This window comes from Eschrichtius robustus, chromosome 15, assembly GCF_028021215.1.
Source record: "Eschrichtius robustus isolate mEscRob2 chromosome 15, mEscRob2.pri, whole genome shotgun sequence".
NCBI classification, from domain to species: Eukaryota; Metazoa; Chordata; class Mammalia; order Artiodactyla; family Eschrichtiidae; genus Eschrichtius; species Eschrichtius robustus.
The window spans coordinates 46,382,435-46,945,862 of NC_090838.1; the positions used below are offsets into that span (position 1 = coordinate 46,382,435).

The 563,428-nt window shown below is 39.8% G+C and overlaps 2 protein-coding genes and 1 pseudogene across 5 annotated transcripts; 2 read left to right on the forward strand and 1 right to left on the reverse strand.

Moving 5' to 3' along the window:
• The first annotated feature begins 30,700 nt into the window (after positions 1–30,700).
• Positions 30,701–348,313, forward strand: EML6 (EMAP like 6). The gene is made up of 42 exons (XM_068564158.1): positions 30,701–30,897; positions 169,606–169,765; positions 173,604–173,702; positions 181,988–182,056; positions 189,184–189,369; positions 193,550–193,685; positions 225,851–226,052; positions 228,659–228,796; positions 230,511–230,767; positions 232,903–233,115; positions 239,909–240,076; positions 241,012–241,118; positions 244,428–244,546; positions 246,526–246,712; positions 248,699–248,804; positions 255,935–256,028; positions 266,963–267,063; positions 268,343–268,545; positions 271,083–271,194; positions 271,466–271,593; positions 275,790–275,931; positions 278,840–278,992; positions 279,162–279,293; positions 286,304–286,392; positions 290,331–290,507; positions 300,472–300,673; positions 300,772–300,913; positions 320,260–320,268; positions 321,119–321,197; positions 324,351–324,480; positions 326,027–326,217; positions 327,064–327,307; positions 337,661–337,869; positions 338,688–338,845; positions 339,504–339,618; positions 341,112–341,300; positions 342,646–342,818; positions 343,262–343,424; positions 344,995–345,098; positions 345,827–345,980; positions 346,381–346,481; positions 348,157–348,313. The coding sequence occupies exons 1-42, from the start codon at positions 30,701–30,703 to the stop codon at positions 348,311–348,313; spliced, it is 6,195 nt and encodes a 2,064-aa protein (XP_068420259.1).
• A 2,011-nt stretch (positions 348,314–350,324) lies between these two features.
• Positions 350,325–418,215, reverse strand: RTN4 (reticulon 4). Of its 4 annotated transcripts, XM_068565012.1 has the most exons (9): positions 417,390–418,215; positions 400,605–400,661; positions 397,514–399,910; positions 365,411–365,618; positions 361,614–361,752; positions 352,671–352,740; positions 351,969–352,015; positions 351,723–351,781; positions 350,325–351,334 (listed from the first exon to the last, which is right to left on the reverse strand). In XM_068565012.1, exons 1-9 carry the CDS (start codon positions 417,949–417,951, stop codon positions 351,292–351,294), a joined length of 3,582 nt encoding a protein of 1,193 aa, XP_068421113.1. In that variant the 5' UTR covers positions 417,952–418,215; the 3' UTR covers positions 350,325–351,291. The 4 variants fall into 4 exon arrangements, with proteins under 4 accessions (XP_068421113.1, XP_068421110.1, XP_068421111.1 ...); XM_068565009.1 differs by lacking the exon at positions 397,514–399,910 and having other exon boundaries at positions 417,390–418,190; XM_068565010.1 differs by lacking the exons at positions 397,514–399,910; positions 400,605–400,661 and having other exon boundaries at positions 417,390–418,187.
• Positions 418,216–441,921: 23,706 nt separating this feature from the next.
• On the forward strand, positions 441,922–442,338 carry LOC137778085 (protein FAM136A pseudogene; annotated as a pseudogene).
• Positions 442,339–563,428: the final 121,090 nt, after the last annotated feature.

Consider the following 563,428-nt stretch of genomic DNA (forward strand, 5'->3'; position numbering starts at 1 on the left):
CAACTTGGGAGGAGGTGAGAATGAGAAATGAGACACAGACATGGATCCTGCAGAGCACTAGCATTTAGTGAAGAAGATAAGGTGGGCTTTGAGGTGTTTCTCTTCATCTGAAGACATTTCAGTATGTTGAAGGCTGAGAGAGAGTTGTCAGTGAGGAGAGACTGTTTAACTGCCTTGAAGTAGAAATGGAAGGGGTGGACCTTGGAAGGTTGAGGGCTCTGATAAATTTTGCCTCTTCCCAGCCATGGTCCAAGCCAACTGAGAAATAAGATGAGGTATTCTTTGGAGAAAGGCCAAAATATCAACTTTATTACTGCGTCAAGTCTAGGTTGGAGGAAGTGACTTTCTTAGGGCAAATGAGCTTTTTTGAATTGAATCTGAGCATTAGACAGACATACCTGCCCAGTTACAGAGGTGCTGGACCATCTCAGGCCTCCTCCAGTGAGGGCAGGACATTTGCTGTTAAGCCTACAGCTTGGTCAAGAGCAGGAAATCTGAGCTCCAAGCAGGCAAGGAAGATTTCCAAGAGCAAAAGATGGAGGGGCTGAGCTGAGCTGAGCTTGAATTCAGACAAAGAGCAAAAAACCATACTAATTTAGCTCCAAGAGGAGGTGGGTGCATTTCCTCTTAGCATTACCCAACTTTTCATTCTGTTGACTTCTCAGGTTTAATCACTGTTATGTACTCTATAATTTACTTTAAATTCTTCAGCATAGGCACTGTGGTCTAAGTATGCATGTTTGTTTTAATCTGTACTCTGTATTCAGTTTTCCTAATTCAGGAATATATACTGCAAGGGTCATTAAGCTGCTAAAAATGCTTCAGCTATCTTTATCGTGGACTAGCAATAGAGGCTCTGTTACTTAGACAAATGGATGTCATCAGTAAAATGAGAGGTATACAAGATGTGGGTTGGAAATTACAGACATTCCCACTCTTACCTAAACAGGGTTTAAAATTTTATTGATAATGGATAACCACCCATTGAATAACATTCTGTGAGTTCATACTGTAATAAATAAATAAATAAATAAATAAATAAATAAATATATATTCTTTCTCATAATAGAAATTCAACAATAAAAATAAAAGAAACGATGGAATTAGAAACTCACCAATGTTGCCCAAAATAGTGGGTGAGTTTCATGATGAACCATATATTTATGTAGGCTCACAATGTCTTCCTGGATATTGTTTATTAAATATGAAGGGGGGAAGCAGTAACTTTATAGTGAGGAATCTTGGCGTGCCCATCTCAACTAAGTCATCAAAATTAACATCACCCAGTAATGGAGCAAGCCATTATCATGTGCCTCCTGATATGGTGCGCTGAGGACACAGCATCACTTCTGTAGCATTCCTACCGAAAATGCATAACCTTAATCTAATCATGAAACATCAGGCAAAGCCAAAATGAGGAACATTCTATAAACGAATTGGTCTTTACTCTTCAAAATGTCAAGGTCAAGAAAGGCAAAAAATGACTGAGGAACTGTTCCAGGTTAAAAAAGCAGGCAATGTGTTGATGACTAAATGCAGTGTGTGATCCTGGAGTGGATCCTGGACCGAGGCAAAAAAGCTACGAAGGACATGACTGAGACAATGACAAAATTTGAATATGGACTGAGAATTAGATAATAGGTTTGTATCAAAGTTAAATTTCCTGATTTTAATATTGGTACTGTTCTTATGTAGGAGAATACCCTTATTCTTAGCAAACAAAAAACCAACACTCTGAAATATTTAGTGGGTGATTCATGTGCCTGAATCTGACTATATCCTGTAACCAGAATATTGTGACATTTGCATCTAGTTAACCTTCCATGCACAGAACAGAGCTGGGACTTCACAGAGGTCCCAGAATAGGTTGTAGGACTGTTTCTTGCCTGCCTGCTAATTAGCATTTGCATGGGTGGCAGAACTCAAATCTAAGAATTACTTTCATTGTATCTTGGTAGGGAGGTTACAGAGGAGACCATAGATGTTCATCAAAGGAGCCTGTTGTGAATAAGCAAATTGTTTTAGGTGAGTTTGCAACAACTGTTAAGCCTGTGGTCAGCCAGGGGTGTGGCTCTCTTGGGGGAGACCAGCAACTCATCAGGAGGGTCCTGCTCCCATCTTGGTGGACTAGCCACTGTTTTGGGGGGTACCCTCCACACCGCTGGTGGGCAGCAGAGGTGGATTTATCACAAAGCTGAGGACGCTGACGCTTCATGACCCCTCACTTCCTCAGGCCCCTACCAGGGCCCTATACCTGATTTTGTATTCATCAACTTATGTTCTTTTATCCTTAAACTGCTCCCTTCCTGAAAATTGTATAAGCTTCAGGCTTCAAAAAATCTGCTGGCATTTTAGGTTTTGCCTGCAGAAGGCTCTGAGATGGGTCAGAACCGCACAGTGAGCTCACAAAGCTGGACACTCACTCCCCATTCTGTTTCTGACCCCCATTTAAATCAGTCACATTGTCTATCGTCAGAGGTTCTTTGATGAGAGCAAATGATCACATTAAGATATTCCACAAATAAAATGCAAACATTATAAGGGGGTCCCAGGTGTGAATATAAATCCGTTTTCCATTACAAATTCTCAGGGAGAAATGAAGTTGAAAGGTTAGACCTACTTGCATATTAAAGTCCAAAGACAATGAAGTTTTGAAGGAATTAAGTTTCGAAATCAAATTATCTTGCCCTTGTGAGTTGAAGTTCAAATAAGTGAAAGTCTAAAATTGATAAAATCCATCTCCCCATCCCAAACCCAGTTGCTAACGGCTCCATCTCAGCTAGAGGTGTTTCAAGGCCTGGGTGGCGTTGAGGCCCTTCTGGCAGCTGTAGCCTGGGCCAACTCTTCCAGGAAAAGAGGTGGTTCCTTAAGACACAGCCTTGCTCCCCTCCAAAGTAAGAAAACGAGTGACTCTCCAGTCCTGGATCAATTTTCTCAGGAAAAAGCCTGTTTTAGGTGTTGACAGAGATCACAGCAGAGACTCAATGGTATCTGAGGAAAGCAGGATAGAAGAAAAGTCCCTTTTCCCTCTGTATCAAACCCCAGTTCTGAAACAGTGTTCTGAAGGATGGGAAGTCCTGTGGAGCCTCAGGAATGAGCAGACACAAAGTGGAAAATACGGTTTGATGTGAGCCTTCATTCAATAATGATTGTGTCCCCAATGGTGTCATACACTGTGTCATGCTCTGGGGGGCAGTGGTGAGCAAGGCAAGCAAGGCCCTTCCCGGAAAGGATGAGGACTGTGCATCCGCCAAGTGCAGCAGGTCAGTTCGTTCAGAGCTTGGAGGAAGAACATTTACCAGCACAGGAGATTGCTTTGAACTCATTTCTCCCCAGGTAACCGAGAATGACAGTTCATCCTGATTTTATACCAGAGCGAGCCACAAAGAGAGCAGCCGTCTAAGAGAAGGAAGGGAGGGAGACTCTGGGTCAGAACACACAAATAAAGAAGAAAAGAAGCTGAATGCTTGTCTCCTCTGGCCTTCCAGGCACTGAGCTACATCAGCCTAAGGGGGCTTCTCCTCTGAGTGGCATGCCACTGTGCTTCCTGACTCTGAGTTTCTGGGCAGGGGTCCCTTGTCACAGATCTTGTCAGAGAGATTGCCAGCTTTACTTTTACTTCCCGATTGTAAAAAAATGACCTTTTTCTATCATCTTCCAACTGCTTCTCAGAGCACAAGTCATTTCTCTTACCTCTTTACTAGCCGTGTTACTTTGAAACTCCTAACATTTGATTGGCATTGCTCAGTGGAAATATTCCTGCTAATGCATGTGCACCCCTCGAACTTTCATCCTCTGCCAGATTGCTGCTCCAGCTGGACTTTTCACTCACCTTTTCGACAGAAACAGGAGCTTTAAATGAATGCGGCAACTCACATGTTATGGCCCTTTCTCTTCACCTTTCTCCAGAGAATGGAGAGTCACATCTTAGGTAACCCCTCAACCAGGCCTTTAGCAGTTGGAAGGCAGGAAGTTACAGCCATTATCAGAAGGAAAATCTGACTTTTAGATGCTAGAGGATACACAGAGTGCAGAGGGTGGATTATAACAGGTCTTTTTTTTTTTTACCCTTAAGACATCTATCAGTCCATACCAAGCTTTTCTCAGCTTCCCTCCCCACTCCTAATTGTCCTCTCAGTGTTTTTATCCCCTGCCCTCCTGCGGGTGTTCCTTGGAGTAGAATGTCCTGCTCCCATCTCTCTTCATCCTTGTTGTCAGGGGCTTGAGCAGGGCGGCTTCTCCCCAGAGAGGCAGCACGGTTGCCATGTTGGCTCCTGGGATAAAACGAAAGGAGCCAGAACCCACTTCCGTGTGTTTCTAGAGGAGACTTGTGATGAAGAGGACAAAGAGGGACCTTGTTTCCGGGCTAAGATGAAGGCAATAATGGGTATCTCCATAGCAGCACTAAGGGATACATATCCATAAAGCCAATGCCTTTCCGATTCTTTTAGGAATCTGTCTGTACAAAGGTGGCACCAAACCTATCTATACAAAGTTAGAGCCAGTTAAATGTGGAATGGACTCAGACATCTGGGCAGACTGAACCCACCACTGATCAGTCATTCTGCTGATTTCTTCGATTTCCTTTGCATTTTAGGATTCTCACTTCTCCTCACCTGCGATTGTCAACACAGTGAGAGTTAGCTGGGTGCCCTGCTCATATCTAACTCAAGAACTGTTATTGTACTTGTAATTCATCAGCATACATTAACATTTCTAGTTTTACAAGATTCCATGCTAACATCCCTAAAACAGGCTGTGTCCACAAAACAGTGTAGTTGATGGAAAGTAAACATTCAAATCAACCAGTTGATTGGCCATTGTGATACCATTAATGATTTTTGTTTACTCCATGAATTAACAAAGTTCCAGGCCCACTTAAGTGTCAAAGCAACTTGTATTTCCAGAAAACCTAAACTGGAAATCGTTTCCCAGTGTGATAGTAGAGCCACCAAAGGGGCCAGATTCGAGGTAAATACACGATCAATAACATTCCTCTATATAAGGAATAATCAGTTAGAAAAATATAATAAAAAGAGACCCCATTCACAATAGAAACAAGACCCATAAAGTACCAAGGAATACTTTTAATGTGAAATATATGTGACCTGTGAGCAGAAAACCAACCAACCAACCAACCAACTAACCAACTGAATAAACAAACAAAAATGTGGTGAGCTACAAGAAGGCCTGACTGAATGAATATAAGAAATGTGCTCCTGTTGGAGGCAAGAACATCTTAAAGGAACAATTTCTACTTAAACTAATTTATAGATTTATACAAATTTCCAGTGAACACCATGGAACATTTTTGAAAGATAAAATTATTACCTGAAATAGATAATGAATAAACATCAAAGAAAGAGATGGCATCAAAGAAAATGATTGTGATCGTCCTAATGGGTACTAGGGCTGCCATTTATGAAAAGATATTCTCAAACTATGTAAAGAGTATGATACTGATGCAAATCAATGGAACATAGTACTTACTACAGAAATGGACACTAGTATGTGTAAGAAACAAAAATATTATAAAGAAGGTTACATGATCAATGGGAAAAGGAAAGATTATTCAATAAATGCTATTAAGGAATTTGGATGTCTTTAAAATACCTATTCAAATCCTCTTCTAACATTGCACAGAAATTAATTCTAAGTAAGTTAAAGAAGTTTTTAAGAATCTAAATATATCAAATAGAAGAAAATAAAATGGAATCTTGATTAGGCCTCTGATGGAAGGGATCAATGCAAAGCATATAAGCTAGATATGAATACATAAAAACCAACACTCTGAAATGCAATAAAATAAAGCAAAACAAGATGCAGAAGACAGATGAAAAATATTTCCAATGAAAAAGACAGACAAGGTCTAACACTTGCTAATAACTAAAATATGTTTAAAAAAGACATAAACAAAGCAAAACCTCTGAGATGTCAATGTGGGCAAAGGACTTGAAAAAAAAAAAGATTTTTAGGGAGAAATTAAACAGGTCAACACAAATATAAAAATGTTCATCTTCATTAATTGCAAAAGAAATGTAAAGACATTATAAAGAGGTTCATATTTGGCCTATTAGCAAAGATTTTAAAAATGTTAATGCTAGTGATAATTTAATGGACCTGGCATTCTCATACATTTCTACTGACAACAATCTGTTTGGAAAACATTTAGACAGTATATATCAAGCTTCTGAAAATATTTATACCCTTTGAAACAGAATTTCACTTTTGACGATTTATCCTACAGATAAATACTTTTTGTACAAACAGATTTATTGCATCATTATTTATGAAAGGATACAACAAACAATATCAAAGTGTTCAGCTGTAGGAAAATGGTTAAGTAAACCTTGGTATATTCAGATAAGAGATTCCAGACTGTATATGTCTGTGATTACAAAGCTTATGCATAAAAAATAATAATGGATTGAACAATGGGACTATCAATGGATTTTTTTCTTTATTCAATAGGTTTTAAATACTGCTTTTTAAATTACATGAAAAAATAGGAAATACAAATAAACAAAAGAAAAAATATATGTGAAAACCTACCACCCAGAGTCAATCACTGTTTGTAGTTATTGTCTCCCCAAACTTCAACACCTTACTTCATATTTTGAAATGATAGTACATTCACATGGTTTAAAAACCAGAAAGTACAAAAAGGTGCATGGGGAAAAGTCCCCTTCTTGTGCTTAATCCCCCAGTGTCAGTTTCCCACTCGTCAGATTTTTAAATATATTACACATACATGCAAATACAAATCTAGATTTCTCACCCTTTTTGCCCAAAGGGAAACATAACATATACACTTTTCTGAAACTTGCTTTTTTTCATTTAACAATATTATCTAGAAGTTCTTTCCATATCGGCTCAAGAGGACTTGCTCATTTTTTTATAGTTACATAGCACTGCATTGTGTAGACATACTAGAGTTTATTTAACTAGTCCACAGTTAATGTTCATACTTTTTCTATAGGTAAACTTCCCCTTTATAGGTTTCTCTAGTTTCATAATTACCTTTCATAAATGTACATTTTAATGAAAAAGGAAACTTTATTAAAACTATTGATTGAGCTATTAAAGTTTCATCAAAATTTGCAGATATTAATTATAATTCAGAGATACTGACTTTCCAATTTCAAGGATTCAACATAAACAGTTATAAATATCTAAAAAGACAGGACCAATCCCTGCAGAAATCTGCTATCATGAAGACAGCTCAAGATTCAGTGACACAGATGACGATATTCTGTGAAACAATCTGTCAGCATTTTCAGAAATAAGATACGCAATGCCTGGAGCACCAGCCAGCCAGGCTCCCTGGAAGAGATGTCAGTGAGGACAGAGCTGCCCTGGGTGACATGTTTTTAAATAGCTCAGAGGCCAAAAGCACACTGCAGGGTGTCAGGCATCCTTCTGACATTTCCGTTGGTTATAAATTGAGTTGAATCTTTATCAAAATGAAATGTGTATACAGTAATGCTTTCCTAAGAGGAAACCTAGCGTAAGCACCACGTGTAATGAAGAAGATAACTTTTTAGCACGTTTTGCTGTCTATTGCTGTATAACAAGCCATCCCAAAATGTAGCTAAACAACAATCTATTATTTCTCGTGATTCTGTGGGTTGACTCAGCTCCATTGAGAGGAACTTCTGCTCTGTGTTGTGTGGCTGAGGACACTCATGCTGTTGCATTCTGTTGGCAGCTTGGTTGGAACTGGAATGTCCAAATGGCCTCCAGGGCCCCTCTCCACTTGGCCTTTCACCCTTCAGGGGTCTAGCTCCAAGATGAAGCATTACAAGAGGACAAGCTCCCATGTGCAAGTGCTTGTTAAACCTCTGCTATCACCACATTCGCTCATGTCCCATTGGCCAAAGCAAGTTACACGGTCAAGGCCAGAGCCAAGGACTTGAGAACACAAGGGCATGAATGCCACAGAGTGTTTTTCACTGGGGCCACCAGAGTAACATACTGACACACCATGTTTTTCTCTAATGTTTTGTTTGACAGGATGGGCTTACTTCCCTCTGAAAAAGTCACTAGTAGGAAACAAGTGAAACACTGAACCTGTACCAGAGATCACACAGGTGAAATTTCTCTGACTTTAAAAAACATCCCTCAAAAATCTTAGAGTACGGCCAAGTAGTGTTGATTATAAAGGTAAAATGTGTAAACTGCAGCATAGTTTTAGAAAGCATCAGTTTATCCAGCTATTGGGAGACAAGCTTTACTACACAGATGGGTCCTTTTGACTCTCTTTGCCCAGGATTCATAGGAGGATCTCTGTCTGTGGCCGCAGATGTCTCTGCAGTTCTTGCCATCAGGCTGAAGCAGGGGGACATGAGTGTGGACGGATGGTATAGTGCCAATCATCACTGCCACCAAAGGGCTTGAGTCTCACTGATAGTGAGTAGACCAATATGAGAAATGATTCCATCCAGTGTAAAACATTCAAATTCAAAAAGACAACTCTGTGTAGGGGATAAATTATTAGCCAAGGGATGCTAACAGGAAAATTGGAATTTTATGGTTAAATTGAATCTGTTTAGAAGAAAAACAAAACAGACTAAATCAACAGACTAACTGAATCTCGACCAGCAGGGAGCAGGCATATTGCCTATTAATATGAAAAATTATTTTCACAATTCTAAAAAAATCAATGATGGTGGAGAGAGTGAATGTTGAAAGAACTGCTTAAATCCTAATATAGTTAACAGTATCAAGAAGGAAAGGCAAAAAGAGGATAGTAGTAAAATAAAACCAAGCATCTCCTGCAAATATGAGATGATTGGACTTGCTCTTTAAGGTCATGTAATTTGGAAAATGGTGCTTATTTTTATCCTCTTCTTTTTCCCCTAATAATTACAGAGTAAATGCTGATAGAAACATGGATTGGGGTATGTAAAAATCTATTTAAAAGAAGAAATAGGTTGGTAAAAATGTGGCCTTCTGCATAAATTTGCTTTATGTAATATTTAGTTAAAGCAAAAATTATAAAGATTTGAAATGACAAACAATAGAGTGATTCATCCATCCATTTATTTGATTGCATTAAAATGAAAAACTGAACAATTTATTTTAAGTAATGAGTCAAAGATATTCAAATTATATAATACTCTTTAGCCCCTCAAGTATTTTTCTCCTTGTCTGGGATTGGCCAATACCAAGAACCATGCTTCTTCCTGAAATATGGTGAAAGAAATGCTTTGATGAGTCTTCCTAGGTAGCACAGACATGACCATGATAGTGGTTTGGTGATGACTGCTAATTTATTGCATGTGTAGTGTGTGCCAGGCACTGTGTTAAGTGCTTTACATGCTTATTCTCAGTAATCATCATCCCCACATTACAAATGAGGAAACTGAGGCACAAAGGTACATGTTTAAATCACATGTTGACAGTTTAGTAAAAGGCGAAGATGGGATTTGAAGCAGGCACTCTGCCTGCAGCTCCAACATCCCACTGACTTCCAAGCTGTATCAAAACAAGGGCTGGGGGACTTCCCTGGTGGCACAGTGGTTAAGAATCCACCTGCCAATGCAGGGGACACGGGTTTGAGGCCTGGTCCGGGAAGATCCCACATGCTGTGGAGCAGCTAAGCCCGTGTGCCACAACTACTGAGCCTGTGCTCTAGAGCCACGAACCACAACTACTGAAGCCTGCGTGCCACAACTGCTGAAGCCTGTGCGTCTAGAGCCCGTGCTCCACAGGAAGAGAAGCCACCACAATGAGAAGCTCGTGCACCACAATGAAGAGTAGCCCCCGCTCGCCGCAACTAGAGAAAGCCCGCCTGCAGCAACGAAGACCCAACACAGCCAAAAATAAGATAAATAAAATGAATTTATAAGAAAACAAGGGCTGGGATGAATAAAACTGTGAGTTACCATAGCAACCAAAGAAAGGAAGCTGAAGAGTTTTTGACATACCCAGCTCAATAAATAATCTGCTACCCCAATTTTCTTCTTTCTACTCACATCCTTTTATTTTTCTACTGTTACTTTTACAAAGCAAAAAAGCTATCCAAACAGTCCACCCTTTAAACTAACAGGAGACTAGAAAAATCTAGTCCTGTAGATATCATTTATTTGCACTTTTCTTCCTTTGTAGATTCAGTAAGAATACAAATTCTGTATTTTCCATTTAATTTAATGGAATTAAATTACGGTTGATCTCTTGGGACGCAGGAGAGCTCCCTGTTTTAAAGACATAGTCCTATGTCGCCATCTAGAGGAAGAAATATAAAAATCTCTTTTATCTTTACTTGGGCTGTCAATTTTTAGCAGTTTCATGATTCAAACAAAGATTATTTATTACATACAAAGAGATAAAAGCAGAATTTAAAAAACAAAATTTTTGGTGCACTTTGAATCAAACATTTCAAGAGTATTACAAACTGGACTACGGTTTAGAGAAATAAGAGTATTATGAAAAGTTGATTCTTGTATTTTTAAGGAAGATTTGGCGTTTTCATCAAGTTCTAATGTACTGAAATGTTTTTTTTTCATAAAATATACTTGTGAGCATGGTCCTTTATTTTTTTTAAAATTTTATTTATTTATTTATTTATTTATTTTTGGCAGCGTTGGGTCTTTGTTGCTGCTCGCGGGCTTTCTCCAGTTGCGGCGAGCGAGGGCTACTCTGCATTGCGGTGCGTGGGCTTCTCATTGCGGTGGCTTCTCTTGCTGTGGAGCACAGGCTCTAGACGCACAGGCTTCAGTAGTTGTGGTGCGCAGGCTTCAGTAGTTGTGGCTCGCGGGCTCTAGAGTGCAGACTCAGTAGTTGTGGCACACGGGATTAGTTGCTCCGCGGCATGTGGAATCTTCCCGGACCAGGGCTCGAACCCGTGTCCCCTGCATTGGTAGGTGGATTCTTAACCACTGCGCCTCCAGGGAAGTCCCGGTTTTTCTTTCTAAAGGTTTAGGTTCAAGGAGCAGAAGACAAACTGCATCTCTTTCTAAGGTTACTTCTGTTGGCGTGGCACCAACAGAAGTTTAGAACATACCTGAACTCTTTGCTGGCAGGACCCTATGGCTCTCACTCACTTTCCATCCCCAGCAACCAGAGACGTTCTGGCCCATTGTTGGTACTCAGTAAACACTTGTCAAGTAAATGTTTTCCTTCTTGTGTTCTATAAGTAATCAACCTTTGTTGTATAACTGTGCAGATAACCTAGAATAAACCAAAAATCCTGGTCAGGGCCCAGCCAGTGAGTAAAATGAGATTTCTTTAAGGCAAGTCAGCCTCCAGAATTAAAAAAAGAAATACCCCTTGATTTTCACAGAGCCTAAAATTCCATTATGAACAACTCACCTCTTTGAGTGATACCTTTTAACAATATCCTATTAAAAGTTCACACTTCATAGGAAAATTAGCATTTTAAGTGCTATTAACTCTAAATTTGGCTGGGTCAAGGGCAGACCTAACCCCTAGGTACAACAGGGATTGTGAAAGGTGATGGGTTGAGATATGGGAGGAAAATATTAGAAGTTCTATTGATGGCATCTTTAAAATGTCTTTGTTTTGCATGATTTATAAGATACATAATTTAATAATACAGTAGTATATGTACATAAACATTGGAATATTCATTCAAAAATTTTTCCTAATAAATTTTTTTAAAAATTAATTAATTTATTTAGTTTTGGCTGTGTTGGGTCTTCTTTGCTGCGTGCGGGCTTTCTCTAGTTGCGGTGAGCGGGGGCTGCTCTTCATTGCGGTGCGCGGGCTTCTCATTGCAATGGCTTCTCTTGTTGCGGAGCACGGGCTCTAGGTGCACAGGCTCCAGTAGTTGTGGCGTGCGGGCTCAGTAGTTGTGGCACATGGGTTTAGTTGCTCCGCAGCATGTGGGATCTTCCTAGATCAGGGATTGAACCCTTGTCCCCTGCATTGGCAGGCGGATTCTTAACCACTGTGCCACCAGGGAAGTCCCTTTCCTAATAAATTTGAAGACCACTGGTGAAAACATGACTTTGGAGTCTGGCCTAAGCACGAAGTCCTGCTCTGTCCTTATCAGGTTGTAGGAAACTGGAAAAATTCTTTAACCTCTTTAAGCCTTTATTTTCTCTTTCATAAGAGGGGATAATAATATTACTTTTGCAACATTGTGGTGGAAATTGAATGAGTTGTCTGTAAAGTGTTCAGCCCTGGGCCTAGAAAATCTTAAAAGTTTGATAAATACAGCCGACTTCACAGGTGTGTGACCTGTGCAGTTGCACAGGGCCCCACTCAGAAGGGGCTCGAGTTTGGTTTAATGCTCTGCTATCTCTGTCTTGAGATTTTAACAGTTTTTTGATCAAGTACCTTGCATTTTCATTTTGTCCTGGGCCATGCAAATTATGTAGCCGGTCTTGGTAAAGGGTAATTCTCGATGTTGGTCTAGCTAAATTTGCCATCCATGTTTTCTTGGTTTAGTTGTAAAGCTTCATACTTTGGTCCACATCCCCATTTAAGCTTCTTTAGGTCACCAAGAATACTCCCTGGGGGATGAGCAGTCTTTAAAAAAATTTTTTTTTCTTGAGGTGTAATTCACATACCATAAAACTTAACATTTAAAAGTGTACAATTCTGTTGTTTTAACCCCCTCCCCCGGTTTCACTGAGATATAATTGACAACATTATTTTAAGTCTAGTCACAAGGTGCCTGGTCTTTCTAAAAAGCCCTAGATTCTCTCTTGTTTTCACCATTTTTGAAGTAGAATCTCAACAAATGATGTGTGGTTGGACTGTACTACTTCCCTGAAATATGTTTTACCAGTAACAGACTAATGTTCTTAATTACCCATAACATTTTAGAGGTGGAAGAGATCCTACAGATTATTCATCTTACAGCTGAGTAAACCAAGACCTGAAGAGATTGAGTGCCTGTTCAGTGCCCTGCAGGAAGTGATTAGGGGTGGAACTCAGGTCTTGTTTTCATTCCATGTGCCCCTGGCTCGATAATTCTGTCCTCTATTCAGATTGCTCACCTTTCCTCAGTGGAATCAAAACCTTTTCTAATATGGAAGATTAGGTATTTGTGGGTACCAGCACCAGGGTTCACAAAAGAACATTTTTTAGTCTCCTTTCCATTAGTAAAATGTTTTCAGAAATTCAGGATTTCAGGGGTCAGGATATTTGGATTATAAATATTTCTCTAACTTTCCTCACTCTAGGGCACGACTAATTGATTCTGAGGGCTTCACGTTACCATTCATTTGATGACATTACTGTGCCTTCTGTGTACAATTTTGAACTTATTACAGTCTATAATGGTAGTGATTTAATGAACTTGTGGCATATTATTTAGCTCATTAAAGTCTTTGCATTTAAGCTATGTTGATGCTTTTAAGACTGTGGAGAAGAATTATTAGTTCGATGCAGCATTAGTTCCGATATATTCTACAATTTGGCAGAAAACTTTGGTTTAGAGAACAGGCACCAATTTCATGGCCGGGCAGCATATAAACACAACACTAGTAACTCAGGCAATCACATAGACACATGTATAATTAAGTCCGACTCTTATTTTAAATTATTTGGGAGCCTTCTGTGGGAGGATATTTTAAATAGTGATTATATATAATATTATTAACGATAAAAATATTTTGAATATTTACCATGTGCTAGGCATTCTAAACATACATTATTTCATCCACAACATATTTATGAAGTGGGTTATTATTTTTATCTCCATTTTACAGATGAAGAAACCAAGATGTTAGGAGGTAAATAACTTGCCCAGGGTCTCATATCCAGATGGCAGAGGTGGATGTGATTGTAAGCATCTGACTCCAGAGCCTGAATCCCTAACTAATCACCATGCGCTTCCTATTTCTCATTAGATGAAGTAATAGAACAAGATTTTACTTGTCCTATTTTAATGAAAATGTAATAAAGAAAACACTTGCAGGGATAATGAATAAACACCTTCAGATGAAAATAAGTCCAAGAGAAGATTCTGTAGGGGATGCTACTTTTTTGACTGTGCCACTTGGAACCCTGGCTGGAGCAGTCAGAGAGGATGGGCCCTGTTCAGAATCCTGGCTCTAACAATATTTGAAGCAGTTTTTTTAAAAATTGGAAATATGAAATATTTAAACAATTTTAAATATACACAAAAGTAGAGAGAATAATATAGGGAACCTGTCCATAGCCGTTACCCAGCTTCAGTAATTATCAGCTCAGAGCCGATCTAATTTCATCTCCTACCCTCTACAGATTACTTTTAAGCAAATTCAGACCTCAAAATTTTTCATACATAAATATTTCAGCATGTATCTCTAAAAGATAAGGATTCACTTTAAAAAGCATAATCACAATGCTATTATAACACCTGAAAATTCTAATACCTTAAAATAATCAAATATTGAGTATTCACATTTCCATGTTTATCTCATAGTGGTTCTTTTATTTTTAATGGTTTGTTCAAATCAGAATCCAAGTAAACTCCATGAGATTGGTATGTATTTTAAGTATCTTCTTACAGTTTCCCCCTCCATCTGACATTTTTATTTCTTGTAATTTATTTGATTAAAATAAAAATAACCAAAACAGGTTTCCTTTGGAATTGCCCAAAACTGGATTTTGCTGATTGCATTTCTGAGGTATAATTTATTATGCTCCAATATGATGACTGAAAACGTTTTAATTTTTATAACTTTAGAATCTATCCTCAGGGACGTAACCATTTTATTTTATTTTTTTGCCTTCAGGTACATCCTTGGGAATGTACAGTCAATCTTCCTTGTTTTAAAATAGTGGAGTTTTAATTTGCATTTCTCTTATTTTGAGCATTTCTTTTTTTCCGTATTATTAAGGACCATTTTTATTTCTTCTTACGTAGACTGCCTATTCATATTTTTCCATAGAGTTAGTAGGCTTATTTTTTTTATCAAAAGAAGTTCATATATTAGAGATATTTATCCCTTCTCTGTGATTTTGATTACAAATATTTTCCCCAGTTAATCATTTTTCTTTTCATTTTCTTATGCTATTCTCTGCCATGCAAGAGTTTCTTAATTTTTTTTTTTTTTTTTTTTTAGTTATTGAGTGTATCAATTTTTGCCCATATTACTTCTGGATTTTGCATCATAGTTAGAAATATTTTTCCACGTTGTAGGTGAATTAACTCACGTTTTCTTTCAGTGCTTTATGATTTTATGTTCACATTTACAGTTGACTCTTGAACGACAGGGGTTTGAACTGTGAGAGCCCACTTAACACGCAGATTTTTTTTCAATAGTAAATACTACAGAACTAGACAATTCCTGGTTGGTTGAATCCGGGGATACGGAACCATGAAGACAGGGGAGTTGCATATACAGAGGACCAACTATAAATTATACTTGAATTTTTTGACTCCCCAGAGGTTTGGATGCCCCTAACCCCTGTGTTGTTCAAAGGTCAACTGTATATTTCTGTATACATGTATTTAATGTATATAACGGTGTCAGGTGGAATGAATCAAATTCTATCTTCTTGAGAGCAGGTTTTAAAATTCAGGACTTAATAAAAATAACAAAGTGATCTGTTGGGAAGGCGTGGGCCCACATTTTCTGGTATAATCCAAGCAGAGAAGTAAAAGCCCACAGCGGGTTCTGCTCTGCACCTGTGGCTCATTCTTCCTGAAGAGCTGGCGTTGACACTTAGGCCCTCAGGCTACTAGAATAATTCACGCTCTGGTCCACTCATGGCTGGCTGCTTCTCCTCCCTGGCCCTCTGGTCACCCTCTTGTCCTAAGGGCACTTACCCTGTCACTCGTGCTGCAAGTGCTGACACTGAGTCCATGCTTAGTAGGGAATCTCTGTCAGTTGATCTTGGCAGAGGGCTTTGCCTCCCTCCGTGTCACTCTCACTAACCTGAAAAGTGGTTGGGCCTCTGCTTGGACCTTTAGAAATCTGTAATCTGAGTGCTTGCACACCAGTGTTCTCTTGGCAGACTGTGTTCTCTCAGATTAGTGGGGAAAGGAAAGCTTCTATTTTGTTACGTTTGTGAGAAGAGTCACTTTCTTACAGTAATAACGACAATAATACTGGTTAAAATGCATGGACTTGGTGGGAATGTAAATTGATACAACCACTATGGAAAACAGTATGGAGGTTCCTTAAAAAACTAAAAATAGAACTACCATATGACCCAGCACTCCCACTACTGGGCATATACCCTGAGAAAACCATAATTCAAAAAGAGTCATGTACCACTATGTTCATTGCAGCACTATTTACAATAGCCAGGACATGGAATCAACCTAAATGTCCATCGACAGATGAATGGATAAAGAAGATGTGGCACATAAGTACAATGGAATATTCGCCATTAAAGGAAATGAAATTGAGTTATTTGTAGTGAGGTGGATGGACCTAGAGTTTGTCATACAGAGTGAAGTAAGTCAGAAAGAGAAAAATACTGTATGCTAACACATATATATGGAATCAAAAAAAAAAAAAAGGTACTGATGAACCTAGTTGCAGGGCAGGAATAAAGAGGTAGACATAGAGAACGGACTTGAGGACGTGGTGGGGGAGGGGGAAGCTGGGGCGAAGTGAGAGTAGCATCAACATATATACACTACCGAATGTAAAATAGATAGCTAGTGGGAAGCAGCAGCATAGCACAGGGAGATCAGCTCAGTGCTTTGCGATGACCTAGAGGGGTGGGATAGGGAGGATGGGAGGGAAGCTCAAGAGGGAGGAGATATGGGGACATATGTATGCGTATGGCTGATTCACTTTTGTGTACAACAGAAACTAACAGTATTGTGAAGCAATTATACTCCAATAAAGTTCTATTTTTAAAAAAAGATAAAAATAAAATAAAATGTATGGAATGCTTACTGTGTACAAGGCACCAGGCATACCCCAACACTCGTGGGGGCAGGGCAAGAACACTCCAGGAGTTCATTCCATATGTCTACATGCTTGAAAGTTAGATATCGAGCAAGCTGTCTCTTACCATGTCAAATATGCTTTCATAGCAACCTGGAAGGACAGAGTCAAATGTAGAATTCTTAGACTCCCTTGAGCTCCATGCCAGAATGTGGCAGTGTGAGAAGTGGCCCCCTGCCTTCAGGCTGCCTTCCTTCTCATCCCACCTCCTACTCCGTCCGCACCACCAGGGGCCTTGAGCACAAATTTGCGTGCACTCGGCCCACACAGCCAAGCTTCAGATTCATGCCTTCCCACCCCACAGATAGCGTGCCTTCACATCATCCTTTAACTTAGGAGAGTACACCCCAGCAGAGCAGTCCAGAAGAGAGCCCTGTATGTGGACTCAGGCATTTTTGCACAGGTAATTCTAGGGTCTCAGATGCCTGTAGTAAAGGGAGGGAGGAGTATGGGTTCTGGGTGGAAATGTCTCCTTGGCCCTGAAAAATCTTTACCCATAAGGAAGAGGAGAGTTCATACGGGGCCTCAGGTTGCTTATGTATTTAACTCATTCAGTCCTTACCGACAATCCTGTGAGATAGATGCTATTATGTCCATTTTACAGATGAGGAAACTGAGGCTTGGGTTAGGTAACCTGTCCAAGGCCAAAAGACTACTAAGTGACAGAGTAAGGATTGCAATTTGGTCAGTCTGCCTCCAGAACCTTGTCTTCTGAACTGAAAGGATTTCCCCATATCACACTATTCCCATGATACTTTCTGTGCAGCATTATTAATCCCTCCCCACAGCAGTACTCAGGAATTATCTGTTTGATAACTATACAAGCAGTCAATAAAGTTGTTATTGTGGATTTTCTTCATTCTTGGCCATGACCTGAGCCTCCTTTAGTAGTAAAATTTAGGTATTTCTAAGTTACTTTCCAGCTCTAGAATCCTGTGATTCTTTTTTTTTTAAATTAATTTATTATTTATTTGGTTGCACCGGGTCTTAGCTGTGACATGTGGGCTCCTTAGTTGCAGCTCACAGACTCCTTAGCTGCTGCTTGCTGACTTCTTAGTTGCAGCATGTGAACTCTTAGTTGTGGCATGCATGTGGGATCTAGTTCCCTGACCAGGGATTGAAACCGGGCCCCTGCATTGGGAGTGCGGAGTCTTATCCACTGCACCACCAGGGAAGTCCCTAGAATCCTGTGATTCTTAAGTGGAGATGATTATGATTTCCCCTTCAGTGTAAGCTTAAGCAGTGTTCTAGAAAGTATACCTGAAGGTAACACAAAACTACTAATAATTAAGAATTATAATTAGAAATAATAATTAAATTATTATCATAGAAACCTACCTATCAGTGAGTTTGCCATACATCTTTAAAGTTTTGGAACACAACATCTTCTATGGGAACCTCTCATTGTTCTCACTAGGAAATACTGCAAAAATTTTAGAGAAGGCACATTAATTAGCCTATAGGGTTCACTTAGGAAGAATATGTAGTGATGTCAGCTTCAATGATCCAGATCTAACAACTAGATGTTACCCCTAATATAATCAACCTAAAACATTTAAAATGTACTGAATGTATAGCATATGTTATTAGCTATGTGACTAATTTTTCATATTCTCTCTTTGAGATTAGAAATCTCATGCAAGAGTTTCAGTAGGGGCTTTATTAGAGAGGAACACTATGACTAAATTATTACCAGGAGCAGAAAAAAAGAATTATTGCCAGGGCTAATGTTTGGATTAAGAAATATCAAATGATGTGCTGAAGTTGTAGATGTCTGTATGTTGCAAGTTGGTCTTCAGGTAAACTAGACTTTACATAGAGTCATAGCTAGTTACATTTTAAAGGCAGACTTTCTGTGTATCTAGGAATGCTTTTTAGAATGGGTCCTTTTCAAGCATGGATTTAAAAGGCCTTTTCTTACTTGTCTGATCGGATTCTTTCATGTTATCTCGATTGAATAGGGAATATACAGGAATTCTATCTTCAATAAAAAATCATGGAAGCTTTTCATTGATTAGATCTCCTCTTGGACTGTAGTGTCTACTACTAGCTCAATAGACAGAGCCTCTTTATCCTTTGTTAAAAATGTTTGAAAAGAGACGGGGGAAAAACTTTAAAAGTTCTTTCTCTACGAGTTAATGATAATCGCCCATTCCTTTTAGACCTAGCATTTACATCTTCCAATGTGACCTGTATAGTTTACCTAAAATGTTTAATATTCCTATAAAACATTAAACATAGGATAAGTTCTGAATGATAGATTAAAACCATGAACTTTAATTTAAAAATCTTTTCCTCATGAAATAATTTCTGCTGTAAGAATGACTGGCATTTAAGGAATCAAAAAGCAAGAAATTATTAATATGTATAATAGGAAATCTGCATGTAACAACCAAGTAAAATGAGTCAAACTTTGTTTTTATTTTTATTCTTAATAGCTTTGATATATAATTTACATACTATAAATTCATCCATTTAAAGTGTACAATTCAGTGGTTTTCAGTATATAAAGAATTGAGCAATCATCAACACAATCTAATTTTAGAACATTTTTATCACCCTCCCATACCACAATCCCATACTCATTAGTAGTTATTCACATTTCCCCCACCTACCCATCTTCTTCTCTAGTGAACCACTAATCTACTTTATGTCTATACAAATTTGCCTCTTCTGAATATTCCATCTGGAAATAGAATCATACAATGTGTGGTCTTTTGCAACTGGCTTCTTTCATCTAGAATAACATTTTCAAGGTTCTATGTTGTAACTTGTAACAATTCTTCATTTCTTTTCATTGAGGAATAATATTCCATTATACGGATGTATATATTTTACTTATCCATTCATTGATTGATGGGCATTTAGATTAATTACACTTTTTGACTATTGTGGATAATGCTGCTATGAACATTCATGTATTGGGTTGGCCAAGAAGTGCCTTCGGTTTTTTAAATAAAAATAAAAGACACATTTCTCATTTTCACCAAGACCTTTATTGAACAATGTATTCACCCTTTGGTCCCACTACCTTCTGCCATTTTTCAGGCAACTTCATAATTCCATCTTCCCCAAACTTTTTATCTTTTTGAGCAAAGAACTGTTCCAGGTGCCTTTTACAGTCTTTCAGGGAATTGAAATTTTTTCCGTTAAGAGAATTTTGTAAAGACCAAAGTAAATGGAAATCCGAAGGTGCAATGTCTGATGAAAATGGCGGATGAGTCAGAACTTCCCAGCCAAGCTGTAACAGTTTTTACCTCGTCATCAAAGAAACATGTGGTCTTGCGTTAATCCTGATGGAAGATTACGCGTTTTCTGTTGACTAATTCTGGACGCTTTTCGTCAAGTGCTGCTTTCAGTTGGTCTTATTGGGAGCAGTGCTTGTTGGAATTAATCGTTTGCTTTTCTGGAAGGAGCTCATAATAGAGGACTCATAATAGAGGAGCTCATAATAGAGGACTCCTTTCCAATCCCACCATATACACAACATCACCTTCTTTGGATGAAGACGGGCCTTTGGTGTGGTTGGTGGTGGTTCATTTTGCTTGCCCCACGATCTCTTCTGTTCCACATTATTGTACAGTATTCACTTTTCTTTGCCCGTCACAATTTGTTTTAAAAACGGAACATTTTCATTACGTTTAAGTAGAGAATCTCATGAGGAAATACAGTCAAGAAGGTTTTTTTGCTTAACTTATGTGGAACCCAAACATCAAAGTGATTAACATAACCAAGCTGGTGCAAATGATTTTCAATGCTTGATTTGGATATTTTGAGTATGTCGGCTATCTCCTGCGTGGTATAACGTTGATTGTTCTCAATTAATGTCTGAATTTGATCGCTATCGACTTCAACTGGTCTACCCGACCGTGGAGCATCGTCCAGTGAGAAATCTCCAGCACGAAACTTCGCAAACCACTTTTGACACATTAGATCAGTCACAGCACCTTCTCCATACACTGCACAAATCTTTTTTTTTTTTTTTTGCATTTCGGTTGCGTTTTTATCTTTCTTGAAATAATAAAGCATAATATGCCAGAAATGCTTTTTTCTTCCATCTTCAATATTAAAATGGCTACACCAATTCACCAATTTTGATAAGTCTTTTTTTAAATGCTCGCTGATTTGACAGCTGTCACATACAATCTAACAAAATTGTTTCTAATGAAGTTAAAGACAACTAAGTGCTAGTAGAGCCATCTTATGGAAAAAAATGAATGAACCTTTTGGCTAACGCAGTAAAAGTTTTTGTGTGGATGTATTTCTCTTGGGTATATATCTAGAAATGGGATTGCTGGATGACATGGTGACTCCATGTTTAACTTTTGGAGGAACTGCCAGATTGTTTTCCAAAGCAGCTGCATCATTTTACATTCTCACCAGCAGTGTATGAGGGTTCCAGTTTCTCCACATCCTCTCTGATGCTTGTAATTGTCTTATTACAGCAGGTGTGAAGTGGTATTTCGTTGTGGTTTTGATTGCATTTCCGTGGTAGCTAATGATGTAGAGAATCTTTTCATGTGCTATTTTTATTTTTAAGTATTTTACTTGGTTAAAAATGTGGACTCTAACCCCATTAGTTGATTGCTGGTGAAATATCATCGTCAATTTTTTGTAGTTCAATGGTATCTAAAGTGTAATGCTAATGAGGTCAAGGCTACACGGTCTAGCTCCAAATAAATTGGTTATCTTTTACAGAGAAAACTCTGGTTAAACAACTACACTCATATGCCCTAACTCTGTTCAATGATCTGACAGGCTCTTGATATTGCCAATTAACAGAGTCTAGAAAGATCAACCGAAGGGTTTGTCCTAATGACTACAAATATCATTTCAAGAAAAATACAGTCTATCATCAACAGATATTTTTAAGAGCAATGACTTATTTTTTTTTGAAGTATCGTTGACTTACAATATTATATTAGTTTCAGGTGGACAGCATAGTGATTCAATACGTTTATAGATTATACTCTGTTTAAAGTTATTACAAAATAGTGGTTATATTTCTCTGTTCTGTACAATATATCCTTGTACTTATTTTATACATAGTAGTTTGTATCTCTTAATCCCATACCCCTATCTGGCCCTTTCCCCTTCCTTGTTCCCACTGGTATCCACTAGTTTGTTTTCTATATCTGTCAGTCTGTTTTTGTTTTGTTATATACATTTGCTTGTTTTATTTTTTAGATTCCACATATAAGTGATAACATAGAGTATTTGTTTTCCTCCGTCTGACTTATTTCACTAAGCATAATACTCTCTAAGTCCATCCGCGTTGTTTCAAATGGCATAATTTCATTCTTTTATATGGCTAATATTCCATTGTGTGTGTGTGTGTGTGTGTGTGTGTATAAATATATATCACATCTTCTTTATCCACTTATCTGTTAATGGACACTTGAGTTGCTTCCATGTCTTGGCTATTGTAAATAATGCTGCTATGAACATTGGGGTGCATGTATATTTTCAAAGCAGTGGCTTTTTTTTCAGATATATACCCAGGAGTATATATTCCAGGAGTGGAATTGGTGGATCATATGGTAGTTACATTTTTAGTTTTTTGAGGAACCTCTGTATTGTTTTCCATAGTGGCTGCACCAATTTACATTCCCTTCAACAGTGTACAAGGGTTTCCTTTTCTCCACATTCTCGCCAACATTTGATATTTGTAGACTTTTTGATGATAGCCATTCTGACAGGTGTGAGGTGATATCTCATTGTAGTTTTGATTTGCATTTCTCTAATAGAGATGTTGAGCATCTTTTCATGCTTGTTAGCCATCTATATGTCTTCTTTGGAAAAATGTTTATCCAGATCTTCCACTCATTTTAAAATCGTGTTGCTTTTTGATATTGAGCTATGTGAGCTGTTAATGTATTTTGGCTATCAACTTCTTGTCAGTCATATCATTTGCAAATATTTTCTCCCATTCAGTAGGTTGTCTTTTCACTTTGTTGATGGTTTCCTTTGCTGTGCAAAAGATTTTAAGTTTAATTAGATCCCATTTATTTATTTTTGTTTTTATTTCTTTTGCCTTTGGAGATGGATCCAAAAATTATTGCTATGGTTTATATCAAAGAGTGTTCTGCCTATGTTCTCTTCTAGGAGTTTTATGGTTTCAGGTCTTTTATTTAGGTCTTTAATCCATTCTGAGCTTATTTTTGTATATGGTGTGAGGAAATGTTCTAATCTCATTCTTTTACATGTAGCTGTCCAGTTTTCCCAGAACCCCTTATTGAAGAGACTGTCTTTTCTCCATAGTATATTGTTGCCTCCTTTGCTGTAGATTAATTGACCATAGATGCATGGATAATGACTTATTGTTTTAATAAAAATGGTACATGCTCATTTCAAATATTTTTGAAAAATCAGAAAGGTCCAAAAGGAGGCAAAAAGTTATTCTAAATCTCACTGCTCCAGAAATAACTAGGTTAGGTTTTGGTGAACTATATTACAATATCTCTATACAGACATAGTTAGATGCATGGCAGATAACTAAATGGATAGAAATAATTTCATGAGAATGGAATTATACCATTCTCATGAATTTTTTTTAAATAAAGGGTTTCAACTAATTTTACTTAATAACAAAAAAAAAAGTGAAACTGAAGAATGAATGAGGAGAACTGTTTCCTTAATAAACTGATTCATTGCTCCCCTCCCATCTTTTTACCATGCTTTACCATTTCTGATTCTTTTGTTCACTTCTTGCACGGCTGAATATCATTGTCAGGTAGTTTTTTTATGAATGTGTTAGCAGAAACTTCTGGTGAACACCAACATTGCTTTTCCATTTCCTACTTAGTAAAATTTTCCTGATTTTAAATGTACACACTGCCCCCATTATATATTGTATAATCCTAGCCTCCCTTGCAGCTAGATGCACTCTAAGTTCTGGCCAATGTGATGTAAGCAGAAGTGTATGAAACTTACAGAAAATATTCTTAAAGGGAGGGGATCTTCTTTTCTCCTTCCTGCTAGCTGTATTGCAAATGTAAATGCTGAAGTTTGATCTGTCATCTTAAACCATGAGGTGAAAGATCTGTCTTAATGTATAACAAGACGGGAAGATTCTGGGTATCTGAAAATTTCCTTAATCTGCTATACTTCCAAACATTTTATGTGGTAGAGAAACTTCTACCTTCTTTAATGGTTTATTTGGGTTCTTTAGTCACTTGCCATTAAACTTCATTATAACTGTCACAAGGGCTAAAAAATGCCCTGAAGTTCTTTAATGTCAGAGAATGTCTGCCTGTTGCTTTTACACTTAACAGTTTAGCTGGGTATAATTCTAACATTATACTTTCCTTCTCTATCAGAACTTATAAATACTGCTCCATTTTTTCTGGCATTGGAGGTTGCAGTGCAGAATGTGAGGCCAGCCTGATTTCTACACGCATCCTTCATTTTTGTTTCTGCCTAGATCCTTGAGAAACATTTTCCCAGTCTTTTATAATAAAAAATTTCAGACATACAGAAAAAAGATACATAAAGCAACTGCTAATATTTGCCATATTTGCTTTATCTCTCCTGTGCATGTGTGTTTGTATGTACATAGAGAACACATTTCTTCCTGAATCACTTGAAGGTAAGTTGTAGATGTAACATTTTATTCCTAAATGCTTCAGGATGTGTTTCCTTAGAATACAATTTTCCAAAGAATAAGAACAGTAATTCCCTAATATCCGCTAGAACAGGGGTCCCCAACCCCAGGGCCTTGGACTAGTACGGGTCCTCGGCCTGTTAGGAACCCGGCCGCACAGTAGGAGGTGAGCAGCGGGCGAGCCAGAGAAGCTTCGTCTGCTGCTCGCTCCCCATCGCTCCCCATCGCTCGCATTACTACCTGAATCATCCCCCCCGCATCCGTGGAAAAATTGTCTTCCACGAAACCGGTCCCTGGTGCCAAAAAGGTTGGGGACCACTGCTCTAGAATAATCCTTTTTGTATTAAAATTCCCCAATTGTTCGTTCTCCTACATTGTCTTTTGTGGCCTTAAAAAAAAAAATCAGGATCCAAGATCCAATCAGGAGTCACCCATTGTATTTGGTTGTTATATCTCTTTAGTCTCTTTTAACCAAGAATAATCCCCCACCTTTTTGTTATGTATTTTTTGTTTCATTACATTTGCTTTTTTGATCAAGCCAGACCACTGGATGCTGCCCTATTTTCTGGCTTTACCTGATTGCTTACCTATGGTTTCAGTTAACTTGTTCATCTATCCCATATTTTCTGTAAACTTAGAGTTAAGTCATAAGGCTTGATTAGACTTGAGTTAGTTATTTGGCCAAAAATGTTTTATGCAGTATTTCATACTGCATCACATCAGGAGGCAGAAGGAGCAGATTGTGCCAGTACTGGTGATACTAAGTTTGATAATTTAATTGAGATGGTGACCTCCAGAGCACTCCATTTAAAGTTACATAATTTGTAGGGTGATTCTTTAGCATTATGGGAAGGAATATCCTCTCATCTAATCATTTTGGTATACATTTACAACCTTTTCCTGCATCAGTTACATCATTGGATGATTTTCTAAATCTATTATTTTCCCTACATTTATTAGCTAGCATTCTTATGTAAATAGCTTTCCTTTATCAACTGAGGATAAACTTCAGTTCCTCCAAGAAGACAAAGTAAATGCTTAAATGTTTCTCTTTAACTACTAATTGGCAGAGGTGGTATAACAGTCCTCTCTAAAGTTGGCAAATGATTTTGAAATATTATTTATTCTTGAAGTTAAATAATTTTGCTAGGATATGCCTCCAAGGAGACTATTCTATATCATCTTTTTTTTTTTTCTTATATACAGTGTACCACTTTAATCTGCAGATTCAGTTAATATATTTCTCTATTTTATTTTCTGTTCCATTTGTTGGCTTCTCTAATTTAGGAATGCCAATGATCTGTAGGTTGGGTTAGCTTTGCTGTCGCAAGCATTATCTATTTTAATATCCTTGGCTTTTTCCTCTGCATTTCTTGTGATAATTTCTGGTGTTTCCTCCATACTGGTAATATGATTTCCATTTTTTTTTTCTGTTGTTTCAAATGTATTCATTAGATCTGAAACTGTGTTCATATTTGATTACTTCTTTAGCTTGGCTTTTATTTTTAGTATCCATCTTTAAGCTCTTGATATTTTGAATTCATATTGTAACTAAGTTCTTCTTTGGTAGAGAATCTGCTTCTTTGACATAAATTTTCTTCATCAGTCTTTCGCATATAATGTACCTTTCTTTCAAGATTTTGGTTTGCTTTTGCTGTGCCCTTACTTTTTTTTTTTAAAGGTATTTTTTAAAAAAATATTATTTTTAACATTTATTTATTATTAATTAATTTATTTATTTTTGGCTGCGTTGGGTCTTCGTTGCTACGTGCGGGCTTTCTCTAGTTGCCGCGAGCGGGGGCTACTCCTCGCTGCGGTGCGTGGGCCTCTCATTGTGGTGGCTTCTCTTGTTGCAGAGCACGGGCTCTAGGTGCATGGGTTTCAGTAGTTCTGGCGCATGGGCTCAGTAGTCGTGCGTGGGCTCAGTAGTTGTGCCTCACGGGCTCCAGAGCGCAGGCTCAGTAGTTGTGGTGCACGGGCTTAGTCGCTCTGTGGCATGTGGGATCTTCCCAGACCAAGGATCGAACCCATGTCTTCTGCGTTGGCAGGCAGATTCCTAACCACTGCGACACCAGGGAAGTCCCTGCCCTTACTTTTTTTGTTGCTTATGTTTGATGGGGCAGCTCTTTCCAAATCATTTATTCAGATACATTATGTATGAATTCTTCTAGACATTCTTCTCACCTTATCTGAGAATAAGTTGATCTTCTCAGAGCTATAGTGGCTGGATATTGCTTTTTATCCACTTTCCTGTAGCCTAAAATTGGAAAAGGGTTGAGTAGGAAAAACAGTGAGATCTATTGGGATTGAGCATAGCTTCTGCTAGGGAATAGGACTTTGCTATTTCTTGAGATCCTGTGAAATGTCCAGTTCCAGAGCCCCTTCCATGCAGCCAAAGGTGTATCTCACTCCTGTGGATTCTGGCTTATTCTCTTGACTCTGCAGAGTGCCCTGATGATGGCAGATACTGGTAAAACATTTGATTTCTGTTGAAGACCCAAGGTAATACACAGGGTCTTCTTCTCTAAAAGTATCCTCTCTACAACCTGGAAACTATACACTTACTCTCTCGTTTTACTTTTATAAATGGAAGTATTTTAGTGAGAATTTTCATGAGTTCCTGAACTTGCCTTATGTCCTTAATACTGTTTCTTGAGAATATTTTTCCCTCTCATTGTCTAAGAAACTTGAGGTGGAAAATTCTCTAACTGTGCCTTACTCTGCTGTATTTTCTCATCAGTTGTTTAATAATAAATAGATCTATGTCTTGAATTGGGAGGTATAGGTATACTCATTTAACTAAAAGTACAATATGGTATAGCATGGTGGTCACTAGTTATATTAAAGGTAACTGAGGAAATGAATATGTCATGTTATATCCATTTCTATTTGTTGAGGAGACTCTTTTCAACATCCTTTTGTAATTTTTCTGGAAGATGTCCCTTCCTTTCTGGACCATTGCTACTACCTCTAATGTAGAACCCCAACCAAGGTCTACCTTAAGCCTCTAATACCCAAAGCTTTGACTACTGGTGTTTTCATTGTTATTCCCTTCTTCCCCGCCCCCCGAAAAAATCCAATGGCCTTCCATTATTTTAAGAATATGGTGCAAACCTCTAGGTTCAGCTCCATTCACAATCTAACCTTTCAGGTTTATGTCCTCTTCTCATCTTACACGAATTCTCTCTTGCACCAGTTCTATTCTCTAAATCTTTGTTTTTCTGTATCTACCCTTTTACTCTATAGACCCATGCAGAGTGCTTTCAATTTATGTTTACTTATCTCAGTTCTACCTTTATTTCCTATTTCCTCCATGAAGTCCTTCCTGACTTATAGCTGGAAAAGCTCTTCATCTTGTGAATTTTAATATAGAATTTACTGTCTCTATTTAATTCATTGGCACTGTTTTATGGCATGGCATTATTGGTCATTATATTTTAGCTTATGTCTCAGATCTTTCAGACCATGTTTTTTTGTTTGTTTTTGTTTTTACATTTGGCAGTGCCCTTATTGTCTAGCACAGCGCGACTTCATGGATTTGTAGATCTTTGTTTACTTAAAAAGAATGATGAGACCAATTCACATCCTCTTCACTGCTGCAGGCAGCAACCGCTCATCCAAACTCTGGCACTTCTAATCTCCTAGAGGCTTTCCTACCATTCAGAGGGCTGTGCTAAAGCTTGAGGTAGTTGAAGAACTGAGTAAGGGATTACTCTGAGAGCACAGAAAGGAAAGGGCATGCTAAAAATGTCCCTTTAATCGTCCTTCTGCAGCTTTTTAGTCAGTGAGATTTTGAAGCCTCTTCTCGCAGGTCAGCTGTTGCCCGGATTTGAAAAGAGGCTACTTCAGAACACACTGGAATTCACAGTTCACTTGGATAGATGCCACCGGCTTCTGCGTTTGAGGGTCAAGGTTAGTTGTTCGTGGCGTGAGCACCTTCCCATTTGCAACATCTGGTTATCCTTAACTACCCAAGTCTTATGAAGCAGCTCATAGGAAGGCGCTGGTTCTTAGGACAAAGTGAGACCACATCCCCAGCATTTTTCTTAAACGCGGCATTACTGCACTTTAACAGATTAGAATCCATCTGAATAAAAACTAAAACTGAAGTGGGAAACAAACTTGGGCTTGAGTCGGCTACAGTAGCCCTCAGGGACAGGTGCAGAAGAAATTCTCGACGTGGGCAGTAGAGATGTTATGGTCTCTGTTCCTGCTCCACTGCTCTTCTTTTTAGATACACACGCACGCGGGCCGGCAGCCTTAGTCACTAGGTAACGCAGGTCGCTGGCCAGCGGTCGCCCTTGGTGCGCCTTCCTCTGCTCAGCAAAGAACAGCAAGCACCGCGGACGCAGTTAATGGCCTCTCTACGGACCACTCTGGGCGCGCGGAATCCTGGGACTTGTGGTCCGGCTCCGTGCGCTCCCTGTCCGGGCCCGCGTGGAGCGGACTACATTTCCCAGGATGCATCGGAGGAAGGAGGCAACAGGGGAGGTGGAAGGAGGGGGCGGTCCCAGCGCTCAGGGGCACCGCCGTTTCCAAGCGCCGAGATCTCGCCTAGTAACCCGCAGCCGCGGTTCCCGAAAGCGGCGCTGTGGCCCCGCCCCCGGAGCCTCGGCTGGAGGAAGAACCTGTCTCCCGCGGCGCCCCAGTGACGAAGCCTATCCTCGGGTGCGGGAGGCGGGGAAGGGTTGGGAAGTGGGGGGCAACCAGAGGATTTCGCTCGCCCGTGCGAGATCCAGGACGTGCTCGCGGCTGCCGCTCAGAGCAGAGGTTAGGGGCGGCAGAGCCGGGATGCTCCGCAGGCTAGCCTGGATCGGGTGTGGGAGGAGTGCAGGACGCCGCCAAGGCGGCACTGTGCGCGGGCCGGGGTGTCCCCTGGGGCCGGCATCCCTCAGGTCGGCAGCGACCAAAGCCTGGGATGTGTGTGCGCGTATGTGGGGGCTCGCCGTCCCCAGTGGTTCCTCGGGCGCTCCCGCCCCACGCCGGGCTAGAGGCGTGACCCTTGCGCCTGCGGGACCCCATAGCTAGCGCAGACCTTCCTGGGGAGAGGTACAAGATTTTGGTCACTTGTTAATTAATTAATTTCTTGTGGACTGGGGGGAGCGTTTGTAGGTTGAGCTTTCCTGCCTCTAGCTGCACTAGTGTCTCAGTTTCCTCCGATTCAGAAAAATCTTTTATGGCGCTTTCAATTGGAGTTGCTAATTAGTAAGAGCTGCTAAGTTCTTGTGGTTTTCTCGGCCAAGAGACGGTTCACGGAGGATATGAATTATGAACACATACACGACAACTAATTGGAACATCTAAAAAATGACCGTTGCATATTTGCCCTGGCTCAGTGGGGAAACAGCAAATGTTCTTTTTTGGGTTTTTTTTTTTAACATCTTTATTGGAGTATAATTGCTTTACAATGGTGTGTTAGCTTCTGCTTTATAACAAAGTGAATCAGCTATACATATACATATATCCCCATATCTCCTCCCTCTTGCAGCAAATATTCTTTCAAATCGTATCGGCAGCCACCAGCCAGCAGCATTTAGGGCATATTTCATATCATTAAAAAGATGGATCTGGAGGGAGAGAGGAGGAATAGTTGACAATCTTTTAAAAACTTGGTTTAGTTAGGGGATCATTTTCTTGGACTGGGTGACTTACGCAAAATATGTTTCTTTCTTCCTCGCTCTCGCATCCTGGATGTAGACTGTCAGTTTCGGATCCAAGGATGGCGATGGCAAAGCTTACTCGAGTTCCTTGTCAAATTAAAGCTGTCACAGAATAAATCCCGCTGCCTGCTGCGAGGCCCCCGGGCACAGCAAACTTCAGTGAGGGAACTGGTAATCAGTGTTTGGATATGCAGAGCCATGATTTAAAAGGCGGGGTGACCCTCCCAAAAACCTTTCACGGGGGCCGTAGCCCGCAGGTGCAGTGAGGCGTGCGCGCGCGAGTGCTGGCGCCCCAGAAGACGCCTCTCCCGTGGAGAGGGAGCCGGAGAGCCCGGCGAGGTCTGGCGGCCGCGCACCTGGCGGCTCGTCTCCGGCGGCGGCGGCGGCGGATGATGGTTGCGGCCGGCGCGCTGGTCTGTGTCTGTGCGTCGCCGCGGAAATCAGAGCCCGGCGCTGCACGCTGAGCCCTTGCAGGTCCTCCGCATCCCGAGCCTTGGCGAGGACAGACCCGGAGCCAAGGGGCCGCGGACCCGCGTGCGGAGGGACCGGGGGGCGAGTGGGGTCAGCTTATCATGGCGGATCGGACAGCTCCCAGCTGCCAGCTCCGGCTGGAGTGGGTGTACGGGTACCGGGGTCACCAGTGCCGCAACAACCTGTACTACACCGCCGGCAAGGAAGTGGTCTACTTTGTGGCTGGCGTCGGGGTGGTTTACAGCACCCGCGAGCACAGCCAAAAATTCTTCTTGGGACACAACGACGACATTATCAGGTAAGGAGGTGGCCTGGGGCGGTGGGGAGGGGTTGGGTGTGAAGGTTGGAAGGGTGAGGAGAAGGATGACCAACTGGGCTTTCCTGGGGTCAGATCCGGAAGCCCCATGGAATAAAGGAGTCTCTCTGGAACCTCATGGAATTACAGACGGGCTACTGATTCTAAGGCTGGGGCAGAAGCAGGGTAGGGGGTGCAGGTGTGGAGGGAGAGATTTCTTTTTACTCCTCCGGAAGTCTTTTAAATCTCTAAGGAGTTAAGGGTCCTGATGCTTTTTTGGTGTTCATTCCGGCTACAAGTGGAAGGATCCTGGGTAAACTATCAAACACTTCTCCTTCCCTCCCTAACTAGGAAAATGTAGGACCAATAACCTGAACTGTGGGTATCATCTTTGGGGGGCTCTTTAGAAGGTTCCTCAGCAAGCAAGAGGATTGAAAAAAAAAAAAAACCCTAAAAGAAATTTTGCTGAAGGTAATTGGGATCTTCATTCCAGATGCTTTGAAACTAAGAAATTTCTGCTGTGGGTGGGGAGTTTGTTCTCTAATATTTCCCTTGGTAGTGACTTAGTGCCAAAAAGCATATTTATGGATGCTTCCACACCATCACTGAGGTTATAAAAGGCTGGCAGTTGCTGGACCACAAAACCCTACCAGCCAGCCCACAGAATGACCAACATCTAGTAGCGGATGGCGGGACTGATTAGAAGAACAAAACTGGATGAATAGACATTTTAGGGGTCCTCCTTATTAAATTGTAGAGGGGTATATTTTGATTTTGGGCCCTGTCCTCTCATCTTTGGACCAGACGCATTTTCCTCCAGCCCTTGTCAGCTTCTTGTGTGACCAAACAAGGTGTGGTCCAGATGCTGTTCACAGGGAATCCTTTTCAGCCTTCAGCAGTTAGGGAAGATTTCCACGATATGGGAGCCTCAGCCCACAGGGAAAATGACTTGCTGAGGATGGACCACAACTGACAGAGACCATATTTGTACCTTCCAGACTTGTGTGTTCATTGATGCAGAACACACTAACATCACGTTTCAGAATATTGCCACTTGTGCTCTAAGTTTCCTTTCATAATGAAGTAAATGGTTAAGTGGTGTAATGATAATGGTCTTAATGTCTCTGTGGGAAGAATGATTTTTAAAAACTAGCTTTTTCCCCTCTTATAGTGTTGTGATTTTTCTGTATTCTGGAGCCTTCTTTCCCCCCAAGCCCTAAAGTTGAAAAAATTGTTACAGAAAGTAAAAACTTAATATTTGAAAATGCAGTGAGATATATTTTTTAAAAAGTCTTGAATTTTAGAAGATGAAGATTTTAAGTACTAGGAGCTCTACCGTTCTCAAGATTGGGTGGAACTGACATGTAAAACTTTCTTCATGTCACGTATGACAGAATAGCTTTCTTCTCTCCCTGCTATGGTAATGGTTGTGATTGGGGCATCCTTACCTAGTCCCATCCTGGAGATTTTGCTTCTGTAATTGCTGAACTGATTATTAAAGTCACAGGTGCAAATGATTAACAGTGACTCGTGAAAAGGTTAGATATTTAAAAATTAAAACCCATTATGTTTTTGCTCTTTCTTAATGCAGTGCTTTCCATTACACCATCAAAATGAGTTGTAATCCTTTGGGGGAAGGGAGAGAGTGGCAATTAAACAGAAAATTCCCTGCAGTTAAATAATAGTAATGTGACAGTTCACTGAACTACTTTGACGATTTGAACTCCTAATCTTAATTTTTTTTCTCTAATAGGAAAAAAAAATTAAATGCACTGTTGAAACTGAAGGTGGGAAAAGGGTGGAGTTGCAGTGAACCACTGTTATGACAGGCTATCGGACTAGTGGGGATGTGATGATATCTGGCTTAGTTGAAGAAACACTCAGATTTGAAGATAAGGTGAATGAAGTTATTTGTGTAACTGGGTTTGCAAGGAGCTTCAATTTTGAAAAGAAAAAAAAAGATGATTTAGCTTCTGGTCTTTTTATTAAGATAGTTATATCCTTATGCTTTACAGTGACATAGTAGCAAGGCTGCCTGCAGAGAAAGGACTTTATTGCTAAATTTTCGATGATATTTGGTTGGGTCTGAGTATAGGTGAGCAGAGTTCTTTAATACCCATGTATGTGTTTGCACAGAGGAATAAAATTAAGTCCAACAGATTAAAAACCACAGACCACAGATCATTATATAATTAAGAGCTGTAAAATTAGAGAATGTAGAATGTTTATGTTGTTATTTTGCTTTATCGTCTATATGTAAATATCTTTTTCCGGTGAAGGTAGTACACAAGCAATATTTGTTTTTATCCTTAGTATATGGGACTCTTAAGTGCCATTTCCTTCATAATTTTATTCCCAGAAACATACTAGATGTTTGAAATTAGTATTGTAAAATGTTAGGAATATTAATGTATTAACTGTATATATGGAAAGGAAATTTGTACTCTTTTATCTTTATGAATTTCAACTCATTTCTGTATAGCCAGTTATACTACTGATTTTCTATTTAAAATATTGACGTTTCTCATTGAATGAGGAGGACTAAACCTAAGGTACTAGTGCAGAAATGTTTGGGGTTTTTTGGAATCATGACATAAATATTAAAACTTCCAACTCTTGATTCCATCAAACGAGATAATGTAAGTAATTGTCCACATAGCTTTTGCATTAGTTTGAAAGATATATTCATAATGCATACATTTCCCACTGTTTTATTTATTGTGCTACTTTCCCGAGAGTATTAACTAGAAAGCAGCCCAACAAATATTGATACCACACTCCATTTTAGAAAACCGTGTCATCTCTGAGATCACGATGAACTTTAATAATAATACTGTAGGATTTGGCAGAGCTCATTAGAATTCAGCGTATGTTTCCTCCTGATTTGACAGACTATGTGTTTAAGTCAGATTTTTTAAGATGTTAATATGTGAAGCATAATGTGATTTATTGGATATGGAGGCTTAGTTTTATTCTCTTGAATGACTACACTTCAATACAGTTAACAGATTAGCGGATGATGCCATATTTTAGCTCTGATAACATTGTGATGGGACAAATAAATATTAAAGCAACACTCAAATCAGGGCTTGAAGGCAAGGACAGTAATACAGGCAGGAATAATTACTAACTTGGTTTCTGCTGCAGGTAGCAGACCATGACACAGAACTGGAGCAAATGAAAGAAAAGGTCATGAACACATTTGCTCTCTGTCACTTCCCGTCCATTTTCACAGTGACTCCAGTTGAGACATTTCTCTCCTTACTCTGGATCCCTATTTTGTGTCTGACTAGTCCCCTGTCTCCCTTTTCGTTTCTCTTATTTTTCAGCTCTCTGTTGCAAGGGAGGTTTTTCGGGCAGTACCATTTTAGGGGAAAGGGCGCTGACTTTGATTTCACACCCACTTGGGTTTGAGCCCACTCTGCTGTTTGTTTACTAGAGGCATCCGAGTGAGTGGCTTGACCTCTCAGGGCCTTGTTTGTTTGTGAAAGGGTGGGTAACAACACCTAAGTTGCAGAATTGTAACTATTAGAAGTAATGTTTGCAAATAGTTTAGCATGGGGCCTGGCCCTTTATCGTTGCTCAATAAATGCTCTTAGTAATGATAGTAGTAGTACAGTATTTAATCAAAAACACACACGTACACCAAAGACATAAAAATGTTTCCTCGGGGCTTCCCTGGTGGCGCAGTGGTTGAGAATCTGCCTGCCAATGCAGGGGACACGGGTTCGAGCCCTGGTCTGGGAAGATCCCACATGCCACGGGGCAACTGGGCCCGTGAGCCACAATTACTGAGCCTGCGCGTCTGGAGCCTGTGCTCCGCAACAAGAGAGGCTGCGACAGTGAAAGGACCGCGCACCGCGATGAGGAGTGGCCCCCGCTTGCCACAACTAGAGAAAGCCCTCGCACAGAAACGAAAGACCCAACACAGCCATAAATAGATAAATAAAAAAATTTAAAAAAAAAAAAAAAGAAATGCCACAATGAAAATACTTGTATATATACATTAAAAAAAAAAAAAAATGTTTCCTCACTGTCCATAGTCTGAAGTCCAAAATTCTGAGTTTTCCATTCTGCCTGGTCTTAACCCACCTTTCTACCTTCATTTTCCTTTTCTTTAAAAAAAATCATAAATTGTTTGCTTCCCACTTGCCATGTAATAAGATTACTATGTTCTTTCCTGTCTCACGCTGCGATGATTTATCTCCCCCTTCGTCCTTCTTCTCCTGATCCCTTTCCCCCAGTGGCATAGTGGTGGGAGCATGGGCCTTGGTCAGACAGACCTGATTTTGAACCTAGATGTGCCACCAGTTGGGTGGCTTGGGGAAGCTACTAAACCTGTGTGAGTCTCAACTATCATCAGTAAAATAGCTTCTCATACATGCAATGGAGGTTTAGAGGTACCTAACTTGTAGCTTGTGGAGATAACATACAAGGTTCCCCGCAGTGTTTGGCAAATAGGAAGTGCCCGCCGCAGGGAGCGTGTTTGTATCTATGTCTTGCATGGCCCCATCCATTTCAATCTCACCTCTCCCATGAGACCTTTTACCATCCTTAGATGAAGGGGTGCCTTAGATGAAGGAATGCCTTGCACTCCTAAAGTTTTGCATCTTTCGTGACCGATGCTACTCACTTGATATATATCATTTAGTGCCGTTGTTTCACTCTGAATATTTTCATTTGTAAATGTATGTAAGACCCTTGAGGCTGAGAATGAATTTAATAATCAGAGCCAACATTTCCTGAGTGCAGACTTGGTGCTAAATGTGTGTACAGATTTATCTCTTCCATCTTCTCGACAAGCCTATGACATTGGTACTGTGGTTAGCCTCAGTTCCCTGGTGAGGAAACTGAGGCACAGAGAGGTTAAAGATGTTGCCCATGGTCACTATTTAGCAGATTGTAGAATGGGAATTGGAACCCAAGTCAGTCTGATTCCAAAACCCAGAGCTATCACTTCACTGCTTTACACACTTTTTTATTTTTCTCGGTTACTGTGGTCCCTACCATCGTGCCTTGTTTCTAACCAGAACTCAGTAAGTTTGTGATTCCTTGTAACTGTTTTCCAACCTCGTGCTTTATTTAAGGGCATTTGAAGCAGATCACAAGAACTCTGTTTAGAAATGGAACCATGTTCAAGTTCACCTTAGGAACATCACCAGCTTTGAAGCAATGACCTGAAACAATGAACTGCTGGAGATTTTTTTTTTTTTTTTTAATATTTACATTTATCATCTTTTATTTTATTCCCTCAGCAGGGGGTGACCTAAGATATTCTTCCTTCACTTAAAATCTCTCAAAGGCTTGCCACTACTTTTTTTTTTTTTTTAAATTAATAGCTACTCTATTTATTTATTTATTTATTTTTAGCTGTGTCGGATCTTCGTTTCGTGCGAGGGCTTTCTCTAGTTGCGGCAAACGGGGGCCACTCTTCATCGCGGTGCGCGGGCCTCTCACTATCGCGGTCCCTCCCGTTGCGGGGCACAGGCTCCAGACACGCAGGCTCAGCAGTTGTGGCTCACGGGCCCAGTTGCTCCGCGGCATGTGGGATTTTCCCAGACCAGGGCTTGAACCCGTGTCCCCTGCATTAGCAGGCAGATTCTCAACCACTGCGCCAACCAGGGAAGCCCTGCTGGAGATGTTTTTAAAAAATTTGTTAAGTCTCAATTGTGACATGGCTAAAATTATCTGGTGCTGCAGGTGCACTCAATTGCACTTGTTGAATTTGAAGAGATGGGTGTAATAGCCATGGTTGGGCCTGGAGTGTTGGGTAAACAGGTTCACATGAAGGCCTGGAGATGTGATTTCATATTCTTCAGTCCCTTGACCAGTTTGAACAAGGGAAGCACGGGGGTAACTATAAAGAATCAAACCTGTATTGAGTTGAGTGCTTGCTCTGTACCAGGCACTACACACACACACACACACACACACACACACACACACACAGAAATCCCTTTGCCCACAACTCTGAGAGATAGCCTTTATTTTACAGGTACAGCTCAGAGAGGGAAAGAGATTTAAGCGAAGTCACTCAGTGGTACCATCCACACTGTTCGTTGGATCTTACTTGCTCTGTTCATTGGCATGAGCATGTAGTGAAAGGTTTTGATGGAAGCTTACGGTCTATTCATAAATGATTTTACTATTGTTATTTTTGTTAATAAGCTATAGTCTGGTGATTTTTTATTAAGATTTATTTATTCTCTAAATTGGGTAGATTTTACTCTTTTTCATTTGTTTATTCATCAAAAACTCATTTCACATCTAGAATGTACCAGATACAGGGGTGCAGCTTTGAACATGACCAAGTTCTTGCCCCCATTCTGGTGGAGGAAGCCAACAATGAATGAACAAGAAAGCAAGGTGAATATATCAATAGATTGTGACAAGTACTAACGAGGGAATGGCCTTGGAGGGGAACTGGGTTGAGTGGGAGTATGGGAGCTACCTTAGATAAGGTTTCCAGAGCAGCTGTCTAGGGAGATGGCATTTCAGCTGAGACCTGAAGGATGAGAAGGGGTAGGTAAGCGAAGATGTGATGGAGAAGAGCGGTTATGTGTAATGGCACCAGGGTGAGAAATAACTTGGTGTGCCCAAAATTCTGGTATAGATATCCAGAGAAAGACCAAGGTCATAGTACTTCTCATCCAGGTCATTAATGCCTCATGGGTTTTGGCACCATATGTCCTAGATTTCGCAGGACAGTCACAAATATTCCATTCAGTTATTGTTATGGGTATACTTGCTATTGTCATGTCATTATTCTCTTTTTAATTCAGAATATATGACCATGTTTTTATTTTTAAAATATGGTTACTATATAATGGATCACTGCTTGAAAAACATTACACTGGAGTATGCTCTCTTATAAAGAATTATATTGGCTCTACCACCAACAGTCAGTCAGAATGTAGATTATACTGTGGTAAGGGAAAAACTGTTTCATGGCAGCATCTCTAAGCAGGGCTGTTCTAGGGCCTCTCCTACTCACAAGGATGTGGATCTCAATAACTTTGCAATGTAGGTGATGTATTTACCAACAATAAAGAAACTGCAAGCTGTTGGGAAGGTTACCTTGCTGACTCTGCTTCTGGAACTGACTTTCCCCAATAAGCTGGAGCCGCATAGAAAGCTATCCTTTAGCCAGCAGACCTACACATCTTCAGCAGTCAGCCTCCTCTTGTAGGTTTAACTCGATTTGTCATATGTGGATTGGACTGAAATGTAATTAAAATGTTTAACAGCAAACAGTTCTTCTCAAATATCATTGTGCATAGGAGTCACCCAAGCACTCACTAATAAAATCCAGATTCTGATTCAGTAAGTCTGGTGGTGAGGGCTGACATCCTGCATTTCTAACCAGCTCCCAGGTGATGCTGATGCTGCTGGTCTACTCTGCAGCAAGATGTTCAGATCCTCATTTGTATGTTTCAGATCTCAGTAGACCAGTGTTTTTTTTTTTTTTTCAACCCAAAAGATGTTGCCATCTTGTGAAATAGACTTTTAGTAATATATGTATATATGACTCATTAAATTCTTAAATTAACAGAATCAATTTTTTCATTAAGTTGGCACCTAGCCCAGTGTTCTTTTTTTTTTTTTAACATCTTTATTGGAATATAATTGCTTTACAATGGAGTGCTAATTTCTGCTGTATAAAAAAGTGAATTAGCTATACATATGCATATATCCCCATATCCCCTCCTCTTGTGTCTCCCTCCTGCACTCCCTATCCCACCCCTCTAGGTGCACACAAAGCACCGTGCTGATCTCCCTCTGCTATGCGGCTGCTTCTCACTAACTATCTATTTTACATTTGGTAGTGTATATATGTCCATGCCACTCTCTCACTTCGTCCCACCTTACCCTTCCCCCCACCCCACCATGTCCTCAAGTCCATTCTCTATGTCTGCGTCTTTATTCCTGTCCTGGCCCTAGGTTCTTCAGAACCTTTTTTTTTAGATTCCATATATATGCGTTAGCATACGGTATTTGTTTTTCTCTTTCTGACTTACTTCACTCTGTGTGACAGTCTCTAGGTCCATCCACCTCACTACAAATAACTCAATTTCGTTTCTTTTTATGTCTGAGTAATAATCCATTGTCTATATGTGCCACATCCTCATGATCCATTCATCTGTCAGTGGACACTTAGGTTGCTTCCATGTCCTGGCTATTGTAAATAGAGCTGCACTGAACATTGTGGTACATGACTCCTTTTGAATTATGGTTTTTTCAGGGTACATGCCCCATAGTGGGATTGCTGGGTTGTATGGTAGTTCTATTTTTAGTTTTTTAAGGAACCTGCATACTGTTCTCCATAGTGGCTGTATCAATTTACATTCCCACCAACTGTGCAAGAGGGTTCTCTTTTCTCCACACCCTCTCCAGCATTTGTACATTTTTTGATGATGGCCATTCTGATTGGTATTGGGTGATACCTCATTGTAGTTTTGATTTGCATTTCTCTAACGATTAGTGATGTTGAGCATCCTTTCATGTGTTTGTTGGCGATCTGTATATTTTCTTTGGAGAAATGTCTATTTAGGTCTTCTGCCCATTTTTGGATTGGGTTGTTTGTTTTTTTGATATTGAGCTGCATGAGCTGCTTGTATATTTTGGAGATTAATCCTTCGTCAGTTGCTTCATTTGCAGATATTTTCTCCCATTCTGAGGGTTGTCTTTTCATCTTTATGGTTTCCTTTGCTGTGCAAAAGCTTTTAAGTTTCATTAGGTCCCATTAGTTATTTTTGTTTTTATTTCCCTTCCTCTATGAGGTGGTTCAAAAAGGATCTTGCTGTGATTTATGTCAAAGAGTGTTCTGACTATGTTTTCCTCTAAGGGTTTTATACTGTCTGGCCTTACATTTAGGTCTTTAATCCATTTTCAGTATATTTTTGTGTATGGTGTTGGGGAGTGTTCTAATTTCATTCTTTTACATGTAGCTGTCCAATTTTCCCAGCACCACTTATTGAAGAGGCTGTCATTTCTCCATTGTATATTCTTGCATCCTTTATCAAAGATAAGGTGACCATATGTACGTGGGTTTGTCTCTGGGCTTTCTATCCTGTTCCATTGATCCATATTTCTGTTTATGTGCCAGTACCATACTGTCTTGATTACTGTATCTTTGTAGTATAGTCTTAAGTCAGGGAGCCTGATTCCTCCAGCTCCGTTTTTCTTTCTCAAGATTCTTTTGACTATTTGGGGTCTTTTGTGTTTCCATACAAATTGTGAAACTTTTTGTTCGAGTTCTGTGCAAAATGCCATTGGTAGTTTGATAGGGATTGCATTGAATCTGTAGATTGCTTTGGGTAGTATAGTCATTTTCACAATGTTGATTCTTCCAATCCAAGAACAAGGTATATCTCTCCATCTGTTTGCATCATCTTTAATTTCTTTCATCAGTGTCTTGTAGTTTTCTGCATACATGTCTTTTGTCAGGTAGGTGTTTTCCTAGGTATTTTATTCTTTTTGTTGCAATGGTAAATGGGAATGTTTTCTTAAGTTCTCTGTCAGATTTTTCATCATTAGTGTATAGGAATGCAAGAGATTTCTGTGCATTAATTTTGTATCCTGCTACTTTACCAAATTCATTGATTAACTCTAGTAGTTTTCTGGTAGCTTCTTTAGGGTTCTCTATGTATAGTATCATGTCATCTGCAAACAGTGACAGTTTTACTTCTTCCTTTCCTATCTGGATTCCTTTTATTTCTTTTTATTCTCTGATTGCTGTGGCTAAAACTTCCAAAACTATGTTGAATAATAGTGGTGAGAGTGGGCAACCTTGTCTTGTTCCTAATCTTAGTGGGAATTGTTTCAGTTTTTCACCATTGGGAATGATGTTGGCTGTGGGTTTGTCATATATGGCAAACCATGTATGGCTTACCTTATTATGTTGAGGAAAGTTCCCTCTATGCTTACTTTCTGGAGAGTTTTTATCATAAATGGATGTTGAATATTGTCGAAAGCTTTTTCTGCATCTATTGAGATTATCATATGGTTTTTATCCTTCAATTTGATAATATGGTGTATCACATTGATTGATTTGTGTATATTGAAGAATCCTTGCATTCCTGGGGTAAACCCCACTTGATCATGGTGTATGATCCTTGTAATGTGCTGTTGGATTCTATTTGCTAGTATTTTGTTGAGGATTTTTGCATCTATGTTCATCAGTGATATTGGCCTGTAGTTTTCTTTCTTTGTGACATCTTTGTCTGGTTTTGGTATCAGGGTGGTGGTGGCCTCATAGAATGAGTTTGGGAGTATTCCTCCCTCTGCTATATTTTAGAAGAGTTTGAGAAGGATAGGTGTTAGCTCTTCTCTAAATGATAGAATTCGCCTGTGAAGCCATCTGGTCTGGGGCTTTTGTTTGTTGGAAGATTTTTAATCACAGTCTCAATTTCAGTGCTTGTGATTGGTCTGTTCATATTTTCTATTTCTTCCTGGTTCAGTCTCAGAAGGTTGTGCTTTTCTAAGAATTTGTCCATTTCTTCCAGGTTGTCCATTTCATTGGCATATAGTTGCTTGTAGTGATCTCTCATGATCCTTTGTATTTCTGCAGTGTCAGTTGTTACTATTTTTTCATTTCTAATTCTATTGATTTGAGTCTTCTCCCTTTTATTCTTGATGAGTCTGGCTAATGGTTTATCAATTTTGTTTATCTTCTCAAAGAGCCAGCTTTTAGTTTTATTGATCTTTGCTATTGTTTCCTTCATTTCTTTTTCACTTATTTCTGATCTGATCTTTATGATTTCTTTCCTTCTGCTAAGTTTGGGGTTTTTTTGTTCTTCTTTCTCTAATTGCTTTAGGTGTAAGGTTAGGTTGTTTATTTGACATGTTTCTTGTTTCCTGAGGTAGGATTGTATTACTATAAACTTCCCTCTTAGAACTGCTTTTGCTGCATCCCATAGGTTTTGGGTCGTCGTGTTTTCATTGTCATTTGTTTCTAGGTATTTTTTTTAAAATTAATTAATTAATTTATTTATTTATGGCTGTGTTGGGTCTTCTTTTCCGCGCGAGGGCTTTCTCTTGTTGCGGCGAGCGGGGGCCACTCTTCATCACGGTGCGCGGGCCTCTCACTATCATGGCCTCTCTTGTTGCGGAGCACAGGCTCCAGACGCGCAGGCTCAGTAATTGTGGCTCACGGGCCCAGTTGCTCCATGGCATGTGGGATCTTCCCAGACCAGGGCTCGAACCTGTGTCCCCTGCATTGGCAGGCAGATTCTCAACCACTGCGCCACCAGGGAAGCCCCTCTAGGTATTTTTTGATTTCCTCTTTGATTTCTTCCGTGATCTCTTGGTTATTTAGTAGTGTATTGTTTAACCTCCATGTGCTTGTATTTTTTACAGATTTTTTTCCTGTAATTGATATCTAGTCTCATAGCGTTGTGGTCGGAAAAGATATTTGATATGATTTCAATTTCTTAAATTTACTGAGGCTTGATTTGTGACCCAGGATATGATCTGTCCTGGAGCATGTTCCATGAGCACTTGAGAAGAAAGTGTATTCTGTTGTTTTTGGATGGAATGTCCTATAAATATCAATTAAATCGATTTTGTTTAATGTGTCATTTAAAGCTTGTGTTTCCTTATTTATTTTCATTTTGAATGATATGTCCATTGATGAAAATGGGGTGTTAAAGTCCCCTACTATGATTGTGTTACTGTCGATTTCCCTTTTTATGGCTGTTAGCATTAGCCTTATGTATTGAGGTTCTCCTATGTTGGGTGCATAAATATTTACAATTGTTATATGTTCTTCTTGGATTGATCCCTTGATCATTATGTAGTGTTCTTCTTTGTCTCTTGTAATAGTCTTTATTTTAAAGTCTATTTTGTCTGATATGAGAACTGCTACTCCAGCTTTCTTTTGATTTCCAGTTGCATGGAATATCTTTTTCCATCTCCTCAGTTTCAGTGTGTAGGTGTCCCTAGGTCTGAAGTGGGTCTCTTGTAGACAGCATATATGTGGGTCTTGTTTTTGTATCCATTCAGCAAGCCTGTGTCTTTTGGTTGGAGCATTTAATCCATTTACATTTAAGGTAGTTATCGATGTATATGTTCCTATTACCATTTTCTTAATTGTTTTGGGTTTGTTATTGTAGGTCTTATTCTTCCTTGTTTTTCCTGCCTAGAGAAGTTCCTTTACCATTTGTTGTAAAGCTGGTTTCTTGGTGCTGAATTCTCTTAGCTTTTGCTTATCTGTAAAGGTTTTTAATTTCTCCATCGAATCTGAATGAGATCCTTGATGTGTAGAGTAATCTTGTTTGTAGGTTTTTCCCTTTCATCACTTTAAATATGTCCTGCCACTCGCTTCTGGCTTGCAGAGCTTCTGCTGAAAGATCAGCTGTTAACCTTATGGGGATTCCCTTGTATGTTATCTGTTGCTTTTCCCTTGCTGCTTTTAATATTTTTTGTTTGTATTTAATTTTTGATAGTTTGATTAATATGTGTCTTGGTGTGTTTCTCCTTGGATTTATCCTGTATGGGACTGTCTGTGCTTCCTGGGCTTGACTGACTATTTCCTTTCCCATATTAAGGAAATTTTCAACTATAATCTCTTCAAATATTTTTTCAGACCGTTTTTTTTCTCTTCTTCTTCTGGGACCCCTATAATTTGAATGTTGGTGCAGTTAATGTTCTCCCAAAGGTCTCTGAGACTGTCCCAATTCTTTTCATTCTTTTTTCTTTATTCTGCTCTGTGGTAGTTATTTCCACTATTTTATCTTCCAGGTCACTTATCCTTTCTTCTGCCTTAGTTATTCTGCTATTGATTATTTCTAGAGAGTTTTAAATTTCATTTATTATGTTGTTCATCATTGTTTGTTTGCTCTTTAGTTCTTCTAGGTCCTTGTTAAACGTTTCTTGTATTTTTTCCATTCTATTTCCAAGATTTTGGATCATCTTTGCTATCATTACTCTGAATTCTTTTTCAGGTAGACTGCCTATTTCCTCTTCATTTGTTTGGTCTGGTGGGTTTTTACCTTGTTCCTTCATCTGCTGTGTATTTCTCTGTCTTCTCATTTTGGTTAACTTACTGTGTTTGGGGTCTCCTTTTCACAGTCTCCAAGTTCGTACTTCCCATTGTTTTTGGTGTCTGCCCCCAGTGGGTAAGGTTGATTCAGTGGGTTGTGTAGGCTTCCTGGTGGAGGGGACTGGTGCCTGTGCTCTGGTAGATGAGGCTGGATCTTATCTTTCTCTTGGGCAGGACCGAGTCCGGTGGTGTGTTTTGGGGTGTCTGTGACCTTATTATGATTTTAGGTAGCCTCTCTGCTCATGGATGGGGTTGTGTTCCTGTCTTGTTAGTTGTTTGGCATAGGGTGTCCAGCACTGTAGCTTGCTGGTCGTTGAGTGGAGCTGGGTCTTAGCATTGAGATGGAGATCTCTGGGAGAGCTTTCACTGTTTGATATTACATGGGGCCGGGAGGTGTCTGGAGGACCAATGTCCTGAACTTGGCTCTCCTACCTCAGAGGCTGAGGCCTGACACCCAGCTGGAGCACTAAGACCCTGTCAGCCACACTGCTCAGAAGAAAAGGAGAAAAGAAAGAAAGAAAAATAAGTAAATAAAGATATTAAAATAAAAAAAAATTTTTTTAATAAAAAAATTTAAAAAGTAATAAAGAAAGAAAAGAAGAGAGCAACCAAACCAAAAAACAAATCCACCAATGATAACAAGTGCTAAAAACTATACAAAAACGACAACAAAAAAACGGACAGACAGAACCCTAGGACAAATGGTAAAAGCAAAGCCATACAGACAAAGTCACACAAAGAAGTATACACATACACACTCAAAAAAGAGAAAATGAAAAAAATATATACATAAAAAAAAGGAAGAGAGCAACCAAATCAGTAAACAAATCTACCAATGATAATAAGCTCTAAATTCTAAACTAAGATAAACATAAAACCAGAAACAAATTAGATGCAGGAAGGAAACCCCATGTCTACAGTTGCTCCCAAAGTCCACTGCCTCAATTTTGGGATGATTCGTTGTCTATTCAGGTATTCCACAGATGCAGGGTACATCAAGTTGATTGTGGAGATTTAATCCTCTGCTCCTGAGGCTGCTGGGAGAGATTTCCCTTTCTCTTCTTTGTTTGCACAGCTCCTGGGGTTCAGCTTTGGATTTGGCCCTACCTCTGCATGTAGGTCGCCTGAGGGCGTCTGTTCCCACCCAGACAGGACAGGGTTAAAGGAGCAGCTGATTAGGGGGCTCTGGCTCACTCAGACCGGGGGGAGGGAGGGGTATGGAATGCGGGGTGAGCCTGCGGCAGCAGAGGCCAGCATGACATTGCAACAGCCTGAGGTGCACCGTGTGATCTCCCAGGGAAGTTGTCCCTGGATCACGGGACCCTGGCAGTGGTGGGCTGCACAGGCTCCCGGGAGGGGAGGTGTGGATAGTGACCTGTGCTTGCACACAGGTTTCTTGGTGGCTGCAGCAGCAGCCTTAGTGTTTCATGCCCGTCTCTGGTGTCTGCGCTGATAGCCACAGCTCGCGCCTGTCTCTGGAGCTTGTTCAGACGGTGCTCTGAATCCCCTTTCCTCGTGCACCCCAAAACAATGGTGTCTTCCCTCTTAGGCAGGTCCAGACTTTTTCTTGGACTCCCTCCCAGCTAGCTGTGGCGCACTAGTCCCCTTCAGGATGTCTTCACGCAGCCAACCCTAGTCCTCTCCCTGGGATCTGACCTCTGAAGCCGGAGCCTCAGCTCCTATCCCCCGCCCGCCCTGGCGGGTGAGCAGACAAGCCTCTCAGGCTGGTGAGTGCTGGTCAGCACTCATCCTCTGTGCGGGAATCTCTCTGCTTTGCCCTCTGCACCCCTGTTGCTGTGCTCTCCTCCATGGCTCCGAAGCTTCCTCCCCGCCACCCCCCATCTCTGCCAGTGGAGGGGCTTCCTAGTGTGTGGAAACTTTTCCTCCTTCACAGCTCCCTCCCTGAGGTGCAGGTACTGTCCCTATTCTTTCGTCTCTGTTTTTCTTTTTTTCTTTTGCCCTACCCAGGTACGTGGGGAGTTCCTTGCCTTTTGGGAAGTCTGAGGTCTTCTGCCAGCGTTCAGTAGGTGTTCTGTAGGAGTTGTTCCACATGTACATGTTTGTTTGATGTATTTGTGGGGAGGAAGGTGATTTCCATGTCTTACTCCTCTGCCATCTTGAAGTTCCCCCTAGCCCAGTGTTCTTTCTTCTCCAGAAAGAACCAAGCAGGAACTGGTTGGAACAAGTTAAGGAGACGGCTAGGGTGCCCCTGTGAGCAGCAGATGAGTATGCCACAGCCTTTGTGTAGACATATGGTTTCTAGTCTCTTGAGTATATACCTAGGAGTGGAATTGCTGTGTCTCATAGTAACTCTATGTGTAACTTTTTGAAGTACTGCCAAATTGTTTTCCAAACAATTTCATCAGCAGTGTATGAGAGTTCCAATTCCACTACATCCTTACTGACACTTGTTATTGTCTTTTTGACTATAGCCATCCTGTGGGTGAGAAGTGGTATCTCATTGTGGTTTTAATTTTCATTCCCTAACAACTAATAATACTGATCACTGTTTCATAATTTTTTTGGCCATTTGTATATTCTTTGGAGAAAAGATCTATTCGTATCCTTTTCCCATTTTTAATTGGCTTGTCTTCTTATTGTTGTAAGAGTTCTTTATATATTCTGAATATAAGTCCCTCATCTGATATATTATTTGCAAGCATTTTCTCCCATTCAGTAAGTTATCTTTTCACTTTCTTGATGGTGTCCTTTGAAGCACAAAAGTTTAAAATTTTGATGATGTCAAATTTATTTATCTTTTTCTTTTGTCACTTACACTTTTAGTGTTATATCTAAGAAACCATCACCTAATCCAAGGTCATGAAGATTTATTTCTGTGTTTTCTTCTGAAAGTTTTATAGTTTTAGCTTTGACATTTAGGCAGATAATACATTTTGAGTGTGAGATAGGGGGTCCAACTTCATGTTTTTGCATGTGGATATCCAGTGGTCACAACACCGTTTGTTGAAAAGACTTTTCTTTTCCCGTTAAATTGTCTTAGATGTCTATAGCCTTTGAATTGCCCTACCAGGCAGCCCATTCCTTGCACACAGAAGATACTGAACGTTTGGGGACCCAGAAACAATTATTAAAAAGATTAACCTAGAAGTAATAGAAATTTGAGGCTTTGGTTACCATTCTGTGTTTGTAAAGATGCCATTATATCCTATGAAAGATATATAGATTTTTGTTTTAACATGTTTATTGGAGTATAATTGTTTTACAATGGTGTGTTAGTTTCTGCTTTATAACAAAGTGAATCAGCTATACATATACATATATCCCCATAGCTCTTCCCTCTTGCATCTCCCTCCCTCCCAGCATCCCTACCCCGCCACTCTAGGTTGTCACAAAGCACCGAGCTGATCTCCCTGTGCTATGTGGCTGCTTCCCACTAGCTATCTATTTTACATTTGGTAGTGTATATATGTCCATGCCACTCTCTCACTTTGTCCCAGCTTACCCTTCCCCCTCCCCGTGTCCTCAAGTCCATTCTCTAGTAGGTCTGCGTCTTTATTCCTGTCCTGCCCCTAGGTTCTTCATGACCTTTTTTTTAGCAACTGCTGGTTTAAGGACCAGCAACAGTCTATACATTGGCTTTGTTTACTTCCAGAGATTCTTGGTTTTTGAAAATGAACTTGTAGTCTTCAGTCTTGCTGCTGGAGACAGACCTACTGAGACAGCTGAGGGGTTGGAGGTGGTCTGGAAAGCAAAGAGAGTGGTCAGAGAGGGTACCCCTTGACCTCTTTATCAGTTTACTCCTTTCTTCCCTCAGTGGGAGGCAGACACCTGGATGGCCTCAACCTAGAAGTTGAAGGATTCTAAGATTGCCCACTAATTCTCCACCATTCCTTTTCCTATCAGCATGAAGGAGGGGAGTGGCAGGCCAGCTCTACCTCCCTGAGAGGAAAGAAGCTTTCTTTGGACTGGTAGTACATCAATAGGCTGGCCAGAGAATTATTCTAAGGTTATTCAAAATTATTTTAAGACATGAGGATTTTTGTTTAGTTTAACTCCTGTTTAATAATGTCATTAAATTTTTTTTCTGTGTTCGTTATGAATTGATTTCATGGGTAAGAATAAAGCAAGTTCTACCAATGACAGGATGCCTTCTAAGTAAGAGATTATTAGTTGCAAGAAACTGAAATTTTCTCAGAGAAACACAAGGAGGGGATCATAAGATGACAAGAGAACCTTTGGGAACTCAGTTACAGAGAGTGTGGCTGGCCTCTCAGACACTGCACAGTTATCAAGCGGCTACTCTTTTCCTATTTCTTTCTCTTGCAAGTGTTCCCATCATCACAGGGATTCACATCTCTGCTTCTCTCTGGATAAAATATGCTTTGATTTCCTCCTACTGCAGACTGGCTTCTTAACTTGATGATCCATTTTGCACATAGCCACCAAAAAAATAAAAAAGCCATCTTGACCCCCTCACTGTACGTGACTACCCAGCTTGATCCTACAAAACCAATTGATTGGACACAGTGGGGGAAGGGGAGGGTGGGATGAATTGGGAGATTAGGTTTGACATAAATACACTACCATGTGTAAAATAGATAGTTAGTGGGACTCTGCGATATAGCACAGGGAGCTCAGCTCGGTGCTCTGTGATGACCTAGATGGGCGGGATGGGGGGGATGGGAGGGAGGTCCAAGAGGGAGGGGATATATGTATGCATATAGTGATTCACTTCATTGTACAGCAGAAACTAACACGACATTGTAAAGCAATTATACTCCAAAAAAACCCCCCAAAAAACCCAATTGATTAGGTCTTATGAGTCTTAATTCCAGATTTCCAGGAAATAGAATCTAATTGGCCTAGCAGGGTCAGGCAGGGTCAGGATGTCCACCAGTTCCATCATCTGTAGCCTGGAGGGTGGGACTAGGTTTCAAAGGGCTGCCCCTTTAAGGAAGATTGTCTAATAAGGGAGATAAGGACTGAGGAAGAATGAATGGCAGCTCTACTATAGGAGGTGGATTAGAAGAGGAGGTGGCAAATGGTTTTTTGATGGACAGAACAGAGCAGGACAATGATGAGAAATACTGAGTTGAGGGCAAGAAGAGGTCAGGAAAAGAGATATTAAGAGGTTTTAAAAACAAAATACTGGGGACTTCCCTGGTGGTGCAGTGGTTAAGAATCTGCCTGCCAATGCAGGGAACATGGGTCGATCCCTGGTCCAGGAAGATCCCACATGCTGCGGAGCAGCTAAGTCCGTGCACCACAACTACTGAGCCTGCGCTCTAGAGCCTGCAAGCAACAACTACTGAGCCCGTGTGCCACAACTACTGAAGCCCATGCACCTAGAGCCCGTGCTCCGCAACAAGAGAAGCCACTGCAATGAGAAGCCCACGCACCACAACAAGAGTAGCCCCCGCTCGCTGCAACTAGAGAAAGCCCGCACGCAGCAATGAAGACCCAACACAGCCAAAAATAAAATAAATAAATAAATTTATTAAAAAACAAAAACAAAAAAACCCCACAAAATACTGGTGATACAATTCATTATGGAATTTTCAGTTCTCCTAAGAGGCCATGCGAGGGAGTCCCTGGGAAATGCTGGCCAATGGCTGGTAACCACAGCCTTGGAGGGCTAGGTGGACATCAAGCGTTTGCCTACTGGGGTGCCAGTGCTCCTACTAAGAGTGTTCCCTTTCCTGCTGGGGTCTGGTGGTAGGGGTGGTGGCGGAGGGGAGCATATGGGAATAGGGGCTGATGGTAGCAGGCACCAGACAAATGGCCTGATGGCATGCACAGGAGGCTTCCTGGAGCTGGTGCAGGCTGCCCAGGTGAGGGAGGTGAGACTTGGGGCAGCAGCTGTTTACCAGCTGGTGAAGAACTATTTCCATACTTTAGCTGGCACAGATACTGGTGCATACCTGCTGAACACCAGCCTTGGCAATGAGTGAAAAAGTTGCATGAGTGAACCCTGGATGATTTAGTGAGCTTGGCCATCTTACAGACATTGAAAAAGAATCTTCCTCAAGCCAGACTTAAAATCTACCTACGGTTCCCCATTACCAGCAGGATAAGGTTCAAGCTTATCCATGCTCCTTCAGCGTGGTCTCCTAGGGCTATTATGATCTGGTCCCTCTCTCTTCCTCCAGCTTGATGTCCCTCCCCATCCTAACATCCTCCAGCCACATCAAACTCCTTGCAGTTCCCTGGACCCAGCATCCTATTTTGTGTATCCTCATCCTCGCACATGCCAATTTAAAAAATAATTTTTATTGGAGTATAGTTGATTCACAATGTTGTATTAGTTTCTGCAGTACAGCAAAGTGAATCAGTTAGACATATCCATATATCCACTCTTTTTTAGACCCTTTTCCCATGTAGGCCATTACAGAGTATTGAGTAGAGTTCCCTGTGTTATACAGTAGATCCTTATTAGTTATCTATTTTATATATAGTAGTGTATATATGCCAATCCCAATCTTCCAATTTATCCCTCCTCCCCCTTTCTCCCCCTGATGACCATAAGTTTGTTTTCTACATCTTGCACATGCCATTTTGACTGCCTGAAATGACCCCTCACTTGTCCACTTATACAGTCTTTTTCTTCCTTCAATCTCAGTGCAGTGTCATCTCCCCTGAAGGCTTACCTTGACAGCTCAAGACTATTTAGGCCCTTCTTTCTCTGTGCGTCCAGGCCACCATGCAAGGACCTCCCTGCTGGAGTCATTGCATTCATTGTTTTGCATTTATTGACTTACCTATCTTCTCTCCACCTGATCCGTGATCCATGTGTCCCCTGCCTAACACCTGTCGTGGACATAGTAAGTGCTCAATGTATTGTTATTTGTTGTTAGTTCTTTATATCTCAAATTATTTGGAAGGAGCAAGGTATGAAATGGGGATGAGAGTTCTATAGAACTCATTCTGTACATACTTTGTAAGGAGAAAATCCTGAAAATATATTCTCAGTTGGCACTTAGAGGCAGGATTAAGAATCATCTTTTCAAAAAAATATTTGAATGGCAGCAGTTACCAATTACTTCATTGCTCTTAAGTCAGATACCAAATTCTGTGTGGCTTCCTCCTTCTATGACTCTCCTGGTCTAGATGGAAATATAACCATTGAAAACATATATCCATGGATCCATTGAAATATATCCATGGATCACAGTGAAACATTCCTTTTGAATGACTTAAGATTTTTTGACTGTATTATAAGGAAAATCTTAATTTGTATCCCTTTAGATTTAGGAAACACCAGGGTCTTTTAAGCACCTTTTGACAATATGATGGAACATTTGTAGGGGGGATGTCTGCAGAGATTGTAAGGTAACACCTGTCAACTCTAAATAAATTTAAGTCCTTTCTGGCCCAGAAGAGTTTCACCCAAAGGGACAGAAGTAGGTGTTCAAAGGCAGGCCTCCTGGAGAAAGTGGTTTTTGAAGGATGAAGAGCAATTTGGCAGGCAAGTGGAAAGGGAATAGGGAAAGGAGGGAACACCAGGGAGGGAACAGTTTGTGCAAAGGGTCTCCTGAAGGGAGAGGAGTTGAGTGTTGCTGGAGTGAGGAATATATTGTGGGAGAAGAAGCTGGAGAAGTGGGCTGGATTTACAGCTCACCCCACAACTTACAGGGACCAGGGAGAGGATTTAAACAGAATGAGACAAGGCCAATTTACATTTTAGGAAGATCACTGAAGGCATAGGATTTCTACTTCACTTATATTAACCTTTTCTTTGTGATTCTTCTCCACACTCTTTTCCTTTAATGCCAGACTTCTTAGAAAGGGAGCAAGGCATTGTACGAGGGGATTGGGTCCCATGGAATTTAACACTGCTCTGGCTCTGTCTCTAACCAGACGTGTGACTTTGGGCCTGGGACTTAACATGGACCTCAGTTTCCTCCTCTACAAATGAGCAGGCTGACTCACTACATGATCTTGAAGATCCTTCTGAAATCCTTTCTAAATCAAAGTGTTGAGATTCTGAGTTGTTGCCATTTACTGCCTCCTTTTTTTAATCTTTTGATCACTCTTCAACATAATGAACTGGTTTCTACTTCCACCAGCCACCGGAGTCATTCTCTGGAGCAACTCCCGTGACCTCCAGTGCTAAATGGGGCCGCCCCCTGCGTAACCTCTTCACTGCACTGGGTAGAGTTGATCACCTTTTACTCAATATCCTCCCTTTTCTCTCCTTGAGATTGTAGCCTCTGTAGCCTCCTGCCTCCCTGAGTGACCTCTGTCTCCTCCCCCTAGGCCCACCTTTTACACAAAGGGGCTCCTCAACATCGCTTATCATATTTTCCTGCCAAAAATGCATGACCTGAAGCTAATCATGAGGAAACAGATGAATACAAATTGAGGGACAGTCTACACCACAACTGGCCTGTACTTTGCAAAAAAATGTCATTCTCACAAAAGACACTGTTCCAGATTAAAGGAGACTAAAAACACAGAAGTAAATGCAATATGTGATCCTTGATTTGGGTGGGTAGGGATTGCTATAAATGACAGTATTGGGACAGTGAGTGAAATTTGAACATGGGACTATATGTCAGGTAATAGCATTGTGTCCACATTAAAATTCTGAATTTGATTGTGCGGTTATTTAAGAGAAAGTACTTGTCTTAGGAGATATGTGCTGAGATATTTAGGAGTGAAGAGTTATGAAGCTGCAGATTGCTCTCAACAAGGTTCAGTAGCAACAGCAACAACAGTGATAAGGTGTCTGTGTGTGTTTGTATTTATGTCTGTGTTTGTGTTTCTTGTGGCATCTCTTCTCTCTTCTCGTTTCATGCTCTTTTTCCAAGACCTCTTACCCACTGCTTCCTCCCTGCTTCCATCCTTGCCCTCCCTTTTTATTCTCAACACAGCAGCCAGTTGATCTGGCTGCAATGTAAGTCAAGTCATGTTAATTCCTGCTCAGAACTCTCAGAGTAAAGACAGAGTCCTTATAATGGCCTCTAAGACTCTTTGGGGATTTGGTCTCCTGTTACCGCTATGATCTAATCTATTTTCTCCCCATCCCTTGCTCCACTCCAGACACACTGGCCTCCCAGCTGCTGCTTGAATACCTAAGCACTCTTCTGCCCCAGGGCCTTTGCACTGGCTCTTCCCACCTTTTGGCTCCTCCTTCTTCCAGACGTCACATGACTCCCCTCCATTAGGTCCCTGCTCAGTGTCATCTTCTCAGTGAGGCCTTTCCTGACTACGCTTTTTAAAATTCAGACCCTTCCCCAACACACTCCTTATTACCCATCCCTGTTTTATGTTTCCCCTTAGCTCTTTTTTATTTTGAGCCTTGTTGACTCTCTTCACTAGATTATAAGCTCTACTTGGGCAGAGTTTTTTGTTCACTGCCCTGCCTACAGTGCCCCAAATGATGCCTGGTATGTATCAACAGAAGACACTTAGTAAGTATTTATTGAATGAATAAATGACTAGTATATGTTGACTTTCGCTTGTTTTGAGATAACCCCTTTGGAATTTCTGCTTAGAATAGGATTTTTTTTGGGCGGGGGTGGCGGGATTGCCTTTGACAGACTGTGAAGCTTGTGGATCCCATCTCAGAATAATAGGTTTGTTTGTTCTGCTTTATCCTTTTACCAAAGTACAATCTAGATAAAGAAAATTGCACATATCATAGTGTACAGCTGGATCAATTCTCACAACCCAAATGCACCTGTAACCCTCACCCACATCAAGAAATAGAACCTTACCAGCATGACAGAGACCCCTGAGCACCCCCTTTCAGTCACAATCCCCACTGTGAAGGTGACCTCTATCCTGACTTTTAACACTGTAGATTAGTTTTGCCTGATGTTGTACTTTTAAAAGGAATGGTACAGTATGCATTTTTTTGTGTCTGGCTACTTTCGATCAACATTATGTTATGAGATTTATCTGTGCTTCTGCATGTTTATTCTCAGCTCCATATTTTCCATTGTGTAGAAATATCATAATTTATCCATTCTACTGTAGATGGGCATTTGGATGGCTTCTAGTTTCTTTCAGCTACTATTAACATTCTAGTACAAGTGAACATATATATGCAATTCTACCTAGGAGTGGTATTTCTGGGGCATGGGGTGCATATATGATCAGTTTTTCTTGGCACTGCCATACACTTTTCCAAAGTGGATATATCAAATTATACTGCCACTATCATGGAATAATGTTTCCTAGTACATAAAATAAAATACATAAATAGGATTACAAAGAAAATTAACTATTCTGAAATATAATTGTAAAACTATTTTTAATATGTTGTGATGTATTACATGTGTTTCTTTATTAACTCACACAATTGAAAGGTCTAGCAGTTCTAATAATTATCATGATTTCAAAGTAGTGATGAGTATACATGATGTTTGAAAGATCTGTAACAACTGTGATATGATATGAAAATATCTGTGATTTTATTGATCTCTAGGTCACAGGTACTACTATAGTTTGTTGCCTACATTCTGAATGATAGGAAATACTAAAGTCTGTTACAAGTTAGTGAAAAATAAAGATTTTTAGTAATTTTTAGACTATCTAAATACATAAACCCTCCTGAATTCTATTAAGGGGTACATGGACTCTAGGTTAACAATCCCTGGACTAGAGGAACAAAAATGGTTTACATCAAATATTTCCTAGGTGTCTACTGCGTGTCATATACTGTGCTAGGCACTGGGGACCCAACAGTGAATAATATGTATCTCTTCTCAAGGAACTTATAATCATGAGGGCAATATTCATAAATAACTTGGCAGCTGGGTATGTGTGTTCAGGTCTGCGATAGTTAGCCCAGGACATATCCCTAACCCATGCATGGGAGTGCATGGTGGTCAGAGAAGGTTTTCTGGAGGAGGGAGCGTCATTAGCTTTGGGCTCTGGGCTGGTCACTCTGGCTGCAGTGTGAATAGTGGATTGTTGGAAGGGAAGTCTGGAGGCACTTGAAGTGATACAGCTGTGAGATCATTATGATAGTATGCAAGGAGAGCAATGAATATATTCTGGAGGTTCTAGATTCCTGGTGATTGACTGGATATAGGTGAGTGGGGAGAAGGAAGGTGTAAGGTGGTAATCAGCTGGTTGGATGGTGGTTATCTTTCACTGAAGTAGAATGAGCAGGCTCAAGGCCAAGGAGTGATGAATTCAGCTTTGAACATGTTTAGGTTGAAGTGTCTGTGGAACATCCGAGAGGTAATCACCATATATGTGGGTCTCTTGCTCAGGAGAGAGCAAGAGAAGCAGACCTAGGTTTGAATCTGATTCTACCACTTCTTAGTTGTTCCCAGCCAAGCTCAGCTTCTTCCTCTAGATCTACTGATAGGTTATTAGGAGAATTCAGTTAAATAAAGCATGTAAGGGGCTTTGCAAAGTGAGTTAAAAAGAAATAAAGGGAAGAAAAACCCACCATATATGTGGGTCTCTTGCTCAGGAGAGAGTGTTGTGAGTTGCAGGGGGCATGTGGGAGTGGATGAGATAACCCGGAAAGCACACGGAGGAAAGAGAAGAGGCCAGGCTTAGGATTTTGAGGAAGATCAACTTTCAGGGGATCAGCAAAGAAAGAAGTGCTTGTGAACAATGAGAATAGTCACAGGGGTAGGAGGAAAACCAGGAAAGTGGAGCGCCCTGGAAGCCAAGAGCAGAGACAGTGTCAAGGAGATGCTCAACAGTTTCACTAGAGTGCAACAAGGTTAAGTCTAGAAAAGGGCCCTGTGGATTTAGCAATGAGAAGATCGTTGATGCATTGCTTTTACTACAAAAACACTGGGAATGATTTTTTTCCTCGGGGTTGTACTTTTATCTGGGTTTTAAACTTTCCATTATAGCAGTTAGAATTCTAAGGGCCATTTCCTTTTAGCTTTACTTTTCTTCCTACATCTCTTTTATACATTTCGCTCATGCTCCAGTGACTTTTATGCTGCACTGATGGTAAGCAGTCATCTTGGCTTAATGACTTTTATCTCTAACAAACTCTAGCCCTTTTTTTTTTTTTTTTGGACAATGAGAGATATGGCTACAGACATTGCTTCTTAAAAAGCCTTCCAGGTCTGTTATTCTGCATAGTGGACATGAGCGCAGTCACTTGAACGCAATCCCTTTGGCCAGGCCGTGTTTACCTATGTGGGAGCCTTGCCTGCTGACAATGAATTCATGTCATCCTTCTTGTTTTGAGTAACACTCAGTTTTTAGTCCATATGATAAAATATAATGGAGGAGATATAAATTCTAGAATGTTTCATAATTATTTTCTTCCCAGAATGTCACTTGGATTTTTATACAAACTATAGGAGCAAAGTGGGAAGATGTTCAATGAAATAAGCCTGTGTTCAGTGCTGACTGTGTAAATGACAGTGTTAACAGGCCACAGCGATAACAGTCCTCCAAGAAGGAGGCCTTGAGTGCCTGTTACCCCCTTCTCTTTCACCTCCATTATCCATCAGCCCCAAGTCCAGTTGGCCACGTCCTCTCTGTCTTGCTGCTTCTGCCCTAGTTCACACCCCTGTTAACCTATGTCAGAACAGTTATAGAGCTTCTTAACTAGTCTTCCTGCCTCTACTATCACTCCCCTGGTCAATCCTCTGTTTGAAAACCTGGCTAAACTTAAAAAAATACAGATTTATGAGCCTGCTCCTAAAGATTCTGATTCAGTAGGTCCAGCAAGAGTCCCCAAAGTCTATATTTTAAAGAAATTTCCCACAGAAATATAGATATAGGTGTATATAAGTGCATATACACACTGTATATGCACTTATATACACCTATATCTATATTTCTGTGGGAAATCAGAGACTTGCCTTGCTCTGTCCATTGAGAGGACTGACAAGCAATGACACATCACTAGGAGGCACACACCTAGCACCCAGAACTTGTTTCTAAATATCATTCTCCACAACAAAAAATTAGAATTCCTTATAAATAGAGCTGATGCCAGGCCTGGGGCAGGGAAAATGCAAGATGAGTCTCAAACAGAAAGCATAGCAGTGCTTAAAGAATAAAGGGAGATATTAAAATGACATAAGAGCCAGCTTGAAAGGACTTCCTTGGGTCACATCTGGAATAATTTGAGCATTAATTATAATCCATTGAATAAAATAAAAAACCCATGTATCTATAGTGATATAAAAAACTAATGGGGAGAAGAGAAAGCTCTCCCTTGAGTAGAACATCAACTATTAAATATAAATGGAACGATGGAGTTAGAAAATCAGTTGATGTAGTAACTAGGATGAAAGTTTGTTGAGGAACGTGGTACTTACATAGTACTTCACCACAAGATACTTGCTAATTACAACGGGCAAACAATAACTACAGTGGACAACCTTGGCAGACACCACCTTAACAAAATGATCAAACATTCACAATAAAGGAACAAACCAAGCCATTAAAAAAAGAGGTTCCCCAAGTGGTTCTGGGTTCCAGAATCCCTGCACTATGCTAGCATTGGGATTAGCTTTCGAAACTACAGATTTGATCTCTCCCTGTCCTGCTTCAAAACTCCTGCCAGCTCTGTTGCTTCTGGAAGGGGCTTCAAACGCTCGGGCCTGGCCCCGCCCTACCTTTTTGCCATCTTCTCCTACCACAGCTCTGTTCTCCACCTTTCCTTGCTTTTGCTCCCGTCACACCATACTCCTTGCGGTGACTCACACGGTTTCATCTCTCTGTTACTGCACATGACCCTGCTGCTTAGAATTTCCTACCCGGTCGGTCTGTCTGTGGGGCAGATTCATGTTGTCCAAGAGACAACTCCATCACACCGTCTCTGAAGCCCTCCGTGATTTCCTGAGGCAGAAGCAGTGTCTGTTTCCTCAGGAGCCCCATAGCGTTTTCTCCATACCTCTCTCACAGCACTTCTCATGTTACGCTGTGATTTTCCGTTTGTATGTCTCCTCACCCCACCCACCTAGCATCCTGGAGGCACTTTATGCGATGGAAAGAACTAGGACGTTAAAGCCAGCAGACCTAGGTTTGGATCTGATTCTACCACTTCTTAGTTGTTCCCAGCCAAGCTCAGCTTCTTCCTCTAGATCTACTGATAGGTTATTAGGAGAATTCAATTAAATAAAGCATGTAAGGGGCTTTGCAAAGTGAGTTAAAAAGAAATAAAGGGAAGAAAAACCAACCAAACAAACCTCACTAGGCCCTGAGTAAGTTTTTAAAAATATAAACATACAGATATTTTACATGTATACATTTTCCCCTGTAATCCTGCAGAATTTCAAAGGTATATAGTTACATAGCTAGTAATTGACAGACCCCAGATTTGAATCCATCTGACTCCAAAACCATGCTCTTTCTGTTACGTGGAGACTATAAACCAGAAGGGAGAGACAGAGAGGGCCACAATTACCTGAAATAATCCCATTGTGGAAAATGTCAAACTAGAGCCATAGACTCCAACCCATTCATGGGAGTTGTAGTCTCTCAGCCATTCATCAGGGGGACATGGTGGTCAGAGAAGGTAGTTGGATGGAGATCCAGATTAGATAGTCTCTTATATGGGTGGCCGCCAGAATGGATGAGGGTGAGATTCTTCTTACAGATATTGATTGAGTGCCTGCCAGAGACCCTCATGGTGATCATCATATGTGTGAGATTGAAGGAGAGCATGAGAAGTGAAAAGGACGAGGGCTTAAGATAGAACCCCAGGATACACCCTTACCTTTAAATTCTAAAGCACAAAGGGGCCCAAGAAGGGGCAGAGTGACAGGAAGAATTGAGGGAGTGCAGGGACATGGAAGGCCAGGGGGAAGCAAACACCTGTCTCTCTGTGTTTCGGTGGGCCTGGTGGTGAGGGCCGCTGGAAGGCTCCTCCGTGGAGCCCAGCAAAGAGATGGGCCAGGATTGGGACTCAAAAGAGGGCAAGGGAAGAGCATTTTCATGCCGGTCGTGTGGGGGCAGAATTCAGATTGCTGGAACAATGAGTAAGAATCAAAATCTGGGGCAAGAGGAAAGTGTAGACTAATTAGGGCTATATTCCCACGGACTTGGGCAAAACGCTTCCTGAGATCTGGAAGATTTAAGAGTCATCTTGCTCATAGGCACCTATTCTGGGAGATTAAGCACCCCCAAGATGCCATCTGTTTCAGTAGGGAATACTGAACGAAAATGCGAGTTGACCACCAGCTATGTCTCTTCCTCCCCAAAGTTTCCTTAACCAAGAGGCATGTCTGCTTTAATGGAGCTGCAAACCATAGGTTTAAAAATCTATTTATTGTTTTCCTAAGGACAGGCTTGTGATTTCATCTGGTTTCGTAGTGATTTATTATTTCTTTTCAAGACTTAGCATACTGTTTAAATGGTTTAGCAAAATAAATAAAGGAAAACAGGTTTGTTTGGGGGTTTTTGGTATGTTTATTAATCCTTATACTCTGTCACACTGCAAAGATTAAATTATGGACTCAAATTTCACATAATTCAGAGTTCTGGGTTTTTTTTTCTGAGCTAGAGCAGATTTTCTCTTTAAGTGATAATATTTTTGTTATTTTGTAGATGAAAAATGATTATCTGTTTATAGGTATATTTAATTCCGTATGTGACCTACTTTCATCTAAATCTCTCACGAATCTCAGAAGCTAATTCAGCAGCTAGGTTTTTCCTTCTGGGTGCCACAAAAAAGTGGAAATCATATTTCCAGAAATAAATCAATGAAAGTATTGAACAGTAGCATGCCACGAGTAATCACACAGAGGTGCCGTAACAAGGAGGCGATCACACTGGGATGGAAAACATCCCAGAAGTGGTTACAGGTTGTCAGTTACTGGATGTCTAAGTTATTTGTCTCCTGCCCTGTACGTACTTCAAAGAGACTGCAATATAGGCACTGTGTATTTTCCACAGCCTATGCTCATTCAGAGTGAACACACATCCTTGACCTTTTCCCTTATGTATTCTTAGGAATTCTAACTGTAGGGTTTTAAAAAGTGTTTTTTAAAAAAATATCAAAGAGATATGGAACATTTTGGTAAATATGTGTAAAGTGTAAATAATAATAATTTTAGAACTTCACCATACGTCCACCATGTTGGTGGATAAAATGTTTTCATAATTAGACCATCCTATACAGTGACTTGAGAGTCTAAGGTCCTCACATATTCAGAGCAGGCCACTTCACCTTCCTTAACCACAAAAGAATCACGTCCAGGAAAGGACATCCTTCTTTTCATGCCAAGTGTGCTTTCTGGATAATAAAGTGAAAGGTCTGCTAGATTGGTATTTCAGTGGTAGCAGATGAAAATAGGTAGAGAAAATATGTTATAACAAGGCAATCTCCCAGAAATTCAGAACAGTGGAAGTTAATAATGAGATGTTAAAACTCAATTTTTTAAAAAATTTAGATTAGCCTTGTTTGGGGGTTCCAAAAATCCTGATACAGGAACTAAACAAATATTTGTGAAGTGACAGAAAACAAAATTGTTCGCTCTCTTTAGATTTCTGCTATAACTTTGCTTGTCACTACGCTATGCGGAAACTACCATGTATGTCTGAAGCCCACATAATGAATGACCTTAATTCTTACTTAAGACTAATACGGCAATATTGAATGGAAATGGTAAGGGAAATGGGAACTTGGTAAATTATTTCAGGCTCTTTGTTTTATTTTATTTGGGCCCTAAGCAAAGCTGTACTAATTGTCATGATTGCTTTTATGATGTGATATTTATCCTTGAAATATGTGAAATTATGGGGAATAAAATCCTTGACGTATACATGGAAGAATGTGAAACAGTTCTTGTTTCTATTAGTATCTTGTTTTAATGTTGTTTATTCATAACTAAATTATAGAAATTTATCTAGGAGTACTACTTTATATTAGTACTTGATTACAGAACTGAGCTATCATTACTTACCCCAATTTTGCACCTGATTGTATTTTTTTATAATTTATCGGTTAAGAAAGTTTCACTTTAATACGTGCAAGGTGTTCCAGTAATTCTAGAGGAAACCGATTCCTTTTAGTGCAATTTATTACAAAAATTATAAGGGATAAAATTGTTTATTGATTTTTGGCAAGACACCAGAAAGAAATTACAGCTATTTGACAGAAAACTCAGGAGAGATAAACAGTGAGATGACATAAGAAATGATCAAAACTATGATTATGTGATGCCAGACAAAGGCTCAATGAAGATTTATTTCCGTTTCATACAAAAGTTTGCCCCAGTGCTTTCAGTGGGCATAATTGATCCTTAGTTGAAGTTATAAACTAAAAAACACGTGTGTTACTAAAAACAATCTTATAAGAACCTCCTTGGATTGGGAGAATATGGAATCTGGTTTTGGGTTTTCTTCTTCTGGCTAAAGGGCCAGAGTCTGTCTTGGTCACCATTGTCCTTACACGCCTAGCACAAGGCCTGGCATGGGGAGGACAATCAATGAATTTTTGTTGAATGATTCAGAGGCCAGTGTTCACCTACATGTGGCTTTTGGAAGAATCCCTGGACTTCTAGTTTGTCAACTCAGTCTCTGTTCTGTGTCTCAGCATTCCTATTGATGGGTACTTTGTCCACTATTACAAGCAATACTGTAGCAGCCATACTTATATGTGCTTTTCTGGAGCGTATGCATGGGTATTTCTGTAGCTGATATTTCTAGAAGTAGAATGGCTGGGGTTGAAGAATGTGTACATTTTATATTGTGATAGATACTGACAAACTGCCTCCCCAAAAGAGATGTACCAATGTATGTGTAGGACAGTGACATACATTGGCTTCTGCTGATCTTGTATGAGATTAATTTTAACTCTCCTGAAGTCAGAAAGTGTGGACATTTTATAATTCAAGAAAGTGAGGCATTTCTGGATGACAGTAAACATAAAGTTTCTTCTTTTCTGTTTGGTCCTTTTAATGGTGATGCCTACATCCTATACATGTGAAGATGCACAGAGATAGATTCAATTAAAATATTCAATAATAAATATTATGTTCAAATATCTTCGGCTTGATGATTTCATATGTGATAGTTTCATTGCTATCATAATGTTATAAATAAGGATTTATTTTATGATAGTGCCTATAGAATAGTTCTGCTAATGTATATTGTTGATGTAGAGAGAAGATAAAAATCAACTTTTTGGGGCTTCCCTGGTGGCGCAGTGGTTGAGAATCTGCCTGCCAATGCAGGGGACACGGGTTCAAGCCCTGGTCTGGGAAGATCCCACATGCCGCGGAGCAACTGGGCCCGTGAGCCACAACTACTGAGCCTGCGCGTCTGGAGCCTGTGCTCCGCAACAAGAGAGGCCGCGATAGTAAGAGGCCTGCGCACCGCGATGAAGAGTGGCCCCCGCTTGCCGCAACTAGAGAAAGCCCTCACACAGAAATGAAGACCCAACACAGCCATAAATAAATAAATAAATAAATAAAATTTAAAAAAATAAATAAATAAATAAATAAATAAATAGCTGTTGTTTAAAAAAAAAAAATCAACATTTTGTATATGTACTTCGTTGATTAATAATGTCTTATTATTATGTGCTTATTATGTGCTGGGCACTTTGCTGAGCATTTTGTGTACATTATCCTATTTATTCCTCACAAGTCCTTAAGGTAGACACTATTATTCCCTTTTTACTAAAGGAGAAACTGAGGCCTAGAGAATTTAAGTAATTTGCCCAAGGAGAATAGCTAGTAACTGTCAAGATGGGATTCAAACCCAGGTGTCTCTTGCCCCAGGGCCTAGTTGCCTAATTCACCATTTGCCTAATTGCCCGGCCTGTTTTTGTCACTCAGTTATTGTCATCTGACGGTGAGAATCAAGGATATTTTCTAATAATAATAATAATAAGTCTAACATGAATACCCATTAAGGTATATCCATTCATGTCTCTCAGAGTGGTCCCTGTTGAAAAATCTAGATCTCTCCTCCTAAGAACTTCTGCTTGGTTCTAGGTCCAGATTAACTTTTTTCCCTTGATGGATCTGCTGAAAGCAAAGGTAACAATCCCTATCACCTGTTTCTTGAACACGGAGGGATCAGTTACTTTGCACGGAATAGACATTGGTGATGACAGAAACACGTGCTTCAGCACAGGGCAGGGCCCATGGCTGTCCATGCTCAGCACACAGCATCCCCTGAGCCTGGCCGCCCAGCATGAAAGCCTGGAGTCTGGCTTCTGGGTGGGGCCCACAGAGAACTCAGGGGACATGCAGATTGGTAATCCTGGGCTCCTGGGACTGGATTCGCTTTTTAGACTTGGAATGGTCGACCTGAAAATCTCCCATTCAGAATGGCTCCACAGCCACCTACTCACTGGCCAGTCCACGCCCTGAGATACTCGCTCCTCCGGTTAGCTGTAGGGAGCTGGGGAGAGCAGCTAGTGATTGGCATCACCACCACTGCAGGGTTTTGGTGTTTTAAGACTTTGGTTCAGGGTAACAGAACCCAATTTAAATTGGCCTGAGGAAACAAAGGAATTTAGTGGTTTATGTCACTGGAAAATTCCAGATTGGTGCTGACATTGGCCTACGGGGACTCACGTGACACTGTCAGTATTCTCTTAGACTCTCTCTTCCTCCATCTCTTGGCTGTGTTTCTCTCTGGTCATTGGCCTCTTTCACTCCTTTTGCTGATAGATTTCTTTCAAGCTATGGGAGCAGGCAGCCTAGTGATGCCGTGACCAAGGATGGCTGCAGGTTTCCAGCCTCTCAGCTAGAGACATCAGAGGACACAGGGAACTTTTCCGGCACTAGCGTATACCATTCCAGGGAAGCACACTCTGATTGTGCACATGGGTCCTGTGTCCATCCTTTGGACCTGTCACTGTAGCCAAGAATTGAGTATCATGCTTGTCTAGCCCGTGTAAGGGATTGTGATTGGCAGTCCTCCCAGAGCCTCGTGGGATGGGGAAAGGTTAATTCCTACAAAAAGGGAGAAGTGTTATTACCAGAAGGAGAGAGAAATGTTGGGCTTATTAAAACAGTAGATATTTCAAAGTGGTAGCCACAAGAAAGCCTGGAAAATGATAGGGGACTGAGCTTGAAGTATCGTTCAGAGAATAGATGAGTCCAGGGAGCAATAGATCTGTTTGTTATCCTTTTGAATGGGGTGGTCAGCTCCCCATTGTCTTTTTAGATTGAAAGTTAGAGCCATTTTTATGGTGACAGAGACGGTTTGCTTGGGAATTTCCCTGGTGGTCCAGTGGTTAAAACTCCGCGCTTTCACTGCCAAGGGTGTGGGTTCAATCCCTGGTCAGGAAACTAAGATCCTGCAAGCCACATGGTGCGCAGCCAACAACAACAACAATAAAAAAATCAGTTTGCTTAAGCAGAGCGCAGGATGATATGGGGCATGCTAAATAGCAAATAAGAAACCAACTACTGGTGTGGAGAACAGGGACCACTTCCTTGGATTAATTCCTGAGAAACATACAAAGGCATAAGGGAGTTTGGGCATGAGCTTGCTCTCAGCTTGGAGGGCTCTAATGGAGTACAGATAAATGGAAACTTCTGAACAGAAGAGTCCCTTTAGAATACTGAGTAGAAAGTTCACAATAAACTTTAGTTATTTCATGCAAAACACAAGGGAACAGAGAAGAATAAATTGGAGTTTCTACTTCTAGAAAAAAATATGATTACATTTAAAGAAAGAGAAATTTGCAAAAGGAAGGACAAATGCTCTGCAACATACAGTACACACATCCCTCCTCATTGCCCTGTCCCCATATCCTTATTAAATTTTAGGTTCATTTTTAAAAATCCCTGAGGTTATCTCATTGGGTTATATTTAAATTTTATTTTTGAGTTCAGACAAAATATGTTACTCCATGTTGGCATATGGTAGCTTAAAAGTTTTCATGACTCATCATGCAAGGTTTGTTATTCAGAAGATATTGTGCCATTTATTGTAGACTTTTGGGCTAATAACTGCCTTCAGGTTGCTTTCTGAAAGCTAAGGCAGTAAGAGTATCAAAAATAGAATGTGAATTTTGTAATCAAGTTTCAAGAAAAAAGGGCAATAGAATTTGGGATTTCATGATACCGCAAATACTTTAAAAGTCTGGATATCACATGATTAACTGTTTTGAAGGTAAACTTTAACATCCTCTATTTGTAACTCAGCCTTCCAAACCTTTATTTCTTCTTCCGCACCTTAAGGATGAATTCATTCTAGGTCATCATTTTCAGCATGTCTAGCAGCCCAGTGTTTTTCAGTTACACTGTGTTTAAATTACACCCGGTACTTAGATTTGGTGGGAAACTCACAGAATCTCAGTTCTGCTATTTTTTAAAAGTTGCTTCCCCCCCATTATTTCCATATATGCTCATTAAACAAATTTTTGAAAGTAAGGCCAGAAAGAAAGAAAAAATTGTCCATAGTTAACACCAAATCTCTCTCTACATTTTATTTTATTTTATTTTTTAAATTTATTTTTATTTTTTGGCTGCGTTGGGTCTTCGTTGCTGCGCGCGGGCTTTCTTTAGTTGCAGTGAGCAGGGGCTACTCTTCGTTGCGGTGCGCAGGCTTCTCATTGCGGTGGCTTCTCTTGTTGCGGAGCACGGGCTCTAGACACGTGGGCTCAGTAGTTGTGGCACACGGGCTCAGTAGTTGTGGCTCATGGGCTCTAGAGTGCAGGCTCGGTAGTTATGGCTCATGGGCTTAGCTGCTCCGCGGCATGTGGGATCTTCCTGGACCAGGGCTTGAACCCGTGTCCCCTGCATTGGCAGGCGGATTCTTAACCACTGCACCACCAGGGAAGCCCTCTCTCTACATTTTTATAAACTTTAAAATTCAAGTACACACATATTAAAAAGCACACAAATTGTCAGTATTCAGCTTGATGAAATTTAGCAAAGCAAATACACCCATGTAACTACCATACAGATCAAGAAATATAACATTACTGCATTCTAGAACCTGTCACCTACTACTTCCTAGGCATTATCCCCTCTGGAAGGTAACCACTATTCTGACCACTTTCATTTAGATAAGTTTTCCCTGTTGGTGAACTTTATATAAATTTTTTTTTTGATTTTTGAAATTTATTTTATTTTTTTATACAGCAGGTTCTTATTAGTTATCCATTTCATACATATTAGTGTATATATGTCAATCCCAATCTCCCAATTCATCACACCACCACCTCCCCCCGCCACTTCCCCCCTTGGCGTTCACGTTTGTTCTCTACATCTGTGTCTCAACTTCTGCCCTGCAAACCGGTTCATCTGTACCATTGTTCTAGGTTCCACATATATGTGTTAATATACGATATTTGTTTTTCTCTTTCTGACTTACTTCACTCTGCACGACAGTCTCTAGATCCATCCACGTCTTTACAAATGACCCAATTTCGTTCCTTTTTATGGCTGAGTAATATTCCATTGTATATATGTACCACATCTTCTTTATCCATTTGTCTGTCGATGGGCATTTAGGTTGCTTCCATGTCCTGGCTATTGTAAATAGTGCTGCAATGAACATTGGGGTGCATGTGTCTTTTTGAATTATGGTTTTCTCTGGGTATATGCCCAGTAGTGGGATTGCTGGGTCATATGGTAATTCTATTTTTAGTTCTTTAAGGAACCTCCATACTGTTCTCCGTGGTGGCTGTATCAATTTACATTCCCACCAACAGTGCAAGAGGGTTCCCTTTTCTCCACACCCTCTCCAACATTTGTTGTTTGTAGATTTTCTGATGATGCCCATTCTAACTGGTGAGAGGTGATAACCTCATTGTCGTTTTGATTTGCATTTCTCTAATAATTAGTGATGTTGAGCAGCTTTTCATGTGCTTCTTGGCCATCTGTATGTCTTCTTTGGAGAAATGTCTATTTAGATCTTCTGCCCATTTTCGTTTTTTTTTAAATTAATTAATTAATTAATTAATTTTTGGCTGTGTTGGGTCTTCGTTTCTGTGCGAGGGCTTTCTCCAGTTGCGGAGAGCGGGGGCCACTCTTCATCGCAGTGCACAGGCCTCTCACTATCGCGGCCTCTCTTGCTGCGGAGCACAGGCTCCAGACGCGCAGGCTCAGCAGCTGTGGCTCACGGGCCCGACCGCTCCGCGGCATGTGGGATCTTCCCAGACCAGGGCTCGAACCCATGTCCCCTGCATTGGCAGGCAGATTCCCAACCACTGCGCCACCAGGGAAGCCCTTCTGCCCATTTTTGGATTGGGTTGTTTGTTTTTTTAATATTGAGCTGCATGAGCTGTTTATATATTTTGGAGGTTAATCCTTTGTCCGTTGATTCGTTTGCAAATATTTTCTCCCATTCTGAGGGTTGTCTTTTTGTCTTGTTTATGGTTCCCTTTGCTGTGCAAAAGCTTTGAAGTTTCATTAGGTCCCATTTGTTAATTTTTGTTTTTATTTCCATTACTCTAGGAGGTGGATCAAAAAAGATCTTGCTGTGATTTATGTCAAAGAGTGTTCTGCCTATGTTTTCCTCTAAGAGTTTTATAGTGTCCAGTCTTACATTTAGGTCTCGAATCCAGTTTGAGTTTATTTTTGTGTATGGTGTTAGGGAGTGTTCTAATTTCATTCTTTTACATGTAGCTGTCCAGTTTTCCCAACACCACTTATTGAAGAGACTGTCTTTTTTCCATTGTATATCCTTGCCTCCTTTGTCATAGATTAGTTGACCATAGGTGTGTGGGTTTATCTTTGGGCTTTCTATCCTGTTCCATTGATCTATATTTCTGTTTTTCTGCCAGTACCATATTGTCTTGATTGCTGTAGCTTTGTACTACAGTCTGAAGTCAGGGAGTCTGATTCCTCCAGCTCCATTTTTTTCCCTCAAGACTGCTTTGGCTATTTGGGGTCTTTTGTGTCTCCAAACATACTTTAAGATCTTTTGTTCTAGTTCTGTAAAAACTGCCATTGGTAATTTGATAGGGATTGCATTGAATCAGTAGATTGCTTTGGGTAGTATAGTCATTTTCACAATATTGATTCTTCCAATCCAAGAACATGGTATATCTCTCCGTCTGTTTGTACCATCTTTAATTTCTTTCATCAGTGTCTTATAGTTTTCTGCATACAGGTCTTTTGTCTCCCTAGGTAGGTTTATTCCTAGGTATTTTATTCTTTTTGTTGCAATGGTAAATTGGAGTGTTTCCTTAATTTCTCTTTCAGATTTTTCATCATTAGTATATAGGAATGCAAGAGATTTCTGTGCATTAATTTTGTATCCTGCAACTTTACCAGATTCATTGATTAGCTCTAATAGTTTTCTGGTGGCATCTTTAGGATTCTGTATGTATAGTATCATGTCATCTGCAAACAGTGACAGTTTTACTTCTTCTTTTCCAATTTGTATTCCTTTTATTTCTTTTTCTTCTCTGATTGCTGTGGCTAGGACTTCCAAACCTGTGTTGAATAATAATGGTGAGCATGGACATCCTTGTTCCTGATCTTAGAGGAAATGCTTTCGGTTTTTCACCATTGAGAATGATGTTTGCTGTGTGGTTGTCGTATATGGCCTTTATTATGTTGAGGTAGGTTCCCTCTATGCCCACTTTCTGGAGAGTTTTTATCATAAATGGGTGTTGAATTTTGTCAAAAGCTTTTTCTGCATCTATTGAGAGGATCATATGGTTTTTCTTCATCATTTTGTTAATATGGTGTATCACATTGATTGATTTGCGTATATTGAAGAATCCTTGCATCCCTGGGATAAAGCCCACTTGATCATGGTGTATGATCCTTTTAATGTGTTGTTGGATTCTGTTTGCTAGTATTTTGTTGAGGATTTTTGCATTTATATTCATCAGTGATATTGGCCTGTAGTTTTCTTTTTTTGTGACATCTTTGTCTGGTTTTGGTATCAGGGTGATGGTAGCCTCATAGAATGAGTTTGGGAGTGTTCCATCCTCTGAAATGTTTTGGAAGGGTTTTAAAGGATGGGTGTTAGCTCTTCTCTAAATGTTTGATAGAATTCCCCTGTGAAGCCATCTGGTCCTGGACTTTTGTTTGTTGGAAGATTTTTAATCACAGTTTCAATTTCATTACTTGTGATTGGTCTGTTCATATTTTCTATTTCTTCCTGGCTCACTCTTGGAAAGTTATACCTTCCTAAGAATTTGTCCATTTCTTCCACGTTGTCCATTTTATTGGCATAGAGTTGCTTGTAGTAATCTCTTAGGATGCTTTGTATTTCTGCAGTGTCTGTTGTAACTTCTCCTTTTTCATTTCTAATTTTATTGATTTGAGTCCTCTCCCTCTTTTTCTTGATGAGTCTGGCTAATGGTTTATCAATTTTGTTTATCTTCTCAAAGAACCAGCTTTTAGTTTTATTGATCTTTGCTATTGTTTTCTTTGTTTCTATTTCATTTATTTCTGCTCTGATCTTTATGATTTCTTTCCTTCTGCTAACTTTGGGTTTTGTTTGTTCTTCTTTCTCTAGTTCCTTTAGATGTAAGGTTAGACTGTTTATTTGAGTTGTTTGTTGTTTCTTGAAGTAGGATTGTATTGCTATAAACTTCCCTCTTAGAACTGCTTTTGCTGCATCCCATAGGCTTTGGGTCGTCGTGTTTTCATTGTCATTTGTCTCTAGGTATTTTTTGATTTCCTCTTTGATTTCTTCAGTGATGTCTTGGTTATTTAGTAACGTATTGTTTAGCCTCCATGTGTTTGTGTTTTTACGTTTTTTTCCCTCTAATTGATTTCTAATCTCATAGCGTTGTGGTCAGAAAAGGTGCTTGATATGATTTTAATTTTCTTAAATTTACTGAGGCTTGATTTGTGACCCAAGATGTGATCTATCCTGGAGAATTTTCCGTGCACACTTGAGAAGAAAGTGTAATCTGCTGTTTTTGGATGGAATGTCCTATAAATATCAATTAAATCTATCTAGTCTATTGTGTCATTTAAAGCTTGTGTTTTCTTATTAATTTTCTGTTTGGATGATCTGTCCCTTGGTGTAAGTGAGGTGTTAAAGTCCCCCACTATTATCGTGTTACTGTCGATTTCCTATTTTATAGCTGTTAGCATTTGCCTTATGTATTGAGGTGCTCCTATGTTGGGTGCATATATATTTATAATTGTTGTATCTTCTTCTTGGATTGATCCCTTGATCATTATGTAGTGTCCTTCCTCGTCTCTTGTAACATTCTTTATTTTAAAGTCTATTTTATCTGATATGAGTTTTGCTACTCCAGCTTTCTTTTGATTTCCATTTACATGGAATATCTTTTTCCATCCCCTCACTCTCAGTCTGTATGTGTCCCTAGGTCTGAATGGGTCTCTTGTAGACAGCATATAGATGGGTCTTGTTTTTGTATCCATTCAGCAAGCCTGCGTCTTTTGGTTGGAGCATTTAATCCATTCATGTTTAAGGTAATTATCGATATGTATGTTCCTAAGACCATTTTCTTAAATTGTTTTGGGTTTGTTTTTGTAGGTCCTTTTCTTCTCTTGTGTTTCCCACTTAGAGAAGTTCCTTTAGCATTTGTTGTAGAGCTGGTTTGGTGGTGCTGAATTCTCTTCGCTTTTGCTTGTCTGTAAAGCTTTTGATTTCTCCATTGAATCTGAATGAGATCCTTGCCGGGTAGAGTAATCTTGGTTGTAGGTTCTTCCCTTTCATCACTTTAAGTATATCATGCCACTCCCTTCTGGCTTGTCGAGTTTCTGCTGAGAAATCAGCTGTTAACCTTATGGGAGTTCCTTTGTATGTTATTTGTCGTTTTTCCCTTGCTGCTTTCAATAATTTTTCTTTGTCTTTAATTTTTGCCAGTTTGATTACTATGTGTCTTGGCGTGTTTCTCATTGGGTTTATCCTATATGGGACTTGCTGCACTTCCTGGACTTGGGTGGCTATTTCCGTTCCCATGTTAGGGAAGTTTTCGACTATAATCTCTTCAAATATTTTCTCAGGTCCTTTCTCTCTCTCTTGTTCTTCTGGGACCCCTATAATGAGAATGTTGTTGAGTTTAATGTTGTCCCAGAGGTCTCTTAGGCTGTCTTCATTTCTTTTCATTCTTTTTTGTTTATTCTGTTCCCCAGCAATGAATTCCACCATTCTGTCTTCCAGGTCCCTTATCCATTCTTCTGCCTCAGTTATTCTGCTATTGATTCCTTCTAGTGTATTTTTCATTTCAGTTATTGTATTGTTCATCTGTTTGTTTGTTCTTTAATTCTTCTAGGTCTTTGTTAAACATTTCTTGCATCTTCTTGACCTTTGCCTGTATTCTTTTTCCGAGGTCCTGGATCATCTTCACTATCATTATTCTGAATTCTTTTTCTGGAAGGTTGCCTATCTCCACTTCATTTAGTTGTTTTTCTGGGGTTTTATCTTGTTCCTTCATATGGTACATAGCCCTCTGCCTTTTCATCTTGTCTATCTTTCTATGAATGTGGGTTTTTTTCCACAGGCTGCAGGATTTTAGTTCTCCTTGCTTCTGCTGTCTGCCCTCTGGTGGATGAGGCTATCTAAGAGGCTTGTGCAAGTTTCCTGATGGGAGGGACTGATGGTGGGTAGAGCTGGTGTTGCTCTGGTGGGCAGAGCTCAGTAAAACTTTAATCCGCTTGTCTTCTAATGTGTGGGGCTGGGTTCCCTCCCTGTTGGTTGTTTGGCCTGAGGTGACCCAACACTGGAGCTTACCCTGGCTCTTTGGTGGGGCTAATAGTGGACTCTGGGAGGGCTCACGCCAAGGAATACTTCCCAGAACTTCTGCTGCCAGTGTCCTTGTCCTCACGGTGAGACACAGCTACCCCCCGCCTCTGCAGGAGACCCTCTGACACTAGCAGGTAGGTCTGGTTCAGTCACTGCTCCTTCCCCTGGGTCCCGATGTGCACACTACTTTGTGTGTGCCCTCCAAGAGTGGAGTCTCTGTTTCTCCCAGTCCTGTCGAAGTCCTGCAGTCAAATCCCACTAGCCTTCAAAGTCTGTTTCTCTAGGATTTCCTCCTCCCATTGCCGGACCCCCAGGTTGGGAAGCCTGATGTGGGGCTCAGAACCTTCACTCCAGTGGGTGGACTTCTGTGGTATAAGTGTTCTCTGGTTTGTGAGTCACCCACCCAGCAGTTATGGGTTTTGATTTTATTGTGATTGTGCCCCTCCTACCGTCTCATTGTGGCCTCTCCTTTGTCTTTGAATGTGGGGTATCTTTTTTGGTGAGTTCCAGTGTCTTCCTGTCGATGATTGTTCAGCAGTTAGTTGTGATTCCAGTGCTCTCGCAAGAGGGAGTGAGAGCACGTCCTTCTATTCCGCCATCAACTTTATATAAATTGGATCATACAGTATGTGCTCTTTTATGTGGGGCTTGACTTGCTCACCATTCTGTCTATGAGATTCATACATGTTGTTGCATGTAGTTCATTCTTTTTCATTGTAGCTGTCTAGTATTCTACTGTGTGAATATAATTTACTCTGTTCACTACTGGACATTTGGGTGGTTTCCAGTTTGGGGCTACTGGAAGTAATGCTTCTTTGAACATAGTTAAACATGTCTTTTGGAGGATGAATGTACTTTTCTTTTGGTGTGTACCATAGGGCATGTATCAATACATGTTTAGTTTTAATAGATACACTACTAAACAGTTTCCCCAAGTGGTTGTATTAATTTATGCGCCAGCAATATATGAGAGTTCTAGTTCCTATACATTCTTGCTAACAGCTAGTATTGTGTGTCTTTTTCTGTTTTAGCCATCCTTGTGGTTAGTATAGAACATTGTGTTTTTAATTTGAGTTTCTCTGATGATCAGTAAAGTTGAGCACATTGTAGTCAGAATAGTGTCCCCTCTGAAGATGTCCATGTCCTAATCCCTGGAACCTGTGAATATGTGACTTTCCATGGCAGAAGGGACATTATTGATGCCATTAAGTTAAGGATTTTAGAATGAGGAGATTGTCCTGGATTATCCCAGCAGGCCCAATGTAATCATAAGGGTCCTTATAAGTGAAAGAGAGTGGAAGGAGAGTTAGGGAAGGTGTCATGATGGAAGCAGTGATGCGGCATGAGAAGGACTCAACTAGCTTTGAAATGCAAGGGGCCCACTAGCCAAGGAATGTGGGCAACCTCTAGAAGGAGAAAACAAAGGGACAGATCCTCCCCTAGAGTCTCCAGAAAGAACACAGCCCTGAGGATATCTCAGTTTTTGCCCATTGAGGCCTATTTTGAACTCCTGGCTTCCAGAACTGTAAGATAATAAATTTGTGATGCTTTAAGTCACCAGGTTTATGGTAATTTCCTATTACAGCAGCAAGAGGAAACTGATACTGGCACCTTTTCATAGGCTTCTTGATCATTTGGGAACCCTCTTTTGTGAAGTGCCTGTTCAGGTCTTTTGACCGTTTAAAATAACTGAGTTGTCTTTTTCTTACTGATATATAGGAATTATTTGTATATTCTGGGTATGAATCCTTTGTCAAATTTATATAGCAAATATCTTCTTCCACCTTGTAGCTTGCATTTTTTACTCCGAACAGTGCCTTTTGATAATTAGAAGTTCATCATTTAATGAAGTTCAATTAACAATCTTTCTCAATCTTATACTTTATGGTTAATGCTTTCTGTGTCCTGTTTATACAAGTTTGAGTCCTGATTTTATATTGTTGTATATAACAAAGTTTCCTTAACTATTTCCCTTATAGTTGGACATATAGGTTGTTTCCTTTACTTTCCTTTTCATAAATGATGCTCTGATGAGCACTTTATAAAAATCCTAGTCCAGATTTGGAATTTCTTTTAAGTAGAATTACTCATTTATTTCTGTTGTTGTTTGTTATTTTCTCTGAAGCTTTTAGGATCTTCTCTTTATTCTTGGCATGCTGAAATTTAACAATAATATGCCTTTGTTTGAATCTCTATCCATTTTTCTAGCTTCTCGTGGAACCTTTCAGTCTCCAAATTTGTGAGCCTCAGTTCTGGAGTATTTTCTTGCATTGTTGCTGCGATAATGTCTTCCTCTCCATTGTCTCTGCTCTTTCTTTCTTTTTTTTTAAAAAAATATTTATTTATTTACTTATTTTATTTTTGGTTGTGTTGGGTCTTCGTTTCTGTGCGAGGGCTTTCTCTAGTTTCGGCAAGCGGGGGCCACTCTTCATTGCGGTGCGCGGGCCTCTCACTATTGCGGCCTCTCTTGTTGCGGAGCACAGGCTCCAGACGCGCAGGCTCAGTAGTTGTGGCTCACGGGCCCATTTGCTCCGTGGCATGTGGGATCTTCCCAGACCAGGGCTCGAACCCGTGTCCCCTGCATTGGCAGGCAGATTCTCAACCACTGCGCCACCAGGGAAGCCCCTCTGCTCTTTCTTTTACAAAGTCCCCTTAGTAGTTTTGGGACCTCCTGGGTTCATCTGTAATTGTAATCATATTTTCCATATCATTGTTATGTTTCCTATTTTCTGTTAATTTTTTTCAATTTTATCTTCTAGACTTTCCATCAAATTTTAATTTCTATTACCATATTTTATATTTTGAAATGTTGTTTTACATTTACTGAATGTTTCTTTTCTAATAACTTCTGATTCTTGTTTCAGCATATTGCAATACTTTCTCTTATTTCTCTGAGGATATTAATTATGTTGTTTTTAAATTTTCTTCTATCCCCTTCATTGTCTCTATTACCTCAGCATTCCTTTTTCCACCCTATTCATTTGTATTGGTGTTTATCTTTCAGGTTCAAGGCTTTCATCACACAACTTTTGGCTTTCCTTTTGTACTTAAGAGCAAGACTCTGTAAAACTGGTTGGAAGCATGGTGTGCGGGGTAGGGCTTGTTGAGTGGCTTTACCATAGAGTGCTAAGTTGGTGGGCCAGCTTTTCTCTGAAGGATGAGAACATGTCAGAACTGAGAGGTATTTTCTCTTGTGTTGGCCAGTCTCCCTAGAAAGATATCCCTGAATCTCTTGCCTGGGGTAGGATGGGCAGCTCTAAGCCTAAATGCCAGGGTTGTAGGAGCCGAATGGGGAGGGTTCTAGGATTAAGCAGACTCTTGCTTCACTGCCTGAACGCGCCTTAGCCCTCTCCTTAGCTGGGCAGCCTCCCAGAAAGTAAACCTCCAGACGTCTGCTAGGTGGGAGGATATCTGGTGGACAAACTCCTCTACGAACCACAAACTCTAAGCTGGCCCTCCTACCTTCCCACACCCTCCACTCCTGCCTGCAGAGCTATCTCATGTCTCCAAGCCCTGAGCCTTTGCAGGTTTCTGGCTGTGAACCGGCTTCTTCGTTCTGGCTTCCCCCTCCCTCCTCCCACTCCAACCCCAGTTAGGCTTAGATTTCAGCTTTCCTAGGGCTCTAAAATCAGTCACCACTTAATCATTTGCTTTCCAGCTCCTTTTTAAAAATTTTCTCTTGTATATTTTCTCCTTTCCTGTTCTCTTTGTGAGTTTATGTCTTTTAAAATAACTCCCTATCCTTTTAGTTTGGTTTTAGAAAGAAGCATAGATAAATGTTTTAAAACTAGAAGTCTTGCATTGGTTTTGAATGTCAGTGATGATACTTTCTACAAATTCTATTTGATTTTCAGTGTTCTTTGTTCTGTTTTCTTCTGTATTATTCTTGCCTTGTGGTGTCTGTACCTTCTTTTATCTTTTTATTGACTTTAAATATACATAGAATCTTTCAAATTGTTCTATAATTTCCAAGTCTTTGGGTGTATGTGTGTGTGCTCATTCTCTTGTTTGCTATGTCTCCTGACTCTTCCTCAAGGTGGGTTCTTTCCCTCTGTAGTATGTAACATTGTTTTTGGTGGGAATCCTGCTGGCCCTGATTATAGAGACTTCCTACAGAGTAAGCTTAGCCTTTGCTTCTGCTTGACCAGAATGCACCCTTATAGTTTCTCTAATTTCTGGACCTCTACACATGTGGTTTCTGGAATGTTCTGTTCTCACCTTTGCTTGGCTGTTACTCATCTCTCAGGGCTCAGTTTAGGAGTGATTTTCCTGGGACACTTTTCCTGATATCCTATTCCCAATATTCTCCTCTAGTAGCCTTGTACTTCTTCCATCATAGTATTTATTATTCTGTAGTACAGTCATGCATTTATTTCTCTTTCTCTTCTGTATGCCTAGACTAACTTCTGGGAGGCCAGGATCATGTTATCTTGTTCACCATTAAATATCCAGTTTCTATCAAAGTATCTGGCTGAAACCAGGTGTCAGTAAATATTTCTTAAATGAGTATGATGCTGTATCTTATTTTAAGATGCTTGCGGCGATGGGTTACAGATTGGTCTGGGGACATTGTTCTTGTCCAGGTTTTGCTGCGCTCCAGCTGAAATGTAGGGTGTAGGCTATCTGGTGGACTAACTACTCTTTATACAAAGTGTGGGGCAGTGTAGGTGATGCAGGGATGCTGCTCTCCAAGCATAAAATGTGAATGGTTCATAAGTTGATATTTAGCGTATAGAGGTTCTTCCTGTTATCACGTCCACATATAATAAGTCAATGGATCACAAGCTTGACAACAAAACATTGTGATGGAATGCTTGGCACTCAGCATATGACACAGCTTCTGTGTGGCTCACTCTTACACACAATGAAGCAGCTTCCATTAAGTGAATGTTTTCGATTTCTTTTTCATTTGTGAAATGCGTGACTACAGAACAGTTGTGTACTAATCTGTTGTTGTATCTATAGTGCCCTCTTTTCAGGTAGTAAGAAATAGCAAGTTCATATTGGATAAATAATATATGCATATCTGATAATTAGGCCCACAGTTTACAGTGACTTTGACTTGTATTTCTTGCAGCTACCCTCAAAATTTGAGTTTAGGAATACTGTCTAAGGTTTTTGTGTATTTTTTCAATAGCTAAATAAATAAATGACTTTAGTTTTCTGGAGGATTTCTTATGGTAATAGTGGAATGAAGTATAATGGTGGTGACTTGTAAGCTTGTAAGGATTCGCTTTTTTTGGAAATAGAATAATAGTATTTGCTAATGCTTATTGAGTGCTTACTATGTGCCAGCCAGCCTTCTAAAAACTTTACACGTGCCAACTCATTTAAATCCAAAGAAAAGTTGGATTTACATTAGTAAATCTTCATCATTAAGCTACTATGTGAATGTTCAGGAGAGAGAACATCAGAACCTGTTTGGAATTGGATACATTGTAATTACATCCAAATGTTAGACTGTGCTAAGGTGATTAGTGCTGCTGTAATTCTTTAACTGTTTTTGAGTATACTTACTCTTAAGTTTCCAGTAATGCCTAGTAATTCCAGGCAGTGTAATTTGGGCTAGTTTTCCCAATGAAGACAACCAAAAAGGTTAGATGAAATATAAAAATAAAATCTTCTAAAAAGCTTCAAAAAGATAGTAAGATAGTAGTTACTGGGGCTGAGATTTCAGAGAAGCTGAGAGTCCAGAGGAGAGAAGCTGTTTTTCCCCTGGGGGTGCCTCTATAGGAGGCTGAAGAGCTGGGCTTTTGGAGGCTGTAACGGGTTAGGGTGACAAAAATTGGACTCTGGTATGAATTCATGATTCCTGGTATATTAATCCTCTGCTTTGAGCTGCACCCTTGGAATAAAGGTGAACTGGAAGGAAAGTAGCCCTCATACAGCTTGAATCCTGGATTCCTGTCGTTTAAGTAATTCAGGGAACCCGAAGTAAGGAGCTTGGCTTGATAGGCCTTCTAGGGCCTCAGGAGTCAAGACGAAGGAAGCAAAAGTCCTCTGTGGAGAATAATGGCATCCACACTTCAAGTTACTTCTACAAATAATCTTTCAAATTTAGTGTCCAGTCACAATCAGAGTTGACCAGGCATATGAGTAGACAAAACAAAAGGAACAAAAGTCAGACAAAATGTCTAGCATATATTCATTTGGTGACTTAAAAGAATAGGAAGAGAGAGAGAGAATGAGGGTAGAAGCAGTATTTTAGGATATAATTGCTGAAAATTCCATAACTGATAGGAGACATCAACCCTGGTACTTAAGATGCCAAAAGAATTCTAATCAGGATAAATAAATTCACACCTAGACATATGGTAGTGAAACTGCAGATAATCAAAGATGAAGAGAAAATCAGGACAGTCTCCAGAGAAAGAACATCAGCTACCTTTATAGGAAAGCAGTTAGACTGATAGCTAACTTCTCAATAGGACAGTGGAAGAGAAAGGGGAAATAAGACATTTTCAGACTTAAAAATCAAAAAACAAAAAACAGAGGATTTGCCACCAGCAGACCCACACTAAGAAGAATACCCTGTAGAATTTGTTTTAGTGTGGGTCTGCTGTTAGCAGCAATTCCTCGCAGTTTTAATTTTAGTGTTCTTCACACAGAAGGAAAATGATCCCGGTAGGAAAGAGAGGTAACAGAAAGACTAGTGGTAAATATGTGCATAAACAAACACTGTATGAAACAATAGTAAGTTTTCAAAATGTGTGTAATATTTTAAAAATGCATAACAACAATACCATTTCAGTTGAAAGGGACTAAATGGGCTTAAAGTGTTCCAAGTTCTTTCTGGAAAGAGGGGAAAGGTATGGATTAACATTAAGATTTAGGAGTCAAGGTTATATGCTGTAATTTATGGAGGTAACCACCAGAAGAACTTACAAACTAACACATGAAATAAATGTAATAATAAACTTCTCAGCTTTTATAGAAGATAGCAAATTTGCCAACACAGCTACTCTGTGTCGTCTCTTCCTAGTGCTACTTTCTTTTGCATTTAAGGAAATAAATTGACATATGTGAGCAAACGGTTTCTTAAGTTTTACTTATTAAGTTCAGAGCAAGATGTAAATTAATGTATCCATCTTCTCTCAGTGGAAATTATTAAAAATAAATGGATTCCTTCATCTTCCTAACTGCCTACTTGTCCTAAATGTATTTCCCTAGGCTTTGGGAGTTATTTCCATATTGTCTATTGAAAAAGAGTTGATATTTTCAACTCTCTAGAGTCTAGCATTCTCAAGGTCTCTGTAGGAGAATGTCCCCCTGCCTCCTTGTTTTGCTTTATTTTAAATCAAAGATCTTTTTGGAGAGAATTTTCTGCTGGTATTCCTCTCCCCACCACTCAAATATTATACATGATTCAATATTGAAGTTTGAAGTCAGACAAATAAACAAAATTAGACTTAACACTTGGGGAAACTTCTCTCCCTCCCTTTCTTCCTTCTTTTCCTTCCTTCTCTATCCTTTCTTCTTAAGAATGGGTTTCTTAAAAATTTTAAGTACAGATGAGAAGTAAGATAGTTAACTCTCTTTAGGAATTGGTAGGATTCATTATATGCAGCAAGATCAAGATTCAGACTCTGACTCTGGGCCATTGCACTGATGTATTAAAAATGTTAGGGCTTCCCTGGTGGTGCAGTGGTTGAGAATCTGCCTGCTAATGCAGGGGACACGGGTTCGGGCCCTGGTCTGGGAGGATCCCACGTGCCGCAGGGCAGCTGGGCCCGTGAGCCACAGCTGCTGAGCCTGCGCGTCTGGAGCCTGTGCTCCTCAACAAGAGAGGCCACTAGAGTGAGAGGCCCGCGCACCGTGATGGGGAGGGGCCCCCGCTTGCCGCAACTAGAGAAAGCCCTCGCACAGAAACGAAGACCCAACACAGCCAAAAAATAAATAAAAATAAATAAATATTAAAAAAAAAATGTTAGTAGTTCAAACTTAGTCTAATTAGTATTTCTCAGTTTCCATCATTTTCTAGTCGAAGTGATCTCTGTCTTAGATTTACTTGGTGTTTAACTTGATTCTTTTTTTAATCTTTCAAAATTAATTTTTAATTACTTAAGTAATACATAAATGCATTTTCCTTTAAACTTTAGAACATCTCAGACTTAAACTTTAGTTTCCATTCCTGAACTCCCTCCACAATCCCCAGAGGTAACCACTGCTATGAGTTTGATGTGTATCTTTTTAGATCTTCACATATCTATCCCCGAATTTACATAGAATTCTTTGTGCATGTGTTTCTTCTCTTTCTAAATAAGTTCTCTTGCTGAAAGAGATTTAGGTTCTTTTGCTTTTCAAACAGTGTTTTGGTAAATACCCGTATACATGGGGAGTGTCCTTCTAGGGAGATATATGGAGGTAGATTTAGTTAGTCATAGCAATGCCCATTTTCAGGTTAATATATTCTGCAGAATTGCACTACCAAGAGGCAGCAGGCTTGAAGAGGGCCTGTTTCCCCATTACCTTGCCAGTATATGATCTTACCAAATTTAATTCTTTTTGCCAAATGTGAGTCTATCTGGGTTTCCTTTCTTGTATGAAAAAGTGAGTTTGTGAATGTCCTGTCTTTTCCTCTCAAAGTGAATCTTGAAGCCAACTGCTACTCTTGACCGAGAATTTAGATTTCAAAGATGATGGAGGTGCACATGAGACTTGTCCCCCACCTCAAGCCCCTCCCTCCCAACCTCTTCCTATTGGTTTGAAATGAAGGGGATGCATTTACTAGAAGAAGAATCGGGGACAGATGGAAAGAATGGAGGTTACCCTCTGGGTCTCGGGGAGCCTAGAAATACAAACTTCCTGAATATAGACGAGATGAGGCTTAGCATGATGAATGGTGATCAATGATGTTTTTATTAATCTGGGCAATTCTGAGTTCAGTAATCAGTATTTTTGAGGTTTATGCTAGTGAAGTTAATACCAAGCTATTTTAAAAACTAGATTTTTGGCTTCTTAGCTTTATGATTTTAATTCCCATTTTATTCTCATTAGTAGTGCAGCTGAATGACAATGAATCTCATCATTTTTGAGAAATTGGGGAATTGTTTTCCATGCAGGTATTTCAAATAGAGAATATAATTTTAAATGGATTACAAATGTCATTAATACTCCCAGTTTGTGGAGTGGTCTTGTTCAATGTTATAAACCTGAATTTTGCATAATTTTATAAACCGGAAAGTAGACTAGTAAACAATATGTTTTGTTTTTTAATAAATGCTTAATTGAAAACAAAGCATAAATTTAGGTGCCTATTTCCACTAATTTTGGGGGAAGTATCAGGAATTTTAAACATTTTGGTACTTCCATGTTTATAATTACTAATAAGAAAGTCAGGTAAGGTATTTTGCATTTTCAGAGCAGTTTACCAGTTTAAAGTATGCTTTAACATATGACTGCAACAAATTAAAATATAAAATATTTGGTTAATCATTTTGAAAAATCACAAAGGCATAAAGTAGACATTGATGAATCAGATGTAATTTGATTGAAAGTGCTTCTTTCACTAATGTAAATTATAAACTCTGTGGATATAGCTTGACTTTAATTTGTCTGAATTATAATATGGAAACATTTTTAAGGGTTTAGAAAAACTAGTTGTAGGTACCTATACTTTAAATTCAAACTATAAACTCTCAATTTTTAGTGTTGGAATAATTTCAAACTTACAGAAAAATAGCAAGAATAGCTCACAGATTTCACCCATTTTTAGTATTTCTGACACAATTGCCTTATCAGTCTTCCTCTTTATAGATATATATTAATATTGCTTTTTTCTGAATCACTTGAAAGCAAGTTTCAAGCATTATTCCCTTTATTCCTAATATTAAAACATGCAACTTTAAGAATAAAGACATTATCTTATGAAGCCATAGTACAGTTATTAAATTCAGGAAATTTAATATTGGCATAATACTATTATCTATACATTCTATAAATCAGTGTATATTCTAATTTAGTCAATTGTCCCAGTAGTTTCCTTTAGGGCATTTTTTTCTAGTACAGGTCCCAGTTCAGATCATGTGTTGGACTTAGTTGTCTTGTCTCTTTAGTCTCCTTTCATCTGGAAAGGCATCTCAGCCTTTTTTTGTTTTTTAGGAAATTGATACTTTTGAAGAATCCAGGCAGTTATTTTACAGAATAAAGTTCAAGTTGGGTTTATCTGATGTTTCCTCATGAATAGCTTCAGGGTATGCATTTTTGCCAGGAGTGCCTCAGGAGTGACATGAGTCCTCCTCAGGGCCTCCTATCCAGAGCTTCAGGGTGTCTATTCGCCTATTATTGGCAATGTTAAATTTTATCATTAAAGTGTTATCCATTTGCTCCACTGTGTATTTACTATTTTTTCTTTTGTAATTAATAAGTAATTTGTGCGGAAACACTTTAAGACTGTATAAATATCTTATTCCTCATCAAGCTTTTCCCATCCCCAGATTTAGTATCCACTGCTACTAATTTATGTCTGAATTTATGATTTTTTAAAACTTTATCATTCCTTCCATATTAGTCAGCATTCTTCTAAAAAGCAGTGCCTCCTGCTCTTAATTATTTGGATGCTCAAATTATCCCCAGGGCCAGTAGGAAGCCCCTTTATTTCCTGCATCCTTTTGATAGGCTCTTGTAATTTTTTTAAAGCACTATTGCTGTTTGGCATAATTAGCTGTTCCAGGTCCATCTAGTACTTTCCATGCCCTAGCACTGGAATCACCTGTTTCTCCAAGGAGCCCTGGTTCTTTTAGTGAGGATTGTAATTATTGCTGTGGTAGAATGTCATCGCTTCTTGACCTTTTCAACAGACAGAGCTTGGAAATACATATACTACACACTCTCATAGATGCAGCTAAAAAGATGGAGATATATTTTTAAATCCCAAGTTTATACTGATACTTACAACTTAGAGCCCCACCCCAAGTTCTTCCTTGCCTCCCCCCCATTCTTATCTGTATCTCCCTTCTTCCACTGTGATTACTCATTTGATCAGTCCTGTAATACACATAAAATAGTTTCAGGATTGCTATACCCAAGGACTATAAAAAACAAACCTACTAAGAAGAGTTCAAGATTCTTTGCAGTTCTTTTATTTTTCTTTACATTGAGAGTAGTCAAAGTTCTGTGTTCAGATGTTACTTGGATTAGTTCTATTTTTAAAAATTCAGTGTGGTAATGTTATTCATTTTAAATATAGTTGGGTTCATTTATTTTAGTTTGCATTCAGTTTTAGGATCCTTCCCCCATCTTTGATGGTTTAATTTTATATTTGACTATGTGGAAAATTAACATGATTCTAAAATTCAAGACTACAAAGCAAGATATACTCAGAGAAGTGTTACAAGTTTCTTTTATTTTTTATTTTTACGTTCCTATTCTGCTACTAAGGCATATTGATAATTTAAAGTCAAACATAGTGTATGGTTGGATGTGTCTGTGTTGCTTTTTCACGGGTATGTGGGTAGAGGATATTGATTATTCTCCAAGACATAGGTAAAACGTACAAGTGAAATATCAGGAGCCTAAAAGAGTGAATGTAGCTCAAAATGGTTAAGGTACAAATTGGGAATTACATTAATTTCATTGGAGAAAAGCCTCAGCAGTCTTGGAGCAGGGTGCTCCAAAAGGCAGTGGTGCTTTCTTTGTGGGACACTAGGGGGCGCATTGGCTCAGACGCGCCTTCAGGCCTCCTCCTCTGCCAAGCTGAGGCTGGGAGGTTAGGTTCAAGACCCCCGGACCTGGAGGCCTCCCAAAACTATCTTGGTGGTTCTGTGCCACCTCTTAAGGTTTTGACCCAAGATTTGGGTGAAAGATAAGAGAGAAGGTCATTATCAGGCCTCTGGTCTTCTCCTCTTTGATCATATCTTCTTGCCTTTTAGTTAACGTTTTATTTTTTAGGTTGGCAAAAATGACTAAGAGTTAAGTAACCTGTCCAAGGTCATAATTCAAACTCCATGTCTAATTCTTTTCATTCTGCCATTTGAGAATGTCTCTTTCTGCATGTAAAATAAGATCAAGCCCATATAATTTCCTAATATAAAACAAACTGGCACAAAGTAGACTTGGAGAAATATTATTAGTCACATGTTATGAAATCAGAAAATTCAAATGAGATCCAATTAAAGTAAATACGGAATTAATGAGATTAGGCCAAGAGGAAAAAAAGTCCAACTGATAATTAACTCAACATCTGATTCCCCAAAAGTAATCATAAATAAATTCATTATCTCTATTGCTTGTGAAACCTTGGGGCACTCCACTTGTGTAAGGAATCTGAAGTACATTAACCTTAAATTGCTCTTGTTTGCCTCTTGTTGCTGATCTAGGCTTATTTGCATTGCTTCCATCAATGCTTAGTTACTCAATGGCTAAAGCGATGTCCTCCAGCTTTCACTTTGGGGGAGACAAAATTAAACTGTGCCCTCGTCAGTAAATACAAGGATGAGCTGAAAGATGAACTTGATTTTTAAGAACATCACCTATCTTATCAGTGCAGTGACTAGTTAAATAATATTCTGCTCAGGGTAGAATCAAACCCAAGTTGGAGAAATGGGGCAGCAAAGGGCCAAGGTGGCTTTTTCAGCTTTATTTCCATTCCGTGTATGAGTGTAGGAGATGCCAGCTTCTCCTGTTTAACCTCTTCTATTTACCAGATCACTTATGCTAAAACTTATCCATTGAGTGCTTCCATTAAAGCTTTTAGTGGATTTTCTTCATCTGGGGTTGTTGACGTTTGATTAGTGGGAAATGGTTAAGTCACACATGTGAATAGTTAGCTACTGTTTGTGCTGGCAGTGTATATTTATTTCGTTTTTTTAAAATTAATTTATTTATTTATTTTTGGCTGCATTGGGTCGTCATTGCTGCGTGCGGGCTTTCTCTAGTTGCGGCAAGTGGGGGCTACTCTTCGTTGCGGTGCGCGGGCTTCTCATTGCGGTGGCTTCTCTTGTTGCGGAGCATGGGCTCTAGGGCTTATGGGCTTCAGTATTTGTGGCACGTGGGCTCAGTAGTTGTGGCTCGTGGGCTCTAGAGTGCAGACTCAGTAGTTGTGGCCCATGAGCTTAGTTGCTCCTTGGCCTGTGGGATCTTCCCGGACCAGGGCTCGAACCTGTGTCCCCTGCATTGGCAGGCCTATTCTTAACCACTGCGCCACCAGGGAAGTCCCTATATTTATTACTATTAAAAATTTTTTTCTTTCTTTCACCATCATTAGCATATTTCTTCTATTTCCATTTTGTTATAATAACATTTTCTGGATATCTTACTTTGAGTGGAAAAAGTACCTGCATTTCAAATCCAAGTGATTGTAGAAGTTTTGGAAACAGTAAATATTTTATTATATCTGGCCTCTAAATTCTTGTGTGTAATTATATGCATACATGAGATACCTTTTGAAGTTATTTACAAGTGTGTTTGTAAGAACAGAAATGCTGATAGGTCTTATATTTTTGGTATGGTTTATCATTGTTTTAAATCCTAAACAGTGGCTCAAAATTGCTATGAATTAGTTATGCACACCTAAAATCTTTAGCACTTAATTATATATCTACTCTTTTGAACTGTTCTCTGATTATTTTATTATATTAATCCTCTTTCCTCTATAAGTTTAAGGGCAAGAACATTTCATGCACTCTTCTTAGTATAGTCCCTACAGCACCTGGCACTGTCTCTATCACATAATAGGTATTTACTCTCAATTATTATTTTTAATCCTTAGTAAAAACTTGAACCATTCTTTATGTATATATGTTCTACTTTCTTTTTTAGTTTACTTTTTATTTTGAAATAATTTCAGACTTACAGGGAAGTTCCAAGACTAATACGAAGAATACCCATGTACCCTTCACCCAGATTCCCCAAATGTTAATATTTTGCCATTTTTCTTTAATATTCTCTCTCTTGCTCTCTCCCTTCTGCTTCCTCCTTTCATCCCTTTCATCCTCCCTCCCTCTCTTCTTTCATCTATCTATCTACCTACCTATCTGACTGCCCACAATGTATCCATCCATTCATCTGTCCATCTATAATACATACATACACACATGCATACATATATGCATATATAATATAATATATATATATATATATGCATATATTTTTTCTTGAACCATTTAGAATAAGTTGCAGACCTGATGGCTCTTTTCCCTTGAATACTTCACTGTGTAGTTCCTAAAAGCAAGGACATTCTTTTGTATAACTACACTACAATACTCAAAATCAGTGAATTAACATTTAAACAATATTATTATTTGCTCTACAAATCCGATTAATATTTTGGCAATTATCCCAATAATGTCATTTAGAGCAAAAGAAAATCCCAGGTCATGTGTTACATTTATATATCAAGTCTCTTTAGTGTTGTTTAATCTAGAACATTTGCTCCATCCTTCATGGGCTTGATATTTCTGATGAGTACAGGCCAGTTATTTTGTAGAATGCCTCTCAGTTTGTGTTTGTCCAATTTTCCTCATGATTTGCGTTATACATTTTGGGCAGAAATATCATAGAAGTGATGTTGTATTCTTCTCTGTACATATTATCAAGAGGCACATAATGTTGATTTGTACTATTACTGATGATGTTAGCTTTGGTCACCTGGTTTAGGTGGTGTCTGCCAAATTTCTCTACTGTAAAGTTACTATTTCTTCCTTTGTAATCAATAAGTATCTTGTGGGAAGATATTTCGAGACTATGTAAATGTATGTTTCTTATCAAACTTTCATCCAAGAGTTTTAGGATCAGTTGATGATTCATGCTTTAATCATCATCGGTCACCAAAGGGTGATTTTCTAATTAGATTCTATGTTTTTTATTTTGAGTATAACTATCCTTGTTATGCCAGAATTCTCTTGTAGTTCTCTTAGCACTATGCCTTATTCTGTTTGTGCAATACCCATGTTTACCACAAATAAAAAACTTCATAACCAATACTTTTTATAATAGTAGGATCATCTGTTCCACTTTGTTTGAAATTACAGCTAAAAGTAGCATCTAATATATTAAATATTTTTAGCAGAGTAGCCTGCGTTTACATAATTTTGTCAAAATTACTCTCCGTGAGTGAGGTAAAGTCAGTTTTTGTAGAGCATCTATTTGCTGTCGCTGTTTCTCTGAAGCATCTTGAATCTTCTTCTGACACTGTTGTTGTGACAAAGTATTAACTGTTGCAGCATAAACACAATTTAACTTAGTATTAACATGACAGTTTGACAGTTTCTAATCTGTTCAAGATGTATATCAATGAAGAAGAACCTGCAGCTGGAAAAAACCTAGATTCTCACAGATCAACATAGAGATAGTTTTTTAGTTTTATTATATGATGATAAAGTAGAATCTACTAGATAAAAATAAATAACATGTACGTCGGTATTTTTATCAAGACTGGAAAACATATTTTATCTAAAAAGCCACTCGAGCTTATACTTTTAGTCTGAAGTCTAAAAAGCTGTTTCACATGCAGATTATTTTATTTATACTGTTTCTATTTCAAATCAGTTCTGTGTAATGCATATTTATTGGGCCTATGCAGTAATTAGGTAATGTGAAAAATACATACATATGTGTATATATGATACACACACACAAACTATTGTGATAACTTTAACTTGCATTAAAATACTGGAAGAAGTACTTCTGATTTAATTTTAAATTCTGCTTACAAACATCTGCATGAGATTGCATTCTGGATAAAGATTCTTAGGCTTTGCAGAAATTATGGAATTGCCTTCTAAGTAAATTTTTTACATTGGTTCAGTCGACCTCCTGAAAGGTAGCATGGATGAGATATTCGAAGGCCTCTTCTTGATTGGTGATACCTTGGTTCAGTTCTCATCATAGGTCCTAAATAGATCAGAAAAACATTTTTGATGATTCACTGGTCTTTAAGAAAAATGGTCTTTAAGAAAAATTTAGCTTTAGCTGATCTCAGAGATACCACTCATTTAGGTACTCATTTTTTAACTAAAAAGATTCAGCAACTGTCAAAGAATCAAACTGATTTAGCAATGTTCTGGCTTCTTATTGCTAGAACCTACTGAGAGATAAGCATCTCAAGGAGTCCTACGTGCAAGGCCTTTTCTCAGTCTGCCCCACTGCTGTTCTTCCCAGTGTGAGTGGAGGCATTCTGAATTGACTCTTGTAAAGTGTTCAGGGTGCCAGGCAACGCAACGATGAGAACACTTGTAAACAGTTTATTTATATCAAGTAGATTGTATTTTATAATTGTATAGTCAACATGCATAAATGTCTCTTTATGGGGTGTCCATGAGAGTTCACTTTGTTCGTGGTAAGCAACATGGCAGAGATGCTGAGTCAGGAGACCAGATTCTAGTCCAAGGTCTGCTATTGACATTGTGTGTGATCTTGGACAAGCCATTATCTCCTCTGAATCTGTTTTTTCATCTACAAAAAAGATAGATTAGATCATCTCTAAGGATTCTTGCATCTCTAAAACTTTTCTAGTTCAATATATATTTGTACATATTTGATTCTACTTAAAATTATCTCTTTTTTCAGAAAATTAATGGGATTTTGGCTTCTATACAGATGAAAATCACACAAAAATTTTAAATCCAAATATATGATTTATTGATTCTGATTTAGATAATATACGTAATTATATCTACATAATGCCAACACATATGGATAATGATGACTTAGACTTTTAGCATGACTTGGAAAAATATGGGATAGTTTCTGTTGTAAGTAGGGCTCACATAGCTGCCCTGAAATTTCTTGCTTCTGCATCACAGAGGTGAGTTGGGACAGGCTCATGTGGCAGTGAGAGCTGCAGAGATTATTTGCATAAGATTTTGGCTGCGTGGGTCTTAGCCTATAGCTGAAAGCTGGGCAGCTAAGAACCACACTAGCCAAGATGGTAAGTGACTTATTTTAATTAATCAAAATACAATGTACAGATAAGCTGGTTGAGACACCAGAATCTGACAGGACTTTGTAAATAAACTGGCAAAGATTTATACGAGCCAATCCGGCTGCAGTGTGTACCTGGAGGGTTGTCAGGAGGCTTTGATGAATTAGTAGTCATGTCAGGAGACTTCACCATAATTCAAGGCTTGAGTATTGCCATAGAGGATGCTGCAGAGGACATCTGGATTCACTTCAGTTTATGTGTCAGAGGCAACAGCATCGGGTACTATGGGACCAGATCTGGAAATACAGATTTTGTTACTGTGCATCTGATCTATCATGGATTCTTATTTTTGAGAAATGGTTAAGTATCGGTTTAAATAAATTTTAAAAATTTGAATTACAAAAGTAGTGTATGTTCACTGTAAAAATAAAACATTGAAAACTACTGAAGTAGTATAAAATAAAAGGTAAGAGCTCTTACCCCCATCCACCCAAGCTCTCACTCCCTATGAGCAGCCGCTATAAACAGTTTATGTGGGTCCTCCTAGGTCTTTTTCTAAGCACACCACCATTTTTTTTGTATACTATGATTTAATATTAACTGTTACATTATGTTATTGTAATTTAGGATTCAGTACTTGACAATATAATTTTGTATTCTATGAAATAGTATAATGAAACCTTTAATATTTCCCAAGTAAATTGATATTCTACCAACATAATCAGATATTTGCCCTTAGCTTCTTGCCTGGAACCAGTCTTGGGCAGTTTTCTAACTTAAATAGTGATCTTTTTTTTTTTTTTTAAATAGTGGTCTTAACTTCACTTAAGTGATAGGGCTTGTCCAATGTTGGGTAAGAAGACAGTGAACTATAAATAGAGAAAAGATAGAATTTATTATCTAAACCAGGACACTTTGAGAGTCCTTAATAATTACTCTGGGACAACAGATATAAACTGGGACTGTCCAGATATATGTCACTCTGAAGGTTGCCGTCAGTGCACCGGGAACCACTTGTTCCATGGTTCCTGGTTCCTGTTGAGTGACAGGGCTGTGAACTCTACTGTACCTGGGCACTGACTAAATGAATTGATGACTGATTCCTTTCATGCTCTTTGGTTTTTCTTATAGGGAATTTTCGGTAATTCTTAGGGGAACCTGTTAGCACTCAGACCTCAGATTGTTAAATTTCTTGATTCTTAATGTAAGGATAGTCTAGCATCCCTCTTTTCCACTTCTCACTTCCTGTTCTCTTCTCAGTCGGCTCCAGCTGGGCTTCTCCTGCCACCACTCCACCAGACCTGCCCTTATTAACATCATTAGTAACCTCCATGTTCACGAATCCAGGGTAGTCACATCTCTGTTCTTATTTGATACAGTTGATCATTCCTTCCGTCTTAGAAGGTGTTCTTCTCCTTATTTATGTGACCCCCACACTCTTCTGGCTTCTCTCACCTTTCCAGTGTCGCCTTCTTGGTATCTTTGGCTGGAGGCTTCTTGCTCAACCTCTCAGCATCGAGATGCCCCTGGACTCTCCCCATCCACAGTCTCAGTTTCGTACCTGTAATTATCATCTTCACATTGTCACCCATGTTGGTATCTTCAATCCTGATCCTTCCACTGAACTCAAGACTCATGTATCTAAGTGCCCACTTGACATCTTCATCTGAGGATATAAACCTGACACGGTCAAAACAGAAAATTTGATCTCCTCCCACCCCCATCCTAGCTAATCCTCTTCCAGTCTTTCCGTTTCAGTACATGGCACCACCATTCATCCACTTGCTCAAGCCCAAGACCCAGCCATCATCTTTGATTCCTTCCAATGCCACCCTTCCCTTCTTCCCAGCAAGTCCTGTCAACTTCATCTTTAATATTCTGTTCACTCTGCTGCTACCCCTCTGGTGCACACCACCATCATTGATGGCTAAAGTTTGTCAGTAACCTTCTAACAAGTCTCCCTGTGTCCTCTTTTGCCTTCCTGCAGCCCGTTTTCTACATCATGGCTAGAGAGTTTTTAAGTTACTTTCCTCCTCAGAATCCGCTTGCAGCATCATATTGCAGATAGAAAAAGAATCCAAACTCCTTGCACGACCTGTGGCTTTCTGTTTAGCCTCTTCTCTTGCTCACCTCTGATTTGCTGGGCACGGGCTCGTTGGTCCTCAGCACCACCCAGCTCACCCTGTGTCACAGCCTTTGCACCTGCTGCTCCTTCTGCCCTGGGCTTTGCACGACTGATTCCTTCTTGTTCAGGTTTCAGCCTCCCTTCCTCTCCTCAAAGAGGCCTTTGCTGACCAGATAGTAATAGTCTCCCTCCAAATCACTGTTTATGCCATTACTTTATGTACTTTCTTTATAAAGTAGGTATTTGTTGTCATCGCCCTCCTCCTTTACCTACTAGAATGTAAACTTCTTAACAGCAGGGATCGTGACTATTTTGTTTACTTTCTTGTCTTGGCACATAGAACAGTGCCTGGCACATGTGAGGCACTTGATTCTTGCTGAATGAATAAGCAATGGTCACTGCGAACCAGGATGACTTGTGTCCCGGCAGCTCTTCAACATCATCAGTGACCCATTTTCATTTCAAAATCAACATTGTTTGTTGCTCTGTGTCTATCTCCTCTATTTCCTGTTCCACTCTGCGTGGTCTTCCTGCTCCAGGCCTTCGTAAGCTTTGTACTTGCTTTTTCTTGTTACCAAATCATCGCTTTCCCCATGGTGTTTATGTGGAGGCTGATCCACTGTTAGGAGACCATTTTATTCTGTTTACCAGGTTAAACTGATCTAAGCACCCAAGTAGTCACTTTGAAAATTGGTTCCTTAACTCCCCTTACCTATTCCTAAGGAGGTTCTATTAACTCAGTGCTTCGTGGAGATGACAAAAGAATTAGTCAAGAAAAACTGAGCCTTGTCATCCAACCTATGTAATTTACTGTGCCACTAATCTTAATGGTATGCTACAAACTTTTGCAGTTATAATTACAGTTAGGGGTTCACCACCTTCTCACCAGATTACCCCTAAAGCCCTTAACCTGGACTGGCCAGATTAAGTGTCCTTTGGTACTGTGGTATCCAATTCTTTCTTTCTTATCATACTCATTCCCTGTCATCCTCTGATTCACCATGTCACCTGTAGTGCCACAAGCAACCATTTCTACTTATACTGGAGCAGATACGTTAACTGTAGATATATCACATCCTGTCTGCTGTTATTCAAAAGCCAGTCTTTATATAACTTTTCTGGCTCAACTAATCTTCACCAACTGTTTATCAGCTGCATTTCTATTGCTAATTGCATAAATAAATGCAAATGGAGGTAATTCGAGATGCAAGATGCCTTGTGTGAAAATGAATTCTGTTAATGCCATTTTCAAAATGTCTGCTCCAAAATACCTTCTATAAAATGGTAGCTATCACATATGTGTGTGTGTGTGTGTGTGTGTGTGTGTATGTATGTATGTTAACATACACATAGGCATATCCATAATTGGGGTTGAGGCTGTTCTTCAGTTGTCCAATAATCTGTTGACTGATGTTGTATCCACATAGTTTCCTTGATGTATAAAACAACTGTACACTGGGCAGCAACACTGAAGCCTATTTTTCTACTCTGATAGTTTCATTTGTGTTACCTCTTCAACATGAGGATTAGAATTAAATTGACTAGGCAAGCAAAGCTGCAAATTGAATTAATTTCAGATTTGTAATGAAAAATGGGATCTCTCTTACTCAGTGTTAACTAGGACCCTGTGGGCTATGCAAACTAAATTGACAGTCTCTCATTCAAATGATATTTTCTCCAGTGAAATGTACTGGCACTAAATAGTCTCTGAAATGCTTTGTGCTCCAAGATCCCAGCTGCCATCAGGATTATGGAACTCAGGGCAATTTTTATGAAACCCATAGAATCCACAGCATTTATTAAATTCAATGCTATTTTGCCAGGTATTTGTGGAATTCCTACTCTGTGCTAGACGCTGTGCTGGGCAATTAGGATTAAGGATGACTAGCTCATGATTCTTGTCATCCAAGGCCTTCCAGTCTAATAGGAGAAACAGCTATACATTAAACCAAGCTTCAAGTGACTTGTTCAGTGATGTGAGAGATGTCCTGTGGAAATATTGATGGAGAGGGACTAATTCCATCTGGTTAGTTTGGACAAAAAAAGAAATAGGTGATAATAGATTTGGACTTTGATGGATTTCACCAGGCAGAGAATGGTCATCCAGGACTGTGGAACTTACAAAACGTTTCATGAAAAGTAAAATACGATGGATACCAATTCAATTTTTATTTTAACTGTATTGTTTACCTTTAAGGAGATTTGATAATTTCGTTCCAAAATAAAATTTTTCCTGAACTGAGGCTACATTTTGGTTCATGAGAATGAAAAACATTTGTTGAATACCTACAATGCGATGGATGTCTTATGCACATTCACTGATACTACTCAACAGCAGCTCAGCAATGTAGGTAAGATTATCAATATAATCTAGATGGGAGAGGTCAAGAGACTTGCTGATGGTTACACAGCTGGTAAATGGCAAAGCTGGGCTTCACGCCCAGGTCTGTTCTACTTTAGAGACCACTCCCCACACCCCTCCCCACCCCTCACACACAAAATACTGTCTCTTTCACACACAACTGTTACAGTCGTGACTGCTGTTTGATGAAGGTGATGACATTGGCAGAGTCCTCATGTACTATTCTGGATTAATTTAACCAAATGCTACATTTGGACGAGGCTTGGAACGGGCACTTTTCAGTATTTTGGTGGCTTGGGTACTAACAGTTTAGGCCCAAGACATGACAACACTGGCCTGTTTCACTGTTCCCATGTCAGAGGGTAACTGACCCATGCAGGATGAGGCCCAGATGCTTAAGAGAGCAGAGAGCCCCTCATGATCCCAGATGCGCCTCCTTAGTAGGGGTCAGTATGTGGGTGGTCTTCATGAGCTAACTGTCCAGCTAGAGGCTGTGGCTCTTCCCTGAGGCGCTGATGCCGCAGACCCCTGGCTCCTCTAAGAGAAATCTTTTCTCTCCAGAGGAACCAGAGCTATAGCGAATGACCTTAGGATCAGAAGGCACCACTCAGCAGTGAGGCCCAGTGTGTAGCCCAAAGCTGAGAGGACAAGGTGTTTCAGACAAGCTTCCGAACTGCTTTCCCTGGTGCTTCTTGTGTGCCTACACCTCTCTCTGTCAGCGTTCTCAGCCACGCTGTCACATTGCTTATCTCAGGTCCCTAACTGAGCCTGTTCTTCCTCTCCTGGGCCAGTAGCCTGGCCAGTATGGCTGGGATGACCACTACTCTCTTCCTCCCCCGTGCCACTCCTGAAGGTCTGAGCTTTCTTCCACCCCGCTTTACGAAAGATAGGAAAAGGCATTGCTCATGTTTAGAAAGAAATTGCAGGCCTAGAAGGAGATTTCCGAGCTGACATCTGTATCTCTACGCAAAGCATTGCTAGATAATTACTTCCCATTTACATTGCCTAATATCTCGGCTCTTCATGGAAGGAGCCATCTCTCTGTCCTCTCTTCTCTAATCTCCTACAATATTTACAACTGGGAACCTCTTTCTTGCAGCTAACTTAAAGTCTGTGTAATGGATTTGAATATCCATATCTCTTAATTATGTGCTCAGAAGAAATGGATAATCATAATTTACGCTTTTCCTAAGCAAAATTATCACTAAATTTCTTCCCAGAGGCTCAGTCTGGCATAGGAGCATAAACTTTGGAATTAGATCTGGATTCAAATCTAGTTTTGCTGCTTATTTTCAGTTTGCCTTTGGACCCAATGTTTAACTCTTGGTCAGTTTCTTCACTTGTAAAGTGGGGCAGTATTACCTACCTCACAGGATTAAGTATAAAATGCCCCCACCGATGACTGGCACAGAGCCTCCTTTTTGTCTTGTTGCTTTGCTGTCCTCAAGAAGATGGCTGCTCCCACTCCAGCCCTCATGTCTGCATTCCAGCTGACAGGAAGGAGAAAAGGGGGCACAGGGGAGGGCCCTTCTCCTCCTATTTCCTGGAAATTGCACACATAACTTCCATGTTCATCCCATTGGTGGGAGCTCTGTTGCATGGCCACACTTGAGTGGTTCCAAGGGAAGCTGGGAAATGTAGTCTTTATTCCTGGCATTTATTCCCATGCCCAGCTGACATTTAAATGTTCTATTTCTGAGAAAGAAGAGGAGTATTATAGGTTGATTTCCCCAGGAGGCAGACTGAGACCAAGTTTAGCTTGCATGATGTTTATTAAGGGGTGCTCTATGGGTCAAAGGCAATGGATGGGAGGATAGAAGGAAAAGTCAAGCCACAATGCTGGTCCCATGACAGCCTCAGGGGGGCCCCAGAGGTTGCTCTGGAGCTGGGATGGCCTTTATATACTTGTATTGATCAGCTGTTAGGTATGGACTGGCCTGGGAATAGGTGTGATCTTGGGCAAGGCAACTCTTGGGAGTTGAAGTGACCCCTGAAGAGACTGACAACTGAAGGATGGACCAGTTGGGCCAACAAGTCCTTCATGAAAGGGGATTCTGGGTGACTCAGCGCCCAGTGCAGAGAGAAAGGGAGAACTAGCATATCTGCTACCCTACATCTTAGAGTGGTTGTGAGGGTCAGACAGCATAAAACATAGAGGGCTTTTGCAGAGGACCTGACTTATGGTAAGCACCCAGTCAGTCTTAGCTGTGGTTTTAGCATTTCCCAAAGTTATTTTAACAGAATATTTTTCTCCTAGAGCATCCTGTGGGACTAAAAGAGTTGGTCATCCCTGGTCTAATGATCAAACTTAGGAAATGTTATGTTGCCAAATCTTTAATTTCTACTTCATGTTGGCCAGTGTTCAGTCAAGGCCTCTTCTAATAAGTTGCATTAGAAAAGATAGTGTTGACATTGCTTGTGCCTTTGGTTTTCTCCAAAGTGGAGATACAGAAATGCTTCCTGTGTTTCAGATTCTGTGTTACTGATATCCATCACTTCTGTTGACGAATCTGTTACATAAAAATTTCCTGAAAATAAGATCAAGAAATGAAAAAAAATCATTCCTTAAACGAATGCTTACTGAGAACACATCTGTGGGTGGGCCCATCCCATCCAGTCCAAGCCAGTGTTTCTCACTTGGGCCTCACTAGCAGTCTCCTAACTGGTCTTCCTGTTTCCATTTTTGCTCCCTTTATGGTCTGTTCATTACAGCAGCCAGAGTGATCCTTTAAAAATTTTTAATCAGTCTTATCACTCCCTTTACTCTCAACCCTCTAATAGCTGCCCAGTGTACTTGTAGTGAAATTCCAAGTCCTGGCCCTGCACGCTCTGGCCCTTAGCCACCTCTCTGACCTCATTTCTGTCCTGGCCATTTTGCTTCAGCCACACTGGCTGCTGCTGTCTCTCAGACATCCAGGCAAGTCCCTGACTGAGGACTTGTGCGCTTGTTGTTCTCTGTGCCTGGAATGCTCTTCCCCTAGGTTCATGTTTGGCCCCCTACCTTCACGCAGATCTCTGTGCCCCTGTCGCCTCATCAGACAGGCCTTTCTGGCTTGTCTCTCTAAAGTGGCCACAGTGGTCCCTCTCACTTTTACCCTCACTCTCTCACCCTACTTAATTTTTCTTCTTATTACTACCTGCAATTGTATATTCACTTGTTTACTGTTCATTGTCTATCTCCCTGACCAGACTGTAGGATCTGAGAGAGCAGGACTTGGTTTTTGTTTACTGGTGTGTCCCAGAAGAGTATCAGTAAATTTTTGTGAGGGAAGGAGTATGCTAGTTTCTCAGAACATAATGATAAATAAGACAGTCATGGACTGTGCCCTCATAGAATATATAGGCTACAACTAAGGCTCTTTCCAATGGAAGAGGCAATAAAAATGATAGAATTTTCTCTCTTAATATATTATAGTAGTAAATAATTATACAAATGTACCTCAGAGATATTGAGGGTTCAGTTCCAGACCACTGCAGTCAAGTGAATATCACAATAAGTGAGTCATGTGAATTTTTTTGTTTCCCAATGCATTTAAAGCTATGTTCACCCTACAGTACAGTCTATTTTTTTTGTAGTAGATCTTTATTGGAGTGTAATTGCTTCACAATACCATGTTAGTTTCTGTTGCACAACAAAGTGAATCAGCCATATGCATACACATGTCCCCATATCCCCTCCATCTTGAGCCTCCCTCCCATCTTCCCTATCCCACCCCTCTAGGTCATCACAAAGCACTGAGCCAATCTCCCTGTGCTATGCTGCTACTTCCCACCAGCCAACTATTTTACGTTCAGTAGTGTATATATGTCGATGCTACTCTCACTTCGCTCCAGCTTCGTCCTTCCACCCCATGTCATCAACTCCATTCTCTGTCTACCTCTTTATTCCTGCCCTGCAACTAGGTTCATCAGTACCATTTTTTTTTTTTTTAGATTCCATATACATGTGTTAGCCCATGGTATTTATTTTTCTCTTTCTCACTTACTTCACTCTGTATGACAGACTCTATGTCCATACACCTCACTACAAATAACTCAGTTTCGTCCCTTTTTATGGCTGAGTAATATTCCATTGTATATATGTGCCACATCTTCCTTATCCATTCATCTGTCGATGGACATTTACGTTGGTTCCATGTCCTGGCTATTGTAAATAGTGCTGCAGTGAACATTGTGGTGCATGTCTCTTTTTGAATTATTGTTTTCTCAGGGTATATGCCCAGTAGTGGGATTGCTGGGTCATATGGTAGTTCTATTTTTAGTTTTTTAAGGAACCTCCATATTGTTTTCCATAGTGGTTGTATCAATTGTATTCCCAACAACAGTGTAGGAGGGTTCCCTTTTCACCACACCCTTTCCAGCATTTATTGTTTCTACCTTTTTTGATAATGGCCATTCTGACCGGTGTGAGGTGATACCTCATTGTAGTTTTGATTTGCATTTCTCTAATAATTAGTGATGTTGAGCATCTTTTCATGTGCCTCTTGGCCATCTGTATGTCTTCCTTGGTTAAATGTCTATTTAGGTCTTCTGCCCATTTTTTAACTGGATTGTTTGTTTTTTTGATATTGAGTTGCATGAGATATTTATATATTTTGGAGATTAACCCTTTGTCTGTTGTTTCATTTGCAAATATTTTCTTCCATTCTGAGGGTTGTCTTTTTGTCTTGTTTATGGTTTCCTTTGCTGTGAAAAAGCTTGTAAGTTTCATTAGGTCCCATTTGTTTATATTTGTTTTATTTCTGTTACTCTAGGAGGTGGGTCAAAAAAGATCTTGCTGTGGTTTATGTCAAAGAGTGTTTTTCCTGTTTTCCTCTAAAAGTTTTATAGTGTCTGGTCTTACATTTAAGTGTTTAATCCATTCGGAGTTTATTTTTGTGTATGGTGTTAGGGAGTGTTCTAATTTCATTCTTTTACAGGTAGCTGTCCAGTTTTCCCAGCACCACTTATTGAAGAGTCTGTCTTTTCTCCATTGTATGTTCTTGCCTCCTTTGTTGTAAATTAGGTTCCCATATGTGCGTGAGTTTATTGCTGGGCATTCTAACCTGTACCATTGATCTATATTTCTGTTTTTGTGCCAGTACCATACTGTCTTGATTACTGTAGCTTTGTGGTATAGTTTGAAGTCAGGGAGCCTGATTCCTCCAACTCCGTTTTTCTTTCTCAAGATTGCTTTGGCTGTTCTCGGTCTTTTGTGTTTCCATACGAATTGTAAGATTTTTTGTTCTAATTCTGTGAAGAATGCCATTGGTAGTTTGATAGGGATTGCATTGAATCTGTAGATTGCTTTGGGTAGTATAGTCACTTTCACAATATTGATTCTTCCAGTCCAAGAACATGGTTTATTTCTCCATCTGTTTATGTCATCTTTGATTTCTTTTGTCAGTGTTTTATAGTTTTCTGTGTACAAGTCTTTCACCTCTGTAGGCAGGTCTATTCCTAGGTATTTTATTCTATTTGTTGCAATGGTAAATGGGAATGTTTCCTTAATTTCTCTTTCTGATTATTCGTTGTTGGTGTATAGGAATGCCAGAGATTTCTGTGCATTAATTTTGTATCCTGCAACCTTAGCAAATTCATTGATTAGTTCTAGTAGTTTTCTGGTGGCATTTTTAGGATTTTCTATGTATAGTATCATGTCATCGGCAAATAGTGACAGTTTTACTTCTTCTTTTCCAATTTATATTCCTTTTATTTCTTTTTCTTCTCTGATTGCTGTGGCTAGTACTTCCAAAGCTATGTTGAATAAGAGTGGCGAGAGTGGACATCCTTGTCTTGTTCCTAATCCTAATGGAAATGCTTTCAGTTTTTCACCATTGAGTATGATGCTTGCTGTGGGTTCGTCATATATGGCCTTTATTATGTTGAGGTAGGTTCCCTCAATGCCCATTTTCTGGAGAGTTTTTATCATAAGTGGGTGTTGAATTTTGTCAAAACCTTTTTCTGCATTTATTGAGATGATCATATGGTTTTTATTCCTTAATTTGTTAATGTGGTGTATCACTTGATTGATTTGCATATATTGAAGAATCCTTGCATCCCTGGGATAAATCCCACTTCATCACAGTGTATGATCCTTTAATGTGCTGTTGGATTCTGTTTGCTAGTAATTTGTTGAGGATTTTTGCATCTATGTTCATCAGTGATATTGGTCTATAATTTTCGTTTTTTGTGATATCTTTTTCTGGTTTCGGTATCAGGGTGATGGTGGCTTCGTAGAATGAATTTGGGAGTGTTTCTCCCTCTGTAATTTTTTAGAAGAGTTTGAAAAGGATCGGTGTTAGCTCTTCTCTAAATGTTTGATAGAATTCGCCTGTGAAGCTATCTGGTCCTGGACTTTTGTTTGTTGGAAGATTTTGAATTACGGTTTCAATTTCATTACTTGTGATAGGTCTGCTTATATTTTCTAATTCTTCCTGGATCAGTCTTGGAAAATTGTACCTTTCCAAGAATTTGTCCATTTCTTTGTGGTTGTCCATTTTATTTGCATATAGTTGTTTGTAGTAGTCTCTTATAATCCTTTGTACTTCTGTAGTGTCAGTTGTGATTTCTCATTTTTCATTTCTAATTTTATTGATTTCTATCATCTCCCTTTTTTTCTTGATGTGTCTGGCTAAGGGTTTATCAATTTTATCTCTCAAAGAACCAGCTTTTAGTTTTAGTGATCTTTGCTATTGTTTTCTTCATTTCTATTTCATTTATTTCTGCTCCGGTCTTTATGATTTCTTTCCTTCTACTGACTTTGGGTTTTCTTTGTTCTTCTTTCTCTAGTTGTTTTCAGTGTAGGGTTAGATTGTTTGTTTGAGATTTTTCTTGTTTCTTGAGGTGAGATTGAATTGCTATAAACTTCCCTCCTAGAACTGCTTTTGCTGAGTCCCATAGGTTTTGGGTCATCGTGTTTTCCATTTGTTTCTATGTATTTTTTAATTTCTTCTTTGATTTCTTCAGTGATCTCTTGGTTATTTAGTAGTGCACTGTTTAGCCTCCATGTATTTGTGTTTTTTACAGTTTTTTTCCTGTAATTGATTTCCAATCTCATAGTGTTGTGGTCAGAAAAGATGCTTGATATGATTTCAATTTTCTTAAATTTTCCAAGGCTTGATTTGTGACCCAAGATGTGATCTATCCTCGAGAATGTTCTGTGTGCACTTGAGAAGAAAGTGTATTCTGCCACTTTTGGGTGGAATGTTCTATAAATATCAGTTAGATCTGTCTGGCCTATTGTGTCATTTAAAACTTGTGTTTCCTTATTTATTTTTTGTTTGGATGGTCTGTTCATTGGTGTAAGTGGTGTGTTAAAGTTCCCTACTATTATTGTGTTACTGTCGATTTCTCCTTTCATGGGTGTTAGCATTTTGCCTTATGTATTGAGGTGCTCCTATGTTGGGTGCATAAACATTTATAATTGTTATATCTTCTTCTTGGATTGATCCTTTGATCATTATGTAGTGTCCCTCCTTATCTCTTGTAACAGTCTTTATTTTAAAGTCTTTTTTTTCTGATATGAGTATTGCTACTCCAGCTTTCTTTTGATTTCCATTTGCATGGAATATCTTTTTCCATCCCCTCACTTTCAGTCTGTATGTGTCCCTAGGTCTGAAGTGGGTCTCTTGTAGACAGCATATATATGGGTCTTGTTTTTGTATCCATTCAGCCAGTCTGTGTCTTTTGGTTGGGGGCATTTAATCCATTTACCTTCAAGTTATTATCGATTATTATTATCGACATGTATGTTCCTATTACCATTTTCTTAATTGTTTTGGGTTTGTTTTGGTGGGTCTTTTTCTTCTCTTGTGTTTCCTGCTTAGAGAAGTTTCTTAAGCATTTGTTGTAAAGCTGGTTTGGTGGTGCTGAATTCTCTTGGCTTTTGCTTGTCTGAAAAGCTTTTGATTTCTCTGTCGAATCTGAATGAGATCCTTGCTGAGTAGAGTAATCTTGGTTGTTGGCTTTTCTCTTTCATCACTGTAAGTATATCCTGCCACTCCCTTCTGGCCTGCAGAGTTTCCACTGCAAAATCAGCTGTTAACCTTATGGGGATTCCTTTGTATGTTATTTTTTGTTTTTCCCTTGATGCTTTTAATATTTTTTCTTTGAATTTAATTTATATTAGTTTGATTAATATGTGTTTTGGTGTGTTTTTCCTAGGGTTTATCCTGTATGGGACTCTCTGTGCTTCCTGGACTTGGCTGACTATTTCCTTTCCCATGTTAGGGAAGTTTTCCACTATAATCTCTTCAAATATTTTCTCAGACCCTTTCTTTTTCTCTTCTTCTTCTGGGACCCCTATAATTCGAATGTTGGTGCATTTGGTGTTGTCCCAGAAGTCTCTGAGATTGTCTTCAATTCTTTTCATTCTTTTTTCTTTATTCTGCTCCTTGGCAGTTATTTCCACCATTTTGTCTTCCAGCTCACTTATTCATTCTTCTGCCTCTGTTATTCTGTTATTGATTCCTTCTAGTGTATTTTTCATTTCAGTTATTGTGTTGTTCATCTCTGTTTGTTTGCTCTTTAGTTCTAGATCTTTGTTAAACATTTCTTGTATTTTCTCAATTTGTGCTTCCATTCTATTTCTGAGATTCTGGATCATCTTTACTATAATTACTCTGAATTCTTTTTCAGGTAGATTCCCTGTTTCTTCTTCATTTATTTGGTCTTGTAGGTTTTTACCTTGCTGTTTCACCTGTGACATATTTTTTTGCCATCTCATTTTTTTTTTTTTAATGAGTGGGATTGTATTCCTATTTTACTGGTTGTTTGGCCTGAGGCTTCCAACACTGGAGTTTGTAAGCTATTGGGTAGAGCTGGGTCTTGATGCTGAGATGAGGAACTCTGTGAGACCTCACTCCGATGAATATTCCCTGGGGTCTGAGGTTCTCTGTTAGTCCAGTGGTTCAGACTTGGAGCTCCCACTGCAGGAGCTTCCACCTGACCCCAGGCTCGCGAACCAAGATCCTACAGGCTGCGTGGGGTGGCAAGAAAAAAAAGAAAGAAAGAACAATAACAAATTGAAAAATAAAATTAGACTAGGAAACTAACAGATATGTTAGAAAGAATGTAAAAATAAAAATATAGATGAATCAACAACTGGAAGGTACATCAGTACCACAATAGTAAAAAAGAGGAGGAGGGAAAAGAGAAAAAAAAGGGAGGGGAGGGGAGACCTTGGCTGTGGAGAGCAGGGCCTAAGCAAGGGTGAGGTTTGGGCAGTGGGTGGGGCCAATGCTCAGGACTCAGAGGGCTGGAAAAGGCTGTGGGCGGATGGGGCTTAGGCTCAAGGAAGAGAAGGGGCCCAGGCGTGGCCCCCACCCCTGGTTTCAGAGGGCAGGGGACCTCACCTGGGAGCCCAGCAGGCTTCCTGGGCTCGAGTTGGTGGGGGAAATGCCCTCCTCTCCTCTCCTGCTCCTCCGGTCTGGGGTCTGAGAGGGCCTCTCTTGCCTGCCTCTCCTGATTTCTCCAGCCTCCCTCCTGTGCCCCCAGTACCAGTGTGGCTGGGGGTGAATTGGGGGCCTTGGAGGGCAGGGGATTGGCCTGGGAGCTCAGCGGGCTCCCCGGGCCCAAGTGGGAGGGACAAACACCTCCACTCCTCTCCTGCTCCTCCCAGAGGGCCCCTCCCGCCTGCCTCTCCTGATCTCCCTGGCCTCCCTCCTATGCCCCCAGGACCCATGCAGCCTGGAGGAGGCTTGGAGGGCAGGGGATCAGCCTGATAGCTCAGCAGGCTCCCCGGGCCTGCGTGGGCAGGGCAAACGCCCTCCACTCCTCTTCCGCTCCTCCTGGATGGCTCCTCCCGCCTGCCTCTCCTGATCTCCCTGGCCTCAGGGGCGCTTATCTTGTCTGGCCTCCACTTCTCCTGCCCCCTCAGTCGCCCTGTGTCCTACCGGTTCATTTTGGGGTTCTCCTGTCTCCTTGGGCGTCAGAGTTCCCCACCAGCAGCCGGCAGGTGCCCTAGTTGTGGGGAGACGCTGACTCCATGTCTTCCCACACCGCCATCTTGACTCCTCCTATAGTACAGTCTATTAAGTTTGCAATAGCATTATGTCTAAGAGAAAACAATGTACATACCTTAATTTAAAAATACGTTGTTACTGGGAATTTCCTGGTAGTCCAGTGGTTAGTACTCCATGCTTCCACTGCAGGGGGCAAGGGTTTGATCCATGGTTGGGGAACTAAGGTCCTGCAAGACATGCAGCATGGCCAAAAAATATATATATACGTTATTGCTAAAAAATGCTAACCATCATCTGAGCCATCAGTGAGTTGTCATCTTTTTGCGATAGTAACACCAAAGATCACTGATCACAGATCACCATAACAAATGTAATAATATTGAAAAAGTTTGAAATATTATGAGAATTACCAAAGTGTGATACAGAGACATGAAGTGAGCAAGTGCTGTTGGAAAAATGGCTGCAATTGACGTGTGCAAGGTAGGGTTGTCACGAACCTTCAATTTGTGTAAAAAAAAAAAAAAAAAGAAAGAAAAATGCAGTATCTACCAAGTGCAATAAAATGAAGCAACATAAAATGAGGTATGCCTGTAATAGAATCTCTAATGTTGAACTATCCTTGCATTCTTTTGACAACCTTACTTGGTCATGATATATAATTCTTTTAATATACTATTCTTAAGATTCAGTTTGCTATTTTTTTTTTAAAACATTGCTTATTTTATTTTATTTATTTAGTTAGTTAGTTAGTTATGGCTGTGTTGGATCTTCGTTTCTGTGCGAGGGCTTCCTCTAGTTGTGGCAAGCGGGGGCCCCTCTTCATCGCGGTGCGCGGGCCTCTCACTATTGCGGCCTCTCTTGTTGTGGAGCACAGGCTCCAGACGCGCAGGCTCAGTAATTGTGGCTCACAGGCCCATTTGCTCCGCGGCATGTGGGATCTTCCCGGACCAGGGCTCGAACCCGTGTCCCCTGCATTGGCAGGCAGACTCTCAACCACTGCGCCACCAGGGAAGCCCCAGTTTGCTATTATGTATTTTATTTCATAGTGGCATGTAAGGATGATTTTCTGTAATTTTCCACTGTCTTCATCCAGTTTTGGTAACCATTAGTGTTAATGGTTATGCCAGCCTTATAGGAGTACTTGGGATGCCATCTATCTCTTTCTGTTTTCTGGAGCAGTTTAAATAACATTGGAATCCCTGTTTAATCTAGGTATGGTAGAACTTGCCTATTAAACTGCCTGGGTTTGGTAACTTCATGCTGGGTAGAAGTTTGATCATCTTTATAATTTTTATAATTTTTGGTCTATTCAATTATTTTCCTTCTCTTGAGTCAATTTCTATAATTTTATATTCTAGAAAAGTTTTCATTTTATCTAGATTTTCATATATTTTTTAAATAGTAGGCTCTTAAGATCTCCTTGTATCTATAATTGTGTCCCCTTTATCATTCCTAATATTGCTTGTTTGTGTTTTCTTTCATTGGTCTTAAGCTTAGCGAAGTTTTAACTACTTTATTGTTATTTCAGAAAACCACCATTGATTTTATTAATCAAGTCTACTTTGTTGTTGTTGTTGTAGTTGTTTTATTCTCTATTTCACTGGGGTCTCTGTTTATTCTACCACAATTGTCAAAGTAAGGACAGCTGTACTCCTAGACACAGCTTTTCGGTCCACCTCCATCTCTACCCAGTGGAGGTCTGGAGTTACAACAGCCTCTACCCTGCTTCTCTTTGACCTCAACACTCAGAGAAGGGAAGTCTCCCAGCCTTGAAGATGCTTCATTTGGTGCAAATCTTAAGGTTTTAGCATGGAGCCAAATGCCTTTTCACTGTCAGCTAATTGTTTAGGGCCGGTGGGGGTAGGGCAGTTATGATGGCACAGTGATGGGGAGGAACTTATAATTGGTCCAGCTGTTCTGCAGTAGGTCATTTAATTGAGGATCCCAATGACTTTAAGACCACTTCTGCTTCTTATGTTTGTTTGACTCTGAGCTTGGACTTTTATGCCCATTTTTAGGTTGCAGGTTTTTTGCTTTAGGTTCCATGTAAACTTGAACCCTTTGCTTTCTGTGTTCTAGATACACTAAAGTTTTTGTCTGCTATTAGCACCCTTTCTCAGTATTCAATTTTTTAACAAAACAAGATTCTAGTGTGATCTTTGACAGTGCAGAAAAAGCTCTGGAAACCAGAAACATACTTATTATTTTGTTGTGTCTTTAAGGGGCCTCTTTTAACTTCCATATGTTGTAATTGGCCATTTGAGAGAGAGAGGGTCATGAGTTCCATCCAGCACTGGAATTCTGTCCTCACACTGAGAGTGATGACCCACTGTTAGTTCAGCAATTCCAGTGACAGAAAGAGCCCTTTCTGTGCTTGCACATTTCAAACTGGCATGAAATGTTATATTAGTAAAAGATATCACCTCATACCTATCAGAATGGCTGTCATCAAAAAGGCAAGAAGTAACAAGTATTGGAGAGGATGTGGAGAAAAGGGAACCCTTGTGCACTGTTGGTGGGATTGTAAATTGGCACACCCACCTTGGAAAACAGTATGGAGGAGCCTCAGAAAATTAAAATAGAACTAACATATGATCCAGCAATTACGCTTCTGAGTATTTTTCACCAAAACACTAATTTGAAAAGATATATGCACCCCTACGTTTATTGCAGCATTATTCACAGTAGCTAAGATATGGAAACAACCTCAGTTCCCATCGATAGGTGAATGGGTAAAGAGGATGTGGTGTACATACACACACACACACACACACACACACACACACACACACACACACATATAACGGAGTATTACTCAGCCATAAAAAAGAACAAAATCTTGCCATTTGTGACAACATGCTTGGACCTTGAGGATATTATGCTAAGTGAAATAAGTCAGACAGAAAGGCAAATACTATATGATCTCACTTATATGTGGACTATAAAAAACAAAACAAATGAACAAATGTAACAAAAGAGAAACAGAGTCACAGATACAGCAAACAGGTAGTTGACAGAGGGGTGGGAATAGGTGAGAAAGGGGGATGAGAGAAATAGGTGAGGGAGATTAAGCGGTACAAACTTACAGTTACAAAATAAGCGAGTCCCGAGGATAAAATGTATAGTATGGGGAATATAGTCAATAATAATACAGTATCACTATATGGTGACAAATGGTAACTAGCCTTACAGTGGTGATCATTTTGTGATGTATAGAGATATTGAATTACTATGTTGTGCACCAGGAACTAACATAGTGCTACGGGTCAATTATACTTCAACAAACAAACAAACTCATGGAAAAAGAGATCAGATTTATGGTTACTGGAGGCAGGGGGATGGGGGAAGGGGAACTAGATGAAGGTGATCAAAAGGCACAAACTTCCAGTTATAAGTAAGTACTAGGGATGTAATGTACATGATTAATATAATTAACACTTCTTATGTTATATATGAAAGTTGTTAAGAGAGTAAATCCTGAGAGTTCTCATCACAAGGAAAAATATTTATTTCCTTTTCATTTATTTTATATCTATATGAGATGATGGCTATTCACTAAATTTATTGTGGTAATCATTTCATTATGTATGTAAGTCAAATCATTATGATGTATACCTTATATACTTATATAGTGCTGTATATCAGTTATATCTCAATAAAACTGGAAGATAAAAAAATGAATTAAAAAAAAGTTATTTGAAAGTACCCATATTTTCTTTGGTAAATAAACTGTCTTAAAATTCAATTAGTGAATTATTTTGTAATGTGATTTATTTGCAACAGATTTCTACTGCCTTCAAAATAGACTTTCTAAAATTATTGATAACATTATTGGGAAATATTTACATGTGAACAAATATTAATGGTTCTATTTTCAAATGTAAGCTTATAGAGAGAAAGAAAAGTTGAAGAAAAATGTTTAAAACAAAAGATAATCAGATGTTTATCACCTAAGTGTTCAGAGATTGGAAATATCAACTTGACTAGACTTTCTCTTTTCTCTCCAACTGTTTGGAGTTGTTTAGGCATGTAGGGATAAGAGTTCACTTCTGTTTGCATGTGCCTGTGGATCTCTAAATGTTCGGTTTCTTTGGGATTACGTCAGAGTGTGCAAATCCAGAATTAATTCTCAAAAGAAAATGCAATGAAATCAGTTTAAGATGACAGGTGAAGGATTTGAATTAGATTCCAGTAAAGCTTATTAAGTGCTAAAATTTATTACTAAGAGAGGGAGAGACAGGAAGAGTGATGAGAGGAGAGAGAGAAAAGTGTTTTCCGTCTGGGATGATGAGAAAGTTCTATACTCCCTCTTAAATTGGGGCTGACCTGTAATTCTAACCCCTAAGAGGTGCTACATTTCCAAATGGTGATTATGATTAGTCTGTTGTTTTTTTAAAGTATAGTTGACTTGGAATATTATATCAGTTTCAGGTGGGCAGCATAGTGATTCAGTATTTTTATAGATTATACTCCATTTAAAGTTATTACAAAATAACAGCTATAATTCCCTGTGCTGTGCAATATATCCTTGTTGCTTATCTATTTTATACATAATAGTTTGTACCTCTTAACTCCATACTCCTATCTTGCCCCTTCCCCTTTTCTCTCCCTATTGGTAACCACTAGTTTGTTTTCTATATCTGTAAGTCTGTAGCTGTTTTGTTATATACATTTGTTTTATTTTTTAGAGTCCACAAATAAGTGATAACATACAGTATTTGTCTTTCTCTGTCCAACTTGTTTCACTAAGCATAATATTCTCTAGGTCCATCCACATTGCTGCAAATGGCAGAATTTCATTCTTTTTTATGGCTGAGTAATATTCCATTGTGTGTATGTATGTATGTGTGTGTGTGTATATATATATATATATATATATATATATATATATATATATAGGCATCTTAAGCCAGTTGTCTGTTGATGGACGCGAGTTGCTTCTGTATCTTGGCTGTTGTAAATAGTGCTGCTGTGAACAATGGGGTGAATGTATCTTTCTGAATTAGTGTTCCTGTTTTTTCTGGGTGTATACCCAGGAATTGCTGGGTCATATGGTAGATCTATTTTTAGTTTTTTGAGAAACCTCCATACTGTTTTCCATAGTGGCTGCACCAATTCACATTCCCACCAACAATGTACAATGGTTCCCTTTTCTCCACACCCTCGCCAACATTTGTTATTTGTAAACTTTTTGATGATAGCCATTCTGACGTGTGTAAGGTGATATCTCATTGTGGTTTTGACTTGCATTTCTCTAGTAATTAGTGATGTTGAGCACCTTTTCATGTGCTTGTTAGCCATCTGTATGTTTTCTTCGGAAAAATATTCTGGTGTTCTGTCCATTTTTTGATTGGATTGTTTGTTTAGGGATTTTTTTGATATTAAGTTGTATGAGCTGTTTATATATTTTTAATAGTAACCCCTTGTCAATCATATCATTTGCAAATATTTTCTCCCCTTCAGTAGGTTGTCGTTGCATTTTGTTGAAGGTTTCCTTTGCTGTGCGAAAGCTTTTAAGTTTGATTAGGTCTCATTTGTTTATTTTTGCTTTTATTTCTTTTGCTTTAGGAGACAGATCCAAAAAAGTATGCTATGTTTTATGTCAAAGAATGTTCTATCTATGTTCTCTTCTAGGAGTTTTATGGTTTCAGGTCTTATATTTAGGCCTTTAATCCATTTTGAGTTTATTTTTGTGTATGGTGTGGGGAAGTGTTCTCATCTCCTTCTTTTACATGTAGCTGTTCAGTTTCCCCAGCACCACTTATTGAACAGACCGTCTTTTCTCCATTGTATATTCTTGCCTCCTTTGTTGTAGATTAATTGACTATAGGTGCATGGTTTTATTTCTGGGCTCTCAATTCTGTTCCACTGATCTATGTGTCTGTTTTTGTGCCAGTACCATGGTATTTTGATTACTGTAGTTTTGTAGTATCTGAAGTCAGGGAGCATGATACCTTCAGCTTTGTTTTTTTCTCAGGATTGCTTTGGCAATTCCATATACATTTTAGGATTATTTGTTGTAGTTCTATGGAAAATGTCATGGGTATTTTAATAGGTATTGCATTGAATCTGTTAATTGCTTTGGGTAGTATGGCCATTTTAACAATGTTAATTCTTCTAGTCCAAGAGCACAGGATATCTTTCCATATCTTTGTATCATCTTCAGTTTCCTTCATCAGTGTTTTATTTTTTTCAGAGTATAAATCTTTCACCTCCTTGGTTAAGTTTATTCCTAGATATTATTCTTTTTGATGTGATTTTAAACAGGATTCTTTTTTTTTTTGCTTTCTCTTTCTGATAGTTCATTATTGGTGTATAGAAAGGCAACAGATTTCTATATATCAGTCTTGTAACCTGCAACTTTTCTGAATTCATTTATTCTAATAATTTTCTGGTGGAAATTTTAGAAAAAAATATTTTTTCTGTATATAAAGTATCATGTCATCTGCAAATAGTAATAGTTTTACTTCTTCCTTTTTAATTTGGATGGCTTTTGTTTCTTTTTCTTGTCTGATTGCTGATCACAGTCTGTTTTATCACTTTGCTTGAGATACTGAAGCCATGTGCTAAGTCAGGTCCCACTTATTTCTTTTTATTGTGGTAAGAAAGAAGAGAAAAGACTGAAATAGAACTAGAAGTTCAATGTAAAGAGTAAAATTAATATATATTAAATGTATAAAGGATCCTACTTTACATTCTTTATAATTGTGATAGTAAGAATGAATAAATTCTCGGTATTCCCACCTGAGAAATGACAGATGTTCAGAATTTTATTTCTTTAAGACAGTATTAGTGAAATCTGAGTAGATATTTCAAATGACAGACACAACAGGAGGGGAAAACCATTTTGGTCACAGTCTCATGAACTTGTCAGTGGTAGAACTGCAGAAGAGAATCCAAGATTTTTGACATGTTTTTCTCAACCCTATCTGACATGGCACTAACTTGTTCTTTTAGAATATCTTTTTAAAAAATCTTTACAGAAGTTGAAAAAGTGAAACATGATGGTTGTAAAACCTTCAAATAATACAGAAATGTACAGTGTGGGATGAGACTCCCCCATACCCCCCACCAGCTTATCCTGCTTTCTAAAAGTCCCTACTATTTACAGTTGGGTGTATATCTTTAGAGGCATTTATCTATGCAGATGCCAACACATATGCATTTAATCAACTGAGAGACATATAGTTATTTACAGTTTTTGTAATATTATAGATATTACGCAGCAAAGTGCTTTTTAACCCAAATAGTATAATATCTGTTAAAATGTAATTGGAAATGAATAATTAATTAGATATGATAAAAATGATTCCAGTCTGTACTTTTACATAAGTCTAAACAATTTACTAGACTGGATTGTTTAAAATGGTAGTTCAAAAACTAGAGCGATTTAAAAAGTTCAAAAACTAGAGCGATTTAAAAAGTTCAAAAACCAGAGTGATTTACTCTCCCTTAGCATTTAGAATCCATTCACAAAAATGATGTTTATAGCTTTAGACTTACACAAATAGATGATCGACTGTCCAAGAGAGTAATTGACTTTCAAAGGAGAGATTGTCTTTACATATGCTTGCTTTCCAAAGGGGGCTGTACTGGGCTGTCAATGGTTAAAAAAGGCTCTTATTTCTCCCTATATTCTTTGGTTTTCCCAGTAATTAAAGAGACTATCATACTGGAAACCTGGAGGAGAATTCAAGGTTAAAAAACAAATAAAGAGTGATTATGTCATTCTCTAAGGTGAGGTATAATAATTACAATTCTTTAGGGAAATATCTCAAATGTACTACACGCTTTTCTAGTGGAATAATTGCACCCTTGCAGTAAATGTGGAATGACGACCTGAACAAGATATTTTCAAAGAAACATGGCTAAAGGATAGTGCTTAAGAATAAACTGCCTTTTTGCTTGTGTATCACATAAATAATAATTTGAATTTTGTGAATGCTGGAATTGTTGCAGAAGTTTGATAGATGGTGCATTCTTGCCACTAAGCATTTGACATGCTAATTAATTATAAAGGTTCAAAGCCTATGCTTATTTCTAATTTTTCTTTGGGTAGTAGGAAAGGAATTATTATCTCTGGTATTATGCGTTTGTATGTAAAATTTTAAAAGATAATCATAGTGTACAGTTCTGTGTACATGCGGATATACTACTGAATAATAAAAACAACAATTTACCTTGATTGAGTGATTACTATGTGCCTGCACTGCTCTGAGCAGTTAAACATTGAGTGATTCCAATAACCGTACTAGATATACCTATTATTATCCCACTTTACACATGAGGCATGGAAAGAGTAAGTATCCTGGCCAAGGACCCACAGCCAGTGAGTGGCCAAGCTGGCCTAGGTGTTGAGAGACTTTTCTGGTAGTGATAACAGATTTGCAATGAGCCAGCTCTTCACTCACATTCTTTTTTTGCTTTTTTAAAATTTATTTATCTTTATTTTTGGCTGTGTTGGGTCTTCGTTGCTGTGTGCAGGCTTTCTCTAGTTACGGCGAGCGGGGGCTACTCTTCGTTGCAGTGTGTGGGCTTCTCATTGTGGTGGCTTCTCTTGTTGCAGAGCACGGGCATGCGGGCTTCAGTAGTTGTGGCGCATGGGCTCAGTAGTTGTGGCTCGTGGGCTCTAGAGCGCAGGCTCAGTAGTTGTGGTGCACGGGCTTAGTTGCTCTGCGACATGTGGGATCTTCCTGGACCAGGGCTTGAACCCATGTCCCCTGCATTGGCAGGTGGATTCTTAACCACTGCACCGCCAGGGAAGCCCCTTCACCCACATTCTTGACCAGACCCTTCTGTGGCCAGTGAATGGCGTGATTTTGAAAAAAGTGGTCAGGATAAGAAGACGCAGGTTGTGGCTGTGGAATGGGAAACATTTTCATCCTTATATAACTGGCTCACACAGAAACTAAAATATTACCACCACACTTAAATGTCAGACGCTTGCCCAAATTATGGCAGTTTTTCTCTACTGGTGAAAAATTTGAAATATAATTGTATGTAGACAGTGCTGATAAATTATTGAAGTTAGAGAATCCTAAATATGTTTTAAAACTTATGTCTAATACTAAAAACATACAAGTGTTATAGTGAAGTGCATGTATAAATTTACAAATAAATTTTAAAAATTTAAAAATTTGTTAATATGGAGTTATCTCTGCCACTTTTAATTATAGTACATGTAACAAAAAGGTTTATGTCTTTTGTGCCAACCAAACTTCATTCTCTATTATATAGAAATTAGGCATAAAATAATAAAATATATTTTTAAAAATCTATGCTTTCACTAAGTTATATTCTAAATTTCTGTACCACCTAGTAAGTATCTTTCTGCACGTGTGTTAAATTTTACCTCAAATATTAAATTTTCCTTCATTGCTTCATTGGTGGTTAGTTCCTTTCCCTTGGTGTTTTCCTAATACTAAACAAAAACTTTAAAAATATTTACAAAATGTCATTTTATTTCTTATGAAATATTTTGTATTTTTAAAGTCAAACATATATTGGGAAGCATGATAAATAAAAGTTAGATTTTAGAGTAATTGACATAGTATTTTGAAATATTAGGAAGATTTCTTAGGGAAATTGAAAAAGACATGATTTTTCTAAATTGGAATTATTTTATTTTTCTTGTCAAATTCAAGGCTTGCTTTTAAATTCATAGGATCTGTTCTTCTTGCTTCTAGAGGCCAAGTAAGATATATGCAATGATTATCTGTTAATTACTTTGGTCTACTGGATACTTTTTCAGCTTCTCAACTCTTTTTGCAACAAGAATAAGGATGTGTCTAATCAAATCATAAGGGTTATAAATAACTCTACTGGATCAACTTAAATTTTTTTTTTTTTTTACTAAGTTCTATCTTCCTGTCTTCTGTTCCAAGATGTTTCAGCATTCTTACCTTCATTCACTGTGCATCCCCACCACTATCTCCATTTTGTAAACCCCTTACTTTTTGATTAAAAGCCATAACCTCCACTGTGGAGAAGGTTTGCAGGGGATGTTAGGGTGTTTTGATTAATTGAACTTCTCAGTTAGTTGAGGGCTAATTAAAAAAAAACTTTTATTGCAACCCAGGTTTGAAGTTGTTTTAAATGCATTTTCATTTCCCCCTGGAAACTATATACTGAATATAAGCATAAAGGTTAATAATTGTGGGGTCAGACAATATTGTATTTTAGACCTTCACCACCTCCTGTCTCTTGTGTAACCCATGGCAAGCCCCAGGTGTCTCATTAGTAAAGAGATGATGAAGCTAGCACCTGACTCAGGGCTGCTGGGATGATTAAATGAAGTAATCCATGTAAAGGGCTTAGCATCCTGACCAATGCATAGTAAAAGTCCAGTAAATTATAGATGTTTTTATTGCTGTCAGTGACCATTAGCTTTGTTCCTGTGGATTATTCTACCTGATGGAGAAGTTAATGTATGTATGTATGCATGCATACACTATGTCAATCAGTAAATAATAGCTGATAAAATTTATAACATACCCTATCACATCCTACATGGAAAATACTTTATTATAATGCCTGCAAAATGTCACTCACTGACCTCGTATCTTGTTTTATGAAACAAGAAATTATTCATATTCCATGGCAATTGATGTATATGCATATTTCTTTTTTATTGTTATGGATATTATATAAGGATGTAATGAAACATTAGCAAGCAAAAACTAAACTTAAGTCTATATTTTTAATTTATACTTTAAAATCTTCTCTTTAGTCAATATATTAAATAATCCTCAGAACATTGCAAATAGTTTTCTGTATTGCCATATGGTCAATTTGTACCCAGTCTGTAAAATCTTTTTCCACGTCTGGAACAAAATTATATTTGATTTTAGGAGCTTGTCTAACTAGATAAGGAGATGAAATAGAGATTTATATACCTCTTCTCAATCTGATTTTTTTAATGTAATTAAGCATGAATATCTGGTGTTGCACAGAAAAATGTCCCTAAAGTTAACTGTGGTGTATAATGAATTGATGTGATCTTGACCACACAAGGACAGAATTATATACATTGAAAAATTTTGAGGCTTGATTTTTTAAAAAAAATAGATTTTAGAAAGACAAGGCTTTTAAATGTGAGATTAAAATCACTCACTTTTGGGCTTCCCTGGTGGCGCAGTGGTTAAGAATCCGCCTGCCAATGCAGGGGACACGGGTTCGAGCCCTGGTCTGGGAAGATCCCACATGCCGCGGAGCAACTAAACCCGTGCGCCACAACTACTGAGCCTGCGCTCTAGAGCCCGCGAGCCACAACTACTGAGCCCGTGTGCCGCAACTACTGAAGCCTGCACGCCTAGAGCCCGTGCTCCGCAGCAAGAGAAGCCACCGCAATGAGAAGCCTGCGCCCCACAACAAAGAGTAGCCCCCACTCACTGCAAGTAGAGAAAGCCCACGTGCAGCAGCGAAGACCCAATGCAACCAAAAATTAAATAAATGAATAAATAAATAAATTAAAAAAAAATCACTCACTTTTTTCACTACCCTAAAAAATTGACCATTTTTCTTTTTGCATGATACTATCTGTATTGGTATATGTCAAAATATAGTTCTAATGAGACTGTACATGCTATTTTGTATTCTGTTTTCATTTAATATTAATATCACTGTAATGTAATTATTATTTTAAATATCTGCATTCTGGCATAACATGTTTATGTTCCATAATTTATTAAACCATTTCCTTAATGTTCGATCTTTATGTAGTTATAAACTTTGAAATCAATTAGCAAGCAATTAACTTTATAGTGCCTGTCTCTTTTATATTGAATTAGAATAAATACTTATGAGTAGTTATCATGTAAATGAGTATAACTACTAATAAAGGTTTTACTACATTTTACCATATTTCTAAAAGTGTTGTAATGTTTTCCTGAACCACCAATAGTGAATTGCTTTGCGTACATTGGGTGTTATATTTTTTTGCAGCTTAGGAGTGTAAAATGGCATTTAAAGGTACTCTAATTTTGTTGATAGGGAATAAAAACTTCAGTTTTCTTTCGACTTCTCCTTGGGTGAGTTGTTTATCCAGCAGCACTGCCACCTTCAGAGCTCTCATTTCCTCAGTCCTTTGTCATGTGCCAGGCTTCGTGCTAATGCTCCCAACAGCCCTGTGAACTAAGAATTCTTATGTCCTCATTTTACAGATGAGGAAACTGAGGCTTAAAGAGGAGTTAGTTGCTCCAAGTTACCCAGCTAATAAATAGTAATTAGAGGTTGGCCATCAAGCCCTAGGATTCCAGAGTTAAAACCCTAAACTCCTCCTCCATATCGTACAGATTTTGACATTGGTTACATTTAATGCAAGTATTTCTATCAGTCTTTGTGTTTTTGGTTTTGTTCTTATTCTACTGTGTAAATGTTTAATTGTGGTTTCTTTTTGGAAATCATGATCTTTTTCTTGGTGTCTGTTGCTTCAAAGCTGAAAAAGTTATCATCCTTGTACATATCTGATATGCCACATTTTTGCCAGTCTACAATTTAAATTATTGTATTTACTTAAGCTTTTTAGTTTCCTCTGCAGTTTATTTTGGTGCATTTTAACTCCCCCACCTAAGATAATATTTTAAATACTCCTTCCTTGTTCTTTGTCTTAGAAATAAAAATTTATAAGCTATTAGTTTATATGTATATCTCTCTGTCTCTATATTTTGGCTATTTCTTAACTCTCCATTTTTTTCCCTTGCTCTGTATTTGTCACATTTCTTTTTCTGGTGATTGGTTGTGATTTCGGCATACGTAGACGAATGTGTCAGTTTACTACACAGTTCATCATTGCTTTTGGAACTCTCTTGCTTGGTCATGGTGAATTAGAATCCTGGACCTTTTTGTTATTTTAGCTCTACCACAGTAATTGTAGAGCCAGAAGACCACAGGATGGATTAACACGTCATAGACGAAATTCTACCATCTACCTTCCATCTAAGATGGCAGCTTTTCTCAATAGGAATGAGGCATGAATCACAGGGCATCTGTGGCCTGGACACCCCTTACCTGGTCTTTGCTTGTTTTAAATAAGGACCATGGTGGGAGGGATAAGAACAGACCTTTGAGAGTGCACTGCACCAAGGGTAACACAAGACCTTGGGCTGGGTGGGTTTGGTTTGTTTGCAAAGATAAGTTCAGTTCTTCAGTGCCTCACTTTTCATAAAGTGAGCATAAAGGCCACATAATGTGTTATTTTAATTCTATTTAAAAAAACTAAGATCATAAGGGATACAGTATTGTAAGTTTCTTAGGGAATCTCCTATGATTTTATATGATTTAACCTCAATTTGTGTATTTTGCATTATCACGATTAAGATCATTGAATTGTTGTGCAGGATTATTGCATGACTGTTTCGTTTGTAAAATTAAGCTATTGGAGGTGTAAACTGAGAATACTTGTTGAATTTGAAACCTGTCTCTACTCCCTAGCCTGTCTAGACCTGCTCTCTACCGCCACCCTTCCAACCAAACCCAATTCTGGAAACCTTGCTGAATAACATCAATCCTGGTTCTAGGTTTTCTTAAAGAAGTTTCAGGGGTTTTACAGCATGTCATTGAGCAAAATATCCTAAAATTCTAGTTCATTCATCCATCTTCCCAAAGGGTTTGCCCAGTCTTGCCCCTCTTTGTTCACCATTCATGTTTATTTCTATCATATCCTCCTTCTGTGTCTCAATTTCTCCCCACCCCAGTCCCACCTTCCTTTCTTTTTTTTTTTTTCTTTTCATTTTTTTAAACATCTTTATTGGAGTATAATTGCTTTACAATGCTGTGTTAGTTTCTGCTGTATAACAAACTGAATCAGCTATACATATACATACATCCCTATATCTCCTCCCTCTTGTGTCTCCCTCCCACCCTCACTAACCCACCTCTCTAGGTGGACACAAAGCACTGAGCTGATCTCCGTGTGCTATGCGGCTGCTTCCCACTAGCTATCTATCTTACATTTGGTAGTGTATATATGTCCATGCCACTCTCTCACTTCATCCCAGCTTATCCTTCCCCCTCCCCGTGTCCTCAAGTCCATTCTCTACGTCTGGATCTTTATGCCTGTACTGCCCCTAGGTTCTTCAGAACCTTTTTTTTTTTTTAGATTCCATGTATATGTGTTAGCATACAGTATTTGTTTTTCTCTTTCTGACTTACTTCACTCTGTATGACAGTCTCTAGGTCCATCCACCTCACTACAAATAACTCAATTTCGTTTCTTTTTATGGCTGAGTAATATTCCATTGTATATATGTGCCACATCTTCTTTATCCATTCATCTGTCGATGGACATTTAGGTTGCTTCCATGTCCTGGCTATTGTAAATAGAGCTGCAAAAACACTGTGGTACATGACTCTTTTTGAATTCTGTTTTTTCTCAGGGTATATGCCCAGTAGTGGGATTGCTGGGTCATATGGTAGTTCTATTTTTAGCTTTTTAAGGAACCTCCCTACTGTTCTCCATAGTGGCTGTATCAATTTACATTCCCACCAACAGTGCAAGAGACTTCCCTTTTCTCCACACCCTCTCCAGCATTTATTGTCTGTAGATATTATGATAATGGCCATTCTGACCAGTGTGAGGTGATACCTTGATACCTCATTGTAGTTTTGATTTGCATTTCTCTAATGATTAGTGATGTTGAGCATCCTTTCATGTATTTGTTGGCAATCTGTGTATCTTCTTTGGAGAAATGTCTATTTAGGTCTTCTGCCCATTTTTGTATTGGATTGTTTGTATTTTTGATATTGAGCTGCATAACCTGCTTGTATATTTTGGAGATTAATCCTTTGTCAGTTGCTTCATTTGAAAATATTTTCTTCCATTCTGAGGGTTGTCTTTTCATATTCTTTATGGTTTCCTTTGCTGTGCAAAAGCTTTTAAGTTTCATTAGGTCCCATTTGTTTTTTTTTTTGTTTTTATTTCCATTTCTCTAGGAGGTGGGTCAAAAAGGATCTTGTTGTGATTTATGTTGTAAAGTGTTCTGCCTATGTTTTTCTCTAAGAGTTTTATAGTGTCTGGCCTTATGTTTAGGTCTTTAATCCATTTTGAGTATATTTTTGTGTATGGTGTTAGGGAGTGTTCTAATTTCATTCTTTTACATGTAGCTGTCCAGTTTTCCCAGCACCACTTATTGAAGAGGCTGTCATTTCTCCATTGTATATTCTTGCCTCCTTTATCAAAGATAAGGTGACCATATGTGTGTAGGTTTATCTCTGGGCTTTCTATCCTGTCCCATTGATCTATATTTCTGTTTTTGTGCCAGTACCATATTGTCTTGATTACTGTAGCTTTGTAGTATTGTCTGAAGTCCGGAAGCCTGATTCCTCCAGCTCCATTTTTCTTTCTCAAGGTTGTTTTGGCTATTTGGGGTCTTTTGTGTTTCCATACAAATTGTGCAATTTTTTGTTCTAGTTCTGTGAAAAATGCCATTGGTAATTTGAAAGGGATTGCATTGAATCTGTAGATTGCTTTGGGTAGTGTAGTCATTTTCACAATGTTGACTCTTCCAATCCAAGAACACGGTATATCTCTCCATCTGTTTGTATCATCTTTAATTTCTTTCATCAGTGTCTTCTAGTTTTCTGCATACAGGTCTTTTGTCTCCTTTGGTAGGTTTATTCCTAGGTATTTTATTCTTTTTGTTGCAGTGGTAAATAGGAGTGCTCCCTTAATTTCTCTTTCAGATTTTTCATCATTAGTGTATAGGAACGTGAGAAATTTCTGTGCATTACTTTTGTATCCTGCAACTTTACCAAATTCATTGATTAGCTCTAGTAGTTTTCTGGTAGCATCTTTAGGATTCTCTATGTATAGTATCATGTCATCTGCAAATATTGACAGTTTTACTTCTTCTTTTCTGATTTGGATTACTTTTATTTCTTTTTCTTCTCTGATTGCCGTGGCTAAATCTTCCAAAACTATGTTGAATAATAGTGGTGAGAGTGGGCAGCCTTGTCTTCTTCCTAATCTTAGTGGAAATGGTTTCAGTTTTTCGACACTGAGAACGATGTTGGCTGTGGGTTTGTCATATATGGTGTTTATTATGTTGAGGCAAGTTCCCTCTATGCCTACTTTCTGGAGGATTTTTACCATAAATGGGTGTTGAATTTTGTTGAAAGCTTTTTCTGCACCTATTGAGATGATCATATGGTTTTTATCCTTCAGTTTGTTAATATGATTTACCACATTGATTGATTTGCATATATTGAAGAATCCTTGCATCCCTGGGATAAATCCCACTTGATCATGGTGTATGATCCTTTTAATGTGCTGTTGGATTCTGTTTGCTAGTATTTTATTGAGGATATTTGCATCTATGTTCATCAGTGATATTGGCCTGTAGTTTTTCTTTTTTGTGACATCTTTGTCTGGTTTTGGTATCAGGGTGATGGTGGCCTCGTAGAATGAGTTTGGAGTGTTCCTCCCTCTGCTATATTCTGGAAGAGTTTGTGAAGGATAGATGTTAGCTCTTCTCTAAATGTTTGATAGAATTTGGTCCTGGGCTTTTGTTTGTTGGAAGATTTTTAATGACCATCTCAATTTCAGTGCTTGTGATTGGTCTATTTATATTTTCTGTTTCTTCCTGGTTCAGTCTCAGAAGGTAGTGCTTTTCCAAGAATTTGTCCATTTCTTCCAGGTTGTCCATTTTATTGGCATATAGTTGCTTGTAGTAATCTCTCATGATCCTTTGTATTTCTACAGTGTCAGTTGTTACTTCTTCTTTTTCATTTCTAATTCTCTTGATTTGAGTCTTCTCCCTTTTTTTCTGGATGAGTCTAGCTAATGGTTTATCAATTTTGTTTATCTTCTCAAAGAACCAGCTTTTAGTTTTATTGATCTTTGCTCTTGTTTCCTTCATTTCTTTTTCATTTATTTCTGATCTGATCTTTATGATTTCTTTCCTTCTGCTAACTTTGGGGTTTTTTGTTCTTCTTTCTCTAGTTGCTTTAGGTGTAAGGTTAGGTTGTTTATTTGAGATGTTTCTTGATTCCTGAGGTAGGATTGTATTGCTATAAACTTCCCTCTTAGAACTGCTTTTGCTGCGTCCCATAGGTTTTGGGTTGTCGTGTTTTCATTGTCATTTGTTTCTAGGTATTTTCTGATTTCCTCTTTGATTTCTTCAGTGAGCTCTTGGTTATTTAATAATGTATTGTTTAGCCTCCATGTGTTTGTTTTTTTTGCAGTTTTTTTCCTGTAATTGATATCTAGTTTCATAGCGTTGTGATCAGAAAACATATTGGATACAATTTCAATTTTCTTAAATTTACCAAGACTTGATATGTTATGCAAGATACGATCTATCCTGGAGAATGTTCCATGAGCACTTGAGAAGAAAGTGTAATCTGCTGTTTTTGGATGGAATGTCCTATAAATATCAATTAAGTCCATCTTGTTTAATGTATCATTTAAAGCTTGTGTTTCCTTATTTATTTGCATTTTGGTTGGTCTGTCCAGTGGTGAAAGTGGGGTGTTAAAGTCCCGTGCTATGACTGTGTTACTGTCGATTTCCTCTTTTATTGCTGTTAGCATTTGCCTTATGTATTGACTTGCTCCTATGTTGGGTGCATAAATACTTACAATTGTCATATCTTCTTCTTGGATTGATCCCTTGATCGTTATGTAGTGTCCTTCTTTGTCTCTTGTAATAGTCTTTATTTTAAAGTCTGTTTTGTCTGATATGAGAATTGCTACTCCATTTTTCTTTTGATTTCCATTTATATGGAATATCGTTTTCCATCCCCTCACTTTCAGTCTGTATGTGTCCCTGGGTCTGAAGTGGGTCTCTTGTAGACAGTATATATATGGGTCTTGTTTTTGTATTCATTCAGCCAGTCTATGTCTTTTGGTTGGAGCATTTAATCCATTTACATTTAAGGTAGTTATCAATATGTATGTTCCTATTACCATTTTCTTAATTGTTTTGGGTTTGTTATTGTAGATCTTTTCCTTCTCTTGTGTTTCCTGCCCAGAGAAGTTTCTTTAGCATTTGCTGTAGAGCTGGTTTTGTGGTGCTGAATTCTCTTAGCTTTTGCTTGTCTGTAAAGGTTTTAATTTCTCTGTCAAATCTGAATGACATCCTTGCTGGGTAGAGTAATCTTGGTTGTAGGTTTTTCCCTTTCATCACTTTAAATATGTCCTGCCACTCCCTTCTGGCTTGCAGAGTTTCTGCTGAAAGATCAGCTGCTAACCTCATGGGGATTCCCTTGTATGTTATCTGTGGCTTTTCCCTTGCTGCTGTTAATATTTTTTCTTTGTATTTAATTTTTGATAGTTTGATTAATATGTGTCTTGGCATGTTTCTCCTTGGATTTATCCTGTATGGGACTCTCTGCACTTCCTGGGCTTGATTGACTATTTCCTTACCCATAATAGGGAAATTTTCAACTATAATCTCTTCAACTATTTTCTCAGTCCCTTTTTTTTCTCTTCTTCTTCTGGGACCCCTATAATTCGAATGTTGGTGTGTTTAATGTTGTCCCAGAGGTCTCTGAGATTGTCCTCAATTCTTTTCATTCTTTTTTTTTATTCTGCTCTGTGGTAGTTATTTCCACTATTTTATCTTCCAGGTCACTTACCCATTCTTCTGCCTCAGTTATTCTGCTATTGATTCCTTCTAGAGTATTTTAAATTTCATTTATTGTATTTTTCATCATTGTTTGTTTGCTCTTTAGTTCTTCTGGGTCCTTGTTAAACATTTTTTATATTTTCTCCATTCTATTTCCAAGAATTTGGATCATCTTTACTATCATTACTCTGAATTCTTTTTCAGGTAGACTGCCTATTTCCTCTTCATTATTTTGACCTGGTGGGTTTTTAACCTTGCTCCTTCATCTGCTGTGTATTTCTCTGTGTTCTCATTTTGCTTAACTTACTGTGTTTGGGGTCTCCTTTTCACAGGCTGCAGGTTCTTAGTTCCTGTTGTTTTTGGTGTCTGCCCCCAGTGGGTAAGGTTGGTTCAGTGGGTTGTGTAGGCTTCCTGGTGGAGGGGACTGGTGCCTGAGTTCTGGTGGATGAGGCTGGATCTTGTCTTTCTGGTGGGCAGGAAAGGTGGTGTGCTTTGGGGTGTCTGTGAACTTACTGTGATTTTTGGCAGCCTCTCTGCTAATGGGTGGGTTTGTGTTCCTGTCTTGCTAGTTGTTTGGCATAGGGTGTCTAGCACTGTAGCTTGCTGGTCGTTGAGTGGAGCTGGGTCTTAGCATTGAGATGGAGATCTCTGGGAGAGCTTTAGCCATTTTATATTACGTGGGGCTGCGAGGTCTCTGGTGGACCAGTGTCCTGAACTCGGGTGTCCCACCTCAGAGGCTCAGGCCTGACACCCGGCCAGAGCACCAAGACCATGTCAGCCACAAGTCTCTTTGGCATAAATTACAGTTCCCCAGAGGTCAACTCACAAAGCCTGTTTTGCAACTTCCCTGGCGCTCCAGTGGTTAAAACTCCACACTTCCACTGCAGGGGGTGCGGGTTCAATCCCTGGTCGAGGAACTAGGATCTCACATGTTGGTCTTGGAGCTCATCAGCTCGTCCAGATGCATATTTCTGTTCCACCAAGGAAAAAGCATAGGTTGGCAGCCAGTGCTGAGTAGGGGAGAAACAGGGGGGATCCCCAAACCAAATGGTTTTGGCAGGTGCTCGGAACATCCCCCCAAACCCCCCTCCTGGGGACAGTGAGCCGGGAGCAGCGGCTCCTCATAGCCACCCCTGTGAGTTTTCATCCCACCTTCCTTTCTTTCCCTTTATTTTTACTTCTTCCCTGCAACTCTTTCCTGACTCATGACCCTCCCTGCTGGGTGCAGCCCCTTGGGAAGTACAGTCTGGTTTCCAGCTTTACCTGCTTTTCTCTCAGGAGATACAGAGCAAAAATCCTAGTTAATAAAATCCTCTGCCTTGTTACAGGAGGTGACGAAGAACAATAATGAATATTCAAGGGGCCTTGGTCTTATAAGCAATTGACCCATACAAGTCAGTTTCTTCAGGAAGAGGCCAGGGCGGTTGTGACCAGGAGCATCAGTAGGAGAGACAAAATGGCCAGGCCTGGGCAGCAGCACAGGGAATGCTGGGTATGGTTAGGGGTGACAGGGGGTGGAGGGGCTGTCCAGAGAGCTATGGTGAAAGAGTTAACTGAGAGCATCCATTGTAGAGAAACTTATGTTTTCTCTGGTATAGTCAACTTGGGGTACCCCAGGGCTGGCAGTAGAGAGGATGAGATGACTGTACCTTGTGGCTCCTCTGCTTTCCCTAGAAGATTTCTCTCTGCTCTATCTTCAAGAAGGGCTCCTCCAGCTTTAAGTCTTTGGTTCCAGCCCTCCTTAGCTGCTCTTGTCTTAATCTCCCTAGCTTCAGCAGAGAATGCCCTGGACTGAGGTCTCAGAGTTCTTGGCCTCAAAGAGAATCAACTCTAGGTGCTATAAACAGAGAAGTAAAGGGTATTGGGAGTTCACTGAATCTCTAGGAGAGCCAGAGACCACACAGCCCAGAACAGTGCCCAGCCATAGGGGGCTCCCTAATTCAGGTGCTGTACTGCACCCCTATCCAGCCCTGCAGTATGTTCTGGTGAAAGAAGAGTCAGCTGTGCCCTCTCAGAGGGTCAGTGAACAGTTCACACAAGATAAAATCCACAACACACATCTCAGAGTCTTTGGGTTCCTTCCTCTCCATTATACTAGGGAGTTTCTGGCAAATAGTGTAGTTCACCATTGAGTCCACATTTCAGTGAAGAAATGGAGCAGACAATTAGAATGACTCCTAGTTGCTTGAGCTTCCATATTGAGTCCAGAAGACCTGTTAAGACAGTTGATCTATAAAGCCTAAGTTAAAATCATGTTCTTCCTTTTCCTCAGATTCCCACATAGATTCCCCAAGTTTATACGGGCTGAGTGAAATTTGACAAACTTATAAAGTTTGTAAGTTTGCAAAATATTGCCATTCTTTTGTTGTGTTAGCCTTTTCTCTCTGGTTTGACCTTTTTTTTTGGCCCCCAGTGCAGCTGGTATCTGATTCTGATTATGGGTCTGGAAACAAGGGGGCAGGTGGAAATGGAACATGAGAAGACAGGTTCCCCTTGTAAGGTAGGTGCCTCAGGTGTGCTCTTACCTTGTCCCCAAGCAAGGCAGGTACTGCCAGTGGAGACTCAGCAGGGCTCCAAGGAGTCATGGATTGTGGATAGCGGGGAGAGGGCATTGGAGGAGGCCATTCAGAGGCTGGTAGTGTTCAAATTGACAAATGCTCTCATTTTCTCATCAGTATCCTAACATATTAAAAATGTGGCTCTCCCATGGTCTGGGCCTTGTCAGTGAGAGAGATGAAAGAGAGAAATAAAATTTTATTTGTACCTAGATATCAGGTTTTATAAGAATTTCAAGCATATTTGTATTTTAAGAAGGAACCAGAGGAAGACTAAATTGTGAAAGGACTGTGAAGCCATACAGACCCTAATCTGAATCCTGGCTCTGCCACATGTAGGCTTTGTGACCTTGGGCAAGTTCCTTAACCTTTCTGAGTCTCAGTATACTTGGGTGTAGGGGGGGATAAGTATTCTTATTCCACTGGATTGTTCTTGAGGATTAAATGAGATCATGTGTAAAGTAACACATATTGATCTATAAATAGTAGATAATACTCATTCAATGATTAATAAATGCTTACAGAATTTAATGCAATCTTTAACAATAAAGTGGAGCAACTTTCTGATGAGGAGCTTAGAGTCACATGTGTGGAGCTGTCTTTTGACCTGCAGGCTTTCTTGAGGTCTCCAATTCAGATTTTATAGGAGAAAGTTTGCTTCACCTGTCTAAGGTAGCCTGAGTGTTTAAATGGAATTTGTTTAAATGTCTTTGAAAGTTAGAAAAACGATCAAACAAAAATTTTCACTAAAGTAACTGGTTATTTGGCTGGTTTTCCTAGTTTGTAGAGTCTAACAGACTGGTAGACCAGTCATGATATTGGAAATTCCTAAAGGTGTTATTTCTGTACTTGCTTGGTTGGAAAGTGGTGATGAACATTAATTGGCTTTTAAAAAAAATAGGACCAAACTTTTTAAAACATCTATTTCAGAAGCTGAAAATTTAATTCTCCTGAAGTTTTAATAACCCTTCCATTTTTAATATCCGTTAGTCAATAAGTACAAAGAGAACTTTAGAATAAAGAATATCTACAAGTATAGACTGATTTCTCTGGCTCTTGGACACATAAGTTAGAGCAAGCTTCAGTGTGTGTGTGGGGGGAGGGGAGGTGTTTCACCTCCTTTTGCAAAGCTATATACACATTTGTCTTATATTATTTTTAAATGATGAAAAATGTAAAGATAACCTGTGCACTATTTGCTTGAAGAAGGTTTTCCCAAAATATTGAATAGATAATAATAGTAATTTATATATCTTAAAACTCATTAATTACTAGTGGTCTTATGTAGTAAAGATTGAATAGTGGGTAGTTATTTCTAATGAGCCAGTTAAAAAATTGGATAATTTGCTGTGTGTACAATGGCAAGTCACCCATTTTATAATAATATTTTATCTCTCACAGTTTTTCCACATGTATATATATTGTTTTTGTTGATATATTACTGAGTTAATTAGGTTAAAATTTTTATATTGTGCCCAAGAGAATGTTTGGATAATTAATTTCAGATTTACCGTTGGGGGTAAAAAGCATCTTAACTGTGAGTTGTGCTCTGAATAATAGAAGAAATTTCTGATGAGTGGAAATCATAAATGACATTTACATGCTATCCACTCTTAATCTGTGTATGCCCTACCATTTCTGTTCTTTATTGTCACCACCCATTTCAAAGCTAGAGGGCCTATTCTTATCTTGTATCATGATATTTAAATATGAACATTTGGGAACCAAGGACATAAATTCTAATGCACTTGAATGCAAAATCGAAATTGGTTATATTTTAAAAATACTTAGCACCAGGATCCTGTGGTTGATCAGTCACATCCATGTCAGTATCAGGACTCCATAATATGTGATACATATTTGTAATTTACTTTTTAAACTTGAAAACATAAACGTTAGCCACAGGCCTAAGTTATTGCATTGCCACCAGCATTTCTTCTGAATAAACATTACAAAATAAAATAGGTATAGACATACATTCAGAGTGGGGTATAAAGTTTTCAACTTTATTTTCTGCTTCTCCTGAGTTGTGTATGAGAACACAGATGATATGATGAGTGAACGCCTGAGCAGAAGGTGCTATAGACTGTATGTTTGTGTCCCCCACAAATTCAAGTGCTGGAACCAAATCCCCAGTGGGTTGGTATTAGGAGATGGGACCTCTGGAAGGTGATTAGGTCGTGAGGGTGGGGCCATCATGAATGGGATTAGCTCTCTTATAGTCACACCTGTAGTCCCACTGCGTGTTCATTCAGGAGGGTCTTTTTCTCATCTCCTTTCAAGATAGTTTATCAGGGAGATGTCCACATTCTTTCCAGTTAGGGATTTCATTGGTGGTTTGCCAAGATGAGAATGAGTCCAAGTTTTTGGGGTTTTTTTTAACTGAACTCTATGCACCTTCAAAATTAAAAGAAATCCAGCAGTATTCCCCCACTTTGTACCTGTGATACAAGATTATTCCTCCCTGGTTGAGTTCTCTAACAATAGAGAACTCGGTTGATTGATTTCCCCCCACTTCTAGTTCTAGTCAGTGCATTCTATAATTAGAAGGAAGAATTGCTGAGGTGCTGTAATAAAATATTTACCTTAAACAAACAAAAAGCCACACAGCTACCCCTTTTGTTCCTCTCTATGTCCCTAGATAAACATTATACCTGCCATGTTGGCCTGTGTGCTAGAGCCATTGAGAATTTAATATTTATATATGTAGGAAAAAAAAGCTTCTCTCTGCTTCCCTTCCCGGTTCTTTAGTTGGTCTAATGATTTAATTGAAATAAAACAGATTACCAGGAGAAAAACAAATTTAAATTTGTATGTACAAGAGCTCATAGAAATATGAGACTCAAAGAATTGACCAAAGCAGGCAGCTTTTATACCTTTTAGACAAAGAAATAATAGATTTGTGAAGAATTAGCAAAACGAAGGGGTTTGGGCTTAGGGCAGCTAATTAATGAAGAAGTAACAAGGTTTGTTTAAACAGCATTCTCGACCCTCAGTTCCCCATCTCTGGTGATAAGGATGCCTCCCTGCCAGATGCAGGGAGGGTACCCCTCACATGGGAAATATATTTGCTGCTTTCAGTGGAACAAAGGAGGGTCACAGTACTGTTCTTGTTCTGGCTGTTTCTTAAGTAACTTTAACTTAAAATAATCCCTATGCCATATTATGGGATGGTGTATTCTGTTTGCATTCGTGTAACAGGATTATATGAGAAGTTCCATACTTTCCACCCCTCTATTCACCTTCCCCTTGTGGGGTCCAGCCCTGGGCTCTACCATGAAGTAGCTGTGCTCTTGGGCAAGTGATTTCTCCTCTCTGGCTTTTGTTTTCTTCTAATCTGTGAACTGAGAGAGTGGGATGAGATTATATTTGAGTTTCCTTTTAGTTCTGATTCTAGGAAGAAGTGATATGTCTTCTTTGACTCAGAAAATCCCAACATTTCTTTAAGATTTATTGTATCATTTATTACAGTGAGCTCCTCTTTAGAAGCTTCCACATAAGCAAATATCAGAATGCACCATGACCTCCTAAAGTCATCCCTGTTCTCTTCAACAACCTTTTTAAAGTTCAGAAATGTGATTTGAAGGAAGAGTAATAGAAGGAAGTATAAATTACAGCACCATTGGGAATAAATTTATCTTAAAACCGTGTATTTCCTTATTGCTTTTCAACATCTAATATTTCCTCTTATTTCCGTTGTGTTGGGCACAATGAAAAATAGATCTTGATACATTTTGTCCCTTCACTTCTAGCCTACTTTGTTAATGTCCCGTGGGCTATCTCTTAAAGTATTGGTGCCAGTTTCTCTTTTTAGTAACTTATTATGCAGATCTTTGGGGATGACTGTCAAAGTGCTTAACAAAAACTTGATATCTAAGCTAACTCTTGATTTGGGGCTTTGAATAAATATCTGGTGACCCAGCAATACTACTCCTAGATATTTACTCAAGTGAAATTAAAACTTATGTTCACACAAAAACCTGTATAGAAATATTTATAGCAGCTGTATTGGTAATTGCCAAATACAAGGGGAGCGGTTGACTAAAAAGAGGCACAGACAGAACTGGTGGGGGGATGATAGAACTGTTATATATCTTGATTGCAGTGGTGGTGGTTACCTGACCACAGATGTTTGTCAAAACTCATGGAACTGTACACTAAAAAAGGGTAAATTTTCCTTTACGTAAATTATAGCTCAATTTTTAAAAAATGAAAAACATTACTGTTCAAAAAAAGTATCTGGAAAGAAATAAATATTTCAAATATTTATTGAAGTATTTTTTAATACTTAATATTCCATTGGGCACTTTGGGATAAAATAGAAATATAGATGTTATATAAATATAAGACATTGTTCACAAGGACCTTATACTTTATTTAAGAGATAGAAATTTAGGATTTTTAAAAGACATGTTATTAGAACACAAAGGTGTTTGGAAGCAGTCTTTTTTTTTTTAACAGACAACTGAAGAGATCACTCAAGATATAAACAGTTTTAAAGTATGGCATCTGGATTATTTTATATCTTGATTTAAATTTTTTAATCTTTCAGTTCTTGGGGGACAGGAGAGGGGAGGAGAATCAAATCATAAAATAAGTAATAAAACACAGATTAACCTTGTTTTTCTGAAAGGATACAAGGTAAATACTTATGAATTGATTTTTGGTCCCAGCATATAATAAAAACGACTTTAAATTTGTTTGTTTATAATTAAAGTATAATTGACATACAATATCATATTAATTTCAGGTGTACAGCATAGTGATTTGATATTTATATACATTTCAAAATGGTCATCATGATAAGACTAGGTACCATCTGTCACCATATAAAATTATTACAATATTATTGTTTATATTCCCTATGCTGTACATTATGTCCCCATGACTTATTTATTTTACAGCTGAAAGTTTGTACCTCTTAATATCCTTCACCTATACACCCCTCCCAACCATTTCTTCTCTAGCAATTACCAGTTTTTTTCTCTGTATCTATGAGTCTGTTTCTGTTTTGTTTGTTCCTTTGTTTTGTTTTTTAGATTCCACATATAAGTGAAATCATACTTTCTTTACTTTTCTCTGTCTGATTTATTTCACTTAGCATAGTACCGTCAAGGTCCATCCATGCTGTTACAAATGGCAAGAGGTCACTTTTTTATGGCTGAGTAACATTCTACTGTGTGTATATATATATATATATATATACTTTATCTTCTTTATTCATTCATTTACTGACAGGCACTTAGGTCTCTTCCATATCTTGGCTATTGTGAATAATGTTGCAATGAACATAGGCGTACATATATTTTTTTGAATTAGTGTTTTTGTTTTCTTTGGAATAATACCCAGAATTGGAATTGCTGTGTTGTATGGTAGTTCTATTTTTAGTTTTTTAAGGAACCTCCATACTGTTCTCCATAGTGGCTGCATCAATGTACATTCCCACCAACAGTGCATGAGGGTTCCCCTTTCTCCACATCCTCACCAACACTTGTTATTTAATAAAAGCTACTTTTGATCATCTTCATTTCAAAGAACATTTGTATTATGAAAGCAAACCTATGTATATTTAATTTTTCTGTGCAATTCAAAGAACACATGATTACTGTGAGCATTAAATCCTGTTGAACTTCTTTACATACACCCAACACAGCAATTATCATTTCAAGGACTGTGGAAGAGACTGCCAGTTGTGTACAAATATCTAGTCTCCCCTTCCTTAGCAACAGCCTCAGATTTTTCCAGAGAAGCAATGTGTCCCCCCCAGTGACATTCCCCAGACTTCTTTGGAGTCACTTGTGGCTGGGTGACTACATAAGTGTTGTGTGGACTTCCAGGAAGGCACTTATAGTGGGAGCTGGCTCCTCTAGGCTGGTGGGAGTTGTGGGACCTCTGTGTCTTCCCCATTCCTGCTGCCTGGAATACAGACGTGATGGCCGGAGCTCCAACCTAGGTTGATTCTCTCGCCTCCCCTGCCCCTTGTCAATAAACCCCTAGGACACAGTTCCCTCTTCACTGAGAGAAGAAACCTTTACTTAACAGTTGATGGAACAGTCTTCATCATGGGTTTCCCTTTTTTTTTTTTTGGGTTTCCCTTTAATGGCTCTTTGGTCAGCCCCCTTGACTTGCCTGGCCCAGTAAACATGACCAAAGCTGACCCTGGCTGAGCATTTTTCACTTTCCCTCAGTGCACTAAGCACATTCCATACGTCATCTCATACAAAGCTCACATCCCTAGGAAGAAAATCCGGTTAGTACCCACATTTCACAGAAAAAGCAATTCAATGGCTAGACCAGATAACCTAGCTGGCCTTACAGCTTTGTCACACAGTGGGGGAGCTGGCATATCAGCTGAGGCGTCTTTGCTTCCAGACTGTGCCATTACACTATGCTGCCTATTCATCTTCACTCACACACTTGTCACTACATTTAGATCATTTAAATACTTAAAGACACCAATTCAGCATTATGGAGTTCTATTCACCTCTTTCTCTGTCCCTGAATATCCTTATCCTGTATTATAAAAATTTTTCATAGCAAAAGTCTTACTTTGACCACTTGCTGACCATGTGATTTCATTATTAAAACACCAGTCCTCAGTCCTCTTCTGTGGCAGAAACATCTGGGAGTGTGTGTTTGGGGGATGGGGGTGATGGTAGGGCAGCATCTATTCAGTTCTCCTTAATTCAAACCCCTCCCACTACACCCCTATGGGCTCCTTAAACTGACTGGTCCAGAGGCCCCACTAGGGATCCTGTCTGCCTAACATTTTCCCCATAAAAGCTTCTCAGTATCCAACAGCCTCTTTTTCCTTTAAGTGGAATAAAGTCTTGGTCATCTATAAATGTTTAGTGAGCTCAGGGATTAACTTTAGTAATAAAAAGATCCTAAGCATTCTTACATGACTAGTATCATATTTATCATGTTTAGTAAATGCCTGAAGGAGGGTCATTGGAGATGAATTTGCAGTCTTCAGTAGGTTCTGATGCCAAGACTGGCCCCATCTTTATGACAGCAACTAAACATTTCAGGATGCTGGCTCATTTGTTAATCTTCTTTGACCACACCAGCTGCCACTGACCTATGCTTCTTTAAACTCCTTTCTCATTTATAGCCTTTACCCCAGGATTTTACCATGCCATTCTACTATTGGGCAACTATTTCTCTGGGTTGCTTTTCCTTCTTCAACTAGGTTGTAAGCTTCTTGTGGGTATAAAAGTAGTATAGTGAGTCTCATCAAACACAAATTTCCCACATCTTTCCTGGAGAGGGAGAGGAGGGGGATGGGGAGAGAGAACGACTTAAACAGCATGGCTGGGCCTCTTGTCACCTCTTGCAAGGAGTCTGTGCCCTGAAGGACTGTCTAGTTTCCTCAGTGGGTCTCAGTACTATACAGAGTCATAGACACAGACCACGTGCATGCACTGTACTGTCCCTGATGGTGGGCTAAGGGACCGACCACAAGCAAATTGCAGAATCCAACCTCTCATAGAAGATGAGACTCCCTCACATTCAAAACTTGATAACTGAGTGAGCCCAATTCCCTGGAGAAAACAGTGATGACACGCAGAGGAGCAGTTAAGGAGGTACAGCTTCAGCATTTAAGACAAATGTTACTCATTTGGCTTCAAAAGAAGCTACTTCTGTGGAATTTGCATAATTTCTATTTCATAGACATGCTTATCAGCAAGTTATAATTGTTAGCATTAAAAAGTCAGCTCCAAAGTCTAGATGACATGTTCTCATTATCTAAATTTATTAAAAAACATTGGGACTTGATAAAATTATATAAATAAATGAAACTATAATCTTCCTGTGTGAGAAAGTTTAAGGAGATAAAGGTTTCAAAAGATTCTAAAAAAGTAAATGCAAGTAGATACAAAACCCATCTAGTATATAAGTAAAATCTCTATGGTATCTATCTATATATGGCATCTCTGTGTCTATATATCTATATCTAATTTTAACCAGAAGAAATCCCTCTGGGAATCAGTCTGATTAATGGATTCTAAAAATGACTGATGAGAGATAAAATAGCTCCTTCTGAATTTCCCTATTTTATTCAGTCTTATTACACTCAGAATAACACAATAGCATAAAGAAGCTAAATGACCTATTTCTTTAGAGAACCTTTTTTTTTTTTTAATTTTATTTATTTATTTATTTATTTTTGGCTGTGTTGGGTCTTCGTTTCTGTGCGAGGGCTTTCTCTAGTTGCGGCAAGCAGGGGCCACTCTTCATCGCGGTGCGCGGGCTTCTCACTATGGCGGCCTCTCTTGTTGCGGAGCACAGGCTCCAGACGCGCAGGCTCAGTAATTGTGGCTCACGGGCCCAGCCGCTCCGCGGCATGTGGGATCTTCCCAGACCAGGGCTCGAACCCGTGTCCCCTGCATTGGCAGGCGGACTCTCAACCGCTGCGCCACCAGGGAAGCCCTAAAGAACCTATTTCTTAAAGGAGAAATGAAATATTCCCACTCAAGGTAGACTTCTCATTTATATAATTTGTGCCTTTTTGAAGAGCATTAAGTAAATTGAGGGTTTTGTTATGGTTTTGGTGGATTTTTTTGTAAATTGAATCCTATTTTAAATATACTTGGAGAGTTTGCTATTTTAAAGGAAGCCTTGGGACTTCCCTGGTGGCGCAGTGGTTAAGAATCTGCCTGCCAATGCAGGGGACACAGGTTTGATCCTTGGTCCAGGAAGATCCCACATGCCGCGGAACAACTAAGCCCGTGCACGTGCCACAACTACTGAGCCTGTGCTCCAGAGCCCTCGAGCCACAACTACTGAACCCACGTGCCACAGCTACTGAAGCCTGCACACCTAGAGCCTGTGCTCCGCAACAAGAGAAGCCACCGCAATGAGAAGCCCATGCGTTGCAAGGAAGAGTAGCCCCTGCTCACCGCAACTAGAGAAAGCCCACGTGCAGCAATGAAGACCCAGTGCAGCCAAAAATAAATAAATAAGTAAATGAATAAATTTATAAATAAATAAAGGAAGACTTGATCCTTTTATAATGAAAATTGAATATATTAAACATTCACACACACATATACACACACAGACACACACACATTTAAGTAGCTGTCAGTGACTCAGCACCAGAAGGCTTTAAGCCTAGTACGCTTAACATATCAGTAAAGTTTGGGGGGATTAATGCAGGCCCTACTTAGAAGAAAATTTCAGTTCTGTTGTGGTGACATGAAGTGAATGTGTAGAATGTGTAGAAACCGTTTTAGAGCATCACCAGGCCATATATGATTAAGTGCAGGAGTAAGTGATTCAGACCAGCAATTCTCACCCTGAAATGCTTCTCACTTTAAAGCTCAAGTCACTGGGACAATCTTTTTAAAAGATAAACTCTGATCTTATAGTCTGAGGTGGGGCCTGAGCCTCCGCATTTGTGTTTAATAAGCCTCAGCTGTTGTGAATGCTACTGGTCTGAGGACCACACTTTGAGTAGCAAGGAGCTAGTGTAGAACAGTCACAATCATAGGAGTTTAAAACAGGGAGAATTAATAAGATCTGGCATGGAAACCTCTCCCTAACCCTGTTTAGCTTTAGTAATATGAATAGTCACATCTTAATTTCTCTGCTTAGTATAAACACACACACACACACACACACACATTTAAGCAGACACATTAGAGCATCATGACCATATATATCTCTATCTATCTAGTCTTAGTCTGTTCAGGCTGCTATAACAAAAATACCATAGACTGGGTGGCTTATAAACAACAGAAACTTATTTCTCACAGTTCTGGAGGCTGGAAAGTCCAAGATCAAGGGGCCAGCAGATTCAATGTCCTGTAAGTGTCCACTTTGGGGTTGCAGACTGCTGACTTCTCTCTGTGTCCTCACATGGCAGAAGGGACGAGGGAGCTCTCTTGGGCCTCTTTTATAAGGGTGCCAGTCCCATTCATGAGGGTGCTGCCCTCTGAATGTTTGTGTGTGTCCCCCCAAAATCCATATGTAGAAATCTTAAACTCCAAGGTGATGGTATTAGGAGGTGGGGCCTTTGGGAGGTAAGTAGGTCATGAGGGCAGCGGGAAATCATTTAGTGACTTAGAATTTTCTTGGGAGTTGTTTTACAGGCTGGTGGTCAGTGTTCTGAAGTTTCTTAGTGCCTGTCTCGAGGATTTTTGGTGCTGTTCACATTTGATTATCTAATTGAACATGATTGTCTTGGGCAGTGCATGGAGGTTTAGGCCCAACTGTACAGTTGGAGGATACAGCCTCCACACAAGACCACCCTTCCCTCTGGCAACAACTGAAGTGTGGGGTTCCCAAAACCACTCTCAGTTTGAGAGTGGAAAGAATCACAGGACTCACTGAAAACGGTTACACTCAGAGTTATGGTTTATTAGCAGGAAAGGATACAGATTAAGATCAGCCAAAGGAAGAGACACATAGACAGAGTCCAGGAAAGTTCCAAATGCAGAGCTTTCATTGACTTCTCTGTGGAGTCAGGACGTGTTACTCTCCTGGTATCGATGCGTGAGAATACACACAATGTCGCCAACCAGGGAGGCTCACTCAGGCTTCAGTGTTCAGAGTCTTTACTGGGGCTCCATGATTGATTGGTTGCCCATGTGTTTGATCTCAGTCTCCAGATGGACTGATACCGTGGGACCTAAAGCCATATTGTTGGTCTCTCTGGTGTGGCCACCCCCCACCCTAAGTCATATCGTTAGACTCTGCATCACCCAGCGTTCCCTGGCAAACAAAGCCATTCTTACCAGGCATGACATTCTAAGGATCCAGAGGTTGTCCCCAGAAGTAGAGGGCAAAGTTCTGACGTTCTGTTTGGACAAGACCAAATTCTTTACTATACTTGGACGAGTTTTTCAAAGTTCTGGTTGAGACCCATCAGTGGCCAGTGAAATCAATTTAAATAGTCTCCAATGGCATTTCACTGAAGGTCACATTTTAAAAGTTTGAACAACATTGACTTAGAGTAATTAATGTAAATGAAATTGGAACTGCGTTACTTAACTTAGGAGTAGTTCAGGTGAGATGCTGTTGCCTCACTCGGGAGTGACCAGACCCTTGTATAAACACCTTAGGGGTTTTAATATTCTTGTTTTGATAAGTGCTTATGCATGCTTACAGGGGGCTAATGCTTTAAGATCTATCTGTCACTTTAAAACAAAATGTACATTGATTTTTACAGTAATGCATCAAAAGTATCAAAAATAAGAATATAAAAAAAGGCAACTATAAACACATTCTTGCCGTGAATAATTCATTTACATATGTATGTGTGAAAAGAACTTGTAAGCTGTAAATACTTTCTACATTTTAGTGGTTATTTGGTTTCCTACGGTTTGGTTCAGCTACCAAACAGCTTATTACACTTGGTTCTGGAATCAAGCAGGTATGGATTCAAATCCCAACCCTTTTACTGATACACTGTGTGACTTGGACAAGTCACTTATCTTCTCTCAGCCTCAGTTTTCTCATCTGTAAAATTAGGATAATAATAGCTGCTCTTTTTTGACTGTTGTGAGGGTTAAATATAAGTGAATCGTTTAACACAATGACTGATATGTAGTAGGTGCTTAACAAATGTTGGCTATTATTATTATTATTAACATCAAAAATTTTTAGGCTGCTGTTGATAGGAAGGGGTCGATGGGAAGCAGTTGGTTTGTAGTGAGACTGTGTTGTGGAGAAGGAGTCTGTATAGTGGTTACAAGCACAAGCTCTAGAACCTGACGACTGGAGTACAAATCCCATCTCTACCACTTACCAGCTCTGCGATCTTGGGCAAGTTACTCAACTTCTCTGGACTTCCGTTTTATAGATACATTTGTCTATCCTTATGCCAATACCACCTTTTCTTAATTACTGTAGCTTTATAGTAAATCTTGAAATCAATAGTGTGAGTCCTCTAAATTTGTTGTTTTTTCAAGATCATTATGGCTGTTCTAGAACCTTTGCACTTCCACTTAAAGGTTTGAAGACAAAAAGACAACCCTCAGAATGGGAGAATATATTTGCAGATGAAACAACAGACAAAGAATTAATCTCAAAAATATACGAACAGCTCATGGAGCTCAATATCAAAAAAACAAACAACCCAATTTAAAAATGGGCCTGTTGGATCACTAATTATTAGAGAAATGCAAATCAAAACTACAATGAGGTATCACCTCACTCCTGTTAGAATGGGCATCATCAGAAAATCTACAAACAACAAATGCTGGAGAGGGCGTGGAGAAAAGGGAAACCTCTTGCACTGTTGGTGGGAATGTAAATTGATACAGCCACTATGGAGAACAATATGGAGGTTCCTTAAAAAACTAAAAATAGAATTACCATATGACCCAGCAATCCCACTACTGGGCATATACCCAGAGAAAACCGTAATTCAAAAAGACACATGCACCCGAATGTTCATTGCAGCACTATTTACAATAGCCAGGTCATGGAAGCAACCTAAATGCCCATCAACAGACGAATGGATAAAGAAGTTGTGGTACATATATACAATGGAATATTACTCAGCCATAAAAAGGAACGAAATTGAGTCATTTGTTGAGACGTGGATGGACCTAGAGACTGTCATACAGAGTGAAGTAAGTCAGAAAGAGAAAAACAAATATCGTATATTAATGCATGTATGCGGAACCTAGAAAAATGGTACAGATGAGCCAGTTTGCAGGGCAGAAGTTGAGACACAGATGTAGAGAATGGACATATGGACACCAAGGGGGAAAACTGCGGTGAGGTGGGGATGGTGGTGTGCTGAATTGGGCGATTGGGATTGACATGTATACACTGATGTGTATAAAACTGATGCCTAATAAGAACCTGCAGTATAAAAAAACAAACAAAACAACTAATACTAAACTTTCATTGGGTTATTTGTATGGAAATATGTTAATATAAATGTTTCAGACATTACATGAAATTTCTAAAAATCTTATATTTGTATTTGTATGGAAATATGTATGGAAATATGTTAATATAAAAAAAAATGGGCCTGTTGGAATTTTGATTGAGATCGCGTTGAATTGGTTAATGTCGGTTACAGTTCATCAGTGAAACCATCCAGGCTTAGAGTTTTCTTTGTGGGAAAGTTTTTGATTATGAATTTGCAGTGATATCCCTTCTTTCATTCCTCATAATTCTTAATAATTTCTGTTCTCTCTTTCTCTCTCTCTTAAATCAGTATTTTTGGTGGCTTTTCTTTTTTTTTTCTTTTTTTTTCTTTCTTTTGGCTGTGTTGGGTCTTCTTTGCTGTGCGTGGTCTTTCTCTAGTTGTAGCAAGAGGGGGCTACTCTTCGTTGCGGTGCGCGGGCTTCTCATTGTGGTGGCTTCTCTTGTTGCGGAGCAGGGGCTCTAGGCGCTCAGGCCCAGTAGATGTGGCGCAAGGGCTTGGTTGCTCTGCGGCATGTGGGATCTTCCCGGACCAGGGATTGAACCTGTGTCCCCTGCATTGGCAGGCAGATTCTTAACCACTGCACCACCAGGGAAGTCCCATCTGGTGGCTTATCATTTTTATTAATCTTTTCAGAGAACCAAATTTTGGCTCTGTTAATTTTCCGTATCGTTTTTCAGTTCTCTATTTCATTGATTTCTGTTCTTTGTTTCTTCCTTCCTCTTATTTTTGTAATAATTTGCAGAAGCCATTTTAAGGGTAATATATTCCAATATTTTCAATTCTTTTTACTTGCCATGATTTGACATTTGGGTAGTTCTGAAAATCTATAATTTTTGAGAGGTTTTGATTTTCTGATAGGTTTGCCCATTCATGCTTTATAAGGGATATTATCTACTCCCTGGACACTGCTTAGATAAGAAAAAAATTTGACTTTTTTTCCTATTTAAATTAGCAGTTTAGATAAAACCCGAGTGAGTGAAAAAAATTTCTGTTTGTTAATTATGTAGGACTCCTACATCTTCTCTTTTTCTGCAGATGTAATCATTAAAGAGAGTGCAGCTTTTGGAGATATGCAGTGAATAAGAAACTTGGCCCATTATTAGACTTTATATGTCATGAAAATTCTATATGAATCAGTGCAATAAATGATTAATCTTTGCCATTAACATTAATATTTAGATTTAAGTTTAAAAGAATATCTTGCACTCAATTCAAAACTGAGTTAACTTTAGCTTCAATCAATAATCTAGAAACCATCCATCTGTGAGTTCCTGTCAGCCCTTCTTCTCTCCCTGGCTCTGCAGTACCCATGTCACCCACATCTAAGTCCATTGCATCCTCAACCTGCAGACTGTTCTGGCTTAGCTCCTGAGACAACTCTGATGGAGGTAGTTCTAGCCTCTTCCCTGGCTACTTGAACCTTCTACCTACGGGCTTGTGCACTGTTCCCCACTTCCATACCTGTGAATTGAAGTTGCTACTGTGCACTCCATTTTTAGGTTCCCCTAAGGCCTCCCAGGGACTCTGGAGAACTGGGGCTTTATCATGTCCTTATTAGTTCCTTCCCTAATACCAGGGCCTTGCTCCTGAGCCTCACCTAGTGCCTGGGGCCTTGCTGAACACGGGTTATTCTTCCTCAGCCCTCCCTGCCTGCCGTGGTTCTGGAGCATCATGCCTGGCTGATCTTCATCCATCTCCCCACCTGCCAAACCACAGCTCCCAGGGAGCCTGGGTCTCCTCTCGTATGTCTGCTTGTCTGTCCCTCACTGTGAGCCCCTGTAGCCATGTCTGCACAGCTCCTGGCTCTCCCAGTGAAATCCCAGGCTGCTTCACACCTTTCTGCCCAAAGCCTTCTTCACTTCAAGTAAATGGCTTGGCTTTGCCACAGCCCAAGAAATAAATATTCCAAACTATTTGTACAACTTTAGAAATTTGAACTCTAATAATATTCTTTGATGGTGAAATTTCAGTAATATGTCAGATATTTAAAATTATTTATGCTGAATCTGTTTAATCTTTTCATGCACATTAGAACTTAATCTCTGTGAATTTATTCATATGTATAAGCATCTGATGCCTGTACCCAAAAGAGGAACTCAATAAATATTGTTTAATTTTAGTTCCCTTTATTATATGAGGTAGAAATTTCTCTTGGGGATTTGTAATGGATGACAAATTCCTTTTCATAAAAATTTATTTTATATAGATTTTGTTAACATTTAATAAAGTACTCTTTCCAAGCGTTGTTTAACACAACATACTAATCTTATCAAATCCACTACTTCTGGAAACACAAGCTTGTCACATTTGAGGTAATAATAATAATCCTGAGTTAATTGATAAGAATTGATTAATCCATGTATGTTTATTATTGGAGGAAAAAACATACCATTGCCATTTCACAACATATCATAATCTTCCTGGCTTAATGAGAAAGAATGCTTCGGAGCTGGAATGCCTCAGTGTGTGGTGGCCGTGTGTAGGCTGAAAGAACAGTGCCCTAGAGTCTCCTACAATCAGAAGGAGAGTATTTGATAACTTAATAGGACATTTTAAGGATGACCATGAAGGAGAGAAGCAAACCAAGGCGTGTCGAAACCATTGAGAAAGCTAAAACCAGGAAGGCCAGGCTCATGAGACTGAAGACATATCCTTTGGTGTTGACATGATCTTCATTATGTAACTTCAGTTCCTTGTCTTCAGCCTTCACCTCTCTCCAGAGCACCAGAATGAAATTTCAAAACCCTTGCTAGACCTTCTGAAGCTGCCTAAAACTCAGCATATCCAAAATGGAAGTATATTTGTTACTTGAGCAGGTGTCGTCAGACCCCCACTGTGTGTCAGGCATGGAACACAAGAGGCATGGTCCCTGCCTGCAGTTCATCTTCTCTCCCTATGGGCTTCCCTTCCTGGGCTCCTTCCCAGTCCTCCCCTGGGAGCAATTCCCCTGCCCCATCCACCCCTCCTGCTGATCCCATCTCCTTGGTTTACCTCCCTACCCATCCTCTCTTTTTCATCCCTTCTAACACTGCGCTGGTTCAGGGGCTTCCTAATAGCTTTCTTTATTTTTTCTTTTCTTTTTAAAAATCGTGGTATTTAACATGAGATTTACTCTCTTAAAGTTTTAAGTGTACATTACACTATTGTTAACTATAGGCACGATGTTGTACAGCACATCTCTAGAACTTATTCATCTGATTTATGAGCATATTCATATAAATGAAACTCTGTACCTTTTGAATAGCAACTCCCCATTTCTCAGTAGATTTCTGAAAGGTCCCAGTATCCACTCTCTTGCTTCTCCATTCTCCTGTGCTTACTCTTTGCTACATGGACCCCAAAACTCATTTTATTTGCTTGCTTGTCTGTCTCCTTAAGGATACTCTGAACTATGTGGAATTACAGGCTATTTTATTCATGAGTATATCCCCAGCACCTACCACAGAGTCAGTCAGTAAATATTTGTTGAATGAATGAATGAAAAACCAGTTTGAGTCGTGTCTTGGTAATGTGGTTAATGTGATTTGGCATGAGATTTGAATTCAAGCCCCCTCCTTCTCTATGCTGTGACATAGGCCTCAATTGCCTGATATTTATAGTAGGGGTATCAACACTGTATCTTGTCAGGGTTTGTGCGAGGGTTAAATGTAGATAACATGACTCAGAAAATTACCAAGCTGCTTAAATGTTGTTACTAATGCACAAAACATTTTTTTTTTTTGGTGGGCTCCTGCTTTCTAAATTGAGATTTGTTGTTAGAGTATTTCTGCTCAGCACGGTCTGGACCATTCAGCTTCCTCTCTGTCTACATCTATCTGAACTTTCTACATACTTACTGCTTCCCATTTCCTGGACACTCTGGACACCCCCTGCAGGTGCATGCCCAGCACCTTTGCTTACCTTGTTCCTCAGCCTAGATTGTCTTCCCACCCCACAGCCTTCACCTAATACAATCCTTCAAGTTCCCCTTAAGTGCCACTGGCCTTCCTGAAGACCTCTGTGTCCCAGTCAGATTTAATAATCCTTCTTTTCTCCAGCACCATTCAGTACCTTGATTATTTTTCCTCTTATTATACAGTAATTGGTCCTTGTGTTGTCATTGATGCTGTTCACAGATATTCCAGTACTCTCTCCTTCTTGGGACAGGGTGGGATTGCACCTCCTTGCCCACTTAGAGTTAGGTGTGGCCATGTGGCTTGCATTAGCCAATGAAATATGCGTATAAGTAACATGTGTTGCTTAAGCTTTAAATGCCAGTGTTCACCATGTGTTTTTCCCCTTGGCGTATTCAGGATAGTGACCATTGTACCAGCCTGGGTCCCTGAGAGAGTCCCTCTGCTGACCCATGTGGCCATGTAGCACAAGGAGGGAACAAGCCACTGAGACTATGAGGTTCTCGGTGACTGCAGCATAACCTAGCCTATCTTATGCAGTTGTTTATATGTGTGTCTTCCTCACTGGATTATAAATCCCTTAAAGGCAGGCTCTGCATCTAACTCACTTTATACCCACACTCACTTCTAACCTCCCTGCACCTAGTGGGTGCTCAAAGTAGTTTTACTTGAATCTTCCTGGAACACTGGAGAAGGATATGAATTTGGGAAGAGCTGGGAATGAATACTATTTTAGAAAGACTGCATAGTACATGTTGGAGTAAATATCCCATTTCAGACCCTTAGATTTTTAATTTAAAATTTTAAATTTATTAAATATTATTTAAACTCACAAACATTTAAAAAATATTTACTACCTGACCCTTAGAAGGAAACAAATTTCAGGAAGAAAAGAAGAGCTACATGGTACAGGCATTGAGATGGATTAACTTCGCCACCTCACTGGCAGTGTCACTAGGGAACACTGACTTTGTGCTTTTAACATTGGCAAACAAGTTCTAGAAAGACACTTGAAGCTTAGCTTTATCCCAACATATTTTTCATGAAGTTATAAGATGCACATGCCACATTTTTTTTCTTTTTCTTTCTAAACACTTTTTCTTCATTTCTAAGTCAACCAGTGATTTGCAGTGAATTTTAAAGTCATTAGTATGAATTAGTGCAGCATTGTACTGATACTATTTTCTAGATTTATTAGTGAGATATCTGTTTTAACATTAATTTAGAGAAGTAAAATTTTTTTATGGAGAAAGGCAAAGGACCTGAGTCATTCTAATGAGATAAGTGTACAATTTTTTTTTTAATTAATTAATTTATTTATTTTTGGCTGTGTTGGGTCTTCGCTTCTGTGCGAGGGCTTTCTCTAGTTGCGGCAAGCGGGGGGGCCACTCTTCATCGCGGTGCGCGGGGCCTCTCATTATCGCGGCCTCTCGTTGCGGAGCACAGGCTCCAGACGCGCAGGCTCAGTAGTTGTGGCTCACGGGCCCAGTCGCTCCGCGGCATGTGGGATCTTCCCAGACCAGGGCTCGAACCCGTGCCCCCTGCATTGGCAGGCGGATTCTCAACCACTGCGCCACCAGGGAAGCCCAGTGTACAATTTTAATAGCACTAATAGAGCTATTCATTTTACTGGCTTGAAAAGAAGACTAATGGTTTATATCACTTGACTTTCTCAATTTGTCATGTCTATGATTCACTAATGTACCTTCTGAGCAGCTGGATTTGGGCCTCCATGGCCCCGCTCTGTAAGTCCCTTTTCCCAGAAGAGGAGATACTTTCAGGGAATGAAAATCTGTGCCCTCCCCCCAACTCCTGCCCCCAGCATTACACTCTCCAAAGGAATTCACCTGCAGCTTCTCTCTCTTTCTATCAGTGAACCCTATGTATACAGATCATATTTGTGATTGTTACTCCCCAGGAGACATGTTTTTATTAAAAAGATTTTGGCATTTATTTTAAAATATATTCTTTATTAGAAATAGACTGATAGACTCTTTATTAGAAATCTAATTTATATTTTTAGTTAGAAATCTATCTTTATATCATTTAAATTTACTCCTGAATAGTATTTCATATACCATGCTGTCATTATCCATTCTCTTGTGAATAGACATATTGCTTGCTTGCTTGCTTTTTCCCTCCCTCCCTTCCTTCCTTCCCTTCTTCTCTCCCTCCCTCCCTCCCTCCCTCCCTCCCTCCCTCCCTCCCTTCCTTCCTTCCTTCCTTCCTTTCGTACAGCTACACCAAATGTGGATACAATCTCCAACATGATGTTGAGTGAAAGAAAGCAAGTTCCAGAATACATACACTCCAAACACAAATCTGCATACATGCAGAGTAAAACTATATATTAAAAACACTAGGAAACGATGAAGGCAAAATTCAGGATAGTGGCATTTTCGTGGGGAGAGAGGAGGATGTGCCTGGGGAGGGGAATGTAGGAGCATCATTGTTTGGTAATGTGTTTCTTAAAGTGGGTGGTGGGCCCACCAGTGTTCATTTTATTTTCCTTCACGTGTATGTATGAGCGTGTATTTGTACTTATATGTTTGAAATATAAGAGAAAAGAAAGTTATTTTCTCTTGTAAGCCATGTGCTCAATGTCAAAATCGTGGATTTTCCTGCTGAGAAGTAAAACTACCCTTTGGCAAACTAGATTTTTTAATTGGCTTCTTAATTGGCTGTTGGCATCCGGTAGACACTAAAAGTAGGATGGTATAACTCCGAAGTTGGGAAACAACAGCCCACAGGACAAATCTGGTGGACTCTGTTTTTGTATGGCCCATGAGCTGAGAATGGCTTTACATTTTAAAGTCCATTTTAAAACGTAATTTTCATTTTAAATGAAGAAATTTCAAAGAAGAATAGTATTTCACGACACATGAAAATTAGATGATATTCAAATTGCAGTGTCCATAAATAAAGTTTTACTGGAACACAGATGTGTTCATTCATTCATGGATCATCCGTGGCTGCCTTCACACTACCATGACAGAGTCAAGCAGTTGCAACAGAGACACTGTGGCCTTCAAAGACTAAAATATTTATTATCGGATCCTTTGCAGGAAAAGTATAATGTAAAAGAAGCTGATGTTAAAAGAGGTAAAATTAATTAGCTCTTACATTTTCAGAATCAGGCAAACCTCAGTTTGAATCTTCACTCAATTCCTTACTAAATGGAGCTCTCTGATCCTCAACAGAAATTATTTAATAAGACAGTGAATGAGAAAATGCCTAGCAAACCAACTGGCACACATTAGGGACTTAATTGTTTCTTTTCTTTTGAGATTAAAGTTCTGGCTGATATTAGCCCAAAGGGTCTGAGCCAGACTTCTCTTTATTCTTTGCACATTCATGTTAGTTATGTTTGGGTAACTTGCATCTATGGACTGAGCTTAGACAGGTCCCCTCATATTCTGAGCCTCAGTTTCCCCATCTATAAAGTGAGAGTAATAATAACAATCTCCCAAGGTTATGCTGAGGATTAGCAATAACAATGGTTGTTACGGTTACTGGCTCAGATCCCTTGCTCACAATCTGGTTATTTATGTAGTACATTTCTCCAGAGAACATGTTGCTCATTGAAAATCCAGACTTTTTTTTTTTTTAATTTATTTTTGGCTGCATTGGGTCTTCATTGCTGCGTGTGGGCTTTCTCTAGTTGCGGCGAGGGGGGGCTACTCTTCGTTGCGGTGTGCGGGGCTTCTCATTGTAGTGGCTTCTCTTGCTGCGGAGCACAGGCTCTAGGCACACGGGCTTCGGTAGCTGTGGCACGCAGGCTCAGTAGTTGTGTCTTGCGGGCTCTAGAGCGCAGGCTCAGTAGTTGTGGCTCGTGGGCTTAGGTGCTCTGCGGCATGTGGGATCCTCCCGGACCAGGGATCGAACCTGTGTCCCCTACATTGGCAGGCAGATTCTTAACCACTGCACCACCAGGGAAGGCCCCAAAATCCAGCCTTTTTAAAGGCTATCAACAGAGCTGAACTACAGGCTAGGGGGGTAAAGCTGATCTAGAGCTCTGCCACTAACTGGGAGATTCTGGGCACACCACTTAACTACTCTCCACTTTATTCTTTGCATATTTGAAGAAGGATCAGATAGCTTCCTAGATAGCTCAGGATTTATGTGTTAAAGCTATCATCCACTATTCTATCAAAATGAAGCTTGAGTTAAGGAGTACAGTTTGACCAGATTTTTTTGGAGTACCAGTTTAAAGAATATGGACATTTTTCATCATCAAAAATGTTCTAACATAATCACAGTCTTTAGAAACCCCCACCACATGGGTGCTTTCATTATTTTTCTTAAAACTAACATGAATTGACTTAGAGGATAACTCAAGGATGTAATTCTACCCTCCAAGATGGTAAAGTCTCTCATGGGTCTGCTGGCCCTCATCACAGCCTGTGTTCCTTGCACTCTCACTCTAACCCCTGGCATATCAAATATTTGGATGGGTGGATGGATGAACCAGTGTCTGGGAATATGAAGTAATGCAAGCAGGCTAGGCCAGCCTGGGCATTGAAGTGTTGCTTACATGAATTCCCATCACTGGAAGGACACTTGTTTTTCATGCTGGACTCCCCACTGTGATGTGGGGATTGAAGAGGACCTAACTCCGTGCCCCTGTGCTGAGGAGGGCATGATTTTCCTTTTTTGTGGAATAATAGAATATAGATAAAGCTCCTTTTCCCCATGAAACCATTCGTGCTGAACTAAAGTACAAAGGAAAATCAGTGACCTTGAATGAAGCTTGTTTGCAGTGTTCTTGGCTTTCAAAGACCCTTTCTTCAATGCTATTTAACATTTTTGCTATGCAAATGTAAGGAATCTAATATGCTCTTTTTCAAAACCAGTATCACAAACACGGTTGTTTTTTATTTCGTAACCTAATTTAGTTAGAAAAGTGTAATAAGTCCCTATGAATTACAATGTTATGCCATCATTCTCAGAATGGCACTTTTAAAAATTGGATTTTGAGCTTCTGGATAATTTTAAATAAATATTTTTGAGGAACTATTAATATTGAGTACAAATGACATTTTTCATGATCTTTCTTGTTAGGAATTATATGCATGAAAGGTGCCTATATCATTTAATGTGTTTTTTCATCCATCTTACTTTTATTCAGGTATCTGGAACTATGTATGTTTACTTATTTACTCATACAACAAATATTCATAAAGCATCCATTAGATGCTAGGCACTCCGCTATTCCGATGTCATTAATGAAAAAAGACAGACTAAAATCCCTGCCCTCTTGTAGCTAACATTCTTTTAAAATACTGTTAATCACTGAACTGGAACTAATGATCCCAGTAAGAGAAAAAGTGAGAAAAAGATATTCATTTCAGTTTTTATTTTTCATGTCTGAAAATCAAAATAAGTAACTTATCTAGTATGTTTAAGTTTTAATTTGGTTCACTTGATAATAAATAATTTTAGCTGTCATGCTAAAGGGACTTGTCCCTTATAGCTACTATGTATTGAGTACTCATTGAGTCCCAGATCCTGTACTAAGTGTTTACGTTTACCCCATTTGGCAGATGAGAAAATTGAGACCCAGAGACATAATTTAACTTTTGACCTTCCCACAGTCAGTAAATGGTAGACATTCAAACCAAATGCAGGTCTGTCTTATCCATTGCACACACTCTCTCCAAGCAGGGTCACAGATAAGAACCAGAAATCAATGAAATTATAGTATGTACTCAGAACAAAATCCCAGATGATGGCCAAATCCAGAAATCACAGAGTTCACAAAACCAGTGATCTAGACTTAAGTTAGGTATTAGAAGTTAAAGATGTGAAAATGAAATTTGATTCAACTAGGCTATGTTGAGCATTTCCTATGCAAGGTGCAGTTTTATGCAGTGTGTGTGGATAAGAACATGTAAGTCTGTGCGTATGAGGGTGAGTGAATTAGTATGTGTGAGTGGGTGAGTGTGCATGTGTAAGTGTGAGTATGTGAGTGTGTGTGCTTGTGTGGATGGTGGCATTGTGAAATAATAATCAATAAATTGCACTGTTTGTCCCTGTAGAGCTCACAACATGCGAGACACATGTTTTAAAACAGGCTTAATTATAATTCTAGGTAGATTGTGATAAGTGGAGTAAAAGATTACGAAGTGATTTCTAAACCGTAGGAAGGAGCGAGCCTAAACCACAGCAGTGGTAGTGGGATTGCAAAGGAAGGGACAGACAGACTTCATATTTTTAGTAGTATGCACCATCAGATAACCTGAACAATCCTCCCGTTGAGATCAATTTAAAATGTTAGATAAAATATTAAAATGCATTTCAAAATTTATTTCTGAGATGATAAATCAAGGAATACATAGAGGCTGAAAATGAATTGAAGATTGAAACCCGGAAAGATAAGTCAATACTCAAGATGGTCTTACCTCTGGGGCATGTGCTGAACTCTTCCATTTGGAAGAGTTCATGTGCCTTCCACTTGGAGGGCCTTGTGGGATGTAGGGGACAGGAGACAAAACAGGGCATCCAATGGTAAATGCTGGTATAGTTAGAACCATGAAGACTTGGACCCAAATTATAATAGTGTATTAGCCAACAAAACAAAACAAAAAAATGGTGTCCCCAGGTGCCCAGAGAAACAAATGCAGATCTGCTGGAGGAATAATGCACTTTTACCCTGAGTCTCAAAGAATTCCCACGGATAAAATTCCAAGAAGCATTAGCTTTCAGTTAAAAAAATCACGCTACCTATAAGAAAATAAGACATCATAAGAGCAGACAGGAGAAAAGCAGGCAACAGAATCAGGTCCACAAAGAACTTTCGATATTAGAAATGAGTATGATTTATATGTTTAAAAAAAATAAAAGAAGGAATTAAAATACAAATTAAGAACAAGACACTCTTTAAAACAACTAAGATTTGAATAAGAACCAATAGAACTTCAGAATAAATAGCAGGTCAAACACAGTTGAAGAAGGACTTAGTGAATTGGAAGATATATCTAAATTGTCTAGGACAGAGAGGTTTAAAAATATGGAGGATAGAATGAGAGGGCATATTAGAATTATGTATCTGGTGAGATTGTATTTCAAGAACAGGGACAAAATAGTGCTCTCAGTTAAACATGAACTTTTTCAGACCTCCACTAAATGAATGTTAAAAATATACTTCAGGTAGAAGGAAAATGATCCTAGATGAACTGTCTGAGAGGCAAGAGAACTGTGAGCAAAGTAACTGATAAATGTGTAGATAACTAAATAAACATCAATTGCATGAAACAATAACAATAATGTGTAACTTGTATGTTAAAAAAGAAACAACAATTCAATAATGGTAGAATTAGAATGTGAGCCAGGCAAGATGGGAGTTAAAGTGTTCTCAGGTTCTTATATGGTTAAGGAGGAAGGTACAGATAATTCTCAACTTTAGATTTTTGTAAGAATGCGTATTAACCCTTCTAGAATAATCACAAAAGGAATGGAAAAAGAACCAACAACTTTTAAACTAGTACAGTGGAAAAATAGAATAAGAGAAAAATAAATTCAAAAAAAGGTAAAAAGGGAAGAAAAACTAGAAAGGAAAAAACAGGATGAATAATGCATAAAATAAGTGGTAGAAACAAACCCAAATATTTCAGTGATTACACTAAATACAAATAGACTGAACTCTTAAAATCCAGCTATATGCTTTTGCAAGAGACACCCTTAAAGGTTAAGAACATGGAAAAATGGAAAGTAAAAAGATAGGAAAAGTATGCCAGACAAATTCTAGCCGAAAGGAAGCTGATACAGCTCAGTTAATATCTGATAAAATAGAATTTAAAGCAAGATCAAATATTAGAGTAACTACACGATGATAAATTTATTTACTACAAAAATAAAAAGTTCTAAGCTTGTATTATGTACCTAATAACATAGCCTAAAGATGTAAAGCAAAACTCAGCAGAACTACTTGGAGAAGTTGACCCATCTGCAATCAGTGAGAGGTATTGGCACTCCTTTCTGTAGTTGATAGACCAGTCAGAAGAATAGCAAAGGAAGGAACAGCTCAAGAGACATTTCAGAGATTGGATATGTCTGTTTGTTTATTTATTTGTTTATTTATTATTAGGGTAACATTGGTTTATAATATTATGTAAGTTTCATGTGTACAACATATTGCTACTTCTGTATACCCTACAGTGTGTTCACCACCAAAAATTTAGTTTCTATCCATTACCATACAGTTGATCCCATTTACGCATTTCACCCTCCCCCCACCGACACTTCCCTTCCAGTAACCACTAATCTATTCTCTGTAACTACCTGTTTGTTTCTGTTTGGTTTGTTCATGTATTTGGGGTTTTTTTGTGTGTTTTTTTTGTTTGTTGGTTGGTTTTTTTATATTCCACATGTGAGTGAAAGTATACAGTGTCTTTCTCTGTCTGAATTATTTCACTTAGCACAATACCCTCAAGGTCCATCCATGTTGTTGCAAATGCAAGATTCCATCTTTTTTATGACTGAGTAGTATTCCATTCTGCATATATGTGTGTGTGTGTGTGTGTGTGTGTGTGTGTGTATGACATCTTCCTTATCCATTCATTTCTTGGTGGGCACTTAGGTTGTTTCCATATCTTGGCTATTGTAAATAATGCTATAATGAACATAGGGGGGTATGTATCTTTTCAAATTAGTGTTTTCATTTTCTTTGCATAAATACCCAGGAGTGGGATAGCTGGATCATATGGTAGCTCTGTTCTTAATTTTTTGAGGAATCTCCATACTGTTTTCCATAGCAGCTGCACCAATTTATATTCCCACTGACGGTGTATAAGGTTCTCTTTTCTCCACACCCTTGCCAACACTTCTTACTTCTTGCCTTTTTGATAACAGTCATTCTAACAGGCATGAGACGAGATCTGACTGTGGTTTTTGACTTGCATTTTCCGTAATAATTAGTGATGTTGAACATCTTTTCATGTGCCCGTTGGCCATCTGTATGCCTTCTTTGGAAAAACATCCAGTCAGCTCCTCTGCCCACTTTTAAATCGGTTGTCTGTTTTGTTGTTGTTGTTGAGTTGCATGAGTTCTTTATATATTTTGGATATTAACTCCTTATTGGTGGATAGCGGTCTTTTGAAAGCGCAGGCATCAGAGGGTTCTGCTCTGGGAGCGTGCTCCTTCTCCCTTCTCTTCTGGCACAGCAGAGTCCTTGCTGCCACTGGTCCTTGCCCTGAGAGCCAGGAGGTTTGATGGCACCCTTCTGCATCTCATCTCCTAAGGGCAGAGGTGCTAGGCACTTGCTCAGCGCTTTCTTATAGAAATCACCCCTTCCTCACGCTAATTTGGACCCACACGAAAAAGCCAGTTTGCTCATCCTGGCCCCTTCTGCCTGGGCCTCTCACAGACTCTCACTTTACTATAGGGCACAGGTGGTTTGAAGATGGATGATCCTGAACCCCATTTTGATCTTTCTGGCCTGTTGCCCATATTTCACTGAAGGTGTCTGCAGTGATGAGAGAGTAGCAGGGGCAGGGGCATCAGTCTGTGACCATCTCTGTACTCAGTGGAAATACAGATGCTTACGCATGTGGAATCTTAAAAAGGTTTGACTTAGTCATTTATGCCATGTTCACAGTGGTAGTTCCACAATGATAGAATTCAGCTGTTGAAAATTGAGGGTGGTGGTGAAGTGTCAAGCATGGACTTCCAGTTCTGGCAACATGTGGTACTGAGGTGACAGAGACACATACCTTCCCACCCTCCCCACTCCTATCCAAACACATAGAAATGCTGGATAAAATATAATACCCAATGTAAAGACAGAGTAAAACTTTAAAGGGAGGGAAAGAGGGGAAGGAAGAGGAATAAAATAAAAACAAAGGGAAGAGGCCGTACTGGTAACCAAGAGCCTTCAATGCTAGAGTTGCTGTAGTGTGGTACCCCTAGTTCCCAGATGCTCAGGGGATAGCCTTGGAAGCAACAGTTCCCCGAATATAAATTCCGTCTGATCACAGTCAACTCCGTCAATTAGATATGCAACTCTGGCCTTTATTAGGAAAGAGTGGGGCTTCAGCTCAACCTAATGCTTAGCCTTAGAATATACTTAAGGGGTTGGAGGTTGAGTGGCAATAAAATGTTGGGCTCTTTTCTAGGCTTTATCTTTGCTTCATATCTTCATCAAGCCACCTTCAGACCCTCCTCCAGCAGCTCCAAGCCCCTAGTTATCACCTGGGTTTAAGTGTTTACCTTAGACACCAACCGGTGAAGTGACTGTATTAAAGTTGCCATTGTCAGTGCTTTGGAGAATACCTTGCATTTTGACCCAGCTGGTTAGGGAATTGGTAAGTCAAAGGTTACCTCTGCATGGTCGAAGAACCAAAACAACTTAAGATTGTCATTTTAAGGTACTCTCACAAAGCTGTACAGCTCTGTAATTTTAAAGAATCAAAACTGGTCACTTTTCCATTCAGAGGACTATCCCCATGGAGGAAGTACTTCCAGGGCTCTCCTCATCTGGCACAGCCACTAGACCAGATGGATTCACTAATGACTTCTCTGAAGTATTTAATCAGACCTTACTGAAACACATGACTGGCATATTTAATTATCCTAAATTAACAGGACTTCTGCCAAATACAACCCTCAATGCTTGAGTCATGCTCCTTACTTGAAGAAGAAAAAAGAGATGAATAGCTCCAGAAAGCTGGGTTTCACATAGACCCCATTCATTAGTGAAACTTCTCATTACCAAATTGTTGTGTTCGAGTCTTAAGGTATTATTTCTTATTTCTCAAAGAATGAATTGTAAGACTAGCCATGCTGGTCAAATTCATTTTGTCAGTAACAATTATACTTGATGAGAACATCTGGGGGCTGATAAATCTGATATAGTCATCAGACATCCCTTCCTACTTCCTGCCTGTGGAAAACTTCTCAACCACCAGATATGGTCTTTTTTGCATAAGTTAATCAATTTTTATTTCTCTGTAGCTATTTTTTTGTTTTTATCTGGCTTAATTTTCATGTTTGCATCGAAGCAGTATTGACCCACATGTCAAAAATTACAGAAGGCTTTATAATGAAAAGCTGCCCCTGCCCCACACTTTGCCATCCCCAATCCACTTTCCAAAGGAACACTTAATTCTTATGACTGTTTTTTCTGGTGATTATGTACCTACATCTCAAAAAACTTTGATTAATTGCTATTTTTTTATTTCTCTGTTTTAGACATGGTCAACTTCCTTTTAAGACATGAGGATGTAGCTTACATATGCCATTCTTACATCCCTTCTCTTATCCTCTTCAAAGGGTTATTTCATATTTTTAATTCCCTTAACATTTACCTTTGTAGCTTTTATATTTTTATATCTTTATTTTGGGGGTCATCAACTATAGGCAGTGTCTCTGGGCTCCTAACTTTGTATGATGAAGATCTTAGTGACATGAGTATTCCACTGAATGCTCCAGGATTCTTTCACTCGGTACAATGTTTTTGAGATTCATCTGCATTGTTGTGTGTATCAGTACTTAGTTTATTCCTTTTTTTTGCTGAAAACGATTCCATTGTATAAATATACAATAATTTGTTTATCCATTCACCTGTTGATGAATATTTGAGTTATTCCCAGTTTTTGACTACTATAAATAAAGCAGCTAGGAACATTTGTGTATGTCTTTGTTTAGAGACATAATTTTATTTCTCTTGGGTAAATACCTAGGAATGAAATTGCTAGGTCATATGGTAACTGTGTGCTTAACTTTATAAGAAACTGCCAAACTACTTTCCAAAGTGATTGATCATTTTACATCCCCATCAACAATGTGTGTACATTCCAGTTGCTCTACATCCTCAGCAACTCTTGGTATTGTCAGCCTTTTCAATTTAGTTGTCTTTGACAATGTCAAATCTTTGGGCCATATTTTAAGTTGGGTTGTCTTCTTACTATTGAATTGTAAGCATTCTTTGTATGTTCTGGGTACAAGTCCTTTGAGAATTTTCTTTACCAGTCGATGACTTCCCTTTTCATTTTCCTAATGGTGTCTTTCAAAGAGCAGAAGTTTTAATTTTGAAGTCCCAATTTATCAATTGTTTTTTTTTTTTTTTATGGCTAATGCTTTCTGTTTCTTCTTTAAAAAAACATTGTCTTTCAAAGGTCACAAAGGTTTTCTCATGTGTTTTTCTATCAGTTGTATGGTTTTAGTTCTTACATTTAGATCTCTGGTCATTTGAGGTAATTTTTGTGAATGATGAGAAGTAAGTGTTGAGGTTTATTTTTTTCCGTATGGATGTCCAGTTGTTCCATTATTCATTGAAAAAACTATCCTTCCCCTTTGAGTTACCTTAACACTTTCACTGGAAATCAATTGACCATATAAGTGTGAGTCTACTGATGGACTCAATAGTGTTCCATCGATCTATATGTCTATCCTTATGCCAACACTCTACTTTCTTAATTGTCACTCCTTTTTATAAAGGCTTTACACAGAACTTCCCCTTCTATTAACATTCTACTCATATTTATTAATTTCAGTGTTCGAGTCCAGATGCTCTCACTGTTGATCATGACTGGATACAATTTTCAAACTTCTTGCCTAGGATATTTTCTCCTTAGATGACTTCTTTAGATAACCAATCTTGTCCATTTCATGTGGTTTTTACCAGTTTAATTCTCAGAGGGTAGTCTTATTTTTAAGCTTTGGAGATTAGTTCACAGTAGCTCTCTATGTACATGAGTTTCCCTGTCTTAGAATGCCAATCCTCAGGGGTTTCACATGTGATTGTTTTGAGCAGATTCTATCACATGGCAGTTAGTTAATACTAACGACACCTATATACCGCTCACTATGTTTTAAGCACTCTTGTTTTAATCACTGTTTTAGGATTTATTAAATCCTCACAATAGTACCTACCTTCTTTCAGGTAGGTACTGTTATTATTCGTATTTTATGGATGAGAAACTGAGGCACAGAGAGATTGAGTAATTTGCTGAAGGTGATTTGTGAGAAACTTACATGCCAGTAAGTAGAGGAGATATGCTTCAGTGATGTACTGATAACTGTTTAAGAACAAGCTCTCCAAGAGAAAATGTATGTATGCAAATACATTCATAAGTTTTTTTGTAAATTTTGCTGATATAAATGACGTGTTGCACACAATTTACAAATAATAATGAAATATATAATACTCTTTATTGTAAATCCCATATAGCCAATTAATTGTCATAAAATTCTTTCCTTGCTTTTTGCTGAACTCTTGTATCTGTGGCCAACCTATGGCTGCAGTTCAACCATGATTCGACAAAATCAGATGAGGAATAAATGCTTGATTACTATCTAGTTCAGAAATGAAGTCCCTCACATCATTGACAAATGAGTATAGTTCTGACATGAATGTTAGTTGATATTTTTGTTTATATTGATAAGAGAAAAGTGACACAACAAAGACTTATGTCAGAACTTTAATCATTAGCCAATGATGTGAGTGACTTACTTGCTAACTGGATAATACTTTTTGAACATTGGAAGAATATTTTCTCAATTTTTTGTGTTATTCGTAATGTAACAGCTATAAACATGACACACTTTTAAGTTTATTCTGAATTGTTCACATTTTATCCTTCTATATTTTAAGTCTAGACAACTGAAAAAACAACAAATCAAGCGCTGATTTGCAGCATTTGTTGATTTCCATGATGTAAAAACTCCCACAGCAGTTGATTTCAAACCACTAATGTGACATCATTGAAAACAGTTGGAAAGAGATGTGCAGAGGTACATCATTCTATATAGTATTTCTACCACACAGATAGGCTGGCAATCAATATCCTTAAGACTGTATATAATAGTAAAATTAGTAAAATAATTAGGAAGTGATGAGTTTTAGTGTGTATTACCTTTGTTTTTATTTTTTGTTTTTCTTATCATAGTAATTGTAATAGTTAATATTTATTGCCATTTAATATATGTCAGGCACTGATTTAGGGTCTTTATTTAATGAATGTTGATCTTTAGCATTGAATGATTTCAACCCCAAAGAATTAAAATTGTAAGTTTAGTGTTTTGCCGTTATAAGACCTGTCAACTAGTGTGTCATTGGAGTTCTTCTTTCCTAGAAATTTCTCTTATATAGAAACTATTATATGATGCAGTTGACAAACATAAGGAAGGGAGTGTGGATACGAAAACTCTATGATCAGCTCCTAGACCATTAAAGACTGAGTCATTATTTTATAACATAAGCCAAAACTGTGTTTGTTTTTGCTGTCTTTCATTAGTGTTTTGTTTAGGCACAGAGGGTAGGGCAACAACTCCTCCTCCTACTACAAAAGCTCCAGGCTTTACCTTCTATCGCCTTATCTTTTTTTCCTTATTATCTATTTTATACATATTAGTGTATACATGTCAATCCCAATCTCCCAGTTCATCACACCGCAACCCCCACCCCCCGCCGCTTTCCCCCCTGGTGTCCATACGTTTGTACTCTACATCTGTGTCTCAATTTCTGCCCTGCAGACTGGTTCATCTGTACCATTTTTCTAGGTTCCACATATATGCGTTAATATACGATATTTGTTTTTCTCTTTCTGGCTTACTTCACTCTGTATGATAGTCTCTAGATCCATCCACGTCCCTACAAATGTCCCAGTTTCGTTCCATTTTATGGCTGAGTAATATTCCATTGTATATATGTACCACATCTTCTTTATCCATTTGTCTGTTGATGGGCATTTAGGTTGCTTCCATGACCTGGCTATTGTAAATAGTGCTGCAGTGAACATTGGGGTGCATGTGTCTTTTTGAACTACGGTTTTCTCAGGATATATGCCCAGTAGTGGGATTGCTGTGTCATATGGCAATTCTATTTTTAGTTTTTTAAGGAACCTCCATACTGTTCTCCATAGTGGCTGTATCAATTTACATTCCCACCAACAGGGCAAGAGGGTTCCCTTTTGTCCACACCCTCTCCAGCATTTGTTGTTTGTAGATTTTCTGATGACGCCCATTCTAACTGGTGTGAGGTGATACCTCATTGTAGTTTTGATTTGCATTTCTCTAATAATTAGTGATGTTGAGCAGCTTTTCATGTGCTTCTTGGCCATCTGTATGTCTTCTTTGGAGAAATGTCAATTTAGGTTTTCTGCCCATTTTTGGATTGGGTTGTTTGTTTTTTTAATATTGAGCTGCATGAGCTGTTTATATATTTTGGAGATTAATCCTTTGTCCATTGATTTGTTTGCAAATATTTTCTCCCATTCTGAGGGTTGTCTTTTCATCTTGTTTGTAGTTCCCTTTGCTGTGAAAAGCTTTTATGTTTCATTAGGTCTCATTTGTTTATTTTTGTTTTTATTTCCATTACTCTAAGAGGTGGGTCAAAAAAGATGTTGCTGTGATTTATGTTGGAAAGTGTTCTTCCTATGTTTTCCTCTAAGAGTTTTACAGTGTCCGGTCTTACATTTAGGTCTCTAATCCATTTTGAGTTTATTTTTGTGTATGGTGTTAGGGAGTGTTCTAATTTCATTCTTTTACATGTAGCTGTCCAGTTGTCCCAGCACCACTTACTGAAGAGACTGTCTTTTCTCCATTGTATATCCTTGCCTCCTTTGTCATAGATTAGTTGACCGTATATGCATGGGTTTTTCTCTGGGCTTTCTATCCTGTTACGTTGATCTATATTTCTGCTTTTGTGCCAGTACCATATTGTCTTGATTACTGTAGCTTTGTAGTATAGTCTGAAGTCAGGGAGTGTGATTCCTCCAGCTCCATTTTTCTTTCTCAAGATTGCTTTGGCTATTCGGGGTCTTTTGTGTTTCCATACAGATTTTAAGATTTTTTTTGTTCTAGTTCTGTAAAAAATGCCACTGGTAATTTAATAGGGATTGCATTGAATATGTAGATTGCTTTGGGTAGTATAGTCATTTTCACAATGTTGATTCTTCCAATCCAAGAACATGGTATATCTCTCCATCTGTTGGTATCATCTTTAATTTCTTTCATCAGTGTCTTATAGTTTTCTGAGTACAGGTCTTTTACCTCCTTACATAGGTTACCTTTGTTTTTAATATAATTTATTTAGTTGCAAGTTTATATAATTTAATTGTAAACAGTGGCTGTGTTTAACAACTGATGTTCAAAATGTTTGAAATTTAACAATCAGTTCTTGCTGGCTCCAGCATGCTACTGCATGCTTTGATCTCAGGCAGCCAAACTACTATGCCCTTAGCCATTCCTTTATGTGGCATTAAGGTATTACTAGAATATGGTTCCATACCAATACCCATGTGGCAACACTCAGCATGCAAGATATATTGTGTGTCTTTATTTTTCTAAATCACATTAATTCTCATTAGATGTACCACTCATCAAGGTTGTTGAGAAGTCCAATTTGAGGGACCACTGCTCAACCACGGATTATACAGGTACCCATGGACTTACACAGTTCAAGGACAATGGCAGTGGACCCTGGTGGTCTGTTGACATTGCTGTCACTTCCATATGTCCTGCCCAGGCCCACCTAGAGGGCGGGGCTGTCTCCGTGGTGTGAGGTGAGATCACAGTCCCAGTGGTGGTACTCCAGTGCCAAGTGCAGCTCTGGGGACAAGGACTGAAGCACAGCCACCCCCATCTGAGGTCCCACTACCACCAGCCCACTATTTTCAAAAAAGTCTTCCTTTGCCTTTTCTTTCTCACAGATGAGCATCCACTGAGGTTGGGCCACTCCCTCTTCAGCCCAGAAAGCAGCAGCCTCCCCCTCTGCCCTCAGACAGTCCAGCCTAATCATCACTTTGATGCACTTATACCTCCAACACTGGAAAATTCTCTCAGGGTTATTTTCAGAGAAAGGAGAGAGAAGGCTTTCATGCTTTCCTGGTGAGACTACTGGAAAAAAAAAAAAAAAGCTACTACCGTATAAAGTTATTACTGAGAGAATCCCTAAAGCAGCCTGGGCAAAAATGAAATAAGGCTTTAAAAAGCAAAGTCCAAATCATGAACATTTTTTTAAATGCTGCACTTGGAACAAATACTCAAATATAATTTTTTTGCCTTCAGGAATTGAGAATGATTAGTATTGATGAGAGTTTTTTGTTTAACCTCATAAGGCTACCTCTTTTCATGACCCTATTAATTCTCATTTTCTCCCCACACAACATTTTGGGAGATCTTCCTGATCTTATCTGACATCAGAAAGACATGCTTTTGCCCTTGGAGAAACAAATCAATTCCTTCTCCCCGATAGGGTGATGAAAGTTCTTCTCTGCAGTGCTTTCTATTGCTATGGCAACAGAAGATGGGATTTCCCAATGGAACTAGATTTATATATATACACAGAGAAAAGCAGTTCTTTAAAAGCTTGATCCCTTTTTTGTTGCCATGTGTACAATACAATCAATGCAATAAACTAACTACCAAGGAAAGGACACCAAACCTTTTTATGTAGGTGTGGAATGAGACCTCCGTGGTATCGAGACCCTCAGTGAAAGGGAGTCAATTTTGAAAGTTTTAACACTGTGACATTGCTGTTGTAGCCATAATAATCTGTAAAATTTGTAATGTGCAAGTTTTCTTAGAAAAGCAGAGATTTGGCTTTATGGACTCTCAAATGGAAGACATAAAATATAAGTAAGCAGTATCGATACTTCCAGTCACAGAAAGAGCCCAACACTATGTTATGGTAAAGAACATGATGGGAAGCCCAGAGTGGACCAGATATTTTGTGTAGTGGTGGTACTTTCCACTTCTGTAATTTCTTCATGGGAGAACACAACAGTTGGCCATTTCTGATAAAATCTTATCAGAAGGAATTCAGGGGGCATGATAATTTTCATCATGGCCCCTTAATAGGATAAGGAGACCCACCCTCCTATAATCTGTTGGTTGATCTAAAGGCAATACTTAAGGTAGCTTCTTAGGCTTAGGGTGTCTCTGTAGGAGAAGGAAAGAGCAGTTTTGAAGTATGCAGTAGGGGGCCAATTTGGAATCTCTATCTATCTATCTATCTATCTATCTATCTATCTATCTATCTATCTATCTATCTCATTTAAACGCTTCTGAACTAAAATTCCAAATATGTTTTGGGATTAGATGAAAGCAGATCCTGCTCAAAATGACTTTTCATGAAATTCTTGAATTCCTAAATGCAGACAAGTGAGAAGGGAATAGATAACTTGATGGTAGCTTCAAATATGCTTATTAAATAAATGCTTCTGTAACTTCACCCTTACCGATACCTTATGTGCAAATCCAGTGATTAAGGTTGCTGGGGTTTTCCCCTGCTTTCTTACGAGGATTAAAAACTGCTGTTGAATGATATGACATATTTAAAACAAAAGTAAATGCCACTTGGCTCTGCTCTAAAAGATACACGGATGCTGTCATTCTATTACCCAGGTGGAAGGAGTGAAGTTTCTGGGAAGCTGATGGGAAAATGGCAAAGTGAGTAGAGGTGGTTGTCTGTTTGCCCTATTCTTGCCATGGACGTGGATAAATAGGAACATTATGAGTCATTGCATTGTTGCATGCAAGCCAGAGAAGCGAGGTCAGAGACTTGGCTTATAAAAGGAGAAAAGGATAATTTTGTTAATATATTCAAATGGTAAAGGAGGAACTTAGATAAATGGGATATCATGGGCTGGGAAAAGATGGTTTAAAGAACAGTGGTAAAGAAACTTCTGGGGAAAAAATCCAGTATGGACATTTTAATAAATGTGATAAATTTATATGCTTTAAGATGAATGAAAAGGATGATAAAAACCAGAGTAAAAATATTTCAAATCCATAATGGGATGTTTTGGGGTCACGCTGATAATTGAGTAACATAACACTGATAAAATATTTTGAAGGCCTCTCTAAAGATTTGTTGAAAGTGTTTTTTTCATTTCCCCCCTCATTCAAGGAATGAGAAAAGTCAGGAATCTTGAAATTATAGTTAGAACAATTGTCTGGAATAGCGATGTTTTTATTCTTCATTGTTTAGAACCCCAGAAATTTACCAAGTCTCTCAAGCATTTTAATTAGAAGCTGTAATCACAGCAAAAGAGTTTCATTTGTGTCTCTTGAAAATGTCTCTCAGCCTCTAGGGGAAATATGCTCAATCCTCTTTATTCTCCAGTCCCGGGTAGAACCTGTGCCTGTAGCAGGAGGGAGAGGCAATACAGCAGCCATGACCGTTGGCCTCCTTCACTCCCTCTTCCGAAAGCACCTTGTTTTTTTTTTTTTTTTAACATCTTTTATTGGAGTATAATTGCTTTACAATGGTGTGTTAGTTTCTGCTTTATAACAAAGTGAATCAGCTATACATATACATACATCCCCATATCTCCTCCCTCTTGTGTCTCCCTCCCACCCTCCCTATCCCACCCCTCTAGGTGGACACAGAGCACCAAGCTGATCTCACTGTGCTATGTGGCTGCTTCCCACTAGCTATCTATTTTACATTTGGTAGTGTAATATGTCCATGCCACTCTCTCACTTTGTCTCACTCCCAGCTTACCCTTCCCCCTCCCCGTGTCCTTAAGTCCACTCTCTACGTCTGTGTCTTTATTCCTGTCTTGCCCCTAGGTTCTTCAGAACCACTTTTTTTTTTTTTTAGATTCCTTATATACGTGTTAGCATATGGTATTTGTTTTTCTCTTTCTGCCTTACTTCACTCTGTATGACAGACTCTAGGTCCATCAATCTCACTACAAATAACTCAATTTCATTTCTTTTTATGGCTGAGTAACATTCCATTGTATATATGTGCCACATCTTCTTCATCCATTCATCCGTTGATGGACACTTAGGTTGCTTCCATATCCTAGCTATTGTAAATAGAGCTGCAATGAACATTGTGGTACATGACTCTTTTTGAATTATGGTTTTTTCAGGGTATATGCCCAGAAGTGGGATTGCTGGGTCGTATGGTAGTTCTGTTTTTAGTTTTTTAAGGAACCTCCATACTGTTCTCCATAGTGGCTGTATCAATTTACATTCCCACCAACAGTGCAGGAGGGTTCCCTTTTCTCCACACCCTCTCCAGCATTTATTGTTTGTACATTTTTTGATGATGGCCATTCTGACTGGTGTGAGGTGATACCTCATTGTAGTTTTGATTTGCATTTCTCTAATGATTAGTGATGTTGAGAATCCTTTTGTGTGTTTGTTGGCAATCTGTATATCTTCTTTGGAGAAATGTCTATTTAGGTCTTCTGCTCATTTTTGGATTGGGTTGTTTGTTTTTTTTGATACTGAGCTGCATGAGCTGCTTGTAAATTTTGAAGATTGATCCTTTGTGCGTTGCTTCATTTGCAAATCTTTTCTCCCATTCTGAGGGTTATCTTTTCGTCTTGTTTATGGTTTCCTTTGCTGTGCAAAGGCTTTTAAGTTTCATTAGGTCCCATTTGTTTATTTTTGTTTTTATTTCCATTTCTCTAGGAGGTGGATCAAAAAGGATCTTGCTGTGATTTATGTCATAGGGTGTTCTGCCTATGTTTTCCTCTTAGAGTTGTATAGTGTCTGGCCTTACATTTAGGTCTTTAATCCATTTTGAGTTTATTTTTGTGTATGGTGTTAGGGAGTGTTCTAATTTCATTCTTTTACATGTAGCTGTCCAGTTGTCCCAGCACCACTTATTGAAGAGGCTGTCTTTTCTCCATTGTATATTCTTGCCTCCTTTATCAAAAATAAGGTGACCATATGTGCATGCGTTTATCTCTGGGTTTTCTGTCCTGTTCCATTGATCTATAATCTGTTTTTGTGCCAGTACCATACTGTCTTGATTACTGTAGCTTTGTAGTATAGTCTGAAGTCCCAGAGCCTGATTCCTCCAGCTCCATTTTTCTTTCTCAAGATTGCTTTGGCTATTCGGGGTCCTTTTTGTTTCCATACAAATTGTGAAATTTTTTGTTCTAGTTCTGTGAAAAATGCCATTGGTAGTTTGATAGGGATTGCATTGAATCTGTAGATTGCTTTGGGTACTAGAGTCATTTTCACAGTGTTGATTCTTCCAATCCAAGAACATGGTATATCTCTCCATCTGTTTGTATTATCTTTAATTTCTTTCATCAGTGCCTTATAGTTTTCAGCATACAGGTCTTTTGTCTCCTTAGGTAGGTTTATTCCTAGGTATTTTATTCTTTTTGTTGCAGTGGTAAATGGGAGGGTTTCCTTAATTTCTCTTTCAGATTTTTCATCATTAGTGTATAGGAATGCAAGAGATTTCTGTGCATTAATTTTGTATCCTGCTACTTTACCAAATTCATTGATTAGCTCTAGTAGTTTTCTGGTAGCATCTTTAGGATTCCCTATGTATAGTATCATGTCATCTGCAAACAGTGACAGCTTTACTTTTTCTTTGCTGATTTGGATTCCTTTTATTTCTTTTTCTTCTCTGATTGCTGTGGCTAAAACTTCCAAAACTATATTGAATAATAGTGGTGCGAGTGGACAACCTTTTCTTGTTCCTGATCTTAGAGGAAATGGTTTCAGTTTTTCACCATTGAGAACGATGTTGGCTGTGGGTTTGTCATATATGGCCTTTATTATGTCGAGGAAAGTTCCCGCTATGCCTACTTTCTGGAGGGTTACATCATAAATGGGTGTTGAATTTTGTTGAAAGCCTTTTCTGCATCTATTGAGATGATCATATGGTTTTCCTCCTTCAATTTGTTAATACGGTGTATCACATTGATTGATTTGCGTATATTGAAGAATCCTTGCATTCCTGGGATAAACCCCACTTGATCATGGTGTATGATCCTTTTAATGTGCTTTTGGATTCTGTTTGCTAGTATTTTGTTGAGGATTTTTGCATCTATGTTCATCAGTGATACTGGCCTGTAGTTTTCTTCCTTTGTGACATCTTTGTCTGGTTTTGGTATCAGGGGGATGGTGGCCTTGTAGAATGACTTTGGGAGTGTTCCTCTCTCTGCAGTTTTTTCGAAGAGTTTGAGAAGGATAGGTGTTAGCGCTTGTCTAAATGTTTGATAAAATTCACTTGTGAAGCCATCTGGTCCTGGGCTTTTGTTTGTTGGAAGATTTTTAATCACAGTCTCAATTTCAGTGCTTGTGATAGGTCTGTTTATATTTTCTATTTCTTCCTGGTTCAGTCTCAGAAGGTTGTGCTTTTCTAAGAATTTGTCCATTTCTTCCAGGTTGTCCATTTTATTGGCACATAGTTGCTTGTAATCTCTCATGATCCTTTGTGTTTCTGCAGTGTCAGTTGTTACGTCTCCTTTTTCATTTCTAATTCTATTGATTTGAGTCTTCTCCCTTTTTTTCTGGATGAGTCTGGCTAATGGTTTATCAATTTTGTTTATCTTCTCAAAGAACCAGCTTTTAGTTTTATTGATCTTTGCTATTGTTTCCTTCATTTCTTTTTCATTTATTTCTGCTCTGATCTTTATGATTTCTTTCCTTATGCTAACTTTGGGGTTTTCTTGTTCTTCTTTCTCTAATTGCTTTAGGTGTAAGGTTAGGTTGTTTATTTGAGATGTTTCTTGTTTCTTGAGGTAGGAGTGTATTGCTATAAACTTCCCTCTTAGAACTGCTTTTGCTGCATCCCATAGGTTTTGGGTTGTCGAGTTTTCATTGTCATTTGTTTCTAGGTATTTTTTGATTTCCTCTTTGATTTCTTCAGTGAGCTCTTGGTTATTTAGTAGTGTATTGTTTAGCCTCCATGTGCTTGTATTTTTTACGGATTTTTTCCTGTAATTGATATCTAGTCTCATAGCGTTGTGGTCAGAAAAGATACTTGTTATGATTTCAATTTTCTTAAATTTACCAGGGCTTGATTTGTGACCCAAGATATGATCTCTCCTGAAGAATGTTGCATGAGCACTTGAGAAGAAAGTGTATTCTGTTGTTTTGGATGGAATGTCCTATAAATGTCAATTAAATCTATCTGGTCTATTGTGTCATATAAAGCTTGTGTTTCCTTATTAATTTTCTCTCTGGATGATCTCCATTGGTGTAAGTGAGGTGTTAAAGTCCCCTGCTATTATTGTGTTACTGTCAATTCCTCTTTTATAGCTGTTAGCAGTTGCCTTATGTATTGAGGTTCTCCTATGTTGGGTACATATATATTTATAATTGTTGTATCTTCTTCTGGGATTGATCCCTTGATCATTATGTAGTGTCCTTCCTTGTCTCTTGTAACATTCTTTATTTTAAAATCTATTTTGTCTGATATGAGAACTGCTACTCCAGCTTTCTTTTGATTCCCATTTGCATGGAATATCTTTTTCCATCCCCTCACTTTCAGTCTCTATGTGTCCCTAGGTCTGAAGTGGGTCTCTTGTAGACAGCATATATATGAGTCTCATTTTTTTTTTTTTAATTTTATTTATTTATTTATTTATTTATGGCTGTGTTGGTTCTCTGTTTCTGTGCAAGGGCTTTCTCTAGTTGCGGCAAATGGGGGCCACTCTTCATCGCGGTGCGCGGGACTCTATCGCGGCCTCTCTTGTTGCGGAGCACAGGCTCCAGACGCGCAGGCTCAGTAATTGTGGCTCACGGGCCTAGTTGCTCCGCAGCATGTGGGATCTTCCCAGACCAGGGCTTGAACCCGTGTCCCCTGCCTTGGCAGGCAGATTCTCAACCACTGCGCCACCAGGGAAGCCCCGGGTCTCATTTTTGTATCCATTCAGCCAGTCTGTGTCTTCTGGTTGGAGCATTTAATCCCTTTACATTTAAGGTAATTATTGATATATATGTATGTTCCTATTACCATTTTCTTAATTGTTTTGGGTTTGTTATTGTAGGTCTTTTCCTTCTCTTGTGTTTCCTGCCTAGAGAAGTTCCTTTAGCATTTGTTGTAAAGCTGGTTTGGTTGTGCTGAATTCTCTTAGCTTTTGCTGTCTGTAAAGCTTTGAATTTCTCCGTCAAATCTGAATTAGTTCCTTGCTGGGTAGAGTAATCTTGGTTGTAGGTTTTTCCCTTTCATCCCTTTAAATATGTCCTGCCACTCTCTTCTGGCTTGCAGAGTTTCTGCTGAAAGATCAGCTGTTAACATACAGGGGAATCCCCATAAGGTTATTTGTTGTTTTTCCCTTGCTGCTTTTAATATTTTTTCTTTGTATTTAATTTTTGATAGTTTGATTAATATGTGTCTTGGCATGTTTCTCCTTGGATTTATCCTGTATGGGACTCTCTGTGCTTCCTTGACTTGATTGACTATTTCCTTTCCCATATTAAGGAAATTTTCAACTATAATCTCTTCAAATATTTTCTCAGTCCCTTTTTTTCCTCTTCTTCTTCTGGGACCGCTATAATTCGAATGTTGGTGTGTTAAATGTTGTCCCAGAGGTCTCTGAGACTGTCCTCAATTCTTTTCATTCTTATTTCTTTATTCTGCTCTGCAGTGGTTATTTGCACTATTTTATTTTCCAGGTCAGTTATCCGTTCTTCTGCATCAGTTATTCTGCTGTTGATTCCTTCTAGAGAGTTTTAAATTTCATTTATTGTGTTGTTCATCATTGTTTGTTTGCTCTTTAGTTCTTGTAAGTCCTTGTTAAACGTGTCTTGTATTTTCTCCATTCTATTTCCAAGATTTTGGATAATCCTTACTATCATTACTCTGAATTCTTTTTCAGGTAGACTGCCTATTTCCTCTTCATTTGTTTGGTCTGGTGGGCTTTTACCTTGCTCCTTCATCAGCTGTGTGTTTCTCCGTCTTCTCATTTTGCTTAACTTACTGTGTTTGGGGTCTCCTTTTTGCAGGCTGCAGGTTCGTAGTTCCAGTTGTTTTTGGTGTCTGCCCCCAGTGGCCAAGGTTGGTTCAGTGGGCTGTGTAGGCTTCCGGATGGAGGGGACTGGTTCCTGTGTTCTGGTGGATGAGGCTGGATCTTGTCTTTCTGGTGGGCAGGACAGAGTCCAGTGGTGTGTTTTGGGGTATCTGTGACCTTATCATGATTTCAGGCAGCCTCTCTGCTAATGGGTAGGTTTGTGGTCCTGTCTTGCTAGTTGTTTGGCATAGGGTGTCCAGCAGTGTAGCTTGCTGGTCGTTGAGTGGAGGTGGGTCTTAGCGTTGAGATGGAGATCTCTGGGAGAGCTTTCGCCGTTTGTTATTACATGGAGCCGGGAGGTCTGTGGTGGACCAATGTGCAGAACTCGGCTCTCCCACCTCAGAGGCACAGGCCTGATACCCGGCTAGAGCACCAAGACCCTGTCAGCCACATGGCTTCCTTCAACCAGGAAATGTTGTTTTTGTCATTTTCAAAATGCTCAGCTGTTCTGACTTTATCTTTTCCAGCTCAGTTTCTGACATCTGTTTGTTCCCAAGGGAGGAGGCCCAAGGCATGGGATGTGGGAGCAGCATGGTGACGCTCTGGGCATCCTCCCTTCTCATCTCTTGATGTCCAGCATTCCTCTTGCAAGCACCTTGTTAATGCTTACTCTGCCACGATGTTCCAGGACCATGTAGAGTGATAGAAACAGCCCTTGCCCTCATGGAACAGACAGTCTAATCAAATCCTCTTCTTCATAGCTCTTGGGACTTCAGGTGTGATGTAACCTGGGGAGTCTCTTTGGTGGAGACTAAGGTCGAGTTAAGGCCATCTTTTTCCCAGGATCAGGCTTCAAACTCTAATGCTGCCAAGCTCTGTGATTTATCAACCCAGTTGCCTAAGCAAAAAACTGTCAGGTTTGACATGTTCAAGCTTTTCCTTAGCCTCAAACACCCTCACCCTGTCTCTCTCTTGCTCTCTTTCCCTTACATATCTCTTGACTCTTCCTCTCCATCCTCTCTGCCCCTGTCTTACCTCACTCTCTCACCTAGTCTCTGGCCTCTCTGCTTCCTCTCCTAACAGCCCTCACCCATCTGTTCTTCCCACTGTTCCTCACTGCTACTAGGTTTACCTTCCTGACATGTGAAACTATTTATGTTGTATCCTGCTCATGACTGTCAGTGGTGCCCTAACTTTCTGGCCCGATTAAAAGGGCTTTCAAGGCTGCCCTGGCCTGCCCGTTATTAGTTTACGTGTCTGTCCTTCCTTTTAAGGTGGGCTTCTTGAAAGAGGGGCAGTGTATTTTCTGTTTTTGTTATCTATGGCACCACCTGACATTTCATAGGTCCTTAAATAAGGGTTTGTTGAATGAATGAATGAATGAATGAATGAACTAAAATATACCAAATTGTCATAGGGTTTTCATAGACTGCTTCCATCCACTATTTTAATGAAACAAGTATGACACTCCATAATCTACTTGCAATTTTCTAGGACATCTAGAAACTATCAAGGACCAGATGTATCCCAGCAAAATTGATATTGGGAGGGTACTTTTATACTTTATTGGTCTTCTCTCACCAACTCTGAATGCTAAAGTGTTCTACAAGCTTAAAATGTTTTAAAGCCTCTAACAGTCACCTATTGTGAAAAAACTACCCTTTTATGTGTGTTTTCTTTTTATATTACTCCTCATAATGATCCCAGAGGGTATATTTTCCAGCAAGTACTAAGATGGCCGACTCAGACTCGGGGCACCCAGGTGTTTTTCATCCCAGCCCATACTCTCCTCCCTTCCCCTCCATCAGGACCCTCGTTCACTCCCATCACAGCTGAAGCCAGGAAATCACCTGCACCTTGTTTGCCTTCCCGGGAAACCCCACACTCCCCCGTCCAGACCAGGCCCGGCCCAGACCCATAGACTCCCTGACAGAGTTCGAAAGAGGAGCACATTTCCTTATGGAGGGGCTTGCCTGGAGAGGCCGGCTCCCCCATCGCAGGGTGCACCAGTTGGACTGGGTCAGAAAGGGAGAGCAGTGCCTGAGGTGGTGCTGCAAGGGAAAGGCTTGAGGAAAAGGCAGCCATGGTCTCCTGGAGTGAATTCTAGACACCTCGCCGCTGCCAGTAGGAACAACTGGCCCCCGAGGATGTGCAGTGACATGGTGCATAAGGGTTGCTGCAGCCTTGGACCATGGCAGATAGTGGATTTGTCCTTCCTCTTCCTGAAAGGTGATAGACTTTCGGCCCGCCTGCGTGCATTTCACTCCCAAGTTCTGAACTCGGGCAGTCTCCCCCCTGCACAGCCTTTGGGCCAGAGCCTGGTCCCCAGCACCTGGCCAGGCCCCTGGGGAGAGTGCCCTGTGACTATGGCTGGCGGTGGGGGGTAGGGGATGGGGGGTGGGGGGAGGGCAGGTGAGGCAGATTGAAATTTGCTTGATTGGTGGTGTGAGCCAAACTCCTTTCTGATTGGAGCGTCCTCACTGGCACCTGGAGCACGCAGGTGTTTCTCATCCCAGGAAACCTCTGCCTCCGCAGAACTCCCGAGATCCCGTGCGATGGGGCTGCTTCTTGGAAGGGCGGTGGCGGCAGAAGCGCCTGGGCTTGATTCCTCTGAGACGCCCCAAAGGTTAGCGCTCCCAACCCATCCTCTTCCTCCTCCTCCATTTGGACCCACACTCCACACTCCCCCCCACAACCCTGCAGCCAAAACCACAAAGCTCACCCTCCAGGCAGCTCCAACTCCACCCTCTTTGCTTACAAAGGAAAAGGAAAAACCAAAACTCGATGAAGTATCCAGCCTCGTAGGGAGAGTGCAAGTGGAGCCGACCTCCAGCTTAGGAGGCATCACGGGGACTGAAGACCTGTGGATGGGGGCACTGGGAGCTCCTGGGAAGGCCAGCCGCACCCCGGCGCCAGGGTACAAGGGCCTGGGAGGGCCAACGGTAAGGAAAGGGAGCCAACACTCGGGGTCCTGTGCAAAAGATGGTACTAGGTTTGGTGGGAGACCCAGGAAGTGAGCACTGTGGGATGAGAGACACCAGAACAGACTGTGGGGCTTGGTGGTTGCAGAATTGGGGGCCGGGGCACACATGGAGCCAAGGGAGAAGCAGAAAGTAGTTTGTTTCTGAAAGGAACACCCGTATCCACAGAGACATGCCTATGTTGGTTGTATCTTTCTGTTGCCAGTTACACAAATAATGATGATAATGAAACTTGAGTGCTTACTCTGTGCTAAATGCGCTATATTCATTATATCATCTATTTTCATATATTATCTTCATTTTATAGATGAGGAACCTGAGGGCAAAAGAGATCAAGTAATATGTCCAAGGAACTAGAGGTAGCGAGGGGCAGCCAATGTGCAAATCCAGGTGTCTGATTCCAGAGCATATATTCTTATCAAAATCAAGCTGAAAATTGAAAAGGAAAAAAAAAATTCTACTTCTGTTAACTGTAAACAGATGCTGAAATTGAAAAGGAAAAAAATTCTACTTTTGTTTATTGTGTAAACAGTCATCTGCTAGTTTTTTATATAGGTCTTTTAATTCCCAACACCTATTTTTAGAAAGGCACAACTTGTTTACACAACGAATTTAAAACGTTCAAGTGATTTCTCATCTAGGAGTAATAATGATTACATTTCTCCCTCTTAACTGCTACAGATTCCTTGAAATTCTAGTTGGTATTTGACAGTTTTATTTTGATTGGACTACAGATGTAGGAAAAATTCGACACAAACCACAGGCATAGTAATTTGCGGTTCTCTTAGTGTCACAGTGATTTGTGTAAAATAGAAATTTTCATTTAAAATACATAATCTATGGCAGCAGATACAGAAACAGCACTTGACTCTGAGACCCCCTCCATGCTTTGAAATCCTAATGAGGATGGTATCCAGAGCTTCTGCAAGCAGGTTTAATTAATTCTGAGAAGTGCACTTTCTCCTGGCAACAGCATTTTTTTTTTTCCAATTTAAAGTCAAAAGTTAATTTGAAAGCTGAGTACAGTACGTAAATACCATAACATAAGGCAATTATAGAACATAGAATTATAGCAGTTGTCTGATTTTCAAGGTTACCAAGCAGGTAAGATGAGATGAAATTATTGTTAAACTGTGCTAAGCCTCTCTTTGCCAAAGTTGAACACTTCTATTAGACCAATCAGCTAATTCATTACTTTGGGGACAGTTTGGACTCTTTCTCTTGGGATTATCTTGTTAGATGATTAAAATGAGAATTGTGGATAAAAGATGATCAGTGTTTTTCTTAACTTTGTTCAATAGGAAGATGTGAAAGAGGCCTTTTTCTTTTTCAGCCTTGCCTTACACCCAGATAAAACCCTTGTTGCAACTGGCCAAGTTGGGAAGGAGCCATATATATGTATATGGGACTCCTATAATGTCCAGACTGTGTCTATTCTTAAAGATGTCCATACACATGGAGTCGCCTGCCTGGCTTTCGACTCGGATGGACAGGTATGTATCTCTTTGCATTTTCTTTTTGTTTAATGACTTCTCACAAGTCACCTAGAATTATAATGCACATGGCCTATAGGCTCAGAAGGTCTATCAACCCTCCCTATCCCCCCTTGTCAGCCTCTTAGAATCCTCATATGTTTGGTCCTTTTCCACACTCATGGTACTGACATCCAGCTCTGGATAGGACCCAGTTTTGGTTCCCCCAGTCTCACTATTAGGTTAAAAAGCCTCCAGAAAGGAAGTTGTGAACTTCATGTTGATTGGATTCATAGTGACTCAGTGATTCTACTTTGTCTTCCATTGTTAACTTCCTATTTGGAATGAGGGTTGAACCGAACCTTTTTCACTGACCTCAAGCCCTGAGTATCTCCTTGATTCCCCTTGCTTTCAGAAGATAGCATCACCTCCTAATAATTCATTGAGAAGATTCTATTTGATTCTTTAACCTTGAGGTGACTTCTAACTCCTTTCCCCTACCCACTCACCTCAATTCAAGCAGTCACTGATCCATGTGTATTTATTAGTTTCTTTACAGTGACTCTGACATTCATTCTCTCCTTCCCGTTCTCCCTGCCATCATCCTTTAAGTTCCAAATCTGTGTCATGCCTGACAGTTTAAGTAACCTCTTAACTGGTCTTCACACAGTCAATTTCTTGCTAATGCATTTCACCAACTGAAAAAAGTGTCAGAACGTTGTTTAAAAACAACAGAAGCTTGGAGTACCCCCTGAATGAAGTCCACACTTTGTGGCTGGGCATTCTAGGCTGACCAACTTTTCTAGCCTTCTCTTCACTATTCCCTTGCAGTCGAGTTGGACAAGTCAGCAAGATTCCTCTATCAGACCAGGTACTTTGGCACCTCCAGACACTTTCTCATGCTGCCCTCTTCACCTCCAGTGCCCTGCTCACCCTGTTTGCCCCTTGAAGTGACTCATTCTTCCAAGACACTTCATAGGTCTTCATGAAGCCCTCCCAGTCTCCCCCTCCAACAAAGTGTCTCTCTTTCTGTGGACTTCCAGCAACACTTGATAGAAAAGATTTGTTAATGTGTTACAGATACCAATTCTATCTCAATTTTTAAAAGATGTGAAAGAAAAGGGAGTGGAAGCGTAGAGGCCTCATTCCTGGCTCCCCCTGCATTCACCTCCTCACGAAGGCCGTGCCTTTTCTTCCTAGCCTTCTCCTCATTCCTAGGATGCCCTTCCTCTGTCTCTTTCACTCTTGTATTAATGCCAGTTAGTTCCTTCAGTCTATTTTTTTGTAAATTTTAGAGTTACTTCTCTAAGTCCATATTGTGGAAAGACGTGTGAAATTATTCATAGAAGATTGACCAAACTGAGAGTTTGCTGGTAGTTTAGATAGGACTTGACCTGGTTTGGGTCACTTTTTAAACAGTTAAGATTTACTTTGTGTTTTCTGCTATTTTGAGAGAGTAGTGATCATTCTATTCATTTTTCTTTCCAGAATTAGATTCAATACATATGTGGACCCCTGGTATATATGTTTTTGATTTAACTACTCTATAATCTTGTCCAGTTTAGTCAGGATAATGCATAAGTTCTATAGTATATCCAGGTCTAAAGAGAAATAGCTAGATAGTAACATTTATTCAGATTTGCAGTTACTGACTTCCTGACTAAACTGAATGAATGTGTCAGGTTGCATATGTATGTACAAGTGTAAATAAATGCTTTGATGTGAACTTACATGCACATTCTCTAATCTGATTTTGCTTTTCTAGCAAACGTTTATCAAAATTCTAGCAAACATTCTTTATCAATGTTCTAGCAAACATTCTTTATCAAAATCACAAGAAAAATATAACGTAGCAGGGGGAAATCCAGCTGTAACTTTTAGTTCTTTGTTCATGTTATTTTGTGTTAGAATCCTAGCTATTTTTTTAGGTTCCATTTTGAAGGTAGAGACAGGAATGGACTGCATGGTACTTTCACAACTGTCAGTTGAGAAAACTAACCTCCTATTTGTTTGCTGTGATGGATTTCGTGGCTTGTTGATGCCTATTGCTTCAGATCTGCCTTTTTCCCTGGACAGAGTTCACTGGAATCGAGTGATATTTAGAAAATGACAAATGGACCATCACCTCACAAGCATCAAAAGGCAATTGAAATGCTTTTCAGGTAGCGATAGGGCCTGTCACTGCAAATGAACAGAATAGATTTCTTTTGGCTTTTTCTCAATCTTCTTTACATTTCTTATGTGGGTTTTACTTTAGTGCCCATGTTTATGTTAACTGCTTTTTCTGTTTAAGTAAAGAGAAAAGAAAAAAATAAGCTGAATGGAATTCACCCACTTCAAATTTTCATATATAGATAAAAATACAACCATGTCTTATAATCATTTCCATTACTGGAACTCTCAATTGAAAATTACAGCAAAGACCTCCTTTCATTAAGCACCAATTTTAAAACCTCCAACTATATGTTGTTTTTTTTTTTTAATTTATTTATTTATTTATGGCTGTATTAGGTCTTCATTTCTGTGCGAGGGCTTTCTCTAGTTGTGGCAAGCGGGGGCCACTCTTCATCGCGGTGCGCGGGCCTCTCACCATCGCGGCCTCTTCCGTTGCGGAGCACAGGCTCCAGACGCGCAGGCTCAGCAACTGCGGCTCACGGGCCCAGCCGCTCCGCGGCATGTGGGATCCTCCCAGACCAGGGCTCGAACCCGTGTCCCCTGCATTGGCAGGCAGACTCTCAACCACTGCGCCACCAGGGAAGCCCAACTATATGTTTTTTATACTAAATATTCCTAATGGAAGCTGCCTTTAGTGAAGAAACCTGAATAATCTCTGCATAGCAGTACATGTATACATTTAGCCATGTATGGCTGTCTATCATTGCGTATATATGCACATACACACACACACACAGTGAAATACATAAGCTCACATCCTGTTATACTTGGGTAGTGATGTTTTTAAAACCTTTTGACTTACATTATTTCACTGATCCATACAACAGTACTACTTTGTAGACAGAAAAAATATTTTACACTCATTTTACAGTTGAAAAAATTGAAATTTAAGGAGTTTAATTTTCTAAGGCCTTATGTCTGGCTAATCATGAAGTCAAAAGGGAAGCCAAATCTACTTACTCCCTGCCCAGACCTCTCTCTATTACATAGTGCTGTTTCTGTGCTGCTAGAAGCTCTGATTTTGGTGTCCCTAATATGTGTTTTGACCCTATTAATTTTGTATATACTCAGGTGTGGGATTTTTTTTCCCTTTGAGGACAAGGTCTGATCTGAATCCAGTGAATTTAGACTGGGAGATGAAGTACTAGAGTACTTTTACTAAAATTATGTATCCTTCTGTGGTCACTCCAAATGTTTGTGAAATTATGAAAATTAAGAAGAATGAAGATAATGTTCATTTATGGGATTTCTTCTCCATGTGTTTGTCAAACCCTTTCATTTTAACAGTTTGGTGAGGCTTTTAGACTACAGAATCCTAGATGCTCTTAAAACCGTAGTAAGATCTTAAATTTGAAACTTAAAATCCTGCCTTCTAGTTCTGTTCCTATGATTTCCACTGATTAATCAGAGACTTCATGAGATTTTGCATGTTTCCTATGTTTAAGAAGGACAAATTGGTTGTAGGTTCTAGGTTGTCGAAATTTTAGTATATGCTAATGGAATAATATCTGCTGTGATATGTTTAGTTTTGGATTTAAGATGGATTTTGAGAAATCATTTTTTTCACAAGAAATTCAATACTTGGCCCATAGTAGGTAATAAGAACTATTTATCGAAAGACAGAATGGATAATAGGAAGTTTTCCCATCATTTTCTGGTATTAAATTATTGTTCTTATTCTTAGCGTTTAGCCTCTGTGGGATTGGATGCCAAAAACACAGTCTGCATTTGGGACTGGAGGAAGGGAAAACTTCTGGCCTCAGCCACTGGCCACTCTGACCGGGTAAGAAGACCTTGTTGGATCAAGCCATGCAGGTTTCATTACTGTGGGGGAACTGTGATGTAGCTTCTCAGAGTTGTAGTATTTTTTAAAATAAAATTTTCAAGTGTAGATTTTCCCTCCATATGCAACTTAAAATCTTACTGTTTATAAAAATTAATTTATGATTAGTAGCTATGTCGGCATGATCTCTTCTGGTGATCAGATGCTTTATTTAAATTGTTACTGTTATTCATAGGCAAAACAAATTTTTGATACTGGCATTTAGCTTCATAAAATAAAAATAGAATTGAATTTGAAATTATATGCACTGTTTAGGTGTATTCATTTAGAAATGGAAATAGTTGTTAGAAAATAATATTCATAAGATATGTTTACAAGTGTATACATTTGAATTTCAAATGAATGTAATGACAACTGTGTGATTCTTTGTTATATTCAAGAAACTGGAATATAAACTGTGGCCTGCTTACCATTCATATTGAAGTCATTGTGATTGTAGATGATAATTCCATGTAGCCATAGCTGGCAAGATGGGGTAGGAAGCAGGCATGTGCATTAGCTGGTCAGAAATCTATTTCTCCAGTGTCTGGAATAATTAAAATAATTTGGCTATTTTATTGTCTTGATTTTCTAATTGTAAAAAAAATGAATTTGCATGACTGTCTTACATTGATTCCTAGTTGTTCTGTATTTCTGCAAAGTATAACTCCATGCAGAATGAGGCCCTAATTAAATGTAAATTCACTGCCTCTTGAATGGTGTGAACTCTAAAAGATTTCTTTATATGAATGGCATATTCATCTAGGGAGAATTCTCATTTTAAGGGGCCCCCATAGTTTTTACTGAACATTTGGGCAAATTGTATTTGAGTATTAAGTCCTCAGAAAGTCCAGGAGTGATCAGCAATGGAACGTCAGTGTTGGAAGAGGCCTGGCACCCCTCTGGTGCAATGGTTCCCACCACTGGCTACACATAAGAATCCCCTGGGCAGATTTCAGAGTATAGTGATGCTTGGGCTTTACCCGCAGGTATTGATATTAACTTACTGCTATTTTATTGGTATTAACTTAGTACTTAATGAACAGGTTGAAAATATTTGTGATTCTTGCATTTGGTTTTTTTTTTCCTACATTAAATTATATCAGTATTTATTCTCAATTTATTTTATTTACTTATTTTTAATATAATTTTTATTTTATATTAAAGTATAGTTGATTTACAATGTTATATTAGTTTCAGGTGTACAGCAAAGTGATTCAGTTATACATATACATATATCCATTCTTTTTCAGATTCTTTTCCAATATAGGTTATTATACAATATTGAGTATAGTTCCCTGTGCTATACAGTAGGTCCTTGTTGATGGTCTATTTTATATATAGTAGTGTGTATATGTTAATACCAAACTCATAACTTATTCCCCCCCCCCCCACCTTTCCCCTATGGTAACCATAAGTTTGTTTTCGAAGGCTGTGAGCCTGTTTCTGTTTTGTAAATAAGTTCACTTGTATCATTTATTTAGGTTCCACATATAAGTGATATCATGTGATATTTGTCTTTCTCTGACTTACATCACTTAGTATGGTAATCTCTAGGTCCATCCATGTTGCTGCAAATAGCATTATTTCATTCTTTTTTATGGCTGAGTAGTATTCCATTGTACTTATACCACATCTTCTTTATCCATTCCTCTGTTAATGGACATTTAGGTTACTTCCATGTCTTGGCTATTGTAAATAGTGCTGCAGTGAACATTGGAGTGCATGTATCATTTCGAATTATGGTTTTGTCTGGATATATGCCCAGGAGTGGGATTGCTGGATCATATGGTAGTTGTATTTTTAGTTGTGTAAGGAACCTCCATGCTGTTCTCCATAGTGGTTATACCAATTTACATTCTTTTGTACCAATTTACATTCCCACCAACAGTGTGGGAGGGTTCCCTTTTCTCCACACCCTCTCTAGCATTTATTGTTTGTAGAATTTTTCATGATGGCCATTCTGACTGGTGTGAGGTGATACCTCATTGTAGTTTTGATTTGCATTTCTCTAATAATTAGTGATGTTGAGCATCTTTTCCTGTGCTTTTTGGCCATCTGTATGTCTTCTTTAGAGAAATATCTATTTAGATCTTCTGCCCATTTTTTTTTTATTTGGTTGTTTGTTTTTTGATATGGAGCTGCATGAGGTGTTTGTATATTTTGGGATTAATCCCTTGTTGGTTGCTTCCTTTGCAAATATTTTCTCCCATTCTGTGGGTTGTCTTTTCCTTTTGTTTATGGTTTCCTTTGCTGTGCAAAAGCTTTTTAAGTTTCATTAGCCCCCATTTGCTTATTTTTGTTTTTATTTTCATTACTCTGGGAGGTGGATCCAAAAGATCTTGCTGAGGTTTATGTCAAAGAGTGTTCTGCCTATGTTTTCCTCTAAGAGTTTTATAGTATCCAGTCTTACATTTAGAGCTGTAACCCATTTTGAGTTTATTTTTGCGTATGGTGTTAGGGAGTGTATTAATTTCATTCTTTTACATGTAGCTGTCCAGTTTTCCCAGCACCACTTATTGAAGAGACTGTCTTTTCTCCATTGTATATTCTTGCTTCCTTTGTTGTAGATTAATTGACCATAAGTGCAGGGGTTTATTTCTGGACTTTCTATCCTGTTCCATTGATCTATATTTCTGTTTTTGTGCCAGTACCATACTGTTTTGATTACTGCAGATTTGTAGTATAGTCTGAGGTCAGGGAGCCCGATTCCTCCAGCTCTGTTTTTCTTTCTCAGGATTGCTTTGGCTATTCAGGGTCTTTTGTGTTTCCATACAAAGTTAAAAAATTTTTGTTTACCAAATTTATTGATGAGCTCTAGTAGTTTTCTGGTAGCATCTTTAGGATTTTCTATGTATAGTATCATGTCATCTGAAAACAGTGACAGTTTTCCTTCTTCTTTTCCAATTTGGATTCCTTTTATTTTTCTTCTCTGATTGCCATGGCTAGGGCTTCCAAAACTATGTTGAATAAAAATGGCGAGAGTGGATATCCTTGTCTTGTTCCTGATCTTAGAGGAAATGCTTTCAGCTTTTAACCATTGAGAATGATGTTAGCTGTGGGTTTGTCATATATGGCCTTTATTATGTTTAAATAGTTTCCCTCTGTGCCCACTTTCTGGAGAGTTTTTATCATAAACGGGTGTTGAATTTTGTCAAAAGCTTTTTCTACATCTACTGAGGTGATCATAGGTTTGTTTTTTTTTTTTATTTGGAGTATAGTTGCTTTACAATGTTGTGTTAGTTTCTGCTGTACAGCAAAGTGAATCAGCCATATATATACATATATCCCCTTCCTCCCAGATTTCCTTCCCATCTAAGTCACCACAGAGCACAGAGTAGAGTTCCCTATGCTATACAGTAGGTTCTCACTAGATATCTATTTTATACATAGTAGTGTATATATGTCAATCCCAGTCTCCCAATTCATCTTTGCTAGTATTTTGTTGAGGATTTTTGTGTCTATGTTCATCAGTGATATTGGCCTGTAATTTTCTTTTTTTGTGGTATCTTTGTCTGTTTTTTTGTATCAGGGTGATGGTGGCCTCATAGAATGAGTTTGGGAGTGTTCCTTCCTCTGCAATTTTTTGGAAGAGTTTCAGAAGGATAGGTGTTAACTCTTCTCTAAATGTTTGATAGAATTCACCTGTGAAGCCATCTGGTCCTGGACTTTTGTTTGTTGGAAGATTTTTTTTTTTAATAAATTTATTTATTTATTTATTTTTGGATGTGTTGGGTCTTAGTTTCTGTGCAAGGGCTTTCTCCAGTTGCGGCGAGCAGGGGCCACTCTTCATCGCGGTGCGCGGGCCCCCCACCGCCACGGCCTCTCCCATTGCAGAGCACAGGCTCCAGACATGCAGGCTCAGTAGCTGTGGCTCACTGGCCCAGCTGCTCCACGGCATGTGGGATCCTCCCGGACCGGGGCACGAACCTGTGTCCCCTGCATTGGCAGGCGGACTCCCAACCACTGCGCCACCAGGGAAGCCTTGTTGGAAGATTTTTAATCACAGTTTCAATTTCAGTACTTGTGATTGGTCTGTTCATATTTTCTATTTCTTCCTGGTTCAGTCTTGGAAGGCTATACCTTTCTAAGAATTTGTCCATTTCTTCCAGGTTGTCCATTTTATTGGCATATAGTTGCTTGTAGTGGTCTCTTATGATCCTTTGTATTTCTGTAGTGTCAGTTGTAACTTCTCCTTTTTCATTTCTAATTTTATTGATTTGAGCCCTCTCCCTTTTTTTCTTGATGAGACTAGCTTAAGGCTTGTCAGTTTTGTTTATCTTTTCAAAGAACCAGCTTTTAGTTTCATTGATCTTTACTGTCGTTTCCTTCATTTCTTTTTCATTTATTTCTGCTCTGATCTTTATGATTTCTTTCCTTCTACTAACTTTGGGTTTTGTTTGTTCTTCTTTCTCTAGTTGCTTTAGGTGTAAGATTAAGTTGTTTATTTGAGATTTTTCTTGTTTCCTGAAGTAAGATTGTATTGCTATAAACTTCCCTCTTAGAACTGCTTTTGCTGCGTCCCATAGTTTTTGGATTGTCATCTTTTCATTGTCATTTGTCTCCAGGTATTCTTTTATTTCCTCTGTGATCCTTTGGTTGTTTAGTAACATATTGTTTAGCCTCCATGTGTTTGTGTTTTTTACAGTTTTTTTTTTTTTGTGTGTGTGTGTGATTGATTTCTAATCTCATAGCATTGTGGTCAGAAAAGATACTTGATATGATTTCAGTTTTTTAAAAATTTACTGAGGCTTGATTTTTGGCCCAGCATGTGATCTATCCTGGAGAATGTTCCATGTGCACTTGAGAAGAATGTTTATTCTGCTGCTTTCTATAAATATCAATTAAGTCCATCTGGTCAAATGTGTCATTTAAGGCCTGTGGTTCCTTATTGATTTTCTGTCTGGATGATCTGTACATTCATGTAAACTGGGGTGTTAAAGTCCCCCACTATTACTGTGTTACTGTCGATTTCTGCTTTTACGGCTGTTAGCATTTACCTTATATATTGAGGTGCTCCTATGTTGGGTGCATATATATTTACAATTGTTATATCTTCTTCTTGGATTTATCCCTTGATCATTATGTAGTGTCCTTCTTTGTCTCTTATAATAGGCTTTATTTTAAAGTCTATTTTGTCTGATGTGAGTATTGCTACTCAAGCTTTCTTTTGATTTCCGTTTACATGGGATATTTCCATCCCCTCACTTTCAGTCTGTATGTGTTTTTTGGTTGGAGTATTTAATCCATTTACACTTAAGGTAATTATCCATATGTATGTTCTTATTGCCATCGTGTTAATTGTTTTGGATTTGTTTTTGTAGGTATTTTTTCTTCTCTTTTGATCTCCTCTTGTGATTTGATGACCATCTTTAGTGTTGTGTTTGGGTTGCTTTTTATTTTTTGTGTGTGTATCTATTGTAGATTTTTGGTTTGTGGTTCCCATGAGGTTTTGATATAGCAGTCTATATATATATACAAGATTGTTTTAAGTTGCTGGTCTCTTAATTTCAAATGCATTTCCAATATCCTGCATTTGTACTCTCCTCATGATTGCTGGTTTTGGTATCATATTTGTGTGTGGATGATTTCCTACATTTACTGTACATTTACCTTTACTGGTGAGGTTTCCCATTCGTAATTCTTTTGTTTCTAGTTGTGACCTTTTCTTTTCCAGCTAGAGAATTTCCTTTAGCATTTGTTGTAAAGCTGGTTTGGTGTTGCTGAATTCTCTTAGCCTTTGCTTGTTTGTAAAGCTTTTGATTTCTCCACTGAATCTGAATGAGAGCCTTGCTGGGTAGAGTATTCTCGTAGGCTGTAGGTTTTTGCCTTTCATCACTTTAAATATATCATGCCATGCCCTCCTTTTTCAGGTAAATTGACTTCTTTTTCAGGTAGATTGACTTCATTTTCAGGTAGACTGACCATCTCTACTTCACTTAGTTGTTCTTCTGAGGTTTTATCTTGTTCCTTCATCTGGAATATATTTCTCTGCCATCTCATTTTGTCAAACTCTCTGTGTTTGTGGTCGCTGTTCCTCAGGCTGCAGGACTGTAATTCTTGCTTCTGGTGTCTGCCCATTGGTGGGTGAGGTTGGTCCAGGGGCTTGTGGAAGCTTTCTTGTAGGAGGGATTAGTGCCTGCCCACTGGTGGGTGGAGCTGCGTCTTGTCCCTCTGATGCGCAGGGCCCTGTCAAGGGGTGAATTTATAGGTGATTGTTGGCTCAGGACAACTTCAGGCAGCCTGTCTGCTGATGGGTGGGGCTGTGTTCCCCCCCACCCCCACCACTGGTTGTTTGGCCTGAGGCATCCCAGCACTGGAGCCTGCAAGCTGTTTCGTAGGGCCAGATCTCGGTGTCAAAGTAGCAACATCTGGGAGAGCTCATGCCAATAAATATTCCCTGGGGCCTCTGCCACCAGTGTCCTTGCCCCCACAGTGAGCCACAGCCAACCCCTGCCTCCCCAGGAGAGCCTCCAAGACCTGCAGGTAGGTCTGGCCCAGGATCCTATGGAGTCACTGCTTTGCCCTGGGTCCCAGTGCATATGAAACCTTGTGTGCACCCTCCAAGAGTGGAGTCTCTGTTTCCCCCAGTCGTGTGGAGCTCCTGCACTCAAGTCCCACTGGCCTTCAAACCCAAATGCTCTGAGGGCTCCTCCTCCCAATGCCAGACCCCCAGGCTGGAGAGCCTGACATGGGGCTCAGATCTCTCACTCCTGTGGGAGAACCTCTGTGATATAATTATTTTCCAGCTTTTGGTCTCCCACCCAGTGGGTATGGCACTTGATTATATCATGAATGTGCCCCTGCTGCTGTCTTGTTGTGGCTTCTTTTTTGTCTTTGGGTGTGGAATATCTTTTTTGGTGGGTTCAAGTATTTTTTGTAGGTGGTTGTTCAGCAGTTAGTTGTGATTTTGGTGTTTTCATGAGAGGAGGTGAGCTCAAGTCCTTCTACTCTACCATCTTGTCTCCTGCTCATACCTTGCATTTTGGATATTACTGTTTCTGCTGTTCTGTGATCCCATTATATCTTATCTTACAAAGTGGTTGAATTGGACTGGATCAATACATGAATTTCCTGTTGTTTTGCTGATGAACTGTACATTTTCCAGTTAGGAGTAGATTGTAAAAAGTACAATGCTATCTAGTGAGAACTCTGTAATTTTAGGAGCCTAGAATGTTTTAATGAAATACTGCTTTTAGAACACTGTTCTCCCAGACTCCATAATTTGTATCACACAGTTTTACTCTTTATTGTTGAGGTCAGTATAAATTATTATTGGTTGCTTATGGGCAAATGATTATTTTCAAGATTATTTTAGTGGCTAAAATACTTAGCCCCTAGCACTAATTTGTATAATCAGTGCTTTGTAGTCTGCAAAATGATCGTACATACATTATCTTAATTGACCTCACAACAGAACTGAGATGGTGTCATTCATTCATTTTTGAGATGCTGAGGTTAAGGTTAGAGATGCTAAGACTTGCCTGAGCTCGCATAGATAAAATGGGTACTTGGACCTTATTCATACTTGGTCCTTAGACCAAGTGTTCTTTCTTCAGCACTGTTTCTGTGGTCAATAATTGTTCCTTTCTACCTAACCAAAGGTCCTCCTTCTTTGTCTGATGATTGGAGCAATAGCTTCCTACTTGATGAGAAGTTAGCAGCCTCTTTCTCTAGTCTAGTCTCTGCCCCTGCAATTGGTCCTTCTTTCTATTAGAGCTTCACAGAATGTGGTCCGTGGACCACCTGCATCAGAATCTCCTGGGCTGTGTTTTAAAATGCATGTGCCTGGACCTAATTTCCGATCCACTAAATCAGAATCTCTGACATGGGCTGGGGGAATATGCACTTTAAACAATTGCCATTCTCTTTGTTTTCATTGTAAAGCTGTCTCAAAAGAGTGTTATTAACATTGTGGAGAGCCACCAAAAATTTGATCAAAAAACTATCCTAAATCATCACAGTTTATTTACCTTGGATGGACAAAGTTAAAAATGTGATACCAGTTTGTTCTCAATGATTGTGGTTATTTATTACTTATTCATTCAGGACTAAGGTCAGTAGATACAAGGTGCTAAAATGTGTATTAGCAATTCCTGACTCATCTCCATAGCCAAATACTCCATTTGGGTAGGTAACATTGTGCTCTGAATGTTAGGGTAGAGTCTTGGCAATTGGACAGTATCTGAAAGAAGGCAAAAACACATGAATGATCAACAGAGCAACTTTTTGTCTTTTTTAAACAGATTTTTGATATTTCCTGGGATCCATATCAGCCAAACAGAGTGGTTAGCTGTGGAGTGAAACATATAAAGGTAAAGTAGTTACTATAAAGAAATTTTGGTACCTTGTATGAAAATAATTCCAGATGTTTATATATATAATTTGGTGTTGAGAAACTGCTTGACTTTACATTTTTTCCCCTTAAATCTGGAGGCTTCTTACCTGCATCTCTGATCCCAGAGCACACTAACATCAGGTGATGGGCCTCCCTTTTAGAAATGCAGTATAAAAACAATCAAGCCAAGTGCTCAGCAGGCAGCTGAAAAGGAAACTTTATGTTAATTAAATATTATACAGAAGACAGAAAACTCATAATACTTTTAGGATTGCATGTTTTAAAACAGTTCTGATTTTAATTTTGTGAATTAAGTTTTTTCATTATGAATGTTTATACATATTGCATGTCAAAACTTTTTGACATGTTGATGTGTTCTTTTAGAAGAAAGATGCCATGTTGTGTTGGACCTAGAAGGAGAGGGATACATAGTACAAACCTACCTGGGCCATTGGCTTTTAAATGCCTCTCCTCCTGTAGACTACACAGCCTGGAATACTACTAGTGGAGCACGACCTGCCTCTGTCTATTTGCTCCTCTCTATTTTGTTACACAGGTAGCAAAATTAACACCATAGACATCCTTTCCTCTGACATAGCAAAAATTTCTCCTGGACCCTGGGATACGGCCCAGGATCTTCTGTCTGTAGGTTTGTAGATAATATAAGTTAAAGTCCATAAAGGAAAGAGTGTAAGGGCCACTAGCTTGAACAGAGCATGTGTGGATCTCTGCTGCTACAAAAATGGTGCATTTCTATGTGAACAGAGTAAATGTCTGTGTTACTCCTCCAACCAACTCCTCCTGTTTCCCAGTTCTTTTGTTCTTCTTTTAGTCTAGTTTTTCATGATCCTTCACATTATTCCTACTTAATGGTTAAAAGGGACACATGATAAAATGCTCAGAAATAAACATAACAAGAAATATGCAAGACCTAATTTAAAAACTATTATAAAACTTTATAGAGGAATGTAAAAGAAGACTTGGGCAAATGGAGAGAGACAACTTTGATTCCGGACATGAAGTGTAAAAATTATAAATACATTATTTATCTCCAAGTTAATTTATATTTAATACAAGTTCAATTGAAATCTTTATAAGCTTTATTGTTATCTGACATTTCCCTTTAAGTTATTCTAAGTTAATCTATGAGAATGAAAGAGTGAGAATAACCAAGAACTTTGGCACAAAAAAGAATAATGAAAAAGAAAATGCACTACAATTTACTAAAGCGTATTATGAAGTTTCAAAAATTAAAATGGTACAAGACTGGGGTAAGGATAAATAAACACCAACAAAAGAGAAACTAAGCTGAGAAATAGACCTTAATATGTATGACAATTTAGAATATAATAATAGTACATCTGACAAGTGGGCACTAGAAACATTTATTATTCTAGTTGTATGTCATTACTTCATAGCATATACTAAAATTATTTATGAATTAAAGAGTTAAATGTTAAAAAAAACTATAAAATAGAGGAATATATATGTAAATATTTAATTTCTCTCAGGTTGGAGAAAGGTGTTTCTAAATGTAAAAGCAAGTAAAGAAACCATAAAGGTGTTTGACACAAATAACCAATAAACAATCTACAGTAAGGAATAGAAGGGAGTTTTATTTCAGCCAAGCTGAGGACTAGCCCGGGAGTGCAGTCTCCACCAAGGAAGAAAGCACTCTGGAGAAACATGGTTTTCAACACAGTTTTATATTTTGTATGAACAAAGAACATACATACATCAAACGTGACAGGGTACATTCCTTCAAGCTTTCAACAGAGATGTGTAGTTTCAGATTAGCACATACACAGAGAGTCAGCATGACCTTGACCTCTGGGAAGGGAACTTTGTCTTCGAAGGAGTACTAACATGGGCATCATGGAAGGGGAGGCATTTACTCCTATGTTCAAAGAGGACATTCTTTACTTCTGGATAATGCATTCTTTTCTTTAATGGTTAAAGCAAATGTACAATGTATGTTTGACAGGCCATAAGTCAGGCTGTTCTAGTTCACATAAAATTCAGGCCAAATCACGTATAAGCCAGAATGGCTTCCCCACACCCTAATAGGTGAAAATTTCTTCCATCAAAGGATAATACTATAGATTCAACTATATAAATATTAAAATATTCTGTTTACCTTCCCACTACCCCCAAGAAACAAAAGAGGCAGACCACAAACTAGCAAAGTATAGGCAACAAGCATAGAACGTTGGCTTGTTCTTGAAATATAAAGAATTCTAGCAAATCTATAGAATGGACAAAGAATGTCCACAATATTTTTATTTTTGTCAATTGTCTGCTAATAGACACATGAAAATGCTAACTCTCATTAATTATTAAGGAATAGACGTTTTAAAATAACAATGTTTTTAATATATCAAAATGATGATTAAAATGTATCCAGTATTGGGAAAGATTTGGGGAATGAACACTCTCAAACCTTGCTGGTGGAAGGGTAAATGAGTATAGTCTTTCAGTCCAGAAATTTGGCAATACCTGTCAATTACCTTAGAGATGTTGCTACCCTTTGAAACAATAATTTCATCCCAATTTTAGTATATGTGCTGCCAAAGTTAGCACGGCCAGTAATCTCATATCTTGTAATTTATCCCAAGGAAATTCTTAGGAGTATGAACCAAGCACTGGTTCATTGCTGAATAACTTATCAATAGCAAATAAAACCAAACAAAAGACGACCTGAAACCCCCTAACTGCCCTCAGGTGGTTAAATAAAATATGGTATATCCATATGAAGAAACACTGTGCAATCATAAGTGATGTTTTAGAGGATTATTTAATGTTATTGGACATATTTAAGATCTATTAACAGTCTATTTCTGGGTGGGATAAATTTGTGGCTTTGATTTTTTTACTTTAAAAGTATATTTTTGTGTAGGAAATAAATTGGAAGGCTATCTCAAAACATTAAACAGTTATCTTGGGTAGTGAGTTGATGGTTTTTAAATTTTCCCTTTATTTTAGAATTATTTTACAATAACATGCATTTCTTCCAAAATAAGAAAAAAGTAATGGAAAAGCAGGGGACAAAAAGATAAGTCTATAGGTTCTACTCTTCAGAGGTGTCACATGTCCTTAGGGCTTCATAAACATTTTATAATCCTTGTGCAGAGAGCTGATTTTAACCTGAGACTATGTTTGCTGAAATGAAGGCACTTTTTGCTTCAACAGTAGTTGGAGGATCCTTTCTCATAATTTATACAGTCCAACTGAAAGACTAGAAAACTCATTAAATTTGATAAACATTAGTTGAGTTTGTACCATGTGATAGAATAAAAACTGACCCGATTTTCAATTTGCTTAAAATTGAGCAATTAAAACATTGAAATAGAACATTCTGTAAGAGAGGCAAAACCAAAATTCTCTAGGGATAACGGAGAGATCCCAACTGGTTAGAGGAATGTTAAGTGTTTCAGGAAGGAATGCTATTTAAGCTGGGCCTTAATGGATAGGTGAGTTTGGTAGGGTGGGCTTGGAAGGCAGCAGAACCCAGGGGAGGGGTTGCCCTTCAGTCAGGAGTTAATAGGCAGGGACTGGTCACCCATCGAATCATAGGTCTGGGGAGCAGAAGGGTCCTTGCCCCATTAACGTGTTCACAGATTATCAACTTTTTCATCACCAAAGAACATCTTAATTTTCTTTCCAAGGGAACAAATATTTTGAAAAATTTTGGCCATGAAATACATGGTAGCCATTACATCTTAATTCCCTTAACAGTTTTTAATTAATCAAGGATATATATCTGCTAACATGAGTTTCTGATCGTAACATATGGAAGAGGCACTGAGTTGTTCTTTCAGCCACAAGCAAAGAAATACATGAGCTCAAGATGAGCCGGATTCCATTAGTCCATGGTGGCTCTCTGGAAGTCTGGGACCCTGACCAGGGAGCCTTCAGCCAACTTGCATATTCCACAGTGAGGAAGCCAAGACCTAGGAGGTTGTTTGACTTTGAATCCTGGTTCTGTCTCCCTCTACTTGATTCTGGGAAAGCTATTTTATCTCCGAGACTGAATTTCTTTCTTTCCCAAAAAAACAAAAACAAAAAAGACAGGATAAAAAGGGGGTTAGGGATAACTACCTCCTGAATTTAAGAGTTACATTGAACAGTGTATGGAACCAGTAGGGGCACAATAATATTAATTTCTTTTCCCATTTCCTAGGACTACAAAAATAGTGGCACAGATAAGATTTAAACTCCGTTTCCAGCTCCCTTTGACAAGCTCTTTTCTCTTAGCAGTTATTTCTTTAATGATCTATCTTGGCTTAACTCCCCACCCCCCAACTAGATTATCAAAGATAATAGATTAACTGCTTTAATTGGTAAATTCGTCCAGTTTCCCTGTTTGTTTCCATCTTTGGTTAACTCTTTTAATCAGTTGATTCTAAAAGCAGAGACAGATAAAACCCTGGAACTTCATTTGAAAACACTAAGAGCTGTTTGTCCTGTTAAATTTGTTAATTGCGTTTCGGCAGACTTAGGCATTTTTCTAAGCAAAAACAAGCATTTTTACCTCAAATGGAAGAATCTGCAAATGCAGATTCCTTATTAATTCTGTCATTATTCTTTATTAATTTTGTGTAGAAGGAAATCCACAACAAATTTCAGCAGGCTTTAACAAATTATTTTCACTATCTGTATTTTCTACATCCAATTCCAGGACCCCCACCTTTTCTTCCCAAAGCTGCCTAACATCAAACGAATCATGCCAGTCACAAGGTGAATGCAGAATCTCTGATGCACTCCAAGAAAATATTTTTATGTGAAGTTTTTGTAGCTAGGGTAAAATCCTTCCTCATTTTGCAATCCCCAGTGTTTGGCAAACAGGCAAATTATGATTATCTGAAATGAATGCTTGAAAAACAGTTAGCAGTTGAGCATTTTCTGCTTGGTTGGTTTTACAGGAAATGAGTCTACCAGGTTTGTTGTCTGTTATTATTGCTTTTTCTCCATTCTCTAGTCACAGACAGAAGGGACCTCAGGGATTACTTAGGGCCAGATGAGCTCCCAAGTACCTGCCAGTTCTAACAGAATTTGCATTACAATCTGTGAATGGAGATTGGAGAAGATAAACAATGTCTTCTCATTTGATGTGGAGTTAATGGTGTGTTGCTACCCTAATCTGTCACTGTTTTCCAAATATGAAGTGCTTCTCAAGAAGAGATAATGTCTCAGATTTGCCATTTTCTGCAGAAAATCTCATGCCTATCCTGTCATTACAGCTATATATGCCTTTTTAGAGAATCATCTGATTCTCTAAATTATCTGGAATGTTTCATGTTGACATTATGCCATCTGACTGGGTGATTTCATCAGAAAAATCTTTGTGTAGGGATAAGTCTCTCTTTTTTGTGGTTGTCCATCTAGAAATATTTCAATAACTCAGGCCAAAGTACACATCCCAAGTTAAAGGGATAATAATTACCAAATAGTTATGCTTCCTTTAATTTTCATGCATGGGGAGATATAGAAGGATAAATGTCTGCCTTAAGCATCACCATGGAACAGCAAGTTCTTTGGCATGTAGGTACAACCAGTAGGTACTACCAGTAGTTGTTTACGTCTCATAGTTTGTTCAGGTTCAAAGTTAATACTTAAATGTTTTCCCAAAGCATATACCTAACTATCTTTCCCCAGATTGTTCTTATTCTTTTGATGTATACTTTAGTGCCTTTTTGTAAAAACAGTAATAGCCAAAGAAACAAATCACCAGAGTTGATACTTAATGAGAGAAGAATCTTGTATAGTCTCAAATGATGGCACATCTTTCTCTCATTCTCCCCAAGGGCCACCACCTCCACAGCTGCCTGAGTCCTGGTCCTCCTGGGGGGGGTGCATCCATCTAGAACTGCTTCCTCGAATACCCAGCTACTCTGAGAGGACCGTCATTTTTCCTCTCCTGCAGGCACAGAGTATTAGGGTTGTCACTAATTTTTCCTCACACATTTCCTGTCACTTGGATTCACCTAATCCTGCTCTCCTAAACCACAATGCAGTTTCTTCCTCACCACTAATCCAAATCCTATTCTTGCTCCAGTTAATTCAACATGGTTCTCTATCTTCGAATTTCCTTACCACTTGTATGCAGTCTGAATATGCTGCCTTAAAATGATCTTTTTTGTTTTATATGTATCTTCATTGGATTTAAAGTTCTCAAGGCAAATATTTCAATACTTTCTCATGTATAACCCCTGTGAACCTTTGGCAAGTCACTTATGCCTTCTTTCTCTCCCTTCCAAATGGGTGTAATAATAATATCTGCCTTAGCCTATTCGTAAGGGTATTATGAAGATCAAATAACTAAACATATGTAAAGAGCCTTTATAAATTGTGAGAGGCTACGTACATGGCAGTGAAATTATACCAGTTCACATACTGAAAAAAAATATGTCAGAGTGAAATACTTAATTTCTACATAACCATGGGAGTCTCCCTGCTGCTGTCTATAAAGCAGCTCAACCTTTATGCTTATGGTCTCCCACATGATAAATTATGCAACTAAAACTGAAAAGCCTAGTCAATTATTTGGCTATATGAAATATAACTTATATTTAGAAACATTTCTGAGTAATGTTTTTACAGTGAAGATTTATATAATTTTTAGTTAGAAATTATTTCTAAATGCATATATATATATATATATATATATATATATATATGCAACAAAAATACCTAGAAGATATATCAACACGTTAACAGGAGGTTGTGAATAATTCCAATTTTCCTCTTTTCACTTTTCTCTGTTTCTAAACTTCTCTACAGTGAACCTATACTAGTGCTATAACTTGACAAGAAATTAAACAAAAAAATGAACATTAAACATTTCGCAAAGTTTTGGAATTTTGGAACTTTGAAACTTTAAAAAATATTGTTATAAGTTTTTTTTTTTTTTACTGCTAGTAGTTGGCTAAAATGTTTTGCAGTTCTCTGCTGTTATAACAAAACAAGTTAAATTATGTGTATCTAGTGCACCTATAGCAAATTATGTAAAATGTATTGAAACATTAGCAAATAAATACCAATAATGAGGTGCATCAGAATACTCTTTTTTCCTTGGATCCATTTATTTTATCACTTATTTTCTAGTTTTGGACACTATGTGGAAATGCCCTGACTGCAAAAAGAGGGATATTTGGCAAAACAGGGGATCTTCAGACCATCCTTTGCCTTGCATGTGCCAAAGAAGACATCACCTACTCTGGTGCTTTAAATGGCGACATCTATGTCTGGAAAGGGCTCAATTTAGTCCGCACCATTCAAGGAGCACATAGTGTAAGTATTCCCGTATAGAAATTTGGGAATGACTTATTAAATAAGTTAAAGTCACAAATCTCTGTATTTTTTCCCAGTTGCTTTAGGATCAGCCAGTTCTGCTGAACACTCACTAAACATTCATGAAGGATTTCCCTAATTATTTTTGTTCACCTGGAAGAAACTAATATTTCAAAAGCTTAATAACTTAATTAGCCTTCGTCTCAATTATTGATTGACTGATTAGTGTTGTAATTCATCAGCAGTAGCTTGACAGAAACTAGAAGTATTTCATCATCAGTTTCATCTTCTAGACAAGGATTTCTCAAATGTAATGTGCCTATGAATCTCCTGGAGATCTTGTTAAAATGCAGGCTGTCAATATCACTGATGAACATAGATGCAAAAATCCTCAACAAAATACTAGCAAACAGAATCCAATAGCACATTAAAAGGATCATACATCGTGATCAAGTGGGGTTTATCCCAGGAATGCAAGAGTTCTTCAATATACACAAATCCATCAATGTGATAAATCATATTAACAAATTGAAGGAGAAAAACCGTATGATCATCTCAATAGATGCAGAAAAAGCTTTCAACAAAATTCAACACCCATTTATGATAAAAACTCTCCACTCTCCAGACAGTGGACATAGAGGGAGCTTACCTCAACATAATAAAGACCATATATGACAAACGCACAGCCAACCTCGTTCTCAGTGGTGAAAAACTGAAACCATTTCCACTAAGATCAGGAAAAAGACAAGGTTGCCCACTCTCACCACTATTATAAAACATAGTTTTGGAAGATTTAGCCAATGCAGTCAGAGAAGAAAAAGAAAGAAAAGGAACCCAAATCAGAAAAGAAGAAGTAAAGCTGTCACTATTTGCAGATGACATGATACTATACATAGGGAATCCTAAAGATGCTACCAGAAAACTACTAGAGCTAATCAATGAACTTGGTAAAATAGCAGGATACAAAATTAGTGCACAGAAATCCTTTGCATTCCTATACACTAATGATGAAAAATCTGAAAGACAAATTGAAACACTCCCATTTACCACTGCAACAAAAAGAATAAAATACCTAGGAATAAACCTACCTAAGGAGACAAAAGACCTGTATGCAGAAAACTATAAGACACTGATGAAAGAAATTAAAGATGATACAAACAGATGGAGAGATATACCATGTTCTTGGATTGGAAGAATCAGTATTGTGAAAATGACTATACTACCCAAAGCAATCTGCAGATTCAATGCAATCCCTATCATACTACCAATGGCATTTTTCATAGAACTAGAACAAAAAACTTCACAATTTGTATGGAAACACAAAAGACCCCGAAGAGCCAAAGCAATCTTGAGAAAGAAAAATGGAGCTGGAGGAATCAGGATCCTGACATCAGACTGTACTACAAAGCTACAGTAATCAAGACAGTATGATACTGGCACAAAAACAGAAATATAGATCAATGGAACAGAATAGAAAGGCCAGAGGTAAACCCACACACATATGGTCACCTTATCTTTGATAAAGGAGGCAAGAATATACAATGGAGAAAAGACAGCCTCTTCAATAAGTGGTGCTGGGAAAACTGGACAGCTACATGTAAAAGAATGAAATTAGAACACTCCCCAACACCATACACAAAATAAACTCAAAATGGATTAAAGACCTAAATGTAAGGCCAGACACTATCAAACTCTTAAGAGGAAAACATAGGCAGAACACTCTATGACATAAATCACAGCAAGATCCTTTTTGACCCACCTCCTAGAGAAATGGAAATAAAAACCAAAATAAACAAATGGGACCTAATGAAACTTCAAAGCTTTTTCACAGCAAAGGAAACCATAAACAAGACAAAAAGACAACCCTTAGAATGGGCGACAATATTTACAAATGAAGCAGCTGACAAAGGATTAATCTCCAGAATATACAAGCAGCTTATGCAGCTCAATATCAAAAAAAACAACCCAATCCAAAAATGGGCAGAAGACCTAAATCGACATTTCTCCAGAGAAGATGTACAGATTGCCAACAAACACATGAAATGATGCTCAACATCACTAATCATTAGAGAAATGCAAATTAAAAATACAATGAGGTATCACCTCACACTGGCCAGAATGGCCATCATCAAAAAATCTACAAACAATAAATCCTGGAGAGAGTGTATAGAAAAGGAAACCCTCTTGCACTGTTGGTGGGAATGTAAATTGATACAGCCACTATGGAGAACAGTATGGAGGTTCCTTAAAAAACTGAAAATAGAACTACCATATGACCCAGCAATCCCACTACTGAGCATATACCCTGAGAAAACCATAATTCAAAATGAGTCATGTACCACAATGTTCATTGCAGCACTATTTACAATAGCCAGGATATGGAAGCAACCTAAGTGTCCATCGACAGATGAATGGATGAAGAAGATGTGGCACGTATATACAATGGAATACTACTCAGCCATACAAAGAAATGAAATTGAGTCATTTGTAGTGAGGTGGATGGACCTAGAGTCTGTCATACAGACCAAAGTAAGTCAGAAAGAGAAAAACAAATACCGTATGCTAACACATATATATGGAATTTTAAAAAAAGTGGTTCTGAAGAACCTAGGGGCAGGACAGGCATAAAGGCGCAGACGTAGAGAGCGGACTTAAGGACATGGGGAGGGGGAAGGGTAAGCTGGGATGAAGTGAGAGAGTGGCATGGACATATATACACTACCAAACGTAAAATAGATAGCTAGTGGGAAGCAGCCACATAGCACAGGGAGATCAGCTCCGTGCTTTGTGACCACCTAGAGGGGTGGGATAGGGAGGGTGGGAGGGAGACGCAAGAGGGAGGGGATATGGGGATATAAGTATACGTATAGCTGATTCACTTTGTTGTACAGCAGAAACTAATAGAACAGTATAAAGCAATTATACTCCAATAAATATGTTAAAAAAAAAAAATGTGGGCTGTGACTCAGTGGGTCTGGGATGACGTTACTGCTCCTGGCCTGTGGCCCATATGTTGAATAGCAAGGGTGGAGACAACTATTATTTTTATAGTGGTTAATAATGTAGATTTTCCTCATCCTGAGTGAGAGAGCGTCACCTCCATGTCCACATCACAAGTTCTTAAAATGCAAAGAAAAACCACTGATAAATTCTTTTGATGGTCTGCTCTGTAAGAACAAGGACAGACTTGACTCTGACCACTCTGCTCAATTCTGACATATATTAAAATAGTTATATTGCTGTGTCTATAGATGATAAAGTAGAAATGCCCAGAAGAATGGGGAGATGATGTGAAAGGTAAAGCCTGTGTAATAAATGGAAATTTGGTAAAATGTTATCAGAAACTCAACAGACCTTTGCTTCTTGCCCCTATTACTGTGAACATGAAGAAAAGTTTCAGCAACTCTTAGCAAAAGAGCTATGAGATTTTAGATCTTTCACTATCTTGTATGTTGAAGATCAATTTTCTTGGCTTCGCTAATTATGAAACAGCTCTTGAAACAAAAGGTCAGTATTGGTCCTCATTCATAAAAACAGCTGCGTTAGTAACCTAATTTCTCTGTACACTGGATATTATGTCAACATTATACTCTTGTAACACATTTTCCCGTGGAAAAGCATCTTTAAGTTGTGAAACCACATGAGATGTGAAAAGCATCTTCAAATAATGCTTAACAAGCTAACACAAGTGTAATTTATGCTTCCATTTAGGCTCAGATGGTGCTTGCTTGAGCTCATTGGGATGCATTTCTGTCACCATTGTACCTATAGAAGTGTTTGTGTTCCTAGCCCGCATATCTTTACTTGTTTTGGGAAGGAATTTATATGAAACACCTCCACCATTGTCTTTATAATGATTAGCTGTCACAGAAAGAAATTTATGATTTTTATATTTGCTTTAGCCAAGGAATTCCTGAATTTTTTTTACAACCTGTCATTAGTTTAATCATGGCAAAGGAGCACTTGAACTAGTTTGCTTTAGTGGTATTATGAATTTTTAATCTAGCTAAAATGGCTGTTACAAATGGCTACTTGTTCTATTGCCAGGATTTCAATACAGAACAAGAGATTTGTTTTTTGTTTTGTTTTTGCTTTGTTTTGTATTTTTATCATAAAGATCCAACTATAATGACTGTTTAGAACGATTGCATCATTGAGTATTATCTGCCTTAATCAACAGGCTGGAATCTTCAGCATGTATGCTTGCGAAGAAGGCTTTGCCACTGGTGGACGAGATGGGTGTATACGATTATGGGATACTGATTTCAAACCAATAACCAAAATTGATCTCAGGGAGACAGAACAAGGATATAAAGGTAACACATGTATTAATACTTACCCATAGATCTTAATGTGTTAAATACAGCGTGAAAGTTTGTTTCTATATTTGTTTCTCTTACCCCATCTTATACCATGAAGGATTTAAGGTAGTTTACATAAATGTAATGAATACAAGATTAAAAGTATGTTGAATGTAAGTGGATACCCCTTTTTCCTAATTTGCACGAAGGTATCTATATGTACAAGTAGTGGTCCTGCTGCAAAGATAAACAACATAATAATGAAACTACTGAGTGGTAACCTGAGAGATGGGACTTTCAGTTATAAAACTGGGAAGTTCTGGGTAAGTTAGTGACCCTAAATGTAACTGCATGCAGCCTCTGAAAATAAATAAATAAATAAATAATAGGAAAAACAAGAGAAATTATTTTTTAAAAAATAGCTTTAGTGGAGTAGCTACCACAGTAGTAGGAGTTAAGAGCCCGGGCTCAGAGTCAGGGAGCCTGGGTTCAAATCCAAGTTTTACCTGTGATAGATTGGAGACCTTGGTCAAATTTCTTAACATCTCCGGGCCTCAGTTTCCTCATCTGTAAAATGGGGATAATACCAGCACCAACCTCACAGAGTTCTATGAGGATTAAATACACTTGCAAAGTGCTTAGAGTAAGTCATGGTGCATGGTCAGCACTCAGTAAATGTTGGCTACTGTTACAATATGTTAAGTATGTGTACCAGAGAATACAAAGCAGTTTATATACATCTTTTTAAATTCTCATGATAGGCGTATTATCTCATTTTTCATATAAAGAATTTGGCACTGAGAGAGATTAAAATGGAAAATGTAAATAGGAAAGATAAGACGAAGTAAGTCACAAGTGATGTTAGTCCACTGAGCACATGTGGGGAGTTCTGTTCACGTGAGAATTTAGTGTCCACTTCATTGCATGGACAGTCAAGGCCCTCGAGTTCTCTGCCAGAGAACATGGGCCAATGTAACTTTATCCAGAAAAATACTTAAGGCGGATATAAGCAAGTAAGCGCCCATAAAAGCAATGTTAAAAATGCTAGTAAAGCAGCCAAAAATGTTTGACCTTGAACCGTGAAACTTCTTGGTGTATCCCTCAAGGCAAACTGGAAGCAAAACATATACTTAGATAACTCATGAGTTAACTTACTAGGTGGGATTATTGACCATAAACTGGCTAGATGTTGGGGAGCATCAACCAGAAATAATGAATTCCTTTTTGGCAGTCACTTTATCCAGCTCATCCCAAAATTGTATCACATAATTAAGGTATAAATTTTAAAGTGTGAGGATCAGGGCAGAAGCCATATTTACCCTGCTATACTTTTCTACCTGATACCCAGTCCCTGACTTCAGGCTCTCAAAGGAGAGTTCAGGAGCCGGTTCAGAACAAGCATCTATATAGCCAGGGATTTGTATTGCTTGTACAAAGCCAACCCCATGGTCAACTCCTATCCCCAGAGTCAAGGGAAGATGGTCAGGGACATGTTCTGTTTTCTATCAGTCTCAACTGATTCCCACACACACTTGCTTGCCGAGATCAAAGAGGATATAGGTGGTGCACAGTGGACAGAAGGACCTTAAGCAAGCCTGCACCTCACAGGTGTGGCCTGTAGCACCTGGGCTTACAGATATCAGGGGAGGGATTAGCATGTATTTTTAGATGGATGGCCAGTGGAACAATAGCCTATATTTCAGGAGGAGTAGCGGACTATGCTTTTAAAGGACTGGACAGACCATGCTGCTGTTCAGGACCCATGAGAATGGGTGCCGTTTTCTTGCCACCTTCTTCATTTTTGCAGTCTCAGCTCACTACCAATACTCTTCTTTACTTCGTGTTTTACTTTAAATGGATGTTAATGCATCTCTTTCTCTCTTCTTTTTTAAACTTCTCCTCATAAGCAATAATATCTGTGAAATTATGGCTTTAATATACTGTTTATTTGTATATATATTTTTTACTTGTTACGGTAAGTTCTAGCTATTGGATTAAAAAATTTTGTCCCTGTAGCATCTTCACCATCAGTGGCGCCTTTGCCTGTCACACTTTTGGCAACACTGTAACAGAAGCCTACTGTGTACTATCAAACTTCCAAAGAATTGCCGGCATTTTTTCCAGCCCTTAGTGGAAAACAGGATAAATGTCTAAAGTCAAACAAATGAAAGGCTCGTGGTTGAAGTGTTGGTAACAACCCCAAATCTGGCTCACTCTTCACCCTCAACTCAGCTAGTTCTCGAGCCTGTGTGGACAGGGCCTTGCAGGGGGAACCTGCCACGATCCTGAACCACCCTCAGGGACTTTCTCTTGCCCTCAGCCGGGCCTTGGCGCCATCATCACACTGAAGCAGGGCCGGGGGGCCGTTGAGTTGAGAAGCCGAGTCCGAGAACAGGCCCTCCGTGATGTTCTCTGAGACCAGCTGCCAGGGCCACCCTGTCACAGGGGTGTACTCTAGGGCACCTGAAGGTGAGAGTGAGGCCAGAGTGAGCTAGGAGACCCAGCACAAGTATAAGGATTGAAATATGTAGGATTGCAGGTGAGGATTAAAAGTAGTTGAAATGTATACAGTTTTCTGTTCCAGCTTCCTCTTCAACCAGCCAATACCATACATGCCCTTGCTCTTCTGAACATTTGCAGACAGTGTGGGTAAAAGGGGAGTGAAGGAGAGACTGTGGGGAGAGGCTGAAACAGGAGGAAGAAGGCAGAGTGGACAGGACTTTGGGTGTACTTTGTCCCACCCCGTCCTGCCCTGCACACTCCCCGCCCCCCTGCCGTCATTCCCCCCAAAAGAAGTCTTGACTTTTCCTCCACCTTCAGGCTCTGCCTCAAAATGGAAACAAAGTGCCATTTGAAAGGAGCAGATTCAAGCAAAGCACTGTTAGAACTAGTTACCAACCAGGGTTCTTGGCCTCCTTAATCAATAGAAATTGATAAGAGGCCAGTCAAGAAATTCAGGCAAGCCTTTACTGGGGCTCCTGCTGCAGCACGAGGGAGCAAAAACAAGTAACACGTTCCCTTGCTCCCTCCCTGAGAGGGGGTAAACTGCTTCCTTATATGCGGTGAGGGTAGGGGTGGGTCCAGGGGTTGGGCCGGAGGGGTGGCTTAGGCGGTCTGCCCACCCCCTTGGTGGTGCTGTGTGCAGGGGGGCATGCGCAGTACCCTGCTTTTCCTCTGGGCTCGTCGGAAGTGGCAGTTGGCTTTTTGGTCTTTTTGTATCTTGTTGTTCATAATTTAGCCCAACTGTGCACGCACACAGTTATTTTTAGTTCCTTATAGTTTGTTTGTATTTTGTTGCTGGAGGAGACGTTTGTCCAGGTGCAAGCACTGCAGCAAAGGGTCCCAGGTTTCAGGTCCAAGCCTGTCTTACTACTTTGCTCTCAATTTGGATATGAAGCTACATGTATGGACGGTTTTATTCTAGTAAAAATTTCTTGATATGAATGAGCCTTCTTCGATATTTTTGCTGTTTGTATAGCAATGACTCTCGAATTCATTTCTGTGGAAATATAGTGACTTCTCATATTACTCAGACAACTATTTAAATAAATTTAGCAAGAGAATTAATTATGGCCATGTCCCAATTCCCATGACATAGTACCGATATTCTGTAGTCCTTAAATTGATAAATTTACTAGTAAAAATTCAGAAACTGCTACTTACGTTTGGTAATCTGAGTCTGTTTGTAACGATCACACTTACTATGTCACCTGTAAAAATTTCTACTGCCCTTCCTATAGACTTCCAGAAGATCTACAAAATGAGTCTGGCAATTTCCAAGTTGTTTTATGTAAATATTCATAAGATTTACCTATATTTGCATCTTCTGATAACTATTAATTGCTAAAAAACAAGAAAGAGAACAGTTTTTAGATGAACTAAGATTAACACTAAGCTCAGAAAAAAAAAACCCAAAATGATATTACATCTTTATTATAAAGTGATGGTATTAATCATTTCTCCTAGATCTTTATAGTCAAACTTGAGCTAATTAAGACTTTGACTTCTACTGAAAACAATTAACCCTTCTTTAAATTGAGGGTGAACCAGCTTGGAGATAGGTCATTGTCATGTCAACAAGAATCTGTACAGCCAGAGCTGATTCTCAGGGCTCCTTGTCCTCTCCCCAAGTCTTAGTCAAAGAAAATGGACTTCATAAGCCCAGAGGACCATTCCTCAATCAAAGGAATAGTAGTGTTTTATTTATACCAGTGACATACAACTTCTGCGAGTGGTGAGTCTGCAAACAAGTTTTTACTAACTCTACATGCTGATATAAACCAGCAATCTAATTCATCCAGGATCCCTTATCTACAATTCTGAAGTCAAAAAACTCAGAATGCCAAAATGTATATATATTTTTTATGAGAGCAACCAACTTTTTTATTGTGGTAAGATATACACAATACACAATAAAATTCACCATTTTAACCATTTTTTAAGTAAACATATGAGTGCATTAATTAAGTACAGTCACATTATGCAGCCATCATGACCATCCATCTCCAGAACATTTTTCATCTTTCCAAACTGAAACATCATACCCATTAAACAACAACTCCCCGTTCCCTTCTCGTCCTGGCCCTGGCAGCCCCCACTCTACTTTCTGTCTCTGTGAATTTGCCTGTTCTAATTTGCCTATTCTTATTCTCATATAAGTGGAATTATGCAGTATTTGCTCTTTTGTGACTGGCTTATTTCTCTTAGCATAATGTCTTCAAGGTTCATCCATGTTGTAGCATGTGTCAGAATTTCCTTTGTTCTTAAGGCTGAATGATATTTCATTGTATACCACATTTTGTTTATCCATTCATCTGTTAATGGATACTTGGGTTGCTTCCACCTTTTGGCTATTGTGAATAATGCTGCAATGAACATGGGTACGCAAATGTCTCTTTGAGACTCTGCTTTCAATTCTTTGGGATATATATCCAGAAGTGGAATTATTGGATCATATGGTATTTCTATTTTTAATATTTTTGAGGAACTTCCATACTGTTTTCCATAACAGCTGCACCATTTTTATATTCCTACCAGCAGTGCACAAGGATTTCAATTTCTCCACATCCTCACCGACACTTTCTTTCTGTTTTTTTGAAAATAGCTATTCTGATATATGTGAAGTGGTATTTCCTTGTGGTTTTCATTTGCATTTCCCTAATAATTTTTGATGTTAAGCATCTTTCATAAGCTTGTTGGCCATTTGTATATCATCTTTGGAGAAATTTCTATTCAAGTCCTTTCCCCAATTTTTTTTTTTCACACACACACACACACACACTGTATTTTATTTTTACAAGAGCTAAATAAACTGACACCAAGCATTGTAAATGGATGACCACAACAAAAGCAACAATGATTGCAATTACCAAACACACTCATACTATATCATAATATTGACATTCAGTCCAGTAATCCTCCACTTTAACAGCTCCTTTACTTTGCAGTGAAAAAACATTTTTTTTAAAATTTCTGAGATATACATTTTAAAGTAATAACTAGAATTATGACTTATAACATTATACCAGAACATATAAGATTTTTAGAAATTTCATGTAATGTCTGAAACATTTATATTAACATATTTCCATACAAATAACCCAAAGAAAGTTTAGTATTAGTTGTTTTTTTGTTTGTTTGTTTGTTTATACTGCAGGTTCTTATTAGTCATCAATTTTATACACATCAGCGTATACATGTCAATCCCAATCGCCCAATTCAGCACACCACCATCCCCACCCCACTGTGGTTTTCCCCCCTTGGTGTCCATATGTTTGTTCTCTACATCTGTGTCTCAACTTCTGCCCTGCAAACCGGTTCATCTGTACCATTTTTCTAGGTTCCACATACATGCGTTAATATACAATATTGGTTTTTCTCTTTCTGACTTACTTCACTCTGTATGACAGTCTCTAGATCCATCCACGTCTCAACAAATGACTCAATTTTGTTCTTTTTTATGGCTGAGTAATATTCCATTGTATATAAGTACCACAACTTCTTTATCCATTTGTCTATCGATGGACATTTAGGATGCTTCCATGTCCTGGCTATTGTAAATAGTGCTGCAATGAACATTGGGGTGCATGTGTCTTTTTGAATTATGGTTTTCTCTGGGTATATGCCCAGTAGTGGGATTGCTGGGTCATATGGTAATTCTATTTTTAGTTTTTTAAGGAACCTCCATACTGTTCTCCATAGTGGCTGTATCAATTTACATTCCCACCAACAGTGCAAGAGGGTTCCCTTTTCTCCCCACCCTCTCCAGCATTTGTTGTTTGTAGATTTTCTGATGATGCCCATTCTAACTGGTGTGAGGTGATACCTCATTGTAGTTTTGATTTGCATTTCTCTAATAATTAGTGATGTTGAGCAGCTTTTCATGTGCTTCTTGGCCATTTGTATGTCTTCTTTGGAGAAATGTCTGTTTAGGTCTTCTGCCCATTTTTGGATTGGGTTGTGTGTTTCTTTAATATTGAGCTGCATGAGCTGTTTATATATTTTGTAGATTAATCCTTTGTCCATTGATTCGTTTGCAAATATTTTCTCCCATTCTGAGGGTTGTCTTTTTGTCTTGTCTTTGGTCTCCTTTGCTGTGCAAAAGCTTTGAAGTTTTATTAGGTCCCATTTGTTTATTTTTGTTTTTATTTCCATTACTCTAGGAGGTGGATCAAAAAAGATCTTGCTGTGATTTATGTCAAAGAGTGTTCTTCCTATGTTTTCCTCTAAGAGTTTTTACAGTGTCCAGTCTTACATTTAGGTCTCGAATCCATTTTGAGTTTATTTGTGTATATGGTGTTAGGGAGTGTTCTAATTTCATTCTTTTACATGTAGCTCTCCAGTTTTCCCAGCACCACTTATTGAAGAGGCTGTCTTTTCTCCGTTGTATATCTTTGCCTCCTTTGTCATAGATTAGTTGACCATAGGTGCGTGGGTTTATCTCTGGGCTTTCTATCTTGTTCCATTGATCTATGTTTCTGTTTTTTCTGCGAGTACCATATTGTCTTGATTACTGTAGCTTTGTAGTATAGTCTGAAGTCAGGGAGTCTGATTCCTCCAGCTCCGTTTTTTTCCCTCAAGACTGCTTTGGCTATTCGGGGTCTTTTCTGTCTCCATACAAATTTTAAGATGATTTGTTCTAGTTCCACAAAAAGGCCATTGGTAATTTGATAGGGATTGCATTGAATCTGTAGATTGCTTTGGGTAGTATAGTCATTTTCACAATATTGATTCTTCCAATCCAAGAACATGGTATATCTCTCCATCTGTTGTTATCATCTTTAATTTCTTTCATCAGTGTCTTATAGTTTTCTGCATACAGGTCTTTTGTCTCCCTAGGTAGGTTTATTCCTAGGTATTTTATTCTTTTCCTTGCAATGGTAAATGGGAGTGTTTCCATAATTTCTCCTTCAGATTTTTCATCATTAGTGTATAGGAATGCAAGAGATTTCTGTGCATTAATTTTGTGTCCTGCAACTTTACCAAATTCATTGATTAGCTCTAGAAGTTTTCTGGTGGCATTTTTAGGATTCTCTATGTATAGTATCATGTCATCTGCAAACAGTGACAGTTTTACTTCTTCGTTTCCAATTTGTATTCCTTTTATTTCTTTTTCTTCTCTGATTGCCGTGGCTAGGACTTCCAGAACTATGTTGAATAATAGTGGTGAGAGTGGACATCCTTGTCTCGTTCCTGATCTTATAGGAAATGCTTTCAGTTTTTCACCATTGAGAATGATGTTTGCTGTGGGTTTGTCATAGATGGCCTTTATTATGTTGAGGTAGGTTCCCTCTATGCCCACTTTCTGGACAGTTTTTATCATAAATGGGTGTTGAATTTTGTCAAAAGCTTTTTCTGCAGCTATTGAGAGGATCATATGGTTTTTCTTCTTCAATTTGTTAATATGGTGTATCACATTGATTGATTTGCATATATTGAAGAATCCTTGCATCCCTGGGATAAATCCCACTTGATCGTGGTGTATGATCCTTTTAATGTGTTGTTGGTTTCTGTTTGCTAGTATTTTGTTGAGGATTTTTGCATCTATATTCATCAGTGATATTGGTCTGTAATTTTCTTTTTTTGTAGTACCTTTGTGTGGTTCGGTATCAGGGTGATGGTGGCCTCATAGAATGAGTTTGGGAGTGTTCCTTCCTCTGCAATTTTTTGGAAGAGTTTGAGAAGGATGGGTGTTAGCTTTTCTCTAAATGATTGATAGAATTTACCTGTGAAGCCATCTGGTCCTAGACTTTTGTTTGTTGGAAGACTTTTTTTTTTAACATCTTTATTGGAGTATAATTGCTTTACAATGGTGTGTTAGATTCTGCTTTATAGCAAAGTGAATCAGTTATACATATACATATGTTTCCATATCTCTTCCCTCTTACATCTCCCTCCCTCCAACCCTCCCTATCCCACCCCTCTAGATGGTCACAAAGCACGGAGCTGATCTCCTGTGCTATGCGGTTGCTTCCCACTAGCTATCTATTTTACGTTTGGTAGTGTATATATGTCCATGCCACTCTCTCACCCTGTCACATCTTACCCTTCCCCCTCCCCATATCCTCAAGTCCATTCTCTAGTAGGTCTGTGTCTTTATTCCCGTCTTGCCACTAGGTTCTTCATGACCTTTTTTTTTTTCCCTTAGATTCCATATATATGTGTTAGCATACTGTATTTGTTTTTCTCTTTCTGACTTACTTCACTCTGTATGACAGACTCTAACTCCATCCACTTCACTACAAATAACTCCATTTTGTTTCTTATTATGACTGAGTAATATTCCATTGTATATATGTGCCACATCTTCTTTATCCATTCGTCCTATGATGGGCATTTCGGTTGCTTCCATGTCCTGGCTATTGTAAATAGAGCTGCAATGAACATTTTGGTACATGACTTATTTGAATTATGGTTTTCTCAGTATATATGCCCAGTAGTGGGATTGCTGGGTCATATGGTAGTTCTATTTTTAGTTTTTTAAGGAACCTCCATGCTGTTCTCCATAGTAGCTGTATCAATTTACATTCCCACCAACAGTGCAAGAGTGTTCCCTTTTCTCCACACCCTCTCCAGCATTTATTGTTTCTAGATTTTTTGATGATGGCCATTCTGACTGGTGTGAGATGATATCTCATTGTAGTTTTGATTTGCATTTCTCTAATGATCAATGATGTTGAGCATTCTTTCATGTGTTTGTTGGCAATCTGTATATCTTTTTTGGAGAAATATCTATTTAGGTGTTCTGCCCATTTTTGGATTGGGTTGTTTTTTTTTTGTTATGAGCTGCATGAGCTGTTTATAAATCTTGGAGATTAATCCTTTGTCAGTTGCTTCATTTGCAAATACTTTCTCCCATTCTGAGCGTTGTCTTTTGGTCTTGTTTATGGTTTCCTTTGTTGTGCAAAAGCTTTGAAGTTTCATTAGGTCCCATTTGTTTATTTGTGTTTTTATTTCCATTTCTCTAGGAGGTGGGTCAAAAAGGATCTTGCTGTGATTTATGTCGTAGAGTGTTCTGCCTATGTTTTCCTCTAAGAGTTTTTATAGTGTCCAGTCTTACATTTAGGTCTCGAATCCATTTTGAGTTTATTTTTGTGTATGGTGTTAGGGAGTGTTCTAATTTCATACTTTTACTTTTACCTGTTTAGTTTTCCCAGCACCACTTATTGAAGAGGCTGTCTTTTCTCCACTGTATATGCTTGCCTCCTTTATCAAAGATAAGGTGACCATATGTGCATGGGTTTATCTCTGGGCTTTCTATCCTGTTCCATTGATCTATGTTTCTGTTTTTGTGCCAATACCATACTGTCTTGATTACTGTAGCTTTGTAGTATAGTCTGAAGTCAGGGAACCTGATTCCTCCAGCTCCGTTTTTCGTTCTCAAGATTGCTTTGGCTATTCGGGGTCTTTTGTGTTTCCATACAAATTGTGAAATTTTTTGTTCTAGTTCTGTGAAAAATGCCAGTTATAGTTTGATTGGGATTGCATTGAATCTGTAGATTGCTTTGGGTAGTAGAGTCATTTTCACAATGTTGATTCTTCCAAAACAAGAACATGGTATATCTCTCCATCTATTTGTATTATCTTTAATTTCTTTCATCAGTGTCTTATAATTTTCTGCATACAGTTCTTTTGTCTCCTTAGGTAGGTTTATTCCTAGATATTTTATTCTTTTTGTTGCAATGGTAAATGGGAGTGTTTTCTTAATTTCACTTTCAGATTCTTCATCATTAGTGTGTAGGAATGCAAGAGATTTCTGTGCATTAATTTTGTATCCTGCTACTTTACCAGATTCATTGATCAGCTCTAGTAGTTTTCTGGTAGCATCTTTAGGATTCTCTATGTATTGTATCATGTTATCTGCAAACAGAGACAGCTTTACTTCTTCGTTTCCAATTTGGATTCCTTTTATTTCTTTTTCTTCTCTGATTGCTGTGGCTAAAACTTCCAAAACTATGTTGAATAATAGTGGTGAGAGTGGGCAACCTTGTCTTGTTCCTGATCTTAGTGGAAATGGTTTCAGTTTTTCACCATTGAGGACGATGTTGGCTGTGGGTTTGTCATATATGGCCTTTATTACGGTGACAAAAGTTCCCTCTATGCCTACTTTCTTCAGGGCTTTTATCATAAATGGGTGTTGAATTTTGTCAAAAGCTTTCTCTGCATCTATTGAGATGATCATATGGTTTTTCTTCTTCAATTTGTTAATATGGTGTATCACGTTGATTGATTTGCGTATATTGAAGAATCCTTGCATTCCTGGAATAAACCCCACTTGATCATGGTGTATGATCCTTTTAGTGTGCTGTTGGATTCTGTTTGCTAGTATTTTGTTGAGGATTTTTGCATCTATATTCATCAGTGATATTGGCCTATAGTTTTCATTCTTTGTGACATCTTTATCTGGTTTTGGTATCAGGGTGATGGTGGCCTCGTAGAATGAGTTGGGGAGTGTTCCTCCCTCTGCAATATTTTCGAAGAGTTTGAGAAGGATAGGTGTTAGCTCTTCTCTAAATGTTTGATAGAATTCGCCTGTGAAGCCATCTGGTCCTGGGCTTTTGTTTGTTGGAAGATTTTTAATCACAGTTTCAATTTCAGTGCTTGTGATTGGTCTGTTCATATTTTCTATTTCTTCCTGGTTCAGTCTCGGTAGCTTGTACGTTTCTAAGAATCTGTCCATTTCTTCCAGGTTGTCCATTTTATTGGCATAGAGTTGCTTGTAGTAATCTCTCATGATCCTTTGTATTTCTGCAGTGTCAGTTGTTACTTCTCCTTTTTCATTTCTAATTGTATTGATTTGAGTCTTCTCCCTTTTTCTCTTGATGATTCTGGCTAATGGTTTATCAGTTTTGTTTATCTTCTCAAAGAACCAGCTTTTAGTTTTATTGATCTTTGCTATTGTTTCCTTCATTTCTTTTTCATTTATTTCTGATCTGATCTTTATGATTTCTTTCCTTGTGCTAAGTTTGGGGTTTTTTTGTTCTTCTTTCTCTAACTGCTTTAGGTGCAAGGTTAGGTTGTTTATTCGAGATGTTTCCTGTTTCTTGAGGTAGGCTTGTATTGCTATAAACTTCCCTCTTAGAACTGCTTTTGCTGCATCCCATAGGTTTTGGGTCGTAGTGTCTCCATTGTCATTTGTTTCTAGGTATTTTTTGATTTCCCCTTTGATTTCTTCAGTGATCACTTCATTATTAAGTAGTGTATTGTGTAGCCTCCATGTGTTTGTATTTTTTACAGATCTTTTCCTGTAATTGATATCTAGTCTCATAGCGTTGTGGTCGGAAAAGATGCTTGATATGATTTCAATTTTCTTAAATTTACCAAGGCTTGATTTGTGACCCAAGATATGATGTATACTGGAGAATGTTCCATGAGCACTTTTGAAAAATGTGTATTCTGTTGTTTTTGGGTGGAATGTCCTATAAATATCAATTAAGTCCATCTTGTTTAATGTATCATTTAAAGCTTGTGTTTCCTTATTTATTTTCATTTTGGATGATCTGTCCATTGGTGAAAGTGGGGTGTTAAAGTCCCCTACTATGATTGTGCTACTGTCGAGTTCCTCTTTTATGGCTGTTAGTATTTGCCTTATGTATTGGGGTGCGCCTGTGTTGGGTGCATAAATATTTACAATTGTTATATCTTCTTCTTGAATCGATCCCTTGATCATTATATAGTGTCCTTCGTTGTCTCTTGTAATAGTCTTTATTTTAAAGTCTATTTTGTCTGATATGAGAATTGCTACTCCAGCTTTCTTTTGATTTCCATTTGCATGGAATATCTTTTTCCATCCCCTCACTCTCAGTCTGTATGTGTCTCTAGGTCTGAAGTGCGTCTCTTGTTGTCAACATATATACTGGTCTTCTTTTTGTATCCATTCAGTCAGTCTGTGTCTTTTGGTGGGAGCATTTAATCCATTTACATTTAAGGTAATTATCGATATGTATGTTTCTATTCCCATTTTCTTAATTGTTTTGGTTTTGTTATTGTAGGTGTTTTTCTTCTCTTGTGTTTCTTGCCTAGAGAAGTTCCTTTAGCATTTGTTGTAATGCTGGTTTGGTGGTGCTGAACTCTCTCAGCTTTTGCTTGTCTGTAAAGGTTTTAATTTCTCCATCAAATCTGAATGAGATCCTTGCTGGGTAGAGTAATCTTGGTTGTGGGTTTTTCTCCTTCATCACTTTAAATATGTTCTGCCACTCCCTTCTGGCTTGCAGAGTTTCTGCTGAAAGATCAGCTGTTCCTTATGGGGATTCCCTTGTGTGTTATTTGTTGTTTTTCCCTTTTTGCTTTTAATATGTTTTCTTTATAGTTAATTTTTGATAGTTTGATTAATATGTGTCTTGGCGTGTTTCTCCTTGGATTTATCCTGTATGGGACTCTCTGTGCTTCCAGGACTTGATTAACTATTTCCTTTCCCATATTAGGGAAGTTTTCAACTGTAATCTCTTCAGATATTTTCTCAGTCCCTTTCTTTTCCTCTTCTTCTTCTGGGACCCCTATAATTCGAATGTTGGTGCGTTTAATGTTGTCCCAGATGTCTCTGAGACTGTCCTCAGTTCTTTTCATTCTTTTTTCTTTATTCTGCTCTGCAGTAGTTATTTCCACTATTTTATCTTCCAGGTCACTTATCCGTTCTTCTGCCTCAGTTATTCTGCTATTGATCCCTTCTAGAGTATTTTAAATTTCATTTATTGTGTTTTTCATCATTGCTTGTTTCCTCTTTAGTTCTTCTAGGTCCTTGTTAAATGTTTCTTGCATTTTGTCTCTTGTATTTCCAAGATTTTGGATCATCCTTACTATCATTATTCTGAAGTCTTTTTCAGGTAGACTGCCTATTTCCTCTTCATTTGTTAGGTCTGGTGTGTTTTTACCTTGCTCCTTCATCTGCTGTGTGTTTTTCTGTCTTCTCATTTTGCTTATCTTACTGTGTTTGGGGTCTCCTTTTTGCAGGCTACAGGTTCGTAGTTCCTGTTGTTTTTGGTATCTGTCCCCAGTGGCTAAGGTTGGTTCAGTGGGTTGTGTAGGCTTCCTGGTGGAGGGGACTAGTGCCTGTGTTCTGGTGGATGAGTCTGGATCTTGTCTTTCTGGTGGGCAGGTCCACGTCTGGTGGTGTGTTTTGGGGTGTCTGTGGCCTTATTTTGATTTTAGGCAGCCTCTCTGCTAATGGATGCGGTTATGTTCCTGTCTTGCCAGTTGTTTGGCATAGGGTGTCCAGCACTATAGTTTGCTGGTCGTTGAGTGAAGCTGGGTCTTGGTGTTGAGATGGAGATCTCTGGGAGATTTTCGTCGTTTGGTATTACATGGAGTTGGGAGGTCTCTTGTGGACCAGTGTCCTGAAGTTGGCTCTCCCACCTCAGAGGCACAGCCCTGATGCCTGGCTGGAGCACCAAGAGGCTTTCATGCACACGGCTCAGAATAAAAGGGAGAAAAAATAGAAAGTAAAAAAGAGGATAAAATAAAATAAAGTAATTAAAACAAAAAAATAAAAAATAATTATCAAGAAAAAAAGAAAAAAAAAATTTTTAAGTTTAAAAACAAAAAACAAAAAAACGGATGGACAGAACCCTAGGACAAATGGTGAAAGCAAAGCTATACAGACAAAATCTCACACAGAAGCATAAACATACACACTCACAAAAAGAGGAAAAGGGGAAAAAATAATATATCTTGCTCCCAAAGTCCACCTCCTCAATTTGGGATGATTTGTTGTCTATTCAGGTATTCCACAGATGCAAGTACATCAAGTTGTTTGTGGAGCTTTAATCCGCTGCTTCTGAGGCTGCTGGGAGAAAATTCCCTTTCTCTTCTTTGTTCGCACAGCTCCCGCGTTTCAGCTTTGGATTTGGACCCGCCTCTGCGTGTAGGTCGCCTGAGGGCGTCTGTTCTTCACTCAGACAGGATGGGGTTAAAGGAGCAGCTGCTTCGGGGGCTCTGGCTCACTCAGGCTGGGGGGAGGGAGGGGTACGGATACGGGGTGAGCCTGCGGTGGCAGAGGCCGGCGTGACGTTGCAGCAGCCTGAGGCGCGCCGTGCGTTCTCCCAGGGAAGTTGTCCCTGGATCACGGGACCCTGGCAGTGGCGGGCTGCACAGGCTTCTGGGAGGGGCAGTGTGGATAGTGACCTGTGCTTGCACACAGGCTTCTTGGTGGCGGCAGCTGCAGCCTTAGCGTCTCATGCCCGTCTCTGGGGTCCGCGCTGATAGCTGCAGCTCGTGCCCGTCTCTGGAGCTCGTTTAGGCGGCACTCTGAATCCCCTCTCCTCGCGCACCAGGAAACAAAGAGGCAAGAAAAAGCCTCTTGCTTGTTCGGCAGCTCCAGACCTTTTCCCGGCCTCCCTCCCGGCTAGCTGTGGTGCGCTAACCCCTTCAGGCTGTGTTCACGCCGCCAACCCCAGTCCTCTCCCTGGGATCTGACCGAAGCCCGAGCCTCAGCTCCCAGCCCCCACCCGCCCCGGCGGGTGAGCAGACAAGCCTCTCGGGCTGGTGAGTGCTGGTCAGCACTGATCCTTTGTGCGAGAATCTCTCCACTTTGCCCTCCGCACCCCTGTGGCTGTGCTCTCCTCCGTGCCTGCGAAGCTTCCCCCCTCTGCCACTGACAGTCTCCGCCCGCGAAGGGGCTTCCTAGTGTGTGGAAACCTTTCCTCCTTCACAGCTCCCTCCCACTGGTGCAGGTCCCGTCCCTATTCTTTTGTCTCTGTTGTTTGTTTGTTTGGTTTTTTTTGCCCTACCCAGCTATGTGGGGAGTTTCTTGCCTTTTGGGAGGTCTGAGGTCTTCTGCCAGCGTTCAGTGGGTGTTCTGTAGGAGCAGTTCCACGTGTAGATGTATTTCTGATGTATCTGTGGGGAGGAAGGTGATCTCCGCCTCTTACTCTTCCGCCATCTTCTCCCCTACCTCCTGTTGGAAGATTTTTAATCATAGTTTCAATTTCATTACTTGTGATTGGTCTGTTCATATTTTCTGTTTCTTCCTGGTTCAGTCTTGGAAAGTTATACCTTTCTAAGAATTTGTCCATTTCTTCCAGGTTGTCCATTTTATTGGCATAGAATTGCTTGTAGTAGTCTCTTAGGATGCTTTGTATTTCTGCGGTGTCTTTTGTGATTTCTCCTTTTTCATTTCTAACTTTATTGATTTGAGTCCTCTCCCTCTTTTTCTTGATGAGTCTGGCTAATGGTTTATCAATTTTGTTTATCTTCTCAAAGAACCAGCTTTTAGTTTTATTGATCTTTGCTATTATTTTCTTTGTTTCTATTTCATTTATTTCTGCTCGGATTTTTATGATTTCTTTCCTTCTGCTAACTTTGGGTTTTGTTTGTTCTTCTTTCTCTAGTTCCTTTAGGTGCAAGGTTAGATTCTTTACTTGAGATTTTTCTTGTTTCTAGAGGTAGGCTTGTATAGCTATATACTTCCCTCTTAGAACTGCTTTCGCTGCATCCCATAGGTTTTGGATCATCGTGTTTTTATTGTCATTTGTCTCTAGATATTTTTTGATTTCCTCTTTGATTTCTTCAGTGATCTCTTGGTTATTTAGTAACGTATTGTTTAGCCTCCATGTGTTTGTGTTTTTTTTTTTTAAATTAATAGCTACTTTATTTTATTTATTTATTTATTTATTTATTTATGGCTGTGTTGGGTCTTCGTTTCTGTGCGAGGGCTCTCTCCAGTTGTGGCAAGCAGGGGCCACTCCTCATCGCGGTGCGTGGGCCTTTCACCATCGCGGCCCCTCCCGTTGCAGGGCACAGGCTCCAGACGCGCAGGCTCAGTAGTTGTGGCTCACGGGCCCTGCCGCTCCGCGGCATGTGGGGTCCTCCCAGACCAGGACTCGAACCCGTGTCCCCTGCATTGGCAGGCAGATTCTTAACCACCGCACCACCAGGGAAGCCCGTGTTTGTGTTTTTTACGTTTTTTTCACTGTAATTCATTTCTAATCTCATAGCGTTGTGGTCAGAAAAGATGCTTGATATGATTTCAATTTTCTTAAATTTACTGAGGCTTGATTTGTACCCAAGATGTGATCTATCCTGGAGAATGTTCCGTGCGCACTTGAGAAGAGAGTGTAATCTGCTGTTTTTGGATGGAATGTCCTATAAATATCAATTAAATCTATCTGGTCTCTTGTGTCATTTAAAGCTTGTGTTTCCTTATTTATTTTCATTTTGGATGATCTGTCCATTGGTGTAAGTGAGGTGTTAAAGTCCCCCACTATTATTGTGTTACTGTCGATTTCCTCTTTTATAGCTGTTAGCAGTTGCCTTATGTATTAAGGTGCTCCTATGTTGGGTGCATATATATTTATAATTGTTATATCTTCTTCTTGGATTGATCCCTTGATCATTATGTGGTGTCCTTCCTTGTCTCTTGTAACATTCTTTATTTTAAAGTCTATTTTATCTGATAATGAGTATTGCTACTTCAGCTTTCTTTTGATTTCCATTTGCATGGAATACCTTTTTCCATCCCCTCACTCTCAGTCTGTATGTGTCCCTAGGTCTGAAGTGGGTCTCTTGTAGACAGCATATAGATGGGTCTTGTTTTTGTATCCATTCAGCAAGCCTGTGTCTTTTGGTTGGAGCATTTAATCCATTCACGTTTAAGGTAATTATCGATATGTATGTTCCTGTGACCATTTTCTTAATTGTTTTGGGTTTGTTTTTGTAGGTCCTTTTCTCCTCTTGTGTTTCCCACTTAGAGAAGTTCCTTTAGCATTTGTTGTAGAGCTGGTTTGGTGGTGCTGAATTGTCTTAGCTTTTGCTTGTCTGTAAAGCTTTTGATTTCTCCATTGAATTTGAATGAGATCCTTGCCGGGTAGAGTAATCTTGGTTGTAGGTTCTTCCCTTTCATCACTTTAAGTATATCATGCCACTCCCTTCTGGCTTGTCGAGTTTCTGCTGAGAAATCACCTGTTAACCTTATGGAAGTTCCCTTGTATGTTATTTGTCATTTTTCCCTTGCTGCTTTCAATAATTTTTCTTTGTCTTTAATTTTTGCCAATTTGATTCCTTTGTGTCTTGGCATGTTTCTCCTTGGGTTTATCCTGTATGGGACTCTCTGCGCTTCCTGGACTTGGGTGGCTATTTCCTTTCCCATGTTAGGGAAGTTTTCGACTATAATGTCTTCAAATATTTTCTCTGGTCCTTTCTCTCTCTCTTCTCCCTCTGGAACCCCTATAATGCAAATGTTGTTGCGTTTAATGTTGTCCCAGAGGTCTCTTAGGCTGTCTTCATTTCTTTTCATTCTTTTTTCTTTATTCTGTTCCGCAGCAGTGAATTCCACCATTCTGTCTTCCAGGTCACTTATCCGTTCTTCTGCCTCAGTTATTCTGCTATTGATTCCTTCTAGTGTAGTTTTCATTTCAGTTATTGTATTGTTCATCTCTGTTTGTTTTTTCTTTAATTCTTCTAGGTCTTTGTTAAACATTTCTTGCATCTTCTCGATCTTTGCCTCCATTCTTTTCCCAAGGTCCTGGATCATCTTCACTATCATTATTCTGAATTCTTTTTCTGGAAGGTTGCCTATCTCCACTTCATTTAGTTGTTTTTCTGGGGTTTTATCTTGTTCCTTCATCTGGTATATAGCCTTCTCCCTTTTCATCTTGTCTATCTTTCTGTGAATGTGGTTTTTGTTCCACAGCCTGAAGGATTGTAATTCTTTTTACTTCTGCTCTCTGCCCTCTGTTGGATGAGGCTATCTAAGAGGCCTGATGGGAGGGACTGGTGGTGGGTAGAGCTGACTGTTGCTCTGGTGGACAGAGCTCAGTAAAACTTTAATCCACTTGACTGTTGATGGGTGGAGCTGGGTTCCCTCCCTGTTGGTTGTTTGGCCTGAGGCACCCCAACACTGGAGCCTACTTGGGCTCTTTGGTGGGGCTAATGACAGACTCTGGAAGGGCTCACGCCAAGGAGTACTTCCCAGAACTTCTGCTGCCAGTGTCCTTGTCCCCACTGTGAGCCACAGCCGCCCCCCGACTCTGCAGGAGACCCTCCAACACTAGCAGGTAGGTCTGGTTCAGTCTCCTGTGGGTCACTTCTCCTTCCCCTGGGTCCCGATGCACACACTACTTTGTTTGTGCCCTCCAAGAGTGGAGTCTCTGTTTCCCCCAGTCCTGTCGCAGTTCTGCAATCAATTCCCACTAGGCTTCAGAGTCTGATTCTCTAGGAATTCCTCCTCCCATTGCCATACCCCCAGGTTGGGAAGCCTGACGTGGGGCTCAGAACCTCCACTCCAGTGGGTGGACTTCTGTGGTATAAGTGTTCGCCAGTCTGTGAGTCACCCACCCACCAGTTATGGGATTTGATTTTACTGTGATTGCACCCCTCCTACCGTCTCATTGTGGCTTCTCCTTTGTCTTTGGATGTGGGGTATCTTTTTTGGTGAGTTCCAGTGTCTTCCTCTCGATGATTATCCAGCAGCTTGTTGTGATTCTGGTGTTCTCACAAGAGGGAGTGAGAGCACGTCCTTCTACTCCACCATTTTATTTTTGACTCCCTTTGTCCATTTTTAAATCAGGTTATTTGTTATTTTGTTGCCAAGCTTTATGTGTTCTTTATATATCTTACATATTAACCCCATTATCAGATACATGATTTGTAAATATTTTCTCCCATTGCATAGGTTGCCTTCTCACTCTGTTGATTATGTCCTATGATGCATAAAAGTTTTTAATTTTGATGTAATCCAATATATCTATTTTTCTCTGTTGTTACCTGTGCTTTTGGTGTCCTAGCAAGAAATTATTGCCAAATACAATACAATTTCATGAAGATCTCTCAAGATTTCTTATAAGTGTTTTATGGTTTGGGCTCTTATATTTAGGTCTTTGATCCATTTTTTAGGTAATTTTTGCATATGGTGTTAGGTAAGGGTGCAACTTCTTTTTTTTCCAAAATATTTTTTGTAACTAATTTGGCAGCAAAACATGACTTACACTTATTATAAAGCTGTTTATTGTCTTCATATGTGTGAATATTCATACCCTTCACTGCAGAAATATTTGATTTCAAGGTGCTGCCCCAGACTCCACTGGATCTATTACATGAGTTCAAAATCCAAAATTTTCAAATTTCCAAAATGCGCCTACCACCAAAAATTTCAGATATATGGGATGGTGGACCTCCAATACATTTTTCAGTGAATATCAAGTTCTGGAATTTTCAAGCTGGGAGAGACATAGAGTTCCACATGATGTCATCACGTGGAACTCTATTACCTTATGGATGAATAGAATGAAGCTCAGGGCCATTGTAGGATTAGAGCTGTAACTCAAGTCTCACACCAAACTCAACAGAAGTGCATTTCGAATCTGATCATTTTTAAAACAAATTTATGATGTAGGTAAAATAATGAAGCTTAAATGACTTACAGTGGCAGCAAGAAAGGCCAAAAAAAATTCTTAAAGCAAGGCAATCAAAATGAATTACATCTATGGTAATAAAATACTTTGAGCTAATGGTTGTAAATGATTATGTCTAAAGGAGTACAGTAATTAGTCACACAGTATAAGATGCATTATTCATTTACTTATCCATTCAATAAGCATTTATTAAGCATCTACTAAGTGTCAGATATGTGCCTAGGAACTAGATAGGCTCTTCTAAAAAGTGTGCTTCACGCATTTTATTGGAGTTTTTTGTGTGTTTATTTTAACTCCCAACACATATTTATTGAATCGTTGCTATGTCTAATGAACTGTAGACTCTGAATCTGGAGATATCTTGCATTAGGTCAAGCAGCATTCCCTCAGTGTTGAGCAAGAGAAGGAGGCTGAAGTCTCAAGGATACGAGATGCCTCTTCTTAGCCTTCTCACCGTCTCTGCTGCCCCCTCACTGGTCTGAACCACCATCTTGCGCGTGGTCTACTGCAGTTGCTTTATAACTTGTGTCCCTGCTTCAACCATTATTCTCAGAATAGCAGATGGAGGGAGTTGTTGGAAATTTACATGAGCCAGGTCACATTTCCTCAAAACCCTGCCATGATTCCCATTTTCCAAAGAAAAAGTGTACACATCCTTAGGATGGCCTACCAGCCCCTTCCCCCTCAGGCCTCCCGCCCTCTGCTCTGCCCTCTGCCCAGGCTGCTCCCTCTGTCTGCATCACTCTCCCCAGGAATCTGCATGATTACTACCCCTCTCCTTTGCTCAAGTGAAGCTGCCCTGATGACCTTATTTAAAATTGCAACCCACTCTGCCTCCACCATCCCGGCACTCCTGATCCTCTCCTCACAGATCTTCTTTTCACCTTGTAACAAACAGTATAACTTACCTGTTTGTGATGCTTATGGCTGTTGTCTATTTCTGCAAGGGCAGTAGCCTCTTTGTTCACTGATGCCTCCCAAGCAAGCACTTAGAACAGTGTCTGGCACATGCAGGCACCCTGGAAACGGACGAATGATGAAGAGTGCATCGTGTGACTGGAGTGCACAGTGACAGGTGACAGGCTTCAGAGGGAGGAACAGATAATTTCTGTGTTCAAGCTTGGCCCCCACGGACCAGCAGTAGGAGGTCATAGAAAGGCTTAAGGGGGTGAGTGTCATGGTCAGGGCTCTACCTGCTCTAGAGCAGAGAGTGGACCAGAGTGGGGCAGGATTAGAGGTGGGAGCCCAGGTGACTCTTCCCCACTACCCGTTCTTCTTATTACCATTTTTCTTCCTCAGAGTACATTGAGGATCATTCTGTCCAGTGGTTCTCAAACAGGGGCGTTTTTATCTTCTGCAAGACATTTGGCATTGCATGGAGACATTTTTGATTATCAGCTGGGAGGGTGCTACCGGCATTCCTGAGGCCAGGGGCGCTGCTAAACATCCTAAAATGACATATTGCAATGTTAGACACCTCGACTAAGAATTATCCAGCCCCTTATGTTAACAGTGCCGCAATTGAGAAACCCTGGTATAGAAGGTTCAAAGGACCAACTCTCAAATCTGAAAGCAGCCTTGTTGACGATAGAAACAAAGCAAGTATCTTCTGCGGTTCTCCTGGTCCTTTGAGTGCTTCATTGCTCACCTCCACTCCCATCGCATCCATCACCTCTCTCCCTGTCTGCTCACCTTTGTCCTTTACGGCCTCCTGCGTCACTGGTGTTCTGAGCAAGTGGAAGCCCTGCAGAGGAACGTGCGGGAGCTGCGGATGGTGAGGTGTGCCACCAGAGGAGCGTCGGCTGTTGCTTGTTCAGCCTTGGTGTGGAACGTGGTGTCAGAGAAGCAGAGGCTGACTGTCTGGTTTGTTCTGGTAGTAATTCCCCTGTAAACACTCTGACCGAGCCGGCCTCCTATAAAGCCCAGCCTGGGTGTTCCTTCCCTGGGGTGAAGGCAGCGGGCTTGGCAGTGTGTTTCTGTCCTCTGGGGTCCCATTAGGCTGTGTGGATCCTTCAGTGTTCCTGAGGCTATGGGATTTGGGATCCTGTGGAGTGGATTTTGTAAAGAGTATCTGCTGGAAGTTCTCAGGCAGAGAGCCCTTGTAAACAGGAGCAGCAGGCCGTGGGCACTTCATGCTGCAGGCTCGTGGTGCTTTGTGCTAGGCGCTCTGCATGCAGGATTCCGTATTTCCTGCAGCAGCTCTGGGGGTCCCCAGGCACGGCTGGCTCCTGGGGCATGAGCTCTGCCTACTTGCAGGCGGGCCCTACACTTGGTTTAGTGCTTGCTGTCATCATCTTGAAATTCTTAATCATTTTTGAACAAGGGGACCCCACATTTCCATTTTGTACTGGGCTCTGTGAATCATAAAGCCAGTCCTGTTCCCCAGTCATTGGTGCTCACGAATCCCTGGAGAGATGCACGCCCTCCCTCCCTCTTGTTTCCCTTAGGTTCCGAACTCTGCCTTCCACATTACCCTAGGCCGCCAGAGCCCCTGGCCCACCTCCAGACTCCCTAGGCACCTCAGCCACCCCGTGCTGGGGGGGGGGACCCTGCAGTTTTCCCACACCTCCTCCCAACACTCCCTCTTCCCTCTTTTTTGTTTTTTTGATTTGATTCATTTTTTTTAACATCTTTATTGGAGTATAATTGCTTTATAATGGTGTGTTAGTTTCTGCTTTATAACAAAGTGAATCAGTTATACATATACATATATCCCCATATCTCTTCCCTCTTGCGTCTCCCTCCCTCCCATCCTCCCTATCCCACCCCTCTAGGTGGTCACAAACCACCGAGCTGATCTCCCTATGCTACGCGGCTGCTTCCCACTAGCTATCTATTTTACATTTGGTAGTGTATATATGTCCATGCCACTCTCTCACTTTGTCACATCTTACCCTTCCCCCTCCCCATATCCTCAAGTCCATTCTCTAGTAGGTCTGTGTCTTTATTTCCGTCTTGCCACTAGGTTCTTCATGACCTGTTTTTTTTTTCCCCCTTAGATTCCATATATACGTGTTAGCCTACTGTATTTGTTTTTCTCTTTCTGACTTACTTCACTCTGTATGACAGACTCTAACTCCATCCACCTCACTACAAATAACTCCATTTTGTTTCTTATTATGACTGAGTAATATTCCATTGTATATATGTGCCACATCTTCTTTATCCATTCATCCAATGATGGACATTTAGGTTGCTTCCATGTCCTGGCTATTGTAAATAGAGCTGCAGTGAACATTTTGGTACATGACTCTTTTTGAATTATGGTTTTCTCAGGATATATGCCCAGTAGTGGGATTGCTGGGTCGTATGGTAGTTCTATTTTTAGTTTTTTAAGGAACCTCCATACTGTTCTCCATAGTGGCTGTATCAATTTACATTCCCACCAACAGTGCAAGAGGGTTCCCTTTCTCCACACCCTCTCCAGCATGTATTGTTCATAGATATTTTGATGATGGCCATTCTGACCGGTGTGAAGTGATACCTCATTGTAGTTTTGATTTGCATTTCTCTAATGATTAGTGATGTTGAGTGTCCTTTCATGTGTTTGTTGGCAATCTGTATATCTTCTTTGGAGAAATGTCTATTTAGATCTTCTGCCCATTTTTGGATTGGGTTGTTTGTTTTTTTGATATTGAGCTGCATGGCAAGAATATACAGTGGAGAAAAGACAGCCTCTTCAATAAGTGGTGCTGTGAAAACTGGACAGGTACATGTAAAAGTATGAAATTAGAACACTCCCTAACACCATACACAAAAATAAACTCAAAATGGATTAAAGACCTAAATGTAAGGCCAGACACTATCAAACTCTTAGAGGAAAACATGGCAGAACACTCTGACATAAATCACAGCAAGATCCTTTTTGACCCAGCTCCTCGAGAAATGGAAATAAAAACAAAAATAAACAAATGGGACCTAATGAAACTTCAAAGCTTTTGCACAGCAAAGGAAACCATAAACAAGACCAAAAGACAACCCTCAGAATGGGAGAAAAGATTTGCAAATGAAGCAACTGACAAAGGATTAATCTCCAAAATTTAGAAGCAGCTCCCTCTTCCCTCTGAGTGAAATCTCTCTCCCTCTTGTCCTTTTATTACCTTTTACCTGGCGTGCTCCTTAGTACTGCACCTTTAATAAGATTGGTTGATAGGAGAAGGCCATCATGCTCTCTTGTTTGATCTTTGGTACCATGTCCTGGGTGCACATCCGCAGAGAAGGGAAATACCTTTGTGGGGAAGAGAGTTTGCTCCAGACTTGCACTGCCTGAATCCTCATTTTATCTCCATCACCTGCTCGCTCTGGGACTTGGGGTAAATAAGGTAAACTGTCTGTGCTGTAATTTCCTCATTTATATATTTCCTGTCCCCACCTACAGCCTGGTGGTGTCCGAGGGCCTCCTCCTGAGTCACTGTGAGCCTTCCTGGGCACGTGTGCAAAGCTCTGGGTGCAGGGCTGGGAATGTCTGGGAGAACCGTTCCTGCCCATTTACAGAACTTGCTTGTTTGACTCCGAAAAGATTTCTCAAAGTTGCACTTATTTTTGGCTATCTGCTCATCAGGCCTTCAGCTTTCTAATCTACTAGAGTGGAGTTTTCCAGTGTTTGGTTGAAGAACCACTGCATTAGAATCAGCCTGGAAATCTGAATTTTCAGCAGTCTGACTAAAGTCTGAGAACACACACTAGTTTGGGAACAGCTTGATAGTGGTTGGTTCTCAACAAGTGGTTCTCAGCCCTGGTGAGCTAAAAATAACTATGCCCAGCTCCACTCCAGAGCAATTGAGAGGAATTTCTGAGTAGGGTCCAGGCATCCATGTTTTATTTTGTTTTGTTTTGTTTTGCCCATGCCGCGAGGCTTGTGGGGATCTTAGTTCCCTGATCAGGGATCGAACCCACCCCCTCAGCAGTGAAAGCACGGAGTCCTAATCACTGGACTGCCAGGGAATTCCCCGGACATCCCTGTTTTATTTTATTTTATTTTTTTTTATTATTATTTTTTTTAGAATGTTAGTCCTTTACTATATAACTTGCCTTTTTCCTTAACAACAGGCCACAAACATCTCTCCAGTATATACAGTTCTCACATGTACTTTTTAAAAAATTAATTAATTAATTAATTAATTAATTTTTAACATCTTTATTGGAGTATAATTGCTTTACAATGGTGTGTTATATAACTGATTCATCCCTGTTTTAAAAACACTTTCTATGTAGTTTCTGATGGACAGTAAGTGTTGGAGCAACTGCTCTTGGCCCTTTACCATATATCAGGCCTCGGTGCACCAGATTTAAGAACACTAATAAGTATCAATACCAACCCCCCCTCCCAGCTGTCAGTCTTCCCTTCTTGGGCCAAACAATTGAGGGAAAAAAACCATTTTATTCCCCAAAGAGTTCTCTTTGTCAGATATAGCCTTTCCTTCTGAGAGTCGGCAGTGCTAGCAAGTCAAAATGACCTAGAGGGGTGGGATAGGGAGGATGGGAGGGAGGCTCAAGAGGGAGGGGATATGGGGACATATGTATACATATGGCTGATTCACTTTGGTGTACAACAGAAACTAGCACAGTATTGTGAAGCAATTATACTCCAGTAAAGATCTATTTTAAAAAATGGTAACAAACAACAAATAGGTCGTAACACAAGGATGTAACTAAGAGACTCAAGGAAAGGCACAAGCAGCAACTTCATAGCTCCTGGTGCTGACCCTGCCTGGGGAGGGAATCTGACCACACGCACAGCAAGGTGTTCTCCATTGAGATGTGAACTTAATAAAAACCTGCTGGTTAAAAATAATAACAACTGATATTTATTGATTAGTTTCCTAAGTACCAGACACTGGGTCAAGTGTTTAAATATATGATTGCATTGCATCCTCGTAACAGTGCTGTGATGTGTGAGTGCTAATATTCTCTGCAATTTACAGGTAGGGCAACTGAAGCTCTGAAAGGTTAAATACTTGGCATGTCACAGAGCTGGGATATAAATCCAGTCCATGTACTTAACCATTCAATGAACTAGTGGAAAATAAGCAATGTCCTTTAGGTCTGTGTTGATACTCATGACACTCATGGACTAGACCTCCCACGCCCAGGTTTCAGGACTGTCACAGAGATTGAAAGGATACTGTTTCCCACTCCCTGGTCTGAATATAAAATCCGGGCAAAGGGCTGGTGAGAATTTGACCTTAGCCTCTAGGATTTTTATGTTGAGGTGGGTGATTGCTCTCTACTGCCATCTGCTGGCTCTCTGGACCAAGCACAGGCCAGAACCCCACATTTCTCATAGTAGAAGGAGTGGCAGAGAAGGCCCCCGTGTCCAAAATGTGCACCCCTCACCAATTCAGCAAAATGCCTTCAGTTCATTCTGTCAAAAGTCTCTGAAACATGCACTTTTTAAGAAGAAAGGAGAATTTCTGTAGTTTAAAATAATTAGGATGGTTTTCCCTGGCTCTCTTTTCACTCTTGGTGGATTTCTAACCGTAGTCCAAATAATACCTTATATTTGTGTGACTCCCAGAGCAGAAGATAAAGAAACAAAGCCAACTTAATACTTCCCAATGCAATGGTCACCTCGGGCTGGCCGAGGTGACCAATAACATTCCTAAACGGGACGTTATTAGGAAACTTGAATACAGCTCTCTACCCACTGAGGTGTCCTTAGGAAGTCATTCCTATTTTAAATGGTTCTCTGGGAAGTGAGAGTGGCCTAGCATCCTGTCTGTCTCTGTAGGTAGACCCCTGGGGTCGACTTGTCTGATGTGACAAAATCCAATTTATCTCTTCGAAGAACTGAGTGTTTGTGGAGAGCCTGAGTTGTTCTCCAGAAAAAATGTTCACAGCTCATTAGGTTTATGTTGCAAACAATGAAAATGAAATGACTCCTCCCCTGGTTCTCTCTCTCTCCTTCTTCCCCTGCCCCTACTTAGTCAGAAATAATCCGTATCAGTTTAACTTCATTGCCTTTGCCACGTGTAAAGCTTCTCCCTTTTGTTGGTTAGTTCAGTGGAACGCTTTTTTCAAATGAAATCTGCTAGAAAACACAGACTGTGAGTTGTTAAGGGAGAAGCAGGGGTTGGATCCTCAGACTCTGCCTCTCGCCCCTCATTTCCCTGTGCTCTCCTTGCCAGGCCCCTGCGGCTCTTCTAGGAATCCAAGAACTCCCTGGGCACAGTCTGAAAACACAGCTGGGTGCTGTGCAGCTGGACTGCCTCATCAGTCTAGGCTGAGGTGGAAGCTTCTTTTTTGTTCTAAACCTCTTAAAGACAAAGCAAATATTTTTAAAATGTTAACACATTGATTCCATGTGATGGGTTGTTTGTTATAGTATTCTTGACCTTTCTGAATTTGTTCCCCAAACAAGAAGTTAAAAAATAGTGGGGGTGGTGGGGAGAAAAATGTTTGTACACTGGATCAAATACAGTGCTGGTCCTTTGGGAGAAATTCTGTTTTCAAGCCATTTAGTCTTAGGGGATGGGACACACTGTTGGAGGAAAACGGGAAGAACTGGCCTGTTCACGCTTGTAGTAGCGCCTTGGGTGCCAGGCCTGCTTGGAAAGGGTGAGTCTTTAGGACAGTCAATGGAATTATGAAAGGATTGTGCTTTGAGTATTTTGATAACAGTTAAAATATGTAACATTGCTAAGATATATAAGATGTATATATATATATATAGCTGTATATATGTATGTATATATGATTTTTACTGATATAATTGACATATAACAGTTTCAGGTATACAACATTATGATTATATACAGTGTGTATATATATAATATATATATTATATTACATATAATATTATATATGTATTATATATGTATTGTCTATACATAATGTACACATTTGTCTCAAAGTGATGACCACAATAAGCCTAGTTAATGTACATCACCACACATAGTTACAAATTTTTTTTCTTGTGATGAAAACTTTTAAAATCCACCTTCAAGATACATTAGCTACTTTCAAATATACATTACAGTATTACTAAATGTACATTGTACATGTTCATCATGCTGTACATTACACCCCCAGGACCTATTTATTTTATAACTGGAAGTTTGTGCCTTTGACTACCTTCACCCATTTTGCCTACTGCCCACCCCTGCCTCTGGCAATCACCAATCTTGTTCTCTGTATCTGTGAGTTTGGGAGGTTTGTTTTTACTTTTATATTTTAGATTCCACATAAAAGTGAGATCGTACAATATTTGTCTTTCTCTGTCTGACTTATTTTGCTTAGCAGTATGCCCTCAAAAGTCACCCATGTTGTCCCAAATAGCAATAATTCCTTTTTTTGTAGCTGAATGATATTCTATTGTGTATGTATACATCACATTTTCTTTATCCATTGATGGACGCTTAGGTTGTTTGCATGTCATGGCTATTGTGAGTAATGTTGCAGTGAACATGGGGGTGCAGATACCTTTTAGAGTTAGTGTTTTTGTTTGCTTCGGAAGCAGAAGTGTTGGATCATACAGTAGTTCTATTTTTAATTTTTGAGGAGCCTCCATGGTGTTACCCATAGTGGCTGTACCAATTTACATTCCCACAGTGCCCAAGGGTTCCCTTTGCCCCACATTCTTGCCAACACTTGCTATTTCTTGTCTTTTTGAAAAAATAATAGCCATTGTAATAAGTATGAGATAATATCTCATTATGGTTTTTGTTTTTTGTTTTTGTTGTTTTGGCTGCACCATGCAGCTTGCAGGGTCTTAGTCCCCCCACCAGGGATCAAACCCCTGCCCCCTGCAGTGGAAGCACGGCGTCCTAACCACTGGACCTCCAAGGAATTCCCTCACTGTGGTTTTGATTTGCAGTTCTCTGATGATTAGGGATGTGGAGCATCTTTTCATGTATCTGTTGACTATCTGTATGTCTTCTTTGGAAAAATGTCTATTCAGATCCTCTGCCCATTTTTTTAATCACATTGTTTGGGGTTTTTTTGCTATTGAGTTGTATGAGTTCTCTATATATTTTGGATATTAACCCCTTATCAGTTGTATGATTTGCAAATATCTTCTCCCATTTGGTAGGTTGCGTTACCATTTTGTAGATGGTTTCCTTTGCTATGCAGAAGCTTTCTAGTTTGATGTAGTCTCACTTGTTTACTTTTGCTTTTGTTGTTTTTGCTTTTGGTGTCAGAGCCAAAAAATTATAGCCAAGACTGATGTCAAAGAGCTTACCACCTATGTTTTCATCTAGGAGTTTTATGGTTTCAGCTCTTATGTTCAAGTCTTTAATCCATTTTTAGTTTATCTTTATATGTTTCTTTCGCATGTGGCTGTCTAGTTTTCCCAACACCATTTATGGAAGAGACGGTCCTTTCCCTATTGTATATTCATACAATGAATATATATATCTCTGCTTACAAATGTCTGGCTCCTCCTTAGAATGCAAAATCCATGAGGGCATGAGCCTGGCTTGTTTACTGTTCAAGCTCCAGTCTTGGGCATGTAATAGGCGCTCAATAAAAATTTGTTGTATAAATGAATGAATATATCCCTCCTTCTTTGAACGGTCTCGTTGAGGATGGAGATGTTGTCTTTTATTTCTTGGTATCTCCAAGACTCGAGAAGTGTTTGTGATTTGAATGTTTTATTTTATTCATTCATCAATTCTTATTGAGCATCTACCACATGCCAGACACTGTGCTAGATACTGAGGATACAGCAGTGTATAAAACTGAGAAAACTCTTGTTTTCACAGACATTAGTGAGAGGAAATGGACAATGAATATAATAAACTAGTAAATTCTTTGATTTTTTTTTGCCAATTTTGGAATATAATTAATATCCCTATTTACTTCCTATTTCTGAAGAGTAAAGTATTATACCTTTCCTGTAATAAAATTGTAGATGATGCAAAGCCTGCTGGGGAGACAACAAATTCACTCCCTTCCTAGAGAAAATAAGAACATGTTAATAATAAGGCATGGGAAAAAGATAAGGACGAGAAAGGGACAGTAGCAAAAGGATTGTTTCCTCCTTAGCTGAGCTTCCTGCCTTGTCAGCCTGCCATCTTATCCCGACTGCTTTCCCCACACATCTGTCCTTTTCAACCTTGAAAGCCCGTCGTGATGTTTGCAGTGGAGGATTCTGAGTGACCCTGAACTAGCCGTTGCCAAGGTATCCCTACTTACTACTCACAGCAGGAATAATAAATCTGCCTGTGTGCTGTCTCCTTCCATTTCAAGACACATAACAATGAATTCAGAGCAGGAAGTAAAGAGAGTTCTCTCATGTAATAATAGCTTTGTACCTTAAAAAAAAATACTTTTTGTAAATAAATTCATTATCTCATTGGATGCTTTCAAGACCACAGTGAGTTAAGATGAGGATTTCAGGAACTTCCCTGGTGGTGCAGTGGTTAAGAATCCGCCTGCCAATGCAGGAGACACGGGTTCGAGCCCTGGTCCAGGAAGATCCCACATGCCACAGAGCAGCTAAGCCCGTGCACCACAACTACTGAGCCTGCGCTCTGGAGCCCGTGAGCCACAACTACTGAGCCTGTGTGCCACAACTACTGAAGCCCACATGCCTAGAGCCCACGCTCCACAACAAGAGAAGCCACTGCAATGAGAAGCCCGTGCACTGCAATGAAGAGTAGCGCCCGCTCACCACAACTAGAGAAAGCCCGTGCACAGCAGTGAAGACCCAACACAGCCAAAAATAAATATTAAAAAAAAATAATAATAAGGATTTCAGTTATGGTGTCCAGATACCCCCAGTTAAACCTTATATTGTCCCAGCATTTGTCCTGGATTTTTTTTAATAGACTTTATTTTTTTTAGAGCAGTTTTAGGTTCACAGCAAAATTGAATGGAAGGTACAGAGATTTCTCATATACCTCTGTCCTCATATACACACAGCCTCCCTATCAACATTGCCCACCAGAATGGTACATTGGTTACAATGGATGAACCTGCATTGACATATCATCACTGAAAGCCTATAGCTCACATTAGGGTTCACTGTTGGTGTTGTATATTCTGTGAGTTTTGACACATGTATAATAACATGTATCTACCATTATAGGTCCTACGGAGTTTCATGGCACTAAAAATCTTCTGTGTGTCTGCCTATTCGTCCCTCTGTCCTAGACCTTTCATTCTTCAATAAAGTGTCATTATAATTTTAGATTTGAAAATATTTTTGATAGAATTATTTAATAGGTTTTTCAATATAGTAAAGCTGCTTTCTTGGTTAATAAATAATTTTAAAACTTATGTAAATTTAATTATTTTTAGAGCCTACTTTTTCTTGCAGAGGGGTCCTGATTTGGATGATAAATTACATGGTCTCCATAATTACAATCTGCATTTATGGGGAGAAAAACTGGTCCCCAGAGAAAAGGGGACTCTCCCTGGTGTGTCTGGCCAATCGGGTGTAGAGCAGGACTGAAGTCCAGGTGCTCTGACTTCTGGTACTTTCTACACAAAAGACACAAAGCCAGATGGGGAGACAACTCAGATCTCAAAGCTTATCACATCCTTAAGTAGTTTAAAGTAATTATGAAAGTGGGATTGCTTCCGTATTTCTAATTCAGACGTGAGAAAATTCACTATATAAGTAAATAATGTAGCCGGTGAGGAATAGAACAGACTGAGAGAAGCCCAGATCAACACTCAGGCAGGCAAGTGGGGATCTGCCTAAAGAGGATGGAATAATACGAAGGAAGGTTGGATTTAAAAGGGAGTACTGTGCTTTTAGAGAAGATTCCATAAATCGTTAAGTCAGTGAGGAAAAACATCTTCAGATGTTTGATGGTATTCTGAGACTGAAATTAGAGTTTCATTTGCATATTTCTGGGACATGGTGCATCTATTTATCCAGCAGAATGAGTCTAGGTTCTGATCAAATACATACTAAACTTGCCTAATAGGATAATTAACCGTTCTGTAGTATCACCCACGTATAATTTTATTACAATGTCAGCATCTTAAAAATTGAAGTGATTTAACTTTTCCATAGCAAATCAGAAGGAAATTGTTTCAAAGAGGGTTAGGTTTTCATAAAGACCAACTCCTGTTCTTATATTCACTTTAAGATGTTGTATTTAATATAGACCCTGCTGTAGAAACACACAGTTAGCCTAAGTCAGACAGGAAAGAGCAATCACTCTTTTACAAAATAAATCACAAGGGGTCGGGGGAACAACTAACACACAGAAGGCAGCGGTCAATAACACAGGGTGGTGTGTGGAGTTGATTCTCCACCCCCAGGCATTGTTCAGATGTGTTGCCTTAGATGCTATCCCGGTGACAGGGTATTAACTTTAGGTGTTTTATTTGTGAATGGTGTGGAGATATGCGTTTATTTTATTCGTTTATTTTCGTCAGGCCTCTCTATCCGGAGTGTGTGCTGGAAAGCAGACCGCCTTCTAGCAGGGACCCAGGACAGTGAGATATTTGAAGTGATCGTGCGAGAACGGGACAAGCCAATGCTGATCCTGCAGGGCCACTGTGAGGGGGAGCTCTGGGCTCTGGCCCTGCACCCCAAGAAGCCGCTGGCTGTGACAGGCAGCGATGACCGCTCTGTCAGGTGAGGCCCCGGCAGTGGTGGCTGTAACCTCCCTCACCTCCCTGGGGTAACAGATTGATTTTGCCCAAATTTGTTTATTACTTGAAGAGAAGGATAACCCACAGTGCAGAACCTCACCATTTCCAAACAGAATGTTAAGCCGTTTTGCTTAACAACAGTTGGCTTCTTGGCCTTTTGTTGTTGCTATCTTTCTTTGGCTCCATCTTAAGTCAAGAAAATGTTCTTAGAAGTGAAAATTCACTACTGCTGGTTAGATTGGCCTCCAGGTCTCTTCCAGCTGAAGATGTAAGCTGAGTGCACTCATCTGTAATAAGATCATGTTTCTTCCTCGTACCTTCAGTCCTGCTGGAGGCAGCTTGGCAATTTCACAGCTGAGTCACTCATCATCAGTTTAGTCACAGACTAAACATCACCAAGAGAACTGAAATTCTGATTTTCAAAGTCGTCTTTAGCAAGTGAGTCATTAATTCTTTCTTTGCTCAAAATTCCCTGTGAGAATTTACAGTGTCTTCAAATCAAAGGAAAGTGCGGGTTCCTAAGAAAATATGCCCATGTTTTTAGGGCCTCAAGTGTTCTCGCTATGGATCACTTGTTATTTGAGAACACGACAGTAGTAAAATGAGCAAAATGATTATGCTTCCAATGTTCTTGAGACTGTTGAAAGACTGATTTGAAAGTGTGCGATGAAGACTATTACACTGATTCCAGTATTTCCATACTACTGAGCTTTAAGTGTGCTCAACAACAAGCAGGCCAGAGAGAGAGTCCGTGACAGTGAGAGGAAGAGACTGATTGATAATCAGTTGATGGATTACTGCTTCTGGGTTTGACTAGCTAAAGTGGAGCACTGTATACTAGACTAAAGGTCACTGCTCCCCCTCCCCCCGCCCTTATTCTGTATGTTTGTGAATCGAATCAAGATGCAATGAGTATACTCATTAGAAAAGCATAAATCCGAAGATAAAACCATTTTTGAGTTTCTACTGAGCATTAAAGCCTCATCAATCTAAAAATCAGTGAAAACAATTCCAATGATCTCTTCACGTGACATAAATGTTTATTTGGCTTATACTTCTCTTTACTCACTTCCTCCTCCTCTGTTCCTTTTCCTTCCATTACTCTGAGCCAAACCAATGCCAAGTTATTCAAACACCCAAGAAACTCGATTCATACCCATCCAGATAGAAAGGATTTCAAGAAAGTTTTTGGCTTTTATATTTTAACAACTGTGTTGAGTCTTAGAATTGCAAAGAGCCCTTACTGCCAGAATTTGTATTACTCTCCTTAACCATTAATTTGGCTAAAATTTTAAATGGAATTTTTACACTGAGTATTGAAATTTAGGAAGGGTATAAGTCATAATTTCTTGATAAAGATTAGCTTAGTGGCTTTATAAGATTAGTGCAGTTTGCTGAGGAGTGATGGTTTCTTCATGCTAGTCAAGCAAAGCTTACATTGCTTAAAATAGTACAAGGCTAAAAACAGCATGAGATTATGAATAATGGACAAGGTATTGAAAGCATACCATAAGCTTTAGGCTGAACAGTGCAGGCTGCCTAAGGGATCAGTAAACTATTCACTGCGCAGCCCTGCAATGCAAGGCGCATGCCACCATCCCTCCTGAAGGTGGAATGCATTTAGAGAAATTGCACCGCATTTGACTTACTCGTGTTTCTTTATCACAGAACTTAGATTCTCAGACCCCCTCACAGATAATGTTGTTTGCACGTTAAGAGAAGACTGTCTTCAGAGTAGTAACAGAGAGAGGTCAGATGCCGCAATTGCATCTCACATGGAAACCCTTATTTGTGTCTTCAAATATTTAGTTTGTGTTCTCTCAGTTTGAGGTGCCTGGATTAGGTGTTCCAAGGAGCTGCGGAAAATTCTGTGTTAGTGGCACTTGCACTTGACCTCTGTCTCTCCAGCAGTAGCTGTGCTCATCAGCCAGGGGCATGGCGAAGTATCTCCCCCGCCCCAGCCCCAACCAAGAGGGGACCCATCAGCAGTGGGGTGCCCAGGGAGCTCATGAGGAGTGACAGCATATGACTGTGTACAGCCAACTTTGGAACCATCCTGGGCAGGGGTATCATTCGTTCTTCTCCATCTAAAATACTTCTTCTTGCTCAGGAGGCCAACAAATGTAATGTGTATTTCAATCTGTATGTGCTTACATAACACAGTTACTAGAAGGGAACTCGTATTTTTTTTTTTTAAAAAAAAAAAGCAATAACAGCATCTAGTAGTACTTCTTATCCTATAAGTGTTATTAACAGCCATTGGTATAAATCGAGAACAATTTTTAATCTCCGAAGAGAAAAGTATAATTTTGTGTGAAGTAGTGTTTAAAATTTCCTTATTTTATGAATCTCGAAATCTTTGGAAATGTTATCTCTTTTTATATTTCTTGCTGGATATTTCAAATGGTGAAAATCACATAAAGATAGGCTAAACACTTTCGCAGATTCCCAGACATGCCAAGAGGAAGGACACTGGTGTGAGGTTACTGCAGTCTTTCTTGTTATTATCGCAGTGGTGAACAGGCCTTGGGCTGGCTGATGACTATGAGAAGTTGCTTTGTTTTGTCTTTGACTTTGAACTGTGCTTAGGATGTGGAGCCTAGCAGACCATGCCTTGATCGCCCGCTGTAACATGGAGGAAGCGGTTCGAAGCGTTGCTTTCAGCCCTGATGGATCTCAGTTGGCCCTGGGCATGAAGGACGGATCTTTCATTGTTCTCCGAGTCAGGCACGTACTGATACTGAAAATGACATTAGAGATATTCTTTTGTTAAAATTAATTCTCCTGGTCAGAATGTATGCCAGGGCCTTAGGAAAAATGCATTTACTGTTTTGAATAGGAACACTGTAGATTCACAACCGCCTGTCTATAATTCCAAAATCCAAACGCTCTGAGCGTCCGAAGTTCTTTGGTAACTTATTTGTCAGCACTGCCTGACCCAGTGAACTGGATGTGAGATAGTTTACAGTCTATTAATCTCTTAGTAGGCATAGTCATGTATCATGTGATTTGCTGCAAAAATATTAATGTGTTCAAAAGGGGTTGCTGCCTTAGCTCCTACTGGGGATGTTATGTAATAGATTGTATGCAAACCTTTCTAAAATCCAATGAATAATGAACTCCCAAGCTTGTCTTGTCCCAGCGGTTTTAGATAAGAGATTATGGGTTTGTAATAAACCAAGAAGAGAGGAAGAAAGAAGAAAGCAGCCTCCAACAGCACTAAATTTTTAGAGATAAACTTAAGTAAAGATTTTTCTACCTATAATCACCAATAAAATGGAACATTTCATATTTATTAACCTCCTATATTATTTCTACTGGACAAAAATTATGACCCACCCTTGTAATTCTTTGAACACATTGGTTATTCTTTTGGATTACACATTTTCTGATTACAGAAAGGAAATACAGCTGTAGATTAGATACTGCATTTCTCACACACAGCAAATTCTATATAGCTCTTGGCATGGTTTACTACACTAAATTCTCATAACCAGCCACACAACTTATTACCAAATGGGTGGGCAACATTTTCTTTCTTTGCTTAGTGATGTGTGAAAAGATAGCTAATTACCAAATTTTCTTTTTGATGGATTTCCCAAGCCAAAAAAAAATCCTCCCACACCTATTTTATGGCATTATAGTAAACTATAATGCTATTAGTAAATGATAGCAAGTATGAGAAATTATTATGTGGAAGCAAATATTTGGCATTATTTATGCATTCAGTTCATTTTAGAGTTGATGAAGGCATCAATACTAGCTCAGGGGACCTGCTAGTCATAATCTTGTCTTATAGCTATGGGGGAAAAGCCTCAGTGAGCTTTCAAATAACAGTAGAAATTCTTACCAGAAACTTATCAGAAAGGACACAGAATATTCCAGTGATTCAATGTAAGCATTATTGACCTTTCATAGTGAAAGTTAAATAGTTACATAAAAATTCAACATTAAAAAAATAGTTTTCCTCTTCTGCTTTTTGGACTTGCTCTTTTTACAATAAGCATCAAGCTTAACAGTCACTGGTTTCTTGTTCTTAAAGTATTAGGAAGATAGTTTATTTTATGTTAACCTTGATATGTTTTACCGTTCTCTGTGACATATTTTTTAAATAATTTTACAAACCCCAAATTTTAATGAAAAGTTTTAGAGAAAAATAATACATATAACTGAACATGAAAGTGAAAATGCATTTCATTAAAATTGTTTTGTTTTTTACTTTGGGAGCCCAAAATATTATTTTAAATGTTTAATTTCTCCTACGTTGGCCATGAACTAAATAATATTTTATATGTTTCCATAAAAGTTAATTCTCTAATTCCTGTAGTTTTTCTCTCCCTTTCAAAGTAATGTTTTTCTGTGGCACACAGATTTTAAAACATGACTTGGGGTTCCTATCTCTAGATTTGCTGCTTATCGCTTTGCTTTTCTATTCTTATAGAGATATGACAGAAGTGGTTCATATCAAAGATCGAAAAGAAGTCATTCACGAAATGAAATTTTCTCCAGATGGTTCTTATCTGGCAGTGGGATCCAATGACGGCCCAGTAGATATCTATGCTGTCGCCCAGCGGTATAAGAAAATTGGAGAATGCAACAAGTCTCTCAGTTTCATCACACACATCGACTGGTCTTTGGATAGTAAATACTTGCAAACTAATGACGGTGCCGGAGAACGGCTGTTCTACAAAATGCCATGTAAGTCACAAGGGCAATGAATGTTTGTACAAAGCGCAACTCTGAACCATGGCAGAAAATATATGAGGATATTCTTAGGACCTCAGAGCAAGGAATGTTTTCTGAAACAAGACCCTCAAACCACAGACTCTCAAAGAAAAGATTCATAAATTGGAACACATTAAAATAAAAAATTATTGCACAACAAAAGAGACCATGATGGGCATAGATACTTGGAATTGTTATAATGGACAAAGGATATACATGAACAATACAAGTTTGAACTGCACCAGTCTACTTCTGTGCAGATTTTTTTAGTAGTAAACACTACAGTACTACATGGTAGGAGGTTGGTTGAATCTGTGGTTGTGGAACCATGGATGCAGAGGGTCAACTCTAAGTTATACATGGATTTTTCAATAGCGTGGAGAGTTGGTGGCCCTAGCCCTCAAGTTGTTCGAGGGTCAACTGTACACCTATAATATATAAAGAATGCCTAAAGATAAGCAAAAGGAAAAAATACTAGGAAAATACTAAAAAAATACTGAAGATTTGAGGATCACAGTCAACTACTGTGATTCCTTTCATCTCTTTTGTGTCCTTCATAATTGGAAGCCCTTATTATACGATTATTTGGTGAAATGTGCTCATTGGGATTTTTAAAAACCCACAAATTTTATTGGTAACCCCCACTATAACTTCTATAAGAGATTCATCTTATTTATATAATACTCATTTAGTAACATTTAATTTGTAATGTTAAAATGTCATAAATAAAAGACAGATTTCTGTATTACAGTCTTTGATTAATGATTTTTTATAATGTAAAAGGAAAAATTTAATACTTAACATGACTCTTGACCTCAAATAATTATATTTTAATTTTTTATTGAAAAATCAATTTTACTATAAAACAAGGTTATGACATAACTTCAACATTTTTAAGAGTCTCTGCCCTATCAATTCATCAATATACCTTTACTAGGTGCATATTTCTTTGTGTCTACTTTCTCTGCTTGACAGTATTTCATACATATTTTCATACGTGAAAAAATATGGAACACATTTTTGTCGTTTGCAGTAACAAAGTAACACCCTACTCAGTGATATCAAAGATACCAGTGTATCTTTGCTGGTACACACAGTGCAGATCCAAATATCTTTGTAGAGGTGGGATTTTCTCTTGTGAATTACTTTCTTGGACTATATTCTTTAAAGCAGGAGCACTGGATCCAAGACTATGTTCAGACTGTAAACTCTCCGATTCTGTGGTCTTCATAATGGATTTTTATATAATGCTGTGTTAGAGTCTAGAATTGCCAATTTGACAGTGCACCAGTAATGTATAAGAGCATCTATTCTCATAGGTTATTTATTTGAAAATATTTGTTATTTTTGAGGGGGAAAGTATGAGGTAATACACTTAATTGTCTTGATTTTGAATTTTTAAATTGTGCATGACTAAGCATTTTTCCAAACATTTCTTTATCCATGGGCTTCCTCCTTTTTGTGCTCCCTGGGAACATCCCTTACCAGCTGCTGGTGAAAACTGGGTATTGTGCCCCACACATAAGACCATACCTAGAACAATTGTCAGGACTATTTTCCCCAACTAATTACATTTATTTCATCAAAATTTGGTGGATTTTCATTGTCTAGCACTTTAAAATTTAAATAGAAAATCCATTCATTTTTTTCACTAATTAATTGAGGCTGACTTTTAAAAAATCACTTCTATGGTTCCTTGAATTATGAAAAGTAGGAGTTCAGAATAAACTCTTTAAAAACCTGGCAAAATGTTAGTAACTAAATATGATAAAATATAATTTAATAATAGTCATTTCATCAATAACACAAAGCATAATATCATCTCTATCTAGATAATTAAGGTCAAGTAAGTATCAGTAGTTTAAGACATTAGATGTACCATGATCATTTTCTTTCTCCTATCTGAGTTTTGAGCATGTGCTTCCTTTAAACCCTGCTAGAAAAAAAAATCACCATTTGGGGAAAGAGATTAGAATTTATAGTTTCCTTGGTTTGTAAACATTTTAAAACAAAGGTTTTAGACCTTTATGAGAAAAATGAATAAAGTAAATTAGAATATGATTTTATTTAAATGTAACATTATATTAAAATTTATTGATTATTTTCAGCTGGGAAGCCTTTAACAAGTAAAGAAGAAATCAAAGGGATTCCCTGGGCCTCCTGGACATGTGTGAATGGCCCAGAAGTGAGTGGGATTTGGCCAAAATACACTGATGTCACTGACATCAACTCAGTGGATGCAAATTACAACAACTCAGTACTGGTGTCTGGAGATGATTTTGGACTGGTTAAATTGTTTAAGTTTCCTTGTCTCAAGAAAGGTAAGGCCAAAAGAAATGTTTCATTGAATGAAGATTTGATCTAGAATATATATACAGTATAATTAAGGCTTATTTTCTTGATGTCTGTTACTGCAGACTATTCATTTTATCTTTATATTTACTCTAATACTTTTCAATAGAAAGTTTGCTATCTTCTGCTTTTGACATTCTGAAACGTGGTTTTGCAAATTTAAGTCAGCATTTGTTAACAGAGATGTTACTCAACATTTCGTGATTCATAAATTTCATGTTTCATGTTTTAAACAAGTTGTATTCTATTTTATTTATATCTACGTAAATATAATTTAAATTACATGTTACATTAAAATATTGTAATTAAAATTCTTTTATGCATTACAGCTAATTGTGCTTCTACATAGGAAGCAAAGCAAATCCTTATAGACATATTTAAAATGAAATCTGAAAGTGATTGTTGTGGTGATAATACAGTTTGTGGACCCCTTCTGATAGCACTAATTTTGCGCACCAGACTTACATAACTGGTGAATTTTTTTTATTGAAGTGTAATTGATATACAATGTTGTGTTAATTTCTGCTGTGCAGAAAGTGAATTAGTTATACAAATATACACACTCTTTTTAAAATTCTTTTCCATTATGGTTTATCACAGGATATCAAATATAGTTCCCTGTGCTATATATTAGGACCTTGTTGTTTATCCGTTCTGTATATTAATAGTTTGCATCTGCTAATCCCAAACTCCCAATCCATTCCTCCCCCAACCCCCTCCCCCTTGGTAACCACAGCTCTGTTCTCTGTGTGTGTGAGTCTGTTCCTGTTTGGTAGATAAGTTCATTTGTGTCATATTTTAGATTCCACGTGTAAGTGATATCATATGGTATTTGTCTCTTTCTGACTTACTTCACTTACTATGATAATCTCTAGTTGCATCCATGTTGCTGCAAATGGCATTATTTCATTCTTTTTTATGGCTGAGTAATATTCCATTGTATATATGTACCACATCTTCTTTATCCATTCATCTGTCAGTGGACATTTAGGTTGCTTCCCTGTCTTGGCTATTGTGAATAATGCTGCTATGAACATTGGGGTGCGTGTATCTTTTTGAATTGTAGTTTTGTCTGCATATATGCCCAGGAATGGGATTGCAGGATCATACGGTAACTCTATTTTTAGTTTTTTGAGGAACCTCCGTACTGTTTTCCATAGTAGCTGCACCAACAATGCAACAGTGTTTCCTTTTTTCCACACCATCTCCAGCATTTGTTATTTGTAGATTTTTTAATGATGGCCATTCTGATCGGTGCGAGGTGGTACCTCATTGTAATTTTGATTTGCATTGCTGTAATAATTAGCCATGTTGAGCATCTTTTCATGTGCCTGGTGGCCATCTGTATGTCTTCTTTGGAAAAATGTCTATTTAGATCTTCCGCCCGTGTTTTGATCGGGTTGTTTGTTTTGTTATTGTTGAGTTGTATAAGCTGTTTGTATATTTTGGAAGTTAAGCCCTGTTGGTTGCATTATTTGTAAATATTTTCTCCTCCTCTTTAGGTTCTTTTCATTTTGTTTATGGTTTCCTTTGCTGTGCAAAAGCTTGTAAGTTTGATTAGGTCCCATTTGTTTATTTTTGCTTTTGGGAGACTGATAACTGGTGAAATATTTGAGAGAGTTTGATTCAAAACAACCCTTTCTGCCCTTGCATTTTGTTCTTTTGTTTTATTGTTGTTAAAATCTTGTCACTTCAATTTTTCTGGCACTGTCAGGCTTTGTAGAATGTGACTGAATTAATCATGTAATGACCCTGTCCTCTTCCTTCAAAAGTTCAGGCAAAGCCCATACACAGGCTTTTCTGAGACTCCCTGCCTGCACCCTGAAAATCTGATCAGCAGTAGGGATGTGCTGTTGCCTGAAAACCCTTTCACTTGAACGATTTTTAGAATAATCAAGGAAAGGGATTGAAAATGTCATCAGAAAGTCATTTTCAGCTAACTGGCTGTTTTGAAGCAGTGACAATTATGGTAAAAAATTGAACATAAAATGCATAACAAAACCACCATCATTTCCACTTGGCAAAATGACCATCAGATTAAAATGCTTGAGGTACAACATTACCTCAACATGCCTAATTCAAACTGTTCTCTTTCTCCATAATGGGTCTTTTGAGTAATAGGGCGTGTCTTGTTAAATTGAGTAATGTACTTGCAGAAGTTAAGTTAGGCAACCAGAAGGTATCTGGAAATTCAGGATTCAGAAGAAACATCATGAGGGTCAGAAGCAATACTATTGGTCTCAAGTATCAGGACTTGGGAATTCAGTGAGAGTTGGTATTTCCTATGAGTCATTGAGACTTGTAGGATAGACTTGGGTCTAGAAAATAGCAATGGAAATGTAAATCTTGGGTTAGCATATTAGGATGGGGGAGGCAGGTAGGGAGGTACAGTGAGTAGTGCTGTTTGTCAAAATGAGATACCCTTATATGTAAAACAACCCTGAGGATGAAGGCAGCCAGGAGACATCTGAATGAACAAGGAGACATTGACAGCCAGAGTGACAGTATGGTGAGAGTAATAAAACCCACCTCAACAATCTGCAGAAGTATCCATGTCCTCATAGCAAACTGACTTGTTCTACTTTTCATGACACATTGTTTATACATCTTGCAATTTGCCTCAGAGTCATTTAGGCTCTTGGAGCCTTTTTGTGCTAAAGCTACTGGTGGAGAAGTTTATAACAGAGTGTTGCTGATGAGAATGGTAACAGTTGGTGGAACTTGTCTCCCTATAACCAAGGTACCAGTGACAAGTATTCCCCCAACTTTTGAACATGTAAACACCCAAATATTAGCAGGGGCTGATGACTATGAGAAAGTGTGGAGACTGAGTAAAGATTATAGTTTTCCACTGTGATTAAATAAAACTCACAAGTTAATTGACACATTTATGATTATGTGTACATAGTATTCTTTTGCATAATAATTAGACATAAGTGTTCTGCAGTTAATGAAAATGACTACAATTCATATTATTTTTACATAGCTGAACCAATTTGTTTTCCTCATTTCCTTTTGACAGTTTTCAAATCTTAAAATAATTAGGATCCATACTGATAATTTTCCCTGATGTCATTTAGAGTACATCCTGTTTGACCATCACCCCCGAGACACTGACATGAGGTAAAATCCAAAGCCTTGCTCATTGGCATTTACCATATCTTAACACCCTTGGCATCTACCCATGCTCCTAGGGGAGGCTCAAGGCCAAGGATCTCCATGTTTCACTTGTGTGCTGCCATTCCATTAATCCTTCACACACACACACACACACACACACACACACATACACACAGTCCTTGAACAACTACCTCCTATGACAAGTGTCCTGGATACTGTAAGACTTGAGTTGCAGAAACCCTAGACCTTGGAGGGGAAAGTGCTGGCCTTCAGTAGAGCTTGGATGAGCTTGATGCAGGAACAGAAAGGTCAGTGTGTCTAGAGCATGATGAACGAGGGGAGAGCTGTGCACTCCAAGGCTGGAAGGGCAGTGGGGGCCAGGCATGAAGGGCCTTGAAGCAACTGTTAGAAATGTGGGTCTTATTCTAAGTGCAGTGGAAAACTATTGAGGGTTTTAAATGGAAGAGTGACATGAGCAATTTAAGTTTTTAAAATACTACTTTGATATTGTGTGGGATGGAATAGGGAAGGGGAGGCTTCAAGTAGAGAGATTATTGCAAGAGCCCGGGTAAAAGGTGATGTGACTTGGACAAAGGTGTCAGGAACAGACCTGAAGAGAGGTGGTTGAGATTAGGAAACAGTGTCAAGGTAGAGCTGAAGGTCTTGCTGATGGATTGGGTGTGGGAATAGAGGGAAAGAGAAGAATTGAGGAAGACTCCTAAGTTTTAGGTTTGAGCAATCGGGTGGATGGTAGCACCATCTATAGAGATGGGAAAATGAGAAAGGAATAGGTTTTGTGCGTGTGTGTGTGTGTTTTATGGTGGTAACAGAGTAGGAGGGGAAGGGGAAACTCCTGGTTTTTCTGTGATAAGTTTGAGGCGCCTATTAGACATCCAAGTGGGCATAGCACACAAGCTGTCAACACTCTTGGGAGAGTTCAGGGTTGGAGATGAATGTTTGGCAGCTGAGGGAATATCAACAGTATTTAAAGCCAAGGAGAAAGAATCAATAGAGAGGAGATGAGGGCTGAGGGCTGAGCCTTCCTTAGGGTCCAGAGAATAAAGGGGGGCCTTGTAGAGTCACTCATTGTCCTAAGGAAAACCTTGGAAGAGATGGATGTGGCCTTCATTTATTCAATAAATATTTAAGTGCTATTCTAGAGGCTGGAGATATGTCAATGAATAAAACAAGCACAAGTCCCTGGAGCTCTTGTTCTACTGAGGGGACCCAGTCAATAAACAAGACAATGTAAACACATCTGATGGTGAGAAGTGCTGTGATGAAAAATAAAGCAAACAATGGGAGTAAAGAGTGCTCAGGTCGGGCAGTGTAGTATTGCTGTTTTAAGTAGGATGGTCAAAGCAGGGCTCACTGATAGTTTCATTTGACTAGAAACCTGAAGGAGGTAAGAGAACCAGCCATTCAGAGATGCAGGGAAAGAGCATTCCAGACTGAGGGAACACAAGTGCAAAAGCCTAGAGACAGAAGAGGACCTGGCATGCAAAGAGGCCAGTGAGCCTAGAGTAGAGCAAGTGAGGGAGAGAGAGGAAGAATGATCAGAGAGATAAGGCCTAAATATTGATGACAGTAATGCTATTGCAGGTTCTAGTTCCAGCCTCCCAATGGTGTATGAGCTAGCTATTGCTGTAAAACAAATTCCCCTCCCTCCCAAATTTAGCAGCTTAAATCAATAATCATTTATTATCTCACAGTTTTGGGGAGTCAGGAATTCAGGAGCAGCTTAGCCGGCTCTCCAGGTCTCTCATGAAGCTGCAGTCATCTGAAGGCTAGACTGAGGCCAAAGATCCACTTCCAAGATGCTCACTCACCTGGCTCTTGCCTGGAGGCCTCAGTTCCTTGTGAGCCTCTCCGTAGGCTGCTTGAGTGTCCTTATCACATGGTATCTAGAGATCCAAGAAAGAGCAAGGAGGCATCTGCAGTGCCTTTTTTAACCTCCTCTTGGATGTCACATACCTTCACTTTTGACATACTCTGTTTTGATTTGTATCAAATAATTTGTGGACATATTTTTTCCAGCTTTACTGAGATAAAATTGACAAATAATATTGTGTAAGTTTAAAGTATACAACATGGTGATTTCATATATGTGTATATGTTGTGAAATGATTACTACTTTAAAGTTAGTTAACATATCCATCAACTCAGTTAGTTATCCTGTGTGTGTGTGTGTGTGTGTGTGTGTGTGTGTGTGTGCGCGCGCGTGTGTGTGTGTTTAGTGAGAACATTTAAGATCTACTCTCTTGGCAACTTTCAAATATACAATACGGTATTATTAACTACAGTCACCATGGTGTACGTTAGATCCCCAGAACTTATTCATCTTATAACTGAAAGTGTATCTTTGACCAGCATCTCACCATTTCCCCCTAGGTCCCTGATAACTGCAAATCTACCATGTGCTTTTATGAGTTTAACATTTTTTTAGAATTGTGGACATTTTTTAAACAACTCCAAAGAGATGGGTTAAATCATTTCTGAGGAGGGTCTAAAGGTCAGGGCAGCAAAGAATAGCCCAACAAGATCTATAGAGATATGGGAAGAATATATATTTACTTCATAATTATTGATTTATCATCAGCCAGCATTTCCAGCTGACCGGAGTTGGAATCTGTTTGACTTCATTAAATTACCAAAACTGATTTAGGAAACTCTTTGAAATGGGCATGGTTGCTTTTGAGACTCAAGTCCTTGCTTTCCCCTTCTGTGGCAGCATTCCCCTTGTCTTTTTTGGAAGCCTTGATATAATAAGACCTCACCTGGTCAGAACACGCTGTCAGGGAAGGGACATGTGTCAGTCATTTCCGCCTACATGTAAATTTAAATCATTATCTCTCCAGTGGGTATTTAAATTTTAAACATGTGATAGTTGAAGAGATGGCCTTTTCCCCCATTAAAGAGATTTCGTTTAGAGGGGCTGTAATAGGTAGAAGTATTTCTGAAGGAGGGATAGTGTGCTTGTTGGCCCCAGAAATCTCTCATAGTCTTTGGGGTCCTAGGCCTCCACATGATAAGATGGATCTTGCTTATTTCCATGAGTGCCTTTATGCTCCTATGTGCTCACCATACACTGGAGACTTTGCTGCAGTTATTCAACCACAAATATATGTTCACATAGCTTTTCTGTTGCATTCACTACCTGGGGATGGTGTTTACTGAGTAAAGCAATCAATTTAAGTGAAAAAAAATTCATTCTCCCAACTCTACATCTACGTGACTCCAAACCACAATTTTACTACCCCCACCCCGCCGCAGAAGTATTTTCCATTTCCCAGTTAAAGGATTGCCTGTTGCATCTTGTATTTAAATAAGAATGTGTAAGATGTTCATTCTTTAGCATTTATTTTCAGAATCAGTGAAGCAGTAGGTGTTATTTGGAACAGGTTCAGAAGTGTCTTTAGACACAGGGCTTAAATTTTAAGACCCAGTTTTAGCTTAATCCATACTGGAATGATTGAGATATCTTTTGGAGCCTTTGATTATTTGTTATTATATATAAGATTGAAATTATATTTTCTAATATATTTAAAGCTTTTACTTCTCAACATGAATAGAATGTAATTTTTTAACCAACAAATTCTATTTTTTGCACAACTAATCTTCTCCTCAAAAATATCTTTTCAGGAGCCAAATTTAGAAAGTATGTGGGTCATTCTGCACATGTCACAAACGTCCGCTGGTCTCATGACTTTCAGTGGGTATTAAGCACAGGAGGGGCTGACCACTCGGTTTTCCAGTGGAGATTTATTCCAGAAGGTGTCAGCAATGGCCTGCTGGAAACAGCACCCCAGGGTAAAACCAGTAATAATTTTTCAACATCTATTTATTTTTCAATAAAAATTTCAAAGAATGGTCTAACATCTCTTCTTAAGGTAAAGAGTTAAAGCTGTTTTGAAAAATTCATTCCTACAATAAATTTAAAAGAACAGAAAAAACTTTTGAGATATGGGCCAATTGAATATGGGTCAGTTGGATAATTTCCTTCAAAGGATTTTGCTTATACCAAATGCAAGTTGAAGGTCTAAGGTTTACATGAAGAATTAACTTTTGAGAATAACACGAACAGATACATCTCGGCCTCCTTAGGACGATTCTAACAGGTGGTGGGTCTGCTGGGTCAGGTGACAAGGTAACATTTGGAATAGAAGTTGCCTCCTGAATGGGATTCAGAGAACGGTCCACAATCACGGCCACTGTGTTCCAGTTCAATGGATGTGTATAGTCCTTTAATTTACTGTGATGTTGTCAGGAATGATCATGTAATATGTGAGGAGATGTTCTTATTGGGAGGGGTTCTGCAGCAATTTTGACCATGGCAATTACCAACATGGGTGGGCATGTTAACAGGCTAATGAGGATCTTTACTGAACTGAGTGGTTGGATTTCCTTCTGTCCCAGCCTTCTCCTTGGGAAAACCTAGCCCCCCGCTCCCTTTTTTTCACTTTCAAAACAAGATTTAAAACCCAAAGATCTGTTATCTAATGGAAGTGTGGAAATAGTGGAGGGAGTTATCCTAGTCTGGTAATACTCCTGAAAAGGGGGTTAGAGGTATGGTGAACTTAATGAAAAGATGAAAAATAAAGGTGTTTTAAGAATCTACAACAAATGAAAACTATGGTGTAGTTATTTTTATTGACCTCAATAGGAGAGGAAAAAATTTTAAATAAAATTTTTAGCCATTTAGAGTCTCAGAATTTCTGCTTGTTTCTCACGGGGTGTTTCTGCAGAAGGTGGCTCCGATTCCTATAGTGAAGAATCTGATTCGGATTTATCTGACGTGCCGGAGTTGGACTCTGATATTGAGCAAGAAACTCAAATCAATTATGATCGCCAGGTCAGTAAACAGGGAGCCTCATTACAAATGCCTTATAACCCCAAATCTCGATCTCATTGAATTTGGACATTGCACTAAAATTGGTTAGTGCTTAGGCAGAAGAAAATCAAGAAAAGAATTAGGAAAATTGCCTACTTCTTATCTTTAAATACAGATTTGAAATAAGGCATTTACTGGATCATATCAGTAAAAAAATTTTAAGTAGAGGTAGTAGCAAATTTTCAAAACGGAACCTATGACAGTTTGGGTTTTCTGCCTTCCTAGCAGCTAAAACTTTAAAATATTTTTTACAGAAATATGTGCAAGTAAGTTACAAGATTTTTCATTTTCTTAGCAGATCATTAAAGCATGTGTTTTCTTTATAGAATAGGTATCCCTGGAGGCATGGTTGTTTGCAAATGAGCTGTTGTCCTGATTTCTCTCTTAACTTATGGAGACCGTTATCCATTTAATTAAAGTAAAAGCCCAGATACAATGCACATTATCCTTCCAGTCAGAAATCATCTTTAGTAGAAAAGTTGGACAATTACAACCAAATGTTTTGAAAATAGGCACTTAATTTTAGCACTAAATTGTATTAAAGCGCCTAATCCTTCATTGGAATCTGGACAGGTATCACCTTCTTAATGGTGATAACCCTAGGGGTTCTGTTTTCTTCCTTGTCATTTAGCAGAGGTATGTGAAGCGGATTCCATACATGAACATGGAGTGAATAAGATTTCAGATTTCAGACACAGCAACCGTCAGTGTTGCCCCATGGAAACTTACCACACAGGCCTATGGCAGCTGCCATGTATCAAGTGTCTCTATGGGGCCAGATCCTGTGCTTTACATACACCGAATCCAACCCCACAGTAACCCCTGAGAGGCTGAGTACTTTGCCCACATCCACATTGCCTGTAGTGGATCTGGGCTTCTCTCCAAAGCACACATTGTACGTGCTACTTGGCTTTGCCTCTACGTAAGCTCTGAATGTACAACTTTTCAGATGATGACTTTTTTTACCAACCCATAATTGTCACTCACTGATTCAGTATTTGAAAAATTAGATTAGTACAAAAGTAGTCCAACTGATGGTTTAGGTTAACTTCAAGACTAAATCGGTTTGACTGTGTATTGGTACAATATATTATGCTGTAAAACTACTAAAGATAAAGATTTGAAAGGAAATTATTAATATCATGCAAATATTAAACAATATTATACCCTAATATCAAGGGGAAATGGAATTTAAGCAAAATAAACATACAATTTAGGGAAAAAGAAATGCAATTTTTTTAGTTGGGATGTTTCTATTTAATAAAAATAGTGCTAGTAAAAGAATGAAAAGGAATGACTCAATTGCAATTCATGCCTAGGATTTATATATTCTCCCTGACATCTTACTTTCTAAAGCTTTCACCTAGATTATTTAATTCATGTTGTCTATATTTGATTCCTGAGTTGTTCCTGAGCAGGGAGTCTGTTCTACAGATGGGACTTTGAGGCCCACAGAGGTTATGAGACTTGTTCAAATAAGCAGTAGAAATGTCAAGACTAGAATTCAGTTCTCTAAAGTAGTTGATGAACTGATGAAAGCATCATGAATTCAGATGAATAATTATCATTAGATTTTAAAAGCTTAGTTCACTGCATCTGTAATAGACAAGGCAGTAGTGAGATATCTTCTGACTTCCATTTTTTTTAAACGATTTTTGGTCAAATCCTAAATATGAACTTCATTATAATATGTTCATGATTTTTTTGTAATGTAGTTTGATTAAATGAAAACTTTCCTATATGAAGATGAGAAATTATGAATTGTATTTCATTTAAATGTGTTAAATTTATATCTCTTGATAGTAGGGCATAAATACATGATAGACAAAATTTTATCTACATGATTTTATCTACATTTAAATTGTCGAGAATGTTGTCTCAGTCAGCAGCACATTTTAGGTCCTAGGTTAGACCAAGAGCTTTGCTCTGTATCCCAGAGTCTGATCTGAAAGATTCATGAGGTCATGAAAGAAGGATAATTCCAAAGAGTGATCACCATGATTCATGTGGCCCACATTTCACACATTTCTGAATCATCAAGAGATTTCTTGCCTTAAAAGAAATTATAACAAAATATTTAAATTATATTTTATTGATAATTTTATTTAATAATTTCCTTTCTTATTTATCAGAAAAGTAATATATTTTCTGGATATAAATTGATTTAGAAACATAATAGCAAAATTTTTTAAAAAATTCTTTTAAATCCCAATGATTTAAAAGACATTTCAGGTTAGTTTTGTTCATTAGAAAAAAGTAAAATTCAATCTCATGTCTTATGTTCTCAATTTTGTTTGTCTTTTCAAAGAACCAACTCTTAGTTTTGTTAATTTTTTCTATTGTTTTCCTATTCTCTATTTCATGTATTTCTGTGCTAATCTCTATTACTTCCTTTCTTCTGCTAACTTTGGACTTAGTGTCCAAACTAAGTCCAAACTTTTTTTTTCTACTTCCTTGAGGTATAATATTAAGTTCTTTATCTGAGATCTTTCTTTTTCCTTAATGTATATGTTTATTAGCTACAAAATTTCCCCTGAGAAATGCTTTTGCTGTATCCTGTAAGTTCTGGTATGTTGCGTTTCCATTTTCATTTGTGTCAAGATTTTTTTTAATTTCCTTTTTGATTTCTTCTTTGATCCATTAGTTGTTGAGGAGTGTGTTGATTTCTGTATATTTGTGACTTTCCCAGCTTTCTTCCTGTTACTTATTTCTAGTTTCATACTATAGTGGTCAGAAAATATACTTGATATAATTTCAATCTTCTTAAATTTATTGAGCCTTGTTTTGTGGTCTAACATGATCTGTCCTAGAAAATGTTCCTTGTGTGCTTGAGAAGAATGTATGTTCTGCTGCTGATAGATGAAATGTTCTGTATTTGTTAGGATATTTGGTCTGTAGTATTGTTCAAATCTGCTCTTTCATTATTGATTCTCTGTCTGGGTGATCAATCCTTTGTTGGGAGTGGGGTTTTACAGTTTCCAACTATTATTGTATTGATATTTATTTCTTCTTTTAGTTGTTAATATATGCTTTGTATATTTAGATGCTCTGATGTCGGGTACATAAATATTTACCATTGTTATATCTTCTTGATGAGTTGACCCCTTTATCATTATATAATGCCCTTCTTTGTCTCTTGTGACCATTTTTAGCTTCTTATGTTTTAAAAAACTTGAGTTCCTGCAATTAAAGATTTCCTGAGAATGTCAAGACGTTAATATATTTGAAACCTGGAGAGTCTCTAACTAAATGTGTCTGTTATGCTTGAAGGTTTACAAAGAAGATCTACCTCAGCTAAAGCAACAAAGTAAAGAGAAAAACCATGCAGTGTCCTTCCTCAAACGAGAAAAGGCTCCTGAGGACAGCTTGAAACTCCAGTTCATACATGGGTGGGTGGCCTGTCACCAGCCTTATCACCTTGTCATCCTTCTCAGTGCTACCCCAATTCAGGCTGGCTCTTCTCTCCAGTTTGCACTTACCTGCGGTTAATATTTTAACCACGACTCTCTGTCCAGTTTTCTCAGTGTTCTATGGCCATCTCAGTGTGTGTATCTAGATTTTTCACACTTCATGTACTTTCGTGTTGCATGTGTTACTGCCACTCATTGTTATTTCATTTCATTCTCTCCATCTCTGCTTCCTTTATGCCATAACTCCTGCTCTATTCAGCTGGCTTTCCCAGGACAGTATTTCCTTCAAATGCTTTTGTTCACGTGTACCCCAAATAATTTTGAATTTTGAAAATCATGTACAACCTTCCACACTTTAAGTTGACATCTAAGATTTTTCAACCTAAGCTTAAATGGTTGTGAAGAATATATCTTGTGTTTTATAAATACTCACATTATTTATTTAGATGGCTCCAGTGGAACCCAAATGCCATAGATATTTGATTCCCATTATCATCAATATAACAAATACATGAACTCATATTTCTATTCTACTTCTCCCACAGAATTTTACCCTAATATAATATTTTTATGCTTGTAAGTCTTTTTTTGATTACCCTGTCATAACTTCAACAAGGAAAAACATATCTATATGTTCAATTTAAATTTAATTCCCTGTGACCATAAGTCTCTAACTCTGTGCTGTCTGGTACGATATCTACTTGTAGCCAATGATCACTTGAAATGTGGCTGGTCTAAATGTGCTGTATGTGGAAAATGCACACCAGAGTTTGAAGACTTAGCATGAAAAAGAAATTTACCTCATTAAAATGTTTTATACTGATTACATGTGGACATGATAATATTTTGGACATAATGGGTTAAATGTTCTTAAGATAAGTTTCATCTGTTCCTTTTTTTTTTTTTAATGTGACAATTAGAAAATTTTTCAATTACCTATGTGACTCACATAATAGTTCTGTTGGACAGTGCTACTCTAAGCATTAACAATTTTTTTCTGGATTTAATTATTGTTATAACTATTAGTAATAAATAGCTGGCCAAATCAACATAAATATAGTAAAAATTCTGATAGTTATTAAACATAAATAATTTTATTGGAAAAATTCTTTTAATAAGATAGAATTCTTTCAGTGAGTTCAGATATATGTGCATATATATTTCTTATTGCTAGAGGGTAACAGTTTAGCATTGAATCTATTCCAATTTTTCACTTTTTAATATAAGCACTAAGAAAGCTTATTCATATCTAGCTACTTAAGTAGATGAGAATAGAGGCAGTTTTATCACAGCAATGGTAATCAATTCTTTAAACTCCTCTTTGTTATAGGCCAAAAATATGTGTCGTGATTTTGATATATCACACAAAAATGTAGTTTAATGATCCATCAGCTAACAATTCAGTTAAATCACTGTTCAAATTTGTTAAAAGCAAAGAATTGGAAGTCACTTGACTTGCAAAAGGATTTCTTACCCAATTGTTAGAGTTATTCACTTTCAACATCCATCCGCACTTGTATTTGTTTTGGTGTCCCTGGAAGGTTTGACATTCCAGGGTAATATACCATAGTAAGAGTCCCAATGGATGAGAGGAATGATTTCCTAAATTGGGAGGAAGGCGATTAGGAAAGGGGAGGTGGGAAAGGAAAACCAGTACCTCATCACAGGTGTGTTCTCAGACTAGTCAGTTTTAAGAGAAAGCACATATAGTAGCTGAGGATCTGGAAATAGATTCTGTTAAAATTATCAGTGTCCATTTGCCCCTTAGAAAGTCATCACATGCCCTCAGAGGTCCTCATTACCCCCATTGAAGATCACTGTCCTAGGCAACTGTGGAGACACCTGGGTTCTGCTTGTCCATGTCCATATTAACATGTTAACTTTATCTTCTCACAACTTCTGCTCTGTTCATTCACTGTGCGTTCAACTACTGTGCATTTCTTGGACCTGTGCTTCAGCTATAGAGGCTACGATTGTAGAAACAATCTGTTCTACACACAAGCTGGAGAAGTGGTCTATCACATTGCTGCAGTTGCTGTCGTGTACAATAGGCAACAACACTCCCAGAGGCTGTACCTGGGACACGATGATGACATTCTCAGCCTGACCATCCATCCAGTGAAGGACTATGTGGCCACTGGGCAGGTATATATCTCTCCTGTAAGATGGGAGTTTAGCCAAAGAGAGGATTTAATTTTGAATTCAGTTTACATATGAGAAATTCAAGAAATACTTGGTAGAAATAAACATAAGGCAGGAAGCTGAAAGTGCAGTGAATGCTGGATCATTTAATGATGGTGGGAGAGTCAACCAATACATTCCAGCACTTTTGGGAAGACTTTGAGGGATTCTTATTCTAACATGATGAGATCTATGAATAGGATTAGGTAAAACAAGAGTATTGTAAATCCCATGAAGTCTTAATATATTTTCCTCATTACTGTTTACCCAGAACTTAGTATATCCTAGGTACTCAATAAATGTTTATTGAATGAACCATCTTTTATACTACTGTAACATCCAGTGTATAGTTATTTTTGTAAAACTTAGTCATATGAACTTTGGCTAGTTTATTATATTTTAACCTTCAAAAAACTAAACTTTATATGAACCATTTTGGAATGCCTAAACTTTGGATTGAGTCTATAATTGAAAAGCTGCTCAAAATAGAGCCCTGTAGTCAATCATTTTGTGTGGAAAAGGAGGAGGATAGAAGTAAACTCAGTAAACAGAGAATCTGTTAAACTCAGATTTATTGTCTTGCTGGTAAAGCAGTAATATTGTCAACAGTATTTTCAGTGTTGTGCTCTTTTCTACCAATGTATAGATTACATTTTTGTTCAGTTTTATCATGGGCTTTTAACTGTAGGTAATACTTCACCTGATCCTCAACATCTAAGTGGCAAATTCCAAGAAAAACTACTGGTATGAGGGTCAAAGATTAACATGAGACAACGAACTATTTCTGAGACTTGACATACAGGAGGTAGAAGTGTTTGAACAGGGTTTATAGCCTGATGTTCATGAGATCCATGGATGAAACTGAGGGCCTGACGGGAGTCAACCCCCAGAAATGTGCATTTGGGGGGAGAAGAGTTCGTAGCTCTTATATTTGTAAAAGGATTACAGTCCTCCATAACGGAAGAGCCATTAATTGAAACACTGGTTTGCTGCTCCTCCAACTGCAAATTAGACCATCTATTCTGACATTGTTTTATAAGTAATTGATCACTACTTTGCCTTTTCACTCTTTCCTGCCCCCTCCCCCTTTATTGTCTTTCTTAGAAACAGAAGATGCTTGATTTATGGGTGTTTAATAGTCTTCCTTTGAAAGAAAAAACAGACTGGTTCTTTACATAAACCCCTGAGGAGCTACCACACTCTATACTGTAATTGGGAGGCAGACCAGTATGCCAATAGCCACTCCAGGGGTAACTGGGCCTCCACAGGCCAGTGTAGGAGTTGGCCAGACTCTGCTCAGTTATGAGCATGGCTTTATGTCCCATTTTCCCTTTTAGAGTCATCATACCCGAAAGGGTTTTTTCCCCCTATGCATTATAAGTGAGGAAAACCACCTTAGTATTACAGTTTTCTCTGTTGTTGGGAATTGGTATGATAGAAGCTTGTGTCCCCTTGAGGAGAAGCCACCTTAATGACAGAGAGTTAAGCCATGAAACTTTCATTTCCCAGGGGGAGAAGTAGGGCCAGGCCTTCTTGAGGTGGGTAAATAATTGAGGTGGGTAAAAGAACTCTGAGGATAGTGCCATGAAAACATACAGCTGAGTGGAATCATGTGTGGAGTTGAGAAGGCAGAAGGGAAGGGTAGAACTAACTGACAAAAACAAAGCACAGTGGACATTTGAACCAGAGTTTTAAATATCTCTTAACTGGGAGACATGTACCAGGTTAGATTCTGCTGGCACCCACCTTGATGCCAGAACAAGACCCTTAGACCCTGTGCCTCAGTTTCCTCATCTGGAAGACAGTGGAGTTGGACCAGATGACTTCCCAGGGTCTTCCTACTCTCCAAATGTGTGGGTTTTGATTTCTGAGCGGCACTTGACTCTAAGGAACAAACTCATTCTTATTATAATTTATAATTAGTTAATAACACTCATCCTGTAATTTCAGGTTGGGAGAGATGCTGCTATTCATGTGTGGGACACGCAGACTCTAAAATGTTTGTCACTGTTGAAAGGACAGCATCAGAGAGGAGTGTGTGCGCTCGATTTTTCAGGTAAGCACCAGTTTGCCACCGGAGTCGTTGACAGATGCTTCCATATTTATTTTGGGTTTGTTTTTAAAAAAAAAAAAAAAAAATCCTTTTATTTAGTTTAGTCCTGCTTGTAAGGAGCTAAGCCCTTCGTGTGTCAGCTACCCAGTGTTAGACTGGAAATCAGATGTGTGAATATGATCACACTTCCTTTCCTCATCTTCCTCATTTTCTCTCTCCCAACTCATTACCCAGAGCTCACACTGTGTTCTGCATTTGCTTGAGAGATTTGAAATCCAGAGCAGCTGTTACCATTGAAAGACTTAGTTGCAAATGTCTGGCAGTGACTCAGAACATCAATTTCATCTCTCCAAATAAGTGGGAACACAGCACCTGTGATTTAAAATGTAAAGAACTAGAGCGAGGGGTGCAAATTCTCTGCAAAGGTCCACTTTACATCACTGGTGTTTTGGAAATAAAATTTCATACTGAAAAAATAGAACTGAAGTTTCCACCTCCTTAATTTAAAATTTTAACACAGTGCTGTTAAAAAAAAATACTAACTTATAAATATAATTTTCTTTAGAGTAACGCCATTTCTTTATGCTAGAATTGAAGAATGAGGGCCTATCGCAAAAGGTGTTTTCAACCTAGAAATTTTTAATAACCCCAATGTAGATATTAGATCTGTAGAGAAAGTTTCTAAGCTTTCTACAGAAAACTGATTCTGTAATTTCCTTTTTCTAAATTCCGTTCAAATGTTTACTATGTGCAATGTGTATAATGTTGGTTGTTAAATTCCATTTCACAACCCCAGTCTCTCTCTTACGTACCTCCCTCTCTACTCTCCTTGTTCAGGCCCGAACTTCCTCTCGTCTGTGCATGGTGGTTATGCTGGTCTCTGATTCCATCCCCACTTTGTCCAATCCATCCTGCCCATTTCTGGAGTCTTCTGGAAGTGCAATTACATTGCTACCACATGGACTCCCCTTGGTTGACTGACTCAGGGCTGAGCCCGTGGTTGGACATTCATGGCCTTCTATGATCTGGCCTCAACCTTCCTTTGCAGTGTTTTCACCCACTAACCCACTCGTGCTCCTTTCCATCTACCTAACTGTAGAACCTAAATGCACTCCTGTCCTTCTTTTTGCCTGTGTTCCTTTGCTCATGCTGTTCCCATGTGTCTGTTCAAGTCCAACCATCCTTTAAGACCAAGCTGAAAGTTTTCTCCTCCATCCTTCCAGGGAGAAATGTCCTGTGCCTTCTTCTGTATCCCTTAGCCCATTTGTTGTCATTGCTCTTGTGGTACCTGTTAGAGTCTATGTGGTACAGTAGTTATGTGTGTTAGCAGCTCCTATGCCCTTCTCAGACAGTAAACTACTCATCTAGCCCATCTCTCTGTTCCCCACTGCACATGCTGTAGACACACAAGCTACTCCAAAAGTGTGAATGAATGAATAAATGAATGAATGAAGTTTTGCTTAATGCGCTCTGTCTTGCCTTTCACTACTGCTACTAGAACTTCACATTGTAAACCATCTTTGGATGGAAGTTATCTTTATTCTCTGACCAGTCACATGGTGCAGATTTGTGTGAGTGTGTCACACACTTATTCTCATATGCTGTAAACTACTATACAAATCTGAGTTGTTATATCACTATTAGAAGTTATTCAATACTTTGGTTATTGAATTAGTAAAAAATCAAAGCTAAATTGTTCATACTCTACACTGGTGGGCATGTGAGGTATGTAAGGCATGAGTAGCAAGGAAGAGAGAATTACTTGGCTACCACCTGCCAGTTGAAGGCCCAGATAATGCACCTGATAAACAGTGAATACAAAGTCCTAAACTTCCAGGAGTTTGATGTACATACAACTTTCATAAGTGTACCATGTATCCTTGATAAAGCAGTAAAATCTAAAATGAAACTATAATTTGAGTTCAAATAAGATTCTATTCCAAAGATGTGAATGGATTTCTGCTTTTTTTTTTTTAATTTTAATAGTTCTACCTGATGGCTGAACTGTGTTCTTTTCCTAAATTAACTTGCTAGCGGATACACATGTGTATACTTAATATAAAAATTATATTAATAAGTATGTTCTAGAAGAGTGGTAAGATACCCATTAAATAAAATAATAAACCTAAATGTGTACTAGATTATGGAGACTCTCATATTCATATTGTCAGCACCTTTGCAAATTGACTCAATAATTCTAGTAGACAATTTGACACTGTTTAACAAAAGCTATAATTCAAAATGACAAGTATGTGGACCATGTGTATTTCATACACATTTCTATGTATCAAGTTAAGAAAAAGAATAGAACTCAAAATATCATCTACTCACTGATTTCAACTGAAATGTGTGTGTGTATGTGTATTAATATATAAACAGTGGCAGGAAATTTAGAATACTAGAAATAGAATTCAATAATCGTCAGATTATTTTTTCTAGAGAATTGATTAAATTTTTGGTTTTTAAATTTAGGAAAATCAGAAGAACCAACTCATGCTGAATACCTTTAGAGAAGAGGTTAGAGGAATGTTGATCAAAAACATTGATTATGAGGCAAGTTAGTAGCAATAAGCTGGTACCCAGTAACTTGATCTCTGCATTTCTGAGAGCTTCCATCTCTTCTGGGCTTAGTAGTTTTATAAAAGGAAGATCGAGAAATTAGCTGCACTTAGAAATCTTCCCCTCGTAAGGCAGCCCCTTATGTCATTGCCCGGGATAGAGAAACCAGGCACTCTGGAAGAGGCTGAGAAGCTGATTCTGTCACTGCTTCTAATTCCCATTTTGGGCAAATAAAGAAATGCCCAGATATAAAATATTTTCTGCATAAAAAGGATATTTCAGTTTTAACAATACATTCTCTATTCCCCAGATAATAGTCACTAAGGAAGAGCCCATTTATGCAGCAAATGTGGTATTTTTGATTGTGGAAAATTATATTTTTGTCTCAGAGTTGAAATACGATGTTAATCTATAAATGGCAGAAAGGAAGCTAGGTGATAGTTTGAGAAAGCGCTAACATTAAGGACTTTTCAGGAAGTACGGAAGTATGTACTGTGTTTGACCCATCACCGTGTATGGTTACATGCAGATGAACTGTGGTCGATTGATCTTTGTGGTCTCTATGGCCCTACTGAAGGTGTGACCTGAAGGCTCTTTGGTTTAATTTATATTGATAGTAGTACCTTGTGTTACAGTGATACAGCTTTAGTCTTAAACAAATGCCTGCACCACTTTATAGGCCAAGAATGAAGATCCAGAGAGTTTGGTTGTATGGCTGCGGTAAAAGTCAGACAGTGGCAGATCCAGAGCGAGGACCCAGGTCTCCTGGCTCTCAGTCCCATGAGAAAGCCACCAGGCCTGGGGCCGTCAGCTGGTGGAAGCTGTGCCGGCTGTGCTCTCCCTCTCAGTCCTCCTGCCCTTTCCTGCCCCTGCCCTCCACCAGGGCTGGTGTGAACTTTTAGCATGAGAGTCGTACCTGGACCACTCATTGTGCCCCCCTACTTCCTCACTCCTTCTACCTGATGGCCAGTGCCTGCAGCTGCCTCCACCCCTACTCTCCAGTGTAAATGTGGTATGGGCATGGTGGTGCATAGAGGCTGCCACGTGGAACAGCACCCTCGTGAAAAGAGACCCCTGTCCTAGAACAGCCCTGAGTCAAACACTTTCATGAGCAGAAGCATCTATCCCTTCTTTTTGGATACTTGCAGTAAAGTGAGGAGTTCAAGTCAAAATGCTGAGAGAGAAGATGATTTAGGTTTCCCAGTTTCACCATGTAAACAGGACACCTACATTGGTTATTACCTAGCTAGTGGCCCCATCTGTGTATCTCAGTGTATCTCCACACCCACCTGTCTCTTACACGTCAGCTCATCTTGGGGGGTGTTGTGGAGACCTACCGATAATAGAAAGAAATGAGAGAAAGAGATTGTCATGGAAATACAAAGCAGGCAAATGATGTGAAAACTAGACAGCAGATAAGCAGTTATACCTAGGAATTTAGATTAATCTATTCTTGCCACTCTTCCAAAGCAAACAAAAAAGATGACATTTTTAATCAAAAACATTTCTAACAACACAACCCATACCTCTAAATTATGTCAACTAGAAGGAATGAATTTATATTGTGTCACTTAATTGAGCAACTCGTTGTGGATTTATTATCACTGTCTAGGGAAAACGGAGCCGTCCTTGCTTCTGTACTTGCAGTCAGGAAAGTGCTTCCACATGAACAGAAAGCCAATTAGAAAGAGAAAGGTTCAGATATAAATATTTTCTAGCCTAAATATCATCCTCATATTTTTAAAAACCTTCATTGAATAATACCGATTTCCACAAGGGCACATCTAAGACTAGTGTGATTTCATTGTGTCAGTTCCAAAAACCTATGCATTTTTTATGAGCCCTGAATACAGGACCAACTTGTAATTGTCTGGGTAAAATATTTCTCTTTCTAATTTGCCCTTTACTGTTGACATTAAGCTCCTTAGAATTATTTCTGGACTATGTCACAAAATATCCATAATTAATACATACTGTGACTGGAAAGATTTGAAAGGACATTACCTAAACCCTAAAAATATGGTTGAAAATCAAAAACTCCGACTAAATGGTCAAGGAACAATGGATTTTCAGAGCTAAGATCAAGCCTCTGTGAGGGGAAACAAAAACTCAGAAAAATTTAAAGATAGCCAACTATATTTCCAAACTGTGTGGTATGTAGAAATTGCCCACACCTGCAGAATTCAAGAAAAAGTCACCATCCTAAAGAAGAGGTATGGTTGTTGAGGCACCTCTAGATTTGTTCTGCTGCTTCACTGCTACTCATAGTCACAAACTGGGGTAGAAAGGTGGTATGACTGTGAAGACAAGCTGATGGGGCCTTGCAGAAATTCCAATAAAAAGAAGCCAAAAAAAAAAAAAAATCAACTTACCCTGAGGACTTCTTCAAAAGACATAAAATGTAAAAAAAAAACCCTATCATTTAAAATGTGTGGATGTTTGCATTCTAAGAAAGACATACTAATATAGCTACACAGGTTACAAAAGAAAACAAAATGTAGAATTAACAAATGCAAAAAAAAAAAGAGACACTGAATATCTGTGCAGTGTTTTTGATTAAAATTTTTATATAACAGAATATTCCCATTCCCTCTGCACCATCCGTAGGCATATTCCATTTTTATCTCCCTCATCCTCCTGATGTCACCAGTATCATCAGAATTCATTGAAAACCATCTCAGTACGAGGATCATGTTGGAAATGTGATACAAGTACTGTAAGTCTTAAATAAGAGTTTAGGATCTAAAAAGGGAGAGAGAACTCTCTAATAAAAAGAAAATCACCAAATACAGAGACATGGTAATATGGAAATATAACCAGACCACACCAAGAGGTACAGGAAAGGTAATGTTGCTGGTAATGAATCGGAAGTCATCACCAGTCCCTTCTCCCAAATGCATGAAAAGAGACGGGGCACAGTTTAAAGCCTGGTAACATTTAAGCATAAGGACATATTGTGATTGAGAAGACACATTTGTTTATAGTACTCACCTGGTGGTGATTTAGGCCTTTGGCAAAGTGTTACTGTATTCACCTACTGTAGTCTAGGAGCTTGAAAGGGTTAATGTAACTTTCAAATCCTTGCCTCATACTTGGTGGTAGTAGAGGATTGGGGAGGATTTGGTTGGTTAAGCCAGGCTCTTACTCTCCTTTTTCCTCCAGAAAAGGAGCAGACTACCGTTCCCAGTTGGTCGGGGGAGGGTCTGTGGAACAAGTAAGGGCACCCAAGGGTTGGGCATTAGTTAACCAGCATTTGGGGAGGGTCACCAGATATAGCAAATAAAAATACAGGAGGCCCAATTAAATTTGAATTTCAGATAAGCAACAAATAATTTCTTAGTATAAGTATGTCCCATGCAATATAATTGCATGCAATATAACATTGCAAGGGGCATACTTGTACTAAGAAATTATTCGTTGCTTATCTGAAATTCCAATTTGACTAGGCGCCTTTATTTTCCCTGGCAATCCTAATTTGGCATCTACCCCAGGGCTGTCTTTGAAAATACCAGTTGAAACCCTGAGTGGGCTGTGGAGAAACGGTTTATCACATACTCACGTTTCTTTACCCTAAGGCCATTGGCTGTGTGTCGCCAGAGAATACACCCTGCTAAACTGAGCCTTGGTGAGCTTGGCAACCCGTCTCCTAGCCCACTCCAGGCTAGGGAGGAACTGCTGACCTGAGATGCTTCTCCTGTGAAGCTTTGTGAGGAGGCAGCAAAGGAAGGACTTACTGACTGTACCTCTTCTTCTGTCTTGAAATGAGAAAGCAAATTAACTATTTTGATTTCAAATTCAATTACATATCATATATTTTTTTTTATTTTGGAAAACAAAATTATAGTAATTATTGATAGTATTATAAATAATATTTAATACTAAGGGAAAATGTTCATCATATAACAAGTAAAAAAAATTAAGTAATAGTATGTTCACTATGATCCTGGTTTTGTCTTTTCAAAGCACGTTTAGGTAGAGAAACTGATAGGATGTATATCAAATGTAGGCCTAGAAATTTGGATGATTTTTAAATTTCCTTTGTCCGTATCTTCTAAATGTCCTACAACAAGCATATTACATTTGAAATAGGGAAACTAAGAAATTAAGATTTTTTTTAAATTATAAAATCATCTTTTGAAAGAATTTTCCAAGTTAGTTTCTATAATGCTCTTATCTTGGAGGGTTGAACAGAACCAGTTTTTTTTTTTTAGAGCGAAGTAGACTGAGTCACAAAGTTAAATGGCTCTTCTAGTAAATGTCATGAGATTTTTCTGACACAAAATAGACAAGGTTTTGGTGACTTACCTGAGAAGCTCCCCACAGCCCTGTGTCTCAGATTGGAATGTTGGGTCAGCGATTTAATTCAGCAACCAGTTATTATACATTGAGAACCTCCACTATTAGTAGTTACGCATTTCATTTAGTGAGGTCCCCTTAGTGTATTATTCTCCTAACGTATTTGAGCCTAAATAATATTCTTAAGATCAATTTCTTGTTCCTCTTTACAGTATATAAAATGTTGTGGTTTTTCATTGAGAAATGAGTCATTTGACATTTGTGTTGTTTTCATACAGCCGATGGAAAATGTCTGGTGTCGGTTGGTTTAGACGATTTTCACAGTATTGTATTTTGGGACTGGAAAAAGGGAGAAAAGATAGCCACCACCAGGTAAGAAGCTGCCGAGGTCTTAACGGCATCCTGCCAATGATCACACTGCAGTAAAAGTTAATAGTTTGCATTTTCTGGTAAGATTTCATCTTCAAACTCAGATGAAGTTCACATAGAAAGCTTAACACCTAAGTAAAAACATATTGTAATATTTCATGGTGACAAACCTGACATAGAGGAATTAATGTTTGTTTCAGGCAATTGGAAAATTCTGAAATCCTTTCCAGAGAGTTATTCATCACTTTGCTTTTAGTAATATATGCATTATCTATATCAAAGCTTTTTCCCAGCAGTAGGAAAGCAGCTTTCCTCAGACTTGTGCCTTGCCCCTTGTTTTTCCACTGTCTTAGCATCTAGTGAAGGACTGTCAATGTCACTGGAGTCAGAAGTTCCACTTGTCATGAGGCTGCAGCATGCAGGAAAGGAGGCCCAGCGTGTGCACCTGCCACTCGCTTTCAAAGCAGGCAAATTGTTGCCCTAATCTCCCCATCTTATAAATAGACCTTCTAAGACCACCTGCTATTTATAGACCACCTGTCCTCCCTTGCCCCAGCCTCCCTCCCTGCTGAATCAGCCCTAAGTCTGAACACTGCTTTCCACTCCTGCTTACATTGGTCTTAGCTGTCTGCCCGGCCATAGTCAGAGGTCAAAATAGTTGACCGCCAAGGCCCAGCAATACAATTTGTTGCCCAAGGCATGTTATCAGTTTATCTCTCTACTGGTTCTTCTCTGCATAAACCAACTTCCTTTTTATCTGGCACCATAAAATCATTTTTAAATTAATGACTTTGAACCCCAATATTCACTTTTTAAATTGATGTTTTAAATTATATAGGAAAAAAGTGTTTTTTGGCAATTTGATTTAATGAATGAAGACCTATAGATTGCTGGAGACTCAGAGGAGGAGCAAATGGAGCCTTGAGGACTCCAGCTGACCGTCTTAGGAGAGTAAGAGGAGCTTTTCTGATGACTGCTATTGAGATGGAATTCTTGGCAGCAAATGACAGCTCATAAATCTGCCTACCCAAGCGGTTTTTCTTTTGCTCTCTCTAGTATTCCTCACGGTTATATCACTCCCCGCTAATACTCAGATTCAGCTTCTAATCAGAAGTCCGCTTTCCTCCTAGATTAATGTACTGAATTTTACTTTAATATTTCTGATAACATATCATCTGCATTACAGATAATCTCAGGCAAAGCACACGTCTGCATTTCAAAAGCAACAGAAACGCAGTTTTCCTGCTAGAAAACCCTCTGCAAATGTGGGTAGCTCACCTGTTATATATCGGAAACAGTAATAGAAATGGAAGAAAGAAATATTTATTAATATTTTAGAAGTATATATTTGATATGTTTGGTAGTGCTACTTCTATTTAATTAACACAAAGTGACTTAACACCATTATGTTAATAATACAGTTTATTCTTAGAATTGTTCCCAAGCCATATGTCACATTCCCCTAACAGGACACCTGCAGAGTTGTCTTCAGAGACCAATTCTGCAATTGTAACATTCACCATTGCTCTATCCAAAGAGTATCAGAGATTGTTAAAGTTCTTTGGATGAATACTAGATTTTTAAATAATAAATAAATAATATTTACACAATATTATCAATCATAAATATTCATGTAAATAAGTAACCAAACAAATTAAAATTCTATTTATGGCCTGAGATTAAGGTGCTTAAGTAGATAGAAGCTTTAAAAACAGGGGCATGAAAGAAGTGACAAAGAAAAAGGAGTAATACTTTACCAGTGGGACCTTACTGTCTTCCAGGAGTCAGTGTAGCTCCTCCAAGGGTCTAATTTACTCTCAGAAGATGGCTGATTCAGTGACACCCCTCACTCTGCACTTCTGTGTCTCAATCATGGCCTGCATCGCCACTAGCAAGGCTTAACAACAAACCTGCTTCCCGCAGGTTGTGTGGTTCTGGCAGGTAAAGTTCTGCAGTAGCACCCGTCGCTCAGGATGTGAGATTTCCCCATGGGGGGAGGGGCACAGTCAGTGGCTGTGATGGCATCACCGGCAGCACCGCTGCTGCCCAAGGCTAACGTGGACCCCCTGCACTCAAAAGCCGCCCTTCAGTTGGGAACATGTTTAAGTGAACCTATGTTTTTATCAGCTCAGAGAAATTAGAGAAGTTTGGAATTGGCCCATAAAGATCTTATTACAAGATCTTGATGAGACTTGATCCAATCTCTTTGCAGTTTTTTTTGATCTTTGCTAATTTTCATGAATGACTTCAGTCCCCTCCATTGCAAATGAATTTTTTAGTCTCTTTTTCCTTTTAAAGATTGTTCAGATTTTAGTCTAATATACAAGTAACCTATGTAATAACCAAGAGTAATCTCTTATGGGCAGTAGTGAAATAGCCTGATATCAGCGTCAATCAGGGCAGAACAATGAGATAATTAATCAGGCACCTCTATGTCCCTTTATTTAGATTTCCATCACACCAGTAACATGACTGGGGGGCAATGGCTAATTATTATTGACAAGCTTCATCTCAGAAGTTTGAACAGTGGGGATATTAAGCAAAAGGTACAGTTATCAAGGTGCATAACAAGATTACTTCAATGTTAATGAGAAATAGTTGTGCTACTAAAAAGCTTAGGGACAAAACATAGGCCCACATGGAGCAGGTACGTAGACCTTCAGAGTATGTATTAGCTCCACTGCTTGTTCTATTTTAGGTCCCTACCCTTACATACATTTAGTGAATATGATCAGGCCTCCTGCATACCAAATTGAGATCTTTCTCACTCTCCTTTTTTAATTTTTCCTCTGTTTTCAAAATAATACATGATTATTAAAAAGTTAGAAAGCACAGAAAATCACCAAAAAGAAAATGAAAATGATTCATAATTCCACTACCCAGACATAGCCATGGCTAACATTTTAGCATATGTTCTCTGGTATATATGCTGCTAATATTTTTATCCATTTTTATTCATATGTGGGGTATTATGCATACTGCTCTGTAACTTGCTTTTTTTTTTTTTTTTTTTTCACTCACCAGTGTATCATTTTCCTTTCTTCTTCTCAATGTTACCTGGCTTATCCTATGTTATTCTATATTGTAAGCCATTTTAAATCTTTTTTAGAACTGGGGTATAAATCAAACATTCATTCAGTCTTCCACTTGTGGGCTACCTTCACAAAAAAGGAGAAAACCAAATCACATACACCGAGACTGGGCCTCTATGCAAATGAGAGGGTTTTGAATAGAAGATTGGGAAACCAACTCACGTCGTGTGCAGCTGCCTTTGGCTTCTAGAAGAGGAGCATTTCTTCCCTTTTCCCCTGTACTTGCTGATAGAGTTTAAAATGTAGCCCTACGTGATGAATTACCTATGACTCAGGTGATAGGAATCGTCCTGTATTAGGGCAGCAGTATGGACTCTCCTACATTCTTATTCCATCAGGGTAGGACCTGAAACTCTTTTCATTTTGTTTTTCTTACACACACACACACACAGTTGTAGGCAACTTCTCTACAAATTTAACAAGCGTCTAAAGGGAAAAATAACAGAGGTATTCAAAGAATGTTCTTTATTTAGGTGTTGACATTAACTAAACATTTACGTGCCATCACTAGTCAGTTTAGAATTTTAGCTACAAGAGAAAGAACATTGGTGTTTTTATGACACCAAGAAATTAGGTGAAAACTAAAGTGTGCTCTCAAAAAAGACTTTTCCAACCATCTAATTGTTTGACCTTGTATAGACACTAGCAAACAAAACAATGCTCTTTTCTATGTAGGGGATGTAATTTGTGATATCTGTTCTCAATTTTCATTTCAGTTTTCTCTAGCGTCTTCTCTCTAAAATTTATATTATTGATTTAGGAGCTGTGGGGATTTTCCTCCAATCAAGAAATCTTTGGATGTTTAATGTTTCTTATGGTTATCTGGTTCACTTCTCCTCTTTATGTTAAGCACATTTTCTCTTCTCTTTTATCTAAACCTTTTTCTCACTGTCCTAATTGTTCCTGATACTTTCAGTGATATATCTTGGCCCTGGTGTCCAAGCTTCACTTTTGACTTTCAAAGAAACAAAGAGAGAAAGTTCAAAAATCAGTTTCTCCTCCTTTCCCTGCCTTTCACTGTAAGGCCTACATAATAGTTGTGGAGATGCTCTGTTCTTTCTTTACTTTTCTTTTAACTTTTTATTATGGAAATTTTAAACGTTACACACAAGCGGAGGAAATATCATAAAGAACTCCCTTATACCCATCACCCAGCTGCAACATCCTACAAATGATACAAAGCTCTTCCCCCTCCCCTCATTTTTTACTTTTACTTTCTTTTTTGCTATAAAATTTTAAAGAAAACTCAAGACATTGTGTCACTTGACCAGTATGTACTTCATTAGGCATTTCTAACTGAAAAGACTTATTTTTAAAAACCACCATTCCATTATCACAACTAACTAAAGCAACAGTAATTTCTTTCTTTAATTTATTACTCTATTTAAAATCAAACATATCTGACTGTTTCAAAAATGAGAGTTGGTTTGTTCAAATCTGCATCCAAACAGGGCCCATTTATTACGTTTGATTGTCATCTCCCTTAAGCCTCTTTTATTTTATAGCGGTCCCCCTCCCACCTTATTCTTGCCATGGATGCATTTGAGAAGCCGGGTCATTTGACCTATAGAATGTGTCACATTCTAAACTTGACTGGGTCTTCATGAAAGCATATCAAGCATTTCCCTGTATTTCCTATAAATGGTAGTTAGATCCATAGGCTTGATTAGATTCACATTCAGCTTTTTTTTCCTTAATACTAGTATTATTGATAAATCATATACCATACAATTCACCCATTTTAAAGTGTACAGTTCAATCACTTTGTAGTGTATACAAATGTCAACTTATAATGCTGTACACTTGAAACTTATATAATAAAAATAAATGAATAAAGTGCATAATTTGATGTTTTTTAGCATATTTACAGAGTTGTGCAATCATTAACACTATTTAATTTCAGAACACTTTCACCACCCCAAAAAGAAATCCCATACTCATTAGCACTAATCTACTTTCAGTCTCTCTGGATTTTTGTATTCTGGACATTTCGTATAAATGGAATCACGTGAGGTTCTTTGTGACTGGCTTCTTTCATGTAGCATAATATTGGGTGGGCCAAAATGTTCGTTCGGATTTTTCTGTAAGATGGCTCTAGTAGCACTTAGTTGTCTTTAACTTCATTCGAAGCAATTTTGTTAGATTGTATGTGACAGCTGTCATATCAGCGTGCATTTTAAAAGACTTATCAAAATTGGGAATTTTTGTGTAGCCATTTTAATATTGAAGATGGAAGAAAACAACATTTTTGGCACATTATGCTTTATTATTTCAAGAAAGGTAAAAATGGGACTGAAATGCAAAAAAAGATTTGTGCAGTGTATGGAGAAGGTGCTGTGACTGATCAAATGTGTCAAAAGTGGTTTGCGAAGTTTCGTGCTGGAGATTTCTCACTGGACATTGCTCCACGGTTGGGTAGACCAGTTGAAGTCGATAGCGATCAAATCGAGACATTAATTGAGAACAATCAACGTTATACCACGCAGGAGATAGCTGACATACTCAAAATATCCAAATCAAGTGTTGAAAACCATTTGCACCAGCTTGGTTTTGTGAATTGCTTTGATGTTTGGGTTCCACGTAAGTCAAGCGAAAAAAGCCTCCTTGACCATATTTCCTCATGCGAGTCTCTACCTAAACGTAATGAACACGTTCTGTTTTTTAAAACAAATTGTGACAGGTGATGAAAAGTGGATACTGTACAATAAAGTGGAATGGAAGAGATCGTGGGGCAAGCGAAATGAACCACCACCAACCGCACCAAAGGCCCGTCTTCATCCAGAGAAGGTGATGTTGTGTATATGGTGGGATTGGAAGGGAGTCCTCTACTATGAGCTCCTTCTGGAAAAGCAAACAATTAATTCCAACAAGTACTGCTCCCAGTTAGACCAACTGAAAGCAGCACTCGACGAAAAGCATCCAGAATTAGTCAACAGAAAAATGCATAATCTTCCAAAAGGATAACGCAAGACTGCATGTTTCTTTGATGACCAGGCAAAAACTGTTACCGTTTGGCTGGGAAGTTCTGATTTGTCCGCCGTATTCACCAGACACTGCACCTTCGGATTTCCATTTACTTAGATCTTTACAAAATTCTCTTAATGGAAAAAATTTCAAATCCCTGGAAGACCGTAAAAGACACCTGGAACAGTTCTTTGCTCAAAATGATAAAAAGTTTTGGGAAGATGGAATTATGAAGTTGCCTGAAAAATGGCAGAAGGTAGTGGAACAAAAGGGTGAATACATTGTTCAATAAAGTTCTTGGTGAAAATGAAGAATGTGTCTTTTATTTTTACTTAAAAACCAAAGGCACTTTTTGGCCAACCCAATATTTGAAGGTTCATCTATGTCATAACAAGGATCAGTATTTCATTCCTTTTCATTGTGTGGATCCTACCACGCTTCATTTATCTGTTCATCAGTTGATGGATAGTTGGGTTGTTTCCTCCTTTTGGCTATTATGAATAATGCTGCTGTGAACATTTGTGTGCAAGGTTTTAAGTAAACATATGTTTAATTTCTCTTAGGTATATACCTAGGAGTAGAATTGCTGGGTCATATAGTAACTTAGTATTTAACATTTTGAGGCACTGCCAAAATACATTTCTAAGTGGGTGCGCTATTTTTCATTCCCACCAGCAAGGAATGAACATTCCAATTTCTCCACGTACTTGCCAACACCTATTATTGTCTGTCACTTCATTATAGCCATCCTAGTAGATATGAAGTGATATCTAATTAAGGTTTTGATTTTCATTTCCCCAATGGCTAATGATACTGAGCATCTTTTCATGTGTTTACTGGCCATTTGTATAACTTCTTTGTAGAAATGTCTATTTAGATATCAGTATTTTGCTCATTTTTAACAGGGTTATTTGTCTTTTTATTATTGAGTTATAAGGGTTTCTAAAAATTTATTCCGAATATAAGTCCCTTATCAGATATATGATTTGCAGATATTTTCTCCTAAGTTCAATTTTTTAGTCAAGAGTACCTGATATGTACTTCATGTTTCACTCTATCAGAAGAAACATAATCAGTGGCATACCAGATGGTGGGGGCAGTGGGAGTAGTACTTGACAGGTGCAAGCAATAGGGCTTCTATTATCTGTAGGAATTTTTTAAAGCATAAGAAGATCAACTAAAAGCCAATCTGCTTTTTATTACTCTCCTGAGCCAGCAATTCTAAACAATGTCAGGGATGGAATTCCTCTTTCTCAGGAATTCCAGTCCACCCCATGGTGTACCACTGCCCCAAATGTCTGGTTCTCCTACTCTTAGTAATTCTCAGCTCCATTGTGGGTTCTGGTACTATCAGCCTCATCCTTCCATTGAAAGCTTCCCATCAATGTATTAACTAATGGTTGTAGCATCCATTTACAACTGTGGGCTAAATTGATTATTTAATTAGGGATTGAAAATGATAATTTTCTAATTCTATTATTTATTCTTCGTATTAGCTAGAATTCTTCTATAAATAAGAGTTTTCTCTCATGAACCACTTGGTTTCTCTGAAATACAATTCACACAGGAAGTAGTCCTTTAAATATTAAGGGCTAATAATATTTGTTGTCTATAACTTGCAGATATTTCCCCTAGTCTGTCATTTTTCTTTTGAGTTTGATATGATGTTTTTCATCATGCAAAGGCTTTTATTTTTATGTGGTCAAATTTATCAGTCTTTACCACTTCAAGATTTTGAGACTGATTAAGGAAAGTGTTCCCTGTCCTCTGGTTAAAAGGAAATTACTTGTGATTTCTTCTAATCTGCTGTGGCTTCATCTTTACATTTAGATCTCTAAACCATTTGGAATTTATCCCAGTATCTCGTATGAGGAACAGATTCAATTTTTTCCTTTCTCTATATGGCTATCAAGGTGTTCCAAACACCATTTTCCTTTCCCCTTTTATATAGACTATTTTTTAGAACAGGTTTAAGTTCACAGCAAAATTGAGCAGAAAATACAGAGTTTCTGTATACCCACTCTCCCAGCCACCTTCAAATCCCCACCTGGCACCAGAGTGGTGTATTTGTTATAATAGATGAAGCTACATTGACACATCATTATCACCCAAAGTCCACAGTTTACATTAGGGTTCATTCTTAGTGTTGCACATTCAATGCGTTTTGACAAGTGTATAATGACATGTATCCACCATTATAGTATCATGCAGAATAGTTTCACTATTCACTGCCCTAAAAACCCTTTGTGTTCTGGCTGTTTGTCCCTCCCTCCCCTCTGTCCTGGAAACCACTAATCTTTTTACTGTCTCCATAGTTCTGCCTTTTCCAGAATGTCATTTAGTTGGAATTATACAGCATGTAGCCTTTTCAGATTGTCTTCCTTCACTTAGTAATATCCATTTAAAGTTCCTCCATGTCTCTTCATGGCTTGATAGCTCATTTCTTTTTAGCACTGAATAATACTCTGTTGTCTGGATGTACTAGTTTTTTTAATCCATTCACCTACTGAAGAACATCTTGGTTGCTTCCAAGTTTTGGCAATTATGATTAAAGCTGCTGTAAGCATCTATGTGCAGGTTTTTGTGTGGACATAAGTTTTCAACTCCTTTGGATAAATACCAAGGAACATGATTGCTGGATCTTATGGTAAGAACATGTTTAGTTTTGTTAGAAACTGCCATAATGTCTTCCAAAGTAGCTGTACTATCTTGCATTCCCACCAGCAATGAATGAGAATTCCTGTTGCTCCACATCCTTGCCAGCATTTGGTAACATACACCATTTATTTTAAGTATTAATTTTTCCCCCATTGATTTGAGACCTGTCTTTATTACCTACTACATTTAAATATTGGGTCTCTTTCTAGATTTTCTATTTTGCCATTGGTTTGTCAGTCACTTTGTGCACCAATACCACACTGTTTTAATCACGAAGGCTTTATAAATTGTTTTAATATCTAGGAGAGCTACTCTTCCCACTTTGCTTTTCTTTTTCAGACTTTTCCTGGCCATTACTGCTGTTTTATTCTTCCATAAGAACTTTAAAGTCAAGGTGTCTAACTCCAGATTAAAGAACAGACACTAAATGCTCTTTTTTATTGGAATCAAGTTGAATTTATAAGCGAAGCTAGGAGAATTAACACCTTTATGATTGAGTTTTCAAACCCAAGAACATGGAATGTGTTTCCATTTTTTTAAGTCTACTTTTCTATCTTACAAATATGGGGTGTTTTGTGGTTGTTGTACTCATTTGCATATAGTGCACAGTTCTTGTTAAATTTATGCCTTGATATTTTTATTGTTTATAAATAGAGTCCTTTCTTCCAGTATATTTTTCAACTGGATATTATATATATTAAGGTTATTGGTTCTGTATTTAATTTTATATACTGCAACTTTCCTAAATTATCTTATTTGTAGTTATTTTTATGTTATTTTCTTTTGAATTTTTTAGACATATAATTATTATCATTTGCAAAAAGAAATCGTTTTACCTCTTCCATTCCAGCTCCTGTGCCTTTAATTTTTTTAGACCTTGTCTAATTGCATTAGGTAATATGTTCAGTACAATGTTAAATGGTAGTGGTGATAGTCTTGTTCCTGACTTTATTGGGAATAACATTAAGTAAGAATCTGACTTTCGAGTTCACACACACACACACAAACACACCATGAATAAGGTACTGTTCCAGCACATTCTGTTTTTAAAAAAAGGATAATGGCACACAGCATCTGAAGAGCCAGTCTGTGTATAATTGGTCTTGAATGAATTTGTGTTTCTCAATGAGAGTCAAGAACTGCAGGGAAATATAAAAGTCTAAGAGATAACTCTAAAACATCCATTAATTCCTACTTTATTGAGTGTTAGTTGAGTACTTTTTTAATCACAAGTGACTGTTAGATTTTTTTTGTGAAATGCCCTTTTGGCATCTGTGAAAATAACATAATTTTTCTCATGTATTATTTGATTCCTTAATAATTAACCACCCTTGCATTTGGTCATAATGTACTGTTTTTTAAATATGTTCTTGGATTCTCCTTGCTAGTATTTTATTTAAGATTTTTGTATCTGTATTCATAAGGGAGACTAGTCAGTCATGTTCTTTATGTTAATTGCTTTTCTTTTACATAATGAAAGTTAGGTCCTAGTATACGAGAGAAGACCATCAAATAGTCCATTAAGACCAGTAAATCCTTAGATTCTAATGTGATTACTTTATACTCTAAACCAGAAATTTCCCTGGCACTGTGGAATGCTGGTCTACAGCTCCACCCTACAGTCAGTCCTCACTTTTATATTTGTCCTTCTGCCTCTTGGGTTATAAACTTACATTTCTGAATGCACAGCATCCTTGAGTGCCTTAAATCGATAGACGACAGCCTTTCTCTCTCCATGGATGTGAGCCAGGGGCTTTGGCTTCTTGTGAATACATTTCTAGCTGAAACTGTTTAACCCAAAGTTATGCCTTCCCCAGCAAGAATATTACATTTGAAGCTTCTCATTAATACTTTTACAGTATCTTCTCCCTCCTCTTATACAAGACCTCTGTATCCCAAGAATTACAATTCTATAGTTGTGGCATTAATTTTATCTTATGGAGACATTCTGATCCATTTAAAATATTTCATTCATTTGTTTAAAGCATAATTAAGTAGATTTTGGTAGCAATGGTAGGGTAAGAAGAAAGGGCTCAAACATGCGAAGAAAAACCAAAACTCATTATTTTAGTGTAGACCCCATGTGTATTTTAAATCGTCTTCTAATTTACTTGTCCTATTAGATGTGCTTAATGAAAGTTAGACTAAATGCATGCTTTTAATAAAACTCTCTAGCAGTGCTGTCATGAAAACTGGAATTTTTCCCCTATTTGTCTCTTACAGAGGACATAAAGATAAGATATTTGTGGTAAAGTGTAACCCACACCATGTTGACAGACTGGTTACGGTTGGGATCAAGCACATCAAATTCTGGCAACAAGCAGGTACTATTGTTAGGGTTTATCCTTTATGTGGTTGAAAGTTTTACTCCAGCTGGGAAAAAAAAAAAAACAACCAACACCACTACCTAGCCTATCTCTGCAATCTAAAATTAAAGTATGCCTAAAAGACGTTTGCTCCCAAATAATGTTTGAGCTGTGAAGCTTAGAACACTCTATATGATGCCGTGTATATTCATCAATATCTAGAAAGCTTTGGGAAATGTTCTGCTGTGAAAATAATTATTTTTATATTCAGTCATCAGTCCTGAAAGCAGTGATTATGTTGGACTACTGAGCAGGAAATAATCACTCTAGTTGGGTGAATACAATTTTCAATATTTTGAGGGTTCTTTTTATTAGTTTATAACTGCATTTAGCACATGAATTAAATATGACACACAGTACACACAGTAAGTGGTCAAAATAAATACTTGTGGTTTATAATGCTGATAATAAGGACGAGTAAATAAGCAGGACAAAACATGGAAGGATATCTTGTTTTTCTCACTAATAGGTCAGACCTTTCATTGGGACTGTTTCTGAATTCTTAGTATCAACTTTGGTACCAAGCCCAATCTTTTACTGGGCAAAAGATAAATAAGCTACTGTTCCAATGCCTTCTGCTTTTGAAGAAAGGGTCATGGCACCCACCATGTCTGGAGAGCCAGCCTGCCTACAATTGTCTGGAATAAGTCTGGGTTTCTCAGTGCTAATAAGAAAGTACAGGGAAATGTGAACATTTAAGGAACAAATCTGATGTACTTCTCCTACACAGTGATTCATTTTTCTCACCCCAAAGTCACTGTGATAAAAATTGAGGCAAAACATACATAAAACATGTTTACATTTTACATTACAGCCACTGCTGTTTTCACTCGCTTTGGTCAGCATTCAGGAAGACTTGCCTGGCTCCCCAGGGCACTCAGTCACCCGTTCCTCTGGCTGGCACAGAACTTGCGCTGAACCTTGGTTAGAGATGTATATCACGTTCTCTCCCCGACCAGACCTTAAGTTCCTTGAAGGCAGGAACTCTTCCCCGTTATACCCCAGTGTCAACCACTGTGCCCGCCACAAAGTAGGGATTCAACAAGCGCTGAATTAATGCGTGAAGGAAAAAACCTTTTATAATGTTTTTGTTATGATGTTTTCTGCCATTTTAATACATCTTTATGTAGACACATAATGTAGACACACTGGGTTTTTCACTGAAGATAGTCATTCTAAATGTCCATAGAAGGTGTCAATTTTTCAAAAAGTAATAAATACTCTTGGTCTACTCCAGGTGGGGGCTTCACCTCTAAAAGAGGAATTTTTGGAAGTGTTGGAAAGTTAGAAACAATGATGTGTGTTTCTTATGGACGAATGGAAGATCTGGTGTTCTCAGGAGCAGCTACTGGAGATATTTTTATTTGGAAGGATGTTCTCCTACTAAAGACAGTGAAAGCTCATGACGGGCCCGTGTTTGCTATGTATGCATTGGATAAGGTATAGTCTATTTTCCTCATTAGCTTTCTAAAAGTTTAAGTTAGGCTTAGGAAGGTCCACACCAACAGGATGCCTGTGTGTAAAAACAGTACCCTTTGAATTAGGAAGTAGTTGTCATGAATGGAGAGGAGCACAAATGGTCTTTAAATTTCTCTTTTGTTTATAATTATTTCTTTATGCGCAACTTCTCTCTTCTGTTTTCACACTTTTTCTTCCTGGCTGTCACTCCTAAGAACTCCTTAAGAAGTGTTGGGATAAATGCAGACACGCAGTATCAAGAGAGTCCTGAGAAATATTTCAACATAGTCTTCCACCTCGGTGGCACAATGAGCAGAGACCTGGAAGTGCCTGGTGTTTGGATTATTGTCCCTCCCATCAGTATGACCTGAAGTTATGTTGATAACCAGCTTGTTCCTGTGTAGACGGGCTCAGTTTTAACAAGCGTGTCAGAGTGAAGTCTTTTCACTGGCTGTGTTAGTCAGGGTCCTCCAGAGAAACCGAACCAGTAGGAGGTAGATATAGACAGAGATATACACATACATATACATATACAAAAAGGAGATTTATTATAAGGAGTTGTCTCATGGAATTATGGAGGCTGAGAAGTCCCACTTAAGCCATCTGCAAGCTGGAGACCCAGAAAAACCGATGGTGTAATTCACTTCAAGTCCAAAGACCTGAGAACCAGGGGAGCCAATGGTGTAAATCCCAGTCTGAGGGTGGGAAAAGATAAGATGTCCCAGCTCAATCAGTGAGACAGGAAAAAGGAGGGTGATTTTGTCCTTCCTCTACCTTTTGTTCTATTCAAGCTCTCAATGAATTTGATGATGTCCGTCTACATTGGGGAAGGCAGTTTACTGAATCCAGCAATTCAAATACTGACCTTATCGAGAAACACCCTCACAGACACACACAGGAATCATATTTAATCTGGGCACCCTGTGGCCAGTCAGTTGACACATAAAATTAACCATCACACCAGCTGTATTTCTACTCAAGCTCATCTTTGTCCTGATCTGTCCCCTGCCTTGCAGTGTTGTTGTTTTAAATAAAGATCACACTTGGGATTTCCCCAGTAGTCCAGCGGTTAGGACTCTGTGCTTCCACTGCAGGGGGCACGGTTCGATCCCTGGTTGGGGAACTAAGATCCTGCATGCCTCGAGGCATGGCAAAAAAAATAAAAATAAATAGATCACACTTACCTTCAGTGCCCTTAAAACACTTTCTTCGATCAATTTGCCAGAAAATGTCAATTTTTTGTTCACTGCTAGTTTGCTGATGGTACCAGTTTATGTGTGCTCTCTGACCTCCAAACAGTCTAAGCCACCTAATACACCTTATTGAGCCAAGCCTCATTTTGCATTTAGCTGTTCCCAGGTAAATATGCTGATCCCGCTATGGAAGTAGGTTCTTGTTAGATGTGCAACTACAATGGTTGTTTTAGTGGTTAAGATGTTTTTCACTAGCAAATTTGTTTTTGATTAAACTTCAAGTTTTAGAAAAGATTAAAGCAGAATGCAAAGTTTTTTGTAGACTCAGAAGTTGATGTGATATAACTTGTTTAAACTCTTTTATTGCTTGGTAACTTAAGCTGAAAAATCATGGGAAACGGCAGGGATATCACATTATAATATACTGCATTTAAATTTAATTTGGAGAGTGAATGTCCCCAGGTTCACAATCTATAATAAGGATAAATAAGGATATTTAATGTAATAAACTTCCACAATATTAATTCCTTGTAAACTTCATTGAAATGAAGTACATTAGAAGTTTCTGAGAAAACAGAATGAATTACTCAGTATTTTTCTTTAAAAAAAAAAAAACCAACTTTTTAAAGAACAGTTTGTATATATAAGTTGCCAAAAAGGAAAACTAATAAAGCCAAGAAATCATAAGCTTAGAACAAGAGTAAAAATCATCATCTAGCAAAAAATACCCAATATGTTAAGCTTTTTCCTTTCCAGGTTTTGTAAAAATTAATCTGGATTTTAATTATTGTGGAAATTGTTGTGTATTGAACAAAATAGCAGGATAGTTTTGTTATATGAAATACCTAAGTTACTCTTAGTAATAAATAATGATGTTTTTCCTGGAAGTAAATATTTTAAAATATTTAACAGTCATTTTTAATTGTGATGTTAATTCCAATTCATTCAGCAGGAGTATATGAGATTCCAGAAACTCTGCCAGGCTTTGAGGTTGGTCCTGTTCTGTAAGAATCCACATTCCAGTCAGGGGACTGGGCACAGAAATGACCGTCCATGATTCAGGGTGCCAAATTCCAACCAATGGTCTGAAGAAAGTGAAATGGACACACAATGAGAAAGTGTTTAATCCTGCTAGAGAAATAGGGGAGAGATGCTTCCAGAAAATATTATATTAATATTATGTTTTCATTCAGATTTTTCAGCCTCCTATACTTAGGAAGAAAACACAAACAAAGCTTCTTTACCCAAGGGGAAATCCTTTTGAGGCTGGGTGGGTACCTTGTCATTTTGATGTGTATATAATTCTTCTGATGTGTGCCTTCACAGGGTTTTGTAACAGGTGGAAAGGATGGAATTGTGGAACTCTGGGATGATATGTTTGAAAGATGCTTGAAGACGTATGCCATTAAAAGAGCAGCATTGTCAACCAGCTCAAAAGGTGCCACTCCTGAGTATGCAGTAGAAATCTTTCTGTTCATAGAGATGGAAAAGATAGTACTAAGTTCTTGGAAAACCATTACCAAATCAACTGTCTTTTTTTCTTCCACGTTCAGAGCCCTTGGCTCCTGGTAGAAATATCAAGGATAATTGCCTAGTACCTAGTACTTTGGAACTATAAAAACAGAATTTATATAATCATTACAATCGTTTTATTTTTTATTATATTAAATACAACATTTGCAGTATTAAATGCAATTTTTCCTCCTCAGGCTTGCTTTTGGAAGATAACCCTTCAATTCGTGCCATCACTTTGGGACATGGACATATCCTGGTGGGAACGAAAAATGGAGAGATCCTGGAAATTGATAAGAACGGCCCAATGACACTGCTCATTCAGGTACTGTGTTTGCACACATCCTAAACCACAATTCACACCAGAGCTGGAACCAGGGTGAGGCAATGGGGGTCACTTAGGGTGCAAAATTTAAGGAGACACTCACTTTCAGGGTCTGGCAAATGCTGTATTAGTCATCTATTGCTGTATAACAAATTGTCACAAACTTAGCAGCTTAAAACAAAAACATTTCTTATCTTATGGTTTCTGTAGGTCAGGAGTCTGAACACAGTTTAACTGGGTCCTCTGTTTAAGGTTTTGTAAGGCTGCAATGAGGGCCAGGGCTGTGGTCTCATCTGAGGCTTAACCGTGGAAGGATCTGCTCCAAGGTCACTCGAGTTGTTGGCAGAGTTCAGTTCGTTGGGGATGCAGGACTGAGGGCTTCCGTTTCTTGCTGGCTATTGGCCAGAGGCCACCCTCAGCTCTCAGAGGCTGCCTATAGTTCCTCGTCACATGGGGTTCCCCAACATGGCTGCTTGCTTCCTCAGAGAGAGCAAGGGAAAGAGGAAAAACGGGTACTACTGTGCCTTTAAGTAACTTTAAATAACATAATCATATCACCACATATGTGTAATCATGAACATCCATCCCCTTTGCCATATTTTATTGGTTGGTAACAAGCCACAGGCTATACCACACTCAAAGGGAGGTGGTTACACAAGAGTGTGAAAACCAGGAGCATCATGAGGGTCACCTGTCCAGCACAGTCTGCCCTCTGGCCACCAACTATCATGTCCCTACCACATGCAAAATACATCCCCCTTCCCAAGGTCCCCAAGAGCCTTATCCCATCATAGTATCTGTTCAAAGTCCATAATCTCATTGTCTAAATCAGGTCCAGGTGTGGGTGGGGCTTCTTGGGTATATTTCCTCTTGATCTGTCAAAATCTGTCAAACTAATAAAAATTATTTGCTCTGTATACACCAAATATATGTGTCTCCTTAGATTTTGTGCATCATTCTAGTCTCAGCCTTGATTCACGTAAACATATAACATAGTCTTTACACTTCCTCTCCCCTCAAAATGTTATTCAGGTAAAATCAGATTAAAATAAACATCAGCAGAATCCTCTAAGATCGAAGAAGTGATCACACGTCACCTGAGGGGGTGGGAGTCTGTGGAGGTGAGGAGGTAGTCCTGTCCAATTTGGTGATGGATAGGCCATAGTTACAGATGGAAGAGGCACGGGCAGGGATGAGGGTGTGGGTTCAGAAGGTGGAGTGGAAAGAATATGCACTGGTTATCTAAGCTTTAGGACTTCTGTGGGTCTGAGGAGCTAGGCCTCCTTCCCTGACCTGATGCATGCCTGCAGCCTTGCTGTATTAGGACTAGCCCCCAAAATCCCACTGAAAGGGGCCCTCTGATTTGCTACACCTGAGAGCAGGTCTGCACACACATCACGGATCAGGTTTTTAAAGTGCATGTGCTCAGGTCCCACCCTGGATATCTTGAATAAGAATCTGTGTTTTAAAAAAAGTTCTGTGTTAGAAGCAAACCTCAGAAGCTCTGTAGCTGATTGCTACAGGCAGCCCAGATTGAGAACTGTGCTGAGATGCGTCCTTGAGGGGCGATTTCCTTATTCTGCAGCTGCACTTGCCCTTGTTTTCCTTCCAAGCTAATTTCTTTTTCTTTCTGACCACGACTTTTTATTTAATTTTATTGAAAGTTCAGTGTTTCTTTCTTTTTAATCCTCAGATTTTTGAGACTTTAAACTGTTTGCCACATGCTATATTGCTAAGTATGTTGTAAGATTTATACTACAATATGATTTAAATAGCACCGTAAGATTTTAACTCTACATTTTCAAATTTTAAAAAGTAAATAATAGCTGAGCTAATTTTGTTTAAATATGTTTTAAACTTGACAATAAAGGCTTTTCACTTTTTCATTCTCTACAACTCTATTCTTTACTATATTTGTTTCTGTTGTTCTAATAATGCAAATAACCACAGGTGCCATTTATTGAGCACCTACTATGTGTCAGGCAATACTGTTGTACAAAATTCCTCTCTCATCTCCATGACAGCTTTGCTTAGTTGTAATTGTTTTATAGATGAGGGGCTCAAAACCCAGTAAACTGCCCACAGCCAAATGCTAAGAACTGCAGGGCTGGGATTCACACCAAACTCTGTCGGGTACCAGAGCCTTTTCTTTGTCACTCCACCAGACTGTTCTCCACACGCCTCAGCATGGAGACTGCATGAAAACAGTGCAGAAGGCATGGCCCCCTAAGCACTAGGCAGGCAGGCGGTGGAGCTGGGAGGACCATCTTCTCTCCTTACACGTGTGCCGTTCTTTTCCTTTATCTCAGCATCTCTCTTTCCTCTTCCAGTCTATCAATCATTTGCCCTCTCCTCCTAGGTAGAACTCAGTAGTTCAGTTCAATCGGTGTTCGTTGGGCTCCTGCCAAGACCAGCCCTGTGCTCTGTGTGGTGGAATAGGGCTTACTCTAGGGGCTGACAGTCCTGTCCTGAGAGGTGGACGCCGAGGGAAAGTTTAGGAATAGTAGAGGTAGCGTGGTAAAGCCCATCAACTATCCTGCTGTGTGGAGATTTCAGAACCATTTTTCCAGTTTCTGTAGCACGGCAATTCAATGTTACTTGGAATAGATTGCTTTTTTTTTTTTTTTTTTTTTTTTAAGAGAATAGGCTGGGGGGAGGAGAGAAGAGACAGGAGGTGAGTTCTGAAAATCCCCATTGTATACACTTTGAATATAATCAACTGTCAATTATGCAGCTGGTTATTATTAGCTTTAGGGTGGTCAGGAGGAAAGTAAGGTCCCAAGCTCATTTCTTTGTGCCACTCAAGAGACTTCCAGCCTGCCTCACTCACTGTCCGTTCCTATAGGATCCAGGAATTAAAGTACATAATCATATTAGATTAAAGAAATACCATTTTAAATCAATATATGATGCAGTGGTTTGAAAGGGTCTCAGAGCCCCACAACCCTGTCCTCTGTGTGCAAAAGGACTCAGTCTGTAAAAGAGCCCCAAGCAGATCCAGTCTGGTGGAGAACAAGGGAGGGCTCACACCTGACCCATCCTCTGACCGTGGCCTTGGGGGTGGGAGGCTTCTAAAAGGAAGAAAACTAGAAAACTGGGGATGTTGGGTGCTCCAAATCTAATAAATTCAAAACCAATATCTACGCCCTTCTCAGATATTTGAATGTCAGCTGTATTGGGAACTTTGTATCTTCTGCCAAATTACTGTTTTACTCAAACAGCTTCCCAGTTAAACCGGAATCTTCCAGTTTCTCTTTGGAGAGCCACCTGTTCCCCAAAGCGTTCCAACTACAAACACCTTTCAGATGCCTGTGTATGGTCTTCCTTCTTGCTTTACTAAGCAAAGCCTTTTTATAATTAGCCACTAAAAGCAGAAATTCAGTAAACAATCTGGTCTGTTTTATTGTTCCGTATCTAATCTGTTCTTTACACTGCTTTACTGAGTGATGAGTTAGAAAAATCAGATTCATTTTCTCCCTGATTGTTCATTCGTTAAACACTGTTTCATCTCAGTTATTATTCTAAGCCAGTTAAGTGTGTTTTTGGTAAGACGTCGGCATGTGGAATTGGTCCAATGCCTATCAAGCCCCTTTCGGTTTTCTGTGCTCCCTGGATAGAACAATTTGTGAATAAATGCTAACCCTGAGCTATACCCAGGACACTTGAAATGAAAATTTAGCTCTCTCTAATCTGCTCTGCCAAATCTGTGCATTCAAAGAACTGAAATAGAATTAATTAACAAGAATATTGCTGTCCAATTCCTCTGACAGAGATAAGTGGTACCTCCATTTTTCAGAATATGGTTTTATGGAAGAAAGTGGTTTGTGTCATTGTGACCAAGCTGTTTTATGAAAAGATGCATATATACTGTGTTTATTCAATGTCAAACAACAGGATAAAATGAGAGCAGTTCCTTATTTACTTGGATGTTTCTAAATGGAAAGATGTTCGGCATCATATTAACAAAACTTAGGAGCAATGTGAGTCCCTACTTTGCTTTCCAAATGAATGCTTTAGCATCACACAGGCCCAGCTCTAGATTCAAGTTCAAGCGAAAACTTTATCCAGTACAATCACTTTGGATCCAGGAAACTCAAACTGTGTTTGTTCATATTTGAACCTGTTTGGGATACTTGCGGGAAGGGCTAGCCGAGAAGCATGAACTGGTTTTTGTTGCCCCGTTTCCTCCCCTACAGGGGCACATGGAAGGAGAAGTATGGGGGCTGGCGGCTCACCCTCGCCTGCCTGTCTGCGCAACAGTGAGCGACGATAAAACACTGCGGATATGGGAACTATCCTCCCAGCACCGTATGCTGGCAGTACGGAAACTCAAAAAAGGTACGTGACGTCCCCGTACACATCTGTACAAGTATTTACATCCGAAAGTATTGGATTCATTCATCTGTTCATCCAGCTAATATTTACCGAGCACACCTATTACATGCCCCCAGATATGCTGGGTGATGGGGATTTAGTGTTTGTTGCTACACATATAGCTAATCACCTGCAGAATCGTTCCAGAAGGCTGGCCTGATCTACCAGTGCCCAGCTCTATTCTTTATTTCCTTGCACTGCACAGACATTTGCCACCTGGGGGCAATATGTCCTTCCTCTTCTCATCTAGAACTGTGGGAGTCAGTTGAAACTCATCAGCTTGTAAAGAATGCTGCTTATTTTTATACCTCACAGTCTCCAGAACTGATTTTATTACTGAAAAATGAAAGTCAGTTTAAAAATAATAGTTAATATCAAGAAACGAATAAATATGTATTGAACACCTGTATGCACTAGAACTAAGAGGTATACCAAGAAGTGCAAATTCAGCAAACATTTATTGAGCAGCTTCTGTATATCAGGCGCTGGGGATCCCAGGATGAACAGTCACGTCTCTAGTGTCAGAGACGGACAAGATTTGAACAGATTCCCAGCAACGGCTGGTCCATTCAAATTGGGTAACTTGAGGAGCATCTCAGAACGGGACTATTTATAAAGGGGTGGGTAGGGTATAGGAAATGACTAGGGCTGGTGCAGCACGATGCAGCTAGTAACAGCCGGGTACCATTGCCAGCCCTGGGCCTGAAGGGACAAGAGGAGGGGCAGTTGCTGGAACCTTGAAAGTGAGAGCTGTGTGAGATGACAGCCTGGCAGGGGCTGTGATAGTCAGCCCGGAGATTCAGCCGGCATGCAGTGACCCCACAGGGAGGCAGCCAAGGGAGCGCATGCCGCAGCCTCCCCGTGCTTTATCCTTCCTTCCCCGTTACCCTCCCTCCAGTCTCCTGCTCCTGCTGCCCCTTGACCAAATGAATCAGAAGCCAGGGGGTGAGAGGCCCACTGATAGAGTCCAGGCAGGCTAATTCCCGGCACAGAGCAGGGTGGAGAGTGGGTGAGGACAGACAAACAAAAGATCTCTGGCACAAACAAGGTATCATGGAGGCTCAGGGTAAGGCCCACTGCCAGAGACAACTCCATCAGGGAGGAAACCTAAGAGCCGAGGCTCAAAGGATTTGTGAAAGTTAAGACAGGAAAGGGTGAGATCGGGGCCTGGCCCTAGAGTATTTGTGCTAGGTACTTTTATAAATAGACATGGGGAGAGTATTCTAGGGGGATAAGATGAAAAAAGGTGTCAAGACAGTAGTGACAGTAAAGACAGTGGCTAATATTGCTGAGCCAGTAACCGTGCTAGCACTTTGCCTTTGGTCTTCATGGGAACCCAATGAGTAAGGCCTTTATTATTTCCACTTACAAATGAGGAAGCTGAGGCACAGAGAACTTAAGTCATTTGCCCAAAGTTGCACAGCTAGTAAGTGATGGAACTGAATTCATACTCAGGCAGCATGGCTTCAGAGAGCACGCCTGTGGCCGCTGCATGATGGTGCCTTCCTCCACCATATTGCCTGTCTTCACACTGGACTTCTGGGCCTTAGTAAGTAGTGGAGCCAGGATTCAAACCCAAGTCTGACTCCAAAGCCCATGCTCTTACCCACTACAGGACTGAATAATTTGGCCACTGATTTGTACTGGGGAAATAACAGACCAAGTCCTCGCTGTGAGTGACTTGAATATCAGCCAATGGACTTTATTCACTAGGTTAAAAATTAGTTCAAAAGAACAACTAACACATCTGAGTTAGGATGGCCATTCAACCCAGTTTACAGCTGGTGTCCTGGTGTAATTATTAATAGCTCTCCCTTTTACTGTCCCTTTTATCATTCGTACAATAAATATTTATGCTTAACCTAATCTTGCTGTCCCTCCTCAAGGGCTGATCTTTCTGTTCTTTCAGCACTAGCACCGTGCCTGATTCGTAGTAGGTAAATAACTGCAAAGTGAATGGATGAAGAAAGGAAGGAAGGCATATTATACTTCAAATGAGCCAATTTAAAGTTATTGGTGTGAACGTGGCTTTTCAGCCTGCTCTGAACAGTGGCTGAGGGGTGGGTGTGGAAGCTCACTTCGGAATGCCTTAGCACAAGGCTGCATGACTGTCCCATCCTAGGGCTGTGCTCACCAAAGTCTTGACAATAAGAAGAACAGGGCCAGGGAGGGGCATATCCTTAAATAGGATTCTTATTAAATATACCCCCCACCGAGTCCATACTCTTTGTTCGGAAATGTCTCCCTGTGACCCTACAAAGCAGTAGAAAGCATTGATCATGTAGCCCCCTCAGCCCAGTTTTGTAGACACCCTTGGAGAGAATGTCCATATTCCGTTCTTCTCATGACAGAAGAGACAGGAACAAAATCTTCCACCTCTAGAATTATGGATTATAATCCACGGATCGGAGAATTAGAGTGACTAAAAGTAGAACACCAAGGTGCTCTAAAGTAAGTTCTGTGTGTAAAGCATGATATGAAAAAAATTTGTTTCCAGAAATTTTATTACAGAACTCCCATTCTTAAGTATCACATCTTGGGAGCAGAAATACTGGTTATATTAATCCTTTATTCCTTTTCCCCCTTCACTCTACTTGTCTTTTGAAAACTCCAGGTATTCAGATACGAAGAAATGAATGGGTAAACCTCAAAGAAATTGAAAACTTATTTTTAATATTATGATCATTGTCCTTGGGTTTGGAGGGAAGAGATGTTTTAAATTATGAAGTTTTAGTTCTTCTCACCAGGAGTGCTAATTTAAAGACACAGTCACATGTCCATGAACATATGCACATTTCCCCATCTCTTCATTTGCTTTGTTTGGTAGCAAAGTCACGGATCACAACAGTGCTCTTTGTGGATTCTTTTGTAGGTGGAAGATGCTGTGCCTTCTCCCCTGATGGGAAAGCCTTAGCAGTTGGCTTGAATGATGGGAGTTTCCTGGTTGTAAATGCCGACACTGTTGAAGACATGGTCTCCTTCCATCACAGAAAAGAAATGATCTCTGACATTAAATTTTCAAAAGGTGAAGATGACAGCAAAAACTTTTTAAAACGTGTTGGGACAAAAAGTTACAAGAGTGGACCCTTTTAAAATATTTCCTTGACCTTTAACCCATTTAAAAATGCTAAGTTCCTGGAAGTAAATTCCCACATAAAATGTTTTGGTGTTAACCACTCATTTTTTCTTTATAGATACAGGAAAATACCTTGCTGTGGCGTCCCATGATAACTTTGTGGATATTTACAACGTCCTTACAAGCAAAAGGGTTGGCATCTGTAAAGGTGCTTCTAGTTACATTACACACATTGACTGGGACTCTAGAGGTAAAGTATATTGTGGCTTTTAAAATATAATTTCAGTTTTTAAAAATCATGTCCATTCATATACTGTTTCCAGAGCAAATGGCAGTTGAGTTTTAAAGAAAAACAGAGGGGGAAACTCACAACAGAACTGGTTGTAATTTTAGAACCGAGAGGCAGCTGCTGTTAACATTTTGAGTACTTTTCCATATTATTATTATTTTTATTACTACCACGGCTACTACTATTATTACTACCACTACTATAATTATTATTATTTTAATTATTTTATTTATTTTTGGCTGCGTTGGGTCTTTGTTGCTGCGCGTGGGCTTTCTATAGTTGCGGCGAGCGGGAGCTACTCTTCATTGCGGTGCATGGGCTTCTCATTGTGGTGGCTTCTCTTTGTTGCAGAGCACGGGCTCTAGGTGCACAGGCTTCCGTAGTTGTAGCACGTGGGCTCAGTAGTTGTGGCATGTGGGCTCTAGAGCGCAGGCTCAGTAGTTGTGGCACACAGGCTTAGTTGCTCCGCGGCACGTGGGATCCTCCCGGACTAAGGCTCAAACCCGTGTCTCCTGCACTGGCAGGCAGATTCTTAACCACTGCGCCACCAGGGAAGTCCCTATAATTATTATTAACTCAAGCCATTGAGTTTTAAGACTGCTGAAGATATATGCTACCTTCTATTACCATAGCAAGCCACCACTTCACCTCTGAGTATGGCATGCTGTGTCCTTGCCTTGTATCTCCTCCTTACTGCGTTCCCTTTTCCTACCAATTCTCCATCTCCCAGAGAACTGCCCAAGAGGTTTCAAGTAATTTTCATCCTCCACTGGAGGTAGGAAGCTACATTCAGCTCACCTAGAGTTTCTCTGGTTTCTCTCAAAACTCCCAACCTACCCCCTACCTCCTCCAAGTCATGCCCACAGATGCCATCTAGCTCTTGCCATGTGCAGTCTTAAGCCATAAAATGTGGAGGATCCAGAAGGGAGTGATACGTGGTTCCTACTCTCTACAAAGTTTATAACTTAGTGCGGGAGACATGCTTGTACCTGAACAATATAAGAGCACAGACTGGGTAAAGCAAGGGAGTAAGAAATGGTGGGTCACAGGGGAAGTGGTGAGCAGGGGCTCAGAGTGGGCCAAGCCAGCATTAAGTACCCAGGGTGCAGCATCCATGCTCTAGGGTGGGTCACTTTTAAAACCCATCCCGGGGACTTGGCTGATGTTGGAGTCCGGGGCAGATTTGCTTTGGAACAGGCAGGGTCCCAGCTTTCAGAGAAGTTTTAGTCTATTGTGGTAGTAAGTGGTGTCTCTGAGGAAAGAGCTCCCAGGGCAATCCATGGAGCCTTCATAGAAGGAGTGACCTTTGAGATGGATCTTGAAAGCTGAGTAGAAGTTCACCAGATGGTGACATCTGAGACGAGCATTCCAGGCTCTGAAGGATCAGGGTGTGCCACTATGTGCAGGTGGGAAGAAGAACGGGGGATTAAGAAACAGTAATGCTGAGTGGCTGAGAGCGGGAAGGGCAGGGAATGCGGAGAGGCCAAGACCGCAAATAAAGGAACTGTTACCTCACGCTAGGAAGTTTAACCCCGAACTTTATCCTGTAGGCATTAGGTAACTCTGAGGGATTAGAGTGAGGCATTCCCTGCCATCCTGGGGAGGGTGAGTGAGGCTGGGGTTGGAAAGCAACTGAAATAAACCAGGAGAAAGAGATGATGAGGGCCTTGACCAAAAAGGGGTTATTTCAGAGATGCCAGAATATTTTGTTTCACGTGTTTCTTGAAGTAGTGGCCGTAGACTGATCCTTCTGCCAGGCAGGAATTTACTTGTAGCTGTACTTGCTGCACCAGAATTTGGACTTAAACGTTACAACCCGCAGGCGTTTTACACAGTGCAATAGATGGGAAGAAGGCATGCATGTCATTTATTGTGAGAGGTGCAAGTCCCAAGAAGGGCAAAGGGAGATCAGATAAGTTCCTCTCACTTTCACGTCAGGACCATCCGGATACAGTGCCGAGGGCTTAGGCTGGCATGTATGATCAAGCAGGACACTGACCTGGGAGACATCTAGGAACCAGTGAGGTCCAGGGGGTGAATGGAAGCAGCTGCTTCTCACCCACCTTCTTTGATATTCTATGCTTTATCGTTTTTTTATCGTTTTATCGTTTTTTTAAAAAAGCAAGGATTTCACCCTATTTGTTCTCTGGCTGACATCCCTAGATATGCCCCTTTGTGAGAAAGCTTTAGAACAGTGAGGGTCATCTTTATGCATATGTAGAATAGAGTGTGGTGAGTTTTATTTAGAACCCAACACACACACACACACAGCACCTGACACAATATGTGAATCCCACCACTACGATGACCATTAGGGGGTTAAAACCAATTATTATTTACGTTTTATGGAGTGAAGGACCAAGAGAAATTGGGGCATAGGAAGAATATGTTTTGATTGGGAAGATTTCTTTAAAATTATTTTTAATTGTGGTAAAATACACCTAGCATAAAATTTACTATCTTAACCATTTTGAGTATAGAGTTCAGTGGCATTAAATACATCCACATTATCGTGCAGCCACCATCCCCATCCATCTCTAGAACTCTTTTCATCTTATCAAGTTGAAACCCTATACCCATTAAATAGTAATCGCCCCTTCTCCATCCCCCAGTCCCCGACAAGCACCATTCCACTTCATGTCTCTATGAATTTGACTATTCTAGGTACTTTATATAAGTGGAATCATACAGTATCTGTCTTTTTGTAACTGGCTTATTTCATTTCACATAATGTCCTGAAGGTTCATCCATGTTGTAACATGTGTCAGAATTACTTTCCTTTTTAAGGCTGAATAAGATTCCATTGTGTGTATATACCACATTTTGTTTATCCATTCATCCATCAGTGGTTACATGGGTTGCCTACAACTTTAGGCTATTGTGAATAATGCTGCTATGAACAGGGTGTACAGTTCTTTTGAGTATATGCCCAGAAGTGAAATTTCTGGAAAAAATGATAATTCCACTTTTAATATTTTGAGGAACCACCATACTGTCTTCCACAGCAGGCTGCACCATTTTACATTCCCACCAACAGTGCACAAGGGTTTCAACTTCTCTGCATCCTCACCAACACCTGTTATTTTCTGTTTTGTTTTGTTTTTGATAGTAGCTATCCTAAATGGCGATGAAATGGGACATTGCAGTTGCATTTACATTTGGGGAAGGTTATTTTTTTTTCATTCTTCAAACGTGTTGTAGGCCCTGTGTCAGATGTAGGGATATAAAGAGGAATAAACCCCGGATGGGAGGAATAAGCCCTTGGCGGGATCAGTGGGCTGCCACCATAGAGGGGCCTGGGCGGAGATCGGTATTAAGGTCCTCAATGTGGAGCCATCAGTTTGCAGGGAGAGAGGCAAACCTCACTATTTCTATAATTCTGCCCAAAGCCAGAGTCTGTGGTCCAACTAGCACGTAGGGTGATGGGAAAGACAGTGAGAGTAAGGAGGCCAAGGTCTTTAAAAAGCCACTTTGCCTCTCATCCTAAGTGGCCCCTTCAGTCAGTTAAGAGGATCAGACCAAATGGTTTCTGTGGCCTGAGAAGAGAACAGAATATTTTTGATTTTTAGGGAGGAGTTACGCCATCTGGAGAATAAGAGCAAGTGTACCCGTGAATCTTCCCTGGTTTAACTCCAATTTTGTTGCCATGAGACATGCGTCATATTGATATTCTTCTGCTCCTGATATCCCAGTTCCTAAAATGCCTACCCTCCAGCATGTGCCAGGCTGCCTCAAGATCAGCCTAGCTTTTCACAGCAGGACCTCGAGCGCCTACAGAGGGTAGAGAGCAGAACTTAGGAGCAGGGATCTGTTTCATTCCTTTGATCTTGTCAAAAATAGTGAACACACTTGCCGGAGCCAGCTGGCTCGTCAGGGGTGGGGAATGGCACAGCCGCCAGCCTCCGCAGCCTTCCGTGTCCATGGCAACCTCAGGTCCCAGGAAAACTGAGAAGCTCATCAGGCTTTTGCAGGAACAGCAGCTACTCCTGAATAAAAGCTCCTGCACAGAATGCCTGAGAAAGAAAAAATATATATGGAAAGAGAGAAAACATGGAAGGGTATTTTCTAGCTGCTGTTAGTTCATTTCCAGAAATATCAGGACTGTAAGATCTTTTACCAACTAACAGTTTGAGCCATGATAGGACATCTCATTCCCATTTTCATTGCAAATGGCCTGATGTGTTTGGTATATTTAGTACCAATTTTGGAATTGTTCTAACTTGTAAATTATATAGCAACTGGGGTGACATGTATGAATCGCTCTGGATTATAAAGCTCTAGGCACCTGCAATATGTGTGATTTACTGTACCTGCTTAGTGATGGGGACAGCTATCTCTTTCAATTCTCTTATTCTGTGTGAATAGGCATTTCTAGTTAATAAAAATGTGAGGATTCTAAAAGAATAGGGTTACTGTTATTCAGGGGCAAATTATACTTTTTGCTCTTTGCTTCTGCTCCTGTCCTCACAATATTTCCGTGGTTATATATTACAGAGCAGCAGGCAGTGGGAAAAAAAGGAGTGGTGACCTAAATAGTTCCTCTGTGCTTCAAAAAAAAAAAAAAAAAAAATACAGTTTAATAACAGTAGTACAGAAAATTTGGAGGAAAAACACACCCATAATTCTACCTTCCTAACACAAGAATAATTGATTTTTTAAAAATTTCTTCATATCCTTGATTTCAGAAACCCACTCAAGCCAGCTTAAATTTAAAAATAAGAATAAAGAATGACTTTATTGGAAAGATACGGATATTTCATAGAATCCAAGAGCAGGAAGCAACATCTCCCAAGAAACTGGCTTTAGGAATGAATCAGAAGATGCCTAGAACCCAGCCGGGGAGCTCCCCTCCCCTCCTCTCCTGCTCTGAGGCAGCCCGTCTCAGTGCCCACTGCTCTCCTGGGTCTGGTGCCTGCTTGTGGCCCCTCTCTCTGCACAGGCCAGCTTTCCCTAATTCATTTGCACAAGGCCCACTTTCTGTTGCCCCCAAATGCCACCCCCAGTCCCAAAGGCTACATCTCCTCCCAGCAAGGCATCCACTGATTCAGCCTAAGATTCCAATTTCCCAGGAGAGAGGATTTGACTGCCTAGCCCAGTCTCCAGCCTGGTCGCTCCTGGGTCAACCTCCACCTCCAGAGTGCAGACAAGACCGCAGGGGCCCAGTCCACGGTCGAGGGCAGTTCTCAGGGAAGGGCGTGGGCTTGGTAGGTACCCACAGGTGTCTGTGGAGCTGCAAAGCATTTCTGGTGCTTGCAGAAGTGGTTTTGTAAACATTCCTGCAGTCAGAAAATACTTCACTGAGCTATTTTTATAGTTTTTGGTTTGTTTTTAAAGTAAGGTATGATCTTTGAAACTGTGGTGTAAAGTGAGTTGTTAGGATTATCCGAGAGCTACAGTCCTTTGAGTTCTCTTAGTATCGATCTCATGGCCAAAAACATCTAAAATTATCTATATTCAAAGAATGTTTTCATTGAATCTTTTAATCCTTTTCCCACATCCTTTGTTATTTGCAGTCACTCTTGAGAATTCTAAAAGTATACTTTGCAGATATATCTAGTTCATTGGAAAAATACTGATTACTCATTTTCATATAACGCTGACTAGTCAAAGCTGATTTAACTCCCTTTTTTCTTTTCTGATTTGTGTATGTTGAGCCATAAAGTCAGGAAGATGGGCCCATTTCAGAGAAAACGTTTTCAAATTTACTTGCTCCTCACAGCCAAGGCAAACCCCCTAATCGCTATTTTATATAACTCAGCGAACTGGAAATGATTCAGGTTTCATTTAGGAAATGAGAGAACCTTGTTTTTAATTAGTCACTTAGAAACAGACCTGCAACTCCTGAAGTTTAGCCAAACTAGATTTCAGACCTAGGTGGTACCCACTTAAACTTTAAAGAACATGATGTAACACGGAGTTCTTATTTTGCTATTATTTTTTCCATGAAGGACATTTCAAGGCAACTAGATATAAATAGTTATGGAAGAAAGAGAGAGAGTAGGAAATGTTAGTGTGCATATGTACGCTGAATTATTTGCAGATGAAATGTTAGGATATCTGACATTTGCTTCAAAGTCATCTGGGGTGAGGGAATAAGGAGGTGCCTGCAACAGGGCCATCCATGTGCTAATGACCATTGAGGCTGGACATTGGCCCCATAGGGCTTTTTTATACTATTACTTCCATATATGTTTGAGACTTTCCATCGTTTAAAACACGCTGAAAAAATACTAGAAAGTAGATCTTTTGAGTCATTTAAATTTTCAGGCCATAAAGGATCATTGATATGATAGGAGGAGAATTAAGAAATCTAATCTTTTTCAACGTTAATCAAAATGAATCCAAGATTAAAAATTTATGTACGACCAAAAGACTATTTTTGCTCAACATTTTGTTTTGGGAAAAGTCTTGGATTTCTTTATAAATTTTCAAGTAAAAAAAGGAAGGGGGGAATGGAATGAGCATTTACAGTTTGTTTTATGTGTCCTTGTCTTCCTGTTTCTAAATGTTAAAGGGCAAATTTAGAATTTATATCCTAGTAAGCACAAATGCTTACGAGGTTCTTGCTTCCAGTGCCATAATTCTTGCCAAAGCAGTTTGCTTTTACTACATTTCTGTGCTAGGAGGCAACAGGGGAAAAGAGCAAAAAAAAAAATTTTGTCAGGCTTTGGAAAAATAGCTACTTTCAGTGCAACAGAGTAAAACACAGCAAGCTTGATTCTTCTAGTTTTGAAGGATGTCCAAGGTCAGATTTTATGAGGTTCATATTTTTAAAAATCATAGCTTTGGAGTTTGTACCCTGCCATGTAATTGTCTTTACATGCACTTCTGGATCATTCAACATATATTTTACTCAGTTTATGAGACTTTGAATAAAATGAATCAAAATAGTTGCAATCATGCTCATCACTTTATAACAAAAAGATAAATGCAGAGTTTAATTGTCTTCCTACTTTATTCTATCATAACAGGGAAATTACTGCAAGTTAATTCAGGTGCCAAAGAACAACTCTTTTTTGAAGCTCCAAGAGGCAAACGGCATATAATAAGACCTTCAGAGGTAACAATCAGACACAAAGCTTTTTAAAAAGTATTTCATGAAAATTTAGTATGTGCATTTTAACAAAACCTATCAATTATTATTCACTACTATGAGTTATAGTTTGTGTATCTTTAAGCTTGACCATTTCTTAAATCTGACTGCTTAGCCTGGTTTCCTACTTTCTGAGGACATATGGATTTACTATACCACAAACGTAGCAATGCATAGTTGGCATTCTGCTTAATTTTTCTCTGCCAGGAGACAATGACTGAGCTAACAATTTGGATGCTACATATTACTTTTCCCATTCTACATGTCCTGTCATTTTATGCAAAGCTTTTTATGAACATGAAGTTTTGAAATGTGCTTTCTCAATGGTTACTGTTTGTAATAGTAAAAATACCTTCTACAACAAGAGAAATTATTTTTCAAAACAAAACATTCCACAACCTGACCATCCTAATGTAGCAAACTGTTTCCTTTTTCCATATTTTCCTCGTGCTCTTAGCCACATACACCATTTTCTAATTGCTGAAGTCAAAGCCTAGATAAAATTTTTGAATCCATGAACTAACGCCTTCCTAAAAGCTCTTCCTAAAGGCTTGCTGCTTTTGTCTTTCAGTCTGCACAGTGCTTCCATGTAGTGAACCCTGATGGCCAAAACGTCATTGCCTGATTAGCACTAAGGACATCCTTTTAGTCCCAGGAGACAATCTGACTCATTTTTTCGCTATGTAACCTTCGATGAAAGAAAAGGATATATTGCTTCCTTAGAGGAAAAAGGGTCAAGGGTACGCCACTGAGGGACAGGCGTCTTCCTCTCTCTAGCTTCAGTGAGCCAGTAATATAAACAATCCCGGTATTCTAATGTACTCCCAGAGACATCTGGACTCATGTCCATTCATAATATTTTCATTGTTTCTAAAGGAAATATATGTGCAGTACATAAGAAACCCAAGTTGTTATGGATAATGGCATTGTATTAATGGAAACTGTTAATGGATCGATTGATCTCACTCTCCAACTCCAGTTTATTTATCTTTGATCAGTCTTCATTTTAACTTATTTATATGGGGAAACTTTAATAGCCTTGAGTAAGGGATATTTTAAATTATGTCATTCCTTCGCTGAACATCTGTGGAAAGTGCCGGGCACTTCATATACCTATAATCCAATCCTCACAACAGCCTCGCCTGATATTTATCAGTCTCATTTTACAGACAGGGAAATTAAGGCTCCAAGAAAGTAAAAGGACCTTGCAGCTGTGATCCTAGCCTAGAGGGGTCTGTGTGTGACTCCACAGCCTAGACAATGCAGCATTTTCCATCACTTCACCTGTTCTAGTGCCCCAAATAAGTATACTACTGATAAAATAAGATGCAATCGGACCAAATGGTGAAGAGAGGATGAGGCCAACTTGGGACAGATGAGCAATTATTATGTTTAAAAAAAACCTACCAAAGGGGAATTTATGTTAAGTCTTCCTGAAGTGCCAGGCTCTGGCTATGAAGAGTTAATTTGTCCCTCTGCAGTGTACAGTTATTGTTCCAGAGGCTGATCTCTGGTGCTGTTGGTTGGGGAGTCCCTCCAGCTAATGTCTCCTCAGCCTGGCCACCCTGGTATTGGCACAGTACTAAGAGCTCCAAAGAGGTAGTTCATCATTTTACTTACCAATATTATCAGGCTCTTCAATTAAGTATGAAGGATTTTGAAAATTTCCTTTTCAAAAAATATTTTTTTTTTTTAAGAAACAGTCATGGTGAAACTAACACAAAGCTTACCCAGCAAATTGCTAACTATGACAAATATTAAAATGTCCATTTATATTCATCTGATGCAGCATGGTGCAGATAAGCCGGCTCTATACTAGCAACCCAAGTCTCTGGAGCTCGGCTTTCCCTCTGCTTGCCAAGCAGGCTGGGATTTAAGTGACTAACCTCTCTGTGGGCTCCAGTCACCTCCTCTGCAAAATGATGATGATAGTGACATACCTGCCTGGGGCAAGGTGCTGTGGAAGACACCCCTGGAGGACTCTTCTGCCATCTAAAGTCCAGGGGTTTTAACAAGTTTATTTACGCCTTTTGGGTTTTGTCAGTTACAGGGATCATTCTTTTTTTTTTTTAATTTATTTTATTGAAGTATAATTGATTCCCAATGTTGCGTTCATTTCTGCTGTACAGCAAAGTGACTCAGTTATACATATATATACATTTTTTTTCATATTCTTTTCCATTATGGTTTATCACAGGATATTGAGTATAGTTACGGGGATCACTCCTAATGTTCCACTTTAAATGCGATTTCTGTAGCTTCCCACACGTTAGACATGCTTCCCCTGGAGAGCACAGTGTCCAGATCTGGCCAAGGGTGTTCTGTTGGGGTGACTGTAGGGTGAGCAATACCAGCTCACCGCCCATTCCTCCCTATATAATGAGGTCATGAAAGGTGCCCCCCAGAGAGGTGGCATTGGGGATGGACAAGGAAGGTGTCAGAAATGGAATCTCGTATCTGTAAGGGAGTCAGTGGCCAGAAAGCCCGTTTCTAGAACTAGAGGGGAGGTTCCCTGCTTCTTTTCTTGTGGCGGTCAGTTGAAGGTGTCATAAGGAGCTGGGGAGACTCCACTTGCACCTCAGAAAACTGAGGTAATTGTTGGGGAACCACTTCACGTCACCTGAGTCTGTGGCCCTGCCTCAGGCACCCCAAGTCACTGGGTGAACCGCAGCTTTTTGGTTCCAATTCTGCATGTGTCCAGAAGAAACACAGAATATTAAATGAGAAATCTGAGTGGCCAAAATATATGTATAGCACCTCCCCACGTTGTGACTAAAATCCTGGCTGCATCTTTATCTTGTCATTTCCCTTCTAGGCAGTGGTACCAAACAGAAAACAACAGAAATGGAGGCGAGGTGCGTTAACAACGTGCACCAGAAAGCAGTTTCCAGATCCAAAGAGAGCAATCTGGCCTTTAATTTTAGCTACAATTCTCTAATGATTTTTTATACCCTTTTAAACAGTGCTTTAAAGTGCTTATGTAAAGAAACTGTAACGTTAAGGTATACTAGCAGATCTTGAATGAAAGTAAATGAGATCAAATCCCCCAGGAAAGTCTAATAACAAAGTGTTATTGTTACTGTTTTCTTTTTTAAAAAATGAAAGAAAAGCCTCAGTTTTATCAGAATTTAACCTACATGAATTGCAAATCTTCTGTTTGGGAATTTCAGACAAAACAGTGTTAAAGGATAAAATGTATATTCGTGGCAATACAATATGAACAGCTCTTCCAGCTTTTAAGATGGTCTCTCTAGAGCATAAAGAATATTAAGAATCTTATTACTGCAGAATCTTATTACTCTTTCCTCCAAGGAAGCAGTCCTTTGAAAAGTTATGTCCTGTGACTTTTAAAAATAATTTGCTAAATGACCAACCCCATCGATCAATCTAGCTCAGTGGTTCTCAATTAGGATCAATTTGCCCCCTCTCCCAGGGATATTTGACAGTGTCTGGGGACAACCTGGGGAGGTGGTGCTACTGGCATCCAGTAGGTAGAGGACAGGGATGCCGCTAAAAAGGACGGCCCCTGACAATAAAGAATTATCCCTCCTAAGATGTCAATAGGGCTGATGCTGAGAAACCCTGATCTAGCTTATGGCATATACAGTGATAAATGTCTAGGTAAGAACTAAAAACCTTTGGTATTGTCAGGTGTCCATAATTCCAACATGTTCACTTTATCTAGGGGAACATATATGAAGGTTTGACTACAGTGTTATTGAGACAATGCATATACCACTTTAAAAATGCAGCTGAGAACTTAGGCACCGCAGCATACAACAAATGCCTGGTGTTGGCAAAGTCATAATTTAGAACTATTCAGCCTCCATTTGTTTCTTTTAAATAAAACAAAAAGATCTCTAGGTTTTACGAAAATATATTAATTTTCCTTCCTTCTTTTCAAGATTGAGAAGATAGAGTGGGACGCTTGGACCTGTGTGCTGGGGCCCACCTGTGAGGGCATCTGGCCAGTGCACAGTGATGTGACTGATGTGAATGCTGCCAGTCTCACCAAAGACCATTCCCTCTTAGCCACAGGAGATGATTTTGGTTTTGTTAAGCTTTTTTCATATCCTGTCAAGGTAATATTGCATGTTTATTATATATACTTGCTCAGTCTCATTAATAACCCCAAATCTATATATTGTATCTAAGTGGATTTTTAAATATTGAAGGAATAAGCAGTCAATAGTGTAATCTACAGTATCATGGTTATTTACGCTGTGTAGAAAGCTTCATGACATTATGTATACTAGTTGGAGTCAGAGTCTCGTGGAGTAGAATTCCTCCTTGAAAGGCCGTCAGTGGACATCAAATCCAGCATCTCACAAACTGCAAAGTAAGAATTTTCTGTACATCTTGGACTGGTGTCTTTACTAGCATACTTCTAGAGATGAAGAACTTACGACCACACAAAGCAGCCCAATTCATTTGTAAATTGCTCCACTGTTAAAATGCTTTGCTCTATATTGAGCTGAATTTTTTCCTTTAGCCGAAGTTCTGCCTTCTGAATCATTGTTGAATGAGTCCAGTCTTCTGACAGCCTTTTCTCCAGCCTAAACATCTCCAATTCCTTCAGCCACTTCCCGAGTGACATGGTGTCTAGCTCCCTCCTCCCTCTAAGCATAATCCATTTTATCAAGTCCATTAACAAATTTTTTTTGTTTCTTCTTCTTTCAGTTTTATTGAGATATAACTGATGTATAACACTGTGTAAGTTTAAGGTGTACAGCATAATGATTTGTCGTATACACCTCATGAAATGATTATCACGATAAGTTTAGTGAACATCTATCATCTAATACAGATACAAAACAACAGAAAAAGAAAAAAAATTTTTTTTCCTTGTGATGAGAACTCTTAGTATTTACTTTCTTAACAACTTTCATTATATCATACAGCAGAGTTAGCTATAGTCATCATGTTGTAACATTATATCCCTAGTACTTATTTATCTTATAACTGGAAGTTTGTACCTATTGACTGCCTTCATCCAATCCCCACACACACACCCCTCACCTCTGGTAACTACAAATTGTGATCTCTTTTTCCATGAGTTTATTTGTTTGTTTGTTTGTTTTGAAGTATAATTGACCTAAAACACTGTGTTTGTTCAGATATTACATTATTATTGACTATATTCCCCACTCTGTACGTTTCATCCCCCTGACTCATTTATTTTGTAACTGGAAGTTTGTGACTCTTAATCTCCCTTACCCATTTCAATTCCATTTTAAACTGTCTCATCTAAAACCAAATTCAGGTCCAGCCAGGTTGCTGCAAATGGCATTATTTCATTCTTCTTAATGGCTGAATAATATTCCATTGTATACATGTACCACATCTTCTTTACCCATTCATCTGTCAGTGGACATTTAGGTTGCTTCCATGTCCTGGCTATTGTAAATAGCACTGCAATGAACATTGGGGTGCGTGTATCCTTTCAAACCATGTTTTTCTCTGGATATATGCCCAGGGAACCTCCATACTGTTCTCCATAGTAGCTGTACACCTGAAAGTAGCACAACATTGTTAATCAACTATACTCCAATATAAAATAAAAATTAAAAAAAGTAAAACCAAATTTGGTGATTCAGATGCAATCTGACCAGCTCAGGGTACAGTAGGACTCATCTTCTTGTTTTGATTTTATTTTTGTATTAAAAGAAACTTAAGATGGCATCAACTCTTTTGGCTGCCACACCACACAACTGAATCATAGACGTTATTCCCCCAAATGTTAAGGTTATCCCCTATCTTGGACTTATACAATTGATTTTCTAAAATCTGAGTACAGAACTTTGTATTTGTACCAAATAAGATGTATCTTATTTATTTTCCCTCGTTCCAACCTGTCAACATCTTTGAAATACCTTTTCAAAGTATTTACTTTCCCTTCCAGCATCCTCTGATTTCACAAGTGTGAGTTCCAAATCATGGAAAGAAAAAAGACAGAACAACTAAACACCACCACCACCAAGAGCCCCCTTTCATTTTGGCATTCTATTCATTAATGCACACGTATCAGTAACAGACATTTAAATCTGTCTGACCATGCCCTCATGGAGATCACATTTCTGTCTCTAATCCAACAAGACATCATTAAAGCTTAGCAGATGTCTTGCTGAAAGCCAAATTGTGTCGCTGGTATCCCTAATCTCTCCTAATAAACCAACCAATAAAAAATAAGCAGTTAGTTCACAGTGAACTCCTGTTGCTACCTAGTCATCATTACTTCCTTTTCCAAGTGCTTATCAACCTTGTGTGTAATAATTCACCCTAGAATTTTCCAGGGATTGCATCAACTCATGAATCAGTATTTGCCAGAGTCTACTTGTTTTCCCTTTTGGATACAGGAACCTTTTTTTTTGGATGCCACCTCTCCTGGTTTCTAAACTCTCAGCTATTACTGACCTTATTTCTATGGTCACATTTAAACGTGTCTGTACTCAAGGGCAGGAGCTCTCTTTGGCCCTTTCTGGTTTGAAGAGCGTTCCCTTTAATAGAGGAGATCATTAAATCTGCTTTCTGTTCATATTAAACCATCTGATGTAAGAAGTGTTCCTAACTTTTCTCTCTTTTTCTTCTAGCCCTAAATACATCCTTTTTTTTTTTTTTTTTTGTATTTCCAATAGTTCACTTTATATTAAAAAAAATTTTTTTTCACATCTTTATTGGAGTATAATTGCTTTACAATGTTGTGTTAGTTTCTGCTGTATAACAAAGTGAATCAGCTATATGTATACATATATCCCCATATCCCCTCCCTCTTGCGTCTCCCCCCCACCCTCCCTATCCCACCCCTCTAGGTGGTCACAAAGCACGGAGCTGATCTCCCTGTGCTATGCAGCTGCTTTCCACTAGCTAGCTATTTTACATTTGGTAGTGTATATATGTCAGTGCTACTCTCTCACTTTGTCCCAGCTTACCTTTCCCGCTCCCCGTGTCCTCAAGTCCATTCTCTATGTCTGCGTCTTTATTCCTGTCCTGCCCCTAAATTCATCAGAACCATTTTTTTTCTTTTTTTTTTAGATTCCATATATATGTGTTAGCGTACGGTATTTGTTTTTCTCTTTCTGGCCTACTTCACTCTGTATGACAGACTCTAGGTCCATCCACCTCACTACAAATAACTCAGTTTTGTTTCTTTTTATGGCTGAGTAACATTTCATTGTATATATGTGCCACATCTTCTTTATCCATTCATCTGTCGATGGACACTTAGGTTGCTTCCATGTCCTGGCTATTGTAAATAGTGCTGCAATGAACATTGTGGTACATGTCGCTTTTTGAATTATGGTTTTCTCAGGATATATGCCCAGCAGTGGGATTGCTGGATCATATGGTAGTTCTATTTTTAGTTTTTTAAGGAACCTCCATACTGTTCTCCATAGTGGCTGTATCAATTTACATTCCCACCAACAGTGCAAGAGGGTTCCCTTTCTCCACACCCTCTCCAGCATGTATTGTTCATAGATATTTTGATGATGGCCATTCTGACCGGTATGAAGTGATACCTCATTGTAGTTTTGATTTGCATTTCTCTAATGATTAGTGATGTTGAGTGTCCTTTCATGTGTTTGTTGGCAGTCTGTATATCTTCTTTGGAGAAATGTCTATTTAGATCTTCTGCCCATTTTTGGATTGGGTTGATTGTTTTTTTGATATTGAGCTGCATGAGCTGCTTATGTATTTTGGAGATTAAACCTTGTTAGTTGCTTCATTTGCAAATATTTTCTCCCATTCTGAGGGTTGTCTTTTCATTTTGTTTATGGTCTCCTCTGCTGTGCAAAAGCTTTTAAGTTTCATTAGGTCCCATTTGTTTATTTTTGTTTTTATTTCCATTTCTCTAGGAGGTGGGTCAAAAAGGATCTTGCTGTGATTTATGTCATAGAATGTTCTGCCTATGTTTTCCTCTAAGAGTTGTATAGTATCTGGCCTTACGTTTAGGTCTTTAATCCATTTTGAGTTTATTTTTGTGTATGGTGTTAGGAAGTGTTCTAATTTCATTCTTTCGCATGTAGCTGTCCAGTTTTCCCAGCACCACTTTATTGAAGAGGCTGTCTTTTCTCCATTGTATATTCTTGCCTCCTTTATCATAGATAAGGTGACCATATGTGCGTGGGTTTACATCTTTAAAATCCTTTTCAGTTGTCTTAGTTTTTGACTTTTGCTTTCTTGAAATGGTACTAAAGTTGTCTGTAGAAGACTTTTGTGTTCATCCCTGGTTATTTGCTCCAACTACCTCTTCAGCCACTTTGGTTTCTTTAGATGCCTTCCTCTTTCCTTCTTCATTTGTTAGAATCTCATCAGATTATCATTTTGGGTAGCCTTTTCTAATATACACTTCTGATTATGTCCAGTGTTCCCTTCATTGTCCATCCCTAATCCCAAAGCCATCTGGTAGCCTTCTCCCAATGACTCATCACTTTACTGTCACCTATCAGCCCTTCCTATTTGATAAGAACTCAGTTCTGTGTAGCAATTTTCCTCACTACTTCTACGTTTTTTGAATTGAGACTGCTAGCAGGACAAGTCAAGAAGTTAATGATACCCTGGTTTTAGTGGACTAAGGTTTGGGCAGGTGTTTAGATACCTGAAATCTCCATGGTACTATTGCATCTTGCTCCTGAGCTAGATTTAGTGTTGGTCTTGGGAGTTCATCATCCACATCCCCAGCCTGAGCAGGAAGGCTGTCTATCTATCGCAGTAATTTCAAGCTGTGTTCTTCCACCTCCCAGAGTTCCAGGAAGGCTCCTCAGGAACAACCCCAGAAAACGAGGTAGGGGCTCTGGGGCCCCACTCCTGCTCCAACCAGAGTCACTCTGTGTTTTTGTATTTTATACATTGAGCTTCTGTGTAAGATTTTTTCCAAGATTTTGTTATGAAAATTTTCAAGCATACAGGTAAGATGAAAGAATGATACAGTGAACTCCCAGAAACCCACCCCTTAGATTCTGTGATTCATAGTAAATTGTTGACATCAGGATACTTACCCCTAATTGTTTCAACTTGCATGTCATTACCTAGGGTTCAATATTTTTTTAGTATTTTTTAAGTAAAATTTATGTATAGTTGAGATGCACCAATTTTAAGGTTCCTTTTGATGAGCCTTGACAAACACATACACCTATATAATCCAAACACCTCTCAAGATATAGAATATTATCATCACCCCAGGAAGTTTCCTCATGCTAACTTCTGGGTCAATCCCCACCCCCACTCCACCCTCAGATGAAAAAAACCATTCCAAGGTTTTTTTTTTACCATAGATTAGTTTTCCCTGTTTCAGAACTTCATATAAATGGAATGATCAATTAGGAACCATTGTTTCTGGCTTCTTTCACTCAGATAATGTTTCTGAGATTTCTTCATGTTGTGTGTAACAATAATCCTTTCCTTTTTTAGCTGAGTGGAATTCCATTGTGTGGATATAGCAAAGTTTGTTTATCCACACAGCTGTTGGTAGATACAGGCTTTTCCCGTGTTTGGTTATAATGAAGCTGCTATGAACATTTTTGGACAAATCTCTGTGGACATATATTTTCTTTCTTTTAAATAAATATATAGGAGTGGAATTTCTGGGTTATTGGGAAAAATGTGTGTTTAGCTTTTTAAGAAACTGCCAGATCTTTTTCCAAAATGATTGTATCATTTTACGTTTTCACCAAAAATGCAAGAGATTTCCAGTTGATAATTCAGTGTTGTCAGACTTGTAAAATTTAGCTGTCCTGAGGAGTAGATAGTGTGATCTTATTGTGTTTGTAACTTACGTTTCCCTGATGACTAATCATGCTAAGCACTTTTTCGTTTGCTTATTGGTCATTTGTGAAGTGTTTGTACAAATCTTTTGTCCACTATTTTACATTGGGTTGTTTCTCTTTTTATTCTTGAGTTCTACTGTGTAAGATTTGATTGAAGAAAAAGTTTCATAATTTAAAAGCATTTGAAAATCACTAAACCATATAAACCACTTTGATAGTATCATTTCTCTCCTTCTTTTTTTCCATCTGATTTTCCTGGCACTCTTTCCCTCCCAAATTCATGGACCCAGGCTGATGAACATTTCTAGCATAGTCACTCCTCCAATGCTCTGTGTGTGTTGGCCACACTTCACCCTCTGTTATGGACTGAACGTTTGCGTCCCTGCCAAAGTTCATATGTTGAAGCCCTAACATCCAATGTGACTGGATACGTAGAGAGGGCATTTACAGAAATAATTAAGGTAAAATGAGGTCGTAAGTGTGGGGCCCTGATCCAATAGGATTAGTGTCCTTATAAGAAGAGACACCAGTGAGCTCACTCCCTCTCCCCATGCACACTCACACTGATGAAAGGCTAGATAGGAACTTTCTATGTGCTCAATATAAGGGGTCCACAAGCCAGCGGGAGAGCCCACACCAGAAGCCAAATTGGCTGGCACCTTGATCTTAAACTTCCCAGCCTGCAGAACCATGAGAAATAAATATCTGTTGTTTAAGCCACCCAACATGTGGATTTTTTTATGGCAGCCCTACCAGACTAAGACAGCATCCCATTGCAGTGTTCTAGCACTGAATACCATGTCTTCAAGTCTTGGTGATACCTATGAGACTGTATTACCATCACGTAGCTCTTTGTCCAAACTTCAAGTTCCATTTGTTAGAGTCTAATGTCATGTCTTCTTCTTAACCCTTTTCCTTGTTCTCCTTTCCTATGAGTTACTAGATCTCTCTTCTAGGCATTTTTCAATCCATGACAAACATAAGTCCTTATATATGCAGTTTTACAGTTTAAAAATCTCAATGTGGGTATTAGTCCCCTGATAATCACATTGTTTCCAGCCTCCATAAGATAGACTCTCCTTTGTCAGAGCCCACCCATTTGTCCAGTACCTTAAACCACATCCCAGAAAACCTGATGCTGTCCTTTAACTCCATGTGTATAGCTAGCCGATTGCTTTCCATAGCCTCCCTTCCTTTCCAATGCTGTTCCCCTTCACTCTATCAGAGAGGTTAAGATACCACCATGTCGTTTACATTTTTTATTTTATTTATTTTTTTAAACATCTTTATTGGAGTATAATTACTTTACAGTGGTGTGTTAGTTTCTGCTTTATAACAAAGTGAATCAGCTATACATATACATATATCCCCATATCTCCTCCCTCTTGCATCTCCCACCCTCCCTATCCCACCCCTCTAGGTGGTCACCAAGCACCGAGCTGGTCTCCCTGTGCTATGCGGCTGCTTCCCACCAGCTATTTATTTTACATTTGGTAGTGTATATATGTCCATGCCACTCTCTCACTTAGTCCCAGCCCACCCTTCCCACTCCCCATGTCCTCAAGTCCGTTCTCTACATCTGTGTCTTTATTCCTATCCTGCCCCTAGGTTCTTCAGAACCATTTTTTCTTTTTTTTTTAGATTCCATATATATGTGTTAGCATACGGTATTTATTTCTCTCTTTCTGACTTACTTCACTCTGTATGACAGACTCTAGGTCCATCCACCTCACTACATATAATTCAGTTTCGTTTCTTTTTATGGCTGAGTAATATTCCATTCTATATATGTGCCACATCTTCTTTATCCATTCATCTGTCGATGGACACTTAGGTTGCTTCCATGTCCTGGCTATTGTAAATAGAGATGCAATGAACATTGTGATACATGACTCTTTTTGAATTATGGTTTTCTCTGGGTATATGCCCAGTAGTGGGGTTGCTGGGTCGTATGGTAGTTCTATTTTTAGTTTTTTCAGGAACCTCCATACTGTTCTCCATAGTGGCAGTATCAATTTACATTCCCAAACATTTTTAAAATCCACCCTCAAGTTGTTAAGTTTCCTTCTCAGAATGTCAAAGGCTCTAGAGAATGGTTCTTCAAAGAAGAACCTTGTACGTAAAATTTTACAGAGAAACTATATGTAAAATGTTGTGAATGTGGGACAAGGGTACATAGCTTTCATCAGATTCTCAGGAATTTCTCACCTAAAAGCAGTTAACAACCAGCACTCTGGAGACATATTCTAGATTCTCTATTCTTTCATGACCCAATGGAAGAGGAAGGTTGTGGTAGTGAGTCCTGATGGGTGTTACAAAAATGCATAGTTTGGCATGATGACCCAGAAAGACAGCTCATCTGACCTGCTGTGCCAGGTCTCCAGGAGACTCCGTCCCTAGGCCCTCAGGGAACCACCAAACACCCTGCTCCTGGGGGAGCAGCTAGCTTCCTGGAACCTTCTAGTAACTGTGAATTCCCATTATTGTGCTGTGGAGCGGTGATCTTGTTTCCTATTCTGAGAATCTTGAATCATCTCTGCTAAAAGAATCTCAGCTTTGTTAAACAGCTTCAGTGACTTAGAACTTTTTCCTCTTTCTCTTTCTCCTGTTTGGCACTTTCTTTTGCCCTGCTACCTAATTCTGATCACTTTAGAATATTTTTTCCTTCGTACCTTTCTTTTTGGTTTCTTCTATCCTATCTCGATGTAGGAGTATAGAGAGGCATTTCTCAAGCTCTTTCACTTTCTCCTCTTCTCAAGAGACCAGCTTACATTTGTAGTTGATAAAATGGGTCGGTTCCCACTTCCAGGAGGAAGACCAGCAGGACACATGGCTGTAGCCACTCTGACTGTCCTCTTTGTTTCCATGCCTTCTGGATCTCACGTGGTCACACAGTTGTTTCCCTTGGAAATCCTTACTTTGCTCTGCCTATTCTCTAGCAAATAGTGGCTCTGGAGGGCTTCCTAGAAATGCTGCCTGCCTGCTTGCTTCCCTAATCTTTCTAGACTTAGTACTCTGCCGAGGGGTGGGCACTTCCACTCTGCTGTCAGCTAGGGGTCAGCCAAATACACAGAGATCTTGACCAAGAGTTTTCAAAGTCACGCACTCTCCTGCCATGCCTCTGGGCTGGTTTCAGGTTTCCCAGCATGCCCGTCCAAAACCGTCTGGAAGCCTCTTGTCAATGATTGAATAAAGTTTTCATCTGAGACACCAGTGGCCCTCGTGTGACCTCAGAAAGTGCATGCAGCTTCCCACGTTGCCTAAGGTATTCCCTGGGAGTCACTGAGAGGATGGAAAAACTCTGCCTCTCTCAGTGGCTCCTGCTGGAGCTGTTTTTGCCAGGCTGTGGCTCGTGTGTCAAAAATGGAAGCTGGTCTCTGGTGCCAGCATGGGCTTCTCACCCACCGCTTGTCAGGACTGCACCGGGGTGAGCAGCTGCTCTCACCTCACCCTCACCCTTCCCCACTGGGGTGCTGTGGCCTGGGTGCCAGTCTGAAGAGCTTTCAGTAGTGACTGATAAATTGGGTTCCGTTTATTTGGTTACATTTGTTTAAAAAGGAGCTTACTTTGTTTTTTCGTGTTTGTTTTTTGTTTTTTAAGGTGCCACGTCAACTTGTTTATTAATTGGATTTTTCAGTTCATGTCCTTTATTTTGAGGGGGGTTGATGTTGTTTGTTTTTTCCTTTTCCTTTGAGCTTACTTTGTTTTAACATCAATTACTTGAGCGTATCTAGTGTTAGGAATTGTTTCCAGTGTCTGTGGCAGAAACTGTTGAGTTCATTTTAAATCTTACTTGCTGCCCCAGGATCATAAGAAGGCCCTTGCTCTTCTGTCACAGCCTGGGCTGTGGTACCAAACCCACTGTGGGGGATGACTAGGGAGACACTTCTGATCTCAAATTTCAACCAGACTCGCCATCAGGAGTTTGCACTAGAGACCTATGGAGAATGCACATTTGATACTTGAGAGGAGCAGAAGCAAGCTTTTTATACTTTCTTAGACTCCTTCCAGAAATAAGTTCTGTAGCTTACATTTTATTCATTCCCTCACAGACTATCTGTTGAGGACCTACGAGGCAGGAAATGCTTTAGGGAAGAAAGAGAGCTAATCCCTGCCCTCGTGGAGCTTACACTCCAGAAAAATATAGGGAAATTACTACTCACATGAATCGTTTCCTTTGTATCCAGTGGAAACCACTCTAGAGAGTAATAGGGATGAAAGAGTCCAGAAACAGGAACAATGAGACTCCCAGTGGGGTCATCGCCACTTTCCGGCTTTGCAGGGCCAGCACGCGAGATTCAAGAAGTACGTGGGGCACAGTGCCCACGTTACCAACGTGAGATGGCTGCACAACGACTCTGTGCTGCTCACGGTGGGCGGTGCCGACACGGCCCTGATGATCTGGACGAGGGAGTTTGTGGGGACCCAGGAGAGCAAGCTGGTGGACAGTGAGGAGTCGGACACTGACGCAGAGGAGGACGGAGGTGAGCCCAGCGCCTTGTGCCGACCGCGCCTTCCTCCACACCCCCTCCTGCACCACCGCAAGCCAACTCTGCTCCTTTCCCGTGTCTTTCTGTTTGAGGCTATGACAGTGACGTTGCTAGAGAAAAGGCCATCGATTACACCACCAAGATCTATGCTGTGAGCATCAGGGAAATGGAAGGCACCAAACCACACCAGCAGATGAAAGAAGTTTCAGTGGAAGAAAGGTATGGTGTTGCCAGGTTTGCTTGCATTTATTACACTTGACAAGAAACTCGTTGAAACCAGAGTGCATTTTCTTTGCCCTCAAAGTTGCTACTTAAGCTAGTCTTTATTTATGTATATGCAGAGTCTTAACCTACACACAGGCTTAAGCTGAGGGAAACTGCCCACAGCCTTTAATGTGAGGAAAGGGTGGGTTACACTTTGCAGAAGTTGTTTATGGAAAATGACTTGCTTAGATACGAGATTTGGTTAGGCCAGGCTTCCCTTTGCCTGGAGAGGATGTCAGGGCAGCCCAAACCTGTCCTGAATGTGACGGCTGATGGGGGAACATGCTGACTCGGGAGGTGGGGGCAAGGCAGGCTTCTAAGGTCTAGGAGGAATATCTGTGGATTGTGAAAAATAATCTTCCATTCTGCCCAGAGTCTGAGCACTACACTGTATCACTTGGTGTGCCTTCTCTTACTGTGTCTTCACCTGCCCAGATTTGTTCAGGCGTGTTTGACCATTCCAGGCCTAACCAATTTGATTTTGTTGCTGTGGATCCTCTGTGTAGAAAGAGGGTTTCTGGTATTATTTTGGTGTGCTTTCTGATGTGCTACTGTAAGTATTGATAAAACACTTCAGCATTTCTAAAAAACAAAAACTCATAATTACTACAATTACTTGATTTACCATATTCATACTAAGGAGGATAAATATTGAATAAAAACTCTAACATCTAAAGAGAATTTCATGGATCTCAAAGATGTTTAAGAATTCTCTGTGGGCTCTTTCCACTGACATGGGTTCAGTGTTCACATGTACCCTGGTCCCATGATGTATAATTAATGCGGTTCAAGTTGTTTTTTGCATTCAGCATGGCTTTCTGCCTAATAAGTATTTACTAAATCTAATCTATCACCTTTTACTATTAGGTGGAAATTTAAATACAAAGAAATAAAATGTCATTTCCCCTCCTGCTTCAGTTTAGTGCCAGATGTTAAAATAAGCCTGATAAATGGTGGGTGTGCTACAGGCAAGAAGACTGAATTGATGCAAAAAAAACACCCCTAATTCTTCCTTAGCATCTTTGTTAAATGTTACTATGAGGGTTCAGAGTTCTCTTTTAATGGAAAAAAAAAAAAAAAAAGAGATTTTTCTGCAGTAGTCTGTAAATTATAGTTTATTTGCTTGCGACATGGTTTTTTAGTGGCCACAAAGAGGAAATATTTTTAAAGGAACTAATTCTAAGAATAAAGAAAGAAAATTTTTAAAAAATCATATGCACATAAGTACATGAATAAGCTTCCCACTTAAATAATCCACTCTAAAATAAACATTTGGCCTAAATTACACATTCTTTTGAAAAAAAAAATACCCAACCTTTCCAATTTCACATAACATTATGAAATGAGTTGACTTGGCTATTATTCCAAGGTTGCTTCTGGCTGATTGCTGCAACTCAGTGATTCATCATGCTGAGATTTAGACTGGCCACTAAGATATAGAAATCTAATCACATTCCTAAATCCAAACACTACAGCTAGTTTCTAACCTAAAGTAAGGTTCACCTGAACCTCTCTTGGTCTTGGTGTCTCTTTGGGCAGGTCTGTAAAAATCTCATACCTGCCCAATTTAGGAAGAGCTAAGAAAGGTGAAGATAGAGAGGACCCTAAGAATTTTCAGTCTTAAAATCCAGAATTTTGAAGCTCCCTCATTTTCTTCACCACACAAGATCGTCATAGATTAGCATACACAGGATTGACTTTTTTTTAATATGAAAGAAAAAAATGCTTCATAGTGTTATGAGATACAGGGGTAGGCATTTCACCACTTTACTGGCATTTAAAAAAATAATTCACACCAGGGTGTAGTGAGTAAAACATGCAGTGAAGAATACAGTTTTAAGATATAGATACAGGGTCCAAAGGAATAGTCAAGCCTTTTCTATACATAGCAATGTCTTCGATAACTTTAAGAAGCCTTGACAGCATCAGTTCCCAGAGGGCGCTGTAACCATAGAGCAGGATGCCAGCTGCACAGCATGCTGGGAGCTAAGCAGGACCACACCAGGAATGGGCGAGGGGAGAAGGGGCAGTACGTGGTGTCTGAATTAGCAGCCTCCAGGGGCATGAGTGAGTTCCTAATCAGAACTGAGAACAAGCAGTCTCCTCCAATCCTTGTCAGTAATTTTAGGGAAGCTTGAACCTCAGAGACAGGACTGTAGGCAGCTTCCAAGCTGCAAAAGAAAGGGGTGCCAGGCAAGGCAGGCATTCAGAGAATTTGTGAGAAAGCAGGATGAGAGAGGGAATGTGGGGCAGGACCAAGCCCTTGGGGTAGGGGGGACTCCAAACAATAAGTCAGGCAGACAGCTTACCTGAGTCCTCCACCTGGAGTGCAAAATGGGCTTCACAGACTCCAGCATGAGAGAGAGGCAAATGCTCAGCATCTCAGACGTCAGGTGCAGGGGGCCAGGCAGCACCCACGTTCTCCCTGGGAATATTCAGGACTGTCAACCTTGACACTGCTCCCTTTGACTACTTCAAGCCCTACTGACCAGGGACTGTCCTTGAGCTTCCCTTCATTGTTCCCTTCTGTGTCTACATTCAGATACCTGGGTGCCTGTTCTATGTACCTGTGCCGAGGCATGCACCAATAAGACTAACGGGAGACAAATACTTGAGGACCACAAGAGATACGAGCTTGGAACACCCACTCAGTGCAGGGACTTATTTTGCCTCCTACCAATGTTTCAGGCAGTCCTACTTCTGGTTTAAATCCCTTTCCGCCTTAGAACCTGTGAGATGAGTGTGGCGTCTGTCAAATTGAGAACAGTGCCTTGAAGGCAGCTGCACATTATGTATCAGTCAGTTTTTAAGCAACTGAATTCCTACTTCCTAAAATTTATGATAGTCATAGATTGTTTCTAATTAGACTCATTTGATTTTTAAGTAGCTGGAAGGCTTTTGATTATGCTTTTTTGTATAATTCTAACACATAGTGAGTTCTTATTCTTCAGAAGCCATACGATCTTTAGTTTCAGTCTTTCAAGAGGTGGGAAAGCTGAGAGAAATGTGTAATTGCTCTCAGAAGAATACTAGGCTACGCCTACCAATATGTAGTCCCTTCCAGGTGCTTACCGAGCATCCTGGTGACCCACTTCAGCTTTGCTTTAGCACGCCGGACTGCCCTGCTTCCTTGACCCAGCCACACGTGTCCAGCTAGTCCCTAGCCTTGCGTGATCTGTTGGGTCATCCTGGCGCTCAGCAGCCCTCTGTGGCATGTGGCTGGGGAAGGTCAGGAAGTCTTTTCCAACGTCAGGAATCCATGCTTCCAGAACCTCGTCTAGTGCTCAGAATGCACGCTCATCTTTGGTTTTCCTGTCCCAAGCAGGGAAGCTGGTCTCTGTTGAGTGCACATTAGTTTGTTCCCCATAACTACTAGAGATCGCTTTAATTATTGTAGACCTGAAATAGAAAACAGTACTCTCAAAAAGTCATAAGGTTATATGGATATTTTAAATGTAACTTTTTTTTTGCTTTGTTTGAATAGGAGCTTTTTTCCTGTCTTTGCACCATGTTATGTATTATATTTCTAAAGACTACATTGGATACTCTTGTCTAAAACTTCAGAAATCTTTCTTTTCTGGTTTTGATTCTTGGCTCAGGCTCCCTAGAGTTGGCTTCAAAGAATATATAAATATAAGACACCTAATATCTTAGATAGAATTTCATAAAAGTGGTAGACAGTGAAAGGAATAACCTAAGTCTTTCACACTTGGCCTAAACTCTCTGTGTCAGTTGTGACCCCAGCAAGAAGGAAAGATACTCTGAAAAGGAAGTAATTTGGGGAGAGCTTAAGGAAGGGACTGTTAGCAAAGGTGTGGGCAGGATTAAAAGAAACAATAGGGGGGCTTCCCTGGTGGCACAGTTGTTAAGAATCTGCCTGCCAATGCAGGGGACACGGGTTCGAACCCTGGTCCGGAAAGATCCCACATACCACGGAGCAACTAAGCCCATGCGCCACAACTACTGAGCCTGCGCTCTAGAGCCCGTGAGCCACAACTACTGAGCCCACGTGCCACAGCTACTGAAGCCTGCGCGCCTAGAGCCTATGCTCTGCAACAAGAGAAGCCACTGCAATGAGAAGCCCTCGCACTGCAACGAAGAGTAGCCCCTGCTCACCACATCTAGAGAAAGCCCACATGCAGCAACGAAGACCCAACACAGCCAAAAAATAAAATAATAAAATAAATTTTAAAAAAAAGAAAAGAAAAGAAACAATAGGGATGGGGTAGCACCTTGGGGATAGTAAGTCATTACCATCCCAGGGACAGAAGGGGCAAGGGCAGGAAGCTCTTGCCAGACATGGAGAAGGTAGCTGTGGGAGCAGGCCACCTTACAGGAGCTGAGACCTAAGGGGGAGGGTTGAAGGTAACTAGCGTGAGTCCCAGCAAGTAGGTACTGAAGGAATAGATGCCTCAATTGCATTCTCCTCTCACTCACTAATCTTCTCCTGGTGCCTCTCTTTAGCTGAATCCAGTCAGAACCTGAAGGGCAAGACAGTCCATTGATACAGTCCACAACAGCCCAGCCATGGAGGGCACAGAACAGGAGAGAAGGGTGGAGGGTAGATTTTGGAGGGGCGCATGGAAAATATCGGCTCATTCTCCTTTAATTTTTTTCCTAATGGAAACTGGTGTTATTATCACAGGAGAGAACTTCAGGCCATTTTAATATTGAACAGTAATTACTATCCTTTATAAATGCCTTTGAATGTGTAAAGGTGTTTATTACCTAATATTATAACTGTATATATACAATCAAAGATGGCAGTAAATACAGCCAAATCAATATCAAGAATTATTAGAGACACTTAAAACTTTACCTAATTTAAGTGGGACAGTTTTGATGAGCCATAGCTTTTACACCACTGTCTAGGAGTGCCTCAAGAATCAACTCATAAAAGATGAGAATTACAGCTTTTTATAAAATCAATATTTTATAGTCACATTATATTTTTATATGCCACAGTATCATTTTTGCATTATTTTATTTTATTTATTTATTTATTTTAATAGATCTTTATTGGAGTATAATTGCTTCACAATACTGTTTTAGTTTCTGTTGCACAACAAAGCAAATCAGCAATATGCATACACATGTCCCCATATGCCCTCCCTCTTCAGCCTCCCTCCCATCCTCCCTATCCCACCCCTCTAGGTCATCGCGCAAAGCACCGAGCCAATCTCCTTGCGCTATGCTGCTGCTTCCCACCAGCCAACTATTTTACACTCGGTAGTGTATAGATGTTTTTGCTACTCTCACTTTGCCCCAGCTTCCCCCTCCCACCCCAAATCCTCAAGTCCATTCTCTATGTCTACCTCTTTATTCCTGCCCTGAAACTAGATTCATCAGTACCATTTTTTTTTCTTTTAGATTCCGTATATATGCGTTAGCGTGTGGTATTTGTTTTTCTCTTTCTGACTTACTTCACTCTGTATGACAGACTCTAGGTCCAGCCACCTCACTACAAATAACTCAATTTCATTTCTTTTTTATGGCTGAGTAATATTCCATTGCATATATGTGCCACATCTTCTTTATCCATTCATCTGTCAGCGGACATTTAGGTTGGTTCCATGTCCTGGCTATTGTAAATAGTGCTGCAATGAACATAGTGGTACATGACTCTTTTTGAATTATGGTTTTCTCAGGGTATATGCCCAGTAGTGGGATTGCTGGGTCATATGGTAGTTCTATTTTTAGTTTTTTAAGGAATCCACATACTGTTTTCCATAGTGGTTGTATCAATTTACATTCCCACCAACAGTGCAGAAGGTTTCCCTTTTCTCCACACCCTTTCCAGCATTTATTGTTTCTAGCTTTTTTGATAATGGCCATTCTGAGTGGTGTGAGGTGATACCTCATTGTAGTTTTGATTTGCATTTCTCTAATAATTAGTGATGTTGAGCATCTTTTCATGTGCCTCTTGGCCATCTGTATGTCTTCCTTGGTGAAATGTCTATTTAGGTCTTCCACCCGTTTTTTAACTGGGTTTTTTGTTTTTTGATGTTGAGCTGCATGAGCTGTTTGTGTATTTTGGAGATTAATCCTTTGTCTGTTGTTTCATTTGCAAATATTTTCTCCCATTCTGAGGGTTGTCTTTTCATCTTGTTTATGGTTTCCTTTGCTGTGCAAAAGCTTTTACGTTTCATTAGGTCCCATTTGTTTATTTTTGTTTTTATTTCCGTTACTCTAGGAGGTTCCACAGTATCTTTAAAAATAGTGTTTAAACATCTTTGACCCATCTCCAGAGATTTTTATTTTCACATTAAGACAAAAAAACAGAAGTTAGAAACTTAAAACTATGGAAATGTTTGGTACCAATATGCATTTTCTTGTGTGGATCAAAATACCATGCAACCCCAGTTTTGCCTCCTGTGGTAACTGGGTGATGACCACAGAAATGAATCACAAAAGCATTTTCTTAATTTCTAGATAGGATCTAATAATATCTCCAAATGTGGGATATGGTCTTTTATTAAAATCCAAATATGCGGCTTCCCTGGTGGCACAGTGGTTAGGAATCCACCTGCTAATGCAGGGGACACAGGTTCGAGCCCTGGTCCGGGAAGATCCCACATGCCACGGAGCAACTAAGCCTATGTGCCACAACTACTGAGCCTGTGCTCTAGAGCCTGCGTGTCACAACTACTGAAGCCTGCGTGCCTAGAGCCCGTGCTCCGCAACAAGAGAAGCCATTGCAATGAGAAGCCCGTGCACCGCAATGAAGAGTAGCCCCCACTCACCACAACTAGAGAAAGCCCATGCAGCAACGAAGACCCAACACAGCCAAAAATAAAATAAATAAAAATTAAAAAGTAATTTTAAAAAAACATTAATTAAAAAAAATCCAAATATGCTGACCAGCCATTAGTCTTCCTAGTTGCACCTGGTGGGGCCATGTCCCCACCTCCTCCTCACCTAACTGCTTAGATTAACCATCTGCATGGGGAACAGTAATAATGGAGATTTTTATTTAATTTATTCAGTTGGAACCTGTATTCAGACAAAACTCCAACTTTATGATAAAAGATACAAAATAAATACAAATTAAACTATTTTTATGGAAATTGGCATTAAAGTATTCACTAATTTTTATTTTTCTAAGTGGATGTAATAGTTAGCTGAGGGATTGTTTTCTCAGTGCACCTCAGTCAGCAGTCTGTGTTTTTCCAGGGTCCTTTATTAACAAGTGCTGAGGCTTGCAGCTTCTGGCTATCTGTCCAGGGATGAATAAAAGAATGTGGGACTTAACCCCTTCTATTTCTACACCATCTTTATAACATCGTCTTGCATGTTATATAGCATTTTCCACCTTTTACGAAAAGAATGAGAGGTTCAAACCCTCCACCCCTGTTTTCTCACCTTAGAAGCTGCGTAACTTACAGTCACAAATCACAAATCAAAATACCAAGCTAAAGCATATTTTTTTCTTCCCTCAGAAAGGCTTTGGGCTTCCTGCTAGCCTCTACTGTTTATCTCAGACTGGCAAGGTCATCTCTCCCTTAAAAAAAAAAAAAATCTGAATTAGAAAAGTTAGCTTTTAACACTTAAATTGTATTGTCTTAGCACTGGTTTGATGTAGTTTACTTATAAATTATGGGTAACTCTAGTAATTGTGTGTATGTGTGTATACCACAACTTCTTTGTCCATTTCATTCATTGATGGGCACTTAGGTTGTTTCTATGTCTTGGCTCTTGTAAGTAATGCTACTGTGCATATAGGGGTACAGATATATTTTCGAGTTAGTGTTTTTCATTTCCTTTGGATACAATCCAGAAGTGTAATTGCTGGATCATATGGTAGTTCTATTTTTAATTTTTTGAGGCTCCTCCGTACTTTTTTCCATAGTGGTTGCACCAATTTACATTCCCACCAACAGTGCACAAGGGATCCCTTTTCTTCACATCCATGCCAGCATTTGTTATCTCTTGTCTTTTTGATGATGGCCATTCTAACAGGCATGAAGTGATATCTCATTATGGTTTTAATTTGTATTTCCCTAATGACTAGTGATGTTGAGCATATCTTCATGTACCTGTTGGCCTTTCATGTATTTTCTTTGGAGAAATGTCTATTCAGGTCCTTTGCCCATTTTTTAATGGGGTTATTTGGTTTTTTGTTATTGAGTTGTATGAGTTTTTAAATATATTTTGGATATTAACCCTTTGTCAATATATGGTTTGCAAATATTTTTCCCATTCCATAGATTGTCTCTTCACTTTGTTGATGATTTCCTTTACTGTGCAGAAGCTTTTTAGTTTAGTTTAGTCTTATTTTTTATTTTGTTCCTTGCCCTTTAGGTGTTGTATCCAAAAAATCATTACCAAGACTCATATCAAAGAGCTTTGTTCCTATATTTTCTTCTAAGAGTTTCATGGTTTCAGGTCTTACATTTAAATGTCTTTAATCCATTTGGAGTTAATTTTTGTGAGTGGTGTAAGCTATGGGTCTGGTTTCATTCTTTTACATGTGACTATCCAATTATCCCAGAACCATTTATTGAAGACACTGTCCTTTCTCCATTGAGTATTCTTGGCTCCCTTGTCAAATGTTAGTTTGCTGTATATGCTTGGGTTTATATCTGGTCTCTTGATTCTGTTCCATTGGTCTATTTGTCTGCTTTTATGTTGATACCATACTGTTTTGATGACTATAGCTTTATAGTATAGCTTGAAGTCAGGAAGTGTGATGCCTCCTGCTTTGTTCTTCTTTCTCAGGATTTCTTTGAGTATTCAGGGTCTTTTGTGGTTCTGGATAAATTTTAGGAGTGTTCTACTTCTGTAAAAAATGCCATTGGAATCTTTTTTTTTTAATATAAATTTTTATTTATTTATTTATTTATTTATTGTTGGCTGTGTTGGGGCTTCATTGCTGCGTGCAGGCTTTCTCTAGTTGCAGCGAACGGGCTTCTCTTCGTTGCGGTGCATGGACTTCTCATTGCGGTGGCTTCTCTTGTTGTGGAGCACAGGCTCTAGGCATGCAGGCTTCAGTAGCTGTGGCACATGTGCTCAATAGTTGTGGCTCATGGACTCTAGAGTGCAGGCTCAGTAGTCGTGGCACAGGGGCTTAGTTACTCTGCAGCATGTGGGATCTTCCTAGACCAGGGCTCAAACCCATGTCCCCTGCATTCGCAGGCAGATTCTTAACCAGTGCACCACATGGGAAGTCCCACCATTGGAACCTTGATAGGGATTGCATTTAATCTATAGATGGCTTTTGTAGTATTGACAATTTAACAATACTCTTCTAATGCATGAACATGAGATACCTTTCCATTTATTTGCCTCTTCCTCAATTTCTTTTATCAGTGTCTTGTAGTTTTCAGAGTAGAGATCTTTCACCTCCATAATTAAATTTATTCCTGAGTATTTTGTTTTTGATGCTCTTGTAAATGTGGTTGATCTCTTTATTCCTTTTTCTGAAAGTTTGTTGTTAGTATATGGAAACACTACTGATTTTTCTGTGTTAATTTGTATCATGTAACTTTACTGAAATCATTGATTAGATTTAACAGGTTTATGGTTGTCTTTAGGATTTTCTGTATGTAAAATCATGTCATCTGAATATAGAGACAATTTTATTTCTTCCTTTCCAATTCTGATACTTTTATTTCTTTTTCTTACCTGATTACTCTAGCTAGGACTTCCAGTACTATGTTGAATAGTGTGGCACCCTTGTCTTGTTCCTGATATTAGAGGAAAAGCTTTTAACCTTTCACCATTAAGTATGATATTAGCTATGGGCCTGTCTTATATGGCCTTTATTTTGTTGAGATATGTTCCTTCTATTCCTAATTTGTTAATAGTTTTTATCATGAATGGATGTTGAATTTTGTAAAATGCTTTTTCCACGTCTATTGAGATTATCATATATTTCTTTTCTTTCATTCTGTTAATATGATGTATCACACTGATTGATTTGCATATGTTGAACCATCCTTGCATCCCCAGGATAAATCCCCCTTGATCATGGTGAATGATTCTTTTAATGTGCTGCTGAATTCGGTTTGCTAGTATGTGATTGAGAATTTTTACATCTGTATTCATCAGAGATATTGGCCTATACTTTTCTTTTCTAGTAGTGTTCTTTTCTGTTTTTGGTATCAGGATAATGCTGGTCTCATAAAATGAGTTTGGGAGTGTTCCCTCCTCTTCATTTTTTGGGAAAAGTTTGAGAAGGATTGGTGTTAATTCTTCTTTACATGTTTGGTAGAATTTACCAGCGAAGCCATCTAATTCTGGGCTTTTCTTCAGTGGGATAGTACACATATTTTAAAGTAGAAATCCTCACGTTTAAAATTTTTAATTTGAAATCAGTCTCCATCTTGGCCATTTTTTAAAGTAAAAGTTAGTTAATGACAGTTTTATATCAACTTTATTATTACTACCATTACCTCCCCAACATTTGAAACCTTTCACATCTTTCCATTTCCCTTGTTTTTTTGTTCTCGCATCTCTGACTTTTACAAAAAGAGTTGGCTCAGTGAGAGTCAAAGCAAAATTTAGCTGCCCTTGGATTTTCTCTTACCCCTTAAAACCTTAGTAGATATCCAGTGTTTACCTGGAAAGTGGCTGACTGCATTCTGGCAAGGGCTTCAGGCAATCAGAAGTGGGATTGGTGGACTTCCTTGGTGGTCTGGTGGTTAAGACTCTGAGCTTCCACTGCACGGGTTGTGGTTTGATCCCTAAACCAGGGATCAGGGAAGTTCTGCATGCCATGGGTGGCAGCCAAAAATAAAAATAAAAAAAAAAAACAAGAAGTGGGATGTGGGATTGGTGTCAGAAGTGGGATTAATGCCACTTCTTTTTTAATCCTAGTCCTGTTGGATGGAGGTCTGAGGATTGCCTTAAGAGTTGAACAATCACAGGCCTTTGTTGTTTACCAGATTAGGAGATTCTTCTTAACCCCTCTCCTCAAACTAGGATGTCATCTCTGTGAAAGCAAAACTTCTGATATACTACTTTATCTCCAAATTTGATAACAGTGCCAGCACTCCGTAAATATTTGTTGAATGAATGAATAAACTCCTTAACAACAAGATTTAGGTTGATTTCCAGTTGATTTCCAACTGACACCCATGGATTAGATATCAAAGTCTAAGATCTTGTCAGCATCTTGTCTTTATATTCATAATGCAGTTTGGAAATTTCTGTCTCTAAATAGTGGACACTCCTGGCCCCTTCCAGCTCGCAGGTTAAAGGATTCTGCCTTTAGGCAATTTCAAACAGCAGCCTTAAGTGGAGAGACCCTTACTCCTAAGCTACATCTCTGTGGCATTGAGGGTCATTGTCTCCTTTGGCAGGGAGAATATGACAGTGAGTGTTTAGGAGGGATCTAGGGGATCAGGCAACTTCCCTGCTCAGTCATATATGCTACAAGTTTCCTTTCATGTGGTTGAATGAGCAGTGCCTCCAACAGTTCCCATGGACAGGGACTCATCCCCAGGCACCAGGGGCCCCTTGCAATATTCACCCATTTGGCTGTCAGCATCTCATTATCTTTCAGTAACCCCTACTTGTGGATTTGCAGGCAAATCAGGATCCTGAAGGGTGATCTTTGTCCTCCCCCTCCCTCTAGTGCCTCACTCTGGGGAGTGTGGTTTGAGCACCCCCAGGCATGTATTGAAGGTGGGGGTGGGGGGGTTGTGTCCTGAGTGGAATCCTTCTCCCAATCCTCCATGGTGAGGGGACGGGAAAAGAATGTTTTCCACTCCACAGACTGCCTTCCCCCACAAGGCAACCTCACCCTTCATCCATTTTAACTAGCCAGTATGAGGAAACACTGAGGTGGCAGTGCCAGAACTATTCTTAGCAGGGGATTATAAAGAAGGAATCTGTGAATACTCTTACATTAATCTTTCAGTCCCTCTGGTACATACTTACTCTCAATCTAGGCCATATGTTCCTGAGGAAATCAAGAAGCTTTTACAAACAAAGATTAGAAGCAGATTCTGAGCCTTCTATAAATGGTGGCCCCCTCTTCTCTGAATTGACAGGTCCTAGCACCAAATGACCTCAAAACAGAGTGGTCTAGCACTAGGGTTTTCCAAACTTTTTCTTAAACCATGCTGTGGCTGAATGGGGAAGGCTCTAAAGCTTATCTACTTCTATTATCTCATATCCTTTCCAAATCAATTTGTACAGATTTGTGAACTTAAACAAAAAGAAAATCCTATGAAGAAAACTGTACATCATGTTTAGGGGGATTGGTTTGCTTTAGTTTTATGTTTTTCGTTTCAGCCCCAAATTAATAGCTGCCTTTAATCCTTAGTTCCTTAATATATGGGTCCATGGTATCAAGCTAGTTAAAGTTCCACTGAATTATAAACTTTGTCTATGCGACTCTCAGTTTATCAAGGGTCAGTCCTGTGTCTATCATGGTCACCACCATGTGCCTCACACAGTGCCTTGTACATAGTGAACAAATATTTCTTCAGTGAGTAGATGAATGGACGCATTTACTTAGCCTGCTTCTCTGCATATTTAAGTAAATTAATCTGTCCTCAAAATGGTCCACAAATCTGTTTTTTGTCAGCAAACCACTTTTACCTTCGTTTTGTTAGCACCGATGGGTGGTCTTACTTTTGTGGTGAAAGGTGTGACCCATGTAGAATTGAATGATGCCCCATCTTGCCATGGAACTGCTCTTGGTTAAATGATTTTTTATCTTCATACCCTCCGTCCATTAGGAATTAAATGTTTATTTGGTTTAAATCTATTTCAATAACCCGAGGCAAAAAGAACTGAAAAGTTCTTTTTATAGACAAAGCTTCTTAGTCAGCAGATTTACAATGAAACAAAGAACATGCTCCCAAGTGGCAAAGTGTAAAAATATGGGAAAGGTTTAGATAGAGTTCCCTGAATTGAAACAAACCACCATCTATAGGTAATCCCAGTTTCTCTTTCTACCTTTCGTGCTATGTGTGAGGACAGAAGTCTGCTGAGAGAACCTGCCCCCAATTTTTGAAAAATGCCTTATTTTAATCTGTAAATCCACATTTCAAGTTTGCCTGAGGCTTGATGAGCATGATGAAGCGGGACAATGCTCCCATCCATGGTGACATCAACGAATAAACAGCCCAGCTCTCCTGGCACTTTCCTCAGCTTCCCTGGCCTGACAGAAGCCCTTTGTCATCATTGATCAGTAGATGCTTTGTGAGCTTGTAGTGTAAGAGTTTCTAAGAACTGACAGTCATGCTAGCAGGTGCTGCTGAATTTACCGTACTGAGATCTGTTAAAACCACTCCATCCCACGGTGGAGGGACCGTAAAGAGCCTAAGATTTGGTACAGAGCCCTGCAGCTGCATATATGTTGCATGTGAGCTAAGCTCAAATCTCATTCTGGGAGGGTGATTGCGCATGTGGAGGGCAAACAGGGCAATGCTCTGCTACTCCAGAACATTTCTCTCCAGGCTAAATTATTCTTCTTCACTGAATCCCTTAATTCTGTGAGAGTTCTACACTCAGAGCTGCCCTGAGCAGCTGGAAGGTGGCAAGTTTCTTGTTCTCTAACGAGGTGGAAGGAACTGAAGTTACAATATCTATTAAACCCCGATATGCTGAAATTAATCATTTCAAAGGCCTGTTGTTTGCCATGTAACTCTTCTGAAAGCTGAAGGGTTAGTGATTTTTTAAGGGAATTTAATGCTACCTTCATAAATGATTTTCCCTTTTCACACCGCTTGATTTTCTGTGTTGTTTGAAGCAAAGTAATGACTTCTATGTAACTGATAATTTTAGGAACTTAGCCTGCCATTCATTAGAAAATAATTTGCTCATTTTTTATTACAAAGAATGTTCCAGGGCATAAAAATGCAGAGGTGCTATGAAGTGCTAAAAAATGACTTTTTAACAGATTAACACACCTAGGAAATCATACTCCTACAGTGGAATCAGTTGACTCAAACCCACTCGCACATGGAGCTAAAGAACATATCACAAATGGGTAAGCGCTTTTCTACCAAGAGGGAGTTTCTCTCTCTCTCTCAGAAGACACTGGCAGAGTTGGGTCCTATTATTTTAATCAAGTCTCTGAACATCTCTCAGACCTCCGTTTGGAGGAATGGGTGATACTAGGGTCGTTTACCCTCCTGCTTTTTACCACTGTGTGGTCCTGATGTGATAACTGAGAAGGTATTTGCAGAAGCAGTTGTTAGGGTGCACGATTTGTGCCCCTTGAAACGATGTCACTGGGTGTAAGGTGTGGAGGATCCGGCTTTCTTGCAGGTGTGTGTGACGCATATCGGCATGCTCTCTAACCAGCCCCACCCACTCCTTTGAAGTTCACATCATGCTCTGCCATCTTCTCCCCCTCCCAGTTCCTGTCGTTTATCAACTTCCTGTCTCTGTTTGGCTAGTGGTCAACTGGCCGACCCCAGTCCTGCTGTGCTGTGGCTTACGTCATCACCCGTAGCTCCTCTCTCCATGACTTACCCTTCTCTCCTCTAGATTTCTCGTTCCCAGAACACCTAATCTTCATCCTCATCAAGACAGCCAGTGTCTAGACACCTCCATTTTTTTAATCAGCTCCCTCCTGGCCTCACTTTTTGCCTCCTTAAATGCCACTCTTCCAGTCCTCTCCACTCTCCATTCCTATATTTCTCCTACAACCCCATGCCTCCACTCTTCTGACTAGAAAATCACATTGGTACCGATTACCCTTACCAGAGTCCTTTCTATTCTCCACCCCACAAAAGCTATTCACCTCCTTCCTTCTCCTCCCAGAGGAAGTGAGTCCCTCCTCCTCTTCAAGGCTGGTCCCTCCTTCAAGCTGGTGCTTGGACCCCAGCCTCCCATCCATCTGAGCTCCCTCATCATCTCTCCTCTTTCCTACGTCTCCTCTGCCACTTGCCCAAAACTGGATCCATGTCCTCAGCCAAGAAACACATTCCAGTCTTTCCCATCCCCACCTAACTCTCTTCAGGAGAAAAACAAGACCTTTGGCTGAGCTTTTACACTTATACTCATATTCCCACCCTCACGTTCCCTCCCTTTTCTCCTTCTCACCAAGACCTTACCATGTCTCTCCATCACTCTCCAGCCATTCCATCTGTCATGGTGACTCTCTAATTCCCAAATCCAATCCATTCTCCTCTTTGTCTTGTTTAAAGGACAAACTTGTTTCTTCTAGAGTAGCATTGTTCAGTTGAAATGTAATGCAAGCCATGTATATGATTTTTCTAGTAGCCACATTGCAAAAATTAAAAGAGATGGTGAAACTAATTTTAATAATGTATTTTATTTAACCCAAAATATAAAAATGTCTTTTTGATGTGTAATCGATATAAAAATAATTCATATTTTATATTCTTTTTAAATTATTTTTACTAGGTCTTCGAAACCTGGTGTGTATTTTGCAGTTATAACACATCTTAATGTGGACAAGCCACAGTTCAAGTGCTCAAGAGCCGCATGTGGCCAGTGCTACCATATTGGACAGTGCGGTTTTAGATATTCTTCTGTCACTTACCTTTTGGAAACAATCTCTTCTGGCCCTCCTCCAACCTCTCCAACCATTCCTTCTCAGGGCCCCATCTCTGCTTCCTCTTCCAGCCCCTCACATGCTGTTGGTCCTTAGGATTTCACCTTTGGCCATTCTCTTTTTTCACCTTACACTCTCTCCCTGATTCATATATTCCACCTATTGGCTGATGATTCCCAAAGTCATATGTCTGAGTCCCACCTCTCAGTTTAACCTCCAGCTAGTATAGCCAACCCACAGATGTCCAAAGTTTGACATGCCAAAATGGAACTCATCATCTTCCCTCAAAAATCTTCTCCTGTCTCAGTCAGTGGTGCCACCATCCACCTAGAGGCCCAAGCAGAAAACTGGTGTTCCACTTGAATTGCTCTTCCGCCTTCATCCCCTAGAGCTAATCAATTATAAAGTCTTTGCAGTATACGTCACCAATATTTCCTTAAATATTCACTTGTTTCCTTCTCCACAACCACTGCTTTAGTCCAGATATACATCGTCCCTCTCTTGGATTATTGCACTGGCCTCTTCAGTAGTCTTCACCTTTACTTGTACTTCCTCTACGCCATCCATTATGCCCTCAATTTTTCACCCAAATAATTTGATGTTCACCTAAAATGGCCAAGTCTGGGACTATACCTCCATTTTGTTAAAAAGGGCTATGTTATAGGCTTCAGTCAAGAGCATTTTCAAGATAGAAGGGTTCTCTTAGGGTAGCGCATAGTTCCCCTGCCTGACACCCTTCTTTCAACTCCACTTCTTCACTGAGCAGCTCTACAGATGGTTCTAGAAAACATGGGAATACATTTAACAGAATCCAGTTCCTTTTGTTTTGATAATAGAGAGCTCCCATGGCTTTGGAGACTTTTCCTAAACCTGGACTCTTCCTGGAGCAGTGGTTCTTAATTGATCCCAGTCCCCCTCTCTGTCTGTCTGTCTGTCTCTCCCTCCAGACATCTTTGAAAATATAATTAAAACATGCCTCCTTTCCCCAGCAAAATGTACATGTACAAACACAATTTGGCATGCATGTCAGGGGTTTCACTGAGTCCCTGCAGCCCATCCATGGGGATGATAGATCTTGTTGGAGGACAGTTCTAAAACAGTTCTCACATCACCCGCTGGTTCCCACCTGGAACCAGGATCAAGGATAGCTGGGTTTCCCAAGACATTTTGAAAACTCTTAGAGCATTTTAATAGCACATTTTGGAATCTGAAGAAAGCTACGTTTCCTCCAAGGACACTTTGAACATCGTCTGACTAACTACACTAAAAACAATTCCAAACTTGCATTTCTTGGCGAAATGTAGCTGAGTTCCTCCACACCCGCACCTCTCTTTATAGAAGCTGCTTGGAACGACTTTGTTTCTCACAGGCTTTCTGAGCCTTCCTCCCTAGTTGGCTCTCACGTTGCGCTCGTCTTGGGTCGTGACTGACTTCCTTGACCTCCTCAGTCATTTCAGAAGCTGCCCTAAGAGCCCTGGCATTGAACCCTCTTCTGTGCATCTCAGGTCATCGTATACTCTGCTCCACCCCTTGCTCTGCCAGCCCAGCACCCCAGGGAGGGATGACGGGCGGGGAGGTGAATACCTGGGCGCTGGCCACCCTTGGGGCCCTTTGTGGGCTGAGAGCCTGTGTCAGGGTAACACTCACATGTCTTCAAGTGTATCTAAGCTTTCTCTTCAGCAGCCGAGCTGCTGGGCAGTGGGGTTGCAGCCGGGATTGACCTGTCACGGTCCTTCCATGCCCACAGGGAGCATGGGGCCTGGGGTGGTGACTCCTCTCACGGGAGCAGGGTGGGTCTCCAGCAGCTTGCACCCCCAGCACTGGGGAGGAATAGGGCTGCCTCATGACTTAACACCACGTCACACACTTGAGCTCCCAGGCCTCTCCTCCACCCTCTCTTACTCGAATAGCTGAACTCCCGCCCTCTCCAAGCTCAAGCCTGTCCTTTTTCCTATCTCCTGATTATCCAGTTCGCTTGCTCTCTTGCCAGGTTCCCTCCTTAAATTTCTTTCCCAATGGAAACTCTTTCTCCTTTGTTTCCCCAAGTCTCTTCAGAGCCCCACTTGCCCCCCTGAGGCCCCTTCGTGTCTCTGCTCCTCCCACCCCTCACCCCACCGCTCGCCTTCCCAGCCCTTAACCTCTCTGCACCTCCCTGCTGATTCCCAGTTGCGCTCACGGCCTTCCTCCCTCTCCCGTCCTGTGTGCCAGCTGGGAACAACCAGCTATAAAGAGTTTATTGGACTGAAAAGTGAGTGAATGTTCTCACACACTCTACTCTTTCCCACCTCAGCAAAGCTTTTCAGAGTCACATTTCCAAAGGAATCTGAATCTGGAAGGATTTAGATCCACTGAAAAATGCTAAACCTCCAGCGTTCGGCTGTGTTTGAAATTGTTGGCAGTCCCTACCACATCTGATGTTATGAACCCTGTTTAGAGATGCCTGGAAAGAAGCCTTTAATGCTTGTATTGTGTTTTAACTTGCTTTCCTTTGGAGGCAGGGAATTGTCAAGTAAGTATGCACAGCAGTCTGCAAAAGCCCAGGTGTTCGATGAGCATCTAGAACTAAGCGTTCATGCAGAATTCACAACCGTGAAGGGTCTATACTTACACTCTGCTGAATTTGCCACAATGCAGGTTTCTGCCTTTTGCCCCCTCATCTTCAGTTTTGAAGCAATACAGCTGTAAACATGCTTGTGAAATAAGAAAGAAACATTCTGAGATTGCTTTACTTTTCAGTTTTTAACTGAAAATCAAGGTGAAAAAAAGCATCGGATTGCCTCTACGTGTATATATATACACAATCTCCTGTATATATAAATACACAGTGGTTGTGCTTGTATGCATACTCTGTATACACTGTATAATATGTGACATATTATACAACCTGTGTATGCCCTGAAAACGAGCCCTGCGTGTAATCTCAAATTCTGCCTTATGAACCGTGCTCTAGTCCCAGTGTCCCCTTGCTCCCATCTCGGACCTTGGCTTGCTTTTGTCATACATTCAAACACTCTTAGATGGAAGAAGAAACCCACGGATTTCATTTAGAAGTTCCACTAAAACAGAAGAAAGAGCAGATGTCCCGGGAAGCGATAATTAATGCGAAGGCAGTCTAATTGTGAAAACTGGCCTGCCCCCGGCCTCCCGCTTTTGCTCAATTTGGCGGCGATGATGTCAGCCGGGGGTGTCGTTTTGCAGAGATGCACTCTCTCCCCATTCTTCGGTGGTGATTATGATGCCATTTGGTCCAATTATCACTTATGATTGCATAACATGTTTTGACTGAAGAGTTTCTGAGAAAATAAAGCTCCCTTGTTTCACCCCAGCACAAAAACGCAAGCCGTTCCAGCAGGCAAGCTGCCCTCCCAAGAAACACTGCGAATTATTAGGCTAAATTATTAGTTGAACTTGATTCAGAAACAAAGCAGCCATTGTGCCTAACTAACTCCCAGCCACATCCAGGAGGATGTGATTGTTTTTCTGACAACAAGTTTCTCCCCAGCACACTCTAAAATAAGCAGAGGCCCCAGGCGCATTGGCAAAGTCTGTAGAGGGTGCGGAAGCAGTGACAAGGCTTCCTTTTTTCTCCCTATCCTGTAGGCGCTTTAGTGCAGAGTTTGCCCAGAGACGCCAGGGTATGAGCTTTCTGAATTTGTAGAGCGGTGCACTCTTTCATTTCTGCTTTAGTCCTTTGCTGGCATGCTCGGGAAGCATGGTGTGTGCCACACAGGAATGTCTGTTCACTTGGACGATGCTTGTGCATGAGTGAGACGGTTGCTAGTGTGGCTCTGACCTGTACTAAGTCTCTCACTTGGCTTTGTGTGCTGCTTGCAAGGGGATCCAGGTAATCCTTTTACTTTGCATAGCCCGAGAGCCATAGCTAACGGATTTGAACAAGCGGCGGGAGCGGGTGCAGGTCCCTTCTGTCCATCCCTGGGCCCCTAAACTCCGAGAGGTCTGATATGAGGGACGTCCATGTTACCAAAAGATCGCCCTCCTCGTGTACAAGTCCTTGAGGGCTTACCCATTAAAGAAATCTCTTAATTAAAATTGGAGGCCCAGATCTCCAAAACCAAGCAGGGAAAAGTAACCTCGGGCATGGTGGTAGCAGCTGAATGTAGACCATGGCCCTGAGGGACAGGGCATTGGAAGAGTTTCTTCTGTCTTTCATGCCTTTGCTTCCTACATGCCCTTTTGTGTGGCAAGAATGACCTGGGCACTTGGCCTTCAGGGCCCGTTCCCAAGCCTGGCTTGTAAGTCCTACTTCACAACACGCCATGATCTCTGACCACCTAATTCTGAACAGTGTTGGTACATCCCTGTCTGAAGAATGGCCGGTGGGTTCAGGAAGTGTGGCCTCTTCCTTCCCAGACTTAGGCTCCTCTTTAGTTTTAAAACCAGCCCCTCTGGCTCACACATTCTTCCTGGCTCCCAGGAGAAAGGGACTGACCCTGACTGTGATGCCTTACGTGTGGGGAAGCCCAACCCGGTGCCTGTGAATCCAGGACCCAATGTCAGAAACAGCTTTTCCTGGCGGGGGGGTGAGGGGGCAGGACAGATCAAACCCAGGCGTGGGGTCCTCCAAGTGGGGGAGGGGAGAGAGCCTGGCACTGGTCTTAGCTGACCTCGCTGGACAAGCAACCTTGCTGCCTTTTGTTCAACACTGTGCTTCTTTTGGCCACTCTCTGTTCTAGACCACCCGTTAGCAGAGCGGCTCCCCAGCCTGAGAAACTCCAGAAGAACAATATCACCAAAAAAAAGAAACTGGTTGAGGTGAGGAGGTTAAACGATTTTGCTTTTAATCTGATATCGATGTTCTAAGATCTGCCTGGTGGACATCACCATCTGCAAGTCCCACACAGCGGTCCCCAACCTTTTGGGCACCAGGGACTGGTTTCGTGGAAGACAGTTTATCCACGGATTGGGGGGGTGGGGGAGGTGCGGATGGTTTTGGGATGATTCAAGTGCATTACATTTATTGTGCACTTTATTTCTATTATTATTACATTGTAATATTTAATGAAATAATTATACAACTCACCATAATGCAGAATCAGTGGGAGCCCTGAGCTTGTTTTCACTTGCCACTCACTGATAGGGTTTTGATGTGAGTCTGCAAGCAGTTGATTTATTATGGTCTCTGTGCAGTCAGACCTCTCTGCTAATGATAATCTGTATTTGCAGCCACTCCCCAGCGCTAGCATCACCGCCTCAGCTCCACCTCAGATCATCAGGCATTAGATTCTCATAAGGAACGTGCAACCTAGATCCCTCACATGTGCAGTTCACAGTAGGGTTCGTGCTCCTATGAGAATCTAATGCCGCCGCTGATCTGACAGGACGCGGAGCTCAGATGGTAATGCGAGCAATAGGGAGTGGCTGTAAATACAGATGAAGCTTCTGTCGCTCACCCGCTGCTCACCTCCTGCTGTGTGGCCGGGTTCCTAACAGGCAGTGGTCTGTGGCCTGGGGGTTGGGGACCCCTGCCACAGATGCCTTCAAGTGACCCTGACTGGTCCCGATGGCTCTCCCTTATCCTCTCTCCCTTCCACACAGTACTGTGTCCCCCAGCAGTGACCAGAGTCACATCCCCGCATCCCCTGGGTCACGTTCCTTCAGCCCTGCCACCAGATCCTACGGGTACTAACTCAAAAATGTCCCATGTCCTTCAGACCTGGCCCCTTTTCCCTGTACCTAGTACCACTCAGGGATTGGGGTGCGTGAAGAGTGCGAGCTTATTCACTGTCTCTAATGTTGTGTGAGCCCTTGCTGTGTGCCAGTACCTTGCTGTATATATACTTCCCACCAAGTATTTCACACATGCCTTACATCTACAAGGTAGGTACCATTATTGTTCCATTTTACAGATGAGAACACTATAGCTCAGAGAAGTCAAGTGATATGTTAGGCCCCAGCCCAAGATCACCAAGCCAGTAAGTGGAGAGGGCTTTGAACTCAGTTGTTAGGATGGCAGCTCCAGGGGACCTGCTGTTTTCTGAAAGAGGCCTCCTAACTGTTCTTTCTGCCTTCAGACGTTTCCCTTTCCTCTTTGACACATGCCTTGCTGCCCACAGAGTTAGCTCTTGAAAATACAACTCTTCATGCCCCACCCCAGCTTTAAGACCCAGGAGGTTCCCACATTCCTGATGGGATCCAAGCTCATGGTTTCAGAACCTCACCCGGGAGCCCCCTTCCTAGCTCATCACCTGAGATTCTCCACTGCAACTCATGTCTCTAACCCCAAAGCCATGGATGCTCTCTGAAGCTGCCTGGGACTTTCAGGCCCCTGTGATTTCAAGCTCCTTATACTCAGAAGGCTCCTCCTCTTCCCTCCCCACACCCCACCCTTCCAAGCCCTCCTCTGTGCAATCTTCCCTGACGCTCCCCACCCTAAACCTCCTGTACTCCACCCTCCCCACACCCCCTCCTCCACACCCTTGTCAGGGCTCTACTACCATTGTTTCTTACTCATCTCTCTCCTCTGCTGCACTCCGAACTCCTGAGGCAGAAAAATCTATCTGAAACATTTGTATTGGAAAAGGGAAATATATTGCAGGGGGGTTATTATAGAACAGAGCACAGATCAGGAAATACAGCTGAACTTCAGGACAGACAGGGTCCAGGAGGTGAAAAGCTGCCCTAAGCCAAGATGGTGCCTCTTTCTGCCCAGCAGGGCCTTGTGCATGCCTGACGCATTCGTCTCTTTTCCTGCAGACTTCTTGAACTTCTTTAATAGACTGTGGTGCTATCCAGTGTCCAAGTTTTACATCTCCTACCAGTGTCCTCAATTCTGAATTCCTGGGAGAAACTATCTGATTGGCCCAGCTTGAGTCAGTTGTCCACCTAGACCGGGGATCACATATTACACACGCAGTTTCTGGGAAACACATGGGGTGGGGAAGAGACTAGGGGTGGGTAGCTGCTCGCTCAGTTGAAAGGAGGAGAAGGGCTTTCCAGGTGAGAGATAATTAAAAAAAAAAAAAAAAAAGAGTCATAAAAATAGGAAAGCTCCTGATACATGGGCTAAATGCACACGTCAGCTTGACCAAGGGTCACAGGAGATGTGAGAGCAGGGCCTGATTGTGCCAACTTAAGGAGTTTGGACTTTCCCATAGGTAGTGAAAGTCAGTGAATGCTTTTGAGTAAGGAGGTGTTGTGGTATTTTAGAATTAATCTGATGTTTGCAATTCGCAAGCTTTGGAGAGAGAAAAGGCTAGAATCAGGGAACCTAGAGAAAAGGGACCCACATCTTCTTAATCTTGTATCCCTCCACCACCAAGCCCCAACCAGCAAAGTGCCCGGTGCAGAAGAGCTGCCAACAATACAGGTGTGTCAAGTCGAATTAAAGAACAGATCTGATCTGAATTAGTCACTGCTTTTGTCATGGAAGACAAGACAGGAAGAAGAGAAAGACTGTAAACCTAGAACAGTATCTGGTTGTTGGGGAAAAAAGAATGCAAATGGTGTAGAAACTTTGTAGGGCAAGCACCAAGCAACAGAATGAGCATGGCATTTGCCTCAGTGCTGTGCTCTGCCGGTCCCGGCTGCATCTGGGCGAATCAGAGCAGAGCTCTGAGACACCATTCAGCGCACCTTCGAGAGCACCTGCCAAGGCGCAGACGTAAAACTTCTGGGTAACCTTTACCGGATATCACCTTGGTAGGCTTTGCCTCGCCTGAGAAGCAAGGAAGCAAATCTTTTTTATTTCGAAAACTCACTGTAATTCTACATGTTAGCCTGTCCCCCTAGCATGTCAAGGAAGTAAAGAAAGGGCTGCACTGTATCCCCAGCTGGTCAAGGAGTGAGTGGTTGGCTCTCTCACCAGCCTCATGGTTCCCATGACATGCGTGGCTTTCCCGAAGTGCGGGTTTGTTCCTGTGTTGTTACTTCCTCTAAGGACCCTTTCATCCTTGTGTGGGAATGTAGGAGCTGGCTCTCGACCACGTGTTTGGCTACAGAGGGTTTGACTGTCGCAATAACCTGCATTACCTGAATGACGGTGCTGACATCATCTTCCACGCAGCCGCGGCCGGCATCGTTCAGAACCTGTCCACAGGTAAATGGGTTGGGAGAAACCACCATCTGAACACAGGCTTTAATTTTAGCCCTTTTATGCACTTTCCCACTGGTTAGATGCCCCAAAGCTTAAGCTCTCTTTTCCCTTTAGAGCCATTCCACTCCATTCCAGACTGGTGCCATTTAGTCCTGGGAGATGCTCAGGCCCACGTTCACAGAGTCAGACCCTCTTTCTCTTTACCCCTCACCCAGCCACATCTCATCTCAGGCCCTGGAAGGGAGGTGTCCGTGTTTCCATCAGCTCCAGGGAGGCTGAGAAAGGACGGAGGGAAGCCAGAAAGAGGGTGTGGGGAGTAGAGAAACCCTTACAGACAGTAACCAAGAACAAAGCATGGGGGAACTTTTCTCATTGATTTTTAACAGTCACCAAATTTTTTAGCAACTCAGATTTTCAAGTTTTGTTTGTTTTGAATAGTTAACCACATTCACAATGAGAATGAGAATAATAAAACAATATACAAAAATACCTAAAATGTCCCTTAACTATAGAATGACTCTTAAATTAAAAAAAAAAGTTTAAAAAGGAACACCTCAAGCAAAAAGGATCATTCAGAAACTAATTTAATAGACACCCTTATCTTTACCACAAGATTTAAACATGGTAACATGTTGCCTTTATTTGCTTTATATCTTAAAACAAACCTTTTCTTCCCCTCAAATTTTTATGCTCCTTCATAGTTCTCTATAGTTCATGCATAGATTTTTTTAGACAGTAAAATCACTGGGCACATAATGATTTGTTTTTGGGGGGCGAGGAGGGCCTTGGAATTTTCTATACATTTTTCTCAATTTTCTAGCCACATGTTACCAGGTTAGTAGCAATGTGCTGTATTCCATGCCATCACTCACCTCTCAGTTCCTGTGCATTTGGGTGGGTTTACAGTGACCACCTGGGCAGTCAGCAAACTGTTTGCTGCAATAGACAATAAAGCTTTTCCTGTCCTTTCTTCCACTTCCTGTGACACATGTTGACTTAGGGCTTCAGGGGGGTGAAGCCATCACCTGTGCTATCCAGGCACCCAGAAGATTAGCACTTTGATAGATAAAGATGATTAAAAGGGATTTCTTAAGTATTCTCCTGTTTAGTCTTCCCTTTCCAATGAGTACGTGGTGCCATTTTGCTCAGTAAAGCGCTATCTCCGGGTGCCCCCTCCCTGCCCTGCCCAGAGGAAGAGACACTGAGAGGCCGTGGGTCCTGGGCTGCAGGAGGAGGAACCGTTCTGGACTCTGGAAGCCTGTGCACTTGGACTGTGCTGTGGCGCCACCCAGGATGCAGGAGGATTGAAGTGGGACTTGTGTGTTAGATACGGATTAGGTAACAGACACCAGCTCTCCTCCCGATCCTGGGACAGAATGTGTCAATGTGAAAAAGTATCTCCCATCTCCCTAAGGATGATTCCAAAAGTGAGAGTTCGGCACTTTTAAGCTCTCGCTTCTACGAGGCCTTTCCAAAGACTCACACAAAGCTTTGAGGTTGCCCCAAGAGCTCTCTCAGGCCCCTGCTCACCCTGCCCCATCTCTCCTAGGGAGCCAGAGCTTCTACCTGGAGCACACGGATGACATCCTCTGCCTCACGGTGAACCAGCACCCCAAGTACAGAAACGTGGTGGCCACCAGCCAGATAGGTAGGAGGGTCCTGCAGCCGCCGAGGCTCTCCCAGCTGAGCAGAGACGTTGACTTAGCAGCAGTTATTGGGGAGGCAGCGGGCAGGTCATTGGTATCCACCCTTTCTCGATGTCACTCTTGATTATTTGAGCCCTGAATGTATCTATGTCGCCTGAGTTGACACAACCAGTGATTGGTGACCTGAGGGACCATTAAGTCAGACCAGAGCCTCATCATCCAAATAAACGGGTGGCCCCCATCCCTGGAGACTTGTGAGAATAATTTTTCAGAGCCCAGGTGTCAGGTGAAGAGCCCCACATCTGAAGCCTGGAGGTTGCGCTTGGCAAGGGCAGATTCCAATATGTGTGCCTGGCTCTTCTCACCCTAGGAAACTGCCAATGACAAATGTGAACTGATTCACATTCGCGAAGAGTGGTGGTTGTTTTTTTTAACTCTGTCATTTCAAAGGCAATTTTTCCAAACATATCCTCCTGCTTGTTTTCATTGAGCCCATGCCCATTTTAAAATTTAATTTGGAACTTTCTGATGCTGGTGTTAAGTTCTTCACTCTTAGAAACATGACTTATTTTAGCTATTGTTTTCCCTTGACGCTTCCTCATTGCCATTGCTCATCCAATGCAGGTGATATTACGGAGACCCCAGGTAAGGCTGTTCCATCCGTGAGTAGTTTGAATCTGCACAGCAAAACCATGTCGATGTACCTCGTTTGCTGATTGTACCTGGCTGAGTTGCAGATACAAATCATTGACCTCACCAGTTTCCTTTGTGTAAACTCCACCTCGAGTGTGTGTGTTGGACATAAACACCCTTAGGTCTCTGCCTCTGAAAGCACAGCAGATGTTTCCCGTTGTCTCTCACCTCCGGCCAGGCCAGGCCATAGGTCTCTTAGCCCCCGTCACTGTAACGCCCCGAACACCTGTCCTAAAGCGGCTTTTAGGTGAGCGTCAGCGTTGCCTCGGCTCCGCCATTCCCCAGCCTTAGCTCTTCGTCGTACCTCCCACATTCAGGAGCAACACCTTCCATCCACGTGTGGGACGCCATGACCAAACACACCCTCTCCGTGCTGCGGTGCTTCCACTCGAAGGGGGTGAATTACATCAACTTCAGCGCAACCGGGAAGCTGCTGGTGTCGGTGGGCGTGGACCCCGAGCACACCATCACCGTCTGGCGCTGGCAGGAGGGTAAGGGAAGCGGGCTTTCTGTCCCTCTGGGAGGCTTGCTTGTGGCATGGGCTGGGCTCCAACCTAGATCTGCCTCACTCCACGGCCCACCATAGGTGCTGCTGCCGCATCAGCAGAAACCAGGGCTCTTGGGATCCTAGGGAAGCTGCTCATCAGCTGCCACTGCATCCCTGGACCCCATGGCCTCTGGAGTCCTGAGCTGGTCAGTGAAGGGTCTTTGGGCACTTTGGGAAAGTGGCTTAGTGCTGGCTGGCTCCCTCCTCAGACAGAAGGCAGCAGCCTCCACCATTTCTGTCCTAATCACCCACCTACCCAAACTTCCTTGTCCATCTGGTGACCCCTGGATCCTGCTGCAGCTTTGTCACCCTGATTGCCTTCTTACAGGAACTGGGATGGGGTTTTATCACCATAGTCTTAGAAACTCTATTTATTAACATTTTTGAAATGGGGCTTCACCTTATAATTAAGGCTTACATTTAATGTGACAAGATTTCTATCTTGTGTTACCCCAATATGTGCACGCATATAGGCTGCTACTAAATTTACGGTCTTCTTTGAATCAAATATATGCAATCTTCCATGTGTATTCTCAGGATGGCAAAAGCGGATCCAGTTAGTTAAGACATTAATGAGGTCCGTCTCTAGCCGGGCTGCCTGTATCTGGAGCATGCTGAGCCAGGCAGGCACAGGGGAAGCACTTCTCCAATCCAGGGCTTCTCGAGTCCCATGATCTCAGAGGGAGATCTGTGCATGATCTCAGGCACAGTACCTGCCCCAGCGCAGTACCTACCCCAGCACAGTACCTGCCCCAGCACAGTACCTGCCCCAGCACAGTACCTGCCCCTGCCTTGCCTCTTGCTCACCTAGGGCCCCTTCTGACTTCCCAAGAGTGGATTGGTGGAGCCAGGACTTTTAAATAAGCTCCCAGGAAAAACAGAAGTCTTCCCTTTGGTAATTTTCTCCCATTATCTTTGTTGGAACCAGCACTTGTCTGTATGGAACGGTTCTAAGTCAGAGATAATGTCTCATAGCCTGACACCAACCAGCAACTCTTCTGAGCTGATTATGTGTGGTTTTTGCCTTCACTTCAAGTCCTGCTTACAGATAAATAATGTGGTTTTGAGGGAGGTTTATATCCATTCTTTGTTATCATTGGAGAGCGTATTATTCATTTCTCACTTGTCTTTAACAAATTATCTTGTGGAACCCTTGGGGGGGTGTGTGTGTGTGTGTGTGAAACAAAATTAAATGGATTAAAAAAATGAGCTTAATATATAAAATGTATGTTGTCAGGTCCTAGATACTTGTATGAAATTTGTTCTGAGCAACCTGGAAGCCAGGGCAAAGAGGGAGACAGGCATCTTCACAATTAGAAGTGTCCATGAGATTAAAACAAAGCAAAAGCAAGCAGTGGATTAGAAGAAATGTGCATGTTATTTATTTTATATTTTCCCCATGATTGCTGAAATTAATCCTCTTTCCATCTCTTTATTGGCCACATACATTGCTTCTTCTGCAGTTCAGCTGTTCAAATCCTTTTTCTACTGTGGGTGGGAGGGTTGTCTTTTGCTTATGCTTTGTAGCTCTTTACTGATTGTCTTTTAAAGCATTGCATATGTTTTCTCCCAGTCTGTTGTTTGTTTTTTAAATTAGTTTATAGTATCCTTGGGGACCATGGTTTTTAAAAGCTCTGAGCCCTAGGTAGTGAGGAATCTGTACCACTAAGTCAGGCATTCCATCTGCAGGGAGAGAATTACTGCCCCAAGAGGTAACCTGAGGGTCTCCCCAGCCACTCCTGGGAAGGGATTCCAGGAGGGCGTGTCTGAGGGCTGGCTACGGGCCCAGCCATGTTAAGAACCCACCACTACTCTAATAGCCATTTAAAAGTAATTAAATACAAGTGATGAGGAAGAGGGGAAGAAAAAAAATATGTGAATAAATAATATAGGGAGATTGATTAAGAGGAAGTTGGAATTAAGACATTAAGAATAAGAAGAAAATGGAAAGAAAAGAAGTTTAAAATAAACATTAAAAACTCAAGGGAGGACCTTCAAGATGGCAGAAGAGTTAAGACATGGAGATCACCTTCCTCCCCACAAATACATCAGAAATACATCTACATGTGGAACAACCCCTACAGAACACGTACTGAATGCTGGCAGAAGACCTCGGACCTCCCAAAAGGCAAGAAACTCCGCACGTACCTGGGCAGAGCAAAAGGAATAAAGAAAAAACAGAGACAAAAGAATAGGGACAGGACCTGCACCTCCAGGAGGAACCTGTGAAGGAGTAAAAGCTTCCACACACCAGGAAGCCCCTTCACTGGTGGAAATGGGGAGTGGGCAGGGGGGAAGCTTCGGAGCCATGGAGGAGAGCACAGCAACAGGGGTGCAGAGGGCAAAGCGGAGAGATTTCTGCACAGAGGATCGCTGCTGACCAGCACTCACCAGCCCGAGAGGCTTGTCTGCTCACCCACCGGGGCAGGCGGGGGCTGAGAGCTGAGACTCAGGCTTCGGAGGTCAGATCCCAGGGAGAGGACTGGGGTTGACTGCGTGAACACAGCCTGAAGGGGGCTAGTGCGCAACGGCTAGCTGGGAGGGAGTCTGGGAAAAAGTCTGGAACTGCCTAAGAGGCAAGAGACCGTTGTTTCCGGGTGCGTGAGGAGAGGGGATTCAGAGCACCGCCTAAACAAGCTCCAGAGATGGACGTGAGCTGCAGCTATCAGCGCAGACACCAGAGACGGGCATGAAACGCTAAGGATGCTCCTGCAGCCACCAAGAAGCCTGTGTGCAAGCACAGGTCACTATCCACACTTCCACTCCCAGGAGCCTGTGCAGCCCACCACTGCCAGGGTCCTGTGATCCAGGGACAACTTCCCTGGGAGAACACACGGTGCGCCTCAGGCTGTAGCAACGTCACGCTGGCCTCTGCTGCTGCAGGCTAGCACCGCATCCGTACCCCTCCCTCCCCCCTGGCCTGAGTGAGCCAGAGCCCCCTAATCAGCTACTACTTTAACCCCGTCCTGTCTGAGTGATGAACACACGCCCTCAGGTGACCTACACGCAGAGGCGGGGCCAAATCCAAAGCTGAAGCCCAGGAGCTGTGCGAACAAAGAAGAGAAAGGGAAATCTCTCCCAGCAGCCTCAGGAACAGCGGATTAAATCTCCACAGTCAACTTGATGTACCCTGCATCTGTGGAATACCTGAATAGACAATGAATCATCCCAAAACTGAGGTGGTGGACTTTGGGAGCAACAGTAGACTTAAGGTTTGCTTTCTACATATAGTTTGTTTCTGGTTTTATGTTTATCTTAGTTTGGTATTGAGAGCTTACTATCATTGGTAGATTTGTTTATTGGCTTGGTTGCTCTCTTCTTTTTTTTATTACTTTTTTGTTTTAATCATTTTTTTAATTTTAATTTTAATAACGATTTTATTTTCTTTTACTTTTTTTTTTTCTTTCCTTCTTTTTTTCTCCCTTTTCTTCTGAGACGTGTGGCTGACAGGGTCTTGGTGCTCTGGCCGGGTGTCAGGCCCTGAGCCTCAGTGGTGAGAGAGCCGAGTTCAGGACATTGCTCCACCTCCCGGCTCCACATAATATCAATCAGCAAGAGCTCTCCCAGAGCTCTCCATCTCAACACTAAGACCCAGCTCCACTCAACAACCAGCAAGCTCCAGTGATGGACACCCCATGCCAAACAACTAGCAAGACAGGAACACAACCCCACCCATTAGCAGAGAGACTGACTAAAATCATAATAAGTTCACAGACACCCCAAAACACACCACTGGACTCGGTCCTGCCCACCAGAAAGATAAGCTCCAGCCTCATCCACCAGAACACAGGAACCAGTCCCCTCTACCAGGAAGCCTACACAACCCACTGAACCAACCTTACCCACTGGGGGCAGACACCAAAAGCAACGGGAACTAAGAACCTGCAACCTGTGAAAAGGAGACCCCAAACACAGTAAGTTAAGCAAAATGAGAAGACAGAGAAATATGCAGCAGATGAAGGAGCAAGGTAAAAACCCACCAGACCAAACAAATGAAGAGGAAATAGGCAGTCTACCTGAAAAAAGAATTCAGAGTAATGATAGTGAAGATGATCCAAAATCTTGGAAATGGAATGGAGAAAATACAAGAAACGTTTAACAAGGACCTAGAAGAACTAAAGAGCAAACAAACGATGAAAAACACAATAAATGAAATTTAAAATTCTCTAGAAGGAATCAACAGCAGAATAACTGAGGCAGAAGAACGGAAAAGTGATCTGGAAGATAAAATAGTGGAAATAACTACTGCAGAGCAGAATAAAGAACAAAGAATAAAAAGAATTGAGGACAGTCTCAGAGACCTCTGGGACAACATTAAATGCACCACCATTTGAATTATAGGGGTCCCAGAAGAAGAAGAGAAAAAAAAAGGGACTGAGAAAATATTTGAAGAGATTATAGTTGAAAACTTCCCTAATATGGGAAAGGAAATAGTCAATCAAGTCCAGGAAGCACAGAGAGTCCCACACAGGATAAATCCAAGGAGAAACATGCCAAGACACATATTAATCAAACTATCAAAAATTAAATATAAAGAAAAAATATTAAAAGCAGCAAGGGAAAAGCAACAAATAACATACAAAGGAATCCCCATAAGGTTAACAGCTGATCTTTCAGCAGAAACTCTGCAAGCCAGAAGGGAGTGGCAGGACATATTTAAAGTGATGAAAGGGAAAAACCTACAACCAAGATTACTCTACCCAGCAAGGATCTCATTCAGATTTGAAGGAGAAATTAAAACCTTTACAGACAAGCAAAAGCTGAGAGAGTTCAGCACCACCAAACCAGCTTTACAACAAATGCTAAAGGAACTTCTCTAGGCAGGAAACACAAGAGAAAGAAAAGACCTACAATAACAAACCCAAAACAATTAAGAAAATGGTAATAGGAACATACATATTGATAATTACCTTAAATGTAAATGGATTAAATGCTCCAACCAGAAGACATAGACTGGCTGAATGGATACCAAAACAAGACCCGTATGTATGCTGTCTACAAGAGACCCACTTCAGACCTAAGGACACATAGAGACTGAAAGTGAGGGGATGGAAAAAGATATTCCATGCAAATGGAAATCAAAGAAAGCTGGAGTAGCACTACTCTTATCAGACAAAATAGACTTTAAAGACTATTACCAGAGACAGAGAAGGACACTACATAATGATCAAGCGATCAATCTAAGAAGAAGATATAAAATTATAAATATTTATGCACCTGGCGTAGGAGCACCTCAATACATAAGGCAAATGCTAACAGCCATAAAAGGGGAAATTGACAGTAACAATTATAGTAGGGAAATTTAACACCCCACTTTCACCAATGGACAGGTCAACCAAAATGAAAATAAATAAGGAAACACAAGCTTTAAATGACACATTAAACAAGATGGACTTCATTGAAATTTATAGGATGTTCCATCCAAAAACAACAGAAAACACTTTCTTCTCAAGTTCTCATGGAACATTCTCCAGGATAGATCATATCTTGGGTCACAAATGAAGCCTTGGTGAATTTAAGAAAATTGAAATTGTATCAAGTATCTTTTCCGACCATAACACTATGAGACTAGATTATCAATTACAGGATAAAAAATACAAACACATGGAGGCTAAACAATACACTACTAAATAACCAAGAGATCACTGAAGGAATCAAAGAGGAAATCAAAAAATACCTAGAAACAAATGACAATGAAAACACGACGACCCAAAACCTATGGGATGCAGCAAAAGCAGTTCGAAGAGGAAGTTTATAGCAATACAATCCTACCTCAAGAAACAAGAAACATCTCAAATAAACAACCTAACCTTACACCTAAATCAATTAGAGAAGGAAGAACCAAAAAAAACCCTAAAGTTAGCAGAAGGAAAGAAATCATAAAGATCTGATCAGAAATAAGTGAAAAAGAAATGAAGGAAACGATAGCAAAGATAAAAAAAACTAAAAGCTGGTTTTTTGAGAAGATAAACAAAATTGATAAACCATTAGCCAGACTCATCAAGAAAAAAAGGGAGAAGACTCAAATCAACAGAATTAGAAATGAAAAAGGAGAAGTAACAACTGGCACTGCAGAAATACAAAGGATCATGAGAGATTACTACAAACAACTATATGCCAATAAAATGGACAACCTGGAAGAAATGGACAAATTCTTAGAAAAGCACAACCTTCTGAGACTGAACCAGGAAAAAATAGAAAATATAAACAGACCAATCACAAGCACTGAAATTGAGACTGTGATTTAAAATCTTCCAACAAACAAAAGCCCAGGACCAGAGGGCTTCACAGGCGAATTCTATCAAACATTTAGAGAAAAGCTAACACCCATCCTTCTCAAACTCTTCCAAAATATAGTAGAAGGAGGAACACTCCCAAACTCATTCTATGAGGCCATAATCACCATGATACCAAAACCAAAGATGTCACAAAAAAAGAAAACTACAGGGCTTCCCTGGTGGCGCAGTGGTTGAGAATCTGCCTGCCAATGCAGGGGACACGGGTTTGAGCCCTGGTCTGGGAAGATCCCACATGCCACGGAGCAACTGGGCCCGTGAGCCACAATTACTGAGCCTGCGCGTCTGGAGCCTGTGCTCCGCAACAAGAGAGGCCGCGATGGTGAGAGGCCTGCGCACCGCGATGAAGAGTGTACCCCACTTGCCACAACTAGAGAAAGCCCTCGCACAGAAACGAAGACCCAACACAGTCATAAATAAATAAATAAATAAATAAATAAAAGAACGTGAATTTCTTTAAAAAAAAAAGAAAACTACAGGCCAATATCACTGATGAACATAGATGCAAAAATCTTCAACAAAATACTAGCAAACAGAATCCAGCAGCACATTAAAAGGATCATCCACCATGATCAAGTGGGGTTTATCCCAGGAATGCAAGGATTCTTCAATATATGCAAATCCATATATGTGATAAACCATATTGACAAATTGAAGGAGAAAAACCATATGATCATCTCAGTAGATGCAGAAAAAGCTTTTGACAAAATTCAACACCCATTTCGATAAAAACCCTTCAGAAAGTAGGCATAGAGGGAACTTACCTCAACATAATAAAGGCCATATATGACAAACCCACAGCCAACATCATTCTCAATGGTGAAAAACTGAAACCATTTCCACTAAGATCAGGAAAAGACAAGGTTGCCCATTCTCACCACTATTATTCAACATAGTTTTGGAAGCTTTAGCCACAGCAGTCAGAGAAGAAAAAGAAATAAAAGGAATCCAGATCGGAAAAGAAGTAAAACTGCCACTGTTTGCAGATGACATGATACTATACATAGAGAATCCTAAAGATGCTACCAGAAAGCTACTAGAGCTAATCAATGAATTTGGCAAAGTAGCAGGATACAAAATCAATGCACAGAAATCTCTTGCATTCCTATACACTAATGATGAAATATCTGAAAGAGAAATTAAGGAAACACTCCCATTTACCATTGCAACAAAAAGAATAAAATACCTAGGAATAAACCTACCTAAGGAGACAAAAGACCTGTATGCTGAAAACTATGAGACACTGATGAAAGAAATTAAAGATAATACAAACAGATGGAGAGATATAGCACGTTCTTGGATTGGAAGAATCAGTACTGTGAAAATGACTCTACTACCCAAAGCAATCTACAGATTCAATGCAATCCATATCAAGCTACCAATGGCATTTTTCACAGAACTAGAACAAAAAATTGCACAATTTGTATGGAAACACAAAAGACCCCGAATAGATAAAGCAATCTTGAGAAAGAAAAACAGAGCCGGAGGAATCAGGCTCCCTGACTTCAGACTATACTACAGAGCTACAGTAATCAAGACAGTGTAGTACTGGCACAAAAACAGAAATATAGATCAATGGAACAGGATAGAACCCAGAGATAAACCCACACACATATGGTCACCTTATTTTTGATAAAGGAGGCAAGAATATACAATGGAGAAAAGACAGCCTCTTCAATAAGTGGTGCTGGGAAAACTGGACAGCTACATGTAAAAGGATGAAATTAGAACACTCCCTAACACCATACACAAAAATAAACTCAAAATGGATTAAAGACCTAAATGTAAGGCCAGACACCATAAAACTCTTAGAGGAAAACATAGGCAGACGCTCTATGATATAAATCACAGCAAGATCCTTTTTGACCCACCTTCTAGAGAAATGGAAATAAACACCAAAATAAACAAATGGGACCTAATGAAACTTAAAAGCTTTTGCACAGCAAAGGAAACCATAAACACGATGAAAAGACAACCCTCAGAATGGGAGAAAATATTTGCAAATGAAGCAACTGACAGAGGATTAATCTCCAAAATATACAAGCAGCTCATGCAGCTCAATATCAAAAAAACAAACAACCCAATCCAAAAATGGGCAGAAGACCTAAATAGATATTTCTCTAAAGAAGATATACAGATGGCCAACAAACACATGAAAGGATGCTCAACATCATTAATCATTAGAGAAATGCAAATCAAAACTACAATGAGGTATCACCTCACACCAGTCAGAATGGCCATCATCAAAAAATGTACAAACAATAAATGCTGGAGAGGGTGTGGAGAAAAGGGAACCCTCCTACATTGTTGGTGGGAATGTATATTGATACAGCCCCTATGGAAAACAGTATGGAGGTTCCTTAAAAAACTAAAAATAGAACTACCATGCAACCCAGCAATCCCACTGCTGGGCAGGTACCCTGAGAAAACCATAATTCAAAAAGAGTCATGTGCCACAATGTTCATTGTAGCTCTATTTACAATAGCCAGGACATGGAAGCAACCTAAGTGTCCATAGACAGATGAATGGATAAAGAAGATGTGGCACATATATACAATGGAATATTACTCAGTCATAACAAGAAACGAAATTGAGTTATTTGTAGTGACGTGGCTGGATCTAGAGTCTGTCATACAGAGTGAAGTAAGTCAGAAAGAGAAAAACAAATATTGTATGCTAACACATATATATATGGAATCTAAAAAAAAAAAAAAAATGGTCCTGAAGAACCTAGGGGCAGGACAGGAGTAAAGACGCATATGGCATATGTAGAGAATGGACTTGAGGACACGGAGAGGGGGAAGGGTAAGCTGGGAAGAAGTGAGAGAGTGACATGGACTTATCTGTTTTACATTTGGTAGTGTATATAGCTAGTGGGAAGCAGCTGCATAGCACAGGGAGATCAGCTTGGTGCTTTGAGACAACCTAGAGGGGTGGGATAGGGAGGGCGGGAGGGAGACGCAAGAGGGAGGGGATATGGGGATATATATATACGTGTAGCTGATTCACTTTGTTATACAGCAGAAACTAACACAATAATGTAAAGCAATTATACTCCAATAAAGATGTTAAAAAAAATAAAACCTCAAGGACTGGAAAATAATGATGAGATAAAAATAGATAAGAGTAGAAGCTCAGAGATTTTAAAAGGAGCTAAAAGAGCAATAAAAATAACTAACTGTAGTTACTGCTTACAGAACCCTCACTGCACCAAGCCTGTTCTAAGGGCTTCCCTTTTATCAATTCTTTTAATCATCACAACACCTTATAAAGTGGGAACTATTATTATCCCCAATTTACAGATGAGGAAACTGAGGCACAGAGAGGTTAAAATAATTTTTCCAAAATTGTTGTACAGATAAATGGTGGAGCTGAGATTTGATTAAGACAAAGGTTGAATACAACTCAGGACAGAAATCAAAAACATAAATAAATGAGGTTGAGGGAAAGAACTAGTAATATAAAAGGTAAGCATTTTAAACCTAAAAACCATGAAAGAAAAAGGAATGTGGGGAACTTTTTAAAGAAATTAAAAGCAGAGGAATCTTGGAGAAAAACAGCAACGGTCTGAAGGAATGTGTCTGCCGTGGCTCTGTGGGGAGGCTGCGGCTTCCTGTGGGGTGGATCCTGTTGGAGGTGGCAAGGCGGGGATGCCCTTAAGCTGTTTTGCCCTTTTCTCGTATCTGGAAACTTCTGTCTCCTGGGCCATCCTTTCCTCCTCTGTTCACAGATGCCTGGATGTGGCTCGTGGCTTGTGGGGACAGGGTAGAGTTAGGTTGGGGGTTCTGTTAGCAGCACCTGCTGCTCTGGAAATTTCCTGGACAAGGTCTCTTTCCCACCCTGGGAGTAGTGTCTGAAGGTGGGAGGGAGCGGCTGAAGAAGGAACCAGAAGTGTGCCCTGGGCCTTGCTGGGACAGAGAGCCCTCTGTCCTGGGCTGCAGCTCCCCTGCCTGGCCCGGGGGCGTAGGACCCACCTCACCAGACTCTCTCACCCACGCAGGTGCCAAGGTTGCTAGCCGAGGGGGCCACCTGGAGCGCATATTCGTGGTGGAGTTTCGCCCTGACTCAGACACGCAGTTTGTGTCTGTCGGAGTCAAGCACATGAAGTTCTGGACCCTGGCAGGCAGTGCCCTGCTTTATAAGAAAGGGGTCATCGGGTCCATGGAGGCTGCCAAGATGCAGACGATGCTCTCCGTGGCCTTCGGTGCTGTGAGTTTCAGCAGAAGCTTCCTGACGGGACCCTGAACCCCTGGGCATGGGCATGGGGGGCAGGTATATCCTAGAAGCTGTGAACAGCAAGGAAGCCATTTCCACAGATCTCCTTTACTGGATTATTTGCAACCACTGTTTTGTTTCCTTAGCACAGATGGGTGAGTTGACTGTATTTTTCCCCTCAAAATGTTAATCAGAAAAAAGCAGGACCCCGACCCAGGGCTGGAGTTTCATTATTCCAGAGCCAGATTGACTTGCAGGCCTGTCCGACTAGGCTAGATGGCCACAGAGGCTGAGGGGCATTTCCACCACTGGACAGCATCCCTTTCCCCCCAGTCCTCTTGTGCCATAAATCCCCTGACACCCTTACACAGGCTGTGGGCTGCCCTCAGCCAACACAAGCTCCCCCTGGGGAAATTTTGGAACACAGCCAACTCTTGGTCCTCCAGGTGTGGATTTACCCTCCTTGTAGATGAGGCCAGGAAAGTCTCCTCGCAGACGGGGGTCCCGCCCTTCGCTGCAGTCACCTGGGGCTGCTCACAGAATGGAAGTGCATTAAAAAGCCGACCTGTGCTCAGTGGGGAAATCAACTGCTCCCCAAACTAACACCATAGAGTGAAATGCAAAGCTAGGTGATTTCCTTACCATATGCTCTTTTGAGAGTTCTTTCGCCTTCCCTTGGCACAGAAGGTCAATTTGAGTGTGTTATGTTTCTCCGGCTCTGGTGCCTTAGCAGTGGGGTGGGTGGCTGGGAGGGAGCCCTCTCGAGGGCTGCAGGAAGTGTCCTGGTGTGGAAGGTGTCCCTTTGTTTACAGAACAACCTCACTTTCACGGGTGCCATCAACGGCGACGTCTACGTGTGGAAGGACCACTTCCTTGTCCGGCTGGTGGGCAAGGCTCACACAGGCCCCGTCTTCACAATGTACACGACCCTTCGGGACGGGCTCATAGTGACCGGTGGAAAAGAGCGGCCGTAAGCCCGAACTCCTCTGGGAACAACTGGTCTTTTTGGATTGTCTTGGGAGAAACGGACAGAAGCATCTCCAACTTGGAGAAAATGCAGATTTTCACTCTCCTGTCTTTTCTGCATCACGGAGATGAGTCTGCTGTCTCTCCCAGAGGGCCCTGGGTCAGAACCTTCAGAAGTCAGGGTCAGAGAGGTGGTGCCTTGGTAGTTGAAAAACCGGAGAGGTGTTCTCGAACAGACCAGGTGACTCTGTTGTCCATCAGGTGTTACTGTCAGTGGCTCTTTGGGAGGAGGCAGGAGGGGTGAGAGGAGGGGGGATGTCCAGTGCAGACCGGGACCATGTGAAAGCCAAGCTGCAAAATAGGAGAAACATTTCTCTTCGTCGTTCGATCTGATAAAAACATAGTTTGATTTTTTTAGATTTCGATTCTCCTTCCTCTCACGGTGGTGGCATTTGAAAGCAGTCTAGGAAATCTGCAAGTTCAAGGGGTTCTGGTAGCTCATCAGCAGGGCTTATGAAAGGGGCCACCCCAGAGGGTCTGTCCTGCTGGGCCTGGGGATGAGGGGATGGGACCTTGAGGAGATGACAGGGAGAGAGGGCAGCGGAGGGTCGTGGGCGGTCTTAGGGTGAGGGCTAACATGCTAAGTTCTTGATCTTTTTCAGGACCAAAGAAGGAGGTGCTGTGAAACTGTGGGACCAGGAAATGAAGCGCTGCCGGGCCTTCCAACTGGAGACGGGGCAGCTGGTGGAGTGTGTGCGCTCCGTGTGCCGCGGCAAAGTGAGCACCGGGTGGGGCGGGCCTTTCCCAGCGGCGCCCAGAGCTCGTCCCGCACCTTCCCAGCCGGACACTTGCCCTGTGCTGAGTGGTTGAGTCCTTAGAACAAGCCTCCCGGGTGTGACTTAGTGCAGAGGGGAAGCAGCTTAGCACAGTCGGACAGACCTGGGTGCAGAGTGTGACTCACCCAGTAGAACTGGCTGTGTGACCTTGGCTGTGTTGCTTAGCCTTTCTGTGTCCAGCACACGGGTTGTTGTGAGGACTGCATGCATCATACATGCACAGCGTCTTTCATTGTGCCTGGCACATGGCCACAGTCAGTAGATGCTAGCTGCTGTTATTATAGACGATGTTATTTTAGGCACAGGGATATTAAGTAGTTGCCCATGCCCAAGGGTATGCAGCCGGGAAGGGGAAGGACTGCCAAACTGTCTGACTCAAAGCCATTGGTTTTCAAGTTGTACCGAGCTAAATATCACACACAACTGTGGAGTTTTGTTTTTGTCTTTTAAACATGGATATCCAGGCTCATATCCAGGGCCGCCAAGTCAGAATCTCGGGAGTGGGGCCCTGACCTTGATGTGTGTTTTCCTTTTCTTCTTCTTTATTTTTAATTCCCCAAGAGATTCTGAAGCACTTGAAAACAAATCTCTTAACCTCTATTTAATACCTTGTATTTATATTTTGGAATTGGTATCAGTCTAAGAATTTGCTTTCTAGATGCTCTCCACTAAAAAGGCAAACCTGACTTGGAGTCTACATAATTGGAAAATGGGAATTTTGTTTTTAAATAGATACACAACAATCATCCGGAAGGGTAACTAGACATACAGGAGATGAAGGCAGAACGAGGCCCAGAACCTGGAAGTCAGCTGGAGATGGATTTATGTTCAGTGCGAGGAAGAACTTAGGAAGAGTTTGGGCTGTCCAAGAGCAGAAACTGGCTGCCCTGCTCTGCAGTGAGCTTGCAATCACTGGACCGTTCAGCAGAGACAAGATGATGGAGAGCTCTGGTGGAACTCTCCCCAAGGTGGCGGGCGGAGTACAGGCCAAGTGAGGGGCTTGCTTAAGGATGGTAAATCAGTGGCTAAGAACAAAACACTTCTTGGCTCTTCCTATTTTAATACCAGGGCCAGCAAAGGCACTTTCCCAAGTTACTCTAATAGTGTTTTTTAATATTATTTTATTTTAAATTGTGACAAAATATAGAGAACATAAAATTTACCATTTAACCATTTTTAAGTGTACAATTCAGTGGTATTAAATACATTCACATAGTTGTGCAACTATCACCACCACCCCTCCCCAGAACATTTTTCATCTTGTGAAACAGAGGCTCGGTGTCTAGTAAACAATAACTCCCTTTGTCCCATCCCCCCAGCCCCTGGAAACCACCATTCTACTTTGTCTCTATGAATCTGAGTATTCTAGGTACTTCATATGAGTGGGATCCTGTAGTGTTTGTCTTTCTTGTCATAGTGTTTTGATTACAACAGGGAAAGATTTTAGTGGGAACCAAGGACGGAGAAATCATTGAAGTTGGTGAAAAAAATGCTGCTTCCAACATCCTGATTGATGGACACATGGAAGGGGAGATCTGGGGCCTGGCCACACACCCCTCCAAGGACATCTTCATCTCTGCCAGTAACGACGGCACAGCCCGAATCTGGGACCTGGCTGACAAGGTGAGGGCCCGACGCTGCACAGGCTCAGATGCCCCAGGTGGGCCTCGGAGCAGTGACAGCCCTGGGCAAGGGGAGGTTCGGCCAGGGTCAGGCCGGAGTGGGGGATGGGGCTGGGCAGGAGATCGGCCACAGGGCAGCAATTAAGTTAGAGGGACTGATAATAAAAAGTCCTGTTCACACACACCCATTCTATATATATATATATATATATATATATATATATATATATATATATATATATATATATATATATCTTTTAGCTGTATATCAATCTATGAATATTTATAGTACAGGAATAATATAATTGAGAATGATTATTCTCTTGTCATGAAAGAACGCACAAAACTAAAAAACAGAGATAAATCATGTCTTCCCTGGATGGGAAGAGTAAAAATGATTTAAAATGTCAAATGTTCCCAAACAGAACATTTCAATCAAAATCCCAACAAGGTTTCTCTTAGCATTTGGAAAAACAATTTAAAAATACAAAAAATTTCAAAAAAATAACTTGTCTGGAGTAAAAATGTCAAATAGGAAATCTGGGGGGAGAAAAGATTGTTACCAAGCCTTAGCTGATAGTAAAACAAGTACTTAAGTTCTAATAATTAAAATACTTGGTTTCATTACAAAATGGCTAGTAAATGTTTCAGTCGTATTTTCAGTGTAAGGATCATAGAACAGACATGGGGAAGGCTAAGTGTGGTGGTTATACTCCTTAGTTCATAATGATTATGTTTATTAACACCCACTACATACCCGGTGCTTCATATATGCTATCGTTAATGCTTACAACACCTTGCAAGACCAATACTAACATCGATTCTCCACACATGCGAAAACAGAGAAGTAACTTACCCAAACACACCCAGCTAGGGACAGAGCCAGGATTTGGGATCTGAACTAACACATGCTGAAGCTCAAACTCTTCCCCCGAACAAGAGGTCAGCAAGCTGCAGCCCATGGGTCAAGTCTGCCTGCTGCCCCTTTCTGCAAAGTAAGCCATGCTTTTTGTTTATGTTGGTGTCCACGGCTGCCTTTGTGCTTCACTGGCAGAGCTGACTGGTTGTGAGAGACCATATGAACCCCAAAGCCTAAAAATATTTACTCCCAAACCATTCACAGAAAAAGTTCGCCAACCTCTGTCCTAAACTGTGTTGTCTCTCCAGCTGCTCAATCAAAACATACTGCCCCCCCCCTCAGCCACTCAGGGACACTTACTATTAGAAGCAAGAGGTTTGCAGCCTCCCTAGAGGCAGCCTGGCTCTGGCCTGGGTGCAGGATTTCCCCTGGAGACCAGCTGAGGCGGCCAAGGGCTCAGGTGGTATTACTTTGTTCTACGATGTAGAAGCTGCTAAACAAGGTGAACCTGGGCCACGCGGCCAGGTGTGCAGCCTACAGCCCTGACGGGGAGATGGTGGCCATTGGCATGAAGAATGGAGAGTTTGTCGTCTTGTTGGTGAACAGCCTGAAAGTTTGGGGGAAGAAACGAGACCGGAAATCTGCTATCCAAGATATCAGGTACATAGCAAGCAGTCTGGGCAGGGAGGAGAAAGGCGGGCATTCATTCTCCCTCTCATGGTTCCCATTCCAGGAGGGTCATGGCTGGAATGAAGAACTCACTTGTGAGAGGGTCCCTCTCAGTGAGCCAGCTATGGAAGGAGACCCTCTCACACGTTAGTTCTCAGACATGTCTTTGCTAATTCCCATAAGAGTGTGGTAAAAACTTCTTATAAAATGCCTTCTACAAAAGACTGCACACATCCATTTACTTACTTCCGGGGGATTTGATCCAGAGAAGCTGTCGAATTCCATAGACTTTAGGAAAAGCTAACCACATGTGAATCATGATGTGTGATCTAATTGCCTTTGAGCTTGGGAGGCCTGTGCCAGAGCAGACCTCATGCCTGACCGGCCCTAGACAGCCCTCCTCACGGACCGTGCTCTTGGATTGCTTTTTCTAGAATCAGCCCAGACAGCAGATTCTTAGCTGTTGGTTCTTCTGAACACACAGTTGACTTCTATGACCTCACTCAGGGCACGAGTCTGAACCGCATCGGCTACTGCAAAGATATCCCAAGCTTTGTCATTCAGATGGATTTTTCCGCGGATGGCAAATACATCCAGGTATGCTTTGGCTTTACGGATATCTGGGGTAACCATTAATAATAGTATTACAAACAATGGCTTGTATGAAATCAGTGCTTACTCTGTGTCAGGAAATGTGTTCACTGGAACTGTTTAAGTACTGTTAGTTTCCCTCCTATTTTATAAATGAAGAAACAGAGGCTTAGAGAACTTAAGAAAGTCGAATAGAATTTAAAATTGTACTTATTCTTCAGTAGGAAAGGAGGAAACAAGCCCTAATCATCTTGATCCTCCTCTCACCACCACCCCTTCAAAGCTTCCTAATTCCTAGTTCTCTGGGGCTGTACGGAAGCCTGTGTTGCTTCTTACACTTACTCATCTCAATTCCAGATCCCATGGGTAGTGTGGTCCCTCCAACTTGGGACCCGGACTCCAGACAGTCAGCCTGGAGTGAGAGCCCATCACTGGCCCCCGGGAAGACTGACAAGCGGGGAGGGATCGAGAGGGGTCCCACTCTTGGCACTTAGAGCTGAAAATAGAACAATGATTTCTCCAGCACTTTGAACAAATATTATGCATTTGTGAGCCAGCCTGGAGTCGGGTAGTCTTTGTGAAAGGAGAGAGGACACTTCATTCATCAAGTGTGGACTGAACCAGGCACTATGCCAGGCTTTTGGGTGTATGAAATGGGCCTGGTCCCTGCTCTCCTGGAGCTTGCCTTGTCGTGGACAAGACAAGCATTAAACAAATCATCACAAAATACACCTATAACTACAAATTGTGATTATGTGCTGAGAAGGAAAAGTACAATGCCCTGCGGGAGCATTTAACAGGCACTGACTGTTGAATAGATGCACTGACATCCTCTCCATACGGTGCTGTTTAAGCTGAGGTCTGCAGGGTGTGTAGGAGTTTAGCCACCCAAGGGGGGCGGGAACATGGTTCCAGGCCTTCTGCATGAAGGCCCTGATGTGGGAAAGATCTCAGCTCATTCCTGTACAGCAGGGAAATCTGGGGTGGTTGGCCTAGCACCCCAGGGAGAGGGGGCTGGCGATGGAGGCAGCGGCCATTGGCTGGAAAATGGTCAATTGCCTCTAGAAGTTTCCCAGAGAAGCCAGGATCAGGTCCTAATACTTCAGAAATCATCTCCGTCAGCTGCCATCCATAAGACTTGCCTCAGCTCTGTTGCACAGGACCTTGGTTCTCTGAGAACAGGGGTTCCCAAATGTGAGCGCGCACCGGAATCACCTGGAGGCTTTGTGAAAGCCTGCTGGGCCCCGCCCTCAGATTGTCCGACTGGGTAGGTCTAGGGTGGGGCCCAAGAATGTGCATCTCTAACCAGTGTCCAGCTGAGGCTGACGGTGCCGGTCAAGAACCACACTTGGAGAACCGCTGCCTTAGGACTTTGGAAAATGGCAAGAAAACGGAGGGAAAAATGCCCTGCTTATGTGAACTTTGCCGCGGGCTGACCACAGGCTTTGCAGCCTGGAGCTGAGCTTGGGTTTGCTGAAAAGTCCTGGGGATGCAGAGGTTGGGAAACAATACACCCAAAGGGGAGTCCTTTGGACAGGAAAGAAAGTTGATAGGCCTGGCTGCTTCCCACTTGCAGGTGTCAACAGGAGCCTACAAGCGCCAGGTGCATGAGGTGCCCCTGGGGAAGCAGGTCACCGAAGCCACGGTCATTGAGAAGATCACCTGGGCCTCCTGGACAAGGTGACTGGAGGAAAACTCTTCTGGAGGAAAAGGTCACAAGGGAGGCTCTCGTCCCAGCCTCAGCCTCCAAGTTTGTGTGTGGCTGGGATCCGAAGCAGCTCAGAGACAGAGCTCTTTCCTTTGCGGGGTCAGGGCGGGAGGCCTCTTGCTCCCAGTCTGGGCCGCTGGCTTTGGTCTGACCAGGGCTTCTGAAACGCAAAGTCCCTCTTGTTGTGTAATCTGTTCTACTCAGCCCCAACCCCATCTAGCAAGTTCAAAGGGAAACCATCCCCCAGCTCTTGGCCAAACCCCCTGCGGTATAGTGAGGCCTCCTCCAATCCCTGGGAGGGAGAGGGAGGGCTGGAAGTGCCGGGTAGCAGGGTAAGCAGCAGGGCCCTGCCACGTCAAGGGAAAAGAGGCCACCAACCCGTGAGCTTGAAGAGCCCCGCACTTCTCCCAAGCTACATATACTCAGAAGCATCATAGGGAAGAGGGAGAGAATCAAAGATGGAGGTAACTTTTCTTTTTAGGGTGAAAGGGACTGGGGCAGAGAATAGTAGTAGCTGGGGCAGGTATACAAAGGGGGAGGGGACAGGTGCCGTCCTGCCAGAGGAGCCGCGTGACCATGCTGAATTTTCCTCTCATTCCTGGGGGAGGATGCCTGACTGCACGAAGCCTTCTTTTTCTTTTTTTTTTTTTTTTTTTACGAAGCCTTCTCACCCATCTCACGCCTCTTCCTGTTGGAACAGCATTCTGGGAGAGGAAGTCATTGGCATCTGGCCGCGAAACGCAGACAAGGCTGATGTCAACTGCGCGTGTGTGACCCACGCTGGCCTGAACATTGTCACGGGAGACGACTTTGGGCTCGTGAAGCTCTTTGATTTTCCATGCACAGAGAAATTTGTGAGTTTTCCTTAGAGTAACTCCCTGCACTGCCTCCAGGCTGGCTGATCTTCTGCAGCCTGCTGGAAATCGTGGCCACATCTACATGGCCATCTAGAATCTAGAACAAGAGGAATCTTGTCACAGCCCTGGGGAGACTTGGCAACACCTAACCTTTTCCTCTCCCTCAGGAGGGGAAGTCCTGGAAGCCAGGAGGATGGAGGGGGGACAGAGTGGCCACAAGTGGGGCAGGAATGAGGCAGGAAGCCAGTGAAGGGCTTGCTCACAGAGATGTTCAGACCCAACGGGCATCCCATGGGTGAAGGGAGGTCCTAGGAGGGGGGAGCTGAGTCCTGAAAGTGGTCCATGGTGGCTGAAGGAACAGGGTCTCTTAGTCATCTCCATTCACTTTTGCTCACAGGCCAAGCATAAGCGTTACTTCGGTCACTCGGCTCACGTGACGAACATCCGTTTCTCTCATGACGATAAGTACGTGGTCAGCACTGGAGGAGACGACTGCAGGTACCAGCCTGATTCTTCTGGCTCTGCCCCCAGGCCTAGCTTTCACCCCCTCCCATCCCCACCTCAGGTGTCAGCTCCTCCCAGGGGCACGTGGAGGGGCTGAGGTGGGATAGTGAACCGGAGATCCAGTGACGACTTTCCCAGTAGAAGGGCTTTAGTCTCTGGTGACTCCCAACCCAATTCTTGATGCGCCTCTGTCCCCACTAGAGCTGTCCTGGGATTGGTGAGAAGCCAAGGGCATGCAACAGCTACTCTGAGCATCGCTGGCTGGAGGGGCAGGTGATGAGAGGCCCGAGATACTGATTCCAGTAGGAGCTGTCGGACAGCCCACGGCGTCCACTGCATATAATCAGGAGGTTAGAATGACCTTGATCCATAGGCCTTTTAACTCAGAACTTCCAACTCATCACCAGAGTTCTTAACATGGATCATTAATCCACAACCAAGAGAGGTTTAAAAATAGTAATACAGAGCCTCAGTCACCCCGAGAAACAAGCAGGACATATGTTACCCAATTTTACACATGAGATCAGATAAGGGGTGAAGCCGTTAGGGCCAGTGCTATTTAGTAGCAGGAGAACCTCAACCAGCTATGTGGATTCCTGAGCCAGGGCTGCTACAGACCTTAACCACTGCTCACTGTGAAACAGGCCCATTGTCCTGTGAGGCATGGCCGGTCTTCCAGTGTTTTGGTGGGACCCCTACCAGCCTGCTCCAGAGATGACATCAGCATTTCCAAGAAGGCAGCTTTCTCCTGTCCCTCCACCGAGGGCGTTTCTTATTTGGAGTGTGGAGGAACAGGATGAGTTCATTCGAAGTCACTCAGCTTCTCCATATCTAATGTAGTTGAAGGGCTTTATCGAAACATGAATATTGGTTTCTGTTCAGCCCAGGCAGAACTCCTGGGGGGGGATCAAGAAGAAATGCATGCATTCCAGATTTATTTTTAGTGGTCTGAGTGAGGTTGTAGAAAAGGCACCTGAAGAGAATTTCAGCCCACCTCCTACCCAAAAGCACTGTGTAGAAAATGGCCCCAAAAGATGCTTTCTGATGGCCTGCCTGGGAGCCCCCGTCTCCAGGCTGCTGTGCCAACCGCTGCTGGCACTTAGAGCCCTTGAGATAGTACTGACAGCAGCTCCCTGTGGGGCGCAAACACCCATTCAAAGCAGCATCCGCCGAACTGTGAACAGGCCAGCACCGGGAGACGTAAGCGAACCCGTCCCCAGGAGATACGAGGGGACTCTTGATTACTAAAAAAGGCTTAGATGTCACCTTTCCAGTGCAGGGCCCCCTTGGCCTTTGCAGTCATGGGAGCCTACCGCAATCCCTGGCCCCGGTGCCGCCGGGAAGGGCTCTCCTACTCGAGTGGAACTGATAAAACCTTTTCAGTAGTAACAAGAGAGTGTGAAGTCAGGCTGCCAAAAGTCCTCCCGTTCAGAAGGGACAGGCAGGCTGCTGAAAGAGCCAAACGAAACAAAAAACAATAGACCTTTTAAAAAAGCAACAGACCTTTAATTGGTGGCAAGATCCCTGGTTTGTTTTTTGAAACTGAAATCAAAATGTTCACTACATCACCTGGGCTTGACTCCGGAGCACTTGGCAAAGTTGGTTTTTGTCACTTGACAAAAGCATGATGTCCAGCCCTGCAAAATGACTGTTTGGTCTGCCTTTTCAGCGTGTTCGTGTGGCGATGCCTGGAAGTGCCAGAGTCCTCTTACTTGATTGCTGCTGCTGCCGCCAGCCACCGTGGAGGCAGTGATGAGGTGCCTCCTGGCCGCCAGCTGCTGGGAAAGGCCTACGACACCGCAGGCCGCACAAGCTCCAAGTGCTAGTGAAGTGGTGTGACTGCGCCCATCGCCTGGAATCTCCAAAACCGTCGGGCCAAAAAGGAAGGTCAGTTCTAACGAGTTAAGACTGCTTGCCTCCGTTCCTGAGACTAAAAACTATACGTACTAACTACACTGACAAAGAAATCCTATCTGACAATGTAGCCCACTGACAAAATTTAAAGCCTCAGTTACCCTAACCAATATGTAGCTTTTGATTTGCATCAAAACTTTTACAAAAGATGTTTTGCTAGTATGTTTCTATATACTTTAAAAATGTTCATTTTTACAAATAAGGAAGTTGAACAGGACAGCTTAAGTTAGATTCACTGAACTAGAAATATTGATAGCCTCTGTTCTCCACATTTAGCTTTCAAAACCAAATGAGCCATGTATAAACAAGTTGAGACACTTAATTTTTTAACGTTTCATTTGCAGAGTTTTATATCCATTAAGTGCCTTTGAAAGCTTCCAGGTTTGTGGGCTGCTGTCTCCCCTCCCCCAGGTTGTCTCCTTTCTACATATGGTGCTAAAACGTCAAAACTGAGGAGGGCTACAGGACCCTCAGCAGACTCCTGGTCTGTCACCCAGGTCAGGTATTTAGTTAGGTCAGGGCTTCCTAAATGAAAGACATCAGTTACCTGCTTGGGAAACAGTGGCTATTTGAAGTTGAGCAGCAAAGAAACTTAGATTCAGGAGTCGGAGGGTGGGTGGGTAGAACGGGTTTTCATCATATTGAGTGCCAAACCCACAACATCCAAAACATTTCAAATAAAACAAACCTCTACTACAGAACAGAAGGGAAAAAAAAAAAAAAAAAAAAAAAAGCTCAAGTAGGTCCAGGAAGATGAGCTGATTTATCTCATTAAACCTAAAATGGTGATAAATGAGGTGACCTGAGGCTGTGCTGGGTTTACCACTCCCAGAGTGGGGTGGACTTGGCCCCAGTGATTTGTGTCACGTGAACTACATAGGTCAAGTCTGGGTTTTTAAAAACTCTCTGCGGAACAAATTCCTAAGCCCAAATAATATTTGACAACTCAAGATTATAAAACAAAATCATCTAGGCTTAGAGTTCCTCAGAGTTGGCTGGATGACAGAATGTGACTTGGCCAGCAAACCCAGAAGGTGTCCTAAACCACCTCCATCGTACTTGACACCTGGCCGACCGCTGACAACGGCGAGGGCTGACGGCGCGCTCGGGACGGCAGGCTGGCTAGGGAGGGACTGGGGCTCTGAGCTCGTATACCAGTTAGTCCTTCCAGTCAGTGAACTAAAAAATTCTGCATCTTGAGTCCCTGGCTATTTGCAGTTGTCAGTTTACAGGAAAGGTGAAACGAAGCATTTTCAATTAAATAGATTAACAAACATTTACCACAGAAGTGCTTCAGCATTCTAAATGGATTAGATCACACGTTAAGCTATTTTTATATGCCAACTTTATTAATGCCTTACATGAATCCACTGATAGGTCGTTGGGCCCCCAGTTAGAGTCCCTATGCAGCCCTAATTCTGTGTTCCGTAACCACGTGACTGGTGATGCTGAGTGATAACCACGTCTGCCTATACTGTACCACTGACCTTTCATACTGATCGGATCCTGCATTGAATCACCACATGAAGAACAATAAATTGATCAATGAGGACATGTACACTATATTTAAAGAGCAATAGTGTCTCTGTGTGTCAAGAAAAGTTCTTAAATCATCTGCTTTGTAAACATTTATATGGTATGATGATTTTCCGTATGTTCATAAATCCTGCACTGTATTCTATGTTAAAATATTGGTGCATGTATTTATTTTCAATTATCAAAGTATAAATATATAATTTAAAAACATTTTGGTATGTGTCAAATAAATTTGATTATATAAGTTGTTCTTTTTGTTTTCAAAATAAATGTAGCTGTACTCTGAGCTTAAAACCTTTCTGAAAGTACAAGCCACTGCACACTCGTGGAAGTGAAGTCTACCATTTTGATCTGCAGCACGTTCAGGAAACCAAAATACCAAACATATTTTAAGTCTATAAGCTTTATTGATACTTCGCTTTTACAGTTCACAATGCATTCCACAGATTTATAGTTCAGTACAGCTTAAACCACAATTGTATAAATCGTCATTTTATAATTAATAATTTCTTGCATATCAATGTTTGATATTTGCAAACAACACTTTTGGAAGCATTAGATTCAGTCCAGGGTTTGTGACAAAATTAACTACAGTAAGACTGTGTGATGAAGTTGATGTCGAGGAGTTCTATTGGCACGGCATCGTTTCATGTTGAAAACAGATGGTAGTGCTCCTAGAAATATATGTTCTTTTTCTAGCTTAGGTGCTTTGGAACTACACACATGAAACCAACGACTGAAATATCAAGCACTGTGGGGCAGCTGGAAAGGTAGGTAGGTAGAGGGCTAAGCTATATATAGATAGATATATAATCTATATTTACTTATATTGGCAATTAATATAACAGTAAAATTCACAATACACCTAGAACATACCAGCAAGGCGAGCCTTTTCACTCCTGCTTTGGTGGTATGATCTCGTCTAAACATTTCATTTCAGAAAATCTGCATCAATCTACACAGACCATACAGAGTGCACAAACTGTGAAAAGGGTTATTTTTTCAGCTCCACTTTCTCTGCAATTCCCCAAATACAGCAAGACTACCTGCAACAAAGTATAATATACAGCTTCCTCAGATCTTTTTTTATTCACCAGTGCCTCATACAGGAAAAAAACAAATAATATGATTACTGTTTAAATCCATACATAGCAGCTTACAACACTTAAGATGATGAACACAGGGCAGTCAAGACAGGTCATTTTTCCTCAGATACTGTGTTGCTAAAATAAATAAAGATCTGTGAAACTGCACTGCAATGTCAAGGCTTCATTCTTCCCTGACCCTCCCCCATGGAATCAAATGAATATCCCCTTTAAAGATAAACTCCTATTGTTAATTGTTTCGGGCTTTTTCATTCCGCTTTGCGCTTCAATCCAGGGATTTTTGCTTGGATTCTACAAATGAAAAGGAGGGGGGAAAAGGTCAATGTAAATATTTTGAAATTTTAATATTTTGTTTTCTGCTTCTTAAAATGTCTGTCCTTCAAGAAGTACTTGTACATTGCTCAGCTTATACAAGAAATAAAATCCTAAGGCTGTCAAACTATGAACTATAATTTTGCCACCCTGGCCTCACAAATTAGACTTAAATACATATAAGTACACATAGAAATTAATGATCCAAATGTTAGAAAAAAAAATCTTTTGGCAACTCTGTCACACTTTAGGTCTGATTGAAATTGACTACTCATTATGTCTTAAATATGAGAATACTGCACTGTTGTCAAAGCCAGTACATCTATCCTTAGTGTTAAAAAAAAAAAAAAAGATTTTAAATACTTACTTAGCCATAGCATCTTTAACATTCTTATTTGCAAGTCCTAGATAATGATCTATTTGCGCCTGAAAGAGAGGTAGAAAGAAGTTACTAGAAAATTACCATTGCTAAAAAATCTTATTAAACATATTAAAGGCTTAAGAAACCACCACATTTCTCATTTTTATAAGGCTGTGGAAGCTGGCACTGATCCATTTCTAAGTTCCATATGAGAGCGTGTGCTCTGTATTCTGAAATCTGCAGTTAAATTACCTGATGCCGTTCATAAATAACAGGAACACTGAAGAGTGAAATCAGAGCTGAAAAAGGAAATACACAACCTTTAAAATAGACTGGTATGATTTAGGGAACAAACACTACAAAGCCATCAAACTGGCAGCACTCTTAAGATAGAATTGTTCCTAATGAGGAAGACACAAGCATCTCCTGGATGCACCTGCTGCTGGGGAGCCACCGCAGGGCACTGAGTTAACCAAGGGAGGCTGCAGGGACCATTCCTGGCTTCAAATCACATCATGCAGACTTTATAAAATACAGGCATCCCTGGTCTCGGTTAGTTAGATCTATGACTGCACCATCAAATAAGGCCACCCTTGATCTGGTTTATCACTGTTAGTTGGAGTAGTCTTCAGGAAGTAAAGTGGCATTTCCATAAACAGTATCAGTATTAGCAATTTATTTAAAGAGATCACAATCTCTAACCTATATCCTCTATTTTTCCTATAATATTAGGATATTCTCCCCTAAAATGTCTTTAAGCTCCTTGCACACCATCTTTTTTTTTTGGCTGTGCTGTGTGGCATGTGAGATCTTAGTTCCCTGACCAGGGATCGAACCCACGCCCCCTGCAGTGGAAGCACAGAGTCTTAACCACTGGACCGCCAGGGATAGTCCCCCATCCTTTTTTTTTTTTTTTTAAAGTCATTTTTCATTCCAATGGTTTTGTAGACTTACCCAAGATCAGTAGCGTGAGACCATTGAACAAGGCACCGACATAGGTAAATACCCACATCAACACTGCAAACTATAAGAAAATAACATTAGCCACTTAAAAACAAAATTCAAGTAAAGTTTCTTTTTTTTTTTTTTAAGATTTTTTTTGATGTGGACCATCATTAAAGTCTTTATTGAACTTGTTACAATATTGCTTCTGTTTTATATTTTGTTTTTTTGGCCAGGAGGCATGTGGGATCTTAGCTCCACCGCCCAGGTATCGAACCACCCGCACCCCCTGCATTGGTAGGCAAAGTCTTAACCACTGGACCGCCAGGGAAGTCCCCAAGTAAAGTTTCTTAATTAAGCCTTCAAATAAACACAACCCATCTAAATGCCAAACTACTAGAGGCATACTCCTTGGAGACTTGGTAAAATAATATGGGTATTTCACTTCTAAGTTGCCAGTCTCCATTCAGGAATTTCTGAATCTAATTAAAACAATTAATAGACTCAATTCATTTTTCTCTGGACTACACTACCAAACAGTTGATTCTGTTTTCTCTGAGATCAGAGAAAACATACCAAAGGTACACCACCTTACCCCTCCAGCTCTTCCATAGCACTTAGCTTCTAAATGGGAAGACTGGAAAGCTATCATGAGAATTAGCTATGTTAAAACTGATTTTAAAGTACTAACAAGTGATTCAAGATCTGTATGAGCTGAATAATTCAGACATTAAAATCTCAGACATCTGAATAAGCAATAATGGTGCAGGAAGACTTATTATCAGGGAGACTAGGTTTCAGGTACCAAAAATATCAGCTTTAGCATTTTATTAAGGATCAGAGGCACTGTCTCTCCAGTGATACATGTTTTAACAGCCAATGAGGACCCCTTGGAATGAGGACTCCTCTAACTTTTATACCTATTAATAAAATTGACCGTTATTATTCTTTTAGCCACTGCCTTCTTTATTTATTTAGCAAACACTAATCCAGTTCTTACCATATTAGTGCCAGGCACTGTTTTAAATGCTTTACAAATACAAACTCATTTATTCCTCCTAATAACTTTATGAGGTAGGCACTGCTATCATTACCACAGCAGATGCAGACACTAAAAAAATAGAGTGTAGTAACTTGCCCAAGTTGAGGTAATACTTCACTCATATTTCATATTTCACTGTCCCCTCCAGGGGACTGGGGACTGCAGTGAACTGACTAAACTCTCCTATTTTAGTAATCTGGTCTCAAAATCTGGGATTTTTTTTTTTTTTTAATCATTAAATACAGCAGTTTGGGAAAGGCCTTGTTTCTAAAAAGTGATTTCATTTTGAGAAGTCCTTTATTTCCTCTCCATACTTTAGTTTACTCATGAATGGTTGAAAAAGAGAATTTCAAAGTTTTCTTCCAGTTCTTGGTGACATCATATAGTAAAAACTCAATGCCATGTTCAGAGCAGTTCTTGAAGACTTATAAACACAAGGTCAGTCAGGATTTTATTCAGCATTCAGCAGGAGCAGATCCTTTGCTTCCTATTAAGAGCCTTCATGTGTCTGGCAATCTCTCTGCCATATTTAGTAGGTCACAAACATACCACCATGATGCCACCATCTACAACAACTATTTAGGTACCAATAACAAAGTATATATGAAAAGAAGGAGAGGAGAGAGGAGTTAGCACGTCCATCATCTAAAGCAGTTACCAGCAAACTTTTTCTGTAAAGAAAGACAGTAAAATAATAAACATTTTCGGTTTTGTGGGCCACAAGGGATCTCTTGTCACATATTCTTTGAATATTATCCTTTAAAAACATAAAAACTATTCTTAGCTCCCAGGCTGTACAAAAACAGGCCATGGGACAGACAGGCAGTAGTTTGCCTACCCTTATCTAAAGCATATCTTTGTCCATGTGTTCATTCTCTCAACAAAGTCTGATTGAACGCCTACTATCAGCTGGGTACGGAGCAGTAATTAAAGTATTCAGACTCTAGTCATTATCTTTACTGCAGGTTAGGAAGACCCTTTGGATTCCTGCAGCAACTGTCAGTTCCACAAACAGCAACACTCTGCTTACCCCTACAACTGAATTTAATGTTCAAGTGAGCAAATATCAAGCCTTCTTAACACTCATCAATTGAAAATCAAAAATTAAATGCTGCCCTGGTCTTTGCAACCGCTATGAAACCACTGATAGAAAGGTTTGAAGCATGACTCCAGTTAGCAAGCCTTTTCCCTCTCACACAGTTTTAGACTCCTATTGCAAAAGCTAAATACAACTGCTGCACTTGAGCAAGTCTACCATAGAGCAACAGAGCTATTTTCATCCATCACCACCCACAAGTCGACAGGGAAGAGTCGACCTTCTACATTTTAGAAGAAATTGCTTTAGCAATAAAGACACCCTTACCATGACAAAATTCAGAAACTAACACACAAGCTAGAAATAAGTCCTAATTTGGTCATTAAGTCACCGACAAGGCTGCACTCCAAAGCCACAAAGAAAGAAACCCTTCACACCTAGGTGATCTAAGGGGCTCAAATATCACTAGACTTGCCTCTTGGAGGACACTCCTTCTAAAAGCCAGACTATCCAGACACAAAGAGAGGAACGGAGAGAGGCTTCAAACGTCTATGGGGCCAGGCAGGTGACATAAACACGTGAGGGAGCCCTGGTAAGGACTGAGGCAGATATGTGCATTCTCCCTCTCAAGGAGCACACACAATCCAGCTCCACAGACTGTTGCCAAGCAAGTATTCCAGGCTAATGTTGCCAAATTTTCCCATTTAAAGAGACCAGAAATTCACATTTTTATGTGCTATCACAGAATTTTTAAATGTTGCAGCTAAGTTTGGAGAAAATTTAACAGTTCAGGGGCCCAAAACAAAAATATTGGGTAAGGGTTTCCAGAGAACACACCATCAGAAGAGAAAGGAGTTAAGAACCAGCATCTAGCAATTGCACAATTACTAAAACTGTCAATAACAACATCAGCTAACAAATTTTTGAACATACATTAGGTCAGTTAATCTCATCATAACCCCAAAAGTTAAATACTGTTATTATCCCCATAGAAGAGAAAAACCAAGACACAGAAAGATTAAGCAAGTTGCCAGACTAGAGGTGACAGTGATCTCAGGTTTATCTGACTCCATAATCTCTGCTCTGCTATACAGTAAAACCATTTACAGAGTAATCATTTATTAATGGTCATGAATGTGCACGCTATTACAAAGAGGCAGGGAAAAGGTCAATAAACACTTTAAACCTACAAATTCTATGCTCTTCCATGGCAAATTCTTGGCAACACTGCAGCCAATGCATATTAATTGCGGAAGTCAAAGGCTCATCTCTCTTTAGGCACTAATGAGACTAGAGGAAAGAGGGGCAAAGTACAATGGAGGTCTAGTAAATACTTACCAGAAGAGGGCAAGGGCCATGTCTTGTTTGTCTTTTGTCCAGGGGAATAGGGAATTCAATTTAAGTGCATATCACATACATATCTCATTGAAAAGCTCTGCAGGTTTTTTTATTAGATGATGTCTCCGTGGAGTGGGGAGGCATTTTTAAGGAAAACGGGCGGAGGGTGTTTAACAGAATTTCAGAAATTACTTTAGCAATTCTGACACTTTCAAACTTTTTCTGAAGTTTTAAACACTGAAAATCATTTGACTTTTGACATCTTCAGCCTTATTCATTAGTATCACATTTTCCCCAGCCAATTTCCTGTCTAATTTTTCTGTGAGCCAAAGAAACCAGAAAGGAAACTGTCAAAATGTGTATGTTAATAAATGCCTAAGAGCCTGAGGGCTAGATTTTAATGTCCTTTTGGGTCAGCTATTTCTGGAATTCAGGCCTTTTTTGCTCACTTTCAGATTTCAGACTGAATTCTGGAACATTATGGTTACCTGATGATCAGACAACCATAGCTAAAAATTTTCTTATAATTTTAACATATATTTTCACTGAAAGTCACAGAACTACTGTCATAAAGAATCCAGTCTTTATCACCCAAAGCCATATGACAGAAAAATAAGAACCTCTGCCGAAAACACCTAGTCTTAGTATCTAGTAAATAAAAGTATTAGACTTTTTCTTGGGATTTGAGGTTTCAAAAGGCAGAACCCCCTACTAAAGCTGAGCCTTACTCAAGAAGTCCCAAAGCTGAGCCCAGCGGAGACTGTCACATGCTTTTCTTTTATAATAAAAGGGGTGCAGAAGTAAGCGTAGGGGGAAAACTATAGCCCAGGGTTTACAGCTTCAAGGCATAACTTTTAAAAACAGTATTCTCCAAGCAGTGTCCTTAGAAAAATTAAATCACAATTTCAGGGGATGGGACCCCCAGCCCTTCCCCTTCCCCTTCCCAAGTATTATTAAATTTTATAGCTCCCCAGTGGTTCCAATGTGCAGCCAAGACTGAGAACCATTGTTTTACAACAAGAGCCCCTTTCAAAGACAGCTTACACAGAAGGTCAATCACAGAAATGGAATTAAACCTCAACTAGGTGGTTTAAATTTGTTCAACTATCTTATACTAGTTTTCTGGTGGTAATGGGTTATTTAAACACAGTTGACGAGTATCGCTAGGTTAAAGAAAGTTATCCGGGCTCTTCTGGACTTCTCAGAGACTAATAAAGTGATATACACTAGGCTCGTCAAGAAAAGGACATATATACAGGTTTCACAGCTTAATTTTACTAGAGAACACTCCTCCTTTACTTCCCTTTCCATTCATTCTCCTTCCCTTACCTTATGTCTGGCATGCAACATAACAAACCCACTTTAAAACAAATCCTGAGGATTGATCAAAACATTTGCCTGTGGTAAAATTTTACACTAATGTCTGAAATAAATCCTACTGAATGGAATTAGAAATATTTTTTCAGTGATTTTGCCCATAATATTTGACTAGAATTAATCTTTTGGGAAATGGATTGTTGCTCAATCTATGGACAGTTGAAAACTTTTCTAGGATTTAGAAGCTTGCAGGTAACTGCAAAGAAGCAAAACAAATGGAACAATTACAGTTGACCTTTGAACACAAGAGTCTGAACTACACAGGTCCACTTGTCAGCATATTTTTTTCAATAGTAAACACTACAGTACTACACAATCCACAGTTGGTTGAATCCATGAATATGGAACCAGGGATACCAGAGGAACCACAGATACAGAGGAGCCTTGGATAAGGAGGAACCGGGGATATGGAGAGCCAACTATAAACTGTACATGGATTTTCAACTGTGAGGAGGGTCAGTGCTCCTAATCCCCACATTGTTTAAGGGTCAACTGTACACAAGAATTTAAAAGGAGAAATCTGCAGAACATGTCTTATTTTTGTTTGTCCAAGTCAACCACCAAAAAGAGATCTAGACCAGGCACAGATGATGAACCATTACCTCACATCAAATCTTTTCCAACAGGCCTGATGAACCTTGGGGTTTGGTTATTTCTTTAGAATAACGTATAGAATAGCCTCTCTCACACAGCACCAAAAAAACGATAATAAGCAAAAAGAAGAAAAATTTCACATGGTAAGAATAGTGGCTCTATATTTTTTAACTTCTGAGGAAGAAGGTTTCAAATAGAAGTAGTGGTAATTATGACCCAGAATCTCGAAATGTAGATTATATAAATTTGAGGGCATGAAATACTTATAAAGACAGTGAGTTATAGAGAAACCTCTTTCAAATTTTAAAAAGCTATTATTTTAAAAAAGCCACAGAGCTTGATACAGTGTCAATTTTCTAAATGAAAAAAGATTTATAAATGAGACTAATTCCCACTGCATTTTCTTGAAATCAGGGTGGTTTCCATTTTCCTAGCTATGAACCATATGATAAAAGAAATCCAAATCAAAAGCTGGATCCTATAAATTTTTTTAAAACTCTGTTATTTAACAAGATCACAAATTCATCTGGAAACTGGAGAGACTGGGGCTATTTATTAGCAAACTTTCCAAATTTAAAATCTGAATATAAGGAAATAAAATCAGTTTAATAGAGCAAATTGATTTTTCCTTTACATTGAAAAAGTGAAAGAAAAAAAAAACTGCAAAAACCATTTTTGCTTGCTTTAGGGAGGAAGAATATGATTCTCCTGCCAACCGCTGTAGCTAAAAGGCAAAAAGTAGCAGAGTTAGAGGGAAAATAATTTTCTTTTTAAAATTGCTCTCTATACGTACAAAAACTATGGGGGATAAGAGTGGCAAATGCTCAAGGAACTCTCTCTAGAAAAAGAATACTATTCAGTCATTTTGAAAAGAGACAAGTGTTTTTTTCTCAGCTTTTTCCAATTAAGACATATTAAGCAAGTATCCTGTGTTTCTATAGTACCCTTAATTCAGTGAAAAGAAACAAATGAAATCTATACTACTCACACACAATGACATAAGGTTTAAAAGTCCCCCCACGTAGAATCACAAAGAACCACAAAGTTCATCTAGGAAGACCCTTCATGTATATTATCAGAGGGTTTTGCATTGGGAGAATAAGACTAACACCCTACCTTATTCTTTGCCTCAACAGATTTTGAGAGCTAAATGCAAAGTTCATTCTAAGTGTTAATATGCTGAAACAACTGTTATTTATTTGGAGCCCTGAATGAACTGCCATCTGGAGAAGTCACCAAGCAGCTTTCCTTGAGCTCTGGGCTTGCCAAAAACACTACTCGGGAAAACCATTCAAATAAGTTTTATTTTTCTCTTTTCTAATCCTTAAGGAGAAAAAGTAGTAAACTACACTTCTAATGCAACTCTTTTTTCCCCCCAATATTAAGAAACAAAGAATGTTTTAAAAATATAAGAAAAACTCATAAAAATAAAGCATTCCAGAAAGTAACCTATCTCGTTATGTGCCGCTTCCCATTACTTTCAAATTAGCAAAATCACTCAAGACAAGAATTTACCAAGTTGTTTCTCTCATTTATGCTAGTTTCCTCATAATAACACAATTGTTTACAACAAACAAACAAACAAAAACCCAAGGTAATTTTCAAAAGAAATTTTTAAAATGAGATTTAACAGCAAAAAGAAATTATCTCATAAATGTAATTTATTAATAAAATTTCCTCATATTCTATTTTCAAATACCTGTGCAAATCAGATTTTAAACGCTTTCTAAAGTATTTAATCAGTCCTCCTCTAACATTTTCTCACTTCCTTAGCCTTTGCAAATATTTCCACACCTATATAACCGTCTACACAGAGGACTGTGTATAGATGACAAACTCTGAAAGAACAAATAAGTTTTCAACTGATTAAAGACACGGGGAAACTTTAAATTGTAATTTGTAAAAACTGGAATACAATGAATGAATCATTCCCAGATCAATTTGTTTTCTTTTTAAACAGATATCTTCAAGAATGCCTCCTCTTCTCTCAAGAAAAATGTTAAGTTAGACATACATAGCTACCTTCACTGCTATACGCTGCAAACATGACGACTTTTAGTTTCTTTTTGTTGCAGTTTTTATTAAGTCTATCAAAACAGTGACTCCTCAATCAAGTTTCATGATGCCTTTGTTTGAAGTCAGCCCCCGCAACAATTTTTGACCGCCAAATTCAGAGATGGCCCTTTGCTGTTTGAAGCTCTGTTATCACTATTTACAGTGTTTCTTCTCAATCAACTCCTACCCACACAACCCTTCATCTTAAACTGCACTAGTACCTTCCCCTCAATAATTTTTCAAACATGTTCTACCCGAGCACTCAAGCTATATATTGTGAATACCACTTCAATAAATAGGAGCTGGTTTCTTCTAGGACCCATGTGTACAAGGTTCTATTTGATTTACTCCCAAATATTATTTGTTCCCTTTTGAAACTAATCAAACATCCCAAATGACATAACTATGATCTTTTTATTTATAGACTGACATCAGATTATTTCAAAGCACTACTACAGAATGAGTCACTAAATGCAAGCAATCTACACAAAAGAGATAATAATAAAAGGAAACTAAATTATTTACCATTAATATTATTAGTAACGGACATTCCAAGCCTTACTAGACTGAGAGAAGCACACAGCTGAAAATAATGTCCATTTACTGGCCTATTAAGGCTAAGATATTTGTCAAAAGCATTTTGAGCATTTAAACCTATTCTGACCAGTTCAGAAATTGTTTCACTGAATCTAAAGACCCAATCATCCAGTTGCTATGACATCCTTGGTTTGCACAATAAACTGCAAACTTGTACACATATCTATTGGAAAAGAGAAATTATGGTAATTACTACCACAGTACATTTCTACCCAGACTTAGAATGGAAACAAGTCCGTCTTAAGTCACCGGCAATAATACACACAACACAAACGGCAGGTTCCACATAAAGGAAAAGCACTAAAGTCCCAATGCTAGGGGTTCACATTACGTGACGAGTTTAGTGCTCGCTTTAAATCAGTCTGAACTTTGGGGAGCCGATTTGCAAGGTGAGACTCTAACAGCTGCTATGTAGCAAGATCCAAAAACTAAAGAAAATTCCGAAGTTTACCAACTGGTGATTAGTCCAAGTGTTTCAGAATATTAAAGTTTTTCCAGAATAAAGATCCCAAGAAAGTATACAAAAATATGAAATAGCTTATATGTATGTATGAATCACACACAAGCCAAGAAATTAAGTCCTAGTCTCTAAAACAAAGTCAAGCAGATGAAATCATATCTGGTAATAACTCTATTAGATAATCTTTATTCTTACAGTCAACACTCTCTTTAATCTTCTCACTTTTAATCCTTATGATTTCCAAAAGTATGAATTTATAACATTTTCCTTTAAAAAGGAATTGTCTTTCCTCCATCTTAAATATTTGATCAGATTCTGAATTTTGGAACCCAAGTTTACAGTAATGATTTCATTACATCTTTATCATTTACTTTAATATAGAAAATAGAATTTTACTCTCTTAACTCTGATATTAAATTCTGGGTATGCCAAAAAATGGAAAGCAAGTAAATTTACCTTCAGAGAATCAACTAAATCATCAACTAAGAAGAGGCGCCTGAGTTCTTTTATCGTGCAGTTCACATGGCCAAGAGCAGAATTACTGTACTTCTGAACCAACTCCTCAGATATACCAACTTCAGATTCCAAATACGCCCTAGAAAACAAAACGCATCATAACTGTCACCGACTGGATGATTTTCCCTGGATGTCTGTCAATCAGCAATTATATATCTGTAAAAGAGGACATTAGTAAAATATTTTACTATGGAAGCCTACTCTTTCCAAATTAAGCACAATGTAAAAACTCACCAAGCATGGGGTATTTCATTGATAACGCAGGTATAGAAAACAAGCATACGCTTTGAAATCAGACCTATCTGAGCTTGAATCTTAAGCTCTACCACTTACCTGGCTGTGTAACTTCTGAAAGTTATTTAGTCATCCCTCTAACCTCAGTCTCCTCACTTATACAATGGAGATTATCTTGAGATTTCAGTGAGTAAAGTGCTTAACACAATCAGGCACAAAGACGCACTCAATAAATGGTAATTATTATTATGGATTTGGTTTTTTCAGGAGCACATAATGTTATCTCATCAAGTTTTCCTAACAAAACTTCTACTCATTTCCAAATACTATACTCTCTCAGCCTAATCTTTAGGGGAAACTATCCAATAAGTCAAGCCCCCAATTGTGAAACGGCTGCCAAAAGTCAAAAGGCAATCTCAGTAGGGCTTCCCTGGTGGCGCAGTGGTTGAGAATCTGCCTGCCAATGCAGGGGACACGGGTTCGAGCCCTGGTCTGGGAAGATCCCACATGCCGTGGAGCGACTAGGCCCGTGCGCCACAACTACTGAGCCTGCGCGTCTGGAGCCTGTGCTCCGCAACGAGAGAGGCCGCGACAGTGAGAGGCCCGCACACCGCGATGACGAGCGGCCCCCACTCGCCACAACTAGAGAAAGCCGTCGCACATAAACGAAGACCCAACACAGCCAAAAATAAATATAAAAAAATTTTAAAATAAATAAATAAATAAATAAATAAATAACAATGCAATAAAATTTAAAAAAAAAAAAAAAAAGGCAATCTCAGTAGAACACAATAGTTCCTGTCCATTTCGGTGCCCCAGTCTATACTGAGATCTAGCTGGAGCTGTTAAATTTAAGAAGACAACTGTAATGGGGGGAACAAGTCAAGTAGGCAAGAATGCAAGGAATTGTTTCATTAGTTACTGTTTCAAAGAAGCCATTTATCTTAGAGCAATCAGAAGTGCTAAGGATTCTCTCTTATCTGTTGGAAGCAACTCTTTACCCGGTCCCTCCTCAAAAACTCCCCATATCCGTGGACCCTAGTTACACTGGAAATTACAGTCCTCTATGATAACTCCTTGTCTCATAGTTTTACCCCTGAAATATGCCCCAAATGTGCCTCCTCGTTTTCATTCGCTATACCATCACTATAGTTTAAGTGCTCATTATTTAAAAACTGGAATAGTCTATCAGTGTCCAAACCAGTCTCTAATCTATCTTCTGATTCACTCCTTCAGCCAATGCCAGATTTGTTTTATTTGAGCTATACCAGATAGTGTTACTTAGGTTGAACTCAGGTGGGAATTAGGAGACATGCTACCACCTAGCTATGTAAACCTTGCAAAAGGCATTGAACTTTTTTGGGTCATGGGTCCAACTCTACAAAATTAAAAAACAGACTTCCTGAATCCATTCAGACTCAAACATTCTATGATTCATTCTATGGTTCCAACTTTTCAACCACAGCCCTCCTAAATCCTCCCAACCTTATTTCTCACTACAATGTTGTAGCTCAAACTTGAGCCATTCACCAAACATTTTTCATGTTAATGTGAAGTTTTGTTCCTCACACTGTTTTCCCAATCCACAGTGCTCTCCTCTCACCTCTGGAGTTAGCACACCATCAGTAAGCACCATCTCAAATTCCAGCCATACGTGATGCCTCTCCTGACCCTACTATGTAACTCTAACAATGCTTTCTTTTGTATTATTCTTATAGTAATTACCATATCCAGCCCTGAAATATAAACATGTGTATACTTGTATATTTTTTTCTACTAGAGTATAAACTGTCAAGGACTAGGAATATATCTTCATTAGTACAATGTCTAGCATAGGACGCTTGTTATTTATTAGCCAACAAATAGCAAGTTATTATTATCAAGTTAAAAACGGTCAAACATTCACACCTACCCTTAAGTCAGCAAAAAATTTATTTATGCAGCTTTAAGAAATATAGAAAAGTGGCTGATACAACTTTAGCTGGTATTCTGCTTCTTCGTACCACTGCTTTTGTTCTTGCTGAAGACAAGATGCCTGGCCAGCAGGCCACAAAGGCAGCCCTCTCCATCAATGACACCCTGTGGGTATTTACATTCATTCAACTGGCATTTACGTGATATTAATGCAATGCCAGCACAGTCGTCACTCTTTTCCAATGACCACAGGTTATTACATAAGAACTGTATGGTATTAACTTTAACTAATGTGACTGGAGAACTTGGAAAACTGTCCAAAAGGCTTGTTAAATTGGCATGTCGGCTGAATTTACTTTATAATAACCATAAAAGGCCTTTGAGCTAAGGACAGTGTTTCTAAGGAAATAAAGAATAAAGAAATCACTAGTTTCTTCTAAACGTCTTCTTTACAAATCACACAGTGTGTACAATTTATAGATAATTTAGAATTGTTGGCTTGACAATGTTTTTATATATTTCAGTGCAACTAATTAAAAATCATATTCCTTTACGATTTGTGGCATGCTATAACTCTGCTATTTTGAAGTTGCAATTTCGAGTTACTGAATTCAAAGTTTGTTTCCCCATCTATTCTCATAGAGTTTCATGAAAACCGGGAGCCTGAAATTAGGATAATAGCGGTGTTAACTGATAGAAATTGACGAGTCTGAGATAAAAGACTCATTTAAAGACAATCAGTGGCTATGGGGGCCTGGGTGGGGAGTGACTGCGAGAGGTACTGATGCAGAGTGTCTTTTGGGAGTGATGAAAGTGTCTGGAATGAAATGGTGACAGCTGCACAATTCAGTGAATATACTGAAAACCACGGAATTTCACAGTATGTGAATTATACTTATCTCAATTTTTAAAGGGAGGTGAGGGTGGGGAACGTGATGAGTATGAAGTGCGGTCAGAAGACCCAAGCTGAGGTGCGTCCACCCCATTAGCAACTGGAGAGATAATGCTACTTGTCGAAATAAGGTAAGAAGATGACAGTTTAGAGACAAGGAGATGCTGAAATAAAGGAGCTATCCAAAGGATAATACAAAAGTAATGCCTTAGGGAAGCAGAAGAAAAAACTAGATAGAGAAGGAATGGTAAGAAAAGACATAGACATGATGAGGAAGCATAACAGAAAAACATTAACATACTATTGGAAAGAAAGGTATTTCTAATATCAGACAGCATAAAAAGTAAGCAATAAAGAAAATATAACTCTCACCAACCCCAAACATGTTAAAAAGATACAGCTTCCATAAAAGTAAAATTAGGTAACCAATACCTACTTCTAATAAATAAATATTACTAACAAGTAGTAGCGTTAGGCAAATGATACATAAACCCAGTCTTTTCCATCATGAGCCTATGAAATGACTGTTAGGAAATCTTAAAAGCAGATGCTTTTGGTATAGGTTTTCAGCAAACATTTGCAATTATCTTTTAGCAGTAAAAAATGCATGTCTGTAACTCTACAGATAGAGTGAAGTCTCAATACTACTCTTGTTTACAGTGCTGCCAACATGTGCCTTGTTCTCCGAACATCTCACCTGAATGGGTGGCCTTCATCAGATTTCTGGATAGCCTGGATCACACCCTTATATATCCTAAAGCTGATAGTCACAGAGAGCAGGGCCAAGGCAATGTAGGCCGTTACACTCACAATGCTGAATACCGTCAATGAAAGCAGCAGGAATAAGCTGGCACCAAACACCACTCCAGTCTTCTTAATGTCTCTCCAGTAGAGAAGGTCAACAACTAAAAATTTAAAAAGAAGAAATCTGAAATTAGAACATTACTTTACCCATTTTTATTTGGCACATTTATATTTACTCCACCCACAAAAGTAAAAAGGCCTCTAGATAAAGCAAAACCAAAACCTAAAATACTAAAGAAAGATTAACTTTATAAGCTAATTTTAAACCCACCCTAAGCTGTATATTAGCATAACACCTTATATTGATTTCCACTTACCATAAAATATTTCTCATTCAAATCTGTTTCCTACATGTCCAAGTCATTCTGGCTATACAAGATTATTAAATCTCTCAAGCCCAACACAGCAGGATGCCTAATCTAAAACAAGAGGTTTCTTAAAAATCATCTTGAGGGTTTTTACCTTCACAAAATGCATGATATATATATTCAAATAACAGAAAAAGTATCTTATGCACTCACTAAAATAAGATACTTCACTGACCCGAAATACATTTATCTGCAGAAAAATCACTAATTCAAAACATGCCAAGAAACTAAAACTTTACTAAAAACTACACAGATGAGTTTCACAGCTCTGCTTTTAAAAGATCTCTGAGAAACTTAACAAAATTGTAACCTAACTTGGCTATCATTAAACAAAAATTTCCTGCAAAGCAAATAACAGAAGGAAACAGCCTTTAGATTACCCAAAAAGCTATTTCCCTCTAGGAGTAGGTACATGCAATGCCATAAAACTTTAGGTGTCAAAGAAAAAATGTGTTGCAGTGTTATATAACGTTTATTAATAGTAAGGAGTCAGACAAAGCTAACCTAGCAAGTCTGCTCTTGGCCCACGGACACAGGCCACTGTGGGGATCAAATAACCAGACCTGTGGTTTCGAGATCAGGTTATGTACAACCCAAGGAGAATTCTGCAGTGTGCCAAGGGGCTCTTGAATTCACAGGCTAAACATAATTCATCTCCTTCTGGACTGTGGACAGTTAGGGTGGGGGGAGCAATCTTACAGTAAAATAAATATGGATATACTCTCGAGTACAATTTTAAATAGTTGTTCATTTTCAAGATGAAGGAGGTGACAAAGAAAAATCACATTTCTGGGGGCTGCTTTGGTCTTGATCCCCAGGTCCTTGAAGGTATTTGACTTTCCTTTACTGTTAAGGGTACTTTTGTGGGAAAAATTATGCATGTGAGCTGTAAAATGTTAGATATTATTATGAAGCCCTAAATTCCCATTAGCAAATATCATTTGAATACTGATTAAGATATTTTAAATGCCCATCACAGTGTGTCGCACATAACAGGGGTTCAACAACATTTATTATGTTTAGGGAACATTTATTCCATTCTCCTAAATAGGATTTGGTTTGAATGCTATTAATTTAACATCCTATATATGATTTACGGCTTTGTTTTCAAACTCTGATTTCAATTATTTATTAAAGTTTTCCCTATTTCAAGTTCGCTCCAACTCTGCCGAAAACATCTACATCAGTTTTGTTCGATTCAACTAGTTTCTACTACTGTACCAAGATACTAACACAACTGCGACCGGACCAGAAATAGTGTATCTACACTATGAATAATAAACACTGAATAAAGAAATAACAGCAATGGTAATAGTTTTCTGACATTCAGCACTCATTGAGCTGATACTGTTCAAAAAATTCAACCTAGTAGAATGAATTTAAAAACCTGAAAATGGGGACGTGGACTTTTCTTTAAGCCCTGTCCAACTCTAAAACACTATAATTCTAGGAAGATGGTAAGACATGAAAACAGTATCAGTAAATTCTAAAATAAATATCACACTATTTTGAGAATTTAGAAAAGGAAAAAGACTGGAGGACATTTTAAGAGACTGTGAAAGAGACATATTGAGCTGGGTCTTGAAGAATGGGTAGGAATCTAGAAAACCTATAGGGACAGGCCGAATTATAAGGGTCTGCTAGCAAGGGCTCTAATAATTAATGTCGTTTTCTTTTCTTTCTTTAAGCAGCGTACAGCAAGAGGGCAGGGCAAGCAATGACAAAGTCAGCCTTTGGTAACATTCTTTCCTGGAGGCTCCCCTGTGCCCCACAATAGTGGCTCATACAAGACAAAGCACTTAGACTCCGGAGGCGACTCACCTAGACTCAACCACTAGCTCCATAACATACTAGCTATGTGACTTCAGGCAAGTCACTAAATCCCTCTATACTTCAGCTTCTTCCTCTATAAAATATGTATACAAATAGGAATGATCTTGCTGAGATACTGTAAGGATTAAGTGAGATAATGAATTAACAAAACTCTTCATTAATCAGATAATGAATATAATATATTTAATATAGTATATAACATATAATAAATTCTTAATAAATGTCAAAGCTGTTAATTTTTTTTGTTATTATTATAAATACCACCACAATCATTATCACCTTTCTTATCCAGGTATTTAAATAATAAATATACAGAGAAAAAGAAAACAAAATGTCAACCTATGAGTAACTTTAAATAAACTGTATTGCTGTGTTATGTCACAAACATGTTACTTTATAAACCACATGGAAAAGGATTTTAAAACTTATCTAAGTTTTCACTATTACAGGGCACCTAAAAGTTGACAACCTAGAAGAATGAGCAAGTATGGTACACCCCAAACCTACTTTTATATGAAAAAAACCCTCCTTTGTAAAAATGTCTGGTCCTCAAAGTGCTCCAAAACATTAACCTTCAAAATCCCTATTAGTGATAAAAAATAAATGCAGATATCCTCACTATTCCTTACCATCATTAAAAACTAGTCAGTACAGGAATAAAGACGCGGACGTAGAGAATGGACTGGAGGGCATGGGGAGGGGGAAGGGTAAGCTGGGACGAAGTGAGAGAGTGGCATGGACATATATACACTACCAAATGTCAAACAGATAGCTAGTGGGAAGCAGCTGCATAGCGCAGGGAGATCAGCTCGTGCTTTGTGTCCACCTAGAGGGGTGGGATAGGGAGGGTGGGAGGGAGACGCAAGAGGGAGGAGATATGGGGATATATGTATATGTATAGTTGATTCACTTTGTTATACAGCAGAAACTAACACACCATTGTAAAGCAATTATACTCCAATAAAGATGCTAAAAAGAAAACTAGTCAGTAAAACCTGATTATGAAATAAATGACTTTAGACTTAGAGGTATATACAACATATATTAATGTCTAACCAAATTACCTAATAAAATAGAGTTACTGTTTGAACAGTTTCAATGACTAGATAAAGAATTATTTATAAGTAGTCTATGATTTCTATATAGATGGCTATGGTACAAGGAAATATCAGTGACTGGGACTCAAGAGACCCACATCCTAGTACTGGCTCTGCATTGTATAACTCTGGATGAGGCTCTACTTCCTCTAGACTCACAGAAACTAACATGATTCACAGTTAGTACAAAGATACATATCAATCTTGCATTCAAATTCCTAGTCAGTGCGTCCAAATTAGTGAGATTTAATGCTGTATTATCTGTGCCAAATAAAATTTTAAAATATCTGCTTCCTTTCTTGATCTAGATTTACTGGGGGGAGGGAGGCTTAAATATTTTTATTTATATCAGTCTTTTTGAAATGAACCTTCCTAGAAACTCTTTCTTTTTTGGTCAAACATTATTAAAGCTTTAGGAAAACAACAAATTCATATTCCTATAATTTTTCAAGCGATCATGAACTATGTCACTATGACAACAGTATGAGAGGAGCCAAAAAAAGACTGAAAAGCTATACACTTTTTATGCCTGAGAAATGTTTTCCAGGTTGCTGATCTACATTCTCCACATATCCCTTTATTTCCTGAGTCAACATTTACTGGGCACTTAAATTATACCAAATACTGTCTGTAGACATTACCTCTTTCAATTTTTAAAACCCTATGAGGCAGGCTTTCAGACAAGAAAGTGAGAGCCAGCTCTTACATGACTGGACCCAAATCATTTAATTAATAAGTGGTAGAACATGAATTTTTAACACAGGCTTCCTATTGATGAAATTCACACTCCTCATGTATGATGCCAAATTAAAGGCTCAGCACATTAAAGTCCTTCAAAATGTTACACATTTGCACATATAATGAATAGGCAGAGTATAAGCAGATAATTATTACATGTGAGATGAATCATAAAGGCCAAGAAGAAAGTAAAATTAACAAGATAGGTTAATTAATAAGGAACTTGTAAATTTTAATGTATATACTTCACCTACAGTTAAATCCAAAAAGGAGAAAAGAGCTCTATTCCAATATTCTTGACCTGTATGTTTCCATAGTAGAAAACTATAATTAATCAAGCTGTTGAAAGCATCTTTTAAGAACCATGTGAATCTGATTCAGAGTGTGGTTTTCCCAGTAGGCTTTCCTATTGGGAAGAGAATACCCTCCCTGCTAGCTTAATATTAACATACAGCTGATAGTTAAAATTCTGGTGCTTTGGGTATAATCAAGTCAATTTCCCCAAAGTTGATGATATGGGAATAGTCATGTATATGATCCAGCAGTATTCAGTGACTGCAGCCTAATATAAATCTAACTGCATGAAAGTACAGTAAACCATAACCTACTACTTCCTTTCCACCTATTAAATGGTTCCTAGAAATGAGATCTTTTCAATAAATGGAAGAGCTCTGAAAATCTTGTATGCAAGTCGATACATATTGTATGAAAATACGTAAATAGCTATACAAGAGTTCTCACAGTAGATACCATGAGAGTCTTGTGGAAATAAACCCCAGGGATGCCCTGGTGGAGCCTTAAAGCACAGAGGAGGAACAAAGGGAAGAAGAGTCAAGAGAGACAGGACAACTAGGTACTGATAGGCACACATAAGACAAAAGTAATATTTCCTAGAATAGGAAGGTCTGAGAGGCAATCTATACTGTTATCACAGTCATTGCGCAAAGTATAGAAGGATTTCAATCTTTTTTTGTAAAGGAATTTAAGAAATTGTTAGTGAAGCTGTAAGGATGAAAAAATCTTAGTTTCTAGCCACCTTAATTGATGCTCACCAATATTTCAGGTCTCAGATTCCTTAAATTGGTTTAAATGAAAAAACTTTGGAAGATTAAGTTTATCCAGGATTGTTGATTCTCAATGGAGGGAGTCATAAAGTTTTATTAAAACCCTTTCTGAGAAATATATTGAAATACTATTGCTTCTAATATCCATCCAGAAATTTATATCTATTAGTTGATTTAGATGTTTGCTCAATCCTGATACCAAAATCAGGCAGACACATCACAAGAAAAGAAAACTACAGACCAAGATTCCTTATGAATACAGACAAAATAATCCTCAACAAAGTACTAGCAATCTGAATCTAGCAACACATAAAAAGGATTATACACCATGGCCAAGTGGTATTTATCACAGGGATACAAGATTGGTTCAACATATGAAAACCAATCAATAATACACCATATTAAAAGAATCAAGGACGAAACCCCACATGATCATCACAACTAGACACAGAAGAAGCATCTGACAAAATCCAAGACCCTTTCTTTATAAAAACACCTGACAAACTAAGAATAGGAATGGAAGGAATGTCCTCAAGCTGATAAAGGTTATCTACAAAATACCCACAGCTAACATCATACTTAATGATGAAAGACTGAAAGCGTTCCCACCCGCTAAGGCCAAGAACTAGGCTAGGATATTCCCTCTTTCAACTTCTATTCAACACTGTCCTGGGAGTATGGAGGCAGGGCAATTAGTCAAGAAAAAAAATAAAAGATGTGCAGATTGTAAAGGAAGAAATTCAACAATCTCTATTTGCAAATAACATGATGTTGTAGGTGGAAAATCCTAAGGAATCCACCAAAAAGCTACTAGAACTAATGAACAAGTCCAGAAAGGTTGTAGGATAAAAAAAAAAAAAAAATCAATATACAAAAATCAATTGTATTTCTATACTAGCAACAAACGATCTGAAAATGGATTAAGAAAATAATTCCATTTACAATAGCATCAAAAAGAGTTTAAAAAGAGTGAAAGACTCAAACTGAAAACTACAAAATATTGTTGAAAGAAATTAAAGAAGACAAATAAATGGAAAGGCATCCCATGTTTATGGATTAAAAGGCATTATTATTAAAATGGTAATTGATCTACAGAGCAATCTCTATCAAAATCTTAGCTGCCATTTAGCAAAAACTGACATACCAGTTGCAGAATTCCTATAGAAATGCAAGACATCCAGAATAGCCAAAAACAATTCTGAAAAACAACAAAGTTGGATAATTCACACTTCCCCTTTTCAAAACTTCCAACAAAGCTACAGTGATCAGTCTGGTAGCTGCAGAAGGATGGATAGATTATGGAACAAAATTAAGAATCCAGAAATTACATTTACATTATGGTCAACTGATTTTGACAAGGATGCCAAGACATTCAATGGGGAAAAGAATAGTTTTTTCAACAAATGGTGCTGGGACAACCGGATATCTAACTACAAAAGACTGAAGTTGCACCCATACATTACACCATATACAAAAATTAACAAAATGGATTAAAGACCTAAAGAGTTTAAAGTACAAAACTCTTAGAAGAAAAAAATAGGTATAAATCTTCATGATTTTGGATTAGGCAATGGTTTCTTAGATATGTCACTGACAGCAGAAGCAGTTTAAAAAAAACAAAAACAAAAACAGATAAATTGACCTCAATAAATTAAAAACTTTTGTGCTTTAAAGGACACTATCAAGGTGAAAGTTCAACCACAGAATGGGAGAAAATATTTACAAATTAAATATCTGATAAAAAACTTGTATTCAGAATATATTATAAAAACTTCTTACAACTCAACAATAAAAAGACAAACCAATTAAAAACGGGCAAAGGATTTGAATATTAATTTCTCCAAAGAATACATACAAATGGCCAGTAAGCAATGAAAAGATGCTCAACATCATTAGTCATTAGAGAAATGCAAACCAAAACCACAATCAGATACCACTTCAGACACACGAGGATGGCTAAAATAAAAAAGATGGACAGTGACAAATGCTGGTAAGAGTGATGATTGGAATCCTCTTACACTGCTGATGGGAATGTAAAATTCAGCCACCGTGAAAAACTGTTTGGCAATTCCTCAGAAAGTTAAACAGAGAGTTACCATATGACCCAGCAATTCCACACCTAGGAATTTCCAACCAAAAGACCAGAAAAAAATCTATGTACACAAATGTTCACAGCAGCATTATTCATAATAACCCAAAGAGGAAACAACCCAAATGTCCATCAACTAATGAATAAACAAAATATTCATACAATGGAATATTACTGGGCAATAAAAAGGAATGAAGTACTGATAACATGCTACAGCATGGATGAGCCTTGAAAATATTACGCTAAGTTAAAGAAGGCAAACACAAAAGGTTACACAGTTGTATGGTTCTGTTTACATGAAGTGTCTAGAATAGGCAGTTCTACAGAGGCAGAAAGTAGATTTGTGGTTGCCAGTAACTGGGAGGAGGAGAGATGGGGAGTGACTGATGATGGGTTTAAGATTTTTTTTTTTGGGGGGGGATGGAAATGTTCTGAAATTAAATGATGGTGATGGCTGCACAATTCCGTAAATATACTAAAAGTCAATGAGTTGTATGTACACTTAATTAAAAAATTTAAAAAAAAATTACTCATTTTAAACATGTTTCTCTGCTAGGTTGTAAGCTCCAGAAGACAGCATGTTATCTTACTACCTACAACATCTCCAGAGCTGAGCACAAAGCCTGAACCAACTAAACCTTCAATAAATATTACTAATTGATTACAATGAATGCACACTTAATGCCAGTTTAAAGCATGCACTAATCCTAATTATTCAAAAAATGTTTCTGTGCTTTGGATTTAACATTTGTTTTATTTAAACTACCATCAGATATCCACACTTATTAAATAACAAATAGCAATGCTTTCAGATGATTTATAAAACAGTAAATATTGTTTTACAGGCTTGTCTCTCCTTACTAGACCCTGAAGGGCTGCTAAATGCATTTCATCTTTATATTCTCATTACCTGCTTCATTAAATTTGCTGCACTGTCCGAATAGTGGCCAGATTAAAATGTTTCTATTCCTAAGAATAATTAAAGACTGTAATATTTTCAAATTAAAATAAAGAACATCTTTAAATAGGAACTATAGGGTCACTAAAATGCTAATTTTGGATTCCTCTGTAATCACTTTATTAGTTCTGTTTATGAAGGAAGAGTTCAATGGCCTCTTTATTCTTGAGAAACCAAAATTAAGACAAAGGGCTTGTACAAGGAAAATTTAAACCTTCAAGGCTCCTGAAGTTTCCTTCTACACTGCAGAATGGAGTGTTAATCATGCAAGGCAACCTACTGTGACGTAAACTTTCTTCTTAAATAAAATGTTCATGAAATATCCTTTTAAAGATCTGAAATTAATCTAACAGTACTTTTTCCTCTTATAACAATGGAGGATGCTTATGGATTACTAAAATAATTTTGATCAATTTAAACAAATTTTTGTCACTTAGAAAAAAGTGATTTATTCCCTGCAGTGCTTCCACTTTTGTTTTCCAAATGAAAATGTGAAAAATCTTTATTTTGATAGTGCTTTAAGCAGTAGCAATTTATCAAACTAAAATTTTAATTTAAAATAATTCAGTACACTATAATCTCTTATTCAAAAGAAACACTTCTGGCCCAATGCAGAGTAAGATGAGTTGCCTATATCTGGTAATCATAAACTGTCATCTGTCATAGCTAAAAATAGTGCCAGTCTTACATGCAGGAGCCATCCAATTACATTTTGCCTCAAACCAAATTCTTACTGTAGCTCTTCCTTGAACAGCCTGAAGTCAGGTTTCAATATTTAAATCTTTTGTCTGGGTGGAAAAAAACATTGAACTAGGTGGTCCCAAAAATACCGAGAGAACGAGGAACAGCTAGCAGTAAAATGCCTACTTCCTAAACAAAAGCAAATATTAAGTTCTCTTTAATAAAGTCAGGTGAAGAATGAGAAAGGGAGAAAGGCAGTTAAGAAGGAAGTTAATAAATAAATATATAAATATTAGAATGATACTAAATTTTCAGTTGTTATTTTTCACAACCATGGTCTTTATATTAATAAATAATTATGTATTTATTAGAAATCACAATCCTTAAATCAAATTCTTCCCAATTGCCAGGAAAAGTGACTAGAATTCAGAGTTGATCATTTATTACCACATAGTAAGCATTTTATCTCCATATGATAACCATTCACTTGGCTAAAAAATGACAGGTGATGGTCCACAAAAATATCTGTGCAGAGCGGGAGCTTAACTCTTTCAGCAAACACGGTAAGAGGAGCTTGAGTTCTATTTCTTCCTTCTTACCATCATGTAAAATTAGAAAAATGATAGCCACCTAACAAGTTAGTTGAAAATGAAAGGAGATTTCACACATGGAAATGCTTGATGAATTAAACACACTAAATAAAAGTAATGTCTGAAGAGATAAAGTCAAGCAAGGCAATCAAATATTAAATACGATGCTTAACTAAGCTCTGATTTTTTAAAAGGTGAGTTCAACTTTCTCTGAAAGCACTGCTAACTTGGTTTCAGTTAGCAAGTTTCAGGTTGAAGGATACCTAGTATTGCTACAAAGTATCTCAACCAAATACTTGGCAAACCAGCATCTCTCTTGGCCATCTCTCCTCATCCTGTAGCTAGAGTTTTTAAAAGATACAATTTCAGGTCCTTGTCTCTTTCATCACTAAATCTTCCCTGTCTTACTTCTGACAACTTTACAGTATGTTGTCCATTTCAACAACCACACATCTAAGGAAGAAACATTTCACATAAAACTAGCATAAATTCTATATTTGCCCTTTCTATAAAAGTTTAGTAATCCCCTATTCTGAGCAAGGAACTGTGCAAGTACTTTACATACATTATCACTAATCACAACAACTCTATAAAGTGTTTATTATCTGCACTTTATACATAAGGCAACCAAGACTTAGAAGTATTATTAAATAAATTGTGCAGGGTTACTGATTGAAATTCAGGTCTGACTGTGAAGGTCTCACTCTTTCCATCATACCACATATTTTGTATTTAAAGGAATTTATCAGTACTCAAGTTTGCTTTTCACCCTACTTGAGGATTCCAAATAGTGTTTCAACCCCAATTTAAATAATTGAGAAGAGAGAAGTAATTAACTAACACCATGAGCAGAGTTATATACACCAGTAAATTCCAGTAACATAGATTCAGTAATAGGAGTAAATCATGTTCTGTTCAAATTGCAAATTGTGGTTCCTAGAAGCCATCTAAATTGTCCCTCTCTCTGAAAATAATAAATTAAAACTGTAAATAGCTATAGATAGATATTAATAGATAAGACAACACAAATCAACCACAACACAGAACTGCAGATCTTCCTAATAATGTAGCATTTTTGTACAGTTAATGTTTTGAGTGATGTTGGAGAATTACTCCAAAAGAGATTGACAGTCCAATAGGCACTTCAAAACAGAATATCTGACCTCAAAAGATAAGAGAAGCCACCAGGAAAGTCATTAAAACCCTTGAACATTTTTGTGAAAGGACATTACATGTGATCCACTGTGAAAATTCAACCACAAAAATGTCACGTTGTGCTACCAAACAATTTTGTAGTAAAAAATACACACCAAAAAGCCCAAAATCTTGATTCATCTCTGTTCATTCTAAGACTTATGTACAGCTGTGATTACAACCTAAATTTTGTTAAAAATAAACTAAAACTTATTTTCATAACTGTTCATTTTATGTTTCAAGACAGTCTTAACCAAATCTTTTTCCCTCCGTTATTTGCCATGAAATTTGAGCTTACTTTAAGTGCTTGTTTCTCTTCTATTAAGTATCCTCAAGTAGAAAATGTCTCAATATACTGAAGGAAGGTAAAACTACCTACGATTGTTGCTGCCTTCTTAGGAAAATCCAAATTTCTCTGAGACAGAAAACAGTGAGGTTCAATAACCACCACACCAATTTATTTAATTAATTAGTTCATGTTGTTTTCAACACTTCCTTTAATCCCACATTCCATTTCCAGCTTTATTAGATGACCAAAAATACAGCAGAAAACAATTCTAACTTCCCACTTCCAACTTTACTTCTTGTTGGCACACACACATTACAATAGGCACCAAACCTTAGAAATAGGAAATTGCTGCCAAAATCCTGTTTTCTACTAATAAAAACTAAATGGAAAACATACTGTTCCGTAACTCTATAAACCTGAAAAGCTTAATAAACTGGAATAGGGGAAAAGTCTGAGCAAATTACTAGTTTAAAAAGAGAATCAACTTCACTAGTAGGTAAACTAGTTATAGTTATACTTCTATAACCTTACACACCTATGGCACACACTCAGTATAAATGCTCAATGAATAAATAGCTAATAGTACAGATAATGAAATAAGGTAAAGTATTCACATCACTGACCAGAATAATCTATTTTAATTTTAGATTATTTAAGTGGAAAAAATACACAAATGAGTATATACAACTATACACTAGCAACAGCTATTCTAATGGAAAATCAGAATTTTGGCAAATCTGTAATCTGAGAGTAGTAATTCCTAAATCTGTCTCAATTGCCAACTCTTAACAATAGACTTGAAGAAGTAACATTAACATTTAATAATTTTTTAATCTTAAATTGCTTTGAGCTACATAGAATAAATATAAGATCGTGGTACTGAGGAGAAACAACAGTATTTTAGTGTCTAGCAATACCTTACATAAATGCCTAAAAGGTGATTGATTAAAAAGTTTGAAAGCAATGAGGCAGATTTAAATAGATATACATTATATACACATAAATACACATCCAGTAACATAAATGAGCATTATCCATGATAATGACCCTATGCCACTAGCTGTCTAGTCCTGAACAAATAATTTAATCTCTTTAGTTTTCTTGGTTTCCTTACCCATAAAACAATAAATGACTATTAAGATGTCTTATCTGTGGGTATGATCTAAAAATCCTGGATTTACAAAAGCTGCTTAAGTTACTTAATTGCTCCTTTAAAAAGGGGTAAGGTAGGGGATCCATTTTATTTCTCCCATTTGAAAAAACATCTTAAAAAATTTCCAAGAATGGATGTATAAGGCTCAAGGCCAGGAGTAAACCTGGCTGAACATCAAAGTTCTCATCCTGTCACTTTGTTGAAAAGCTGTGCGGAGTCAATGAGGAGACCGAGTGATAAGGCCACCACTGTTTCTTCTGCCTTCAAGGAATTTACAGACTAGAAAAAAAAGCCAATATTTATTTATTTATATATATATATATATATATATATATATATATTATTACATATATACATATGTATTACATTATTACATGTATTATATACATATATATTAGTTATATATAACTGTAATATATATATATAGATATAGATATATAACTGTAACAGAAGGCACAAAATGAAAACCAAGAGATAGGAGTTCTGAGGAATACTGGATTCCCTCCACCTGGAAGGTGAATACTTCAGGAAGGACTGGGCCTTTGACAAGACTTGGGCAAAATGAAATGGGAAGGGGGATTTTAGACAGAGAGAAAAACACAAGCAAATGCAAAGAACAGGCATGTTTAGGAAACAAGTCCTTCAATGTGGCTGGAGACAGAGTAATGGCAGATGGGATTATAAAGGCTAGGACTAGACCATGGAATGCCTCTTAAAAGTCCAGGATAGTATGAACTTAATTTGAAAAGTAAAGGAAAACCCCTTAAGTGCTATGATTAGAGCCATACTTTAGGAAGATTAATTTGGCTTAACACATAGGATTTAGTGGAAAAACCAGTTAGAAGTTCTGACGAGGAATTAAGAGTACCCGGATTTGGGTAAATAAAGAAAACAGAGAAGATATTTCCATTGCTCCCACTACTTATCCATGCAAGACTTTAAACCATATATAGGAGAAAAAAATTACAAATTTACTCTTTTTCAATTTAAACCTGGTTCTCATCAAGTAATTTACTTAAAACTGACAAAACAGCTATCTTAAAAAGAGTTAAAACCATCAGAAATGCATATGTAGTACTTAATCTTGGCCAAGGTTTCAGGACAGACACTCCTATACATTACTCAAAATAATTTGTATCTTTCTGAAGGGAAGTTCTTCAACATGAACCAAATGCCTAAATACTATAACCCAGCAATTTGGAAATAATTATGAATAAGAACAATAATTTATATTCAATTATATTCATTTTAGCATTCATGTTTGCAAAAAATTTAGGAATAACTTGAATATTTAACTATAAGGGATTAACAGTACATACTTAGAATACTACACCCATTAAAACAATGTAGAATATTTCTAAATGGAAGGTATTTCCCCATTTAGTGTGAGAAAAATGATTACAGAACAAAATGTACCATACGTAACCCCAACACATACACACACCGTTAGAAATACACACCAAAACCACTCTCTGAAGTGATAGTTGTATTCTTCCACAGACCTTCTAAATTTTCTACAACATACACACATACATACACACACACAGTGTTGCACTACTAAACCAAGATCTAGAAGAAATATCTAACGAAATGACTAAATGCTGGGTTTCAACTAAGTTTAGAACTGAAAAGCAGGAGACTTCCTCCAATCAATAGGTCTCGCAATTGATTAACACCCAAGTTGCCTTCTCAGGATTTTTTTTGGGGGGGGGGGGATTCCCAGGGGCATTTATTTCAAGCAGCCAAGACCTCTTCTCCTCTCTACCTGAATGTATGAGCGTACACCTTCACCCATATCCTCAGTAACCTTAAACTTTGAAAGAAATTGAAAGTGACTTAGCAAAAGTAAAGATAAGGGAGCCCTACAAGAACCTCTGCAAGAAGTATGCTCCAGAAATGGTCCAAAGTCAGTTTTTGTCTTGCCGTATAATCAAACTGTATTTAAATGCTAGAAACATTTCTGTCCCCATCCTACACAAACTCCTCTCAAAGGTCACCTACAGTATGTTAACTGCCAAATCCCAAAAACACTAGTAATAATGGGTAGTGTTGTACATATTCCTAAAATTCAACAGGGTCTGCAATCATTTCTCAATCTTCACATTAAATGGCTTCTCTCTAGTATTTAACCATCCATTCCCTCTTGAAAAACCTCTCCCTCCCTAATATCAGGGAACCAGCCCTAACCTGCTTCTTTTACTGCTCCGACTGTAACTTCCTAATCCCTCCTTGTGCTGCATGTCCCCAAAGCACAGGTTTTAGGCTCTCCTTCCTTAATCTTCTGTTCTTTTTATGCAAATATCCTCACAGTATTCATCTGTCTCACTTTGCATTCAATTCCCAATTCTTCATTCATCATCATTAAGCCTGTCATTTCTCTGAGCTTCAAATTTGAAGTTTCCAAAACAGAACTTGGCATCATTTCTACCTACTTTAGCTCTATTTCTACTGACACTAGAGCACTAGCATTGCCAAGGTTGCACTCTGACTGAAATTTCATGTTGTCCTTTGAGCCCCTCCCTTACCCTAGTCCCACAAATCTATGTCAAATATCAAGTATTCCTTTCTAAGTTTCTCAAACCTGTCACCTCCTTTTCATTCCTACTTCAGGCCAAGTTCAGGCACATCTGGGCACAAAAAGAGTCATCCTGTTCTGCCTCTAAGTTCTTCTCCAATTTATCTTACATAGCACCCCAAAACAGTCTTTCAAACCTGCTGTCATTTTACCACTCCCTACTTTAAAACTTCCAAAGGCTCTTTATTTCCTTTATGATAAAATCCAAAAGTCAATGTCTTCTGCAATCTGACCCAGGGTATCTTTTCATAAAACCAGAGAACATCAAAACTGGAACACTAGAAATCATGCAGAAGAGGAAACTGAGGACCAAAAACAGTAAGATTCTCACTCTGGCCAAAATCAAAACATACGAGAACAGAAACTTTAAAACCTAGGTTGGTGTTTCCTACATTTGCCTAATATTAACATAACCCTTTGTCAAGGTGCTTAATATATTGCCATGCCTTTCCCTTATAAATTATGATTTGGTAGATCTGAATAGGGTCACAGAAATAAAAATAAAGAAGCACTAGGTGATTCTCCTCTTCAGGGAAGTTTGAGGAAACCTGACCTAGATCTTACAAGTCTTCTACATTCTTTACTTATACCAATCTTATCTCTCAACTACTATCCTATAAATATTCTGTTCTACCCAGAAAGCTCTATTCACTGTCTAAATTACACCTTGTTTAGTGGTTAAATCATTCTCCCACCCCATCCAAACCCCCAAACCTACCCAATTCCTTCTATTTTAAGCTCTTGAAAATCTTTTGACTGTCTTAATCAATGCTTTCCATTTTAACCCCAATAATCAAGTACTTCATAGATTTCATTTGTTGTAAGTATCCCGCTAAGAACAACAGAAAATCCAAGATGAAAAATGTATAAAATATAAATTATTAATTTTGGTCTTAGTCTGCAAGATAAAATGTCTTAAGTACTAGTTAATCAGCTAAAAAACAAAAAAACAAAAAAACAAAACTCTTTTAAACACGGAAATCAGAGTATCTCTCACTTCTTTATACCCTTACATGTTACCATAATCAGATGTACCAACTGGATGTGTTTCAACCATGGGACTTAAGGGGGGAACAAGGGTGGCAAAAGAGTAGAATATATGGGCTTAAGTTTGTTTTTTAATATACCTAGAGAGCTTAGATTCTTTCCTCTATCACCACACTTTTCATAAAATGAGGAAAAACTCACTCCATGGCAGTTTCAGCCTCTCACGGATTTCCATTTAAGTCGTAACCTCTAATCTGCAACGTTAAAATTAGCTGCTGATAAATACTAAAATATAACTTAAGCAATGAATTAGAACAATAGGTAAAGTTAGTCTTCCCAAGCAAAAGTGCCAAAAACAAACACTAAAAAAATATCAGGTCATTCCACTTACATACAAAACGAGGCTCCCCAGAGACAGACATCCAAGAGTAAATTTGATTTTATATTTAGTACCTAAAAATAATCAAAATAAATGTCTGGTATAATAATATGGACCATACTGGATCTTAATTTCTCCAATCTCAAAATATTCCTAAATTAGTTTAGCAAATAAAGAACTTAAGATGTTATTAAATGGTCTAAGACTCAAATTATTAATACAGAGCCTTAACAGTTGCTGAGTAGGCCCTGATGTGACTTTTAACCTATTTTTAAAGTCTGGATTTATTGTATTGTTATCACTACTATCAGTTTTACTTATCAAAAACTAGTATAGCAATTTACTTTCCCTTTGTAATGCTAATGGTCAGAAGGATGAAGAAATAAAAATCCTTCTGTTCATTGAATTCACATGTAAAGAAACCATAAAGGTAAAAATCCAAAGCTATATTATTTTCTATTAAGTGTTAACTATAAAATCTTTCCAATGTCTCAATATGAACTCAATCTTAAGCTCACCTTTTCCCCACGATACTTTATTGAACCAATTTTTTTAAAAGGATGTTGTAAAGGTTCCTGTAATTAGCTCCACATATTGCTTTTAGAAACATTATCACCAATCCTGCTAACAATTCTGCTATAGAAGTAATTTTTTTTTTAATTATAAAACTTGGATGTGGCCAGAAAAACAAACTGCTTGTGTGGAATATCTAATTGGACTACTTAAAAATAGCTCTAATAATTTTTAAGACAATTTATTATAAGGTCAGATACACAGCCTACCCACCTTCCCTTTTTCTTAAAATGGCACATTTAACCATCTACATAAGAAAATATTTTAAAAATATTCATTACACTTACGAGCTTAAATTCTTACACAACCCCAATCCACTGAGACTTGAAAGGATCTGGGCTTTCAAGGGGGAGGAAAGGGGATCAAGATCACTGATTGGTTATTACAAGGACAAAGGTTAGTGACTTAAACATAGACACACATTTAAAACTACTGTGTATACATTTTAACCATTTTAAGATATACAAAATTATAATCTAATTAAAAGGTGACTGGTAATAACTTTAAAGGTTCAATAATATTTCCAAAGAAGAAGACAGGCTTACTGCAAACACAGGATCTTGCTACCTACAAACCTTTGGATAGAATTTCAACTACATCAAGTCAGATTTTTTTAAAAAATACTTAGTCACAGAAAATATGTCATTATGGAATACAAACATGGCTATGTAGATTTATCACACCAAAGTGACCAAATGAAATTATGTTAAAACTATATTGTTCACAACGTGCAAGATTAAAGAATAGAACCTAATCAACGATAGGACTGCAAACATTAAATCAAATGCCAGTGAAACAGAACAGCGTGACATTTTCTCATATATAATGAACTGCAAAAACACATTTGAAATAGCTGTTTTAATCCTTTACTCTTAAACCCTTCATAGGCTTCATTTTCAATCCAAAATATATCTAAATGCAAAGCTTATTCATAGAAATATATATTACTGGTCACATTAAAAAATGAATAAAAGATTAAAAAGCAGATATACCCTTGTCCTTCCAATTTTTCTTCTGACCGTCCATCTCTTGTCACGATCTGCCCTACAGATGGAATTATCAGTTATGCATACCAACAGAAAAGCTGTAACTGCAAAAATCTACCCCCTGAGACATGAAATATCCGTTTCCTCAACCGTATCTGCAGTCTCCTCTGCTGCACAACTGCAGCAGGACTGAAGTCACCTGACGCCTTCTGGGTGTGGAGCAGTCTGACGCAGTGCAATCTGTAACTAGGCTACTAATACTCAGGCACTACCGCCTTCCTCTATCTGTTTATTGTTCTAGTCTTTTGCTTGTTCCTCACACCAAATGGAGCTACTTTTGCAGGGGGAGGGGCAGGCCACCAAAAGAAAAGAAAGAAAAGAGGGTTGTTCTTCTGGCAGAGTAAACCACTGAATATATTTGAAATGCACTTAACGCCATGTACAGTTTTTTTAAAATTTTATTTTTATTTATTTATTTATTGACAGATAGGGAACTATGCTGCTGGTTTCCAGCTTCATTTAAAACTTTAAAATCAATGGTTACCTGATAAGATAAAAATGGACTGATCCAAAGAAGGGTAACAGCTTAAATTTCAAGCCTGGGAAATGCGAGTCTCTTCTTACTTTCTCTTAAATTATCAGCATTTTGCACCCTTATGAGGGTGTGACAGGAGAATCACAAAGTCAAATTATTAATGTTTACCGAATATGTTAAATAGAAAAAAGTTTTTACTTAATTTCAGCAATCTCATATTTCTAAGGTAATGCTATCTCTTCTTTTGCAACTACAGAAATCCAGAGACTTGCAAATATATACTTATTCTTAATTACCACCTGCTCCAACTCGATCTTTCAATAAATATCTATTAGACACCACTGCAGGTACTATTAATAGACTCTTTGCTTGAGGAGAAATATTCATGTGCTAATTATATCATTTGCTTTGGGAAAGTGACATAAGACCAAACTAAAATTTTACTGATAAAACAAAAACAAATCTATATAAGAAATTTCTGAAATTTTTGTTCAACTTTATAAAACTGGCATTCATTCCAGTGCAGAATATTATGTCTTTACTAACGTTTCACAACTGTTGTAACTGATACTACCAACCATTTGACTTAGCAGAAAAGGCAACATATAATGACAAATCAGGGAAAATATTTTTAAATGTGAGATATGCTGAAGCATTATAAGATATGGAGCCTATGTACGAAACTACATACTTCAGAAGACTATATAGCTACACTGAAATAGGTATGATATTTTTTGGAACTTGCTGTAAAACTGTGTGGGCTGCAAAACCCTGCAAAATTCTTCAAGTCAGAAGTGGCCTGAATATCAAGAACTCAGTTCTTTTCCTCTCTGCCTCTCTAACTCCAAACATAAATAAAGCAAAGCAATTTTTAAAGAGAGTCTAGTATTCTCAGCTCAGAAGTTAATATTTAACTTTAAACTTTATTCACTGGACCCTTGTATAATGTGATATTTGAGAACACTTGTCACCAAGTCATATCACAGCTGAAAATCTCTGGCCTCTTCATGCAATAGTTAGAAATCCCAAACTATTCACTAACTACATAATATTTCCAAAATAGTATTTTCTAATAATGAATCCCTTAAGACTGAAGGCCAATAAATACTTTAGCATTAGAATAATGCACTCAAAAACATCACCCAAACACTGTTTTGAAGTCAGAGATTACTACACTAATAGTAGAGGGGAAAAAAGATTTCTTGAGACAAAGGGTATTTACCATTCATTTTATTCACATCTTCCAGTACTTGACTTGGTGTAACAATTTTTAAAAATCATCTGAGAGGGCAAGAATGTATAATAACACCCATTCATCTAAACGTTAAACATACTTAATAGCTCCCCTGGCAGATTAAGAAGTCAAAATAGGAGCCCTGAAATTAGACCTTACATAGTAATATCTAATTCTTTAGCTTTTATGATCTTTGCAATTTAGGCTATTAAGTTTACAGGGAAAACTAACTAAGATAAATCAATTTACATTTTGCCCATTTCTTTCTTAGAAAGTTTTAAAACTAGAGTTGTTTTAAGTTTGGTAATCTAAGGAAAAAGTGCTTAAATTTGAAAGTCTGATGAGACCAATCTGTTAAAAATGTAAAGCCACTGGGCTAGGCTTATTGTGATGAGAGGATCAAATGAGTTTGTGTATGCAAAAGACCTTAGGACAATGCCTGATAAAAAGTGGCCCTATGGGCTTCCCTGGTGGCGCAGTGGTTGAGAATCTGCCTGCCAATGCAGGGGACACGGGTTCGAGCCCTGGTCTGGGAAGATCCCACATGCCACGGAGCAACTGGGCCCGTGAGCCACAATTACTGAGCCTGCGCGTCTGGAGCCTGTGCTTCGCAACAAGAGAGGCTGCGATAGTGAGAGGCCCGCGCACCGCAATGAAGAGTGGTCCCCGCTTGCCACAACTGGAGAAAGCCCTCGCACAGAAACGAACACCCAACACAGCCATAAATAAAAAAAAAAAGTGGCCCTATGTAAGTGCTAGCTATTTACTATTATTATGCTAAAAATTTTAACCGTTAAACCACAAGGAAATAAAGCCTGTAAATCATATCTAAGAAAGGGCATATATTAAGCCATTCAATTCTATGCAATAACCCAATACCCTCTTTAAAAAGAAGCGCCCCACCACCACCACCACCACACACACACACACAAATTACTGTGCTTTGTTATTATAGTTCTATTCTCCTCCAGCTGAGAAAAATTTTTATATGGGTAGATTATAGGTCCGATTCCATATTAAATCCCAAGATAACAGGCAAATAGAGAACATAAATCTGTTAAAAACGTATCATTTGTTTCCCTTCAAGTATTTAACATTTTGTTTAAAAATGAAAAATTATTTCAAGGACAATTTTCAAATAGAGCAGATATATACACCACATTGATTATTTGGGATAGGAACTTATTTTCCCTTAAAAGTAAAGGCTTCCAAAGGAGAGGAGCACAGAAGATTCCTTTATTTATAATACAAGCAAATAAGAGTGCTGTCTGAATTCTAAGTCCTACTGCATATTGTGCATGGGGTTAGGGAGGGGGGGAATTCTTCTTTTCCTAAACTGAAAATCAGCCTTACACTGAACTTTTGAAATCATCTGTTCTGAGTTCATGATTGGCAACGTCTCATTCCTCAATGTCCATATACCCAGTACCTCCCCCAAGCATGACAAAAACACCAATGACCAAAACCGCCCCAAACACACCCCTAACTCCTTTCCAAACGGTACCCATGCTCTAAAATTACCTACACTCTCTACGTTTCTCTTCTCTTTATATCTCAGATCAAAACTCTCATTTTCTTCGCGCACTTACCTCATTAGCAGGAAAATTATACGATTAAAATAAGTCCTACTAAAGAATAAAAAACTCCTTTCTCTATAACACTCTCATAAACACGCGCGTGTGTGTGTGTGTGTGTGTGTGTGTGTGTGTCTTGTACCTAAGTGGCAGGATTTCAAACAGTAGAGGACTGTATTTTGGAATAGGCAACAATATGTAAACTGTAAGACCTCCCAGGCCAGCTCTCCCAAGATATTCCTCTTTTTCCATTTCTTTCCTTCCTCTAATTCTGAACCCCAGAAAAACTCAAGTTTTTGTTTTGCTTTGTTTGCTTTACAATGTTTAGAAATGAAGGCAAATAAGGTGAGAAAGAGGTGGTCATTTGGATTGAAAGTGCTACTCTCTAAACTGGGGGTTGCCTGTATACAATTCTTGATAGCTAAAAAAATTATTTCTACTTTCCAGCAATAGACAACAGGACTTTTTAATTAAAAAAAAAATTACAGCTACACAGTAGTTTTAAACTTACTTCAAAATTTAATTATTCTGAGCTATACAAAAGTATAAAACTAAACATATGTCCCATTACTGAAAGATATTAAATAATGCTGTTTAATACCATATGCTGTAACATAATGCCCTCTATGGACTAAATTACAGCACTTCAGCACTAACTACTGAATTGAACCTTAAGACATGAACAAAGACTTTAGTCTAGAAAATGAATGACAAGTTAAAAAATAACCAAAATATAATGAGCATTTTAAGGTCTATAAACAATTTCATATAAGCTGATAAAAATACATACTAAAAAATCATACAGAAAGAAACTGAAAGTGATACTATTCAATGAGAACTAAATAAATGTTGATTTCTTATATTATAATCTAAAATAAATACACAGATAATCCAAAAGATCCAAAGCATTTTTAAATCTGGAATTTAAAAATTTAATAGTCATTGGGTTTTGAACAGATCTTTTAAAACTTTTAAGTTTTCACTCAAGTACATGTTTGGGGGAATCTTTAAGATCATTTCATAATGTTTATCATAGCATGATTCAAGCATTTGTTTGATTCAGTACAATGTGTCAAAATTCAAAATCCTTTTATAAAGTCATTTTCAAAGTCATTTGTTAGTGTGAAGCAAATATCCACAACTCACTAAATTTCTCGGCCCAACTGAGTTTCCATATGGTCAATTACAGAGCATTCCACAGACATCGTTTTCTATCTACAACACTAGATGGCACCAACACCCATAGTACCGTTGACTGTCCAACCCAAAGCATGCACTCTGGCTAAAACTGTCCTCAATTTTCTGGCTCTTCCTTAGGATTGCTGCCTGGTACTAGGGAACTATCAGAGTGTGATAGGGATAGGAAAACAACTCCAACACCAAAAAGGCATGTGGGATAAAATGATCTCTGACCAGAATTCAAAATCAATTTTGAACAGATCAGAATTAAACATAAAAATGAAACTATAAATTAGTAAATAAAAAGTTATAAATTTTCCCACGTGAAAACTGAAAATATCCACCAAAATGTAAAGTAACACAAAAATTATTTAGAAAACTAAGGGAAATCTGTAACATGACAAGAATTTGCATCCACTCTATAAAAGAACTCTCATAAAATCAGAAAGAGGTGATTCTAAATTTTAAAATGGGCAAAGGGTATGAACAGGCAATTCACAAAAGAAATACAAATAGCCAATAAATATGTGGAACATGCTCACTTTCACTAATAATCAAAGATCGAAACAGCAAGATAACTACTTTAACCTAATCCAACTGGTAAAGGTTTAAAAAAAAAAAAAAAAAAGCCAAGTATACAATGTGTGGAAGGATACGTAAGAAGTTAAGTCCTAGTAAATGACTCTAGGAAAGAGCACTAGGCAGCTTAGTAAAGACAGGAAGAAGACTTACTGTAATAGTACTTTTTGAATTTTGTATAATGTGTAAGTCCTTAGCTATCAAAATTTTCTGATTAAAAAAATAATATTAATAAATAATACTAATTGTTGGTGATCAATAGAGAAATGGGTTGTCTTACTCCATTAGAAGGGTAAAACTTAGTACAAGTTTTGACAAGGGATTCATCTGCAAAATATACAAAGAGATCATGCAGCTCAATATCAAAAAAAAAAAAAAAAACCAATCAAAAAGTGGGCAGAAGATCTAAATAGGTATTTCTCCAAAGAAGATATACAGATGGCCAAAAAGCACATGAAAAGATGCTCAACGTCACTATTAGAGAAATGCAAATCAAAACTACAATGAGGCATTACCTCACACCAGTCAGAATAGCCATCATCAAAAAGTCTATAAACAATAAATGCTGGAGAGGGTGTGGAGAAAAGGGCACCCTCCTACACTGTTGGGGGGAATGTAAATTGATACAGCCACCATGGAGAACAATATGGAGGTTCCTTAAAAAACTAAATATAGAACTGCCTATGATCCAGCAATCCCACTCCTGGGCATATAACCGGAGAAAACTGTAGTTCGAAAATATACATGCACCCAAATGTTTATTGCAACACTATTTACAATAGCCAGGACATGGAAGCAACCTAAATGCCCATCAACAGAGGAATGGATAAAGAAGATGTGGTACATATATACAATGGAATATTACTCAGCCATAAAAAGGAACAAAATTGTGCCATTTGTACAGACATGGATGGACCAGAGACTGTCATACAAAGTGAAGTCAGAAAGAGAAAAACAAACATCATTAGCTTATATGTGGAATCTAGAAAAATGATACAGATGAACTTATCTGCAAAGCAGAAATAGAGACACAGACATAGAGAACAAACGTACGGATACTAAGGGGGAAAGGGGTGGGTGGGATGAATTGGGAGATCGGGATTGACATATATACACTACTATGTAAAAAACAGATAACTAATGAGAACCTACTGTATAGCACAGGGAACTCTACTCAGTGGCCTGTGGTGACCTAAATGGGAAGGAAATCCAAAAAAGAGGGGATATATGTATACGTATAGGTGATTCACTTTGCTGTACAGCAGAAACTAACACAACGTTGTAAAGCAACTATATTCCAATAAAAAAATTTTAAAAATTAGTACAAGTTTTCTGACAGCCAATTTTTGTCAAAACGCTTAAAAATGCACATACCCATTTCCTAGGGTTTTATTTCTAGTAATTTATGGAAAAGAATAATTCGGAGGTATGTACAACATATTTAAACATAAAGAGGTTAATAACTGCATTATTTATAAATTTAAAAAACTGGAGACAATCTAAGGATCCTAGAGAACTGATTAAATTATAATATATCCAATACCAAGGAACACTAAACATTAAATAATCACCCAGCAGAAAAATAAAGACATGGAAATTTTGGCACTGTACAATATAATATATTGCTGAATTTTGTAAAGCAATAAACAATATGTAAAGTATGATCCCAATTTGGAAAAACGCTTTTTTTCACTGCATTCATAAAGTATCCATATGCATAGAAATAGACTAGAAGAATATATTCTAACATATTAGCACAATGATTTTGTCTGGGCAATACAATTACAATTTTTTTTTCATCTAAATGCTTTTCTCTACTTCACAAATTTGTACAATTAGCATATATTACTTCAGATTGCTTCATGTACTGCTACCCTGACTGACAGCATGTCCTTGAGAGAAATTCTGACTACTAAATTTAACTGAAGCTCAAATAGATTAAAACATCTGCCCAGGGTCACACAGCTAATCGGTAAGAAAGCCAGGATTAGATCTTAGGTGTGTAAGATGCCCAAGATGAAGTTCTTTCAACCATATTATATGTAGCAATATCTATCTTTTATAAAGGTTCATATTTCATATTTATTTTCACTCTGTATTGGACCCACGGTAAGCACTAAATAAATCCACACTAATTTGACAATGTCAAACATTTACGTAAATATAATCATTTCCTTATTAATAAGTCAGTTTCTAATTTAGCTACACTTATATTTACTCAAAGCCTTCCAGTTAAAGATAATTCTACTCAATGTGTTAGATTAAACATTTTCATTTTTCAGGGTACTTAAATTTCTACTTTCATCAGATTAACTGCTCACTGTCCTAATCAAAATCCAACTAATAATATTCAAGAAGCATCCTATATATGCTCACTAAAAATGTATTTTACCAAAATACTTAATATCTATAATGCTTTACTGAGAAAGCCCAAAAGCTATATAATCAATTTTTAAAATTAATATAAGAAAAATGTTTTAAGTTATAAACATCATCAAAAGAAAGCTCTTATTCATGAACACATTTAAGAAGTATCTACAAATTGGCAAAGGATAATTTTTAATTCTTTACCTAGATAAATGGGCCATTTTTCAGCAAGTTCTTTATTACGGCAATACTATTTGGTTATTCCTGGAAAGCACATACTTTAAGTATAATGAATAATTAACTTCTGGTTGGTTTACACTTCACTCACCAATAGTTACAACAGGTCAGCAAAACACAATCTATACTATGATTATGAACTTAAAACGTTCTGTGCACTAGTGGCAAACTAAGCAACCAACAACATGTATTAAGCAATCACTATCATTAAGTCAAGATCTCAGTGGTTTGGATGGGAGACATTAGCACCTTTCTTCACCAATGACCCACCAACAAAAAAGACAGCAGTTGTCCAGCACAATAGGGTTATTCAGTCTCCACATGGAAGCAACAGAATGTTACCCTCGTTCTAATATCCCTACTTATAGAAGACCACATGAGAAAATGTACACAGTAACCAATGTTCCTGACGTTTTTAAAATGCCTTGCATTGGTTAATGCCCCCAACACAATAGGTATGTAATAAAAGCAGCAGCACCCTGGTTGTCTGCTATTTAGACAATAACTGCTTGCTCCAAAACTGTGAAGGGGACAAAACCTAGGTCACATCCCAGTTCTTCACTTGTCGGAAAAAAAATCTCCTTTGTGGAATCGGGTAAGAACTAATATAAATAAGAAAGTCAACTAATCTATGACAAAGGAGGCAAGAATATACAGAAAAGACAGTCTCTTCAATAAGTGGTGCTGGGAAAACTGGACAGCCACATATAAAAGAATCAAATTAGAACACTCTCTAACACCATACACAAAAATAAACTCAAGATGGATTAAAGAGCTAAATGCAAGGCCAGAAACTATAAAACTCTTAGAGGAAAACATAGGCAGAACACACTCTGACATAAATCGCAGCAAGATCTTTTTTGATTCACCTCCTGATGAAAATAAAAACAAAAATAAACAAATGAAACCTAATGAAACTTAAAAGTTTTTGCACAGCAAAGGAAACCATAAATAAAACAAAGACACCCTACAGAATGAGAGAAAATATTTACAAACAAACCAACCAACAAAGGATTAATCTCCAAAATATATAAACAGCTTATGCAGCTCAACATCAAAAAAACAAACACCACAATCAAAAAATGGGCGGAAGATCTAAATAGACATTTCTCCAAAGAAGACATACAGATGGCAAAAAGCACATGAAAAGATGATCAACAATACTAATTATTAAAGAAATGCAAATCAGAACTACAATGAGGTATCACATCACACCAGTCAGAATGCCATCATCAAAAAAACTACAAACAATAAATGCTGGGGAGGGTGTGGAGAAAAGGGAACCCTCCTACACTGTTGGTGGGAAAGTAAACTGGTACAACCATTATGGAGAACAGTATGTAGGTTCCTTAAAAAACTAAATATAGAACTAACATATGATCCAGCAATCCCACTCCTGGGCATATATCCGGAGAAAACTGTAATTCGAAAAGACACATGCACCCCAACGTTCATTGCAGCACCATTTACAATAGCCATACATGGAAGCAACCTAAATGTCCATCGACAGAGGAGTGGATAAAGAAGATGTGGTACACATATACAATGGAATATTACTCAGCCATAAAAAAGGACAAAATAATGCCATTTGCAGAAACATGGATGGACCTAGAGATTATCATACTGAGTGAAGTCACACAGAAAAAGACAAATATCATATGATATCGCTTATATGTGATCTAACCAAAAAAAATGGTACAAATTATTTACAAAACAGAAATAGAGTCACAGATGTAGGAAACAAACTTATGGTTACCAGAGTGTAAGGGGTGGGGGGGGGGAGGGATAAATTGAGAGATTGGGACTGACATATACACACTACCATATGTAAAATAGATAACTAATAAGGACCTACTGTATAGCACAGGGAATCCTACTCAATACTCTGCAGTGACCCATATGGGAAAAGAATCTAAAAAAGAGTGGATATATGTATATGTGTAACTGATTCACTTAGCTGTACACCTGAAACACAACATTGTAAATCAACTAGACGCCAATAAAAATTTTAAAAAAAGTTAGCCCAATGTCTGGAACACAATAGAAGCTCAAAAGTATTGTGCTTACTACCTAATTGGCTATGCAACCTCGGTAAAGTTTCTTAACATCCCTAGATTTAGGTTTTGTCATCCATGAAATGATTCCTTCTTTCAGATTACGGTGAAGACTAAATGAGATGACTATGTGAAAGTGCTTGGTGCTTAAAAGATTTCCCATAAATGGTAGTCTCCCCTTTCCAGGTAAAATGCAAAGAATTCAGCTTCTTTTCTCAGCCTTTCAAAATTCTTAATTTAAAAATGTCCTAAATAGAGAGAAAGAAAACCTAAAACTGAAAGCAAACTGAAACAAATCTAACTTCATTTCAAATGAGTATTATAACCACACTGAAGGTGGGGGAAGGTAGAAGGAAAAGGGAAAATAAAACTAATCCGAGTAACCCGGGCAGGGTTGAGGGAGGTGGATTTGAAAAATAATCCTGAACCCTTTATGTTTATTATAATGATATTATAAAACATTCTAAAACTATTTTAGGTGTACTCAAGGATTAAACAAATTAATAAATGTATTGGTAGTGTTGTTAGAAGCCACGTTCTCACTATAGAAGGAACATACAAATGTGAAATGAGGGAAGAAAGAAATAGTCCTCTGGGAATGTTTTGGATTTGGAGGTATCTACGTAAACACATGATTTCATAAATATGTGTATGTTTATTTGCATGTATGTATACAAGTATTTCCTACCTCGGCCCACTGAAAGGGCTAAAATGGAAAGACCCCACAGGAGCAAAGTACAATTAGCATCCAGCTCTTGATCACTGAAAGGAATCAGGGATCCTTGGAGAAACTGCTGACTTCAGGGCTGGGACACAGTGGGCAAAAGATGAGCCTACAACATTTCGTTATGCTAGAAAGTAAGAAGTGCTTCCTTCTCCACTCAAAAAAAAAAAAAAAGGACAGCTGCATGTCCTTGAGCCAATTTGAAGGGGAGCCCTCCAAATCTGTGGCAATTGACAACCAAAATAATTAAGTACAGTAATGAATTATAAACCATTGGGGGGAAAAGAGAAATTCATGAATCCATACTGATAATTAATTAGTTAGTTAATGGAAAAGGAGAGCTCTTGCTAAGAGTAGAATGCCAGGGTTGATGGATAAATGTGGAGGAAGCATTAGAACTGAAAAATCATCTTTTGCAAACTTAATGGTAAAGAATAAATCAATCAAGAATCATCAATAGATACTAAATCTAGGGAGGGAATTTTGATGGAGGGCAGGATATTTACACGGTCTTGAAGTGTCACCCATCAGACTGCTTATTAGTTGTCAGGAAGGAAGAAAGATAGTAATTATACAATAAGGAAATCAGGAACCACCTTGACCAGACGGTGTAAATTAAACCTCATCAATGAGGGACTGATGGATAGTAGGTACCTCCAGATTGCTATGAGAGGGGCACTACATTATCTTCATTTTGGCCATGAATCTACAAACTCAATCTAATCACTAAGAAACATTAGACAAACGCAAAACAAGGAACTTTCTATTAAAAAGGAAGAAGGGAAACGGCCTGTGTCCTTTAAAAATGTTACAATCATAAGAGATAAAGACTGGAAATGTCCCAGATTAAAGGAGCCAAAGGTAACATAACTAAATGCAAAACCTGGCACTAGACTGGACCTTGTAGTAGAGGACACTACAAAGAACATTATTAGGTCAACTAACACAACTAGAATATGGATGGTAGATTAGAAAAAAGTATTGTATGAATGTAAAATTTACAAAGTTATAGCTGTACTGAGGTTATATAAGAGAATATCCCTTTTTAAAGTATTTAGGGGTAAAACCGAATGTATATAGCTTAGTCTCAAATGGTTCAGGGAAAAAAAGGATATACTGTATCTATGTATCCATTGTCTAGTTATCTATAAAAAGAGAGATCATAAATAATAACGTAAGTGGAGAAATGTTAGTAGGTAAATTTAGATGAAGAGTATAAGACATTCTTTGTACTACTTTTATTTTTGCAATTGTTTTTAAGTTTGAACTTATTTCCAAATGAAAGTTAATTTTTAAAAAGCAATCATCCTTTTCTTAAAAGAAACTCTCTAAATGAGACCATAAGTTTTAAAAAAATTCTGCTTAATTCCAGTCAGAGAAAATTTAGCATCCAATGTATCATAAACCCTCCTTTAGCACAGATTGGTTTTTCAGTTTAGTTCTGAATAAACCTGAATGTTTCTTTTCACGGAGTCACCCATGGCCAGTCTCAAATCCATCTGTGTCCCTAGCTTCAAGTGAATAGCTTGAATAGCTTCAGTTTCTACATACTGACCATAATACCCACACATATATACCTGCCCCAAAAATACCAAAACAGGATCTGGAAAACTTTTATTATATTTATATAAATGAACAGGTCTATGTGTTTACTCACATTTGCTAACTGTAGCTTTTATAGAAGCATCTCTTTGTGAAGCCATTCCTAATATTCCAAGGTAGAGACAGCCTCTCTGTGCCCTTAGTATGTGTTGATGATCTTCCACTTCCAATCATACACTTATATCCCTAAACTGTCATTCTATGCCAAACTGGGACTTCCATGCATCATCTGAGAAAAACATTTCAACTGTCATCTGGTAGTGCTGCCTATCAATTAACTATTCTTTTCAGAAGTTTCACTAACTGGGTCTATATTTAGTAGTATAAATTTAAGCAATTATTGGAATATTGTAACTTATACATTTATATTCAAAATGAGTGGAAAGTGAAAAATTAAAGTGCCAGTGATAATCATAATATATTTTAAACAAAAATGGAAACCATCAGGGTACTAAAAGCATAAATCTTTAGCCACAAATTTTTTTAAAAGTAAATAAAAACATATGAAACGTTGAGCCTCTAAATAATGACGTACAGTGAAAGAAAAAACAGAATGAATGTTCATAATTATGAACTGAGAAAAATCAGTATTTACATTTCATTGTTAAGAATACAGTTTGACAGAATTCCCTGGTGGTCCAGTAGTTAGACCTCGGTGCTTTCACTGCTGTGACCTGGGTTCAATCCCTGGTTGGGGAACTAAGCTCCCACAAGCCACATGGCGTGGCCAAAAAAAAAAAAAAGAAAGAATACAGTTTGATAAAATATCCTTATCAAGGGAGAAGACTAGTATTCCTTTTTCCCATAACAAATTTTATCCAAAAATATCAATAAGGCATCAAAGTCTGCATCAATAATACCTTGCTCATCTCCCTTACAAAATCAGCCTTTCTTCCCAAAATTAAAATTGAATTCTGCCTACAAATGTCATTTTAAGAAAACAAGGAGAACAAACTGGAGATAATAAATTATCTGAGCAAGTTTTATTTATTATTTAATACTTATCAATACTTTCATGTTTAAATAAGAATAAGAATCAGACTTACTGAATCTGATTCAGTAATAAGAATCAGAAAAATTTTAAAAAACACCTAAATATATCATAATCAAGGATGTAGAAAATCGTTAACCATTTGAGAACAGGGATTACCATTATAACACCTTCCCTCCCTTCTGACAAATTCTCAATCCTTATCTTAACTGAGCTCTCTAGTATTTGATAATGTTGATCAGTTCCTCCAACTTTAAATCTTCCTCTTCCCTCGGCTCCCCCTAGTTGATGTCTGTGGCTTTAATTACAATCTCTGAGCCCATGGTAAATACACACATACATTCAAGGTCTCTCTCAAGAGCTTCATGTTTAATATCCATCATTCTTGGATGTCTCATAGGTACCTTAATTACAACATATTCAAAACAGAGTTTTTTATTTTCTCCCACTTTGTTTTCTCATGTTGCCTAACTCAGTTTCTCATACTGCCATGTATTTGCACATACAAGAAACCCAGGTTTCCTGGAGTAAGCTTTAACTCCTCCCCTTAACCTTCATGTCCAATTCCAATCAAACACTAAGTACTATGTCTCCATGCTCATCCCATTGCCTTACGTTCATAATTTCCTCTTTCTTCAATTACAGCAACTCTAAACTGGTCTCTGCCACCAGTACTACCTATCTCCAATGCATAAGGATATTCAGTAAATACACAGTCATCATCTAAATTAGAATGCTAAATAAAAAACACATGTACAAATCACTTTACACAAATCAGATATGTGGGAAGTGTAGAGTCAAAAAAATGAGAATTAGCACTTTTCAGGAGAATTAAAAATAGCATACCTCAATTTATACTTTTCAACAAAACGTCTAATACTCAATATGCTTAACTTTATACCTTTTACTGGAAATTATTCCATTATATTGAAAGATTAGAAACAGGTAACAGATATGTTCGTCAAAATTTTAAAATGAAGATACTTCTGGGAAAACAAAAGTAAACACATCTGAAAATATTTTGTTTGAATACCTCTTGCTCTTCATGCTATCAGGAAACACTAAAGCAAAAGAAAAGAAGGGAACAGACATTGAAGCCAATTCTAAAAAGAGTGTTTTCTAGTTCCATGGTGCAATATAAAAATGACCAACAAATAATTGTGTGGAAAAGTTAAGAGCAAGGGTGCGTGATGAGTGCAAGAGGGCTAGAAAAAGCACTAAAATCTTAAACTGAGACAGTAAAAAGAATTCTTATCAATGTGATATATCAGACACTATAAATGTAACATACTACACAAAATGTAGTAGAATGTTCCATAGGTCAAAAGGTGGCAAGAAAGCACAAAATAATGTTTGGATTGATTACCTGAAGTTTTACTCAGCTCTGCTGAAAATATAGCAGATGGTGGTCTGTGCTCTTTTTCTGTATCAGAAGGAAGTTTTTTCTCAGCTTCTTTCACAAGAACTTTGGGTTTAACTATACTGCCTATCCCTGTTTGAGCATCCAAAGCAGAAACATCTGGAGGCAGTAAGGGCACCTTTGAAATATCAGCCCTATCTTTGGAGAACTCATCTGGGACATGAACTTCTTCTTCATCTTTAGGCTGTACACTCTTGACAGAAACGTCATGGGGTAATTCTGAGCAAGGCAACGACCCAGCTCCATCCTGGACACTAGCAACTTCACTTTTGTAGGCTATTTCTAGGTCAGTGTATTCCCTGGCTAATGTAGGAGAATAATCTGTTTGAGAACTGACAAATGTAGGGAACTCATCTATAATCTCAATTGGAGATGAATCTGAAAATGTTTCACTCTCTCTTATTTTTGCTTCCTTAACAATAAATAAGCCATCATTTGAATAAACTGCAGTGTTGAGCTCCTCCATCTGCAAAGGAATTTTCTCCTTTTGGATCAATGTTGAAACTTCATTAGATGATAAGGTATCTTTTGCGGTATCTAAATTGGGCTGAAAAGATTCCAAATACGGCTTTCCCCCCTCAGGTGGTGGTGAAGCACTGAGTTTTTCCTTATTTTCATGTTCTATCATTGATTCAGATGAAGTTTCAATGAGATTTTCTTTTACAAGTATCACTGCTTCATCTTGTTTTTGTGGAACTTCAGGAATTGAATCATCACTAAACAAGTCAACTGGTTCAGAATCAGGTGAGGAATCTTCAACTAGCTCAGAATGAGTGGGCACCAGCTGTGCAACTTTTGCTATTTCTGAATAACTAGAGAAATCTGGAGTTGGTTCAGTAGAGAGCTTTGTTTCTTTAATTAAATCACATGCAATAGATATATAAGGAGCTTCTGTTTCTTGAACAGCTACACTAATACTTTCAGGCTCTTTAATTTCTTCATTCATTCCTGATACTTTTTTTAGTGATACATTCATGGCCTCTTCATATGCTGGGGGATTTTCAGGCTCAAGTTTTATGCTTTCATAATTAACCGAAGGAGGAGCTTCTAATGGTGATGAACTGACCTGCACTGCAGAAGCACCAGCACTAGGAACTATAGAATTTAATGGTGCTTCCATGACAATGTCAGGTAAAACTGGTGAAGGAGTAGCTTCAGATTCTTCAAAGGATGGGCAAAGCTGTGCTACAGGGTAAAGTGACTCCTGCATAGCTTCTGAAGTTTGAACCAAGTCCATTTTTGTTTCGAAGGCAATTTTTGTACCTGTAGCTTCACTCAATTCACTTTCACATGCTTCCTGTACTAAATCTGGGGTTAGACCTTCAGGCATGTTTGCCACTACTTCCTCAGTCACCTCTGATAAATGATCTGTTGTGTCATAATCTGTCTTAGAATCCTGTGTTGCCACAAGGAAAAGATTTGATGTTTTGGCACTAGCATTCTTCTCTGTTACAATTTGGGCCTTTTTTTCTTCTATTTTTTTTTCATCTGTCTTATTTTCTGAAGTATGATCTTCCAACAAGGGAAAAATGTTTGCTGAAGGGTTAAAGGGAGCACATGTGATATATGCTCCTGAACCATCTTTTATAGCTTCTGGTGTACTAGGAAATGAAGTATCATCATTACTGCTTTCACTATCTTTTTCATGATTTGTTTGTTCAAGGCTATCTGAAAAACGTTTCTTATCCACTTTACCTTCCAATTTGCTCTCTATATTACCTCCTGCGGCCAAAACATCACTATCTTGCTTATAGGTATCTTTTACTTCCCATACTTGCTCAAATGGTTTGAAGTCTGCATATTCCTCCCTCAGAGGAGCTTCTGCTACAATTCCCTTTTCATTAAAACTGTCTTTTGGTTTTTCTGGAGACATAACTCTATCCTCTTCTTTAACTGATTTGGTAAGGACTATAGGTAACTCTTGCTGAGTACGAAGGATGTTATTACTAACTAAGTCCTCTTCTTCATCTTTATTCTTCACAATTATTTCTTCCCTAGGATTTGCTACTGTTATGGCAGATTCTGCTCTTGGAGAGCCACTGAATGATGATCCCATTTCTGAGTATTCCAATTCTGAAAACTCTGGTAAATCTCTGTCTACAAATGGTTTTTTTGCCTTCTCTGAGAATTCTTTAGAAGCTTCATCTGAAATTTCTCGAAGTGTTCCTTCGGTAGGTAGTACTGCTGGTAAATTACCAAGGTATTCATGTTCTTTAAAAGAAGCAGCTGAGAGAGGAGCTAAAGAAGGAAGAGAAGCAGCAGTTTCAAGCAGGACAGATGGAAAATCCTCTTGACCAGCAGAAACAGTGTTACCTGGCTGCTCCTTCCAATCCATAATTTTTTCTGTGACCATGGACAGAAAGGAAAGTTAGAGAATGCCAGCGTTCTCAGATTTAATGCAAGTTTTATGACAGATTCAAAAATACTGTTAGTAAAGACTTACTGTTAACTAAAATGCTAATAACATTTAGTTAATAAACAATAATCAAGTAGACTGAATCATAATTGAAAAATTAAAGCTATTGTCAAAAGACATGTGCATGGCTAAAGAGGCTATTAGATACTATGCAAAGACATCAAGTCTTTGAGAAAAACCTCACGCACAATTAACTGAGAAAAGCTACTTCTAACTAGTCTCAGAGGAAGAAATGAGGATTATTTGAGAAGAGAGTTTGAGTGACAGCATAAGAAGGAAAGGGCACTGGATAATTAACTGTCATAGGCTGACATTCTTTTCTATGAAAGTCTGTCAGCTATAAGCAAATAAACTGTATTTGGAAAAAATGACTAGTCAATATGTAAACATAAATCAAGGGGCCAAGAATTCCTTACACATTTCCAATTATTAATTAGGTTTCTGTCCATTTCTCTCTTGGACACAGCATATAAAATGCAAATTTCAACTTGGTCAGTAGACAAACATTCTTGGAACCATGCTTATTTTTGGTAAATTCAAACTACTAAGCATAGAGTGAACATAACTAAAGAATTAAAGTTAGAATACACAGAGGATAAAAGGCTAGCAGAAAGAACTTGCCTGCAGAGGAGTGTATCACAGGCTCAGATGCAGCAGGAAGAGCAAAAAGTGTCTCATCTGAAAAACAAATAGAATATAACCTCAGCAGAAATAAAGACAGAGTTGGAAGGAGACTAAAGAGGAACAAGCAAGGGGTTCAGTTTGTAATGAGTTAACACAAAACTTTATCTACAGAGAAAAAGCCATGATGGAAAGGAAAAAGTAGTACCATTAGTAGTATCATTAATCCAGATTAAATTATAATATATATTATAAAATTGATTAAATGATATCTATAGAACCTATCATTTTTCAAGAGGCAATAACATGTTTATGTTAAAGAAACTTCATGAACCAAAGTGGCTTTAATATACTAATCTTATCTTTTTTTATTGGTATATGTTCAATTTAGAACACTTTCAGAAAATCATGCATATTCTCTACTTGTTATTCTAAGTGATTTACATGATGCAAGAACTCATTTTACTCCTTACGACTCTACTGTTACAAGTGTTGCTGTTAATATCTCATTTAACAGATTTAAAAAAAAAAGAGTGATAGACAAGTAACTCACTCAATAGATAAGCAGTGAGACTCAGACAATTCAACTCCAGAGCTCACTTTCTTAACCAATATATGCTGTATGTTATAAATTGAATGTTTGTGTTTCCCCTAAAATTCATTATGTTCAAGCCCTAAGGTTCAATGTGTTGTTTGGAGATGGGGCCTTTCGGAAGTAATTAGGAATACATGAGGTCATGAGGGTGGGACCATCGTCACAGGAAGAGATCACGTGAGCACACAGAAGGCAGCAACCTATAAGCCAAGAAAAGAGGCCTCAGAATGAAACCTAACTTGCCCACATTTTGATATTAAGACTTCCCAGCCTTCAGAACTGTAACAAATAAATTTCTGTTGTTTAAGCCACCTAGTCTATGGTATTTTGGTATAGAAGCCCAAGTCAACTAACACACTATATATTGGTATATTAACCTTGTACAATGTCATTTCATACCTGCAGTTGGGAGATCTTGAGCTAAAGATCTTCTGGGGTTTATACTAGAGAAAGGGCTCTAGCAAAAGACAATGTGAAATAGTCCGAGAGACGACAGGAGGTATTCCTTTAGTGTAGAGGACCTAATAAATTTGGACACTTCTATCTGGAAGAACAAGCTAGACAAGCCTGATTAATAGAAGAAAAAAAAAGAAATCAGAGATGTGGCTATCATGAACATGGAACTTGTCTTCCAAGGGTATTCCTTTTGATGAATAGGAGAGTTAAATTCATAATGTCACGTAAATTTAAAATTCATACTAAGTATGATGTCATATCTAAAGGATTCTTAGATGGGGTGGAGAGGGGAAATCCATGACATGCATTTAAAAGAGTCTCCTATAACCTAGAACAACAGGTTGAATAGGCCACTCATCCAAACCAGTAAGACACACTGCCTTATGAGATTTTATAAAATGTACACATATGTGTACACACTTTTTAAAGATGACTTGTTATATAATCTTAAATTACACAGTTCTCATTTGTAAAATGACAATTTGAAAATTCTTTCAGCTAAAATAATGAATTATAATGTTGTACAAACTGAGATCTGGGGGTCAAAGAGCAGAACCAAATAATTACACAGCTGCTCCACCTAAATAAAAGGAAGCAAATCCTTAACAAAATGGTTGTCTTTTTCATCTAGACAATATAGTTAAAAGCCAACTAATTCAGAGACAGTCTACTTGGAAAGTGAACTAGAAACATGTTAAAATCAGAGGGAAACCAAACTATATCTAAAACTGTGCCAAAATTTTAAAGTATTTTTTAAAAATATATCCTTATGCCTATCTAATACCAGAATCTCTCTTATAGCAAAAACTATATTCTTGGCACTTGGTCAAGTGAGAAAGTTTACAAATTGGTAGTCGAAATATTCACAAATTTCCAAAAAAAAAAAAAAAAAAAATCCTCATTTTGTAAAATGAGACTCAATCCAAAATTAGCCACAAAACAAGTATTCCATTTCTAAAAGCACTTAGAAAAAAATCCAGGAGAGGTCATTACCATTTTGCCTTCAAGAAGAAGAGAGCTGCTCAGGGACTCCTACTAAGGCCCATCATGAATCATGGGATCAAACTGCCTGGGTCCAAACCCCAGATCCATCACGTATTACACAATATAAATGTGTAACCCTGAGAAAGTTACTACTTAGCCTTTCTGTGCTTCATTTCCTCATTTGCAAAATAAGAGTAACTACCTCAAAATGTTGTGAGGGAGGGAAGGGGAAAAAAGAAACAATTTGCCCTAAGTTACAGAGCTAGGAGGCCAGAGAGCCAGGATTTGAATAGGTCTAACTCCCAAGTTCATGGGCTGTATCCTATGCACAAGTGCTATAATAAATTACGTATTCCTACTTTATCAGCCCCATAAATTTGAGCTCCTGAAACAAGATAAACAGTCACCCAGCAAATACCCTGTAATTATCCAAAATACTTAACTGATTGTTTGCTTTTACTTCACCATATAACAACATTTATAGAGATGTTAACGATGGCCAGGCACATTTATTTCACATGGTCTTTTACTACTCAAAACCACCCTGTAAAATAAGTACTACTGTTATCTTGATTTCACAGATGAGGAAACAGAGGCATAAAAAGGCTAAGTAACTTCCCCAGAGTCACAAAACTGAAAAAAGTGATGTATCTGAGACTGAATCCATAGTTTACCAGTCCATGCTCTTTTCTTTAACCGCTCTGCAGTACTTCTTTTCTAGACTTTACTATATAAATTTAGAATTTGAAAATGACTAATAAAACTAATGATGTCAAAAGAAAATTTTGATCAACAATACTTATATATCACAAAAGCTACCAAATTCTAAGGCTAAAACACCTAAAAATTATTTATTTCCTGTTCTGAAAAAGAATTACTGATTTTCATCTTCCTTTTTCTGCAAAAGACCCTCACTTTCACAAGTGAATAAACTATTTTATAATAAGGGATCCTATATTAAGTAAAAAGTAAAATGTTCTGAATTACTGAGATACATTACACATACACTTACATTACTGGGCTTACAAAAAAGGTAAACAACTCCCCTTCTTTCTATGATCTACTCATAATGCCAAATTCTAACTACTGAATGAAATTAAAACCTTAGTCATCAATCTCATTTGTACTACACTTGAACAGAAAGCCAGAAGAAACAATAAATCTTAAGGACTTAATTATATATATCCACACTAAGTAAAAACATAATGTCATATTACAAAAAAAAAAGTTTTCACTAAATAGGCAAAAGGGAAGCCAGAACTCTCCTATTACGTCTCTCCTCTACAGCCATCAAAAAGGACAATTCTATATATTTTTCTTGCTCGAAAACATTTAAAAGCTCCCAGTTACATACTGAATTACACCAAAAATTCTTAGTCAGATATATTAAGGCCCTGCACTATATGGCCCCAATTTAACTGTCTAAACTTATCTCAACATCTCCTTACATGTCATCTATGCTAACAAAATAAACTTCTTCCTAACCGAACCCATGCTTCCCCCTCCTGCATATGAATGCTGACATCCACTAATGCTCAAATTCACCATATTCAGCCTCACTAACTCTCTTTGTAAAACATACTCATTCTTAAATTATTTTTGTTAATCTTCTACATTTCCAGGTACCTAAGCTCAGAGAATAAAGCAACTTATTCAAAGTCACATAGCTTAATGACAAAGCTAGAAAATAATTTAAACTATAATCATATATATATTTTTATTTCCTTATTACCCTCAGCAAAATGAACAGAATCACTGAACTACTTATAATGACAGTATGAAAGATTTCCAAATGATCTATTCCTCATGTTGGCCCTAATGCTAGATTCTTTTCCTTACCTAAGCCTAAAACTAGAATATAAGTTTCGATTAATTGCCTCAGGGCTACAAACTTTGAACGCTAATTACTTCCACCACACAAGAATCAGTTGCAAAATTAAAGTTCACTGAAGAAATTTTTTTTTTTTTTTTTTTTAGTAAATCACTTTTCAAGAAAGTAAAAATGGCATTATCAGTTTTGAATTTAGTACTGGTCAATTCAAAAAATATATATATGCTATCACAATCTCACCAATGTCCACACACTCTTATACCGAGTATTTTCCTTGACACGTTCTTTTCAAAACCTGTTTATCAACCAAAAGTATAAATGGTCAGGGCTTCCCTGGTGGCGCTGTGGGTAAGAATCTGCCTGCCAATGCAGGGGACACGGGTTCCAGCCCTGGTCCGGGAAGATCCCACATGCCACGGAGCAACTAAGCCCGTGCGCCACAACTACTGAGCCTGCGCTCTAGAGCCCGCGAGCCACAACTACTAAAGCCCACGTGCCTAGAGCCCGTGCTCCGCAACAAGAGAAGCCACCTCAATGAGAAGCCCGCGCACCGCAACGAAGAGTAGCACCCGCTCGCCGCAACTAGAGAAAGCCCACGCTCAGCAACAAAGACCCAACGCAGCCAAACATAAATAAATAAATTAAATAAACTGTAAAAAAAAAAAAGTATAAGTGGTCAGTAAAATCATATCTAATTTATAAAACAAGAAAAATAAACTGCACTTTAAAATCATAGAGAAGAATCTCTGCTTCTAGCCATGAAAGTAATTTTATCACACTAACCCTTCCAACATAAACAACTATAAAGCTGGGCAAAATATATGAAGCAACTGTCCTGAGACACTGGACCACATGCAGAAGTGTAATTCCTGAGAAGAGGGAAGCACACCAGAGGAATGCCCTGGCTTTCTGTCTGAAAGCACTTTCTGTCAACAGCACACGGCAGAGGAGCCCAAGGATACTGCGCTCTTGCTGGGCAGAGGAAGCTGTTGATTTGTCTGGGATTTGTGGGGCAGGGTGACATACAAAGGAAAGCTTCAAAGAAAAGGAGCTCCAGAAATCTAGATAGATGTTCCCTTTAAACCTTTGGCTGAATACAATGCTGCACATATAGATCACAAGACTTACCAAGACCCAACAGACAAATCTATGATATAGAGTTGTGAGCTGAATGGATATTCTGGAGGTCAGACTGTGCTGGAAGACCTGACCTAAAGTTCTGGCCAGTCAGAGTGGAGAGATCTCATAAACATCCCAAGCATAAAAGTGAGATTCCAGAAAAGGTACACCTTAAGAGTGGGACTACTATAACCCTAAAGTAAAGGATACTCTAGACCAAGAATCAGCAAAACATGGCTCATGGGCCAAAGTTGTATTGGGAGAAAGTCATGTCCGTTCATATGATGTATTATCTATGGTTGCTTCTGCATTACAATAACAAAGATGAGTAGTTAGATAGAACCTGCAGGACCCACAAGCCTAAAATATTTACTACTTTGCCCTTAAAGAAAATGTCAGCCAGCCACTGCTCTAGACCCACACTAACTTTAAAATCAAGACTTAAAAAGATCAAGGTGATTTGCCAGCAAATCAATTGCCTTCCAGAACAAAACTATCACCACATCCATGACAAGCAGTATAAAATAAAAAATTACTGGACATGAAAAGAAGAAAATTTGAGCATAAATAAGAAAAAACAGCCTATATAAACAAAAAGAAATAGTGTAAATGTTGGATTAATGAATACTAAAATGGAAATTTAAACAGCTTTTAAAAGTTCCTAAGTATGTACAGTAAAGGACATAATGAGTGAACAGAGAATCTTGGTAGAAAAACATGGACTAGAAAAAGAACCAAATGGAAATGCTGTAACTGAAAATTACATTAACCTAAAGAAAATTTCACCAGGTGAGCTTAAAAGTAGATTGGACAATGGAGAAGAAAAGATCAATAAACTTAAAGAGCAACAGAAAAAAAATATCCAAACTGAAGCACAGCATGAAGAACAAAAAGCTGGGGGGAAAAAAATGAACAGTCTCAATGACCTATGAGATAATCAAGCAGTTAAAGCATACATAACTGGAGTCCCCTCAAAGACAATAATGACTGAAACAGGAAAATAAAGTTTTAAGATATAATGGCCTAAAATTTGAAAATAGTGATAGAAAATACCAGCCCACAGATCCAAGAAGCTCAATGAACCACAAGCAGGATAAACACAAAACCACAAAGAACTACACTGTAGAGGCCAAACTGCTGAAAACCAAAGACAGAGAAAAATCTTAAAAACAGAGGGAAAAGGCAGGTAAACAATAAGAATGACCTGACTGCTCATGGCAAACAACGCAATCCAAAAGATAATAAAACATTCTTTAAAATGGTGAAAAAAACTGCAAACCTAGAATTGCATGCAGTCAACCCTCATAATCTGATTCCTTAATTTGCCAACTGGCGGCCTACTCACTAAATTGATAAACCCAAAATCAGTACTTACAGCAGCAGGCACATGCAGAATAGCCAAACATTCCAGTCCCCCAACATATGTTGCCAGGTGAGGTCAAACAAGGCAACCCTATGCCTTCTTGTTTCAGCTCACATACAGTAAACAAGTATTCTTTTAGCAGTCTATTTAGTGTCCTACTGTTTGCATTTCTGTGCTTTCTGTTGGTGATTCTGATATGGCCCATAAGCACAATGCTGAAGTGCTGTCTAGTGTTCTTAACAGCAAGAAGGCTATGATGTACCTTACAGAGGAAACCCGTGTGTTAGATAAGGTTCATTCAGACATCAGTTATAGTGCTGTTAGCCATGAGTTCAATGTTAATGAGTCTACAATATATATTAAATAATGTGTTTCTTTAAATAGAAACACACCTAAAACAAAGTTATATACTGACGAGTAACAAAAATGCTATGACTAAAAGGTTCACAGGAACCTAACCCTGTATTTCCCCTCGGGACAATGATTCAGTATCTGCTAATTCAGTATTTTCTGTGACTTTATAGACCATAACCACCACAAATAACAAAATTGACTATATTCATCAAAAAATCCTTCAAAAGTAAAGCTGAATTAAGATATTAACAGACAAACAAAAGATGAAAACAAAAGCTGAAAGAAATCATCACCAAGGGACCTGTACAATAAGAAATGTTAAATGAAGTTCTTCACAATGAAGGAAAAAGATGCCAGACAGAAACCCAAATCTTCATGAAGGAATGAAGAAGGGCAGAAATGGTAAATGTATGTGTAGATACAAAATATTCCCATTCCCTGAGTTCTTTAAAGAAATGGTAAATATATGAGTAGATATAAAGTATTCTCATACCTTAATTTCCTTCAAGAATAATTGACTTTTGAAGGAATACAAATTTGAAAAGAAGAAGTAAAACTGTCACTATGTGCAGATGACATACTATACATAGAGAATCCTAAAGATGCTACCAGAAAACTACTAGAGCTAATCAATGAATTTGGTAAAGTAGCAGGATACAAAATTAATGCACAGAAATCTCTTGCATTCCTATACACTAATGATGAAAAATCTGAAAGAGACATTAAGGAAGCACTCCCATTTACCATTGCAACAAAAAGAATAAAATACCTAGGAATAAAAAAAAAAAAACCTGACTTTTGAAGCTTAAATAATTAAAATATATAATATATGTAGAAGTAAAATGTATGACAATAAAAGCACAAAGGATGGAAGGAATATGTAGAAGTACAAAAAAAACAGAAGCAGATGGGACAAAGAGAAAAGAGACTTAAATGGGGACTTGCCTGGTGGTCCAGTGCTTAAGAATCCATCTTACAATGCAGGGGACGCTGGTTCAATCCCTGGTGGGGGAACTAAGATCCCACATGCTGTGGGGCAACTAAACCCATGCGCCACAACTAGAGAGAAGCCCACGCATCGCAATGGAGAATCCCACATACTACAACTGAGACCCGAAGCAGCCAATAAATAAATAAACAGACTTAAATGAATCATATTAATAATTACACTGAATGTAGTAAACGGCCCCAATTAAAAGGCAGAGGTTTTCAGGCTAGATAAAAACCTTACTATGTGTCACTTAACAGGACACACACTTTCAACATAAAAACACAGGTAGGTTAAAAGTAAAAGAATGTAAAAGGATATATGATCCAAGCACTTATCCTACAAAATCTGGAATGGCTATACTAATGTCGAGCAAAGTAGATTCAAACACAAGGAGTATTATCTTGAGATTACCAGAGGTAAAGAGGGGCATTTGATAATGAAAAAGGAGTAATCAGACATAACACTAAATAGATATAACAACACTAAAGGTATATGGAAAAGGTGTTAATGGAAGTACATGAAGCAAAAACTAAAGAGAGACAAAGACAAATCTACAAATATTATTTAAAAATTTTAACACTCAACTCTCAGTTAATTGACAGACTGGACACACATGCACATACACACACACTCAATAAACAAAGATATAGATGATTTAGACAACATTCCAATGAACTGACTTTTATAGAGCACTACAACCAACAACAAAATATACATTCTTCTCAAGTACACATGGAACATACACCAAGATAAACCATTTCCTGGTCTATAAAGCAAATCTCAATAAATTTAAAAGGATTGAAATCATGCAGCATATGTTCTTTGACCACGTGAATTAAATTGAAATCAATAAAACAGGAAAATTCTGGAAAATGCCCAAATGTTTGGAAATTAAACACACAATTCTAAATAACTCACGGATCAAAGAATATATCACAAGAAAAATTAAAGAATAATTTAAATCAAATGATGATGGAAATCTGCAGGATACAGCTAAAGCAATGCTTAGAGAGAAATTTATAGCTCTAAATGCTTTTAGAAAAAAGGGTTAAATTCAAAGTTTAAAGCTTCCACCTAATGAAACCAGAAAAAGAGCAAGTTAAACCCAAATAAGTAAATATAAATAGAGCTGCAATGAACATTTTGATACATGACTCTTTTTGAATTATGGTTTTCTCAGGGTATATGCCCAGTAGTGGGATTGCTGGGTTGTATGGTAGTTCTATCTGTAGTTTTTTAAGGAAACTCCATACTGTTCTCCATATTTACGATAGTCAGGACATGGACGCAACCTAAGTGTCCATCAACAGATGAATGGATAAAGAAGATGTGGCACATATATACAATGGAATATTACTCAGCCATAAAAAGAAACAAAATTGAGTTATTTGTAGTGAGGTGGATGGACCCAGAGTCTGTCATACAGAGTGAAGTCAGAAAGAGAAAAACAAATACCGTATGCTAACACATATATATGGAATCTAAGGAAAAAAAAAAAAAAAGGTCATGAAGAACCTAGGGGTAAGACGGGAATAAAGACACAGACCTACTAGAGAATGGACTTGAGGATATGGGAAGGGGGAAGGGTAAGCTGTAACAAAGTGAGAGAGTGGCATGGACATATATACACTACCAAACGTAAGATAGATAGTGGGAGGCAGCCACATAGCACAGGGAGATCAGCTCGGTGGTTTGTGACCACCTAGAGGGGTGAGATGGGGAGGGTGGGAGGGAGGGAGACCCAAGAAGGAAGAGATATGGGAACATATGTATATGTATAACTGATTCACTTTGTTATAGAGTAGAAACTAACACACCATTGTAAAGCAATTATACTCCAATAAAGATGTTAAAAAAAAAAAAACCTAAATAAGTAACAGAAAATAAATAACAGCAGAAATCAATGATATAGGAAACATGCAAACTACAGAGAAAAATCAATGAAACCAAAAGTTGGTTCCTTGAAAAGATCAATAGAATTGATAATCCCTAAAATGATCAAGAAAAAGAGAAAAATAAGTATTGGAAATAAAAGAGGGACTATCACTATAAATCCTAAATAATAAGAGAATATTATGAATAAGTTTATGCCAGTAAATTAGACACTTAGGTGAGCAGACAAATTCCTTGGTGTCCACTCATCAAGATGAAATAGTCAAGTTCCTTGAAAGGCATACATTTCCAAAACTGACACAAGCAGAAATAGAAAATCTGAATAGCCTTACATCACTTAAAAAAAGTATACCCATAATTTAAAACCATCGCCACAAAGAGAACTCCAAGGCCAGATGGCTTCATTAGTAAATTCTATAAACATTGAAGGATGCTTATGAAACTCTTTCAGCAAATTAAGGAAGAGCAAGCACTTCTCAAAATGTTTCAGACTTATGCACTAATACCAAAACCAGACAAGGCTATTACAAGAAAATAAAAATACAGAAAAATATTCCTTACACAGGCATGCAAAATTCTTTAACAAAATATTAGCAAACTGAATCCAGAACTTGGTAGAATAATAAAACTCTCAATAATTTAATAATGATGGCGATTAGTTGAGACTGAAAAGTTATAAACGCTTTTTGTGAAAGAGATTTATATGATAGGTTTAAGTGTATTTAATAAACCCCCTTAGAACAAAGATGAACAGAATTTTAAACAAGTAAATTCCCTTCTTTTCTGAAACCAAAGACTCCAGTAGATTAAAAAAATTTTTTTAATGCTTTAGGTCAGCTTCACCTAGGGCTGTCAGAACACCGAGATAAATAAATTTAACAATGGCACCTTCCAATTAGTCAAATTTACACATCAGTCTATAAAGTTGGGGAGAAAAAAAACAAGCGATTTTTTTTCTCTTTTCACAAAGGCAGATGACGGAACATAAATATATAATTGCCCCTACAGTACAACCACAAGAGTCCTCTGGTTTTAAGAGAGCAGAGAATACTTTCCGGGTGGGGGCCTGTATTCTTTCCTAATCTCCTACATGTACCTCTCATAACTACAATCGCTACTCATCTTTTTGTCCCTGTACTCCGCCCTAAACCTAGTTAAAAAAAAAAAAAAAGAGTGTGCTAATTTTTTCTTAATATTGAACTTCCAAGGGACCACCAATATAACCAGACTATTGCCAAATCTGTTTGAACAACAAAACTTTATAAGCCTTCATCTATGGTAATAAGAACAAGTCATTAAAGAAATAATGTGTTTTTTTTTTAAACTAGAGGGCCACCTAAGCAAAGGACTCAGGGACTGCTAAAAAGATAATCCAATATTTAGCAGCTTACAGCTCCTACTATAAGAGCAGGAGTGGTACCTATTGTTTGGCATTATCTATCAACATTTTCAATGTATATACCCTTTGGATCAATAATTCCACTTACGTGAATTTATCCTACAATGCATATATCCTACAACACATATATAAATTTCTATGCGTGTATTTGCAAAGAGGTATATATAAAGGTGTTCACAGCAATGTTATTTACAACAGAAAAAGCTGATAGACAACCTAATATAACCATCAATAAGAGACTGATTAAATAAAATAGGGTACATCCATATACCTTGTATATGTAAATAAATTAATGCTTTAATTCAAAAGACTTGGGTTTTTTTTTTTCTTTTTTCTTTCTGGCCACACCACGATGCAGAACTTCCCTGACCACGGAATGGAACCCATGCCCCCTGCAGTGGATGCATAGTCTTAACCACCGGACCGCCAGGGAAGTCCCAAGACTTGGGATTTTTATTTGAGAGAAAATATTGCAGTAATTCTAGAACGATACAGAATATAGATCAGGATTCATCTATAATGTTATATTCATTCAACAAATATCTGAGTGCCTATGCCACATCTAAGGCACTGTGCTCAGCAATGCAAATATGTCATACAGTCCTTTTCCTCAAGGAAAAAAGGTAATACAGCCCCTTTCCTCAAGGAGCATATAGTCTGGTGAATAGAAATGAGTAAACATACTATTCCCACATATATATAGTATGATACATATGATGAGGTAAGAAAAGAATGTTACAGGAACACATGAGTAAAGCAACTTAAAAATTAAGAATCACCATTCCAAGAAACAAAAAACCATCAATTTAGATGTGAGATTATCAATTACCCTTTAGAGTTGAAAAGAATGATGAGGCCATTGGTCTGAGAACACCTTAGCATAAGTAGAGCTGGGTCCTACCATTCTGCATGCCTACGTCCTACATTAGCTAGCCACAAAGGTCACACTCACCCATTTAAACACTGCTGATGAATTATGGTTCTGCCCTTACAGTTCCCATCCTTGGTGCTACCACCCCCAGAGGGACCTTCTAGGGTCTATATTTAGAAACAGGAACAAAAAGTCTCAAAGAATGTACTGTAAGAATAGTTTATCTGCCAACATTTACTTCTACTTAGAGGTCCCAGGGAAATATCAAGAAATATTATCTATTTGGTTGGTACTTTTACCTTGGGCTAGCAAAGTACCTTTAAAATGTGCCATTTAAATTGGGGCCTTGCAACAGCAGTGATTCAAATAAACTGCTTTTAGGTATATAATGAAACAACTACACATAAAACAGAGTCAATTACTGAACAATAGAAAATATGTTCCTTTTTGGAAATGTTTCATATAACATAGCAAATCTTCCAAGTTTACAGAAATATAGTGCTCAAATAGCATGTTTTCTAAATACTATTCCACATAATTAGACATGTATCAAAGGTTCAATATATATTCATCACTTCATTTAAAAAGGATTTGAGGAAGCTCATGAGTTACTAAAAAGAACTATAAATTTGACACTGAGCTTCCTAGGAACCAATGTGAAATGTAATTCACTTTATCCTTAAGGAGCACACCACTTGTTCCCAACTGTTATTCCTAGTCAGAAAATTAGAAATGGTTAACAAGAGAATTATTCAGAATCTCTAAATTCATCAGTTCCATTCTTTGTTATCATTTTCTAGATAATAATAGGAGGAGAGAGGATGGGGAATGGATTATGGCATGACATCTCTTTCTTTAGAGGCAACTACTTCCTGGGAGTGTCACATCATTGTTTACTTGAACTTTATGTTAAGGACTGATACTTAAGATTTAAACTATATATCACTCAAAATCTTTTAACATTTCTAATATGTGCTCCTATGCTGATATAAATAATCATATAATAAATGACTTTGTAAAAGACGAATAATTTTTAATCCTTAAGCCATAACCTATACTTATGAGCAATATTCAATTCTATACAAGCTTCCACTGCAACAACAACTTTGGACAATCTCTGAAATTGATTTAATAAGCATCAACATTCTTTTCTTTGTATTTATATCCATGGCCTCCAAGTCCTATCAATTTTTCTTTCATAAAACGTCTTATTAACCTAACTATAAAAACAGAGATTCAGAGCCAAAAAAATCATGCTTCCTAGAGTTTCTTATATTCCTCCCTGTATTCCATTTTCACTGAATGAACTAGTTCAGGCTCTACTCATCTCTCTCAGAACTACTGTGAAAGATTTCTAAATAGTTCCCCTATTTTTCTTTCCAACCTATCTTGAATATTGTCACCAATTCACTTTTCTAACACTGCTTTCATGATGCCATGCCTCAGTTCAATAATCTTCAGTGGCTTCCCAATGCCTAAAGCAGTAATTCAGAAGGATGAAAAATAACGAAATAACTTTATATTTTGGAAACAACAACAACAAAAACATTTTTTGTTTCATTATTTAAATTGCCAAAAGTAAAGGCAACTGTGAATGGCACACAGCAAGGATAAAAGCAAGATGATAAAACCCTAATTCCTTAATTTGGCATTCAACACCCTTCAGAATCCAGATCTACCACACATTTTCCATCTTAATTAACACTGACTTAGAACATGTCCAGAGACCAGCTCAATGCCATCCTTAATGAATGTTTGCATATCCTCAAAGCCTAGGTTAACCAACCACCTTTTTAACCTGAAGCCAATGTTTCTCCATGAAAAATGGTCAGCAGGGGAGAGGCTTCAGTCTCACTTCAGTTACTTCACGGCAATGGGGATGCTCCAAGCACAACAGCAAACAGCAAAATTACAACTTACCAAGTAAGGGAAATCAGCGTTTACTCAAAAAATAGGGTAAACAACAATGTTAAATACACAACTGTCAGGGATCTACCATATTCACTAACATAAACCCTCTGCCAGTCAGACTGCTCTATGTTTCTAACCATGTTCTGCACATCTCTCAGCTCTTTGTCTTTACTCACATCAGTCCTTTTGGTTTCTCTAAATCTTCAAAACTATATTTCTGCTCCAAAATCCCAATATAAATATTTAAGAAGCACATTTCTAAAATAAACAACATTTTAAAAAGCAAAAATTTTTTTTTAAAGTGAGACATGGTTGTATCAACGCATTTTTTTTTTAATTTTATTTATTTATTTATTTATGGCTGTGTTGGGTCTTCGTTTCTGCGCGAGGGCTTTCTATAGTTGCGGCAAGTGGGGGCCACTCTTCATCGCGGTGCGCGGGCCTCTCCCTATCGCGGCCTCTCTTGTTGCGGAGCACAGGCTCCAGACGCGCAGGCTCAGTAGTTGTGGCTCACGGGCCTAGTCGCTCCACGGCATGTGGGATCCTCCCAGACCAGGGCTCGAACCCGTGTCCCCTGCATTGGCAGGCAGATTCTCAACCACTGCACCACCAGGGAAGCCCAAAAAACAAAATTTTTTACCATGGCCTGTTAGAGACCTCAAATGATCTAAGTGTAGTCCACCTCCCCACCCTCACCTTATACCACTCTCCCCCTAGTTTTTCTCACTGGTCTTCTTACTAGATTCTTAAACATACAAAGCTTATTACTGCCTCAGGGCTTTTGCCTCCTAGGAGCTTCTTGGAAATTTTTTATATCTGCAGCTTAAATCTCACCTCCTCGGAAAGGGCTCTCTCAGTGCCGCCCTACCTAAAAAGGCTCCCACACATCTCAAGTCATTTTCCACACCATCATTCTGCTTATTTTCCTCATAACACAACACTAATCTGACTTCCTTGATTATGTGCATATTATCTGTACTCCTCCCACGGGGAACACATGTCTTGCTTATTGCTATATCATCATAGCCTAGAATAGTGCCTCTTTGTAGGTAATCAATAATCAGTTGAATGAATGAACTCGTTAAGAAACCTAGACTCAGTGAAATGCCTTAACTATCTGTGCCCATAAATCATAATGTTCCTGTATTTACTAAAGGAACTAAACTTTCCAAATAAGCAACATCAATACAGAATTAGGGAACTATGTAAAGATAGAGTCACTGAGTAGGCAATATTCTTTCTCCTTTGTCTTCCAAACTTAGTATTCCAAAAGTCAAAATTCCAAGAGAATGCTGTCACCTCCTGAATCTCCAAGGTTCAAAGAACAGAACTCTTTTCTTTGTTTCCATGAAGGAACACAGGAGAACAAATTAGTACGCCTTTCTTAATCATTAAATTTATCATTTGCAAATTTCTTATTTATTTTTCTACCTCCCCTTAGTTTCTCTAAAATGTGTGTTTTTACCCAGAAAAAGGAAAATTTGAATTACTCCTCAGATTCTAATATCTTTTGTGTAGTGATTAATGTTTTCAGTAATGTTTTGGGGTATGTCAATATCAAAATGTTACATCACTATTGGCTTATTTTCCCCACTGTGGAGCGGGAGTGAATTGAAGAAAAAAAAAATTCTTCCGTGATCTCCCACTGAGTTCCTTTTTCTAGAAAAAGAACCATTTCTAAAATCCTACAAGGCTATGACAATTTCTCAGCAGGCTGTTACACTACCTGATTCTTGATTCTTGCCCTTTTATACATAAAAATCCTACTACTAGTGGGACACTTTCTGTCCCAAAAGTAACAAGCTATTTGTTAATAAGTTAATTAACGTGTCTAATAAGATGAATTCTCAATCTCTAACGAACTTGATTTTTTCTCTTCCAAAATAAAGTTTCCCAAGATGAAAAGGGTAATAAAACAATGTCCCTACTAATAATAACAACACACAATCAGATGCTCGTGAATGAAAAGATTTGAAAACTATTTACAGACTACGCAGATTTGTCTCTGCAGACCTAAAACATTACTTCTACGAAGCAGTATTTCTAACCAGTAAACGAAAACGTCTGTCTCAAAACATTTCATGAAGTCTCATGGTAAATCTGCCACAAGTTCAATTGGCCTATTCCCGATAAGGAATCCCCAGGTTTCCCCTTTTTTAGGAATGTCAACCATTTTGCCTTTTCCTCTTTTCTCTACGATTCAATCACGATGCCTTAAGAGGCTAAACCTGTCCATCCTAACGGCAATTCCCCTCGCCCTGCGGCAGAGCCCCTGGCAGCACTGCGCCCCCTCGGAACACGACGCCCAGGTCCTACTTCCCTGGCTCGGTTAAGCCGGGAGAAGGGGGAGACGCCACATCACAACCCGGTAAGCTGGGCGGTGGCAGGTCTTCGCCAGAACTCTTCTCCACGCTCCACACCACTGGAGGCGCTCTCCCTTCACTGCAGTCGGGTCAAAGTGGACGTTCTCCACTGGACCAGCGCGGGGAGGGGACGGGGGGGATGAAGCGCATGGGGCCACCCAAGCCGAGGGAGGGTTGAGGAAGGGGGCCAGAGTTGAATGCAGGCAAAGACCAACAGCAAAACTGCGTCTTTTCCCCAGGAGCAACCCAGACGGGCAGACAATAGATTAGGCCGCCAAGGCCTTCCATCCTCACCCCGGAACCGAGCCAGCCCGATGAATCCGCACCCCTAGTTCCTCGATACACACCCAGCTCCTGCAAGGGGTGGGTTCCTAACTTCCCGGACGCGGTGAAATGGAGACCTGAGAGAACCTGGGAGCGGGCGGGGTGCACGTGTTCCCCGACACCCAGACGGACAATAAAGAACAAGCCCGAGCTTCCTCGGCCGCCCCACCCTGTTCCCCGCGGCTCCCACCAGCGGGGGCGCCTTCGCCCCGAGGTCCGCAGACAAAGCCCCCTCCGGGCGGAGAGGAAGGCTGGGCCCAGGCTTTGGGGGCTGCGCACAAAAGAGGGAGGGGCGCGAGGGGCGGCGCGAGGCGAAGGGCGCGGCACTTACCCACTGAGCCGGAGGAGCCCCTGCGTTTGGGCGCGGCCGGCGTAGAGGGGGGCGCGGCGGGGGCAGAGGCGGCCGGGGTCCACGCGGGCTCCGCCTGAGGGCTCACGTCGGCCGGGGGAGGAGGGGGAGGCCGGGCTGGAGGCTCATCGTCCTCAGAGAGCTGGGAGGGCGAGGTTGCGGTAATGGAGGGTAGGGAGGGCGCTGGCTCCGCCGACGACGCGGGGCTCGGGTCCCAAGACGGCTGCCGCTCCGGGGCGGCGAGGGGCGCTGCCGGCAGGGGCCCCCGGGGCGCCGGGGGCACGAAGTCATTGCCGAAGTCCAGCAGGGGCGCGCCAGCCGGGGTGGCGGCGGCGGCGGCGGGCACCGGGGCCGCCGACAGCGCGGCGGCGGGCTTCCTCTCGAGCACCTCCAGCTCCTCCAGGTCCTCGTCCTCGTCCTCGTCTTCCTCCTCCTCTTCCTCTTCGTCCTCGGGCTCCTTCACGAACTGGTACTTGAACGCGGGCTGAGGCCGTGGCGGGCTGTCCGAGGACGAGACCAGAGGCGACTGGTCTATGTCTTCCATTGCTGGCGGGGGAGAGATGATGCTGCAGCTGCTGCCTCCGCGGGAGACGCTTCTCCTCACAGCCGCGGGCAGTTGTGGGGGGTGGGGAGGACTGAGAGGGGCAGGGCCCAACGAGCCGAGGGACCTGCAGTGGCGACGGCTCCCGGAACAATGAGACTGCTCCTCCTGCCTCCGCGCCCGTGATGCGCCACCCGCCCCGTCCCCAGTTGCCGCCGCCGCCGCCGCCCAGACGAGCGAAGAAGAGAGGCCAGTCGACTCTCCGCCCAGTTTGGCGTGACTCACCCTCCTGCCAGGGAGAGGCAGGCACTAACGCGGGAGGGAGCGAGCCAATCGGCTAAGGGATAGAGTTGACGGGCAACCAGCCGGCCCAACGGAAAAGGAAAAAGACGTAAAGTGGGTGGGTGTTATTGCACTTCCTCTCTTTTACCGGCCAGGCTGGGCTCGATGGGCGGGGTTTGGAGTTGGGAGCCCCACAGTCAGCCTAGGGTAGTTGAGGGTCGAACTGGGGGCTTGGGCTTGCCCACAGCTGGAGGTCAGTCTGTGTAATTAGAGTACTGGGAAAGCGAGCCGGCTGCCTGCCTCCCCTGAGGGGTCGGAGACGCTCCTGGCGCGCCACCGGAAGGGCGTTATCTTGGGGACTGGGAGTGGAAACTTTCCTCCCAGGAAAGGGAAAAAACCCAGAGCGTAGAAAGGTACTAAATAACGGGACCGTGGAGTAGCCTTAAGGATTGAAGTATCCGTTAAATTTTAGATTTTGAAATAAAAGACTGTCTTTTTTCAAACTTAAATTCCCAAACCACCTTATCACTACTACCATCACCACCTTAAAAGAAAAAATAATATTTTTGACAGTTTTAAGATCAGTCCCAGTCTAAACTGCAGACCCTGGATGACGTAGGCAAAACAGCTGGGCTGGACGATCTAGGGACTGGGGCAGACCATTTGAAAGTCTGCTCATCTCCTTCAAAGAGGGTTTGGGGATCTGCCCGCTACTGGACTCTTACTTGGTAGAAGGATGAGTCACCCAAAGAGGAAGGGAAGAGAGGAAAGTGGAAAGAGAACGATGCTTTGGAGGGCAAATTTGATTCACATTATATTTCGGTCACTTTAGGCTCATGAGTCAACATTTCGGATGATTCAGGCTTTCTGGGAGTCAGGAAGCCAAATACATACTCATTTCTTTGGTATGCCAGAATGAGCATAATCCCCATTCCACTTTTTCCAGAACTGGAGGGTTTAAAGAAAGTGGTTGCAGAACATTTAAGTATCAGCATCCAGAGGTTTAGAGATCCCTTTTATCTTTCTGATATACCTTCCAAAAATATTCCCTTCCTGCCTAATCTGGAGGCCCTGGAGAGAGGAGGTTAGCTTGCTTTCAAGTTGCTCACAGTCTAGGCCTGCACTGTTCAATGCCTTAGTCATTGGCTACTCCTGGCTACTGAGCACTTGAAATGTGAGTCATCTGAAATGAGATGTGCTGTAAGTTTGAAATGCACACTAGATTTTGAGAGTTAGTACAAAAAAATTTAAATATCTCAATTTTTATATTGGTTACATGTTGGATTGATAATATTTTGGCTATATTGGGATAAGTGTAATATATTATTAAATTAATTTCATTTGTTTCTTACATTTTAATGCATCATCTAGAAATTTTTAAATATATATGGCTTATATTTTATTTCTATTGAACAGTGCTAGTCTGAATTGACGATTAAGATATGTTGATTGGGACTTCCCTGGTGGTGCAGTGGTTAAGAATCCGCCTGCCAATGCAGGAGACACGGGTTCGAGCCCTGGTCCAGGAAGATCACTCATGAGCAACTAAGCCCGTGCGCCACAACTACTGAGCCTGCGCTCTAGAGCCCGTGAGTCACAACTACTGAGCCCGCATGCCACAACTACTGAAGCCCGCACGCCTAGAGCCCATGCACCCCAACAAGAGAAGCCACCTCAATGAGAAGCCCACGCACCGCAACAAAGAGTATCCCCGGCTCGCTGCAACTAGAGAAAGCCCATGTGCAGCAACGAAAACCCAATGCAGCCAAAAATACATAAATAAATTTATTTAAAAAAAAAAAAAGGAAATGTTGATTGCCATGGGGAATCACGGGTTATTAAAGCAAATTCTTAGCTCCAACTAATTAATATTACCCTAGGCTCAATTTGGGTATTAAAAAGGAAAAGCAGGGGTTGTGGGGAGGGAGGAGGGACACGTAGGTGGAACACAGATTTTTAGGGCAGTGAAACTATTCTGTATGACACTGTGATGATGGATACATGACATTTTACATTTGGCAAAACTCAGAACCGTACAACACAAAGAGTGAACCGTAATGTAAACTGTGGACTTTAGTAATATATCAATATTGGTTCATCACACCAATGAAAGATGTTAGTTATAGGGGAAACCGATTGGGAGGCGGGCATGGGAGTGTATAAGAACACTCTTTGCTGTTCAAGTCTTCTGTAAATGTAAAACTAATAAATAAACTTTATTATTATTTTTTTAAAGGAAAGGTAGAACAAGATTTCCTGGCAGTGTTACCTGATCAGGTTAGTTATCAACAACACATTCAAGACCTGACTAATCGGGGCTGCCCTGGTGGTGCAGTGGTTAAGAATCCACCTGCCAATGCAGGGGACACGGGTTCCAGCCCTGGTCCAGGAAGATCCCACATGCCACGGAGCAACTAAGCCCGTGCACCACAGCTACTGAGCCTGCGCTCTAGAGCCCGCGAGCCACAACTACTGAAGCCTGCGCACCTAGAGCCTGTGCTCCACAACAAGAGAAGCCACCGCAATGAGAAGCCCTCGCACCACAAGGAAGAGTAGCCCCCGCAGGCCGCAACTAGAGAAAGCCCGCGTGCAGCAGCAACGAAGACCCAACGCAGCCAAAAATAAATTAATTAATTAATTAAATAAATCTATTAAAAAAAAAAAAGACCTGACTTATCAGTCCCACAGAGATGAACTGGCTTTATTTTTAGAAAATTGTTGTGAGTTGCTTTGAGTTTATTTGTTTTTAGAAGGGTTGGGAAGAGTAGGAAGAGAGAAGTGTTAGTGTAGAATTTGGGGGCAGGAGGTTTAATGCCAAAGTAAAAATTTTTAACAAAACAGATTCCTCAATAATAACTAAAACAGTCCTGTTTCAAGTATTTGTCAAATATTTGTCAAAAATTATCAAAAACATACATGATTTTTCAACTAAGTCCATACATATACAAAAATATACTAGCAAAATTCTATGGTATGAACTTTTCTATTAAATCACAATTTAGCCATCAGCAGTTCAGTCTTTCCCATACTGTTTTTCCTACTGTGATTGTTCTGAAACTCCTTAATGGAAAGTTTACAGGGTTTTAACATATTAATTGTAAGTTGCTTATATGATATTTCTGCATTCGTATATCTCTGTATCTGCTATTACTAAAATAGTCACAAAGGAATATCTTTAAATTTATTTATTTATTTATTTATTTATTTATTTATTTTTGGCTGTGTTCGGTCTTCGTTTCTGCGCGAGGGCTTTCTATAGTTGCGGCAAGCGGGGGCCACTCTTCATCGCCGTGTGCGGGCCTCTCACTATTGTGGCCTCTCTTGTTGCGGAGCACAGGCTCCAGACGCGCAGGCTCAGTAGTTGCGGCTCACAGGCCTAGTTGCTCTGCGGCCTGTGGGATCTTCCCAGACCAGGGCTCGAACCCATGTCCCCTGCATTAGCAGGCAGATTCTCAACCACTGTGCCACCAGGGAAGCCCCCAGGAATATCTTTAATTTATTAAAATTGTCATAAAAGAATGATTACAGAAAAGTGGTAGATTTATAATTTTAATAGTAAATAGCATTAAATATTGAGGCAATAATATAAGCACTCTCCTCTGACACAGGAGAAAAATAAGAATTTTATATTGTTATCTCAGTGACTTCTAAAAAATTAAGTATTTGATGGATGAATAAGAATAAAGAGCTTATCCAGTGTTCATAGAATGGTCAACAAAGCATAAGGAAAGGAGAATGTTGCTGCTATACCAGAATTAAAAGTAGTGTTAGTGACACATTAGGGTAACTAGATGTAAATACCACTCTCACTAACAAGAACATTTTGGTAGGTATTTGAAATGGTTAAAGGAAGAGTATAAATTCTAGGTCATAATAATAGAAAATAATTATTCAATGAATTATCTTTGAAATTATCTTACCAGATGTAGAAGTTTAAAGTTTCCAGTTACAATGGGTTAATAACTGTTCTCTCTTAGAACATTATAAAATATCCATTGAGGCTGGTGGAATCTCAGAGTTGGAAGAACTCTGGGAAATCAGCTTGACCAATCTCCCTCCCATTAGAAGAATTCCCTACAGAAGGTTTTTTAAACTTGGCCATCTGTGGTAGATTAAAAATAGCTACAAACTCTGCAAGGACACCCATCAAGAAGTTGGGTCAATTTCCCCATCTCTGGATCTGGCCTTGTGACTTTTTTGTCCAATAGAATATGCTGGAAATGTTCCAAGCCTAACCAGCAGAAGTATTACAGCTTCCACACTCTCTCTCTTGGAATGCTGAGGCCCCAGATGAGAGCCATGGAGAGAAAGACCTAGCCATCCCAGCCACAGAGCTGATGTCCCAGAAATATGAGACCATCTCAGAATGTTCAACCAACCCACAGAATCATGATAAATAATGAATCACTGTTTTAAACTACTACCTTTTGGGATGGTTCATTACGCAGCAAAAGCTAACTGAAACATCAGCCATTTTGTGCTTCCATTATGTGCTTAATTCATTCATACATGATATATATATATATATATATATACATACACACACACACATTGGGTATTTACTCTGCACCAAGCACTGTTCAAGACTCTGAACAACAGCACTGAACAAATCAGACACAAATGTGCATGAACACTTTCAGTAAAGGGAGACTCACTACTTAGGGAAATAGCCCATTCCATTTCTGTAGTAGTATACCTTATTGTAGAGTGTCGAATTGACACCTAATCTGGTATACATACATAGAACAGGTTAATTGTCCTTGCATCATGTATGCCCCCTGAGAGAGTTAAAAGCGTGGGATGGGTGTACTCTTGTCTACATACTGTAGGATGTAGACTGGAGAGTAGATTCAGCAACCATGGGGGAAAGATGAAAGGTAGATTCTTGACAAATCTGTTTCAAGAAGCTGTGCATCACAGCTCTTTTGCCTACAGAGAAAGACTTGCTTGTGTTCAAAGAGCACCAATGAGTTACATTCAACCTTTTATTCAAAAAAGACTAAAACATCATTTTGGCACTCTTTAGGGAAAAATTAATAGCTTGCTATGTCATTGTCCCTACCATTTCACTGGGATTTTAGATTTCATGAAATGTAGCTTTTTGTGAAATGCAGTTTATGGTTCTGGCTAACATCTTGACATACACTAAGTTCATCTGTAATAAGAATAGACATATAAATAGCATAAGATCAACGTCTTTGGCCATGCTAGTTATACACTGACAATTAGAGTTGGACCTAAAATTAAAATTTCAAGTTTCAAAGAGAAATCATGTAATATGCAAGTGAAAGTCGTAAGGCCCAAGAAGGTCCTCTGTGTTAATACTGCATTTCCTTCCTAGTTTAATATGCATCATTTCTCTGGTGATATTTATTTTGATCTAGCAAAAAAACTATTTTTGATCAGTTGATCTAAGCATCACAAATCCAAGCAAAGAAATTCCTAAACCATCTTAGAGAAATAAAAGAAAATCTGTCCTCATGAGAAAAAAAGAACTACAAAGAAGAGTTTACAAAATTATCTGGGTTATAAATAATTCATTCTAGTAGGTATCCCACTCTTCCTAATACCTAAACATTGAGGTACAAATTTTGTTATTTTATTGTGAATGGAAATAGAAGCCAGGTGGTCACTATCTTTAAAATAAACATTATTCATTTCTTCAACTAAAATCTATTGAGCATCTGGGGTTTGGTGATAAAGAGTAAATAAAACACATTTCCTAACATCAAGGAACATATAGTCTAGTTTACATAAGAATATATAGGTATATATACATATGTGTGTATACACATTCATATATGTGTGTATGTATGTATGTATATACATATGTGTATGAATATATATTATATGTATCAATATATAATAGAGAGAGGGAGACAGACAGACTGGTTTAAGTGAAACGTAACTATTGCTTACAGTTCAGGCAGAAGTTGATGAGAGCCTAAACTAATAGCATAGGAAATAGGAAAAGATAAATTTGAAAAACATTTAAGTTGCATTCATAGAATTTGGTGACTAATAGGATGGAGAGGCTGAAGAAAGAAAATCTGATTCTAAGGTTTAAGTTTAGGTGACAAGGTAAATTGGTACTGCCGTTATTAAAGAAAAGAAGTCAGCAGAGGAGCACAGAATGGGTGAGTAATGCTGGGGAGAATATAATGACCTAAGTTTTTAGATACATTGAACTTGAGTTGCCTGAAGAACACTGGAGTAGTAGAAATAATCAAGAGACAGCTGGAAAACTAGGGCTGGAGCTTAGATCTAGTCTGGAGAGCAGGTAGCTAAACCTGTTGGTTAGATTTCATGGGTAAATATCTGAGGAAAAATGGTGGGGTAAAGGAGAGGATGGCCAAGCAGGTTGGTGGATACTGTCTACTGCCCATGGGAGAAAAAGGCCTAGAATAGAGCCCTGGGAAAGATCAACATGAAGTATCTCTGGACGTATTTGAACAATGTTATTTCCACTGATCCTTTTCTTTTCCTAGACCATACAAATCAAAACAAAACAAAAAGCTCCAATAGGTCCAGTTTTTAAATAGGCACTCATTTTGTTTTCTCCATTCACCTTAAACTCAGAACTCAAAATAATATTCCAGTAAGTGCCAAGTATAATGCTATTCAGCACTATAATCTATAGTAATAGGGACAGCACCAATAATTTAAGCCACAGATAATTCTTAAACCCTCATTAAACTGGTGACTCCAGCCGCTTAGCCAATAACAAGTGGTAGAATTGCCTGGTAGACTTTTGCCTCTTTCTGTAACTAACCAGCCACTAATGAAGATGCTAAAGAGAAGGAAATGGCTGAAAGAAAGGCAATAAGAGATAAAGCAAACTCTATAAATTACAAAATTAAACAATAAATGATTCTTTTATATACTACTTATATTTATGAGGTATATGATTTTTTTTAATCAACAGATCTATATTGCTCATATTCAACTTTTTTTCTACTTTCCCGAGAACTGAGAAACACATTCATCACTGGAAATGCTATAGTATATTGCCCTGCATGTGTCTTTTTTGAAATTCATTTTCCTTTTATTACTACAAACTTATTATGATCTATTATTTCCATTTTATCTGAGTTTTATTTATTGTCCAGAGTGGAAATTTTTACTGTCAGGTGGTAAAAGTAATGTTGTAAATCACTTATGAAATGATAAATACTATTTACTCTAATGAGTTAAATATGGTGTGTCATGTGTTCATTTCCTCTCCCTCCTAAAACCCCATTAAAATGCCAGTAAAGCAATAAAAATGGTATTAACCAACAAAGACAAAGAGACTAACAGAGGAGACAACAGTGTATAAAATATTTCAACACATTTTTGGAAGACAAAGCAGATAGAGGAGCAGTTCGTGATTTAGCAGACTGTGAAGTTACAACCTAAACACCTCTCAAGGGGCAATATCAACTAGAAGTAAGCCATTTTGTGCCATAAATCCTTGAGATGCTCAGCCCTTGGAGGTGCTAGTATTGAAAGCAAGTGGATTAAGTAAGAGAGGAATCCTCAGCCCCTTTGTCCCCTTCCTACGCCCAGAAAGCCTGCAGCAAGGCTTAAACATATCACCACTGCCCCACCATCACTGCTCCCCCAGCCCCTGCTGTCCCCTATACCTCATTCTCCTCCAGAAAGGAAGTTGGAGAATTCATTTGTGGAGAAACAAAATGGTTCCAGTGAAAATTTCTCAAAGTATTGGCATTTGGAGTACCCCAGTAAAAAGACCTGACGAGCCCCACCTGCCCCCTTCTCCCCACAAAGCTTCCATCCATTTTTTAAAATTCTCTACTCTTAAACATAAAACAAAACACAAGAACCACCAGTCATTTCACAAAAACCTTGAATGGAAGCTAAAAATGAAAATAAACAGAAAAAGAAACTTGAGGGAACAGAGGCATACAGAAAACAGAAGAAAACATCATAGAAACGTTAATATTTACAGGGAGATAACAGAATATATCACTCCATAAAACAAAAAACAGAAATAACAAAAAAGAAAAAAAATCAAAGAACATGAGTGAGTTCACAAATTAAAACCAATTTCATGTTCATAGCAGCATTATTTACAATAGCCAAAAGGTAGAAACAACCCAGGGTCTATTAATGAATGAATGCAAAAACAAAATGTGATATATACATACAATGGAATACTATTCAGCCTTAAAAAGGAATGAAATTCTGATACATGCTACAACATGGTTGAACCTTGAAGACTAAGTGAAATAAACCAGACACAAAGGGACAAGTAATGTATGATTCCACTTATATGAGGTACCTAGAATAGTCAAATACATAGAGACAGAAAGTACAACAGTGGGTACCAGAGCTAAGGGAAGGTGGAAATGGGGAGTTAGTATTTAGAGAGTATTTGGTATATACAGAGTTTCATTATGGGATGATGAAGAAGTTCTGGAGATGGATAGTGGTGATAGTTGCACAACAATGTGAATGCATTTAATGCCACTGAACTGTTCACTTAAAAGTGGTTATAATGGTAAATTTCATTTTACTACATCAAAAAGATTTTAATTGCAACTTTAAAAAATTAAAGTGTTGGAAGGTACATTTGTAAAACTTCCCTGGGAAATAGAAAAAAGAACGAAAAGATGTATTAGTAACAAACAAATGGAAATTGAAGTGTTTTTTTTTTAAAAAAGCAACACCATTTACAATAGCCTAAGAAAACATGAAATATTTAAGGATAGATTTAACAAAATATGCCCAAGACCATTACACTACAAACATTGCTAGAGTAATTAAAGAAACTAGAAGGACTTCAACTTGACTTCAAAATTTATAATAAAGCTACAATAATTAAGACAGTGTAGTACTGGCATAAAAATGGACAAACAGATCAGTGGAACAGAATAGAGTCCAGAAATAGACTCATAGACCCACATATATATAGTCAGGTTTTTACACTGGTGTCAAAGTATTTCAGTGGGGAAAGCATAGTCTTTTCAACAAATTGTGCTGGAAAAACTGGACATCCATATGCAAACACACACACACACACACACACACACATGACCTTTGATCCTTATCTCACATCATAATAAAAAAATTAGTTCAAAATGAATCATGGACATAAATAAAACAGTCAAAGCTATAAAATTTGGCAAGAATACATAATGAATGTTCTTGCAAGTATAAAATGGTACCACCAATTTGGAAAATCATTTGGTAATTACTTATAAAGTTAAACATACCTAATGATATGACTCAGCAATTTTACTCCTGGATATTTATCCAAGAGAAATGAAAACTGGAAACAACCCAAACGTCCATCAACTAATGAATGGATAAACATATTGTGGCTTTGGAATCCTACTCGGCAATAAAAAGGAATAAACTATTGATAAACACAGCATGGAGGAAACTCAAAAGGATTATATTAATGAAAGAAGCAAGACACAAAAGCCTCCATACCCTATAATTCTGTTTATGTGATTCTTAAAAGGGCAAAACCACCAGGGGCAGGGGGAGGGGAGGGAGTGATTGCAGAGGGGACAAGGAAACTTCTTGGAGTGATAGTGTTGATGGTTACACGACTATATACATTGTCAAAACTCATTGAACTATATGATTAAAATGAGTGAACTTTGTTGGATAAAAATTATATCTCAGTAAAGCTGATTATTTTTCTTAAAAAAGACAAAGATGTAATACAGAAGACAAAAGATGAAAAAGCTAGAAGATAAATTTGGGAGGCCTGTGAATCACTAATAAGATATCCAGAAAGAAAGAACAGAAAAAACACAAAGTTTCCTGTTAACCTAATTTGTCCTCTGGAAAGGTGAACTTGCAGTACGGTACTTCAAGCTCCATGACAGAGCATTATTTAAGAGTTTACATTTTAACTTAACCTTATAAATGTGTGCAGACTTTTCTGGGTGTCAATAAATGTTTTAAGACTATTTCTTAAACAATTTTCCTTCTCTAAATCACCTTCTGTCTCTATGAAATTGATAGTGCTGTAAATAAAACTAAGTCTAGCTTAAGTTGTTATTTAGATCTTAGAATTGGGGCTAGTTGCTGTTCACAGGTGACTATGTACCATGGAATTTTTAAAAAAGAAACTATTATTTAAAATGAATGTTTCCTAAGCATATTGTACTTTCATTGCTGAACCTCTGAAACCCAGCCATTAATCTTTTTTCAAACAGCTTTATTGAGGTATAATTCTCATACCATACAATTCATGCATTTAAAGTGTACAACTCAGTGCCAACTATTCTTCACCTTTTGTACAAGTTTTGAATAAGATATAGAAGAAAATACGATGTGATTCAGTAGAGCAAGATTCTAGATCCCCAGCTTGGTGACCTTCAGGAGCCTCTGGGCTCCAATATCCTCATCTGTGAATCAGGGGGTTAAACCTAATGACTCTCTCACTCTGATCTACCTTCAAGATCATTTTTTATTGTTTATTTTTAGCCTTTAATTTCTCTCTAGTGCCAACATCAAATACTGGGATAAGCAGCTCAGAAAGATGTATTTTACAGTAGGAGAGTTGCAACAATGCTCAGAATTAAAGATGATGCCGGCAGATTTATTACGGCATTTGGAAGTCTTTATAAATGTAACGAGATTCTTTAGAGCCTTTCTTGAAAGAAGACAGTTTCCTTTTATACGTTTCAAAGTAAGAAAAAAAAGAGAAAGAGGAGAGTCACATGGTGTGTTTAACTTAGATGAGCTTCTCTTCTAACTTTATCTTTCTCATTTCTAAAAGCAAATATGAAAACTATATAGAAAGTTGAACAGGCTTGGAAATATATTCAAGAACACTATATCAAATTCAGTGATTCAGCCAAATATCTTAATCAAAAATATAAAAAATATTGCCTTCCAAGCTTTCGCTGAAGTAGAAATTTGACAGAAAATTTTGACATGCAAAATTTTATCATTGCAGATTTTAATAGTATATTCCTTCATTTGTTTCTTTTCTCTATTTCAAATAACAAAGGTAAAGTTACGTTTTTAAATTAATATGCCTATATTCCTAAAAAGCTTACAAGGGATTTCTTAGTAACTAGATATTGCTGTGGGTTGAATTGTGTCCTCCCAAAATATATGTTAAAGTCCTAACCCCAGTACCCCAGAATGTGACCTTATTTGAAAATAGGGTCATCACAGATGTAGTTAGTGAAGATGAGGTCATAATGGAGTAGGGTGGGCCCTTAATCCAATATGATTGGGGTCCTTTTAAGAAAAGTAGAAGACAGAGACACATAGGGAAGACAGCCATGTGAAGATGGGGCAGAAATTGGAGTCATACTGCCACAAGCCAAGGAACACCAAGGCTTCCAGAATCTGGAAGAGGCAAGGAAGGATCCTAGAGGCATTGGAGGGAGCATGGCCCAGTCAACACGTTGATTTCCTGCATCTAGCCTCCAAAAGTGTGAGAGAATACATTTCTGTTTCTTTAAACCACCCAGTTTGTGGTATTTTGTTATGGCAGCCTTAGGAAACTAATACAAACATAGCCAAATTTTACATGCATGCGGATGTGCACACACAAAAAGAGAACCCTCATTTTAGTCAAATTATTGGATTTCAAAATATCTAATATAATCAGTGTGAACTTGAGTAATTAATTAAAATAATGCATGATGCCTTATAACCTTTACACAATCTCTTGAAGACATTGCCTTTCTAAATTTTGTGTTATGTAAGGGAACTAAGCTGAAAAGGAAAGGAAAGGAAAGGAAAGGAAAGGAAAGGAAAGGAAAGGAAAGGAAAAAGGAAAGGAAAGGAAAAAGGAAAGGGGAGGGGAGGGAAGGGAAGGGAAGGGAAGGGAAGGGAAGGGAAGGTGTATTTTTCCAAGGGAGATATAACACAATATCTCTGAGAGAGGCAAGACAGCCTACTCAAAGGATAAAAACTCAGAAAACAGCTACAAGAGAACTATTTCTAAATCGGCAGCCAAGTTACAGCATTTGTTATTACTAAACCATTTGAGTCTCAAAGGAAGAATTTGAGATAGTAATAATTTATTTCATAATTTTATGATGAAACCTAGATGGAAAATTTTCATAAGACAGCTTTAACTATGAAAATACTGAACAAGGAAGTGATAGACAATTTTTCTTCATGTCCATTGTTGCTAGATTTAGTACATGTGATTTCTTTTATTTATTTATTTTTTGGAGAAAAATTTAAAACCTCATTAAAAGATATTACAGAGACAAAGATATGAAGAGTTATAAGAAGATTCAGTATCATAAAGGAGGCAATTAGTCCCAAACTGATTAGTATGGTCAAGGAAGTTCAAATCAAAATCACAAGACTTTTATATGAAACTTGACAAGATACTTCAAAAATTTACATAGAAGAACAAATAGTTGAGAATAGCAAAGACTCTCTCAACTCTCTTCCCCTATCTAGCTTGGCGAAACCACAAGCTCAGTTAAATCCAAACCTGCTTTCTCTATTCTTGCACCATCATAACTTAAAGTGGCTGAAGAAAAGCATACAGCTCTGCCGCCCAATCTGAATTTGTATTCCTCCTCACTAATCTCAAATGTACCCTAACTCGATATGTCAGTCATTATGTATGTGTATATGATTTTATTGGAAATCTCTCTGAGAACATATTTAGGGAGTCGTGAGCCCTGTAGGGTCTTAGCTTGTAGATTATGATTCAAGCATGGCATTCCTGCCTGTTGTCTTTATAGGGTCATACTGATTCTCCAAATCTTTACAAACAGTTCATAATCACTTTCCATATTTAGATCAAAACCTCTCCAAAGCAGTAACCCATCTTGTCCTATTCCATTCTCAAGTTTCACCAAGCTTAGTTATCAATTTTACTTTCATCTCTTTTGCCACTTCCAAGCAGAGCTCTGCTGTTATAGCCAGTGCGAGTGACCACCACCTAGGAGAAGAGAAGCATTCAAGTGAGCAATGTTATTACAAATAATAACAACTTGGAAGGGAAAATATTATGTCGATTTGGAGCTAGAATGCTCTCAAAAAATTTTTTATTCACAAACAGTTTCCAAATGTAAAGCTTGTGAGAAAGGTGGCATTTGCCAAAGGTAAGCCCTAAAGAAATGACTAGAGAGGTAAACGACAACCAGACCAGTTCAGACACACTTCATTCTGTGGCCTCACAAATGAACTGCAGATTTGTCATTCCTGTTAAGTGTGCCCCCAGAATATTTTCTAAAACATGTTAAACAATTTGACAATCACTGTTTTGAAGAATCGCCTTCACTCTGAGATAGTGAAGGTAGGGGTTAAAAGCATAGATTCTAGAGCCAAACGTCTTAGGTTTAAATCCTGACAGTCCCACTTACTAGGTTTGTGATTTTGAACAATTATTTTCTCTGTGCCTCATTCCTCATCTGTAAAATAGGGATAATAATCGTGGCCACCTCAAAGACTGGTTTCAAGGATTAGTTGAGTAATCATAAAATACTTATAAGAGCACACGGAAATACACTACGCAGTTTAGTTTTTATTCATAAACATTATGTAGGATATTTTGTGCAGTGAAATAAGAATTTCAGACAGTACAAGTCCTGGGAAGTTCTGAGAAGATGCTGCTATATTTAGAAGGAAGGAAGGATGTAAGGAAGGAGAGATGGATGGAAGACTGCTAACATTTGTTCTGCTGGAAAATCTCACCTAAAAAGACAGTATCTCTTTTGCTTTTCTCAAATAGCTTCTACTAATACCATGCTGAGCTCATAGATAAGAAAAGTATTGAGAAGAAATAACATCCGTGAAGTTCATTTAGCACCATTATGACATATAAGTACTTTAGAGCCATATTCCTTATGTATTAAAATTTGGTATTGTTACTTAGGCAATACTTGTCTTTCTTAGTGGCATTCACCCCCACCTTCTTCAAAACAGAGACGGAAGGAAGGATCTGGTATGAGCTACACATTACTCTGTGCTGTTATAATTGGTGATTAGGCAGTGGTCCTTGTTCCTGACTAGGAGACATCCAGGAGGTAACCAGAGGTGATAATATAAGCATCAGCTAGTGTGAGAATAGCACATAGTAGCCAACGTAGATTAACCCAGGGAAACTTTAAATAAAAATAGGATAAGCAGGGGAGTTCCCTGGTGGCCTAGTGGTTAGGATTCTGGGGTTTCACTGCCATGGCCTAGGTTCAATCCCTGGTCAGAAAACTGAGATTCCGCAAGCCGCATGGTGCGGCCAAAAAAAAAAAAAATTAGGATAAGCAGTCCTCCAGGTCTCAGGAGAGTATGCTACCCATACTCTGGGTTGTTTCCTGCCAAAACGAAAAGAGATCATCAGCACTGGGTACCTATCTGAACCAAAGGTGGCCTCAGGGCCATGAAAATTAAAAGCTAGTTGACCAAGACTGCTTTGGTAGGCACTTTGGGGGATATTAGGCTGGTCCACACCCCTTTGCTTTAACTTCCCTACACAGGGCTTAATCCCTGGCATCTATGTTTGTATTGTTTCCCTGCTCGCCCGTCCAGAGCTGATCAACCAAGGATGCACACATGACCCTAGTCAGGCCAAACAGCACCTCAATCTCTCTGTCTCTGTCTCTCTGTCTGTCTCTAAGAATTAGCCCTGAGACATAAGAAGCTGGGCTGGTCATCTGAACTGAGGATGAGTATACTCAGGAGCAAGGGGGTAGCTATGTTTGGCCTTATGCAGCCAAAGCAACCAAGTCAATTTGGAAAGAGAGAAAGAGAGAGGACTGAAGCCAACGAGCACAGTAAGTCAGACAAAAATTGACTGCTTGTGTTCTTGATGGATTCCCAACTCCTGGTTCTAATCCTTCCTGAAACCTGGGGTACTATCTGCCTTCCTTGAGATACTCCATTCTTTAAAGAAATTTCTTTTTGTTGTTGTTTACACTGGTATGAAATAAATTTCTGTTACTTGCAAACAAAAGAGCGTTGATGGATGTAGCTACAGACATTATTGTATTATCTATAGTATTAAAATCTTTTTTGATGATCGTTATCTGTAAAAGGCAGTTAGGAGTGAGACTTCACTGGTTATCCTTTTTATGTAGCTTTGACCTTCAAATTGTGTAATTGTATTACCTATTCAAAAATATTTAATTTAAAATTATTGTTGAAATAAGCTCTGCATATAGTGATAGTATTTTCCACATCAAAATTCAGGACACCTCATTTAATACAGAGTGAAAAAACAGATCAGAATTTTAAAACTCAGGCCCATGCACCTTAGCTAGAAGTTTTTTTTACAGTGGAGGATCATAGGGTATGCAATAAGATATATATTTCCTATGTTTAAGCAGGAATGACTGACAGTATGGCTTGGTATCCAGAGAGTAACTCAACCCCCTCAGTGGACCTCTTTGGGATGCTATGAGATCTCCTGACCTAGGAAAAAGGCACAAATGCAAAACATACTATCTTAAATGGTTCATGCACCCTTTGAAGCCCATCCATGGCTGCCAATATATGACAACTTACAGGAGGTAAATTTACATACCTGAAATGACTAAATAATCATACGGTGGTATTAAACATCTTAGTAGAATTTGGGGACATAGAAGATATAGAAATAGAGCACACTATAGAAAAGAGCAATGCCTACGTGGGAAACATAAGGACACAGGACTAGTTGGAGCAAGAGTTTGCATTAGCAAATTGAATAGGGACAGCACATAACACAGAGTCTGCGATTTGGGTACTCAATTAATAGAAATTATTATTGTTGTTAGGAAATAATAATAATAATAATTATTATTAGGAAAGCAAGATAAGGTCACATAGGTAAGGGGAGACCATATTCTAGAGGACCTGGAATGTCAGAGCAGCTAAGGTTTTACAAGTCACTGTATGTTTGTGCTGGAAAAGAACTTGATTCAACAAAACTATGTGGAACATGAAAAGAATAACTTGGAGAAAGTGAAGGGAAAATGGGTAGTAAGAGTATTTCATTGGGTTTTTTGTAGTACTAAAGATGAAAAGAACTTAAACAAGGGTGGTAGAGTGGAAATAAATAATATATTTGAGGGACTTTAAAAAAATGGAGAGACCTCAGGGACTGATTAGCAATATACAGGGGATAAAGGAGAGGGGAAAGTCAGGGAAGATATTTTTTTGATTTATTGTATTTTTATTATTTACTTACTATTAAATATTACTAAATTGATTTTCTATTTTATGGAATCTGCAAGTGTTGCACTATGGGAATGTGTGTTCTGGGTAAAGGGTACAAACATTCTTGATGAAGCCGCCCACAGCTCACACCAAAACGAAGCTGAGATATGACGTGGGAGGGAATCAGGGGTTTCTCTTCAGCCATGAACAGCTTTTAACTGAATGTGTAGGTGGTGATAATGTTAAATGCACCACTCAAAATCACAGATTCTTTTTTACTCCTAAGGGATTACTACCGTATACATGCCAGCTACCAGCCACTTTCAGCTGGCATGCATTTCACAGCTTTGCTGTGTGGAGGAAATTTTAGCTGAAGTTCTCCTAGTAGAATCCACAATGTTCTCTTATTGGGTTAAGCACGATTCATGGTAGTTGGAGGTTTTCTTTCTCTCTGGATGATCACATTGGACGCAGCTGCAGGAGCTCAGCCAGGAGAACAGGGAAAATAAAGTGGTGCTTCTTGGTTGCTAAGAAAAATGGGGAAAAAAATCCCACAGAAAGGACAGAAAGCTTTAGAAATCATCTCTAAGTCAAAATGTATTTCAATCATAAGGTAGCTCAGTTAGTTGTCCTTGGCACACTGCAGAGTCAAAAATGCAATGCTGGTCTTAAGTTTTGGCTTTCAGAAGGTAGTGCCATACATAAGGGACGTGGGACAGAGTCAGAAAACAAGGCTTCTGGGCTTCCCTGGTGGTGCAGTGGTTAAGAATCCACCTGCCAATGCAGGGGACAAGGGTTCGAGCCCTGGTCCAGGAAGATCCCACATGCCACGGAGCAACTAAGCCTGTGCGCCACAACTACTGAGCCTGCGCTCTAGAGCTTGTGAGACACAACTACTGAGCCTGCGTGTCACAACTACTGAAACCCACGCACCTAGAGCCCATGCTCTGCAACAAAAGAAGCCATCACAATGAGAACCCTGCCCACCGCAATGAAGAGTAGCACCCGCTCGCCACAACTAGAGAAAGCCCGTGCACAGCAACGAAGACCCAATGCAGCCAAAAAAAAAAAGAAAAAAAGAAAACAAGGCTTCTGATACCAGATTTCTCTCTAACTACGGAGAGGACCTTGAGCAAGTCAATTAATCTCTTGTTATTCAGCCTGCAGCAAGGTACCATTTCAGGAATAAATGAAATTTTGTTTTCGAAGCTCTTTGTAAATGTAAAGCACAAGGGAAAAATAAGGTATTTTTGGCATTTTTTACTTTTGTTTTACCTGTGTTGATCCTGACTCCCTGAGAATAAGATCTATGATTTAGACTTAATCAGTTTTTTTAAAAAAAAAAATAACTTCATACATATAGTAAAAATTTAATTATTACTTTTCAATTAAAGATGCCAGAAAGGAGAAAACTCTCCTGGAATGTGGTTGGCTAATCAGTAGGAGATACAGCCAGCAAATGGTGTTACCGAACCAAATTTGGGTCCACCAGCCCAAAGCACAATAAAGCCAATCTACTGACATCAGATTATGGTGAAGGAAAGTACAGTGTTTATTGCAAGGCCAAGCAAGGCACATGGGTAGGTACTGCTCAAAACTGCCGAATGGCTCTCAGGGAAGGATTTTTAAAGGCAAGGTGAGGAAGAGGGTCGAGGGCTGCCTGATCAGCTTGTGGACATTCTTCTGATTGGTTGATGGTGAGGTAACAGGGTGATGTTACAGGGGTCAGTGTTATCAATCCTCAGGCTCCAGCATCTGGGTGCTACATGCTCATGGTCATCATGCAGTTAGCTTCTTCTATCTGGTGGGAGTTTTAGTATCTGCAAAACAACTCAAGGATATGGCTCAGGATGTTATCTATAGCCCCTGAGGAGGAACTAAAGGTCCTTGACTTTGTTTTATGGCTAAACTATTATTATTTTATCTTGCTTGACTGTTTTCCTTTGTTTCTGCAGGTGTTTTGGGGTGTTTTTTGTTTGTTTTTTTTCACTCCTCTGATTAAATTTGCTCTTTGGAATTCAGGGAAGGTCTAGGAGGCTAAAGCTTTTTTATAAACTAGGGGACACAGGGGGTCTGTCCCTGGGAAGGCCCCTCAGGGTCTTGCTCTGTTTCAGTGAGTGTCTGGCTATCTTACTATTGCAGGAGTAGGAAGAAGAGAGAAGGTGGGGAGTAAGGAGAAGAAAAATATCTACTTGAATTTCTAACAATCTCATGAAAAACACATGAAATTTAGTTTTTCATATTTGGTTATTTTTCTTTTACTACAAAATGCCAGTTCAATGTCCTGGACTCCAAAAGAAATAGGTACAGGGCAATAAAATTAATAATAGTATCCTGCTCATTATTATTTTACCATTTTAATGTTTTCTACCTTTGGGGATTTGGGGTTTGTTTTTTTTTTGAAGTTTTATAGTTTTTCTTATCTTTTTAATTACAATTATAGCACATGGTTATGTTTCAGTAATACTTACTTTTCCAGTACCATGATCTCTTAAGCGATGTCTGCTGAATTTTCAGTGTCAGTGGAAGTCATGGATAATTTCTGCATTTCTTTCCCATACTCATTTATTCCTTCATTTAACAAATATATCTGAAGGGCCTATTCCATGCTGGGCCCTACGTTACACAGTGGTTATGGAGTGGGAAGCAAAATAGGCATAGTCCCTGCCCTCATACAGTTTACAGTCTAGTGGTGGACTTCTTGTTGGCCCCCAGTATCCATTATCCCCTTCTTCTTGAGAAATAGACCCCCACTTTGTTATGCTGAAGAATTTTAAGTAAATAGCACTCATCATTCTTCCCCTAAATTTTAATATGCATCCTTTAAATTGAGAACATTTTCCTACATAGCCAAAATAACATAATCACAGCTGATTATTAATAATTCCTTAACAATATATCATATCTTAATACCCACCCATATTGACATTTCTCCAGTTGTCTACACAATGCCATTTATAGCTGGTTAGTCCAAACCAGGATCCAATTGAGGACCACACATCACATCTAGTTGTTATGTTCCCTCAGTCTTCTTAAAATAAATTAGTCCCTATATTCATGATACTGAAATATTAAAGAGACAGAGACAGTGACAATTGTTCCAATTCCTCAATCTGTCTGATTGCTTCCTCAGGGTATCATTTAGTTCATTTCTCTTTTCCTTGTAATTCCTATAAAACTGGAAGTTATAACAAAAGGTCCAATTAGACTCAAACATTTTTGGCAAGATTACATCACAGGTGGTACTGTGTACTTCAGTCACATCAAGAGGCACAGCATATTTGACTACGGTACTGCGTTAAACTGATGACGGCCTGACTCCTCCACTATAAAGCTACTTTTTTCTCCTCATGGACAAAAAGAAATCTGTGTAGAGTTTTGGGGGGCACTTTATGGAGGTCCTTTTCTCATCAGCCATTTACCTAAAATAGTTTTAACACCAATTGCTAATCTTTGCTTGAACCAACATTAAAGAACTCATGACTTTTAACTGTGTTTATGACCTCCCCCACCTTGCAAAAAGACCACATTTACCTTCCTGATTCCTGATGGAGGAAATAAAAGCATGATGACTGGAGCTTGAGCAACCACTTTGAACTGTGAGGTGGAAGCCACATGATGAATTCGGTGGAGCAGCTAGAGAGAAGGAACCTAGATCTCTTAGGATCATAGAGCTATCATACTAACCTTGATCTACCTATCTCTAAACTTTGTTTATATGAGAGAAAAATGAACCACTATCTTTTCCAGCCACTGTATTTTGGTTGGCAGTTGAACCAAATCTTAACTGATGCAACAAAGAAGATAATAAATAAGAAAATACATATATATTTACAATTTTGGGTAAGTGCTACTTAAAAACTGGAGTAGGAGAATAGAAGATAGTGGGCTACTTAGATCAGGCGATGAGGAAAGGCCACTCCAAGGAGGTTAGAGTTAAGCTGAGAATGGAATGCTGAGAAGGAGCAAACCATGTGTGATGGTAGGGAGTCTCATAAGGAGAGGAAACTGCATGTGAAAAGGGATGAGGGGGGAAAGGGCTTGCACGACATGCTCAAGGAATTAAAAGGAGGCCATGTAGCTAGAGCTTAATGGCACCAGATGGGGTGGGACAGGTTAGTAGATGCCACATTATTCTGGATTAGTAGGCCATGGTAATGAGTTGAATTTCTTTTTCAGATGTTATGGTAAGAGCTGTAAGCAGGAATATAAAATTGATTTATGTTGTTAGAAATTATTCTGACTGCTCTGTGGGGAACAGACAGAGGGTGTCAAAAGTGAAAACACCTGGAAATTCCCTGGTGGTCCAGTGGTTAAGACTCGGCACTTTCACTGCCTGGGCCCAGGTTCGATCCCTGGTCGGGGAACTAAGATCCCGGAAGCCTCGTGGTGCAGCCAAAAAAAAAAAAAAAGTGAAACCACCATCACCAGAAAAGAGCCTATTTTGGAGGTCTGGGCAAGAAAAGCTAGTGGCTTGGGCTACTGTTGCACTGAGGAGGGGAAGGAGAGAACAAATAAGAGAAGGTTATGAGGGGGAAATGACAGAACTCCCTGATGGATGGAATGTAAGAAGAGGACGGAATCCGAAATAAAGCTTGGGATTCTGGCTTAAGCAACGGGTAAGTGGGTGAGCCTTTTTCTGAAGTGAGGAAGACTGGAAGAGGAACAGGTGGGAAGTGGGGAGAGGAGAGAAGTACATTAGAAAGGGGTGGGAAGTCAGGATTCCATTTTAGAACTTTTGAGCTCCAGATGTTGAAGCAGAGGTGTCAAGTAGGCAATTTAATATAAACACCTAGAGCATGAGAGCAATGTATGGTTTCCAATGTTTTTAAAAATTCCCCATCCATAAATTACCACAGGTGATACTTTATTTTAAAAATATACTTTGGTCACTCAGTATTTAATCAAAAGAAAGAAACCATACTAATAAACCTATTTCCAGTAATATTAACTTATTAATAATTGTAGTTTCAAGCAGTGAATAACCAGAACCATGTTTATGTTTAGAAACAGGTGATAATGTCAGATTGTTCTAAATGTTAAGTTTGTTTGTTAGTTTGTTGTAAGTTGTAAGTTAAGTTTGTTAAGTTTATTCTAAATGTTGTAGTTTGTTTAAAGATTAATCCAAAAAAATAATTTGCTAAAAATTACTATTGAGTGTAATTTTGGTAAAAAAGGTTAACACGAAAGTTCCTAAATCATCAAAGAATAAATTAGAATATTTTATTTGGTATATTCTATCATTTGGTAAAATATACCAAATAAAATGAATGGATATGTCCACTAAAAGACGTGTAAAGAAAGCTCATGAAAGCTTTATTCATAACATCTAAAACTTTAAAAATAAAAAACTAAATGTCTATCAACAGTAGAATGGATAAATTCATGCAATGGAAGACTATAGAGCAATAAAAAGGAACAAACTACTACTACACACAATAATGTGGATTGATCTCAGAGAACTGATGTTGAGCAAAAGAAATCAGGCACTCACACACCAAAAACATACAGTATGATTCTATTTATACGAAGTTTAAGAACAGACAAAATCAAACTATGTTGATAAAAATCAGAATAATGGTGGCTGGGTTGGGGTGGTATTGGCTGGGAACTGCTGGGGAGCAAAATTTGCCACCCCAAAAGGTCTCTCTGGTATGTGGATTATTTTGAGCTGAAAACAATCAAGGCCCAAAAGACTCAGGAAGGAAACTTTGACCTTCCCCCTAACTGCCTAAAGAATGTAGATGGAGGAGCTGTTCCAGGACGGGAGCGATCAGCATAGAAAATTATAGTATGAACTAGGTGTATAGACAGGGAAGAACCTAGCAAAGTCTGTTTGTTAAAATTCCTCTCTGTGTCCCATTGTCTCTGTATGGCCCAGCAAACATTTATTTACCAAACTTTTGCTTTTTTATCTCCCTGTAAATTGCATTCACCCCCCTGAAGTCCCAAACCACTACTCCCTGTTGTTATTATTAACAACATTAACAACATTCTCTTTTGTCTTTAGCTGAAGATGGTATTTAAGATGAGGGCTTCAGCCATTTTGAAGAGTTACTCAGTTTTTCTGGGTCTCTCCCATGTTAACATGTTATTAAACTTCTGTGTGATTTTCTCCTGTTAATATGTCTCATGTCAATTTAATTCTTAGACCAGTCAGAAGAACCTAGAAGGATAGAGGAAAATTTCTTCCTTCCCAAAAAAACAACTTGGTGGAGTCTTCTAGAATGCTGGGAATATTCTATACTTCGATCTAGATGGCAGTTACACAGGTATACATGCACATGTAGAAATTAATGTACATGCACATGTATATACACATGCAGAAAATAAACTTTAAGATTAGTGCATTTTACCATATGGATATTATTATTGTCAATATTTTTTAAATTCAGTAGTCAATTATTGTACATCCTCCAATAGATTAACAGAACTTTAAAAAAGGAATAGAACTACATATATGAATCAAATGAAATGATATCCAAACATATTAAGCAAGAAAAGCAATTTGCAGAGTAGTTTGTTTAGTATGATTCCACTTGTGTGTATGTTTTAGCAGATATATGTATGATTGTATATCCATGGACAATTTGTAAAAGGATATACAGGAAATTGTTGGCAGTAGTTATCTCAGAATGCTGGGGTATGGGACTAGGAGTTGGGGTTTCTACACGGGCTGTTTTTTATTCAGTCTATACTTTTTCATACTTTTTATATAATTTTAAACCTAATTTAAAAGATTTCATTAATCTTCTGTGTTTTCAAAATTGCATTAAGTTGAGCCACATGAAGTTGTCATTTTTATGTCAAAAAATGAGAGAATATTGACAGTTTCTCATAGTTAAATCTAATACAATGGACAGATATAAAGAGGTTATAAAAAACATTCATTTAGATATTACTAATTCAGAATTTGAAATAATCTGCATGTCAACATAAAGAGCATAACTCAAACCCAGTATGATTTGAAAATATATTTGAGTTTAATATTGGTCACCTGAAGGTAATTTAATAACCCCTTTTTCAAACTGATGATAATTTGAATTGTTCACATGCTAATAATTTCTAACAGTTTCTGAACCTATATGGTAGTATTTCAAAAATATGATGAAATTTAAAATTGGAAAATCTGAGGTCAGATCTCATTCTTTTACTGGCTCTCTGACCTAAGATAAGCTGCCTGATTGCTCTGGACCTCTTTTCTTTTCTTTTCTTTTTAATAACATGGAGAGAACAATACCTGACCTATAAGATTACTCAAAAGATTAATTCGTTGATGCATATAAAAGCACTTTGGAAAGTACAAAATACTATCCACATGTAATCATTATTGTTTTAAATGAGGAAAGGAAGTAGCCCATATTTGCTTTGAAGAGATCGTTTGCAGTGCCCATACTGCAATTTATGGTATTCTAGATCAGTGGTTCCCAAATCATTGTTCTCAGGACCCCTTTACACTCTTTGTGATGTGGATTTTAGCTATGAACATTTACTGTAATATAAATTAAAACAGAAAGTTTTTACATACCTATTTTAAAATAATATTAATAGGGGCTCGTGCGCGGGAGTCCATGTGGGCGCCGGCGCGGCAGGGAGCAGCGCGGGGTTGCCATGGCGGAGTTGCAGCAGCTCCGGGCGCAGGAGGCGGTGGACTCTATGATGAAGAGTCTGGAGAGAGAGAGCATCTGGAAGATGCAGGGCCTCATGTACCGGTGCAGCGCCGGCTGTTGTGAGGATAGCCAGGCCTCCATGCAGCAAGTGCACTAGTGCATTGAGCGCTGCCATGCACCTCTGGCTCAAGCCCAGGCCCTGGTGACCAGCGAGCTGGAGAAGTTCCAGGACAGCCTGGCCCGGTGCACGACGCATTGCAACGACAAAGCCAAAGATTCAATAGATGCGGGGAGTAAAGACCTTCAGGTGAAGTGGCAGCTGGAGAGCTGTGTGACCAAGTGTGTGGATGACCACATGAACCTCACCCCAACCATGACCAAGAAGATGAAGGAGTCTCTCTCATCCATTGGGAAATAGATGTCTGCTATTGGCCATCGGGGCTGAAGGCAGGAATCTGTTTAAAAAGAGGAATGGGGATTTGGGTTTTCTAAGGAAAGTTTATGAATGAGGAAATTAAGGATGGCAGCAAGTTTAAGGCCTATGTCACTTGCCTCTGGACACTGGTTCCTTTGTGTTTGAATCCTAGAAAGTGAAAAAAACTGGTGCTAAAATTTGGATCATAGATAGCACAGGAGAGTTTTTATGAGCCTGAATTTCACGTGGCAAGTGCTTATCCTGGTAACAGGGAGTCTCCCTTGTACCAAACCAGAGCCCTCCAAGGTACCACATTCTCTTAGTACACAGATACCAACAGGCTGGCAGGTTCATCTGACCTGCTTATGATCTGGTGGAGTGTGAGGAGAGGTGTTTCTGTTTGTTGCCAACCTCCTGTTAACCAGAAGGATCACTACAACATTTCCCATAAAGTGGAAATAAAACAAAATTCATGAGGTCACTAATTTAGAAGGGGAAAGGGGGCTTCTGGGGATTTGTTTTGCTTGGTTTCGTTTTATATACAAGGGCATGAAGTTACTTTAAGATGTAGAGTTGGGAGAGGCAGTTTGGATAAAAACTTTGAAAGGGTCCTTGCGGATATTCATTTCTGGCCATCAAAATGTGGATGCGCATTCCTTAAAATTCTCACACATGACATATTTCAGCCTGGAGACCCTGCAAAAATATAAGAAGCGCTATCACAATGGTAAGGGGAGCAAACCTTCCCTCTAACTGGCAGCCATGATGAGCCCTGAGGCTGTCTGCAGCAGAGTCAGTCAAGTGACAAGACAATCTTGCAGTGACACTCACCCTTGAAGGGAAAGGGGATTTTGATTGTGCTATATGCTAGTATTCAGGAATGAACAGCGAAAGAGGAATTGTTAGCTGCTTAATTAAGAGAGGTATGAAGCACTGGCTTTGGAAAAATCTGGTTTGCATAAAACAAAATAGAATGAAAGCCTAAACCCAGTATTGCTTACTTTGCCCCCTGTAATAACAGAGCTCTGTTGAAACAATCCCTTGGCAACACAAAGGTCAAAGGAGAAAAAGTAAGCAACTCAGGGGCAAGCTGTGACTCCTTTAGAGCAAAAAATGGGACAGCCCCCCGTTACCAAATACCACTTTTGCGACATGTTGTTCTTGCCCCAGTTTTGGCACCTTATCGTTTTATTAAGGACCTTGTTGTGTTTTTACCAACTTATGACTTGATAATATAGCCTGTCTGTTTGCTGTTTCAAGACTGTGATATATTTTCCTAGTGGTTTGGTTTTAAAAATAAATAAGACAATTTTTCTTCCAGAAAAAATAATAATATGAATATATCCATTCATTACATGTTAACATAACTAAGTTTTGTGAGAAAGAGCTATTTTTCCCTAAAACAAAGAACAATTAGTGAGAAGAGAGATACTATTTTACATTTTGCAAAGGTCTTTAAAGTCTAGCTTAATACAGGACAGTTGGATTCTCACATCTACTTCTGCATTCCATCTGTTGCAACATGTTGTTTTGGTTGAAGTATATGAAGAAAATTTGGCCTTACATAGATATGTATTTGGAAAAGGAAGGAGTATATTAATAGCCTTTTCAGATAATTGTTAATATGACTATTTGATACTACACCAAAACCCAGTAAGTTGTGGTATTTAAAAGGTTATTTGCAGTCTGAATCTGAAACCAACAAACTTGGTTCATTGCTTTTTTGTGAACAAAAAGTTCACATCAATGAACTTCTCCTACTCTGCTACATTAAAATCCATTGGTCTGTCTTGTACTTTGAATGAATCTTCCACCCATCCATGATTTGGTAACATTAATCATTGGTTATATCAAAAATATCAGTACAAAGATTTATTCAGGTCTTCCCCATGTTGACACGTTTCCTTATACAATACTATACAATCTAATTAATATCACCACTCATCTTATTAGAAAAGTCTTTTAGTATTCAGAAACTGTCAAACTCACAGTGGTGGATGCAAGTTTTCCAAAATTCTGATTTTTGCTTAAAAACTCAAATTTTAACTTTAGAAAATATTGTAGTTTTTTTTCTCACTTGAAATAATAGGTTCACTTCATTTATTTTTTTGAAACGTTCTGCCAAACACCCAAGTTTGAATAACCATAGTTTGTATTTCAGTAGTTCTTCCAAGTAAACATGGTGCTCCATGGAAAAATTGGCTAGTTCAGCTTGCAACTCAAACAACTGTGCAGTGCTTTTTCTCAAGACAACTACTGCACTTCTGTACTTCAATATGTAGCCACAGTGTTTTATGTGTACTTCCCATTTTGTCAACCAGAATATTAAAAATATGGGTATTCAAGGGTCAAGATTTGACAGAAATTAATAATTTCTACTGCTTCAATAGGATCTTAAGTAAAATTTTAAGTGAAACTGAATTTTCTTTTTACTGAGAGTGCATGGAGGTGAGGAAGACATTGGAAACTAGTACACTTGAAAGCCACTGCTTGAGTTGTGCCAAGGCACCAGGGGTTCTCATTACCATTCCTTTGCAAAATGAGTGAGGAGAGTGGTACAGAAAAAAGAAAAGCAAATCATTTCTTAATATCATTATGAGAAAAATTTGGACCTTTCAGATTCTCTTAAAGCATCTCACGAGGCCCCAGGGGTATGGGGGCCACACTTTGAGAACTGCTGAGCTAGATGAAAATTCAGCTGAAGAAACTGATACATTTTACCTAGTTCAGAGCCAACCATAATGAGACTGATTAAAATAGTCGTGGTTAGCCCAATCACGTTCAAGAAGTCACTTCTTTAAGACATGTAGTTCTAATCTTTATTACTGAGATGTGGATAATGCTTCTCATCCATGTCAGCATTCTTTTGGAAAATAAAATACCAAAACAATTTGGCCCTCTCTACCTCCTTCCTTCCCCCCAAATCGGAAACTCTCTTTAATACTCTAATTGCTCCTCTTATTTAGTACATTCAATTCTGCCAGTGTCTAAGAGCAAGCTGAAAATATCTGAATGTCCAGAGACTACCTATGCATAGTTCACTAATATTAAGCAAATAGGGTTACAATGTGTAGGGCAGTGTGGAATATAATTGTTTGTCCTCTTCCCAAGAGAAGCATAGTTTACTCTGCTTTTGGGAAAATTAGCCTGTGGGTTTTCTTTAAGGCACTCTGGGCAGGCTTTCAAAAATAATAGCAGAAGCTCTGAGATAGGCAGTTCCCAAGAGAGGCCCAGTCAGCATTCCTGGTGGTGCCTCCAAGGGCCTGCAACTTCATCCATCACTCAGTCTCTTCCAGACTGTGTGCTCAGTCAGAGAGCAAGTGAGAGGGGCCAGAGTGGAGAGGTACCGCATCAGTTTGACATCAACGAGGAAAAGGCTGGGGGAAACACGGAAATATGAATTAAGCCGGGGAGGTGGGGAAGATGACAACTGGGGAGCAAGGACTGAGCAAGGAGGTGAAGAATTAAGAGGAAGAACCATATGGGACGGAAAGGGAACACATTATTGAACTCTCTTTTTAAAAGTTTTGCCCATCATTAGTTTATGTAATTCTGATGGCAGAGACTGAACATGTGACTAATTGAGAGCATGCCAACCACCATTAACCAAGGCAGAGAGACATCTAGAGCAGGGTTCCTCAAGTCTCAGCACTGGTGACATTATGAACAGGATAATTCTTTGTTGTGGGGTCTGTCCTGTGCTTTGTAGGATATTTAGCAGGAGGCCTAGCTGCTACCCATGAGATGCCAGTAATACTCCCTCCCAGTTAAGACAATCAAAAATGTCTCCAGGCATTGCCAGATATCCCTGGGGAGAGGGTTGAGGGGAGGGGGCAAAATTGTCCGTGGTTATAAACCACTGGTCTAGATGTATCATTACCTCAGCATAGAAAACTCTCCATTTCTTTGTCTCCATCAAAGACAAACAGCTACTCTGATTTTTTTTTTTTTAATGGAACTGCAAAACTATAAGCCCAAGCTGAGTCCCTGGAAATAGTTTCACATTCTACCTCACTTCTATAGTAATAATTTACTGGCTAGAGGGGCTCCTGCTTGTGATCTATAAGAGAAAATGTCCAGCTCAGAGTCAGTCACCCTGCGTCCTATTACTGCTCTACAATTAAATCCTTGTGTCTCGGTTTCATCACTTCTCAAATGGGTGCAATAATATGTCACCTACCTTTGGTACGGGTGATTATAAGGATACAATGAAAGGAGATGTAAAAGTGCTTTAAAAAATTAAGGGAAAATATACTCAGATGTAATTAGTCATGTTCTTTGCAAAAAGGGAAACCCATTAACAAGCAGCCTCAAAGTGTTTGATGCCCTTTTCTACTTTTAACTGCATATGATTTGCCTTGCCAGTGTAGGAGTGGGACAATTTGCCACTAAAAATATCAGTTGTTTGCTACTGCTAGTGCACAGAACAAATGTGATCTGATTCTATGAAAAATACTGCAGGCACTCACCGACTTCAAACACTTAATTTCTAGATCATCTCTTCTTAGAAAACAGTAACACAAACCCTTCATCAGAATCCCAGCACTGCTGCCATGTTGTGATTGTAATGAAAAAAATCCAAACAAAACCCCAGAATCTTTTGAGAGATTCTGTGGATTTATTAGTGAAGGAAGGGAAGAATCATAACAGTTTAGGAGAGGTGAGTCTACATAACTTTGTGACATAGAGGTGTTATAGTGACTGAGTTAGCTTGAGGATTTTAGAATCCAAAAGGAGAGAGAAGAACAGAAAGGAAAGTTGAAAGATTTCTAAGATAAACTTCATTTATCTGAGAATTTTCCAGAATACAAGAAAGTAGAAATGTTCACCATACTCCTCCCCCTGCTTCCTGCACTAAATGGCCCCCATCCTATCCTGTATCATTAAAATAGTCTCCCTTTGTATGGGTGTGCACAATTTATGTAAACAATTACTTATTGATGGAAATGTGAGTCATTTCTAGTTTTTCTTTCTCTCTCTTTTTAATTATAAATAAAACTGACTAAATACCATCAAAGAAAATTGTCATGTGTATCTATATTTCCTTGGGATGCATTCTTGATCACGAAGTTTCTGCATCACGGGGCACACACATTTTTAAAGCTTTCATTTTTGATAATAAGTTTTTTGAGGAAGTCCCTTTCTTTAATTATCATGGTGCCATCTTGGTGTTCTAGATATATCTCCACCACTTAGCACTTGAGTACATGCCTAATGAGACTTGATATACATTCTAATTTTGAAACTGTCCAAAGGAATGTTTACATGATCTTCAAATTTGGAAATCTCTAAATATAAAGATCATAATTATAGCCATTCTTCATCTTCTTTTTCAGGGTTATCATTTGTGCTTTATACTTCCTCAAATGTGCCATATTTCTTTCAGATAATCAAAAGATAAATTGTTAGTGTTCTTGGGGCTTCCCTGGTGGCACAGTGGTTAAGAATCCGCCTGCCAATGCAAGGGACATGGGTTCGAGCCGTGGTTCGGGAAGATCCCACATGCCGCAGAGCAACTAAGTCCGTGCACCACAACTACTGAGCCTGCGTTCTAGAGCCTGCCTGCCACAACTACTGAGCCCACATGCTGCAACTACTGAAGCCTGTGCGCCTAGAGCCCGTGCTCCGCAACAAGAAAAGCCACCGCAATGAGAAGCCCGTGAACCGCAACAAAGAGTAGCCCCCGCTCACCGCAACTAGAGAAAGCCTGCGCAAAGCAACGAAGACTCAACGCAGCCAAAAATAAAATAAAATAAAGTTATAAAAAAGAAAAAAAAATTGTTAGTGTTCTTTCTGTAACTCTACCCCCTGCAACAAGATTCTTCAGTTGCTGTGCTTTACCATTTTTTCTCTTATTCAATTGCCTCTTCTAGTTTCGATTCCCCAACACAATTATTTATTTCTGCAGTTTTATTAGGCAATGCTACTAAGAGGCTAAGCTGAACTTCATATATTTTTAAATAAATCATAAAGAAAAGTTTTACTGTGCATACTATACAACAAAAAACAAGACAATTCTAACTAGCTCTATTTCCCACAGAAACCATTTTTAAACGGAGTTTATTGCTATGCATACACTTAGATGACCTTTTTCTTTCCTGCTGGGGATAACCTTTAGCTCAATCTCATTATTTATTTCTCTCTATAAATATCAAACAACCAAGAGTATCAATTTAATCAGTGTGCATCTCATCATATTTAACTATCTATGGTATTGTCTACAAATAACTTTATAGGAAACATAAATATGCAGTAGCATAACTTTTGGTTGTGACCATTAGGAGAAACAGTGTAGTAGTTCAATTCTCATGTGCTGTCCACAGGGCTAAGAGTAGAAGGAGAAAGGGGAATTTGGCAACAAATCGGTTTACTTAAGGAAATGGTTAATGACTGCTCCAACATCTTCTGGGAATTACAGCAGAATGCTAATATGTGAAATCTATATGAAGCTATATCATGGTGTCAATGTACAAAAATTCCAGGGATCCATTAGGTACCACTTTAAATACAATCTCTAGAATTCCCATTTGTCTTCAGACTGCTCATACCAAAGGCTTTCTGAAAACATTTGCTGAATCGTGTACTGAAAATTATAATCTAACAGCCTGATTCACAGATATTGAGAACTGAAAAGAACTCTATAGGTAAAGCACAATTTTCTTCACTTAAAGGCAAAGAAAGAGACTGATAAACTTGTCCAGATCACTCATTGGTGAGTGGCAGTGCCAGAACCTGAGCCTCAGTCTCCAACATGAGATCTGTCACACCACTCACATCACCACACGCCCTGAGGGCCACCTGCCCCAGTCACTTCACCAGGTTATATTAATTGTAAGGCTAAGCCAAAGCCACAGCATGTCCCAAAGCAACTCACTTGCCTAACCCAATCAATGAAAGTAGGTGGCAACATTAGCACAATCCACCCTTGGCATAAATTTCAAGTCTTCTCTCAGACACTCACATTCGTGAAGGTGATGTGCTTCAGTAATTCACTTGCATTGCAGGATGTTGTGAAAGGTGGTAGTGACTCTAAAGCTAGCTCACAGATGAGCATCATAGAATAAGAAAACATCGGAGACCTTCAAGATGGTGGAGGAGTAAGACGTGGAGATCACCTTCCTCCCCACAAATACATCAGAACTACATCTACATGTGGAACAACTCCTACAGAACACCTACTGAACGCTGGCAGAAGACCTCAGACTTCCCAAAAGTCGTGTGGCTGACAGGATCTTTGTGCTCCAGCCGGGTGTCAGGCCTGTGCCTCTGAGGTGGGAGAGCTGAGTTCAAGACATTCGCCCACCAGAGACCTCCGGGCTCCACGTAATACCAAACGGTGATAGCTCCCCCAGAGATCTCCATATAATCGCTAAGACCCAGCTCTACTCAATGACCAGCAAGCTACAGTGCTGGACACCCTATGCCAAACAACTAGCAAAACAGGAACACAACCCCACCTATTAGCAGAGAGGCTGCCTAAAATTATAATAAGGTCACACACACCCCAAAACACACAACCGGATGGGGTCTTGCCCACCAGAAAGACAAGATCCAGCCTCATTCACCAGACACAGGCACCAGTCCCCTCCACCAGGAAGCCTATACAACCCACTGAACCAACCTTAGCCACTGGGGGCAAACACCAAAAACAATGGGAACTATGAAACGGCAGCATGTGAAAAGGAGACCCCAAACACATTAAGTTAAGCAAAATGAGAAGACAGAGAAATACGCAGCAGATGAAGGAGCAAGGTAAAAACCCACCAGACCAAACAAATGAAGAGGAAATAGGCAGTCTACCTGAAAAAGAATTCAGAGTAATGATAGTAAAGATGATCCAAAATCTTGGAAATAGAATGGAGAAAATACAAGAAACGTTTAACAAGGAACTAGGAGAACTAAAAAGCAAACAAACAATGATGAACAACACAATAAATGAAATTTAAAATTCTCTAGAAGGAATCAATAGCAGAATAACTGAGGCAGAAGAAAGGATAAGTGACCTGGAAGATAAAATAGTGGAAATAACTACCACAGAGCAGAATAAAGAAAAAAGAATGAAAAGAATTGAGGAGAGTCTTAGAGACCCCTGGGACAACATTAAATGCACCAACATTCGAATTATAGGGTTGCCAAAAGAAGAAGAGAGAAAGAAAGGGAATGGGAAAATATTTGAAGAAATTATAGCTGAAAACTTCCCTAATATGGGAAAGGAAATAGTCAATCAAGTCCAGGAAGCACAGAGAGTCCCATACTGGATAAATCCAAGGAGAAACATGCCAAGACACATATTAATCAAACTATCAAAAATTAAATACAAAGAAAAAATATTAAAAGCAGCAAGGGAAAAATAACATAAAAGGGAATCATAACAGCTGATCTCTCAGCAGAAACTCTGCAAGCCAGAAGGGAGTGGCAGGACATATTTAAACTGATAAAAGGAAAAAACTTACAACCAAGATTACTCTACCCAGCAAGGATCTCATTCAGATTTGAAGGAGAAATTAAAACCTTTACAGACAAGCAAAAGTTAAGAGAATTCAGCACCACCAAACCAGCCTTACAACAAATGCTAAAGGAACTTCTCTAGGCAGGAAACACAAGAAAAGGAAAAGACCTACAATAACAAACCCAAAACAATTAAGAAAATGGTAATAGGAACATACCTATCGATAATTACATTAAATGTAAATGGATTAAATGCTCCAACCAAAAGACATAGACTGGCTGAATGGATACAAAAACAAGACCCATATATATGCTGCCTACAAGAGACCCACTTCAGACCTAGGGACACATACAGACTGAAAGTGACGGGATGGGAAAAGATATTCCATGCAAATGGAAATCAGAGAAAGCTGGAGTAGCACTACTCTTATCAGACAAAATAGACTTTAAAATAAAGACTATTACCAGAGACAAAGAGGGATACTACATAATGATCAAGGGATCAATCCAAGAAGAAGATATAAAATTGCAAATATTTATGCACCCGACATAGGAGCACCTCAATACATAAGGCAAATGCTAGCAGCCATAAAAAGGGAAATTGACAGTAACACAATTATAGTAGGGAAATTTAACACCCCACTTTCACCAATGGACAGGTCAACCAAAATGAAAATAAATAAGGAAACACAAGCTTTAAATGACACATTAAACAAGATGGACTTTATTGATATTTATAGGACATTCCATCCAAAAACAACAGAATACACTTTCTTCTCAAGTGCTCATGGGACATTCTCCAGGATAGATCATATCTTGGGTCACAAATCAAGCCTTGGTAAATTTAAGAAAACTGAAATCATATCAAGCATCTTTTCTGACCACAATGCTGTGAGACTAGATATCAATTACTGGGAAAAAAAACTGTAAAAAATACAAACACATAGAGGCTAAACAATACGCTACTAAACAACCAAGAGATCACTGAAGAAATCAAAGAGGAAATCAAAAAATACCTAGAAACAAATGACAATGAAAACACGATGACCCAAAACCTACAAGATGCAGCAAAAGCAGTTCTAAGAGGGAAGTTTATAGCAATACAATCCTACCTCAAGAAACAAGAAACATCTCAAATAAACAACCTAACCTTACACCTAAAGCAATTAGAGAAAGAAGAACAAAAAAAACCCTAAAGTTAGCAGAAGGAAAGAAATCATAAAGATCAGATCAGAAATAAGTGAAAAAGAAATGAAGGAAAGGATAGCAAAGATAAAGAAATCTAAAATCTGGTTCTTTGAGAAGATAAACAAAATTGATAAACCATTAGCCAGACTCATCAAGAAAAAAAGGGAGAAGACTCAAATTAACAGAATTAGAAATGAAAAACAAGAAGTAACAACTGACACTGCAGAAATACAAAGGATCATGAGAGATTACTACAAACAACTCTATGCCAATAAAATGGACAACCTGGAAGAAATGGACAAATTCTTAGAAAAGCGCAACCTTCTGAGACTGAACCAGGAAGAAATAGAAAATATAAACAGACCAATCACAAGCACTGAAATTGAGACTGTGACTTAAAATTTTCCAACAAACAAAAGCCCAGGACCAGAGGGCTTCACAGGCGAATTCTATCAAACATTTAGAGAAGAGTTAACACCCATCCTTCTCAAACTCTTCCAAAATATAGCAGAGGGAGGAACACTCCCAAACTCATTCTACAAGGCCATAATCACCATGATACCAAAACCAGACAAAGATGTCACAAAAAAAGAAAACTACAGGCCAATATCACTGATGAACATAGATGCAAAAATCCTCAACAAAATACCAGCAAACAGAATCCAGCAGCACATTAAAAGGATCATATACCATGATCAAGTGGGGTTTATCCCAGGAATGCAAAAATTCTTCAATATACGCAAATCAATCAAAGTGATACACCATATTAACAAATTGAAGGAGAAAAACCATATGATCATCTCAATAGATGCAGAAAAAGCTTTTGACAAAATTCAACACCCATTTATGATAAAAACCCTTCGGAAAGTAGGCACAGAGGGAACTTACCTCAACGTAATAAAGGCCGTATATGACAAACCCACAGACAACATCGTTCTCAATGGTGAAAAACTGAAACCATTTCCTCTAAGATCAGGAACAAGACAAGGTTGCCCACTCTCACCACTATTATTCAACATAGCTGTGTAAGTTTTACCCACAGCAATCAGAGAAGAAAAAGAAATAAAAGGAATCCAGATCAGAAAAGAAGGAGTAAAGCTGTGACTGTTTGCAGATGACATGATACTATACATAGAGAATCCTAAAGATGCTACCAGAAAACTACTAGAGCTAATCAATGAATTTGGTAAAGTAGCAGGATACAAAATTAATGCACAGAAATCTCTTACATTCCTATACACTAATGATGATAAATCTGAAAGAGAAGTTAAGGAAACACTCCCATTTACCATTGCAACAAAAAGAATAAAATACCTAGGAATAAACCTACCTAAGGAGACAAAAGACCTGTATGCTGAAAACTATAAGACACTGATGAAAGAAATTAAAGATGCTACAAACTGATGGACAGATATACCATGTTCTTGTATTGGAAGAATCAACATTGTGAAAATGACTATACTACCCAAAGCAATCTACACATTCAATGTAATCCCTATCAAACTACCAATGGCATTTTTCACAGAACTCAAACAAAAAATTTCACAATTTATATGGAAACAGAAAAGACCCCAAATAGCCAAAGCAATCTTGAGAAAGAAAAACGGAGCTGGAGGAATCAGGTTCCCTGACTTCAGACTATACTGCAAAGCTACAGTAATCAAGACAGTATGGTACTGGCACAAAAACAGAAATATAGATCAATGGAACAGGATAAAAAGCCCAGAGATAAACCCATGCACATATGGTCACCTTATTTTTGATAAAGGAGGCAAGAATATACAGTGGAGAAAAGATACCCTCTTCAATAAGTGGTGCTGGGAAAACTGGAGAGCTACATGTAAAAGAATGAAATTAGAACACTCCTTAACACCATACACAAAAATAAACTCAAAATGGATTAAAGACCTAAATGTAAGGCCAGACACCATACAACTCTTAGAGGAAAACATAGGCAGAACATTCTATGACATAAATCACAGCAAGATCCTTTTTGACCCACCTCCTAGAGAAATGGAAATAAAAACCAAAATAAACAAATGGGACCTAATGAAACTTAAACGCTTTTGCACAGCAAAGGAAAATGTAAACAAGACGAAAAGACAACCCTCAGAATGGGAGAAAATATTTGCAAATGAAGCAACTGACAAAGGATTAATCTCCAAAATTTACAAACAGCTCATGCAGCTCAATATCAAAAAAAACAAACAATCCAATCCAAAACTGGGAAGAAGAACTAAATAGACATTTCTCCAAAGAAGATATACAGATTGCCAACAAACACATGAAAGGATGCTCAACATCACTAATCATTAGAGAAATGCAAATCAAAACTACAATGAGGTGTCACCTCACACTGGTCAGAATGGTCATCATCAAAAAATGTACAAACAATAAATGCTGGAGAGGGTGTGGAGAAAAGGGAACCCTCTTGCACTGTTGGTGGGAATGTAAATTGATACAGCCACTATGGAGAACAGTATGGAGGTTCCTTAAAAACTAAAAATAGAACTACCATACGACCCAGCAATCCCACTATTGGGCATATACCCTGAGAAAACCATAATTCAAAAAGAGTCATGTACCAAAATGTTCATTGCAGCTCTATTTACAATAGCCAGGACATGGAAGCAACCTAAGTGTTGATCAACAGATGAACAGATAAAGAAGATGTGGCACATATATACAATGGAATATTACTCCACCATAAAAAGAAATGAAATTGAGTTATTTGTAGTGCGGTGGATGGACCTAGAGTGTGTCACACAGAGTGAAGTAAGTCAGAAAGAGAAAAAGAAATACCGTCTGCTAACACATATGTATGGATTCTCAAGTAAAAGAAATGGTTCTGAAGAACATAGGGGCAGGACAGGGATAAAGATCCAGATGTAGAGAATGGACTTAAGGACACGGGGAGGGGGAAGGGTAAGCTGGGACAAAGTGAGAGAGTGGCATGGACATATATACACTACCAAATGTAAAATAGATAGCTAGTGGGAAGCAGCTGCATAGCACAGGGAGATCAGCTCCGTGCTTTGTGACCACCTAGAGGGGTGGGATAGGGAGGTTGGGAGGGAGACGCAAGAGGGAGGAGATATGGGGATATATTTATATGTATAGCTGATTCACTTTGTTATAAAGCAGAAACTAACACATCATTGTAAAGCAGCTATATTCTAATAAAGGTGTTAAAAAATAAAATAAGGAAACATCAAGGTAGAAATAATAGTTTTGCCATATTATTCTTAAGCCAAATATTGTAGATTTAGAAATGATATTCCAGTTTTTCTTTAACATTATAGAGGCAAGGAAACAGTAATAAAAAATAAACAAATTCCTATTACTAAATACTTCTTTGCTTTGTAGAAGACTTTAACCTGCCTTCCTTTTCTTCTTTACTTCAACAAATATTGAAAACCTGCTAAAAAATACTTGCCAGATACCATTCTGGGAGTTGTGGGCAATACAAAATGAACATACCGAATGGTTAAAAAATAAACTCAAAAATGAAATTTCAAAAGCTTTGCTGTCAAATAGGGACATTATTTGTAAACACAGACTGAAGGCGGAAGCGCTTTAGAAGGGGTGCATGTAAAGTGCTGTGGGAATTTGAGGGAGAGGGTAATTACTTCCAGGTAGGATCACAGAAAGATTCAAGGAGAAAGTAAAATTTAAGGCTATTGAAGAGAGTTAAATTTGAATAAATGGAAGGGAAGGAAGAGAATTTTAGTTTGAGAGAAATGGAATGATAGTACAAGTAGAAAAACCCAGGGCAGGTACTGGCAAAAAAAGAGGTTGAGTTCATCTGAGCACTGGGGATAAGGATGAGAGATGGGAAATGGAAAATAAATTCAAAAAGATAAACTGGAGCCAATAGACTGCTAGGAGGTCATGGATTAGTATGGTCCAGGCAAGGGGCGAGGACAGCCTGTATTAACATGGTATCTTGGAGGTGGGCAAGGAGAATATAGAGGAGGTTGTGGGCATAAGAGGTTTGCTGGTGTCTCTATGGTTTAGCAGTTGATTGATCTACTAGGCAAAGACAAGGGAATAACTAAAAAGGTTGCCAAGGCTTCAAATCTCAGTGTCTGGAAAGATGGTAGGGAAACCCAAACCAATCTTGGTCTTTATGGAAGCAAAAAGTTTACCAGTGCTAGTGAGAAATTAATTGTGTCTGGGTGGTTGACTTATCATGAAGGAACAAGTCCTATTTCTTCTCCCATCTCTTGGGAGGGCAGACATATCTTTGTGTCCTGGAAGGCTAGGCGTAGATGACATTTTTTTTTTTTTCAAGTCTGGCCTACTGAGTCTGTCAGGTAACCTAGATGAGTAAAGAGCTTGAGTATAACCAGAGAGAGCTACTGGAGCACAAATTCCTGTGTAAAGTGGCAGAAGACAACGAGCTTCAGCCTATGGTCCAGTGGGAACATTGGCGGTGTTGCCAGACCTTGTGATCTTTCAATAAAAGCTAGAAATTTTGACTTTTTAATGAATTCTCTATATTTTGAATGTTGGCAATTAATTCAGAATGTTGAAAGATACTACAGTCACTGAACAAAACTTGTCTGCTCTCAGATCTGACCAGAGGCCACCAGTTTTCTGACTGAGTGTCAGATCATGGAGCAACAGATCTAGACCCTCCTACAGAAACATGGTGCCTAAGATTAAAGGGATGAAGAGTCTGTCCCAATGTTCCTGAAATGCATAAGCTCTAGAGTTGGTATTGTCATTAAGAGAACAGATTCTCAGACTGCCTGAGTCCAAATACTCACCCCTTACTAGCCAGGTGATCTAATGCAAGCTAATCTCTGTACCATAGTTTCTTCAATTTAAAAATGAGTATAATACCATGACCTGCCTCAGATAGTTGTGATGATAAAATGAATTAGTATGTCAGAGCAGGGCCTGGTACAGGTTGTGGTCTATGTAGCTTGCATTATAGTTGGCCTTCCCTATCAACAGATACAGAACCCACAGATATGGATGGCTGACTAAGGGACTTGAAAATCCGTGGAATTTGGTATCCACTGGGGGTCCTGGAATCCCCTATGGATACCAAGGGACAACCGTACTTTTGTTTCATCTCAAGGGGAAAGGAAGGGAGTGTAGGGAGTGGATCCACACTGAGTGGATTTCCAATCATCCTGGTTAGGTGGAGGTACTGAGTCAAATTTAATTTGATATAGAAAAAGAAAGAAATGTGACTCCTTGTATCTGAGTGACAAAGAGCAAATTCATACGAGTTACCATGATTCTGTTGTCATATTTCATCTCCATCACGATATTTCTCTCCACATTCTGTGTCAGACTTATAATTTTCATACCCTCTTTTAATGCCTTAGTACCACATTCCTCAAAGTTATTCATAACAAGAATAGACCTTGTTTCATTTCAAACATGATTATGCTTCAAACTCCTCTTTGAGAACTTTTCAATGACAAGTCTCTATTGAAAGCAAAGGGCATTGAAGAAAGGGTAGGAAAAATTGAGTAGACTGAAACCACCTTTCTATTAAGAAAAGATTTTTATCTTCTTTTAAAATATTCTATTTTTCCTAACATATAGGGCATATGGTCCTTCCTCTGTCTTTTATTTATATCCAATAAATTACAGTGTTTTTGCACATTTATACACATGATACGTACCGTAAACTATGCTTTTGACGGTATCTCTCTAGTCAGAATTAATTAAATTGATTTGAAAGAACTTTACACTATGTAGACAATAGGTAACCTCTATCTTTCAAAAATCTTTTGGTCTTAAAAGTGAAAAAGAAAAAAAAAATTTTCTTTCGGGAGTGACATAATACTTTTTTCCCTGTATTTAGATCTTTCAAAGGGGCACAGTGCCTTCCCCCTCTCTTAAGCTGCTACGCACAAGAAAATGAAAAAACTCACTCTTTGCCTAATTTAAATGTCACATTTGCAACACAGCATTATATGCATATAAATGCACAGATAACATTTTGAATATAAACATTCCTGATTATTGCACTAATTGCAAATCCAGAGAGTTTATTTCATCTCGGTGATAGAAAAAATGGAAAGCTCCTGCCTTTCTGCTAATCAAGATTGCTAATTCATTTTTACCAAGTGTGGGGAAAAGGAGACCTGAACACACATAAATTCTGCTGTTTATCCTCATGCTGACTTTAAATACTACAGCCATTTTATTCTTCCCAGTAGGTGGGTACGTTTCTTAGTAAAAGGCCTAAATTGAATTTCAATCTTTGATGTAATCTCTAGGCATAAATGTGCAAAAATTTGTATCTATTAAGATTGTATTTGTAATTTCTGAAACTATAGAGATTATTTCTCACTGGATCTACTATGTCCTTGTTTGGAGCTCAGGATCAGGCTGATAGACCTGTACCCAAGGTGCTTGTCAATATAGGAACCAAGACACGTTCACCTGACACTTTGGCTTTCCATAAACGTAATAGTAAATAATCACCTCTGTCATTGTTTTCTACACACTCAGAAGTTATGTCACAACTAAAATGTTATTGGAGATACATTTCCCCCAAAGTCAAGGACTCAAGAACAGCCAATTCAGGAGTAGCCCCCAGAAACACATTCCTAAATAAGTTCCTAAAACAGGCAGTCCCCTGGTGGGCTGCCATAGCAAACCAATCTTGGTGACTAGCCCAATTTTACCCACCCGTGGCCTGGTGGTCCTGGTTTGTTCCCTTCCTTATAGGACAGGAAACTTCAGTGCCAGCAGGACTCAAAGCCAAGCCCCATGGTTATGACTACGGTCATGATTCATGGCAGATGAGGCCTGCTGCTTTCATGCATAGATACACTTCCTATTTGTATAACAGCACTTAAATCGATTCAAACCTTTTAGGAGACCAATCTATAACATGTTTAAAAGGCCTTCCTTTGACCCAGTAATTCCACTTAAGAAAATAATCCTACATTTCTGCAAAGCTCACTAAAGCAGTCAATAGTTCAACAAATACGTACTGTACTGAGTATGAAGCACCATAAACCAGATTAGGTGTTGGAAATAATAAAACCATTGCTTGCCCTTGGGAACTTTACGGTTGACTGGAAATTTTGTATTTATCATTTACTGAATGCCTACCATGTGCCAGGTACTCCACTAGGCATTTTATATGTTTTCTCACTTGATCATTATAACCTATAAAGTAAAGTAGTAGCCTCATCTCACACTAAAATGGCTGAGTGACTTGCCCTGAGTTATACAGCTAAGTAGCATTTCTGAAATTCAGACCCAGGTCTAAAATCTCCAAATTTTAGGCTTTACCCACTAAACTTTGCTGCATTATGATTTAAAACAATAGTAACAACAATCAGTGTATCAACAACCATCAGAGGTAAACAATAGAAGGATGAATAAATAAATTAATATCATTAGGTTGGATATGCAGTCATTAAAAGTGATGTCTTCAACACTTTGTCACAACATAGAAAAATGCTTATATATAAATACAACAATAAAAGCAGGACGTGAATTTGTATATGCAGAATGATCTAAACTATGTTTAAACACACACACATACACACACACACATATATATTGGAAGGAAAAATACCAGTTTTGTTAAAATAGACAAATCTATATGTTCACTTAAATAATACAAAATTAAGGGGAATTGTAAGAGGAAACGCTGTACTTTCATATGTAATCCAGAGAAAACAGTTCACCCAAGCCTGCAGAATTCACTTTTAAAAAAGGGCATTGGATCTTCCTTTCTCTAACAGCCATAAAAATTTCCCTCTCACCCTCCTGTCATCCTTCCCTCACCTAACCTGTATTAGTCAGGGTTCTCCATAGAAACAGAACCAATAGGATATATGGAGAGAAATATAGAGAGATTTAATCTAAGGAAATGGCTCATGCAATTGTGGAGTTGGCAAGTCAGAAATGTGCAGGGCAGGCTGCAGCTGGAGGTCTGGGGAAGAGTTGGCATTGCGGTCTTGAGTCCAAGGGCAGTGTGGAGGCAGAATTTCTTCCTCCTGAAGGTGTCTTAGTATTTTCTCTTAAGACCTTCCACTGACTGGTAATGTACACTCATATATCGAAGGGTAATCTGCTTTACTTAAAGTCTACTGATACAGATGTCAGTCTCATCTAAAAAAATACCTCACAGCAGTATCTAGACGTGTTTGACTAAACAACTAGGTACCATAGCCAACCAAGTTGACATTATAAAGTTAACCATCACATGATCGTTCCCCAGTCTACGCAGAAAAAAATGAATTTGTGTTTCAGATCCTGTCCAGGCTCATCCCATCCTTTGACACACATCATTAAGGACCCCAGCTTCTGTCTGACATTAGGCCTTATGAGACATGAACATCAACTCACTATACATTTGTTGGATCATATTAAATCACATTTGTAGCTCCTTAAGGTTTAAAACATATGTTCATGGATATATCTTGTGTAATCTTCACAAAAAGCCATTATTGTAGTCCTAACTGAGTCAAACCTAAGGCCAGAGAGAATATTATGACATGTCCAAGATCACAGAGTTAACAGATGATAGAGCTCAGACAAGTCGGGACTTCCAACTTCAAGCCCTTACTATCAAATACGTGCCATGCACGGAAGTGCCACACGCCCCCAAGGACAGCAGCTATTTTAATTTAATTTAATTCAATTTCCCAATTCATCTAAATTGAAAACACATAAAGATTAAGGTGCCTGCCTGGCTTATTGCCCAGTACGGGAATATAAAGCTGTATAACAAGTTCAGAAACTGACCACTGTCTACAAATACATGTTAGGTTTGTTTGTCTTTTAACTTTGATTAAAGTATAACATGCTACTCAGATTATAAATTTACAGCTCAATGAATTTTCACAAGATGAATACCCCCATGTAACTGCTACTAAAACCAAGAAATGGAACATAACTGGCATCTCTGAAGCCCCTTAGGGAGCCCTCCCAGACATCACCTTTCCCCTAAAGTTACCGCCATCCAAAGGTCTATCACCATCAACCAATTTTGCCTGGTTTTCAAGTTTATAAAAATGGAGTTCTATTGGATGTGCTTTTTTGTGTCTGGCCTCCTTTGCTCTACATTACGTCTGTGAGATTAATCCACTACTTTGTTCGGTCCTGTTGCTGTTGTGTAGTATCCCATTGTATAAATGTAACACAATTAGTTCATCCAGGCAACCATTTGGGTTGTTTCCAGTTCGGGAATGCTGTGAACAGTGCGGCTAGGAACATTCTTATACATGAGTCGTGGCCCATCTATGTATTTCTGTTCAGTACATAGCTCGGAGTGGAATTTCTGGGTCACACATCTGCATATATTCAATTTTACTGGAAACTGCCAAACAGCAATGGTTGTACTAACTTACACACCACTAACAATTGATGAGGTTTCCAGATGTTCCACATACTCACTCATTAATATTTGTTATTGTTATCTTTTCAATGTTATAATTTTACAACATATGGATAGATCCATAACAATAACATTGGCTTGCCTTTATAAAAAGTTCATATAAGTGGTATCACGCCGAAAATATTCTACAACTTATTTTTTGAGATTTATCTATTTGATACAAATAGTCCAATGTATTCTCTTTCACTGCTATACAACACTCTGATTTTTCAAATCTGAATCCTGTTGATGCCTATTTTGGTTGTTCCCATTTTTTCACAGTTATACATGATGATGCAAAGACTGTTCTTATTCATGTATCTTTGCACCTTTGTGAATTTCTCTAGAGAGCAATGGCTGAATTATAGTATATGTATATCTTCAGTTATACTAGATATTGCCAAAATTGCTTTCCAAAGTGGTTGTACCAACTTATACTGCTACCAGCTGACTTCAGGGTGTCCTTGCTCCAGATCATTTGTATGGTCAGGTTTTTAAAAAATGTTTGTCAAGCAAATGGGTATGTAATGTTCTTAATAACTCTCTTAAGTTTTCCAAATCATTTATAAATACAGACACTTGCATTTGCAAAGAGAAAGACAGCCTCATTCCCCTTCTCGGTTCCCACAGAATTGTGGTTCTAGAACCTTAGTGCTCTTCGTCTAAGTAGGGCCAGGAATCTGCCTGACTGTACATGCAGATGTCTGAGAGCTTAGGTCAGGGAATGCGCCTCAGGGCCTTGCATGTCCAGCTACAGCAGTTCTCTCAAGTGGTTAGTGGTTAGTGGTTTACGTTACCTTTGCCCAGCTGGGACATGAGCTGCCGGGGGGCAGAGACAAATTCTATGCACAGTCTTGTATCCCTAGGGCCCAGTCCACAGAGGGGACTCAATGAGTATTCAAGGACATAGGAAAGGAAGGGAAAGTGGAAATGACAGCTTTTTCCCTGCTTGGTCTGCATCACAACTTAGAGTATGTGGGGACATGTAAAGTTTGTTTATTTAAAAATACAAACCACACATACATTCTTTTGGATTAACTGTCAGGTGATTTGATAATACTCTTTAATATAAATAGTTTTCAACTTGGACTAATGGCACATCAAAACCTTTTATATTATTTTCTCATATATTCTCTCAGGAGGACTATATATTGGAATGTGTTCAGAGCAGGGCATTCCCTGGATCTAATAACTAATAGCACATGATATGGGGCTGGCAGGGACGGACAAACCAGGAATTGTAGTCAGAAGGCACCTTAGAAATCATCTAATCCAAACACCTCATTTTACAGAAAAGGGAATAAGAAGACTTGCCATGTTTACCGATGACGAAGCAGACAGTGGGGTTTCCAGGGCGCCCACAGTGAGGCCAGACCACGTCTTCCCAGGCCAGGGTCACTGCTCCACCAAAGGAGCAATAGTTCATAACCATAACCCAGAGCTCATAACTCCCTCCTCACTTCCTTCAACCATTGTGTTGCCCCTCAGAGCAGAGTCCTTAACCTGGGCTCCATGGATAGATTTTAGCAGCCTAGACAATGAATTTTCCTTTACATACATTGTTCTTGGGTAAGGTCTATAGCTTTCCTCAAAAGGGCCTGGGAAGCAAAATAGGTTAAAAATGACCACTTGGATTTGGTGAAAGGCAGAAAGAAAAGAATCTTCTGAAAGCAAAGGAGCAGAGACGGTTGGAGACAGAGGGAGGAACACAGAAAAGGAGAGAGAGAGCCAAAAGTGAAGTTTGTACAATGGTGGGACCATCAATCAGGAATGAGTCCACATTAGACAACATTTTTTTAACGGCAGCCTATCTGGTTTCCCATCCTCTGGCCGATTTATCTCAGGATACTACAGAGGAAACAAAGTGTTTGGAAGAACTGAATCCACAGCACATATTCTATCATTAACTTAAACATCAGCATGAATGCTAAAAACCAGCACTAATGTACCCAGTGCAGCGGCAAGATACCCACCCCTTCCAGGGTAGCACTGCTAAACGCTTAGCTCTGGGGCCAGGGGAAGGTCTCTGCTTTGGTTCTGAGGTCACAGAACCCTGAATGTATCTTGTCCACCTCCACAGTTCTTTCTGGTCACAACCCATTTTGATCAGCCCAGCCACTTTCTTGCACTGTCTGCATTAATGGACATATCAATTGCAGAAAAACCTGTCTCCTTGTCTGGATGTGCTGAAAATTCAGTTAAAGAACAGAAATGTTCTGCTCCAGCAAAGCGAACGTTGTCAACTGCATGTTTTGTGCTTTAGCTATTTCTGTTTCTAGTTGTCATTTCCTAAATCTGTGAAATGCAGAAGCACTTGAGGTACAAGTCTTTTCCAAAGCAAAATGCCATCCCCGGGCCGCCACTCCTCTGCAAAGCACTGTGGTCCCGCTGCCGAGGGTGGGGTCTTACTCCTTTCCCTGCCACTGGTCTCTCCAGGCATGTGGTTACGAGATGTCTCCTGGGATAGCCGGGGCATGGAGCCATTCCCCCATTACCCACATCAGTGATCAGGGAGCGGCAACGAGACTGTACGCCCTCCTCTGCTCCCTGCCCCCACAAGCTGTCTGAAAGTCAGAATAGGTACAGGGGTCAAGACTCTTCAGGGATTGTTAAAGTTGAGAAAGGCTTACTTTTTACAAATAGCAAATGTTTTCTAGGGAGAGATTTGTTTAATGAATGTTCTTTTTTTTTTTTTTCTTTTATCTTTTGTTTTTTCCTGAGTACTTGGTAGATTTGAAAAATGGGTCTGGAGCTACTGGGGAGAAAGATGAGGCAGGGGTAGAGAGAGCCTGGAAAGTCCAGTAGCTGGGAATGTGAGGTATCATAAGACCATAGAAATATCCCTAAATATGCCTCAGGTAGAGTGAGCCAAGACATTTTAAAATCAGGGAGGACTAATATTCCATTTAACGTTATTACTCCAAGCTATTCATACACTCTATCTGAGGCACTCACCTCTGTCTCCAGCAAATCTTTAGTGCAGTTTCCTGCACACTCTCTAGCTTGACTGGTTATGGAAATCAAGGAAGTGGCTGAATTCCTTCCCTTGGGGGAAGGATATTGCAGAGGAAGAAGAGACAGTCCATAAGCTGCACTGATTCAACAGAAGCAGAAGCGCGAGCTAGGCAGAGGTGACAATGAAAGTGAAGCCACCTCCTCCCCTCCGTCTACCCGGAAGTTCCGCCACATCATCTTAAGCACTGTGGAGATCCACGAAATGTGGAGTAGGGTTTTGAGCCCATTCGAAGGGGCAAGGTGACTGCAGCTGATGATTCCCAAAGACCTGTCTCTAGCACTTGACCTTGGATCCAATTGCCTAATCAATTTCTCTTCTCAGATGTCTAACAGATAACTCCAATTTAAAGTGGCCAAAAGCCTATCAGGCAGGAGGTAAACACATGAGCCACAAGATGATTTCTTGTGCTGCAACCAAGCTGGGAAATGTTGCCTGGGGAATGCATAGGAGATGTAATTTTCACAGTCCATTGTCTCTGGACTTCAAGATACTACTTTTGAATAATATAATAGCGTGGATACTTACTTGACTCCTATTGGAGGAGCCCAGTGTTCATCAGAGAATGCAAAGAAGCCTTTATTTCAACTTCTCCTTCTGAAGAGGATAATAATGAAACATTTTTTCTGTGTTGAATAATGGCATTTCATAGCATGTGATTAATAAATTGGAAAAAGATGGTCAATTGAGTCAATGAGTATGAAAAAATTTGTCTTAATTACATAATGAGTTTTTTCAGAAATTTAGGATCTTAAATAATCTGAAGATGGAAACATACTGAGAACAATTTTCTCCATTCTCTCATACCCAGGTCTGAAAAGATAAATAGAAAAACATATGTCCTTTTACAAATGGGAGTATTTTAATGGAAAAAGAAGAAACAAGCACATTATTCACCTGTGTATGTAAAATACCTACTCTTATTGTCATTGAGTGAATGTTCACAAAGTACAGTTAATACGAAAACTTAAAGTTGTAGAAGATTAATGACTAGGTAAAAGTTAAGTTTTATTAGTTGAAATCCCCTTAAATAGTATATTTTGATATATTTGTGCTGGTTCTACCTCAAACAAAGGCTTCAATTTTAAAATATAACCAGAGTTGTATTGTACTACATTTTAATAGGAGCTATTGCTGAGAAGTCTAAATATTGTGGCATTTGTTTTGTTTGCAATAGAATGAGTTTAGATGCACCAGGATAAATCTTATTTAAAGGAAGTCTGTTTATAAATCACCACCTTTAACTTATTGCTTATATAAATTCAAGTTTTGTACTTGATCTTTACTTAAAATTAGGTTCATATCTGTAGTGTATTATGTTCTTTGCTGTTACATTTGACTCATGTCCTATATATTCTGTAATGTCTTAAAATAGTGTTTTGTATTACTTAAGTGCTGGATAAATTGGATAAACATTGAAGACAAGAATCTTTCCATCACTGCCTTTAGCACAGTTAATTGCTCTTGCCCTAGTGAGGTGTTCCAAGTCTGATGTCAGATTTACTAGATATGATATGCTTGACAGTGAAATTTTTTAAATAAATTATTTGTTTATATATTTTTTTAAAAATGGCCACAAGCTAAATTCAACTCCACCCCATAAACATGCCCCTCCCTTCATCTTCCTCATCTCAGTTAACAGCCCTGTATCCACTCAGTTGCTCAAGCCTCACACTTAAAGTCATCCTTGATTCCTCTTTCTCTCGTCTAACCAAGCCATCAGCAGGCCCTGACAGCCCTGCCCCCAAGACACACCCCAAGTTTGGACATTTCTCACCTTCTCCATACATCTCTGATGACCCCACCCAAGTATCAGCCACCGTACCTCAGCTGAACTAGTGCAACAACCTCCTTACCTCCTAGTCATCCTGCCTCTATTCTGGCCCCCAGTGGTCTTTTTTCTACATATCAGTAGCAGCCAGATAGGGGGTGTGTGTGTCCAAGTCAGAACATACCAGTCCACAGTGTAAAATCATCCATGGCATCCACTGAAATTCAAAATCCTCCCCGTGGTCTATTGGGCCCCTTGTGACCTGGCTCTGCTCACCTGTCTGACCTCATCTCCGCCCTCTCTTCCTCCATTCCTGGGGTGTCATGCACACTGACCCCTTCTACACACACACACACACACACACACACACACACACACACACACACGGTGCTCCTTCCCTCAGAGCCTTCGTACTCGCTATCCTTCTGCCTAGCATGCTTTTCCTGTAAATTTTTGTATAGCTGCCGCAGTCCCAGAACTTCTGCCCCCTTGTCACTCTCTACATTTTACCTTGTTTTATTTCCTAATAACACATATTTGCTGTTTGTTTACATATTTTCATCTTTCTCTCCCCATTAGAAAGTGAGCTCCTAGAACAGCACCTGGCACAGAACAGTCACGATGTGTGAAAGAACGCATCTGAGTTTCACTTGTTTCCTGTTTTCCCTCCACCAAAGGCCATCCTGAACTGTGGCATCTGCTAAAAGCCTCACTCATTTAAGTTTTGTCATTTAACTGTTCCCCTAAGTCAGGTAAAATGGACCAGGGCCTCCCCTGGGAAAAACAGAGGCCTTGCTAGAGCTGGCAGAGGCCTGAGGAAAATTCACACACAAAGTTTCATTCTTTCCAAGTATCCAGTTTTGTCTCTTTTTATAACTTTATTAAAATGTTCTGCTCTTGCCATTTCATTTTTCTTCAGACCTTTTCCCAAAGGGTAAAATATTTGTGTTTGACTTTTAGTCACTAACCACAGTTAATGACTAAAAAATTCACTTTTTTATTTATCAATTCAATGTTGCTTAGGATCCTGATAACTAACATAAATAATCATGTGTATGTGAGTGTGTGAGTGTGTAAACAGCACATGATGAGGGCCTTGCCTTGTTCTGGTTGGTTGAAAATGCTTCTGATAGCCTGTGATGTATATTCATGAGGCTGCAAATTGCAGTAGCAGCTCTTGTAGAGAAGGAATGTTGCACATGTTTATTTTTTTATGCAATACAGAATTTCTATTTGTTCTTAGTAAATACCTGTAAACACCTAGTTCAACAGATTCTGTGCTTGAAGTGCTCAAAAATACATTTGAACTGTCATTGACCTCTAACTGGCCAAAAGCACATGTGCAAGTATATTGTTTCGCGTGAGTGTGTGTGTGTGTGTGTGTGTGTGTGTGTGTGCGTGTGTGTGTATCTTGAATAACTTAAGCAGTAAGCTCCCTGGGCCTCAAGAAAGTGTTTTACATTCTCCTGTTAGGCCAGAAAGGTGTTTGTTGTGGTTGAGGGAGGCCCTGGCCCCCATAATCCCTAAGGGATCCCCCAGCTCGGCTTAGAAGTGATGTTTCTCTCTGAGCAAGGCCTGCATCTCGCTGAGACCTGGAGTGTGCAAGGTTACCCACAGCTCTCCCCCACAAGGGGGAATTAGGAGAGAGTTAAAGATAAATGAGGGTAGGAGGGAAAGAAAAATTGGTAAGAGGAAAAGGGTAAAAGGGTAAATATGGCCAGTTTTGCCCTCCCCTAATTCCAGCAGAGCTCTTTACTTAACTTCCCTTTAAGATCTGCTAAGGAAAAGATGCATTTCATTTAGATATACTTCTGCTGTCTGCATGCTTTGCTTTGTTTAAGGAGAAAAAGAATGGGAAAGAAATTATAAAGAAAAACATTTTCTTGCTTTCCCTTTTTTAAAACAGGGAGTATGAGTAGGACATGGAAATACCATAAGAGTCGGTTTTCCTGCAATCACTAACGTATCTGGGTGGCAGAGGAAATGGAACCATAATGGATGGTGCTATAATCTTTCTTTCTCTCTGCCATGTGAGGACACAGCAAGAAGAAAGCCATCTGCAAGCCAGGAAGAGAGCTTTCACCAGGAACCAAATCAGCCAGCACCTGTTCTTAGACCTCCCAGCCTTCAGAACTGTGAGAAATAAATGTATGTTGTTTAATCCATCCGGTCTATGGTATTTTGTCATGGCAGTCTGAGCTGACTAAGACAGTGATTTACATGAATTCATTTAGCAGATATTTTCTGAGCGTCTCCGGGTACTATCTCAGGGCTGCGGACAGAGCAATGATAAAGCAGATGGGGTTCTGCCTTCCTGGTGGGACTTGGATTCCAGTGGGGAGATCTGCCACAGACAATAAACATGTAAACAAACAAGCAAATTTTAGATAGTGATAAGAGCCATGAAGGAAACACAACAGGGCAATACAGTGCAGAATGACTGGGGAGGGGTTACTTTAGATCAGATAGTCAAAGGAAGCTTGCTGAGGAGGGAATATTTGAGTTGAATGATAAGGAAGGGCCAACTAGGAGATAACCTGGTGGAATAAAGTCCGAGGCACAGGGAACAAAGATGTTAGCATTGTGCTAACTGATTGTTACCTCTGAGTCAGGCCAGGTGAAGAATGAAGTAGACTTGAGAGAGTATTAATATCCAGAAGTGGAAGTAAGAGATGCATAGCAAGAGGGGCTTCCCTGGTGGCGCAGTGGTTGAGAGTCTGCCTGCCGATGCAGGGGACACGGGTTCGAGCCCTGGTCTGGGAGGATCCCGCATGCCGCGGAGCGACTGGGCCCGTGAGCCACGGCTGCTGAGACTGCGCGTCTGGAGCCTGTGCTCCGCAGCGGGAGAGGCCGCAGCGGTGAGAGGCCTGCGCGCCGCGATGAGGAGTGGCCACCGCTCGCTGCAACTGGAGGGAGCCCTCGCACAGAAACGAAGACCCAACACAGACAAAAAATAAATAAATATAAATAAATTAAAAAAAAAAAAGAGATGCATAGCAAGAATACTTACATAAGAAGCTTCAGACTTTGAATATCAATGAAATAATAATGGTCTCAGAATGACCTCCTACTCCACACAAATCCTCCCCTGTATTTCCTACACCATCATCATCTGCCATCCATATAACACGTAACAGCCATACAATATCATGATGTTAATCACAGCATCACCCACCTCCAAGTCAGTTTTATTAGATCAGTGGGGTACATCTGTTACAGTTAACAAACCAATGGTGACATGTTATCACTAACTAAAGTCAATACTTTATTCAGATTGCTAATGTATTTTTCTGTTCTAGGATCCCATCCAGGGCATCACATTACACTCAGTCATGTCTCCTTGGGCTCCTCTACGCTATAACAGTTTCTGAGACATTCCTTGTTTTTGATGACCTTGACAGTTTTGAGGAATACTGGCCAGATATTTTGTAGAATGTCTCTCAATTGGGATTTTCTGTGTTTTTCTCATGATTAGACTAAAGCGATGGGTTACTGAAAAAAAGACCACAGAGGGAAAGTGTCATTCTCATCACACCATACCAAAGGTACATACTATCAACATGATGCATCACTACTGATGTTGACCTTGATGCCTTGGCTAAGGTTCCAAGTCATTTTTGATTCCTCACCTCTCATCCCTGGCATCCTACCAACCACCAGCTTTTACCTAATATAGGTCCCAGGCCGGAGTTCTCATTGGCATCATCCCTACAGCCTCAAGTCCAAGCTCCCGGTCCCTCCCCAGCATCCTCCATCACACTATCAAAGCTGTCCATTCTAAGACAAGCTCTCGTCATGCCCTTTCTCTGGTCAAATAATCCCACTTAGGAAAAAAACCCAAAAAAACCTTTGTTTTAGTTGGAAGATAAAGTCCAAGTTTTCCAACATTACATGTAGGCTACTGACCATAAACTACTTTCTCATTTCGTCTCCTGCCTTGAGCTCTGGGATTGGCACTAGCACTCGTCACTCACAACCTGCTCATTCCTTCATGCATACTGGGTTACTGTTTACCAAGCTTCTGTTCCATGATGGTTATCCTTCTAAGCCCTGGAGTACAGAAACTGCTGAGAAAGGGTTCCCTACACTCAAGGAGTGTGGGGTAGTTAGAGTGACAAGCCTTGTAAAGGGATAATTGCAGGTTTGTGGGGTAGATGCTAGGTGTTAATTTAGGTGTGTACAAATTGCAAAGGGAGCATCTAGGCCAAAGTTCCTCAGTGGCTCCAGTACGTTGGGGAGATTACACAGGGGAGTGATATATGAGCAAAGACTTGAAACAAGAAAAAAGTTCACCAAGTGGCCAAGAGGCCAAGAGAAGTTCTAGGCAGAGGAAGCCACAACCATGAAGCAAGTTAACACAGAAGTATTTGCAAAGCATGAAAAAATAGCTAGATTGTGACAAAACAAGCTAAGGAACTTGGATGTTAACCCACCGGATAGTGTTTTCAAACTCTGGGTCTTAAAATCCATTTAGTAAGCCCCTGACTATCATTATTTTAGAGTGAAAGAGAATAGAGGAGAAAAAATTAGTTCTGTGAACATTTAGTTTCTGTTACTGAACACGTAAATGTTTGCATGTCTTGGTTTGCAATGTAATCTCTATTTCTTATTGGAAATCACCTTTAAATAAGTTCTTTAAAACACTGCTATAGGGAGGTCTTACAAGGATGGTATCAGGCACGTGTGTTCAAACAGTATTTCTCAAACTTCCCCAATAATAATACTAATTCAGAGCCTATGTTATAAAAACACAGATTCCTAGGCCTCAACCCAGACTCAGAGACTCAGAATGTCCAACTAAACACCTGGTAATCTGCATTTGTTACAAGCACGTTGGGTATTTCTGATGAGGGAAGCTTGGAACACTGATACTCTGACCGCAGAATAGAAAATAGATCAGAATGAGAAGAAACTGGACAGAAGGAGCAGTTAGAAGACACTTGTTATTGTCCAAGAGATGCAAGCCTTGAACCAAGGCAAGAGCAGTGGAGAAAGGAGGAAGTGGTGGCTTCAGGAGACCTTTAGAAGGTGGACTGTAGATGTGGAGGTGCAGGACACAAGGGCACCTGAGTCTCGAAGGTTTCTATCTTGGACACTTGCACAGACATTGGGAATAGAGAAAGAGTAGGTTTTGGGGGAAAGGTAATGAGTTCAGTTTTTGGACATGTTGAATTTGAGGTGAAACCCATAATGAAAAGCAGGCATTTGGACATACCATTCTGGAGCTCAGGATAGAGGTTAAAGTTGGACATAGGAATTTCTGAATTGTTAGCATATAGGTTAGAACTTGAAAAATGAGATTTCCCAGGAAAGGGAGTGGAGTCTGCGGGGCCAAGGGTGATGTGGGGGCAGGGCTTGCAGCACTCACGGCTCCTCATCCGTCCTCAGCCTCCCATCTTTTCCCGCCATGAGATAGCCCTTCCGCCAATCCCTTTCTCTGCCTAACACAATCTAACCAAAGGCTATCTCTCCAGCTCTCACCACCCCAGAGAGAATTAACCCCAGCACTGTGCTACATATCATATCTCCAATCATTTTGGATTAGGGCTGGCGTTGTCCTATTTCCCTTTTCTTCCTGTTAGAGGCAGAAATGTGTCTGGATTCCCAGCACATCGCACAGAGTAGCTGCTTAATACCTGTTGTTGACATTATGGAGAAGATTTAAGGAGACCTCATTAATTTGGACTTAAAACTCTAGTATTGGGAGATTCAAGATGGCAGAGGAGTAGGTGGACATGGAGTTTCTCTCTCTCCACAGATGCATCAGGAATACATCTATAGATGCAACAATTCTCACAGAACACTGGCTGAAAACTAGCAGAAGCCCTTGGACACCAGGCTATAAAGATCCCTGCATAACTGGGTAGTGTGGAAAAAAAAGAAGGGAGAAGGGGGAGGAGAAGTGGGATGGGACCTGCACCCCAGAACAGGGGAGCTGAAGCAGAGGAGAGATTCCTGAATTCTGGGAAACCCCCTCTCTGACGGGGAAACCCCCTCTCCATTGGGGAAATTGATTGGGACAGAAGGGAAGCATTTGAGGCTGTTGGGAGAGGGTGAAGCGGCCAACCTGTGGCAGACAGGACAGAGTGAGAAATACACAGATGGTCCATACCTCAGCCCTACGTGCCCCGGACTGGGACGTGTGTTTACAGGTGTGCGAGAGGGTTGGGAGCTGGTATGTGGGGATTGGAGAACAGGCCCAGAGCGAGAGCTGCTGTTGGCTGTGGGGAGATGGACTGGGGTACGGGAGCGAGGAAATCTGCAGCAGGAAACGCCTATGGAGGAAGATGGGACTGCCATGGAAGCAGGGCGCTACTGCTGAGTCACACACAGTGGAAGGAGCCACTATTGTAACCTCTCTCTCCCCACACACCAGTGCCTGCCTAAGATAATAAAAGAAGCCTGCTTAGGGCTGGCTCTTGTGCGCCGGCTGCTGGGCAATAAAAAAAGCCCCCTCAGAGGTGGCCCTCACACACTGCCTGCAGGGTAATTAAAAAAAAAAAAGCCCTCTCAGGGCTGGCCCTCACATGCCTGCTGCTGGGTGCCAGAAAAACCCCGGCCAGGACTGGCCCTCACGTGCCTTATGCCAGGTGCCAGAAAAGGCCCTCACTAGGGCCATATCTCTCGCGCCCGTGGCCACCGGCTTCCCTGTGCATTTGGCACCACTGGGGCTCCTGCGATCCAAGCAGTCATACCACCTCTGCGCCCGGTCCTCACAGGGGCAGACCCAAGAGCTCCAAGGCAGCCTCAGGACAAGACTCCTGTGGGTGGACCACACACAGAGGTGGGGATAAAACCAAAGCTGAACCCCAGGGATGGGGTGACTAAGGAATAAGATGGAAAATCTTTCCATCAGCTGTACAAGCTGCAGATTAAATCCCCATGATCAGCTAGACGCAGGGTAGACCCTGCGTCTATGGAATATCTGAGTAGACAATAAGTGTTCCCACAAATGAAAACTGTCTACCTCTGGCAGCTGTGGACTTTGGGGGCAGCACACGCAGGAAATGGGCCAGATCAGAGGCTGAGTGGTCCCCACAGGGCACACAGCAGGTCCAGAAACCATCCCAGAGGCAGAGGAGAGCCTCTTGGGGAGGCGGAGGTGGGCTGTGGCTCACGGCATGTGCAAGGACACTTACAGCAGAGACAACAGGAAAAGATAATTATTACTATTAATTTTATTACGTTTTGATTCATTCTGTTGTTGGTTCTCACTTTTTTTTTGGTTTCTTTTTCTTTCTTTTTTGCTTGTTTGTTGTTTTAGTTTTTTTAGTTTGCTTTTTTTTTTTTTTAGTCTTTTGGGATCTCTGTGTTTTATAACATTTTTATTTTTTATTTTTTTATACGTTTCTATTTTTACTTTGCTTTTCTATTGTCCTGTGTTTTTCCCTTTTTATTTTATTTTATTATTATTATTTTTTCAATCATTTTTATCAGTTTGTTTTGTTTCCTTGCTTAATTCTTCAGCTGGCACACTGCTTGGTTTTGTTTTTAGGTTATGTGTTTTTGTTAGTTTTAATCCTAATTGTTTGATTTCATTTTTGAGTTCTTCTATTTGTCTGTTGTTCTCTTGCTTTTCGTTTTCTTTGGCTCTGTTTTTGTTTCTTTTATGTGTGCATGTGTTTCCTTGTTTCTGTTTTTATTTGTTTGATTTTGTTTTTACCATTTCTCTGGGGTTTCGTTTGTCTTTTTTTTTTTCTTTAATATATTTTCTACTTTTTAAAATATATTTCTGTTTCTATGTTGCTTTTCTGTTGTTGTCTTCTTTCCCCTGTCTCGTTTTCTTTCTTTTTTTTAAATATATATCGTTTTTGTCAGTTTGTTTTGTTTCTTTGCTTCATTCTTCAGTTGGCACTCTGCTTTGGTTTTGTTTTTTGCTATTGGGTTTTTGTCAGTTTTCTTCTTAATTGTTTCATTTCATTCTTGGGTTGTTTGTCTGGTTGTTTCCTTACTATTTGATTTATTTGGTTCTGTTTTTGTTTCTTTTTTGTGTGTGCGTGCTTCCTTGTTTCTGTTTCTGTTTGTTTGATTTTACTTTTTACCATTTGTCTGGGGTTTTGTTAGTCTTTTTTTTTTTAATCCCCTTTATTGCTGGGACAACTGATGTGTGGGGTCTTGGTCCCTCAACCAGAAGTCGGGCCTGAGGCTCTGGAGTGGGAGCACTGAGTCCAGGATGCTGGACCAATAGAGAATTCCCAGCCTCAGGGAAGATTAATCGCTGAGAGCTCTCACAGAGGCCTCCATCTGAATCCAAGACCCGGCTCCACCCAACTGCCAGCAGCTCCCAGTGCTGAACCACTCACACCAAACAACAAACAAGACAGGACCACAAACCCACCCATCAGCACACAGACTACCTAAAGACATACTAAGCTCACAGACACCCCAAAACATACCACCTGGCACGGCCCTGCTCATCAGATGGAAAAGACTCAGCTCCACCCCCCAGAACACAGGCACCAGTCCCTCCCATCAGGAAGGCTACACAAGACACTGGACCAACCACACCACCGGGGGCAGAGAACAGAAGCAAGAGGAACTATGACCCTGCAGCTACAGGGAAAGGAGACCTCAAATACTGTAAATTAGACAAAGTGAGAAGACAGAGAAATATCTTACAGGCAAAGGAGCAATATAAAAACCCACAAGAACAAATAAATGAAGAGGAAATAGGCAAACTACCTGAAAAAGAATTCAGAGTAATGATAGTAAAAAGGATACAAAATCTTGGAAATAGAATGCAGTAAATACAAGAAATGTTTAACGAGGACCTAGAAGAACTAAAGAGCAAACAAACAATAATGAACAACACAATAAATGAAATTAAAAATACTCTAGAAGGAATCAATAGCAGAATAACTGAGGCAGAAGAACGGATAAGTGGGGCTTCCCTAGTGGCACAGTGGTTGAGAATCTGCCTGCTAATGCAGGGGACACGGGTTCGGGCCCTGGTCTGGGAAGATCCCACATGCCGCGGAGCAACTAGGCCCGTGAGCCACAATTACTGAGCCTGCGTGTCTGGAGCCTGTGCTCCGCAACAAGAGAGGCCGCGATAGTGAAGAGGCCCACGTACGGCGATGAAGAGTGGCCCCCACTTGCCGCAACTGGAGAAGGCCCTTGCACAGAAATGAAGACCCAACACAGCCAAGAATAAAAAAAAAAAAAAAAAAAAAAAAGAACGGATAAGTGAACTGGAAGAAAGAATGGTAGAAATAACTGCTGCAGAGCAGAATAAAGAAAAAAGAATGAAAAGAATGGAGGACAGTCTCAGAGAACTCTGGGACAACATTAAGCACAACAACATTCGAATTGTAAGTGTCCCAGAAGAAGAAGAAAAAATGTAAGGGTCTGAGAAAATATTTGAAAAGATTATAGTTGAAAACTTCCCCAACATGGGAAAGGAAATAGTCAATCAAGTCCAGGAAGTGCAGAGAATCCCATACAGGATAAACCCAAGGAGAAACATGCCAAGACACATAGTAATCAAACTAACAAAAATTAAACACAAAGAAAAAATATTAAAAGCAGCAAGGGAAAAGCAACAAATAACATACAAAGGAATCCCCATAAGGTTAACAGCTGATCTTTCAGCAGAAACTCTACAGGCCAGAAGGGAGTGGCAAGATATATTTAAAGTGATGAAAGGGAAAAACCTACAACCAAGATTACTCTACCCAGCAAGGATCTCATACAGATTGGACAGAGAAATTAAAAACTTTACAGATAAGCAAAAGCTAAGAGAATTCAGCACCACCAAACCAGCTTTACAACAAATGCTAAAGGAACTTCTCTAGGCAGGAAACACAAGAGAAGGAAAAGACCTACAATAACAAACCCAAAACAATTAAGAAAATTGTAATAGAAACATACATATTGATAACTACCTTAAATGTAAATGGGTTAAATGCTCGAACCAAAAGACATAGACTGGCTGAATGGATACAAAAACAAGACCCATATATATGCTGTCTACAAGAGACCCACTTCAGACCTAGGGACACATACAGACTGAAAGTGAGGGGATGGAAAAAGATATTCCATGCAAATGGAAATCAAAAGAAAGCTGGAATAACAATACTCATATTAGAAAAAATAGACTTTAAAATAAAGACTGTTACAAGAGACAAGGAAGGACACTATATAATGATCAAGGGATCAATCCAAAAAGAAGATATAACAATTGTAAATATCTATGCTCCCAACATAGGAGCACCTCAATACATAAGGCAAATGGTAACAGCCATAAAAGGGGAACTCAACAGTAACACAATAATTGTAGGTAACTTTAACACCCCACTTACACCAATGGACAGATCATCCAAACAGAAAAGAAATAAGGAAACAAAGTTTTAAATGACACATTAGACCAGGTGGACTTAATTGATATTTATAGGACATTCCATCCAAAAACAACAGAATACAGTTTCTTCTCAAGTGCACACAGAACATTCTCCAGGATAGGTCACATCTTGGGGCACAAATCAAGCCTTGGTAAATTTAAGAAAACTGAAATCATATCAAGCATCTTTTCTGACCACAATGCTGTGAGACTAGATATCAATTACTGGAAAAAAAAAACTGTAAAAAATACAAACACATAGAGGCTAAACAATATGCTACTAAACAACCAAGAGATCACTGAAGAAATCAAAGAGGAAATCAAAAAATACCTAGAAACAAATGACAATGAAAACACGATGACTCAAAACCTACGAGATGCAGCAAAAGCAGTTCTAAGAGGGAAGTTTATAGCAATACAATCCTACCTCAAGAAACAAGAACCATCTCACATAAACAACCTAACCTTACACCTAAAGCAATTAGAGAAAGATGAACAAAAAAACCCCCAAAGTTAGCAGAAGGAAAGAAATCATAAAGATCAGATCAGAAATAAATGAAAAAGAAATGAAGGAAATGATAGCAAAGATCAAAAAAACTAAAAGCTTGTTCTTTGAGAAGATAAACAAAATTGATAAACCATTAGCCAGACCCATCAAGAAAAAAAGGGAGAAGACTCAAATCAATAGAATTAGAAATGAAAAAGGAGAAGTAACAACTGACACTGCAGAAATACAAAGGATCATGAGAGACTACTACAAGCAACTATATGCCAATAAAATGAACAACCTGGAAGAAATGGACAGATTCTAAGAAAAGTACAACCTTCCAAGACTGAACCAGGTAGTAATAGAAAACATGAACAGACCAATCACAAGCACTGAAACTGAAACTGTGATTAAAAACCTTCCAACAAACAAAAGCCCAGGACCAGATGGCTTCACAGGCGAATTCTATCAAACATTTAGAGAAGAGCTAAAACCTACCCTTCTCAAACTCTTCCAAAAATTTGCAGAGGAAGGAACAGTCCCAAACTCATTTTATGAGGCCACCATCACCCTGATACAAAAAAACCAGACAACAATACCATAAAAAAAGAAAATTACAGGCCAATATCACTGATGAACACAGATGCAAAAATCCTCAACAAAATGCTAGCAAACAGAATCCAACAGCACATTAAAAGGATCATACACATGATCAAGTGGGGTTTATCCCAGGAATGCAAGGATTCTTCAATATATGCAAATCAATCAATGTGATACTCCATATTAACAAACTGAATGATAAAAATCATATGATTATCTCAGTAGATGCAGAAAAATCTTTTGACAAAATTCAACACCCATATATGATTTAAACTCTCCAGCAAGTGGGCATAGAGGGAACATACCTCAACATAATAAAAGCCATATATAACAAACCCACAGCCAACATCACTCTCAATGGTGAAAAACTGAAAGCATTTCCTCTAAGATCAGGAACAAGACAAGGGTGCCTACTCTCACCACTGCTATTCAACATAGTTCTGGAAGTTTTAACCATGGCAATCAGAGAAGAAAAAGAAACAAAAGGAATCCAAATCAGAAAAGAAGAAGTAAAGCTGTCACTGTTTGCAGATGACATGACACTATACATAGAAAATCCTAGAGATGCCACCAGAAAACTGCTAGAGCTAATCAATGAACTTGGTAAGGCAGCAGGACACATAATTAATGCACAGAAATCGCTTGCATTCCTATATACTAACAACGAAAAATCAGAAAGAGAAATCAAGGAAACACTCCCATTTACCATTGCAACAAAAAGAATAAAATACCTAGGAATAAACCTACCTAAGGAGGCAAAAGACCTGTATGCAGAAAACTATAAGACACTGATGAAAGAAATCAAAGACGATACAAACAGATGGAAAGATATACCATGTTCTTGGATTGGAAGAATCAACATCGTGAAAATGACTATACTACCCAAAGCAATCTACAGATTCAATGCAATCCTTATCAAGATACCAATGGCATTTTTCACAGAATGAGAACAAAAAATTACACAATTTGTATGGAAACACAAAAGACCCCGAATAGCCAAAGCAATCCTGAGAAAGAAAAACGGAGCTGGGGACTCACACTCCCTGACTTCAGACTATACTACAAAGCTACAGTAATCAAGACAGTATGGTATTGGCACAAAAACAGAAATATAGATCAATGGAACAGTATAGAAAGCCCAGAGATAAATCTATGCATATATGGTCACCTTATCTTTGACAAAGGAGGCAAGAATATACAATGGAGAAAAGACATACTCTTCAATAAGTGGAGCTGGGAAAACTGGCCATCTACATGAAAAAGAATGAATTAGAACACTTCCTAACACAATAAACAAAAATAAACTCAAAATGGATTAAAGACCTAAATGTAAAACATAGGCAGAACACTCTTTGACATAAATCACAGCAAGATCTTTTTTGACCCACCTCCTAGAGGAATGGAAATAAAATAAAAAATAAACAAATGGGACCTAATGAAACTTAAAACCTTTTGCACAGCAAAGGAAACCATAAACAAGATGAAAGACAACCCACAGAATGAGAGAAAATATTTGCAAACGAAGCAACTGACAAAGGATTAATCTCCAAAATATACAAGCAGCTCATGCAGCTCAATATCAAAAAAACAAACAACCCAATCAAAAAATGGGCAGAAGGCCTAAATAGACATTTCTCCAAAGAAGATGTACAGATTGCCAACAAACACATGAAAGGATGCTCAACATCACTAATCATTAGAGAAATGCAGATCAAAACTACAATGAGGTATCAACTCACACCAGTCAGAATGGCCATCATCAAAAAATCCACAAACAATAAATGCTGGAGAGGGTGTGGAGAAAAGGGAACCCTCCTGCACTATTGGTGGGAATGTAAATTGATACAGCCACTATGGAGAACAGTATGGAGGTTCCTTAAAAAACTAAAAACAGAATTACCATATGAGCCAGCAATCCCACTACTGGGCATACACCCTGAGGAAACCATAATTCAAAAAGAGTCATGTACCACAATGCTCATTGCAGCACTATTTACAATTGCCAGGACATGGAAGCAACCTAAGTGTCCATCGACAGATGAATGGGTAAAGAAGATGTGGCACATATATACAATGGAATATTATTCAGCCATAAAAGGGAACGAAATTGAGTTATTTGTAATGAGGTGGATGGACCTAAAGTCTATCATACAGAGTGAAGCAAGTCAGAAAGAGAAAAACAAATAACGTATACTAACACACATATATGGCATCTAAAAAAAAACGGTACTGATGAACCTAGTTACAGGGCAGGAATAAAGACGCAGACATAGAGAATGGACTTGAGGACACAGCACAGGAGGGGAAGGGGAAGCTGGGACGAAGTGCGAGAGTGACATATATACACTACCAAATGTAAAATGGATGGCTAGTGGGAAGCTGCTCTGTAGCACAGGGAGATCAGCTCGATGCTTTGTGATGACCTAGAGGGGTGGGATAGGGAGGGTTGGAGGGAGGCTCAAGAGGGAAGGGATATGGGGATATATGTATACTTATAACTGATTCACTTTGTTGTACAACAGAAACTAACACAAAACTGTAAAGAAATTTTACTCCAATAAAGATATATAATTAATTATTTAATTAATTATTTAAAACTCTAGTGTTTAAATTGTAAATGAATTTACTCAAATAATAGCTACCAAACTATTATACATTATTGCCATTGATATTTCTTGACACAGTACCATCTGGGTTCTGTCTTCCTATTTCTAGCTTAACGTTCTCACATTTTATTTTAACAAGAGCTACTCAAATTTATCTTTTTCATACCACTGCATAGCATAGAAAGGGTATACATTAAAATCATGCGTGATAGAATAAGTTTCATTTTATCTTAGTATCTAAAGGATTTGGGGCCAAATTACTCATGTATTCTTTGATCAGAAATAGTGTGTACCTTGTGCAACCCCAAAATTAGTTATTTCATTTAAAAATTTTATGATAATTTTTCAAACATATACAATAGTAGAATATTAATAAACTTCCATGTACCCATTACCCACTTCAGTAATTACCAACTCAGGGCCAGTTCTGTTTCATCTCTATCCCCCACTCCTTGCATATTATTTTGAAGCAAATGCCAGAGAGCATGTCCTTTCATCAGTAAAAGAGAAGCCTTTAAAAAAATATATCATTGTTACACCTAAAATAATTAACAGTATTTCCTTAACATCATCAAATATTCAGTCATCATTCATATTATCAATTTTTCATAAATATAACTTCTTTTTTTAAAAAATATATTTATTTATTTACTTAATTTTTGGCTGCTTTGGGTCTTCATTGCTGCACATGGGCTTTCTCTAGTTGCGGCGAGCGGGGGCTACTCGTTGCTGCGGTGCGTGGGCTTCTCATTGCAGTGGCTTCTCTTGCTGCAGAGCATGGGCTCTAGGCGCACAGGCTTCAGTGGTTGTGGCACATGGGCTTAGTTGCTCCGTGGCATGTGGGGTTCTTCCCTGACCAGGGCTCGAACCCGTGTGCCCTGCGTTGGCAGGCGGATTCTTAACCACTGCGCCACCAGGGAAGTCCCAATATAACTTCTTTTACAACTTAAAAAATAAGATCTATATAAGGTTCACACATTGCAATTGGTTGATATGCCTTATCAATTGGTTGATAAGATCTAAATAAGGTTCACACATTGCAATTGGTTGATATGCCTCCTTATGCCTTTTCATCTGTCTCCCTCTTTTTTCATTTTTCCTTGTAAATTATTTATTGACAAAATCAGTTCATTTGTCCTGTAGCGTTCCCCACAGTCTGGGTCTTTGCTGCTTGTGTTCCCACAGTGTAGTGTAACATGTTCCTCTGTCCTCTGTATTTTCTAAAATTGGTAGTTGGAATGAGAAGCTTGACAAGATTCAGATTTTTTGGCAGGACTTTTTCATGGGTGGTGGTGTCTTCTTCCTTCTTCCATCAGGAGGTAAATATTGTTTAGTTGTCTCTCTTTTTTGTTATGTTAGTAATCAGTGACATTCAATGTCAAGATCCATTAGTTCTTTAGGAGTTGCAGAAAGGTAATACTCTAATTTTACCATTCCTTTGTCATTTAGCAGCTGAAATACTTCTGTAAAGAGGAGCTTCACTGCATGTATTATTCAGTTACTCAGGGATATTGTTCACATAGGGAAGAGAGGTAAAAATAATAGAATTTACTTACCAGTTTTCAAATCAGTAATGAATTGCTTCCCAATCATCTTTTAAACGTGATGAATTTTTTAAGCATCATTATGAACTCATAGATTTAAACATATTTGTATATTTCAATCCCCTGCTGTTGTTATTCCTATTGATGCTCAAATTGTCACATCTTTGGCTAATGGGAGCCTCTTTAGATTGGCTCTGGAGTCCTTTAGGAATGACCCTAGTAGTCTTTGATAGCTTTCTTGCCATCTGTATGACAAGATGTTTCAAGTTTCTCTTGTTCATTTCCTGCCCCAGACCTTGAATCAGTCTGGCTCCTTTTTATTTTTTTTAATTTTTAAATAAAAAAAAATTTTTTTTTAATTTTAAAATTAAAAAAATTTTTTTTTTAATTTTAAAATTATTTTTACATCCTGGCTCCTTTAAATGGAAGATGGTATTTCCAGACCTCCATCCAGGCTCTGGGGGTGGTCACTGCCCTTGGGTTGATTTGACATTGACTTCAGAGTTTTAAATTTCTCAGACATACTGGTGGCTAACAACGCAGGCTCCAGAGGTAGACAGGCAAGCAGCAGAGGCTCCTGGGTTTGAATCAGGGCTCTACCACTTATTAAGTATGTGACATTGGCCCATTTTATCAACTTATCTGTGCTTCAGCTTTCTCAGTTGTAAAATGAGACTAATAACAATGCCTAAATTCACAAGATCCTGGTGAAATTTAAATGAGGTAATTCCTGTAAAGTGCTTAGAATGGAGCCAGACCACAGAACTTGTGTAAGGGTTGGCCATTAGTATTCTTATTACTACTCTCTTTTTAGCCTTGTCATTGTTGTCTGCTCATACTGTGGGTCATCTTGTATGTGACACAGACTTAGTGTTATTCATAACTAGTGACACAGTGATTTATTTTAAAAAATGATTCTAAAGTTCCATCTGCAACTTTTATCCCACTAATGTGCAGCTCTAAATGATGTAACACTCACACATATTAGAACATTTCCTATAAAGGAATCCAAATTCAACAAAGCTAATAGCATTCGTAAGGTCCCCAAGCACCAGGGTACTTCCTGCTTTTTATACTCATCCGGAAAGGGGCAAGTTGGCAGGAGCCTGGCTGGGAGTGGCCCAACTGGGGAGTTAAGGTCTCACTTTCCACTGGAGTCACTGCCAAGCCCCATTTGTCTGGTCTTTCATAGTGGAGCACAGGGAGCTATTAGGGGCGGCATCTCCCAAAGCCCTCCAGCTCTGTTTCTAAGCAAACTGGTGGAGCTGTGAGACATATCTCAGGTCACATAACACTGGTCCTGTCTGGATGCCCATCCGTATTATCAAATATCCATCCATTCAGCTATTTGCAATACAACTCTTTCTTCAGGTTTGGGGGGTTAAAACATTCAGGGCCACCGCCACTGAATAGTTCAGAATAAAGACAGTGAAAGAGAAGCCGCAGCCTGGGGGCTGTTTCCCTGGTGGTCGGCTAGATCCCAACAAAGGCTCCAGGCACCTCGCTAAACCGGAAAGCCCGACAGAGCCCTAACATGAAGAGTGTCTAAACTGCTTATGCCATGGGTTCCTTCAAACAGAGGCGTTTGCTTGCAATTATACCTCCTTGCATCACTGACATATAATTGCACTGTCATTGCATCAGCTACGCCAAGTTGTCAGCAAGGCTCTGGCCAGAAATTCCCAGGATGTACCAGGTCTATCATTGCCTAAATAAAAACTTACTCAGTTGTTTTCCTCTTTGTTTTATATGTGAGTGTGTGTCTTGATAGAAAGCACTCAGGATTTTTTTTTGAGTAGCTTATATGTTATTAAGATGATAAAGCATTTAAAGCACTTTAAAAATAATAATTGTAATCCAAATGTTTGTCAGCAGGGAAGGGTCTGTGGATAAATGATGGTAGATTCATATAATGGAAATGATTCAGTCACTAAAAATAATAAAGTGGATCTTTAGTGTTGACATAGAAACATGTTTTTGAGAGGAAAAAAAAGTTTCAAAACAGTATGTATAGTGGGATCATATTTTAGTAAAATAATAATTATTATACATGTTGGCATATGAATAGAAAAAATCTGAAGGATAGCCCAAGCTGTTAATAGGGATTATCTCTAGGGGTGAAATTATAATTGTCTTTTCTTATATATTTCTATAGTCCCTGAATTTCTTATGAATAAGTATTAAATTTTTTAATCAGAAAAAGAGATTTTTGGAAAAATCAATGTTGTTATTGATATATCTTGTTCAGAACAGCGAAAGAATATATTATCAATTGTAATAATATTAGTGAGATTTCTCATGGTAGCTTCTTGGTTGAGTGGTATAATATTAGTAAGCCTCTGTGAAAATAGAAGTTATTATTAATATAGTAACTGATGTGTTGAAAAGCAATATACCTAGCCTTCACTGAATCCAAAATAATTTAGTGTATGTTTTTATGCATATATACAACCAAAAAGTTTGATAGAACAATGAACAAATCACATTCATTCATTAAACGTATTTTCCACTAATAGTATGTTCCAGTCAATGTGCTAGATGTGTAAGTACTAGCTAGACAGTGGTGAAAAAGATAAACCCAGTTTCTGTCTTCCTATGGTATGAACAACCATATGTATATCCTGGAGCATAGCAACAATTAACTAGAAGAATTGCTGCATGTGAATAAATAGTAAGAACTAAATTAATTGTACTGCTCAAATTTTTATGGCTACAGTGAATTTTTCCTTTGATAAGGGCTAAGTGACTAAAACTGTATATTTCATCAGCATATTCAAATTTTACAAAATTATCACTCACTGTAGGATATAGTATCATATACTTTGACACTTCTAAATCAAACATAAAATTAAAAGAACATAAATAGTTGGGAAATCTTCTTTCTTACTGGTATTTCAGTTTTAGATGTGATATCTTAATTCTAAAGACATGAAGAAAGTCTCTGGTCTCATTTTGAATTATAAAGTTAACAAGTCAATTTTTAAAAATTATTAATATTAACTTTCCTTAAAGATGAGATGTTCTTATTTCATAACCTTCAGTCCAAACCATGCCCACATATTTTAGTCCTTTCTTTGCAACAGATGGCGATTTAGGGGGAAAGAGAAGGGAGGGTCAAAATGTCAAGTGAAATAGCATTGGATTTAGATTTGGAGAGTTGAAATTCCTTGAAGATGTCATATCTACTATTACTCTACGCCAGGGGTCAGCAGACTTTTGCTGTAAAGAACCAGAGAGTAAATGTTTGGGGCCTTGTGGGCCATAGAGTCTCTGTTGTGATGGGGTTCAGGACATACTACCCCAAAAGAGGGCACCTTGGCATATTAAATATTTTAAGCCAAAGGAATTTTAAAAAACAGCAGAAGCAGGAAGGTCACTCAGGCCTCTCCCTACTTGTCCTCTTCCCTGAAACAGGTTGTAAAACTCCCATGTGAAAGGTGCCTTCCCTGTACCAGAAGGAAAGAAGACATTCTTAGCACCAAAAGCAGGGAACTGAGGACCGAGAAGGCTGTACAAGCAAACCTGATTAAACTAACCCTTATCTTCCTACTTATTTCTTCATCATTTACTACCCCAGCCCAAACCTCTTTGTCTTGTCAATTCTTCACAAATGTATTTGTGAAGAAAGTTATAAAAGCTTCCCATTCTGGTCACTTTGGGTCTTTATTCACTTGTAAAGGCTCCTACATACACATAAAAATTCAATAAAATTTATATGCTTTTGTCTTGTTCATCTGTCTTCTGTCAGTTTAATTTTCAGACCCAGCCAGGGACCCTACGAGAGTTAAGGAAAACTTCTTCCTCCCCTACCATAGAAATGACTCAACTCTGCTATTGTAGTACAGAAGCCCCCATTGTCTACACATAAACAAATGGGTGTGGCCATGTCCCAATAAAAAGTTATTTAGAGACCCTAACATTTAAATGTTATATAATTTTCAAATGTCATGAAATATTGTCTTCTTCTGATTGTTTTCAATCATTTAAAAATGTAAAATTCATTCTTAGCTGGCCAGTCTGACAGAAACCTGGTGGTAGTCAGACTGGACCCATGGCTATAGGTTACTGGCCTTCGCTGCAGGCCAGCCCTTGATGGCTGCTTCTCTTTATACCTGGAATCGGGGAGGGGGGTGTGGTAGGTAGAGGAAGGAATACAAGAGATTTGTAAAACAAAACTTCATAATGTTACGTTTCTAAAAGCAACTTTGTCTCTTTATTAATCTAAGAAGTTACTAACATAAAGTACATTTTTAAACCAAGTTAAGAAAACATTTAAAGAAACAGTGAGGCAGCTCTGAATGAAAGAGCTGTCCATTCTTTGCCAGTGTTCTTGCTGGACATTGGTTAAAAACTGAAAACAAAAACAAAACTTTGCTTGTATTAAGAGGTGAGAAATAGCATCTCTCTATTGTTTTCATTTACATTTCTTTGATTACTACTCATATGGAATTTTTCCATGTTCATAAGCCATTTATATTTCTTTTTTGGTGAATTGCTCATTGCCTTCTGCCCATTTTTGTGTTAGGATATTTATTTTTCTAATTTAGTTTATGCAAGCTCTTTGTATTCATATGAACCCTTTATCTACTATTATAGGTAACAAATATTTCCCCATTCTCCCTAGCTCTCTTATGTTATATAGTGTGTTTATGATAGTTCATCTTTTTAGTCAAAAGCAATCTTTTCACAACCTACAGACTGGGAGAAAATATTTGCAAATGATGAAACCAACAAGGGTTTAATTTCTGAAATATACAAAAAGCTCATAAACTCAATAACAATAAATAAATAAATAAATAAATAAATAAACAACCCAATCAATAAATGGGCAGAAGACCTAAATAGACTCCAAAGATTTCTCCAAAGAAGACATACAGATGGACAATAAGCACATGAAAAGATGTTCAACATCACTAATTTTTAGAGAAGTGTAAATCAGACCTAAAATGAGGTATCACCTCACACCAGTCAGAATGGCCATCATTAAAAAGCCTACAAATAATAAATGCTGGAGAAGGTGTGGAGCAAAGGGAACCCTCCTACACTGTTGGTGGGAATGTAAATTCGTGCAGCCACTATGGAAAACAGTATGGAGGTTCCTTAAAAAGAAAAAAAGAAAAACAGAGTTATCAATATGACCCAGCAATCCCACTCCTGGGCATATGTCCAGACAAAGCTCTAAATCCAATAGATACAGGCACCCCGATGTTCATAGCAGCACTATTTACAATAGCCAAGACACTGACACAAACTAAATGTCCGTTGACAGATGAATGGGTGAAGAAGATGTGGTATAAATAAGATGGAATACTACTCAGCCATAAAAAAGAGTAAAATAATGCCATTTGCAGCAACATGGGTGGACCTAGAGATTATCATACTAACTGAAGAAAGTCAGACAAAGACAAATATCATATGATATCACTTATATGTGTAATCTAAAATATGATACAAATGGACTTATTTACAAAACAGAAACAGACTCACAGACATAGAAAACAAACTTATGGTTACCAAAGGGGAAAGGCGGGGGAGGAATAAATTAAGAGTTTGGGATTAGCAGATACAAAATACTATGTATAAAATAGATAAACAGCAAGGTCCTACTGTATAGCACAGGGAACTATATTCAATATCTTTTAATAACCTATAATTTAAAAGAATATGAAAAAGAATATATATATATGTATAACTGAATCACTTTGCTGTACACCAGAATCTAACACAACATTGTAAATCAACTATGCTTCAATTAGAAAAAAGCAGTCTTTTCTTTCATATTTTATTTCTTTTATGCTTAAAATAAACTTCCCCACTTCAAGATCACATAAACAATTGATTATGTTTCCTACTATTTGGGGAGTTGCATTTTGTTTTTCTTTTTGGCCACAGTGTGGGGCTTGCAGGATCTTAGTTCCCCAGCCAGGGATTGAACCCAGGCCCTCAGCAGTGAGAGTGCGGAGTCCCAACCACTGGACCGCCAGGGAATTCCCAGGAGTTGCATTTTCTATTAAACTGTTGGGACTTGGAATTTACTTTGATGTATAAGCTAGGGATCCAAAGTAATATTTTCCTAAATAGCTCATCTATTTTCCTATATTCAAATCCTGCCTAATCTTCAATCTCAGCTCAAATGCATGTCCTCCATGAAGGCTTTCAGGATCTCCCACTTGGGAGAGAGCTCACTCTCCTCTCAATTCCTACTGTCCTATGGTTTTTCTTTCTTTCTCGTATTATGATTATCTGTGCATCTCTCTTCTATTGTACCACACTGTAAGTTCCTCGAGAGCTGGGACTGAGTTGTATTCATCTTTGTATCCCCCAAAGGTCTCACACACTGGTGGAAAGAAAGGGTGAGTGATGGCAGCTCAAGGCCCTACCCCCATGCCTCTGCTGCCTCTCACAGAGGGAGGGCGGATCAAAGCTCACAGCCAGGAGGGAACTGCCTGCCTAGTGCATCTGGGGGATTTGTGGTGGCCATGAGTCCAAGGCAGCTGTTATTTAAACAAGACTGGTATTTATAGAACAAGGTCATGCACTCTGGGCTGAGCAGATACAAAAGTGAGCAGAGATGTCAGTCAGGCTCTGGGTAGATAAAGGGCCCTCTGGGCACCCGGAGACCTCATATCCGTGAGCATCAGGAATGTCCACGCCACTCCCAGACAAACAGGGATCCCGAGACAGGATTTCTCACCCTTGACCAAGTATAATTACAAAAACAGAGTTTGGGAAATACTTCTGAGTGACTCGGGAAAGGCTGTCTGCCGTGCACGGAAATCAATGTAGACTAGGTTCTGAAAAATCTCACTGTGCCCTCCGCTACATTAGAGACTGGGCTTTAACTATAAATCACACCTTTCTTATCATGTTAAATTCAGGTTTTTTTATATACACACACGCACGCGCACATGCACACATATATAGCTTTAAGGAAGTATGATTAAGCATTTTAAAATACTGGCCTATTTCAGTTGTAATTCTCCAAATTCTAAGCTGTAGAGCACTTAGTAAATTGAGTGTTTATTTCCTCCCAGGGTAGAAAGGGAACAGGATGGAGAGGGCTCCAGGGTGGAGGATGGGCCTGGAATTCCACGGGTGTTTGTGTGTTTTGTGTGTGTGTGTGTGTGTGTGTGTGTGTGTGTGAGAGAGAGAGAGAGAGAGAGAGAGAGAAAGAGAGAGAGAGAGAGAGAGAGGGAGAGACGGAGATTGAGATTGAGAATGGGGATTTATTAGAGGCAGGAGTCCCTTGCAGTACATGCGTGAGTGGGGTTTTTTGGTTGTCTCTTTGTTTTGTTTTCACTGTATTTTGAGGGGAAGAGTCAGCAAGAGTGGCTCCGGTGGAGAAATTGGGGAAGGGGTGTTGATAAAAATCGTCTATTCTGGATTTGGAAATAAAAAACCACTAGGCCTTGCCTCTATCCTTACCGACCTCTCCTCACTTATTACTCTGATCCCCCAAAGAAATAAGAGAACAAACTCTATGACTAGAATCCAGAAAATAATAAGAACAGAGGATCTACAGGAACTCTTAACAGTTATATTCCTCAGAGAATAGTTCCAGGAGCTCTGTGCTGAACACGTTCCTGAAAAAAAATGGCAAAGAGAAGGTCAAGGCCAGAAGTTTTTCAGGTCCACAGCCTTTTCTAGTGACCGCAGGCTCAGCTGGCTATTGCTCCAAGTACCATTTCTGAATGATGAGAAGCAGAGTTGTTTTAAATCTACAGATTGAGCTATTATTTTTAAATGCATCCACTTGTGAAATGTTTCAGCCACAACTCTTCAAAGATTGGTAAATTATAAACTCTTAAAATCTTGAAATTTGAAAACCCAGCTATATATGAAAAGAGTGCTAAATTCCTTTTAAAATGCAGTAAACGTGGCATTTTTCACAGAACTAGAACAAAAAATTTCACAATTTGTATGGAAACACAAAAGACCCCGAATAGCCAAAGCAATCTTGAGAACGAAAAATGGAGCTGGGGGAATCAGGCTCCCTGACTTCAGACTATATTAGAAAGCTACAGTAATCAAAACAGTTTGGTACTGGCACAAAAACAGAAATATAGATCAATGGAACAGGATAGAAAGCCCAGAGATAAACCCACACACATATGGTCACCTTATCTTTGATAAAGGAGGCAAGAATATACAGTGGAGAAAAGAGAGCCTCTTCAATAAGTGGTGCTGGGAAAATTGGACAGATACATGTAAAAGTATGAAATTAGAACACTCCCTGACACCATGCACAAAAATAAACTCAAAATGGATTAAAGACCTAAATGTAAGGCCAGACACTATCAAACTCTTAGAGGAAAACATAGGCAGAACACTCTATGACATACATCACAGCAAGATTCTTTTTGACCCAGCTCCCAGAGAAATGGAAATAAGAACACAAATAAACAAATGGGACCTAATGAAACTTAAAACCTTTTGCACAGCAAAGGAAACCATAAACAAGACCAAAAGACAACCCTCAGAATGGGAGAAAATATTTGCAAATGAAGCAACTGACAAAGGATTAATCTCCAAGATTTACAAGCAGCTCATGCAGCTCAATAACAAAAAAATGAACAACCCAATCCAAAAATGGGCAGAAGACCTAAATAGACATTTCCCCAAAGAAGATATACAGATGGCCTACAGACACATGAAAGAATGCTCAACATCATTAATCATTAGAGAAATGCAAATCAAAACTACAGTGAGATATCATCTCACACCGGTCAGAATGGCCATCATCAAAAAATCTAGAAACAATAAATGCTGGAGAGGGTGTGGAGGAAAGGGAACACTCTTGCACTGTTGGTGGGAATGTAAATTGATACAGCCACTATGGAGAACAGTATGGAGGTTCCTTAAAAAACTACAAATAGAACTACCATACGACCCAGCAATCCCACTACTGGGCATATACCCTGAGAAAACCATAGTTCAAAAAGAGTCATGTACCAAAATGTTCATTGCAGCTCTATTTACAATAGCCAGGACATGGAAGCAACCTAAATGTCCATCGACAGATGAATGGATAAAGAAGATGTGGCACATATATACAATGGAATATTACTCAGCCATAAAAAGAAATGAAATGGAGGTATTTGTAATGAGGTGGATGGAGTTAGAGTCTGTCATACAGAGTGAAGTAAGTCAGAAAGAGAAAAACAAATACAGTATGCTAACACATATATACGGAATCTAAGGAAAAAAAAAAAAAAGCCATGAAGAACCTAGTGGCAAGACGGGAATAAAGACACAGACCTACTAGAGAATGGACTTGAGGATATGGGGAGGGGGTGGGCTGAGATGTGACAGGGTAAGAGAGTGTCATGGACATATATACACTACCAAATGTAAAATAGATAGCTAGTGGGAAGCAGCCACATAGCACAGGGAGATCAGCTCGGTGCTTTGTGACCACCTAGGGGGTGGGATGGGGAGGGTGGGAGGGAGGGAGATGCAAGAGGGAAGAGATATGGGAACATATTGTATGTGTATAACTGATTCACTTTGTTATAAAGCAGAAGCTAACACACCATTGTAAGGCAATTATACTTCAATAAAGATGTTTTAAAAAAAAAAAAAATGCAGTAAACGTCCAAAATCATAAGCCATAACACAGAGTCCGACAAGTAGGTACCTGCATGGGAGAAAGTCCCCGAGCAGCTTGAGCCCTTCAACAATAGATGCAAAATTGGGCAGATGTCAACACTGATGATAAACCAGGGTGACTGAACACACCTTGGACTCCACTGATAACTCCTGGTATTATCTGTGCTTACAAAAGCCAAATCCTCACATTTCTTACAGAAGGACCACCAGGTACAGTATCACGTAGCTAGGTGAGCCCTGAATAGAAAAGGGATAACTCAACTTTAATGAGAAATCTGCCCCTGGAATTTCTGTCCTCTGAAATTTTTCACTCTGGATATTGACTTGGCATTCACCAAGCATTCTGCTGAAACACCTTCTAGAACAGGAAAAACTTGAGCAGGATGGCTATTTTGCTGTTATGCCCTAGAGCAAGAGGGTGTCATTATGTAAGCACCCTGTTAGGAGTTTGTCAGGGGAAAAGCAACAGTGACTCAGAGCATGGGATGGCCTGGGCGCCCTGCAAGCGCACAGCATCTCCAGGCAGAGAGCAGACAGCCTCTAACTATCTGAAAATGAGGATCACTCAGTCAAGGAAAGAGGAGACTGAGGGCACACCCACATAAAATCTCAGACTTGTGCAGGGGTATTATAACTCACAGGGAGCAACTGTGTGCCTCTACACTGAAGAGTGAGACATTTGGCTTACACCCATAAGTAGGAAGAGAAAACTTCGGGTAAAGAAGCAATGTTATCAAAAAAAAAAAATTCTGGCATCTCAATTTCAGAGGGTCTCTTTCATCAGTAGAAAGTACAACTGTAGCTATAAATGAAGCAGGGGCAAGGCCAGGTGACCCCTTCTCACCTTCCATTTTCTTATGACGATAGGTATTTACTCAAGGTTACAATAATATCAAAAGAAGCAGGGAATTCCCTGGAGGTCCAGTGGTTAGGACTCTGTGCTTCCACTGCAGGGGGCACGGGTTTGATTCCTGGTTGAGGAACTAAGATCTCGCATGCTGCACAGTGTGGCCAAAGAAAGAAAGAAAGAAAAGCTATACTTCAATTAAAAAAAAAAAAAGAGAAGCAGAACAATCAAGAATAACTTGTGATATATCAGAGCCAATAAAGGCTGGAAAAATTCTTGCTGATGAAGAAAACAAACGTTCCCAAACAGCATTTCCTGATTACTTATTAATAATGCAGACCAATGTCAATCTATCTTAAGAAATATATACATCCATTTGGATCCTTTTTTTGTTTGTTTGTCTCATTCTTTAAATAAATACCAAATGTGTTCACTCCAGAAATAAAACTAAAACCCAACCTCAAATCAGAAAAAACACAGGTTATAAAAAAAAAAATTACATTATCTTTCTTTTTACTCATTTGCTTGCAAACCTTGGGAAATCTGCTAGTTGCAAAGTTGTTTTTTCTTTTCCAATAATTTCTGAGAGAACATTGGAGTATTTGCAGGAAAGAAACCACTTCACTTTAACCTCACTCTTCCACGATTTCCAAACAGAAAGTAAGTATAGATAATGATGAAGCAGTTTTAGAGACATCCTCATATCGTAGGCCCAAATAAACAGTGGTATTACCAGAAACAACTAAATTTCCCCAGCAACTGTGGAAAAGAGATCTCACGGCATAGTCCTTATTGCAAGTCACTTCCTTCTGTGATGACCTCAGGGAGAAATCAATGCTTTCCTCTCTTGTTCCTATAATCCCCCCTTGAAGGTTGTGTGCATACGTGGGGTGAGGGGAGGAGAGGGTTGCCCCCCATCCAGGACCACACTAGTGACTTTCCCCTCACAGCCACCTCCCACCCTCCACTGGGTGTCAGAGACTAGCCCCAGGGACCCCCCTCAGGAGGGTGTCTGGCTGTTTGAGAGGAGGGGGTCCCCACTGGGCAGTTTGGGTTGGGCTCAGCGAAAGCAAAGTCCAATTGTGGAGGCCAAGTGGCTGGTAAGTGTTTAATAAATGTTGACACCCACCCAACCCTGCCTTCATCCGGACACATTAAAGAGAAATATTTGCTAAAATCCCCTTGAAAACTGTTGTGTACACCACGGTCATTCGTCTTCCTGACTGCTGCTGCCTTTTGTCTTGGTGGCTGGCTCGGCACACACCCTGCAGGATGACTCAGCGAGCTGAAGTCTGCCTTGTGGGCATGCACGGCTCTAAAAACTGCTGTAACTACCAGAAGCAGCTGATTGCAGTGGTCCTCTGGGGACTCTGCTCCAAGGATGACAGTCAAAAGGAAGTGAGCACTTGGGCAGTGCCTTCCAATTCAGTGCTGCTGAAATCAGGGAAGGGTGCACCTGAGCCTTGGGAAGAGCTCGGGGGCCAGCTCGAGAGGCTGCTTGGGGGCGAGCTTGCTGAGGACTATACCAGGCCCACCTCACCAGCTCATGATATTGGGTGGGGTGACGACCATGATGACAACAAATAACACTGCTAATAAAGGTGCCGTGGACCGCACGCTTACTACTCGCTAAGCACTTGGCACGGACAGCCTCGTAGCAACCTTGGAAGGCAGACATAAAATCCTCGTTTTACAGGTGTGGAAACTGGGGGTCACAGAGCCTACAGCCAAGTGGTGATGAAGCAGGATTTGAGCCCAGACCTGGGGATTAGGAGTCCAGGCTCCTAACCCCATCAACACTCCTGGCTTTCAAGAAGCTACACGGTCCATACCTATACAGTTCCAAACCTAAGTAAGCATGGCTAGCGGAAGGGCTAGGAAGCCCCCAGCTGGCCTCTGAGCTTTTTATAGAGGAGCCTCTCCCCAGGCACTGCCCCTGCAGTGAACTTGGAGCCGGACTGCCTCAGTTATGCCTGCAGCAGCCCTCAGAGGCTCTTCCGGAGCCTGACCCTTCAGGGCACTGCATCCACACTGCTGCTGGCTCCCAGCCCAGCCTTGCAGCTCAGGCTGTCTTATGGAAACAGATTTCCAAATGGATAAACACTGAAGTTTCAGGGGGAGGCCTGCACTTCTATAACTGAGTAAGTAGGGCTTGAAGGGGCAAGGATAACTGTAACAGATGACCCCCGACTCTCATCTAACGCTAGAATCAGAGTTCTCCTCTGCTAGAGGGTTCAACAGAGCTGCTCATGACTCTGGCTTACTTGTTTGATTTCTTCTGCAAACCCTCAACTGGAGTTTGTGGAACTACAAAATAGCTAAAAGTGAAAAGGGGAAGTGGCAAGAGTCTGGCGCCTACAAAGATGGGAAAATTGGTTTCTGAAGAACACACTGTAGAATGAAAACTTGTGACCAGAACAACGTGGGCAGCCAGGAGCTCAGAGGATGGTCCAGAGAGAGCAGGCCTGGTCACACTGTGATTCCAGGGCCTAGAGGAAACCTCAGGGCTGGCATGAGAAGGAGGAACACGGTGACCTGACAAGGAGAGAAAGGCTCTGTCCTGTGCTTGTCACTAGAAAAATAGAAAGACTCATCACCAAGAGGGACCCCCGCACTCTTTCTTCCGGGAGGAGGGGAAGGGGCTGGGGCCGTGGCTCCCTGAGATGGGGGAAGGCGTGTTCTCTTCCTTGCTGGAGGGGGGCATTGCTTACCTACGGAAGAGGGCCCCTCAGAGCCCCAGTGCTGGGGTTTCTACAGTCTGGGGACACTCAGGCCAGTGTGGAATTGAACACAAGCCTCATGGATACTCCCTGACAACAGACTAGGATCTCGGGTGAGGCTGTGTTTGCCTTTCTCCTCATTAGCAGCCCTGAGTGCTCAGCCCTCCCGGGAAGCTTCTGTCAGTCAGTCTACAGTAGGGAGAGGAGACAGGGTGGCAGTGGCAGCTGCTCTGGGAGGCTGCTGCAGTGACCCTTGTGGCAGTTGGACAATATTATAGGCTCATCAGCCTGGTTTCCTTTCACATAGCACCTCCCCCCACGTAGGAGTCGCAGAAGCACTTACTACCCTTGTGGGAAGATGAGGGAGAGGTGACCTCCAGTCCAAAGCAGCTGGGGGCCAGAAGGCCAAGGAGCCCCTGGCCCAACAGTCTGGTGCCAAATGTAGGAACTTCTCTGATCCAGGAATGTTCTTGGCCACCCCTCCCCGGCCAAAAACAGAAAATCAACTCCTTCTGACCTGGGTCCTGAGCAAGTAAGCCAGGTTGGGAAAGAAACGCTCCAACGCTCGGCCTCTTGGCCCCTGAAATGTCCTCACAGCCTTGCTTTGGGAAACCGTATTTTACTTAAAACTTGATTTTCTTTGTACTTGTTGAAAGTTTTGCTTTCCTTTTACAATGCTAAATATTCAGTTTATAGAAAAATATAACTAGGCTTCTTTTTTTCCAGTCAGCAGTGTGGAATCAGTTGTCTTTTCATGAATCTATAATAAGACAGGCACAGTTGAAACATTTTGTGATGTCACGTCTTTGTTCCGGGACTTGGTGCATCTTTTGCTCCTAATGATCCTGGCTTGTTCTTCCTCCCACTGCTGTGAATTAGTCTGCGGCTCCACTGTGCAGCCTGAGAGGTGAGTCAGCACAGGGAGAAAGCTCCCTTCTCTAAGCGGGGGCTGGAGCTGGAAGGGGACAGGAGGCTCCAAAGTCTAGGTCACGAGAGATGCCATGATTGACTAGGGTCACTCTGAGAAGCAGAGAAGGTTACACACCCATCAGGCTGCCTTTGACAACTGGTCCTACTGTGTTCTCCTCTGAAGCTTCTCTGGGTGCAGACGCTCAGGGTTGGTGACAGCACAAAGAACAGCAGTCCCCATCCCCTCCCTGTGTCAACCCCAGGGGACACCAGAGGGTGTATCAGCTGACAGGCAGCATTAAAATCAGCTTGAAAAACCGAGGTACTTACTGCACTAACACCTACATCTGGGCTTATAGGTCTCATGAACTTGGGATATAGAAGCCAAGACTGAGAGAGAAAATTAAAAATTCCCCCCTCAATCTACCAAATTATATTCTTGCCATATGGGTTAAACTGTGTGTATTAGATTTCTACAGCTTTTGTAGCAACCTGCAACAAACAAGTGACGTAAAAGAACACAAATCTTATTCTCTTACAGCTCTGTAGGTCAGAAGCCTGACAGGGGTCTCACTGGGCTAAAATCAAGACGTTGGCAGGCCCGCATTGCCTTCTGGGAGCTTCAGAGGACAGTCCCCTTCCTTGCCTTTTCCAGCTTCTGGAGGCACCCACATTCCTTGATTCGTGGTCCTCGTCCTTCATCTTCAAAGCCATCAATGGCTGGTTGAGTCTTCCTCACAGCATATCCCCCTGAAACTGGCTTTCCTGCTCCCTCTTCTTGGAAGAACCTTGTGGGTCCACCCGGATAAACAGGTTCCAGGGATTGGTATGTGGACATCTTTGGTAGGGGGGATGATTCTACCTACCATAACTGTGGAAGGTCTTTAGAAATTTGAGAATAAAGAAAAAATGCCCTTATCATAAAATAGTGGAAAAAGAAGGGAAGAAGTCCACCCCACTGTCTCAAGCTGCCGATGTCACTGCCCAGGGCTGACTATATCCCTCAGTAGTCTACTCCAGGGCACTAAGACTTTGTCATCAATAGAAGGAAAACATTCTGTCAAGCTCATCCCTTTCGGCAGTTGCTTCTTCTCTCACCACATGTGAGCAGGGGAAACTGTCAACTTTCATATCCTGTTCAAAGTTAGAGTCACCAATATGCCACTACCAAATGACCGCCAATTCCTTTAAGCTGTCCTTTCAGGACCATTTTCCAACTTTTGAACCATTTTGACTGCTCATTGCTTGCAGAATCCCAATTCAGTGAGGCATGAGGCTTTGGGGCAAGCCAGTGCTTATAAAGTGACAGCTAAGACCCTCTGGCATCTACTATGGCTACCATTGTCGTCACCAGTTTCTGTTGTGAGAGACAACCCTCAAAAGAGGATCATATAACAAGGAGATGGGACCATCCTCAAATTCCAAAGCCAGTCTCATTTGTTTCAAGAGGCTGATCTAGAACAGGCAGCTGATAGGACCCTGGCTGTGCTAGAAGTCACGTGAGAGGTTTGAAACAGATAACGAGAAAAACACACCAAGAGTACCAAAGCCTAGACATAAAAAGATGATAAAAATAGCTAAGAGTTACTAACACACACAGTGGTTAAGAGCAAAGACTCTGGTGTTAGGCTGCCTCCACCACATACTAGCTGTGGGATCCTGGGCAAGTTTTTTAACCTCTCTGGGCCTCAGTTTCTTCATCTGAAACTGAGGGTAACAATAGAACCAATCACATAGGGTTGCAGAACCTAGCACATTGGAAGCATTCACTGTTAGCTGGAATTATTATTAGCTAGATGCTACGCTAAGGATTTTCCAAGCATTTCCTAATCAATCACCAAAATAGCCCCATGAGATATGTACTATTATTATAATCTCCATTTTTAAGGTGGAGATGAGCTTAAGGTCACCTAGTTGGTAAGTAGCAGAACCAGAACCAGAACTCAGGTTGGACTGACTCAAAGGCCTTGCTCTTAACCTCTGTGGAGAGCAAGAGTCTAGGGGGAAAGACTGACAGAAATTGTGCCTTAGATGTCTTGTCTCTTCTACTCTTTCTAGCATGTGCTTTAAGCACAGTTGTTGTTTGTGTGATGGATGAGAAAACCTGAACGAAACTAGCAGGAAGACAGACATGTGTTGCCTTGAAACAGTCCTGGGTCACCCTGTACCTGATCCAATGCCACACACTGGTTGAATGTTGGGTTTTGTGGTCCCTCAGAAATGTTGGGAGCTCAGAGTTCTGAGCCTTTCCTTTCTGTAAAGGAGAGGTGCCCCCTCCTGAAGGTCCTCCTAACCATCTCCTCCATCCCCATCCCTGGCACAGAGAAGACACAGCTGGACCCCTGGAGCAGTCATTCCCAGTCCTCATTTGGCAACATCCTGTGGAATCCACGATTGGCTCAAGGAACACCATGAAATTCTCACTAACCAAATTAATTTTAATTTGCTGTCATTTTAAAGGAAAATCTGTGCAGCTTTGAGGTGTTGCTCTGGATCCAAGCAATGAGAGGGTACGGCAGCTTTACCAAGGGCAAGAATCGCTGTATTGAAAACTTAATGAAATCTCGAAGACAAAATGTTGAGCAAAAGAAACCAGACACCAAGGAGAAGGTACTTTGTAATTCCATTTAGATAAAGGTCAAAAATAGACCAGACTACGCTGGGCTATCTAGGGGTACAGTTTTAGACTGTAAAAATATACAGGAAAGAAAAGAAGTGATTACCACAGGAGTCAGGAGAGTGGTTCACTTTAGGGTAGAGAAAGGGTTTGGGGTTCCACTGAGAAGGCGCCTCCTAGGGTTCTTGAGCTGGGTGAAGTGACCAAGGGTTACTTTTATGATAATTCATTTAGTTTTACAGACTTCCCTTTATATAATTCATCTATGTGCTCTTATGTGCGTTATATTTTGCAATAACAAAGGCTGGGTTTGGCTTTGTTTCACTAACGAAATTTTCAGCAACCCCACCGGAGAAGACATAGAAAAAGTTATAGGAACAATTAACTTTTAGTTGGACTGTTGAGACATTGAGAGATCATCTAGCTCAGTAATTTTTAAACTTTAGCATGCATAAGAGTCACCTAGAGAGCAGGTTAAAACACAGATTCCTGGGCCTCACCCTCCAGGGATTAGGATTCAGCAGGTAGAGTCTGGGGCCCAAGATTCTGAGTTCCTGATGAGCTGCCCGATGAGGCTGATGCTACCTCACTCAGTAGCACTGATCCAGTCTGTTCCCAAAGTTTTGCCCCATCCTTTAAAAGACACCCAAGGAAGACAGTCCGCATGACACAGGCTGTAAGATATGGTCCTCAACTTGATTGTTAATGCAGAATCTGTCTAGCTTCTAGCCTTGACAGATTATTGAATCTAATTCATTGTTCTTACAGGAAGTACTCCTCCCTGCACCCCAAATACACACACACGCACTCTCTCACTCTCAACACAATCAATGATCTGTGTCCATTTGAACTTCTACAAAACCAGAAGTAAGTTTAGTGGTGTTTGAAATCATGCGACCAGCCATCAGTGCAAAGGGAAAAGGACAGAAAGCTTCTAGCTCCTGGGATCCTGAAAAGAGACTGCTCCCTAATGCAGATAAGGGCACAACCATTCTGCCGTTCCCTGTTCTACTGACTGCTCTCAGCCAACAGCCATCAATATGGATAGCTGCCAATTGATCAGGGAGAAAAGAGCCTGACTTCCCTCCTGCCTAAATTCTGCATTATATTTCCTTGTATGCTATGCAAAATGCAAAACAGAAGCTAAAATTAGAAGCTGAGGTGCTAGTGAGGCTGATGTGTGCTGGGGGGAAGGCAGAGAGGAGAAGTCATAGGGAGGGGTTCAGAGGAGAGCTGCCTGGGGCCCCTTCCCAAGCTGTCACAGACAGCAGCCTGGAAAAAAAAATACAAGGGAACCGGGATGAAGGTGGGAGGCTGCTGGACCGCCCAATTATCACACCTGCAGAGAATCCTTGTGGGTTTTTTGGGTTCCCTAAAAGTGCCCTGACCTACTTTTCAAAATGTTGTTTCCTTATTCACCAAAATACATTCTTAGTGAATTGCAGTCAAATTTTCTGCAATTATCCAATCTAAAGTTTTAGTTTCCACTGTGAGAGCTATCGTATGTGTCTCCATGCATAATAGTAATATATTCAACAGTATCAGGCTGATGGTGGATACGATGAATTTCTTAAAGTGACAGGCAAGCTGCAGTTTTAAATGAATCTATCTGGAAAGCTTAGAGCAAAGCCTTGAGTCTATTTAAGAACACGTGATGGCTGCTGGCTTCATCCCTCAGCTAAGGGGCCCAGGCTCACCAGATGTGAGTATAAAAGCCTTAGAGTGGAAGTAAATACAATGATGCCTTGGGCGTATAGGACCCTTTTCTTCACAGAACCTCAGGCATTCCTCGTTACAGTGTAATCCCATATTCTCTGGGCAGTGAGTGACCAGACCACCTTGGAATCTCACTCAGCCACAGTGGAAATTTTGGAAGTATTACAGGGAGCAAAAAAAAGAACAAAAAAAACAAAAACAAAAAGCTGGGGGGAGAAGTAAATACCTCCCCTGGGATGTCACAGGGCAGCCTTGCTCCCGGGCAGGTGGGGCAACACTAAGATCCAGGGCATGTGGTTTCAACAGCTGCCTCCTCCTCCCTTCTGTCAAAGGGCTGCTGAGAAAATGAGATGGAACTTGTGGCCAACCCATAATTATACAGGGGCGTAGGAATCAGGCCACTGACTAGTCGGCTTCCTATTTCTCCTTCTCTCAGCCCCTGGCCAGCCTGAGAGCTGGGAGGATGTGGACAGGATTCTGAAAGTGCCTCTCCATTTGCTTCTCAGGAGCTGGAAAAAAAAAAAGCGCGGTCAGTGCAGCGGCTGTCAAGTGCAAGCCCATGGCTGGGTGTGGGCTGTGTGCACCTGGACCGGCCAGGAGGCTGAGAGGAGGGTGACGGACGAGTCCCATGCCCACCCTGGGCGCCGGCCTGGCCCCCGCAGCACCTGAGCAGGGCCGGAGCATCACAGAGCCTCTCTGAAGAGCAGAGGCCCAGGCAGAAGGAAACAGAAGGTTCTTAGAAGGAAGGCAAGCCTTCCTGTCCTCTGAGGCTGCTGCTCCCAGCAGGCCTTCCCCACTCCCGGGTTCAGGGCGCGGGCACATGCAGGAGCAAACTGCCGCTGGGCCCCTGGCAGCCCCAGGGAAACTAGAGCCCAGGCCCCAGGCCTCCCCAGGGACCCTCCTCGTGGCCTGGAGCTGACACCTAGCCTCTCACTGTGCCCCAGCTCTGCTTGCCCCCTACCCACTGCTCAGCAGCCAGAAGTGGAGCCGGGGAATCAGAGAATGTGAACCTGAACAGATTAACGTGGGGATGGTTAAATAAACGTCCAGATGATTTTTCTGTGTTTCTATGCTCCTCTGACTCCCATTCTAAGACAAGTGAACAGTGTCTATGTGAGTGAAGGCCTGGGGCTCTGGCTACGAATATAGTGTTGTTATTATTACAACAACTGGGAGGGAGTCATGCCACCTCCGGGCAGGGCTCTGGTGGGCCGTGTGGGAGGCGACTGTCAACAGCTGCTGGGTGGAAAGCTTGTTTATTGTCAGAAGCCTGGCGCAGAGATCAAGGCAAGCTTGGTCTCCAGATCACACCCACGTGGCTGCAGGCAGCGGCTGCTCCAGATATTGCATCCAACTGCAGGGGTCCCCAGGGTCTCCACTCAAGGATGATTCAACCAACAAGGAGACCCAGGAGGCCACCAGGACAGCTGGGAGAATTCCTGTGGGACCACCCAACGGAACACTCCCAAGAGAAAAGTGCAGCATACAACGCCTTCCCCAGCAGTCCAAACACAAGAACCCAGAACCAGCTGCAAATCCCACACAATAGCTCCATGTCCTGAGACAGTTTCTCATTCATTCACCGAATACTTATTGGGCACCTTCTCTGGCAGATACTGTACATGGGACAAGGAGTAAAGCAGTGGACTAGGCAACCCCAGTCCCTACTCTCAGAGTTTACAGTCTAGAAGAAATCACTTGCAATTAAGCTGGTTATTATGTGATGACTGTTTTGATAGAGGAGGGTCAAAGAGCCAAGAGCACAACAGTAGGGGAAATGCAAACTGACCACAAGGAATTGCCTTGATAGGGAAACTGTCACTAAGAGATACTGTGAAGTTCAAACTATTAGGGTCTCAAGAGATGTCAGCCTAAGGCTGTCACTGCTTTCTCTCTTTCTTCAGCTAATTAAACTTTTAGCTAATATCTACCCATCTGGTGCCTGTTCTATTTCATTACCAGTCACTCGAACATAAAGCTCTGTGAATAAATAATTATAACCATAGGGCATCCATCAAAGTATCCAGAGTTCTCCGGGAAGCATGACTGACCCCTTTATCCATTGAGGTCATTATAGTCAGCATGCTATCATCATGTTCCATTATTCTTACTCTTCCCCTGACAATGATAATCACCAGGAGCCTCTCCCCCAAGAGCGTCCAGCCCTTTGTGGTATCATACAAGCAGCCTTGTATCAACTAAGAGCAGAGGATGCATTAGACACCCTCAACAACAAAGACAGAAGAAGCGAGGTGATGAGAAGTTTCACCAACTTCCTCCAGCGCAGCAACCAAGGTGAATCCTTTAAAATGTAAGTCAGATGATGTCCTCTCCTGTTCAAAACCTTGCAATGCTCCCCAGCTTGCTCAGACTAAAAGTTGAAGTCCTGACGACGGCCCACAAGGCCCTCCACAAGCCAGCTCCTCATGACCTCTCTGACCTCCTCTCCTGCTAATCACTCTGCGTCAGTCATATGTGTCTCCTGGCTGGTCTTCTTGAACACACCAAGCACACTCCCTCCTCAGCACCTTTGTACTCATCCCTCTCTGCCTGGCACTTTCTTCCTTCGTATAGCCACATCCTCATTCTCTCACTTCCTTCAAATCTCTGCTCAGATGTCACGATAACAGTTTGTAAGGGGCTTTCCCTGGCCGCCCTATTTATGACAGCCATGCTTCCTTCAAACTCCTTGTCCTCCTGCTCTGCTTTATTTTTCTTCACAGATGGTATCACTATCGGGCACACTGTATGCTTTGTTTATTGTCTGTCTCCTCTGCTAGAATGTATACTTCTTTAGGACAGAGGGGACGTTTTCTGTATTTTTTTTCCCCCTACTGTTTTCAAGTGCCTGGCACATAGTAGAACCTCAACAAATATTCATTGAATGAATGAATGGATTAATCAATTAATTAATTAATGATAAATTAATTGGGAAAGGAAGACCTTTAGTAAATGGTGTTGAGACTTGGTATTCCAGACAGAAAATAATAAATTCAATTCCTATCCTGCACCACACACCAAGCAAATTCTAGATGGATTAAATACCTAGATATAAAAAGTCAGGGCTTCCCTGGTGGCGCAATGGTTAAGAATCCACCTGCCAATGCACGGTTCGAGGTTCGACACAGGTTCGAGCCCTGGTCTGGGAAGATCCCACAGGCCACGGAGCAACTAAGCCTATGCGCCACAACTACTGAGCCTGCGCACCTAGAGCCTGTGCTCCGCAACAAGAGAAGCCACTGCAATGAGAAGCCCATGTACCGCAATGAAGAGTGGCCCCTGTTTGCTGCAACTAGAGAAAGCCCGTGCGCAGCAATGAAGACCCAATGCGGCCAAAAATAAATAAATAAAATAAATAAATTTATTTTAAAAAATAAAATAAAAATAATAAATAAACAGTAAGTCAATTATATCTCAATAAAAAATGGAAAACATTAAAAAATATATCAATAAAAAATAAAAAGTGAAACCTTCAAACTTTCAAATCATAAGATAGGAATCTATCTTTATGATTTCAAAATAGGAGAAATTTTCTTAAATAAGAAGTAAAACGCACAAGCCATACAGAAAAAGATTCATACATTTAACTACAACAAAAATTAAAACTTCTGTACATCAAATGATACCCAAAACAGCAAAAGAAATTTTAAAATAAAATTTTAAAACCAACAAAGTAGGATAAGAGATCTACAACACATTGGCCTCACAAAATATTAGAATTTGGAATATATAAATAATTCCTATAATAATAAAAGGTAAATCCCAGTAAAAAGAAAAGAAAGGCAATCACAAAAGAAGAAATTTAAATGGCCAATAAATGTAAGTAAAGCTGCTCAACTTCACTAGAATACAGGGAGACATAAATAAAAGCCATGAGCCACTCACCTCTACTAGACTGCCAGCAGTTGAAAATCTGATAAAATTTTATGTTGATGAAATTTTGGAAAAACTGAGACCTCTCATTTACTGCTAGTTTAAGTCTGAATTTGTATAGCAACTGTGGAGGGGAATTTGGCAGTCAAACTGCAAATGCACACACCATCCAACTCAGCAATTTTCCTTGTTCTAGAGAAACCCTTGCACATATGCATAGGAGGACATATGTGAGAATGTTCATAGCAGTTCTGTTTGAAGAGTAAAACATTGGAAGCAACCTCAGTGTCCATCCATGGGGAGTGGATTGTCATATGTTCATAGATAGGGTTACTATCCAACAGGGCTTCGTAAACTTTTTCTGGGTCAGATATTAAATGTTTTAGGCTTTGTAGATCACCTAAGTTTGTATTGCAGATTTTTTTTTTTTTAACAAATTTTAAAAATGCAAAACCATTCTTAGCCAGATTTGCCCACCGGCTGGATGCTTGTAGCCATAGTTTGCCAGTCCCTGCTATAACAGCAATTAAAATTAGTCAATTGGGTCTATTTGTATCAACTTGAATAAGTCTTAACAACAAACAATGAGTGACAAAAACAAATCCAGAAAAAGTATGTACAGTTTAGGGAAATATTTAATCTTCACAAAATATAAATATATATACATATGTAGTAAATCTATAAAAATGTGTATGGAAAGGATATATATAAATTCACAGTAGAGGTGAATTGCTTTTAGGGAAGGAAGAAGGAAAACAGGATTTGAGTAGGATACCAAGTAATATTATATTTTTTTCTTTTATATAAAATAATCTGAGGCATATATGATAAAGTGTAAATACATATTCATTCAGGGTATTGGGCACATGAGTGTTTCTCATGTTATTCCATGTACTTTCCTATAGCTGACATTTTTTCCTGAAATACATAGAGAAAAACAAACAAACAGCAAGATTGCTAGATCATATATCAAAATTTTAACAGTAGTTATTTCTGCTAGGTGGGATTTCTTATTTTTACTTATCTGTATTTTCTAAATCAAAATCTGGCTCTAAAAACTGGAGTTGATTTTTTAATAAGAAAATAAAGTTATACTAGCTGCAGCAATCAGACAAGCAAAAGAAATAAAAGGTATCCAAATTGGAAGGGAAAAGGCAAAATTGTCATTATATGCAGATGATATGATACTATATATAGAAAACCCCAAAGACTCCGTTCGAAAGCTACTAGAACTGACAAACGAATTCAGCAAGGTAGCAGGTTACAAGATTAACATACAGAAATCGATTGCATTTCTTTACACCAACAATGAAATATCAGAAAGGGAATGTAAAAAAAAACAAAACCTTTTAAAATTGCACCCCTGGGGACTTCCCTGGTGGTCCAGTGGCTAAGACTCCATGCTCCCAATGCAGGGGGCTGAGGTTCAATCCCTGGTCAGGGAACTAGATCCCACATGCTGCAACTGAGAGTTCATATGCCACAACTAAGGATCCCACATGCTGCAACTAAAGATCCCACATGCCACAACTAAAGATCCTACATGTTGCAACTAACAGATCCTGCATGCCGAAACTAAAGATCCTGCCTCCGCAACGAAGATCCCGCACTTGGCAACGAAGATCCCACGTGCCACAACTAAGACCCAGCACAGCCAAATAAATAAATAAATCTTTTTAAAAATAAAAATAAAAAAATTAAAATTGCACTCCCAAAAATAAAATACTTAGGAATAAACCTGACCAAGGAGGTGAAAGACTTATACATTGAGAATGATAAAACATTAATAACGGAAATTAAAGAGGACTCAAAGAAATGGAAAGATATTTTATGCTGTTGAATTGGAAGAATTAATATTTTTAAAATGGCCATACTACCCAAAGCAATCTACAGATTTAATGTGATCCCTATCAAATTACCCATGACATTTTTCACAGAACTAGAACAAATAATCTTAAAATTCATATGGAACCATAAAAGATCCAGAATTGCCAAAGCAATCCTGAAGAAAAAGAACAAAGCAGGAGGCATAACCTTCCCAGACTTCAGACAATACTACAAAGCTACAGTAATCAAAACAACGTGGTATTGGCACAGAAACAGACATATGGATCAATGGAACAAAATACAGAGCCCAGAAATAAACCTAGACACCTATGGTCAATTAATCGTTGACAAAGGAGGCAAGAATATACAACGGGAAAAAGACAGTCTCTTCAGCAAGTGATGTTGGGAAACTTGGACAGCCACGTGTAAATCAATGAAGTTAGAACACACCCTCTCACCATTCACAAAACTAAACTCAAAATGGCTTAAAGACTTAAACATAAGACACAACACAATAAAACTCCTAGAAGAGATCAAAACAGTCTGGACATAAATTGTACCAATGTTTTCTTAAGTCAGTCTCCCAAGGCAATAGAAACAAAAACAAAAATACACAAATAGGACCTAATCAAACATACAAGCTTTTGCACAGCAAAGGAAACCATAAATAAAATGAAAATACAACCTACAGAATGGGAGAAAATATTTGCAAGCAATACAACTGACAAGGACTTAATTTCCAATATCTAAAAACAGCTCATACAACTCAACAACAAAAAACCAAACAACCCAATCGAAAAATGGGCAGAAGACGTAAATAGACATTTCTCCAAAGAAGAAACACAGATAGTCAATAGGCACATGAAAAGGTGCTCTTCATTGCTAATTATTAGAGAAATGCAAATCAAAACTACAATGAGGTACCACCTCATACCAGTCAGGATGGCCATCACTAAAAAGTTTACAAATAGCAAAGGCTATAAATGGTGTGGAGACAAGGGAACCCTCCTACACTGTTAGTGGGAATGTAAGTTGTTGCAGCCACTGTGGGAAACAGTATGGAGGTTCCTCAGAAAACTAAAAATAGAATTACCACATGATCCAGCAATCCCACTCCTGGGCATATATCCAGACAAAACTACAATTCAAAGAGATACATGCACCCCTAAGTTCATAGCAGCACTCTTCACAATAGCCAAGGCATGGAAGCAACCTAAATGTCCACTGACAGATGAATGGATAAAGAAGATGTAGTACATATATACAATGGAATATTACTCAGCCATAAACGAAATAATGCCATTTGCAGCAACATGGATGCAACTAGAGATTATCATACTAAGTGAAGTCAGTCAGAAAGAGAAAGACAAATATATGATATCACTTATATGTGGAAACTAAAATATGACACAAATGAACCTGTCTACGAAACAGAAACAGAATCACGGACATAGAGAACAGACTGGTGATTGCCAAGCGGGAGGGGGTTGGCAGAGGGATGGAGTGGGAGGTTGGGGTTAGCAGATGTAAGCTTCTCTATAGAGAATGGATAAAAAACAAGGTCCTACTGTATAGCACAGGGACCTATATTCAATATCCTTGATAAACCATAATGGAAAATAATATTTTTAAAGAAGAATGTGTGTGTGTGTGTGTATATATATATATATATATATATATATATATATATATATATATATGTGTGTGTGTGTGTAACTGAATCACTTTTCTGTACAGCAGAAATTAGCACAACATTGTAAATCAACTATACTTCAATTTAAAAAATAAAAATTAAAAAAATAATAAAGTTATAAAAACTTTCTAAGGTACCAGCTTCACTATTGAACATGTCTTATTTGGGGAATCCTGGATGAAGAGAGAAATCCCACTTCCATCTTTGGAGAACTTGAGTGTCATCCTGAAGAAAGCACTTGTACTGGGTCAAAACAAGTACCAGTCATCTCACCTAGACATAAGACCACGTCTGCTTTTCTGTCTCCTGTTTCTCCATCCAGTGAACATTCTTCTCCTTGGCTGGGCAAGGCCTTAGGACACTGCCCACACTCTCTAGCACTGTTAGAGGATGAGGCTGTGATGATAGTTAAGCACCAGTGGGAGATCTGCTACCTGGCACCTGGCAATGGTCATCCCCTATGCTCAGCTGGCCTCTCACTAGGCCTAGGTCACCAGCTCTTGGGGCAGGAATGGGGAGAATAAGTACCATCTGTTACTTATTGTGACTTCCTCTCTACCTTGGGAATATAAGTTTTTCAAGCTGTTTATCGGTATGGAACCCCTACTTTACAACTTAGGATGTGCTGGGTTTCCATTTTTAGAACACAGTCCTGGTGTTTATGCGTTCCCGACTTGGAGCGCTTTTTGGCTTGCAGTACAAAGATGCTTCTGCTTCCCCACCAAGGTTTGCATCCATGCCCTGAATCAGGGCTGACTCCATGGGTTTGTAACCTGTGCAGTCATACAGGGCCCAATTCTCAGATTTGGTTCAATTCTCTGTGGCCACTCTCTTGAAATACCTCATAATTTTACCTTTGAATTTGTGTTTTGTAAGCAAAGTCTGATGATACAACAAAGCATGTGGGTGAGCAGAGGAGATACTCTGACAGCAGAGCACAAAGACACACACACACACACATACACACAAACACACACACACACACTCCAGCCTGTGGGCACAGCAGGCAATGTGCTGAAGGGACAGCCAGGCCCAGATCTGAGCTCAGATTAGTGACAGTGGTGGTAGCAACAGAAGAAGCATTGATGGCAGTAGTGGCCACAGCCCCAGAAGAGGGAGAAGCTCCTCATGGAAGCAGTGCCAGTACAGCAGTGGGAGGCCAGCAGACCCACCATCCCCAGAGACCATCCCTGCAGCATCCACACAAATAATAACTCTCCAGTCTGAGCTCTGGGATGGGAACTATTGCTCAGTCAATAAGCAGGTGTCAGTAAATTATTATAAAATAAAATTGTGCACACGGACATTGCAATAAAACCTATCAGAAAGTTATTAGAATTCTTTAAATAGTTTAGAATTTCTGGTTTTGAAAAATGTTACAGCACTACAAAGCAAATATCCACAGACTTAGAAATAGAAAGTAAAGTTAAAGACCATTGCATTCAACAGAAAGGACATTATTTTCATATGAAGCTTCAGATAAGCCAATTATTAATAAGAAATAATTTTAAATTAATTTTATTATAATGAAAGATAAAGCAATAGAATTCATAAATAAGCATTTTTAATTATATACAAATCATGAATTGCTTTCAATTTCTTGTACAACCTCTGCAAGTTACTGGAAATACCAGAGGAAACATTAAAATGCCATTGTATAAATTTATATTTAAAATTAAATTCAGACTTACATGAAGCTGATCATCAGCTGTAGACGTACTAACATTTCTATTTTGAAATAATTTACCCTATTGTTTCAGTCTCTAAAATATACCTAACATTTCCAGTAAGAGTTGTACCACAGAAGGATCCTTCTCAAAATTAACGATTTTCAAAAATTATTTGAGATCTTGCATTTGCCAAGAGTGACTAAAGTCACTTTCAATTACATCAATTGAAAATGAAGTTACTAAAAGTACAACTTTTGATGACCTAATAAATGAATTTGCAAAAAAGCAAACCAGTAGAATCTTATGATCAAGTTATTGCATTAATAAAGTATGATCATTTATTGTATTATGTAATATTATATGGCACCAAAAGCATGTGTTTGCATTTGTAAGTTTATGTTGTAATTTATGTAACATTATTATGCCTATTATGTTTATAAGCTACAAGATCTTTTTAAAAGAAAAAGTTTTATATTTTAGTATAACAGCACTTTTCTTTCCTTCTTTTTGGACAGGGGACCCGTATTTTCATTTTGCACTGGGTCCTGCAAATTATGTAACCAGCCCTACCCTGGACCGTTTTCTAGAGGTGATCTGGCCACCACTGCTCTTTGTAAAGGAGGTCAGACAACTATCTCTTAGGCAGCTGGTCTTGGGAAGCAAAATGACCCATTCAGAGATGGACTGGGGACCTTGTGTCCCGATTACACTGGCCCACAGCTGAGCAAAGGCAAAATAACACACAGGTCAGTCACAGGCCTCTTCTCTGTTGACCACAGTGGAATTGCCAGCTCCCCATACATGAGCTCCGCAGCCAGTTATGGCTGAAAGCATCATCCCAACCTCCCTCTCCTTCGCCAATGTCTTACTTGTCCTTCTCTGATGGATATCTGCATTACTCTGGGGACACAGCACGGAGCAAGACTGAAATCCCACTGAGAGGACTCAGCATAGGGTATGTTACCTTGTTGTTATTCAGACCCCAACAGCCAGTTTCTCAGCCTTTCCCTCTAAATCCTGTTTGGTGACTCCTGTTAGATACCCAGAAGCTGTCATAGGGTCACTTCACCAAGACAGTCAGAGTCTTGGCAATGGAGAAAAGCCCTGCAGGCACTTAAGGCTAAATCAAAGGAAAAGACCTTAGAGTGAGGAGTCTGGGACAGAAGCTGCCCCAGGTGAAGCTCCACTGTCCTTCAGAACAGGGCGGGACAAACAGATTCGGCTGACAAGGTGATCTCCTTCGGATCGCTTCATTTCACTTCACACAAACGACTTAGGCAAATTTGTAAAAAAACAACCACGCATAGGATTGTACTCGGGACATCTGAACCCTTCTCCAATTTCCAGTACCGTACAGTTTGACAACTTGATGATTTCCTGCCCTGAGCTATTTTCTGTTTCCATGTGTCTTCATCACAAGTTCCTTGAGGACAGAGACCATGTCTTCTCCTTCACGTGTCCCCAAGGCTCCAGGTAAAACAACAATGCTATAGTTTCTAGAACACTAACATTCACTTTCTCATCCATTAACCCATCAGTCCTCACAGCACACACCACGCCCTCAAGCCAGGATAATGCCCATTTTACAGAGGAGGTGATCAAGACCTGGAGAAAGTCACTGGTTTGCCCACACTCCACAACTGCTAAAGGGCAGAGCTAGGACCCAATCACAGACCTGTCTGATTCTGATCACAGCACCTCTGGGGAAGGGGCCATCTCTAACAAGGAAAGCATCACTCCTTTTTTGCACATTGCCTAGCACGGTTCATTACAAATGCAGATACTTGAGCGAGACCTTGTGATGATAGATGTTTTCATGTTTAGCAACAGAACCACAACTGCGTGTCTGCTTTTTCTACTACATGGCAGCACATCCTAAAAGTACCTCTCCTGTTACACCCATCTGCACTGTTCCAGGACTGCTGAGTGTGTCAAGGACTTTGGGCAGGAAGGCATGGGACTCTCCACAACTCTGGTCTTGCCGGTGGCCTCACACTTTCTGCACCCTCCAGGATGGAGTGGGCAGCAACAGCAGCTTGAAGCACTCTGTCTAGACTTGCTTCGTGGCAGCAGTGACTATCTACAAACTGTGGCTTCTGTTCTTTGCCCTCCTAAGATGAAGGAAATGTGGAGGTGTAGGCCTCCAGGGCATAGCGCCCCGACCTGGGCTTCTCTCCTAAGTGTCTAAGACCAAGCAGATGCTGGCCCACAGGATAGTCGCAACTCATTGCAACTTTAATAAATGTTTTCACATGTTTATAACCATGGCGTGAGGAAGGCCTACTTAAGGTTCAAAAACACAGAAGCCACGAAGAAAAAAGACTAAAAACCTGGGCCACATAATAATCCAAAATTTGGAACCATAAAAGATATCACAAAGTTAAAAGAAAATAACATATTAAAATATCTGCAGCATGTATAACAAGCTAGGGTTAATATTCAGCATATCAACAATTCTTAGAATTCATTAAGAATAAGGTGAACCATTTAATAAAAAGGGGGAAAGAATATAAAGAGGCACTTCATAGTGAAAGAAATAGAAATGACAAACAGCAAAGGAAAATATGCCATATCTCACTGTAAACAAAAATACAGTTAAAATACTAAAATATCATAGTTCATTAAATTAGCAGACATTAAAAAGAATATTAATATCCAGTGCTGGAATTTTAGTTGGATTTGCCAAGCAAAAAATGAGAGAAGACTCAAATAAATAAAATTATAAATGAAAGAGGAGACATTACAACTGGTAACACAGAAATACAAAGGATCCTAAGAGATTACTATGAACAAGTATAGCCCAGCAAATTGGACGACCTAGAATAAATTGATAAATATACAACCTACCAACACTGAATCATGAAGAATTAGAAAATCTGAACAGACCAGTAATGAGTAAGGAGATTAAATCAGTAATTTAAAATTTCCCAGCTAAGAAAAGTCCAGGACCAGATGGCTCCACTGGTGAGTTCTACCAAACGTTTAAAGAAGAATTAATGCCAATCCTTTTCAAACTTTTCCAAATAATTGACCTGAATAGACTTCCAAAGAAGACATACAAATGGCCAAAAGGTACATGAAAAGGTGCTCAACGTTGATAGCCATCAGGGAAATGCAAATCGAAACCACAATGAGATATCAGTTCACACCTGTTAGAATGGCTATTATCAAAAAGAAAATAGATAAGACAAATACTATATAATCTCGCTTATATGTGGGAAAAAAAGCCAAACTCATAGAAACAAAGTAGATTGGTGGTTGCCAGGGGCTATAGAGTAGGGAAAATGAGGAGATGTTGGTCAAAGAGTACAAACTATTACTTATAAGAGGAATAAGTTCCGGGGATCTCATGTACAGCATAGTGACTATAGTTAACAATACTGTATTGCATACTTGAAAGTTGTTAAGAGAATAGATCTTAAATGTTCTCACCATAATAACAGCAAAATGGTAATTATGTAAGGTGATAGATGTGTTAACTAACCTTATTGTGATAATCATTTCACAATATTTTTGTGTAACAAATCATCACATTGTACACCTTAAACTTACAGAATGTTAGACATCACTTATATCTCAGTAAAGCTAGAAGAAAAGAGAAAAAAAAAAAAATATCCGGTGTTGGGAGTTAGGAGGGCAGTTAGGTTGCATCAAACTGTAAAATGTGTTTTGCTCTTTGACTTGGCATTCTACTTCTAACAGCTAACCTAGAGAAACATGTGCACTTGTGAATAAAGAAGCACGGGCAGAAATGTTAATTATAACACTGTTTATAAAAGCATAACATTGGAAATAACCTAAATGTCCTCTAGGAAAGGCATGGCCATAAGGCACGGGACAGACATTGCAGGGAATGTTATGCAGCGGTTAGAAAGAATAGGTGATATGCTGAGCACTGACATGGAAAGATTTCCAAGACACAGGACGTGAAAAAAAGTGAATTGTTTAACAACATGCATAGTGTAATCTATATTTTAAACATGTAACCCCATAAAACCACACATTTCTATATGTACATATATGTATGTGTAAATGGATTGAAATACCTCTGGAGAAAATACTAAACTGGCAGTAAGTTCTCTCTGGGTAGCAGAGTGGGTTTGGGGAGGCAGCAGCGGAGGGGCTCTTGCTATGACTGTTCTGTTGGCTGATATTTTTACAAGAAGAATGTATGCATATATTACTTGTGCAATTTTAAAAGAAAAAGGAATTAACATAGGTCCAGGGTTGCTAAAGGACAGACCTATCAAACCCATTAGGTCTACCCTCCCTTTGGGGGCCCAAGTAGCCCAACTGGGGTCTGGAGAGGGGGGACGGGGTAGAGAAAAGGAGCCACCACCTGCCCAGTGTCAGCCCCCACCCACGTGCCAATAAGTCTCCTGACTTTCTGACAGATGTTATTCTATTTTCCACTGTGTCTCAGGTCAGGCTCCCTGAGAAACAGACTCTGAGACTGAGATTTGCATGCAAGAGGTTTGCCGGGAAGAGCTCTGGGGAACAGCACCTCTGGGGGAGTGAAGACAGGACTGAGCAGAGGGAGAAGCTGGGCTGTGGTGCCGTCACAACAAAGGCCTTAGCAGGTCCCAGAAGGAGCTCTGGAGCTGAGAGGGCTCTTCAGAGTGGTCCCAGCATGGGGGAAGGGGGCTGGGCCTTTGCACCTCCGCATGACCAGTCACTGGATGGGGGCTGCCTCTGGGAAAGGAGTGCAACTTTGGCCAAAGCAACTCACTTCAGCTGAGAGGCCGGTCCTGGGAGAGACTAGGCTGTGGGCAGCAGTTGGGAGGAATGAACACCTCAGCCCTGAAGGGGAATCTGGAGCTAAGTGAGCGTTTGTCTCAATGTCGATTCCTTCAAAGATGTCAGGTTGCAAAAATGAAGAAATAATTCAGACTGACCTAGCACCAACTCTGGCAGGTCCAGAGCTAAGCCCCTAAACTGCGTTGTCTTCTTTAAACCTCACAAGTCTGAGTTGAGTACTAATATTATCTGTTTTACAAGTACTAATATTATTTGTTATATAGATGAAATTGAGGAAATTGAAGGAATTATACAATAATTATACAATACAGAGGAAATTGAAGCTCAGAGAAGTAAAGTAATTTGCCTGAGGTCACACAGCTATCAAGTAACACAGAAAGGTTTCAGTCTAGGTCTGGCTGATTCCAGAGCCAGCAAGAGGGGAGGTGGCTTACAAAAAGCTCAGCCAGGACAAAGAAAAATAAGAGCAACAATGGAGAGGTGTTAAGAAGGTAATTAATACCATTTTTCTGAATAGCAGGTTGGAACAGAGATGTCCAGGAGCCACACAAAAAGTCCTGGGCCCCCTGTTTGTCTTCATTGTATACAGAAAATCAAGTATTTAATTCCCTACATATTGTATGATGCTAATTTTAGCGTGTTTTAAAACATGCAAATATTTACTATTTATTATAGTTATCAATATTTACTATTATTTATTATTGATATATATATTTTTTAATACAAACAAATTAGTATAAGTATAAAGACATGCAGGAGAGAGATAAACACCTATGGAGGGAGGGGTGCTGGATGAGAAACCATTTAAGAAGCTTCCATTTATATTTATATTATACAAATTCTTAAGCTGGGTAAGGAGTACAACAATATTTGTTATATAATTGTCTCTACAAAAAGTAGAACGAATAATGCCTTTTGTATTTTGAAACAGTTCATAATAACTGTTTTTCAAAAAGAAAAGTGTTCAGATAAGAAAGCTTATAATAGCTAAACAGTAGCCCATTATTTAAACTTGTATTTGTTGTTTGTTTATTTCGATCCATACTCTAATTTGAGGCATTATATGGCTTAAAAATAGAAAGTACCTATTAATAAATGTGCAGGTCCTTTAATGAAGACTCATTATAGAAAAAACCCTGGTGAGTGTGTGCAAAGACAGCCCATGTGCCAAGTCTTTAACCTAATTCTAATGATGTACCTACTATCCACCTGGCTCTTTTATGGAAACAGGATGAAAATTATAAACATACATGTAATGTATATACAGGATTGAGGAGGGCTGGTTTTAACACAGGAAGCCACTGCCTCCCTTCCCCCACACACCCTGATCACGTGATCCACCGCCCTTCGTTCTATCACAGTCTTCCACTCATGGGGGGCACAGAACAGTAGACCTCTGGTTGCCAAATATACAGGCTCCACCTGCCCCACCAGCTGCCCCAGGGTTTCTGCTAATCCCTAAGGACATCCTTAGCTCTCCTGGGCTATAGATGACCCAACTTCCTCCTCCTAAGATTTGACTGCAAAAGTGCTTGGGGCCATGTTCCTGCACTAGGGGCAGTGGAGAAGGGGGTGCAGAAACCAGAGATGAAGAGCACACCCCACACTGCTTTTGGGGAGTAAAAGCCCAGCGACAGCTGAATCTCTGAAGCTGCCCATTCGCTTAAGAATCTGGAGTGTCAGGGACACCAATTCCCCCTCCTTGGCTCCTTGGGGCCTCTGGGTTCCCGTGGGGGGCCCCTCTGGCGAGCAGGTTGGCTGGGAACCACACTGTCACGTGTGGCCTCTGGCTCCGCATCCACTGATCACCCACAAGCCAGTGAGTGTCGCAGTCGCACAGGACAACAAGAAATGACCTTCAAGCAGATGGCTCACAGCCCACAACCAAGACAGCAGTTTTTAAAAGTGTTTCTAACAATATTTTGTAAAGCTCCCAGTATTCTTTTACTGGTTCAAACAAACAAATGGAAAAAGATTTTTGAAGTCAATCAGGAAAATTTAACACATTATTATATAATGTTTTTTAAACTACTGTTAATTGTGTTGGTTGTGCTAATGGCATTATTTTGTTCTGTCAGAAGTCCTTACCTGTCAGAGATACTTATTCAAATATTTATCCATAGAATGATGTGACATCAGGAATTTGCTTTAAAAACCACCAACAAAACAAAGTAGTGGTGTGAGGAGTGAAAGAAACAAAAATGGCAGTGTGTTCATTGTTGAAGCCAGGTGATGGGTACTACACTTTCTACTTTTGTGTATGTTTGAAGATTTTAAATAAAAAATTTAAAACTGATCTCTTGAGGGGTTAGTTTCTCACCGCACATACATACCTTTTTTGTTTGTTTTTTTCCCTTTCTCTGCCTTTTTTCACTTACAAAAGTAATACGTTCTTGTAAAAAATGTCAAGCAATACAGAGGGCTATAAATCCACTTTCCATTAATAAAGGCAAGAACTGTGTCATGTGTGTTTCTTGTCACCTCATCCTTATGCAGGACGCTGTCCAGCACCCGTATGTGCTCAATTTAATGCAGTTAGAATCACTGCCCCTCACACAAGACTGGAAGGGACCTTTTAGGTTTGTTTATTCCAATTCCTTCATTGTACAGATGGGGAAACTGAGACCCTGAGGAGAAGGTAACTTGGTCAGGGGCCCTGAGCTGGTTAGTGGCAGAACTATAAAAAGCTCTCACAATCCTTAAGGCAGCATTTGTTGGGTAACCCCCAAGGAGATCCCTCAACCACAGGGCTGGTGAAGCCCCGATTTGTCCTGTCACCAGCACCTCCCATTCCCCCCACCCCTCTGACCCCTTCTTGACAGGAGCTGAGGGCATTGAGAGGGCAGATCCCAGACTCAGAGAAGGCCCCTGGGTGAGGTCCAAGGCTGCTCTGCACCAGCACTCTCCCCAGCTGCAGCCCCAGACTCACTCCACCTCTCAGAAGCTGATACCCACACAATGGGTGCCCTCCTTAGCTCCGGGCAGCTCCTCTTCCTACCCCAGTACCCACCCCCTGCATGCAGTCAGTGAAGTAAGTTTGTGACCTCATGCAAAAGGGAAAGTATTATAAGAAGGTGTTCTCTTAAAGCAAACAGATATGCTACTTTTCAGGCTTAAACAGAGGGTAGGATGGGAGGTGGGAATTCACACAAAATTCTAGGTTTATGATCCAGACTTTCCAAAGCCACTCTCTGACCCACAGCCCCACAGGGCCCAAGACCTTCAGAGCCACAGAAAGGGCCAGCTCAAAACTATTCCAGCTGCAGATTTGAGCTGTTTGCTCAGGATTTGCCCAATCTGAGGAGAGGGGAGGGAGTTTCACGAGAGGGTCTGGATTTGTGGTGTCCAGCATGGTAGCTACCGGTCAGTGCGGCTACCGAACACTTGAAATATCCAGTCCAAAGTGAGATGTGCTGTCTCTATAAAATGCACGCCAGATTTCAAAAACAGTACAAAAATAAGAATGTAAAAAATTTCATTAATAATTCTTATATTGATATGTTAAAATGATAATATTTTGGATATATGGGGTTAAAATATATTATTTAAATTAATTATTGTTTCATTTCTATTACTTTATTGAAGTATAATTGATGTACAATCAACTCCATGTACTTAAAGTGTTCAATTTGACAAGTTTTGACATGTACACACAGTGAAACCATCATTACATCATATAATGTACATGTCCATCACCCGCAAAGAGGTTTTCTCATGCCCCTTTATAGTCCCTCCTTCCCACTGCCCCCCCATCCTAAGATAATTAAGGATATTCAGTCTGTCTCTATGGAATAGTTTGCATTTTGTAGAATTTTATGTAAGTGGAATCACATAGTATGCATAATTTTTTACTGCTTTCACTCAGCATAATTATTGTGCGATTCACTCACGTTGTTATCAGGAGTTCATTTTTTTAATTGCTGAGTGTTATTTCATTATATGAGTCTATCATAGTTTTTTTATCCATTCACCTGTTGATGGACATTGGGGTTGTTTCTGTTTGGGGGCTATTACAGATAAAGTAGCTATGGACATGTGTTTATCTGTTTCTTTTAACTTTTACTTTTTTTTTTTTAATTTTTTAATTTAATTTAATTTAGTTTTATTTATTTATTTATGGCTGTGTTGGGTCTTCGTTTCTGTGCGAGGGCTTTCTCTAATTGCGGCAAGTGGGGGCCACTCTTCATCGCGGTGCGCGGGCCTCTCACTATCGCGGCCTCTCTTGTTGCGGAGCACAAGCTCCAGACGCGCAGGCTCAGTAATTGTGGCTCACGGGCCTAGTTGCTCCGCGGCATGTGGGATCTTCCCAGACCAGGGCTCGAACCCGTGTCCCCTGCATTGGCAGGCAGATTCTCAACCACTGAGCCACCAGGGAAGCCCTTACTTTTTTTTTTTAATGTGGCAGCTACGAAATGTAAAATGTGCTCACGTTGCATTTCTATTGGACGGGGCACACTTAGATTCTCTTCTCAGCCTTCTGCTTTCCTGGCTCAGGCCAATTGCGTTTAATTCAACCAACTGGTGCCCTGGGCCAGGTGCAGAGCCAGAGCCGGGAGCTGTTGCTACAGAGGTGAAGGGCCTGGGGAGAGGGGGGCCCTGAGTACGTCACCCCTCTGTGCCCCCCAGACCCCCTTTTCCAGGAACTGTCTCAAGGCACCAGCCACGGGGCAGGGAGGTGGGAGGCAGATGCATAAACAGTCACCTTGAATTCAACATCAGAAGCCAGAGAGAGATGCATAAAGGCTCAGGTGATGCAGAGGAGGAAGCATGTGTGTCTGGGGAGTCTGGGAAGTTTTCCCCGGGAGATGACAATTGCACTGGATCTTGGAGGAAGAGAATTCACCAACCAGAGTGGGGGGAGGAGTTTCTAAGTGCAGGGGAAAGTTCTGAAATTCCCCAGGGCAAAGCAGGTTCCAGGAACTGGGAACTCTGTGCAGAGAGGAGGGCATCAGCTGGGGTGGAGAGAGCTCAGGCTGGAGAGGGGCTGGTGGGCCAGAACAAAGGGCCTGCTATGCCATGGGGGAGAGGCTGGTCCTTACCCTCCAGGCAAGGACACTAGGGAGCCAGGAAAGAGAACCAGGCCAGACTGCACTTTAGAAGAACCTCCAGGGGAGGCAAATAGGAGTGATGAGTATTTGGACCATGCCAGTGGGAATAGACAACAGGGACTAAGTCCTGGAGAGTTCAGAAGCTGGTTGGACATGAAGTGGCAACTAACCCGATGTGAGGCACACAGAAGAGCACAACTCTGGGGTCCTTACAGCTGGCGCTCCTAGGTGGTTGCCATCCTCTCTTGCCTAGATTCTGGCTACATCACCCCCACAGGTGTCCCTCTCACCTGTCCAGGCCACCCACCCCAGTGTTGGCACAGAGAGATTTAACTCCACAATTGTCTCCTCCCAGCTCAGTGTCCCCTGTGGCTTTCCACCACCTGTAGGATGAAATCTCACTTCCCTTAGATAGGCACAAAGCCCTGGGCAAGCTGGGCCCACCCACCCAGGTGCGCGCGTGCGCACACACACACACACACACACACACACACACACACGGTGCAATAGTGCCCTGGCTCTCCATCCCCATGGTCTCTCGGCCTGAGGGCCTTGTCACATGTCTTAGCCTAGACTGAACACAAAACCCTCCTCCTCTTCCAGGCACGGTTTAAGGCTCCTTCTCCAGAAGCTCTCCCTGAGGGCTTCAGACCCCTGTGCTCAATACACACTGTGCATCTATAACCTCTTTCATGCTCACTAAACTGTCACTTCTTGAGGGCAATGTCTGTCTTTTGTTTCTGGAGCTGGAGTACTGGAGACAGAGATATGAGGGTAACCTGATGTTGGCAGTAATTGCCTTAGGAAGGCTGAGATGAGGGCAGAGCCCCAAGGGCAACACTCTGGGCACCAGGATTTCTGACCCAACACAATGTGGAAATAGGGTCAGAGGCGATCGCTATTCTCTGCTCTGAAAAGTCTTGGGAAGGCTTATTTTGTCACAGGGGAAAGAGCTGTACGGAGATAAGAAAAAACAGCCAAAGGTCCCTGCCCTTAATATGTTCATAATTAAGATGAGGACGATAAAACAAGCACACATAAAAGGACATCAAAACATTGGATGTCCAATGTTTTAAAAAGAGCAACAAATAAATGTGACTTACAGGGCAAATCTGCATGGAATTAACCAAGTATTTATTGAGCTCTTACAATGTAGTCAGGTCATCCTGGAGCTGTAAAGGATGCCACAAGTGAACCTAAGTTGCCTGCCTTTGTCTCAAAGTGTTACCACTCACGATAAATGTCACAGGTGTCTGGAACGGGGCTTTCAAACTTTACTGTGCATTTGGAATACCCAGGGGTCTTGTCCAAATGCAGATTCTGATTCAGTAGTTCTGGGGTGGAGCTCAAGATGCTACATTTCTCACAGGTTCTGAGTGGAGGTCCCAGCTGCTGGTCAGGGCCCCACTTTGAGTAGCCAGGACCTTAGTGAATGAAGAGAACCATGTGAGCTGGAGCGTTCAGGGAAGGCTCCATAAATGGGACTGAAGGAGCGGGGATGAGACGAGGCAGGAGGGCATTCCAGGGGCGGGCAGCCTGAGCAGGGACATGGGACAGAGGCAAGCTCACAGAGGGGGAGAACCACGGCGCAGGAAGTCCATACGCTGGAACTGAAAATTCTCATTAGCCAGCAGCAGGAAGTGCAAGGGACTAAGTTATGTGGAGTCTTCAATGCCACACTAAGGAGGTGCAATTTAATTAAAAAGGGAAGAGTGAGCTGGGGTTGGTTCATGAGTCATATTTGGCTGACACATTCAGGAAAAGTAGAAAAAGAGTAAGGAATATATATCCATGCAGAGGATGAGGGGAAATGGAGTACAGTTTCTCTCACTTCTTACTTCAAGGCATTCAGTTCAGTTCCTTGAGGCCACGTCTCCATCCCCTACCCTCCATCCCTTTGCCTCAGTCCAGGCCTTGCTCCCTGAGTCCTTGGCTCTAGAAGCCTTTTAAGTCTCAGATGATCCATGAACACTGGGAAAGAAACCTGCGGTTCTGTGCAGCCTTTCTTTCTCTCCACGGATGCATAAACAATTCAACTGCACATGATAAAAGCAAGGGGAGGGGGGATCCACATTAATTTCCTCGAGGCAAATGATAAGCTGGCAGATTTGGCTCTATGGGAGGAGATAAAAGCTCCAAACACAGCCGAATGGCTCTCGGGATCCGAGCCTGGTACGGATGCAAATTAAAATAAAAACTATATAAACAGCAGCACAATGGCACCATTCAGGCCTCCTTCATTAGAAGCCAGCTCTCCAGCACCACTGCCCACAAAGACAATTTCCCTTTCTTCTCCCTCCTAACGAATTTCCAAGCTGGTCAACAAAAGGAGGCTAAGGACAAAAGCAGTTCTAATTGATGAGGCTCTTGGGAGAGGGTCGTTGGGGAGATTCATTTTATGTGTGCAAATCAAAAAGCAAATGTGATGTGTCAGACCAGCTGAGGACAGGCCTCCCGCTGGGGGTGGTAGATGTGCCAAGTCCCTCCTCTCAAGGCTCCATACAGCCAGATAACAACCCAAAGTTCACATGCACCAGCCAGGCCTCCCAGACCCCGAAAGAGCCAGCTTCCTCAAATGCTGCCTTGCACAGGGGGACCCCATTCAGCATCCAGGCACAGGATGCAAGAACTCGCTACCATGGCAGCCTCTCCTCTGTATTGCAGAGGACAAAGTTCATTCGTTATATTACCATGAAGCATCTTTAAGGTGGGCAGTCACTGGGGTGAGGAGACTCAGTTTTAGCAAAATCCACCACGTATTGAACGTTCAGGCTCTGGGGGGAATCTCTGCTCACAAACCACAGGTATCCCTGATTTTTTGCCATTCAGTTTTCATTTCTAATCACCTACGCCACTTCAGAAAACTTTTCAAGTGACAGTGCTCTCCAACTGTATCGTTCATCCGCATGACTTGCTCTGCAGCCATGAAGATTTCTTCACTTCCAGATCCCTTCACACTCATCTCCCAACCCACACGCCTCCCCAAACTTGGAATTCCCTATTACATCCCTGCTGTCCATCTACATCCTCTTCGCCTCATGAACCTCATGTTTCCTCATTATAAGATGGAGTGATAATCCCTGCTCCACTCATCTCATGGGCTATTGGGAGACTCAAATGAAATGAACATGAAAGCAACTATAAACAGCATACATATTTCTGTTTTAACAGAAATGTCTTAGCTGAGGCTATAGCACTGGACCATTTAGTGACTGCCAAAAATCTCTCTCTTCATTGTTAAATGAGACTTTTTTCAGCCAATAGGACAAATGAAGATTTGTCCTATCCATCAACACCAAAAGGAACTCCCAACATTTGTAAATGATGGAAACCCAAACAGCCAAAGCGAGCCATCCCCTACCTTGGCCCCTTCATGGTTCCCCAGATTATCTCACCAGCACATGCTTGGTACTCACTCTCTGCTTCACCCAGTTTATGCTTCCGGCCCACTGATCTGACGTCAGGCCAAAGGGCTGGTGCCTGGGAGAGGGAAAGACCAAAGAGAGTAGTGAGGCTGGGAGGATTTTTTTTCTCCAACTCTGAATGCTGCTTTACTTTGCCCCTTTAGGGAAGAGTCCACCATTTAGAAAATGAACTGTTTACAGTCTAACCGGCAGCAGCTGCTGTGGATGGGAGGCCCTTTTCCCACTTGTAGGCTAAGAAGCAAAGGAGGAGTGAAGAGAGGAGAGAGATATGAAAGTCCCATGACCAGACTGCGCTTTCTAGCCCTCTGCAGCCAGCCGGGTGGTCACAGAGCTCTATAGTTATTCTCTCATTTTCCCAGCTGATAAGGATAAGGGAGGTGCTATCTGCCACAGTCACCCCCGGCTTTAGGGCTAGTGGTTAATAGCACATGACCCAGCACTATTTTCCTCAACACTTCCAAGCCCTGGCTGCCCTGGACAATGCTGCTGAAAAGATAACAATGTGGGGTTGATACTCTCAGGTCTTTTCCGAACCACACTCACATTACCACTTGTGTGAGTTTCCTAGGGCTGCCATAACAAATTACCACAAACTGGGTGGCTTAACACTATAGAAATTTATTCTCTCACACTTGTGGAGGCCAGAAGTTCAAAATCAAGGTGTGGGCAGGGTTGGTTCCAGCTGGAGGCTCTGAAGGAGAATCCATTCCGTGCCTCCACCGGGGGCAATCTACAGCATTGCTTGGCTTGCGGCTATATCGCTCTAATTCCTGCCTCTGACTTCACATAACCTTTTCCTGTGTCTCTGTGTGTCCTCTCCTCTTCTTATAAGGGCACCTGTCATTGGACCTAGGGCCCACCCTAAGCTCAGGATGATCTCATCTCAAATCCTTACATTATATCTGCAAAGATCATTTTTCCAATAAGGTCACCTTCACAGGTTCCAGGGGTTAGGACTTGGACATATCTTTGGGGGGGACCACTATTCAACCCACTGCAGCCCCCAAGCAAAGGGGAAGGGACAAGAGAAGGACACTACACTGAACCTCTGTTGAAACCTGCAAGAATTCATGGGGCAAAGTGGGAAGGGGAGTTATTCAGCCAAATTATGGTGGCAAGGGCTGTGGGATACTGAATGGGACTTCAGCATGGCTGCAGTAGGGAGGAAGGGACACTGGCTTGGGATCTGCCCTCCACTGAGACCCACAGAGGGCACCAGGTGGCTGCAACAACAAAATAACAGGGAAAGAGCCACACCATCCATCTCTCCCCCCACTTACCCACCATCTTCCTCCCACCTCACTTACCCCTGCTGGGTAACCTATGAATCAGCCTCCTTTTTACCCTCCTGGGGGTATAAGCGAGGCGGCAGCCTGGGATGAGCCCTGGAAACTCTCCCAGCAGCCTGTTAGTGAACTTTGCCTGCCTGCCTGCCTGCCTTGTGGAAGTCAGCCAGCTCTGTCCACTGAGGGGCTGCTCAGATGACTGTATTTCCACGCCTGGTTTGTGAACACAGATTCAGCACTTAACTGTCTTCTGCTGCTGTTCATGCTTACAAAAGGAAAAGCCCTCCAAAACTTAGTTCACAAAATCCAATTTAAGGATCAGAAAAAGGTATGCCAGGTACAAAAATTCTAAAAGGTCCTTTCTCCAAGGAAGAAAATATTGACTGAATCACCAATCCCAAGTTTCAAAAGGAACAGTTCCTTAGGTTTCCCTCCAAGAAATCCCTTAAATGTGTAAATAGAGAAGATTTGTCAGTGATAGTTACCAAGAAAACTTCTGAGGCCTGAGATGGCAGGCCTTCAGTCAAGACCATGCCTATAATATGTCGTTAGGTCTTGTTTTTTAGGCCTGGAGTTCATTAACTGTCGGAAGTCAAACTTTTCCCTACAGTGCTAGGAAGAGGAAGTCTGGCAAATGGGGTCTGAAAAACTTCTATGGATGAGTTGAGGGGCAGGTATTTGTTGAGTGTGTACCTTGTGTGGGTCACTCTGCTAAATGCCAGGGATATAGCCAGGTACAGCAATTCAGACATGGCCCTGCCTTCATAGAGAGGGAGGAGGGGAGACGGTAAGCTGACTATCACAAAAATAACCATAGTTGAGCTAAATCGTACAAAGCAAGAGTATGGACTGTCATGGAATCATACAACAGGGCACTTGCATACCTAAGAGATGATTTGGATGGAAGGTTTTGTATAATACGTACTCCCTCTCCTTCTTTCTCAAGGATAGTGGATGGAGGTCCTTGCCCCTCTAGGAGCTACAAGTATTTGAAGCAAATCTTCAGACAGATTTTGGGACTGTGTGCCCAATGAACCTAGAGGGGATACTAGAGTCCCTGAGAGTGGAAGAGAGATGCTCTTGGAAAGATGAAAGCGATAGAAGCAGGTCCCCAAGGCTGAGATCAGAAAATAAGACTCTAACAACCTCATACTTAGGATGTATGTTAGGATGGCTATTATCAAAAAAGCAAAGGAACAAATGTTGGCAAGGATGTGGAGAAATTGGAACTCTTGTATATTTTTGATGGGAATGTAAAATGGTGTAACTGCTACGGAAAACAGTATGGAGGTTCCTGAAAAATTGCCAAAAAAATTACCATATGATCCAGCAATCCCACTTCTGGGTGTTTATCCAAAAGCATCAAAATCAGGATCTCAAAGAGATATTTGTACTGCCATGTTCACTGCAGCACTACTCAGAAAGAATCAGCCACATGCCAGATGGAAGGTTTGACTTTCAACTGTTGACAACAACAAGGATAAATTTTAAGGACACTATGCTAAGTGAAATAAGCTGGTCACAGAAGAACAAATACTGCACGAGTCTACTTATATCAGATATCTAAAATAGCCAAACTCATAGAATAGAGTAGAATGGTGGTTGCCAGGGGCTGGGATGAGGGAGAAATGGAGTTGTTGTTCTTCAGGTATAAAATTTCAGTTATGCAAAATGAATAACTTACAGAGTTGTAGAGATCTGCTGGGCAACACTGTGACAATAGTTGACAACATGCAGTTCAAAATTTGTTAAGAGGGTAGATCTCATGTTAAGTGTTCTTACAAGGGAAGGAAGGAAGGAAGGAAGGGAGGGAGGGAGGGAGGGAGGGAGGGAGGGAGGGAGGAAGAAAAAGAAAGAGAGAGAGAAAGAAACAGTAAAAGAAAAGAAAAGGAAAGGAAAGAGAAAAGAAAAGGAAAAGGGAAAGAAAGAAGATAGGACTTTAGACCAGGGGTTGACTAACTGTGGCCTACGGTCAAATCCAGCCTGCTGCCTGTTTTTGTAAATAACACTGTACTGTAACATGGCCACACTCATTTATTTACATATTGTCTGTGGTTCTTTGGCACTTCAACAGCAGAGCTGAGTGGCTGTGATAGAGGCTGTATGACCCACAAAGGCTGAAATACCTGGCCACACTGTGCAAGGGTGTCAGCTGTTGGCTGTCTTCAGATTCTCCACATTTCTGTTCTTGTTATTCTCCTACAGGAAAACTTGAATCCTTTCCCTACTGCTTATTAGTTTGTCACTCAACCCAAGGACTGGGCTTAGCCTTTTTTTGGCCACAATTCTAATTCACATGCACCTAGGTTGCTACCTGTAGTCGCTAGACACACGTGACTACTAAAATGCACATTTAAAGTATTATAATTACCTCTGGGCCTTCACAAAAAGAATTTTGCCACCCCTTGCTTTGGATTCCTCAGTACTCTTATCACCACACCAGAATGTCTTAAACACCTTTTATCTGGGCTGCTTTGGAGGGAGGAGGGCCAAAACCTCAACAAAAGTCCATGTGCTAAGAACATCAGAGTGCACTCATAAGCACCTCCTGTGAGCCAGGCTCTGTTTTGGAAACAGCAATGCATTTAAGCCCTCACATTAACTTTTTGAGGTAGGAATGATCATCCTGATTTTACCCATGAGAAAACAGAGGTTCAGAGGTGTAAAGTAAATTGCTGAAGTGGCAGAGCCATATTCGAACTTAGATCAGTCTGTCTATGCATGTTATCACTACATCCAACTTCCTACACTGCCTGCTGCTTAAACATTTCTATAGAATTACTGGGAAGAATTCTATCACTTTGGATAAAGAGAGGATCAGTAGGAAATACACCAAGTGAATTCATTCTGCATAACAAACAGTATCAGGCTGCCTGCATAGCCCAATGTCACTGTGTTGGTTGGTTCCTTAGAGCCTTGGAAGCTTGGAGGGTCAGTTACCACTGGGTTCTTTTTGAATTCCTGTAGTTGTGTGCTGCAGTAAGGGTGCAGGGAGGAGGGGAAAGTTTGCCTTATTATAAGACCATCTTCCTGCCAGTTTATTATTACCCCAGCAATCACATCATAAAAATTCATGCTCCTCATCCAGACAAGGGAACCAGGATTGGGAGGCAGTTCTGGAAACTACATCAACAAAGGAAATTTACAAGACCTGGGGATGTTTAGTTCAGAGAAGAAAAGCAAGCTAGCTGTGCATTATGTCTTCAGGAAGCCCTGCCATATTGAGAAGAGCAGCCTTCTGTGCTTTCTGTCAGAGTTGAGAATGTAGAACAATAGTTTGAAGTAAAATGAAAGATTTTGGCTCAGAGTTTGAAAGAATGTTCCAACAACTGGAACTATCTAACAATGCAATGCGCTTCTGAGATGAGCTCACGCAACTCTGGAGATGTCCAAGCAAGAGCTAATGACACTTGTCAGGGATGCTGTGGCATGGATTTCTGAAACGTGTGAAGGTTAGACTAGGTCACCTCTACAGCACCCTCCAATTCAAAGAGCCCACAATTCTGTGAACAAGAGATCAGCCTGAGGACCACACTGGGAAAAATCAGCACTTTGAACCAAATGTGTTCTTTCTAACTCCTTCCACATCCTAATCACAACATCTCACTAAAAGCTACTGGCTGTTTTCAACCAAGCCCCAGTCACCTCTGGGCATATTCCAGGACTAACTGAATATTTATGACATAACTATAAGAATGATTTTTCAGTTTGTCAAGTGAAGCTATAAGATCTCTGGCTTTGGAGGAGGCAGCAGGGAGTGGGTGGTCAAAATAATAATATTAGCTAATATTTCCATTAACTTTGCCATTTACAGGGGAACCTACGATCCAGTTAATCTTCACAACAGCCCTGTCGGACATGTTAGTCGTTATCATTCATTTGTGCAGGAAGAGGCTGCCCAGTTCCCCCACAGCTGCAAACGGCTACAGACCTAGTGAGTGACACCTTGAAGGCAGGAGGGATCACGTTGGTGGACAGCATTTTGAGAAATGTCCTACAGAGACTAGCTGAGAGTTTAGGATTATTAGTCAGGATTTGTTTCCAGTTTTTGTAAGGAAGGTGGTCATTTTGGCTCATGAAACCTGGCAGAAGCGAATGCATTGCTCAGAACATCGTGTATTTACAGTTTGTAGTTTTTACAAAACTACCAGTGTTTTCCAGTGCTTCAATCATCAGAATGAGTTTCACTTTCACATCCTGAGGAGGCATTCAGCTTGGGAGGCTAGAAACGGCAAGAGACAGTTATCAAGGCTCATGCCATTGAATTATAGGCTGTCTTTATTGCTCATTGCTCACATCAGCAGCATGGGATTTTGTATCCTGTTTACCCATCAGGTCTGGACTGAATCATCCCCTCTTCAGTCACAGCGCTTGCCTTTGGAGGCTCCCGGAAGGGAAACAACGAGCAAATGTTAGTTAACCTATGTGAGGCCTAGAGGATGCTTGCAGACTGTCACCTGGAGAAACCCTCCAGTGTTGCTGGGGTCCTATTAGTGTGATGAAGGGGCCTGTAAATAACTGGGGATGGCCATCTTTGCTTCTAAAAATGAAAAACATCCCTCATCAGAAACATGCCTTCCAACATGTAAGGCAGGCAAAGCTTTTAGGTAAAGAATTGGGTAGACAGGTACAGGGTAAGGCAGGGAAAAGCACTCCAGGCAGAGGATCCACTTGAGTAAAGGCAGGAAGGCATGAAAATGAAGTGCCTCTTCTCTTTAACCAGAGTACAGGGTGCGTACAGGGGTGCACACAGGAGGCTGAACAGGTGGTTTTTAGTTTATAATATGATGTCTCTCCAATGGCGGGCTCCAGAGAGCACATTTAATGCTGGGGTCCAGTGCTTGTCAAACATGCATCAAAATCATCTGGAGGGCTTGTTAAAGCACAGCTTTCTGGTCTCCACCTGCAGAGTTCCTGATTCAGTGGATCTGAGGTGGGGCCCAAGAATGTGCATTTCTAACAAGCTTCCCAGCGATGCTGACACTGCTGGTACGGGGACCACTCTTTGGGAACAACTGCTACAGCTAGTCAGCAGCTGATAACTGTTTTGAGTAGGGAAGTGAGGTGATCAGAGCTGAGTGCTTACTGTCTTTATCTGACCAGTTTGAAGGGCCGATAATTCTGTGAGAAGATATGTAAGGAAAGGAATTTGTGAGAGAAGGAATTAGCCCAGGCAGTGAGCATATGTTCAGTGGTGAGATCTGATTCAATGCATTTGATTTTTCACCTACCTGGCAGTGGGGACTAAGGGAGATGAACCACATGACCCATGGTCCTCATAGGAGAACAATGGAACATCAAAAGTTCTTTAAGTTACCAGATAAAGCATGTCATTTATAAAGCTCTAGAATGGAGTTTTTAACCCCTGAAATGCATTTTCCTTTTTTTTTTTTTTGAAGTATACTTGATTTACCATGTTGTGTTAATTTTTGCTGTACAGCAAATTGATTCCTATATGTATATGTGTGTGTATATATATATATATAAAATTCTTTTTTATATTCTTTTCCATTATGGTTTATCACAGGATACTGAATATAGTTCCCTGTGCTATACAGTAGGATCTTCTTGTCCAAATGCATTTTCTTAGTGTCAGTTTTTCTAAAGACACTGACCATGTTAGTCATCAATGACCCCACTGGCTGGCAGAAGGAATATTTCATGGCTTTTCCTCCTCTACTCTTGATCTCTTAGGTGTGAAGAAGAATGGCAGATTATGAGATTTAATCTAAAACGTCTTGAGTTTCACTTCCACCACAGAAATGGCAACTAGAAAAACACAGGAAAGGCCCAAAGATCTGCCTTGTCTAAGAAATCCTGACATGGCCCAAAGAGGAAAGTCAACATGGTGTACTTCTAGGCTCAACACTAACAAAGATGCTGCCCTAACTAAGGTGGGTATTTGCTTTAGGGCAAAGCAGAAGGAGGAAAGAAGGGGGAAGGTTTTCTACTGGTAGTAGGGATGGGAGCAGGTTATTCTTAAATCCTATCCTATTGGCCTGGTTAATGTAAGAGAAAGCTGTCACCCTCCACACTAAAGTATTATTGATGATTGGAGCTTAATGCATGGCTTCATTTTGTATTTTATCAAGGTCTTCATGAGTCAAATGCAATGGCCCAGTCTAGCTAGAGAACATTGTATTCTAAGGTTACACTGCAGAAGAGAGGACACCCTGACCCAGCAATTGGAGGACTTGGGGTTTTTTCCCTGGTTCTGCATCTCTGAATTTGGGCAAGATCTTATCTTCACTGGATCTCAGATTCTTCAGGTGAGAGAGGACAGAAATTGTACCTGGTCATCTGTATGATCCCTGCCATGACTGGTCTTCAGCAACTCTGTACCATCTATGCTGAAGCCAGCTTTACGGAATGAGAGTGCCCTGAGCAGTGGTCATGGCACCATCCCCCCCTGGCCAGCTGGTTTTACCTGAACTCTGCTAAGTTTAATTCCCTGGTGTCATAAGCATTTATCTCTGTGTTGGCCAAAGAAGACCAGGGTGGGAAAATTTCAGTATCAACTAGTAAGAAAATGATCTAGGACACTAATGATCTCATCTGGTTAGAGTGAACGAGGAAGGTTCAGTCCTCATGTCCTCATCAGCAGTATTGAGAGCATTTATGCCACAAAGAGGAACAAACACCATCAGTCACTTTAAGGGATTTCCAAGGAGGCCACAACACGACTCTTCCCATTCAGATCACTAAGGTTGGCCAATCCCATACTCAGCTCACACTCAACACTTTCTCTCCTTACCCATCACCCCAACTCTGTTCACTCCCCTGTATTACATGTGTATGTGTCCATTTCCCTAACCACCCATCACAATGTCATTCTCTATGAGGACCAGGGGCATAGTTCATTCTTCTTTACCTAATCTTAGTTTTCTCTACCCACCAAGTCTGGGGAAACAATTAAGGGCACAACTGTAATACCTTTGAGTCCTGATTCTCCACCCAGAGTCATTGCTGGAAGTTTAAGCTCCCCATGGGTCCCCACCATTCCCAAACATGCCCCTTGACTCCACTGCCCAAGGATGATGGTCCTTCTCAGTAACTCTTCACTACTACCACGGGTGGAAGAGGAGTCCACAGAGCTCACTGCTGCTGGCAGCAGAAGACCAGGGCCCTGCCTCTGCCTGGCCTAGTGCTCACCACGGGTCCGCTCTCACAGTTTTTACTCCTGTCTCTCATCACAGAAGGGGAAGCTTCCTTTTTCACCAGTGATAACAGTTCCTATGAGACTCCTCCCACCTCCCAAGGAAACCCGCTATTCTTCATTTGCAGCTCTGTCTGCAGGTGAGCAGAGCATTCCCAGAGCTAGACAAGAGGGTGTTGAATGATACCTTCTCATGTCTTACGCCCACCAACCATGGTAGAATGAATGGGTAAGAATGTACATTTTCTCCCGCCTCACAATAGGTTCCTTCTCCACCTAAGGGTATTAGGATCACCCATTGTCTCCCCTCCTAATACATAATTGTGAAATGTTTACAATATTAGGGCTCAACTTAAGTCCCAAAATTCTTCTATTTTTTCCCCAGAAAGTCTTAGGAGATTCTCAGATACAATAACTGCCAATGGTCTGTTCTGAGTTCCTGGAAAGGTGTATCTTCATTACATTACTTCTCTGTGGTGCCCTTCACAGCACTTGGATCAGAGAAGGTAAATGTTTGACAAGAAAATAAAGGTATCAGATAATTCACTCTCATCTTGGAAAATGCAAAGCAAAGCTCAGAAGTGAAGGGCCGTGGGTAGTTAGTTTGCAGGAAAAAGTGAGTAGAAGGAAAGGTGAACAGACTCCTGCCTGGGTGGTGCACGTTCAGATGGGCAACAGGGTGCGGGGGGAAAGGAGGCTAGAGGTCTGGGAACTGGGAAGGTAGGAAAGGACATGTGAAGAACACTGAAATACTGTGGCTGAAAGAGGGAAACAATGAATAAGAAAATGAGACAGGAAAAGAGGAAATCAAGGTAGGAAGATACCAAATAGCTATTTGGCCCAGACTGCAGCTATCTCACCAGAGAAGATGGGGCTAGAGAAATGGCAGTGTAAACAAAGAAGAAAATGATGTGGATACTGTGCAGATAACTCTGTCCTCTAAAGACAGGCAGGAGGTCGGAGGCTGAGTCACCAAATATTGAAGACTCCACTGTCGGGGTCCTAGTCTTAGCTCCGGTCTCCATCCGTCTCTCTGTCCTTTCTGAATCCCACAAGACTTCTGCGTACTTAACATACTTCCCCGTGAGGCTGCTGTTGCCTCCCTGTCTAGGGTATAAACTTGTTCTTGGCAAGCGCAAAGTCTCACAGTGGGTCTCCAGTCGTCACAGCCCCTAGAAGAGTGCCAAGCACAGGGTAGCCACTTACTGATTGGACTGCCATCACAGACTGGGGACTTCCCTGGCGGTCCAGTGGTTAAGACTGGTGCTTCCAATGCAAGGGGTGTGGTGTTCGATCCCTGGTCGGGGAACTAAGATTCCACATGTGTGTTGATAAGCGATCACAGACCGAAAACCAGAAAGACAGCATGGACCTTCCCATCAGCCTTGCAGGGGAGAGTACAGATTTTGCCACCCTAAAAACATTCCTTCATGCTCAAACACCTGGTCTGAAGAATATCCGTGTGCACTAAGTATTCTTGCAGGACTGTTCAGATGAGAAAGTCAATGAAGGACCTTTTCAAACTTAACCCAGCATCTATTCCCTGAATGCCCACGATGTGTCAGGCACTTTGCGGAGGCTGGGGCCACAGAGAATAATGACACAATTCCCTATTTCTTGGAGCTCACAGTTTGGTGGGGAAGATGGGCATTAAAAAAGAAATTACACGTGTGACGAGGGTTACCAAAGGACCCTCAGAGGTGCTTAGAAGTTGGGCAGCCAGTTCTTTGCTATGGTATTGGCATCTCCTGCCCATCCAGGGGGTGGTACATAAGGGCCAAAACGGAGACTGGAGGGGGGAAAGCTTCGGTTGCTCCACGAACCATCAGCTACTTGTAAAACAGAAATCAGAGCAGGGGTTTCTGTCAAAGTCAGGCCAGGAAATAAAGGACACATCATACATACAATGAATCTATAACCTATGAGGTCCCCATACAGGCTGAGATGCGTTTCCCCAAGTGGCAGGCAGCTCTGCTCAGTGTCAAGGCCAGTAACACCCTGGAGAGCAGGAGGCTTGGCCTTCCTCTACCTTCCACCATCTACAGCAAAGCTGTGAATTCCAGAGTAAATGAAGAGGACCCGTAAGCAGTGGGCTGCTGTCACAAAGCCCACGTGCTGAACTTCTCCAGGGGAATAGAGCCATTGCCGAGTCCTTACTCCTCTGTGAGAAATAAGGCTGTGGATTAGAAGCAACAGAACATGTGGCAGCAGGGAGAAATGAAAGTGGAGAATGCGAAAGGTCCAGGGGAATAAGGGCTCACAACACTCTAGCTAACGGGGGAAAAAGGGCCAACTCCATGTGTCTCAACTGCCTTGAGAAAATCATTGACTGACAGCAGTATTGCACAATTTCTGGTATCGATCAAGTCATTAAAATAAAAATTATATTACATTAAATATGTAATATTTAAGAAATCAAGACTATACTACAAAAGTTTAAAATCTAATTTTTAAACATCTAAAAATTAATTTTTTTACTTGAAGTGGTAAATTTTAGATACCAGAAAAAAACATGGTATTTGGAATACACCATTGCCTGAGGAGGCTAGAAAGTTGGAAAAATAGAATGTTACTGTCTATAAGAACTGGCTCTAAATTTCTGCCTTTTTGTGCATCCTTACCTAAGTAACTAAGTATTAAAGTGGTGATTACCGCAAATAGGAAAAAGAAAGTCTTACACATATGACATTGATGGTGATTACATAATATAGAAATTTGACAAGTATTCTGGATATTGTATATAAAAACTCTGAAGAGCTAATGATAGGCCCTAGGGAATTCTGGTCCTAACAAAGCACCAACACAACCAGCAGCTTCTCCCCAGGCATCAAAGGCTATGATCTCCCCCAGAGGGGTTGCTGACAGCCCAGCCTCTGAAAGAGCTACCAAAATCAATACCAATCACTAGACAATGACATTCAGAGGACATCGAACACTAGAATGATTGTGTCAGGGCACCATTTGCCAGAGCCAAATGCTTGCATTTCCAAATGGCGAATCCTTTTCGGGAGCAGATGTATGACCATGAAGGCCTGGCTGTGCTGAGAGCCATGGAAACTGTTTTGCAAGCTGGTATCATTAAGCAAGTAATAACACTCCTTAAGCCTGCTTCAGTGCATAATTAAGGCGGGTTTCAACTCATCAGCCACCACACCTATTGTCTGAAAGCACCACAAAATGGGTAAGAATGCATGCAATAAAATGAACTACGGCAAAGTTAACAGCTTCCAGGTAAGCTATGTTGCCAGAAAACTGGGCCTTCTAGAAGCAGCACAACAGAGGCACAATCCCCAGCGCCCCATGACACCACCTGCCTTCATCCCTCTGAACAAGCGGTCGGGTGGGCACATAGGCGGCTTGCTGCAAAGTACAAGAGGGGAGAGGGACCTGGATGTGGGATGAGTCTGCCCCAGAAAAGAAATTCATTCCTTTTCAGAGCTCCTCCACACAGCTGGGAACTAGGAATATGCAGCCTTCTACACAAAAAAGGATGGGTTCAGCTCAGATAGCATTTCTGCCAAAGGCCAAGGAAAAGCCACTGCACTGTGGTGTGTCCACCACAAGCAGCCTCAGGCACATCCTTGGGGTGAGTGTGGGCACCACCAACGCTGTGCTAGGCACCACACACTCCGCGTCCCTTTTCTGCTGGGAGCTGCCTCCTCTAGCAGATTCCACTCCTTTGCCCTCAGAAATCTGAGAAGAGTGGCCAGGAGCCGGTGGCGTGTAGTGGAAAGGGTATGGTTTTGGAGTCAGGTGGACCTGGGTTACAATCCTGGCTCTACCACTTACTTGCTGGCTCACCTCTATCCTTTCCACCTGCCTCTCTAGGCCTCAGCTTCCACATTATAAAGAGGGATTAATAATATTTATCTTTCATAGCTGTTTTAAGAATTCAAGATAATATCTAGCAGAGTGATTGGCATAGAGGAGTTGGTCAATAAAGAGTAGCTATTATTATTACTAATAAATTATCACATGGGGTGTATGACTACGTGGGGATGATTAGAAGAGAGGTGGGAAGAAAAGAGACATTGGCACAAACAATGAAATGGGCTTCACTTTGAAGAAAGATTTTTCAGAGCACCATGTAGCTCTCCTATAGAAATCCTGCCTCCCTCAAAGGTATTACGCGTGTGTAAACACTCTTTACTTTCTTTAAGCAAGTTTCCCACAGCCTTGTGATCTGCAGCAGGCAAGTTTCATCCTGTTTTCATGGGTAAGAGAAACTGAGGTACAAAAGATCACCCGATTCTCTGAGTGAGTCAGAGGAACCACCCAAACATCAACCCAGGGGTATCACAGTCTCCACTCCTTCTGGACCCAAACTGTTCTAACAAATTATTCATATTGGGTAGAACTCCCAATTAAAGAAAAAAAAAAAGATTAGTCCTCCAATGGAGAGCCCTAGGTGTGGGGCAACCAGGAAGTCAGTGTGCAGAAGACCCAGGCTGGGCTTCCACAGTGCATGCCCCAGCACCATCCTGTGCCAACCTCTCCTCTCTCGGTCGTGTCTGGTTCTCAAAGGCGTTGACCAGGAGCACACACAGGTGGAACCCACAGTATACCTTCCTCCCTATGGCTTTCTGGCCTCAACCACAGGGGGCCGTGTCCACGCCAGGCATCTGCCTATCCTCAGATCCTGGCTCTTGGACCCCACTCACCGGTTCGTAGGCACACACCTTTCCACCCAGCAGGCTTATTCAGATTCGGTTCACCCAGCCTGGGCTGAGAACAGGCAGAGTGCCCTGCTTGCTGTTGTAAAAGGAACCAGCTTCATCAGAGGCAAGCCAGCTTCCACCACTTTGTAGAATGTGACATCGGGTTTTGTTTCCTGCTTTGTTAGGTTATTCCCCCACCTCTTGGTCTCATTGCCTCCTGCATACACAGCCCTGGAAAAGGGCCTTTCCTTGTGAAACTTGGTAGCCTCACAAAGTCCGGAGGGGGATGAGGCCAAATGGCTACCACAGACCACTGAAGAAATCCCTTCTCTCATGCCCTTCTATTAGATGGACAGTTCATGCTTCCACTGGAAGAGCTCGAACCTGGCATTCCTTGCTCATTTAGTTGAGTAGTGTCCTGATCTTGTGCATGTAAGAGCATTGTACAAGGGAGGCATTTATAAATAGGCACCTGGTTTTGTGCCCAGCAGAGTGACTTGAACATAATAGGGACAAAAATGTCTGCTGAATGAATGTTCATTTTATTGGTATACCTAAGCCCTTATTTCATGTCTTGCTACTTTTTAATTGTACCTTTAAGTGATGATATACAGCTTTTAGAAATGCAAATTCAAATTAAGTTCCTTCAGAGAAACCATTAGAATTTAGCGGTGTTGAGGAGAGCAAATGCAAGGACCCAGTCACCTATCTCATTAGTAATTTTCCCTGTGAACATGACGCAGAGCTCCGTCAACTGTTATTCTATTTCGGGGACCACAGGCATTCCTCTGTAGTCAGGGAGAGGAAACCAAAGCAACTTCTTGCGACAAGTTCAAAAAGCTAAAGAATCTAGCAACCTAGAAAGGTCTCCCCAGGCCTGTACGACTTTGCTGCCAAGGTCACCAAGACAATAGCAACATAACAAATATCAGGGACATCAGCTGGCTGGAGAGTTTGCTGTTAAAATACATCTGGGCTCGGTCCCTGGTACCTTCTCTTTCCACTTTTGCTAAATCTACTGCAGCAGGTCAGAAGCTCTGTGACACGGAACTGCTCCCTCTCCCTGCACATTCTTCATGCCAATCCTCTTTGTAAATGTTTACTTTAAACATAATCTGCAGCTTTACTAAGATTATGTCCTGAGCACATTTTTTTTTCGTCATCCATATCTGTGATAAGAGAGCTGATGCCTTCCTGCACCCTGAAGTCTTGCCTCCAGATTTATTCCTCAGACTTTCCCCAGGCCTTTCTGTTCTGATGGGGGCATTTCAGAATCAGAACGCTGCAGAATCCTTGAGGACAAGGATCACTCATTACCCTTCCTTTGTATCTTCTATGTGCCTCACACATAGGAAGCACTTGATAAATATTTTTACCAAACCGGTCTATTCATTGCTCCCTGAACTCGTGAAGCACATTCCCATCCCTGAGCTCTTGCTGAAGCCTTGTCTCCTGCCAAGAATGCACTCTCTGCTCCTTCCCATTTATGCAAATCCTGACTGTCCCTCGGGACCAAAATTAAGCTCTCTGAGATCTTACAATTAACATACTATTTTTTAAATTAGTCTGGGTCTACATCTCATCTCCTCAACTAATCTGAAGTCCTGTAAACTCTGTCTGGGCTGAAGCAACTTGACAGAACCAAAACGAGGTGAGAAAGGGGGTCCAGTGCCAAAGCTTTGCCTCAAGGGTGATGTCAGGGGTCTTTCCAAATCAGACACTGGGATAGCAAATGAAAGATGCCTACTTGGAGGTAGAATCTATGTAAATGATTTAGACTCAAAGGCAAAAGCAAAGGAACAGAATGGGTGCAGAAGCTGAGGTTAGGATATGGTCAGTCCAGAAGGATGCCCTAGGAAAAGGCTCATTGGCCCTGACACTGATATTGAAAGTCCAGGTCCTGCCCCCTCAGGCAGGAGGACTTGGCCCTTAAAGTAGTCCTCCCCAGCTCTGGCACTGGCACTGACACTGCCCAGTAGGAACTGCTGAATCCCTTATTAGAACACTTCCATCCTCACCCAGGATCTAGCACAGTGTTATACAAACAGCAGGAAGGAAGGGAAGCAAAGAGGGCAGAAGGGAGGCGAGTGGATCATTGGTCCACTCCCCTCAGCCAGTTCAGAAGGCCAGAGTGAGCCCAGGCATCCGCCATCCTCACACACACCCAGTTGTTTTTAGTAACTGCCACATCTTTCATGCTTTGGGGATTGCTTTGATCTCTCTGGAAGGTTTTGAGTTCCTCAAGCATGGGGACGTTATCTGCTCTTTTTTGTATCTACCACTGAGGAACAGGTACTGGTTCCAGCCTCCAGGGGGGGCAGGGGGTGGGCGTGGGGTCTCACTGCACTGCTCACAAGGGGCTCTGGGAAAGATTCTGCTTCCAGTTAAGCAAGGGCAGCTGGGACACCTCTGTGGGTTCAGCCACTCTGCCTTTTGCTAGTTTCCCACAGTTGTCTCTTTCTCCATCCCACCCAAAACACACAAGGTCAACCATGCCAAGAGGGGAGCAGAGTCCCGCCTCCAATAGGGCTTCCCCAGGCCTCTGCCTATTTAGGGATGGGGGTGGGGGACTGGGTCCTCATGATTCTTCCCATAGTCAACAGCAGAGAGATGGGGCCTCACCCCAGGTCCAGTTTATGGCCCCATCCAAGTTCTGCCAAACTCATGACTGCCAAGTGCACCAAGAATGGGCATGGTCTGAGCATGACTTGAGGCTGGGCCTGCCCTGTCTCCCTCCTTACTGTTTTTCAAGGCAGAATCACACCTAGGGGAGGGGACTGTTAGCACTGTGATGGCTTCTCCCTGTAATCACATGCAAAGTTGAAAAACTAAGTGTATCAGGGGAATTCTGAGCAGTAAAAACAAAACAAGCTTAAAAAACAAAACCCAAACCCCGCAAAAACAAAAGAATGGGAAGTTCTGCTCCATTCTGTAAAATCCGATTTCAGATCAACTGAGTGTAAAAGAAGATAGTCCGCGTTACAGAAGAGTGAATCAGCCAAGCAAAATCCAAATGGCAGAATGAAGGAGGTACGTGGTTATTTTTATAATCAATGTGAAAGAGGCAGGACTGCCAGAGAGAGAGGCTGATGGGCCACAGCCACAGAGAAGCAGCTCCCTGAGCAGACAGATGGCTGGGGCTCACCTTTCCTGTTCCAGGCCCTGAGTGTTATTTCTGAGCAAACAAAAGCTTGTCTCTTTATCAGCTGACGGTGTTGACCCAGCACTTGATGCACACAGAGGCTCCCCCTCGGAACCTGGACCACAACCCTGTGGGTAGGCAGCACAGGGGCTGTTAAATCCATTACACATATGAGAAAACCAAGTCCTAGAATGATTTGCTCCAGGTCTTCGAATATAAAAATGAGATAACCAGAACTTGAATTTGTCTGTTATAAAGCCAAGGTTAGAGCTCCCTGCACAGGCTCAGGGGCCCTGGGGCCTCTGCTGGAAGGGAAGGAGCTCGGCTGCATAGTCAGTGTGGCCCCCTGGGCTTTTTCACCCCTTCTAAACAGGAAGTGAGAGCCCAGACTCCTGTCCAACCTCCAACCTGCCCTATTATTCCAGTGAACCCCCAGGCTCAACAGACTTTGGATGGCTGTGAACTGGCCCTCAACCAAAGGCATGAGTTCAGCCGCACTCTTTTTTGCCAAAGCTGCTTCTGGTAAAACAAATCTATAAAGAGAGGTTTCTCCTAAGGAGGCCCCACCCAGCTCAGCCAAAGGGAGAGAATGGGTGGGTGACAGGGCTTCCTATTTTAGGAAATCCATCAGTTCTCTATCAGCAGAGCCTGGGCCTCCAGCCAACAGGTCCCTGGAGGGAGGAAGAATGAGGAGTCGGGTCAGCTGTAGAGAATGAACGCATGTCCCCAGCCTCGGGCTCCAGGGAGGGGCAGTCTCAGCCCCTCTGAGCTCTGGCTACAGAGAGGCCGCTATGGCCTGGCTCCCCTTCCACTTCCGCGGGGCAGAGGCATTGCTTCCCGCAGCCTGGCCCGAGGCCCCTGGGGAAGGGGAGGGGGGGTTGAGGCTGTGCCCCTCCCCCTAGCAAAGTGTCCAGATGCCAACAGGCCCACATCTGTCCTCTACCCTTGGAAGAGGTAGCCCCCTGCTCTGTGACCCTGGGCAATTTCCTCACCTGGAAAAAAGCGACAGCGGCACCTCCTTCATAGAATACTGTGGCACTCACCTAGGAACCATTGTCCCCTCCTCCCAGCAGATACTCTGAATCCTGTGGCCTCAGCCCCTCAAAGATCTTGTCCTGTGTCATCAAATACAGTTTTCCCTAAACCCCAAACACACTTCTCTCCACCCCAGCCACGTATTCCTGTGTGTAGCTCCGGCAGTCCCATTTCCGGCCCTCAGTTCTACTGGATATTTCATCTACCAAGCACTTACGTGCCAGCACCAACTGCACTGGGGAGGAGCACAAAGGGAAGAGTGTTGGGGGCAGTGTGGCAGGAGAGAGCAGCCCCGGGGTGCAACCCTTTTACTTAATCGTCACCTAATTAGGCTGCCACCTAATGCTCCCACCAGCACACAAGAAGTGCTAATTTTGCAAAGGAAAATTTGGTGCCTAACCCTCATTTCTATCTCCAGATGTAGTATATTTCTTCTCTCGGGGTGTTTTCAAAATCTTATTCTGCAGATTTCTGATGTTAACGTGTTATCTTTCTTTAAGAACTTCCCTTGGATCAGCACCCACCCTCGCCCTCCCCCCTCCACCATTCATCACAGGACTGAAGCAACCTCAAGAGCAGAAGCCAGCCTGCTGGTCCAGCAAATGAGTGTGGACGCCCTCTCCTCTCAGGCCTCTTCGCTCAGCTAAGGAGGACATCAGTTACAAGCTGGGGGCTGCAGCCGGAGGAGTGAGTGTCAGCAGCTTCCAGAGAATGAAGCAAGACATTTCAAGTCAAAAATCTCTGCACGGGCCCTGGGCCAGGGCAGCATAGTGCAGTGCGATTACAGGAAACAATCTAAAAAAAATCAATCTTGAACGGGCAGCCAGTGCAGTGCCTCTGAAAACAGACAACCACTGGGTCCTCTCCTCTGAGAAGCTGGCAGCCACTACCTGCGGCAGCACAAACAAGCGAACTTTCTAAACCAAAATAGTATCCTGGGTCTGAGAAACAACGAGGGACAAACACCAGAGCTCAGGGAAGAGTTTTATGAAGGTTTAAATCACCTCTGTAAAGGGAAGCTAAAATAAGGTAAACCCGCTGAAGGGCTGTCAACCCCCATCATCATTGTGCCCCTATTAACTAGTGATAGTGACGAGGACGAGGTGGTGTTGTGTCGTCATCATCACCATCATCCCCCGCATCATCATGGCCCACCTTCACCGCTGGACACAGCTCCTATTCAGCCTCTGGGCCTGCCTGCAGGTTTGATGAGGCAAAAGAGGAGGCTAGATTTGTTTAAAGAGGTCGGTGTGGGGATGACAAGAAAGCAAGATAAAAGGAGAGAGACGCAGAAGCACAAATTCCTAGCAGACAAGGCCTACTACCAAGTATTTGAGACTTGGCTGATTCCGCCAGAACCATGAAGTGGTGGGTGAACGAAGGCAAGGGTTTTGCTCGTCAGCTCCCCTACCGGCACCTGCCTCCCTGGGGTCCTGGAGGTGGAGCATATTTTGAAAGAACCAAGGGACACCAAGTTCCCAAGACCCTGTCTCACATTTATTTCCTTTTCTGTTTCAACAAGGACACTGTTTTGTACTTGTTTAGTGATTCTTCACAGACAATTTTCTTCTGGACTGAGGCTGGTTTTATCAGATAATCCAGGCAGCTACTGGGTGCCCACCAACATGTCCTACTAGGAAATGAGAGCTGTAGGAGGGTTGATTTATTAACTAAACAAAGGAACAACAAAATATCACACACCCGGAGGCGATAGATCTGGGGACAGGAAGGTAGGACTAACTCAGGAGGATTCCCCTTCAGGACAGGCAGGGAATTCTGAACTTCCCCACCATGTGGGAGCCCCTCTACTCCTATGCTTTTTTTTTTTCTTTTTTTGTCTTGGAATTTTATTTTATTTTTTTATTGAAGTATAGTTAATTTACAATGTTGTGTTAGTTTCAAGTGTACAGCAAAGTGATTCAGTTATGCATATGTATATTCTTTTTCAGCTTCTTTTCCATTATAGGTTATTACAAGATATTGAGTATAGTTCCCTGTGCTATACAGTAGGTCCTTGTTGCTTACCAATTTTATATAGGTAGTGTGTTTATGTTAATCCCAAACTCCTAATTTATCTCTATCCCACCCCCATGTTTATTGCTCTGAGGCAAATGTCCTGAGAAGACATCCCAGGATTTAATAACCAAGCAGCATCTGTGCCTTTCTCCATGCTGGGGCCTGGCCTCCCGAGTTCCCAGCAAGCAGAGGTTCCACTGAAAGGGAAAACTCCCCTCTGATGAATATCAGCATATTCATCAGATGCTAATATAGCCCTGCCTGAGCTGCATCCATCACACCTGCCTCTCTTCCTTTTTATCACCTCCCAGAATGGGGAAGGGCTTCTTTTCTGCTGGGCCCACAGCTGATGAGCTTCAAGGTGCAACGTGACATTAAACTCCCTGGTGGCAGTCCCTCATCGTGGTTGCCATGGTGCCCTGCAGGGCTACTCAGCTCCCTACTCACACCCAGCCTGCAGCTCCTTAGGCAAAAAGGCAGAACCTCAGTAAGACTGGAGGTAATGAGCAGGGGCATTGAACTCTCATTTCAGTCAATATATTCCTCATCAACCCCAACAAGCATTCAACTTACTTATATACTCCCTGTCAACCCTGGAGAGCAGAGGTTAAAATAAAACCTCTAAAGGGCAGGACTGGTGAATGGAGAAACGAATACAGAGCACCCTGCCAATCCATAAGGCAGAAAATAAACCCCTGGCACATGGCAGGTACTCAGTAAATATCTGTTTAATGTATAAATGAATGAATAAAAGTAGCTCAAGTATGGTTTAGGCCTCTTGAGGGACATTTTCTGAAAAGACACTGTTGGTATTAATAATTGGTACACTTGATGTGTCATTTTCTGCCTTCCAAAATGCTTTCCTGTGTTATCACACTTGGTCTCTGCAACAAGAAAGGGCCCTAGAACTGGGCTGGGAAATCATTTCCATTTTGCAGCTGAGAAAACTAAGGCGCAGAGAGGCGATCTACCTGAGTGACTCAGCACTTGGGTGGAGGTTATGGAGGGGAAGCCCTCTCCCACCTCCTCTAATGGCTCAGCCACAGGCCTTCCTTCTCCCCCCGCCCCGGGCAGGAGCCACTGGACACCTGAGAGGGGGCAGGGGACTCAGGTGTGCACCCAAGCCTTGTCCATGCCTCGCTTCACTGGGGCCTCGAATGATGAAATATTTATTTGGTGATAAGACCTTGCCCTTCAGATCAAGTGGCGGCTCTTGCTTGGATTACCTTACAGTAAAGTAGACCCAGTGTCAGTGTCTGCTGCCCCGAGTTGCTGGAAGGTCACTCACTCCAGCTTGCGCCTATGCCTCGGAGAACAGCTCCCAGCTCAACCTCAGGCAGGGAAGCAGAACCACCAGGAGGAGATTCCTGGCTCTGAGGAGTTAGAGATGGAGCACAGGCCCTGTGCCCCCAGGCCCAGCCATACCCCCTCCTCAGGACAGCTGGCTTCTGGCCTTTCTGCTTCCCTTTCCTCCCTCAACCATGACTCCTGGGACCTGGCCTGATCTTTCTGCAAAGCACTGTCACTTCCCACAGCAACCCACAAGATTCTCTCCCTGACAGGACTGCCTACTGAGCAGAAGACAACCTTCTTACTGTTGGGAAACATTCAGGATAAAAAGCATAAATTACAAAGGCTGAAGAAAGCGGACAAATTGTTCACAGTCACCGTCCCAGTGACTTCCTTTCTAAGTGACGTTTAGAGTCCCTTTGGCCTCAAGCTCCTGATGATGGGTTTCAACGCGCTTCCCTCCTGTCAGCTCATCAGCCCGAACACGCCATTAGGCAAGAGTGTGCGCTATGCCCACAAGCTCTGGTATGCTGCAGAACCCCAGGCTCAGCCGGCTTTAGAGTACCTTTGAGAATTAAATGAGATAACATGTAAGAAGCTATAGGAAATGGCTATATGGTAATCAGGTTAGTGGTCAGTGTACTGGTCTTTCTCCATCTGACTCACCTCCACGTGTTCTCAGCCCCAGGAGCTGACCCCTGAGGAAGGCACCATCCTGAGCACCCTTGCGGGCTGGCTTCCGGTTTGGCCAACATGAGGCAGCAAAGACGGGCAGGGATTTCTTCCCCACTCCCTCCTTGCCCTGGAGCTCTGGCTCTGGAGGCCCTTCCTCCACAGCCGCAGTCCCACTGGGTCAGGCACCAAGACTTCCTTCTTCCCTTTGCCCTTTGGCCTTAGGGAGGTAATGGCTCCCCCGATGCATGTCTCCAGGTACCTCAATGTTCCGTATTTGTTCCCTCAACCCTGCCTGCTGCTCTGTCGATGCTTTTATCAAAGTCTTTCTATTTGAACCACCTGGGATAAATTCTGTTTTCCTGCCAGGTCCCTGACTGATAAACTCAGAGACATCCACATCTGTGTCTAATCAGCTGAAAGGCCCAGCCTTGGCCTCATTCATCACCGGGAGCAGAGAAATGATAGTGTCCAATGCTGGTTAAGGTATCTTCAATGCAGAGCTTCCAAACCCCCAGCAAGGCCAGCTGGCCTTTCCTCCCTCCTCTCATCTTTCTAGTGGCCTAACTGCATGTTCTTATAAAGCAGCTCAGCGTGGGCTGCCAGCAGTCTGACATCAGGACGGAAGAATACAGAGGCCTCAGAGGTTCTGCATTTTCTGCAATCTAATGATTTGCTGATCCTCTGGTGTTTGGCAATAGCTATTTCAATTTCAAGATGCTTAAATCATTTCTTTGTTCTTTCTGCTGTGTAACTAGGGCACCAGTATGAGTCTGGAGCAATTGCTGTTTGGGGTAGGCATTTTTATTGGCAGGGGTGGGGAATTATGTGGGTTGTTTTGTTTTTGTTTTTTTCCTTGTTCTGGAGGAGTCAAACCATGCACTTGGAAGAAGGTCAAGTTTGTTTGGGATTTTCTCCTGCAAGAGGTCCACAGCTGACCCCTTCTTCAAATGGCGCTTCTTCTGTCTCTCTGTTTCTAACTTTACTTCCTCCTCTGGCTTCAGGGTGGGTGTCTAGTTTGGGAGCTCCAAGTCCTCTCCTCCTCTTTTGTATTTACCTCCCTCCAATGTCCAGGTAGTTGCAAGCTTGGCTGCCAAATGCCATTCATGACATATGTATTTACTGAAGGCCTGCCATTCTGCCAGGTGAGTCGCTGGGCACAGGGAAAAAATGGTGACCAAACACTGTCCCTGCCCTCCAGGATCTCACAGTCTAGCAAGAAGGGAAGATAAGAGGAAGCTTAGGGAATTAACAGGAGCTCTAGGGAGGGGGTATGGGGAGGGTTAGGGGGGTCACACTGGGCTCTGCCTCCTGACCATGAGTGTTCAAGGGCAAAATCAGGTTCACAGCCTATTTTCCACACCTCAGAGGAAATGTGCTTCATAAATAAGTAACCACACCTGAGTTACTATGCAAATAAGCTCAACTCTGCTCTTTAACAGCCAGGTACACTTTTCCACTAGCCATTTCTCTCCAGCTTCCATGCTCTGTGCTATATTTACTGTATGCAACCCATTTATCATGGTCTGTCATTACTGAATGAGACAGTCAGCCTCAAGAAGAAAGGACAAAATATCAATTACAGGAAAAAATCTGTAAAAAATACAAACACATGGAGGCTAAACAATACACTACTAAATAACCAAGAGATCACTGAAGAAATCAAAGAGGAAATCAAAAAATACCTAGAAACAAATGACAATGAAAACACGATAACCTAAAACATATGGGATGCAGCAAAAGCAGTTCTAAGAGGGAAGTTTATAGCAATACATTCCTACCTCAAGAAACAAGAACTATCTCAAATAAACAACTTAAACTTATGCCTAAAGAAATTAGAGAATGAAGAACAAAAAACCCCCAAAGTTAGCAGAAGGAAAGAAAACATAAAGATCAGAGCAGAAATAAATGAAAAAGAAATGAAGGAAACAATAGCAAAGATCAATAAAACTAAAAGCTGGCTCTTTGAGAAGATAAACAAAATTGATAAACCATTAGCCAGACTCATCAGGAATAAAAGGGAGAAGACTCAAATCAATAGAATTAGAAATGAAAAAGAAGTAACAACTGACACTGCAGAAGTACAAAGGATCATGAGAGATTACTACAAGCAACTATATGCCAATAAAATGGACAACCTGGAAGAAATGGACAAATTCTTAGAAAAGCACAACCTTCCAAGACTGAACCAGGAAGAAATAGAAAATATAAACAGACCAATCACAAGCACTGAAATTGAGACTGTGCTTAAAAATCTTCCAACAAACAAAAGCCTAGGACCAGATGCCTTCACAGGCAAATTCTATCAAACATTTAGAGAAGAACTAACACCCATCCTTCTCAAACTCTTCCAAAATATAGCACGGGGGGGGACGGGACACTCCCAAACTCATTCTACAAGGCCACCATCACCCTGATACCAAAACCAGAAAAAGATGTCACAAAGAAAGAAAACTGCAGGCCAATATCACTGATTAACATAGATGCAAAAATCCTCAACAAAATACTAGCAAACAGAATCCAACAACACATTAAAAGGATCATACACCATGATCAAGCGGGGTTTATCCCAGGAATGCAAGGATTCTTCAGTATATGCAAATCAATCAATGTGATAATCCATATTAACAAACTGAAGGAGAAAAACCATATGATCATCTCAATAGATGCAGAAAAAGCTTTCAACAAAATTCAACACCCATTTATGATAAAAACTCTCCAGAAAGTAGGCATAGAGGAAACTTACCTCAACATAATAAAGGCCACATATGACAAACTCAAAGCCAACATCATTCGCAATGGTGAAAAACTGAAACCACTTCCACTAAGATCAGGAACAAGACAAGGTTGTCCACTCTCATCACTATTATTCAACATAGTTGTGGAAGTCTTAGCCACAGCAATCAGAAAAGAAAAAGAAATAAAAGGAATCCAAATTGGAAAAGAAGTAAAGCTGTCACTGTTTGCAGATGACATGATACTATACACAGAGAATCCTAAAGATGCTACCAGAAAACTACTAGAGCTAATCAATGAATTTGGTAAAGTAGCAGGATACAATATTAATGCACAGAAATGTCTTTCATTCCTAAACACTAATGATGAAAAATCTGAAAGAGAAATTAAGGAAACACTCCCATTTACCATTGCAACAAAAAGAATAAAATACCTAGGAATAAGCCTACCTAAGGAGACAAAAGACCTGTATGCAGAAAACTATAAGACACTGATGAAAGAAATTAAAGATGATACAAACAGATGGACAGATATACCATGTTCTTGGATTGGAAGAATCAACATTGTGAAAATGACTCTACTACCCAAAGCAATCTACAGATTCAATGCAATCCCTATCAAACTACCACTGGCATTTTTCACAGAACTAGAACAAAAAATTTCACAATTTGTGTGGAAACACAAATGACCCTGAATAGCCAAAGCAATCTTGAGAAAGAAAAACGGAGCTGGAGGAATCAGGTTCCCGGACTTCAGACTATACTACAAAGCTACAGTAATCAAGCCAGTATGGTACTGGCACAAAAACAGAAATATAGGTCAGTGGAACAGGATAGAAAGCCCAGAGATAAACCCATGCACATATGGTCACCTTATCTTTGACAAAGGAGGCAAGAATATACAATGGAGAAAAGACAGCCTCTTCAATAAGTGGTGCTAGGAAAACTGGACAGCTACATGTAAAAGGATGAAATGAGAACACTCCCTAACACCATACACAAAAATAAACTCAAAATGGATTAAAGACCTAAATGTAAGGCCAGACACTATAAAACTCTTAGAGGAAAACATAGGCAGAACACTCTATGACATAAATCACAGCAAGATCCTTTTTGACCCACCTCCTAGAGAAATGGAAATAAAAACAAAAATAAACAAATGGGACCTAATGAAACTTAAATGCTTTTGCACAGCAAACGAAACCATAAACAAGATGAAAAGACAACCCTCAGAATGGGAGAAAATATTTGCAAATGAAGCAACTGACAAAGGATTAATCTCCTAAATTTACAAGCAGCTCATGAAGCTCAATATCAAAAAAACAAACAATCCAATCCAAAAATGGGCAGAAGACCTAAACAGACATTTCTCCAAAGAAGATATACAGATTGCCAACAAACACATGAAAGAATGCTCAACATCATTAATCATTAGAGAAATGCACATCAAAACTACAATGAGGTATCACCTCACACCAGTCAGAATGGCCATCATCAAAAAATGTACAAACAATAAATGCTGGAGAGGGTGTGGAGAAAAGGGAACCCTCTTGCACTGTTGGTGGGAATGTAAATTGATACAGCCACTATGGAGAACAGTATGGAGGTTCCTGAAAAAACTAAAAGTAGAACTACCGTATGACCTAGCAATCCCACTACTGGGCATATACCCTGAGAAACCATAATTCAAAAAGAGTCATGTACCACAATGTTCATTGCAGCTTTATTTACAATAGCCAGGACATGGAAGCAACTTAAGTGTCCATCGACAGATGAATGGATAAAGAAGATGTGGCACATATATACAATGGAATATTACTCAGCCATAAAAAGAAACGAAACTGAGTTATTTGTAGTGAGGTGGATGGAGTTAGAGCCTGTCATACAGAGTGAAGTAAGTCAGAAAGAGAAAAACAAATACCGTATGCTTGCTAACACATATATATGGAATCTAAAAAAAAAAAAAAAAGGTTCTTAAGAACCTACAGCCAGGACAGGAATAAAGACGCAGACGTAGAGAATGGACTTGAAGACACGGGGAGGGGGAAGGGTAAGCTGGGACGAAGTGAGAGAGTGGCATTGACACATATACAGTACCAAATGTAAAATAGATAGCTAGTGGGAAGCAGCCACATAGCACAGGGAGATCAGCTTGGTGCTTTGTGACCACCTAGAGGGGTGGGATAGGGAGGCAGGAAGGGAGACTCAAGAGGGAGGAGATATGGGGATATATGTATATGTATAGCTGATTCACTTTGTTATAAGGCAGAAACTAACACACCATTGTAAAGCAATTATACTCTAATAAAGATGTTAAAAAAAAAAAAGAAAGGACAATTTGAAGGGTCTTTACCTGGACCCCTGAGCCTGAGTTCCCTTCAAGGGCCAACGTTTACCCTGGCCCAGGGTCATGCAAAAAAAAAACAAACAAAAGACAAAGACTACAGAAAATACCAATAGTGATAGCTAAATCCTCTAAGATTAAGAAAAGGGGAGGGGGACCAGTAGAATAAAACCAGCAGGAAACCACTCTTGCTGCAGTGGACTCCCTGAGCATTTCAGGAATTGGGTTACAGCTCAACACAAGTCCTGATTCACATTCACTCACCTCACAGGAGAGCCTCACAGGCAGAGGCTAAGTGCAGCCGCAAGATGGGCTGCTAAGAATTTTCTGATTTCAGTTCAGACTGGTTTCCAAAATGTTCTGAGGATTCTAAACTTTCACTCTCCCAGACACTTCAGACTGTACCATAACTAATCCCACATCTTGTATTTATTTGGGAAAGGAGGCTCCAATCTCCTATGTGGGTGGGATAGGAAGTGAAGACTGTGGAATCTGGAATCCCTTTTTGTTCCCATTTTCTTTTCTGAAAATCCTTCAAATTAAAAAGTCATTGAATGTTGGAGTTAAAAAGAGATGTTGGGGATCACTTAGTCCAATGGCCTCTCCTCATTTTAGACAGCTAATCGAGAAAACAGGCCGTGATCAAAGTCTCACAAGCTAGGGGCTGAGCTAACCCAGCCTCCAGGCCAGCTGCACTACTGCCCTGGGAATTCACACACAAGGTATTGGCAGAGGGCAGAGGGGGAATATGTGGCTATTAAGGGAATAATGGAAAAACTCCAAAGAGGAAGAAATCAGCTGACACGTAGCTTGCCATCCAGGCTGGCTGTCACGAGGCTCAAATTGGAAGCAGGTGAATCTGCCTGATGAGAGTTGAAGGAGGGAAGTGAGGAAGTGGGGGAAGGTGGGAGGGAGGAAAGAATACATTTCAGAATCAACAGAATCTGAGACTCTGCATTCACTCTGTGTACTAACTAGGGTGCCAAGGGTTGGGTGGGAACAAGATTAAGGGAGATATGTTCCTGGAGGAGGGAAAATGCTTCTTGTATTAATAAGTAAAGGGTAAAGGCAAGTCTCAGATGTGAGTAGAAGGTAGGGAAAGCTGCCTGTGGTGAACACAGGGATGCACCCCCAGGTCCCCTTTCCTGAATGGAGGGTTTATTCCCCATGGTGGGAATGCTGCTGGAAGAAGACCTCCAGCTGTCAAACCCTCTTTGGGGAGTGCCTGGGCTAAAGGAAGCTGCTCTGCCCAAGGTCTTGCCTTCTTCAGGGGCAGTGACTCATCCAGAGGCAGATAAAGGCCCAGCCCTCTTGCCTCAACTGGGGACACTTGAAAGGGTCCATCCCAGCCTCTGAACTTTCCATGTGGTCAGCTGAGCTCTTTGTTGGGATTGCTACAGAGCTTACTTTCTCCTTCTGCTGGATCCTACTTTCTCCCCCCTCCTTCCATAGTGTTGATACCATGGGTGCCACCCTAGAAAATAGCCTCCATCTCAGAATCAGCTTGGGGGAACCCAAATGGCAGCTCTGCTTATCTAAGTAAACATGCAGAGACCCACTGAAAGCAGAGAGAAAACCTCCATCTGTTGAATCTGGCCAAGTAACTCACACCTGTGGAAAGCACATGGCCCAAGTCCTGATTTAGAAAATGCAGCTAAGGCTCTGTCTAGGTGACAGGCTGTCACCTCATCGCCATCCACATGCCCGAGCAGTGAGACCAAACAGGCCATTCCTCCCCTTGCAGGACCACACCCTACCTGAGCCAGGCAGCCAGAATCAAGTACAGGCAATTCTTAAAGACCTTTAAAGAAGATTCCAAAACCACCCTTGGAGCTGGCGCCTCATGTAAAGTTGATAAACCTTAATTAACCATCAGAAATGTTCTCCTACAGTAAATTTAAATTCCTCACATCCTGCATGTATTGATTTATTTTTGCTATCTTAGGCAGAGGTAGAAAACATAAGCTTATTGGTTTAGTGACATCTCATGATTCATCTTCAATCTCTTATTCAAGGTGAATGATCCCATTTCCACTATTTTTTTTTTTTTTTTGCAAAAGGTTATACTTTCCACCCCATCATCATGTCTGTGGCTTTCTGTAAAGGCCACAAAGGAATCTCTTTCAAATCTTGGTCAATTTAATGGCTATCAATTTTTCTTCTATTAGAGTCAGCTTTATCATCCTGTGTGGCAAATGGCACAGTAACAAGGCACCATCAATAAGTCAACAAGGGCACTGTCCTTGGTTTCTACTCTTCAAAGCCAGCATTCCCACAGCCTGAAGAACCTAACAGGGCTTCTAACTGAAGAGGTGGGAAGGGATCAAGAGGTGGGAAGAATAAAAGCTAGAACTGAGGCTGTATGGTTCCTGGGAACAGAGAAGCTACTGTGCCCCCCAGAGAATGGGGTGGGGTGGGGGGATTCTGCAGAGCACAGCCAGAGGCAGGCAGCTCATGTTGGGGGGGGTCGCATGCTTCTGCCTATGAGAAGAATCTGAGCACATTAGCTATTTCTTTCTTGCCAAGAATCCTTGAGATATTTAGATTTGAGTTATGAATTGAAAGTGAGATAAGCCCTATTTTATTTGCTTGTTTCCCTGCACTTATCTCAGGATGCTTCCTAGATCTGTATGGTAAATAACGATTTATGTAGGAGAGAGAAATAAAGGAGGTACATTCACTTATTTGGTTATTTTTGATCCACTGAATAATTATTATGTTTAACTGTGGATTGGTAGGGTTTTTATACTCATTAGGAAAACTTAACACCAGTGGTTTTCAACCACTTGGCAAGGCCTGGAGACGTTTCTGCTTGTCTTGACTGGTTGGGGTGGCGAGTAGGGAGAGCTACCGCCATCTAGTGGATAGAGGCCAGAATGCCGCTAAACATCCTATGGGGCAAGGACAGCCTCACACAACACAAGAGTTTTCTGTCCAAAATGTTGATAGTACTGGGATCAAGAAAGTCTGACTTACAAACGATTCCATGTCCTCCAAATGTATTCACCTCTTCAAGAAGCTTCAGGCATTGTTGGTTCTCCTCCTCTCCACACAATGGGCCTGGAGAAATTACAAGCTGCTTGACCCACAAGCTCACTGTCCTATTTTTGATGGAGGCAGAGCTGAGGAACAAAGACAAGAGAAACCCAACTGTGAGGTGAAAGCAAGCTTGACCTTGGCTCATGGGCTCCCTTCAAAAGCTATGTTTTATGTTGGGATCTCTGATCAGACAGGCTGAGTCAGAAAATAACAAGGAATTCTCAGAATTACTTCCTAGGTCAGGGTCTTGCTTTCAACTCTGTAATAATCTCATCTCCCCACTTTGAATCAAGGATTGAACACTGTGTAAGCAGAATAACCAGGTTCTCTCTTCAACTGGTTCTGAAACCATCTCAATGATTTTGAGAAAATAGACTTTCTACAATCCGGCAGTAAATTGACCAGCCTGGGGTATTTTTGTGTATACATTTCTTACTTTTCTAAAGAATAGACTGAACATGCCAGAATTTTTCAAAGCTGAAATCATGGTATAAGCAACAGCTTTGCAAGCAGCCTGTGCTTCAACGTGGAGTAGCAGAAACAGGAAAGTCAGCCAGGCCACGAGGGTCTGGTCAAGCGTATAACAGTGTGGGATTGCTGCATAACGGGCAGGATCCCACTACAATACAGCCTTTGAAATGTCTTGAAAAGAAATCTTTTGTCTAGAAAACAAAGCCCTCAACTCCAGGCCCAAATTCACCCCACTCACTCCACCCTCATCCCTGCTTCAACTTGAAAAGCTCAAAAAGAGAAAAAGCGCTAGAATTTAAAACATTTTAATGTAGAGTAACTTTTTTTTTCTTTAAAGGGCCATCTTCTTATGAATACAAATCCCCCAAGAATAGGACTCAAGGAGACTTCTGGGAGGATGACAGAGTAGGGAGCACCAGGAATCTGTCTCCCCTCCTAAACAACAATTGCTCTGGCAGAACCTGTCTGATGCAACTATGGGGACTCTGGAGTCTACTGAAGGCTTGCAACTTCCAGGGGAAGGCTTGGACAGTAAAGTGCAGTTACTTTCAGTCAATTTTAGCTCTTAGTACAGTAGCAGCTACCCATCCCACACCCACAGCCCCATCGCAGGCAGCTGTGCACCTGTTCCTGGAGCAGCTTGCACGTAGCTTGCAGGAGCCAAGGTGGTCAAGAAGAACCATGTCTTCCAAACATAAGGGATCTGTGCCCTGAGTACTGATTGCTGCTCCAGATCTCTAGCTGCACCTCCCTCCACTGTTGCAAGTCCCTCCCCGCTCCAGCTGAAGTGACCTCTGGGGATTTAAAGGGCCAATACTCATTCTTTTCCTCCTTCCATTTTTCTCTTTTTGGGGGACAGATATGAAAGAGTAGGACATTCAAAAGCAATTCCATATACAGGGGAAATTAGAAAGTCATCATGCACACTCAGAGGAAAGCAGGGGCTCAGAAAAGATCTGAGAAAACGTTAAGTTTACACCTCAAGCAGATCCCTGGCACAGAGACAACCTACAACAATCAAAACAGAAACAGAAACAAAAACAGAAAACCCTGGGGAAGGGAGAGAAGCTGATTTCCAGAGTTACCAAATTATTAGATTCAAATGTCCAGTTTTCAGGAATTCCCTGGTGGTCCAGTGGTTAGGACTCTAGGCTTTCATTGCTAAGGGCCCAGTTTCAATCCCCGGTCAGGGAACTAAGATCTTACAGCACAGACAAAAAAAAAAAAAAGTTCAGTTTTCAACAAAAAATCACAAGGCATATAAAGAAATAGGAAAGTATGGCCCATCCAAAGGAAAAAAAAGAAAATCAACAGAAACTATCCCTGAAACAGAACTGATTTCAGATCTACTAGACAAAGACTTTAAAACAACTGTCTTAAAGGTGCACAAAGAACTAAAGGGAGAGGTGAAGAAAGACAAGAAAATGATGGCTGAATGAAGTAAAAATATCAATAAAGAGATAGAAAACCTAAAAATAAACCAAAAAGAAATTCTGGAATTGAAAAGTACAATAACTGAAATGAAAAATTCACTAGAGGGATTCAAAGGCAGATTTCAGCAGCAGATAGAAAAATGGAAATATTGAGTCTGAGGAACAGAAAGGAAAAAAAACTGAAGAAGGAATAAACCAGAGCCTAAGGGACCTATAGGACACCATTAAGGGGACCAACATATACATGTGGGAGTCCCAAAAGAAGAGAGAGGGAAAAGAGCAGAGAGAATATTTGGTGAAATAATGGCTGAAAACTTCTCAGATTTGATGAAAGACATGAAATAAATATCCAAGAATCTCAGTGAACTCCAAACAAGATGAACTCAAAGAAACCCACACTGAGACATAATATAATCAAACTTTCAAAAGACAAAAACAAAAAGAGAATCTTGAAAACAGCAAGAGAGAAGTGATTCATCATATACAAGGGATCTTCAGTAAGATTATTGAAGATTTCTCATCAGAAACAAGCTTTGGAGGCCAGAGGCAGTGCTATTCAAAATGCTAAAAGAAAAAAAAAAACTGTCAAGTAAGAATCCTAGATCCAGCAAAACTGTCCTTCAAGAGTGAGGGAAAAATTAAGACATTCTCAGATAAATGAAAGTGGACAGAATTTGTTACCACCAGACCTTCTCTGAAAGCAGTGCTCCAGGAGTCCTGCAGGGTGAAATGACAAGACACTAGACAGTAACTCAAAGCCATATGGAGAAATAAAGCTCTGAATAAAGTAAACACATAGGCAACTATAAAAGCTCATATTATTGTAATGATGGTTCGTAACTCCTCCTTTTGTCATCTACATGATTTGACACTAGTACATTTTTAAAAATTATTAGTCAAAATGCTAGTATTACTGTGACTTTGGGTTTTTTTTTGGCTGCATTGGGTCTTTTTTCTGCATGTGGGCTTTCTCTAGTTGCGGTGCATGAGCTTCTCATTGCAGTGGCTTCTCTTGTTGCGAAGCATGGGCTCTAGGTGCATGGGCTTCAGTAGTTGTGGCTCGCAGGCTCTAGAGTGCAGGCTCAGTAGTTGTGGCGCTTGAGCTTAGTTGCTCCACAGCCTGTGGGATCTTCCTGGACCAGGGATCGAGTCCATGTTCCCTGCATTGGCAGGCGGATTCTTAACCACTGCCCCACGAGGGAAGTCCCTGTGACTTTGGTTTGTAACCCTAAATTTTGTTTTCTACGTCATTTAGGAGACTAATGCATTTAAAAGAATTATTAGTTTATGGTTTTGGGCACACAGTGTTTAAAGATGTAATTTAGTGACATCAACAACCAAAATGGGTGGGGACAGAGCTATTAAAATAGCATGGTCTTTTTTTGGTAGTAAAATATGCATAACAAACTTTACCATCTTAACCATTTTTAAGTGTCCAATTCAGTGGTATTAAATACATTCATAATGTGCTACCATTATTACCACCCATCACTATAACTCTTTCATCTTGTAAAACTGGAACTCTATTCTTATTAAACAATAACTCCCCATTCTGCCCTCTCCTTAGCCCCTGGCAACCACCATTCTACTTTCTGTCTTTATGATTTTGACTACTAAGTACCTCGTATAAATGAAATCATACAGTATATGTCTTTTTGCGACTGGCTTATTTAACTTAGTATAATGTCCTCAAGGTTCATTCATGTTGTAGCATATGTCAGAATTTTCTTCCTTTTTAAGGCTGAATAATATTCCATTGTACACATATACCATATTTTGCTTATCTATTCATTAGTCAATGGATACATGCTTCCACATTTTAGCTATTTGAATAATGCTGCTATGATCATGGGTGTACAAGCATCTCTTCAAGACTGTGCATCCAGTTCTTTTTGGTATATATCTCAAAATGGAATTGTTGGGTCATATAGTAATTTTATGTTTAATTTTTATGCTAAGTGAAATAAGCCAGTCACAAAAAGACAAATACTGTATGATTCCATTTATATGAGGTACTTAGTCAAAAATCATAGACAGAAAGTAGAATGGTGGTTGCCAGGGGCTGTGGGGAGGAAAGAGGGAAGTTACTGTTTAATGAGTATAGAGTTTCAATTTTATATACAAGATGAAAAGAGTTATGGAAATGGATGGTGGTAATGGTAACACATTATGAACGTATTTAATACCAGTGAACTGGACACTTTAAAATGGTTAAGATGTATTTCACCACAATTAAAAAATTAGGGGAAAAAAAAAAGAATGGTCCTTAAATTACCAAAGATTGCCAACAGAATGCTATATTTTAAAATGTGACTAGCGGGATTTCCCTGGTGGCGCAGTGGTTAAGAATCCATCTGACAATGCAAGGGACACGGGTTTGATCCCTTGTTCGGGAAGATCACACATGCCATGGAGCAACTAAGCCCGTGCGCCACAACTACTGAGCCTGCACTCTAGAGCCCGCGAGCCACAACTACTGAAGCCTACACGCCTAGAGCCCATGCTCCGCAGCAAGAGAAGACACCACAATAAGAGTGCACACCTCAACAAAGAATAGCCCCCCAGCTCACTGCAACTAGAGAAAGCCCACGCGCAGCAACGAAGACCCAATGCAGCCAAAAATACATAAATAAGTTTATATTTTTTAAAAATGTGACTAGCAACAACCAGACCAGCATCACGTCTTCCCCATAAAAACAATTTAATTCGCTGAAAGAGGTGAAAGTCTTAGTGGCATCTCTATCGCCATCTACCGAATCGAATTTGTACTATATTCTAGTAAATCCTAACCAAAGAAAGGTCTTTGTAATATATGTGCTTTCATTTAAATTCTAGCCACTGGAGCCTCTTGGTCAACGTTTTGCCCACTCTCATTATTGATCCTAGTATCAGCACAAACCTGTTTCTGGATGTTGTGTTCAGGAAATGATTATTTTAAGTGCTCACTCTAGAGAAGCTGGGCAAAAATTGCATGCAAACTTTACATGCAGACCGTTTGCTCTCTGGTCAGGGTCTGCCATTCAAAACCCATGATAGTTAAACCATACATGCCTAGATCTTTAAGCAACTTGGCAGGGATCTTTGACAATTCAGTCCCATTGCTTCCAAAATGTACATTGATTCTCTGTTTTCAAACTGTGTGAGCGTGTGTGTGGTGAGGAAAGAGTTCAGGAGGAAACGGATGGGAGTTTTTTTGTTTTTGGCTGCGTTGGGTCTTCGTTGCTGCGTGCGGGCTTTCTCTAGTTGCGGCGAGCAGGGGCTACTCTTCGTTGTGGTGCGTGGGCTTCTCATTGCGGGGGCTTCTCTTGTTGCGGAGCACGGGCTCTAGGCGCACAGACTTCAGTCGTGTGGCACGCAGGCTCAGTAGTTGTGGCTCACGGGCTCTAGAGCACAGGCTCAGTAGTTGTGGCACAGGGGCTTAGTTGCTCTGCGACATGTGGGATCTTCCTGGACCAGGGCTCGAAACTGTGTTCCCTGAGTTGGTAGGCAGATTCTTAACCACTGCGCTACCAGGGAAGTCCCGATGGGAGATTATTATTAGACATCTCCATCTGCATATAACCAGAGTTCAAGGGTGACATGCACTTCATGTTAAGCACAAATCCAACTAAAGCTGGCCTTATTTATAATAATACATACTGTATGATTTGACCCAAGAAAACAAGATAACAGAATATAACTCATGCAACTGTTCCTTGGATGAAAAAGGTATATCCTCCTCAGAGGCCTTCAGATGTCAATACACATGAGAGCTCGAAGGTACAGTTTGCACTGATTTCCACTGAAGAGCTAATTGAATAGAAACAAGGACCCATTTAGGAAAATCTTCAAAATTTACCTTAGTAGCCTCTTTTTAAAAACTATAATATTGCTTCTTTATCATCCTTATGGTAATAGAGTTGGAGAATACTGATAGATTAATTCTTTAGTGTGAGAGAAAAAGTTGTCAAATTTACTTAAGAAGCATGTTTCTTTTCCTCTTTCTACACACAAATTACCTCTGTGCTACTTTCCAAGTTCCTCTGTGTTAGAAATCAAAATGGTCTCCATTTTGGACTAGTGATACATACAGTAACTGTAACTTGTAGGTTAAAGAATCCTGCCTTCTATTGCCAGGGCATCAGTAAATCGGGCATCCTGTAGCAGCTTTTTCTGAATGAGAAAACATGGTAGCATTTTATTTCCTTTAACCATTCAAAAAGCTTCATTTAAAGTCAAAGGAAACAAGAAATTAAATCTGGCCTCCTGAGTTTAGGAAAAATGTTTTAAATTGGTGGTCTATAGGTCAAGTTCGGTCTGTAGATATGTGTTCTGTGTGGCCTACACAGTACTCTGAAAATCAGGACTGCTCTCATCAAATCTACATTTCCAGCTTCTGATAGGGTAATTCTAAGTCCATAATCCTGCACGACAAAATTGGCTGGAACCTACCACAATTGTTCCTTTTAAAAAGTCCCTAGATCCCCCTATGCCTGGCTGTGAAACATCTCACTCATTTACAGTAGGACCAGACCTCTATAGATACTTGAGAGTGACCTTTTATTTGGAGGCTAAGAAAAGAATATCAAGGAGAGACTGACAGATTCCCAAGGCATGGAGTGTACCTGTAGATAACTGACAATAAAAAAGAAGCAAAAGGAAATTGCTACATAAATAATAGTATCTTTACTATGTATCTAATTTTATTTTTATTCAAGAACATAACAAATTGCAACTACTAGCAAACTGACAACTTTCTATGGGTTCAGTGGTGCTATATTGGTTTACCTTTGTTAAAATGCTGTTTTCTCTGAGAGGGAATGAAAGAAATTATGAGCTTACTGTAAAATGGGAAAAGTTGAGGGGAATTCCGTGGGCAGTCCAGTGGTTAGGACTCTGTGCTTCCACTGCAGGGGGCATGGGTTCAATCCCTGGTTGGGGAACTAAGATCCCTGCATGCCACGTGGTGTGGCAAATAAATAAATAAATAAATAAATAAATAAATAAATAAAATGGGAAAAGTTAAAAAAAAACAAATCATGAGGCCTGTACTTTGACTTTTAACTTATGTTTTAGCAATCTAACAGAATTGAAGGCAACTGAAAAATAACATTTTCATCTGTTAAGGTTAAAAAAGTGATTGAAAATAACGGTTATTTTCTAATTATCCAGGATTTTGAAAAAGTTAAATGTTAAGAAAATTTTTTGATTAAATTTGTTTCAGAAAATCTCTAAACCTTTGCAAATGAATGAAATTAATGGAAATTCATTTTGATAAATGCTTGACTACAATAATTAAACAAAAATGTAACTAGTACAATTAAATCTTTCAGACTCTGAAACATTTTCCTCCCTTCTGTTGCTATGGTGGACAGAACACCTAATTTGAGTCAGAGAAACTTAGTTCATCATGGTCCTTGCTATGTGATCTTCAGCATGTTACTTTGCCTTCTGAATTCCCTTTTCTTCACCTATGAAAATGGGGATAATAATATCTATTTCACAAAATTTTTGTGAGGATTTAATAAGAATACATATTAATAGTACTAGCACAGTGTCTGGCACAGAGAGAACACTTTAAAAATATTTGTTCTCTTCATACATGGCAGGCAAAGAGGTGCCTTGTATAAAAATGAAAAAAGCCATGGGGGGGACTTCCCTGGTGGCGCAGTGGTTAAGAATCCACCTGCCAATGCAGGGGACACGGGTTCGAGCCCTGGTCCGGGAAGATCCCACATGCTGCAGAGCAACTAAGCCCGTGTGCCACAACTACTGAGCCTGCGCTCTACAGCCTGCAAGCCACAACTACTGAGCCCACATGCCACAACTACTGAAGCCCGCACGCCTAGAGCCTGTGCTCCACAACAAGAGAAGCCACTGCAATGAGAAGCCAGCGCACCGCAACAAAGAGTAGCCCCCGCTCAATGCAACTAGAGAAAGCCCGCACACAGCAACAAAGACCCAATGCAGCCAAAAAATAAATAAATAAACAAATAAATTTTTTTTAAAAAGCCACGGGAGATGAATAGGTAAAACACAGAGGACTTTTAGGGCAGTGAAACTATTGTGTATGATACTATAATGCTGGATACATGTCATTATAAATTTGTCCAAACCCACAGTATGTACACCACCAAGGGTGAAGCCTAATGTAATCTATGGACTTTGGGTGATAATGATGTGTCACTGTAGGCTCATCCATTGTAACAAATGCACCACTCGGAGCGGGGGGGGTATTGATAACAGGGGACGCTATGCATATGTAAGGGCAGGGGGTATATGGGAAATCTCTATATGTTCTGCTCAATATTGCTGTGAACATACAACTGCTCAAAATAATAAAATCTATTTTTTAAAGCCATGGGTTTAGAAAAATATGACTAATTTTGGATATTTCTAACCCAATGGAGAATTTCTATTATAGCTATTTCATTACAGCTGTCAGAGAACAATGTCATAAATGAAACATTAATGCAGTATTGACCCTGAAAATTATAGCTACTAGTATGACCTAATACCCATCAACATACAACCTAAAAAATAAAGCAGGAATCCAACAGAAATGCACATATATGTTCATGAACAAGACATGTACAAAAATATTCATGAAAGCACTATGTGTATGTCCCACGCTGGAAACAACGTAGATGTCCATCTATGTTAGAACTGTGGTATACTTACACAATGGAATAATAAATAGTGATGAGAATAAACAACTGCACATGACATGGATGAATACCACAAAAATAATAACTAAAGAACCAAACACACAAAAATAAATACATTATGATTTCATTTATCTAAAATTCAAACTCAGGCAAAACTCATCTAAGGTATGAGAAGTCAGAATAGTGGCTATCTCTGGGAAGGGGATAATAATGACTGAAAAGGGGCTTCTAGGATTCCAGGGGTGTTATTTCTTCATCTGGGAGTTGGTTACATAAATGTGTTGACTTTGTGAAAAATTATTGAGCTCTACAGTTATAACTTGTGCATTTTTCAGAATTTATTATTGTGTATATGTATATTTATATATCAATAAAATTTACCAACAAAATAAAGCGAGAGTAAAGCTAATTCACAAGACTGGCATTAAATATGAAAGATTCCAGGTCCAACTTGGTATTTATTCATTGACCTACTTATTGCAACTTACTTTGTACCCAATACTGTGTTTGATTTTGGTGATATAATGGTAACTGTTATGGGTTGAATTGTATGTGCCCTCCCAAAATTCATAAGTTAAAGCCCTAATCCCCAGTACCTCAAGATGTGACCTTATTTGGAGATACGGTCTTTACAGAGTTAAAATGAGTTCATTAGGGTGGGTCCTAATGTAATATGACTGGCATACATATAAGAGGAAATATGGACACACATAGAGCACATAGAGGGAAGATGACATAAGAGACATAGAGAAGGTGGTCACCTATAAGCCAAGGAGAGAGGCAAAGGTCTGAAACCAATTATTCCCTTACAGTCCTCCAAAGGAACCAACGTTGCCAACACCTTATCTCAGACTTCTGGCCTCCAGAACTGAGACAATAAATTTGTGTGGTTAAGCCATTCAGTTTGTGGTACTTTGTTTCAGCAGCCCTAGAAAACTAACAGAGTAACCTTCCCCCATTTTCGACACCCTCAAAATGTGCTGTCCTTGCCATCAATAAAAAGTACTGTCCCTGACTGTAACCATGATAATAGCAATAAAGGACAGCCTAGAAAAAAGAAATGTGGCATAATTAAGGAAGTCATAAAAGGTTTCCCTGAGGAATTTTTAACCAAGCTAAAGCCTAAAGTAAAAGAAATTATTAACTAGGTAGAAAGAAAGGGATGAGCCTTCCAGGTAAAAGAAACAGCATATTTTCAAGCCCCTTACAAGAGGAACAGAAAAAATGCAAGTGTCTGGCTCAAAATAATGTGTAATACGGTAGGAGATGAGTCTGGAGATCAGCTGGAATTCAGATTATGCAGAATTCGTTAGGCCATGTTAAGGATTTTGGGCGTTATCTCAAAAAGCAATGACATGAGACAACTATTTAGTGCATGATAATATGATGAAATGTGAAATACTCAGCATCACCTATGAAGCGTCCTTGCCAAAAAAGTTGAAACTAGATCTAGTTAAGTTTTTACAGCTAACTTCCATTTACAGGAAATATGGGAAAAAGAAAAACAAGTTAAATAATCCATAAGGAAGCAATCACACAGATCTAAAATGTGGAACATTCCCAGTAACAACCAAGCCAGTCCAATCAGTCAATAGCAAGAGAGAAAAAAAGAGAGGAAGAATACTCTATATGCAGAGACACAACAACCAAATAGAATACATGGACCTTGTTTAGATCCTAATTGGAACAACTCAACTGTAAAAAGGCATTTTTAAGCAATTTGTGAAATTTGAATACAGACTGGATATTAGATAATACTAAGGAATTATTTTTAGTTATTTTTACAATATTCTGTTTCTTCCCACTGAAGTTGTAATCTTGATAGCAGAGAGCATACACAAAACAGGTATCCAGAATATGCTGGGTTTGTTTTTGTTTTGGCCGCACTGTGCAGCATGTGGGATCTTAGTTCCCTGACCAGGGAAGCACAGAGTCTTTTTTTTTTTTTTTTTTTTTTACTTATCAACCTGCTGTTTTATTTTAAAATTAAGATAATCAACATAAAGAAACTTTTTAAATTCTGCTTCAGTGATCACAAATACATGCTGTTTTTTGGAAAGAATTTTATTTTTGAAAATGATTTTTGAATAGAATTTTTTTTTTTAAACATCTTTATTGAAGTATAATTGCCTTACAATAGTGTTAGCTTCTGCTTTATAACAAAGTGAATCAGTTATACATATACAATATGTTCCCATTCCTCTTCCCTCTTGCATCTCCCTCCCTCCTACCCTCCCCATCCCACCCCTCTAGGTGGTCACAAAGCACCGAGCTGATCTCCCTGTGCTATGCGGCTGCTTCCCACTAGTTATCTATTTTACATTTGGTAGTGTATATATGTCCATGACACTCTCTTACCCTGTCACATCTCACCCCACCCCCTCCCCATATCCTCAAGTCCATTCTCTAGCAGGTCTGTGTCTTTATTCCCGTCTTGCCACTAGGTTCTTCATGGCTTTTTTTTTTTTTTTTCCTTAGATTCCGTATATATGTGTTAGCATACTGTATTTGTTTTTCTCTTTCTGACTTACTTCACTCTGTATGACAGACTCTAACTCCATCCACCTCATTACAAATACCTCCATTTCATTTCTTTTTATGGCTGAGTAATATTCCATTGTATATATGTGCCACATCTTCTTTATCCATTCATCTGTCGATGGACATTTAGGTTGCTTCCATGTCCTGGCTATTGTAAATAGAGCTGCAATGAACATTTTGGTACATGACTCTTTTTGACCTATGGTTTTCTCAGGGTATATGCCCAGTAGTGGGATTGCTGGGTCGTATGGTAGTTCTATTTGTAGTTTTTTCAGGAACCTCCATACTGTTCTCCATAGTGGCTGTATCAATTTACATTCCCACCAACAGTGCAAGAGTGTTCCCTTTCCTCCACACCCTCTCCAGCATTTATTGTTTCTAGATTTTTTGATGATGGCCATTCTGACCGGTGTGAGATGATATCTCATTGTAGTTTTGATTTGCATTTCTCTAATGATTAATGATGTTGAGCATTCTTTCATGTGTCTGTAGGCCATCTGTATATCTTCTTTGGAGAAATGTCTATTTAGGTCTTCTGCCCATTTTTGGATTG

Excerpts from the sequence above, each read along its gene's own strand:
- EML6 (XM_068564158.1), top strand. The coding sequence starts at position 30,701 with ATGGCGGATCGGACAGCTCCCAGCTGCCAGCTCCGGCTGGAGTGGGTG. Across the intron at positions 256,029-266,962 it reads GAAAAGATAGCCACCACCAG|AGGACATAAAGATAAGATAT; the intron begins GTAAGAAGCTGC and ends TGTCTCTTACAG. Across the intron at positions 267,064-268,342 it reads CAAATTCTGGCAACAAGCAG|GTGGGGGCTTCACCTCTAAA; the intron begins GTACTATTGTTA and ends GGTCTACTCCAG.
- RTN4 (XM_068565012.1), bottom strand. The coding sequence starts at position 417,951 with ATGGAAGACATAGACCAGTCGCCTCTGGTCTCGTCCTCGGACAGCCCG. Across the intron at positions 400,662-417,389 it reads GGGCTCCTCCGGCTCAGTGG|ATGAGACACTTTTTGCTCTT; the intron begins GTAAGTGCCGCG and ends TTTGTTTTTCAG. Across the intron at positions 399,911-400,604 it reads TGTGATACACTCCTCTGCAG|AAAAAATTATGGATTGGAAG; the intron begins GCAAGTTCTTTC and ends CCATGGTCACAG.